The sequence below is a fragment of the Carettochelys insculpta genome, chromosome 3 (assembly GCF_033958435.1).
Source record: "Carettochelys insculpta isolate YL-2023 chromosome 3, ASM3395843v1, whole genome shotgun sequence".
Lineage (NCBI taxonomy): Eukaryota > Metazoa > Chordata > Testudines > Carettochelyidae > Carettochelys > Carettochelys insculpta.
This window is the reverse complement of record NC_134139.1, coordinates 74,945,604-75,499,901: the sequence shown is the minus strand read 5'-3', so window position 1 is coordinate 75,499,901 and position 554,298 is coordinate 74,945,604. Positions and strand designations below refer to the sequence as shown.

Here is a 554,298-nt window from a genome sequence, read left to right as displayed (position 1 = left end):
CCAAATAAATGTATTCTTTTAATGATAGCCATGGTGTGATTTTTTGGTATCCATGTGTGGTGTGGTACACAAATCATTGCGGGGACTTGCAGGGGTGGAGAGGGCCAATAGCACAGCTGCCTGCCACTCTGGCAAGGTTCGCAGAGGTTTCCTGGCAGAGGGACCCGGGAGGGGGTGGAGATGGCCAGTTGCACAGCTGCCTGTCTTTTTGTGCACAGCCCTATGGATGGGGGTTCTATGACCACCACCCCTAAGAGAAAAAGACGAGTGGTGGTGCTCAGGGTCTCCCTCCTAAGAGGTATGGAGTCATCCATCTGCCATCCAGACCTAGAATCCCAGCAAGTTTGCTGCTTGCTGGGAGCTAGAATCTGGGCTATTACAGAGTCTCTGCCAAAAATCGTCAAACCTGTAGACTATTACCCATCCTACTTCTCCATGTGGAAACCACAGATACAGCTAAGGGCAACTTTGAAGAGATTACGGTGGATTACATAACCCTAGGAAGGAAGCTCAAGGAGTACAGAGCACAAGTGGTGTTCTCATCTATCCTCCCTGTGGAAAGAAGGGGTCCGGATAGGGATCGTTGAATCACAGAGGTAAATGCTTGGTTGCATAGGCGATTAGTAACAGAGAGAAAGCCGTGCTAGTCTATATACTATCAAAACAAAAAAGCAGTAAAGTAGCACTTTAAAGACTAACAAAATTATTTAATAGGTGAGCTTTCGTGGGACAGACCCACCTCTTCAGACCATAGCCATGCCAGAACAGAGAGTAACCACGAAGAGAAGCTTCCAAATCACAGGTCCTGGTTCTCATGGCAGACTTTAATCACCCAGACGTTTGTTGGGAGACCCATACAGCAGCATGCAGACAATCCAGGAAGTTTTCGGAGAATGTTGAGAATAACTTCTTGGTACAAGTGCTGAAGGAACCGAGCAGGGGCCATGTGCAACTTGACTTGCTGCTCACAAACAGGGAAGACCTGGTAGGAGAAATAATAGTGGGTGGAAACTGGGGCTGCAGTGACCATAAGATCATAGATTTCAGGAGTTGGACAAAAGGAAGAAGGGTGAGCAGTAACATACAGACCCTTGATTTCAAAAGAGCAGACTTCGACTCCCTGAGAGAACTGATGAGCAGGATCCCTGGGGAAATGAAGATGAAGGAGAAAAGAGTTCAAGAGAACTGGCAGTATTTTAAAGGAGTCTTACTGAGTCTTACTGAAGGCACAGGATCAAACCATCCCGCTGCATAGTAAGAAATGCAAACATGGTAAGCAAGCAGCTTGGCTTAACAGTGAAATCCTTAATCAGCTTAAACTCAGAAAGGATGCGTACAAGAAATGGAAACATGGAGAGTTGACTGAGGAGTATGAACATGCAGCAGGAGAATGACGGGGAGTAATCAGGAAAGCGAAAGTACAATTGGAACTGCAGCTGGCAAGGGATGTGAAGAGTAACAAGAAGGGTTTCTACAGGCACTTTAACAATAAACGGGTTATCAGAGAAGGTGTGGGGCTGTTACTGGATAAGAGAGGTAACCTAGTGACTGATGAGGTAGAAAAAGCTGAAGTACTCAATGCTGTTTTTTGCCTCAGTCTTCACAGACAAAGTCAGCTCCCACATGACGGTCCTAGACAATGCAGTATGGGAAGGTGGAGGGCAGCCATCTGTGGAAAAGAAACAAGTTCTGTGCTATCTAGAAAAACTAGATGTACACAAATCCATGGGTCTGGATTTAATGCACCCGAGGGTACTGAGGGAATTGGCAGATGTCCTTGCTGAACCTTTGGCCATTATCTTTGAAGACTCTTGGTGATCAGGAGACATCCCCGATGACTGGAAAAAGGCAAATGTAGTGCCCATCTTTCAAAAAAAGAAAGAAGGACAATCCAGGGTACTATAGACCGGACAGCCTTACCTCAGTCTCTGGGAAAATAATGGAGGGGATCCTCAAGGAATCCATTTTGGAGCACTTGGAAGAGGGGAAAGTGATCAAAAGTAGCGAACATGGATTCACCAGGGGCAAGTCCTGCCTGACCAATCTGATTAGCTTCTATGACGAGGTAACAGGCTCTGTGGACATGGGGAAGTCAGTGGATGTGATATACCTTGACTTCACCAAAGCTTTAGATACAGTCTCCCACAACATTCTTGCCCATAAGTTAAGGATGTATGGATTGGATCCTTGGACTATAAGATGGATAGAAAGCTGGCTTGACGGTCAGGCCCAACGGGTAGTGGTCAATGGCTCAATATCTGGATGGTGATCGGCTTCAAGCGGAGTGCCACAAGGCTTGGCTCTGGGGCCAGTGTTGTTCAATATCTTTATTAATGACCTGGATGAGGGACTGGATGGCACCCTCAGCAAGTTTGTGGATGACACAAAACTAGGGGGCGAGGTAGATACGTCAGAGGGTAGAGAGAGAAACCAGAGTGACCTGGATAAATAGGAGGATTGGGCCAAAAAAAATCTGATGCAGTTCAACAAGGAGAAGTGTAGAGTCCTGCACCTGGGACAGAAGAATCCCAAGCATTGTTGTAGCCTGGGGACTGACTGGCTCAGCAGCAGTATGACAGAAAGGGACCTAGGGGTTATGGTGGATGAAAGGCTGTATATGAGTAAACTGTGTGCCCTTGTAGCCAAGAAGGCTAACGGCATACTAGGGTACATTAGGAGGAGCATTTTGAGAAGATCTAGAGAAGCAGTTGTTCCCCTCTATTCGTCACTGGTGAGGCCACATCTGGAATATTGTGTCCAGTTTTGGGCCCCCTCGGTATAAAAAGGATGTGGATGTGCTGGAACAGGTTCAGTGGAGGGCAACAAAAATGATTAAGAGTTTGGAGCACAAGACCTATGAGGATAGGCTGAGGGATTTGGGCTTGTTTAGTTTACAGAAGAGAAGACTTAGGGGGTGATTTAATAGCAGCCTTCAACTTCCTGAACGGGAGCTCTAAAGAGGAGGGTGAGAAACTGTTCTCAGTGGTGTCAGATGGCAGAACAAGAAGTAACGGTCTGAAGTTAAAGGGGGAGAGGTGTAGGTTAGATATTAGGAAAAACTGCTTCACCAAGAGGGTGGTGAAGCATTGGAATGCGTTGCCTAGAAAGGTGGTAGATTCTGCATCCCTCAAGGTTTTTATGTCCCGGCTTGACAAAGCCCTGGCTGGGATGACTTAGTGGGGGTTGATCCTGCTAGAAGCAGGGGGCTGGACTAGATGACTTCCTGAGGTCACTTCCAGCCCTATGATTCTGTGATCATCTCCCTCTGTAGTCAAAAGAAAAAGTGCATGACATTCCAGGAAGTTGCGGTTAAGGTCTGTGCAATGACTTGAAACATTCAGGGAGCCATGCTTGTGCTAATGTTGTGCTGGAGAAAATGGCATGATCGCCTGTTCATTTTCGCACGGTCAGTGGGTGCTCTAAATTCTGGGACAGTGCTTTGCATTCTGGGGTAGTGACATCAAACATCCACAAGCAACTGTGGCAATTTTTTCCTCCCACAACTCAGTAGGACAAACCCCCCAGAATGCAATAGGGTTACGGCACTGTGGGAAAGGTACCCAGAATGCATTGCTTATGCAGTTGAACTTGGACACGGCAATGGAGACATGGTAACTCGACACAGAGAAATGGTGGGTTGAATTTCAGGAATGTTTGAGGGGACAAATTTGAATTAAGAAGAACAAGGTTAAAAACTGAATTTATTAAAATTTGATTTTATTTCATAGTGTAGACATAGCCTGAGCTTAGAAATGTTAGATATACTATGGGATTCAAATGTTATTACTTAGATCCTGCTCTGACAGGAGCCCTTATCTGTAGCAGTTTCTGCTGGGTGGCTGATAAGGGAGAATCTGAAGATTGATTGGGAGGGAGGGAGCAAACGGGGGAGTGGATAACTAAAGCCAAAATTTAGAGCTTCCTGCCAACAGACTCCTTCCCCTCATTCTCTAGTCATCACTGGCTCAGGGCACCTTATGGTGCTGATCACCAGTGTCAACGAGGTATCAGTTTTCTAAAGCAGACCCTGCTTTAATGAGGGATTTTAAATCACTGCATAATGGAGTTTTATGTAAAATAGAACACATTTTAGATGATTCTGAGCCAAGGGGTAAACACAATTGCCTTGTTAGGATTGCAGCAGGATGTCACAAAGCACTCTGATAGCTGAGCTACAGATGACCTTTTCTATGGCATATAACAACGCATCAAGGAATCTTTGGTATTCTGAAACTTTGTGTTCTTTGTAGGTTTTTTCCTAAAATAACTGACACCCAGACAGTTTGCTGATTTCCTCGGGATCTGTATCATTACAACATACTTACCTGCATATATTTAATGCCCCGTGAGCCCCCCACCCCCAGTCTTTCCTCACACTGACAAATTCTGTCAGAAGACCCATCCAAAAAAGTCAGGTGCCTTCAAAAAAATTGGTGTGGGGTGTCAGCTGTATTTTAAACTTACAGGGGAAGTCAGGCTTCCCTTGTGACTGTAATGAAACACGGTGCTCATGAAACTGAGAGCCTGAAATACCTTCTTTATGCAGAGAACAGACAGAGCATGAACAGTGGCAACAGGAGCTAGCACACAATGTGCCTTCCACCTGTCAAAGCGAATGGGCAGCGCAGTCTCTCGGGCAGACCCTGAGCTGATGAAAGCTGTCCTAACTTTTTTGCCATCTCTCGTGACTTCAGGGGTAATTTACACCACGTGAGCAATTACACCACCATTCACAGCTTGGCTTCTCTGATGAGGCAGCCAGCAGGGTGCCAAAGGAGGGAACGGAAAAGAAAACCTGGCAAGTACTTTCTATGGCTGGTAAAATAATGGAGCCTGTGTTGAGAGGTAGGAGGGAATGTTCCTGTGAAGCGTACCAGAGGGGTAGCCAAGTTAGTCTGCGCCTTCAAAAACAACAAGAAGTCCTGCGGCACCTTATAGACTAACAGACATTTTGGAGCACAAGCTTTCGTGGGCAAAGACCTGCTTCATCAGATGCATGAGTGTGGGGTTTCAGAGGCTGACTTTTAAAGAGGGAGTCTCAGTCAAGGGAAGGACCAGAGCTGACAAGATCTACTGAGTCCGGGGGATGTGGCCCATTCTCAGTAGCTTATGTGGAGGTGTGAACATCAAAAGCAGTTTCTCCGCTCTTGATGCTCACACCTCCACATTAGCTACCAATAATGGGCCACATCTTCCCTGACTGAACTGACTTGATTTCTCCTCTCCTGATGTTCACAACTCCACATTAACAGCCGATAACGGGCCATATCCACCCTGACTGAATAGACCTTGTCAGCTCTGGCCCTCCCCTTGACTGAGACTCCCTCTTTAAATCCTCTGAACCCCCCACCCCCGCCATGCATCTAATGAAGCAGGCCTTTGCCCACAAAAGCTTATGCTCCAAAACATTGGTTAGTCTAAGAGGTGCCACAGGATTTCTTGTTGCTCCTGTGAGGAGGGGTAGCAGTTGTGGTAATGATAAAAAAACCTGGATTTAATAAAGACAAAATAATTTCAGAGATATAATATTTTTAGCCACATCATAAAATGTGCCCTTGCTTCAGCAGTGGATTCTACTACTATGCCTCCCTGTGCCCATATGACACAGGGGGCTGCACTAGCAGATTCTGCATCAGGTCAGTGTCTGGGTGGGTAAGAGAGAAAACCAGCAGGCCTAGTAAGTCTGGGTTTCAGTAGAGCAGTTGACAGAGTCTTGGGAAACCTTTCTTGAAATTAATTCAGCTTGGCTTGGGCTTGAGCATTTGCGGATGGATGGAAAGCTGGACTGAGTACTGTAAACAAAGCAAAACAAAATGAGAAACAGCACAGATCACACGGGGAGAGGCTGGGCAGGGGAGCAGGCAAAGAATCAGCACTAGGACAAGTTTTATTTCACATTTTTATTGCTGTCTAACGGAAGAGGGTAAGCAGCACGCTAGAGGCCCAGTCCTGCTGCCACCACTCTGGGAGTGAAATTGCCACTGACTTCAGTAGGAATTCCATGTGCATAACAGCAGCAGGACAAGGTTCTGACCTTGCAGATACCACTAAACAGGGCAGGTCTGCTAGCACCAGAGAGGAGAGGACACAAATAGTGTACAGGACAGGTCCACTGATAGGAGGGAGGGGGACAAAGGTGCCAACTGCTCCGAGCTCAGGGATTCTCAAGGGTCCAGAGCTCCTGGCCACCACTGCCACTACTGTGGCCGTAGCCAGTGCTCTGGGCCCTTTAAATCACTGACAGAGCATGGGTTAATGCACTTTGGGCAGCTCTGAGGGCTGGCTACCCACAGCCCTGCCCCTTCCATCCCAGGCCCTGCCCCTTGAGGGAGGATGGAGCCGCTCCCCACCCAAACTTGCCAAGGGACCCAGTTAGTTTGTCAGCCCCCCCATAAAGGGACAAAGAGGGGGTCAAAATATGACTACAAAATTATAACCATCCAGGAAAGTGCAAGCTTTGGGGCCGGGGGAAAGCAGTGCAACTTGCAAAGCAGCAGTGCTGAGAAAGACATGAGGGTGAGTAGACAGCAAATTGGACATGGGTTCTTAACACAATACTTTGGCAAAACAATGATTCCCCAGCATCCCCAGCCACATTAGAGATGGATGGCACTCTGGCAGTGCAAAGCAGACAGAGTCCGCTTTTAAATGTGCCTAGAATTACTTTCCCCATATAGAATCTCACTCCTGCAGAGGTAGCAGTTCCCATGATAAAGCTCTTCCATAACCCACTCAGGAGGGGGCATGGACAAGTAAAAGGAGACATGGCCTAGTCTTTGTTACACCTGGCCAGCCTGTGACTGCTGTTCAGGCTGTCAAGATAAGGTAGAACAAAACTTTAGGTCCCTTTGTCTTATGCCAGTTACTGTGCTAGCGTTCCCTGGCCACAGGTTCAGGGAACCACAGTTCACATACACACATAAAGCTGATAGGCATTCCTCCTTTGAAAGAGGCATGCAAATGAAAGACATCAAAAATGCAAATGAGGCACAGATTTACATATCTGTCATCTCATTTGCATATTCTTTCAAAAGAAGAACAGCAGTGTAGACATGGCTCTTTCAAAAGTAATCCCCATCTTTGAAAGAACGTTTCTTCCTATTTTTATGTAAATCTGCACCTCATTTACATGTTTGATTTCCCTCGTTTGCACGCTTCTTTCGAAAGAAGAATGCTAGTGTAGACATAGCCATAGTTTCTTTCAGCATAACAAAGGTTAGATCACACCTGGAATGCTACATTCAATAAAAGACAGATTTAGAGAACAGTAACAAAAATAATGAAGGGACTAGAAGATGAAGATTAACTGATCAAGAAAGGTGACACGAGTTAAATCTGTGCAGTTTAGCTAAAGGATGATGGCCAAAGGAGTTATAATTCTATAAGCAACAGCAAGGAGCAAGACAAGAGAGGAATTGCTGAAGATTAATATCTGGAAATACTTATTTCCCAAAAGAGGGCAAGGTTAGAGAGTGGGACAGTCTCCCAGGGAAGCCCCATCAGGTGAGTGATTGGAAACTAGACTGGGCAAGGTACTGAATGATCTTCTAGCAGGAGTAGCTCTTCATCAGCAAGGAAAGGAACATGAACAAGATAAATTCATAGTTCCTTCCCATCTCCGTGAATCTATTTAATGCATTCATTTTTCTCGGTGCTCGAACACAGATTCATTTTAACCAGGGATGACTATAGTGGCGTGAAAGATCTAAGTTCCCCTGGAGGGTCTCAAAAGCAGGTAAAGAGAGCAGCCATTGTACCTCCTCTGCTCTTTGAAGTGTAGCATGCCCTTCCCCTGTGCCAGGCCATTGCCACTGCCTGCCATGGAGTGAGTGCAAGGCCACGATTCCTCTCCTCAGCCATTTTTAAGATAATACCTAGCTCTGGGATAATTTGACATGCTCTGCACTCAGTGTTTTTGTAGTGAGCTCCTGCAGCTGGTTGGAAGCAGATGCAATGTGGGCTGGTGGCTTGAGCACATGACCAAGGCTCAGGAAAGCTTGCTGATCTGGGAGGAAACTTAGGCAAATTACTCTACCTCCTTGAGTCTCACTTTCCCTGCTTGCAAGATGAAGAACACTTTGAGAGCTCTAACTGAAGAGTATTCTGTAAGAGCTAGGTATTACTTTCCTCTTGGGCACCTGTGTAGGGCTGAGCAAATCTCAGCCAATACATTGATAGCAATTGGTCATTTACTGCAGGAGAAAAGCTGGAGAATATGTGGCAAAGAAACTAAGGAAACAGGAAGATAAACATCACTATGAATGGTGGGGGACGGGACTTCTCTATCCATGAAATCACTAATCCATCTACTATTACAACATAGCACTTGGGAAGCACTTTTCACATATCGATCACTAGGTGCATTACCAAGGTGGATGTGTTCTGATTTACACAGCGGGGAGTTGAGGCAGATAGGTTAAGGTTACACCCTGAGAAAACAATCTTGTTCCCAATGCTATGCTCTGACCACTAGCTCACATTCTCTCTTTACAATTGTGTTTCAGAGGAAACATGACTTCATTCCCCTCCCCACTGCTTTACCAGCCTCCACAAACTATGCATTCAAGGTCTCTGCATTTAAGCAAATTCCAGCAGTCAGCATATCTGGATTGCAATGGAGGAGCCTCATCCTATGAAAACCATCTTGGTGATCATGGTATCTCCCCTGCCAGCTAATTACATAATTATGTAGTTGTTTTTAATTATTTAAGGATCTTAATTCTTTGAAAAGGTTCTTTCAATTATTAATGGGCAGGCTCTGGCTGGAGTGACTGCATCCAGACAGCCTCACTAAGACAGTATGTGCACCAGTCATTCTGAAAAAAAGCCACAGAATTTTCAGGCCGTTGTTTAGTTAACCATTAACAATTCATAAAATTCCAGCTCCCTGCACAATAAGTAGCATCCTCTGAATGGTATTAGAAAACCCTATTTCTAGTCTGTTATGAAACAGAGGGTTTGATGTGCTGCCAGTTTTTATGTGGAACTTTGGAAACAAAACACTTCCTGCACTGTAAGCCTTAGACTTTGAGTGGATGTTACATAAAGCTTTCCTATTAACTCAAGTTAATCATCACACTCATTTTGTGTGTGTGTGTGTGTGACAGAGAGAGAGAGAAATGGTGGAAAAATTGAATCACTAAACGCAAAATAATAAATTAATTGTAAACTGTGTTGACCATTCAGCTCTTCCTGTTTATCCAGTGTTGATGTGTATTCAGAGTGTTCAATTCAGAAAGTGAAGGCAAACAAAGGAAAAAAATCTAGTATGCTAAATTGTATTAATAGAGGACTCTATATGGGAGAGATATACATGGCTGCAGAAGGCTATGTGTATAGAGATGGATAGTCTTTGTTTTTTTATTTTATTTTATTTTATTTTGGCCACTGACTAAGCTTTCATTAAAAGCACATAAATCCCTTTCAGGCCTCTCACACTGTCTCTTGTGCTGCAGTGATAAAAAGGAAGTAAACATATCATCAGATCTATGCCAAGTGAAACAAACATGGGATGGCAAAAGAGCATATTTGAAGAAGAGAGATACAAACCTTATATTCAAGATATCGGTTCCAAATGCATGTAGATCATTACGGTTTTGCAATGGGAGGGGATGCAGAACTCCAGTGGTTATTGGCATAATTCCTTGAAAGTGAAGGAGCTATAAAGTGATTTCAACACTAAGGAGTGATGCAGCACTGTGTAATATAAATAAACAATAATGCAAATCAAAGAAGGATCCATGGAAGCGGGGGTAGGGGGGTAATGAATTCACCTAGAAAAGACGAGTCCAGCATAGAAAGAGGTTTGGTGTTTGTTGGGGGAAAAGTGGAGGATTCCTCTGCAGCCATCTCCCATGTTCTGCAATTTATGAAAACCTCCTAAATAAAAGTATTAACAGACTACTGAAGGATTAGAGTAAAAAGGCATTCCAAGCTCTGGATCCAAATCTTGGCCGAGATGTTCAGATCTTCACTTTCAGTTCACATCCATCTTTAAACTGAGAAATGTGGCACTGACCCCGAAATACCATCATACAGAAAAAGGAATCAGGCAGGCAGGATTATTCAAACTGTCTGACAATTTACCATTGGACAGTGATCCTTTATTAGAGTGAGGAAAGGGGCAGGCTTTGAGTGATTCAGAACAACTCACTGATCACCTTCTAATCTGCATTTTAGGTTTGAGTTTTCATTATTACTAAAGTGATTCAAAGAGAATTAGCTATCTTAGTTACATATTAAACAATTAAGCCCTGTCTGACTTCTCTGCACTCAGAAGCCAGACATGTGTTCTGCTGCAGGCTATCATAAGGGACAGGAAAATGTGAGAAATTCTTACACCAAATTGTTTTATTTTCTCCTGTGTTTTTGACGTGTAATTAAGCTGCATAAAAAAATCAAAAGAAGATTGGGTAAGGGGAAAGGTTATTCAGTGCATAGAGGTATAGGCCTGATTCATAGCCCCTTGTAGTCAATGTGCAATCACTACAATGGCTTTGAAGCAGGCCCCTATGCATGGAAATCAAGACAGAATACATTACTACAACAGACATAGCATTGTAGATTAAAACCAAGGTATAGCAACATTTTTAAGACAGTATCTTTTTCTTGCTGCAGGCAGGTAATGAGTGGAATTAGCCTCCACACATGTATACTATCTGCATGCAGCAAGATGATTGTGAGCCAGTGCCTATTGAAATTAGATCAATACTATTTTTTCCTTCCTCTCACCAGCTCCTAAGTGATTCATGAATCTGAAAACTAGTTCATGAATCTGAGAGGAAGGAGGAGAGAGGAGGAGGCAGAATATCTGCAGTCAGCAAACCTTGACAGTTTCATGAATCCAGGCATTCGTGACAGAATGGTCTTCTGCCTGCTAGTTCAAACCGGCATTTAGTTGGCTTTTTAAAACTTTTCCTTTTTCAATTTCTCCTCCCCTCCCAAGAACTGGGCAGAGGGGAAAACCCTCCACTTTTTGTGTACACACACACACACACACAGAGCAGAAATCAGAGCTGTGTTGTACAACAACTATTTGAGTATACATGCTTGTGATGCATATCTTAGCCACACTTGGTAGCCACGTCTACACTAGCAAGTTCTTCTGAAATATTTTTCGAAGGGAGAGGCTCTTAAGAAATATCCAGCGGAGCCTCTACTCACGAAAAGCGTTTTTTCGCAATTAAATCGAAAGAACACGGCGCACCTTTCGAAAGTGCTCTTGCACTCCCATTTCAGAAAGAGCGCCTTCTTTCCAAAGAAAACATGTGTAGACACTCCACAGGCCCTTTGTTTTGAAACAGCAGTCCTCACGGGGCCTGATTTTTCAGTCCTTGGCCCATTCTTTCTGAAGGGCGGGGGCTGTGTGTACGCTCTCTTGCAAAAGAGCGGATCACTCTTTTGATCTGCTTTTTTGTGGATGTGCATTTTAAAAAGAAGTTCATTCTGAAAAGATCTTCCAGAAAGGCTTCTTTCCAAAGATCTCTGTAGTGTAGACATAGCTGGGGTGTGTGTGTGTGTGTGTGTGTGTATGTGTGTGTAGAACGAGGTCTTATGTATGAATTCTCTGAAAAGTGTGCATGCTTGTCACAAGGTGGAGAGCCATTCTGGGTGATGTGTGTCTACAAAAACCAGACAAGATTAGCACCACATTTTCTAGCACTCGTATATGTACTTGTGTGTGACGAGAATAGTTTAACCGGTTAGGGGCCCTTTAAATCTGTGCCGGAGCCAAGTCTCTTTCTCTGTGGAGTTTCATAAGGAAGCACATGATGAGAGCAGTTGGAAACCACATCTCTGCGAGTGCTGATTACAGCCAACTGAGGAAAATGAGATTTTTATCTTTCAGGAATTCACTTATGAAAAAAATAAAATACAGCACGTCTGGCTTTATTCAGCTAAACTCACTGCTCCACTGTGTTTTTCATGTAACAAAAAGCTGTGCAAGAATTACTTAAAACATTGTGTTTTTTGTAAAAGGCGGGGGGGAACCCAAAGTCACCCTGCTGGCAAATGAATGCAGCAGAGATGATGTCATTGGAACAGTTGGAGGAGAAAAGAGAAAAACAAGTCTGTGTGTGCTAATCCTGTTTGCTGCCCTAAAGGGAATGGAAGGCAGCCAAGACAAGGAGTTCTGGGAAACCATATAAGGGTGCCAAACAAGCTCTGCCGCCAACATTAGGAACTGACATCTTTGTTCTTTGCAACTTGGAAGGCTGCCAAAGGCCTCATTTCAGCTCTGCGGCATGATTACACTGGACATCTGCCAGCTGAGCTCTGTGAGCTCCTTTTCTTCTCTGGAAGCTTTTTGCCAAACATGCAGCAGTTGCCATGGCAGTGGAAAGTGAAGATTATACACACACACACGCACGCACACACACGCACAGCACCACCACCACCACCACAACAACAACAAAGCAGAGGCATGCCTTTTTCCAGCTGTGCCACATGTGCAGATATAAAAAGCAACCTAACCAATGAACCAAGGGTTTCACCAAGATGGAATGATAGCCCACGAAAGCAGAAAGGTGACATGAGGATAAAACAATAAGCACACACACACACACACACACACACGATGGCCTGGCTGTACAGAGCTGGGGCTATGGGATGTTTTTCCTCCTCTGTGGAGACCTGAAGTCATAGGACACCGAATGCAAAATACAAAAGGCTAGGATTGTCACTATTTTAAAAAAGGCTTTAAAACATGAAAGAGGTTTATTTATAAACTCTGTTTGGAGATGGAGAACTGAACACCTGAAATTCAAGTCAGCTTGCTAGGTGGAAGAGCTCTGTGACAGCAAAGATGCAGGCCAAATTACAATATTTCAGATTTTGCTCTATACAATTAACAAACAATTACCCAGGAACCCCCCGTTTAAAACAAGTGTTTGATTTAACTAGCCAAGCATTGCCAAAATCTGATGGGCAGATTTCTGCACTGCACACAATAGAAGAGGTGTGGTTCATCCCAGCTTGCTTTCTATTTCTACCCAGGGAGGCACACAGTAGTTTCAGTTTACAAAGAGGCTATATATGAAAAGTTCACTGCTCAGTGATTTAGATTTCACTCTACTATTTTTAATCAGCATCATTTTTCACCCTGGTAAAAAGTGGACAAGCTACTGGGAGGTAGCAAGTAGTTACCAAAGACAGCAGCAGATATAGCTGGCATGTTTCTGAAGTCAAAGTTAGAGAGAAGAAGGGACAAGGTTGTCAGCCCATGTCCCCCTTCTCCTTTCATCTGATGCCTCATCTCTCCCAGGAGCTCAGATATCCTCAGAGTATCCTCCCCTGAAATCCACTGTCCTGCCTGCCATGTGAGTTAGAATTATTTACAATACCTTAAGTGTAAGCAACTCATTACAGCATCTGTAACAAGCAAAGGTGCCCCAGAAACAAAGGAATTACCATAGGAACTCAAACCAGTGGATCTGGCTGGCCCAGTGTTCTGTCCGGGGACCAGTAGCATGTGATGTCATGGAACCCAGAAATAGGCAGATGTGGAACAACTGAAGACTGGCCTCATTCATACAAAAGCAGGGCACTGGAAATTTAAATAGTAGCAGAACTGTGAAGAGAACAAATCAGATTACTAATTTTTGAACCAGCAGAGGACTCATGCATAATGCAGTCAGACCAGACCTGGTTCTAAAGAGAGGTCAGAAAATGAATTATCTGGAAGATAAGTGGAAGGAGGAAGGCTGTTAAGGCACCCCACTAGGTCTCAGAAGCTCCAGGTGCTATCTATGACCATGCAGCGGATTTCAAGTGTGTCCATAAGTCATTTAACCTCTTTGTGCTTCAGTTTCCCTAGCTGCTCTTGCCCAGTGGGTTTATGTCTAAGTTGTTGCAGCCTTGTTGCTATTTTTATTCAAGCTAACTAGATCAAAACTAGTTCAGATGTGTTTACACATGCTGCAGTCCCACCTCTGACTGCAGAGTAGACAGAGAGCACAGGCCTGAAGGTAACTGCTAGACCCAAACCCATGAAATTCAGTGGAATGTACTTGCTTGAATTCAAGAGCAGAATGTAGACCAGTGACAGCTATCTGTAGATAACCGACTGATGGTAATCGAAGACAGCAGTGAGCCACCAAACATAGGGAATGGGCCACATGAGTGGCCTTCCTTTCCCTCAGTGAGCTGCAACAACCTGCCTTCTACTGGGTTTCCATCTGCAGGTCCACAGACCCGCTGGCTGCCCTTTGCCCAGTGTGCCTCTTGCACACCAGGGGACCAGAGTCCCATACTTCCTACTTCTCCCCCTCTTTCCCAGAACTTTCAGAGTGCTGCAAATCCCAGGCCGCAGGGTACCCAGGACAGATTTATGGAAAACTGTTGTGGTTCTATGAATTATAGCAGGGAAATAGCCTTGTTTTAGTTTTTTAAGATAAATTACTGAATCTTGTTATCTGTCTGGTGTATTTGCTAGGGACCAGCATCAACAGTGGTTTTCTCACAGCTGTTGTTACTATAACTGAGTCTTGCTTCTGCTGAAGGCAAAAGAAAAATGTGGGGCTATTCAGCTACAGCTCAGCAAAAGAGAACATCATTATCACCATTGCTTTTATATTACCTTACATGGAGATAAGAGGTAAACAAACTCAGAGGGGTTAAACAACTTGCCCAAGGTCATGCAGCAAGGCAGGTATATACCCCAATGCCTAACTCTCAGTCCCACACTGACAGCATTCCTCCTTGACTTCACTGGGACTCGGCTTGGCCTACAATGATATGACCATGTTGATTTTCACTGAAAATGGATCCAATACACATCTGATATTGCAGATGCCCTAAAACCTGACCCATGGAGAAGAAATCTGCATATGTTATCCTTCTGCTCATCCAAGGTAAAGGATCAAAATGAGACATTATATTCCTCCCTCCAGTCCCTGATGAGCATTGAGAGAATTGCACCAAAGGATAGGAGTATTAGACTAAGGTGATCTTCATTCCTGGAGATGAGAACTGCTGGTACCTGAAGTGACCTTATTTGTCACACTATAGACAGGTGCTTTAAAGTGACACATGCATTTCACAATCTCACACAAATGAAGTAAAAGTGACATTTGCAAACAAGTTGCCTAGCCTCTACAAGCTTTCATGTTGTGCCAAGGATCCTGGAGTGGATTATTTTCCTGCTCATTACCGAGCCCAATTTAATTCCTTTACGCACCTTCCTGGCAGAATTAATGACTTGCCAGCATCAAGTTGGCACTAAAAATCACTAAAAATCAATTTACGGGCAGATTCCTGTTTGTACTCTTAGACCTCCTGAGCCTCCAGAGCTTGAAATGGGAAACAGACCTCTTTGTTTTCTAGATAAACAAGTGAAACATAACCCTGTCCTCTAGCTTTAGAAATAAAGCTTTGAATCATGCACAGGGTGGGGCACCAAGAGCTCATCAGCTGTAAATCCTAGCTCTACTGCTCACTCGCTGTGCAGCCTTCAGAGAAAAATTCCTAGTTCTTTCCTTTCTCACTTGCATAAGCCACCCAAAGTGGCATAACTGCTGCAAGGATGGATCTACACTAGGCATTAAAGTCGATTGTAGATACACAATTCTAGCTACAGTGATTGCGTGGATAGAATCCATTTATGTACAATCTACTAACCTGGCCATCTGCACATGGGAAAAACTCTCCCATTGACCTTTCTTACACCTTGTGATATCAAGGAGTAGGGGGTCAACTGACATCCCCAGATATTTCGATTTTGTGCATCTCCACTAGGCATGCAAAATTGAACACCTGAAGATCGACCCTGACCAGGTCAATTTTCCAGGTAGTGAAGACATACCCCAAGCCTGTGAAGGGAAGAGCACGCCTGAGAGAGAGCGTACCAGGGTAATATTCATTTCCAGGGCAACATGAATAGGGTTGAGGGAAAGGAAGCACCTTGGCTGATGGGTCCATAAACTATCTGATCCACTAGAAGGCCCAGTGCAGAGGAGGCTGTAACAGGGACATTGCGGTGCCGTTGCAATACCCTAGCCCTGGTTGGTTGGTATTTCCTCTAGTGTCCCATGACAAGTCTCCTGCACACAACTTGGGGTAGGGGCACAGGCACAAAAATGTACCCTCTCTGCTGTCTGCCTCAGGCCAGACAGAGGGAGGACAACCCTTCCCTCCTGAATTTGCTGGGAGGGTTCATGTTTGTACAGCACATCGAACACACAAAATGTGAGATGAGACATGGCCCGCTATTGCCATTAAATGTAATTTTGTATCTTTGAATTTCACAGGATTCTTTTGAACGAAGACACATAGCTCCCTATGCTGTGCTTCTAAAAGCTCAGACGCCTTAGTAAATAATTTAGTAGTCGTATTTACTGTAAGCCACTTAGAAACAGGATTTAATACTGAAGATCTATTCTTACATCATGTTAACAGAGCCTACTGTAGTATAATGTTTCTTGACTTCAGACATGGTAACCTAATAAGCCCTATTACCACTCTAATACTATATAAAAATTATTCCTCGTTATAAATCATACCATACAGAAAAATAGCTATAAATAGAGTCCCGGTGTGGCATTGGCATGGCTCATATTTTCTTGGTTCACATTAAATGAACCACTAAAGTACAGGGTCCTTCTTCATAATATCCTCCAAAGCCTAGTATTTTATGTGTTATGAAGGGCTGACATAAGGAAGTTGGCTTACACCCGCCTGCCCTGCTACGTGTGTTACAGGGCAGAGTGGGCTTTTTCACCATCCTTTCCAAAATCTGGCTTTTGGAACATACAGTTTCAGCACAGACTTGCTGTTCTATCAATACTTGGCTAAGAATAAGGAAGGGATTTGAACAGCCTCTTCAGAAAATATTCAGGGTCTGCCGGCTTCTCTGCACGGAACATATTAAACTTTGGTGTAGACCCCAGCTATGCCAACAGGAGGGATTCTCCCAGGGCCACCAATAAGGGGGCAAAGGAGGCAAGTGCTTGTCAGCAGAAAGGGAAGACATGGCTCTTTGAGAGAGACTTTCACACTGGAAAACACTAAGCATTCCTTTTGAATCAGAAACCTTCATGACCTTACCTGTTTTTCTAAACACTTCCCAACCCATTTTCTTAGTGTTAAATATAGATTTCCTCTCACTTTCCTTCTGCTCCTGCCGCTTACCCTACAACGAAACAAGAGTCAAAATCATCCCGGATGCAACCTCACTGAAATCAAAATCCAGACTCTGTTGATTATCCTAGTAATTATCCCAGGAAGTAATTCAACTCATAGCATTAGATATTATGAACCTGATGCAAATCTCATTGCAATTAACATGGATCTTTCCATTGACCTCAGTAGGAGTTGGACTGGATCCCAGAGGAGCTGCCTAGGAGTGGTTGTACTAGCCATTGTGAGGTGTAGGTTCTGTTCTGACATTTGACACAGTTTGGGGGCCTGATTCTGTTTTGCTATTGGTTTGTTTCCAAAGTTATTCAATTAACTTCAGTAAAGTTATTCCAGATTTGCATTAGCATAATTACAGCTGGAAACAAGTGCTCAGGACTGCTTCTTTGTCTTGGGGAGGGGTGTTTTTTCACACGCCTAAGCCAGCAAGTGTCAGCGCACTGAAGTGGCAGTGTTGATTTAGTCCTTAGGGCCTCTGTGCCTCTAGATGGGACAGAGCACTACACCCAGGAGGCATGTGGGTTACGTGTACATAACCAGGGACTCTTGGGTTTATATGACTCCCTGGCAATGCCAGTTTCCTTCATCTGCTGCTGGGGATTTTCTGTTCACCCTCTCTTCATAAGGGACTAGCTTCTCCCATCTTCAGTTAACTGATTGTCCCCAGGTGTTCCGTTGGAATGGGCAACCATTAAGCCTCTAATGAGCCACTCTGGTAGCTTTTTTGGGAAGAAGAGGAGGGCTGTAGCCCTATCAAGAAAAGTAGATTCCACATACACATAGTCATTCCATAATACAGTAATTTCACAATACCAGCTTTATAACATCCACCAGGATTCACACTTTGTACGTAGGCTCCCCAGATAGTCACAGGGAGCCCACTGCAGTTGCTTACTCATGTCTCCAGCAGGTGTAGTGTAGGACTATACCTCCTGTCAGAACTGGCTGCCTTACTGTTTGAGCATGCTCAGTAATAACCAAGGAAGGCATTTTCTGAAACTGTGTCCGCTCTGATCTTTGCATGCCAAACTACATCACCCGGGTAGTGCAACAGCATCAGAATGGAACTAAGAACAAACCAGTCTCATCTTAGAGGCCAAGCTGAATAGCAAGCAAGAAGCATAAATGGTGAAACGTGAATATAATTTAAAGTCATGTCATTGTTCATTATCTACAGAGCCATGTAATGGAAACACAGCAGGAAATTCTAAACACAGCTCCTGTTATGAAGACGCATGGCCCTTTAAAGGTACTGGGAGGTTACCTCTGTGTGGCCTTTGACAGTGTCTAGCAAAACAACCTCTGCCATGACTAATCAATGAAAACTAGAGGTTGCGTGTTTCATAGCTGTGTGAGATAACACAGAACTGCAGGCAGCATCCCGGAAATGAAATAAAACTCCTGCTGTTCAGCCCTTGGCATCCTATCCCCTTAGTGCAATACTTAAGTAAATTAGTGTTGTGCAAACGGTGAAATACCCAGACTTAGCACTGAAGTGAGAAAGCTGCCAAGGCCCTACTGCATAGCTTTCAAATGGCTTCAGCTCTTTCTTGTCAGGCACCTTATAAATCTGCTGATGTTTAACAGACAGACCCCAATTAGCAAGCAGGTAAAAGAAATAAAAAATGAGTCAGACAGCTGGAGTCTCCTCCCTCAGCTGCAGCTGTGTGTATCAGGCAGTGCTCCTGCAAAATCTAAACCCGGCATGATGCCCTCCTTTCGCCTCTGCCAGAGAAAGGAAACAGTGAAAAGGAGCACGGCACTTGATAAATAACTCTTGCTAAATATGCTGTCACAGGTAGCAGTCTCTGTTCAGCCACTCCATCCTAAGAGCAAACCACTTTAACTTAACAGAGCTGTTGCTGACCTTCTGTTCTGGGAGGCTGGCAGGAGAAGGGGAAGATCAGCAGACTGGTGACAGCAGGCAAGATGAAAGTCTGGGGGAGGTGGAGTAAGCAGGGACAGATTGCCAGAGAAAGACTGCAGGGTTTAAGGGGATCACAGATACAGTTTTTTTCTCTTTCATTCAGCCCTATAGGGAATTAATACCTGATTGTAAATCCTTCAGAATTACCAAGACCCTGGTCTTTAACAGACTATAGCTGTCGGTCTAAAAAAAAAATGAAAAGACCTGTGGCACCTTTGTACGCTAACAGATTTATTGGAGCGTATGCATGCATCTGACGAAGTGGGTCTTTGACCACAAAAGCTAATGTTCCCATATATCTGTTGGTTTATAAGGTGCCACAGGACTCCTTGTTGTTTTTCAGATACAGACTAACACGGCTACCCCTCTAATACCATTGGTCTAGATCTGTTTGGCTGTAAAGCGGGTGTGTACAAATATACACACCCACAAACCAACTACCATGTGAATTATCAGGATGTTGTCACGTGGAGTTCCTGGCTATATACATATTTGCAGAGCAAGGCCCAAAAGGAAAGAAGGCCTCAGTCCTTAAGAGATTTTTTGACGTAATACTTCAGCTGACAAGGTCATCCACTTCGTGAGCCTGTCTGAAATGGCTCCTACAGATTGGTCACACAGGTAGCAATCAGCACATAAATGGGGCACAGCAATCTGATGTCTCTCGCTTTGCTCTTTGGAGAGTGGGACATGAGCTACACAATTCAGGTCACAATTCATAACTTCTTCCAGTTTGTCGGGCTTCTTCCAGTTTTGGGTTGGCTTATGACAGAAATAGGGGAGCAGCCTGAAAAACCCCTTGGGTGTTTGGAGTTTGGGGTGTTAGACTAAGTCCCTTCCTGTTATTTAAGAAGCATATATTAAAAGGAAATGAGGAGGCTGTTGGATGTATCTCAAGAAGTCCGTGATATGCAGTGATTATTACTGGGCAAAGGTTGTGTTTATAGAATCTACTATTTCAGTTAATGTAGTGACTCAGCAGCTGTTAGCCGCCCAATCTGTGCCCTTCCTGCTTGAGAAATCCATGCACAAACAGTATGACAGCCTCAAAAAAAATAAAGTAGGCCTGTTCCAAAGGTAGAGTTCTTAGTCAGCTTTGAAGTAAACTGGACATGATGAAATCCTAAAAATAGTTTTGTTCAGCAGAAGCGAAGTCTTGAGGGTATTTTATTTTCATTTTCCACTTTGTAGGCAGAAAGTCAGCTGGGATGAGAAAGACTAAAATAGTTTACAGAACTCATCTAGTCAAGGCTTTACACACAGCGCTCCAAATTAGTCAATTTAGACTGTTTATAACAATGCTGTTAAACTAGCAGCCTCAGAAGATCCGATGCATTTCTCCTCCACTTATTTCACCTGTGACCTAGCTCTCTATAGCAACAGAAAGATTGCCATCTTTCAGACATCAGCAACGTCAACACAAAGGAAGCCACCTCCCCTGGGCAGGCCTGCCTCTGGGCTTGGACTTCAGGAAGAACGGCGATTAGATCAATACCTCAGGAGGTAGAGGGCATGCTTCATGGGTGAGGAATGATAACTTTGTAGCAAAGTGCATGGGTGACTTTCCCATTAGCTAAATGACCCCATCGGCATTGCCAATGGAAGATCAAAAGTCACCATGTTCCTAGAGCTTGATTTTATGAACAAACAAAAGAGCAATAAAACCGCATAAAACCAGCCCAAGCGGCATCACTAAGCCTCACTGCTCACTCTCCTACCAGCTAATCCAAGCTCTCTTATCTTTTAGCAATCCCACGCAGGGCTGGGTTCCTCCTTTTTTTCACTCCCTCCAGCTGACAGGTGTTTGTGGGGTGAGGCTGGCTTCAGGCTCTGTATTCAGGGCTGAGTAGCAAGTAATCTCTGGTGCAGTGTGGGGTTTGACCATCTCCTTACAGTAACCATTAAAAAAACCCAAGTCCTTTTAGAGCAAGAGGCCTTAGTAATTTGGAGTCGTAATGAGAGTGCGTTGCTAGGGCTGTACAGTCTGCTTCCTGCTAGAAGAAAGAGCCCCAGCACCCTATTACAGTGTTTCTTAACCTTTGAGACCACAGACCACCAAACAATCATATTTTTATGCAGAATAGCTATGAAAATTTTCTTCACAACAATTGTTGTCAGACCTAAAAACAAAACCAGCAACATAGACAGCAAAACCAAAATGAAGTCATTCCATCAGGTACCGTAGCAATGAAGAAGTAACATTGTATCTGTTTTTTAATAATGGAGAAAATATACCATCAGTGTATTTTTCCAAACGCTCACAGCACACCTGCAAGTTGTTCATGGAACACCAGTAGCTACAGAACACAGTTTAAGAAACACTGCCCTGTGGCTCCCAAGCTGCTACCTGTTACAGAGAAGTGAGATGCTCAGGCACAGCTAGATTTGCTGGGTATTTTCAGAAGAGGAACCCTACTGAGGTTTTGTGACTCTGTTGCCATGGGGATATTCATTGCTTCCTAAGGAGTTGGGGGAGCCCAGATGTTCAGAAAACAATAGGAAAATAAATGCAGGGATTTGGTGCAATGCTGCAGCTCCCATCAAAAACAAGGCAGTATTGCAAATGGAAAAGATGTGGTTTTTCATGATCGTTCTGCCTCGGGGTTTCTGGGGACCTGTATCTCCTAGTCCCCCACTGTTGAATCTGACTTCACATCCCCATGGGCACATTTAGTGTGTGGCTAATACACTACTGCAGAGGGCAGGATTTCTGTTGGGGGCTTTAAAAATGAATTCAAGAAAACTGTAATATACTTGCAAAGCCTTTGCTATAATCTTTCTGAAGTTTAAAATTTTCCCTGCAGTGGAAGATTAATTAAAAGACTTATCTTTATTTTAAGCAGCCCTGTATCTCTTATCATGCTCCCACTTCTTGTCCTTCATGAATAACAAGCAGACTTGTAGCACCTTAAAGACTAACAAAATGTAATCGTTAAATTTAGTTTATTAGGCTTTAAGGTGCTGTAGGACTGCTTGTAGTTTGTGAAGCTACATCCTAACACATCTACGCCTCTGAGGCTAGGTCTACATTTGCCTGGAAGATTGACCCAGCATCATCATCAACCATGGACTCAACACCCATTGGTGTCTGATGCCTCTCTCACTATTTCCTTCCACCTTTCCCTGTCCAGTGCAGAGTGGCTTCGTTTCTGTACACTAGCTCTGCACCAATCTATTATATCATCTACTTTTCTCCGTGGGGTCTTCCTCTCCTGTTTGAACTGTCCATTATGTGCAATACCAGGGTCTTGATTTTTCATTCATCATTCATTCTGCAAATATGCCCGAATAGCTGCAACTTCCATTTTATAATTTTCTGCAGTAGGTTCTCTTTTGGCTGTATCTTCCTATATAATTCCTCATTGGTGACCTTCTGCATCCATCCTATTCTCAGGATCTTTCTACAAGAACTCCTCTCAAACGCCAATATTCTTCTTTTCAAAACTTGCATTATCACCCATGTCTCATATCCGTACAACACGCTGCTGAATACACACATTTTCAAGATACTCTGCTTCATTCCTAAGCTAATCACTTTGCTTTTCCAGATCTTATCCATCACCTTCAAACTCACTCTTGCTTTTGCTGTTCTAGTCACTATTTCCTTCTTACAGTCTAGATTGTTATGTTGCTTCCCGGATTTGTGAACTTCTCTACGTTCTCTAGTTCATTTCCATCTACACTGATTTTCCTGCCTATTTCCTCATCTCCAAATACCATTGTTTTTGTTTTGTCAATGTTCATAATCAGTCCATACCGCTTCCCTTCCTCATTTAGCACCTGCACCATTTTCACTAGCTTTTCTTCATCTTCCTCAATGATAACTTTATCATCCATGAACCTCAAGTTCTTAATTCTTTTCCTGTGCACAGATATCCCTTCCACCTCTTCCTTGATCTTGTCCATCACTCTCTCTAGATGCATGGTGAAGGTACTCGGCAATAAACCACCTTCCCAACTCCCTGCACATTCTTACCATTGCATCCCCATTGTCATTGCTATCCTTCAACAACCATATCAGTCTGCTATACACTCCATACAACTCCAACACCACCCAAGTCAGTTTCTGATGTATACTGTGAAATGCCTTCTGAAAATCAACGAAGCAACGTAGACGTTCTTGTTCTTTCGTCAAGCTTTCTCCACTATCAATCTTAGTGCCAATATCTGCTGTATGGTACTTGTATGTTTCCTGAACCCGCGCTTGCTTGTCCACTAGATGTTCTACTATCTGCAATCTTAGTCTGTCTGTCAGTATCATCATCAACACCTTGTCAAGATGACTCTTAAGGGCAAGCATTCTGTAGTTCTCGTGCTCCAATGTATTTCCTTTCTTGTATATTGTCACTAGCACAGATCTTGTCCATTCCTTAAGTGCCTTCCCTTCTTTCCATACTATATTGCATTGTCATTGTATTTGCTAAATCATACTTTTTTCCGCCATATTTAATCATCTCTCCTGTGATCTTATCATTTCTAGGGCTCCTGTTGTTCTTTAGTCATTTCACTGCTCCTTCTACTTTCTCCTTCAAAATGTTGGTCTCGATCTCGATGGGAGATATCTCTTTCAGTCCTTCGATCAGTCTCTCTGAGACACTTGAGTCCAACTGTACTTTGTATAGATCAGTGCAATATTTTGTCCATAGCTGCACAATCTTCTCCTTGTTCATGAGCACCTCTTTGTTCTAACCTTTGGTTTCCACCTGCTTCAGCTGCCACTTCCTGTTAATATTCCTAATCATTTTATACACCTCTCTGGTCTTACATTCATTGTAATACCACTCTGTGTCTTCACACTGCTCCTCAACCATTTCACCTTATCCATTCTGGCTGCTTTCCTTACCTCATTGCATTTCACCTTACATTACTGTTCCACCCTCTCAGAAACATCCCTTCTGATCTTCAACACTGTCTTCTCTTGTACCAACCTCAGTGTCTCCTGCATAATCCACTTCTTATTGATCTTTTCTTCTGGAACAGTCTGCTCAATTGTCTCTTCTATTGTCATGGCTATCCCTTCAACTCTCTTATCTAGGTCTTTGTCACCACATTCCTCATCTTTTCTATGAGCGCTGCTCCCTATGCATTCCCTCATTCTTCTTCACCTAGCCTCTGCATGCCTCTTCTCTTCTTAAACTGTGTCTTACACTGTCTCTTGAATTTTATCTTGATGTTTGCGATCACTAGACTGTGATCCAAGTCTATATATGCTCCTTGGAAAGTTTGGCACTGCTGTACTGATGTTACCCATCTTCTTATTATCAAGATCATATCTATCATGTTCTTGGACTTCCCATCATTTGGTCGCCTTGTCCACTTCCTACAGTCCTTTTGTTGGAATCTCATGTTGCACATCACCATCTCGTTTCCACACTCTGCAAAGAAGCCTGTAGGGGTTCTATGCCAATCCCAAGCCTGGAAAAAGGAGGAGGGCTGGTCAAATGAGTGATGATGTGCTGACTGTAAAACAACAATATGAATGAAATCTGATACCAGTACAACTAAATGATAAAAGATGCTGGCTCAGACGTTGCCCAGATAAACAAGCTCTGTGGCACCAATTGAGCAATCAGGGTTGGGTTGATAAGTTGGCTACCAAAAGAAAATTACAACTAACACATATGCTATCAATTGGAACATGGAACCTCCAAACACTGTGGGCAACTGGAAAATTAGAGCTGCTTCAGATGGGGATGGAGAGATACCAATGCGATATACTTGGACTGGCAGAGATGCATTGGATGGCATTGGGAGAGATGTGCGGTTGCAAAGTCATTTGGTCAGGGAATGAAATGAAGCATGAGGCAGAAGTCGGATTCCTTCTTAGCAAAACAGCTAGAAGAGCATTATTAGGGTACAAACTACCGAGTGCAAGAATGATGGTAGCGAGATTCAAAGCAAAACCATTCCACATCTTGGTCATTCAGGTGTATGCACCCACGTTGGATGTTATGGAGGAAGAAACTGAGCTACTCTGTTAAGACTTGACAAAGATGCTGGAGGAGATACCAAAGAGAGATGTGTTGATCTTCAGTGGAGATTGAAATGCAAAGGTTGGAACAGACAGCAAAGGTTGAGAGAGAGTCATGGGAAGGTTTGGATACAGAGAAAGAAACGAACAAGGTGAGAAACTACTAGAGTTTACTACAGAGCAAGATCGACCAACTCAGGGTCAATCTTTCAGGGTTCAATTTTGCGCATCTGGTATGAACGCTCAAAATTGAAACTCTCAGGGGTCACAGTCGTGAGACACGAGGAATAAGGGAGGTTAACAGGAGAAACTTTTCTGTTGGTCTGCAACACAGACAGCCAAGTTAGCTGAGGTCAGAGGGGTGATTTTAGTTATGCAATTAAATTAAATAGAATTAAAGCAACCACACATCTGCCCCCACACTGAGGTGGTTGGGAACAGCTGGAGCACTGCAGCACTTCCATCATGTCTCCATTATCCCAGAAGTGCCCCTGGATTCCCTGCCTGTCCCAGGGGTCCTGGTAGGGTTGGCATGGAGCCTATAACACCAGTGAGGGGGCAAATGGAGGTCAAGGCTCAGTTCCTAGCTTTGCTGCAAACCTCTTGTGTGATCTTGGGCGAGATGGTTAATGGCTGGGTGCATCAGTTCCCCATGTGTAAAATGGGATTAACACATATGGTCTTCTTCCCTTTAAGACTGTCACCTCTTTTGAGTACAGAATGTTTACTTCTACATGTTAGAAGCAACAGTGAGGAGCAACCTAGTCTAGTGAGTTGGCTGCCTGAGTGGCCCTCCTTCATCTGAGTGGGCCGCAAGCAGATGTGACTAGTGAAGGGATTCAAGGGGAGGGGCACTGACCAAGTTCCCCTGTCCCGGCCCCTCCTTGCCACTGCCCTGTCTGTGCTCCATTCCTCCCTGCCCATGCTCCACCCATACCCCTCCTACCTCTGCTTTGTCCTGCCCACCTCTTCCTGCAGAAGCGGCACACCACTCCTGAGGGAGGTGGGGGCAGTCTTCCCCCTCCTGTGGAACGGTGACATCTGAGAGCGATCTGAGAGCAGTGTGAGGTAGGAATATATGTTGTTTTTGGGTCACACTGCTCTGGGGGAGGGCTCCCAACCCAATGGAAGCAGCGTGGCACTGCTGGTGAATGCATGGAGGGGACCGACACTGGGGAGGGGGGGTGTCTGTGACCCCCTGTGCATTCCCATGCATTGCCTATGGCTATAAAAGAGTCGTAACCAAGATGGTTTCCTGCTAACTGTGCTTGCATACCTAGAATTTGTAGGGTGTGCAGATTGTACTGTAGCTGCACTTTGATTGGATGCAGAGGGAGCATGTGGCTATCACAACATTCCCTGCAACCAGCATAGCGGCTATAGGCACGGTGACTTAGGACTTCTGAACATTTTATTTTGACCCAAACACTCCTGGAATTTCTAAAATTTACTGGCATGTTTGACTTGATGCTCTTACAGCTAGTGTGGCTTGTTCTGGAGATCTGAATGAGCAGAGGAAGAAGTTTGAGAAATACATACGATCAGAAGTAAAATCTGTTTTTTTCTGCCTGAATCTGTCTAATTTGGGACAGAGACTGTCTCTAATACAGCGCCAACCTGGTGGGGTCTTGGTCAATGACTAGGGATCCTAAGTGTTATGATAATACACAAAAATAATAAAAATTAACTTCTTCAGTGTAATTTCTGCCTACAAGTTATACCTATAGACATAAATATAGCAACACATGGTGCCATATTATTACATCTCAAAGACCCTGCGTGAGAACCCTCCCTCCTACAGCTGTGATTCTCTTGAGAGCTCAGTTTATAATAATAATAATAATAATAATGAATAAATAATGACTTATATAATGATTTGATTCAAGATTGCTGAAGTACTTAACATACAGATTGAGAAATTACATACAATATAATATTCAATTTATCTGTCACTGGGAATGAGCTGGAAAGAGCCAACCCTTTAATGGTTACTCAGCAGCTCTACACAAGTTTAGAATATCTTACCACACAAAAGAGAGGGATTTTAACTCCGTGGAATCTATAATCATCTTCAGTGGAACATGTCCAGAACTGAATACTGAAGCTAGCTATCCTCCTGTGAAAAAATGCCACAAGATCGTCAATTACCACAGGTGGTCAGAATTTTGGTTTTAAGTGTCATTGGAAAGCTAATATCTCTAGCAACACAATCCTCCACTACCTATCTGAGAAAAGGGTACTGTCGTAGGTCAGAAGGGAAAGCGCTATCCCCTTTGAACAGTCTATATGGTGTATGGCAGAGTTCTACCACTGAGACATAAGCATGGAAGAGCAGGACTGTGTCATCAAAATGGCAGTAGTTGATAAAAGAAGTCCTGCCTGGAAATGAAAAGAAGATGCAGTATAGGAAGATGGAAGTGACATTCTAAATAAAGTTAGCAAGCAGGAAGCAGGTACGGTGAGATGCAAGAGGGCTGTGAAGGATTAGATTTATCATTAAATGTCAGTCAGTGTTTGCTTCACTTACACAACTGGTGAAAAAGCATTTCCATTGATAATAATAAAAAATTACTGATTATCAAGCAAGGAAACATTCTGCTTGGGAACTTCTTAGAGTCTGATTTAAGGACATCTACTTTGTATATTTTGACTCACCATGGTGACAATTTGTGTTTTAAGTGAAAGAGCTCTACATTTTTGAATCTCAGCATTTGCTGTCAACAGAATATTATTGTTTGAGCCCCTGTCCCCATCTAACTCCTTGTAATTTCACACAACTGTTAACATTTAAATGGATAAAAGCAGAAAAAGGTTTACAAATAAACACTGATATTATCAAAACTATGAAAAAATAGCAATTGAATTCTGCCAAGGCAAGATGTAAAGAATCTTGCAGATCCCTAGAACACTATAAGCTATAAGCAGGAGATTCACAACTAAATTCATAGGGATTAAAAATCTCTTTAATTCATTACTGAGATTATAGAGCTCACTTATAGCTCACACTGAATTCTGTGTGCATGGATATGTGATTAAGAGGGGTGGGGGACAGAATCTTCTCATAACCTTGCCACATACAATTTATTGTACACTTCCCCCAAATTAATCCTCCACCACAACTGACAAATTAGCACAGGTAGGATTCAAGGAAGGAAACTAAATAAGAAAACTTGAGGGAATAGGTCTGAGTTGGTTCTCATCAGAACCATCCCTCCTTAAAACCAGGGCCCAGGGTGTGTTCCACCATTCTCTGCCTGCAGAATTTGCTGCAATAGCCACCCTTTGGCCTTAGATTTCTGCTCTGAAATCTCAGCTTTCATCTCATAGCTTGTCATTCCAAAACCACTGCCAGGACCTGGTAGTGTCACTTAGCTCAAATATCAGAGGGGTAGCCATGTTAGTCTGTGTCTTCAAAAACAAGAAGTCCTGCGGCACCTTATAGACTAACACATTTTGGAGCATAAGCTTTCATGGGCAAAGAAAGCTGATGAAGCCGGATGAAGTCTATAAGGTGCCACAGGACTTCTTCTTGTTACCTCCAGTAGTCCCTTGGGTGTTGATAAGGGACATCACAACAAGCCACATTCTAGCGTTTGCCAAGGTGCTCCACATTCATATTTGGGGATTGTTCTTTAGCTTCCAAATTGGTCATATTGTCACCAGTCTTCACCACCCCTGCTTGCACATGATTTAGAGTACACCAGCATTTTCATTTGACATCAGTACTCAGAAGGAGGTTCTCCCAGGCTTTCATGCAGTGGGGAGATGGAATTAAGTTTCCAACACTTGTGGCTGTGAAAAAAAAAACCAAAACATCCAAGTATTAACGTTATGGGCTACGTCTACACGTGCAGCCAACATCGAAATAGCTTATTTCGATGTTGCGACATCGAAATAGTCTATTTCGATGAATAACGTCTACACGTCCTCCAGGGCCGGCAACGTCGATGTTCAACTTCGACGTTGCTCAGCCCAACATCGAAATAGGCGCAGCGAGGGAACGTCTACACGTCAAAGTAGCACACATAGAAATAGGGATGCCAGGCACAGCTGCAGACAGGGTCACAGGGCGGACTCAACAGCAAGCCGCTCCCTTAAAGGGCCCCTCCCAGACACAGTTGCACTAAACAACACAAGATACACAGAGCTGACAACTGGTTGCAGACCCTGTGCCTGCAGCATAGATCCCCAGCTGCCGCAGAAGCAGCCAGAAGCCCTGGGCTAAGGGCTGCTGCCCACAGTGACCATAGAGCCCCGCAGGGGCTGGAGAGAGAGCATCTCTCAACCCCCCAGCTGATGGCCGCCATGGAGGACCCAGCAATTTCGACGTTGCGGGACGCGGATCGTCTACACTGTCCCTACTTCGACGTTGAACGTCGAAGTAGGGCGCTATTCCTATCTCCTCATGAGGTTAGCGGCTTCGACGTCTCGCCGCCTAACGTCGAAGTTAACTTCGAAATAGCGCCCGACGCGTGTAGACGTGACGGGCGCTATGTCGAAGTTGGTGCCGCTACTTCGAAGTAGCGTGCACGTGTAGACGCAGCCATGGAGTGGTTTCTGCCTAAGGTCTTGTTCTGCACCAAAGGCATGCTCCAACATCTGGACACAGAGCAAACCCCTAGTATGGATAGACCAAACCACCAAAGCCACAATCTGCCCCCATGGAGATTACTGCAGTTTCAGGCATTTGTCAGCTTCATTAGTGCAAATAATGGATTTGCCTTTTCTGTATTAGGGATTTGCCCTAGTAAATCTTCCTTGACAGTTGACATAAAGGCAAACTCCCAATATCAACAAAGCCCCACTCTGCAAAAAATCTGAATCAGTCCCTCATGGCTGGTACGACCTGCCCCATTCATCTCAGTGGGATCTTAACTTTGGAGTGATGCACACTTCATCGACAACATCCTTGACTATTTCCGCACTGCTGACATTGGCATCTGCTAATGTGCTTATCCCACAAAACCCAAAGGGCTCCCCACACCTTCTGAGGTGCTAAAAGCCCTCACAATACCTTTCTCAACTGCCAAAAACCTGCAGCTACGTTTAATCACCCCATAATGTGCTCATGAGTTTTTCAGTGCACAATTCTACAACACACTGAGCAGCAACAATTTAAAGGCAGCATAACATAAGCTAATATCAAGTGTACAGGGGGCACTGGAGTGAGTGCATCACTCCTCTTCTGATTTCATTCAATGAAAGAAAATATCCTGTCGTCAGAAGCTATGAAGTGCCCTAGTTCAGCACAGCAGAATTTTATCGCTTCATAGGTATGTAAGGTCAGAAGAGACGACTGTGATCATCTGACCTCTGTATAACACAGGCCATAGAATCCCATCTAATAATTCCTGCATCAAGCTCATAACTTCTGTCTGAGCTCTGGCATATCTTTTAGACAGTCATCTAGTCTTGACTCACAGGCAGCAAGTGATGGAGAATCCATCATCTCCCAAGGTAAATTGTTCTACCACTTAATTACCTTTGCTTAAAATGTTGCCTCTTAGTTTTAGTATATGACTTTATCCAGCTTCAGCTTCCAACAACTAGATCTTAATATGCTGTTTTCTCTTAGGCCTGGTCTACACTATACAGTTTTATTGCCACAAGTCAGGTTTCATCGGCAAACCAGTGGAGGTGTACAGATCGCACCGCTCCTTCTGCCAACACAACTCTCCTGCTTTGCTGACAGTATAAAACCACGCCAGCAAGAGATGCAGACGTTTTAGCAGCAAAGTTATATTGACACAGTGTCATTGTAAACACTGTGCTTAGTTATGGTACTGTAAATGGCCTCCAGAAAGTGTCCTGACCACTCTCGTCAGCAGTTTAAACTTTGCTGCCTGGGACCCAGGCACCTAGGCATCCACCGCTTCCCCTTTAAAACCCTAGAATCTTCAAAATTCCACTTCCTATTTGTGCAGGATGGTGAGCGCGTGGAGCTCCTAATGCTGGGGGTACGTGACCCCCTGTGTACCTCCCTCATGCCACCTATGACCAGTAGGTCTCATTTTTATGTCCTTGCACTGCTGGGTAAGTTGCAAGTTAAACCAACAATCCAAAATAAGTATAATTTATAATAAGCAGGTCGGGCAACTTTGACTACGTCCACACGTGAAGCCTACATCGAAGTAGCTTATTTCGATGTAGCGACATCGAAATAGGCTATTTCGATGAATAACGTCTACACGTCCTCCAGGGCTGGCAACATCGACGTTCAACGTCGACATTGCACAGCACCACATCGAAATAGGCGCTGCAAGGGAACATCTACACGCCAAAGTAGCACACATCGAAATAAGAGTGCCAGGCACAGCTGCAGACAGGGTCACAGGGCGGACTCAACAACAAGCTGCTCCCTTAAAGGGCCCCTCCCAGACACACTTGCACTAAACAACACAAGATCCACAGAGCCGACAACTGGTTGCAGACCCTGTGCATGCAGCATGGATCCCCAGCTGCAGCAGCAGCAGCCAGAAGCCCTGGGCTAAGGGCTGCTGAACACGGTGACCATAGAGCCCCGCAGGGGCTGGAGAGAGAGCGTCTCTCAACCCCTCAGCTGATGGCCGCCATGGCGGACCCCGCTATTTCGATGTTGCGGGACGCGGATCGGCTACACGTGCCCTACTTCGATGTTCAACTTCGAAGTAGGGCGCTATTCCCATCCCCTCATGGGGTTAGCGGCTTCGACGTCTCGCCGCCTAACGTCGATGTTAACATCGAAATAGCGCCCAACACATGTAGCCGTGACGGGCGCTATTTCGAAGTTAGTGCCTCTACTTCAAAGTAGAGTGCCCGTGTAGACACGGCTTTTGACTCCTGGTCAGATTGGGCTGTCCTGATACACTGCAGGACCATCCTCTGTATGTTCATAACGGTGACAGCAGCAGCTGGTTAGTGCAGAGTAAAAAGGGGCTTTTGAGAAAAGCCACAAAATGCAGTCAAAAGCCACTGCATCATGGGACACTGATCCCACACCGGATGCACTGCGATCCATCTCACCTTCTCACAATTCCTAGCATCAGAAGGTAGCAAGTAGCACCGTTAGACAGACACCCACAGTGCACCGCTCTCATTGTTGGTACTAAAGCACTAAGCACGGACACCCTGGGCTGACAGAAGGAATGTAGCATGATGATATATGATGTAATTGTACTTATTTTGGATTCTTGGCTTAACTTGCATCAACAAAGCTTTGTAGTGTATACCTGTGTCATAATGTTGGGCCCCATCTGAAGGCCAGAGACCCTACCATTCAGTGAGATATTTGTCTGAGTACGAACTGCTGTGGGACCGCAGGAGTAGGTCCAGCGCCGCCATTGCCCCCACCCTTTCTGCCCTCCTGAGTGCTTACACATCTTAAACACGAGCCCTACCCAGACTTACTTAATTAACTTCATGCACTCTGAATCATCCCATTTAAGTCAATGTGATTATTCAAATATGCAATGTTAAGTGGGTATATAAGCCTTTGAAGGCCTTAAGACTTTAGGTATGCCTTCCCTACGCAGTTAGTCTGGGTGATGGGCATCTAGGTTTGAGCCCCCTCATTAGCCTAGCCCAGACGTGAGCATCCCCACTGCAAAACCCTATCAGACTTACTCACAGTTTCTGCTTTCACCCCTTGGAGTCTGGGGCACATCTCTATGTCACTAGCACCTATGTCAGCCACGACCATCAAGTCCTCCCCAACCCTGAGCATGAGCCTGTCTCTATGCTTGTACAATGTGTAACTTTCACACACAGCAAGCAATTCACCAGGTGGTTCTACCTGTCATCACAAAGCCAATTATCTCTGTTTACAATAGTTGAATCCCCCATTACTGTTACCTGGCTCTTCCTAGTCAATAGGGTTCCCTCCCCAGGAGGGGTCTCCTTAGTGTGAGAAGGTACTGTGATATCATCTGGAAGGAGGGCCCTAAGTATGGGATTGTTTCCCTGTGTTCCAGCTTGATGTTCTCCTGCCCAAAGAGTTTCAGCCTGCTTAGTAGTACAAAGACCGTCAGACTGGGGTGGGACCCTTTACTGTGTCCCTGAAAGTCTCTTCTGTGTACACCTGTGTCTCTTTTATGCACATCTCTGCCTTGTCTACATTTTAGTCCTTCCATTTCAGTCCTTCTGGCCGGAAGAGCCCATACTGTGCTTCAGAAGCCTTGAGCTGTATGTACCCAGGTGCCTTCGCATGATCGTAATGCTGGTAATTATATGTGCTGCATTCAAGGTGAGAAATTAGATAGTCTCCACTTTGCAGCTGGATTTCTGCCAGCATTATTTTGACTATGGCAGGAGTTTTTGTTTGGCTTCTTTGTGGGGAAGTGGGCTGATAGTTAGCTGAAGTTTAATTTGAGAGTATTTTTGTTAGGTATGTCTGCCTCTCAAACATTGTCCAAAATTGTCTACTGTTCCTGTTGTCTAGCTCCTCTCATTGGTAGGAACTGGCTATTTAAACCTGTGTTCTTCCTAAGTTAGCCCAGCCCTCTTACAAAGGGATTCTAAAGTGATTATGGATCAAGTAAATGCCTTTAGCCTAGCAGGCAGCTCCAAAACAGACCACACTGTAATCTCCAAGAAAGCAAGGAAACAAAGACAACCTAACCCCTCGAATCAGGTAGCCTCTCCTTGTTCCTGTGGAGAATTCCCTCACCAATCTCCTGTTTGCTGCTCCTGTTCGCTCAGATTAGTTTTAGGAAGACATCAAAAATTGTTCAGGACATCAAGTTGTTCAGGACAGTCAAAACCAAAACAGATTGTGAAGAACTACAAAAAGATCTCAGCAAACTGAGTGATTGGGCAGCAAAATGGCAAATGAAATTTAATGTGGGTAAGTGTAAGGTAATGCATGTTGGAAAAAATAACCCAAATTACACGTACTACATGATGGGGTCAAATTTAGCTACGACAGATCAGGAAAGGGATCTTGGAGTTATAGTGGATAGTTCTCTGAAGACATCCACGCAGTGTGCAGCGGCAGTTAGTAAAGCAAATAGGATGTTAGGAATTATTAAAAAAGGGATCGATAATAAGACAAAAGATATCATACTTCCCCTATATAAAACTATGGTACGCCCACATCTTGAGTACTGCGTGCAGATGTGGTCTCCTCACCTCAAAAAAGATATATTGGCATTAGAAAAGGTTCAGAAAAGGGCGACTAAGATGATTAGGGGCTTGGAACGGGTCCCATATGGGGAGAGGCTAGAGAGACTGGGACTTTTCAGTTTGGAAAAGAGACGATTGAGGGGCGATATGATAGAGGTATATAAAATCATGAATGGTGTGGAGAAAGTGAATATAGAAAAATTATTTACCTTTTCCCATAATACAAGAACTAGGGGACACCAAATGAAATTGATGGGTAGTAGGTTCAAAACTAAAAAAAGGAAATTTTTCTTCACACAGCGCACAGTCAACCTGTGGAACTCCTTGCCCGAGGAGGCTGTGAAGGCCAGGACTCTATTAGGGTTTAAAAAAGAACTTGATAAATTTTTGCAGGTTAGGTCCATAAATGGCTATTAGCCAGGGATAAAGTATGGTGCCCTAGCCTTCAGAACAAGGGCAGGAGATGGATGGCAGGAGATAAATCACTTGATCATTGTCTTCTGTTCTCCTTCTCTGGGGCACCTGGCATTGGCCACCGTCGGCAGATGGGATGCTGGGCTGTATGGACCTTTGGTCTGACCCAGTACGGCCATTCTTATGTTCTTATGAGCCAACACCAGAAGACCGGAGAAAAGCAAGCATAATACTGATCTTCAAAAACAAGAGGAGCAGCATTCCTGACAATTCTTGCCTTCCAAGTCTAACCCAACAGCTGCATATTAAATGAAGAAAACAACAATATATTGAAAACGTTCCATGATGAGGGTGAGCATTAAATAGAAAGGGCTTATAAAGAAGAGATGCTTTTGCCAGACAAATTTATTTTTTAACTCATAGAATTATCAATTATTCGGAAGAAAAGGAAGTGATAGCTGACTGTACTTGGATAGTAGTACAGCACAAGATACATACATTAATTCAAATTAAATAATGTAGGGATATCATCATCTAGGTTAAAAGGTAAACACTGATAAACAACCAAGTGTCAAGTTGCAGAGAGGTAGCCAAAGAACTGATGCTAGCTCATGTTTTATTTTCTATATTCATTAATGATCTAGAAAAGGAAACAGGCAGCATGATTATTAAATTATCTTCTCAAATGATACTTTTTAGGGAGGAAATACAAAAACTCAAGAACAGAAATGTGGTGAGAAAATGACAAACATGAGACAACTTGAAAATTGCAGATTAATATGCTTGCGGGGAAATGATCCCCAATGTAATTATAATATATCCTTCAAAGATATTCAATGGGAGGATGAAACCAAGAATGCAGCAGTGCCAAAAGGAGCTTTGCAAGGATAACAAACAAGAAATTAGATATGAGTTTGCAATTTATCACAACTAAAGACCCACAATTTTGGTCTGTGCATCATACCCCAAAACAGGGAGATGAGATGTTCTCTATGAGATCTAGGGTGATTAGACCAGGAACATTGTATTCGCTTCTAAATGCCTCATGATCAGCGCGACTGACAAACTGGAGGGAGTTCAGAGAATGATTGCAGGCTGGAAATATTGACTTACAAGGAAAGATAAAAGGAGCTGAACATATACAGATTGTCTCTAGGAGATGACTAAGGCTTGTTATACACCTTAAAAGCTTTAATTGTATAATCATGTCTGCTTTTTGAACTAACATAGTTACGCAGGAAAAAGATGAGCATAGATGCAGTGAAGGGGCTTGATACAACTTTATTTTTCACCTTCACTAAACCACAGTAACCATTGCCAGCATAAGCACTTTTATAAGGCTGTGGCTGCTTCTGTAAAACGCAAGAGCCGTTACCATCTTAATTATGCTAGCAAGTGGCAAAACTTTTAAGTGTAGACAAGGCCTAAATGGGAATGTAACAGTTTTAACAGGGGTATAATTAAGAACAACAGTGTGAAATTAGGAAAAAGAAAATGTAGATTAATAATGACACAACAAGTATCAGAGGGATTGCCATGTTAGTCTGTATCTGCAATAAAAATGAGAAGTCCTGTGGCACCTTGTAGACTAACGGATTTTTTGGAGTGTAAACTTTTCTGGGCAAAAGCCTGCATCTGATGAGGTGGGTCTTTGAGATTTCTGCTTTCTTGGAGATGGTTCTCTGTTGTGATCCGGAGTCTGTCCTGTCATTACAGACTAGCAGATTTTTGGAGTATAAGCTTTTCATGGGCAAAGACCCACCTCGTCAGATGCAGCTTTGCCCACAAAAGTTTATGCTCCAGAACATCTGTTAGTCTATAATGACAGGACAGACTCCTGATCAAAACAGAGAACAATCTCCAAGAAAGCACTAATCTCAAATTAAGTTTGGGAGATTTAAAACTAGAACAGACAAAACTTTAAGAATGTATCATAGAAAGCAACTCTGCAGTGAGGCTGGGAAGGGATCAAGATGCTTGGCTAGACCCATGACATCTTTCCTATCTATGGTATACTCTAGAACCACACAATGAGCCAAGATATTCTAGCCCACTCAAATGACTTAAAATTTAATGGAAATCTTTGGCTTATAAGTGAGAAAAATGCACTAGTTACTTTTTAAACATCACAGTTTAGTGTTCCTGAAACAGTTACAATGTGATAAGAGAGAGAGTCCTAGCAAATTCTATTTTCTACCATCCAGTCGAAGAGAATTCAGACATGAGCTGGACAAATTTTGTGAGACCGTCTCAAAAAGTAAAACTTAGTGACCCTGACTTCTCTCTGGCAGTTTTGCAGCAGCAGGCAAGATTGCCTTCCTGAACTGAGCAGAGAAATCAATGCTGTAGATATTTAAACAAGCCAACCAAATGAGCCGTATCATTTTAGCTGTATTCAAAACACAGGAGAGGAATCAATGTTTGTCAGCTGGAAGGCCACAAATCAGTAGGTAAAGAAGTGCAATTTTCAGGTGTTTAAAAGGGTATTACTAACAAAAAGAAAGACCAGCTCTAAAATTTGATTGAGTCCTTTAGAGATGAGATAAAGGTGTTTTCTTCCTCAGTTGTGGTTTCCAGCCTTTTCACTCAGTCTTTGTCCAGCTGGGTCTGGTGATTGAGGTCTGAAAGCGTGATTGTGTTTGTTCCAGCTGATATTGCAGTATGTTTGCTTTGAACAATACGGCTTTGTTCTTTTGTTGAATGCCACAGTGCAAGAACTGTTGCTTAGAAAATGGAACAAACATATTGTAGAGTTACAAAAAACCGATTCTGATTAGCTCAAGAGAACGGTGAGGTGTGCTTGAAGGTTCAGGGTTGAATGATGTATGAAGTCCGCCAAATGGGCTTAAGGAGGACACTGAGCCAGTAATTTAAGGACAGACATTCAGAGTATGTCACCTGCATGTCCCCTGCCTGAACACACACGCATATATTCAGTCTCCCATAACAGCTTCTTCTCAGATATGCATCTAGAATGGTTGACAGTATTCCTTGCCAGGCTTCAGAGGGGGTGCTAGTTACCACAGCTCATCTAAGGAAGTTCAGTGGTTTCTGACTGGTTATTTTGGGAGGCACTCCTGGTATCTAAAGTCCCACTGTTGCAAAGTGACTCTGCTAATCCTTATGAACTGAGGAACAAGAGCAGGCTTTTATTCCCTCCAGCCTACTGCTGGCCAGTCCTTGAGGAGGGAAAATTCTGCATAGAACTTAAACAGAGAGGGACATCTCTGGTGGAGCAGACTCGTGTACAAATGTGTGAACTTGCTGGTTGCTGAATAGAAAAAGTTGGATCTTCACAGTGCAACTCCGCAGTTTTCAGTCCCTTGATGCAATACAAAAAGCCAGGAAGAACTACTTCGCAGTGCACATGAGGGAAAATGAAGTAGTTGGGCAGGGGAGTTAAATTTATTGAGCTTGACTCAGTTCTCATTTACTCCTTGGCCTTTAATGCGTTTACATCAGTGTAATGATAGAAGCAGGCATGTAAAATAGGTTACCTCCCCCAGCATACAAGATCCTCACAAACAGGTTCTTCTCACTTACATGAGACTAAAAAAAGTGGGAACTGCATGATAAACAAAGCTAAAAAGAAAAAGAGGAGGAAGTTTCCTTAAACATTCTCTCCAGCTCATGTGGAGATTAAGGGATATGAAACAGCAGGAGAAGCCCAGGTGAAGAAGGTTACTTCACTGTTGCATAAGCTCTTATGGGAGACAGAGGAAGGGCTGGGAATTCTGTTTTATATGCTAGGATCAATTATACTGGAAAACAGAAAGACGGGTATGTAGAATTAAATATTTTGGGAGGAAAAGTACATCAAACATACACAAATGAGTGTGTGATCAAACAATGGGCTTCTGTAGACAGGTAGAGGGAAATGTTTTGCAATGTGCCTGATACAGTTTTGGTCCAGCATTCAGCTGAACAAAACTGGCCTGGCAATATCTATGTCTCTGAAGGCAGAACTAGAGTAGGAACAAACAAAGGGTGTTTTTAAACCACCTGGCTACATCTACACTACAGCAATCTGTCCACGGAACAACACAAAGTCTTGTGGCACCTTACAGACTAACAGACATTTTGGAGCATAAGCTTTCATGGGCAAAGACCCGCTTCATCAGATGCTGGTTTGTCAGCTCTGGATCTCCCTCTTACTGGGACCCCACTCTTTAAATACCCCTCTGAACCCCACCCCCTGACTCATGCATTTGATGAAGTGGGTCTTTGCCCATGAAAGCTTATGCTCCAAAATATCTGTTGGTCTATAAGGTGCCACAAGACTTCTTGGTGTTCTCTGTCCACAGAAGTTACTCTCAGATGAGTATCAGAGGGGTAGCTGAATTAGTCTGTATCTTCAAAAACAAAAAGAAGTCCTGTGGCACCTTATAGACTAACAGATATTTTGGAGCATAAGCTTTCGTGGGCAAAAACCCACTTCATCAGAAGAATCTATAAAGTCTACGAAGTGCCACAGGACTTCTTGTTATTTTTACTCTCAGAAGAGATCTGCTAGCAAAACTTCTGTGGAGAGATCAAATCCACACACAAAAGTGGTTCTAAGAGCAATCCACTCTGTCGACAGAGAGCAGCCAGACAGTCTGGCTGCTCTCTCAACAGAATGGCCAATAAGAAGCTGCCCAGTGAACCAGAAGCTGTATCTCTCAACAGCGGTCCCCCCGGAATGTCTACACAGCTTTTTTGTCAACAAAAACTGTTGACAAAAGCATTGTTCCTCAACCCGAAGAGGCAGACCGCTATCGGCAGAACGCATTTTGTGTGTAGACGCTCTGTGAATTTTGTCAACAAAACTCTCTAGTGTAGATGTAGCCGCTGTCTTTCTGAATTTTGTGCATACTGCCGTGGTAAATTATGAATTAAGTAAAAAACTGTTTCCCCCAGCTAATGTACATTGAGTATGCAGAATATGCTTAGACACTATCATGCACTAATATTTACTTGCATTATATGTTTAGTTCAGAGGAAGGTAGAAATATGCAGAAAATAAAAAAGGCAAAAGAGTGGATAGGGAGAAATAACTGATACGAAGCCTTACTCCCCTAAATCACCAGTTGAAGTCCAGCTCAAGCTGTTAGCAAGTTGCATCAGAAGTAAATTGTGAGTCAATGAGACAATCCATTCAACTTAAAGGCCAGAGAGAAGTCACAGAAGTGATCACCACTTGAGAACTACTTGTGTGACTTGTGTGAAATAAAAGGGTGTCCCCAGACCAGTTCTTGCTGGGAAGGCGTTTACACCACAAAACCCACCATCACAGCTAGCAGTCCTATGAAATGAAGGGTCAGTGAAGGCTCCAGCAATTGAGCAGATTTGGAGGCCAAGATTCATGGCCTCTCCAGCAGCTCCTTCACAGGCCAGGGTTGATGCAGTGGAGACCCATCAGCAAGTCTTCATGGATTAGCACAGGTAGCTGCTGCCTGTGCTTTATCTTTTCTGGATCTAGAGGCCTTCAGCTGCCACCATTATGGAAAAGACCCATGGCGTTCATTAGAAAACAATAATTTTTCCACCAGGGTTTTTTTTAACCATTGCATTAAAGGTAATTAGAAATTATATCCCTTCTATAGAATTTCTAGGATGGTCCAGAAATCCTGGTGAAAAGTTCTCATTTTCTATTACATTCTGTAGGCTTTTGCAGTAATTTTTGTAGAGACTTACTGGTTTCTTGCATATGAAATTCTCTGAGATACTTCCATAAGAGCAACATTGTGCCTGTGTCTACACGTGCCCCAAACTTCGAAATGGCCATGCAAATGGCCATTTCGAAGTTTACTAATGAAGCGCTGAAATGCATATTCAGCACTTCATTAGCATGCGGGCGGCAGCCGCGCTTCGAAATTGACGCTCCTTGCCGCCGCGCGGCACGTCCAGACGGGGCTCCTTTTCGAAAGGACCCCGCCTACTTCGAAGTCCCCTTATTCCCATGAGCTCATGGGAATAAGGGGACTTCGAAGTAGGCAGCATCCTTTTGAAAAGGAGCCCCGTCTGGACGCGCTGCACGGCGGCAAGGAGCGTCAATTTCGAAGCGCGGCTGCCGCCCGCATGCTAATGAAGCGCAGAATATGCATTTCAGCGCTTCATTAGTAAACTTCGAAATGGCCATTTGCATGGCCATTTCGAAGTTTGGGGCACGTGTAGACACAGCCTGTGAGTCCAAGAGAGACGGCTCTCATAGGCAGAGACCTGAACGCTTTTCCAAGAGAGTTGTTTCAAACCAAGAAAGAAAATTCTTTGGAAAATCGCTTTCTTTGTTAGGCAAGTGTTTACTGGGTTTATTCTGGAGCTCTTCTACCCAAAGCTGCAGATAATATATTGTCTGTCTCTTATTCAAAGAGACACTGTCTGGCTGCAGAGCCAAAACAGACACTGTAGCCCTAGCTCGAAATAAGTTACACAATTTGCATTATGCAATTTGCATAACTTATTCCGAGGCATCTTATTTCAAACCTGGCGCTGGCTACCCTGAAATAGAAACCGTAATGTAGCCTTAGCCTTATTGACACAAGGAGCTGGGTTATGTAGCAGTTTGGAGAGTGGTCTCTGAGCAATGTTGTGGGACACTTGGTATTCTGCTTTTCCATACATGAACAGTAAGCATGTAGACAGAAGGAACCTGTTAGGCAGACAATAACAATATAACCACCTCAGAGGTCCACGCCACAACTGGTGCGTATCTCCTATGTAACAAGCTGCACTGAACTGAGCAAAAAGGCAGCAGAGTTCTTCAGCATGTACAAGTGTAGGACAAAGACAATAAAGGTACAAGCTTCATGGCTGAAAATACCACTGTGTTTTTGATTTGCAGGTAGTGTGATGGGATCCCACACATGGAGGCCTGGTACGACCTGTACCTTTAGCTGGGAAGCAGAATCTGAGGAGAGTCAGAACGTCAGCTCTTAGAGAGTGAGAAGGAAGGAGTGAGAGAGATCTTAATTTCTCTCTCATAGAGATTTGTCACCTGCACTAAAATGCACTCTCCCTTCTTAGCGTATGGAAAAGAAAACAGGAAGAAGCACAGTCACATCACTTCCTATAATCAAAAAGAAAGAACTGGCGACACTCATCACAGATCAATCCTTCAGCCAGCCAAGGGATTTTGTATCTAAATTGTCTTGTCTGTCTATTTTGTTATCTCCATGGGCATAGAGCGTGCTTTTCTCCATTTCGTAGGACAACGGTCAGCCACAGTGTTGGTGCTTAACAAATAATAATAAAAATACTCACGTTGTCATTTTATATCCCAGCATATAAAATCGCGTAGAACAAGGTAGATTTTGGCAGCAGGGTGACTATGTCAGGCAGCCATGTGTTTGCACAGAGTGGGGTTTGTATTATTGAATGAACTGCCAAACTTAACAGTGGCATACATCAATACGAGGAGAAACTGGACACGTTTTAGCAAAAGACAGCATTACTGGGGTCGACCACATGGAAGGTAGGATGATGAGAAATAAGCTGAATTGTGCTCCTTAAGCTTATACCAATACAGCCTTTTGGATCATGTCACTTTATACTAGCTCATGATGTTCTTTTGTGCCCCTTACACTGCACTTTTACTGTCTACCAGAGCAACCTCAACTGCTGATAATTACCTCTGTTGTTCTAACATGGTTAGCTGTTATCTAGCTTGCGCTGAAGAAGATTGTGAGCCAGGCTTGGCCTTCAGATATGTAGGATTCAAGCAGAGCTGCAATACACACACACTCAGCCAAGGATAGGTTTTGGCCCCATGCCTAGAGTGTCAGAAAGTCTTTGTATTGTCTCTGAATGATAATGTGCTTACCCACCACAAAAATAGATTTTAGGGTAACAACGAAGACGTTGATTCACCAGAGATGAAATGTGTCTAATGGAACATCCTTAAAAGATCCTTCTTTTTTTGGACCCGAACTTTGGAACAAGTAGAGACTTATCCCAAAATAATCACTTCTAAGTTTACCCAAACCCTAGTGCATGTTGGGACTGGATGGTAGAAGCATTAGCTAGTGCTGCAAACTGTCCAGAGGGCATTGTTGTGTTTCATAAAGCTGGTAATCACTGATAATAATACTGAGTTTTAGTTGGTTCATTTCAAGCTCCCAGTGTTCTGGGACACAATATGACTATATTAACCTCCCAAACAATTTTGCTGTCTTGCAGGAGTTCGACCAGCTGACGAATTGCTGTTAGTGATAGCCATTGTATTTGTTAATGCAATTGCGGCAGGGCTTACACCCCCTAGTCAGGCCTCAGCAGCCTTGTCAAGAGTAGCCATTAGGCAGGCCCAGCAGCCTTGTCAACCTTAGTAGGTTGCGCTTCCCCTTCCTTGGAGTCACAGGGGTGGAGATAGGGAGCCCGGGCCCTCCTTCTCCACCAGGTCCCAGTCCAGGGCCTTGTTGGTATTGGATGTGCCCCCAGTTATCAGCTCAGCAGGAAATACCTCCACAACATGCCAGGCTTAGAACCAGCAAACTAGTGCCTTAGAACCAGCAAACTAGTGATTAGGTAAATGACTGAGTGACTGAATAGATCAGGGACCAGTAATTAGCCTCTTTTTTGATTGCGTACAAAGTCAGTGGAGATACAAGGGGACTCAACATGGCTTCTGCAACACTGCATATTTACTGTTTTGTGTTGGAGGACAAATTAAGTTGGGGATCTCAACTGATGTTCTAGCAGACAGGAATCCACATCACACAAACATATATACAGCTGTTTTGAGTGCTGCAGCAAGAGTCCAAGTCTAAAGACTCCCTGCTATTGGCTTTAGAAAGCAGTTTAGATGTGCTCTTAGGTACTTAGGAATTCATTGAAACTCTGTGGGACACAGGAGCTTTTCTTTCAAAGAGACTTAGGTGTAGTGTGGACATTGTCTTTGTCAGCCAAATTTATGATGCTCAGGGAGGAACATTCCATGCAAACACACACACTCAAACAACATCAGTTCCTGTGTGCACACTGCTATGTTGGTGGAAGAATTTCTCACACAAACATAGCAGGTACCACTTGTGGACGGGGGCTTCTATACCTCATAGAAAGCTCTCCCCCATCGGCATAAGAGAGAGTCTTCGCCAGATGTGCTGCAGAATACATGTAGACATAGCATAGGACTCTTAAGTGCCTGAAACTTTTAAAAACCTGGGGTTTAGAACACATCTATATGGCTATTTAATGCAACAAGTCAAAGCACACTGTGGAACTTCTAGCATGTGGGAGCAGGATCTACACGGCCACTTGCGTTTGTGGTACTGTGCGGCACTGTAAGTTTACACCCTAGTGTGATACACACAAACTCACTGTATAGAAAAGCCTAAGAGGCTCTTAAGTCACTTCGGTGCTTTTGCAAAAGGTACTCAAAACCTGTTTTGCAAAACTTAATACTCTACAAAGTGGGTTTATTTTTTCTCTTTCAAGTTGGTGACTATTTCAGCAGCTACACTGAATACCTCCTCACACTTTTCCCATACATAAGGCTTCAAAATTCTCCCTCTGAGAATGGTGTCATTTAAACATGAAAAGAAAGACTTTTCACAGATTCCATAAATACAAAACCTATGATATGCATTTCAAAAAATAAGACTTAAAAAAACCAACAACCTGGATTTCTTTGAATGGACAGCTTGTTTGGTAAAGCTGGAAAATAAAATATTAGTGCTTTATTCAGTCTTTGCCCTTCCAAAAGTTTTGAAATTATTCTTAGTCCAATATTTTCCTTGCCAGTTTCATGTGAGATGATTTGGACATATTTCCATTCAGGCTGGAAGAACACCACGTTTGTCAAAAGCTTTCAACTTGGTTCTGAATTTTGGCACATAACTAAAGCATTGAAAGAGCCTAAATGCTCTTTATGCCCCATCTATGAAACCAGGAAAGGAGCCCTAGAGGGGTATTTATCCACATGTAACCTTTGAGTGCAATCATCACTGACTGGTAATGCAGATTCAAAATGCTACCTAGAAGGAAGTGCCACCAGCATGAGGAGGCAGCATGTTCATAGCAGGTGTTGGTTGGTATTTCTGTATTAATTATTATAATAATCAACAACATTTTTGAAGTGATGGGATGACTTGTGCACAAAGGTGTCTCTTGGCTTCCAAAGTTACCCCTGCTAAAGCCAGGGCTGTGACTTCAATCCTTGAGGAGGCCATTTAGGGGTCTGGGGCAAATAGATTTAAAAAAATCTGTCAAGCATGGTGCTGGGTCCTGCTGCGGGGACTGGACTCAATGACCTCCCAAGGTCCCTTCCAGCTCTATGACATGTGTATATCTCCATATATCTATATTCAGCTACTGATGCTTCATCCAGTTCACTTCTTATTTATTTTACTTGAGCCCTATTATATAATTTAACATTTTGTCTGGTGGGCTGCGGGTGGAAGAAATTTCAGCTGACCAAGATTTGGGAAGTGGGGGTATTTTGGGGAGAATCTAGTTTTTTTAAGAAGGTCTGAATGTCCCTTGAGTTCTCATTAAAAACAAACTAAACTAAACCAGGGATGACATCTACTCTGAGGGCTCCACTCCCATGGTTCGGCTGTGAAATCACAAACAGACTTTAGTCTCTGTTTCATTTCATTCTCTGCTTCTCATGCGCTGACACTCTGCTTCAATGTTTGCCTTGGAAAGAGGGAACAACATTGGCATCCAAATCTTTTTTCCCTATTGAAATTAAAAGTAGCCATGGGAACATTAGTATTGACCTCAGGAGCTGCAGAGCCTTCTTTTTACAAAACCTAAATTCAAGTCCAGCTTGCCTGGTGCCTCTAACTAAAGTGCAAAAGATGACACAGCAAAGCCATTGCAAAGACAGGACTAGGATCAAGACATTCCTGATACCCAGTCCTATGCTCAGTGCATGAGCCCATACTTTATTTGGAATGTTTAAATCCCCTTAAAGATATCATTTGTTCTTTTCTTACTCTGTCTGGTATTGCATAAAATGTGATGGGTTTAGATTATGAGAGATTTGAGGTAGGAAACTCTCTCCTTACCCTCTACTTAATGTCTAAAAGACCCACAAAAAAGAAACCAGTGAATTAAGAGTTTATGTGTTTATGAATTAAGTGTTTATGAATAACTGGATTGATGTCCTGGCAACAGTGATGTAAGTTTCCCTGTGTCACCCTGCCAACATGCCTTGGGCCTGGCCTGGAGGGGATACCTGGGAGGCAGCTCTCATTCATTCAGATCCTTGGCAACTTTGCAGAAACTGACAGGTGAGGTGCCAATGGTGATTGCGGTTCCTGTGATGTGAATTGAAAAACTGATGTAGCTTGTTATGGACATAGCTAAATTGAGCCGGGGGAGATGGATGCAAATCATGATCTTCTGAAAACATTTGCAGGCTTCTGCTGCAAGCAGCTCTGTGCATATAGACAAGGGGTTGAGCTTTTCGTTACTGAAACCTTAGGTTCCTGTTTACCAAACATTCGTTCACTCTTCATACATAAGGGGAATGGGGTAATCAACCACAAAGTCAAGTGCCAAAGCTCTGCTTTACGTATATAAATCACACTCATGCAACTTTCTCTGCCAACTTCAAAGTCGAAGAACCAATCTGTCTACCACAAGTTCATTGTTTCTCCTGAGATTTCTGCCGCTTCTGGGTTCAAGACAGAAACAGTATAGGGGCAGCCATTTATTCAGGGGGAGGGGGACTGAGGAGGGTACAGTGGAGTCTCGTGAAAGTCTTTACAAATGCCATGAGAAGCAGTTAAGCTCACTCTGTTTTTTCCTTGTTATTTCACTGTTCCCATTGCCAGTCACAGATCACATGTAACATGCACACATACTCTCTTCCGTACTAGAGAAGAAACACAAAAGGCCTATTAAATCATTCACGTCTCTCTGGCAGTGCTGGAATTTTCCTCATTTTCTGACTTTATAACACTGCAGTGCTGTGTTCCACGCAATGGGGTTACACAGAACCACAGAAGGTTAGGGTTGGCAGAGACTTCATGAGGCTATCTAGTTCAACCTCCTGCTCAAAGAGGGACCAACCCCAGCTAAATCATTCCAGTCAGAACTTTGTCAAGCCAGGCCTTAAGGATGGAGATACCACCACCTCCCTAAGTAACCCATTCCAGTGCTTCACCATTCTCCCAGTGAAATAGTTTTTTTCTAATATCCAGCCTCGACCTCCCCCGCTGCAACTTGCAACAATTGCTTCTTGTTCTGTCATCTGCCACCAGTGAGAGCAGCCTGGCCCCTTCCTCTTTGGAGCCCACTTTCAGGAAGTTGAAGGCTGCTATCATATCACCCCTCACTCTTCTCTTCTGCAAACTAAATAAATCCAAATCCCTCAGCCTCTCCTCATAGGTCATGTTCTCCAGCCCCTTAATCATTTATGTTGCCCTCCGCTGAACCAGCTCCAATGTGTCCACATCCTTTCTATACTGTGGGGGGCAGAACTGTACACAATACTCCAGATGTGGTCTCATTAGTGCCGAGTAGAGGGGAATAATAACTTCTCTAGATCTGCTGGAAATGCTCCTTCTAATGCACCACAGTGTGCCATTAGCCTTCTTGGCCACAAAGATACACTGTTAACTCACACCCAGCCTCTCATCCATTGTAATACCCAGGTCCTTTCCTGCTGCACTGTTACTTAGCCAGTCAGTCCCCAGCCTCTAACAATGCTTGGGATTCTTCTGTTCCAAGTGCAGGACTCTGCACTTCTCCTTGTTGAACCTCATCAAATTTCTTGTGGCCCAATCCTCCAATTTCTCTAAGTCACTCTGGACCCTATCCCTACCCTCCAATGTATCCAAAGACCTCCTAGCTTAGTGTCATCTGCAAATTTGCTGAGAGTGCAATCCATCTCCTCATCCAGTTCATTAATAAAGATATTAAAGATATTGAACCCTGGAACCGATCCTTGGGGCACTCCACTTGAAACCAACCGCCAACCAGACATTGAGCCTTTGACCACCACTTGTTGGGCCCGACCATTAAGCCAGCTTTCTATCCATCTTACACTCCATGTATCCAATCCATACTTCCTTAACTTATGGGCAAGAAGGTTATGGGAGACTGTATCACAATCTTTGCTAAAGTCAAGGTATATCACATCCATTGATTTCCCCATGTCCACAGAGCCTCATCATAGAAGCTAATCAGGTTGGTCAGGCACAACTTGCTTTTGGTGGATCCATGTTGACTACTCTTGATCACTTCCCCCTCTTCCAAGTGCTCCAAAATGAATTCTTTGAGGATCCCCCCCACGATTTTTCCAGGGACCGATGTAAAGCTGACCAGTCCATAGTTCCCTGGATTGTCCTTCTTCCCTTTTTTAAAGATGGGCACTACATTTGCCTTTTTCCAGTCATCTAGGACCTCTCCCAATCTCCATGAGTTTTCAAAGATAATGGCTAAAGACTCTGCAATGACATCTGCTAATTCCCTCATTACCCTTGGACGCATTAAATCTGGACCCAAGGATTTGTGTACCAGTAGCTATTCTAAGTAGCTCTTAACCTGTTCTTTCCCCACCAAGGGCTGCCCACCTCCTTCCCCTACTGCTTTGCCTAGTGCCCTAGGTTGGGAACTGATCTTGTCCGTAAAGACTGACGTAAAAAAAGCATTGAGTATTTCAGCTTTTTCTGCGTCATCTGTCACTGGGTTACCTCCCTCATCCGGTAATGGCCCCACACCCTCTCTGATCACTGCCCTACTGTTAACATGCCTGTAGAAACCCTTCTTGTTACCCTTCACATTCCTTCCTAGCTGCAGTTCCAATTGTGCTTTTGCTTTCCTGGTTATTCTCCGGCATTCTTCAGCTATATATTTATACTCCACCTTAGTCATCTGTCCAAGTTTCCACTTCTTATATGCATGCATTTTGAGTTTGAGCTCACCAAGGATTTCCCTGTTAAGCCAAGCCGGTATCCTACTATGTTTGCTTTTCTTATTGCGCATCAGGATGGTTTGTTCCTGTGCCTTCGATAAGACCTCTTTAAAATATTGCTAGTTCTCCTGAACTCCTTTCCCCTTCATATCTGTTTCCCAAGGGATCCTGCCCATCGGTTCTCTCAGGGAGTCCAAGTCTGCTCTTCTCAAATCAAGAGTCTGTATTTTACTGCTCACCTTTCTTCCTTTTGTCAGGGTCCTGAAATCTACCATCTCATGATCGCTGCAGCCCAAGTTGCCACCTACTTTTATTTCTCCTACTAGTTTTTCCCTGTTTGTGAGCAGCAGGTCAAGCTGTGCCCAGTCCCTGGTCAGTTCCTTCAGCACTTGTACCAGGAAGTTCTCCCTAGCATTCTCCAGAAACTTCATGGATTGTCTGTGCACTGCTGTATTGGTCTCCCAACAAGTGTCCAGGTCTCCCATGAGAACCAGAGTCATTGCAAACTCACTCCATCCTCTCATCCACATCTTCAACAGAGATGTTGAACAAAATCAGCCCCAGGACCAACCCCTGATACCAGTACCCAGCTGGTATCAGGTGGAGTACCGTGATACTGGGGTACTCCACCTGATACCAGCTGCCAACTAGACATGCAGCTGTTGATCACTATGCATTGACCCCAAACATATAGCAACCATTATCTGTGGAGAGCCCCACCCACAAACTTTGTAATTTTTTACAGTCCCAGCCTGGATCTTTTTCTTCTGCAGCCAATTAATTCCCTACCCTCCTTCTCATATTTGAGCAACTTCTAATTAGACAATGTATGTCTAGTAATGAAGTGCCCAGAGGTGAGCACAATCATATAACTAGCTTCACCAAAGACAAGCAGAGAGGGACAGGTACAATCTAGACTAAGCACAAGGTGCGGTTTTGTATTGCTGATGTGAAGGAGACCAAGTGAAGTATCACTCAAGAGCTATGAATATGTTGTCACTGCATTTCAATCAAAGAAGTACAGGTAGTCTGCATTTTGCAGCAGATTACCACTAGAGAGAGAAATGTTTGTTCACCTTCCTAATAGTGCATAAACTCATGCTTTTCCCAGCCCTATTTTTAAATAGTTCCTTTTTAGACAATAGTAAATAGAAAGAGGGCCCAACTGTGATTTAATTTACCTCAGTGAGCATCTGGAGTAACTCCACTGAGGTCAATGAAGGAGCCCCATTGTAAGAGAGAGAAGAATCAGGCCAGCCAGCACACACCATTTGTGAAAAATGAGGCAATGTCTGTTATCAAAGTCTGAGAAATGAGGCTACCACCTTCCTGCCTTTCCCAAAGCCTCTCTCCCCTCCTCCCACACCCACAATTTTCATTTTCGCTTCTCCTGATCTCACAGCGCAAAGCATATGGGGGACTCCCACCCATTCTGCAGGCGGAGGGGATATTTTATGTGCTCAGCAGCTGCACAGCTAGTACGAGCCCATTCCACACCAGATATGATTCCCTGGGGCATATCCAAACGAAGGATATTTGTGAGATACACAATTCAGGGAGGCTATTTTCTCAAGCCTGCAGCTTGTAAAGAAGGGGAAGAGCCATTTTGTCTCCACTGGCTCCCATCCCTAACAGGGCATAATTTTCCTTTCACAAAACTGGACTTGTTTTACACACTCAAGAGTGTTGCAGCTCTTTCTGCCCACCTCACGTTCTCTTCTGGCAGAGATAGGAGGAAAGGCAATGGGGACCAGGACTACCTATTGCCAAGCGGAGAAGCTATCAAGAAAGAAACTGACCAGCAGCAGCTTCAGAGCACGAGGTAAAAATCTTCCCCTCTTTTTAAAAAAGTTGACAGTCAATATTTACAGAGGCACTAGTGCAGAAGTGGCAGTTGCAGGATACTCTTCCAGCTGCTCAGCAATCTAAAAAAGGGGCTGAAAGGGCATGGGGTGGGAACTGTCTGCTTTGACAGACAATTTACTGGGGGTATGTTTTCTTATGGGAAGATTGCCATGCCACGATTGATCTTCCGGAGTTTGATTTTGCCACGTGTGTGAAGACAAGGCAAAAGTCGATCTCTCTGAGCTCCACCTTAGACCCTGAAGAGCCCAGATCTACACAAAGGCAGAAAGTCAATTCTGATATGTCGTTTCTAGCTACATTTAGGGTGTAGCTAGAATTGTGTATCTGGGATCAGCTTTGATCCTTCATGTAGACCAGGCCTAAGGTAGTTCCTAGTAATTTTGTTTTGTAAAGGAGCCCTAGGGCTTATACATTTGTGGTATATTGCATTTATCTCTAAATTATTTCTCCTGGTTGCTTAGACCTGCACATTTCTCTTTCCATCCCCCTTGATGTTACACTATCTGCAGCCTAAAGGCTTATGTTAGCTCATCTTAACTAAAGGTGTGATTTCAGTGGTATAGAGGGACACAAGAGGGGCACCAGTCACATGACCACTCATGTGACTCCTCAGGCTTCCTGCCACCAGTGAGCAGGGGTGGACCCCACCCCGTCCCACACGCTCCCTCCCTGGAGCTGGGAGCACAGAGCTGGCTGGGGCACTCCACTTCCTGCTGCAAATGCTGAGAGGAGTCCCCACTCCTGCAACTTGTTTCAGACTCCTTGCTAACCTCCCCCATCCCCAGGGTCATGTCACTAGGGGAGGGGACTTCGGGGAAGGAATGGAACTGCCCCTGCACACACCAGCAGCAGTGGGAAGTGAAGCAACATGCCTGGGAACTGGCTGAGTGGAGCCAGCAGAGTGGAGCAGGCTGAGGGTGGGTCGTTTTGCTTCCCACTGCCACGGATGAGGTCAGGGGTGAGGGTAGGCCCTGCTGCCAGCACCAGGCCCCTGCTCATCCACCAGACTGCCCTCAGCCCCGTGGAGCCCCCAGAGTGTGAGGCCCACAACAGCCATGGAGGGGCACGTAATCCTTTGTGCCACCTCCCACCCTGTTCCACCCCTAGGTATGATTTTATAGAGGTTTAATAAAATCAGTGCAAAAGGCTGGCAGGAGACTTGTTTCAGCTCAAATGTGGCTTTTCTTGTTTAACCTAAGTCTGTTAGGAATCAACATAAGCTAAATCAAAATTGGAATGTCCATGGAGACATTTAACTACATGGATTTAAAAGCCAATGACAGTTAAACCAGTGAAAACTTTCCATGTACAAAAGGTTTAAGGGGCCAAATTTTCCCATCACTTACTGCCATATGACTCTATTAAAGGCAACTGGCTAAAGTCCGTTGCATTTTGGCAGCCCCATTGGATCTGGGGCAATAATGCTTGCAGTGGGCAGGGCGAGGGCCAAACTGGGTTCTGCACTTCTGGGGAGGTTTAGTCTTTGTAGCTGTAGGCTCTGCTGTCCTTTTATCTTGTTGGGTTATTTTGATGGAACAAGTCTCAGTAATCTCAGAGGCAGGTGTTAGAGTGTTGCATAATCATCAGTAAAACACCAGTGACTGGGGAAGGTGACCTTTGTCTCCCACTCTGCTGAGGCATGTTTGCAGCTCTGCCACGTAGGTGAGCCATGGGGTTGGAATGTGAGCACTTCAGAGCCAAAGCATTGTTTGTTTAAAGCATCTATGAGAAGCACACGGGCTGTATCCCTCCTACCTGGCCATGGAGGCAGGCAGAGGGTCATTTGCATCTACTACAATGGCACATGCACAATGACACAGTAAAGAGTGCTGTAAAGAGAGTTAGTAACATTCTCATGGCCACGGGTTGCATTCTGGATGCCAGGCACATGCCTCTGAAAAACTGGGAATACGTCTTGTCAGATTTAAACTTCCTCTGGTAAAAGTTTAGTTACAGATATCTACCCTGGAGCTAACCCTCAGGTATCTGGTACTTACCAGGACACTGATCTTTTTCATTTCCTCCTTGGAGAGGGTGTTTCACCTCTCACTAACTCTGCACGAAAGCCCAGCACCATTCACGTAAGTTCTCACACACACACACACTTTATACAACACAGAAATGAATTTGGATGCTGGATGTTTAGCGGGTGAGTGCTGAACATTTTCGGAAAAACAGGCCTCTTTTCAAGGTACGGAACACCCTAAAATTTCAGCAGTGTAAACCTCTAGACCAGGAGTCAGTAAGGGCAGAGTGCCAAAATTTGACCTTTGGACCTCTCTGTAAGGTCCAAGCACCGGTGATATTCTTTACAGTCACTAATAGTCCTACTTACAACACCTTCATTAATAAATAAATGAAGACGCAGAGCTTTACCGTTCAGGTGGCGGTTGGCAGCATTAACTGGTCTTTTCTTAATCCACAGGGGGCATGGCTTTGAGCAAGCTCCCAGCTGCATGGGGGGGCAGGACGGGGGCTGAACTCATGCCTTGCATGCCGATGGACATCAGCTCCCATGCCACACTGGGCACCCGTAATGGGGGTTGCTGACCCCTACTCTAAACACTTGAAAAAAACAGCCCCTAAGCATACAACCGCACACACATTCATAGCTACACGCACACATCCTGTTGCAGCAGGGTCAGGGCAGAGGCTTCTTCAGAGTGGGAGAAAGGCAGCCCAAAACGGAGGAATGACCTGCTAAATACAAGCAGAGGGCAGTAGGACATTACAAGCAACTACTGGGAGGGAGCTGGCTCAGGCAATTTGGGTTCATCTGACTCCACTGCTGGCTTGATGGAGACCTTTAAAAACCCTCCACATTTGGAAGGTGGGGGAGAGAGCAGGATGATGGGAGGAGGCATAAGGGAGACTGAGCAAGAGAACAGAAGATGAGAACAAGGCAGACCAGCTTCAGGTCAGGAACAGCAGAGGAGGGAGTCCCAGGAGCAGTGGCTGGGCTCCCTACCACCCAGACCCGTTGCAAGCCCCAGCCCCTGGGGGAAAGGTGCGAAAAACTGAAGAGTCTGAACAGAGCAGCGGCCTGTGTAAAAGGAGCCCTTGCCACACTGTATATCAAGATACATGCAAATGCCCTGAATGAGTTTATGGTGAGATGGTTTTCAAAAAGTAAATATTTCCCACCTCTACTCCTCCTTGTGCAAAATTGTCCACTGGTATGACCTCTCTGTTATGAGTCTTCTCATAACAGTACCACCCTGCGGGAATTAAAATACCGTGTGAAGCCCAGAACCGATGGTACTTCTGCCCCATAAATCGATCCCTTGAGGCAGGGACAAGGGTAAGATGTAAAATAAAGCTAGGTACTTACAAGGCAAACACTAGACTCTTGCACGCTGGACTAACATGCTATCCCAGATACAAACACACACAAGTGCTCCTGTTTTGGAGCAGGATTCATGAGCTGTAGGGATGTAATGTGTCTTCGCTGATCCCTAGGGAAGAGATGGAGCACTGTATAATCATAATTAAGAAATAGGAATTAAACCTGTTAATGGGAAGAGTATGCCTACACGGTAACTCCCCAGAGGAAAAAACAATAGACAACCCATCCCTTACCACCAGAGAAGAGCACAACTCCATTGCCATAATAACTATGCAGAGGGGATGACTCATTCCTCACCCCCCACAGAGTGGTGCGTGTTTGTGGGTGGGATCATTGTCTTGTGAGGGGAATGTGTGTACACATAAATATCAGCACAGCCTGAAAACTTGAAAAATTAAGCCACACCATGGGGTTAAAAACAGGGAGACAGCCGCGTTCCCTCTGTTTTTTCCCATCCATGTGAGGAATAAACTTTGTTATGAGCACCAAGGCATGTCCAGATGTGCACCACCCACAGCAACACATCCTGTGGGGCTCTGCTGATCAGCTGGGCAGCACCTGAATCTCTCCTGGGTGGCCACCCAAGTGCTCAGCTTACAGGGAACGCTGGGTGACAGCCTGACACAGCTCTAGCTTGCAAAATACCCAGAAAAGAACTTGGAGGTCCCACAAACCAGAGCACAATCTTAAAAGGATGGTTCAAGGATTACCCTAGGGAAGTAATGGGTTCTGGGCCCTGTTCTGCCACAGACTTACTTGTAGACAAGTCACGTCACCATTCTGTGCCTCAAATTTCCAGCTGTAAAAATGAGAGTAACAGCACCACTCTGCTTCAGCGGGTGTTGGCAGGATAAATAAATTAAAGATAGCAAGCGGTTTTGAGATTGACCAATGAAAACTGCTATATGACAGCCAGGTATTATTATTATTATATTATTATTACTATTATTTTCAGTTAGGCCCCAAATTTCAGACACCAGCATCATTATGAAATAGCCATGGACAAGCATTCTGGGTACTGATATACAAAGAAAAAAAAAGATATCCCATTTCCTTCAGGAACACCCTGGTTTGTGCAGCAAATACTTGATCTGGTAGCAGAACACATTCAAAGCCCGTTGAAGGTTCCCTTTTTACTAGCCTCCATTTCCTTGTAACTCTGGGGGTCTGACCAGACTGCTGGATCTGCTAATGATGAGCCTCACTAGAGTGAAACTCGGGGCTTTTTTTCTGACCAAACAGTGCTCTGTCACCTTTTCTCCCTAGACGGGGCGGGGCACTGTGCTGGAAAGCTACTCTGGGTGGCTTGCACATGGCCGCTGTGGGCGGGAGAGCGGAGGAGCCACCAGCCAATCCTGTGTGAGGTAGGTGGGCACAGTTTGGGGCTGTGGGGGGAGTTAAGTCTGGGGGTGGGGGAGGTGGTTTGAGGCTGCAGGGACAGGGCTGAACCTGGTGGTGGGTTGGGGCCACAGGGAGGTCGGGTGGGTTAAGACTGCAGTGGGTGGGGGGAAGGGGGTAAAGTGGCAGGTGACAGGCATGGGGTGTCTGAGGGGCTGCTGGCTGCGGTAAGAGCTGGGGAGCGACTCACCAGGGGCAGCAGGAAGGGTGCAGTGGCCCCTCAAGAAGGCTGGGGACAGCTGTCTGTGCCATGTGCCTGGGGAGCACCTGTGCCTGGAGGGAGATGGCTGTGCCCCCTTCACACCCCGCAGCACCCACACCCCACAGCCTCTGGCCACAGCTCCCTACCTGGTCCCAGTTCTGCCTCTTTCCAGTTCCCTGCCCAGTGCCCTCCACAGTTCTCACAGCCCACCCTGCCGCCTGTCCGGTGCCCTACGCCCGGTTCTCCCAGCCCACGGCTCATCCTGCCCCTGCCCCTGCCCCTGCCCCCGGCCTGGAGTCCTACGCCCGGTTCTCCCTGTCTACAGCCCACTCTGTCCCCCACACACCCTGTGCCCTACCCCCAGCCCCTCCACCCTCTTCCCTGCCCCAGCCCTCACCATTTGATGCTCACAGCCCACCCTGCTCCCGTCCTACCCACTTGCCCTCTGTCCTGTGCCCAGAGCCCACCCTGCCCTGCTTGCTCCATACCAACTCCCCACCCACCTCTCCCTTGCCTGGTGCCCCTGCCCTCTGGATGCCAGTCCTGGGGCTCACCTCCCCTTTCTGGGGAGCAGGTCCCTGGTTGGGCAGCCGCCCTTCTCCAGCACGGACGGCTGCTGCAGAGTCACTGTCTGGGCACCCCGCAGTGCTGGAGGGCAGCAGAGACCTGGTGCGGTGTTGCGGGAGGTGTGGGGCAGGGATGCTAATCTGGGACTGTGGGTTTGTGTCCTGCTGTTTTCAGGGGTGGGGACGTGTGTTTTGTCCCAGGGTATATTTGGGGCTGTGCTGTGTGAGGTTGAATTGGATGAGTGTGTGTTTTGTGTGAGGCTTGTGGGTATTTTGTGTATTGGGATTGTGCGTGCATGTTTTGTGTCAGCCATTGTGGCTATTTGGTGAGTTGGGCCAGGGATTGAAAAATCCAGTGCCATGATGAATGCTCTTTCGAAAGAAGGGCCTGCAGGTCATCTACATATGGTTTTTTTGAAGAATCTTTCAGAAAAAGGTGCTCTTCCTCATCTGGGAAAGGAAGAGGGACGCTGGAAAAAGGGACATGTTCTTTTGATGTCAGATTGAAAGAGTGCATTCTGTGTGTGCAAGCTCCGCAGGCTTTTCTGAAAAAACCCTGCCTTTTCTGGAAAAACTTGCTGGTGTAGACGCAGCCTATGAGAGGAGAGAGAAGGAGAATCTCCAATGTTCCCTCCCTCCACTACCTTAATTTAGTCATTAACTGGTCTCCCTTCCCTTCTTCTTAGCAGGTCAATATGTACCTTCCTCTATTTAAAGATACAATTGCATCCGTTAAGAGAAGCAGTTTTGTTACAGAGAAATCTCTTGATAGTCAAGAAGTAAAGTGGCCTGCTTGCAGCTGTGTTTATTTGCATAAAAATTCCCAGAACAAAATCCCACTCATTCTTAGTGTATCACAGTGCTCCAAAAACAAAATAAAGGGTTTGATCTCTTTGTATGCTGGCAAGTCCCTTCTGAGAGCACACTTTACTAACTCGGCCAAAAGCATTTCTTAAAGCGTTGGCTTTAAAGGAGACATTCATAATGCAAGACATACAAGAATGGGGTGACCAGCTGTTCTACTTTAATAGTGTTGTCCTAGTTTTCAGGAAGCCAATCTATTTTGTGCATCTTTAAACCAGAGTGGCCAAATGTCCTATTTTTGGTCTATTAATGTGCTGTGTGTTTTACCGTGGGAAATAAAGGTATGCGGCTATCCACAGTAGAAAGGCAGGAAATGCTCTTCATTGTGACACACCAGAGGGAGTCTAGTATACACATAAAAAGTAGATAGCGTGTTTCCAATTTACATCTCACAATTCATACCCTTTGTTATCTGCCAGTTTTACACCTTGGTGATAGAAATACCCCAGAACACAGTAACTTTTCTATTTTAACTGTTGCCATATTATTTGGCTTTGTTAATACACTGATGTAGTATCAGTTCGGCAGTTCCACGTCACTAGAACAAGTATACCCCTTTGTGGGCTTTGGACATCTGGTCACCTTGTACAAGAGTTGCCTGAGCATGTTCTCCACATTGGCTCCACTTCAGCAATGCACTTAGGTCTTTGCTTAGGCCCACCCCTATTTATCACTTAAAGTTGACTTCAGGGATACTTAAGCAAATGCTTACGCTTAAGTGTCTACATAAGTACGTTGCCAAAAGGAGGCCTCTCTACACATAGGTCTACTGCACAGATGTACCAGTAATTGAAACATTCAACCAATATCAAAACAAAAAGCAGTCAAGTAGCACTTTAAAGACTAGCAAAATGGTTTATTAGGTGAGCTTTCGTGGGACAGACCCACTTCTTCAGACCATAGCCAGACCAGAACAGACTCAATATTTAAGGCACAGAGAACCAAAAACAGTAAGCAAGGAGGACAAATCAGAAAAAGATAATCAAGGTGAGCAAATCAGAGAGTGGAGGGCTTGGGGGGAAGGTCAAGAATTAGATTGAGCCAAGTATGCAGGCAAGCCCCTATAAGCTGTGTCTACACGTGCACGCTACTTCGAAGTAGCGGCACTAACTTCGAAATAGCGCCCGTCGCGGCTACACGCGTCGGGCGCTATTTCGAAGTTAACTTCGACGTTAGGCGGTGAGACGTCGAAGTCGCTAACCTCATGAGGGGATCGGAATAGCGCCCTACTTCGACGTTCAACGTCGAAGTAGGGACCGTGTAGACGATCCGCGTCCCGCAACGTCGAAATTGCCGGGTCCTCCATGGCAGCCATCAGCTGGGGGGTTGAGAGATGCTCTCTCTCCAGCCCCTGCGGGGCTCTATGGTCACCGTGGGCAGCAGCCCTTAGCCCAGGGCTTCTGGCTGCTGCTGCGGCAGCTGGGGATCTATGCTGCAGGCACGGGGTCTGCAACCAGTTGTCGGCTCTGTGTATCTTGTGTTGTTTAGTGCAACTGTGTCTGGGAGGGGCCCTTTAAGGGAGCGGCTTGCTGTTGAGTCCGCCCTGTGACCTTGTCTGCAGCTGTGCCTGGCACCCTTATTTCGATGTGTGCTACTTTAGCATGTAGACGTTCCCTCGCAGCGCCTATTTCGATGTGGTGCCGCGCAACATTGAAGTTGAACATCGACGTTGCCAGCCCTGGAGGACGTGTAGACGTTATTCATCGAAATAGCCTATTTTGATGTTGCTACGTCGAAATAAGCTATTTCGATGTTGGCTTCACGTGTAGACGTAGCCATAGTGACTCAGAAAGTTCCCATCACGATTTAAACTATGTGTTATGTGTTAATGTGCCGAATTTGAATATAAAATTTTTGTCCTCCTTGCTTACTGTTTTTGGTTCTCTGTGCCTTAAATATTGAGTCTGTTCTGGTCTGGCTATGGTCTGAAGAAGTGGGTCTGTCCCACGAAAGCTCATGTAATAAACCATTTTGCTAGTCTTTAAAGTGCTACTTGACTGCTTTTTGTTTTGAGAGTGTATAGACTAGCACGGCTTCCTCTCTGTTACTATTCAACCAATATGAAGGTCATAAACGGCTTTGAACAAAAAGGGTTTGTCAGGAACCAAGGCCTAGTGCAGTCACTCTGGGCAACGTAACCACTACAGCTGGCCTGTACTAGGCTGCCTGGTTGGTTATACTGCCTGAGCACGGGGGAGACTCATTAAATTGGCTCTGATACCTCACAGCAATTCAGTGGCATCATCTGCTCTTGGCTGCATCAGTCCCTCTGCCTGCTTGCTCCCAGCCTTGCCTCATTCCCCAGTCCTGACTTCACCTCCAACCGTTGGCTTCTGACACCTGCTCACCTCACAGTGCACAAGGCTGGCCTTTCGCAGGTTTCTCTTGAAAAATGCTTGACAAGCAAAACCTATCACCATTTGTAAAACTCCTAACGTGAGTATTGGGAACAACAGCCTGCTCTTGTGATATGGTCCTCACAGTTAAAAACAAGAATACACATACAAGTTAGTTCCCATACCCTTCTTGCCTTTTCTGCAGCAGAGTTTAGTCTTTCATTATTATTATTGGTCTTTTCCTGCTTCTTAAAAATAATTTTAAATATTGTATCTGGAGTAGAAACTATTGAACCAGTTTACATTTATGTAAATATACTCAACCCTGGTACAAGGCCTGCAGGGTCAGCTCTGAAGATTGCAACACTAAGAACTAGAACGAAGCCATAATATCCTCCAAAGATCCTCTGAAGACAAGGGGAGCCCAGAGTTCAGAATTTTGGCCTTTCAGCCATTACACACCTAGGGCAACTTTGAACTAATGGACCTAGAGGTTGTAGGTATTATATAATCATTGCAAATTTCCCAAGATACCCATGCCCCTGTCATTGTAATCAATGATAATTACCCAATTGCCTTTGAAGATCTGGCCCTCAGGCTTCCCAGCTACTTGTATGTGAAGTCTTTTAATATTTCAGAATTCCAAATGCTATCCTGGCCGATTTTCTTGATCATATGTAAATTACACCAAAGAGATACACAAGACTGACATTTCACATCTGCTCCATTCACAAGCTATCTTGTGTTTCTTTTTGTTTAATTCTCCAGCTACCAAAGTGGAACTGGGTGGGGTTGGATTTTTATTTATTTGTTTGTTTTGTTTGGGTTGGTTTTTGGTTTTTTGTTTTGTTTTGTTTTTGTGGAGGGGAGAAGGTTGGGTGATTTGATTCAGGGGAGGAGTTTGCAACATAGTAAGGAGCTAGCCTCCTTCCCTCCTTCAAAGTTATAGCCACCTCTTGGATGTCAACTACTGGCTTTTGTATAAGACGGGTAATGCATTTTCAAAGTAGATGTGGCCCCCTCCCAACTTCTGTTTGGACAGTTTGGCTCTAGTTAAAGTGTAATTAAACACCTCAGAAAGGAGGCCTAGGAAATTCAATCCCTGTTTACACTTTGAAGGGAAAAAAATCATTCTGTTCTTATTTTCAGAAGTAGAATTCATTTGCCCTTCACTCTGCACTGAAAATAAATAATAGCAGATTTAAGCAGCCATTGTTGTAGCAGTGCACAGCAGAAAGTGGAAAGAAACATCTGGAGCAGGATGACCATTTGATACTACCTCCGTATGACACATTTTATTTAAAAAACCACCCCTCGTGTGAGTCACTAACATTCTGTGCATACCCCCCCACATGGGCAGGAAGTGTGGGCATGTGTTGTATATAAAACCCTCAGGCAACAAGAGGGTTTAATAATTTTAAATGGCACCCTCTCTAAACACACCACATCCCATTCTAATTGTGGTTTTTAGCACATCTGTAAGCTCTGAGTGATGCACCTACAAAATATTTTTTCTAGTTACTTGGGATTTCCTTGAATACTAAGAATACAAGGGTAAAAAGTACAGCGCATACACAGTTAAAGCAGTCGGGGAAGCTACAAACTATGAAAAGACATCAGGTCAATTAATCTAGTGTTCAACAAACTCTTGCGGGTTTGTGGGAAGAACAAGGTTATTGCAGACTTTTGATTTTAGAGATAGTTATTAATTGACAGGTATGCTCAGTATGTAGGGGGTGGATATCCTTGGCTCCTCTGTTGATATTAAAAAAGAGACAAACTGAAATTCAGACTTTGAAACAACAACAAAAAAAGCCATTTGTGAAACAAGCCAGATGTGGTCAGGAAAGAAGTTTACAAAAAAAAAACAACCTTAACCTTGTTTGGTTATAAATGGAGGAAGGAATGTTCTATTGTACTCAGTGCATCTGAAGTTTACATGAGGAGCAGAAGCGGGAGGGACTGTGACTTAGCCAACCAAAATAGCAAAGCTGTACAGCCCAGGAGAGACAAACAAGAGATAATTATGAGGTTAGTCCTGTTTTCATTTGCAACCACTGCAACTCCAGGAACGGCAGTGGGGTGAACAGCAGAATTTAGCTCTCTGGTTATCACATTGTAACGGCAATTCCCTCAAAATGTCCATTTTTAACTCCAGGATCACAAGTTACATTTTTAAGTACACTACACAGCATACAGCTGCTACCTCCTGTGACAAGTTTGTAATCACTTCACTCCCTTTTCATGTCATTGTTTCAATTTCCAAGCAATAGACAAGAAGGATTTGTATTGCTGGAGTAGGCAAGAAATGAGTAGACACAGATTCAGGAAATTCTTCCTTAGTCTATTTTTATTGACAGTTCAGTTCCTGTTATTACTGTGAACAAAGATAGATTAACAGCAAAAAGTGCAGCAAAGCATTCTTTTCTTTACTTCAGGACCCCACCAAAACACAGATCGGTCTTCAAGATCTCTAGCAAAACTGCTTCTCTCTCTGCTGCTTTTTCAAGGCTTAGCTGTGGACTGCTGTCTCTCAATGACTGTGCATACATTGCCCAGCATTGCTAACACTGATTTAGCTCCGCTAATGTCAACATATGAGCTGCTGTCCTTGACCTTTAAACACAGCATTGATAAGCACCATGCTGAGCAGGGCTGGATGAAACAATAGATTTACACTATACACTTAGGCCTTCCAGTGTATCTGACACAGGTAGGATATTTTTGACATTCTTTGGTATTGTATTAACCTCTAGCCTGGGTTCAAGATGTCCAGGATAGGGAAAGAGTGGCCAAATGCCTTTTAACAATAAATCATGTTATAGAAAACTGTCATGGAAAGAATTCAGATGGGAGCCAATGAAGTGGTGCAAACACTTTGTTTTAACTAGAGGAGTTATTAATTAGGGGAATTTGAGGTTTCTGGTGATGTCATCATGACAGACTAGAACAATTTCTAATTGAGAGGAAGTGGCAATATTCAGAGTATCAGAAACTTATTCTGATGGAACATGTTTGAGCTGAGAACATTGATACCCATTTTGGATATTCCTCCTCTGAGAAGCATCTGAGAGCTTTCTTATCTAGCAGTGAGATTGTGTGCATCATCTCCATCATTACCACTTGCACATTTTGTGATCCTGAGATTTACTGTCAGAATCATGGGGCTTTCTCTTTCCCACATGGAAAAGATGTTCTCATTAGACCCAAAGAAGAGAAGGAGCCAGATGACATCACCATGTCATAGCTTTGTCAATTCAGATGACCTAAGACACTGTTAGTAGATCAGTTCCACTTCCCTCCTTCTAGATTATCCCTCCTGTTTCTTTTCTCTTTTCTTCTTCTTTTCCCCTTCTGTCTGTAGAGTCCAATTTAGCCTGAGGTACTTTCCTGTGAGCAGAGCAAATGAGAAATGACTCTCAACAGCCTAATCTTGGTGAAACACAGTGTCTCTTGTAGGCTGGTAACAGGAAAATTGAGCAACTGAACCAAACATTCTCCAGAGACAGGAGTAAAACTGAGGTCCAGGAGCTCATAACTGGCACACATGCCCCACCTATAGTTTTCCAATTAAACAGCATCTCTGAGGGTCAGAAATGCCACCCACTTGCATCAATCATGGGACAACTCGATGGGGCCAGCAGCAACAGTCCCAGAAGCAAGGGAGGGACAACAGGTAGCTCAGTGCCTCAGGTGGACCCTTCCACCCAAGGAGTTGCAATGTGAACTGAATTCTAATCATGAGTATTTACTTTAGCATTGCTGTAGCACCCAGGAGCCCTAGCTCTGGACCCCAGTGCCCCACAAAACCAGAACTTAGACAGTCTTTTCTCCACAGAGCTTACGTTCAAAATATAAAACAAGAGGCAATAAATGTATGGACAGACAGTGGAATACAAAGGAACAATGAGACAATGGGCAGCACAATAGGAAGTACTCTCAGCACACAAGTGTCCTAGCCATTGTCAAGTACTTTGAAGGCATCCTGGCAAAGGAGTAGCATTTTTCATCCAAGGATTTCATAGTGCTTCACACTCAAGTGAACCACACAACCCCAATGCACAATAGGCACCTTACCCCTCTAGTTTACAGATGGGAAGGTGAAGCACAGAGAAGACAAGAGACTTGCCCAAGGACCTAGAATCAAGAGCAGAATCCAGATCTCTTGACTACTACTCAGCAGCTGTTCCCACCATCTCCATGAGTGCTCTCTCACATCCCCCCTCTTCTGCCCCAGGCATTTCCCTTCTCCCCCTACAGCCAAGGAAAAGCATTTAAGAAACATCGTTCTTTTCCAAAACAGAGCAGGGAATACTGTAAACTGAATGAAAAACTGGAGGAGATTTAACAAAGTGCAGGATTGATTGATGCAAATGGGCCAATCTTTTCTGTCCACCAAAAAAACCCCACTCCCTCCCACCTACCCTATATCCTGTCTTATTATTTAGTTGTTTTAAATTGAAATAATAAAGAAACACCCATAGGAGGAAGCCTTACCCCTTCATTTTTCAGTGCAGCACGCTGGAGTTTAACCTTTGGTCTTCCATTGCCCCTCCTTGCCATGGTGTAACCACATTCATTTTTGCTAATGTGCAAAGTGAAGGTCTTCTTCTGTTTCCATTGAAGTGAGCTGCTCCAGGGATGATGATGATTTACTTCTATGATAGTAGCACTTGGGAACCCCGGTCAAGGATCAAGGTATCCTTGTGCCAGACATTCTGTAAACAAATAATGTAAACATTTTGTCCCTGACCTCAAGGGGCCCAAAATTGGCCTTTTGTTTATCTGATGAAAACTTGTGAGAACATCCCAGCAAATAGGAAAGTTATCTGTAGCGTTGGGACACTGTCCTCTCACAGGCCTTCCCAAAACAGGCTAGTCTCCCACTTATGTTCAAGGTGTCCTCCCTAGGATGGGAGCAGTAAAAAGACTCTTCAAACAGGTATGGCAGGCAGGACCCACCAACTTCGGATTCAGCCTGCAATCTGTCTCTTTAAAATGGGACCGGACTGGGATTGAGTAAGTGAGAAGCCTTTACTTCTCTGTTCTCAGCCTCTGGAGGATTCAGCTGCAGTTCACATCCAACAGATATGTCCTTGTTTTGGGGGATGAGGGTTGGGGAAAGGTGAGTGTATTTGAGTGCTTTAAAGAAAGCATAGATTAGTCAGCGCTGCTGCTTGTTCTACGACATTTTATTAGCAGTAAGAATGAAGTCACGATAGGAATAATTGTGTTTCCACTGTTTTGTGGCACAGATCCAATTCATCCCATAGTATGATGGGATATAAGCTTCCATTAGCTGATGTGGGCCACTGTACTGCCACCATCACACATCCTATTATGCCTCACGCACCTAACACCAATGGGGCTGACAGCCACGGAGGGCCCCTGGGCAAGGTAGGAGGAGGGCCTGGCTTCGTGCCCCCCAGAAGAAACGGGGAAAAGGGCAGAAGGGTGGCACCTAGGGCAGTCAGCTATTAGTGCTGCCCAGATCACAGAGCTGGGCTGCACCTCTGCCTGATGTGTGGAGTGGCTCAGCAGCACCTCCGTAGCACTTCGGAGGGGCCAAGAGCTCATGCCACCACCACTGCCAAAGCAGCAGCAGCAGTCAGACTTACAGGCCCCTTTGAAACACCAGGCCCCAGGGCAATTGCTTGCTTTGCCCTCCCCCCTGCAGGACATCACATCTCATCAGCGGGCCTGCCTAAGAAATCCCACTGAAGTCAACAGAACTTTTTCAGATAATTAGCTACTACTTGTGCATAGACAGGATGCTAACTGCAGAGTCCTAAAGAAGAATAGCAAGGAAGTACACATTGAGAAGAGATGGAGATACATGAACATTGCTTTGAACAGCAGGGATGAGATTGTGGGGGGCGTGGGGAAAGAGTGAGGGCAGGTGCTGGTTGAGCTACAAAAGAAGTAAGGAGAGAACCAGAGGCAAAATATACTGGAGCATATGGGGGGGACACATGCCACTTCAGATTTGCTGCATGGCTTATACCGAGCGTGCTCACACAGACTCACGCTCAGTAACTGCTGAAATCTGCCTTCGCTCTTGCCTGCCAAGAGGCAAGCACACGTCATGTCTGGAAAGGAGAATCCTTGTTCTGGTCTTACTTACACCAGTGTAACTCCACTTATTCCAGTGCAGTTTCTCCCTCTTTACACTGGTGTGAGTATAGAATCAGGCTTACATGGTCACCAAACCCAAGTCCATGTAGGGTTTTTAAAATTATGGGCCCAATGGCCCAATTCTCCACTTTGTTAAACCAGTTCTACTCCAGTAGTACACCACCAACGTCAAAGGGAATTACTGGTGTAACAGAATGAAGAATTAAGCCCAGAAGTCAGATTTTAATTGAATTCTGAAATGGATAGGAAGCCAGGGAAGTACATAAGAGTTTGAAGATGGGCATGATGTGGTCAATACCTCTTTGAACATATGATGAACAGGCAGTTGCATTTTATACCTACGGAGAACTAGGGAAACTGAATTTGGAGAGACAACAGAGAGGCAGAAGCCAAGGCAAGAAGGGATGGAGACAGAGAAGAAGATTTTAGTGTAAGTGGAAAAAAGGCAGTGGCATTCCCAGAGCTAGTTGTACATAATTGTAAAATCATAGGTTTAGGAGGACAGCAAGGGTCCTTTCTCAGGATGTAGGTAGAGATAGATTCATAAACAAAGATGATGTGGGATGAGAAGGAACCCAAGGAAACAAACTACAATGATACAGTGACTATAGTAAATGACTAGGTTAAACAGTGTAGTATTGTAAGTATTATTGTGGGCATTATAATGGTACACTAGTTATATCCAGTGTGTATTGACAAAGATTTGCTGGTTCATCTGTGATGGCTTTGGAAAGGACAACAGCATGAAGCTGTCTTCTGCCAATTTTCATTTAAGAGGTACATTTTTAACAAGTAGACACTTCTTAAATCTGGGGTGTATTATTTTCAGGACATTACTTCTCTTTCAGCTGCTTGTCACTTCCTCTCGCTTGTCAGCTGCGGACGTTTTTCCAGCGAAGTGCTCCCTCTTATCAGATACTCAGCACTGTGCTACTGACATGTCTACGCAGCAACAAAAACAAATATTTTGCAGCTACAGAATGACTACATTCTGGCGAACCCACCAACCACCCCCACAGGCCACACATCTGATTGAACGGCAACAGCTTTAGAATTCAAGCAAATCTTACATAACAAATCCCTTTGTCACCATTTTCCATCAATGAAGTGTTAACATACTATATTCGGGGTATTGCACAGACCAGAAAGATAGTAAAAAGTACTGTAGGTATTATTTGCCTGAGGAAAGCTTGAAGTATAATCATTGTAGCAAAAACCTGTCAGGGTCAGATTCGAGAACATCAGAAGAGGTTGTGCAGTTATACGGATATCAAGAATAACTAGAGTTCTCATCATTCATGATAACAAAAAGGTTTAGGAAGGGACTTTACACCTCGTGTTTCCAGGCTTAAGCAAGCTCTTAGAGGCATAGGGGCTGGTTTTTATTCTTCCTCAGGGATAGTCCACCCCCTGCTCCACCCCATGATGACCTCATCCCATTTTGCACTTTCTTCCCAGGCTCCGCCCTTGTTACGCCTCTTACTGCCCCTGCTCCAACCCTCCCACAAGGCCTCATTTCCACTCTGCCTGAGGTCCCCACCCATCAGCTACTCACTGCTCTCTGCCTTCTCCCAACAGTCCCCCCAGCTGTCAAGCATCTGATTGTGAGCCCTGCATAACTGCAATGGGTGGTGGGTGCTGGTATTTTTCTCTAGGTGCTCCAGAGCCAGAGTACCCACTGAATTGGCACCTACGATTAGAAGTTACAATGAGACAAAGTGCAGGGCAGATCATCCCTGCCTGGTGCAAGATTCTTGTCCCTTTCTCTGAACCATCTGGCACTGGGCACTGTCACCCCAACCAAAGTCCAGGAGGCTGAATCCAAGGGCCACGCTTCTTCAGAAGGAAGTGTTGCACTTTCATTAGTACTGCACAATGCTTGTGACAAATCCGTGTTTTACCAAAGGATGTTGGCACTCATTTAGAGAAAATTCAGTCTCTGTGCTCAGCTCAAACTAAGACTTTGTTGAGGTTTTATAAAGCTTAGCTATTTTGAGTCCCCACCCTGTTTCTTCATGTCATTGCACTTCCTGATTTGGCTGGGTCCCAAAGTACTAAAATACCACCAGAACAGATGCTCGGGCTACATCTGCATTACAGCCATCTGTCAACAGAAGTTACTGCTGGAAGAGATCTTCCAGCAGTAACGTCTGTCGACAAATCACATCCACACACAAAAGCAGATAGAAAGAGCAATGCACTCTGTCAACAGCGGCCAGACTGCCCAGTGGCTCTCTCAACAGAACGGCTAATGGGAAGCTTAGTAAACAGGGCTGCCTGGTTAACTGCAAGCCCTGTCTGTCAACAGAGGGCTCCTCATAGCATCTACACAGCTTTTTTGTCAGCACGAACTGTTGACATCACAGAGAGGCAAAAAGCTGTCAGTGGAAGTGCCAAGCTTTGTTGACCAACTGTTGACAAAATGCATTTTGCGTGTAGACGCTCTGCAAGTTTTGTCAACAAAACTCTCTAGTGTAGATGTAACCTCAGAGCTTTTCCAACCAGGCCGAAGCCAGAAAGTACCAAAGACATTTGGATAAAACCTGTTTTGGTGAATTTACGGATCCAGTTTCTAAACTGAAGTAGTTCACTTTGGACGAGCATCCTGAAAAGAGATAAGTATAGGCCAAATCCCATTTCCAAATACTCCCAATCTTTGGGATGGGGTTTCCAAAATTAATATGGATCTACATTTAGTGGCTTGAGCCCATCTCTACTCCAGGTTTCGGACTTTCATCTGAATTGAACTACTGAGCTTTCTGAGGCTCACCCACCTCTTTTTAAAAAAAACAAACAAAAAAAAAAACTTTACTCTTAAAATGAATTTTTTTCTTTAGGTGCTCAGCGATAGCCCCCATTGAGTTCAGTGTATCTAGGAATAAAATTCTCAGACAAGCAAATGCTTATGAAAACATAACAGTAGAAACTGTGGTAATGGCTCTAACACTGTTTGGACCCTTTAGTTTTATAATAAAAACTCAAGTCTGACTGTGGTGTTTTTCCTCAGCTGTGAATCACAAGGCCCATTTTCAGTATCCCTTGTATTACTATCCAGGAAGACAGGGCAGTGTTTCAACTTCTGCTGGCTGGCAGGATGGAAGCAACATAGCAGCTGTAGTAAAGAAGAAAGGCAGCTTGATGAGTGCTGAGACAGCCTCCTACATGTTCTTTCCAGAGGCTTTGCCATTGCTGCAAATATCAAGAAGCTGCCCTATACCTGCAAATAATGATAGTGATTCAACCTCAGCCAGCTGACCCAGATGCATGCCACTCCATGCTCAAATAGCATAGCGACAAGGGTAGATACATAAAACAAAATAGACAGAATCTGATAAAAATGGTCCCTGAAAATTCTATAAATAGAAAAGACCCTGGACTTAAATATTTCTGTCTTCTCAGATGAAGCCAGTTTCATCACAAAGATGTCATAAAGCTTAAAAGAAATTGGCTCCTAGATAAAACAAACAACCAAAAACATGATCAGACTAAATCCTATTAAGAAAGAGATGCTTCCGGTCAGAAGGAGAAAGGCTTCGCAAACCTAGCAGGGATATTGTCAAAGTGTTGAAAAGTCAGTCCTGATCATTTCATCTCTATAAAAGTCTAGGTGATCTGGCAGAGTGGGAGGGAGGAAGGAAGGAAGACCTCTGTCCTGCAAATTTTACCCTATCCTCCAGGACCAGAATTTAGCCAAGGTGAACACTGATATCCAGAGTGTATTAGCATGGGACAGGTTTTGGATGTAACCCAGAGGCTCCACTTCAGGAGGGGATTGTATGAACTCATGCATCTTGAACTCAGATGATCCCTCTGTTGGCTCACTAAGCTGTTTCCATTGCCAGTTCAGTATTTTGGCTCAAATTATCAAGACAAAAATGGGCCAGGGACCCAATTACTGCAGGAGCCACATCTCTGTTCATGTCCCATTAGGACAAATGCTTTCTGTTGGCAAATGAGCCAAGAGAGCATCAGAGACAACATATTTTCAGTTATGAGGGTCCTGACTCTGGACCAAATTTACAGAGGAGACAAAATTTATCTGGAATTTGATAAACATATTGACAAACTTCTTTGTCAAATCATTTCCACCAGAGATGACTTAATGGTGATTTAAAAAAAAAGCCTAATATATAAAGTAACTTGCAAATAGGCACCTTTCTGCAGAAAAGGAAAAAAAAAACCTCCTTCATCTCTTCTAGGAACCTCAGATTTCATTCAGCTAGGAACACTTAAATATTGCAGTGATGGCTACTATAGAAAATGCTAAACAAGAGAGATTTCTTTACTAGATCTGTGAGAGATTGCATTATTTGCTGACATCAGGGCATAAAGAAAAGTCAGCGTCTCTGAATGACCTATTTACTTGTTCTCTTCCCAGTTGCACTTTTCTCATTTAGTAGATCAGTTTGCTTTTTCCAGGTGGATTCAAAGTCACCATTGTGATTTCAGTTTTTTCCTTGTTTCTTGGAAAGCAGCATGCGGTAGCATGTCAAGAAAAACAAACAGAAAAGTTTGCTTAGGATCTATTTAAAGCAAATCATCAGTGGTAGTTCCAATAACAAATCAGGGGCCAGCATTTCTACTCATGACAAGACTGGGGCTACTGTGCATAAAAAGGGGCAGCGCCATTGCAGAATTACAGTGAACATGTTGCCTAGTGTGGTTCCCTGTAAAGTCAGCTTTTACATTTGCTATTTTCACTCACAAATTAAAATAAAATTAGAAATCTTGGAATACACTACAAAACGAAAAGGGACAATGCTAACTTGAGTAAGCCCACAATTTGGGTTTTATCTAAAGAGCTAGCAAAACTGAACATGAACAAATTAAAATACTACACAAGCTTCTACCCATAGCCTTTAAAACAGTCCCCTGAAGTACTGGAAACCCCCTAAGCCACAACATTGCATTTAGCATATGAGAGCCAGGAAAGTAGTGCTTACTGTCAATGAAAAGTGAAACTGACATGAACAGAGCAGACTAGTTTTATTTGCTTAGTTCAATGAAGCTCATTGGGCAAATAAATAACAAAGGTTGCACAAGAGCAATGGGGTGACATGGATGAGGTTAGATTTTGGGATCACATACCTAAAAATAAAAAGCAGACTGCTTTTTTGTTTTGATAGTATATAGACTAGCATGACGGTCTCTCTGTTACCATACCTAAAAATAGGTTATTTGGATCCACCTTTCATCTAAAACACCAATGTTTGGGAATACTGGTTGAATAAGAAAAGATTTGGGGCTAGATACGCAGCTGCTATAAACTGATATATCTTGATGTAAGTCTGATTTACATCTGCTGAGTACCTGACTCTTTGGTTTTGACCCACCTTTTCTGGGGCTGTTGTAAAAATCCTGGTAATCTGGGATCCATATATAGCCAGGTCCTGGCCCACTCCCAACTCTGAAAAACAGAAGTAAGAGTTCAAAGTGGGAATGGGACAAACCTGGCACTAGCAAAAGCATATGGGCTGTAGGCTCAGCATCTCAGCAGCAGCTGCTTTCTACACAAACTGGAGCCTCTGTGCTGGAAGGAGGATAAGAATGAAGCTAATTTCATCAGTGTTTGTTAAGCACTTTGACATGTTCTGTAGAGAGGGCAAAGGGTATTACTCAACAACAATTCCAGCTGTGAGCAAAACAAAAGCTAGGCACAGCACAGCCACTAACGCTCTCTTTGGTTTATATAGGGCAGTCTGCTGAAATTGTACCCTGGGGCTATGGTTAGGACAGGAAATTTACTATTGCCTGCACTAACTGAAATGAAATGATATTGACCGTGCTTTAACAAGCAATATCATGGATAAGGCTATTCCAGTGTGATTCCCATTTTGACCCCACTAACAACCACACAGTTCCCTGTTTCTTTCAGAGGTGCTTTCTGTGGGGGGAGGGTGCGGGTAAAGGCGGGGGGAGTTGGCCGTCCCACTCATCCCAGCTCCCATGTTTATAAAGGAGAGACTGTGAATTTCTTAGCACTGAACCTAACCCAGAAGCTATCCAAGCCATTCAGGAACAGAGAGTTTCATAGCACTGGAATTTTTCCACTGCCAGCACTTATTCTCCTTAAGATAAATGGCTTTTACTTACAAGGCTAAAGGCTCTGTTATTTTCCAAACACTTCTCAGCTTTGAAGAGGCCATGGAAATTGGCAATGCACCTGGTCAGCTGATTCAACCTGCAAAGGCCTCACTTTCTTCTCTGCAGCAGCGAATGGCCGTTTGGTGTGCAGCAGACCTGAGGCAAATAAGCTAAAACTTAAATCATCAGAATTCATGTAATTGTTACACATCCAGCACCATGCATGGAATTTCAAAGGGGCACAGGATTGTCACTGTGCTTCTGCCAAGGGGGGAAAATATACAAGTAACTTATTCCAAAATCTCAAACCAGTGGAAGGTGCTCTAGAGGCACTGCCCACCTCTCCCAGACTAGCACCTTGTGGGAAATTTAGTGACCTAGCACTTCCCATCTGGAGGCTTGGCTTCAGAGCCTGGTGTAAATTGCTGCTCCTGTTCACGCACACTTCTAAACCACAACAAGTTTAGCCCCTCCTGGCAAGTCCCTGCTCAAGAGATGCTGGTGTCTAGAGAGCAGGGAATGGGATGCTTCATAGAAGCCAGTGGGCAATAGCCCACATTAAACTTACTTGACCCGAATGTTTGCTGTTTCTCCCTCACTTTCATGAGCCAGAACCTTAAGAATGAAACAGAGATTTCTTTCCTGAGAGGGAAACCAGCCCTGGATAGCAGCCTCACAGGGACCCAGTGAGTTGCTTCTGTAGAGACTTCTTGAGGTCGGGGACAGGAACCATATGCTGTGGAAGGGTATGGAAAGCCTAATGTGGAAATGTTTGTATTTGGGTCTCTGTGAAGTTCCATTTCACTTTTAACAGCTGTTTATTGCAGCACAGAACCCTGGAGCTATTAGCTCATTGCTTGACAGTGACCAGATTCCTAGTGGAATGACTGCAAGTCTGGCGCAATAGTTATGTGTTTGCCGGGGTCCCAACAATACCTTTCCTAATAAGTCTGGCCTGTAAATAATCATTTTTAACAGCTGCAAAACATACATCCTGAGCCAGAGGAGTCATGAAAATTTTATTTTAATCCGTTGTATGGTCCTTTCCCCTCCCACGTTGGATAAAAAAGTTGTGCGTAGAATTGCTTAACAATTCTGAACCATCAAATTCAGCAATTTGCTACATCTGTGTTACACTGCTGAAGACTATGACACTATACTAGAGTAGTAAGAAGCAAACCTGCCCTCTTGACTAGGCTGACCAGATGTTTCTATTTATGGGAACAGTCTCAATATTGGGGGCTGTATCTTATACAGGTGCCTGCTGCCCCCACTACCACATACCTCCCGCCCTAATTTTTCACACTTACTATCTGGTCACCCTACCTTTGGCTTATGTTGAGAAGCAGCAGGAGGACCTGCACTGCACCCAAGTACATTTGCTTCAGGATTGTTTCTCAATGGAGGAGAGCATTTCATAAGAACCTGTTTTTGCCACATAGGTCATTGTGCGTCCAGCTCCTCGAAAAGTACTTCTCCTTGTTTAGAGTTCTAGCATTACACAAAGGAAATATAACCTTGCAGCTGAACAGCAAACACATGTATGTTTTGTTCTGGGGCACATTTGAACCGTAGTTCTAAGGGAAGAACAGAGTGTACTGCCACAGAATGTTACCCAGCAACGCACCAGAGATTAGCCCTGACTTGCAAAGGTTAAAAAAAAAAATGTACACTCATTAGTTATGTTTTCTGAGGACCCAGAGAACCGTATCTTTGTTGGAAAGGGAACTGGATGTTGGAACAACATCAACACTATGAAACATAAGATACACTTCACTGGTTCGCACAATTTATGACCTTGGATAGCTGATAAGCCAGTATAATATGATTTTTGAGCCCTGTGTTTTGCAAGCTTCAGGTACCAGGTGTTATTGAAGGTCAGCATTAAAAAAAATGGATCTCCGACACACAAAGAATGCTTTTTTTTAATGCAACATGAGCTTGTAGATGATTAACTATTTCCTTCAGTTAGCCAGTTAAGTTAATAGTTATTCAAAGCACTTCGTTGTAATGGGAGTGGAGATGGGAAGATGTATTATATTAACCATTAATCATAGACTGGGTAATAAAATGGAATATGGCACCTCAGTCTGATTAATTATGCTTAAGAAGAAATGACATATGGCTATAGAGTTGGTGTATTTTTGTTCTGATGTTGGTGATAATTACAAGGAGCAGGTGAAGATCTCTTGTTTGTAATGCCGCATTCTGTACATTTGGCACAGTGCAATGTTCATTATAGTCAAAAAGATCAAACCGCAGCTCTCCTATTTCAGAAGGTGCCTTGCAAATTCTGAGTGTCCCCAAAATCCCCACATCCCAACTTGACTTTTTAGCGGCAGAGGGGAGAAGATGGAGTGATGGATAGAATCTGGTGATTTCACAGGAGTAATGAAAGAAAGGCAATAGCATTGGCTAGAGCCAGCATGAGCAGATGCGCGCAGTCTTTACCTGCTCAGTGCTTGCCAATGCATCTCACTCCTGACCAGTAACAGCCCAGCTCTTCCAGAGGACTGCAATCAGGGCAGACCATTGTGTGCTTTTGCAGTGTTCAGAGACATCTACTAAGGGACAGAGTTAGCACCAGTCTTCGGAAGCAAAGATGGGCCAAAGTGGCATCTAGAGACTTAATTTAGCCTAACATAGAAAAGGGAACAAAAATGAAAAATCTTGATCTAGATCTGAACTTTCTCCCACAAAAATCTGGGCATTCTGGCTTGGGATTTGAAGTTGGGCCCATGTGTAGCCCACATGAGCGATGAATGAACTGATTCAGGAACAATAAGAACTAACAGAATCCAAATTTAAACCAGATTCCTTTTAAAATTCAAGACTGTTTGGCCAGCTGTTCACACCTGGGTTCCGTGGGGCTTTCAACTTCCTGACTGTGGCCAGAAGTGGAAGTTGGCAATACTGTGAGAGATTCAGATACACAATGGTGTGTTTCTGAACACTGCAGTGTTTCGTGAATCCGAACAAGCCATCAACCTGTCTACTGATCACTTGTCTATAAGCTGAGTCACATCACTCTGGCCTTTCTGCATTCATTGTTTCTGATAATAGCGTCAGTATAGGACACGCATTAGAAAAAGAATGGCCACAAAATGAGAGATTGGTGGAGGGATGTTCTGTAGCCATATTCCTTGTTCTCCTTTTCTTCCTTTCTCTCTTTGGTCATTTTAAAAACAGATTGATTATGCAAAGTGCATTGGATGTATTGCATAAATGGTGCTATCAGTTCTACAGACTCAGCAACCTCTCCAAGCTAGACCATTAAAATGAAAGAAAGCTCATAAATGTCCCTCAAACAACCATACAAGAGACACTAAGGAAACAGAAAAAGTCACGATAACATAAGTACCCTCAACAGCAAAACACGGGCCTGATCCTGCTACAGTGGAAGTCAACAGCAAAGCTCTAATTCGCTGTAAGGGCAACAGCAATTGCATGACCTCAGCGTAGGCTTGAACCAAAAACTACTGAAGTCAAAGGGTGTCCTATTGATTTCGATGGACGATGGAATAATTCCTACTTGTGTAAGTTGTTAAGAAAAGGTTTGGTTTGTTAGCCTGGTTGTTTTTCCAGCCTCCCAGATTATAGCAGTCCTGGTAAGGCAGTTCAGTCTTCCCCAAGGAAAACTCTAGATTCTGTTGGAAAAACCAGCTATAGCCAGATCTTGCATCAGCTCCTGAAAGTCATGTGACCCACCATGTATTCAGACAGCCTCTTCAGCGCCCTGACAGAAAGCCGTGTGACAGGTGGGCAGTCTCCTCCCTTTGATCATCAGGAACGCTGGAAGACTCCCTTGCTCACACTGGTCCACCTGCAGCTGAATTACACCTTGGAAAAGGAGACAGAATAAGGAGAAAAGGACGCAAAACAAAGCAGCTGCTGGCTCTACTGCTGCCAAGCACACAGGCACAAAATGCAACTGCTGCCAGCTTGCAGGCACACAAGTAATCAGAGATTTTTCTGCTGTGACTGCTAAGCCCTCTGAACTGCATTCCATGCGCTCATTGTTTGTGGGTCTGTTAGGGAGGAAAGTACAAACCACGGTTCAGCAACTTTTTTTTTCTTCTTTTCACTGTTCTCCTTTCATCCTCTCTCCCTCTTCTGTCTGATTCCGTGCTCATTACTCCCGTTTCCTACAGGTTGAACTTCTCTTATCCAGCATCCTCAGGACCTGGCCAGTGTCAAACAAGAGAATTTGCTGGACCACAGGAGGTCAATATCGTCTACCAGCATTACCAACACTTCCATGGCTTATTGGGCACTTAGAAGACATTTAGGGGTAAATTACAGTTGAATCACAGCACTGGCCACTGAGAACCAGGACTAGTGGCTGTAACCAAATCTTATGGGACACTTGGCCACACGTCTGGCTGTCCAGATAACTAAAATCGCACCAGATTACAGATGTTGCCAGACAAGAGAGTGCCAGGTCAGAGAGGTTTAACCTGTACTGGCAATCATGCTGGGTAGCTAAGGGTGATATTTGATCCAAGGCCAAGCATGCACTTTGAGGAGATTTATAACTAGTTCAGGTACCAAAACAGCTCCATTAGTGGGTACTTTACAGGTTTGGTTATTACATTATTTGGGTTACATTATAGCTTCTAGCGTGAACTGGGACTCACTGTGCTCTTGCAAAGAGGCTGTACAGTGGCAGGAGTCAAGTCCCCCCACCCTTGTATCAGAGTAAGCCAGAATGCCTCAGTGGGCCTGGAGGAAGTGCAGGTAAGAATGAGGATTGTGCCATACTAGAACTCACCAGAAGCCAGATCAGCTATACAGGTTGGTGCACAGTGGAAACTTTATGGCCCTGCTTAGAGAATCTGGTGCTGTCAAGACACATGGCTTGTCAGGGGGGCTGGACAAATGGCAGGGGGCTGGACTCGATGGCCTCTCGAGGTCCCTTCCAGTCCTAGTATTCAATGATTCTATGTAGTTCTTGAACTCAAAGAGGGAGATGCCTTAGAGATTGGGACACCAGGGCCAAATGGTGGGAAGGCTTTCTTTGTTCCCACCTCACACACCTGCAGAGGGTCACCTATTCTCTTGTCTTTTTGTGACTAGTGTGAAGGACTGGTACCCACATAAGGGTTTCAATTCTGCATCTCTTCTACAATTAACTTGTTTTCATATAGTTGCACATTTGGGTCCAATCTTCCTATAGGGGAGAGGTTTGCCTGAACAAGAGCTGAAGGATCATGCCCTTTCTGTATTACTGTGCTATATTTTAAGTGGCCTGCATGCATCCAGGTATACTTTGTGTGTTTAATACTTCAAAGAATTCTGAAGATCCTGGAGAACTACATCTATACTGTAATACTAGCGCTTAGATACCATGATGATGGAGAACAGGAAATAAAGCCTGGATAGATAAGGCAGATGGAATCCTTAATGCTAGGACCTGATCCATGGATGGTACCAAATTCTAGCAGGACCATGTAAATTGGTTTTCTCCATATCTGGAATAAGCGTTTAATTAGAACCAAGAATGCAAGTTCTATGTAATGCGTAGTTAAAAGCAGACGCTTTGGGAATAAAGGACTTGATCCTGATCCAGCTGAAAGTTGTGTCAGAATTCCTACTGCCTTACTGAATTGTCAAAATCCGTCACTGTCTCAAACAGATTGGGAAACGATGACATAAGAGAATTAAGGTCCAAAACATATTTTATTTTCCAGGTTCCTTATTCCTATTTAACTGTGGATTGACTTGCTGTCTGCCATGCACTGGGGTGCCTTCTTCTCTCTTTTTAAATTGTTGACATCTATATAAAGATAACAATGCACACAGGAAGGATGATTAAGGGTATATCTACACAGCAGCCTTATTTCCAAATGAAATATTCCAGAATAGTGTATTTTGAAATAACACTGCTACACACAAAAATGCATTTTGAAATAGCACTTACCTATTTCAAAATACAGTATATACACACATAAAGCCTATTTCAAAATAGAACCACTGGATACACTATGGCTTATTTCAAAATAAGCTCTATTCTCTGTGGCTAAAGCTATACTACATTCCTCTTTCAGAGGAGAAATGCAAACGAGGGAGATCAAAAATGCAAAAGAACTGCTGATTTACAAATCTCACACCTCGTTTGCATAATCTCACATAATCGAGTTTCTGGAAGAGACTTTTCTGAAAGCAAAAACAGTTGTGTAGATGGGGTTCCTTCAGAAAAAATCCTGCTTTTGAAATAACCCTTCTTCCTATTTTGTTTCATTGGATTTTGGAACCATTTTTCCTCTAGCAGCCATTTTGCTTACACAGTAGAACCTTAGAATTAGGAACACCTCAGGATTTGAGGACTAGCAAAATAGTTTATTAGGTGAGCTTTTGTGGGACAGACCCACTTCTTCAGACCATAGCCAGACCAGAACAGACTCTGGTCTGGCTATGGTCTGAAGAAGTGGGTCTGTCCCACAAAAGCTCACCTAATAAACTATTTTGCTAGTCTTTAAAGTACTACTTGACTGCTTTTTGTTTTGATAGTGTATAGACTAGCACGGCTTCCTCTCTGTTACTACTCAGGTTTTGAGGTTACTCAAAACTCTGAAATGTCTGTAACTGAACAAAACATTGATGTTGTTCTTTCAAAATGGTATTGGATTGACTGAATAGACCTTTGAGGCATTACTATGAAAAAGAAAGATGCTGCTTTTAACCATCTTAATTTCAATGAAACAAACACACAATGGCTACATCTGTACTACAATGATCTTTCAAAAGAAGTTCTTCCAGAAGACCTTTCAAAAGAGGGCATCTATACCCCAAAAAAGTGGATCAAAAGAGTGATCTGCTCTTTCAAAAGAGAGCATCCACACAGCCCCCGCTCTTTTGAAAGAGTGGGACAGAAATTGAAAAATCAGGCACCGTGAGGGGGCCTGTGGAACATCCACACATGTTTTCTTTCAAAAGAAGCTTTCGAAAGAAGGCATTCCTAAAATGGGAGTGGAAGAGCGCTTTCAAAAAGCATGCCACGTTCTTTCCATTTAATTTTGAAAGAATGCTTTTTTTGTGTGTAGAAGCCTCCCTGGATATTTCAAAAGTGGCCTTTCCTTTGAAAGATATTTTGAAAGAAATTGCTAGTGTAGATGCGGCCAACCAGTTTCCTTACTTTGTCATAGCTTCTTTAAGCTTCCCCTTTATTTTTAGTAGTTTACATTTAGCACAATACTGTACCATACTTGCTTTTTAATTTTACTATTTTATTGTATCTCTGCTGCTGCCTGGTGGCACACTTCTGGTTCCAAATAAGGGTGTGGTTGACCAGTCAGTTTGTAATTCTGGTATTCATAACTCTGAGGTTCTACAGAAAGTAATACAGTACCATCTGTTAATATGCACAAACACTATCATGGAATCGTAAAGTTAAAGTCCCCCCAGCTGATTGGGATGACACAAGGTAGGTCCGTTTCATAGACAACAATACACAAGAAAGTGATATGGCCAGCATAATCTCCAATTGTCTTTGGCTGCCCTGACCCTATGGGCCACATACCCATTTTTCAGCTGAATTAACTGGAGATGGCCTTTCAATGTGAGATCAAGCAGGACTCCAACTCACAACTTTCAGATAACAGTCCTTTTTAAGCTGAGCTGATGTCCAATTACCCTGGATCAAGCAGTTGTGCATTTGCAGGTGTTTGCTCTGAGATGCTGTGCAGCCTCAGAAAAGGGGACAGTTTGCCAGCAGACTCTCACTGGTTGATCTGGAAGAAGATACAATCTCTCCACTCTTCAGTTTCCCTCAGCTTCGCTCCATTTTTGCTTTGTTATTGATAGCTACCAAACACAAACATTCTGAATGCAGGAGACAATCTATCCAGTGTTGGTTTTGCACAAATGGAAGCAATTCATAAAGCGCCCACTGGCACTTAACCAAGTCAATAATGGAGGTAGATTAAGCAATACACACACCTGCTGTCAGAAGTGTAAGATATTCTTTCTATAGTAATTAGACAGCAATTATGAACTTAACAGCAATTCCAGAAAGGATACATATTTCACAACATAATTGTATTCTCAGTCTGTCAAGAACAGCCACACCAAAACAAGATACAGCTCTGAAAGTGAATTGTCAACTCCCTGCAAGGCACGATTGCTCAAAATACCAAGCCTACCAATTGCTAGGGTGGGATCTTTCACTTTAAGTCAAAATTAAATGAGTACTTATTAGCAGAGTGTAGTTGAAGCTGGTACTTTAATGTGAGTAGTTACCTTGCAGCCATTTGGAATGAAAGCCAAGATGAGGTGAGGAGTTTAGGTATTGGATTACTGAAAGCACAGTTCTGCAAAACGAGGGGCAGTTCAGAGCCAAGTTTCAGTATATCTAAGCCAACAAAGCAAGGAGCTGGATGGTTTGGATTAAAAGGCTCTGATTTTGTCATCTCTATAGAGGTCAAAGCAGGGTGATTCAGATCCCAGGTCTGTTTTATCTGAAGGAAGGGAGGAAGGAAGGAAGGAATACAAAAGGGTCCAGTTTGGATCCACCTCTAAATTTAAGACAAACCAAATTCACACCTGACATGAGCAAGCGCAGCCCTTCCTGACATTAATGGAAGCTGTGGCTGCTTATACTAAGACTGACTTTGGTTCAAAGAATTTTAAAATTTCTCACCAAGTCTGAAAGAGCAAATAATCTACTCAAAATACACAATGTCCATCAGCACTGAAAACTAACTTGGTCTTTATTTCCACTAATTGTATGCAATAATGAAGACTAAGGAGAGTACGCATTGGTTTTAAAGTAATTCATGGCTACCATGTGATCTGACCTCCTGCATAAAACAGGCCCTGATATTTCACACTGACTGCTGCAGCAAGCCTGTAATTATGTTCCATTTCAACCTCTTTTCATGGCTCCTCTTGGCCTTCATTTCCTTTCAGAAGTGAAACCTTTTGTGGTTTACTTTGATAAAGGTAGGGTATGTAGTTCAGTGTTTTCATGCAGTAAGTTTGTTTTGTTATCTCTTGCCGCATCCCTATCAATGCTGGAAAGGTGGCATTGTGGTTTGATGGCTAAGATATTAGACCGCCTTTTGATAGAATGACATCATCTGTTTCTTTATAAAGATAATTAATGTTCATAATTGCCCTATAAGAACTGAAAAATCAAGTATCATCCTCATTTTCCTGCTAGGGAAAAGAAGACATGCAATGGTTTAGGGAGCTGTCCAAAGCTACAAAGTTAATGAAAACAAGTGTTTATAGCTCTGAAGTCAAAGATTTACACCTCTTAAGCAGTGCTTCATCAGAAGTTCTGCTCCAATGCCCAGTGAAAGATCGATTGGCAGAGTCCAGGCCCCAGATTTAGGGAAGACAAACCCTCCCTACTCATGTTCCTACTCTTCCACTGTTAGCTCAATCCTCCCCCATCTTTCTTTCTTTATCAGCATTGAATATAGGGGGGTACAGTCCAGTACGCTGTACAAGTGAGATATTTATAGCTCATTCAGCATACTGGAATGAGAAGCAGCAGAACATAGGGCAGCAGTTACTCCAATGAAACTGTAACACCCCCAGCCCATCTATACAGAGGCCCCAAATCTTCTGCTGGACAGCAGACATCCCTTCTGAAGCAAAGGGCCAGGGGACACGCTGAGGCTAGATCTACACTGCCACAGAACATCGACTTGCTCAGGGTTGATCTTCTGTGGTTTTGTTTCACACATGCATGAAACGGTGCTTTCCAGGGTCCAAGTGGCAAGGATTAAGGAAAGTCAACAGGAGAAATGCTCCCATCCACCTTCTTTTGTGTAGTATCAGAGAGGTAGCCGAGTTAGTTTGTATCTTCAAAAACAACAAGAAGTCCTGTGGCACCTTATAGACTAACAGATATCTTGGAGCACAAGCTTTCTTGGGCAAAAACCCGCTTTGTCAGATGCATCAGATGAAGAGGGTCTTTGTCCACGAAAGCTTATGCTCCAAAATATCTGTTAATCTGTAAATTGCCACAGGACTTCTTCTTTTGTGTAGACAGCTGCTGCTAAGTCAATTTGAGCTACTCAGTTGGCGTAGCTAAAACCGCATATCAGCAGTCAACAGTTATGTGTATTAGAGACCTAGCCTGAGTGTGCTACAGCTGCACCAGAGGGCTCCTTTTCCTACCACAGTTCCCAGGAAAGTTCTCTATGACTGAGACCTGAACTTGACCTCAGGACAAGCTCCTACAAATTGAGAGGACATGTGAAAATTGCCTAGTTCCTTTCCTCCAGTGTCAGTCCACCACACTCTATCTCATCAGTAGCACCCATTAGCCTTGGCCCAAATCAGTCACTTCCCTGTTCCAATCCTGCATTCTTATTCCCAGGCAGGCCTTTGGCCTGAGAAGCGGGACCACCTTTCAGAACTGGACACCCTAGACACACTTCCTCTCTCACATTCCCTTCTGTCCATTCTCTTTATTCACTGGGATGGAATGATAGTGAGAACGATTCTATGGCCTGAACACTTGACTGGTGGGGGACACTCGCGTTCCAGTTCCTGTGCCAATTAATATATAATTTTTGTACAAAGAGGAATTGCTCCAACAGGACAGCCTGAGTGAGACCTACCCCAGTGTATTCATAGCAAGGTACTCACTTGCAGTGATGGAAACCCAAGTTCAAGTCCCTGCTACAAATGAGACGTACCAGGGACTTTGATCAAATAGACCACATCCTGAGTGAGTGCTTTATCTATAGGGTATTGGGCAGGGGGCATCTGCTTGTGTGATTTTGTGAATGGCATTGCCAAATGTCCTTTGCTTTTCACAGAAAAGCCATTTAAATGCCCCCAAATTAGAATTAAATATTTCATTTGGTAATGAGCAAAATATTTTGTTTGACCTGAATTTTTTTCCAGTGTTTTTGTTTTGCTACAAACAAATTTGCATTTCAGGTCTTTTTTTAACCCCCTACACAAGCTTATCAGAGAAACAAATACTTATTCATACAGCTCTACCTATCACTGAGACATGCCACACAATAATCACTTGCTGCCCTTTACTATAGCTATATCATTTAAATAGACAGAAGACAGCATTCTTCTTGTCATATCTTGCTGCAATTTTTAAATGGCCAAAGATGGTTGCTGGAATTTGATCTTATATTTAGCTAAAATGGATGATAGGTTTTTGGATACACCTATCATGTTTGTAGAAGCCAATCATAATGCAGAATGGGCAGAGCAAACTGGCCCAAAGCAACAGGAATGAGATGTAGGCCAAAGTATTAATTCAGCTATACTGCCTAGGAAGAATTTGGCCCCCTATGGCTGTGTCAACATTTACTAAAAACTTCGAAATGACCATGCTAATGGCCAAATCAAAGAATGCTAATGAGGTGCCGAAATGCATATTCAGTGCCTCATTAGAATGCCACTGGCCATGGCACTTCAAAAGTGCCGCGGTTCGCTTGCCTGAAGCTCGTCTAGACAGGGGTCATTGGTAAAAGGTCCCTGCCAACATCGAAATCAGCTGATAAGAATAAGAGGATTTCACTATTGGTGGGGTACTTTCGAAAAAGACCCCCATGCAGACGAGCCGCAGGCGAGCGAACTGCGGCACTTTCAAAGTGCCGTGGCCAGCGGCATGCTAATGAGGTGCTGAATATTCATTGCAGCGCCTCATTAGCATTCTTCGATTTGGCTATTAGCATGGCCATTTCAAAGTGTTTAGTAAGTGTAGACATAGCCTGTGTGGGTAAGGCTTCCATCCGTAATAGTACTGACAATATTAGCTTGTTCGTCAGAAATACCAAATCTATTTCCAGCACCTGAACTGAAAATCTGCCGCCGTTTTCCTACGCAAACACTTGGAAGTGGAATGAGGGTGGGGCATGGTTCTTTCTTTCTTTTTCAAATAAAAGCACATCTGAACAAGTGTTCTGTTATTTTTAGGGAACTTGAGTGACTTCTGTTTAAAGAGGAGAGAGCTGTCCAGTTACACAAAAACAATCTGGTTTAGAACAAGCACTCACCATCTGAGAGGTTCATTTCCCCATGACAAATGTGTCTGAGTCAAGCAGTAGACATGACAACTTATTTCCAATGGAAGGTGAAAATGTGACTTCTTTAGATGCTTCCATGTGTCAAGGAAAGATTTATGCAGCCTCGACATCACACTTGCATTTGCCCCAAAAGGGCAATTTGTAGCTCACTGCATCACACGCTTTACTGTTTTAAAAAATTGTTAAAACATGCCATGGTGGACAGATAATTCTTCTCGTTCAAAGGATATGGTATGCACAGCAAAATCAGAAAAGGGCACCAGGGAGATGGGGACACAAGGGTCTCTCCCCAACCAAGACCCCGGATGGATCCAAACATTCCAGAACATGGGTGGGAACAGGGGTTCAGCGTGTGGACCTGAATCTCACTTAATACTTGCTCTGTACTTTCCACAGCCAAGGGCCATACCGTACACAGACCCAAACAGATCAAAAGTTGGGAAAGTTTCGCTTTAGTTATTCGTAACTGAAATCTGGATCTGAACTGTGCAGCTGGGGCCTAGTATAAACAGTAGAGAGAGAAGGTGGGTGAGGAAATACCTTTCATGGGATCAACACTGTCTGATAAGAGACAAACTTTCCTGGAGAAGGTCTCTGCGTAAGCGTGAAAGCTTGTCTCTCTCACCAGAAACTGGTCCAATAAAAGAAACTATCTTCTCCACCCTGTCCCTTTAATATCCTACAACCAGCATGGCTACAACAACCCTACGTAACGCACACATTAGCATTTCAGAAAGTCAAGCCAGTTGTGGGCGCTCCCTGGAGAACATGCTTCCCAAGATACCAGACAACCAGGCTGGCAGTTGTAAACGTGCTCTCCCATATGTCAGGCCAAATCACGGGAGACTGTACTATGTACTCTCACATGCCCTCCTGCCAGTACTAAGGAATGAGCCAGTGATTCCATTTACCTCGCCCCATGAAGAAAATAGAAGCAAGTGATTTGTTGCCACTATCTATTTAGAAGTCAGGTCTCATCCAGGGTGAATGGCGAAAATGCTCTGTTAATTATTATCATACAGCACTTTGCTATTTGCCTGTGGTAGTTTCCAAGGTTACCAGTAGCATAAATATAATAGCACCAAAAATGGCCAAAGACAGACAGAAGTGGATTACCTTCATTGCTGCCCTACAGGTGTAATAGGCTTTAACTAACTATCTAATCCCCACGAAGGTGACACAGCTCCTCTAGCAGAACAGGGCCCCTATATGCTTAATAAGACAGGCACTGCCTGCAAGAGCTTATAGATTCAGAAGGCAAGATAGGTGGGGGAGGAAGTATGATTATCCCCATTTTACAGATGGGAAACCGAGGCACAGAGCAGTTAAATTACTTGCCCAAGGTCAGACAAGAAGGCTGTTGCAAACCTGTGAACTGAACCCCACTCTCAAGTCCCAAATCAGGACCTTAACCAGAAGACCACCCAAAATCAAAGGAAGGTGAGGTCTCCACCCTGAAGAGCTTACCATCTAAAAAACAACACAAGTTTGACATCTAAAAATATGAAAGGAAAAACACCTAATTTCAAATTCCAGCCACATGATGACAGTTTCCTGCCATGGGTTTGGTCAACGTATCTGTGAAAAGAAGATAGTATGATACATCTGGGCTGCATCTACACTAGCAAGTTCTTTCGAAAGATTTTTCAATAGAAGGGGGCTCTTTTGAAAGATCCAGCAGAGCGTCTACATTGCATCTGACGAAGTGGATCTTTGCCCGCGAAAGTGTATACTCCAAAATATCTGTTAGTCTATAAGGTGCCACAGGACTTCTTGTTGTTTTTGAAGATACAAACTAACACGGCTACCTCTCTGATACTACACACAAAAAGCATTCTTTTGAAAGTAAATGAAAAGAATGTGGGGCTCTTTTCGAAATTGCTCTTCCTCTCCTGTTTCAGGAAGAGCGCCCACCTTTCAAAAGCTTCTTTTGAAAGAAAATGTGTATAGACGCTCTGCAGGCCCTTATTTTCGAAAGAGCTGTCCTCATGGGGCCTGATTTTTCAGTCCCTGGCCCTTTCTTTCAAAAGAGCGGGGGCTGTGTGGACACTCTTTCAAAAGAGCAGATCGCTCTTTTGAGTTGGTTTTTTTGTGTGTGGACACACTCTTTCAAAATAAGGTCTTTCAGAAGAGATCTTCTGGAAGAGCTTTTTTCCAAAGATCTCTGTAGTAAAGACATAGCTCTGATGTGGAGTTGCTCCTCATGACTAAGCATCACTGTTGTTTGCCCTACCACAGCTACCAGTCAGTTTTCTTCATTGACAACATAGACACCAGTGCCTATTGCTTTTCTGTAGAGACCAACCACTTTGGATCTGTCTTCTCTCTCTTAATAGAAGAGTAGAATCTGAATTCTGGGGTTGCAAGGGCCCTCAAGAGGTAACCTAGCCCATCTCCCACACTGTTTAAGTATACCTAGACCATCCCTGATGGATGTGTCTAACTCAGAGGTCTCCAACTCTCCACCCAAGGGCCACCCCAGCCAGAGCAGTTGTGCAATCTAGCCTGGGAATACGGGTGGGCTGGGGATGGCGGACTCTGACCACCCCCCTACGCATCCCTCAGAGCAGGTTCCTTGGGGGTCAGCACACCATGGGGAAGAGGGTGTGGGTCAGAGGCAGGAAGGGGTGGGCTTCAGGGACAGTAACAGACATATCCCTCCTAACTCCCCACCCCAGGTTGGCCTGCCAGTACATCTGAGCTGGCTTGCACAACTGCTCTGGCCTGGGATGGTCCATGGGCCCTGATCTTGAGACCCCTGCTCTAACTTGTTCTTCAAAACTACCTAGCACAAAAATTTTACAACTCCCTGAGGTAACCTGTTTACCAGGACTTAAATGTTCCTAGAGCTAGAAAGCTTTCTCCTATCTCACTTGAAACTCCTTTGCTGCAAACAAACTGATCGCTTCCTGTCCTACCTTTGGCAAACACAGAACAATTGATCATCGTGGTTTTATAATAACATTTTACATAGTTATCAAGTCCCCTGATTAGATGCAATGTCCAGTTTTCTAATCAAGCTAGTGTGCAAAAGCAAGAGGTACAGCCCTCACAGTGCAGGCAGCAGGATGTGCTAGCCACATGAACGTGATCCCACCTGAAGCCCTAGGCACATACTCTGGTGGCCATCCTCTCATTCACACCACCATTGCTACACTGCTATTATCAGTGTGGGAGAGCTCTCAGAGCTAGCACTGGTATGTCTACCCAAGCTGGCAGTTATGCCTCTGCCTCCACTGTGGACACACACTTGGGTCTTCGCTTCTCTAGAATAATGCCCAGTTCTGCAAGCTTTCCTGAGAGGTCCTGTTTTCTAAATGTCTTACCATTCTCATTCTCTGTGCTCTCTCCAGTTTGCTCGTCTTGTCCCTGAAGTGTGGCACCTGAAACTGGACATAGTACTTCAGCTGAGCCCTCACCAGTGCCAAACAGAGCAGAACAATTGACTCTGCTGTTTTACTTTCCTTCTGACAATCTTGTCAGCACTTCCCAGAACGACATTTGCCTTTTTTCACTTGCATTACACTGTTGTGATTCACAGTCATGATTCACAAGGACCCTCATGTTCTTCTGCCATAGCAAAAACAAGCATAAGAAGTAAAAGGTGGGAAAGATTGCAGCAATCTCACAGAGATTATTGAAAGGGTGATTTTTTAATATGCAGGAGAGGGAGGGTAAGGAAAACAGTACAAATATAATTGCTTTTTAAAAAGTTCAGTATTTTATTCCCTAATGTGTCCTGCCAGTCCCCACCAATCAGGTCCTCCCCTCCTTCCCAGCACCTCCCACCCACTGAAGATCAGTTGTTCAGGAGGTACTGGGGAGAAAGGGGAAAGAATGAGGGTGTAACAAGATAGAATAGAAAGAGGTGGAGCCGGGGGGAGTGAGAGCTTAGGGGAAAACGTGGAGCGGGACTGAGCACTCCCGCAACTCATAAAGAGGGTGCTTATGTGCTTACATCTAACCACTGCTGTAGAACGACCTACCAAATGAACATCACATGCTGGAGAATTGTTCATCTAGAACTCCCTCCAAGAGCTAGAAATACGACACATAGAACTGAGTATCAAGAAGCATACGAAATGGAATCAGTATTGTGCTTCTGCACAGACACCCACACAATGGTGTAATCCAGTCACCAAACATCTTAGGCCTGTACTATTTGTTTTAAATTATTTTATATGTCTGAAGCCATTTGAGTGAGGAGAATTCAGTACCCAGATGTAGCAGTGTGACTCCAGACACTACAGCAAGCCCACAGAAGTCCTTGCCAAATACCACATGCATAGTCAGCTTACTCTTCCTGGACACAAGAGTGTGGCCCTTGTGTCTTGATGAGTTGCCTGTATGTCCCTTGATCTAATTTTGAGTACCTCTGCTTGAGCAAGCTACACATTTACTCCCTCCCTAAGAATGACAAAAGGGAGTGAGTCTAGTGAATCTATCATGTTCACAATGTGCTGACTTGGTTATAGTGACCCTGGGCAGTTTACAGTAAATTCAATTCACTTCTCAAATCATCATCAACTACCAGGGACTCAGCACCCATTGATGTCTGAGGCCTCCCTCACTATTTCCTTCCATCTTCCCCTGTCCAGTGCAGAGTGGTTTTGTTTCTGTAGACTAGCTCCGCACCAATCTACTGTATCATCTACCCATTCCCTGTGTGGTCTGCCACTCCTACTAACGTCCATTATGCCGAATACCAGGGTCTTGATTTTTAGTTTGTTGTTCATTCTGCAGGTATGCCTGAATAGCTGTAACTTCCATGGTATGACCTTCTGCTATAGGTTCTCTTTCAGATGTATCCTCCTACATAATTCCTCATTGGTGACCTTCTGCATCCATCCTTTCTCTGGATATTTCTATAACAACTCCTCTCAAATGCCAATATCCTTCTCTTCGAATCTTTCATTACCATGTCTCACCTCTGTACAACATGCTGCTGAATACACGTTTTCAAGATGCTCAGCTTTGTTCCTAAGCTCATTGCTTTGCTCTTCCAGCACCTTCAAACTCGTTCTTGCTTTCGCTATTCTTGTCACTATTTCCATCTTACAATCTAGATCATGTTATGTTGCTTTCCAGATACATGAACTTCTCTATGCTCTCTAATTCGATCCCATCTACATTGATCTTACTTCCTATTTCCTTTTTTCCAACACCAAAAAACACCATTGTTTTTGTTTCATCTATGTTCATAATCAATCTGTACCTCTTCCCTTCCTCATTTAGCACCCCTACTATTCTCATTAGCTTCTCTCCATCTTCTTCAATGATAACGACATCATCCACGAACCTCAAGTTGTTGATTCTCATACCATGCACAGATATCCCTCCTACCTCTTCCTTGATCTTGTCCATCATTCTCTCTGCATAATGAAGATAGTCAGCGATATCAGATCTCCTTGTCTGGTACCTCCACTCGTTCTAAACCAACTTCCTAACTCTCCACATGTTCTCACTGCTGCTTCCATGAAATACTTAAAGGAGCAGTGACAAGATACAGAGAGGTATTATGGCAAGTGTAAGACTAGGAGATGTGTAAGACGATCAGGAATATTAATAGGAAGTGGCAGCCGAAGCAGATGGCAATCAAACAGGAGAAAGACGAGGTGCTCACAAATAAGAAGGTTGTGCAGAGATGGATGAGATATTGCACCTTTCTGTACAAAACACAGTTGGATCCGAGTGTCTCAGAGAAACTGATCAAAGAACTGAAAGAGATGTTTCAAAGGAGGAAATAGAAAGGGCAGTGAAATGACTATAGAACAACAAGACCCCTGGAAATGATAAGATCACATGAAAGATGATCAAGTACGGCAGATAAAGTATGATTCAGGAAATATACCAACTATGTAATATAGCATGGAAAGAAGGGAAAACACCTAAAGACTGGACAAGATTCGTGCTAGTGACAATACATGAAAAAGGAAGTGCATTGGAGTCCAAGAACTACAGAACGATTCCCTAACAAGTAATCTAGGTAAGGTACTGATGATGATACTGATGGAGAGACTGAGATCACAGATAGAAGAACATCCGGTGGACAAGCAAGTGGGATTCAGGGAAGATAGAGGTACCCTACAGCAGATACTGGCACTAAGATTGATAGTGGAGAACGCTCAATGAAAGAACAAGAACATCTACAAGTGCTTCATTGATTTCAGAAGGCATTTGACAGTATAGATCAGAAAGTGACTTGGGCAGTGTTGGAGTCATATGGAGTGCATAGCAGACTGATACAGTTGTTGAAGGATATCAACTTCTCAAATACTATTTCCTCAAGTGCAATGGACTGTCTGCAGGGAACTTCTGAGAGTTCTTCTTCCTTTGCTTTTCTGTACCAACCTCCTTTCATTGTGGGCCTGATGCAATACTGAGCACTGGCCATTTGCATCTTTATTTTTATTGCAGTAGCACCTAGAAGCTTCAGCCACATTGGAGATCTATCATCCTAGCTACCACTTCACAAACACATATTAAGATACTGTCCTTGTCCCCCAAAACATCCACACAGGGCCTGTCTTCACTCCTCCCTGGACCAACAGGGAGCTCTCTGTTCAGCAGCGGTTGATCTAGTATAGACACAATAATTGACTGATGAGTACTTTCCTGTTGACAGTGACACTCCACCAGAATGAGAATGAGAGAGTGCCAGCTGTCCACTCACCATGGTGAAGATACTGTGATAAGTAGGTCTAAGTACACTGACTTCAGCTATGTTACTCACTTAGCTGAAGTCACATAACTTAGGTCGACAGCCCACAATAGCGTACACTAGGTCCATGACACTGAAGTGAATTGAGAGAGGCCCTGAGACTCTGCCTGACAGTGCACTAATGATATGTGCATCTTATATGTGATAACTTGAAACGCTGGGGCTTACTTAGGCAAGTCTAACAATGGCTGTGGCAGAGCTTGTAGTTTTGAAGCAACACAAAAGACCTTACAAATGGGAAATTAAAGAAACGTGACCATAAAGCAAGGCCAGTGTTGTCACCACTGACCCTTATGAACCACTCTTTCACATACTTCAGATCCATTCTATTTTACCTACCTTTGGTGAAGCCCAGGGCTCTGCTACGACTAACTACCTTGCTAAGATTTGCAGCATTGCATTAGACTCATGCCCCTTACATTTGATTCTAATGTTACCTCTCATCATACTCATTTTTCTTTGGACATAGACCAGAATCTTGCCACAGATATGACAATGATCAACACGAAGCAAAGATCTTCTGGTTCTGAGTAAGATTAAGGTGTAGGAAGAATGGGGGAGTTGGGAAACTCCCTGTTCCCTGAAGATGACACAACTCGCTCTTCGTAAGGCTTGGGCAGTCCCTTGTGGGATGGAGTGGATTGCGTCAGCTGAAAAATCATATTTGACATGAATGGGATTCTTGAAAATTTGGAAACATAAACTAAAGGGGAATGTACAATAACTATGTGAGGGAAGGCAGAGAAGCCATGGGGTGTGGCCAGGGGGAGGATCTAGCATCATTTCAAACAGAGACACATCTATTTATTAATAAATCAGCACCAGCAAGAAAATCCACCCTATTTTCCATGTCTCAGGAGATTACACATGCATAGACATTGGAGTCCCATGTTTTCTTCAAATGGGAACAGGATAGTTAACCTGACAATATTGGTTAAAACCCAACCTCTTCAAAGAGATCAAAGACATAATTTACAGGCCTACATAGACAGTAGGCCTGATTCCGAGAAGAGAAGAAGGTGGGGTCTCTCTGAAAGACTGAAGCTCACTGGCACAAGGGGCTGGTGCTCAGGGCCTGTCTTCACTCCTCCCTGGATCAACGGGGAGCTCTCTGTTCAGCAGCGGTTGATCTAGTATAGACACAATAATTGACTGATGCATACTTTCCTGTTGGCAGTGACACTCCACCAGAATGAGAATGAGAGTGTGTCAGCTGTCCACTCACCATGGTGAAGATACTGTGATAAGTAGGTCTAAGTACACTGACTTCAGCTATGTTGCTCACTTAGCTGAAGTCACGTAACTTAGGTCGACAGCCCACAATAGCGTACACTAGGTCCATGACACTGAAGTGAATTGAGAGAGGCCCTGAGACTCTGCCTGACAGTGCACTAATGATATGTGCATCTTATATGTGATAACTTGAAACGCTGGGGCTTACTTAGGCAAGTCTTAGCAACCACAGGTATGGACGTGTTTTCTGCGCCATTCATGTTTGGTTTAGATTGATTTTTATTTAAGAACCTTGTGGATCTTAGACTGTCTCGCACAACGCACAACAATCTGTCCATGTTAGAAGTCAGCAACCCTTCAGCATCTTAGCAGACAGATGCTTGCTCCCGAGCCACACTCAGGCCTTCAGTGAAAGGCTCAGGCAGGGTCTCTGTCCTATAGGTGTGGTCGCTACTCTGACAGGATTCTTCCTTAATGTTCTTCCACATATAAAGAGTAACCAGCTAATCTAACAAGTCATTGAGACAAAACAAGGAAAGCAACTGGAAAAAGAACTAACATAAAATCTCCATAAGGGTATCACGTGTTTGCCTCAATTTATGTCAGCAGCCATCTAGACAGTGAACGTGTACTCCAAAACAGGAGGCCTCATAGCTCAGTAGCAGAAAGGCTCCTGTCATTTAAAGGGGCAGGAGACAGGAAACTGACGGATAACACTATTGTCAAGCGCACCTACACCCTTGTATCCTGAAGCATACAATTTGCAATGACGACAGTCAATACACAAACAAACTGGATGGGCAGAGTGACACCCTGTGATGGAAAGTCTTTCCATATCTCCTGACATATCAAATGCAGCTTCTCAGCCATTGAAAAGTGGCTCGCCAGCACTTTATAGCATAACATAATGGGGTCCCATCCTTGTTGGTCCCAGGGCATTACTGCAATGAAAATAATTATAAATACAGTAAATGAAACTGGTGCAGAATAGTTTAAAAGGTATAAAAGGAACAACCATCGTCCAGCGTCTCAAAAGGTGAAAAAGAGGTTTCTCCTCCAAGAATCTGATGTAATAGTTTCAAAAGAATGTCTACTAATACTATCAGTACTACTACTGCTAAGAGAAACTCTGAAACATAATCATCGTGCTGGCATTTGGTAAGAAGAACGATCTGCCTCCGCTGTATGAGGCCAAGTTCATATTACATACAAATGCCATATGTTCACTTTCTTCCTCTTCTCGCACTCTGAGTGCCTATTGAGTAAACAGCAAAACCCCCTCACTGTGTCTGTTTCAGCACATACTCATTCTAGAGAGTCTTTAAAACAATTGAAAAGAACTGATTTCTGAGATTTTCTTGTTCTAAGAAACTTTGACCATGATTGCATGTTTGCTTCTTAGAGTTGCTCTATCTGGAATGGGATGGCAGTTCCTCATTGACTTCATTCACGGCTAGGCTTTCTCAGCTTTCTGACTGGACTTCAGGACTAATTTTTACCAGTAATTGCATATAGAAATCAGGCACACGATTGTGTGCATATTTTTACATGCATGCCTGGGCTCCTGGAAATTTAAAAATCAGGCTGGCAATGTTCAGTGGAAAGTAATAACAGATCTAATGTTCAGAACTGACAACAAGCAAGTATTCAGAGACCACAGGTTTAGACACCACAGGGGCACCTAAGCCATTCCTTGTAGACTAAAGCCTGACTTAGCTTTAAACATGTCCTGTGGAGATGATTTCATAACCTTTTCTGATAGGGGATATTTCATATAACTTTTCTGTACAACTTTCCATATCATTTTTTCCATGACTCTTCCTGCAAGTCCCTTTCCCCAGTTCTTTAGTACTCGGGCCACCTTACATGCATGCTTGTTTCTGAGGTGATCAGTTAGTTTTGACAATATATTTTACACTACTATAGAAATTTTAGGTGCGTCTCTTAGTTCATTTTTCAGACATTAATGAACATTTTATCCCCATGTCACAGATATGAAAATAAAAAAACAAATTAAGGAACTTGCCCAAGGATCCTGCCGCAAATCTCTGGCAGAGCCAGGAATAGCCATTAGAAGCTTTTGAATCTCTTTAAGTTGCAAGTAAGAACTTTGATTTCTTTGCGTCTCTGTGCTCAAGTCACAATTATCCACATCAGAAAAAAGAAAGACTCTTTTTAAAACATCTGTACAACTTATTATATTCAGTTTTGATAGTATAATAATTTGTGATCAAGCTTCTGACCAGGGCAAGACAGTATAGCTCTAGGGTCCCTCCAATTCTCATGGTTTCGTTGAGGATTCTGGAGAATGTATTTACTCCACAGCTAACTGCTAGAACAGATTTATTCTGCAGTTTGGGCCTGGCCATGTGCTGAGTGACTAAATCAGCCTGGAGGGAGTCAGAAAGTATAAACATTTACTTCAGAAAAGAGATTCTTCAGAAAAGAGGCCAGAGACAGTTGACTCTGGGTACCTATTTGTACTTTGCTTGAAAAACTAAAATGCTCGGCTGCCAGAATCCATATCAGAGAGGCGCTCATGCTCAGAAGCACAGGCCTTTTCTACAATGGGCAGTGAATAAATCAGGGCTGGTCTAGGAATAAAGTTGCCAGTTGATTGAATGCTATTCAGAGTTCTGCAATCCAACAATCCTTGTGTTTAATCTAGAGTTAAGCCCCATGAAGACTATAGATCCCAGCATGCAATGCTTTGTCTTGACTTGTGTAGGTGAATTCATGAAAAAAAAAGTTCTTTTTGACTTTGCTATACCATCGAGGTGATTTGCCATCATTTTGCAATTCGTCTATGGCAGTGGTTCCCAAACTTTTCAGCATCATGCCCCCATTTGACTTCTGAGAAACCCTCACACCCCCACACCTCTTTTTTACCATCATACAATCCCCCTTCAACAAAAAATTCAATTAGCAATTTAAAATAAACACAAAAACTTGATATAAAATGTTAGTTAAACTTAAAAATATGCACAAATAGTTCCTTGGCCCCTAACGGATGCCTGGTGCAGCACCAGCTGTCCAGCTGCCTGAACCCAGTGCCAGCCTCCAGAGCTGCCTGTGCCAGCCACCGTCCATCCGAGCCCCACGCTGCCGGGCCCTGCCACCCGTCCATCAGCTGCCAGGGCCACCTGCCCGCCAGCCCACCCAAGCCCCTTCCCTCCCCCAAAGCCAGACACCACCACCCCTGCTCTTATCCCATCCCCCTCCCCTGAGCCAGCCACCCTCAGCCCCCTGTCTAACCCCATCCTCCTCCTCCTTTCCTTCCCCCCACAACCCCCACTCACTCACCTTTTCAGAAGGCAGCTAGCTCCATGTGGGTCTTCACCAGCTGCCTGCTTTTTATAACAGCTGCGCTGGGTCACCCACATAAAATGGCAGGGCTGAGAGCCGGAAGCAAAGGCCGGATCTTTCTTGGGGTGGGGAGAATGATGGGGAGGGATGGGTCGCCTCATTCCCACCCTGGAATTTCTTCATGCCCCCCAGAGGAGCACACCCCCCAGTTTGGGAAACCATGTTCTAAGCTATGGGCTCTGAAGAGTTCCCATGCGTTCCCCTTCCAGTTCAGACTAAGGGTATGCCTTCATTACACAGCTTCCTAGTGATAAGGCTGTGTCCACACAGCCCTGGTGCTAAAAGTCAGTGTGTGGGAATGTTGTTTATCAGCACTTTTGTTGACAAAATATTTCCACACCCCAACAAGGGGATTTCACTTTGTCAGTAGAAAAGCATTCCTGCTCATACAGCAGCATTCACACTTCCACCTACTGTGGCAAAATACTGCCCCAGAGGGGTGGGTAGAAGTTTAAGCACCGGTGAACAGCAAAAGTTTTGTCAATCAAGTGCAGGTGTGTAGATCTGGCCTAAGTTAAAATATCTCTGCTATCAAATACACAGTATTGCGCTCAGATACCAGTGTGATAGGTGCCCTTGGAAGACACAGGCAGATTTCCCTTACATGAGACAGACCTTCTACTCTTGCACAGAACGGAATACAGCTGGAAATCACATGCAGAAAGAGAAAAGGAGCTTAACTGTCACCATCTGAGGGCTTCACCCCACCATCATTTTCCTCCAGATTATTGTGTCCCCAAGTCTGTATCCCTTGAACTTATAGATACCAAGCATTATTCTGTCATTCTCCAGAGTGCAACATTCCCCTCCCACACAGCTCTCTCTGCTTCTAACTGACCCCCAATTCCCCTCAAACAACTGAAGAGAAGAAATTGAGAAAATCCACCATTTTTTCACGGAATAGACTTCTTACACTAACAAACACATATTCTGCATGTGAAATGCCACAACGAATAGTGAAATATTGCCCTGTGACCCAACGGGGCTTGCCAGATATCCAGAAGTTTGTGGGACAGCCCTAATTTTCCGGGTGGTGACTTACCTCCACTAGCCTCACCTGACTTGCAGAGCTTGAAGATGATTGAAGATGGACTTCACTTACAGCATCAGAACAGATCTGCCATAGTGTGATGTGTTGGAGCAACAAGTAAAGTATTGTGATAACATCCTGGCACTGCTGCATTTATTTTGTCCTGCAGAAAAAAATAAAGATAAGAGACCAAATTCCATTCATCACAATAAGTAACCAAAGACCGAGCCTAAAGAAGACTTACTAGTTGTATCTGGGATGCCCTTCCAGATGATGATCTGCCAAGGATGAAGTTAAACTAAACTACAACTTCCAAGTGAGTTGGTGTGATGAGAGAACCTCACTGTTCTAGGAACCACCTATTGCTCTACTTCTAGGAGAAGCAATTAGAGCAGGGGTAGTCCACTGTTTTATATAAGGTCCAAATTTCTTGATCAAGATATAATCAACATCCAAACTTCAGAGAAATGTTCCAGATTCAGCCCATGGTCCATCTAGTGCCTATCCCTGCATTAGAGTTTGTGCTTCTGAAACAATTTGCAAATACAAAGCACAGTGTAGGCGTCAAGTATTATTTTGTGGTATAGCACCAATCAGCTACTGTAGTCTATGTGAGGCCATTGTTGGTCTCAGGTACAACTGTACCTGTCCTGTCACAGCTATTGTGACCTTCTGCTGGATTATTTTTGCTGTCAGTTCGTAGAGTTGACCTATCAGTGGCTTCACAGTTTTAGAGAAAGGCCTTCACCTTTAGATCCTGATCTAGTCCACCAGATCCAATATGGTAAGCTCTGAGCCACAGTATAAGACTTACTTCTTATAACTGCCCTCTAGACTATTTTTCCACAATGGTCCATAAGTGGATGTAACAGTCTTTTTTAGCCTTAACTTCACTGATTTTGTATTTTGTAGTAGAATATGCCCAGGTGCAAAGGCAATTAGCACTTTGTTGCTATACTCTGATTCAATAAACAAACAACAATAGCATTCAGTGTTGCCCATTGTCTCAGTCAGCTGGACAAAATAAACAAAGCCTATTATCTCGCATAACCACTTAATAGAATGGACGGTATATGACCGCCAGTGACTCGAGGATTTAAAAATAGGCAGGAACATTTAGGATTATAGAATCTCAGAGGCAGCTAAAGGCCTTCTTGGAGTCAGTGCTTCTCCCCTCCCTGCAAGAGTGAATTTTTAATTTTTTACTTTCAGGCCAAGTTCCAAGCTTACCATATTAGGCTTCATGTTTTTTGGTCACTCTTGAGAAAAGAAGCAGTTTCCACACACATACATTCACCCATACCCAACCACTTATCTGCCAGCCAGCATTTCATATCACAGAACCCATGATTTATAGCCATCTGGCAGTTTTGCAAGCAATGCCAAGTTTTCCCCACACAGCTCTCTAGGAAGCTAATTTTATTTCACTGGTCTAGGACTTCTAAGTAAACAAATAATCCCAAATTCCAAGAGTCCAAATGTGTCCCTTTCTGAATAGTCTGATGCCTAACTATAGACCTTTGTACTCTCTTTTATAATTGTGGATGCTGCTGCCCACACACACATGTTCAAACCATGAGAAGCTGCACACATTTCTTCTTCTGAAAATGCACAGTTGTCCATGGATACAAGCTCTGGATCATGGACTGACAAAATTTTGCACCATGAATTCCAACGGATGACAATAGGAATTTTGCATGAAGCAAGATGACAGGATTTGGCCTGAATACTGGACTATTTTGTGCAATATTTTTTTCCCCACATATATGTGTAAAGAGAAACCGTGCACTTAGAGAATCTTCATAGGCTTCAAATGTTATTAGCAGCCATTTATATTAAATTTTTAGACAAACCCCTCAGTATAAATCAGCTACCACCGCTTTTATTTATTGTGTTAGAATCTCAGCTTATTTTATTGACATTGCATTATTTGCAAATTGCTTTGCCTCTTGTGTGTGTTGATGCCATCACTAATTTATCAAGAAAATCTCCCCTCTTTTAATATTTTATCTAGATTTTCTGAAAATACATAAATAAGCAATACACAGACATGACATAACTGAACGAAAGTTCCAAGTCCTTATTAGGTCCATGAGGCCACTGTGTTCATAGCCAGATGCGTTGCATTATAGGGATTAAGTCATTCCCTAGGAGGACTATTGGAAAGGCTATAATTACATTGTACAATCTGTTCCATAAGGACAGACACAGCCAAAACTGAAATGCAGATAAGAGTGACACTTTGATGTAAGAGTCAAAGCTGTCATATTGTGTGAACATGAACACTAACCCTGCAACTTCAGCTATCCTGATTTTCCTCCAGTGTTGTCTAGTTAAGTAATGACCTGTACCTTGTGCTGAGTTCATCCACTGGGAGGAATAATGCAGCCACATCCACAAGCTACATTCTAAAGGACACAGGGGAAAGGGTCTTGAGACCAAGTATTAGCAAATGATGGCACAAGAAACAGAATAAAGCAAAGAACGTGGGATTTGGGCCAACCAACCACTGCAATCTATGCTCCTGAATAATGAAAGAATGAACTTGTGAAGGATACCAAATACACACTTGAGTTGCCCTTGGGCACACAATGTTGGCAATGTCTAGTTCTTACTGATTCACCTCTATCCAAGGGGAGTCAAAGTCTGGAATTTTATCACTTAGCTTATGTATCAAGTGTTCATAAAAGATGACCTTCTGCCACACTCACTTCCCAGTTTCTAATACCATGCTGTTCCCCAGTTAGCACCAGACCAATGCTTTGGCACAGAAGAGGACAAAAAAAACCAGTGTTGGCTGAATATCGTTTTAATTGTATTGGATATCACAGAAAAGTCCCGAACAAAATATTAACTGCAGCATGTGAGCTAATCTGGGAAGTTTTAAACATGTGTACTGAGTTTTATCACACTCAGAAATGTGGCCTGTGTGTGGTCCAATTGAAATTAATCGCAAAACTCTCACTAACTCAACAGCAGCAGATCCATTAAACTCAACTGCAGTTGGCATTAGAACACAAAAATCACTGATTCGCCTTTCCTGTAAATCAGGAGTAACTCTGCTGGCCTGAATAAGTCACATCCTTATTATACAAGCAGTGGAAGTGAGAAGAGTTCTGTGTTCCATTTTTGTAAGCAAAGCACATTAGGAGTTATTGTGAACAGAAACCTCAGCTCCAACTTCACCCTACCCATGAATCCCCTGCATTATGGGGAAAATTCAGTTCCATATCTAGTCTGAATCCAGGTATCCTGGCGTGAGTCCAGCTACGTAACTTTACCCCATGTTCCTGAAAAAAAGGCTGAATCAATTCTCCATTACCCATCTTATTCACTGGATAATTTGTAACCTCAGATTTTGTTAATTTCTCCCAGTTTTCTTCCAGACGTTTCAATTACATTCAGAAGGGGCATAGTGTTCTTTTTTCTCAGCGGCTCACATCTACAATGCGACATGACAGGTTTGTACCTCCCTCATCTGGCACCCTCAGGATCTGAGTGGTCCCAGACAAGGGCATTTGATGGAAGAGGGAGGTCAGGACAGCTGCCTGGAGGGGGTCCCTACTCCTGCAGGGCTCTCTTGCAAGGCTGCCAGGCTCCCCCCTCCCCCGGCATTGTCCAGCAGGGATCCCCATGGCTGGGGCTGCCAGGAGGGCTCCACACTCCATCCGGCTCCCAGCTGCAGGCCTGCAAGGGTCTCGCTTACTCCCCAGCAGGGGACACCATGGCTGGGACTGCCAGTGGGGCTCCAAGCCCCAGCCAGCTCCCAGCTGGGGTCCTGCTGCTGGTCTCTGTTCCAGCAACATCCGTTGTCTTGCCAGATGTGAGAGTGCCGGGTAAGGGAGTATGAACCTGTGCAAGTATAACTGAAACTCTGCTAGTCATAGCAGATGTAGCATTTTATTTTTTTTCAGATTTTGGAATCAAGTAAGGGTGCATCTTTCTTATCCCACATGGTTTCTAGTATGTTATGGCTAAACTGCGAAGAAATGTCGGAAAACTGTGCACTGCAATTTGTGTATCTTTTTCCATTTTGCTGTTGAGACTTTTCCAAAATTTGGCTCATCTACATGGCACCAAATTTTGGAAAAATCTCTGCTCTCAGGCCATCCCTTCTTCTCAAAGAAATAGGTTTACAAGGATGATAACAGAACGCAACCACTGTTCCAAAAGCATTCTCACACATGGCAGATCTTTTCCGGGAAACGTCTGATATCCTGGAAAAGGGCTGTAGTCTAGCCATAGCCGTAGGTGTTGTCTGTTTTTACAGTGTTGTGTATATCATGAATTAAGGCTTCTGGATTACTGGAAATGGAAGATTGGGCCACATATAAATTAAAAAGAAATTTGCCATAAAGTCATACTGTGAACATATTTGGTGGTAAGACATTACTCCTAGAATTGAATGCATCGACAATACACATACAGTTCCTTGGATATTAACTATGCTAGTATTGGGAGGAGAAAGGTGTGGGGTAAGAGAACACCAGAGTTTGTGTGAACAGTACTGTTAAGTTTTTTTCATTATTTGAGCAACCTAATATCCAGTTAGAGAAAGAAAAATCAGAATGCTAAATTCAAAGGCCTCTGAATTTCAGGTGGGTTCAAATTCAGGTTCCTAGACCCTGACCTGCAATTAAAGGATTAAACCTACGAGAACTGCCATTCTCATGTCCCACCCAACATGGTGGAAACTGTTGGAGCACGTGCTCACACCAAAGTCCCACTGTTCAAGGCAGCAGGAATCTTGTAATATTTGGGGCCAAACTTTTACAAGCACAATTTACCTGTTTTTAGCACTGTTATCTGTAAACTCAAGCCCTATCCTCAAACCTGAGCATTAGCTGAGCTGGGATCCAGCTCTTGATCCAAGCAGAACCTTCTCAGACCACTTTCACATACAACTGTGAAATGAACATCTTTTGCATTCCCTGTTGACTTGGACAGTTTTCCTTTCTCTCTTTCTCAAATGACAAACTACCTCCTAGTTCTATCTCCAGACATTTATTTAATCACTGATATGAAGAGAGGAAACTATTTTCCACCTCCAGGGTCCAGGATTTCACCATTAAAAATGGAAAAATAAATAAATAAAACTACAACCAGCTGTAAAAATATTCACTAGAGAAGTTGCAGATGTTCCTAGAAAAGCTACTGAATATTTTGGCCCTTTGCTCTGTCACGGAAAGTAAAACATAATATTCAGTTATGGCTGCTTGTGATTTTATAAAATTTAAGGCAGTCAAGGCAAATAGGTACTGGATAGAGTCACAGAGAACATGGATTAAATAGGACAAATTGGTTAAGATTTTCAAAAGCACCCAAGAGATTTAGAAGCCCAAGCGTCTGACTGAAATCCTAGCCCCACTAAAGCCAGTTGCACAACTCCCAGTGACTTCAATTAAGCCAGATTTTCACCATTCATCTTTCAATACAACTTAAGCTCTCATGTGTCTGAGAAACTTTGAAAAATGGAACTTAGGGCTCTAAGTCATGTACGTGCTTTAAAAATTTTACCTATCGAAACTATAGGTCACAGCCACATTGAGCGATTGAACACTGGAATGAAAATTCACCCTCAAAGAGAGCAAGCTGACGTTGGGTTTCTGCCAGAAACTCCATTTAAGCCTGGCTAGTGGTGTCAGGGAGACAATGTTCTGAATCAAGGCAGTCCTAGTCAGACTCTTCTCCGAGTCCAAGGCAGATTGTGGTTAAGATGTGTTGCTTCTACTTCCCTCTGCAGTGGTCTTACCCAATTTCAGACACCTCCAGAAAACATCATGCCCCTCCACAGAATACTTTCCATTCCCTAAACTCCTTGATCTTCCTCTCTCCGACGCCCCAAAGGGTCAGTACATCTCTGACTTCCTCTTTCTTCCCAATACTGTATCCCTCTGATCATAAGGCTGAGGTCCCATGGATCCAAGGATGCTGCTTTACTTCACTCTAAAGACAAGAGCCATAACACCGAGCCAAGCCTAGAAATGGAAGAAAGTGATGCTGCATACAACTACCGTAATCAATCTACTAGTTATGGGGAAGAAGGGAATGCTGGTAATACAAAGTGAGTTTTCTCAGAAAGACAAAGAGAATGACTATTCACAGAACACCACCATCAAGAGGAATGTAACCAGATTGTCTAGTGGTTAGCACATAGACTGGGAATCAGGCACATGAGCTCTAGACCGAGATCTTTCATTGACGCACTTGTGTCATCTTTTTGCGCCTTAGTTTCCCCACTTAGCAAGCTGAAATAATATTTAAAATACTTTCAAAAAGTGGATGAGAGCTTTGGATGAAAAATACTATACGAAGTGTTATTACTGATACTAAAATGCACAGGAGTGGAGAGTGAACCCTCCAACCTTTTGTTTGTTCGGGGTTCAGAGAAACGTCAAATAGCTCAAAGTCTTATCTGAAACTGACCCAGAATATGTGAATCTGATGAATCTACAAAACTGAGCTAGAAATACCAGCTCTTTTCACAAGGTTTCTGGCATAGCCTTTCTCACAATACTTTAGGACTCCAGGTATCAATCCCAGACAGGAATCCACAAAAGATGTGCACAAGAATGGATTATTATTAAAGTAACCATGCTTTTTTTCCAACACCAAAGTAAAGTTGGTATACATTCAGCTTCAGGGCTGGGAAAAGTTTTGAGCCAGTTCTTTATAACCTGTCAGGTCACTGGAACAGGGGCCATCATTTACTCTATATCTGGGCAACACAGTGGGATCCTGACATGGTTGAAGCCTATAGATGCTACTACAATATGAATGGTCAACAACATTATCTCAAGAGGGTCTCTTATCTTAGTCCTACCATTGCTGCTCCCCAAGTTGACAGCTATGATGACAATTTTTAGCAACATAAATATCACAGCTGGAAAACATTTTAGGCCATTTAATGCATTCCCAAGAAGTGCAGCATTTCGCCACAAAGTATACGATACAATTTCTTCTTCAGGAGATGTTTAGTTTTTCAGTAGAAGCAGTTGGTCTAATCTCTAATCTAACCAGCCTCCCAGATCTGAAATTTTCCTCATTGTTCAGTTCTGTCCAGACAACTAAGCAGCACACCGTATACTATCTGCATATAAAATGTCTGTCCAAGAAAAAGACACTGCTACATTCAATAAAGTGCTTACATTTTCATATGCCACAACTATGCCTGGCAGATACTGGATGGGAATAATGTCTACAGAAGGAGAAGCATGTGCATATCTTGGAGACACAGAGGAGGCCCAAGTTTAAATCCAGCTCCAACTTTTCCAAAGTTCATTACTGCTTGGGTGTGAGCGTTTGATTTCAGCATATTTATAAAGAAAGGAATGAGGGGGCCTATTTATATCGGATTACACACACACACCATCATCTCAGCCTTCCTCAAACTTATCCGCTAATGTCCGATGAGCAAATACAAGCAAGATCACAGCTCCTCAGTACTTTAGTTTGACAACAATTCTGCATTAAAGAACATCAGAGCCTTCCCCAGCTGCATCAACATCATCTATAGAAAAGCATGACACTATACAAAGCTTTGGCTATGAAAGCCAAGAGCCTAAATCAGGCCAGGTTTGGAATGAAGCCATTTTTGAATTCTCATGTAAAATGATGCAGCCATATTGCTTACTTTCCACTGAGGTTTTCCACAAATTAACAGCTGTAGCAGACTCACAAGAAAACATGGGCTGCATCCAGGTCTTTATTCTTTAAAAATGTTGTTTCAGAACTTTATTCTGTTCCAAACAGAGCGCATGGGCGGGAGTGGGGGTGGAATAATAGCCTAAAACCAAAATCTGAGAAAGAGATTTGGCACAAATCAAATATATGGTGCAATGGAAAGACAAGTAACTAAAATAGCAGACGTGGTGTCCTGAATCCTCATTTCATTACCCCAGTATGATAGAGTAGAGAATCAGACCCATTTAAACTATTTTTGAGACAGGCCTTACAATCTGCGACCATCATAAGCACTTCGACAAGGTCAGACCCATTCTGTGTTCTTTCCAGTCAAAAACCACTGAGGACCAACCAATTTAAGTCAAAGATAACACATCCAGGGATTAGAGTGAGAATACAGTTTAGCAACAAGCACAGAGAAAATTGCATATTTTTGTTGGTTTGTTGAGATGCAGCTGGCAGGCTGATATCAGGCGGCTATTGCTGATTTCAAATCATTGTCTTGTGTTTTGGTTGGAACTTGAACATCAGCTGTTTTCACCAAGCACCAAGTTGTGTGACACAGAAGGATTTATTCTGAGTGACAATGCAAACCCACTTAAACCAGAAAGTGCTTTGATTTTCAACAAGTGCTGATGGATTTTAGAGTCGCTTCAGACAGCGCAAACAACCAAGCTTGCAATAAGGTTTCTTAGAATTAGCAGACATTGATTTAAACCTTCTAGAGCTGTGTGACTGACATTCTGATTAGGCTTGGCTGGATTAGATTTTTAGTGGCAAATGTTGGTTTTACCACACATCCACACACACACTGACAAAAAATTATGTGGATAATAATCTATATTTATAGATCAGGAAAGAAGTTTAAATATTGCTTCAGAAATTATTACAGTCTGATTTAAGGATAATTACTTTGTATGGTTTGATACGATGTTGATAATTTGTGTTTTAACAGTTATAAACCTTTAATTTTCTGAATCTCAACATCTATTGACATTAAATAATTATCCAAGCCACTTACTGACGTACCATAATTGTGCACAACTGTGAAAATTTAAATAGATACAAATCTTTAAAAATCCTCAAAACCAAACACTGATGTCCATCACAGTTATAAAAAATAAAAATTGAATTCTGCCAAGCCTAGCTATTATGGTAATATTTTGCATGTAGATAGGGAGGACCCAGATTTTACATAATTTCACTACCAATATAATCCATCTATATAGTGCATTATGGGTACTAATGTGTAATACAGGTTGCATCTCCTTAAACTACGACTCTCTGACTGTGTCCAGATTGCCAAGAACTGTGGCAAAAGATATGCAAATATGTTCCGCAATTTGTGTATCTCTTGCCAACAGTTCTTTCGGGAGACGCTTTTTGGACATTCGGGCCATCCACATGGGGCCAAATGTTGGGAAAAAATCCTTCTGTCGAGACATCCCTTCTTCCTCATGGAACGAGGTGTACAGGGATGTTGACGGAATGCTCCCAACCAACAGATTTCTTCCAACAGATATGCAGTCTGGACGTGCACTCTGTAGACAAAACTTCTGTTGTCCAACCTGCATCTAACAGTAACATTTGTGTAGTCTATATCTGGCTATGTTTGCTCAGGAAGCTGCTAAAATCCCACCTTACAATACAAGTGTCAAGAAGATGCCTTTGAAAATAGATCACTTCTCTGAAGGAAATGCCCAAAATATGAAATGGAAAACAGCACCACTAATAAGATTAAATAATATTTGCAACCCATCTATAGTGGACCTGAACTTTAGTCTTTGAGGCAATGTTGTCCAGTTAGTGGATAGGGCAGGGGTTGGCAACCTGCAGCTCCAGAACCTCATGTGGCTCTTTAAAAGGAGCCACTTGCGTCTCTGAGATCTGCCACTGCTGACTCCACTTGGGGCTCCGGAGGCTGATGCCACTTAAACAATGTCCACAGTTAAAATTGATTTTTTTTTTTGTTTCAGCAGTGGCAAGTGGAATCAGCATTGGCAGGGAGCCCCAGATGAGGAAGCCGGCAGGGGCAAAGGAGCCCCAGAAGAGGAAGCCGGCAGGGCTCCCCTGCCAGAGCCATGATGAGAAGCAGGAGGCAGGGCTGTGGGGGAGACAGCAGTGGAGGAGCAGAGCAGAAACGGAGCTCTCCCAGCAGGACACTACCCACCTGCCATCGTCAGGAGCTGCGGGCAGGTTCCCCCCAGCCGTGCTGGGGAGACAGGGGAAGAAAGCAGCTGGCTTACCGCAGGCCATGGCCAGCACCACTTCCTCTGCTCCCAACCAATGGGGTGGCCTCATTCTCCTCCGGCTGACACCCTGCTTCCACCTGCTCGGCTGGCCCTGTCCAGCTGCTGAAGCCTGCTCCGAGCACTGGGCTCAGTGGCAGCAGCCAGGAGAGGGCATGCAGCTCTGCTCCAGCCACAGCGTAGAGTCACAGCCAAAGGGGGAAGAGAGGTGGCCACTCTTCTGCCAGCTGTTTGCTCCCCTGCACCTTGCACTGCTGCCCAGCTCAGAAGCACCTACCTGCAGCACCCAGCACTACCACCTCCACTGCCCAGAACACACCATCTGCCTGTGCTGCGAGGGGTGTGGGTGGGCACTGGCTCCAGGGCGCCTCCTCATACCTCAGCAGCCGAAGGAGGTGGGCAGCATGCAGAGCATCTGAGGCAGATAAATCCTGGGGATGAGGGACAGCTTGGGTGGGCGGTTTGGGGTTGAAGGGGTTAAGCCTGGGGATGAGGGGGCAGGTTTGCAGGATGGGGGGTAAACCTTGAGGATAGGCGGGTGGATCTGGGTGTTGAGGCGGGTAAAGCCTGGAGGTGGGGGTAACAACTGTCTAACTGACACAAACATTGTGTGTGCTGCTCTTAAAATAGGGGTGACAAAAAGTACACTCTGACCATTAAGGACCATCTCATATTCACATGCATTGTATTCACATATTGATTTTGTAATCAAATTTGAAAAAATGGCTCTTTTCGCTATTTTGGTTGTAGACCCCTGGGCTAGGGCATCAGACAAGGAGACCTGGGTTCTGTTCCTAGGTCCAGCCCTCACCTTCTGAGTAGGCAAATCCATTCACCATTATGTCTGGCTGTTACCTGTTTTGATTGTGAGGTGTCTGGAATTCTTTGTCTATATTGTGCCTAATACAGGAGTCTGCAACCTTCGGCTCTGGAGCCACATGCAGCTCTTTAAGGACTTCTTTTTGGCTCCCAATGTTATAAGAAAAAAGGTAAAAGAAAAAAACCTCCTGCTTATTTTCAATGAACGGTGAATGTCTAAAAGCCCAACAATGAAAAACTCATATCTAAATAGCAAGCAATATGTGATCTTGAAATGTTGGATAATGCCCCCGTTAATGTGTGCAGTGAATTGTGGGATATGATATTGTGTCTATGTTTTGTTTGTGTTGCTAATAAAGTCTTTATTTTGAAAAGGAAAAGGAAGCTTGTGGCATTCCTGCTGAGAAGGACAACATGCATTTTAAGAAAGAAAACTCAATTAAACACAACGTAAAACAAGCACAAGTAAAGTAGGTTCAGGAGTGAAAGTCAGGAAGATAGTGGTACAAACACATGTAAAGCGAGAAGAAATAAATTATGCAAAAAGTTTGTGAACATCCTGCAATAAGCGTGTATCACATCACAAATCATTTTGTGTGCACTGTTCTTAAAATAGGGGTTACAAAAAGTATGGTTTGATGTTATTTATTAAGAACTATATTGTATTCATTTGTATTGCCGCTGTTGAATTATTGAGGGTTTTTTTTACCAAATTTGAAAAAAATGGCTCTTCTTGCTATTTTAGTTGCTGACTCTCGGTCTAATACAATAGGAACCTGATCTCACCTGGGATCCTCAGGTGCTACTGCAATAGTAGCAATAAAATGCAGCATGATGTAGCTCAAATGTTTTATCTGTTACATGTATGAAATCAGCTACATGAACAGCAAATAAACAGTGTCAGATTCCCAAGTAAGAACTGAAGACTATTTTTTTTCCGGATCACTCTGTCACCATTGCAGTTCGAGAACATTTTGTTTTATCTTGCAAGAGGAATTGTTATCTCTAGCATTTATAAATCATTTAACACCAAAGTATAAGGGCCTGTAAAAATAATGAAAAACATTTTACAGGCTCTTATAGGAAACCTAAACAAAGTGCTGCTAAGCATTCCCATTGCTGTATGGAGCTGCGTCTACACGTGCACGCTACTTCGAAGTAGCGGCACCAACTTCGAAATAGCGCCCGTCGCGTCTACACGCGTCGGGCGCTATTTCGAAGTTAACTTCGACATTAGGCGGCGAGACGTCGAAGTCGCTAACCTCATGAGGAGATAGGAATAGCGCCCTACTTCGACGTTCAACGTCGAAGTAGGGACCGTGTAGACGATCCGCGTCCCGCAACGTCGAAATTGCTGGGTCCTCCATGGCGGCCATCAGCTGGGGGGTTGAGAGATGCTCTCTCTCCAGCCCCTGCGGGGCTCTATGGTCACCGTGGGCAGCAGCCCTTAGCCCAGGGCTTCTGGCTGCTTCTGCGGCAGCTGGGGATCTATGCTGCAGGCACAGGGTCTGCAACCAGTTGTCAGCTCTGTGGATCTTGTGTTGTTTAGTGCAACTGTGTCTGGGAGGGGCCCTTTAAGGGAGCGGCTGGCTGTTGAGTCCGCCCTGTGACCCTGTCTGCAGCTGTGCCTGGCATCCCTATTTCGATGTGTGCTACTTTGACGTGTAGACGTTCCCTCGCTGCGCCTATTTCGATGTTGGGCTGAGCAACGTCGAAGTTGAACATCGACGTTGCCGGCCCTGGAGGACGTGTAGACGTTATTTATCGAAATAGACTATTTCGATGTTGGCTGCACGTGTAGACGTAGCCTGGAAGAGATAAGGCAAAGAATCTCTCAAGGTCTTCTCAGTTGTGAACTGAGAAAGTTAAAACAATTGTGAGTTTCTTTAACATAGGCTCCTTGTAATGTGCAGTAATCAGGGTCTTAGGAGCATGGTAATGATAAAATGATAATAACGATAGAGTCTTTTTCCTCTGTAAATATTAATACAATTTGCAAAAGAAGAAAAGCAGCATTACCCACACTTTACAGAGGCAGAGACAAACACACAGCAATTTTTTCAAAAGTGGCTAAGACTCAGATTTGTAAAGGAATTAGGCAGCTAACACCTTGGGATTTCAATGACAGTTGAGTATTTTAAGGTCCTCCCAAATCTGCCCTTAAATCACTTTAGAACCTAAATCCAATGGATGGTCAATGGAAATGAAATTTCTTCAGCAGTCATTTGGATCTAAGTTTTAAAAAGCTCTTAAGTGAACTTGTCAAAGGCCACAGACCACATTAGTGCCAGAGAAAGGGATTGTGTTCTGGCCCTCAGTTCAGCACACGATTCACTGCACCATGCTGGCTCCCTTAATGTTATTTTCACACCATCTACTAACAGAGTTCGTTACAAACAAGTTGGCCTAGACCAGGGGTCAGCAACATAGCAGGAAGAGCCATTTTTTTTGAATTTGGTAAAATCATGGTAATTCAAGAGCTGCAATAAATGTGACTACGAGACAGTCCTTAATAAATAATGTCAAACCGTACCTTTCATAAAACCTATTTGAAGAACAGTGCACACACAACGATTTGCAATGTGGTACATGTTTACTGGAGGATGGTCACAAACATTTTACATATTTTATTTTCTCACACTTTACATGTGTGTTAGTACTACAATGTTCCTGACTTTCATTCCAGAATCCACTTTAATTATGCCAAGTTTACTTCACGTTTAATTTCAATTTTCTTTCTTAAAATCTGTGTTGCCCTTCACAATAGGAATGCTGCAAGCTTCCTTTTCCCTTTCAAAATCAAGACTTTATTAGCAACACAATCAAAACACAGATACGGTATGATATCCCACAATGCACAGCACTCATTAAAAGGGAAGTTATCCAAGGTTTGAGATCATATATTGTTTGCTGTTTAGATATGAGTTGTTCGTTGTTGGGCTTTTAAACATTCACTTTTCCTCAAAAATAATCAGGAGGATTCTTTTTTACTTTGCAATTATAGCCTCAGGAGCCGCCGTACTGCGTGTGGCTCCACAGACGCAGGTTGCAGACCCTAGCCTAGACTAGAGCTAGGTCTACACTGTCTGTGGAAGATGGAACACATAGGTTTGATCTTCCGGGGCACCGTTTTGCAGTTAATGTCAACCCTGGAACTCCTTGCAAGCTGCAAGGATTAAGGAATGTCGGCAGGAGGAGCTCTCCCGTCAACATTCTGCAGTGGGGACAGGGACCAATGTTGACAGCTGCAAAATCGACTTTAGGTACGCAATTGGTGTACCTAAAATCGCACAGCAGCCGTTGACATTCCCAGTAAGTGGAGATGTAGGTATTTAGGTGCCTAAACCCCAGGCATAGGCAACTAAATCTGGAATTAGGGTTTACATCCCAGTTTTAAAGCTCCACAATGATTTATAAAACTCCAGCTGAACCCTAAACTCACATAGTGCTTAAATTTTCTGGGTAAAAACTCCACCCTTTCCAACCCTGGTAAATGGGAGTCTTAAAGAAGGCTCTGAATGAAGCAACAAGCCATTTGAGAGACCAAAACTGGAAGCCATGCTGTGCTGTCAGGAGATGCACAAAATAAGGTCCAGTGAAAGCTGTAGACAGACAACACACTGAGGATGATTGGCATGGCACCGCAACCTCGCTCTACACGCCCCGTTGCCCATCTCCTGCCTAAACCTCAGAGCTATCCACAAACCAAGGAAAACAGACATTCAGATGCTTAACTAGTGTGGAGGACCTTCTCCAATAAGTGTGTTCAGAGCTATCTACCAGGTCGTGTCCCATTCAACATCTGCTCGTTTTATAACTTTCATCCCAGAGGTTACAGCACTCACTTGGGATGCAGGAGAACAGCGTTCCCCGGAAGCTCAGCGCTTGGGCCGCTGCTCAGGAGAGAGTGAGGTGCCACCCAGCTGATCTGCAGAGCACCCACAGGCACCAACAGCCAGCAGCGTGTGTTTCTTTTGGTGGTGCACAGCCACACAGGCCGTGCTGCACATAAAATTGATTGTACCCTGCGATGGAAAAAAGCTAGAGGGAACACTGCAGGAAACCCAGGTTTAGTCACTGCCACTCTCTGAGGAGGAGAAAGAATTCAAACAGGGGGCTCTCATCTTGCTGGAGAGCACTCCAACCACATAGCTATGGGATAATGCGGCGGGGAGAAGGAGGATTCAGCTGGATCTCTCCTGATGGATCTGCTCCATTGTGTATACATCCTTTAAGAGTCCCTGAGCACAAGAAATTACCCTGAAGCCTGCGGCTTAGCACATCCACACAGTATTTAATTTTACTGGGGGAGCCCTAGTTCAGATGATTCCAGTGCTCAGTGGTTGCAGCACGCTCCCAAGATGTAGGGAAGTCATTATGTAGGGTGCTGTGGAACCTTACCCAGGCTTTGTGAATCACGGTGTTGTTCATGTGATTTTCTATGTACAAGTAATTCTGGAAAATACCATTTCTGATCATCCCTCCAAACCTGAGACTAAAAACAAAAGTAAGTTTACCAGTTCGGGGCTCTACACTCATTGTGTTATCCTCAATGCCTGAGAAAGGATGCACTGTGAGTGTTCTCCAATTGTGCTTCCAATAGCTGGTGTGATTATTTCTGGAACTGGTTTGTCATTAATTGACACTTATTTTGTCAACTGATCACAAATGAAACTCCAGCCCCCTCCTTGGAGGCCTTTCAGAATCATAGAGATTACTCACCAGAGGTTTTTAAGAACCTTCTAAAGGTAGCACATAGAGTTTGCCCATCAATCTGTGTCAGCTGTCCTCCTACAACAGCTTAAAATAAATAATTTTGAATGGGAGGTGAAAGGAAAGGAATGCTCAGAAAGGAGCAGTCATTTTCAAGACTTTATGAGTAGATCTGAAACTGTTCTCATGTGGAAAAATTCTCTCATTATCTTAGCTGCCATCAGCAGTCACATTTTCAAATCTAGATAAGTGAATATGAAGTGTTCTTGTATGTGGTTTAGACACAACACAATTCTGCAAAATCCTTAGGTAGGAGGTTTGACTAGATGGCCCTCACAGTCTCTTCCAACCCTCTGATTCTATGAGCAAACAGAATATTGCTTGCACAAAAAATAGTGATACAAAATGGGTAGCTGAAAATGGAAAGGTTCTCTTCTCACAGGTAGAAGTTTGAGAAACTGTCTATTTTGCATATACAGTTATCTGATTGAATATGAAAGTGGTAGCTCAGTTTAAGTGAGTATTTTTGAAAACGACGTACCATGAGTTCTCCCTAGAAAGGTTAATTGTCAGAAAAAAAAGGAAACACTATAAGAATTTGTATAATGCCATTCATAACCACCACATTGGCTACGTCTATACGTGCACGCTGCATCGAAATAGCTTATTTCGATGTAGCGACATCGAAATAGGCTATTTTGATGAATAACGTCTACACGTCCTCCAGGGCTGGCAACGTTGACGTTCAGCTTCAACGTTGGGCAGCACCACATCGAAATAGGCGCTGTGAGGGAACGTCTACACACCAAAGTAGCACACATCGAAATAAGGGTGCCAGGCACAGCTGCAGACAGGGTCACAGGGTGGACTCAACAGCAAGCCGCTCCCTTAAAGGGCCCCTACCAGACACACTTGCACTAAACAACACAAGATCCACAGAGCCGACAACTGGTTGCAGACCCTGTGCCTGCAGCATGGATCCCCAGCTGATGCAGCAGCAGCCAGAAGCCCTGGGCTAAGGGCTGCTGCACACGGTGACCATAGAGCCCCGCAGGGGCTGGAGAGAGAGCGTCTCTCAACCCCTCAGCTGATGGCCGCCATGGCGGACCCCACTATTTCGATGTTGCGGGACGCGGATCGGCTACACATGCCCTACTTCGATGTTCAACTTCGAAGTAGGGCGCTATTCCCATCCCCTCATGGGGTTAGCGACTTCGACGTCTCACCGCCTAACGTTGATTTCAACTTCGAAATAGCGCCCAACACATGTAGCCATGACGGGCGCTATTTCGAAGTTGGCGCCGCTACTTCAAAGTAGCGTGCACGTGTAGACGCGGCCATTGTGAAATTAAAAATAAAGGCTAGAGTATAGTGCCACCACATGAAATATTTAGAATATAAGGCTAACAAGGACAGAAATACAGTTTAGTACTTGCTGCCAGAGAAGACTGAGAGTTCTACCACCTACATTCAACAGAGCTACACTGATTTAAACCAGCTGAGGATATGGCCCTATTTGCAGTATATCTGACACTATTTGTAGTCTACATTTTAGAGCACAGGCATCTATTATACCCGGGCAATACAGACCAAACTTTTCAAAGTTCCTCAGTTTGGATATTGAACACTCACTACCCTTTCATGAGTCTCAAGCTGGTCATGCAAAAATGGAGGCACCCAAAATAATCATATGCTTTTTAAGATCTTGGCCGTAATACCTGAAGAGATAATGTGGCCAGAACTAAGGCCTACAAAGGAAGCTGGAGCATAGAAGAATTAATGTAAAACATTGTAGTGTAAACAATGGATTGAGCAATGTGTCAAAAGTTATGTTTATAAGCTATCCTCACAGGTGGGTTTTGTAACTATTTCAGCCCAGTGCTGTCAGAATGTTTTTCCCACTGACCTGACTGAGAGCAAAATCAAGCCCTTGGTTAGTCAATAATGCAGGATCTCTGGGAGTTGTACATACAGTCTTCCCCCGCCTTACGAGGGTAATTCGTTCCTGAAAAACCCCTCTTAAGACAAATTCTCATAAGTCGAAAATGTAATTACCATTAATTTCAATGGGAAAAAATGTTATGCGTTCCTGAGCCCCAGAATGTACACCCATTTATGCTAAAACAACACCAAATCCCATTAAATCCAGTGCAAAGGGGCAGGCAGGGCAGAGCAGGGCATGGGGAATCACTCCTGCTTGAGCGCAGCTTAGGTTAAGTGGGGAGGGGGCGCTACCAGGGGCTGGCCGCGTGGTCAGCTAGGCAGGCACAGGGGGCCCTCGGCTGGCGAGGGGCGATGCCTCTCTCATGCAGGGCTGCACAGCGGAGAGACCCCACTGGCAGGCGAGCCCGGCGCTAAATGGGAGGGAGAGCCACAGACGGCAAGCGGCACCCGAGGCACAGCTGCGCAGGGCGGGTGGCGGTGGCCCCCTAGCCGCCCGGGGGGTGAACAGCAGCAGCGGGGCTGGGATGGGCTGCGCGCCCAGCATCCATGTCTCACAGAGCGGCGTGATCTACTGCTGGGACTCGGACAAGTCCACCTCCCCATACCAGACTGCCGCCCTCTCGCAGGGAGCGGTCGCCCCCCTGCACGGCCTCTTCATCAAGACCAACACAGCTGACTCCATCTTCTCGGTGCTTGCCTACCAGAGCCTCCAGCCTCCACGTCGGCCCTCGTAAATGTGAAGAGATGCCTCGTAAGCTGAAGTAGGGGTGTTAAAGGAAACTCCTTGTAAAGTCGAATTCTCATAACTCGAACGGGCGTATCTTGGGGTATGGCTGGATATCGAGAGCTCATTCCTCCTTACACATAGGGCGATCATCCCCTTTCTGGTGGGAGAGCCCCATATTTTGGGCACCAGGAAGGCGTCCCAATTTATTTTCAAAATGGGGCTAACTGCCCTGTATTTGTTGGGGGAGCAGCTGCCACTCAGGTCCTGCCATGCACCAGCACAGCTGCCACAGGGGGAGAGCTGGGAACTGGACCCATGCGACTGCGCCTGGCTCCCTGCTGCTCACAGAAGCTGGACACGTGCAGCTGCAGCCAGGAGCCAGGAGCTGGAGTGGCTGCCACCCGGTTCCCAGCTCCCTGCACCTATGGAGAGGCAGGAGGAGCACTGGTGGCTGCCGCCTCCTTCCCAGCTCCCCAAGGCTCAGGGAAGCCAGGAGGAGATTTGGCGGCTGCTGCCCGCTTCCTTGCTCCCCACACCTCAATGGAGCTGGGAGGAGCTGCCCCTCCTCTCCCCTCCCCTCTTATCTCCCTGTCCCATATGCTCACCCTGCTTATAAATTACTAGATCTCACACATGAACCCACATCTTTGCCATTTACACTTATATTGCACCTTCTATGCAAATTTCCAGGACCCCTTCATTTGACGGTAAGGACTTCAAACAGATAGAAGGCAAAGAAAAGTAAATCTGAGAACACTTGCGACAAGCCACACTTGAGAAAAACTGGGAACAACACATATGAGAAGAAAGTTAGTTCCATAACCAGGGGACATTATGCAACAAAATCCAGACCGCTACTCTGAGACGGCCCTAACCTGTGTCCAGCCCTAGAATTTGTAAGGAGGAAATATTCCCACACTTAAGAATCCTAGTCTGAGAAGAGCGTAGCCAAATCAATGGTTTGAGCCCAATGAGCACAGGTAAGCAGCATCCAGGGCATGGCACGAGGAAGGATGAAGGACAGAGCATTATGAACATTGCGTTGCTTAGTTTTGGTACATGTCCATCTTGACCTTCAAATCTGTTATATATAGAAATTATTAACTCATTTTCTGTCAATATCAGGGAAAATATGAGCCTGAAGAAGGGGTCTGAAGAAGTGACAAATGGTTTGACAGATGGACCAGAACTGGAAGGCCCTTCTGTGCTTTAAAGAGTTGTGTGAAAACAGGCACAAAGAGAACTGTGGACAAACACCACATTTAGGCTGGCTGCATTGGAGTACGAGGGACAGTCTGAGGTGCCTGATCTGACATGGGAGGAAGCAGCAGAGTATCAGCAAGTTCCAGCCCAAAAAAAGCACTGGGTAAAATAGTATGTTATAGTCAAGGTGCATTAAGAAGAGTGAGAGTAGATATAAAATTACCTTTGAACTAATGGTCTCTTGGGCCTGATCTTGCTCTTACTGAAATGAACAGGTTTTTTGCTATGTTAGGGGAAGTAGTATCAGCCCCACAACTTCAGGCACTTGAAGATTAAAAAAAGAACACAGGGAAAAGAGCGTTTAGGTAAAGAGTTTTCAATCTGAATCACACAGCTGTAGCAATTAGAGATGGGAAAAACCTCTTAAATCCCAAATGGTCCATCCATCTGTAAGGGCAGGATTATTTCTTACAGCACATTGTCTTTGTGCTTTGTCCAACAGGTGGCAACTTTGAGGGAAGGCCACAACAGTAGCAACCAGTATTGCCGTTTAAACAGACATAGGCTGAGCCTACACTGTGAGATAAATTCAAATTTATTAATATTGATTTTGAAATTCTGGAACTTACAAGTTCGAATTTGATCATCCTCGCCTCCCCGTGTGCTCCTCATCAAGTCGACTTATTGCTGCCACACTCAATTGGCAAACATCGATTGTTGCAGTAACGCATTGTGGGAACCTATCCCACAGTTCCCTCATCCCTATAGCATTCTGGATACACTCGCTGGTCTTTGAGATCATCTTCCTACATTGCATTTTCCTCATTCCCCTCCTGTGGTAAGCAAACATCCATTTTTCCCATTGGAAGGGAGGAAAAGTAGGGCATCCACAGAGATGGCAAAAAAGTTTAAAGAAATCTCTTTCTCCTGTAGCTGCATTCTCAATTGGCCATCTACTGAGTGTCCTCCCTCCCGCCCCTCATGATTGTATCCAATCCCTGAAAATAATACAGGGACCCTGGAAAGCTTGAAGAAAGAGAAGATAGGAAAGTTTTTGAAAAAAGAGAGTTGCTGAGGGGAGAGTCTTTGGCTCTCCGAAGCACCATAAGGCTTCTGTGCACAGGCTGTGTTCTCAACTGTCTCCCCTCCCGTGATTGCATCTGATCCCTGATAATAGCACAGGGACCCTGACTGTATTTTCAAAGTTAGAAGAAAGAGGATAGAAAAGGCTAGGAAAAAAGATTTTTGAATTCCCTCTTCACTACACAGACATTGCAAGTACGGGTGATGGAAGTGAAATATCGTACACTTAACTTATAACACAAACAGGAATCTCAACTAGCCCTCCCCGCCTTGTTTCTGGGGGGCAAGCATGAAGACAGAAAGGAAATGTTAGCAAAAAGATTGTACAACAGAAACATCAAAGCAGTAGGTGTCTGCAATAGACAGCAATCACCAAGAATATTTTTGGTGGTGGTGGTGGTCAGGGCACCTGTGGTCTGCAGCTGCAGAGCTAGTTGGATGTTGAAGTAGCTGAAATAGTCCCTGGAAATATCTCAGCCACCCGGGGAGACTTCTCCCCAGCAGCTGCAAGCCCCCAAAATTCTTTCCACCCTTGCAGCCCTAAACACACGCAAACCAGGACAGGGTGCTGCCTGGCAGCATGGTCAGCACCAAACGGCAGGTACTTCCTTTTATTGGGTTGCGGGCTACCCACATGATGTGACTGAGTGCAGGAAAGATCCTGACTGCATGTCACCTGCGGGACTGGGAGGGTGGTTGGTGCACAAATGTAAACTGCTGAGAAGAAGTTTCTCAGTGTCTTATGCAAGGATGTCCCCCAGCACACCCTTGTTGCCACGTGGTGTGGTAGGGCAGCAGCTGGCACCAGACAGTCCAGAAAAAAATATCAGGTGTAGAGACAAAACCACAAACTCCCTGCAGGGACTATTTGTAATGGGTAGATGCGTCCACAGAGCTAATAGCACTGAAAGAAAGACATTTCTCAGGCTCTCATACAAAAATGAGCCCACAGCCACAGACTCGCTGCTCCCGCTTTGAAATTCATGGTGTTCCTGTTATCTAATTTAGGTGCACCTGGAGAGCAGCGGTCAGAGCAGAGCACTGTGGGACATTGTGGGCTACATATGGGACACCTCTGGAGGCTAATAAATTCAATTTTAAGACATGGTGCTTCCACACTGGCCTTTAATTGAACTTTTGAATTTGAATTTGACACTATACCTGTTGGATAACGACGATATTGTGATTTCAATATTAGCGCTCCCTAAATTGAGCTGATAGTATCTGAAGTGAAGACAGTCACTTGGTAATGTCAAGCTAACTCCTTAAATTCAAATTTGTCTTGTAGTGCTGATGCAGCCAAAGCTAGACAGAAAGGTGCTACTACTGGAAAGGTGTTGACAGGAAAGACAACTGGCGTTTGTTGGATAGCCAGGCTGAATTCAGCAGACCCTTGTGTCTTTAACATAGTACAACTCCATGACAATAGGGCCTCACAGAGAGACTGCCAGAGATGTTGGGGGGGCCCCCACCAAGTCCATTGCTTCTTGTTGCTGGTGCCGCTACCATGGGATTGCAAAAGACGTCTGACCCAGCTCTTTTCACGTAAAGAGGCTACTCTAGCAGGGTGAAGGAGGGCTGACAATGTGACTTCCCTTCAAAGTGGATCTTGTTCCTGAAGGGGAAGAAGTCCTAATGCATCCCCTCACAGAGGTGCTGCCCTGAGATGAATGGTAGTGTTCCCAGAGATGGCAGGAAATTTTTTTGCTTCTTACAGAAGTGCTGTTAACTTGTTGCTCATATTATTTCAGTTAGGGAAGGTATGAGAGATTGTCAGAGGAAGGGAAGACTCCAGGGCCTACTGGAAAGGTGCTGGCTGGAAAGAGAGAGGAGAGGCTACTGGAGGAATCAGGAAATGAGAGATGATGTGGAGCAGGGGCAAAAAAGTTAGGTTAAGCTCTGAATAAGCATTGACATTTCTCAAGCCTTTTCTGATCCAAATCTCCCAGGCTTTTGGAGGTTCACCCACCACTAACATGCCCCATGACTTCTCAGCCTATCTGTTTACACAATCTAGCTACAGCTTTCATACATAAAACTTGGAAATGAAAACATTAAAGAGCAGCTGGCACCGCATAGAAAACTAATAAAAAATCTGTTTCCTAACGGTCCTACTTCTATACCATAAATTTCTGTATTTCTCACTCCCCTTATTCTTATGACTAAGGACATTTGCATGAAAACAGTTTTCTTATTAAGAGTTCGTCTGCTTCTGCTGTTAAATTGCCACCTGGAGTCATAATCTCTTGCGTGTGACATCACTAGGGTGGGCTCTGGAAATGATTATGAAGTCACAGACAGAGGATTAGGACTTTAGATGGGGAAAAAGCAGCAAAAAGAATCATTCTTAGTGCACCATCCAAGTCCTTACCCAGTTTTTATAGAGGCAAGAGTCTCACTGACTTCAGTGGGATTTACCTGAATAAGGATTTTTGGATTTGGGCCCTAGAGAGGAATGGGGCATCTTCATGCTGATGCACTGGTTTAAAAAAAAAAAGTTCAGAAAAAATACCTAAAAGAGAATCATTTCTATATTGGGGAGGGGATAAATCTTTGCTACCAGTTATATTTATAACTGGATTGGTAATTCTGAAGACATTTGGGTTAAGTCCAATGGTGGTCTCAGAAAAAGACACAAATAATGATGAGCTTATAGCATTTCGTTAAATCTTTCTTATGACACAAAGTTATTTACAGAAGTTTGGCCAAAGCCAAAAAACAACCCCTCCCTCCGCCAAGCATATACAGCACATGGATAGTTTATGGATCAAATAATGCTTTCATATGTGTAACTCCTCTGATGTGGCAGCCAGTGCAATTCCACTGGCCCATAGACTGTATATTTATTGTAGCTGACCACATAACTTCAACGGAATTGCCTCAGTGTAACAGAATATAATCTGGCCCTACATATACCCAAGATCCTTCCAGCAGTCTGTGGTAAGTATTATTTTACATGCCTGCACAGCTTCCTCTGGCCGACCCACAGTCTACTCTGGATTGCTGCTGCTTTCTGAGGACACGGATCCAGTTCATGCCTGTGTTCCAGGATTTGGAGCCCTCTATTCGATCCAAGGCTGACTTTGGTCTCCTGAAATTTCATGGCTAGCAAGTATTTGTTCGGTACCAATGGCTCCTATTTAGCATTACCTTAAACAGCAGAGAGGCGGGAGAGAAAAAGGAGGAGGTTAATTTTATCCTTTCTGTAAATAGAAAGCAAAACTCTCTCAGTTTAACCAGTGCAGTTTCATGGACTAATTTAGGCTGGGTTGTGTACAGCAGCCACATCTCAAGGGGCCAGAGAGATACTGTGACTCAGGAGGATCGTGTATCCTGAGCTCCTGAGGCACAAATCCTCTCAATCCTCTTCTAGGACTTATGCAGATTACACAATGTCCTGCTGAGCCCTTTGCATTTTACCCACCCTCCATATACCTGCGCCAGAGCCAGGGCCAATCAGGTCTTCCTGCTCCAAAGCTGATGAAGTGGGTCTTACCCATGAAAGCTCATTACCTAATAAATAAAACTGTTAGTCTTTAAGATGCTACAGGATGGCTTGTTTTTTGTGAAGCTACAGACTACCACGGCTACCTCTCTCAGGTCTTTAAATGAGAAGACAATTTGGCACAGGATATTTATCCAGGATTTCTGTAAGATCTCAGAAATTTTTATAAATTGGGTTGATTTCTAATGATAACCAACTTCAGCATTTGAAGTTATTTGGGTCTGAAGAAGGCAACATGGCAAAGGTTAGTGTTTTATTTTCCTTTCGGCCACTTTTTCTTGTCTGAAATGGGAGAAAAGTTGAAAAGTTATGTCTGAAAGGAGAAAAAAGGGAAAAAAACATAGTCATCCTTCACTCTATCTCAGTGAGTGACCCAACCACCCCCAAAATAGTGGGAAACAATTGAATTGGAAGTTTGTTTTATTGTCAAAAACAATCAAATTAAAGATTTCATTTTATTTTGAATATTTCCCGCAAAAATATTTTAATTAAAGTATTCCCATCTAAATTTTTGGCAGGGAAAAAATGTTGTTTTTAACCCAGCTCCAACAGCAAGACTGTGGAGTTTCCTGAGATAAGTTCAAAAGACAATGTTGAGTCAGAGGGTGAAAGGGACCATGTTGCAGGTGCCAGTTACGTTTCCTGATGTTTTCCATGAACATAACTACAGACAGAGTACCACACAGTAGAGCTCATGTACTTCATGCAAGGTGATGCCATGCTATTGAAGGGTGGTGGGCTAGATTCTCCCAAACATTTATTCATGCACATTGGATATGGGAAGCTGCAGAGTGGTTGTTATTGCTACTGAATCCAAAGCCCCGGAGCTCCAAGGCAAGATAGAGTTAACTATGAACAGCTCTAGTTTACACCACTGACATAACATCCCCCACCTTGTGCTTGCCAGACTTAAGCTAAGTCTACACTACAATAGAAATTGGATTTAAGATACGCAACTCAAGCTACAAGAATCGTGCGACTGGAGTTGACATACCTTAAGTCAAACTTCTGACAGAAGGCCAATGGGAGAAGCTTCCCTAACCACTCACAGCTGCAAGGAGCACCAGACTTGAGAGGAGCCCCCTCAGCATTCAATTTAGTGCATCCCTACTAGACACACTAAATAGAACCCTGGAAGATCGACCTCCAGAGTATCAATTCTCCCATCAACATAGGCTTGCCCATAGATGAGCTCTGCTCCACCATACCATACCATCCCCTCCTCTAACCTATGGCCTTGCTCCTGGAACAGTCTCTTCTTCCACCAGTACTGAGAAGACTAGGGCAGAAATCAGCTAGTCAAGACGTAGATAATATCCCTGAACAGGGGGAATTGTTTGCTGGTCATAACTGGCTGCATTAAAGACACTGCCCAAACTGGCCTTAGGAGATGGGAGAAACAACCATTACTGTTTGACATACACTGCTAGTAATGCACGATACTTTTCCCCCTCTCCTTCACAAGGTAGTATAGCACAATGATGACTAATAACCTGCCTGCACCAATTAAATGTTCCATTTGTCTCCAGTTTTCTATAATGTAAAAAAATTTTCATATTTCAATTTCCTTCAGTTTAGTGCCTTGTTACGAGCCAAACAACTGTGACTGTTTTAGTTGGAATCTGCATGTAATCCCATCATGCTGTACTTCCTCTGTATGGAATGCATGTTATTTAACAGGGCAGCTTTGATTGCTTTGGAGAAATGCTCTTTATTTGGAAAGCAGGGAGAAAATATCAGTGTTAGCTGGCTGCTTTTGCCTATTTTTGCTGGCTGTTCTCTTTCCTTTTTGTATAAAATGTCAGATACCTTGAACTGAATAATCTTGCAGGAGGGACACAATGCTGGTATCATATGTAGCTTGCACAACTGAATTTGGTAACTCCATTCTGTCATGTAAAGCATTCAATAAAGCAAGATACCCACAATGTACAGATTATCAGAGAGGTAGCCGTATTAATCTGTATCTTCAAAAACAACCAGAAGTCCTGTGGCATCTTATAGACTAACAGATGTTTTGGAGCATAAGCTTTGGTGGGCAAAGTCCTGGTTCGTCAGATGCATGAGATGGTGGCCAAACTCTGTTCTAAGTTAGTGCACAACCAACAAAGCCAACAAGTATTTGGTCCAAAGAAATTAACAACAGGAAGAGGCTCATAAAGCTCCTTTTACTTATACACATCTCAGAGCTGGAAGGGACCTCAGGGCTACGTCTACACGTGCAGCCAACATCGAAATAGCTTATTTCGATGTTGCGACATCGAAATAGTCTATTTCGATGAATAACGTCTACACGTCCTCCAGGGCCGGCAACGTCGATGTTCAACTTCGACGTTGCTCAGCCCAACATTGAAATAGGCGCAGCGAGGGAACGTCTACACGTCAAAGTAGCACACATCGAAATAGGGATGCCAGGCACAGCTGCAGACAGGGTCACAGGGCGGACTCAACAGCCAGCCGTTCCCTTAAAGGGCCCCTCCCAGACACAGTTGCACTAAACAACACAAGATACACAGAGCTGACAACTGGTTGCAGACCCTGTGCCTGCAGCATAGATCCCCAGCTGCCGCAGAAGCAGCCAGAAGCCCTGGGCTAAGGGCTGCTGCTCACGGTGACCATAGAGCCCCGCAGGGGCTGGAGAGAGAGCATCTCTCAACCCCTCAGCTGATGGCCGCCATGGAGGACCCAGCAATTTCGACGTTGCAGGACGCGGATCGTCTACACGGTCCCTACTTCGACGTTGAACGTCGAAGTAGGGCGCTATTCCTATCTCCTCATGAGGTTAGCGACTTCGACGTCTTGCCGCCTAACGTCGAAGTTAACTTCGAAATAGCGCCCGACGCGTGTAGACGCGGCAGGCGCTATTTCGAAGTTGGTGCCGCTACTTCGAAGTAGCGTGCACGTGTAGACGCAGCTCAGGAGGTCAAGTCCAGTCTGCTGCCATTTTGGCAGGACTAAGCACTATCCCTTTGCTTTTTAAATCTATTTACCCCAGATCCCTAAATGACTCCTTCAGGAATTGAACTCACAACCTGGGGTTTGACAGGCTAATGAGCAAAACACCATGTTATCTTATCTAATGGCACTATTACCTAGCGCTGGCTGAGAAACAGTTGACCCAGCCCATGGCTATGTTTTGAGAAAGACTTTTTTTGATTCTCAAGCCAGGCCAAGCTGAAATTTTGAAAATATTCATAACCGAAGCAAACTACTGTCAGACAACGTGAAACATTTCATTTTGATAATTTCCCAGAGATTTGTTTTGATTTAGACTTTTTTCTTTAAAAAAAAATCTCAGTCTAATTAACTTTAATTCCTAAACAAAAAGTCATTTCAATTTGGAAAACTGGAATGTTTCATTTTGAAGATGTCAAATGGATCATTTCCACAATTTTGAAATTTTTAGAAAGAATTTTTTAGGTTGGAAATTCATCAAACTCAACTCTTTTTTGGGAATGGCTTCAGTTTTATTGAAATCATCATTTTTCAATGAAAAACAAATAATTGAAAAATTCCTAACCAGCTGTCTATTAAGATATTAAAGCACCTCAACCAGCTCATATTTATGACTATAGCTCTTCAACACATAGGCTGATGATGAATACACAAACAGGGGATACAACTGAAGGTGACTCTGAGGCATGACGGATTTTTTTTTCTTTTTGTGGAGAGCCTGTCACTTCCTCCTCTTTCTCCAGTGCTTACCCAAGGACAATTCACTCCAGAACATTTCCATTTCCTCAGAACAGGCTAGCATTCTCAGTAAGAATCACTATTGTTCATTTTAAGAGGGGGAGAGAGGGGAATGCTCCTTTCTCTTCCCTTCTAGCTCTTGTTTTGCCATTTCCTTACTTTCCATTCAAAGTACAGTAAATGTTCAAGGTCTTCCTCCCACCTGGCTCTCTAGGCAGTTTTAATTTAACCCAGATGTCCTTCACTTCCTAACCTCTGATTCTTTTCCTGAGTCTGCGCGATCAAACCCTGACATCCACCTTCCCTTCTGTTACTCTAGACATCCCAGGATCATTCTGTCCACTCATTTAGGACATTCTTCTTCCCACTCCACAAATCCAGTATTCTCCACCTCAACTCTGCATAAATGCTCACTTAGCATTAGTCTAATTATCCCTTCCAGAAGGTGCTTTTTACTCTTTGGCTGTGTCTACACAACGCTAAATGTCAAAAGGACGTCTTTCGCAAGCAAACGTCTAAAGACGGCCATTCGAAGTATAGTGACCACACATCCCAACGGGGAGCGAAGGTTCGACCCGCCCTTTCAAACTCCCCTCACTGCACTTTCAAAAGAGAGCATCCACACAACCCAGGGTGCTCTTTCCAAAGAACGGGGACAGGAAGCACCACAGGCAGGGTCACGTGGTGGACAAGCCTTTCCGGGGTCACCGCCTGCCGTCCCTTTAAAGGGCACCCCCTACTCCAAGCCTTGGCCTGCACACGCCGAGGGCTAGCAACCCGTCCCCAGGCATGCAGGGAGAGCAAGCTGAGGAGGCAGCCCAGGCTCCCATGGACCCCAAGCAGCTCCCTCCCCATATCAAGGCTGTGGCCGGCGCACTGGCTGTGCTCCTGGCCGCCATGCACCAGTGGCTCCAGGTGGCCACTGAGATAGCCACCTTCCTGGAGGCTGTTGTCAGGGCGTGACGTCCACACCTGGTGGGACTGGCTGGTGCTGGAGGACTGGGGTGATGACTGGTGGCTACAGAACTTCAGGATGACCAACGGGACATTCCTGGAGCTGTGCCACTGGCTTGGCCCAGTTCTCCAGCACCACGACACCTGCATGAGGCCGGTGCTTCTACAGAAAAGGGTGGCAATTGCCCTCTGGAAACTGGCCACCCCAGACAGTCACTGATCCGTCAGCCACCAGTTCGGGGTGTGCAAGGACCACCGTCGAGGCTGTCCTCAACGAGGTAAGCCATGGCCAGGTCACACCCACGCCGTATGCGGGGAGCAGGAGGCAGGGGGCGCCCCAGCAAGGGGCACAGTTGGGGATCTGTGGGACATCCCCCAATGGGGACAGGGGCAGGGACTGGTGGGACATCCCCCCCCAGGGACCAGGGTGGGGAGGGGTACGGGTGTGCACTTCACACCCTAGGCCACACTCACAAGCGTCCCCCCCAGCCCTGAAGGTCATCTGGGCCATCAACAAGGTCCTGAGGCAACTGGTCTACATCGGGGACCTGGATGACACCATGTGCAGCTTCCAGAAGCTGAGCTTCCCAAACTGCTTCAGCGCCCTGGACAGCACCCATATTGTCATCAGGGCCCCAGAGCACAGTCATGGGGCCTATGTGAATTGGAAGGGCTACCACTCGGTGGTCCTGCAGATGCTCATCGACATCAGCGGCAGGTGCCAGGAAATCTGTGTGGGCTGGTCCAGCCGCACCCATGATGCCAGGGTGTTCTGGAAATCAGGGCTGGGGTGCTGCATGGCCAAGGGGACCTTCATGACCAGGTGGGAGCTGCCCGTCAGGGACACCATGATGCCGGCCTGTACTGTGGCAGATGCAGCCTACCCTCTGCAGGCCTGGTTCATGAGGCCATACGCAGGGCAGTCCCAGGACCTTTTTAATGAGCAGCTGAACCCAGGCCCGCAATACCATGGAGCAGGCGTTCAGTGACCTCAAGGGGCGCTTTAGGTGCCTCCGCATGAGGCTGGAGGTGGGCCTGGCCAATGTCCCAGCAGTGGACGTGGCCTGCTGCACCTTGCACAACCTCATCAAGGCCAAGCATGAGCCATTTCTGCAGCGATGGGCCACCAAGGCAGGGCGTGGGTATGAGCAGCCCCTTGCCACCACCCCGTGCCGCCAGGCCCAGTAGGACGGGCTGAGGATCAGGGAAGCCCTGTGCCAGGCCTTTGACTGGGGGCCACAGTGACACCCCCACACACACACACCCTGCACACACCCCACCACCACACATGCACAGGGGACACAGGGTAGAACACAAAAACTCTTTACTTGATGAAATTGTGCGCCTCCCTGTTTTTGAGGCAGCTATTTATGGTGGGGGGATGGAACAGGTAACAGGGGCTGGGGGGTAGCTATTTACAGGGGTGAAGTAGCCCCAGATAGGCTTCCTAGGAGCCCTGGTGGGGGGCTCCGTTCAGGAGGGCAGCATTAGCCCTCCAGGCACTCGACGGGCAGGATCCCCGTCACCCGCACCTGCTCTTTCCCCATGTCCGGGGGGACCCATCAGGGCACAAGCAGGTAGGGATTCAGCTGGGGAAAAGGCCCCTGTGGGCTCCCCAGGGTCAGCACAGGGGGATGGGGGGCGGGGTGGGGGCTGCAGCCTTGCCCTGGCCAGCAAGATGCAGGCCAGCTGAATGAGGTCGGCCAGGGTCAGGTGGTTTGGGACCAGGGCAGCGAGGTCGGGCATGTGGGGGGGGTTCACTGTGGGAGTGGGTTGGAGGGCGGAATGGGGAGATGTTGGAGAGGGAAAGGTTCACTGGGGAACAAGGGAGGTCAAAGGAGGGAGGTGGGAGGGCAGCTGGGTAATGGAAGGATGGGGGATGGGGGCAGCTGTGGGAGTGGGTGGCAATGGGGCATAGCTGGAACCAGGCGGCCGACCACAGCCTGGGTCAGGGCGTCGAGGTTCACCACCACCCGGTCCCAGGCCTGCTGTGCCATGGCTAGCCACTCCCGCAGCACGCCGGTAAGGCCCACAGTGCTGCGGTGTGGGCAGCGTCCCTCGACTCCTCCGCCCCACCCTGGGGGCGCCAGCAGACAGCCTGGCAGCAGGCCCAAGCAGGGATGGCACAGCATGGTTTCCAGACCGCTCCCCCTCACCCTGGGTGGTGGGGCTGATCCAGCTGCAGGAGCTGTGGAGACAGAAGGGGAGAGGGGAAGGGGCCATTAGTCCCCGGTGCAGAACCCTGTGCCCCCCCCCCGGGGGCCCTGTGATGCCCATGTCCCAGGGTTCCCTGCATGGGTGCCAAAGGTGCAGGCTCCCCCCACCGCTTCCCCCCGCCAGTCCCTCCACAGCCGGCTGGCCCATGGGGCTGTCCCAGCTGCATGGTGCTGAGCGCCACACATCCGGCCCCCTGGGCCCAGGGAGCACAGCCTTCCGCAGTCCACAGGCCCCGGGATGGCGGCCATGTGAGAGGGCTGTGGCCACCCCAGGCAGGACCATACGCCCCCTCCCCAGTCCCCAGGGTGGCTGGTGTGCAGGCCACCTACCTGTGGGTCCCTCCAAGAAGTCAGGTGAGGCCCAGGCATTTGGGGCCTGGCTGCATGGCCTGGACGGGATGTCGATGATGAGGGCCCCCTTGCTTGAGCCCTCATCATCACTGATGGTCTCTAGCCTCTAACAGCAGATAGGAATAAGGGGATTTCGAAGTTGGTGGGGTCCTTTCAAAAAGGAGCCCTGTCTGGACAAGCCGCGCAGCAGCGAGCCGCATCAATTTCAAAGTGCTGCGGCTGCCGGCATTCTAATGAGGTGCTGAATATGTATTTCAGTACTTCATTAGTAAACTTCAAAATGGCCATTTGCATGGCCATTTCCAAGTTTTGGGCTAGTGTAGCCATGGCCCATGTGTCTCCCTCACACAGTTTCTGTCACACTCACGTCCCAACACATATTTGTGGTGGTGGTGTTAATTCTTGGTGCTTCCTGCAACGCACACATATTCTATGTAATTTTATTCCTTTAAAGTGGGTTGTTTTATTTTTGACTGGTGCATACATTTAATAATTTTTATTTCTCTTAGCTTTCATGCTTTTATTGCTCACTGGATGTAAAAGAATAGGGAACATGCCAGCAGCATGCCTGGCAGCAGTTCTCTGGGCACCAACAGTGCATATACAGCACTGTCCGAATGTCAGGTGGCCAACGTCAGAGGGTCCATTGACTGTGTTTCTGCCCTGGAGCTTGGAATTGCTGTCAGTCGGCCTGTTAAAACGTATTCAGATTTGTTAGTGCAGATCTTCCTCTTGAACCTACTGAAGTTTCCGCTACACAAAAAAAAAGCATTTGGGAAATGGTGAGGAAGACCTGGAGAAAGGGAGCTTCTGGGACTACATGCAGCACTAGGGAAGAAGCACAAATAAAAATAGTAGCATCACTATTACCCACTTTTCTCCCAGGCACCCTACTTTCAACAATCCGTTTCAATATGTGAGATTTTGCCCTCTCTTTTAGGTGAGCACAGCTCTGCAGCTCTGCATGCTGCTCCTAGTCTATTTAGGTTCTGATGTTACTACGACTGCCTGTTTCAAGTCAACTGAATAAAAGCCAGAGAAAAGCACTGAGGCAAACCTTTCTGTGTTACACGCATGTGACTCCACTGATGTCTGTGGGGGTTGCAGATAGATACCTGAGCACAATTTAGCCCACTTTATTTATTTTTGATGGGCTTTATGTTTGTGTCTTTGGTGAAAGGGTCGGAAGATATACAATCATCAAATCCTTCCACTAACTTCATTTTTCCAGTTCCTGTCACTAGAAGTCTGGAGGCTGATAGGTTTGTATACTGAGTGAGGAAGCCTCTCTCATATGGGTAAATACCAGATTATCTCAGGTGACTGAAGAGGCATTACTGGCTACTCTGATATGAAGTAAGGATGTGTGTCCAGCGCAGGCCGTGCAGAGTGCCATCACAGCTGACACATGTACCGAACAGAAAGGCCAAAGGCTGAATATGCTATGAGGCCGAACTACCCTCTCATTCCCTCAAACCGCTCTGGTGGGGCAATGCAAAGGAGCTTTCACTTATGCCATCAGTGCTCTTTCTTATCATTAGAAAAGGGCATTTCACTCACCTGTGCTGAACCCCAAAGGTACAAAATGCACTTTGGGGCAAAACAAATGAACAAACTAGCAGTCACCCAATGGCAGTATGGATTATGCAAGAGTCTATTATGCAATACCATATTTAGTCAACCAGTAATAGTTGGCACACCATCAGTGTCAGAACTGAAACCTCTCAAGATGGATCACTCTCTATATGCTTCAAATCTGATGTCAGACTCAGCTGATGCCCTCTGGTCTGTGATTGGCTATTAGTGCAAGGCCCGTGAATGCTGCTCCTAAGGGACGGGGGACTGTACTTGAGGGAAGGCAAGATAGTACCCCAATGTTATTTACTCCAGCTGGCTGGGCAGGAACATGGGACAGATTAGAACCAAAGAGGGGTCCCACGTAGCATGCCCAGGGCCCTAGATTCCTGAAGCCATGGTTGGCTTGAGATAGCAAGGCCAGTGATTGCCATAGAGCAGACACTAAGCATTAGGAAAGCCTGTGTGGTGTTGCCCCTGTGGGAGTAGAGAGGATTTCACCACCCAGCACACTACCACCATCTCTTGTTTTTTCTTACATTCCTTTAAAAGCTCAAATAGCAGAGTGGAAAAAACTTCCTCGCCCTCACACCTTGTCCCATACCTATGGCATAGCACAACCTGGTAACTTGGATAGAAAGCTGGCTTGACAGTCGGGCACAACGGGTAGTGGTCAATGGCTCAATATCTGGATGGTGGTTGGTTTCACTGGAGGCTCAGTTCTGGGGCTGGTGTTGGTCACCATTTTATTAATGACCTGGATGAGGGACTGGATTGTACCCTCAGCACATCTGCGGATGACACCAAGCAGTGGGAGAGGTAGATACATAGGAGGGTAGAGATAGGATCCAGAGTGACCTGGATAAATTGGAGGATTGGGTCAAAAGAAATCTGATGGAGCTCAGCAAGGAGAAGTGTAGAGTCCTGCACTTGGGACAGAAGAATCCCAAGCATTGTTACAGGCTGGGGACTGAATGGCTAAGCAGCAGCATAACAGAAAGCGACCTAAGGATTATAGTGGATGAAAGGCTGGATATGAGTAAACAGTGTGCCCTTGTACCCAAGAAGGCTAACAGCATATTGGGGTGCTTTAGGAGGAGCATTTTGAGATGATCTAGAGAGCTTGTTGTTACCCTCTATTCAGCACTGGTGAGGCCAAATCTGGAGTATTGTGTCCAGTTTTGGGCCCCCCAATATAGGAAGGATGTGGATGTGCTGGAGCAGGTTCAGCAGAGGGCAACAAAAATGATTAAGGGGCTGGAGCACATGACCTATGAGGACAGGCTGAGGGATTTGGGCTTGTTTAGTTTGCAGAAGAGAAGACAGGGGTGATTTCATAGCAGCCTTCAACTTCCTGAAGGGGAGCTCTAAAGAGGATGGAGAGAAATTGTTCTTGGTAGTGACGGATGGCAGAACAAGGAGCAATGCTCTGAAGTTACAGAAGGAGAGGAGGAGGTTGGATATTAGGAAAAACTACTTCACCAGGAGGGTGGTGAAGCACTGGAATGTGTTACCTAGAGAGGTGGAGGAATTTCTATCCCGAAAGGTTTTCAAGTCCTGGCTTGACAAGGTCCTGGCTGGGATGACTTAGTTGGGGTTGAGCCTGCTTGAAGCAGGGAGCTGGACTCAGTGACCTCCTGAGGGCCCTTCCAGCCCTCGGATTCTATGAATTTCAGACTGTACAATGCCACTTGCCATGCAGCTTTTAAAGCAGGTGTATTCAAATATTTCGCTCTTCAACCACAAGCCCTCGTCCTAGTATCAAAGTTCCTTTCTCTAGAGGCCACTTGTTCCCTTATGCTGGAGGTGATCATATTGGTGCATGATTGCTGATATCCCTGCAAGATAATAACCCTGGATAGTAGTTGCCATGTTATGTATTATTTATATTGCACAATTATGAGGCGGGACCTTCAGATCCGGGACCTATGTTGCGGTGTAATAAGCACACATACAGAAGAAATGAGAATTCACATCCTCAGGCATTTATTAACCTGCAAAAAAAAACACGTCTCATTTTTTCCAACAAGCTGACCCATTGAGATTCTGAATCTGTTTATGGTAGATTTATGATTCTACAACTGAAGTCTAAATCTGGTTTCACCACAAAGAGGTAAATAAAACAATGAATCAAGTAAGTCTGGATGAAGTTTGGCTAAGGATTAGAACTGAGACAACAAAACCTTTCAAGTCTTTGGAACCTTTGAAGGTATGCCCACTGGTAACTGAAGACAGGAAGGATTTATTTTCTGAGATAAATTAGAGATAACCTGAAAAGGGATCGTAAAAATGGAAACCACCATAGAAATATGCTTTGAATGTTTCCATTAACCAGGCAGCGAAAGATATTGGGGGAAAAAAATCATTTTCTTAAGTCCCAAAACATCTACTGGCCTGTTCCCAAGTTTGCTGGTGATGCTCCAAAATGCATCATTCTGGGATGTTTTGACATGACATTCACTGGAAAATTCCTTTGTAGTTGCACATTGATGTTCTGTAGAACCTCCATATGCAATATTGCTTGTGTTTATTCATGTTTGCGTATGGTACTGTTTTCAGAGCTTCCCAAGCCCCTCCTACCCCCTTCACTCAGCATATATTCCTATGGTTCTTTCAATACACTCATTTCCTTTGCAAATGTTCTTTAAAGTACAGGATTTACAGGGTCCACATGCATTTCACTTTCTTTCATGGGGGACAGAATGCATCCTTCCCTAGGTAATGCATCACAGTGGAATGCCAGCAAATCCATCCACGGATTTATTGTTAAGGTAAATCTTTCAAATGTTCAAGAAACAGAGCTTTGCTAGATAGCTAACCAGAAAGCCCTGCATTTGTTTCTCTCACTTACCCAGCTGTTTTGCTGCTTAGTCAGCTGTTACAACAACATGCAAAACCTTTTCTATGAGAATGTAGCAGAAAATAGCTGATCAGTAAGTCAAAATGTCAAAACTGTCTGGGTAGGTGGAGGCACTAACAGTAAAGCAGGAAACCTAGTCTGTAAGTTTAGAGCTTGTGGAAAGGAAACAGTTTCCATTCAACACAAAGATTGCAGAATAACATTGACATGAGGGCTCAGACGAAGCCAAAAGTCATTTTCTCTCCCCCAGTTTAATGATTTCTGCTTGCTGCAACCTAGCGCTCCAGGGAGGAAGTGTGGGTTTAGTCTACATTTAATGTTTTTCATTGTTCTTACTATTGGCACTGCAACCGGGGAGAGAGGAGGAGGGGCACATGAACATCTTGCACTCACACTTGTACATAAAATATCCCTCACTGAAATCGAAACCAGACAACTCTTAGCATTTAGCATATTTGTTTGAATTTTAAAGTCAGCACACTAGCTTGTTTAGAAAGGAACCGCAAGCAGTGTGCTCACCCTGACTTTTGTGCCAACCCTGACAGAACACACGAACGCAGATTTACCTTTTTCAAAAAGGTTTTAAAGTTTGCAGCAACATAAATATAAATCATACAAGGGCTACATTCTCCTCTCAGAGCCTCATAGCTGACTCGAGGTGCAGTATTTACCTCTCTACGGCTACGTCTACACGTGCAGCCAACATCGAAATAGCTTATTTCGATGTTGCGACATCAAAATAGGCTATTCGATGAATAACGTCTACACGTCCTCCAGGGCCGGCAACGTCGATGTTCAACTTCGACGTTGCTCAGCCCAACATTGAAATAGGCACAGCGAGGGAACGTCTACACGTCAAAGTAGCACACATCGAAATAGGGATGCCAGGCACAGCTGCAGACAGGGTCACAGGGCGGACTCAACAGCCAGCCGCTCCCTTAAAGGGCCCCTCCCAGACACAGTTGCACTAAACAACACAAGATACACAGAGCTGACAACTGGTTGCAGACCCTGTGCCTGCAGCATAGATCCCCAGCTGCCGCAGAAGCAGCCAGAAGCCCTGGGCTAAGGGCTGCTGCCCACAGTGACCATAGAGCCCCGCAGGGGCTGGAGAGAGAGCATCTCTCAACCCCCAGCTGATGGCCGCCATGGAGGACCCAGCAATTTCGACGTTGCGGGACGCGGATTGTCTACACTGTCCCTACTTAGACGTTGAACGTCGAAGTAGGGCGCTATTCCTATCTCCTCATGAGGTTAGCGGCTTCGACGTCTCGCCGCCTAACGTCGAAGTTAACTTCGAAATAGCGCCCGACGCGTGTAGACGTGACGGGCGCTATTTTGAAGTTGGTGCCGCTACTTCGAAGTAGCGTGCACGTGTAGACGCAGCCTACATACATGGGATAGTCTCACATATGAACAGAGCATCATGGATTAGATCTTCTATGCAGATCTGAGAACGCCACTCTCACGCTCTAATCCTCAGGCATCTTCACCAACACCCCTCATTCAGCTCAGGCAAGACAGCTTTCCATTTTAATCAGAGCTGTCATGTCCATAGGAAGAGGTGGGGCAGCTGCCCCAAGTCCTCTGCTTTTGGGGGGCCCTGCAGTGGTGGCCCCATCAGTCCTGTGAATGGAAGGGTGGGTGGCAGGAGTAGCAGCCACAGGTGATCATCTCCCATCAGCCTCCCCGCTCCCCAGCACTCACCACACAATGGTCTGCTGCACCTACCAGGCCCACTGAGCCCGTGTATCCACCGGCAGCTGGGAGGCCTCCAGCTGCTCACGGAGAAGTGGGGCTCAACAGGCCGGGAGGGTGTGGCGGAGCACTGCTTGGTGAGTGCAGGAGGGGAGAGGAGACAAAGGCTGGGGGGAGGTGACCTTCTGCAGCTGCCACTGCCTTCCACTGTCTACCCCCTGCCCCAGGTAATCCCCAGCCAGGCAACTCAGGGAGGCAGCCAGGAGTCAGGCCAGTAGAAGAATGGAAAAGGGGCAGGGCCTGCGGCATAGGAGGGGTAGTCCACACCTGGCCCCGCCCCCTCCTCAGGACAGCCTGATTTTCACAGTAAAACACAAACCAGCACTGTGAAAAAATGAGGAGTCACTTTGGTGTACAAATTTAGAAAGTGTAACATCCTCTGGGGTGCAGTTCAGTTCAGTTCTAAGAAGAGAAAACAACTCAACTAGAGCAGGTGTGTCTCTCGGCACTCTAAACAAGCACCACAATTTGCTCTTCACATCCTGCGGTATTTGGCAGCAGCTGCATTCACTTATCTTTGTTTCTGCCTAATACAAACAGTGGTTTAGGTTTAGCTATGTCCATATATGGGTCTTCGTGTGTCTTTGCGTCTAGCATTTGCCTCATTCTCATTGACCAAGCCACAGCAGATACTTCACCACCAGGTAACCTATACCAGCGCAGGCACTTAAATAAACATTTGAGAATTAAGCAATCTCTGGCTGACTTTGCAGCATCCAAATAGCTTAATCAAGGTATATACAAGCAGGGAATAGAAGCACGATCTGAGCATAAATCTAAGAAGCTGAAGTTCCCAAATTCTTGACCCAGAGCTGACACCAAGTTCTTCTGTCACCAGGGCAGCCGCTACAACTCTGTCCCAATTTCCCAGTCAGTAAGGGTATGGCCTACACGGACCAGGCCTACACGGACCAGGTGAACAGGTCAATTTCCCGGAGTTCACTTTCATGCATTTGGTAAAGACATGCAAAATCAGTCTCTCGGGGGTCCACAGCCAAACCACTGTCCTTCTGCTCTCACGTTGACCTGTCAACCTCCCTCAGTGAGGACAGACCTTACAGTCAACTGCACATACATCAATTCTAGCTACGCAATTGCTGTAGCTAGAATTGTGTATCTGCAGTCAACTGCAACCTCTAGTATAGATTCAAGTTAGGGATAAGAATTTTTCTGTGTCCCAGACAGGCGTTGTGAGAATAACTCAGTTAACATTTCTAAAGTGCTTTGAAGACTAGAATTGTTAAAGAACACACCATGGGGAGTGCCGAGCAGTCATAAACATGTCATGAATCCGATAGTTTTAAGATATTTTCTGAAGGATGGTGTCTATGAAGTTGACAGTGTTCCAGTTAATATACACAGAGCTCCCTCTGTCTCCACCGGAACAGTCCTGTGCAGCCAGGGGACTCCTGACTGAATGCACCTTTGAGAAGGTTAACATATTCTGTTCATTCTGGAAGACGAACAGCAATTATATGATAGTAGTGGGTGTACTGTATTTTATGCACAATAGATGGGGAGAGGAATGGTTGATCTCAGAGCCTTGGAATTTCCCATTACCCTCTCATTTTACTGTTCACAGATCAGGAGAGCATACACGCCATTTCATTCCATCTGTTCATCCCCTAGTTATTTACAGCTGCCCAACGTTGATGTATGCACTTACCTCACCCCAAGAATAGAAGACGGAATGGTCCATATACTGCTCTGACTGAGTGGGGTCCCCTCTTCACCTCCTCAGTCACAGGTGCAAGTAATCCACAAACACCCAATGTGAGCAAGAATGCTCTGTGCACTATCGGAGGGGATGTATTTGTTCTGCGTAACCCTGGAGAAAGAACCAAGTTCGACCAGGCGGGAAGCTAGCCATGAATGGGACTGAGTGGGAGAATAAGGGGGGCTTTTTCTGGACCCTTCAAGTAAGCTTTCAATATCCTTCTTCTTCATTCAACTAGTCCTTCCAGGATCTGGGCATGGATAACAGGTATCTTTATAGAAGACAGCAAGTTCCAGCCCTGGCATGTGGTGATCCCAAAGTTACACCAGAACTACAAGGTCTTAACATGCCTTAAAGGAGGAGGATGGCTGTGGTACTGATTTGGAAATCAGGAGATTTGTGTTCAGTTCGTAGGACGGCCAGAGATTTTGGGAAAGCCACTTAATCCCTTTTTATGTCAGATCCTCACTTGACCAATGAGGAACCTAAGCTCCTACCCAACCTTTGTCTTGACTATTTAAACTAAAATATTTGGATCAATGGGGCTATGATCTTGTTTGGGATCTCTAGGCATTATCACTATTATTTTTATTTGTATTGCAATGTATGTCAGTGGTAAGCAAAAAGTTTGATCTGATATGCGTTTTGGAAAACAGGTATTCCACAGAGCAATTATTTGGCCCAGGAGCTATTGCTAGTCCTGAAAGATACTCTGAACATTTCCAAGGGGGAGGGGGGAAACACATGTAACATGCTCCAGTGGATGGAAGTTGGACTTAGACAAATTCGGGTTAGAAATAAGGTCTAAATTTTTAACAATGAAGATAATAAACCACTGGAACAATTCACCGGGGTTGTGGTAGATTCTCCATCACTGACCATTTTTAATTCAAGATTGGGCTTTTTCCTGTAAGATATGCCCCATAGGGTTAGGGTTACATAAGATTTCTGTGTTACACAGGAGACCACAAGGGACATTGTGAGCTATGAAAGTTAGGGCTTATCTACACTGCTACTTTACTGCACTCTAACTTTCTTACTCAAGGAAAAAACACACACAACCACAGACACACACAGAGATACTGAGCACAAGTTACAGCACTGTGAAGGTCCAGTGTAAACAGGCTCTCCTCATGGAAGTGGTTTAGGTGGGAGAGTTCCCTCCACACCTGTCATGACCACACTGACACGTTGAAGTGCTGTAGCGGCTGTGCTTTAAAATTAGCAGCGTAGACAAACTTAAAATCAGAAGGTTAAGAACTTGTAAAGTCCGCCTGGGCGCTGTTTGCAAAAACTGTTAAGCAGCTTGTCTAAGGATTAATGGCTGGAAATCACTGAAACTCAGATTGTCCATGTATTCCAAAATTTCCAAATTTGTTTTTGTTCCAAACCAGAATGAAAGCAAAAAATTTCAAATGTTCCCACAAAACAAATTTGAAACTGTTTCATCTTAACTGAAATGTTATTTTGATTCAGTTGAATTATGCTCATAATATTTTATCAGACAAAATGAAATAAATTTCAAAACAAGAAGTCATTTAAAAGCAACAGTTGAAAATAGACTCATAGATTTAAGATTAGAAAGGACCATTGTGATCATCTAGTCTGCCTTCCTGCATATCGCAAGCGCAGAATGTCACCCACCTACTCCTCCTGTAAGAGACACAATCTCTGGCTGCATTACTGAAGTCCTCAAATTACGGTTTAAAAATTGAAAATTACAGAAAATTCATCATTTGCATTTGCTTAAGCCTGAAAGTGACCCATGCCCCACGTTGCAGAGGAAGACAAGCCTCCACCCAACTGCCACCTCCCAGGGTCTCAGCAACCTGACCCAGGAGAAAATTCCTCCTGACCCCAGCCACATACCCAGTGATCAATTAGACTACGAGCACAGGAGAAAGCCCCATCCCCAGCCACATACCCGGAAAACACAGGGCTCTCCTGATCTAGTGTCCCATAATTTTATTCTGATAAAGAACATTTTTATCATTCAACTTTTCAAAAAGGTATTGAAATTGGCATTGTCACACAGAAGATTTTGATTGTATGAAAGGGTATTTGAAAAATGCTCTGCTGCAGGATTCTCGACCAGCTCTATTAATGGCATTAAGTATCTCCTCAACTTCAACTAATTATTTTTCAGCAGCTTCTGAGTGGTATTTTCAGAAGCTGAATATGGTGAATATAGACCCTCCTAACAAAAATAACAAAGAAACCTTTGCATTCATAAAGTGACTCTCATTCAAGAGTCTCAAAGCACTTCAGAACCTATTAATTAAATCTCAATGATCATGTAAGGTTGAGATTATCCCCATTTTATGGATGGGGAAAAGCAAGAGCTAGAGAAGATGGAGACTCTCTCAAAAGACTTGATTCTAGTAGTTTTGAGTGGTTCTGTATTTGGCTTCTCAATCTAAGTTGCCGAGGGCCTGATTTACCATAATTTCTGGTGTTTGAAATATAAACTGCCAAAGAGAGTTAAGATTAAAACAGATTGCAAAGAGCGTCAAAAGGATCTCTCAAAGCTAGGTGACTGGGCAACAAAATGGCATATGAATTTTAACGTTGATAAATGCAAAGTAATGCATATTTGAAAAAAAATCCCAATTATACATACAAAATGATGCAGACTAATGTAGCTATTACCACTCAAGAGAGAGAGAGATCTTGGAGTCTTTATGGATAAATTTTTCAAAACATCCACTCAATGTGCAGCAGCAGGCAAAAACCAAACACAGTGCTAGGAATCATTAAAAAAGGGATAGTGACTAAAACAGGGAATATTTTACTGCCTCTGCATGAATCCATTTTATGCCCATATTTTGAATATTGCATACAGATGTGGTTGCCTCATCTCAAAAAAATATCTTGGCATTGGAAAAGGTTCAGGAAAGGGCAACAAAAATTATTAGGGGGTTTAGAACAAGTGCCGCATATGGGCTATGTCTACACTAGCCCAAAACTTCAAAATGGCCATGCAAATGGCCATTTCAAAGTTTACTAATGAAGCGCTGAAATACATATTCAGCACCTCATTAGCACGCAAAGTCTGTGGCACTTTGAAATTGATGCGGCTCGCCGCCACATGGCTTGTCCAAACAGGGCTCTTTTTCAAAAGGACCCTGGCAACTTTGAAATCCCCTTATTCCTATCTGCTGTTAGGAATAAGGGGATTTCGAAGTTGCCGGGGTCCTTTTGAAAAGGAGCCCCATCTGGACGAGCCACCCGGTGACAAACTGCATCAATTTCGAAGTGCCACGGCCGCTGGCATTCTAATGAGGTGCTGAATATGTATTTCAGTGCTTCATTAGTAAACTCTGAAATGGCCATTTGCATGGCCATTTTGAAGTTTTGGTCTAGTGTAGACACGGCCGAAGACAGATTAAAAAGACTGGGATTTTTCAGTTTAGAAGAGAGGAGACTAAAGAGGGATAAGACAGAGGTCTATAAAATCATGACTGGTGTGGGGAAAGTGAATAAGGAAAAGTTATTTACTTGTTCCTCCAGTTGTGCATGTGCCTTGTCGCAGCAGGGTAGCTTGTGTGCTATTATGATCCCAGGAGCTATACCAGCAGGAGCTTACTGCTCCTGGTAGGTTCAACCATCCTGGAAAGGTCAAGATGGGAGGAGCCAGACTATGCATCCAAACTGATCCTCCAGAATTGGAGGTTTGGCTCAGGGCTAACAACCCTGACCTAGAAAGAGCCCTTTGTTCCAGAAACAGCAACAAAGAATTCCTTTACAAATATGTGTGGTGGCCTTCCAGAGTCACTTACAGTGGCTATGTCTACACTAGCCAAAAACTTCGAAATGGCCATGCAAATGGCCATTTCGAAGTTTACTAATGAAGCGCTGAAATACATATTCAGTGCCTCATAAGCATGCGGGAGGCCGTGGCACTTCGAAATTGACGCGGCTCGCCACCGCGTGGCTCATCCAGACAGGGCTCCTTTTCGAAAGGACCCCCACCTACTTCAAAGTCCCCTTATTCCCATGAGCAGATAGGAATAAGGGGACTTTGAAGTAGGCGGGGTCCTTTCGAAAAGGAGCCCTGCCTGGACAAGCCGTGCGGCGGTGAGCCACAACAATTTCGAAGTGCCGCGGCCGCCCACATGCTAATGAGGTGCTGAATATGTATTTCAGCGCTTCATTAGTAAACTTTGAATGGCCATTTGCATGGCCATTTCAAAGTTTTTGGCTAGTGTAGACATGGCCAGTGACTTTTATGACTGCCAGTGATGAAGCTACTGACATGAAGATGGAAGTCCTGAGCGCTAAGACCAGAGTTAGGTTCTGGAATGTACGTACCATGTATGAACCAGGTAAGCTAGTGCAAATCACAACTGAAATGAGACACTACATGCTATGTATCCTTGGTATCAGTGAGACCAGATGGATTGGATCAGGAAGAATGAAGCCTAGTATTGGTAAAACAGTCTTTTTTTTCCGGAAGGGATGATGACCAACACTAGGAGGGACTAGCTATCATCCTGAAGAAAGGAAAAGAGAAATGCTTGCTGTAATGGGAACCCATCAATAGTAGACTGATGAGAGCCAGAATGAAAAGTAGACATGTAAACATTACATTAATCCAGTGCTGTGCCCCAACTAATGAAAGTGAAGATGAAAAAAAGATTCTACAAACAGCTTCAAGCTGAAATAAGAATGGCATTACATCTTGATCTCATAATAATCATGGTGGGACTTGAATGCTAGAGTCAGTAGTGATCATATGCACAATGACAGAACCATGGGAAAGCACAGGTGTGGTATGATGAACAAGAATGGAGAGAAGCTAGTGGAACTCTATACTTTACACAATCTTGTCATCAGAGGTATGCTCTCTCCTCGTCATGAAATTCACAAGCTAACACAGCACTCCCCAGATGGTAGGTATAGTAATCAGATAGACCACCTGATGATCAATGGAACATGGAGATGCTCCTTACTAAATGTCAAGGTCAAGAGAGGGGTTGATGTCAGCAGTGATCACCACCTTGTGACAAGCACTCATGAAACTTAAACTAAGAAGCACTAGTCACAAGACACCCACGCAGAAATGCTTTGATGCAGAGAAGCTACAAGACACCAAAGTTAAGAAGGCTTTTGTCCTTAAGGTGAAAAACAGGTTTTAAGACTTACAAGATCTTGAAGAAGAAACTTACAGCACAGAAAAAATTAACAAGAAATGGGAACAATTACAACAATATATGTAAAGAGCAGTGAGGACTGCCTAGGTTTCAAACAGAAACAGAAGAAAAAAGTATGGCTCATGCCAGACACATAAAAGGCAATCGATAACAGATGTACCTTAAAGAAGAAACTTACAGATGACAAACCAGGTAGGCTGAAAGAAAGGTACCAGCAGCAATCCAAAGAAGCAGACCAGCATGTAAAGAAATTGGTGAGAGCAGTTAAGAGAGCTCATATAGAAGAACTCACATCACAAGCTGAAGAAGCAGCTGCTCGAAGAGAACAAGGAAAGATTATTAAAATCACCAAGTTTGTTTGTGGTAAGAATCATGCCACTACAGGTGTCCCTGTCATGGACAAACAAGGAAATCTACTTACAACAGAGAGGGAACAAGAGGCTTGTTGGGCAGAATACTTTCAGGAATTGCTAAACAGGCCACCACCAGAAGAAGAATCTGATATTCTAGAAGCTTTCCCAAATAGAGGCATAGCTCAATGGTTTGAGCATTGGCTTGTTAAACCCAGGGTTGTGAGCTCAGCCCTTGAGGGGACCATTTAGGGATCTGGGGCAAATAGATTTTAAAAAAAAATCTACCAGAGATGGTGATAGGTCCTGCTGCAAGGGCAGGGGGCTGGACTCCATGAACTCTCAAGGTCCCTTCCAGCTCTATGAGATAGGTATATCTCCATATAACATGCAATACTGCTCCTCCAAAAATGGAAGAAATTAGCATGGTAAGAAGATCCTTAAAGAATGGTGAAGCTCCAGGACATGACAACTTCAATGCTGAATATTTCATGGCAGACCCAGAACTTGCAGCCACTCTTCTCCAACTGCTCTTTACAGCAATATGGGAAGGGAAGCAGGTGTCAGAGGAATGAATGAATGGAATTACTGTTAAGATGCTCAAGAAAGGAGCACTCAATGACTGTAACAACTGGCATGGCATTACTCTCCTTTCAGTGCCAGGCAAGATCCTTGCTGAGATCATTATTCAGTGGATCTCAAATGCTTCTGACAAACCAGTGAGGAAGAACCAACTGACTTTTGTAAAGGAAGTGGGTATATAGATCAAATTTTTGTACTGCAAACATCATTGAGCAATGCATTGAATGGCAGACGCTGTTGTTCACCAACTTTACTGATTTTGAAAAAGCCTTTGACAGCATTAATAGGGATAGTCTTTGGCGCATTTTGAGAGCGTATGGACTACCACAACAAGTAGTACAGCTCATCAAGAGTTTTTATAACAACTTCACATGTGGTGTGGGAAACAATGATCTGAGGTTCAAGTTAGGACTGGAGTAAAGCAGGGATGTGTCATGTCTCCAATGCTTTTTAACTTAGCCATAGACTGGGTTATGTGGCGTACAACAGAAGATTGGACAAGAGTCATCAGATGGTCTGTCTTCTCCACACTAGATGACTTTGATTTTGCTGATGACCTCACGTTACTCTCCCGTATTCATAGTCATATGCAAGAGAAGACAAATTGACTCTGCACCTTCAGAAAACAGGTCGGACTAAGCATTAGCAAGAAGAAAACAGAAGTTATGACCCTAAACATTGAGGCACCAGCATCAGTCAAGATCTATGGCCATGACCTACCTGCCACAGAGAGCTTCACACTTTTGGGTAGTATCATCAGACAAGATGGAGGCATCAGAAGCGATATTCAGAGCAGTGAAGCCAGAAATGTCTTCATGAGTCTGAATCCTGTATGGATGGCAGCACAGTACAGCACCCACACCAAACTGAAGTTGTATCAGACCTGTGTCTTACCAATATTATTATAATGGATCAGAATGCTGAAAGATGACAGAGTATGACCTCAGTAAATTGTCGACCCTTCACACCACAAGCCTTCGGAGGATCTTCCATATTTTTTGGCCAAGAATAATTTCAAATCAGGACCTGCTTGCATGGTGCAAACAAGATGACATGGCCACCATCATTATGAAAAGACATTGGAGATGGATTTGGCATGTTCTCAGGAAAGATGGAAGTTCCATCACAAAGCCTGCTGTGCACTGGACTCCTGAAGAGAAGTGGAAATGAGGATGATCCAAGACAACATGGCTCTGGACTGTTGAAGTAGAAATGAAGAGCATGAATCACACTTGGAGCACTATAAAGAGGCTGGCCAGGGACAGACAGAAGTGGAGAACCTTTGTTTGGTGCCCTACATGCCAGCAGGCATAAAGGACAATGATGATGATGATGTTCCCATAACCAAAGAACTAGGGGTCACCAAACGAAAGTAATAGGTAGTAAGTTTAAAACCAACTAACGGAAGTATTTCTTCATGCAGCACAAAGTCAACTGAAGGAAATCCTTGCCAGAGGATGTTGTAAAGATCAGGACTTTAACAGGGTTCAAAAAAGAACTAGATAAATTCATGAAGAATAGGGCCATCAATACTTATTAACCAGTATGGGTAAGAATAGTGTCCGTAGTCTCTGTCAGAGGCTGGGAATAGGTGATAGAGAGGGATCACTAAGGCTCCAGCTACACTACATTCCCCTTTTGGAGGAATAATGCAAATGAAGAAGATTGATTTACAAAACTCATGCCTCATTTGCATAATCTCACACAATCGCATTTCCAGAAGAGACTTTTCCAAAAACCAAAACTGCTGAAACAAAATAAGAAGAAGGGTTCTTTTGAAAACAGGGGATTTTCCCCCAAAAGAACCCACCTGCACATCTGTTTTTCCTTTTGGAAAGGCTATTCTGGAAACACAATCACACGAGATTATGCAAATGAGGCACAAGATTTGTAAATCAGTGCTTCATTTGCATTTTCGATCTCATACATTTGCATTCCTCCTCTGAAAGGGGAATGTAGTGTAGACGTACCCTAAGTGATTACCTGATCTGTTCATTCCCTCTGAGGCATCTGTCAGAAAACAGGATACTGGGCTAGATAGATCTTTAGTGCTTTGGTCTGACCCAGTATGGCTGTTCTTAGGGACATAGTCTGCATACCTCCAACAAGTGAGGCCTAATGTACCTCGGGCTACTGGAGAAAACCTGTGAAAGTACTGCCATTTTTTACTTCTCCAAATTCACAAAGTGAATTTAAGAGAAATGAAAGCCAGGGTTCCCGAGCCCCAGTCTTGTGCCCATCCTAGAGGAGGCAATGCCTTTTATGTTATAGTCGGTATTTGCCAATACTACATTTAATATTCTATGTTCTCCTGTGATAATAAACTTTCAGTCCTGCTAAGAGCAGGACTGAGTACTCTATACACAACAAAATTAACTGAGAAGTTGAACTCCATTTTCTTGATCCATTTTACAGTCTTGTCATTCCTGTAGGTCTATGTTCAAAAGGACAGAAGAATCTCTGGTTTTGAAAACTTTCTAAAAAATGATTTCTGGTGCCAAAGCTGGCAAACGCCTGTGCTCTTTTGGAAAAGGCAGGAAAACAGAGCTGTTTTTGGGAAAATAAAAGTTTCCTTCATTCCTTTCCCTGTCTCTTTCACAGTGGTGACTATTACTTTTAAACAGGCCTGGCATTTCACAAGAAGTGTGGTGGTGCGAAGCTTGTTTTTCCCTCTGAAATGTTTCAGACAGGCCTAGTTCTGATTCAAAACCAAGCCAAAACCAAAGAAAGTGCAGTCATTGAATTCAAATAAGGCCCATATCCATTTCATAGGCACTTAAGATTTGCTGCAGCATTTCAGATAACCTACTGATCCATCAAGTCTAACAGATAGAGGCCAGGTCTACAGTAGACCTTAAAGTCATAGATATGCAATTCAGCTATGGCAATTACATAGCTGGTATCAGCTTATCTACAATCAATTTACCTGGCCTTCCTCAATGAGGGAGGTCAATGGGCGAAGATCTCCCAATGACCTCCCTTACGTCTTGCAAGATTGAATGGTGGAGGGGTTGACTGTTGACCCCAATAATTCGATTTCGTGAATCCCCTCTAGGCGCACATAATCAAACTCTGGAAGATTGACCCTGGCCAGTAGATGTACCCTTATTCTCCAAGTTATGTCTACACTAGAGAGTTTTGTCAACAAAACTGGTGTTTTGTCAACAAAATCCCGGGAATGTCAAGACTCCCAAAGCATTCTATTGATGGTAAATCAACAGAACACAGCACTTTTGTGGACAGTCTTATGTGGCTTTCCATGAGGCAGAAAGCCTCTGTTGACATGAGGCTGGTCAGGACATTCGGCGGGTGGGGGGCGGGGCCTCTGTCAACAGACAGAGCTTCCAGGACATTGGGAAGCGCTGTCTGCTGTGCTTCTGATTGACCATTTTGTTGAGAGAGCAGCTGGGCAGTCCATCTGCTGTCGACAGAGCAGATCACTCTTGCAATCTGCTTGCCAGTTTGGCCACGATCTGACGACAGAAGTTTTGTCAGAAGATATCTTCTGCAACAACTTCTGTCAACAAATTGCTGTAGTCTCTGCAATCTAGACATAACCCAAGTGCCCCTTTTCATACCCATTGCTTTGGAAGAAGGTGAAAAGCCTCCATAATGCACCCAACCATTCCATATGGAAAAGAGCAATAGAATTTAACAAAGATAAACAAATAGGTTTGTATAGAATTTACTATTAAAATCTGAGAGAGAGATGCAGGGAATGATTCCCTCCCATAGAAATTGATATCAGGGAAACTACTATTATATTCTGTATGCAGTAGTAAATAAAGCTGTATGCAACACTGAACAAGTTGTGTGACCTTGTATACATGTTGACATCAACTCAACTCATTCTGACTAACTTTGTTCTTTATTTTAGTGGTGGGGAGGGTTTAGATTTAGAAATGCTTCAGGTGGTTGTATTCCATTAGTGAATGTCATGCTAAGATGATGAGACCATCATTGTCTGTTTAAAATCCTGTTCTGGTTAATTTACATATATATGAACTTTCGTCTCTTAATGTCAGGAGTCCAACTGGTATAATATCCATTGCTGGCAATGGACTTGATAATGCTGCCAGTATCAATCATTATTTTGCTTCACAGGAACAGAGTGAACTCTGCTGTCATGGATGAAAATAGGGTTGCTGTCACTACAAAAGTTTGATAAAATTAGTCTACGCCAAGAATATTTGGATGCCATGACCCTTTCAGTCCAGCTATGAAGAGAGTTTATTCTCTGTCACTTAACTCTCTCCTATCACAGCCACCTGGCTTAAATAGGAGACAACACTTCCACTCCTAACTCACTCTCAGATTTTTTTATCCAGTGCTGCACAACTTCTTTGGGGGTTGTTTTGGCTGGAGTTAGGAAGATCCAGCTTGTCTTTTTGTTTTCTGTGTCCCCACATTTTTCAACACTTCATCACTTCCCCAAAGCTCTTCATTTAATGGCAAACTTTAAATCAAACCATCAAAGCAGCAAAACGTTCTATACATTCAGTTTGATTCCCTGCAACATTTTGTGTCTCTGTAGGGAGTCTACTACATTTATTTATCTTGCATTTGATGAAGTGAGTCCTAGCCTACGAAAGCTCATCACCTACAGCCCCCAACTCAGACCACTGCAACGAATTATTAAAGACCTACAACCTATCCTTAATCAGGATGCTACATTTCAGAAGGCCCTGGGTGACATGCCTGTTCTTTCCTACAGACAACCTCCCAACCTCATGAGGATCCTCACTAACAGCCACAGTCTATACCCCAGGAATACCAGTCCTGGAACCTTTCCCTGCAACAAAGCTCGCTGCCAGCTTTGTCCCCATATCTTCACTGGACCTAACCAGGTTACTCACAGAATCATGGGCACTTTCTCATGCTCCTCTACTAACATCATATATGCCATCATGTGCCAACAATGCCCAGGTGCTTTGTAGGTTGGACAGACTTCTAACTCCCTTAGACAAAGGATTAATGGGCACAAAACAGACATCAAAACACTCCAGATCCACAAACCAGTTAGTCAACATTTTAATGGAATGGGGCATTCTGTCAATGACCTAAAAGTATGTGTGTTACTGAAAAGGAATTATTGCACCGTTTTGGAAAGAGAAACGGCCGAGCTGGCTTTTATATTCAAATTCAGCACATTGACACGTGGTTTAAATCGTGATGGGAACTTTCTGAGTCATTATAGGGGCTTGTCTGCATACTTGGCTCAATCTAATTCTTGACCTTCCCTGCCACCCCTCCACTCTCTGATTTGCTCACCTTGATTATCTTTTTCTGATTTGTCCTCCTTGCTTACTGTTTTTGGTTCTCTGTGCCTTAAATATTGAGTCTGTTCTGGTCTGGCTATGGTCTGAAGAAGTGGGTCTGTCCCACGAAAGCTCACCTAATAAACTATTTTGCTAGTTTTTAAAGTGCTACCTGACTGCTTTTTGTTTTGATAGTGTGTAGACTAGCACGGCTTCCTCTTTGTTACTATCCAAAATATCTGTTAGTCTATGAGGTGCCACAAGACTTCTTGTTGTTCTCGATACTACATTTATTGAACACCTTTCATCTCAGAGGACACCAGAGTACTCTACAAACTGCACAGTGATAACTCATCTGCCAATGAATGCACAAAACAGTGGCTGAAACACAACCAATATTTAAGAGCACGCACACAATATCATGGCAACCTGTTCACTTTATTTATGCAAGTAGCCCTACTGACTGCAGTGGGTTATTCAGGACAGGGGAATCTCTTACTCAAATGAAATTCTAGATGGTTTAGATAGCTGAATGTAATTACCCAATCTCTGTTATGCAGCCAGGAAACATGATGATATTACTATGCGTCTGTGGAAAGTACTGTAGGAGTTTTTAATCAGGACTTTGTTATATTGCTGAGGTCATCATACTTTTCCTGTAATACAGGTCACATCTTAATAGAAAAGGAAGGGATGGATTCCTGGACCAACTTACTTCCCAATCATGAATGCACAGAGCTACTCTTGCAGCAACTAATTTAAATGAAAAAGTGAAACTAGGAAAAAGTTAACTGATATGTGTACCAGTAAACATGAGGTTCACCAGTACACTTAGCAGCTAAGCTGTTAAATGTTTAACCAATCCTTGCTGGTCAACTCCAGCAACAGCCAGCCGCACCAGGCCAAAGCAGCCTGACTTATGTACAGCGGAGCCAGCAGGCCAAGCAGTGGGACCCCAGGAACTTGGCAGAGCTGGGTGGCAGGCCAGACAACAGTTAACTGATTAACTGCTTTAACATCCCTATTTTGAAGCCAGTTGTGCTTTTCACTGTTTCACAACATCCCCTTAGCAAAAAGTTCCACATACATATGACGACATATGGTGTGAAGTCTAACTCCTTTTGTTTGCTTTAAATCTGCTGCATGTTATCTAGTGTCTCCTTTGGCTCTTCATCTCCCCTCCCCTACATGGGTCCAGTTCTTCCTCCCCCTTCTTCTGCACATGCTTCCCTGCTGCCTGGTCTCCTCAATCCCTGCACGTGACTCCTTACCACTTATCTCCCTTCTCACTGGCACAAGTTGCTTAGACACCTGGTCCTTTTCCCTGCTCCTTGCTTTCCCAAAAGCTCCTATTCCAGGGGCACCTCTGGTTGTTCAAAGACGCTCCTGTGTCCACGCTCCACCTGCACAGCAGCAGCCAATTGTGATGGAGTGGGGGGAGTGCAAATGCGAGACTCAGGCTGGATGTAAGAGACAAGCAAAACAGCTCCGAGTGGCTAAGGATGACCCTGGGGCTACAACTGGCAGGTAACACCTCTGCCCTGAAGAAAGAGGAGGGAGGAGCCAAGCTGTTTTTTTTTAATCGGGGGCGGCAGTTAGAGGCTAGGGGAAGGGAGAGCTAGAAGGCAGCCAGCCTGAGGAGGGGGAAAGCTACACCCCAGAGGGGCACCCCTCGGGGTCTTCTCCCCAGGACGGGTTGGAAGGACTGTCTCTGACTGCTGTACTGACGCTTCTGTGAGAAACTGGGCATCTGTTGCCTAATAAACCTCCTGTTGTACCTGCTGAGTGAGAGTCACTCCTGCCAGCGGATGGGGTGCAGTGCAGGGGGACCCCTGAACCCCATCACACCAATACTAAAAAAAATAACAAGTGCTAACACCTTCTCTCAGTATCCAGATGCTTTTCCAGGCCTTTGAGTTCTTCATTGCAAAGGCGAGCCTGGAGCCCAGTCAGCAAGCGCCTGGTGAGCCAACAGTGATTTATGGACCAGCATCTGGGAGCCACTGATATGTTGGCATAGAGTGGGCAAAATATTTGAGCTTCGCCCTCCTCCATGTTTAAGAAAGTATTGTTTTTGGTATGTTTGTCTTATATAAAGGGAGAGGAGGAGTTTGGTGCCGTGCCTTGAATTCTCACATGTGAAAGGCAAAGAGTGTGAAAGCTAGCAGTTAACAGAGGAAGCTAGCAGATGAAGAACCAAATTTCAAGAGAGTTCAGCCCCTGATTTTCAAAGCCTTCACACCCACCCCGGGGGTCAGTTATTGGAAAGGGTGCAAATCCCATCGAGGGTTGTAGATAAGGGCCATATTTTCAGAAATGCTCAGCAAGCACTGGGAAACTTATGACTAGATTTTCCAAAGAGCCTTATGCAACAACTGCTAAGTTCTTGAAAATCTGAACACAGCTTCGAAAATCTGTTTGATATGTCTACTATACAGGTCAGAGGTACCTCTAGATACTTCAGTACCATCAATTTGATGATAGGCTATTTCAGTCTCACTAGTTTTTTAAAGCAAAAATCATGATAATCACAAACAAAACACTCCAAATGTTGAAAAGCAAAGAAAAAGAAAAGGCCAACTTAAGGAAAGAATAGTTCACCCACCTCCAGATGGGATAGCTATTAGAACTACATAGAAAAAAGACTGGCTGTTTAAATGGGCAAGTTAAACAAGAAATAATGAGCCCTCATTCGGTTTCTCACCCTTACTTTTCAAGTGAGGGTTTTCATGTGTGGGTGTATGGACCCCAGAAGAGGGCCAGGTAAGCCCCTAAGCACCTCATTATCTAATATGATAATTTTAACAGTCAACTATCTTCTAATGAAACTGCTTTTATGGGTCTCATTTCTTAATATGGCTAAACTACTCTTCTAATTATTTTCCTAAATATAATACATTTTTCACTCGATGAAAAGTACAAGTGTTCAATCACTCACTGTTTCACTGCATTGAAAGGAAATAAAAATCAGACTGAATTTCCTCATACAGCAATGTCTCCATTTTATCCATTTCACATTTTCCAGCTGCAAAATCTGTCTCTGGGAGGTTCCCCCTACCCATCCTGTTTTTAGTGAAAAAGCCTATTTAAATTACAATTATTAAAGAAGCTAATACATTCTTCAGAAGTCTGCATTATAATGTATTTGCCATATGCTGAAAGCACTAAAAGCAAATGAATAGTTCCATCAGAGAATAATTTGAGATTAAGGGAACAAAATAAGAATATAAGTAAAGTCCTCACCAGGCAGCAACACAAAATGTATCTCTGATGTCAATCCACACTGATTTCTCTAGTGTGATTAAAACTGTTACAACTGTAAGCTGCCACTTTAAATTGAAGAGGTTTTTCTGGTCCTAGTTGCGAGCTGCAGAGGAGGGGAGAGTGCTCTGTATGGGCTCATGCAGTCTGGACATAGCCTCAGTCAGCATACAGAGAGCTATCTAAAGCAAAGGGGGATGAACTGTGCATCACTGTTTTAGAGAGCAGCCAGCTTTGTCTCTCTCTGGGTCTTGTATGTTATTCTGAATTCTAAGAAATAAAGTAGTGTTGCTTCCAGAAAAGAGTATTTATGTTATTTATCTAGCTTCTCTGCTTGTATGCCATGAACATAACTTTACCTCTCCAAATGGTTGCCTGGATCTGCAGACTCCTAGAAATGCAAAAGGGGATCACACAGAAAACAAGTAACAATTATACTGATATTGCAGCAACGCCTAGAGACTTCAGTTCATTACCATGATCTCCGTGTTACAGACTCATAATGAAAAGACATTCTCTGCCCCAAAATCTTACAGTCTAAGTGTTACACTCTGAAGCCCTGATCTTGAAAATGTGGCATTTAAATTTACACACTCTTGAAGCTTCATTAATATCATGGTACTAGTCTCTCCCCTAAAGATTGGTATGTGCCTATCTCTATGCAGAATTGGCACCTACATCTATGGTGACCAGATAGCAAGTGTGAGAAGTTTGGCCAGGGTGGATGGGTAATACCAGATGTCTTGATATGAAGAGATTTATCTCATATAGGCAAACAAAAGATAAACCTTATAGTGCATAAGTTTTACCTATACATACATTATAGTAGCTATGAACTACACAGAGCACTGATAGGTTGGCTTACAAAGCTGCCTGATCACAGCGACTCAAGTTCAGCTCTTCTCCTCATTGCCCAATTCCCCAGGGTGGCTATCAAGAAACTGTGGTGTCTCCATTACACTTTACCCTGTGGGGAAGGAGACAGAAGATATATCTGAACTGAGAAGGGAATTCTGGCCTATTTACCTTGCTCAAGATTACCAGAGATGCAGTGTTGTGTCCAACAGGTAACAGCATGGACTCAACTAGAGATCTGAACTAAAATGTAAATCCCAACCACCCCCAAAATTTCTCAGAGTTTGGGTCCAGACTTGTGGCTTACCAACATCTCTAGTTAATCAATGGAATACCATCTCCACCTGATTTTCAGCTGGTATATCTTGGTGATGCTCTATTGCCTTCGATGAAGCCACACCAACTAACACCAGCCAAAAACACGACCTAGTTGGTGTATATTGGCCACATAATAATAGCTGGCATTCAGTATTTTGAAGTGGGCTTGATGATCCCAGGTTAACCACCCTGATTTTTGGCAAGTCCCCATAAACGACCAAGCACTGAGCTACCACATGACCCCTACAGATGATTTCTCCAGGTCAGAGGTGTGTTAATTTCAATGGACTATAACAGCCCCAAAAGAGTCAAGGGTGTTAACATGATTTTATCACTATCCAACATTAACCGCCATTAAACAAGGCTTGGTATATTGAGACACCAGCCTGTCTACTGCCCCAGAAAACACACCATAAAAAACACTTTTAGCTTATTATGGAAGATACAGAAAAGAAGGAAAAAGAGTTAAAGCATTTGAAAAGCAAAGTATTAAGCCCAGCTTTCATCTGAACAACATCCCTAGTTCCTTTTTCCTTTAACTGGCAAGAGCTCTACAGTTGCTTAGAGGGTAATAATTTCTTTCTGGGGAAAAAAGAAGTGAGTTGAGATGGACGGGAGCTGTTGTCATTGCTCTTGCCCATTTCCTAAAACAACAGAACAAGACACATCAAAAACCCTATCCATGGCCCTGCCCTACCCCTCTTCTTCCCCCTGAGGTCCTGCACCATCCCCAGCCAGAAGCAGCCCAGGACACACAGCCCTGCCCCTGGAGAGGGGAGAGCAGAGCTGTAACTAGCTAATTTTGCACCTGAGGCAAGAATATAAAATTGCGTCCCCTCATGTTTATAGATTCATAATAGTTATTGCATAGAAAAGGGGAAATATATTAATAAAATAATAACACGACATTTACTATAGTTAGTCAGAGCTATGGTGGTGGAAAGACACTCATCCCCAAACTGCGCCCCCTGGCTTAAACCCCACAATCAGGGGTTAGGGGAGTCACACTGTGGGACTGGGAGTCACACAGGGGCTGAAGGGGGCTAGGGGAGTCACTCTCGGGATAGGAGTCACACTCAGGCTAGAGGGGGTGCGGGGGGTCACTTGGGGGCTAGAAGTCACTCCAGGGCTGCAGGGGGCTAAGGGTGTCTCACTCAGGGCCTGGAGGAGACTAGAGGGGTCTAGAAGAGTCACATCCAGAGGCTAGGAGTCCCTCGGGGCAGAAGGGGGCTAGAGGAGACACACTCGGGGCTCGATGGGTCTAGACTGGGCTAAGCGAGTCACACTCGGGGCTGCAGGGAGCTAGGGGAGTCACACTCTAGCTAGGAGTCACTTGGGCTGAAGGGAGCTAGGGCTGTCTCACTCAGGAGCTAGGGGAGACTCACACAGGGCTGCAGGGGCCTAGGGGAGTCCCACTCATCGGCTGGAGGGGGCTAAAGGGGGTTGGGCAGTCACACTTGGGTGAGGAGTCACTTGGGCTGAAGGGGGCTAAGATGTCTCAACCAGGGACTAGGAGTCACTTACAGGCTGGAGGGGGCTAGGGGAGGCACAGGGACACCCGTGGCTGGAAGCCAGCTGCAACGCAGAGCCCCAGCCAGCAGTGCCGGCTGCGGGAACCCTGCTGGGGTCTGCGGGGACCCCATCTCCTGCACAGCCTGGGAGCCCAGGAGCTGATCAGCTCTGCCCTCCCTCCCAGCCTCAGACTCAGGTCCCCAGCTTACCTGAGCTGGGCACGGCTCCTCAGGTATGCAGTTCTCTGCCCTGCAGCTGAACTAGTTCTCAATGTAATTGATTGGCTTAACTGTCTGAAGAAGTGGGTCTGTCCCACGAAAGCTCATCATCAAATAAATCATTTTGCTAGTCTTTAAAGTGCTACATTTCTGCTGCTTTGTTTTGCCTGACAGCTGTTAATCCAATTAAGAGGTCGTCAACCACTTCAGGAGTGTGAAAGGCTTCTTAATAGCCACCTCTGGAGCTGCACAGCACAATTTGAAATGTAATACCCATGTTTGGGTCCGGGTTGGGAAATACTGGGCTATAGTGAAAAGTAAAGAAGCCAGGCCCATACATTGGCCAAATGTGTGATGGTCATGTGGGTCCCGGTCCCCTCCTGTTCTCACGTCCCCTATACATAAAAAGGAAGGGAGGGTAAAGAACAACAAAGGGCAAAAAAGAGCTTCCCTCTCTGATGGCGGCTTTCATTTGCAACTTCACTGCTGTAGAAACACAGCCCCTGCATGTGGTCTGATCAGACATTCACTGCAAGACTTTGTACCAGCACCAGGCTGTGTCAGGCATTGCTTTCAGCTGACTCTTTCTGGTTACAGAGGTGCAGCAGTGTTACAAAATGCACAGCCTTGGCCAGATATGCCAGACTCTCACCACACAGAAGGCAAAAGGAGGGGGGCAGAAGAGAGGTGAAATAGTGTTGGAAAGGAACACTTTTCCTTTTCTCATTTTTCAGTCAGCCTGTCTCATGCTCTAGAGGTGACCAATGCCTGCTGATGGAGGGGGAGAGAGTTTATGACCCCAGAACAACTTGAGTCAGGCCCCCCCACGTTTGCTCCCCTCTCCCGGAAAGTACCACCCACCCCCATGGCTTCTAGCTGTTCTTCCTGCTTCTGCCTCTCCCTGTCCTTCACAGTTTGCAGGCTCAGCTTCTCAACAGGGGGCCACTGCTTACCACACCACATCCTCAGTCACAGTCTGTTACAGTGATGAGCAACCTGCAATCCAAGGGCCATAGCTGGCCCATCACAGTTCTGCGCGTGGCCCATGAGACATTTTGTTTACTGTTGCACTTACACAGGGTTGCCAGATTCTACTGGTTTTCATCCACATATTTTTTTCCTATTGATATCACAAGAGTTGACATGCACTTACAGCAAGGATATGTGAAGTGAGGGGCAAGCCGGTGGTACACAACATTGTGAGATCTGGGCGGTCCTTCAGTCTGCATCCAATCAAACTAGAGGTTGAACCTCTCTAATGCAGCACCTTCAGGAACTGACTGGTGTTGGATGAGAGTATTTGCCAGACCCTCAGAGGTCAATATAGTCTAGCTGCATTAGTAGCATTCACTGCTTTCTGGGGTCTTAGGAGACATTTTGGTTAAATTACAGCTAAATAACAACACAGAACACTGAGAGCCAGGACTGGTGGCTGTTGACAAACTTTATTGGACCACGGGAAACTTGGCCACCCCCATGATAAGTGGTCATCCAGGTAACTAAAGGCATGTTTTAGGACGCTGCTGGCTAAGAGAGTTCCACATCAGAGAAGTTCAACCTGTATATTTCAATTGGCACACCCTGCAAAGTCTAGGTGTACAAGTGCATAAGCAAAGACCATTTACCCTATCCTGGGAGACCATCTTGGTTATAACAATCTTGCGGCTCACTGACATGAAGAAGGGCTGCTTATGTGGCCCGCTCACTAGCCTAGATTGCCCCTCACGGGGTCTATTAACTCCCTCTCCCCCCGTAGGTTCTCTTTTTGAGAAAAAGGGAGTGATGGGTGGTATAGCCCATCTCTTTATTTCATCCACCAGTTAGACCTAGTGTATGTCTTAAATATGTGGAAGATCGACCCAGGCAGGGTCAATCTTCCAGCATTTGATTTCATGCACCTAATAGGGACCTATGAAATCAAACTATCTAGGGTTGACAGTTGACCCCTGTACTCCTCAATATCACAAGGAGTAAGCGAGATTGATGAGAGAGTTTATCCCATCAACCTTCCTGTGTGAGGACAGCCAGGTAAATTGATTGTAGATAAGTCAATTCTAGCTACACAATTGCTGTATGTGGACTTGCATACCTACAGCCAACTTTACTGCCTACTCTAGTGTAGACCTGACCTTAGTGCCTAACACACCAATTTTCAGTTTCACCCGTCACTCCCTCTTTTTTTTTAAATTACCAGGCATGATTTTAACACACTCCTTGAATTTCATCATTAAGCCTCTTTGTTCAGATAATTCACTTCAATTCACCCTGTCTCCCTTTTTCCCACCTTTCCTACTATTATTTGCTGTCACAGGTTATTATGGCCTCTTATGAACTTACACCTACTTTTTTTTACAGTTGAGCTCACTTAAGTTAAATTTGTAAGCCTAATCATCACAAGAGAAATGAGGTAAGTTAGTAGGTGGCACAGAAGATGCATAAGCTTACAGCGCAGACAAAAGGATGTATTCTCCAGCACTATCAAGTCAGCATTTCACTAGCACTAAATTTAGTTCCCCTACATTTGTTGCCCGCCCCCCCATCTCTCACCCTCTTTTAATGTAATTATAACTTTTCATCCTGTAAATAGCTCTCCATTTCCCCCCTGCTCCACACATGCCAGTGCCTCTGTGACTGTAGACTTGTGCATAGGCAGCTCAGGACAGTGGATGGAAGCAGCTGTAAAATTCAGCAGCCCCTTGGGTGACTGACCACTCCAGTTTAGGGTCACCTCCATGCTCACCTCCATGGACAATGTACCCTAAACATTTTCTGCTTCACTTTAAACTTGGTCAGAAGCCCACCACAAGCACGCAAAAAAAAAAAAAAAAGCTCAAATTGGCCTGTTCACAGAAACCATCATGGTCACCTTTAGACCTGAAGGATGAGAAATAACAATGTCTGTCCCAGAAGCACTGCCATTAAAAGGCTCTGAGGCCATTCCCAGGGATTTCAGCTACATAACATTCTATACTAAACTTCTGTTACTCTTTTTCCTGATGTGGGCATCTAGTATAAATGATGGACTGTAGCTGGAAGAGAGCTCAAATAGCTCATTTGACCTGTTGGAAAAGGCAGTTCCTTTGAAACTGATCTGAGCTCCCTGGTGTGGAGTATGGGCGAATGGCAATACCATTAAGCAAAGGCCTGGGATGAAGAGAACAGGAATGCTGCAAGCACCTCCAAGGCACCCTGCAAAAGTAATTTCAAGATGGCTTTTCCATATGGCCCATCCTGAGCAGCTGTCCTCAGATCTACTGGCTGGGGCTCTCCCCAATCACAGGTTTGGCAGCCTTGCATAGGCAGACCCAGAAAATGATTGCAGTTTTGAAGCTGTGATGAGCCCCACTCCCACAGTTCTATGAAAATTGGCTTATGGATAAAAAGATGCATAACTTGGAGATGCTTTGGACAGAATACCTCACATAAACTACCAATTTTAACATTACAACTTGCTGGATATGTATATTCTAGTTTGATGCATGTATCATTCTGCTATGTGAGGTTAGAAATATGAAGTATATGTCTGATTATAGTTTTAAATGTGCTAATGAGGGGCATTACTTAACAACTTGTAACCAGCCCCATTTGTCCTGTAAGTTTAGCACACAGTTGATTCCAGAAAGACATGGTACTGAAAGCCATTTTGATCCACTGTTTTTCCGTGGGATGGGGTTTTAGAGAAAAAAAAAGTTTTCTGTCCTATGGAAAAGTCTATTTAAGCAATGGGAAACTAGCAGTTTTTTGTCTTCAGCCTGCTTTGGAATCTGCCTGGCACACCCTAAGAAGAAACAAAGGACTATGAAAGGCTGTTGACCCAAATCAGAGAAAAAGAACAGCTCTGGTTTGAAGACTTTACTTTATATGAGAAGAGCTCTTTAGGGTAAGAATTTGAATGCAATAAGTCTCTTAGGCTATGTCTGCACTGCAGCCTTATTTTAAAATAAGCTATTCTGGAACAGCTTATTTCAAAATAGCACTGCTACACACAAAAATGCATTTCGAAATAGCCCTCAGCTGTTTCAAATTAGAACATCTACACACAACAGAGCCTATTTCGAAACAGAGCCATTGGATGCACGATGGCTTATTTCAAAATAGGCTCTATTCCCGGTCTACACAGCAACTATTTCAAAATAGGTTCTAGTTGGAATGAGGTTTACTTATTTCAAAAAAAGCCAACTGCTATTTTGAAATTATTTCAGAATAGTGGTTGCACTGCATAACTGCTAGAAAAGTTATTTCTAAATAAGAGGCGTTATTTTGAAATAACTTTGTGTGTAGACCTTCCCAGAGGTCAATTAGGACTAGCTATGAGTTTTCTTTTCATTTAATTTAAGTAACTTACTTTGATCTATCTGTTTTCACTTTTAACCACTTAAATATTATGGCTTATGCTTAATAAAAACTCTTTGGTTTATGATCAAACCCAGTGCAGGTAATTATTAGCTGTGGGGGGGGACACCATGTGCATCTCCCTCCTTCATTGATAAAGATGAGCCCTCTTTGTGCAAAAGTTTTGCACAGAGAGAGACACATTTATCCGGGGGCTTGATCCCTTTTGGGAGTTGGTTTCCTGGATGCTATGCCCCTGAGCTGCATCCCCCCAGAAAGGAAGTAATCAATGTCCACATCGCCCTGCTAGGGGGCAGTAACCCAATTCTGTGCCTTGTCTGGGGCAGACCAGAGAATCTGACCCAGCAGGACAGGGTGGTGGGGAGCCCCAGCCAGCAAGAAGGCAGGTGTCAGTAGCATGAGTAACACACCAGGAAATATTCCCAGGGAGTCTTCTGTGACAGCACCCCATCACAGAAGCTATATCTCCCAAGGAGATTAATATTAATTTTTCACAATACCTCAACGGTTGTGAAACTGTTTGACAGCCAATATAATCTATGCATTTAGGTTGCTGTCTCAAAGGGTCTGTTATGACTTTTCTTTTAATGAAAGGCTGCAGGCAGCTTGTAAACAGCCCTAAAAGGAAGATGGGCATAAGCTATCAGTTAGGGGCCTGAACTTCCCCATGATTTGAAGAGTTGATCTGAGCTTAACATTAGTTGCAGCAGAACAACCTTTCATGTCAAAAAGGAAAAAAAGCATGTGAGGGGGAGAGAAGGACTTTGCAGGTGAACAAATTCAGATTATTTTAGATCAAGTGAGGGAAAAAGTTGTACACATTCTGGTAACCTAAAAAAATAGAACGAAATTCCACAAACAGTAAAACATGGGCCTGATCTGCAAACGTTAGGTATGTTCCACAGTTAAATTACACATACAACTGCATGCAAATGACAACTGCCAGTTCCATGTCAACTTACTTGAACTGCACGCACAATTGCATAAACTGCCTGCCCAAATATGACATAGAATGGCACAAGTCTTTGCACCCCAGACACTTTGAAGATCTGTGTCTCCGTGGACTGACGTGCATGAAGGAAAAACTGATGTGCTTTTTTTCTATTGCAGCAAGTGTGCCTCATAATGATGACAACAAGCACTAAGTTTGGGGTACCTGAACTTTGCAACCCCGAGGGCTATGTTAGCAACTTGAAATGAGAGACCCATATTTGCTGCCCACTACAGACACATCTTATTGTTAAAAAAATACCACATACAATCAACAAACACGTACTCTAATTGGCTTCTCCCTTTATCTTCCCTAAGCAAGAGCAGCACCAATTAAAACCTGTTATACATCTGCTTTATTCTTGCCTTGCAAGTCACGGAGAGAAGGCAACTGCAGAACAAATTGGTTTTCAAAGCTACTAATAAAAAACAACAAATCTACTTCAAAACAATTGAGCCGGTCCCTGAAACACTGCTAGCCAGCAACTGGGACCACATGCCTCCAGAGTAACTCCGTTGGTTTACCCTTTTGAAGTAATTGGAACTGGACCGTATTTATACTACATCCTACTTAATTTATCTGGCTTCTTCTACTAGTGACAAGCAACTCCCTCCCCTGCCTTTTTCCCCTCCTTCCTCTCCCACCCCCTCACCTGCTATATACAGTCGGGTCTCAGAATTCACAAGCTTTCCATGTTGAGACCCCCTCATGAATGTTGAATTTCGCAAATATGGCAGCTGCTCCCCCTGGAGCCTGGCTGCTGGTGCTCCTGCCCAGGGCCCCGAGGGAAGCGGCCACTGCATTGCTTCTGCCCAGACCCCGGGGGAAGGACAGCTGCCGGCACTCTTGCCCAGAGCCCCAGGGAAGCGGCCGCTCACAGCCGCTCGCGAATAATTGAATTCGCGAACCGTATGTTTGCGAATGTTGAGACCCTACTGTAAACCCTGGATTCCAATTGCCTACTCCTGTAATCTGAGGAAGTGGGTCTTACCCACGAAAGCTCATTACCTAACACATTTGTTAGTCGTCAAGGTGCTACAGGAGTGCTCGTTATCTGTGAAGCTACAGACTGACACAGCTACCCCTCTGAGACATATTTATGCTGTATCACAGAGAGCAAATTTGGCTCTGGGTGTGACCTGGGCACAAGAGTGCTCAAGCACTACTAGCCAGACCCTTCTCAGGTATTTCCAGGGTGCCTCTTGCAATGAGTGGCCTGCACATGCCTGTTGGTGCAGTCTCTGTTTTAGAGCATGATTCCTCTGTGACCTGCCTGGGTACTTTCCTCTAGCTCAGTGTGTAACAGCAGCTCTTTCTGGACAGCAAGGAGCTTCATGAGGGTCTCTCTTCCGCCAAGGGTCATCGCTAAACAAGCCATGGGTATTCTGGCTGCTAAACCCAAGTTTGTAGCATATCTGGTTCCCTGCTGACACAGCCCCTGTCACCGTAGTGCCAGAGCTTTTTTTCTAGCACCACATCAACAGGAGCACTGGAGGCCCAGCAATGCAGGATCAGATCCATTGTGCAGGCAGAGGACTAAAGGAACTAAAGTGTGCTTCTATGTGTCAGGTGACAGCCTGTCTTCCTGGCCGGCAACTAAATGTAAGTGTCATTAACATCTCCACAGCAGAGAAGAAATGTTCACTTTAGAGGCCCACTCATTTCCCTCCTGCTCCCTCATTCTGTGATGCTGAAGAGGGGGGTGGAAAAAACCTTTAAAGGGTTCTTTCTGGGGCTGAATCCATGTTCCTCCCTTATCTTCTTTAAGGCTCATGAGGTAAAGCACTTTAAAGAGCCTCTTTGAGGATGGTTTCACGTGCGCTTTGTCTGCATTCATGTCATCCTCACTCAGGATGACATGATGTTCTGAGGGGAAAAAAGGCACTGCTGTTAGGGTGAGATTTGCTGTTCGAATCCACGTTCCCTCTTTCACCTCCCTCCTTCTGGCACTGGGCCTCTCACACAGCCACAAACACATACACAAAATCCCATTCAGAATATCACAGATCCGAGATCTCATCCTGACTGTCAACTTTATAGTCAGAGCAGCTCTACTGGCTCCTGCTCTTGGCCAGGTTTCCTTTTCCCTGTGGCTTAGGAAGTGATTCAGTGCAGGATTTATTAGGCTTACGAAAAGGTGCAATTAAGTTTAATGGACAAAGGCAGGGATTCCCCCCCAGACCTGTTTTTCACTGCTGGCCTAAAGGACCAGGCAATGAGCTGGCAAAAGCTTGGGTTGTTGGCCAGAGCCTGACTTTCTAGCCAGGACTTTGCTCCAACTCCAGTTAACTTGATTTCCTCATGTTTTCAAAACATATTCTTTAAATTGACTGAACAGCCATAGAAATTCCTGCAGACTTGGCAATCAAACGCCCTGTCCTTAAGGACTGAATCCAATCCTAATATAACTCCACTACAGCCAGCAAAGCAACATCAGGGCAGGAAAGCAAACACATTCAAAAAAGGAAGGTGTTGGAAGGAGTGGGAGCAAAGAATAGTGCGGAAGAATGAACTATCCCTGCACAACACACTGGGAGGACAGGAGTAATTGGGAAGAAAAGATCCTAGTTATTTCCTTCCCCAACTGAGTGGCTACAGCTATGTACCAAGAGGAAATTTGACCCACTATATGACAAACTCAAGCCAAAACTCCATATCTGAACAACCTAAACTTAGGAAAAAATCATCTTGATACAAATGCTGCAGTTTTATTCATGTTTAGTTAATAATAATCTAAATTTCTGGGTACATTTTAGCTATGTAGCCAGCATGCCTTTTATTTTCTAGGTGCTATCCCTTTACATTTGAAAGGACTCTTCTGCTGCCTATACTTCAAGGCAGTCGTTTTGTGCCCAGTTCCACACAGACTGCAACTGAAGGCATACACAAACACACAAAGAGAGGGTGCTACACAGAGTAGGTACACGCGCCGCACTACCTTGGAACTTATACCACCACCCTTCCCTGACTTTGAGTGCCCAACTTAGAACACCTTAAAAAGAACTGATTTTCAACAAAAGCTGAGCATGTCGAAAGCAAGCTCCTTTAAGCTCTCTCAAGTTGGGTATATAAAAACTGAGGCACCCAAAATTACTGAACATTTTTTAAACCTTTTTTTTTTTTTGCAATTTAAGCATGCACTTTTCTTTTTCTTTTCTTTTCTTTTTTTTTTTAATCTATGTTCTAATGCATTAGTGAAAAAAAAGAGAGACAACGGAAAAAAAAAATTCAAACTCATACAAGAGAGGAAATGAAAAGGGAAACTTTTAGATTTCTCAGCTCTCCAGAAAGCCCCATGGCCTGTTTCAGAACTTTGTCATCAGAACTGTTAGGCTTGTGGTTAACAACAGTGCAATCCCATGAGGCTTTGCATCATCTAAATCATTATATCAATAAGGAAGTACAATCACTTAACCACTAAACCAGTTTCTTTTCTAAGCCTCATGTTGCCTTAGAAGGTTTTTAAACAAGACACTTTCCTGTTTTTGAAACCTGTGCATCCGTAGGGCTTGCAAGCTACTCAAATAACCTTATCACTTGAAGCAACACTAGCATGAATTTCAAAACTGCTTACTCTAGTCCTCCCCTCTGCTCTCCACACATATATCTATTTACTCACAGGGATCCTTATTTACAGTATCTTCTTGCCAACTGCTGACACAGAAGAAAAAAAATACCCGGTTACACATTAAGCTTTATTGCTGAAGCATTCACTCCCGACAGTGTCCAAACACTGACCTTAAGTTAGGGTAAACCACACAAGAGGAAAAATTTAAAAGCAGTCTGCTTCTGGAGGCAATACTGTTTCTCATTACTGATATTTTAACCCCCAAATCACTTTTATTTAGGCTCAGCCAGTGTTCATAGGAAGTACAGTTTCATTTTCAGAAAATAAAAAAAAGTACAAGAAGTTCCTTGTAAGGTCATTAGAAAAAATTGCCGGGAACTGAGGCTGTCTGGTAAACATATACAGAACATCTCAGGGGGTAGCCATGTTAGCCTGCAGTTTCACAAATAACAAGCAGTCCGGTAGCATGTTAAAGACTAACAAATTTATTAGGTCATTAGCTTTTGAGGGTAAGATCCATTTCTTCAGATTATTGGAGCAGATAATTAGAATCCAGGGTTTATATAGTGAAGGGGTGGGGTGAGGGAATGGGGTTACCTGTCACTACTAGGACAGTAGATGAAGCAAATTAAGTAGGCTATACAGAATGCAATTAAATTACCCATGGTAAGAATCCTGAGGTAAAAAGTGTATAATATGCAAGTCAGAACTCATTTTTCTACTAAAAAGGAACAAAGAAAAATAGTGATAAAAGAATGTATTGTCGAATGGATCTGGTAACTCCACAAATTAGCTTCAATATGTCTGTTTTGCACAGCAGCTTTGGAAAGATCTGCCAAACTTAACAGTTTCATTGATAGTCATCTCCTGGCTTAGCTTCTGAGTTGGCCAATAGCCTTTTCATATTGCAGAATAAATGCCTGCGAAATTAATCACAAACTCATTGGTTGGAACTTCCCGTGCTGCTCTCCTAAAATATATCTACCATCTATTCAGAAGTTCTGACAGTGAGTCAAGTCCTGTTGTCTGCCCGAGCTATGAGGACAAGTCATCACAAAAACAAATGGTGACCTTTACTCTTCCAGCTCCTGCTTCTGTAGTCTGTTAGTTAACCACTTACCTTTACATACATTTCACAAAAATCCAAATGACAATAATGAATCTAGCAGATGCTTAACTAAACTTCACACTTCAAAACCTCCTTTGTCACAATTAACACTTAGCTCATGAAGAGTTTGTGTGTGTTCTAAAAACAGAATTGCTTTTAGATGAATATATTTTGTTTCCTGCCTCCAGATGCTGCACCAACAACACATCAGTGCTAGTAAGAGAAATGTCCCTGGGCTCAGAGTCCTACCTGTTTTGTGAGAATTTGTATCGTCATCTGAAATCAGTGAATTTAACCTGTGTGAAAAGGGCTGACTTGAAAGCCCTAGCATCTACTGTCCAGTGCATTAGATCTTGCTTGGAGAGTCTATTGTGGGCTTTATTCCCAATTTTGGCACTGGTGTGATGTTGGGCAAGTCATTTTACAGAGCTCTGCCTCAGTTTCCCCATTTGTAAAACACTTCCCAACCTTCCGAAGGTCGAGCTCTATGAATGAAGATGCCTGAGTTTCATTAATTCTCCACAGCACAGAGCACTCCAGTATAAGATTCCACTGTTCTGCCTCTATTCTTCCTGGAGAGGCCTCATTTAGGTTTGAGTTAATTCAGTCTCCATGGACTCAGCTTGACAATCAGATAGCTAGCTGAGCTGGCACTGGGATGGTTTTCTTGGTTTGAGTTTGTTTGTTTTAGGGGTTTTTTTTTCCTGCCAGACATATTGAAGCTAATCTGTGAGTTTACCAGATCCGTTTTACAATACATTTTGTGAGGAGGGCATCTTTTTCATTAGGAACTGGTCTGAGACTTCTAATTCATTTCACATAGGCCACAGAATGGGCAAAGCCTCTAGCCATAGCTGACCTTGGCTGGATGTGAACTAACAGCCAGCTCGATGCCACTTTAGCTGTTACTGGGCTCCCTCTAGTCCCCTGGAGAAACAGACTGCTGAACCCAGCGATCTGTCTCTTTAAATAAAAGTACTGTTTCTCTATGAAATAGCTGATTTAAAAAAAATAGATTAGTTGCAATATTTCTGTTTTACATCTCTGTGGCTATATTCTTCCAAATTGGAGCTTGTTAACTATTTGATTGTACTAAAAACTTACTCTCAGATGAATAGTGTAATAAGCTGAGAAAGGAGCTACATAGGGTTTAAATATAGAGAGTTTATGGAAATTATTTCTTAAAGGCCTCAAAATGTACTTAATAGCAAAACACAATGGAATAAAATAAGCTTGATTAAAACCAGAGCTACAAAGCGACCCATGTTTTATTGCTACGGGTCTCCTTATTTCTTTTTAACAAGATAAAAATTAACTTGTTCCACCTCAGCCAGGAAGGGAGAGGAACTTTGAACTCTGCCATCTGGATAGTAGAACCTGTATTTTTGTAGCCTCAGGTTACAGGTTAATCCTGCCAGTTTTGATTATTTGTAAAGGTAGCCGGGTCCTCAGAGCCTTTTGTAGACTTGGTGGGAGGATTTCTGTAGAGCAAACTATAGGCAGGAAAATACTCAGGTCATCGCTGCAAGGACATTTGGGGGAATCAAAAAAAAAAAAACGGCAGTGCCAGCCAACCTAAAATAATCTTTTTTTATTAGAAGAGAAGATGTTGCAACATGTACTGGACAATTTGCCTCACACTGCAAGTCAGCACAGACGGGAAGGCTGAGAGTAAACTGCTAACGGTGGAAATCAAGCTGGAGCATGCTCCACAGATGAGCAGCAACACGTGACAACAACACAGTCCAGCTCCATCTGTTAATGTGTTCCTGCCCCCCCTCACCCTTGGGCAATTTTCCATCTAGTCTTGCAAGCAGCTGGATTAATTTACTCTAGCCCACAGTGCACTGCACAGGCATGGGCGAGATTATTACTCGTGGAAATCCCCTCAGTTTCGGTCCTTTGAACAAGGAATCAGGTAGCTTCTGACAATTAATAACCCTCTAGTTGAGGGAGCAGGGTGCAAACATGCTGAAAGATGTGGGTTTCAAACCAGCTGGCTTAGTTTCTAGTAAATTAGAGGGAATGGGGGGGCTGAGGTACACAGTAATATTATCCTATGCAGTGTGGTCTTTATTGACGTCAGCAGGTCCTCTCTCTCTCTCTCTCTCTCTCTCTCTCTCTCTCTCTCTCTCTCTCTCTCTCTCTCTCTGAGACAGAGGCATATGGAGGTTAGCTCTGTGACAGTAATATGTCTCATGAGCTTAGAAAGCCTCCACATTTCCAATAATAAAGCCAATGTGCAGACTCTGCCATGCTGTTAATTGGTGCTACCAAAAATATATGCAAGTCATTTAAGAGGAAGAAAAAAATCTGTTGGAAACAGAACAACATTTGGGACTAACTGTACACGTTGCTTTTTATTTTGCATGATTAACTGCTCTGACTAAGAGATCGTTTCTTCCTGTGGCTAAGAACACATCCTCATCTCAGATACAGCTTGAAATAGTGTACTTGACTGATGTCTCCCCATGACTATTGTGCCTGTAATTCAGCATAGATTTCATGGTGACTGTATTTTGCCAATGCCACAAAAACTGTTATTTTTCCTGAGGCCACCATATACCACACTTGTTTCTGTATATAATAATTGCCAGCTTCACACTGAAAATAAACCAAGGTGTGGTTCAACTGCAAAATTCACTAAAGTGTCTATAGCTGAATTTTCAAAGCTTACCCTCATTGTGTGTATTCAGAACATCACATGCTCATTCATCATACACTCAGGAAAGACAATTTAGCATTACTAACACAGCCCCAGAGCTGTGTATGGTACTTGGGAAATGGACAGGTCCCTGCCCCCAAGAAAGTACAATTCAAATAAAACATAGCACTGAAGTGACCATATTTTCAAAGTAAAACAACAGGGAACTTTTGTGATGATTTTTAGGATTGCAAAATTCTCAAAGCAAAGGCAAAAGTACATTTTTACTATAAAACATGTGTATTCGTGTTGCAAATGTCAGCTTCTGACTCAACAGTGACCCATGGGTATTTCTCAAAAAGAAGGATTTTTCCAGTAACTTAGTGTCCTCAACGAGATCTTCATGAAACACGGAACAAGTTTTATTAATACCCATGATGATCAAGCAAACAACTTTACTTGATGTCTACACTCATTTGTTTTTCTTCTGACTCCAAGTATTATTCAATACACAGGACATTCTTGCCACTTGACTATCCCAAGTAAACAGAGAAAATTCTACTCGGCATAACAGTTACTAAAAAACAAACACATTTTGACTGATGTAACAACACTTTGAGCTATTCTGAAAATTCCTCAGGTAGCAAGACAGCCTCTGAAAAACCAGGACTGCCCTAGTAAAACTGCAACTTATGGTGATTTTACATAAAGCAGCAAAGGCGGATTGCAAATATAGAGTAGATGACAGGATATGGAAAGACAGGGATAATGTGAAAATGACCATTCATATAATATATTTATAGTAAACTAAGCATCTTAGGTTATGTCTAGATTGCCAAGAATTGTCGTCAAAAGATGCAAATTGCGCAAAGCATTTGTATTTCCTGCTGACAGTTCTGTTGAGAGCGGCTTTCCTAAATCTGGCCCATCCATATGGGACCAAATGTCAGGAAAACCCTCTGTGCCGACACATCCCTTCTTCCTCATGGAACGAGGATGACCGTGAGGTTGGCAGAAGGCTCCCAGAGCAGCAAACCTCTGTCAGGAGACCTCTAGGCTCCCAACAGAAGCCTGCAATCTAAACATAGCCTTAGTAGCGCTTCTCCAGTTTGTCTGTTTGTTTGTTTGTTTGTTTGTTTTTAATTAAACTGACCAATTAAAATTTGCGGGAAATAGCTAAATTAAAGCTGGGGGGGTGTGAGGAAGGGTCTCGATCCAGGGCACTATCCAAAAATTTTAACATTAGAATGAAATCCAAAAGTCTAAAAAGAGTTGGAATGTTTGCAGACAAACAGCAGAGGTGCTAATGGAAGTCAAATTGAGGCTTCTTCAAAAGTTTTGCCCTTAAAGGTTGCACTCAGCCTAAATCGGTAACGTCTCTGGGAAACCAAGGCACAGAGCACAAGACTTGACCAATCACGTTGTACAGCCAGTGTTAGAAACGACATCTCCCATCTCAAATTTTGAGCTGTAGCCACTTGCCCATGCACCCCTCTTTCTTCCCCATGAAAAATCCCTGCTGCTTTAATCACTAGACCAGACCCTCCCCTTAGCCCAAGGAAATAACCCTGCAGATGTCAATGGAAAGGAACACTTGATGAACATGCACTCAGTGAAGCAATGCATGCAGTGTATTAAATTTAAAATTTATTAAAATTATTATTTCTCCCACTCTGCACCCCACCCCCATATGTAAGTTAATTTGGTTCTAAATGGCCAGACTTAAATTCTAAGCACTCCACCACTTGTAGCCAACAAGTTTTCTTTCAACACTTTATCAACATGCCTAACGGCAAACTGGATGGATCCAGCTTTTGGCCCCATCTACAGTGTTTAAACATTATAATTAAGCACACTTTTTAAAATGGCGCCTCGGCCAGACTGGGTTATGAAACAATTCGCGCAGCCAGTACAGAGGAGAACTGTGTTACACTCAGCATTCCCACTCTTCTCTTCCAGCAAGGTCCGGAGTCTTTTCATGCAGGTGCGGAAGCCTTTTTTAGGTGCACCCAGCATGTGCGAGTGTGCATCACCAGCAGAAACAAAACCCAGCTAACGAAAAGCTCCGCTAACCAGAGGGGTGGCCTTGGAATCCCTCTGAGCAGCCGCACATGCGCGCATCTTACGTAGCATGCTGGTTACAACCACCTTAACAAACCCGCTGTGGCAAACTGGGTCTGTGTTACAATTGGTTTTATCCCAGTCACACTGGCCAGTAAAACTGACCAAAATACAGTTTGACCACAATGAAGTTTCACTAGCACTTAAGCAGACCAGGCATAAGTGTAAGAAAATATTCCAGTTTCCTTGGTATTAGCTGAGATTTCGGATATCTGGTGAGTGTAGCCTGTAGATGCTGATCCACTGGAAATCAGATCAGAATTACGAAATCACTTCACACAAGTCCCTGAACAATCCTCAGTAGGTCATATATGAAGGCATGACTGATTTAGACTAGGCCAGTAAGTTCAGTGTTTAAAGTTCAGATAGATATGTGGGGGGTGGAATCCATGAATCCCTGCACTTGAGACAAGCAGACAATTTGCCATTTTATTCATAGATTATACACTGTAAAAACGTTTAGATTATGAAACTATCCATGCCTATTTAGCATTAGTGTTTTTAAGGAAGCTCGATACACCAGAACTACTACTGATGGGATAACTAGTTCAGATTTTTTAAAATTCAAATGTACAGTCGTTGGCTGACGGTGGCAATCCTCCCACATAACCTACCAAAGTCCCTCATAAGTAGGATCATTGTCTGATTTATTCCTCCATGTCAAACAGTTCTTGTGATCTGCACGTCTTTCTTAAGCCAGCCCTGACTGAATGTGGCTAGCAGCAGTTCAAAACCATGGTTCAAGAAGATATGCTACAGTGTTAAATTTGAGCTGTTAAATTTGAGCTATGCACAGGACACCCACATGAACAGACGATCTGGAAAAAAGTAGCAATATTGCTCTTAGCACTAAATCTGGGTTTGCAATTGGCACTTATGAAGGGATGCAGTGATTTCACACAAAGTGAAAGGCTTTGCAGGGTATCAAGAAATGGTTTTGCTCCAAAAATCTTCTTAATTTCACAAGGCTTGCAAAACCACATGAGTATGCAGATGAAACTTACAGCACAGCTCCTTAAAGCTTTTTTCTCCATACAAAATACTAGCTTCTTTGGTAGCCAAAATACAGGTCAAGGACATTTACACTGGCTGTGGGGTAAGCAGGACTTAACAGTAGTTGCATTCCATTGTACACTGGATGAATCTCATTAAAAATATTTGCATCTAATTAACAAGGTCCCAGGTGAGCCAGTCTCCATCAGAATGTATGTTGTGTACATCTTACTATGACAGGCCAGCAAAATTAGAGCCTCATAGGGTTGTTCATATAAACCTACAATCACTGCATTCTTCTTGTTGTTACAAGCACGTCAATCACAGTCAGCCCTTGCTCAGCTTTCAAAGAGATTTCCACGATGGTATTTCTGCAACCAAATAAGGGTCAGAGTTCCTGCTGTGGTCATTCAGAGCCCTTTAGGTGGCAAATTCAGCTGACAGTCACCTGACGGGTGCAGCTGTGCACAACCTCAGAACAAGTTCCCCTCATCTCTTTTTCAGGTTAGACATGAAGTTTGGACATCTGTTAGTTCCTGAATTACAGCACGTGTGCAATAACGGCCATACTCTGCTCGGGTGTTTATTATTTTCCACATTTTGCATCGACACCAAACATAACTGGACCACAACATCCTGTCACTGAATCTTTCAAATGCAGCTGCATATGCTGCTAAAACAAATCGTGATTTCACATGCAGTCAGCCTTGCCTTTAAAAGAAAAGACAAAATCTGAAGTTTGATTTTTCCATTCTGGCTATAGGGGTCATTTTCCCTAATTGAATAGTACAGGTTAAATATACTGCATGATATTTGTGAACAGGGCTATGCAAACAATAACAGCATCTAATATTGAGGAACATGCCAACTTGTACTAAAAAAATCAGCTACATCTAGGATCACTTCTTCAGTTACTGAAATGCAGCAGTCACTGTGGGGGTTGTTGAAACAGCAACTATTTAACTGTACTGGAGACCTGCACCATAGCTTATGGGACAGAGTGAAAGGAAACTTTGCCAAATGAATATTCAGGAGGAATTCAGAACCCAAATAGGAACACATTATCTACCCTAATATGTCCCATGCTCTTAGAAAAACTGCCCTTGGATCTATAATGGTCACATGATGCATATAATGCAAAAGAGAGCGCCTTCAATATAGCACAAGGGACCCAACAGCCATGCTGGGGCTTGCTTTTGATATTGGTTCAGCAGTAGAAATGCCGCCTACTGAATCCCCATTCCTGCTTCCTGCAGCATTTCCTTGGACGTGTTCCCCTGAACACATACATAAAGAGGAATTCCGTAGGTTTTTAATATGTGTGAAGTACAATCCCATTAGTTCCCCTGTTGTCCCTCCTCATTTGGCCCTTGTGCGGTTATTTTGCACTTTTCTATAAGAAAGCCACTGCATTGAATCATTGTGTGTAACAGCTGTCTGACAAAGCAGGAACCTACAGCATGCCAAACCTTGAGCAAGCAGCATGGGGTGATGACGTTTCTAGACTGCAATATTCCGCTCTGCAGACCGTCTAGGTTACACACCTATCAACAACCCTGGCTGCAGGAACAGAACCTTGTGTTCTGACCTCACTACTGTCTGCCTGAGAATGAGAGTTTTAATCCTCCCTCCCACATTCTGTCACAGGCAACAGTGAGCTGTACTACTTTGACCTTTCCAGAGAGTTTTGTCATTTGACTGGCTGGGCATTTCTCTTCTGATCTCTTTACAGCCTCACCAATGAGAAGGTGCTAACCAAAATAGAGTCTGCTCTAAAGGTCAGTCCAGCACAGTAAGCTACTGTCTTTCACAGAACTACTAGACGTGAAAACTCTGCTATTGCCTTCCTGTAACCCTGGTTGTAATTACCCCTTGAAAACAGAACAAGTGTAACTCTGCTAATGTAACAATTTCAAGATGGGAGTGCCCTGAACTCTAAGATGCCATTCCAACAGGCAGGAACTATCTGACACAGACTTCTCTCTAATGTAGTTTAGGAGGGATTCTGAACAGACACTAACTTTCAAGATCCATTGCCTTGCAAAGCTACTTATTCCTGCATTTGCTGGGCTGGATTCTGACACTCATTATAAACCTTTTGGGCCTATTTAAAAAGAGAACTTGCAGAAATTTTATGGCCTTACATCTTTCCAAGACAAAACAAATCCAAATGTAAAACACCCACACCCACACCCCATTTGACCCAACTGTTGCCCTAAAATTCCAATGAAATACTTGAAAAGTTTAGTACAGCAGATTAGCTACATGTTGTGGCAAATAGGGACCTGACACCCCAGGGGCATACAACAGGTCTGAACATCTTAAAAACAAGAAATTGCATCAAATGGTTGTATACAATCTTGTTGTGTAAAATATGTCCAGAAAGGTCTTTTCTGAACAATTACACTGTTCAGAACTTGATGGTCATGATGAGATATGTATACAGACTGTGGTTACCAGTATACATATTTGTGTACGTGATGAATCTTTCTAATCTGGAAATCTCTCATCCAGCAACAACCATCATCCAGCATGATTTTAGTTAGCCAGGTGACCACTTAACACAGGTGTGGTTAAGTTTCCCGTGGTCCCACAAAGTTTGTTTCCAGCCACCAGCCCTGGCTCTCAGTGTTCTGTGCTGTTATTCATCTGTACTTTACCCCTCAATGTCTTCTAAGTGCCCAAAGTGTTAGCAATGTGCTAGACAATATTGACTTCCTGTAGTCCAGCAAATTCTCCTGTCCGGCACTGATCAGGTCTTGAGGGTGCCAGACAAGAGAGGTTCAACCTGTAGCTATAAAACAGCTTATAAATTTGTGCTGCAGCATTCAGCTTCACCTCACAACAGAGAGGCGGTCAGCCAGGCAGACAGTGGCTGCCTCCTCTGCCAGATAAGATTAGCTCCAAGCATCTAGCATTGCACAACCCCAGAAAAGCCAAGTGATGGGCCATTGACATTAATGGGGAAACAACGTGAACCAGAAAAGGAAACCCCTTGGAAACCAAGGGCTGGTCTACTGTGAAAATTTAAAGCTCCGCAGCTACACCCCAGATGTGAAGTATGCTAAGCTAACACCCCCACCCCCTCCACTACTGTAGACAGCTCTTGTCTGACAGTGCCCTGCGTCTCACGGAGGTGGATTACCTACAGCAGTGGGACAAGCCCACCCATTACTGTAGTGAGTGTCTACACTGAAGCACTTCAGCAGCCCATCTTCCATACTGCAGCTGGGCCATGGCAATATTTTCAATGCAGCCACAGTGTAAGAAAGGAGAGGATTTTCCCCATCCTGAATCACTGGAGTTTGGGAGAGAGAAGAAAACCCTGCAAACCCTGTTATGCAGAAAGGGGCTTGAAGTGAACGCTACCTGGAAATGGAGGGCCGACAATATGAAACACTAGAGCCCGTGTTGGACAGAAGGCTTTCTGAGAAACTGAGCAAAGGTGATAGGTAATATGTTTTAGAATAGGCAACATAGCTAACAGAAGTGTAAAGCTGAAAGTTGCATCTATGATTATGTGCTGTGTAATTAGTAGGTGTTGGCATTGTCTCACCCAATCACCTTTAAATCTTTGATATTTTTATTAAACTTTTGGCTTATAGCAACCTCAAGCAGTTCTCTTCTGGGCATATTGGCTACGTCTACATTAGCCCCAAACTTTGAAATGGCCCATGGGAATAAGGGGACTTCGAAGTAGGCGGGGTCCTTTCGAAAAGGAGCCCCATCGGGACCAGCCACGCGGCGGCGAGGCGTGTCAATTTCGAAGTGCCGCGGCCGTCCTCATGCTAATGAAGCGCTGAATATGCATTTCAGCACTTCATTAGTAAACTTCGAAATGGCCATTTGTATGGCCATTTCGAAGTTTGGGGCTAGTGTAGACACGGCCATTGTGTGGCATGTGTGTACTCAAGTGTACAGGCAATGCGGGGCAGGTTTCATGCCTTCAGGGGTGACAAACCAGAGAAGAAAGTCCAAGTGGTTGAGTAGCTGAGTACTCTGAGGGCACTGGGTACTGAAATAAACTGTTGGGGTCTCCCTACAAGAAGGGACTAGGCCGTCGGGACCCAGCATGAGACCTTTATGCTTTCTGGTTTCCTACTGGTGTCAGAGTTCTGAGACAGAGAGGCACAGCATTAAGACCCCCAAATTATAAGGCAGATAGTGACAGAATCCCACATTTTCATGTGTGTCTAAAGCTTTGTTCACGCAGGGGGCCCAGTCTTAAAATCGTTAGAAGCCCAGAGCTAAAGCCCCACTTTTATTTTGTGTGTCTTCTCAGGGGATTTTTTGTATTCTTCGTCAGATTTCTCTCCATACAACTGTAGTAAGAAAACCACTGAGCAATTCCATCATCATAGCCGTGTCTACACGTGCACGCTACTTCGAAGTAGCGGCACTAACTTCGAAATAGCGCCCGTCACGGCTACACGTGTTGGGCGCTATTTCGAAGTTAACTTCGACGTTAGGCGGCGAGACGTCGAAGTCGCTATCCTCATCAGGAGATGGGGATAGCGCCCTACTTCGACGTTCAACGTCGAAGTAGGGACCATGTAGTTGTTGCGCGTCCTGCAACATCGAAATTGCGGGGTCCTCCATGGTGGCCATCAGCTGAGGGGTTGAGAGACGCTGTCTCTCTAGCCCCTGCGGGGCTCTATGGTCACCGTGTGCAGCAGCCCTTAGCCCAGGGCTTCTGGCTGCTGCTGCTGCAGCTGAGGATCCATGCTGCATGCACAGGGTCTGCAACCAGTTGTCAGCTCTGTGGATCTTGTGTTGTTTAGTGCAACTGTGTCTGGGAGGGGCCCTTTAAGGGAGAGGTTTGCTGTTGAGTCCACCCTGTGACCCTGTCTGCAGCTGTGCCTGGCACCCTTATTTCGATGTGTGCTACTTTGGCATGTAGACGTTCCCTCGCAGCGCCTATTTCGATGTGGTGCTGCGCAACGTTGAAGTTGAACATCGACGTTGCCAGCCCTGGAGGACGTGTAGACGTTATTCATCGAAATAAGCTACTTCGATGTAGGCTTCACGTGTAGACGTAGCCCATGACACCCCATGCAAATGTTTAGCAAATCAATGCTCCCTTCTGAAGGGTTACAGCACTTCTATATAAAGGAACCAAAGACCAACACCCAGTCTGCACTCTGCAACCACTTCCAGAAAAACCCTTTCCTCCTCCTCTTTCCTCTGCTCTCCACCAGTTCCTCTCTATTGTAGGCTCATCCATCAAGTGCCCTTGCAGAAACTGCTGGGGAGTTGAGGGGTGTTTATACGGGCACTCTTTCTCAGACAGATCTGTCTACAACATACTTCTGTAGTTCCCATCATCAAAGTGCCTGCCACAGTCGTAAAGGTTTAAAAAATTATCCTGCTACCTCGCTCCATTGCTATCCCCATTTCACAGCAGGGAACTGAGGCAGGCACATGGGTCTCTGGCATACCAGGAGATTGTAGTTTTGTTCCCAAATTCCAGTCTTGCCAACCAGATCATCTTCCTTCCCCAGTTCCCTGTTTGAGCTGGGCCCATCACGCTGTTTCAGACAGACCTCCAGTCCAGCTGGCAAGAGGCTCCCTGAAACAGGAAGTCCCAGGTACATGCTGTGTATGGGACACAGTCACACAGGACACCGACTGTGTGGAGAGAAGCGAAGGACAAGGACCACATTTCCTTCCCCTCTGCCTCAGAAACTGCTGCAGGAAAGGTCTTGGCCAGTTGCAGCAGCCAAGAAACAGCTGAAGTCAGAAGCACATCATCCTCTGAAAAAGACATGCAGAAAGAGGGACAGAGCTATTGTGTGGGAAGCAATTCAGACCATCTCTCCCTGCCCTTCCAATGGGATGCAGATCAGCCATGCACAGGGCAGCTTGCCTGGAAGGCTGTCTTGTTGCAGTTGCTGGGGTGGAAGGAAGAGCCAAGTGCAGGAAGGCAGTCCCTAAGTGCTGCTGGCTGGGGATGTGAGGGATGGAGCAGATTCTTCTGTCCTTACCACTGCCTACACTGCATCCCTGCCAGCCTTTTGGACTGATGGAGAAGGTGTGCCTAAACCAGCATTTTTACCGCAGTCTCCTACATCTAAGCCCTTCCTCCCCATTGATTTATACACAAGAGGGAACAGAGAGCACATAGTGTACCTCAGGATAACGTCACCTGCCAGAGAAACGCAGCCATACGTGAAACAAGACTAACGGCACCGGTAAACAGGGGTGTAACTCTAGCTCGGCTTCCTCACCTTCTGCACAAGAGAAGAGAGTGAGACCTGGCCAGAGTGCTGGCCAATCAGATTCACGGAGGAAAGCAGAAAGCTCTAGATGAGTGGTGGCTTGGAAGATTGACGAGTGGGCTCAATGTAAGAGGGATCCCAGGCCCAGTCACTAAAGGGCTGAGGTGATGACCTGCCCTGAGGGAGAGGCCTCTGGTTTGATCTCCAGCAGTGGCAGATTAAAGCACAGGTCTGCAGGACCTCTGTGGGGAGAGGAGGCCTTGCCCCCAGGGAGACTTGGGAAGTTCACAGGCAGCAAGGAGGTGGGTGGGTAGGTTCCTGCAGCCCAGCTGTCACTGCTACTGGCTTGGCCTCAGTGGCCCTCCTGCTCTTGCTGACAGGCTGCCCCCACTGCCAGCTGGGCTTTGTGCATGAGGGAGCAACCACTCCTCCTGTCTCCCCTGATCTGAGGCTTGGATTTGAGGGGAGGGGTAATGCCAGCCCTACAGACAGAGAGAGACATACACATTTCATAGAGCTGGGAGGGACCTTGGGAGGTCATCAAGTCCAGTTCACTGCCCTCTTGGGAGGACCAAGCACCACCCCCCTTTTTCTTAAATCTATTTGCCCCAGATCCCTAAATGGCCTCTGTAAGGATTAAACTCACAACTCTGGTCTTAGCAAGCCAATGCTCAAATCACTGATTTATTCCTCCCACCCAACCCTGCCGCTGCTGTTCTTCCTCTGCCCAAGGCTACTACACCCATGTTAAAAAGTGAGTAGGTCGTATCCTCCCACTTTTAAAAGGAAGGGGCCAGGCCCCTGCTGTCCCTCCTCATTTGGCCTCGTGGGGTTATTTTGCTGGTCTCTGTAAGAAGGCTACTGCACTGAACTGTTATGTGTAACTGCCATCTGATGGAGCAGGAAACTACAGTGTGCCCCCACCCTCCCCAGGTCTGGTGCTCCGGGGCCCCCAGGGTGTGGGGGTCCCCAAATGTTCTTTTTGCCCAGGGTCTAATAAATCTGAGTCCACCTTCATATGTTTTGTTCGTCCTGGGGAGCAAGCAGCCACAAAGCTGCATGTTTCTCTTCCACTGGGCGAATCAGTCTGACTGTTAATGCACGGCAGTCAGTTAGCAGTGAACAGCCATGCTAGGATAGCAAGTGTTTTTTAAAAACCAGCTTATTGAATTGAAACAGCCAGGGAAGCGTCAGTCAACCAGTCTGTAACGGATGAGTAAAACAGACATATAGTGAAAACAAACAAAGAACTGCAGCCAGCACCCCAGTGCTAACACTTTTACTCTTGCTGAAAGATCCAGGGCATCTTAGACTGGCCAAGGGTGCCATTTCAGGGTGGTGTTGCAGGGGCAACAGCCATGCATATTTTGACACTGCTTGCTCTTCTTTCCATTCGCCTGACTGCCAGGGACCGAGGAGAAAGTACACCAACTGTGAATTACTCCTCTGCCTCTTCCCCTCACCATCCAGGAGTGAGAGGCATGTACACAAGCCATGCACTTTCCCCATGCTCCCTGCCAGTCAAGGGAATGGAGGGAGAGCAAGCAGTCCCCAAGTTCACAGGACTGAGGCCTTCCCTCCGCCCTCCCCTACCACCCTCCCAGAATGGCACCTTTCCAAGTGGTCAGGCCTTTGACTTTACATAGGCCTAGTTTGAAGGTGAACACAAAAGCAAATGTGTATTGAGAAAAGTTCATTGGTATGTGGAAAAATCTCAAGTAGTTCTGGAGTTTTACATTTCTTATGTGAGACAGCAGCACCACTGCCACCTGAAACCTTCTGGGACACCACTTTGCCCTCCTGACTCAGAGGGAATTATGACATTCACTGAGTCACCAGCACCACTTCCTGCAACACCTAGGGGTTTTCCTTGAAGGGCTCCCATCCAACTACTGAGAAACCGATTACTCCTCAGGCTGAAACACAACATGGCTTACTTTCATTTTGTTCTCAGCAGCCCTGCTGTTCCTGTTCAAAGCATGATTAGTGATGCAACAGCCTTCGGTAGAGACAGAGCCCCAATGTGCAATGCAAAAGCAATTTAAAAGCAATCAGTCATCTGTTACTTTTCCCAGGCAGTAACCAGCAGCACGTAGCTGATTACTCTTTTCGCTTGGTAATTTGTGATAAGACTTCCTCTTTCAAAGCAACTTGAACTAGCCTATATCCTGAACACTGATCAACCACTTGGCTGTTTTCTTCAGCAACATGATAAGATGTGGGCTCACTTCTTCCTCCATCTGAAACGCATCCAGCAGTGTCTGCAGCATTCACCTTACCTCAGACTCAGGCTTCGTCAACACCACACAGCTTTTAGCAATATGGCCCTGTCCCCACAGCTGTGTTGCTAAAAACTGGGCAGCGTAAGTACTGTTTGCCAACACTTTTGCCGACAAAATATTTCTGCCCCATACAAGCATGGTGTGCATGTGGACAGGAAAGTGCTCCTGCCAAACAACATGCTATTTACACTGCCATATGCCATGGCAAAACTGGTCTTTTGGGTGGGAGGCTTTAAGCACCTGTGAATGACAAAAGTTGTGTCACTCAGTTGGCAGTGTAGACAAAGTGAACACAGGAACCTTATTAGGCTTTTCAGTGTGGACATTCTAGTGGTATCACTTACGGCATTAAGGACTGTTTCCCTACCTTTCTATGGGAGGGCAACTCAGGCAGAGGTAGTGACAGACCACCTAAATGAAAGATGAATAGAGAAAAACAAGAAGAAAGAAATGAGCTGTCCTTTCTATTTGATTTCTTTATTTTTAAATTATTTATTTATCAATATTTACCGTACTCTTAAGCCTTGTCTTGGATGGGAGAGAAAAGCTCAGCTGAATTTACATTACCTGGCTGTAAACTGTTTTCTGATATTCAGTCTATTAATAAGTAAAGGGCAAATTTTTCCACCTGGTATCATAGCACTTGTGCAATCTCCCAGAGCCAATACAAAAACATGTGAAGTCTTTAAAATAATTTGGACAAAACAATGCAGCCATATAAAGATGTGGTCTTTATTAAAAACAGCAGCTACTGAAATGGGTATGTCCTGTAAACCACTCTACATTATAGCTGTACGTTTCTGCTTAAGTGGGATAGCTATTCAACCAAGTCTAAAACAGGTGTGATGCTGGAGTGTTTAGTCTTTGCAAAACAAAAACCAACAACAACAAAGTAATAAGAATAAAGTTCTGATTGTTGGCTATTGTGCTAGGAACCTGAGGTGGATCCTCCCCACCAATTAAAGTAAGCCCTAAAACGCAGCAGAAGGTGAAAAAAGGAACATGTTTTTCCCTGGTAGAAAACAGCCTCCCCATGATTCACTGCAGTCAGTGAAAAAACAAATCTGAGAAAGGAATTTGAACAATGGAGCTGTGCACTCTCTTCAGTATAACCAAAAATCCACTGGTCACATGTGCCAATAGTTTGGCCAGTTCAGCTGTCATGCTTGGCAACCAGTCAGCTGAACTGTGCCCTGTCATGGCTATCTTTCAAGCCTCCCCCAGGAAGCTGAAAAATGTTATGCACAAGTGATTTCTCTCACTCATACACACCATTCTCCTGCCAGCCTGCTACTACTCCATCCAGTTCATTCTAATCCAGCTCAGAATGAGTGATCCCCTAAGGAAGCAGCAGTCATGGCACAGTGTCCTGCTGAATGACGAGGCAGGAAGGCCATTTGCACCTCTTCCTTCCTGGACTGAAGGGCCCTGTGGACCTACTTGACAGAGGTCCTGTAGGCTCAAAATTTGAGGAATGGGACAGCTAACTGTTCTCACTGACAAGAGCCAAAGGGGAAATTCTGAGCTACTGAGATACCCTTCCTCACCACACGGGACTGTTTAAGTGAAAAGAGATTGTGACCTCATAGACACCAGAGTAGGTCCTGTGCGAACATGCAGCTAAAAATTAAACATGTTTTTCTGGTATGAACCAGGTGATTGTCTCCAGGCTTAGCTTCAGGACTGTGTGGAATTAAAAACCCAAGGAAAGCTGAATGGCTGCAAGCCCAGGTTAATCAAACCCCTCTGGTTTGGTCTGCAGAATCCCACATGAATTGATATGAAGATGATTTCAGAAAAGTAGTGTGATGAGAGAGGACACACACAGAATTTTCACACAGAGACAAGGAAGGAGCAACGTCCATTGACCAAAGCTGGAACCTCTTGGTGCAAAAGATTAATAAAGAAACACCCCCATTGCTTAACACTGAGTACCCAGCAGTTCAGATTGACATCTAAGGTTTAAGCTTTTAGGTCTGCAAAATTGGGTTGGAAATAACTTTGGGTTGGATGTGTGTTTTTATGTACAAACAATGACTTTGATAGACTAAACGGGAGGCAGAAGGAGAGTCATGTCATGGACCCAAGTTGAGGTTTGGGGCTTAATCCATATTTAGGCTGAGCCAATAGAACTTTGAAATGCTGTTAAGTAGCAGTTGAAAAACCTAGTGAAGGAAGGAGCTTGATATGTCACAATGTTAAAAAAAACCCTGGTTGGAGAAGGGGGCATGATACTCTGAAGGAGAGGTGGCCAACCATTTAGGGACAAAGAACCACAGATAAGCTACGTCTACATGTGAAGCCTACATCGAAGTAGCTTATTTCGATGTGGAGACATCGAAATAGGCTATTTCGATGAATAACATCAACACGTCCTCCAGGGCTGGCAACGTCGATGTTCAACATCGACGTTGCGCAGCACCACATCGAAATAGGCGCAGCGAGGGAATGTCTACACGCCAAAGTAGCACACATCGAAATAAGGGTGCCAGGCACAGCTGCAGACAGGGTCATAGGGTGGACTAGCGCTTCCGGGGCAACAGCTAGCCGCTCCCTTAAAGGGCCCCTCCCAGACACACACAGCCTGCACAGCACGTGGTCTGCAGAGCCATAGGCACGCAGACTCGGGCGACGCAGTCATGGACCCCCAGCAGCAGCAGCAGCAGCAGCAGCAGCCAGAGGTCCACCCAGCCGCCCCTGCAGGAGCAGGGGTCGCCCTGCTCCATGCCATGCGGGAGGCAGCTGAGCACCTCCTTGCCACACAGGAGGAGCAGCCCGCAGGGGAGGAGGACTCAACCCCCAACCCTGCAGCACCCCGACCCCCCGCCGCCTCACACGCCACCAGCTGTGGAGCTACCCCACCAGCACCGACTGGTGGGAGCGGCTGGTGCTTGGGGAGTGGGACGACGACCGCTGGCTCAGGAACTTTAGGATGAGCCGGCAGACATTTATGGAGCTATGCCAGTGGCTCACCCCCGCACTCAGGCACCAGGCCACCGCCATGCGGCATGCCCTCCCTGTGGAGAAATGGGTCGGCATCGCTTTCTGGAAGCTGGCCCCTCCAGACAGCTACCGATCCGTGGGACAGCAGTTTGGCGTCGGCAAGGCCACCGTCGGGGCTGTCCTCATGGAGGTAAGAGGACCCACGGGGGTAAGGGGGAGGCAGCCCTGGCAGGACAGGGGAACCCTGGCAGGGAGGGCCACGCACACCCTGCTCACCCCTCATTGGTGCTCTCCCATGTGCTTCCCCCGCAGGTCGTGCGTGCCATCAACGCCCTGCTCCTCCACAGGCTCGTGAGGCTGGGGGACCCAGATGCCACCATCGCGGGCTTTGCCACCCTGGGCTTCCCCAATTGCTTCGGGGCTCTGGATGGGACTCACATCCCCATCCACGCCCCAGTGCACAGTGGAGGACGCTACCTAAACCGGAAGGGCTACCACTCAGTGGTCCTCCAGGCCTTGGTGGACAGCCGGGGCCGTTTCCGGGACATTTATGTGGGCTGGCCTGGCAGCACCCACGACCCCCGGGTTTTCCGGAACTCGGGCCTGTGCCGCCAGCTGGAGGCGGGGACCTACATCCCCCAGTGGGAGATCCCTCTGGGGGACACCACCATGCCCCTCTGCATCATCGCAGATGCGGCATACCCCCTCCGGCCCTGGCTCATGCACCCGTACACGGGCCATCTCTCTGCCAGCCAGGAGCGCTTTAACCAGCGCCTGAACCACACGCGCCAGGTGGTGGAGCGCTCATTTGGCCGCCTCAAAGGGCGCTGGAGATGTCTCCTCACCCGCCTGGATGCGGGCCCCCACCAACATCCCCCAGATTGTGGGTGCGTGCAGCACCCTACACAATCTGGTGGAGAGCAAGGGGGAGGCCTTCTTTCAGGGCTGGGCTGTGGAGGCCAGCAGGGCCAATGTGCAGCCACCCGCTGCACCCAGTCGCCAGGTGGACCCCAAAGGGACCCGGGTCCAGGAGGCCCTGCGGGCCCACTTCGATGAGGCCGCGGGGTGAACGCTGGAAGGCCCCCCCCATCCTCCACAACACTCCCTGCCCCTACGCCCACACCACGGAGCACCCAACAGCACACCCCCGCCACACTTTTCCTGGACAAATAAAAGCAGACACTTGTTTGTGAAATCAAACTTGTTTACTTTGAACTCTGTTCTAACTAATACTAACTATATACAGGAACTTCTAACTAACTTAAATATGAAAAGTGTATGTGTATATTGTAACCCTTCTGTTAACGCCAGATGCCTGCCAGAAGGGCCGGGTTCAACTCTTGTGGGGTTTTCCTATCAAGGATACAACCAACCGGCTCGAGCCCCCACCCAGCGGCCTGGGACAATTTCACCCCCGTGCTGAGTGCCTGTAAGGTAGTTCTCCCCCCACCTCGCAAGCACAGAGTCTGGGATAGAAATGGCTTGTTTAATGACCGTAACCTACCCCAAGGTTGCAGCGACAGATGCAGTATATCTTAGCACAGAAGAGACAAAACCCCTTTTACCCAGATACCATCCCCATATGCAGTAGAACCCAGTCTCTTGCTGGGGCTCTTGGCCCTTTTCCACACACAGTTACAGGGTGTACCCTCTGCGGTGCAGTCCCAAACCCAAAGCCCACAGATACATCACCAGGGCAGTACTAGCTATCCACTTGTCTGTAGCCTCCCCTTGCTGTCACCAGCCATCTGCCAGTCGCCGTCGTCCGCCGCCGCTCCTACCGGCCGCCCGCTGGTTGCTGTCGTCTACCGCCGCTGCTCCTACCAGCCACCCGCTGGTCCTGCTGCTGTCCACCGGTCCTAACCCCACTGCTTGGGACTGCCCTAAGGCAGAACCCAGTGATTTCAGCTCTGTGTGGCCTCAGCTGCCACTCTGTGATTTCAGCTCTTGGTATCTCTAGTGTGGGGTTTCACAAACACCCTAGTATCCAGCTCTATCTTTCAACAGGTGGGGAGGGTTAGTCAAACCAGGTTTATAGCTATATGGCCAAGGCAGAGGCAGGACCAAGGCACTCAGCAAGCTGGCTCAACCAATACCTCTCCCTTTCTCTCTCACAATGCTTTAAACCAGGGAGCCCTGTGTAATCAATGTCTTACACAGCTAAGGCGACTGCCCTGTCCCCCACAACAACCCAGAGCATTGGTGAGATGTCACAACTCCCGCATTAAGTGTCAGCTTAAATTGTGATTTTACAACTACATGTTTACAATAGACCAAATCTCATGGCTGACTTGCTACCCATTAGGCTTTGCCTGAAAAGGTATCACACATGCACACCTTTTGCATTCTCATGCAGATGACCTCTGGGAGACTCATTCCTCCCAGCCCTCAGCAGCACTGCATTCCTTCTGCCACCTTCCCTACATCTTAACAAAAAAAAACAGGGATAACAAGGAAGGGGAGAACTATTTACATGGGTGGGGGGAAGGATCAGACTGGGCAAACGGGGGGCACAAATATAAATAAATACAAACTATATACAACACAAAGAACAAAACAGTGGGGGAATATATACAAGGGGGGGCCACGTCCTGAGCCCCACGCCCCTACAGTCCAGCACTGGGGGTGGGCGGCTGGGAGCCCCGCCTCGGCCGCAGCCCTGTCCGGGGCTGGCTGGGGGCCAGGCGGACCAGCAGATACGGCCGGCGAGTGTCAGCTGGCCCCAGGTCTCCCTTGGCGGAACGGCCCTCGGTGGCAGGTGGCGGGGCGACGGTGGACGGCGTGGTGACGACAGGAGCAGCGGGTGGCGCAGCGGGTGGAGCAGTCAGGGCGGGCGCAGCGGCGGGCGGCGTGGCATGGGGGGCCAGGTAGTCCGCTATGCGGTTAAAGGTCTCCATGTAGGCCCCCCATGCCTCTTGACACCAGGCCAGTGCCCGCTCCTGGAGGTGGAGGCGGCGTTGCTCCACCCGCAGCCGCTGCTCAGCGACCTCCACCTGCCGGTGGTGGAGGGCCAGCAGCTGGGGGTCCGTCGCCATCAGGTGGTGGTGCTGGGTCCGCCGTCTTGCCCGCCGTGGGGCCGGTCGGTCCTCCGCCGAGGGGCTGGCCTGGAGCGATGGTCCCGGAGGGGATTCCGGGACCGCTGAAGCCTCACCGGTGCTCTCTGCTCCTTCCGATGGTGCAGCTGCGGAACACAGGAGGAGGGGAAGAAGAGTGGAGACAGGCGTTAGTGTGGGCCCTGAGCCGTGGCCCTTGTCCCCCCACCCCTGTGCTGCAGGTTCCCCATCCCCGTCCCCGGGAGATGCTGCTGTGATGGGGTTCAAGGGTCCCCCTGCACTGCACCCCATCCCCTGGCGGGAGTGACTCTCACTTCACTCAGCAGGGTCTGACAGGAGAGGTTTCTTAGGCAACAGATGCCCAGTTTCTCCCAGAAGTGACAGTACAGCAGTCAGAGATGGTCCTTCCAACCCATCCTGGGGAGAAGACCCCCAAGGGGTGCCCCTCTGGGGTGTAGCTTTCTTACTCCTCAGGCTGGCTGCCTTCTAGCTCTCCCTTCCCCTCGCCTCTAACTGCGGCCCCCGATTCAAACCCAGCTCGGCTCCTCCCTCCTCTTTGTTCAGGGCAGAGGTGTAACCTGCCAGTTGTAGCCCCAGGATCATCCTTAGCCACTGGGAGCTATTCAGCTTGTTGCTCATATCTAGCCTGAGACTCGCATTTGCACTCCCCGAACTCCATCACATGCTGCTGCTGCTGCGGGGTGTCCCACCCCCTCCTCCCGGGGGACCCTAGAGATTCCGCTACCCCCAGCCCCGGGGATGGGGCATGGCACTGTCGTGCTGGGGGGTGGGGGTCAGGGGCTGATGCATTCCTGTGAGGGACATGGCACTGCTGTCCTTGGGGCCATGGCCATCTGGGCATGTGGAGGGCCCTGGCCACATATCTGTTACCTCTGCCCCTCAACCCCGGGGGTGTACACCGGGGGGGGGGGTGCATACCAGTAGGTCCACTCCCACGGTCGGGGGACACCGGGGGGGTGGACGCCCGGCTGCTGCTCCTCAATGGCTCCCCTGGATGTGCCAGGCCGGTGTCGGTGGAGGAGGAGTCCCCCTCCTCCTCCTCCTCCTCCTCCTCCTCCTCCTCCTGCTCCGGTGCCCTGGGGGGTGGGCTCCAGGGGGGGCCCCCGGGGTGCGGGGCTTACCTCCAGGGCAGACTCCGGCTCTGGGGCCTGCTGGGGCTCCTCAGCCGAGGTATCAAGAGTGGCTGGAGGGGAGGAGGTGTGCCGGGGGCCCAGGATGTCCCTGAGCTCCCTGTAAAAGGGGCAAGTGACGGGGGCGGCCCCAGATCGGCTGGCCGCATCCCGGGCCCGGGCGTAACCCTGCCGCAGCTCCTTGACTTTACTCTGCACATGGTCCGGCGTGCGGGCAGGGTGACCCCGGGAGGCCAGGCCCTTGGCCAGCCGAGCGAACGCATCTGCGTTCCGCCTCTTGCTCCACATTACCTGGAGCACCTCCTCCTCGCTCCAGAGCCCCAGCAGGTCCCGAAGCTCGGCCTCCGTCCAGGAGGGGCCCCTCTGCCGCTTGCCGCCCTGGCTGCCATCCTGCGAGCCCTGGATGCCCTGGCTCCCCTTGGGGGGGGGTCCCCTGGGGGCGCTGGGGGTGCTGCCGGGCGGCCATCGCAGCTGGGGTGGTTGTCTGTGCTGGCTGAGGAACGTGCAGGCTGGCCGCGTGTCTGGGCTGCCACCTGCACGTTCTCTCAGCTTCCTGCACAGGAAGGGAGGGGGCGTGGACCTTTAAGGGGCTGCTCCACGCGGCCACCATTGAGCTCAGGGGCTGGAGACAGCGTCTCTCAACCCCTCAGCTGATGGCCGCCATGGAGGACCCCACAATTTCGATGTTGTGGGACGCGCAACGACTACACGGTCCCTACTTCGACGTTCAACGTCGAAGTAGGGCGCTATTCCCATCCCCTCATGGGGTTAGCGGCTTCGACGTCTCGCCGCCTAACGTCGATGTTAACATCGAAATAGCGCCCAACACGTGTAGCCGTGACGGGCGCTATTTTGAAGTTAGTGCCGCTACTTCGAAGTAGCGTGCACGTGTAGACACGGCTATAGAGTGCAGAGAGCCATACATTATATGTTTATTTTTATCTAACTATGATAGATAGATAGATAGATAATATGTGGCTCAATACCTTCCCGCTTCCCCAGAGCCAAGGACCTCCAGCCCCATCTCACTCTAACTCAATGCCCTCTCCCTCCCATAGAGCAAGGCAGCCCTAGCCCCCCACTCAAACTCAATATCAGGAACTCACCAGAGCCGCTGCCACCACTGCCACTATGCACTTCTCCCACCAAGCATTGAGGCTCATGAGCAGAGTGGTGGATGATACTCCTGATGCATAGCTGCAAGGAGGAGCCACATTTAGTGGCTCAAAGAGCCATGGGTTGGCCATCTCTGCTCTGGAGGGAAATTACGTTCTTCCCTATCTACCCAAGGATGACACAATATTGAGGGAATTCACAGAAGGAAAGCCTTAGAGTCCTCTTTCTGGAAGATGTGGTTAATCATTTGGGAGATGGTAGTACATGTCAGAGGAAACAGGCTCATCATACAGTCTTAAGCTAAAGCTTTCCTTCATTTCTGGTGCTTAAATTCTTTACAAGTTCTGGATTGTGTCTGCTCAGTATTGCAAGATCCACAGGGATCCAGAAGGTGTGTACTGTGGCATGGATCTTAGCAGGACACCAGATAACTATACAGCGGAAGCGTATACCCAACACTCAGGTTAAATAGCAGGGTCTTATGATCCCCATTGTTCTTTATAAAATGACACACAACAGCAATTTATAGCAAATCCCTCCTGATTAAAGAACTTTTAAACTCTGCAGTTAGTCAAGCTGATCAAATGAATCAAACATGTTAAGAACAGTTTTATCAAAACATTTACATTTCTGCTGAACAGAGATTCATGTGACTTTGAATTGCAAAGCAAACAGGTTTTCATGAGAAGATCAAAAAGAGGATTCTGAACATTAATCACGTGAAAAATTAACCCAGCATAACATGCAATTGTTTAAACAAAGGAATTCGTAAGTCTGTTCATTTGAAGTCACATCCCTGGTAGATCTCTTAGGCTGTCCGGAAATAAAGAAAACTTTTACACAGAAGCAGCTGCAGCATTTCCTGAGGTGCCTTTACAAAGGAGTATATTATGTCACATTATTGTCTTAGAAAAAGATTCCTATACAAAGTGCAACAAGAGGTCATAGCATGCCAATAACAGACATGCATAATGTCTTGCCTAATATATGATGTTTCACAAAATAACATAATCAGCTAAAACTGATCTTTTAGGTTGGAATGTGAGTAAAGAAGAATCACTTCTCATAGGACCACAAAATGCGAAATTTTTCATAGCTGTTCAGAAGGACTAGTGTAAATTAGAATGATTTAAGAACGATTAAACAAGAATAATTCCTTATATATAAAACCACATAGTTTTAGTCTCTCAGTTCCCTTTGTATGGCAATCAGTGTGTCAAAGTTCTACTCACATGTAACAACTTTGACCCACTTAATAGGAAAGATAGCATGCTTGTATTTAATTTTTTTACCTGGTGATGCTTTAGAGTTTTCAGCAATTGCCCTTATTGAAATTAAGAAACTTACTAACCTGACATCAGGTCCGAGAATTGGGTGTAGCACTCTTGCTTAAGTGTATTGCATTTGAGTTATATTCTATATATTCACCTGATCTGAATATTGCTACTGATGGAAACAGTCATCAGAGATTTGTCTAGAAAACAGGGAGCTGTTATAGCTCAATATGTTCTCCTATAGCCTAAACAGTAATCTACAAAGGGAATTTCAGCTCATCCTCAAACTCAGAGATGGTGTGGGGCCAGTAGTGGGTGGGAAACTAATACAAAGGAGAAAGGCATTCAGGAGAACTGGCAGTGTTTTAAGAAGTCCTATTGAAGACACAGGAACAAACCATCCCACTGTGCAGTAAGAAAAGCAAATAGGGTAGGCAACCAGCTTGGCTTACCGGGAAATTGTTGCTGAGCTTAAACTCAAAAGGGATGCATACGAGAAGCAGAAACTTGGACAGATGACTAAGGATGAGTAATAAATATATGGCTGGAGAATGCCAGGGAGTAATGAGGAAAGCGAAAGCACAACTGGAATTGCAGCTATCAAGGAATGTGAAGGGCAATACGAGCGGTTTCTACAGGCATGTTAACAATAAGAGGGTTATCGGGGCGGGGGGCGGGCATTACTGGATGGGGGAGGTAACCTGGTGTCAGATGATGTGGGAAAGGCTGAAGTACTCAGTGCTTTTTTTGGCTCAGTCTTCACGGAGAAGGACAGCTCCCCGACAATAGCAGTAGGCAACGCAGTATGGGAAGGAGGTGGGCAGCCCTCAGCGGGGAAAGAACAGGCTAAGAGCTATTTAGAAAAGCTAGACACACACACAAATCCATGGGTCTGGATTTAATGCATCCAAGGGTACTGAGGGAATTGGCAGATGTCATTGCAGAGCCTTTGGCCATTATCTTCGAAAACTCACGGAGATGGTGAGAGGTTCTGGATGATTGGAAAAAAAGGCGACTGTAGTGCTCATCTTTAAAAAAGGAAAGAAGGACAATCCAGGGAACTATAGACCAGTCAGCCTCAACTCAGTCCCTGGAAAAAATAATGGAGGGGATCCTCAAGGAATCCGTTTGGAAGTCCTTGGAAGAGGGGAAGTCAATGGATAGGATTTACCTTGACTTTAGCAAAGCTTTTGATACGGTCTCCCACAACATTCTTACCCATAAGTTAAGAAAGCATGGATTGGATACATGGACTATAAAATGGATAGAAAGCTGGCTAGACAGTCAGGCCTAACAGGTAGTGATCAATGGCTCAATGTCTGGTTGTTGGTCTGTTTCAAGTGGAGTGCCCCAAGGCTTGGTTCAAGGGCCAGTATTGTTCCACATCTTTATTAATGACCTGGATGAGGGGATGGATTGCACCCTCAGAAATTTGTGGATAACACCAAGCTAGGGGGAGAGGTAGATATGTCGGAGGGTAGAGATAGGGTCCAGAGTGACCTAGACAAATTGGAGGATGGGGCCAAAAGAAATTTGATGAAGTTCAACCAGGGCGAGAATTCCAACCATTGTTACAGGCTGGGGACCAACTGGCTAAGTAGCAGTGTAGCAGAAAAGGACATGGGGATTACAGTGAATGAGAGCTGGATATGAGTAAACAGTGTTCCCTTGTAGCCAAGAAGACTAACTGCATATTGGGGTGCATTGGGAGAAGCATTTCCAGCAGATCTAGAGAAGTTATTATTACCCTCTCTTCAGCACTGGTGAGGCTTCATCTGGAGTATTGCTTCCAGTTCGGCCCTCCCCTCCCCACCCAGTACAAAAAGGATGTGGACGCATTGGAGCGGGTTCAGCGAAGGGCAATGAAAATGATTAGGGGGCTGAAGAACATGACCTATGAGGAGAAGCTGAGGGATTTGGGGTTATTTACTTTGCAGAAGAGAAGAGTGAGGGGTGATTTGATAGCAGCCTTGAACTTCCTGAAGTGGGGCTTTAGAGAGGAGGAAGAGAGACTGTCCTCAATAGTGACAGATGGCAGAACAAGGAGAAATGATCTGAAGTTACAGTAGGAAGGATGTAGATTGGACATTAGGGAAAACTATTTCACCAGAAGGCTGGTGAAGCACTTGGAATGCTTTACCTAGAGAGGTGGTGGAATCCCTAGAGGTTTTTAAGTCCTGGTTTGACGAAGTCCTAGTTGGGATTATTTAGATGGGGTTGATCCTGATTTAGGCAGAGGTCTGGATTAGATGACCAAAATAATTAGGGGGCTGGAGCATATGACCTATGACAAAAGTTTGAGGGAATTGGGTCTGTTTAGTCTGCAGAAGAGAAGACTGAGGGCGGATTTGATAACAGCTTTCAACTTACTGAAGGGAGGTTGCAAAGAGGCTAGAGAGAGGCTGTTCACAGTGGTCACAGATGGCAGAACACAGGACAGTGGTCAAGTTGCGGTTGGGAAGGTCCAGGTTGAACATTAGGAAAAGCTTTTTCACTAGGAGGGTGGTGAAGCATTAGAATGGTCTACCCAGGGAAGTAGTGGAGTCTCCATCCCTGGCGGTGTTTAAGATCTTGGCTCGACAAAACCCTGGCTGGGCTGATCTGATGGGGTTTGGTCCTGCCTTGGGCAGGGGGCTGGACTTGATGGCTTCTTAGGTCTCTTCCAGCTCTATTGTACTATGATTCTATGATTAAGGTACCTTCTAGTCCCTGGATTCTACGATTCTATGATCCTGATTTAGAGAGAGACAATTCAGAGGAAAAAAAAAATAAAAACCTCTGAAACTATGCAATATAATGGAATAATCTAAAATCCCAATCATACTTTTTGAAAGTTGTGATCCTGAAAAATGAACAAAACATTCCCTATTATACATATGCAAAGGAATAATCCATGGTATGAAAAGAGATTTTACAAGTATACATAGATTATTTTAAACACTGTGGATGTGCAAGCAAAATTAAAAGATAATAGGCAATATGCATTCCTTTTCTTAATCTAAAAATGTACCACAATCAGTTATTCCAAATTAACATCAATAAGTTCTGCTAACAAAGTTAGAAGTGGCGTTCATCGTCCCAGCACATCCCCCATGCCATATGCTTTGATCTGCCAAGAATTGTTCTTTGCTTTTTGTGTGGTAGAGTAGAAAATATGAGAAGAAATTAGTTAAAATGGTTTCTGGCTGTTCTTTTCGCTGGCCATGAGCCTGATCTTGTTTGCCTTTTTTTCTTTTTCTGGGTGTGTGCGTGTGTGAGTTTTTAGTTTGTTTTAATTAAGTGGCTTAGAACAGTCCTGAAAGGCACAAGTCTTACTCTGAAGCACAGAATATATTGATAATGGGGTATGATTGAAAGACTTTCTGTTTTTGGTGGGTCTGTTGAAGTTGCAAGTAGCGAACTATGTGTTTTTTGGGGTGGAGGAGGAAAGGTGTAGATAAGAGACCAATTATAAAACCAACTAGCATTATGAAAACCAGTATGTTGGAGTACAATGCAATGATTTAGTTGTCGCTAAAGATACATACCGTATCATCTTGTCTGTAAACTGTGTTCATGCTTTGGTAACAACATGGCTGATGGGAACTGTTCCTTTCCTGAGAAGACTTTGTTGCCACCTGAAAGTTTTTATAATGGAAAGGACTACACAGCTAGGCAAATTTTCTTATAGAATGGTGTGAACTTTGAACTTAGACCTCTGGCCTTTTGGGAATGTTAGTTAGTAAATGGGTGGCAACATTGTACTGGTTCTGATGTTCCTTCAATTACATAATGTGATTTGGCTGTTCAATTTTTGTGTCAAAAAAGTGGGGAGGAGTCACCTGTTTTGTGGTATTTTTTAGATAATTGGGGTTATTTTTGAAAGGACATTTCAGTTATTTTTGGTCAGGGGAATCAGGTCAATCTCTTCCCAAAAGATAAATGAGTTGAATAATTAAGTGTGATTTTCTTTCTGCTGACCTTAAGTACTGCTAGAGGGCACGTGATTGGAAAAGACAGGCCTGGAGCTAGCAACAGGCTCTAAAGAGTTTCGCTCATTTGTGCAGCAAATAACTATTTATAGTGGCAGGCAGTATTGTATTTGTATTTGTATTACTCATTATAAAAAGTATTGATTAGGGTCTTCTTTATTTATATAAAAAGAGAGTGGAGAAGGAACATCCTGGTCAGATTACTTTTCAGTTTCACTCATCCTCAGTATGTGAAACTGTTTGGCACTGTCATTTCCCTGGGGTAACTTTGGACACTGAAAACACTCCACAACTGTTTAAATCTGAAGGAGTCAGCTGCCTTGATCTCATGGTTTGGACAGCTTTCCTGGCCTCACTGTAGTTCAGTGGCTCTTCCTGGGAGAAGAAACAAATGTGTCTGGAAAGTTAAGAAACCTCCCCATGTACTTAATCCTACTCAATAACATCCCTACCCTTACCACCAGCACTCAAGAGCAGCTACCCCCAATCTAAGCACCCACAACAACCCAGCACCCCAATAAAGCCAAGTCAGCACCTTTATCCAGCCCCACTGCAAACTGTCCCCAGTGAGATGCCATGATGATCCCACCCAAAACTGTGGGAATGGGACCACAAAGGACTGTGGGATTGGGATCACACCACAAAGTCATAACTGAATGGGGGCTCTGGGCTGAGAACGTCTGAGAATTCCCCCAGATCATGAAAGAATGAAAGCAGATGTTGTTGGAGAGACATAATCCAGCAGAACGGATGTTCAATGGAAAGGAAGCCCCTGGAAGTAAGTGAAGCTGAAAATGACTAGGTGCAAGGTCGACAATTTACAAAGATTAGATCTGAGTTTGTAATGTGATGTAGCAGTAAGGTAGTGCCAGTCTGATTTTGACCTGCCTACAGATCTGAGGCAACATGTGCCAAGGCACCTCTTCCCTTCACTAGTGCTGAGATGTCACCTCCTAAAAAACTGCCTCCAGTTAGCAGCATCCCAAGGCCAGACTGGCCAACTGGGAAGAATTCAGAAATTAGCAACAATTAAATGTCTACAGGAAAGATTAAATCACAAAATAGCACAGTTTGGATAACTAATCACAAAGAGGGAGATGACCATCATCAAGATTTGAAGGGTGTAAGGACTAAGGAGAGAAAAAAATTGTTTATTGTGATCCAAGACAGTACAACGAAGGGATTGTAACAGGATGAAACTGAGCAAAGGGAAATATAGAATGGCAAGGAGCACTATTAGACTCCAGACAAATATCCCAAAGGACATGGTAAAAGGCCCGTAATTTGGGTAACTTAAAACTAAAAGCATTCATAACTATACTGTAATGAATGATGCTGATGCAACCCTATAGGAATGGCAAAGAAGAGAAAAAGGCCAAAGCATCTTCTGAGCAGCAAACATCTCGATGTCAAAGTAACTGGAAATGAATTGTAACTGTAAAAATGGGCTACCTGAAGGTGAGCAGGTGAGCACTCAAAAGTTCTTCCTTTGATATCAGCCACTCCCATAGAGGCCAGTTACCTCAATGAGGCTGCCAGTGGGCCAGCAGATGCTCCATAGTAGATCCCAGTAGAATGGAATTATAGTTAACGTGTATTGAATGTTATGTGCCTAAAGCTCCACTTTGGCTTTTGTGACTCTGTCTTCTCTCTTGGGGTTTTTACATCAACATCACTGTCAGTGGAATTATATCTAACTGTATATTTTACAACTATGCTGCCTATTGTTTATCCTACATATGTTAACATGTATACAGGTGCAAACATCTTATATTACATGTGTACTGTCAACACGCACAAACACTCGTGTAAATTCATTCTGGACTTGCTCTGTTTTTTGATTTGGGTGAAAACAAAACAGATGTTTTCCTACATATTTTATCAGTGTTTTTCTCACAGAATTTTTTTTCTTCTGAGTTGAATTTATTTTAACAGTCGACTATTACAGTCAGGACCCAGGTTTCAAAGACAGCAAAGTGTGTCTTCAAAATAGTGATTCCAACCATGATAATAGCAAATGTCCATACATGCAAGGGAATACTTGCACAAGTGAACTAACTGTATGTACAAATGTAGGAGTCTGTGGCCATATGTATCTCCGTGGAGGTGTACTCGCTACCAGGATATGTAATTTTGTCCCTGATGTGTTTATTATATGTTGTGCTGGGAGCACTGCCTATAGTTAGTTAAGGTTGCCTATGACTTCTCTTTATAAAGCTTTGTTTCAGGTGCCTTATTACTTTACTGAACTTTAACTTCTTGGAATGACATTTTCCATTCTGGGGATCTGCATCAGGCTGACTGCTGTGGTAAGTTTCAACTAACACAGTTCCACCATTCCCCAGAAGAACACGTGTAAAGATAAAATGCATTGGTTTGCTATGTTTTTAGTTATTGTTATGTGTTAGCTGAGAAACCCTAGCACTTCCATGCTGTAGAGTAGGGTCTTGAAATTTGGCAGTGGAGTCCCCCAGGTAACAGGGGTGTACCTTTCTCATCCCCACACAAATCTGCACAATTTTGTCTGAGTGCAGATGAACCTCTCTAGCCCAGAACTTTCTTGTCCAGCAAAATCCGTAATCCAGCATGATTTTAGTTAGCCAGATGACCGGTTATCACAGGCATGGCCAAGTTTCCTGTGGTCCCATAAAGTTTGTTTACAGCCACTAGCCCTGGCTCTCTGTGTTCTGTGCTGTTATTAGCTATAATTTACCCCACATGTCTGCTAAGAGCCCAGGAGCCAGTGGAAATGTTGGTAATGCTGCTAGACAATATTGACCTCCCATGGTCTAGCAAATTTTCTCATTCAGCACCAGTGCCAGACCAAAGAGGTTCAACCTGTAATAAGCCGCTGAAAAGCTCAGTTCACAAATGCTCAACAAAGGCTTGTTAGCACCTGCCAGCTAAATTCTTTGGAGCATCTACTTGGACTGGTCATTCTCTAGCTCAGAGTTCCCCATTGCTGAGCAATGCTTATTTGAGGGCTACATGGGAACCCAGAGCAGACAGACTGTCTTTCCTGGGCTCTATATGCTCTCCCCATCTTCCAACTTCCACAGCAAATAAATCAGGCTCATATAGACAACAACTTCCTTTGGTACACAATTGATTGAACCCCAGAGCACAGCCTATCCTATGAATTGAATGAGGAGCAGAGTACTATGGAAATTGCATGTGATCATGTAATTAAAGACTGAGCCATAAGGCATGTACGTTTGGGAGCTGAATTATGGTTGCACAAGCAACCTTCATTCTGTCATTTCTTAAGTTTTGGGGGCCTGACTTTGCCACCCTATCATGGACTGGGGGACAAGGTTTGTGTAGAAAGTTCTAGGTTTTTAAAAAAAGCAAAATGAAAAAATCAAAATCCCATCGTCTGGCATCACAAGGCTCAACAGCAATGTTAGAACCTTTAGATCCACAGCACAGATGTCTGCCACTTGAAAACCTACTAGCACTAGTGGGCAATCATCTTCTCTCAGGGGGCTGAGACACATGCACACACTTTTGCAAATGCAATTCAGAGCTATTTGCTGGCTACAGAGGAATCGTGAGACTCAGAAATCTTGAGTTCTATTCCAGTTACTGATGGGGAATGTGATCTACTGCACACAGATCCTTCTGCCCCTTTCCCAACCCACCAAGCCTTATGCTTCCTCTAGCCTGTCCCTGTCTCACTCTTCCCACTTCTGCCTCATCATCCAATCTCAGACCTTTCCCACTGGCTGGCTGTCTTCCTCTAGCTTCCTGTCTCATCCACCTCTTCCCCCAGCAGCTCCAATGTCTAGTCCCTCCATCCCATATCACAGATCAGATGCTTGTCTACACAGCATTCTAGTCACTCCGAGTCCCCCTTCATGTTGCTGGGTGACAGCAGGGAGAGTGCTGAGAGCATAGGAGAGACCATCTCCAGTCTCTTAGTTCTGGTGTTTTTGTTACCACATGATTCCTGGTAACCTGGAGCAGAAATGCAGAAAAAGTCCTTCTCATCCCCTGGAGCCTTGGACTGTTGAGCATCCCCAGTGCATTTGAAATCTTCAGAGAATTTACCTGCTACATTGCAAGAAATCTCTACTGAGCACATACAAACTGAAGCTTTTTTCCAGAGGCTTATAATTCGGCTGAATCAGGGCATTTTTTCCTGGGGAACTTCAAAAAATCAGTTCCCTGACACAAGCTTCTGCACCAAAGTCTGGGAGAGCTCAAGCTTCTCAACCAGATAGTTTAAGGCTTTTTTTTTTAACATGGATATAGTCTATTTTTCCTCTAATCTCATTCATGTAAAACTTCATTTTTGCTGAAATGATCTGAAGACATTCAGCCAGCAGTAGCTACAGGACATGGAAAATTTCCACCTGAACAGGAAAGGTTAAAGGCATATAAGCAGCCAAAAATTCAGGCTTATGATGGGAATGTTGGGCAACCTTACTAATAGGTGTTGCTACCAATGCAACCTGTTATATTGAATTCAAGCAGAGCATCCTATAATCAAGGAAGGGAGAAGAATGGAACGTGTATGTTGGATTGCAGGTTCCCTGGCACAGGGTCTGCCTTTTCATTTCGTGCCTGTACAGTGCCAAACACATTTTCCCACCGTTTGAGGTGAGTAGGTTCTAACTATAAATCCTCTGGGACAAGGGTCACCGTTTTGTCCTGTGTTTGTACAACAACAAGCAGAAAGGAGTTCTGGTCCAGGACTGGGGGCTCCACAATAATAACAATGAAGGAAAAGGTGAGCTAGGGACTTTGCTACATAGATCTAATTTACCCAGTGGAAAGACTTAGCAGCTAGAGCCCTGGGAACCTTAGCACACCCTAATATAGATCAGTAATTGTGTTATTAAACAGAGAGACTATTCTTTCGGTAGCCCAGTAAGCTTTCATTGCTTTTTAATGCTACTACATACAGCATGACTAATAGTGACACACAGCACTCTTTTAGCCTGTCTGTCACTCTTTGCTGAACATTTACTCCTCCCACCAGTTCTCTCTTTGTTACACAATCACCATAAAAATAGACACTCCCCACAAACCACTCCTTCCCGCCCTGTATCTCTCCCACTCTCTCTTCTGCTCAGCTGCTCCTCGTCTTGCTGTGAGGAACTAACCCTCCAGCCCAAATGCCCCACTCTGTCATATGCGGCCTTGCACTACAAGGGCCTTGCAGGCAGGGAAACCTGACTGCACTGTCTAGCCTACGTCAGTCAGGGTGAGTTTCTGTCAGGAAATGAAGCATCTTTAACCATATGAGAAGCACATGTGATCCTCTGCCACTTCATTTTCAAAGCTGGGGCTGAACATCTATTTTTTAAGCCATGAGGAAGTGTGATGTGGCAATCCAGTGGGTTGACAACTTGGGCCACTTTTTCCTTCTGCCTAGTGCCTTTTCCACAGACACTTCTCTAATGCTGTGGTAAGCAGCCCTGCAGACCTGGCAGCCACTGAATGATCAATGTTAGCATGTTAGAGATCCCGGCAGTAACTGCCGAGCAAAGCCGCATCACCACTCTGGCGTTTGCAGCTCATGCACTGCAGACAACGTCGGCAGAGACTTATCAGGGCCTGGTCACGTCAAAGAGTTATGTTAGTCAAAAGCCTGCTTATATAACAATGGTCCTTGCAGACGGTGATGTTTAAATTATTTTTACTCCCTATTGAGAGAAGTCAGAAAGAACTAGGAGGGGAAAAGGTTTCTTTTTGGTTCACCAAGGGCATCTGGAAGCCTAAACCTATCCCCAGAAATCCATAGCTTTTAGGCCAAGTAGGTGGTAAATAACATGACTTTTATGGGCCTGAGTGGTGCAGCACAAGATGAGTTGGTAGATGAGTGGGGCAAAAACCATGCAGGGAACACATGCATAGACTTCCAGAGATAATTAACAGGTGAGTCACCTCTCTCTTATCTCCCCACCCCATCCTTCCAGCCCTCCCCATCTTTCTCCTTTATCTCCAATTGTAAAGTCCTTTTCACCCTTTGCTCTGTACATGTTGGTGGAGGAAGACTCAGCAGAGCCTTGTTATTTTACAGATAACAAGGTTACAAAGTATAAAACTGCAGAAAATACCTTAGCTAGCAAATATTCTCCACTCCCAAGCCCCACTCCCAGCACACACATCCCTGCAGAGTTCACACAGTTTAGTATGCAAGCTTCCTGCCGCTTGCCCAGTTGGCTTGCTATTCATAGCCAAACTACACTCCTCCATGTGCTCCCGCAGAAGAATAAGTATAAAAAAACATTAAAAAAACATTGAAAGTCTTGCTGCTGAGCCAGCAGGAAATTCAAACTGCTCTGAGCATGGGAACCAAGCAAGTCCTTGCTGTTAGCACTACAGGTATTGTTCAGAAGGAAATCACTGCAGCAGACAAGAGCTTCTACACAAATGCAGAAGGAGGGAGTGGATGTGGAGAAATATGAGGAAGTGTGAGACTAGATTAGTCAATGCATGTGAGAAAGAATACGAGAGCTGCTAATCCAAGATAAACCACTGCCTCCCTGAGTGACCTTGGCCAAATGGGTCAACCTCTTTGTGACTCTGTTAAACCAGATGAAGAATAGGGGGCAGAAAACAAGATCTGTGCTGCTGCAGTGTGTCTAAATACTGGTTAAATTGTTTATTTCCCTGAGTTGCCGCTACCTGAAAAGGTAATTTTAAAATGTGGATGCAAAAGGTGAGAATAGAGAAAATCTCGCATTGAACAAGCAGCTTTATTCTTGGTCAAGAAGAAAAGCTGTAAGATGCCTCACAAACCTCCACAGTCACCAGGAATGATCATCTGAGAGTTTCATAAGGCTCCAGAAAACAAGGGACCTGGAAGCTTTAGGGGGAAGTCTGTCTTCTGAGCTCTCTGAGCAGAGATGCTGCAAAGAAATTAATCTGGGGCAGGAGGTCATGCCACTTCCTCTTAGCAGACTTTCCAGCCAACTGATGGCTCAACCTCTTTGACAGCACAACCTCACAGGAGACTACTATAATGCTGTAGGGTTGAAATGTGACCATTTATCTCACAGTTAGACACTCGCAACAAGCCTAGCACAAAGTATGCAATGTAAGGTGTCAGTGAAAACATTGTAACCTATCAAATATGATTATCCTGGTTAAATCCATGCACCATCTCTCTACCAGAAGTTATGACACCAGCCATGGACTTGTATCTTATATATGTTGTATTTCTGGGTAGCACCCACCAGATAAGATTTACTTCAAGGCTACTCTTGCTTTGTGGTGAGGGCCCATCAGACATGCTTAGGTTTTGCAATGGGCCATCAAAAAACAAAAAAACCCATTGCAGCCAGATAGCTCTTCCTGCAGACTCTTCAGATTCCAAGGCAGCCAAGCCAAACTCGCAGCTAGGGGGCCACAAGTGGCCTGACCAATTCTTTCTCTTATTTCAGCCCACAACTAATTGTTGATAAAACATCTAAGTGCGGCCCGCCTGGTCACACAACCTTCTCTCCATGCACGAGTGGCAGGGGGTGGGATGAACAACAATCCCAGCTCCTTGGGCTGTCCATGTCCAGTGAATGCATACTAAAGCCCCAGGGATCCAAGGGAGAGCGAAATACAAGCCCCGAAGAGTTTGAAAGATGAGGGAGAACATGGTGCAGTGGAGAACTACAGTGTAAATCCCAGAGTGTCTGAGAAGGAAGTGCAGAGAAATTGGGGTGGGTGTGGGAGTGCAGTGCAAACTGGAGGGGGAGGGGTCTAAGAGGGGGAGGGGAGTGCAGTGTTTCTCTTTTGGTGGAGCTGAAAGGAAATCTCCTTTCCGGACTTTGGACAGTAGCACAGAGGCAGTGAGATCCTGACCTGATCTCTCTCCCCATTACCGCTTCCCCTACTGGGGGCCACCCTGTCCCACCCCCCCCCCCCTTTCCTCCCTCCCTGATTCCTCTACGCAGGAAAAAAATGTTGGATTGTGATATCTTCTGTGGCCCTCTGAAAGCGGGTGGGGAAAGGGGAATTTCTAACCTCCGTATGGGGAGAGCAGCTGCTCTTGGGGCAGGGGAGGGGTTTCACTGTGTTGTACCCGCCCTGCACAAAGGTGAGAGGGAAATACATAAAACCAGCCAAAGCCTCATTCAAACCTGGTCACAATGATCGACAATAGAAATGTTCCATTGCAACGGAACTTCAGCACACCCTTCAGTACAATGGAACATTGCAATTGCAACTTCAGTACGCCTTTAGCAACATAACATTGGGGCGTTTCACAGGGAGCTGGTGGTGATCAGTTTCTCTCAGCACTAATCTTCATTCTCTGAGTCTGTACAGCTCCATTCCCCTCAGGTACTGCTTCTTTATATTAACTCTTGCTGTTTTGTTCCTTACAGCCACAAATCTCAAAGCCCATTCATGCATTCATTCATTTATTCATGCTGGTAACTCATGACTTTCCTGTGTGGTGGGTTATCCTCATTTCTAGAGATGATGACACTGACAGCACAGGGCGTGCAGAGACCTGACGCCTGCCTTTGCATGCTCACTGCAAAACCATCTGTCCCTTCTTTTTTTGAGGTTTTGGCTTTTTCTGATTTGGCATTTCTCCCTGGTCTGCTCTTATCATCTGTGTTTTCTATCTCTTTCTTCCCTCACTGCTTGGTGTGTCTTTTCTCAAATTTTATGAACTATTAATAAAATTATAAAACAATAAAATTCATATTAAGTATTAATTTCTCAGTGAAAATTGCTGTATTATATTCAAACAAGAGCTGAAAAATATTATAAAATATACCTAAAACTTAATCTATAATAATAAATAATTACGACTTTCCAATAGAATCACATTTTCTTTGGTGCCCCTGAAAGCTATCCATTTTTGTTTGTACAGCCCTCAGTAGGCTTTGAGTTCAACATATTCTGTTTCCCCTGTGAGTCGTCAAGTCATAGACAGACATGTGATTCTAGACTCCATCTTGTTCCAGTAGCTTTCTGCAAACTGGGCTGCAAGCTTGGAAACATAAAAAAGACCCCTGGAATGTCTCCAATTTGCCTTTTTCCTACCCTGATTTTCTGGAACGTGGATTTAATACTAAAAGGAGCATGCTGAAATGAGGACCTTCCAATCTTTTGGAAGATAGCTGGGCAACTTTATAAATCAGCAATCTATTTCATTCCTGCTGCAAATGTGATATAAGGACTTTGCAATCATGAGTATGTGATCTATTAACCATTATTAACTCTCTTGTTCTTTCTTCTGTTATTAAACCTTTAGCTACTGTCGCTTGAAGGTAGAATGATTATTGGGTAAGATCTGAGTTATACATTGCCCTGGCTAAGTGGCTGATCTCCTGGGATTGGAAGGACCAGATATTTGGTGAAACTGGTGAAACTCATCATAAAGTCCAGGGTCTAGGTGGTGAGACCAGGGCTGGAATGCCTTAGGATACTGCAGCTTTGACGTTTTGTTAACAAATGTGGTGGGACAGGAATTTTCTTTTGTTACTGGTTTGCTATAATCGAATGATAGGATAACCTCCAGTTTGGGGTCAGTCTGCCCAATTTCTCAGCACTCTGTCAGCTTTGATATTCTTAGCTGTGACCCACTGAGGCACAGTGACAATTACATATAATGCCAAACTTCTTGGCCATGAAGAAGAGGGTAAAAGAACAAGAAGGGGTAGGAGATGTACAAAGTTACAGGACTAAACGCAGTCCTGTAGACAGCCACAAAATGAAAGCACTGGAGCCCAGATGTGGTTGGCCTCTAACCCCAGGCACACACTATTTAGTGGTGTGTTGTGTTACTGATGGGCCAAATATAAAAAGTTCAGACATGGATCCAGTTCTGAAAGGCCTCAAAGTACAGGAATGAGTTCCGACCTTAGGTTTTGGTTTTCCTCGCTGTGGTGGTGGGTGCCAGCTGCGCAGTTCACATGGGGGTCCAGAAAAAAAAAAACTTCCTCAACGGCTGTGGCTGAGGGGTATATGTTGGATCTGGGATTTGCTACAGGCCAATCCCTACTTCTGTACTGGAGGGAATGAGTTAAACTAAAACCCACACACAGGCCCCCTGATGGGTGGTAGGAAGCAATGGGGGCAATTGCCCTGGAGCCTGGTGATTCAAAAGAGCCTGGGGCTCCCAGCTTCTGCCACCCCTACCAAGGTGGCCAGCAGTGTTCTCTGTAAGCTGTGCACTGGGAGGCCACTGGGCAGAAATTCAAATGCCACCCCCATGCGCCTTGTCCAGGAGGCCCAGCAAGTATGTCACCCCCATCCACAACCAACATTTGTTCTTTGTTTAGCTGGTGGTGCTGGGTCAATAAGGGTCATCATGAGGTCCATGTTGGGTAGATGCTCTAAGCTGGGATCCTGAGCCAACCTAGCTGAACCTCCAGAACCAGCTGGAAAATGTGGGTATATTAATGAGCTCTGCTACTTGTAGCATCCACTCTGCAGCTACTCATCCCTGTGCTGTATGGAAGGGGTGATGTAGGCAGTGCTCCTGCCCTGGACCCCGGAGACAGTCTATGAGAAAGGGCAGAAGAGACAGTTCAGGGATGGGGGATATACTAACAGAAAATTAGTGAAGTTTACTGAGTCCTGTAGGCCCCTTAAAATCCCTGTCAGAGGGGTGAGGCAGCAACAGCTGAGGAATGCCCTGGTACACTGTCACAGACCCAGGGGGAGGAGAGGGCAGGTGTCTGGTGCACAGAGAACATAGGGTCCTCATGAGATAAGGCCATCCGTGAGGATCTGAGAGTGGAAAGGGACAAATCCCACCCTCTAGTACAACAATTTTGAGAAGCCTCTGCTGAGAGAACATCACAGTTACCCTCCTCACACTGCTTGTTTCTGCAGGTATTTCATGAGACCAGGGGGGTGGAACCAAGGACCTCCAGCACAAAATGCTTGACCTAAAGCTCTTGGGCTGGCATCACTCTAGATCCACCATGGGCAACCAGAGATAGTGAGTGTGCGCGAGTGGCCCTCCTTCACCCCAGTGGGCAGCAGCAGCCTACAGCCCACTGGGACTCCACCTGTGGCCCATGATCCCCCAGGGGCCCCACACACACGCCTCTCATGCATTAGGGCACCAGAGCCCTGCATTTCCTATGGCCTCCCCTGCCCTCCCAGCATTTAGGAGCATTCCGTCCCCTCTCTGCCCTCCCTCCCAGAGCTAGAATGCCGCAGGTAGCTGATTGATGGCTGTTCCAGCTCTGGGAGGGAGGGGAAAGAGACAGGATGGTGCACTAATTGGGCGACTTGCATGCTGTGAAAGTCCTGGGAGGGAAGGGGAGAAGCAGGAAAGCGGGGGGATGGTCCAGTGCCCCAGTGCCAGCAGGGACAACAGCCCCTAGGGCCCAGGAACAAAGTGGGAGCGGGGGCCCAGCTCTGTGCTCCTGGAAGGGGCAGCCCTGCCACTGTGCCTCAATGCTGACTGGGACAACCCCCGGTATGTGTGAGAATGATTCATTCTTCACGGACTGTTCGCTTACATGCCTGGGCTGAACATGCTAGCTGTGTTGGTAACATCCAGGAGGTAAACACTGAGACTTCGAACTGGACAGTGCCTGTCATTAACTGACCACAGGAGCTTCATGTCAACCAGTGTCTTAGTGCCAAGGGCCCCATAACCCATTATGGATCTCTGGAGCTACCCAGCCCCATGTGATGATTGAACCCACAGTATATTGTACCATGTCCATTAGTACAAGGGTGTGCAAAGTGAGGGGCAGGCCGCCTGAAGGGGCCAAGAAATTTAATAAGGGGGGTGCAGCATGATCAGCTGCTGGGTCTCAGAGTCATCCATCTCATTAACAATGTTGAACTATGTTAGTTTTTATTCACGTGTAATCACATTTATATACTGATTCATCGTTTTTACTTTCTCCAGAAACGCTTTCAAATCCAGCAGCCCTGGGACTAGGCAGTTGCCAGTTATTCAAATATTCTGGGCACTAGAGAGGTACACCTAGCAATGCATAACACTAAAGAAGAACAAGATTAGATATTAAGAAACAAAAATGTCTACAGAGTACTTTATATACCAACAACAGTAGAATTGTACACTGTAAACTTATACTGTATTTGCTGTATTTATTTGTGTTTACTTTCACTCTACTGTACTTATGGAAAATGTAATTAAAATTTAGTTATGGTTACAATGCTGTTTGGGAGTGCCAGATGATGGGATGCTGTACTCCGCAGTAATGCCTCTGGTTTTATTTTTAGAAGTAATATCACAGGATTATGACCAGACTGATAGAAATCTGCTCCAAACTTAAGCAGAATTATCGTGTTCTGATTCCTTGAAGACAAATGTTTGTCAGTTCCTGATAGTGTTTCTCGTCCCAAACAGTTTTCTTGTGAAATCCCTCAGGTATGCAGCAGTCTGGAATGCAAACCCTTCCCCTTCCCCATTTAGAGATTTATAGCTTTGCTCCTTTTTCATTATGAAAGTGCTGAAAGCCCTCATCTTCCTCTGAGCTGCAAAATTGCTTTTTGAAATTCAGGCCCCTAGAAGATGGAGATTGATACTTGTTGGCTTTGGGATCAAGCTTCCTGCTTCTTCCTCAGCAGTAGAGTGATATCCTGATATTATTGGGATCTTCCTGGTATTGTTTGTCTTATACCCCCGTGTGTTCCCTCACAAAAAAAAAAAAGAGCGAGAGAGAGAGTTCTGATTTTACACACTTGCTATCTGGTCACTCTATTCAATGGTCCTCCCCACTCTCTGCCTGCTCCTGATGAGAAAGGTTTGGGGGATGAGACATTCTACCAGGGAAACCTCACAGAATTTCCAAATCTGTAAGGCCCCCTCCTGGAGAGTTTCTCACAGGATGGAGCAAACTCGTCCTTGATCTTCTTTTTATTTCATTCTCACTTTCTTGTTTCTCCCTGCTGCTGCTGTCTGTAGGCCCACTGATGCAGGGGAGGACAAAAAGGACAGTTGCCCCGTGCCTGGCCTTTCAAAGGGGCCCAGAACACCAGCTGCCACCATTACCAAAGCAGCAGCAGTGATGGCTAGAACTCAGGGTCCCTTTGAATTGCTACAGCAACGCAGCTCTGGCTATGTATGGCCCGGAGGGACTGCAGGGCAGTGCTGCAGTCCCAGCAGCACTGAGATCTGAATGCTGTTGGCCCTGCCCTTTCTGTTATTGACCCCACCCCTTCCAGGGTGCAGAGCTGGGGCCCCTCCCACCTTGTTCCGGGGCCTGCGGAGGCTCTCGGCAGCACTGGCTGTTTGAATGATAGTGTTCACACGGCCGTAACCCTTTACACCCTTTGGTTTCTGAAAACCAAAATAAATTAATAAAACAATTAAATATACTAAAATGAGTAAGATTTTTAAACTTTGGAATCTTTACATCACCTATGATGCCATCAGTAAGACAAGCATACATTTTTTAAAATAGACTGTTTTTATCAACAGAGCATGCTATTATCACTCCTAGCACTCTCTGAGACACCACTGACTTCCCGAGGAAGCTACAGAACATCTGCAATCTTCCTGAAAACACCATCCGCACCAGCATGGATGTAGAAGCTCTTGCCATCAATATTCCACATGAGGATGACCTACAAGCTGGCAGAAACACCATCCATGATGATTCCATGGCATATCTGGCAGCTGAGTTAAGTAACTTTACCTTCACCCACAACTATTTCTGATTTGAGACAATTTATACCTTCAAATCAGTGGCACTGCTATGGGTACCAGCATAGCCCCACAATAGGCCAACAGTTTTATGGCTGATCTAGAACATGTCATCAGCTGTCACCTCTCCTCTGCTTAGGGTACATAGGTGACATCTTCATCATATGGATCCATGGTAAGGAGACCCTTGAAAAATTTCACATGGATTTCCACCATTTCTGTCCCAACCATCAGTCTCAGCCTGAACTATTCTATGAAAGAGATCCAGTTTCTGGACACTACAGCACAAATTAATGAAGGTAACATTAATATCACCCTACACCAGAAACCCACTGCCTGCTGTTCATACCTACATGCCTCCAGCTTCCATCCAAGACACATCATATGATCCATTGTCTATAGCCAAGCCATAAAATACAAATGTATCTGCTCTACCAACAGAGACAAAAACCTATGAGATTTTTAATCAAGCATTCAAAAAACTCAATTACCCACCTGGGGAAGTAAAGAAAATGATGGACAGAGCCAGATGAGTACCCAGGAGTCATCTACTTCACAATAGTCCCAAGGAGGACAATAACAGAACACCACCGGAACACCTACAGCCCCCATCTTAAAACCCTCCAGCACACCATTGACAATCTACAACCTATACTGGAATAATCCGTTACTTTCACAGGCCTTGGGTGACAGGCCTGTTCTCTCTTACAGACAGCCACCCAACCTCAGGAGAATACCAGCAGCCACACACCATACCACAGAAACACTAACCCAGGAACCTATCCCTGCAACAAACCACTTTGCCAACTCTATCCACATACCTATACAAGCAACACCACCACTGGACCTAACCACATCAGCCATACCACCAGGAGCTCGGCTAATGTGATATATACCATCATGTGCCAGCAATGCCTCTCTGCCATGTACATTGGACAAACTGGACAGTTTCTGCACCACAGGATGAATGGACACAAATCTGACATCAGGAATTGGAATACACATAAACTTCCCTGGACATTCAATAATGGATTTAGAAGATTACACAAGATTACAGGGGAGCCATCTGAATTGGAATTCATTTGCAAATATCATTTATATAAATTAGGTCTTAACAGAGATCTCAGCTGTCTTATATTACAAGGGCAATTTCCCCATCTTTGATATTCACAGGAATGGCACACATCCTACCTAACTTAATTTGCTTCATGTACTGGTCCTCCTAGTAACCCTCATTTTTTTCTCTCCCCACCACTGGCCTTATATAAACCCTGGATTCTAATTGTCTACTCCAATCATCTTAAGAAGTGGGCCTTACCCACAAAACCTCATCATCTAATAAATTTGTCAGTCTTAAAGGTGGTACAGGAGAGCTTGTTAACTTTAAAGCAGGTCACACACACACACACACACAGAGTAAAATGCCTTTAATCTAGCCTCTGATGATTAGGAAATCCTGATGGTCCTGCATCTGGCAAAAATAGTCCCATTTATAGAGATAATCTGGCAAAATTTGATGGTCTGGCATACGGTAGTCCCCTGAGATACGTGAGGGTTGGAGCCAAGCAGTGTGGGGGTTGGACCCAAGGTGTGTGGGGGTGGTGAAGCTGGAGGAGTGCAGAGGTGGTGAAGAAACGGGAGGAGCATTGGGGTGGTGAAGGTGCAGGAGTGTGGGGTGGTGAAGAAGCTGGGGCTGCACAGGAGTGGTGAGCCACAGCTGGGCATGGGGGTGGTGAGACACAACAGGGGGTTTGAACTAGGGCGTGGGGGTTATGATGACATACCATAGTCCGGAAGATTTGGTAATCTGGTGTCTGTCCAGTTCCAGACATACTGGATTAAAGGAATTTTACTGTATATTTATTGTATAGATATAGATATGAATGTGAGTTGCAAAAACATCTCCTGTGGTGTTTGTGGATTTTGTTAATGGAGGAAAGAGACGGACAAAGAACAAGACACCTTATCGAGCTCTTATTCACACACAACCTTTAATCATTAATGGGGGTGACCATCTGCCCTGTTTTTACCAGGACAGTCCCTTACTTAAACTGTCTCACAGGTGTCCCGCCTTTTGTAAGAGGAGAAGCACATTGTCCCATATTTTGCAGGGCTCCTGTTCCCTGGCATCCAGCGTCAGCCCCCACTGCCAGGGAGCTCCTCCGCTGTGAGGCTGCCCCATTCCCCGACACCCTATGGAGGCAGCTCCCACTGCTGGTGAACTCTGCCATAGGGCAGCTGCCTCCTCCCCTGGCACCACAGGGAGGTTGCAGAGGCCCCATCCTCCACTCCCCCTCATCATAAGGCTGTGGAGCCCCCATCCCTGGTGCCTCACTGTAGGGCAGCTGCCCCCCATCACTGAGGAGCCCTGTCATGGGACAGCAGCCCCCCACCTCCAGAGGCCAGTGTCCTGTATTTGCCTTAGGATAATGTGGTCACCCTATCAATAATGAATTAAACCATTTAAATATGCTAATGTTGGCACTTACACAGAGACCAACTGACACCGTAAGTACTGAGTCATAATCAGTCTTGAATATTTTAAAGTTTATATAACTTCAATATGGGCAACATCTTATTTGAATTTGATATTAGTGCATTTATGCAAAGAAACCCAAGTCAAAATTCTGTTGGCAGAATAGCAGAAAGGTTCTGGTCCAGGAACAGATGTCACTTTTAATGTGTTTGGCGTGGGGGAGACAGGTAGTCTATAAGCAGGCTGGGAAGTTTAGGACCTATGTTATTTCTGTACTTGGTTGCAGTGCTGTATTGTTTTACAGAATTCTCCCAGGAAGGCTAGAGCTATCCTTGAAAGAGGAGGCTCCAGGAATATTGCTTTAAACTGGCATAGCTCAGAGAAGCTATGCTATCTAAGCACTGAGTAGGTAAATGATGTTCTCGGGGTTACAATACTGATTGGGACTCAGGAGATGTAGCCTCTGTTACTGACTCTGCTACAGATGTTCTGTGTCCTTGGATAAGTCACTTAACTGCTCCATGAATCAGTTCTCATCTCTAAATATTTATACTATTTAGTGATCTAACATGGGTGTTGTGAAGATAAATCTGGTAAACTATACAGCACAGTCACTACAGTAATGAGTGTCACTCAAAATTATATGAATAAACAGCAATACTAATTAGATACTAGAAATTTGGATTCTTATCCTGTGCAGTTAACTATGCTCTCTCAATAGTCAAATTAGTTAACAGAGGCATTAAATAGTTGCTATTATTGACCCCTTAGCACCCTGCAGATAGATGAACTGAAGGACAGACAAGTAAAAGTCCCACAATTTTACAATCTGTCCCAAAAATTCTCTAAGACACTAGAGAGGGAAAATAGAGGGAAAATATTTGAAACAGATGTGCGGTTGTAAGAATAAGCAGTTTTAGAGAGCTACAGTAGTCCAGAAGAGTTGGATTTTCTAAAATCAAGGAGAAAAAAAGTCCCTTTTCACACTTTTTATATGCCCTTTGAAGAGTTTTGGGATTTCACATAGGCAGGGAAGGCAGTGTCCTCTGGCAAGGGAACATGCACAACCCATTTCAGCTGCAAAGAAGCTCATTTTAGTTGAGGATATTCATGTTCTGTTTTTTCCCCAAAACCAGACTTTAATGGAAAGCAAGTTACAACCTTGCTGGAGGAGTCACTGACGATGTTATTGCTGCACAATCATTGAGTAAACTTGGAAAGTGCTTTGGGATCTGACGGGATGAAAGGCGCTCCGTAAATGAAACCTGATATTTATGATTATTGCTCATGAGGAACAAAGAGGAACACTTGTTTGAAATATGAATGGCCTGGGCTGCCAAGAAATGTATCACAATGTTGGCTCCAAAGAGACAGCTCCAGTTCTCAGACATAGAGGACAACAATTTAAGAGGTGTGAAACGTGGAAGGGATTGCTGCAAAATGAAAGCAGCCACAAGCCAGGACTGCAGAACAATGGGCTCCCTGTGTCCCCTCTTACAAGGACGTTAATTTTCAGGCCATATGGCTGACCAAAAAAGAGCTGTCATTAACCAGAGAGAGACCAGTGCCTCTGGGTTATGGTCTCTTCAGAGGAAAAATCTACCACCTCAGCAAGACACTGTCGGCATCTGGCCTGCGTGGAATCCTGGTATTCATTTACACCAGTGAGAATCCAGAGCAACCTTCTACGAAAGTCAATGAAGTTACAGCAAGGTAGAATCAACGTGAAAAGAATCTGACTCAGAATCTGCTCCTGCTAACTGCCTAAAGGCAGAACTCAACAAGTGTAAACTGGCTGTATTGCCACCTTGAAGTTTTTGGAGAGATGCCAAATTACACCAGCTGGAAAACTTTCCCCATCCGGCCTTTCCAAAGTGAGAGCATCCAGGTAGAGAGGGCACAGACAGGCCTGGTAGTGAGGCAGCCTGCATTCTAATCTCCACTCTGGTACTGATGGGGTTGGATAAACTGCCTTACAGAGGTTTGAATTAGCTCAGTGTTTAGTTTATCAAAATGAAGGTCGTGGTGTATAAGTGCCTTGACTGCGAAAAAATACTCTTTAATCTAGGAGAGGAAGTCATTAGAAGAACTAACGTCTGGAAACAGAAACCAGACAAATTCAAATTAGAAATTAGGTACACTTTTTTAACAGTAACAGCAACGAAGGGTCCTGTGGCACCTTATAGACTAACAGAAAAGTTTTGAGCATGAGTTTTCATGAGCACAGACTCACTTCATCAGATGCTGGTCTTGGAAGTTTTTTAACAGTGAGGGTGATTAACCGCTGGGACAAACTACCGAGGGGAGTGGTGGAGTCTCGCCTCTTCATGTGCTCCAACTGAGAATATATGCCATTCTCAAAACATATACTTCTGCCAAACGTAAGTGACTGGGCTCAGTACTGGGTGATACGCGTAAACTGCTATAACTTGCAATCTATAGTTCAGACTAGAACAGGGGCAAGCAGACTTTTTATGTCAGTCCCACTTTTCATCCCTGCAATTAGCAGGCCTCCCCCGACCACCACTTGTCTCGTGTAATCCAAACCGACGGAAACTTCTCTTGTGTCATGTGAAAAAAACCCTTTCAACACATGCAAGAAAATAAGTATATAGAATGTAAAAATGTTATTAATGGGTATATCAATGTGAATACACACATATGAAAACAGTAACAGATTCCAACATTTGTAATGGGATGGATGAGCCTGAGACCCAGCAGCCAGTCGTGCTGTGCCGTCCCTTATGAAATTTCACACACACCCTGAGCCTGCCCCTCACTTTGCACAGCCCTGAACTAGATGATGCAATGATTCTGTCTGGCACAGAAATCTATGAATCACTAACACCCGTGTTCCCTGTAAGCTGAGCACTTAGATGGCTACCCAGGAGAGAATCAGGTGCCGCCCAGCCAATTAGCAGAGCACCCACAGCACTCACAGTGTTCCCATTGGTGGTATACATCTGCACATGCTCAGGTGCACATAACAAAATGTATTCTGCCCATGTATGGAGAAAATAAAGGGAAACCTGACTGGCATCTTGGGTAAATTACTCAACTTCTCTGTTCAGCCACCAGTTCAGTGCTTTGGAATCTGGGGATGAAAACTACTGTACTAGATCAAAGGATTTTTTTTTTTTTAAATACAAGTAAGTGCCACTATTATTTACCTCAGAATAAGTGCTAGCGAGAAGCAGTGTGGGTTAGAAAATTGGGACCTGCACTAGGCAACAGGAACTCAAGAGTTCTAATCCTAGCTCTGAGAACAACAAGAAGTCCCGTGTCACCTTATAGACTAACAGATATTTTGGCGCATAAGTGGGTCTTTGCCCACAAAAGCTTATGCTCCAAAATATCTGTTAGTCCATAAGGTGACACAGGACTTCTTGTTGTTCTCGAAGATACAGACTGCCATGGCTACCTCTCTAATCCCAGCTCTGACACGGAGTCACTGTGTGGCCTGGGGCAAGCCACTTAATCACTCTGTTCCTCAGTCTCCCCATGTGTAATATGAGTTTCATACTCAACTAGCCCCTGGGAGTATTGTGAGGGTTAGTTAAGATCTGCTACAGCACTAGGAAATGTGGAAGAGGCTAAGTCATATTTTCATTATACCTTCTGAATCCAGAGGTTTTTGTGGAGGTTCATTTGAATCAACCACCATCGGACTATGGTCTACTGGATTCAGAGAGCATACATGTCACTAAATAGCCAGATAACAGGCATAGCCAGTCATGCCAAGAAAGAATCCTCTGGTCTGGCTTGAAATGTGCAGTCCATACACTCGTGAGCCAATCCCCTACTCAGGGGCTGAAATGTAGCACCGTATTTCTGTGGGCTTTTCTGTCTGAGTGCCTTGCACCCTCTGGTACACATGCTGAAGGCTGTATACAAGAAATGATAAGAGCAAGTCCTTGGCCTTTTTTTCTTTAGCTATTTAGGCCAACTCTGGTTAATCGTGCTTTCTGATTCACACTCAGCCCATTTCCATGGCAACTGCTTCAATGTGGCGTTCATAGAATACTTCTGAGGCATGCAGCCCTTCTGAGAAACACACACACTGATGACTCCTGGGAGAGGTGTTATAAAGGGAGAACGATTGTCTGCTCAGAGGGAATATTCTTCTGGACTTTTAAGACTGGTGGGATAAGATATTTCTCTAACACTAGCTCTCAACTTTCCCTCTTAGAAAATTAACAAAGATTTATAACAAAAAATGAAAGGAGAGGGAAAAGGGAACCCACATCTCTAATTTCTCCCCTATGGCCTAATTTCATGATGGGAGAAATGCAGAAACATTTGCCTTGAAATAAAGCCACCAGAAATCCAAATTGTGTATATGACCCGTGTTCTGCCTGTGGAAGAGTGGAAGATCCTAAGATGGACTGAATTTCACCCAAACACAGTGACAGACAGACAACAACCAGAGAGTGCATGGTGCGCTCTTTCCATCCTAATATGGCTTCTGGTTAGAAATGGGCCCATGCTGCAAAATGCAGCCCAGCTCCAAATTTCTCAAAGTTTAGGGATGTTTTGATCCAGGGATGTGCATCAGGCCTTCACAGAAAGCGGGATCCGGTGTGATATTGGGATCCATTTGCCCCAAAATCTGGAGTGTGATCTGAGGTTCCCACCTCTTCTTCCCCGTTTTGCCTAGCATTGCTGTTTGCTAGCAATTCAGTGTAAGTCAGGGTAAGTGGACGCATCCGTAAAATATTGTGCAAGTGACTTCAAGCATTTATTTTAAGATTCTGTTCGGTTTTTTATTCCTCGTTTCCAGTATGGAACTGGCAGGGATCTGACCACCCACCCCACACTGCATGTACTAATAGGTATGCAATTCTGGTGGAGGTAAGTAACTGCTTTCTGGCTGTCTGCAGGGGTGATATGATGGAGAATGCTGTGGCAGAGACCTCTCAAGGAAGGGATCAGAAGACCCCACTAACTGGAAGGCCTGGGGTGAGTAGTCCTAGGGATGGCAGTTCTACAACCACCAGTCCCAAGAAAAGAAGACGTGGTGGTGGTCAGGGACTCCCTCCTAAGAGGGACAGAGTTACCGATCTGCCGTCCAGATCTGGAATCTCAGGAAGTTTGCTGCTTACTACAGCTAGAATCCAGGATGTGACAGAGAGATTTCTAAAAATCATCAGACCTGAGGGTTATTATGCCTTCCTGCTTCTCCACGTAGGAATTAATGACACAGCCAAGAACAACCTTGAGCGGATTATGTTACTCTGGGAACGAAGATGAAGGATTATGGAGTGCAAGTGGTGTTCTCGTCCATCCTCCCTGTTGAAGGAAGGGGTCCAGGTAGAGGTCATCGAATTGTGGAAGTAAATGCGTGGTTACGCAGGTGGTATTGGAGAGAGGGATTTGGTTTATTCGACCACTGGATTCTGTTTTGGGAACAAGGATTGCTAGGAAGCAATGGGATCCACCTAATGAACTGAGTAAAGAGCATGTTTGCAGGCAGGCTTGCAAACCTAGTGAGGAGGGCTTTAAACTAGGTTCATTGGGGATGGTGGCACAAGGCCTGAGGTAAGCGGAGAAGGAAGAAGGAACAACAAAGGAGGCCCCCTGATTTGAAAGCAGAAAGTGGGTCAATCAGCTAATTATCTAAGGTGTTTGTACACAAATGCAAGAAGCCTGGGAAACAAACAGGACGAATTAGAGGCCCTGGTACAGTCAAAAAAAGTATGAGGTGATTGGAGTAATTTGGGCTTATTTAATTTGCAGAAGAGTAGCGTGAGGGCCGATTTGATAGCAGCCTTCAACTTCCTGAAGGGGAGCTCTAAAGAGGATGGAGAGAGGCCATTCTCGGCTGTGACAGATGCAGAACAAGGAGCAATGGTCTGAAGTTACAGAGGGAGAGGTGTAGGCTGGACATTAGAAAAAGCTATTTCACCAGGGCTACGTCTACACGTGAAGCTTACATCGAAGTAGCTTATTTCGATGTTGCGACATCGAAATAGCCTATTTCGATGAATAGCGTCTACACGTCCTCCAGGGCCGGCAACATCGATGTTCAACTTCGACGTTGCTCAGCCCAACATCGAAATAGGCACAGCGAGGGAACGTCTACACGTCAAAGTAGCACACATCGAAATAGGGATGCCAGACACAGCTGCAGACAGGGTCAACGGGCGGACTAGCGCTTCCGGGGCAACAGCTAGCCGCTCCCTTAAAGGGCCCCTCCCACATACACTCAGCCTGCACAGCACGCGGTCTGAGGAGCCATAGGCACACAGACCCCGGGCGCCGCAGTCATGGACCCCCAGCAGCAGCAGCAGCAGAAGCAGCAGCAGCAGCAGCAGCAGCTAGAGGTCCACCCAGCCCTCCCGGCAGGAGCAGGGCTTGCCCTGGCCCATGCCATGTGGGAGGCAGCTGAGTACCTCCTTGCCCCAGGGGAGGAGATGCCCCCAGGGCAGCAGGGCTCAACCCCTACCCCTGCAGCACCCCGCTCCACCCCCCGCCTCACACGCCGGCGGCTGTGGAGCTACCCCACCAGCACCGACTGGTGGAAGCGGCTGGTGCTTGGGGAGTGGGATGACGACCACTGGCTCAGAAACTTCAGGATGAGCCGGCAGACATTCCTGGAGCTGTGCCAGTGGCTCACCCCCGCACTCAGGCACCGGGACACTGCCATGAGGCGTGCCCTCCCTGTGGAGAAACGGGTCGGCATCACTGTCTGGAAGCTGGCCACTCCGGACAGCTACCGATCCGTGGGACAGCAGTTTGGTGTTGGAAAGGCCACCGTCGGGGCTGTCTTCATGGAGGTAAGAGAACCCACAGGGGGAGGCCAGGGCAGGGCAGGGGGGCCAGAGCAGGGCAGGGGGGCCAGGGCAGAGCAGAGGGGCCAGGGCAGGGCAGGGCAGGGCAGGGGGGCCAGGGCAGGGCAGGGGGGCCAGGGCAGGGCAGGGCAGGGCCACGCACACCCTGCTCACCTCTCACTGGGGCTGCCCCATGTGCTTTCTCTGCAGGTCGTGCGTGCAATCAACGCCATGCTTCTGCACAGGCTCGTGAGGCTGGGGGACCCACATGCCACTGTCGCCGCCTTTGCCACCCTGGGCTTCCCCAACTGCTTCGGGGCTCTGGATGGGACTCACATCCCCATCCGCGCCCCGCATCACAGTGGAGGACGATACCTCAATCGGAAGGGCTACCATTCTGTCGTCCTGCAGGCCTTGGTGGACAGCCGGGGACGTTTCCAGGACATTTACGTGGGCTGGCCTGGCCGCACCCACGACGCCCGGGTTTTTCGGAACTCAGGCCTGTGCCGCCGGCTGGAGGCGGGGACCTACATCCCCCAGCGGGAGATCCCTCTGGGGGACACCACCATGCCCTTCTGCGTCATCGCAGATGCGGCATACCCCCTCCGGCCGTGGCTCATGCACGCCTACACGGGCCACCTCTCCGCTAGCCAGGAGCGCTTCAACGAGCGCCTGAACCGTGCGCGCCAGGTGGTGGAGCGCTCATTTGGCCGCCTCAAGGGACGCTGGAGATGTCTCCTGACCCGCCTGGATGCGGGCCCCAACAACATCCCCCAGATTGTGGGTGCCTGCTGCGCCCTGCACAACCTCGTGGAGAGCAAGGGGGAGACCCTTCTGCAGGGCTGGGCCGCGGAGGCCGGCAGGGCACACGTGCAGCCACCTGCTGCCCCCAGTTGGCAGGTGGACCCCGAGGGGACCCGGGTCTGGGAGGCCCTGCGGGCCTACTTCGACCAACAGGCTGCGGGGTGAACTCTGCCCAGGCCCCCTACTGCCCGCCCCTTCCTCCCCCACATTCCTGCCCCAACGCCCACACCATGGAGCACCCCACCGCCCCCCACCACTTGTCCTGGACAAATGACAGCACGAACTTGTGGGTGAACGTAAATTTTTTTTTTTCTGGCCGAACCTTTTTTTTGGGGTGTAAATAAATATGTGAAGCACAAACAGAAAACTAAGTACAAACGTTCAACCAAAGCAATATGTACACAAATAAAACAAACCAAAGAAACAACTGTGTGGCATACATAATAAAAAGAAAACCAGGGAGGAGAAAGGGGAGAACTATTTACATGGGGGGGACGGGGCAAACGGGGGCACCAAAAAAACAGGGTCCAACTATATACAACAAGGGGGGGGCCACGTCCCGGGCCCCTCGCCCCTATAGCCCGGCACTGGGCGTGCCCGGCTGGGAGCCCTGCCGCGCCTGCAGTCTGGTCCGCGGCTGGGTGGGAGCGGGCTGGACCGGAAGGTATCGGTGCCGGCGAGTCTCAGGTGGCTCCAGGGGTCCCTCGGCACTCTGGCCCTCGCGGGTGGGTGGTGGGGCGACGGCAGACGGGCCGGCGACGGCCGGAGCAGCTGGTGGTGGGGCTGCAGGAGCGGGCAGGGCGGGCGATGGCTCGGCCGGCGCGGCATGGGGGGCCAGGTAGTCCACCAGCCGGTTAAATGTCTGTATATAGGCCCCCCCATGCCTCCTGGCGCCAGGCCAGCGCCCGCTCCTGCAGCTGGAGGTGCCACTCCGATACCTCCAGCTGCCGGCAGAGGATGGCCAGCAGCTGGGGGTCCGTCGCCGTCGCCGGTAGTAGGCGCGGGGTCCGCCGTCTAGCCCTCCGCGGGGCCGGTCGTTCCTCGGCCGAGGGGCTGCCCTGGAGCGATGGTCCCGGAGGGCTGTCCGGGACAACGGAGGCCTCGCCGGCGCTCTCTTCCGGTCCTTCTGATGGTGCAGGTGCAGGTGCAGGACACAGGAGAGGAGGGGGGAAAGAAGAATGGAGACAGGCGTTAGTGTGGGCCCCGAGCCGTGGCCTCTGTCCTCCCCGCCCTGTGCTGCAGGTTCCCCATCCCCGTCCCCGGGAGATGCTGCTGTGATGGATGGGGTTCAGGGGCCCCCCTGCCCTGCACCCCGTCCCCTGGTGGGAGCGACTCTCACTTCACCCCGCAGGGTATGAGAGCAGGAGAGGTTTCTTAGGCCACAGATGGCCAGTTTCTGGCAGGAGTGACAGCACCAGCTGTTGGAAGAGACAGTCCTTCCAACCCGTCGTGGGGAGAAGACCCCAAGGGAGGCCCCTCTGGGATGCAGCTTTCCCCCTCCTCAGGCTGGCTGCCTACCAGCTCTCCCTTCCCGTAGCCTCTACCTGTGGCCCTTGCCCTCGCCCCCGAATTCCAAGCCAGCTCGGCTCCTCCCTCCTGTTGGTTCAGGGCAGAGGTGTCACCTGCCAGCTGTAGCGCCAGGATCCTCCTTTGGCCCTGGGAGCTCTTTGGCTCTTGTGGCTCATATGTAGCCTGAGTCTCCCTTTGGCACTCCCCCCACTCCATCGCATGCTGCTGCGGGGTGTCCCACCCCCTCCGCCCGGGGGCCCCTCGAGGTTCCGCTCCCCCCTGGCCCGGGGATGGGGCATGGCACTGTCATGCAGGGTGGAGGGGGGCAGGGGCTGATGGCTGCAGTGCTGTGAGGGCCATGGCCCTGGTGTCCTTGGGGCCATGGCCATGTGAGCATGTGGGGGGCCCTGGACACATCTCTGTTACCCCGCCCCTCCAGCCCAGGGGTGTCCACCAGAGGGGGGTACCTACCTGTCGGTCCGCTCCCACGGTCCGGAGATCCCCGGGGGTTGGAGGCCCTGCTGCTGCTCCGGGGTGGCAGGAGGAGGATCTGCAGGCTGGATTCGGCGGAGGAGGAGCCCCCCACCCTCCTCCTCCTCCTCCTCCTCCTGCCGCGATGTCCCGGGGATGGCCTCCGGGGGGGGCCCCCGGGGTGCGGGGCTTGCTTCCGGGGCAGACTCCGGCTGCAGGGCCTGCTGGGGCTCGTCAGCCGAGGTGTCAAGGGTGGCCGGAGGGGAGGAGGTGTGCCGGGAGCCCAGGATGTCCCTGAGCTCCCTGTAAAAGGGGCAAGTGACGGGGGCGGCCCCAGATCGGCTGGCCGCATCCCGGGCCCGGGCATAACCCTGCCGCAGCTCCTTCACCTAACTCCTCACATGATCCGGAGTGCGGGCAGGGTGACCCCGGGCAGCCAGGCCATCGGCCAGCCGAGCGAACGCATCCGCGTTCCGCCTCTTGCTCCCCATTACCTGGAGCACCTCCTCCTCGCTCCAGAGCCCCAGCAGGTCCCGCAGCTCGGCCTCCGTCCAGGAGGGGCCCCGCTGCCGCTTCCCAGACTGGGTGGCCCTCTGGCTGGGCTGGCTGCCCTGGCTCCCCTTGGGGGGTGTCCCCTGGGGGCGCTGGGGGGGCTGCTGGCTCGCCATCGCCGCTGGCTGGGTGGCTGATGGCTGTGCAGGCTGCCCGCGTGTGCAGGCTGCAGCCTGCATGTTGCCTCAGCTTCCTGCAGAGTCAGGGAGGGGGAGGGGACCTTTAAGGGGCCGCTCCACGCGGCCACCAGTGAGCTGAGGGGCTGGAGAAAGCGTCTCTCAACCCCCCAGCTGATGGCCGCCATGGAGGACCCAGCAATTTCGACGTTGCGGGACGCGGATCGTCTACACTGTCCCTACTTCGACGTTGAACGTCGAAGTAGGGCGCTATTCCTATCTCCTCATGGGGTTAGCGACTTCGACGTCTCGCCGCCTAACGTCGAAGTTAACTTCGAAATAGCGCCCAATGTGTGTAGCCGCGACGGGCGCTATTTCGAAGTTAGTGCCGCTACTTCGAAGTAGCGTGCACGTGTAGACACAGCTCAGGAGTGCTATTTCACTGGAATGCTTTACCCAGAGAGGTGGTGGAATCTTCATCCCTACAGGGTTTCAAGTCCTGGCTTGACAAAGTCCTAGCTGGGATGATTTAGTTAGAGTTGATCCTGGTTCAGGCAGGGGGCTGGACCAGATGACCTTCTAAGGTCACTTCCAGCCCTAGGATTCTATGACTTTATTTAGTAAAGTAGACGTTGAACCTCTCTAATCTGGACGTCTCTTATCTGGCAACATCCGTAATCTGGTATGATTTTAGTTAATCAGATGACCACTTATCATGGATGTGGCCAAATTTCCCACAGTCCCATCAAGTTTGTTTACATCCCCCGGTCCTGGCTCTCAGTGTTCTGTGCTGTTATTTAGCTGTAATTTACCCGTATATATCTTCTAAGAGCCCAGTAAGCAGTGCAAGTGTTGATAACACTGCTAGATAATATTGACCTTCCAGGGCCTGGCAAATTCTCTCGCCCGGCACCAGTCAGGTCCCTAGGGTGCTGGACAAGACTAGTACAGCCTGTAATATAAATAGCTTAAAGACAATTGCTGGAGGCAAGCTCCTCGTGTGGATGTGGATGAGGGATGTTCTTTGGAGAAGTCTGATTTCATGTGTTGGCTATCTTCTAAAAAGGGGTGAATATTCTCCCTCTGACATAATGACCCTTAACTGCGTGTGCTTATACTATTTTTAAAACCCCAACTCTGAGTGCCAACTGGCCAGTGGCCACAGACAAAGCCAGCTTCTGCCACTGCCATCTGCTCACCACTAACAATAAACACCTTCCTCCCTGTTACTGACCAAGAAACCACAGCAAACTAGATGCACCAAATCATCATCAAACGCATCAAATCCAAAATAAACCTCTGAAATGTGTTTAAATGTGATGCTGTTTGGAAGCTATGATTCCATTCCAGTGCTCTTAGCCATGGGGGGAGCATGCTCCTTCCCCATAATTTTCTTCCTTGAATGACCTTACAGAGGTAGGAGTCAGCTTTTCCCCAGGCACACAGGTAGAGGTGGCTAGCAACAAGGGGTCGGTAAATAAATAGCAGTGCAACTGCCCGCTTTCCTGTGGTTTTATGCACATATATCATACTCTATAAACTCTTCCCATGTGCCTCCAAGAATATAAAACGCTATCGCTTGTTTTAGTTCTCTTACTTTCCTGTGAACCATTTTGCTACTCCATAATACAGCTGTGCATGAGTATTACAGATACATACTCAGGTAACACCATGCTTCTGAAGGGTGAGCTGTGTGCACAGTGGGCTAAATTCTGCACCATCATTTCAGTGGAAATCAGCAGAGGCTGCTTCTGCACTCGCCCCCTCCTGTTGGAGGTGCCATGGTAATGAGGCAAGTTGAAGCAGGCTAATGAGGTGCTAACGTGCATATTCAGCACCTCATTAGCATAATAGCAGCCACGTGAATTTCGAAGTGCAGACTTTGAATTGCAGCCCGACACTATTGATGGGGGGCAGCTTTGAAATAAGCGCCCCACTTCGACATTCCCTTACTCCCATCTAGTTCTGGGGGAGTAAGGGAATGTCAAAGTGGGGTGCTTATTTCAAAGCTGCCCCCACCTACAGTGTCGATCTGCAATTCAAAGACTGCACTTTGAAAGTCGTGCCGTGGCCGTTATGCTAATGAGGCACTGAATATGCATGTTAGTGCCTAATTAGTCTTCTTCGAATTGCCTCATTACCATGCCCCTCCAAGGGGAGGGGGAGAGTGTAGAAGCAGCCAGAGTTACTCTGCATTTAAATTTATACCAGTGCAACAGCAGAATTTATGCTGCAGTCTCTGTGCAGGCCCGTCACTACAGCTTCTAACACTCCTGCGAAGGATGGACGTATTTGAGAGATGGTGAGCGCAGGCACAGAGAGAATAAAACAAATTGAAGTTAATAGGATCTTCCCACTGACCTTTTGAGATCGGGCCCTATGTAACACGCCCAAGGTTGTGCAGTGAGTCTGAGGCACATCCAGGAGCAAACCCTACCTCTCCTGAGTAGCAATCCAGAGTCTCTTCCACTGGACTCCCTTTGTACCCGCATAACTAGATCTTTAGAAGCTGAGATAACTGTGTCGTTCAATTGTTTGAAAACATGTTTTGCATCAGTTTCATTTTTGCATTCTCTTTTCTATGAAAGGGATCTAACCCGTCTCTTTCCGACACCCAAATAACACTGCATCCTTCACAACAGCTGCAGACTTTTCATAGGGGAGAGTCTTTTAAGTTGCATAGAGGCACAGTAATTGTACTGCAATATGATGCCTTCTCAAAGGAATACACATGATCTTCTCTAATCACAGTCTAGACAACACCAATTCTTTTCCTCTCAGGAAAGGCTCTGGAAAATCATTGGTTTACACACCCTGTAAGAACTACCACACTGCCTTATTATACCATTTTCTCTTAGCTTGTATCTACCGCTGGGAGTTGTCCTGCCTCTCACAGGAATAGATTAGACATTAGAAAGAAACTTCCCCAGTGGACAGTACAACGCTGGTGTTTTCTTATGTCAACTTCTGATGTAAGTGGCTCTGGTCACTGTCAAAGACAGGTTATTGGATTAGATGGAGCTCAGGTGTGATCCCCATGATAACGCCTGTCTCTGTGAGTAGCATGGGCCAGCTAATGGAGCTGGATGAATACTGTGGAAAAGCATTCCTGAGCATTTTTTTGAAGTAAACTGGCAAATGTCATTTAATAGGAGCTGAGCCTTTTCTCATTTTCATGAACATTTGTGTGAGTGTTTTGTTTTGCTTTACTTTCCAAGAGCGCTCCTGAGAAGGAAATTCTCAAGGATAGTGTTTTCACCTAGGACCAAGCGTTCACAATAGCCACCTCATCTCTCCTTCCACCTATATGTAAAGTTTTAGACCACCATTTAGGAATCTAAAACATTCCTGGGTTAGGTAGCTGACTAAAAGCATCCTGTGAGTAACTCGAGGACAGAGATAAAAGAAAGAGTTCCTCGAGAATACAGATGCTAACATTGAGTCTCATGGAATACTCTTCACACAATCATTAATAAACACATTTGTGAAATTTAGTCACTGCTTGCTGATAATTCACCACCAGAAAGATAGGAAAGATAGAACCACCACACAAGAATTTAGGACCTGTTTTGGAGAAGAATCCCACGAGAAATGCAGGAGAAAAATGTTGATAAACAGAATGTAATTCCTGCTAGTTGAAAACTGGCCATTACCCATTATGCTTACGTATGGTGCATTGTATTACACATGTTTGCAATTTCATCACAGGCAAAACAAGAGGCTGAGGAGCTAAGAGCAATGACTAACTTGTTAACGAATGCATTGCACAAGTTAGCTTCGGGGGAAATGCAGTACAAATAACATTCATGCTTAGCCCAAACATGTATGTGAGTCTTTGCCAAACACAGTAAACTTTCCATGTTCCAAATCCTGCCAGAGCCTCCAGTGAATTGTGGCCAACAATACCAGTTCCCAGATCAGGAGGAGGAGGAGGGGTATCTCCCTGATCTTTGGGACTTCCCTCCTTTCTCTACACAGGGCCATCAGAACTTTGTAAACCCCTTGCCACCAGGGAGTGTGCTCAAATCTTTTTGATTAAGCGGCTGGCATCTACAAGGCAGAAGAAAAAGGAGGGGGGTGAGGGAAAGATGTGGGAAAACAGAGAGGGGAGAGTGCAAAGAAGAGGAATGGGAGGAGTTTAAGAGAAAAGAAGGCTTAGACAGAAAATAAAGATAAGCTAGATGTCAGAGGATGCCACAGAGAAGGTGTGGCAGCTGGAGGCAAAGCTATCATCTCTTTGTTTTAATAACTGCAAGTGGTACCTAGCTGTGTGCCACTGTGGATGTTTAATGGTGGGACCCTGGCTGCAAGCCATCTGTTCCAGCCTGGGTTATTTTATTTTTTTTTTGGGGGGGGAGTTTTTTGCTAAGGTTCCTCTTTGGGTCAAGCCACCCTTTGACTCTGGGTAATTACAGAGATTTCTCTGAGCGTGCGACAGTGTGCTACAGTGAGTGGAGCTGCTCATGCTGTCTGCTGTGGTCAAACATTTCCTGTTGTTTTATTTATACTCCAGGAGGGTCTGTAAAAACATGCATTTGCATCTGTGCCACTTAGGAAAGCAAGCAGGGTTGTGGCGGGCACAGGCCTTGGCAATGCCTTTGTGCAGGGCTTAAACAGTGAGGAGAGATGAAGGGGCCAAGCAAGTAATGGAGGAAAAGGAAGATGGGGGCTAACAGCAGAGAGTCCCATAAGCAGGGCTTAGGGAGGCACCATTTCCTTCCCAACTTAAAAATTAACCAAGAGCTCTCCCACCCTCTTGGCTAGAGCAAGGACTGCTGCCATTCTGCTTCAGTCTCTAATTTCTGGTGGGAGGGAGAGATCATAGTAAAACAATAAGTTTAGCTCTGACTGAGCTAAAGGGGAATCTCAGGCTTTAAGGTGGCTGCAGGACAGCCCTGGTGTCGATCAGTGTATCTGAATAACCTAACAACGTCCCTGGAATGGTGAGTCCTCTGCCCAGACACAGCTGGACAACCACAATCTCCAACTTGCAAGGGCAGAGTAAATTTCACCAGGCATCATAATGCTGCGGCGGGGCTGTCAGGTTATAATCTCCTCCTCCTGGGACTCCCACAAGCTACAACATTCTTCCCAGGCAGAGTGGTACTCCATGAAATTACTTCCCACCTTTGGAAGAAATTTTGCAGATGCTTCCAATCTGGTCATTAAAACCGCATGATTTTAGCCCTCAGTGTAAGCAAAGGGGAAACTCATCCACACTGCTAGGAAAGAGTTCTTGGAAGGTAATTGCTGCTCATTACCATTTTCGGTACTTACAAACAGTGTTCCCCGTAAGCTGAGTGCTTGGGCAGCTGCCTGGGAGAGATTCAGATGCCGCCCTCGTGATTGGCAGAGCACCCGCAGCTGGCAGCATGTGTTTCTGCTGATGGTGCACATCCACATATGGCTGGTGCACATAACAAAATTTATTCTGCACATGGATGGAAAAAATTGGAGGGCACCTATCTTACAAAGGAGGTGTGTGCCACTTGAGAGTCTTAGCTGCCCACACTATAGCAGATGAACCATCTCCTGAAATCAGAGCTTGCTTTACACAGAGGGCCACATAATTTAACAGTGATGTGTTAACATAATTACAGTAAACCCTTGAGATACCTGCAACCAAGTTACACGTGTCTCAGGTTAACGCAGTTGCCGCCCCTGACAGAAGCAGGAAACCCCTCCTGTCAGGGCAGCAGCCTGACTCTTGCTGCCCCTGACAGGAGTAGGGAACCTGCTGCCAAGCCTGAGTCTTGGCCACCGCCCCTGACAGGAGCAGTGGCCTGGTCCCTGGCATGGCAGGGAGCTGGGAACCAGAGAGGCAACCTGGCTCCCAGTTCCACTCAACTTGCAGAGCCAGGAAACTGATCTGGCCAGTTTCCTACTCCAAGGAGTGGAGAGGAGCTGGGAGCCAGGTTGCCCCAGGTTCCCAGCTTCGTGCCACACCAGAGGTGGAGAAACCGCTCCTCAGGGGTTTAACTGTACTTGACATAAAGCTACAGTAAAGTTGCAGAGTGAGCTACCACAAAAGATTGTCTAGCCCTGTGAATGAGCTCTGGCCCCACTCTGCTGTCTCAGCTCGGCACACAGAAACTGGTTTAATGGCCACAAGTTACCCCTCTCCTCAGATTTGCTTTCATTCCCAACTTCCGTAACAAAACATAAACCTCAGCCAATGTTTTCCTGATCTTGGCTTGTTCCCAGAGAGCTTCCTTACAAGAGCTCTCTGTTCTAATGCCCTCTTCTCATCAAAACACTTTTATAACCAGTATTGGCACTAATCAGCCCCACCTGGTCTGCTTTACCACGAGTTGGTGAAATATTTCTTCATCTTTCCATAGCAGCCTAAATTCTGATATCCTGGCACATATTCCTTAGAGAAAGATGACATGTTGATTACACTACTGGATGGGGTTGCAGGAAATCTGGGGTGGGGGCTATTTTTGGTTCTGCCACAGATTTCCTGTGTGACCTTGAGCAAAGCACTTAATCTGGTTCCTCTTCGTAAAATAGGGGGCGAGGATATATCTTTTGTCTATCTTATCTAGCTAGATTGTGTACACTTTGGAGAAGGGACTATTTTTTTCTCCCATTTTCAGACCCAAAAAATTATTCCAAATGGAGGTGTGAATCCTTCTGGAAATCTAAGACTTAGTCTGCAGGTCACAGGGTGAAAACCACAGCTCTGGGTGCTTCTGAAATATAAACAGCAATAATAACAGCATGGGTTTTGTACATCAATTGAAAAGAAAATATAAGGCAGACTAAAACAGGCAAGTCAAAGCCAAATATTCACTCTGTGTTTAAAAAGCCACCCCACTAAAAGTGTGATGCAGGAAAGACAAAGCACATGGCTTCGATCTAAAGTGAAATTAAAATCCCTGTGGCTGAAAGAATTCAATGGACAGTAAACTCTTTCATATCCCACATTCTATTATCTGGAACTCTCAAATAACTGACATTTTAACCCTAAGTAAATTTTAGTTACATTTTCCATAAGTACAGGATAGTGAAAGTAAATACAAATAAATACAGCAAGTACCGTATAAGTTTACAGTGTACAGTACTACTGTGGCTGGTAAATAAAGTACTCTGCTTACATTGTTTGTTTCGTAATATCTAATCTTGTTTTTCTTTAGTGTTATGCATTGCTAGGTGTACTGCTGTATTACTCAGAATATTTGAATATCTGGCAACCTCCCAATCCCGGGGCTGCTGGATATGAAAGTACACTGTAGTTATTAGCGTTTTAGGAATCCCAAAACAGGACTGAAAAAAAAAGCATGTGCAAGTGTCCAAAGCACTGCCTGAATGAAAATGGAGCCATTAGTCTGGCAAGGCACCAAGCTGGTAAGTGCTGAAACCATCCTAGCTAAACTGCTGATCACAGGGAGTTGTTTGTAAGAGTGGTCTGTAATTGCCAACGCTCCAGGGAAATATGCCGAAGCAAGTGAATGCAGTCCCCCACCACACAGCTAAAGTGCCAAGCGCTCCCTAAATGTATCTGGAGACCTAATCATGTGCTATGCATCACCCTGACCCATGCTACAGCTGTGGTGTGGTGAGGCACCCCCTGCACACAAGGGCTAGAGAGGCTGAAGGGGCAGACAGGCCGATTAACTGCCCAGCCCGCACCTGAAGGAGACAGGGCACAGGCCACTAAATGGAAATTGGCTCAGCTAGGCAGGAACAAGAGAGGCCTAAATAGAGCCTAGGAGCTCTGTGAAGCAAGGGACTTCAAGGAAGTAGTCTACATAACAGTAACTCCCTGGGAGTTGAGGGCCAGAGGCTGACAAACTCAGGAGGGATCAGCCCGATAAGAAGGAAGCCCAGGGAAAGAGCAGCAAGGGGTGGGACTGTACAAATCTTGTTTGTTATCAGGTTCTTGGGCTGGAATCTAGTGTAGCAAGAGTGGGCCTGTGTCCCCCTATCAGCCACTGGGAAGTAGCACAAAGTGTTGGAGGTACCGGCTGGTCCACAGGGACATTGATTCCCATAAGGGGAGGACCTTACTAGCTGGACTGAAAGGTCAAGCCATGAATGAGAAGCTGTAGCTCCAGGAGTCAGAGGGGACACAGGTGAAAGAGATGATGGACAGAGATGTTGTCCGAGGAGGGTGCGGTGCATGGCGAGAGAAAATCCTTACAGCTACCAAGAGGAGGAGCAGGCACCTTGTGGCGCCTAGACATGGACAAGAACAGCATCAGTATGCCTTATACACACCAGTAAGAGACAAGTCCCTGCTGTGTTACACAGCCAAATGCCTCACTGATACACAACAGTGTTATAGCTCAGTCTCCTGAGCCGTGGTTATATTTGTGACTGAGGTGCTGCTGCTGTAGCTGCTCTATCCATTGCAAATAGTTTTCAAGGAGAAGCCCTCTGTTAAAACCATGCTGCAGATATCCTAAAGTCGGAATCCACCCATCGGAATCCACCAAAACTCAATAGTTCCCCATCTGCACGAGGACATGGCTTTGTCACAAGTGTGTGACCAGGACCGAATCGTATTTTAACCCTATTACCTCCGTCATGTCTGATTCTGGTCTCACTGACTCTGGAGGCGACTCGGAGCAGCTCCTTTGGCATCAGCCATCTCTCTCTGGTTTCACCCTGACGTAACCAAGATGACAGTGTAGCCTTTACCTCATCAGAACAGAGGTTAAGCTTGGTCAGACAGGGGGGACTGAATCAGGTTGTAGTACAGTTGGGTGATGATGTTAAAACGTTATGTTCCAGGTCAGTAACTGTTTGTACACCAGCCTGAAGAGGAGAATCTAGAAACCTTTTTGGAGAGAGAAAGAGCTAGTTTAAGTGACAGAATATAAGCTCACCCACAATGTCACAATTTGTAACCCAGTTTGTAATGCAACCAGCAGGGAGCGCTTGTAAGGTGACGGACGTCTGCATTGCACATGGCTAATGCTCTGTTGGTAGCTCGCCTGGACAGCTAAGAATGCTTCTCCCCTGCCAGAGGCCTAGGCTGGTTCATTGTTGTCGTCCTGCCGCTAGTACAGTACACCAGTGTTTTGCTGTGTGGGGAGGACACCCTGACTGCATACGTGTAACTGGTTTGGCCTGTTCTCCTCACCCCCCGAGCTGACGGTGTGGTAGAATGTCCCAGAGTACATTGCCCCACAGGCTGCCACGCTGTGTACATGTCCTATGGGCACTCTACCCGCGGCCAACGCCCCGGGAGTGGGCTGCCTGGACTTTCCCAGAACTAAGAGACACAAACATGGCTGGGGCAGCGTGTCAGGTGGGGATATGCCAACACAATTGTGATGGCAGAAAAACTGCTGAATGGACACAAACTGTGACCTTTTCCTGATATCCAGCTACTGTTCCCCTGTCTGGGCAGGAGACCATAGTTATGATTGCAGCATGAATGGTCCTTGAAGGATGCTTGCACATATTACCCAGAGACTCCGTCCCTGAAAGTGGTGCCTCTGGGAACACCATATTAGATCCTGCTTAGAAAAACCCAGTTCTGAACATGCAATCTCCCCACAGCACCGAAATGAACAGAACTGGGCCTTCCTCTGTAGCCCTCAGTGAGATTCACTGTGCTATGTATGTAGGCTCTGGCCTATTTATACCTGGCCCTGCAGATTTCCAAGACCAGCATCTGATGAAGTGAGTCTGTGCTCACGAAAGCTCATGCTCAAAACTTTTCTGTTAGTCTACAAGGTGCCACAGGACCCTTCGTTGCTGTTACAGATCCAGACTAACACGGCCGCCCCTCCAATACTAGTGCTATGTAGCAGCGCCTACACCACTTACACAGAGAAAGAAAGAGTTTCCTCCTCAGCCTTAGGTGAGAGCCAGCTGGCTTTTAGTTCAAACTGTAGAGGCTCCTGCCCTAAGTCCAGAGGTCTCAGGTTCAGCCGCACATCCGTGTTTGTACCCAGATTCCTGTGGGCCACTACCTTTTATCTCATGCATTCTTTCATTTTAACCAGCCTCTTTCATCCCTGCAGTTCAGCTTAAAATACCAGTCAGAGGACTCCTTTGGATTGTTCTATGGTGCAGGCAAGGAGCATCTGTCCAGGCAAGCTTCAGTCTCCACCGGGTCAGGTGCTGTGTATCTGTAACTAGCTGCCCATGAGTTCCCTGGGTGTTGGGGGCATTTGAAACTGCTTAGGGAAGGTCTGGGCACTTCAAAATACTGTGTCCCTAAGTGACACAAAGGACCAGAGGCACCAGCTGCCTTTGGACCCGCGGTTTTGTGGTTGGAAGGAGAAGAATGGTTAAAGCCCCTGTCCGCAGACTAGACCGGGTTTGTCATTCGCATCATGTGGCTGTTTAAATTGCCCTGTACTCACAGCCCAATATCTGGGGAAGGTGGGAGAGGAGGAGCAGCGGCAACAGCTGAGTGAATGTGACTTCCAACTGTCCTGGGAGAGTGACGTTATTGATGCTGCACTGGGCTGAAAGCTGTGATGCACTGTTGGCCAGCAGACAGCAATTTGCAGCATGCAGCCAAGCAGGGTTCTGTTACACACATTGTCTAAATGAAGCCCAGTTTCCTCTTACCAATCCCATTTTACTGTCTGAGAGGTACTTTGTATGTTTTTACTATTACAGAAGCAAGGTCTGGACACTAAAAAAATTCTGCTGTGATGAAATCTTGGGCTGCTCATTGGTGCAAGTGGTCTGCCACAGCGAGTTATTCATAGATACTCCAGGCACCCAGGAAGATTTCCCCCAGTGTTTCTAAGAGGGCTACAGCAACAGCAAAAACCATCCCCACAATCCTGATGGGAGAAATGAGAATCTGCTTCTGCAGAACCCTGACGGAAAGCAAAATTGCTTCTGTTTGCACAACAGCCCTTGCCAGCTTGCTTCTTATCTCCCGTCCTCTTACATTGGCTTCAATAACCTCCAGGAGTCACTCCATGTTTACACGGGTGTCCATGAGACCAGCATATGGCTCAGATGGTGCCCGTGACAAGAGAAGATATTTAGCTCTTGCTTCACTGAAAAATGACCACATGGCTCAAGGTGTATAAAGCCGGGGGAGGCTCCCCCAGTTATTTTTTCAAGTGAAGTCAGCGCTCGAGAAAGGGGCTGGCTTGATAGCAATGTTCCCTCTAATTTTGTCCATCCATGAGCAGAATAAATTTCATGCGTGCTGACGCATGCGTGGATGTGCAGCACCAGTAGAAGCACACCACCAGCTGTGGGCAGCTGTGGTTGTTCTGCTAATCAGCTGGGCAGCATTAGAACCTCTTGTGGGTTGCTGCCCAAGTGCCCAGCTTACAGGGAACACAGGTAGACAGCACAGGAGACTGAAACCCTCTGTTTATCCTGTGGCAAAGGATAAGCCACACAGCAGTGCAAACTTCCTCCCATCACCTTGCAAACAGGCCTCCACCGTTAGCTGGGAGGGTGAAAGGGAGAGCTGGCTTCCGTGGGATGCTTCATCCTTGGTCTCCTTGGACAGGATGCCAGATGGTGGTCCCTCTCCCCTGGGAATTAGATAGGTCACTAATGCTAACCCATTGCACACCAGTCAACACCATCATGGGCGCATACAGACTGGTGTCAGAGGCAAAATGCTGCACTATGACAGCTGTACTAAGACCACACCCTTCGTTAAGCAAACTGCTGTGCAGAGTGAACACGGAAAGTCTGCCCCAGGTACTGGGGACTCTTTCATTTTAAAACCAAACTTTGTTGGGCAACTGATTTGCTCACCCCATGGTAGCAATGTAGAGCAGGTTTCAGCACATGTCCATTACTGATTCTCCTCAGCCCTCCCAGCACAGCCCAGAAATGCAGCTAAGTTCTAGAAAGTTCACATGAGACCAAAGGTCCAGAATTTCATTCTATCCCTGGTCCTTAGCTGGCCAGTCCATTGATGCAGGAATCAGCAAATGCACTAGACGTCCTTGTGTAGAGTAAGGATGAGAGTGGGGCTCCCTCAGCCCTATAACATAGTTGTGTTTCCACAACATTGGTTGTGTTCACAATTACACACCTGAACATTGCTGTACCTTGATGTAGGACTGCCAGCTTTCCTGGCCAGACACCAAGCCATGAACGACGTCTGATCAGGAAAGTTGGCGGCCTTACTTTGCCACCTTATGTAAGTAAATTTTCTCAGCCTCCAGTCACTGTTACAACACAGCCAGCTGGAACAGGGTTGGACACGACTACTGCTGAAGAACTCTTTTTGGGAGAGGGGTTCTCAGTCCACCTGCCCCACAATTCAAGCGAAACAGCAATATTTGTCCTACTGTGAGAAAGAAAGTCGCTTTTCAGAGATCTTCTGCTGCCCAAATTTGTGACAAGAGAGCCGTATATCGGTAAAATCAAGTCAAGGGGGCCCCATTCCCCACTCTTTAGCAAAGGGTTGTGACGGGTCTACAGGGCCTTGTACATCTCCACTGTCCTGTCCCAGGCTAGCCCTTCACACCATTCCCGCCGCCCCTTTGATTAGAGACAGGGTGCTGGAGGTCTGACTGTACCACATTGTTTGAAGCTGTTTCCATCATATCCAAGGTCTAGTTTGGTTCCATGGCTCTCAGCCCTTCCCCCGCCACTGTACACATTGTTCCAATGCCAGGGATTAGAGATGGCTTGGCCTCGGTCTGAACTTTCTCAAAGATCCAGGCTGTTCCGAGGCAGGGGCTAGAGCTGGCAGGGCTTTAGCTCTCGTGGGGGTGGGTATGTTATAAATAACGTAGCTGAGCCCTGACAGAGGTCAGATGCCAACTCAAATGCAGTTCCAGGGGCAGCTGGGACCTAGCCTGTTGGACCCAGCCCATCTTCTCTCCCCAGCCCTCAGGGTTTCCCCAGCAAGTCCAGATCACTCATCCTTCCACGCCACTACTCAGGCTTTTGAAAACATCCTTCCATCCAGGGAGCCTTGGGAACTGCTGTTCAAACTTACTGAGCTCTGCGCCGGTGAACAGCTCACATCACCACCCCACCCACTTCATCCCATTCTCCGTGGCATAACACCTGGCCAAGCCCGGGGGCTGTTTGGCAAAGCTGTCACGCTTACAGAGTAAAGCTCTCTGAGTCACTCCCTCTCCCCCCACCTAACCCCAATTCAGTAAGAGGGGGTGTTCTGTGGGAGTGAACATCCAGCCCTTCGCCCTGCTGTAGGAATGCCAGGTTGCCTGGGGATGTTCTAGCACAGCCCGCATAGTGGCAGGGCGGGTGGGGTTCAGTGGTTCACAGCCAATTGACATCGGAGGAATCTGGTACATAAAGCACGGCACACTTTTGTTTCCCAGCTGGGAGGAACAGATTACTTACAAAGACACCACTCCTGGTCACAAGGTAAAATTAAATAAAACAGTCGATGCAGCTGCTCTGCTTGTAAAGCTGCAGCGGACGTCCATTTCCTCTCCAGAAGAGAAAAACATGGACCCAGAGAGCCAGATTGCAGCCTGTGGAACAGCCCCGGTGCATTGCTGCACGAAGCAGCTTTAACAAAGGAGTTGAGGGCCACAATGTGGGGGAATCTCTGGCTGGCAAAGCACATATGCATCTCTACAAAATGCTGTTGCTAGGCATCCAGTCTCCAAACATAACACCCTGTCAAAAAGGGGCTCTGGCAGCCAAGTCCGACTGGCCACCCACAGTGAGGTGGGTGGGCTCCGTGCCTGGTGGCTCCTATGAAGCAGGTGGCATTGGGGCTGGCCTTTGGGGCGAGCTGTGCAGGTCCCCGCCCAGGGAGACCAGCCAAAAAGAGGTGCTGCGAGCAAGATTTGGAATCCCCCCGACCTGCTGAGAGTACCTCTGGCTCAGCCCATTCCTGAGCATCACCCCAAATCAAAATGGCTCCTCTGACAGCACTCTCAAGCCCAGCATGGGACCGCATTCAAAAATCTCTGCCAACTCCAGGGATGTAGCAGGAGGGCATTAGGCACAGACTGAGCAACTAGCAGCACGTATCTGAACGAGAACAACCTGCCAGGCTGCAAAGACGCCACAGAGTGTGTCTGCCTGTTACTAATTATTTTTACTGGGGTTTTTTAAAACTCAAGATGAGTCAGAAAAAGAGAGCGAAGAAAGTCCTTTGTTGTTGTGGAAGCAGAAGGCTGGCTTCTGCGGGTGTGTGTGATACACTACTGTCACAGTACGACAATGGAAAAACTGACTGCTGAGCCAACCAAACCCCCATAAATCCCTAATGAGATCTCCTCTGGCCCACATTTCCGACAAGTCAGTGCCTGTATTACATACAAAACAGCACTCCATACCGAAGAATCTCTCCTCCAGGAAGTCTCAGCACAGCTGAGCTGAATATGCAGCCCTTATGAAGAGATCCTTTTAAGAGTCCATTGTGGCAACTTAAAGATGACAATCTGCCAGGAAGGCAATGAGATCCCATCCCCCACTCTTTTCCCCTCCATAAATACAAAGAGCAGATGGCTCAAATGAACAGATATCATTATTAATTACAATATTGTTACACAAACAGAGCACGCCTAGCGATGTGTCAGATCCACGTTCACATGGGACGAGAACAAAGTCTTTTTCTTTGCCAGGTAATTCTGCCTCCTCGTTTAATCTGATCGGAATAGATGGGTGCCAAGCAACTGACCCATATGTACATATATTTAAACAGAGCTAGTGAAGTTACTGTGAAAGAACCCTGTCTTAGCAAGTTTTCCTGGCCTCCTGCCAGCCTCTGTGTGTTGGGCAAGTGACCCTACCCAGTCCAGGGTTGCATCAGTCACCCCAGCTCCCAGGATGTCCGGGCATAGTAGCTGACAGCCAAGCAAGATGCAGCAAACTGGCTTTCTGAAACTGACATTCCAAAGAGTGTTACAACACCCCAGCTGATTTTCATTGGCTGTGTTTATTTCCTTCTCCATTCAGGAAGACCACACAGAGTTTGAAAAGACGTTTCTTCTGGCAGAACAAAGGGCTCTTCTCTGAGGCCTGATGTTCCTCTTCTCACATGAGTTTCATGCTAGAGTTAACTCCACTCAGGACCTTGGTGTTGCTCCTGACTCTTACCAGGCTCCATAGCAGTGGCATCAAGCCCGCAGCTGCCAGTATTTAGGAAAAACTATTTCTAGGGGCAGTTCTCCAAATAAGCTTCCTCCAGTGCAGCAGGACTGGGAGGCAGGGCGGGTTCAGCTACTGTGCCCAGTAGGAGGCAGCTGGTGACTCATTGCTCCTCTCCCAGTCCCTGTTCGGCAGCCAGCAGAGGGATCATCTGAAGCAGAGAGAATGGAGAGCCAACCTTTTGCCAGCTTTTTCCTCACTCAGCATTGTGGCCCCTAGTGCTGCTACACTCTGGATGCTAGCTGGGGCAGTCAGCAGCAGGGACCTGTATTTCAAACCCAGGCTGGTACTGCCTAGAACAAGGGCCATTGGCTGCAATGACAGACTGTGAGTCAAATTCTGCTCTTGGAAGCAACTCCATCAGCTTCCACAGCTACAGAACTGAAGGGGGAGAAGGAAGTGGTGCCTCCAGGCAAATGCATTCGGGGACTAGGGGAGGTGGCAGTGGCTTACAACAGGTAGGGAAACCCGACAAAAATATTGCATTGCTTCTGGCATTCAGCTGCTTCCACCCTGAATCACTGTTTGGAATGCACTGACAGGAGCATGCCCATTACTCCAACCCCTCAACAAATTCACTTCCCCTCTGGGCAGCTCATCTTCCTCTTTCTCCTTCGCTGTTTCACACTGCTGGTCACAACAGCACCCAATCATCAGAGCTGCTGCTGGACCTCATGGGGCTCTGAGCTGCGCCCCCACCCCAGCTCCACCTCTTGTTTAAGATATTTGAAGAGGAGACTGAGTGTAGAACTGCTGCAGTTTCAAAATCACTGCACTGTTAACCTGTCTGCAGCAAGGCACATCCAGGCTCTGACTGTGCTAGCAAAGCAAGGGAGGAATGGTCAAAATCAAACAGGGCTTCTCATCTGCAAGGGCCCCATATTTCCAACATGCCCTTGGGTCTATCTGTCCTAGGATGAGCACACACAGGTTTGTGAGCTGGCCAAACCCATGTAGTTTGCTCAAGCCAGAGAGTGATTATTTGGCTGCCACAAATCATATGACTTTGTTCTTAGAGTTACATTTTAACTGAGGACGTTTAACAAGTATGACTTATGGGCTTCTAAAATTGGCAGCAGAAAAATGAGCTGAGGAAGTCATGGAAAAAACCCACAAGCGAGGCCATTCCATGTTAGGCACAATTTCTGGGCTCTTTTTTCCAATCTTCTGGGTGTTTTTATTTTTTTTTTCGGAGGTGGAAAATATTTTCCAGCTCCACCAGCCTGGCCTCCCTGAGTCCGTATTTATGCCAAGTTTATAAAAAGCCTCTGCAGACAGGGTTGAATGAGAGGATTACATGGCTGTCCCTCTTCCAGCAGGTGCGCTAGTTCACACAGTCCCAAAAAGCGAGGTTGATTGCTTTCTTTAACCTCCCTGACTGTGTCACTGCAGCTCTCACTATGAAAACAAATAGTGTGTGTGTGTGTGTGTGTGTGTGTAGCCAGCAGTGCCCACACTTCTATCACAGGTACTAGGCTAGCCTCATCTGACCGCTGCACCCAGCTGGCCCACCTCATGGCCATGTAGACCCAATGCTTTAGAAGTTCTAATGGCACAGGCTTCCAGGATGGGGTCTTCTCATTGAACTTGGGTCGGCACAGTGCAGCTAAGTATCGCGCTTAAGTCCCACCTCCTATTTAGTTGGGCATTTTCTACTCTCAGTGGAGTTCAGCTCGGGCGCTCTGGGGGTGCTAGATTTTAATAATGCAAGGGTCCATTATAATCAATGAATGTGACTTCCTGCACAGCACAGCCCCTCCAAGTTCAACCAGGCACGTGGGCAGTGGAAGGATCACCTTGCATCTAAGCACTGGCTTGTCATCACCATAATGAGCCTGATACACTAAGATAGGCCTGAAATTTTTGACAGCTTTCGGAGGGCTGGGTGTGTATGAGTGGAGCGGGGTGGAGGGGGGAGAAGAAAACCTAAAGCCCCAAAACCAAATGGGAAGTGAAATGGCAGATCGTGCATTAGATTGCTGTACCCTGCTGGTTTTTTGCAGTTGAGTATCTTGGAATAACAGTGCTGAGAGTGACAGTGTTACATCAGGAATATCGGTCAAGACAATCTTTCCTGGCAATTCTTTGAGAAAAGCTTTTCTCACCGCTAATTGCTCCCAGGAGGCTGCTGCCTTTTCTCTGGTTTTAGAAGCAGAGTGATTAAGAAAGATAGTTTTTAAATCTCTGCACCCTGCTGCGGGACAAAGGACCGGGAGGGAGGGGGAGCCCAACAGCTGTAATGTTCTATGAAATGATTTTGTGCTGTCCTCTTGATGGGGTGGTGGGTGGACTCCTCAGTTTGGGTGAGATAAATGCAGAAAAAGCGAGAATTTTACAGGAAAAACGACTCCAGCTATGGGAGTGTCATATTGCCACCTAGTGGCAGTGGCTCCAGGAGAGCAGCTGAACCCTGCCTCTGCAAGCTCAAGCTCGGCGCTGGGAATGAGGATGGCGGGGCCAAAGCTGAGTGGCGCTGTGGCCGTGTGCCAGGTTGCCATGCCCAGAGTGATGCAGGCCCAGCTGAGCTGCTGCTGTTGCAGGGCAGCCTCGCTTTCCAACTACCCCTCCCCAACAGCATGTTTATCTAGAGACCCACAGCTCACCTACAACCCAGGGAAGGACCTGCCACTTGGAAGATGCTGCCGCCTTCGTTTAATAGTGCAGACCTGATGAGTTCTGTGTGAACATCCCCGGCTTCCCTGGCTGCCAAAACAGAGACAAACAAGAAGCTGGGTGTTGTTGGCCTGGCCACATTCCAGATCAGCAGCTCGGGGTGGGGAGAGCTTGAAAAGAGAAATGAAAAAAAAGTGAAGGGGGATGAAAACAGAAGCCCCTGGTGCCAACACCTTTGAATAAAGGTTTAGTGGGAAACCCGAAAGCCACCGTTAGTGATTCGAGACCCAGGGACGTAACAAACGCAGACCAATAAGGTCCAAGCAGGAGCAGCTGTCACTGATTTTATTAAAAATCTGCTGCCCAGGGTGGCCAACATTGATCTGCAAAAGGGTTCTCACCAGGCACTGTAATGAAAGATGTTATCGGGCCTGCTGAAAAGAATTCTGGGGGCAGTGCAGCAGAGGGGCCACTTCTGCAGAGATGCCCAGCCAATGAGATCTTGGAAGCAGTCAATACGCAGGAAGAAATTAACTGTACAGGAGCCAATTGTTTTTTTCTGCACACCATCTTATGATCTAGGATAAGGATAAGGTAATAAATTCCACTTACATAACACCTTGTGTCCAAGGATCTTAATGCATTTTAGCCTCCAGGGTGAATTATTATGCTCATTTATAGATGGAGAAACTAAGCCACACAGTGAGTTATCTAGGCCTATGCAATGAGTCATTTCATAGCACTGAAGGACAGAAGGGACCGTTAAATGATCTAGCCTGACCTCCTGCATATCACAAACAATTAACTTTCATTCAGTTATCCCTGTGCTGTCTGAGCCATTTGTTCTCAATCAGGGGTTTGTCAACTCAGCTAGACAATCATCAAGCAACACAAAAAAGCATTAGCAGAGTCTGTACAAACCAAAATATCATCCTTGTTTCCATTGCTTCCTATAGTGTACACTGATGTGAGAACAATGATTGTATTCCAACTGATTTATTTTACTGTGATACAGTGAAAATGAGAAAGTAAATGGTTTTCAGTAACAGAGGTTGAGCCCCAGTGGTCTAGCAGCCCAGAAGCTGTTCCTTGACACGCACACCTATCTTCTTTCAGTCTTAATTTGAAGGCATCAAGAGAATCCACCTCTTCCAACAGCCAATCACCTGGGAAGGTACTTACACACTGTAATCAAACCACCTTGATCTTTATAATAAACCAACCAGATGGAGCTCATTAAGTGTCTCACCAGGATACTTTGTCTCCTGCCTCTGAATCATTCATGTGGCTCTTCTCTGCACCATCTCAAAAGTGTAGCAAGAAGATCTGTGCTCTAGGCTACTATTGGCCCCACTGCTGCCATGTTCTCACTCCTCTTCCTCCCTGCTTCCCTATTTATGCAGCCATAGATCACATTAGCCACTGTTAGCGAGAGTTCATGTTGAGTTGCTTGTCCTTTGTGACCCCAACTCCCATTTGGAGTCCCTTCTTTCCTGGATACAGCCCCCATTCTGTAGGGCTGGCCGGCTTGCTTTGTTCCTAAATGTGCACCTCTGCATTTGGCTATTGGTAAAGTGCTTCTTTTTTTTAATGGGCCAGCTGAGTGGTCCAGATCACTCTGCATAACTGCCCAGTCCTCACCACAGTGCGTCAATTGGCCGATCTTTGTGCCAACCATCAATTTCAACAGCAGTGACTTTTAGGTTTATTTCCAGATCAGGGAGGCCCATGTTGAATAGTGTCAGACCTAGCACCACTCCCCATGGAATACTCCCAGCAGCACCCCCCATTTGATGTTCTCCTCTACTGACAACTACTTTTTGAGAGCTGTAAGGAAGCCAGTTCTCAGTCCATGTAACCTGAGCTTAGTTTGTATTGTATCATGTTAATTTTACAATCAGAATGGCTGAGCTGAGAATAGCAGCCAGGACTCAGAATTGGCTGCTCCAACCACTAAACCCTCAGGGGTTTAGGAGTTTTGGAATGCTGCATTATTTTTGCAGAAATGTTGCTTAGCAGGGAGGGCAGATCAATGGAATATAAGGATTGCTGTAAACCAGTGCAATGCTCTGTCTGTTGTTTTGGGAGTTGGGTGCCTAGTTCCTCCTAAACTCTATGCCAACTTTACTTGTCTATGCAATGGGTCTCCCAATTTACAGGGCTACTGTGGAGCCTAATATGCAATGCTTTATAGACACGTTGGTGTGTCTGTAGGAGGAAAGGTGTTATCAAATTGCAAAATACAGTTAGATGTTTTTGAAAGCCCGCTGGTTATAAAAATTATGTACACAGTGTTGCAATCATAAGGCTGCTTATAAACTTTTCTCCACTGTACTCCTGAAGTTTTAGACCAGGGTAATTGTGATTTTATTGCATCTCATAGTATTTGATGTTCAACAGAAAGGCCCAGCTCCTGAGGACAAGGGATTCCAGGTGAATCAGTTTTTTAAGCAAGATTCTGGGCTTCTTGCTTGTGTAGAAAATCCAGGAGCTATGTCTTGAGCGCCCCCTACACACTCCGCTAAGGAAAGGGAACCTGATGGTTATTGGACAAAAAGTCAAGATTTTTAAGCCAACCTCATGACTCATTAAGGCCCCTTTTTTTTATTTTAATTTTATTTTTTTTATATTTGGGGCAGCTCCACTCTGCCCTCTCTCTCTCACCCCCACCAATATCAACAACAGCCATCAGGATAAAACTGCAGCAGCTGCCAACAGGCAGGCCTTAGAGCAGGAGTGGGTAAACTATTGCCTGTGGCTAAATCCTGCTGTCAGGCATTTTAATTCAACCCTCGAGCTCTGGCTGGGGAGCAGGATCTGGGGGCTTGCTCTGCTCCATACATGCTAGGGCTCTGCTCAGTTCACAGAAGCAGCAGCATATTCCCCTTGCTGTCATCTACGCAGAGAGGCAGCCAGAGGGTTGCGTATACTACCCCTGCAGTTCCCATTGACTGGGAACCATGGCCAACAGGAGCGGCAGGGCAGCGCAGAGAGCTGCCTGCCTGTGGCTCTGTGTAGGAGCCAGCTGGAAGGGGGACACTTCACCTGCCATTGTTTTACGTGTGTGTCGCTTTAGTAATATGGGCAGGAAAAAGACTAGATGGATGGAAACCGGGGGAATCAGGCAGCTCTGCATGTGGGCCACAGCAAACAAAACATCTTATGGGCCATACGTAGAACCTTGACGGGCCGCGCGTGGCCTGCAGGCCAGAGGTTGCCCACCACTGCTCCAGGAGCTTCTAGAGGGGGTAAGCACAGACTGCACTTCTGAGGAGCCCCCATCAGTCTCTAGGTGCCTTCTTCTTCCAAAACCTTCACTCCTAGCTTAGAGCCCCTTCCTACACCCTGAACTCCTCATCCCCAGCCCCAACCCAGAGTCTGCACTGCCCCCAGACAGAGCCCTCACCTCCAACCTTGTGAGCATCCATGGGCCTCCTTACAATTTTCACACTTTGATGTGGTTCTTGGGTCCAAAGGTTTGCCAGTCCTGCTTTAGAGGGTTGATCCATATCTTACAGCAATGGAAGCCACCAAACAATGGCCCCATTCCCTGTATAATCACATCCCTTCCTGTGTTACTAGCCCATGCTCCTGTTCCTGATGCCACCAGCAGTGCATGACTGCAGCAGTTCCGAAGTGACTCAGGCTGAGGACTTGCAGCTGTAAACTCTTGGGGGCAGGAAGGTTATGCCAATTGGCTTTTTAAAGGGCCATGCTCAGCTGTGGTGAGAAGTTTTTAAATAGTTGAGAGTACTGGCTGCAAAACCAGTTGAAAGCAAATGGAATGTAAATCAGTTGCTGACCCCTACTGGTTATGTAATTTGACTGCATCACTTGTCTCCATCTGGGAGCGAAAACACTAGTTTTTGTATTGCCTAGCACATACCCAACACTGAGAGCAAACAGGAACAAAGGAGAGAGCTAGGAATGGGGGCTGAGGGAGAGAGAGCAGTGCTGCTTTTCTTTGCTGTATAGGAAGACTTCTTTCACCTTTGGCTGAGGCGTTGAGAATGCTGACGGCAATAGCTTACACGAACAAACAGTCTCAGCGAGGTAGCAGGGTTAGTCTGTTATGGATGCCTGGTCTCTAGAGAGCTTTAAGTGTTTGGTCTCTGTCAGTAGGATCAGAGCAGATCCAACTGCATCAAAGGGCTTGAGTGTAAACAATGGATCTTGTGATGTGTCTGGCTAGAAGCTGGAGGCACGTAGGTAAGTGTAGCAGTCAGTGGGTTTCCAGTAGAGAGTGATGTTAATGTGTCCATCAGTGATTTGTACTGTGGTATCCAGGAAATGTATTTCTCATGTGGAATAGTCAAGGCTGAGATTGATGGGGGGGTGCAGGTTGTTGAAGTCTCTGTGGAATTCTTCAAAGGTCTCTACTGTGGGTCCAAATGATAAAGATGTCATAGATGTAGCATAAGGAAGGGAGGGGCAATAGGGGATGGGAGCTGGGGAAACATTGTTCTAAGTCCACTATGGCAACAAACAATGAGAGCACCCCAGCAGGGCAGCGGGGGGCAAAGGTAAATTTGAGTCTCAAAGGAACCATGCTGAGGTGCGGCGAGGAGTTGAGTAGTCAGTTGGACATGTTAGAGGAGAGCTGCTTTCCTTACAGCCATGGCTGCTTATGATTCCCTTTTCTCCACTTCTAGCGCTAAACTGCCCACTGCTTTAGAATTAGTGGATATGTACAAAAATTCTGTAGATTTTAAAACAGCAAGAAGTCCTGTGGCACCTTATAGACTAACAGATGTTTTGGAGCACAAGCTTTCATGGGCAAAGACCCACTTCATCAGATGCACGCGTCATGAGTCATGCATCCGATGAAGCAGGTGTTTGTCCACAAAACCTTATGCTCCAAAGTATCTGTTAGTCTATAAGGTGTCACAGGACTTCTCGTTGCTTTTGAAGATACAGACTAACACGGCTACCTCTCTGTAGATTTAGCCACCTCAGGCGAAAAGCTCAGTCCTTCCAAGGAACACCATCAAATACAGCAAAAGCTGCAAACCACACAGTGCTGGAGCGCCTGCAAACAACTTGATTTTTACACAGGCAAATGCTGCCTTTACAACCCCCTTTTTTTCTTGCTGAGCTCGTTTCCTATTCACGAGTTTAGTGCTTCTGTGGAGAAACCACCTCCAAACCTGAAGCAGAGGTAACGTTCCTTCACTTTTCAGTCTTTCGTCATGGCCGAGACTGGGTGCCAGTATAGTGGGAGATTTTGGAAGTTCACAGCTACCAACTGAAAATTAGTCCAGTGCCACCCACTCATTTCATACCGGTCCCTGAACTAGACTGGCCTGAGGGCTAAGAACTTGTTGGCATTAGCAGTTCAGTTTGGATTTAACCAGCCACTGCGCCATCTAATGCCACACTTTCGCACATGCCCCGTACAGCACCTCTGCTCCTCCCCACTTTCATCTGCAAACATGGGGAAAGAGGAGCTGTTGTGCTCTAACCGCCTCTGATCTAAGCAACACTTTTGTTGTGCCAGGAAAACACATGAAAATGTAGATGAACCCAAGGACTGAAAAGCCAACACTACACCCCATCAAAATTAAACTCCGCACTGACTCCAGTAAGAGATGTGTGTGTCTCCTATGGTATTGCCCTCATCTACACAAGTCCATCCTGTTGGATAGACACATGCAACACTAGCACAAATTGGTGTCAGGGTGTACTATTGTGTTGTGCTGTAGCACACATGTGGGTTTTAAACACAGGATTTTTGCAATGTAAGTCATTGTATCACTCATACAAATGTACATTAGGCTCCCTCTCAGAGCTAGTCAAGCACGTGGGTGTTAGCTGGAGGCTGACAAAAATAAGCCAGCATTTCACACCCCGTGGTGGCAGCCTGTGTAGTGGGCACTGCACCCTCAGACTGGGAAAAGTTCTGTGAGCCCGGTGCTGCTTCCTGCTGCCATACTCCAGAGCCAAAAGCCATCTTCCCAGGCTCCAGCAATACCCTGCTGGCCCCAGCTTCTGTGGCCACCTGCAGCCTGAGCCTCATGTCCGTTTGACAGGCATGGGAAAAACAGAAGAGCCACAAGTCCAGGAAATATTAAGGCACAAAGTGAAGAGGTACAATCGATAATAGCAGCCGAAAAGAGGAAGGCGAGATGCCGTAAAAGAGAGAGCTATGAATGGGGCCACGGGGGAGCACCCATTTACCACACAATTGGAGGGTGGGGAGGGCAGAGATAGGAGCTCTCCCAAAAATCATGTTGAGAACTAGCGATATGGCTTAATGCCAAAGAGCTAACATGGATTCTCCTTTCGCCCCCAGCAGCAGAGACGTATGCACAGGCAGTCAGCAGATGGGGCCAGATTTCCTTATAGTCAGGGTTTTAAGGCAGGAGTGGAAAGACTGAAAGCATAGACTTACTGTTCATGAAAGATGCCAAATGGTCCAGCAAAACAATTGCCTGTAAAATCTGCAATTGGAGGAAACATAAATCAACCCCCGAGAGCAGGTGGGGAAGTGGAAAATTACAGGATTTATGTCATATATATAGGGTATAATCTTCACTAGTGCCTCCATCCCAGGAAGAGTCACTAGGACAAAGGTACTTAGAGTGTTACTTCCCCCTTGTCTGGCCCCTGTGACATGGAGGAGGGCCCCACTTAGTGCAACAGGTCAGGAATTGTCTTTCGCATGTAACTGAGGTGACAAACTAGTAGTTCTCTGGGGCTCCCTGCACCCTTCTTCTGACATGGCAAATTCTGCTGCTCAGAGAGGAATTATGACTGCGGTTCTTGCAGCAAGTCCATCTCTCTTGGGAGGACTAGGTTGATTTGGTGCCAACTGCTGGAAATTTTAGAAAAAGAGCAATATCTTCCTTAGCTCACAGCCTGGACCAAGACATGCACAGACTGGTAGGCCACTCCCTGTGGAACAGCTACAATATTCTGGCAGAGGAAGGCTCTCCAACTAACCCAAGTCTCCTGTAGAGAGCAACGTTCCACTCGAGGAACCTGTGCTGTCAGTCTGGAAGTCACAACCAAATCCATAAGCCATTTCAGACTGGGTGAAAAAAGACCACAGGTTAAGTTGGACAAGCCTAAGGAAGTGCAGAAAATTGGAAACTAACCCCCAAGATCCCACTGTGGTGAAACCTTTGAGGTGGAGGGGAACTTTCTCCAGCTCAATGATGCAGTAGCCAGAGCTGACTAGCATATACCCTCACCAACTGAATACATGTGGTCACCTCTCAATAGAGTTCCTTGAAATTTAGCTTTAATTGATGTTATACTCTCATTTAAGGCTAATGTACTGTATAGGGTCCTCTTGACACTAATCATATCAGAGCCCCTTCCCATATGCATCCCAGGCGTTGCAAAAGGAGTCTTCCAGGTGCCTAAGTATACACATTAAATTGGAGATGGCTGGTCTGTTAGACACAGGGACCAAGGATGCTCTATCACACATAGGGAAGTCATGTTCTTCCAGCTCTCACTGTGGAAAGCTAGTGTTTGCTCAGGTAATCCTAGATTTAGCCTTCTTACTGAAGAACCATAAGCTTGATAGTGGAGATGACAGAGGCCTTCTACATAGGCCTGCAGCCTTTTTCTTTCTGGGAGCCAGTGGAACTGGTCTTGTAGATGCTGTTATGTGATCGACAAACAGAAAATGGAAAGTAAGAGCTTCTTGGCTTGTAAGGTCCAGGCTCCATCTGCACTAAATAGTCTACTGGTCCATCTGCACTAAGGTAATCTATTACCCAGTAGCGCAGGGCCTGGTCAGTTAGATGGGGAAGCACGTAATTGACCGGGTCCTGTACTACTGGGCAGTAAACTACCTCAACCCTTGTGGAGCAAGGCAGGCAATAACCTGGAGATGGGTAATAAGTAGCCCACTGGCCAGATGCTTTAATTTACCTGTGTCTATAGGTACAGCCGCCCACAGCTTCCATTGGTCCCAGTTTGCTGTTCCTGGCTAAGGGGAGCTGCAGGAAGTGGTGGCCCCTATGGCACCCTTGAAAATGCAGGGTGGGGGTGACAGCCCCTAACAGCTCTGGACTGTTCTCTGGTCCTGCACAGTCCCTTTTTCACAAGCAATGAACGAAAACCAAAATCTGTTTAAACACAACTGTGTGAGCTCTTCCCCTGCACTGAATGTCAAACTGTTTATAGATGTATTGAGCTTTTGCTAACTGAGCTTATGGATATTATCTTACTTATTCATTTTGTTCGTTACTTACGCCAACAACTGAATTAGTCTGTTTGCCAATAACTGGCAGTGACTATTCTAGTCTTCCAAACCCTACAAGTGTGACTGAAGTGCTGTCCATCCTAGCATAATGGATTCCAACTTCTAAATACTCTCACGTCCTTGCAGCTTGTTCAGGACTCCATCTCAAACTGTGTCACTCCTGCAGCACCCACAGTTAGCCACATTTTCAACAAGAACAGTTATGCATCTGTACAGATATTGCATCTTACCAGCCAGGCGAACTCTTCAAAAATGCAAAAGAGGGGTGATAGTAAAGAGTGGTTTTTAGATTTGCTGTATTGCTTTTAACAGATTATAACATGGCTAGTTTGTTGGGGTTTTTTTTTTGTTTGTTTTTTGTTTTTAACTATATTTCTAATCAGTAAGACACCCAGGTTTTCCAGGTGTTTATTAAAAAGCATGACTGCCTTTTTAAGACCAGCCAGGACATTTAGAATAAGTTCTGTTCTTGGTAATCTGTAAGGGTTAAAGTTATAAGCAATGTTTGCACCACAGTCTGTAACCCCAATAAACTTTTTTTCAAAAACCAGGTAATAACCAAATGGGCACACAAGCACAGATATCTCTTTATTGCCTTAACATTTTCAAAAATGAGCAATTGGGTATTTAATATGTAGTAGCTTTCTGTGTTTATATGTACAACATTACAACTGCATATTAGTATTAAATGAAGACAGTGATACCTTTATCTCAGTGTATTTATAAAATGATTTTTTTCTTTATCAAAATACACTTTTCACTAGGATAATAAATAAAATCCTGCCAAACCCACCTACAAAGTTAATTTTAACTTTGGTAGATTTCAGTGTGGTTTATAGTTCTTTAACTACCATATTTGATCCTTTTATCTCATCACTGATGCTCATCTTCTGGGATAAGAAAATATTTTCCCCCATTGTGGTGCGATTTCTCATTCCACATCATCTTCAGCTAAGCACTGTGCATTTACAATTCTCTGTAAAAAAAAAAAAAAAAAAAGTGACTCAAATGAAAAAACTAATTAAAAATTGATCAGATATATATTGGACAGAGTTGATGCACTAATCACACATATGTACTGTCACTGTTCTTTAGTGAAAGAGTGACTGCTGTTCCTGGTCTCAAACTATTTTAGAAATTAGATTCAGCACTGAAATGCAGTCACATACAAGCTGGAAGACAACACACACACCACTGCATGACAGCAGAAGGAGAGCTAGTCAAAGATATTCAGCCAAACCCTCATTCTTCCAAGGAGCAGCATGTGATTAGCATCAATGTAGAGCAGACAAGGACTTTTATTCCTAACACAGTATTCAAGAAGAATGTTTTAAAACTAGAGCTACAAGTTTTAGATATTTAACAATCCAAGATATATGAACTGAACTTCTTGTAGCAACAATTTTCTAAATTTCAGAGGGGGACAATTTTTGTTGTCAGTTATGTAAACTGAAAAAATGAAAGCATTAAAAATTCATAGTCTAAACACCTTTTATGTTAAACCTGAGACCTGAAAACTAGAGGTTCATGTTGTATGTCAGCTCATTTAGACTGTATTTAGGAGCAATATGCAGTGTTAATGTGGAGTAGTTCCTTTATTAATCTGTCTTTTTCAGGGGCTTAAAACACATAGAATCAAAACTCCCTTTGCAATGAAATTTGAAGTGCTAGGTTTTACACTTTTAGGGAGCTTGACTAGTTCCGATAGTGATTAGGAATGATTAAGATGGTAATTAAGATGTATTCCTCTTTTCGGTGTTGAGAGTTGGAACATTTAACCCCATTACTCACAATTATTCAAAGTGCAATTTTTAATATATATACAAAATTCACAAGCTGAGTTTTGCAGAGCTTACTGTGAGCAATGTACACAAATCAGTACACTAACCTGACCTGCAAGTTATTTAAAAAGCTATGTTCTATTTCCAAGAGCTACACGAGCCTTTCATTACAATAAGAAAATAAATTCCATATTTCTAACATCACAGGACTTATTCCTGTCACTTGGCAAAACAGTGGTATTTTCAGCTCTGTTTTATTAATGATGTATGACTAACAAGCTTTCAAAAAAAAAAAAAAAAAAAAAAAAACCACCAATTTTTAGGAAAAAAAGATCTTCAAAAGACAACTGTCAACTTCAGTTCCAGTGTGATGCACCCAGAATGCCTAGCTCTGAGAAGACTTACACAGATGACTTAGAAACACTAGTAATGGCTTGTTATTTTGATTTGGTGTAAAAATTCTTTTTGTTCCTCATTTTTTATATCACCTAGAATATACAAATTAAAAGCACATCACAAGGCAAGCCCCACCACCTACCTATCCTTTGTTCCCCACATGTGGTGAAAGGGATTTGCTTAAAGGCATCAGAACCGGAGTGGATACTACGGATTCAGAGCTGCTGATGCACAGAAATGGTGATTCAATAAGTAACTATTGAGTTAAACTTGCTTTTCAATTTACAATTAATTTTAATCTATGAACACAGTGCTTCTTATAGTCCTTTTGAAAACTTCAGTGGAAAAAACAAATATCACATACACGTTGAATTGTGGCTTCCCAGTAGTACCAGGAAAATAGCTGCCCTCCAAGAAGACCAACTTCTAGATAACTTTGGTGAAGATTAGTTCCATTATTTCCAATCCCCAATACGGGGGAAGGGCAGAGGAAAGTATTACATACCTGACTAATCGTTGGGAGCTTAGTCAGAAGCATCTGAAACACTGGTGGTGGAAGAGTCTGCTGTAAGACTTGTAATAACTGCTGTGGCTGGCCACACACAGCAATGGCATTTGTCAAGTGGTCAACACCCTTCTCATAGTCACCTATGAGACATAAGGTTTCACTTCAAAAATTTCGCCTTTGGCGCATTATATTGCATTGTTTGACTTTCAATTACATTAGCTACTTCACAATATCTACAAAGTAGATGGTAAGCATTACCCTCTCACCATCACATCAAATCTTTCCAACTAAAAACTGTCTTTATCCAGCCAGATAAAGTAACCTTAAACTTTCATTTCTGAGGATTAACTTCTTTAGAATTTGAACCCCCCCTAATTTTTGCTAACCTAAAATATCAGCCAAAAGGCATTTTGACCTACATCTGGTTAATACAATTGTTGCACAATTAAAAAATATGGCATGTCAACGTTCTCCAAAACATTGTTAATGCTTCTATGTCAGGACAACACTTGTCCCTGCTATACTGGAAAGCAATTCCTTTCGTAGCTTCCCATCTTAAGAGATTTTTTTCAGCAGTCACCTTGTGCTAGTAATTCCTCGCCAAGCTGTATCTCTTCAAGGAAGAACTTTTGCACAGCTTCAGCATCTTTTAAATCAGGTAACTGTAATACAAAAAAGAAAGGTCTCAAAGGAATCCATTAATACATAAAACACAAAGGAGCCATAAGTTAAAACAGAAGTAAATATCTATACATTTGTAGAGGAACACTGCAAAGACTTTTAAAAAGCAGTTGCTCAGAACTGCTTGCTAAGTTAAAGATTTAGATCATGGCTTCCCAAACTGAGGGGCATGAAGAAATTCCAGGGGGACACAAGGCAACCCAGCCCTCCCGCCCCGGTCATTCGTCCTACCCCAAGAAAAAGCCAGCCTTCACTTCTGGCCTTCAGCCCCTGCCATTTTACATGGGCAACCCAGGGCAGCCACTATAAAAAGCAGGCAGCCAGTGAAGTTCCACATGGAGCTAGCTGCTTCCTGCATAAGTGAGTGAGTGTGGTTTGGGGGAGGAGGAGGAGGAGGATGGGGTTAGATGGAGGGCTGGGGGGGTAGTGATGGGTAAGAATGGGGGGCCTGGTGATGCCTGGCTTTGGGGGAGGAGAGGGGCTTGGACAGGCAGCTCACAGCTTGCGCAGCTGTCCCCAACAGTATGGGGCTCAGGCAGCTTGGGCGGGCATCTGGCCCTGGCAGCACAGGGGTGGGGGGGCTGCCCTGCGGCTTGCGCGGGTGGCTGTGGCGGCTGGACCCTGCAGCACAGGGCTTGGGCAGCTGGCCCCAGCAGTGCATCTTGGGTGGCTGGCCTGAGGCTTTTGGGGCTTGGGCAGCTGGCTCCCACAGTGCAGGGCTCTGGCAGAGCAGGGTTTGGTCAGCTCAGATGCAAAGCTCTGGTGGCGCAGGGCCAGGCAGGCAGCTGGCGCAGGCAGTTCTGGAGGCTGGCACGGGGCTCAGGCAGCTGGGCTGCACTAGGCACCTGAAAGGGGCCAAGAAAAGCTATTTGTGCGTATTTTTAATTTTAATTAATGTTTTTATTTTAAGTTTGTGTTTATTTTAAATTACAAATTGAATTGTTTGTCAAGGGGGGTTGGACAATGGTAAAGAAGAGGTGGGGAGCATGAGGTTTCTCAAAAATCTAGAGGAGGAGGTGTGATGCCAAAAACTTTGGGAGCCCCCTGATTTAGATAAATGTTTCTAAATCTCAGACATGAACGATATCCTCCTCAGGACATCACTACATTTACCCCACTTGAGGTGTGTTCTTTAAACTCATACAGTCAAGTTGATTGAAAGGAAATAATTGATTATTTAAAAGTTTTAATTTCAAAACGCTTTATGACAAATACATTATTAATTCTTAGTGAATGTTTCTCATTTTGGATCAGATACACTGTTTTCCACATCACTCAGCAGGGGCTCACTAACAGTAAGTAAACATGTTAGCAAATCTAAAGCTGCAGCTAGAGACTTCACACTCCAGGTATTCCAAAGTCAACGTACAGGACGCATTTGACTGATCTGGTAACCTTTACACCAGGGATAGTCAATTATCTTTATCAAGGTCTAAATTTCTTGGTCAAGGTACAGTCAAAGTCCAGACTCCAGAGAAAATAAAATAAGTAAATAAAAAGATTGCAGGGGCCATTCAAAAGCATCTGGTGGTCTGGTCATGCCTCATCTCAGCTCCCCCTGAAATCAAATAGCTGGAAGACCACTACTGCTCCCAATATTAGCCAGTTAAGCAAGAGAGAACACAATGGTTATTTATGGACACTGAAAAATAAAAGAGTGCATATTGCAATAGGGTTGTTAAAACTGGAAGCAAACAGCACCGTTTGAACAGATCATGCTTACAATTCAATCTGAGATGAATGAGATTTTTCAGATTAGAGCTACAGAAATGAAGAGTGTTACCTTAGATAGTCCTGCTCTCTCTTTGGCAAGCTTCTGTTTCCTCCTTCCTGTAGATAAACATCACGGGTTTAATTTTTAATGCAAGGTAGTTTTCGTTTTAAAAACACTGAATGGGCCAAAGTTTATTTCAAAATAAGGAACTGATAATTACACGCACTAAATACTCATGGATGAAGGCTGAAGGATGCAACCCAGGCCCACAGCAGAATATCAATAAACGTACTACACAGACAGCAACTGAAAAATCCTTTAGTAAACAAGTTGCTGCATTCTTAAGCTGAATTATAGTCTGCACAGTTCTCCCTCCTTGGAAACAGACATGTTGGCTGTGTCTACACTAGCCCCAAACTTCGAAATGGCCATTTCGAAGTTTACTAATGAAGCGCTGAAATACATATTCAGCACCTCATTAGCACGTGGGCGGCCGCGGCACTTCGAAATTGATGCGGCTCACCGCCATGCGGCTCATCCAGACGGGGCTCCTTTTTGAAAGGACCCTGCCTACTGTGAAGTCCCCTTATTCCCATCAGCTCATAGGAATTTCGAAGTGCCGCAGCCACCCGCATGCTAATGAGGCGCTGAATATGTATTTACATGGCCATTTCGAAGTTTGGGGCTAGTGTAGACATAGCAGTTATGTTTTAATGGCCATCCATGCCCTACCACCACCAGAGGCATTAAGGAAGGCATTGGGTCCATAGTCTCAGAAAAAGGATTGGTTCTTCTCCCACTGAGTACACTGTTACAACAGAAAGCATAGAGCTGGTAACTCCTACTCCATGCATGCCTGGCTAAAGAAGAGAGCAAAGAATGAGCAACACAGAATTACTGTGTTAGGGGCTTTATATACATCCTCGTCTTCCGAAAGAGCACAAAAGTTTGGTCTGCAAATCAAGCCAGCTGAAGCTTGAGTCAAGTTCCCTCAGTGAACAGCCATTTGGATATGCACTTGGGCATAGTTCGTGTGCTGAAGAGGGCCCACTGGAGAAAACACAGCTAGCAAACAGCCCCCTATAAGGCCATGCCTACATGACAGCAATCTTTCAAAAGATGATCTTCCAAAGAACTGCTTTCGAGAGAGTGCGTCCACACGCACAAAACCAAATCGAAAGATAGATCTGCTCTTTCAAAAGACAGCATCCGCACAGCCCCTGTCTCTTTTGATAGAACAGGCCAGGGTACAAAAAATCTGGCGCCATGAGGACTACTTTTTTGAAAAAAAAAAAAAAAAAACAGCTGTGGAGCATTTACACACGCTTTTTTTCCAAAAGAAGCTTTCAAAAGGAAGCCCTCTTCCTGATCTGGGAGCGGAAGAGGGCTTCTGGAAGAAAAGTCACATTCTTTCGATTTGGGATTGAAAGAGTGTATTTTGTGTGTGGACGCTCTGTGTGTTCTTTCGAAAAAGGGCTGGATTTTCCAAAAACAACTTGGTAGCGTTGACACAGCCTAACAGATAAGAGTTAAGGGTAGGCAAGCTAGTGAAACAGGCTCAAGTGAGTATGACAAGAAAACCCCAAATGTTAAACCAAACAGAGTCTAAGCAACTAAAAAGAACAGATGTTTACAAGATCAGTTAGCATAAGAATAAAGGAGAAGATTTAGGACTTGTCAGCACTAGTAAATTGTACCACTATGCCAGTATGGCAAAGACAGGAAAAAACAGCACAAGTCAGTGCAGTTATGGGCATAAATATGCTTTCTACTAAAATAGCTATTCCTGAATTGGAAAAGGTATAATTATAACTGTGTTCCCACCCTTTACTGAAAGAGTAACACTGAAAAATTTTACAAGTGGAAATCAGGCCTTAAGTGGATTAGATAGTACTATCATTTCATAGTAATTCGCGGTTGACAAAAAGTTGCCGATACGGCACATTATAATACATGTAAACAATTCTTCTAATGTTCAAAAGTATGTTTGGAATGGTAGATGGCCCACACTATGAAAACATCTGCAACTCCCTGCACTAGTTGACAGTTTAATGTAAGAACTGGAAATGTACATTGTTTATGAAAGATTTATAAATTTCAACTTCTATCAAAACGACACCCCGCAATATTATCCTGATTCCTAAATTTCCATAACACTTTTTAGACCACTATACACTACTGCAAATGGAGAAATAAAAGTAGAAAATATCTGCAATATTAAACTGCAGTGCATTATAAAAAACTGTCTAAGTCTACTACTCAAGACAATTTCTGCTTGAGAAACTGTTCTCCCAGTTAATCCCCAGTTTTCCATGATTTGCACATGCAAGTTTAGCATTAGCCTCAGACTCGTGATTTACAAGAAAAGCAATGTTAAAAGGCAAACTTAAGATCATCAAGAAAAACATTTAATAGGTCTCTACCCTCAAAGAGAATATACGCAGCAGCTTAAGTGCATTCAGCAGGAGCACAGCAATTACAAAAGAGTTATTTCTAGGGTTAATCACTTCGGCTACGGCTACACTAGCGAGTTTTGTGGACAAAGCTGGTGGAACATCCACACACACAAAATGCATTTTGTTGACAGCCTGTTGACAAAAGTTGGCACTTCCGCTGACAACCTTCTGCCTCTCCCAGATGAGGAAGAGCGCCTTTTGTCGAAAGGTTCTGTTGACAAAGCTGCGTGGACGCTCTGGGGGGCCTTCTCTAGACAGACAGGGCATCCAGAACAATGGCAGCCCTGTCTGCTGTGCTTCCAGGTGCCTGTTTTGTCAAGAGAGCAGCATGCAAACTTGAACAGGAATGAAAGTTTCTAGCCATTCTAAAAAACAAAATATTATTTCCTATAGGAAGTTAAGTTCTAAAGGAGAGTTTGGGGTTAACAAAGAAACCCAAATGCTCATTTTGACCTTCTACTTTTATACAGAGACAACGTGCATGAGGCAATACCTATTACTGGATCAACTCCTGCTAGTAAGTGACAAGCTTTACACAGAGCCTGGTTAATCTTCAGGTGTGGAAGCTGTACTCAGTCACAGCTAAATTCAAGGTGGAACTTTACCATAAGTAGCTAACATATTTCAAGGGCTCATTCAAGACCACTTACCTGTGATACTGAGTACCTTTAACAGACTTGAAGGCTTCTCTCTTGCCAATAGAACTTGATCTAATAAGACCTTACTCCATCTACCTTGTCTTCACTATGTACATTCATACAGAACTGTTTTGTAATCAGCAGCTGTGAAGCAAGGACCTCTGGATGCCAGCTGTCGAAGGGCACTGTGGTACACAGATCTAAGCTCACAAAAAAAAGAACCACCCAACCCTTTCGTAAAGCCTCTAATGAAAGCCTGCATCCCACTAGCCATCATACTGTATGGAAAATGTACATATGCTGAAAATTATGATCTTGTAATTAAGGCAGATTAAAAGGCAGCTCACCCCAAGATAAATTTCTACAGACTGGAGGCAGGAAACACTGGTTTTCTCGACTACTGTGTATCTTACAATAGAAGTCTGTTGTCAGACTGAGTCAAAAGTTGAAGAGCTTAGACTGCACAATGAAATTGACAAGAGGAAGTAGTAGAGGGATGAAGGGCTATTTTCAGATGAGTAACCAAGGTCTGTTCTATTTAGGCAGTGCAGACACACACTGGCATTCATTCAGTCTGTGAAGGTAAGTTGTCACCCTGGTTGAAAACTCTAGGAAAAGGAGTCAAGGTAAGCTATCCTGTAAGAAACAGAAGGTCCTATGAATTAAAATTTAGTCTGTAGAAAGAATGTTACAATTTTGTTTTATATGTAACTATTTGTTTCCAATAGTCTTCCTTACTATAATTTAAATATTTTCTTTGATAATAAATTTACACTGGTGCTCACTATCAACGTATTTATGTGCTATACGGTAAATGTAGCAATGACTTTGGTAAACCATGTGTATTATTATTACTCCTCTTCCTTTGGGAGTAGGGAATTAAGAGTTCTATGAATGGTCAGGGAAACAGGGTCTCCACATTTCAGAGATGCCTGGAGGTCAGAGTTGTCCTTACCAGTTCTGGTATCCTGTGCAGCCCAGCACCAGAATCTCCCCCGGGAGAGGGGCCGGAAGAAGCTGTGGGGGTCGTGGTGCTGCCAGCTCTCCTAGACTGCATTTGCTACAAAGGTTTCTGGTCTGGGAAAGCTGACAAGCCTGAAGCTGGGCAGAGTGAAGCTCATCCACAGCTTCAGGGCAGCAGGTGTGAGTGGCAGCATGAGTATGGGCTGGCCAGAGGGAAAAGGTGCTTTTAAAAGGGGAAGCTATCCCCTCGCTCCAGGTGGTGAATGCATGGCTTCCCTCTGCTACTCTGGAGTCCATCCTGCGCTTGCACTGCCCGCTGCCACCTGGTGAGTGGGAGCTGGGTGTAGAAGAGCCTGTGAGCAGCCCACAGCTGGTACTGAGCAGGAGGGTAGTTGGGGAAGGCTGTCCAGGGATGGACCTGAGGGCTGCCTACACCTGCTTTACATCTCACTCAAGCATACACAGCACTAGAGTCACATCCCAAGTTTAGTGGTACCGTGGCATATGCCAAAGGACATCTTGGTGTACTGCCCCCCTCGCCACTCAGTACTGGACTATTCATGGTCATGTGTATCCCCAATGATGGGCAATCCACTTACATGTGATGCTTCCAAACAGATCTATTTCATCTACATCTATGGAAATGTAAAAATAGTTTGAGTGCCGTGAAGAAAACAAAGAAATCTACATCTGTCTTTCATAGTAAAGATATCGCCAGTCTAGAGTATTTGTATGAGGTGAACTGAAAAATACAGTCTCTTATTTCTAGAAAGTCAATATAGGTACCTTAGACTTTGTATTCCGCACCTCAACTGAAATCAATATTTGAAAATATAGAAAAATATCCAAAATTGTTAAAAACTCTGAATTGGTATCTATTGTTGAATGGTGTGATTAAAACCATGATTAATCACAATTTAATTTTGATTAATTTTGTAGTCAATTATGTGACTTTACTGTGATTAATTTACAACCCTAGTTATATTTATCATCTTTAGACTGTACTAATTTTTAAGATTTAATGCTTATACTGCACTTACAAGTAGTAGTCATGAAATTTTATTGTATTTCTCTAGTATTACGGAGCTCCAAATGGTGGGGACACCAATACAGACTAGGTGCTGCATTTTGATCACTGTTTTGTCAAACTCTTCTCAAAGCAGATTTAGTCAACCACTGTAGATATCTCTGAAGTGTCTGTACCAATACACACTGTTGCTAGCACTCGCGGAGCTGCCTTGGTTACTACTAGAGAAAAGTGGACACCACAATGGAGAATTTCTCCCTCAGTAACAATAAGGCTGTACAATCAAGAGGAGCCCTGAACACCCCAATATATGCGAAGAACCAGAAAGTTTCTGCACTCTGATGCACTTTACATGACATTGAAATTGAAGGTGAAGATAGAGGAAATGCAATAGAATATCAGTCTTTTTATAACAGCATTAATAATTTACACTTATGTAGACAATTTCATTAGAGAATCTCAAAGAACGCAAAGGCAGCTGATCTAATAAAACTAAATCTCTATTACGAGCTTAAATTTGTCAGGTGGGTCCATTAGAGACACTCGTCAAACCACTATCAGCTTCATTACTCCAGCATCCAGCTGGCATTTTTAGTAGTTCTGCAAGGACACTTTAATAGCCAACCTCATTTCTGCCAACTCTTCTTTTAAAAATAGCTGACAAGGTCATGATTAGTATGAAACTGGCTTTATTCCAAAGTCAACTTTTCCCACAGAAGTCAGAAAACAGGTTTGTTTGTTTGTTTCTTAAACAAATCCAAATTTATGTGCCACATTTTGAAAAAGTAGGCAGACAGTATTTTTGTAGTCCCACAAATAAAGAGTGGGTGCTGAGAATGCAGCAAGAGCACAGCAAATAAATGGACATATGACTGTGTTACATAAAAGCATAAAGTAAAGGGAAGAAATATTGGACCTGCAGTGAAAGCCCAACACAAAGTTAAGACTAAAAGAAAAGGATGTTAAGGTGGCAGCAAAAAACTCTACATTTCATTATCAGGTAAAATGTTCAGGTTTCAAGACTGCTGGCTTTGGACTTTTTAGTCAATGGTGCCTTGGATCTAACATGGGATCTACACTATAACTTTACACTGGTATAGCTACCACTGCACTACCCCAGCGTAAGCAGCTAAGGTGAATTAACAATGCAGATGGCAGCCTGCTGGCCCAGTGGGATCCCCGTTAACAAAGGGCTCCCCCAACACCCCCCACCCCGGTGACAGCACTCAGGGGAGGTGCAGGCTGTGCCAGCTCTGTTCCCTTTTGACAAGGGGATCTCCTCCCCACTCTCCTGTGCGGCAGCAGCTGCCTCTGGCTGAGCTGGTGGACCTTTGCAGCCTTTTAACAGGGGATCCCTGTTAACAAGGGGCTCCCCTGACACCCCCCTCGTGATGGTACCCCAGGCCAGTTGCAATCCCCCTTCACAAGGGGCTCACCTCCCTCCCCTCCCCATCCCCCACAGTGGTCATGGCAGCGGCTGCAGCTGAGCTGGCTCACAGCCAGCCAGCCAGCCGCCTTTTAACACAGGGCCCCTGTAAACAAGGGGATCCCCACCCCACCGCTCCCCCAGCAGCAGCATCCCAGTGCACAGCTGGCTGAGCAAAGTGCTCTGCCAGCTCTCTTCCCTGTTCAGAGGGGGATCCCCTGCTCTCCCAGTGGCTGCTGGCACTGAGCTGTTGGCCCTGCCCCCTCCACTTGCATGAGTTTTGAGTTACACCTAGTTTTCCAGGAAAGTAACTCACGCAAACCAAGGGTCCACCATATTCACTCCCCCCGCTGAATTGCACTTCCCCCAGGTCAGCACAGGTGCAGGTAAAATCAATCAGGAGCTGGCCAGACAGCACGTGCAGCACCTACTGACCAGCCAGTAGAGGCAGCAGCAGGAGGGGAAGCCAGGAGCACCACCATAGAGGTAAGGCAGGGTAGTGCGTTTTGTCTTCCCCTCCAAGATTTTCAGTGGGACCTGGTGCCCCAGCAGTTCTGGGAGGCCACTGTGGGGAGGTAGCTCAATCCCTGCCACAGGTCAGCCTTCCGTGTAGCCACTCCCCTGCATGGTGGGGCAGCCACTTCCAGAGCTAGGGAGCCCCTGCAGCTGGGGAACTCTCCCGTGGGGTGGCAGCACAGCTGCGGGCACCCCAAAGCATGGGGGAGTCACATGGGGCTGCTGCCCTGAAGGAGAGCTATCACCAGTGCCCCAAGGCATGGGGCAGCCACCTTTTGCAGCCAGGGAGGCCTCCCCACCGGGCAGGGCAGCAGTCCCATTGCTGATGCTCTGAGCTGTGGGGCAGCTGGGGAGGTACCCTGTGGGATGGCAGCCCCCTTGCCAGCATTTGGAGGCGTGGGACAGCCGGGGGAGTTCCCCTGCAAGGTGGCAACCCCATTTCAGAGCCCGGAGCCATGGGGCAGCCACGGAGGTCCCTGGTGAGACAGCAGTCCCATTCCTGGCACCGAGAGGGCAGCCACCACTGGACCCAGGGAGCATCCCTGCAGTATTCCCACAGCCTAGTGGCATGGGGCAACTGGCAAACACCCCACCCTTCATCCACAGGTCAACTGCCCCTGCAACCAAGGAACTCCCCCATGGGGTGGCAGACCTGTTCTGGTGCCCCATGGCATGGGGCAGCCCAGGAACTACACTGGCTTGGCAGCCACAGCCAGGGAGCCACCATGATCCCTCCCACAGGCTGTCTAGTATTTGGCATAGGGAAATATGGTGATGCTGTTTATAAGTAACTTCTGGAACGCATTTACAGAAAACTACAATCTTTACTTTAAAAAACATAAAAATTACATTAGAGCACTTGAACTTCTGTTGAAGAGGTGAAATAACAAAGAGCTACAAGAAATTAGCTCCACATTTTGGATAACTTCAGTTTTTTCTCGCATTCAGTCTTATTCTGGAAGCTATGACCATAAAGCGACCAGAGGGGTTTGAGAATGCGGTAGAATTAGAGCAAAGTGATCAGCTCAGAGTGCTTGGGTCCTGCTATTCTCCTCATCTGACTCTTAGTAATTTTGAAAATCAAAATATATGGTTTTATTCTCTTACCTCACAAAACAGCAACCATATAAATAATGCAACATAGAATGTCATTGATGCCCCCATATTTGCAGCCATATTTGAACAAAAAGTAGTACTCTCGCAAAGGCAAGAGTTCAATTCAAGGATTTAAATATTACAACACATGAAAACCATAGAAATAGTCAGATAAATACAGATATTCTGGTAGCTGAGAAGAATAAGCAGAGTCAACTGAACTTCGGATAAAGAAATTCCCCATCTCTTTCATACAAATCACTGTGCACCTCAGGTGATCATAAGAGTGACCATGAGCAAAAGCAACCGCCCTAGGCCAGGGGATGGCAACCTGCGGCTTCTTGAGGAGTCATTTTCAGGCCCAGACGCTGACTCTTCTGCGGTTCTGGACACTGGTGGAATGGGTGTGTGTGTGTGTGCACACACAAAAGTCTGGTAGAGGAGGTGCAGTGCAATCAGCCTCCTGCATCTAGTCCCCACTGTACAGCACTGAACCCTCGTCCTCCCCGTAGAACTGCTGGGGCACCAGGTCCCCCTGAAAATCTTAGCGGGGGGGGGGGGACGGGGACGGACAAAACACACTACCCTGCCTTACCTCTATGGTGGTGCCCCTGGCTTCCCCTCCTGCTGCTGCATGTGCTGTCTGGCCAGCACCTGATTGATTTTACCTGCACCTGCATGGGTGACACTGTAGCTCTGGGGCCAGAGAACTCTCCTTGGGAGTCAGCACAGGGCTAGTCTGGGGAAGGGGGAGTAAAGGCAGGGCTACAGCTGCTGTGGTGCATAGCACAGCTAACAGGATGGACTCTGCCTGTCCCAGTGAGGGAATGGCTGGTTACCCTTGTTTAGAGCAAGGCTGTGTGATGGTCATTACAGTGCTAGTGACCAAGGGTGCCCTGCTGAGAGGGCAGGGGCATGTGGAGCAGAGGTTCTGAGCCACAGTGAACAGCAGCAGAAAAGTTTAGGGGAAGTTTGTTGCTCAGGCAGGTGAGGCCTGTGCCCGTTAGCAAGCCCTGCCACAAATTAAGCATTCCTTATTAGCAATTTTCCCTCTAATCTTTTCCATTAGTAAGCAGATGTTTTCCATCCACTTGCAGAATAAACCTTTTTTGTGCACTGAAACATATTCATATATGTGCCACCAACAGAAACTCAAATCGAGCTGCGGGAGCTCTGATAATCAGCTGGACAGCATTTGAATTTCTCTTGAGCAGCTGCACAAGCACAGTTAACAGACATGTGCAAAGTTGGGTGTGCACTGTCTCAGGGGGCATGACATTTCATAATGGGGACACAGTGCAATCCACCCTGTGGCCTCAAGGGCTCCCCTCCTCACCCCCACCATTGCCAAGATAGCGTGGCACATAAATTACAGGAGACCACTACTCACTTCCAGGGCATTGGATAGGCTGGGGGAGCTCTGCTAATTGCAGGGACAAAAAGTGGGGCCCAACATAACATGTTTGCTCACCCCCTTCTATACTCTATGCTCCCTGCGTATCCCCAGTCAATTTCTAGTACTCTATGCCACTAGACAGGACTGATCTTGGCACTTGCTAGGAGTCAGAAAAGTGTTAATTATTTACACGATCACATTACAAATCACTGTGCGCTGTGTTCTTAAAACAAGGGTGACAAAAAACAGTCTGAAATTTTTTTTATTAAGGACTGTCTTGTATTCCCATGCATTGCAGCTTCTGAAGTGTTGCTTTTGTAACCGAATTTAAAAAAAATGGCCCTTCTCAGCATGCTGGTTGCACACCCCGGCCTAGGTCTATTCTTTTTGGTTGCCTCCCCATACTGAGACAACCTCGCATCTGTTTTGCACTTAAAGATTTCCCACCTCCTACACGTTAGGGGCTGCTTCGCCTACTTTGCTATGCACATCCAGTAACCAAGGAAACAGGGTTCTATGAAGGGCTGTCTCAAGGAAAGTGGAGTCAATGGAGAAAAGACGATTACTTTAGGACAAGACGTCGCTCCTCGTCCACTCCCAGCAATTTAGGGCAAACAGGACGCTCAGTTAAGCCGGGCAGCTCGACCAACCCACAAGTACTAGGGGAAGAGCGGAGAACACCCACCGTGAAGGGTACAGAGGCCGGGAAGCAGACCCGCTGCAATGCAACAGAGCCCGGCAGCCCCGCAGTGCGGGGTGGGCGCCAAGGTGCGACTCCACGGAGGGAGGAGCCAAGAGCAGAAACCACGTGTATGTGGCCGTGACCCCCGCGCGGGGGAACTCCGGCCCGCGCGTGCTGAGAAGCGGAGGGAGGAACCGCCGGCTCAAAGCCGGGGGAGGGGGAAATGAGGCGCACGAGGCCTCGCGGCGACGGAAGGTGGGGGGACACTTACGCTCCCGCAGCCGGTTCTTGAAGTTGGGGTCGCTCCGCCGCTTGCGGTCGAAGTAGATGCAGTAGCCGATGAAGAGGGCCCCGCAGAGACCCGCGGCGATGGCGCTGGTTTTACCCACCATCATCCTGGCAGGGCCCCGATGCACCAACCCCCGAAGCCGAGCTCTGCGCTGCCTTGCGCGGCACAGCGCTCGCTCCCGGCCAGGCAGCCACCACCTTGGAGCGGGCGAAGAGGAAAAAGGCCCGTTTCCGAGCATCACGTCATCAATCCCCGCCAGGAATAGCTGTCTGCATCCTGCCTGAACGACGCTTCCCCACAGCGCATGCGTGGCAAGCCCGCTGCGGTTTTCAACCGCCGCGTTTGACCGCTGCCTGTGACCGAGGCGGCCCCCGCGACCTTCTCAGTGCGCATGCGCGAATAATGGCGGCAGTCCTTGCGCCGGTTCTTTTTGAGGCGCGCACGTGCGAGAACCTGGGCTGGATCAGGGCTGAAGGAAGCTGCGGCAGCCGAGAGCGAAAGGGGTGGGCACGCGGCTCAGCCTTCCCCGCGCGCAGCCCCGCTTCCGGCCCGCACATGCGCAGGCGACAGCCCCAGCTAGCGATCGCCAGGGCAGGTCTCGCTCCGAGCTGCTTGCGGCGGAGTGGGAGCCCTGCCTATGACCTGCGCCGCGGGGGCTGAGGCGCTGCCCTGACCTGAGAGGGCTAAGCAGCGCTCCTGCGCCACCGCCACATGCCGCCGAGGTCAGCTGCAGCTCTCTGGAAAGCAGCAGAGAGGTACCGGTCAGTCTGTATCCTAACAAAACAAACCAGCCGTCCTGTAGCACTTCAGAGACTAGCAAAGCGGTGTATTAGGTAACGAGCTTTCTTGGGCAGACCGTCTTCGCCAGCTCCGGAGCTGAGCCTATTCCGGTACAGGGCTGTTGGTTTTATAACACATCCCTAAAAGGCAAAAACAGGCAAATCAGATACCGAGGACTGAGGGGGGCCATGAAGAGGGGAGCTAAGTAATACCAAGTATTTTAGCTCCCTCCTCCTCCCTCCCTTCACTGCCCCCCACTTTCAGTTCTATGTATCTGATTTTTTTTATTATTTCAGTATGTTTGGCTCTTTGTATTATAAAACCCTCATTCTCTAAAGGGTCACGCATGCCAGCCCGTGCCTCTCCAAGTCGTCTTCCCACTGCAGCCAGGATACGAGGTGATACTGACAAGACAGAAACCAAGAAAGTGATGAGCTAACAGTAACACATTGGGTTGTGTAGTAACAAAGAGGAAGCCCTGCTAGTCTATACACTATCAAAACAAAAAGCAGTCAAGTAGCACTTTAAAGACTAGCAAAATGGTTTATTAGGTCCCACGAAAGCTCACCTAATAAACCATTTTGCTAGTCTTTAAAGTGCTACTTGACTGCTTTTTGTTTTGACATTGGGTTGTGGTTTCAGCTCACCACAAACCTGGTATAGGGTAAAATTCCTAGACAAGCCCTAATATTCAGCTAAGAACCACTGCTCTAAAGTTGGATCTGGAAACTAGGCATACACCAGTAGCATGAGTGTCTCCCCACCCACCTGGAAGGCCATCCTGGCCTGAACAAAGACAGAGATAAAAACAAGAAGTCCTGTGGCAGGTTATAGACTAACAGATATTTTGGAGGATAAGCTTTCATGGGCAAAGACCCACTTTGTCAGATGGCCAATAAGGTGCCACAGGACTTCTTGTTGTTTTTGAAAATACAGACTAACTTGGCTACCTGTCTGATGAAGACAGAGTCACCCTGGCAACCACATTCTAGGAATGTTGAATAGTAACAGAGAGGTAGCTGTGTTTAGTCTGTACTCCAATCAAACAAAGCAGCAGAAATGTAGCACTTTAACAAAATGATTTATTCGGTGATGAGCTTTCATGGAACAGGCACACTTCTTCAGATCAATTGATAGATCAATCAATCAGATAAATCAGATCAATAAATCATTTTGTTAGACTTCAAAGTGCTACATTTCTGCTGCTTTGTTACATTACAGGAATAGAGTCTTCGGATGTCTCAGAGGGGTGAGGAGCAAATGCTTGATTGTTTACATACCTTCCTTATCTTCTGCTTTGATTCTTTAGATATAACACGAATGGTAGTATCTGTGTGAGGACAACATTGTGATGTGGACATACACATCACCACTTTACACATTATTGTCGATTAATGTTTGCTTTGTTCAAAGAACTTTCTGTAAGCTATGGGTGGAGATCATTATTATAACCTTCTTAGATTATCAGCTAATTGTGCTAATTTCCCTTGCTGTTAGCTTCCATCCAGGGATTCTGGGGGTCACTTCCCCACCTGTTGCTTCAATGCACCCATCAACATTGTGTAATCAATTGCAACCTGTGTGGCCAGTGTTCACTAGCCTACAAGTGAAGTGACACTCCACCAGTGCTGTGTATGTAATAAACCCTCCTGCTTCCTTCATACAGTGTCCAGATTTTGTTCCAACACAGGCATTATTAGCAGTCTAGCAATGTGGAGTTCTAAGGTTGCCTTGGGGAGAGGTCAACATGCTCACTTAGCAGCTATTTACAAGCTGGTTCTTTGTTTAGGCCATTTCCTCTGTCCTCAGCATGTACACCCCACTGCAACAGTCATGTAACAGTTTAGAAAGCAAATATGAAAGGCCATTGCTAATACGCTCCTGCAGATCCCAAAATGTTTGATAGGGATGGAATTACTCTTTGATCCATAGTCTAACTAGGATAGAGCTACAGTACCAGGTTTCCCCCCACTCACAGGACAATGGAGATTAAGGTTTCTCACCATTGTGTATAATTTTTCAGAGAGAGGGAGCTCTGGGCTCAGCCTAGAGGCGTATCTATAACAGATAGAAGATTTATGCCATAAAGTAATACAGCTGTATTGATAACAGCTGTGCCATTATAATATTGCTTGTATAGCTATATTATGCATAAGGGAGAAAGCTCTCCTTTGATATTATAAAACCAGCTCACTAAAGTGTCAGTAGCTATATTGTGGGAAGAGTGTCTCTTGCCAACACAGCGCTGTGCACACCACCAATTGGATCAACAAAATTTATGTCACTCAAGGGGTATTTTGTCAAATCCCTAACCAACATAAATTGTGCTGGCTTAAGTGGTGGTGTGGACATGGACGTAGCCATATATTAAGGCAAGGCCAAAATGATATATTTGTGCTCAGCAAAAGTATCACTCCACTGCTGTCTGTTCATCACATGTACATGTTTTCTCTCAACATCCCTCTTTAGTCTGACATATCACTACAGAACACACACTTGCTGCAAGTTAAAAGGAATATTGTCAACTTTCCCTTTCACACTTGCATTAAAAAGTAGTTCAGATACTCCCAAGTTATGAAATGGCCAGTCAACTATACATGTCATTGGGAACCAGATATGTGCACACAGCAGCAGCATGAGACAGAGTAAATAGAGTACAGGACTGTGTTAAATGAAAACTACTACAAAAGGTGCAGGGAAAGGGGAGACAGAACTTTTCTTTGGCATGTAAAGGTTCAAAGCTGTTTTAAGTCAATGTTCAGTTGTAAACTTTTGGAAGACCCTCCTTAATGTTTTGTTCAGCTGTATGGATAACTTCCATTCCTGTGGTGTTCTCAACTCAGATTCTACTGTGTTAAGAAAAGTGGTTTGGAAGGTAGAAGTGATGAGTCTTAATGGGACTTTGTGTTAATTGAGCAAAAAGACATTTCCTTCTGGCCAGAAAAAAGTTTGACTGAATGTCAGAACAAGAACTTGCTTGGTAGTAACAGAGAGTAAGCCGTGCTAGTCTATACACTTTCAAAACAAAAAGCAGTCAAGTAGCACTTTAAAGACTAGCAGAATAGTTTATAAACTATTTTGCTAGTCTTTAAAGTGCTACTTGACTGCTTTTTGTTTTGCTTGGTAGATGTACTGTACAAGATCTCTCTCTTTATCCAACATAAAACTAAATGAGTGAGAGTCTTATTTTACAAGTGTAGATCTGGAAGATAAGCAAAACATTCCTTTTTTCCTGCTTATAATTAATGTTGTTTGTATTAAGATAACTGTTGTAGGAGTAATTTCACAGAGGCATCTCCAAGGAAGAAGAAAGCTGCCAGAATAAAGCATGCCTGGAATCTGCTTCAGGCAAGGGGTATGGACACAAGCATCCTTCCAGCGAGTTACACTGCCATCAGGTAGCTACAGGCTAAAACACAGAGAAGAGCCACAGACAAACGAAGAGAGTTGTCACCACTGTCTGGGCACAACATTATATGCAAGAAATTTGACAAACCACCTTTTCACTGGAGTTTATTAAAAAACAAACACTTTCACAAATTCCAAAATTAGCAACATGGCAAGATTATTTGTGTTTTCCACCTTTTTTTTTAGTCACGCTTTTGGGTCTCTTTGTTTTCTTTTTTGATGGGCTTGCTTTTTCACCAGCAAATGAATTCTTGGTATATCTTGGTGCATTTTTTAACGAAGAACCAAATCTATGCTTTGGAGCAGAGTCCTTCATGTTGTCTGCGCTCTTCTGTTTTTTTTCCTGCTCCACACAGCGTTTCACTCTAAGCGTTCTTCCCTTCAGTTCAGAGTTGTTTAATTTCAAAGCAAGATGTACAGCATCTGTATTCTATGAAACCAAACATTAATTGTGAAGGTTAACAATTGGATAGACACTACAGGTTGGACCTGCCTGGTCCAGCCCCCTTGAGAACTGACCAGTCCCAGGCCAGCTTGTTTGCTGTACCAGAGGAGGTCAATGCTGGCCTCTGTGCTGCCAGCTTCTGCTCCTCCCACCCCCATCCACCCTTGCCACTAGACTCTAACCCCAGCTGTCAGTCCCAGGGCTACACTCCCAACCACTGGGCCCAGCTCTCTGGTTCAGCAATGTCGGTGGTCCTGCTGTGCCTTTTTCCCCTGTGCATGCTTCTATACTGGAGCATGCATGACATCCCCAACAATGCAGATCACAGATGTTGCTGGACCAGAGTCCCAGAGTAGGGGGTTAAACCTGTGTGTAGAAAAACAGAAATCTTTTGTATACATTCTATCTATGCAAAAAATCAAAAAATACAAACCTGTCTAGATAATATAACACATGTACTGTGTGAAGGAACATGAACAGACCTGTGTGCAACACAGTTACTCTGAGAAATATTAGCTTAGAAAGCCTGATTCAGCAAATATTCACACTTCTATTCCATGGTCTATATGCCACTTAGTATTAAACAGAACCTCCCTCTGAAACCAACAGGAGTTCCACTTAAAAATCTGACAGCATGCCATGGCCCCAAGCAAGGGCAATCAAAGGCCCAGTCCTGAAATCAAAACAGTAAGTAACAATATTATTTGTCAGTTCAAAACAATCAGGCTTATACCTAATACAGGGTTTCTACAGCTTGGAGTCAGCACATCTGTAAGGAACTCCTCTTGATTCAATGGCACTGGTTCTGTAGAAGTGTGTTTCTTATATCTATATCTGTATCAAAGCTCAATATTTTAAGGGCATTGTCCAAAAAGGGGGCTGGGAAGCAGGAACATTTCCTATGGTTACTAAACTGAAACGTCTTTCTTTTTCTTGTGTCAAGTGATCTCCTCCTTTGAACATCCAGATCACTCATTAAAACTCACTTTCCAATGTGTAGTCAAGTCCACAACCCCTCTTTTGCACAACACTCAGCACCTTGTGTTTTATCTTTTTAATTTACACTAGCTAGCCCAGAGAAGCTTCATGTCTTCCTACCAGTCTGTGGGGTGTAGTGTATGCTATCATTGGTATGTGTATTTCAAATACACAGCAAGTTCAGTCAGACCTTCACTGAGGATTTGGAGAATTCCTTGTCTCCCAAAATGTTATCTTTCCATACCTCAAACAGAACATAGCCAAATCCTTTGCCAATGCCAGTGTTTTTATCTCTCACAATTCGCACTGCTACCACATTTCCACATTCAGAAAAATGTTCTCGCACAGTATCATCTTCAATGTCTGCAAGCAAGAAGAGTCACTGTGAGGTTACATCAATGAAACAGATGCAGCTTTAGGAGTACTACCAAAAATTCTGCTCTGGTTTTTAGATATGTTAGTTATGCAAATAAGTTTGATCTAACAGCAAATTATCTACACATTAATACAGGAACATGGATGTTTACTTTGAAAAGTGCAGATTAAGCTTTAAGAAACAACAGAACACATCAACAGGCAGAAACAGAGGCTAGGTTAAAATGTCAGTTTTTCAAACAATTTTCATCTATGGTTTGAATGAAGATAAAATTACTATATTTTTTTTAAACCTGATACAGCTACTTTGTCTTCTATAGCTCCGACTTGTGCCTAAATGATAATAGGCCTGATGTGTTACTTCTTACAAGCATAATACACCTGAGTGAAGATGCTTCAGGTGAACTGATGCCAGTACTGCTGAAACAATGCCAGTTAGGTGTGTGACTTTTGAATTGATATAGTTTGCTATACGATCACTAGGGTGAATGCAGTTCTACTGGTACAGGTTATACCTCTTCATGACAATACACTATATTGCTCTAAGCCTCTTTATACTGTTATAACTGTATCTATATAGTAGTGGTAATTGTGCAACTTTAACTATAAAGGTAAATTTAAGTTTGCAGACAAGGTTTCAAACCCAACATCAGTACATGCTGGAAATAATTGAACTTGTTCTTCTGCAGAAGAAATGAAACAATATATTTTTGTAAATCCTTCTAAAGAAACTTTAAAGACAGTTACCAGAAGATAATTGTTGCAATCTAGATTTTAAAGTTGGTCCAACTTTTAATCTAATTAACTTGATTGTATCTCTCTAAGAAGAACACTCAATAACCAGAACTGAAAATGCTGACATTTTCGCAGCACTTAATGAGAGCACATATATGTTGATTCTAACTACCCAATTGCCATACCTAGAATTAGCTATTTGTGATCAACTCACTTTGCCTAATGTAGACGAGCAGTGTCTTGGGACAGTGGGACAGGACAAGAGCTACTGACTGAAACATATAAAAAGATGGGTGCAAAGCTATAGGGGGGTTCTTCTTGCCATCACCACTCTGCAGAAGCTAGTCTCAGCTGGATGGGGAGGCAGAAGGCCAAGGGGCCCTCCCTATCTCCCCAAGATGGATGGTACTGACAGCTCCTGAGTATCATGCTGACAAGAGAGCAAGCTGATAGGAGGGGTTGTACGATCAGCTTGCCTACCTGCAGGCAGACACACTGGACTCACTATACCCTGGCTTCCTCAGCCGTCTCTATTCAACTCGTCACCTGCATCTGTTCACCTGTGTAAGTGTATGAATTCAGGGGGTATAAGTGTGTGTGGGTATGTTCTTGAAAGCTAGTTCCCTTTTTTCCTTTAGTTGAACAGCAGCATCTAATAAAACACCTGAGCGTAACCCTGGGGTGGGCTTAAGTTTGAAGTAAGGTAACAGGAAGTCCCAAATAAAGCATCTGTGTGAAATGCTAGCACTAGTATAGTGCTTTGAGAACATGTCAATGGAGAATAATGCGTCAGCTTTGAAAATTTCTGCAACAGAAACATTAACATGGAAACAAAGGCGGACTGCAATCTTGTGGAACAGACAATAACCTTAGGAGGGTACAGGGTATCAGAAGTTTCATGGCCAGAAAAAATATGACCAGAACCCCTTTTGAAAAAAAAATCTCTGGGTGGATATAGGTGTTCCTTTATCTCAGTCTGCAATAGAAACAAATAATGAAGGAGAGACCCCAAAGGGTTTAGTAGTGTTGAACTCTACTACCAATAGCTAAGCTGGGAAGGACAACATCCTTCCTAGACCAATGAAGCTGTATATGAAAAAACTGTCAGATGAACAACCTGATATGAAAATCCAAGATGAACTTACTAAGCATGAGGGGGAATGTGGCTACAGGAATAACTTGTCTTTAAAAAACAAGAGGGGGTGGAGGGTTGGCCATCAAAGTCTCTGAAACCCACCATTTCTCCAAGCAAAGATGATAGCCACCAAAAAAAACATCTTCATGGCTAAGTGTAAGACTGAACATGTAGCCTAAAGTTCTAAAGGAGGTTTAATCAGAGAAAGAAAGACTAAGTTCAAATTTTAGGCCGGAGTGGGCTCATGGATATGGGGAAACAGGTTAGATAACATGGGATGAACTTAGAATTTGCAAGAGGGACAAGCACTAGAGAATGGAATGCCACAAAATCCAATAAGCAAACTTAATGGAACACAGAAAAAGGCTTGTAGTCTTCACATCAAACAGGCATTTGCTTTATCATCTCCAACACAGGAGAGTTGGTAGAAACAGGTATAACATCTCTTCCATTTCTGCAGATAAGTTTTTCTAGTTGATTCTTTTCTACTGTTCAACAGAACTTATTAAACTTCTCTGGAATAGGACAGTTCTATCTTCACAAGCCAATCAAGTAACAAGCCTTGAGTCACACTGCATTACAGTTGCAGTGACAAATGTTTCCTGAACCCTGAAGGAAAAGGTTGGATGTTAAAGGAAGACTGACAGAAGGATGAGAGGACACACACAAATTAAGTATACTAACTATACCTGTCCCTGCCAATTTGATGTAATTAAGATGACCTTGGCTCGATCCTGCTTGATTTTGTTAACATATCAGAGTTTTAAGAGGATATACATACATTAGATTCTTTGACCAGGACATGAAAGAGGCATCTCTAAAGAAATGTATCTGATGAAGTGAGTCTTTGCCCATGAAAGCTTATGCTCCAAAATATCTGTTAGACTCAAAGGTGCCTCAGAACTTCTTGTTGTTTTTGAAGATACAGACTAACTCGGCTACCCCTCCAATACATATCTAAAGAAATGGCAACCTTGGTCTCCTCTTGAGCAAACCTTTGCACACTTCCTGGTGGTGGTAGTGGCAAAAAGATCAATTTCTATAAAAACCTCACAAGAAATATCTGCTCTAGTATAAAGTTACTGTATTCTCACTTGTGATCCTCAGAGCAGCTGTTGTGACCTTACGCCATGGTGTTTTGGAGACCAGGTTGGAAAACAGCTCGAGATTGTTGTGGGCTATTCAGCTCTCACACAACTATAATTTCTGCACAAAGGAAAGAGGCTTCTTTTGCCTCTGATAATTTCTGGAGTATGTACTGGCTCTGTCATCTGTCATTATTAGTACAGTTTTCCCACGATCAAAGGACAAACTGGTGGCAGACATACCTGATGGCCATGAGCTCCAGAAAATGTATATAGAAAGAAGATTGCTGAGCAATTCCCCTATCCTCAATAGTATGCTTCTCAAGACAATCCCTGAAGATGTAAAAGGCATGTACCCAAAATTGTGGTGATGGTGGGAGGTGGAAGGGCAAAGAGGTGCCTTGAGCAGATTTTACCTGGATTCTCCCACTGATCAAAAGAGACAAGCATGTAGGGAACAGCGTGTTCAAATTGTGTCTTTTATGACACTTATACCATTGTGAGCCAAACCTGAAAGCAGTGCAAATGTAACTGGGCATATAATGGGACAGACACATATGCTGCCATGCAACTGATGAGTTGCAGACAAAACCTGGCAGTTACCAGAGCACTCACTTGTACTTGCATGATCCTGATATATGAACTCTGGATTCTTATTTTCTACTTGAATCTGATGAAGCGCGTCTTATTCACAAAATCACTTTACCTAATAAATACATTTGTTAGTCTTTAAGGTGTTACAGAACTGCTTGCTTTTCATAATTGCTTTTCTTTGAGAGGAGTTGCTCCTGTGCAGTCTATTTTAGGTGTGAGCGTGCCAAGTGCACAGTTATCAAAGATTTCTGCCTTAATGGTATCTCTAGGGCTGGCTGTGGGATGCTCTGGAATGGTGCTCCCATGTGGCAGTATATTAGGTGCCATCCACCCTGACAGCAGGAAATTGAATGGTCATGAGCAGCACACCTTGAGAAACAGTTACGAAAATGCACATAACCATTTTTTCTTCTTCAAGTGCATGCTCATGTCAATTTCATTTGCGGTCACTCAAAAGCAATATCCAGAGGTGGGCTCAGAGTTCACAGCTTAACAGCATGCATTACTGCCCTGCCAAAGCCGGCACAGTCCCGGGCCGGCTGGGTCAGTGCACAGTGGGACATAAAGGTTTGGAGGGATGATTGATGGCTGCTGTACAGATATCATGAATAGGCAAATGAACCAGAAAGGCTGCTGAGGAGGCCTGTGCCCTAGTAGTGTACATGGCAATGATTGCCAGAGGTAGCCCTTTTGCTTGGTCACAGCAGAAGAGGATTCAGGCAGTGATAAAAAAAAATTCTTTATAGAATTTTATAGGGCAGGTGTTTATCCTGCTGGCAATGAATAACTGTGTTGACTTATGGAATGATTTGCTTCTGTCATTGCAGAAGACTATAGCCCTCCAGGATCCTGCAGAACCAGGAGGATCTGTGCAGACACTTGATAAGTTTCAGCAGTGGAAACCCACAGTACACGGTGCAGTGTGCTGGTACCAGCTGATTGCTGACTCTGGTATCCATCTTCATAAATGAAGAAGCAGAAGCTGCAGTCAGTATCATCTTCCTTGGTGCAGAGCAGTGGGCCAACAAGAAGAGAATGCTTGGGTGGGTCGGCAATGATCGTTGGCAGGAGAGATCTGGGTATCTCCCACCCAACCTCTCTGGGGAGCGTGTGGTGGACAGACATGCTGGCCTCAGGACCTTGGGCTCCAACGATGCACCCAGAAAGCAGGGTCCCTACACAGGTGTTTGCCGTTCTCCGCCCGCCTACCCAGTGCTGCGGCAGAGGAGTAGGGTCTGAGTATGAATTCTAGTCCTGTTCCTCCCACTCCGCGGCTAGAGTGAAGTTAGCTCTTGACCCTCCTTCCCAGCTGTAGCGCAAAGAGGACTGGTAGAGCAAGGCGAGCACTCTACTCCACTCCTGGCTGGAATACAGAGCAGGCTGGTAGAGCAGAACAAGTGCTGGGGCACAAGGAGAGCTATAAGTGTCTGCAGAGCTGGGCCTGGATGTAAAGTGGATGGGTGATGGCCCACTCGGGCATATGCATTGGCACAGAGTTTCTAGAGTCCTTAGCACTTGGATCATGCTTAAATGGTACCCAGGTATTCTTCAGTAACCCTTGAGGTTTAGCTAGTTAGATGTATGGAGACTCTGGGTTCAGAGGTCCCTTGAAGCCTCAGTGGTATTCCTTTGTGGGGTCAGGGGCCTCCAGTATAGCAAGTCCCTTAAGGCCATCTTCCAAGAAGATTTCAGGCTCCTGTTGGCAGATAATTTGGCTCTACCACAAGCAGATCTCTCTTGTGAAAAATCAGGAAGGTGATTCAGGTACAGGGGTTGTTGAGATGCTATAGTCACTTGAAGCCCAGTGTAGATGATGTCTATCTGGCCTGAATCTGCTGCAGCTCAGAGGAGCATTCCATCACAAGTAGTCAAACTCCTCTATGTTTTTCCTGCAATTCTAGAATCTTGAGCCAGTCTTGCACTTAGGTGGCACATGAGTATCCCCAAGTAGATGATACAGTTGAAATGGTTGTCACTAACTAGCAAGTGAGGCAATTTTTGAACCTTGGGGATTTAGGCATACCCCAAGGAAAAAGGGAAGGAACGTCCCCCAAGGAAAGATGGACAGGGGAAGAAACCCAAAGAAACCCAAAAGCCTCTTGGACTAACCTAGCTCCCTAACCGCCTCAATTAAAAAAAAATGTTAAAAATAATTAGTATTAAACTAAAGATAACCACACTATAAAGTACAAACCCGGTAGCTAACTAGATGAACAGGAATCACTAGATACTATGTCTGAGGCTGTTGTTGTTGAGAAGGCATTAAGGTGGTTTGTCCATTGCAGTCCTATGTATTTTCAATACAGAGCACTTGAATAGCTAGGGTGCCTGTGTGCGCCAGACTAACAGAGCTACCAAAACTCCCTGATCAAAAATACAAAGAGTGCACGTACACCTGAAGTAGAATACTCATGGGGATGTTACTTGAAAAAGGTGAAAAACAATATATAACTGCTGATAGTTCTTCCATTTCACAGTTAAGTTTTAGAATAAGTTCTCAAATTTTGAAGGTTTTTAAAAATACACGTAGGCATCTTAAAATGTTAACAAGTAAAAAAAATACTACAATTAACAAAAGCTTATTAACATAAGCTTCAATTATTTTACATTTATTGAAGAAATAAAGTTGTAGAATATTGACTGAATGTGAACAGCCATTTCAACTTACCGTATGAGAGATTTCCCACAAATATAGACCTCTTATTGTCGTGCTAAACAAAAACAAAAACAAGAACACCCCAGTAAGCTACTAGATTCTAGGCAAATACAGAAAAGTTCTTCTGAAATCATGTACATTACTTACAGAAGTGGCTTTTGAGGCAAGATCAACTCTGATGTGGAATCCACTGGCAATTTGAGTTCCATTTCTATTGTAGCACAAAAGAAAATGGAAAGTCATTAAAACACAAAACAGAATTGACTAAAATATTTGATGTACAACATATCACTAGTTTCAAACAAAACATTCTCAACAAAGGTAGTTTAAAAAAAGTTAAGACAAGTGATTTTATTTTGACTCAAACACAACAAACTAGGCAATTTGTGCTTGTTGTCTGACATCTTGTAAATCTAATCTCTAAAAATATGCCATTAATGAGGAACAAAAATGAAACATACCTTTTAAGGGCCCTAGTGGCAGCACCTTTGTCCTTAAAAACCACATAAGCATTAATATATTTCACATTAGGATGGATCTTACGCCTGCAGAGGAAAACAAGGTTTACCCTATTGAAGCAATTTTCATGTTTTGTTTCCAGCCACCCACCCCCAGCATGGCAGTGTGCATGTATCTGACAAGCCTTGCTGGAATTTAAGATTCTGACTTCAGCTCTCTCAAACATACATTTAGCCTGGGGGTTGTGCCCCAAATAGCAAGATCTACCATAGTAGCCCAAGGGCCTCTAACCCCTCTTCAACAGTCAACTTTCAAAGCCAGTTTCTGCAACTTAGTGGGCATCCATAACCCCTAAAGAACCACCACCACCCCAATCCCCCAAGAATTAAGACCTCACATGAATTTGTCTTTAGTAAAGAGAAACACTTTTTGGACAAGTGACTATCTACACCAGTAGAACTGACCTATAGGAAGAATTTAAGAAGTCTGTATCATGGAAATCAGGAAATCCTATTTTGTACTGTGTGTATCCTTTATTACTCCAATCTGTAACCCAATAACCTCTCCTTTTTAGCTGATGACTGCAGAGGGTTTAACTGGCCATTCTACCTTGAATGGTCCTTCACAATCCATGTTAATGACTTACAGTTTTAAAAAAAATCTAACAAGCAGTCTTGGAGCACCTTAAAGACTAACAAATTTATTAAGCAATGAGCTCTTCTTAGTAGTACCTTTAAGGTGCTCCAGGACTGCTTATTATTTGTAAAGCCATGGACTAACACAGCTACCCCTCAGACTAAAAGAATCTGTTCCACCTTGCACTCTGCTATGACACTGGGATTTCCTTTCCCAGACCTGAAGAGGTCTCAAAGCTTGTCTCTCTCACCATCAGGAAATGTTCCAATAAAAGATATTACCTCATTACCTTCTCCACTTTTTATATATTTTATATATATATATACACACACACACAGAGTTAACTATTTTATATAGCTTTATCTTTTAAAGAAATTAAAAAAACCAATTATGACTATACACATGAGAGAGAGGCATAGACAGACATTATTAAAGTTAAAAAATGTTTCTCTCTTCAGTAATAAAATCTGAAACTCAAAGGACAACCTACCTTATGGCTGCTAACTTTTTGGATAAAGTATCCTCTGCTGGAACCTTCAAAACAAGAAAAACATAAGCTGAAAGGCCTTCCTGTACTTATCAATGTATTTCAAACTGCTTGAAAACTAAGGAGGAAGAAGTTTTAACAGGTATTTCCACCCAAAATCATATTTGCTCTATCAGGGAAAAGTATTCAAAAGGCAACTAGGGGAAAAATCCATAGAAGACCTTAAAATGGTAAAAAATTAAATTCAGTTGGTTTACTTTATGTTTCTTGCATTTTAGCATTATGATTTTAATTTTTTACACATCATTGATTTACAATGAAACAGTTATCGCTATAAAATGTCCTAAAAATCTCTTTGTTCTGGTACTTCAAAGATCACATTTAAACAAAGCGAGCATGTTTGAGACTTTTTTCTACCAATGAGAATGCAGTGACAACGTAATCAAGTGTACTTCCTATAACAATAGCACAGTAAACCCTTGAGAAGCGCAATTGCAATCTGCGCTTAACTTGCATTAACGCGAGTTAAGTGCAAATCAAAACTGACCCCCTCCAGCCTCTGGCTTCCCCTGCTGGGAGAGCCTGTAGGGCACGCTGAGTGCACAGGCAGAGGCTTGTGGTGTGGTTTCTACCAGCAGGGAGAAATCACATTGCAAGCAGCTGTGTGCCTCCCAGCTGGGAGAAGCTAGGGGCTGCGTAGCTGCCCCCACTCTGTCCCTGGTGGGGAAGCCAGCACCTAGAGCCAGTGACTGCACTGCTTTTCCCAGCCAGGGGAAATGGGGAGCTGGAATGGTGGCACAGCAGGTTTCCCCCAGCTGGGGCTAGGGAGCAGCAGAGCTCTGCAGAGGCTCCAGCTGCCCACTCCCTCAGCCAGGGGAATTCCAGGGACCTCCCCAATCCCTCCCTACCCCCCCACAATTTACACAGAATTTGATTTATGCGGAGGTTGCCCAGGACACAACCTCCACAAAAACGGAAGGATTACTGTATGTGTTGACAGCAAGATCTACCACAGAAACCAGGCACTGCTCTCAAAAGGCTGACAAAGTATTTCTAAAATAAATATGGCCAGCAAATGAATAAATCATGGGTGTCCAACCTTTTGGCTTGCCTGGGCCGCACTGAGTGAAGAGGAATTGTCTTGGGCCGCATATAAAATATATAATATAGTTAATGTATATAAATCACATAATAATGTTAAAAGTTTACGATCTTGTGGGGCTGCATTACTAGCTGTCCAGGGCTGCATGCGGCCCGCAGGCTGGACACGCCTGGAATAAATTATACAAGACTTATTAATACTATCCTTTAAGATTACACAACTGAGTTCATCATATAACATAAGACAAAAGAACATACCACAGAACGGAACCGTATTGATTCTATTGGTCCATATTCTTTAAAAAATGACTTCAGCATCTAAATAAAAATTACATGCATTTTTGGTCATTTTTTTCCAATTCAGTTACATTAACTATTACTACTGAATAAGAAAGCATTTTTATTTCACTCATCTATTGCAGGAGGAATTAGATGATCACTACGATGTCCTGTCCAGCCCTTCCATTTCTGGCTGCTTCTACACTCGCCCCCTCCCGCTGGAGGGGGCATGGTAATGAGGTTATTCAAAGCAGACTAATGAGTCGCTAATGTGCATATTCAGAGCCTCATTAGCTTAATGGAAGCCACACGACTTTTGAAGTGCATACTTTGAATTGCAGACTGACACTGTAGATGGGGGCAGCTTCAAAATAAGTGCCCCACTTTGACATTCCCTTACTCTGATCTAGTTTTGTGGGAGTAAGGGAATGCTGAAGTGGGGCGCTTATTTCAAAGCTGCCCCCATCTACAGTGTCAGTCTGCAATTCAAAGTCTGCACTTCGAAATTCGCTGCCATTAAGCCAATGAGGTGCTGAATATGCATGTTAGCGCCTCATTAGCCTGCTCCAAATTGCCTCATTCTTCTTCACGTGGTCCCCGTGGGTGCTCCACAATAGGTGTCGGGCTCGCCCGGCGCCGCAGATTGGAAATCTTCTAGCAGTTTCTCCTGGATCGCGCATGCGCCGGCGCGCGCCGCCCCCCCTGCACGCCCCCGGCCGCGTGCACGATCCGGTCCCCGCCAGTTCCTTCTCAACCGCCATCAGCTGCAGACGGAATCCACTCAGGCTAAGGCCAGAGTCAGATTACTTAGTGGTTTTTCTTTTCCACGTGTGATTTGTTTTTCGGTTATTAAACAAAAAAAAAAAACGAAAGAAGAGAGAAAGCAAAGACAAAGAGAATACCAGCAAAAAAAACCTCCTTCTCCGTTCCTCCAACCAATGTCACCATGACTTGGGCCACCTTCACCATTTTCTGGGATTGGATCCCCTGGAGTACTATCACAAGCCAGTTTCACCTCTATCGGTGTCGTTGCAGAGGTCTCGCTCTCCCAGACATCGGGGGTACACACCCCGTGGGTGGTCCAGGTCTCCATCTCTGGACCCTTGCCCATGCTGCCATGGTTGTCCTTATTATGCTGGACACAGACAAACCACAGGCCTGCACCCAGAGGCAGCCCCCCCCCGGCCACTCAATACCCCCGTGGGCGCTCCCAATCGGGGACGGAAACACAGTTGTCTCAAGGGGAGTTAATTTTAGAACCCTGAGACTTTCCTTCACAATCCTCCAGCGAGCAAGCGTGTCATCGCCTGCGGGAACCCGAGGCGTCGAGGGAGGTTTACCTTAGGGGTTCCTCCTCCTCCTCCCCAGACGAGGCCATGGCCCCCGGGGATGTCTCTCCCCGGGATGACCTTAAACAGTTTCAGGAGCTGTTTTAAAGGGTGGCTTTCACGCATGACATTCAAACGGCAGAGGTGCGGGAGAAACATCACAAACTCCTGAAAAATTTGAGACCCCCGGCTTCATCCAAAATTGCCATTCCGCTGGACGAAGCCATTCTGGAGTCAGCCATTACTATATGGCAGACTCCGGCCTCTGTTCCGCCTACGAATGAGAGTGGATAAAAAAAAAAATACTTCGTCCCAGCAAAGGGCATGGAGTTCCTCTTCAGTCACCCACAACCAAATTCTTTGGTGGTCGGGTCGTCCCAGCAGAGGTCAAAGGCTTCTCAGTACAAATCGGACAAAGATGCTAAGAAGCTAGAGCTGTTTGGCAGGAAGGTATATTCCTCTCCTATCCGGCGACTGAGAATGGCAAATTATGGGCACACCTAGCAAACCATAATTTTGGTAATTACTCCGGGCTTACTCGCCTCATGGATTCACTTCCGGAAGACAAAAAGCCAGTGTTAAAGGCGATTGTTCAAGAGGGCTACGCAGCATCGCGGACGGGAGCCCAGATTGCCCTGGATGTGGCAGACACGGCGGCACGTTCAACGACTACAGCAGTGGTCATGCGTAGAGAATCCTGGCCCCAGACATCGGGTACCTCAAGGGACCTACAGGCGAAGATCGTGGACCTTCCTTTTGATACACAAAAGCTGTTTACAGACTCAACCGACTCGGTCCCTCACTCCAGTAAGGACTCGAGAGCTACACTTAGAACCTCGGACATTTATACTCCCCCATACAGGAAGGGGGGGGGGAAAATTTTTATCCTCAGCAAAGACGCTACGCTTACAACCACAGCGTGCTCAATATCAATGGGGCTACGGCCAAGGGCACTATCAATAGCGGCAACAGTACAGAACTCCTAGGCGACGTTCTCAACAAAGCCGTACGCCCTCAGGTCAGGCCTCAAAGGCAACAAGTTTGATGGGTATGTCGGGGGCTGCACTATCAATACCCTCGCTCAATGCCACTCTCATCTCATGTTCCATCATTGCCTCACACCGTTCCACTCCCAATGGCAAAAGATCACCACAGACATACGGGTGCTGGAGATCATAGCCACGGGTTACGCGATCCCCTCCCAGTCGCTTCCACCAACGAAGCCTCCCACCAGGCCTCACCTCAGGGACGCTGCCACAAGGTGAGGCTCAAGCAGAAGGTGACTCATCTTATGTTCATAAGGGCGGTAAAAAGAGTGCCGGAATAATTCCAGGGGAAGGTTTTTATTCATGCTACTTCCTACCAGAGAAGAAAACAGGACACTGGAGGCCCATCTTAGATCTTCGGGGCCTCAACCGTTACTTGCGCAAGCAACGGTTTCAGATGATCACAGTTGCTTTGATACTCACGGCACCGGACAATGGAGACTGGGTTGCAGCACTCGACTTACGAGATGCTTACTTTCATATAACAATCCACCCGGCACACAGACGCTTCCTCCGCTTCACGGTCGGCCAGAAGCGCTTCCAGCACAGGGTTCTTCCGTTTGGCCTCTCCTCGGCCCCCAGAGTCTTCACCAAAACCTTGGCAGTGGTGTCAGCCTACCTGCACAGACAGGGGGAGTTTATCTTCCCAGATCTGGGCGACTGCCTGCTGAAAGGGGACCTCAAAGGCAGAGGTCTCATGCATGATACGCATCACAGCGGACACGTTTCTTCGCTGGGTCTAGTCATCAACCTCACAAAGTCAAAGTCCGAACCCACACAACATATGGAGTTTATAGGGGCACGCAGAAACTCTATCACAGCAAGGGTGTACCTACCCGACGCCTGCTTCCGCGCAATCAGTTCGCTGGTGAAAGTCATTACATACAGCCCCACGGTGCCAGTCTTCACATGCCTACAGCTGCTGGGCCATATGGCGGCAGCGATGTTTGTGGTACAGAATGCCAGTTTGCACATGTCAAGCCTGTAGCATTGGCTGGTGAGCGTTCACAAACCGGCATCCCACACTGTCCACAGGGTGGTGTCACCCACAACAGAGGTGCGCAGATCCCTGGCGTGGTAGGAAAACCCCGAGAATCTGCTAGTGGAGGTGCCTTTTCACCAACCACAAATTTCTATTTTTCTTACCACCGACGCCTCCCACATGGGATGGGGAGCGCACATCGGCGACAAGGTAACACAAGGGCTATGGTCCCCTGCGGAACAGGCACTGCACATATCCATACTGGAGCTCAGAGCAGTGTTCAACGCCTGCAAACATTTTCGAGATTACCTACCTGGCAAAGTAGTCGGGATTCAATACCGACAATACCTCCATTATGTTCTACATCAATCGATAAGGAGGAGCACGATCCCGTGCCCTATGTGCGGAAGCACTCCGATTGTGGAATCGGTGCATCACCAACAACATAACGTTGAAAGCCTCGCACTTGCCGGGCGCTCACAACGTGAATGCAGATCAGCTGAGCAGGCGCTGCGCAATCACGCACGAATGGCAGACCTGCTCCAATCTGCCACAGCACGCTTTTCGTACATGGGGGTTTCCCCAGATCGATTTGTTTGCCACCCAGAAAAAAAAAAAAAAAAAAAAGAGTGTCCCCAGTACTGCTCCAGGCCAGGAGTGGGGCGGGGGTCCCTGGGAGATGCATTCATGTTTTCATGGAAGGGCTCCCTACCTTACGCGTTTCCCCCGCAGCGCTTATCCGCAAGGTCTTGCACATAGCCAGAAAGGAGAGAGCTCGCATGATACTCACAGTCCCGCTTGGGATAGGCAGCAATGTTTTCCCTTGCTTCTGCGCATGTCGGACCGCCCACCGCTCCCTCTACCGGTGGCGCCGGACTTACTCACCCGGGCTCAAGGGTCCACAGTGCACCCGCACCCTCAGGGTCTGCACCTACAAGCATGGCTAATCCATGGCTCAGCTCCTTAAAGAGCACATATACGGAGGGAGCACAAGTAGTCCTGGAATGTAGCCGAAGGACCTCCACCAGGAGGACTTGCAACCAGAAATGGACTCGATTCACAGCCTGGTGTTCCGCCAAGCAGTTAGCTCCCCTTGACGTCACTAAACCTGTAATACTAGAATACTTATTGGACCTCAAGAGAGGCGGGTTTTTCTCTATCCTCGCTAAAGGTCCACCTCGCCGCTATATCAACCTTTCGGCATACAGAGGAAGGGCCCATGGTATTTGCCCATCCTATCGTTACCAGGTCCTTGAAGGGGCTGGTAAACCTGCACCCCCCCTCGGAAACCACTTCCACCATCGTGGAATTTGGACTTGGCGCTCAGCACGCTATCGGGTCCACCTTTTGCACCATTAGCCACAGTTCCCATACGTCTCCTTACGATAAAAACAACCTTCCTCCTTGCAACTATGTCAGCCCGCAAGGTGCATGAGCTTGCGGCAGTGATGGCAATGCCGCACTGCACAGTATTCTCAAAGGAGGCAGTAACCTTAAGGCTGCACCCAGCCTTTGTTCCAAAAGTCTCTTCGGAGTCCAATCTTAACAACCCAATAGTTTTACCCTCGTTTTACCCGAAGCCTCACAGCTCCGGCAAGGAGGCACGCCTGCATCTCCTAGATGTGAGGAGGGCGTTGGCCTTCTACACAGACAGAACTAAGTCCTTCCGGAAAACAGACAGGCTTCTAGTCTCTCTCGCTCCCGGGTCAAAGGGAGAAGGTCTCTCTTCACGAAGAATCTCGAAGCACATTGCGTCCTGTATAAAAATGTGCTTTGAGCTTCGAAAGGCTCCTTTGCTGGCCCCGCCCAGGGCTCACTCCACCAGGGCGGTGGCGGCGTCAACAGCCTTCTTCAAGGGCATCGCGTTAACAGACATCTGTACAGCGGCGAGCTGGTCATCATATGACACCTTCGCCAAGCATTATGCCCTGCCTCGGGTATTCCAAGAGGATACCCATCTGTCGACAGCAGTCCTCTCGGGGACAAGCTGCACATAAACCGATTACCCACCTCCTTACTTGGGTTTCTGCTGGGTAGTCACCTATTGTGGAGCACCCACGGGGACCACTCGATGAAGAAAGAGAAGTTACTCACCTGTAGTAACGATGGTTCTTCGAGATGTGTCCCCGTGAGTGCTCCACCACCCGCCCATCCTCCCCGCTTCGGATCTCTGTCTAGTGTTTTTCAGGAGCATCCGAGGTGGTTGGTCAAGGAACTGGCGGGGACCGGATTGTGCACACGGCTGGGGGCACGCAGGGGGGGCAGTGCGCACCGGCGCATGCGTGATCCAGGAGAAACTGCTAGAAGATTTCCGATCTGCAGCGCCGGGCGAGCCCGATACCTATTGTGGAGCACCCATGGGGACACATCTCGAAGAACTATCGTTACTACAGGTGAGTAACTTCTCTTTACCATGCCCCCCTCCGACGGGAGGGGATGAGTGTAGAAGCAGACTCTATGAATTACTATTACTATACAATAAATAAAAAAAGGTCAAAATAGCTTGTACAGCTTTTGCTGTTTCAAAAGAAAGAACAATACTGAATGCGAAAACTGAATTCAGCATTCTGGCTGATTAAATACAAAGAACATCTGTAACACCGTAACCATATTTATTTTCTGTAACTATCGAAATTATTCCTTGGGTTCCAAATTCTCTGCAGACTCCAGCAGATGAAATAAAATGAAGGTGGTTTTGATTTAGCCTCGCTCACCTGCCATCCCCCACGCTCCTGATATTTATTGGAAATTTGCACATTACATACCATAACAGGAATTTCTAAACTCAAATGCAAAAATTCCCATATGTAATAGAGCGATTTATTTTATCCTGGTTTCTCCTATGTCTTTGCTACTGGTAATAAAGAAGCAAAACATGTATCAATTTAGAGTACACAGTGTTAGAAGTAACAGAAAATTACATGTTTAGGAAAAAACTAGAAAGCAAGTGAATATACACTATAACTGTCAACAGGAAAATGCAGCTAATTCTTTAAGTCTTTTCAGTAAGAGTCCAGCAGATGATGATTTGGTTCATAAGAGACACTTGTGCAGTCATGAGCAAGCCAAAGCTTACCTAACTAGTAGCTCCAGTTTTTAAATGTAACCACTTGTGTCTGGAATTGGCTTTGGCCCTATGGCTATATCTACACTAGCATTCCTCGTTCAAAAGAGGCATGCAAATGAGGCACAGATTTACTTATCTGGCACCTCATTTGCCTACTCTTCTTTCGGAACAGCTTCAAAAATAGGGAGAAGGGTTCTTTTGAAGATGGGGATTACTTTCAAAAGAGCCATGTATACACTGCTTTTCTTCTTTCGAAAGAAGCTCTTTCGAAATAATATGGTAATGAAGTGCCAGATATAGATATATAGGTCTGTGCCTCATTTGAATTTTTTATTTCCTTCATTTGCTTGCCTGTTTCAAAAGAGGAATGCTACTGTAGACATTGCCTATGTGATAGATTTAATATGAATAGAAAAGTTAAGTTTTCCATCTTGCCAAAGTTAGTTTGGGACTATTCCCTTATTAGACTTGAACAATAAAGGATGAAATTTTACCCTTCTGTCCAGGCTCAGCAATCAGTAACTACTGTAAAAGTATCACCAGGACCCTCATTTATCAAAAAAACAGTTACCTGTTCTGTAACTGGTGTTCTTTGAGATGTGTTGCTCATGTCCATTCCAATTTGGGTGTGTGCCAGGCACATGCCCAGTTGCCGGAAGCTTTTTGCCCTAGCCTGTAGCCCTAGGGTCAGTGCGGCGCCACCTGGAGTGGTGCCCGTACGGCCGCCCATATATGCGCTGTCCGCCCTGCCCCCCCGCTCAGTTCCTTCTTGCCGGCCACTCCGACAGAGGGGAAGGCAGGAGGGTTTTGGATTGGACATGAGCAACACATCTCCAAGAACACCAGTTACAGAACAGGTAACTGTCTTTTCTTCTTCGAGTGATTGCTCATGTGCATTCCGAAATGGGTGAATGCAAGACAATGTCTAGGAGGTGGGGTCGGAGCCCCAAAAGGAGTGCAGGTCAGTCCTGCCCACCACAGCGTCTTCCCGTGCGTGCTGCGGAACTGCATAATGTGCTGCGAACGTGTGTATGGAGGACCAAGTGGCTGCCCTGCAGATGTCCTCGATAGGGACCCTGGCTACAAACGCCGCAGAGGATGTCTGTGCCCTAGTGGAGTGGGCCCTGATCGGGGGAGGGGGAACCCCCGCCAGCTTGTAGCACTCTCTGATATAGGCCACTATCCAGGAGGAGATCCACTGAGAGGAGACTGGGTGCCCCTTCATCCTGTCTGCCACTGCAACAAACAACTGCTGCAACTTCCAGAAGGGTTTGGTCCTGTCCATATAGAAGGCCAGCGCCCTCTGGACATCCAAAGCGTGGAAGCTCTGCTCCCTAGGGGAGGCATGGGGCTTTGGATAGAACACCAGTAAGGTGATGTCTTGGTTAATGTGGAAGGGGGAGACCACCTTAGGCAGAAATGCTGGGTGGGGTCTCAGCCTGACCTTATCTTTGAGGAACACCATATAAAGTGGGTCCACGTCAGGGCCCTGAGCTCCAACACCCTTCTGGCTGTGGCAATGGCCACCAGGAACATTGCCTTGTAGGTAAGGAACAACAAAGAACAGGAGGCAAGGGGTTCAAATGGACGAGCCATAAGCTTAGACAAAACCAAGTTAAGGTCCCATGTTGGCAGGGGGGCCCGAACCTGTGGTTTGACCCTTTCCATTCCCTTCATGAACCTTTTCATCACTGGGTCTGAGAAGACCAACGACATCCCGGCCCCTGGGTGAAATGCCGAAACGGCTGCCCAGTGCACTTTCAGGGAGAATAGCAACAGCCCTGTCTGGCTTAGGGCCAGCAAGTAGTCTAGGATACAAGGTATTGGGGCCTCTGCCGGGGACAGCCCCTTTTGAGTGGCCCATATGGCAAACCTTTTCCATTTGGCTACAGATGTTGCCCTGGTGGAGGGTTTCCTGCTGTTCAACAATACTTTCCTGATAGGTTCAGAGCAGGCCAGCTCGACCGGTCTCAGCCATGGAGCCTCCATGCTGTGAGATGCAGCACCAGGAGATTGGGGTGCCGCAGTCTCCCCTCCTCCTGTGTCTGTCAGCAGGTCCGGCGCAGTGGAAGCACCTCCGGGCGTGAGTGGACATCTCCAAGAGGATCGAGTACCAATGTTGTCGAGCCCAGGCTGGGGCCACCAGGATAACTGATGATGATACCAAATTTTCAACAGTGTTCGGTGGATGAGCAGTATCGGTGGGACGGTGTACAGCAAGCGACCCAACCAACGAATGCTGAAGGCATCTGCCCCAGAGCCCGGACTTCGGTTCTGGTAAGAGCAGAACATCCTGCACTTTGCATTGAGATGAGTGGCAAAGAGGTCTACCTGGGGACGTCCCCACCTCTGGAAAATTGAATTCAGTACTTCGGTGTGTAATGACTACTCATGGTCCATGAAGGACCTGCTGAGATGGTCTGCTAGAGAGTTGTGAGCCCCAGGCAGGTAGAACGCCCTCAGGAGAATCTGGTGCTGGATGCAGAAGGCCCCGAGTGCGAGGGCCTCAAGACACGGGGCAACGAGCGTGTGCCCCCTTGTTTGTTTATATAGTACATTGCCGCAGTATTGTCTGTTCTGACTGCGACACACTGCCCCTTCAGTTCACTCTGAAACACTTCACATGCCAGCTGAACCGCTCTGAGCTCCCGCACGTTTATGTGAAGCTGAGCGTCGGTCTTGCTCCACAGGGCTTCAGTCTGTCGGTCCCCCAAGTGTGCTCCCCAGCTCAGGTCCAAAGCATCTGTGACCATGGAGAGGGAGGGTTGCAAGTGATTGAAGGACACTCCCATGCAGACCAACCCAGACTCTAGCCACCAGCATAATGCCATTAACACTCCTGGGGGGACTGTCACTAACTTGTCTATATTGTCCCTGATAGATCTGTATACTGAGGCGAGCCACAGCTGGAAGGGGTGCATTCATAACCTGGCCTTCTGGAATGTGCATGCCGCCATGTGGCCCAACAGTCTGAGGCATCCTCTGGCCATTGTGGTTGGGAACCTGATTAGTTCTTGGATGCAAGATGCCATGGCTTGGACCCTGCTCTGGGGCAGGAAGGCCCTGGCTTGCTCTGCAGCTAGTTGGGCGCCCACAAACTCCACGACCTGAGTTGGGGCTAGCATGGACTTTGCCTCGTTCACTAGGAGGCCTAATGTGTCGAATGTTTCTCGTATCAGCTGGACATCTCTCACCACCTGGCTCTGTGACCGACCTCGGATCAGCCAGTAGTCTAGGTAAGGGAACAGGTGCACTCCGTGCCTGCGTAGGAAGGCTGTCACTACTGACACACACTTGGTAAAGACTCTTGGGCCCAAGGAGAGGCCAAACGGAAGGACTGAACTGGGAATGGTCCTTCCCTAGTACAAACCAGAGGAACTTCCTGTGAGGTGAATAGATTGCTATGTGAAAATATGGGTCCTGTAAGTTGAGAGCAGCCAACCAGTCCCCTCGTTCCAGCATTGGGATAATTATGCCCAGGGATATCATACAAAACTTTATCTTTTTCACAAATTTGTTCACATTTCGCAGATCCAAGATTGGCCGTAGCCCCCCTTTCACTTTCGAGATTAGGAAATAATGGGAATAAAATCCCTGTCCCCGGAATTCCTGGGGAACTTCCTCTATAGTCCCCTTTTTTAGGCGGGCCCCTACTTCCTGGCTGAGAACTGTCTGGTGAGAGGGGTCCCTGAAGAGGGAGAGGGAAGGGGGTAAGAAGAAAATTGGATAGCACATCCTTTTTCCACCGTGCAGAGGACCCACTGGTCCAACGTTATGCTGCACCATGCATGGCAGAACAGGGATAGGCGGGATGAAAATAAATGCTGAGCTGGAACTGTGGGGGTGCTGGTGTGTCACTCCCGACTGCCCTATCAAAACTGGTGTTTAGACCCCGATGCAGGTTTTTGGTGGCTCTGGTCCTGTATATGGCGGCCCTGACGTCTCCTTTTGTGGTGGCCCCTTCTCCTGTTCCCATCCCATTGTTGTTGTGGGAATGGTCTGAACTGGGGCCTTGGGGTAAAGTGTCTCCTCTGGGTCGCCAGTGCATAGAGACCCAGTGAGCGCAGGGCACTCCGTGAGTCCTTCATACTATGAAGCCTCTTGTCAGTTTTTTCCAAAAATAGGGAGGGGCCCTCAAAGGGGAAGCCCTGTATGGACGGCTGCACTACCTGTGAGAGTCCCGAGACCTGAAGCCGTGCCCCCCTTCTCATGGCTACAGCCAAGGCCATGAGCCTGGTGGCTGCATCGGCTGCATCTAGGGCAGCCTGTAGTGCTGCTCTACATATGAGTCTCTGCTCCTTCACCAGGGCCATAAATTCTGGCTTGGTCTCTGGCAGGAGCAGCTCAGTGAAGCGGTCCATGGAGCTGGCCATACTGTACGCATATATACTAACCATGGCTTGCTGGTTAGCAATTCTCAACAGGAGGCCATCTGTAGAATAAACTTTCCTACCATAGAGGTCTAATTGTTTGGCCTCTTTGTTTCTAGGGGAGGGCCCCTGTTGTTCACAGCATCCACAACTAGGGAGTCCGGGGGAGGATGGGTGAACAGATGTTCATTTCCCTAGGCTGGGACAAAATATCAGCGCTCATTTTTCCTAGCCGGGGCAAGTCTGAGGCCAGGATCTGTCACACTGTCGTTGCTGTGTTGGCAATTGTCTTTATAATGGGCAGTGCCACCCTGGTCGGTTCAGACGTCGAGAGAATGTTTGTAACGGTCTTTTTCATCCCTGGCCTCTTCTGCCTGCACCCCTAGACTCTGGACCACCCTCCTCAACAACTACTGGTACGCTCCCCCATCCTCCAGTACCAGGGATGGAGAGGATCCAGCCACCACCTCATCTGGGGAGGACGAGGACGAAGACATCACGCCCTCCAAGCCCACTGGTGCAGGGGGTTCTGGCACTTCCATTTGAGTGCCCGGCACCGTGCTCAGAGCCTGGGGTAAAGGGCCCCCTAGTAGTCTCTGGTTCGGTGCGAAGAAGACAGGGCCACTCTGCACCTGGGATGGCACCATTTCTGTCAATGCTGGTGCCCCCTGCACCACAGTCCCCAGTGCCTTCCAGGGTGGTGCCCACGCTTGGGTCGTCGCTGACTGCACTGGTGCCAGTGCTGACAACTCCGCCTGCTCTGTCAGTGGGGCCCCCAAAGCAGCAGTCGGTGCCAACCTCGGTACCCGAGGAGTACCTGGCACCCTAGTCGAGAGTCCCACAGATCACCCTGTGCCTCATGGATCACCCACGGAGTCCAGAAGGGCCATTGTGGGGCACCTTGGGGGGAGCCTTTGCCACTCCCCCTCTAAGGGGCGTTGGGAGCAGTGTCGGTGCCCTCTGCATCGAGATGACCTCGTACTCCCGCTCCGAGCCGAGATGGAGTAAAACGAGTCTGACTCCGACGGACTCTGACACCGACAACCATGGCGGTGCCGAGGGTCCCGTAGAGCCCACCGGTTCTTGTGCGCTTTGCACCATCTGCGCGGCACCGAGGGAGGCGACCGCTTGTGGGGGTCTCACTGGCGTCAGGAATCATGCTGGGGTCCCTAGAGCCCGTTCAGGTGCCTGAAACTGGGGCAATGAAGGCTCCCGGTACGGCATCTGCCACAGCATCGTAATTTGCAGGAGGCCTTGTGCAGCGCTAAAGGCCTCCAGCATCGAGGGCAGTCTGGGAGAGTGCAGGCTCCCACCTTGCACTGGAGTCGACACCTGCACTTCATGACTCCGGTCACGGTGCAATCTGGCGGACTCCCCCGAAGCTTGTTTTCACCTCCTTCTCTCTTGCAATCAAGCCCGGTCACATCTTCTCTTCTCGTGAGGCACCGGAGACTGGCTCTTATGTCGCCAAGTCCTGCTCTCAGCACCAGGAACTTTCCGATGACACCAATGGTGCCAGAGCGCTCGGCACTGACGATGCAGCACTCTGAGTTCCCACCGGGGAAATGTCCGGGTGCAAGGCTGATTCCATTAGTAGAACCTTCAGCTGTTGAGCTCTATCTTTTAAAGTCCTAGGCTTGAAGACCTTGCAAATAGAGCAGCGCTCCCGAAGATGTGCCTCACCGAAGCAACTCAGGCAAGCTCTAAGCAGGTTGCTTTCAGGCATTCACTTGCCTCATTTTGAACAGGTTTTAAACCCTGGGAAGCTAGGCATCCCCTGGCACTGACGGGGGGTTAGAAACCCACCTCAGCTCACTAGGTGCTAAAAAGAGCTATTTACCTATGAAAGATAACTATCTAAACTATTTACAGCTAATTAAAACAATAAAGGCTACCAGCGAACACTCAACAATGAGGGAGCTCCAGCAACCCAACAGTGTGGCAAGAATGAACTGAGCTGGGGGTGGGGGTGCATATATGGGTGGCCATATGGGTACCACTCCAGGGGGCACTGCGCTGACGCTAGGGCTACCAGCTAGGGCAAAAAGCTTCCGGCAACTGGGCATGCGCCCAGAGCACACCCAAACTGGAATGCACATGAGCAATCGCTCAAAGAAGAATATACTGTTAATTTCAAGTTTTTTCTTAAAATGTCTAAATTGATTTAAACATCTAGTTTCAGATAAAGCATCTGCTAAATGATATGCTCTGATTTTAATGTCACCTTACAAAACCAAAGGTCTTTCTGATCCTCATCAATATTTATAATTTTTTCAGGAAGAGAGAAATTTGTTAACTATACAGGGAAATCGGGTAACTATGTGCAAACCAGTTTGCCCTGTAAGCTGTAAGAGATTCAGGTGCCCACAGCTGATTAGCAGAGCATCCACAGCCACCCAGAGCCAGCAGCATGTGTTTCTACTGGTGGTGCACATCCACACATCCCTTGGTGCAAATGACAAAATTTATTCTGCTGATGGATGGAAAGAATAGAGGGAACACTGACACAAAGTGGTGCCAAATGCACAAAATACGTACAAATATTTTCTCTCTTGCATCTTTCAGTCATAAATATCAATTTTCAGAAACTGTCATTTTTCAAGTTGAGAGTGTACTTTTAAATCAAGACTTGTTATGTCTCCCTTTAGCCCACAGAAAATTATTCACTCACCTGAACAGTACAGCTGACAGGTAAATTCCCAACAAACACAGTTCTCTGATTCTTTAGCATCTCCTCAGCATCACTAATTTGGCTTTTCTTCTTGCACTGTTTCACATCAATTTCATTAGCTGAACTAGCAAGTCTTTTGGCTTCAGCTTGAGATGTTCTGTTTTTTAGCTTCTGTTTGACCTTGATCTCTTTTTTTTCCTCTTCTTCATCTGCCTGTTCCAATGTACTCTCTCTTTGGCACAAATGAAAAACAAAACTGGATGACTGGTATGAATAGCTTTGATATTTTTTCAGTCACAGAAGGGAAGTTCTTCAATGTAAGCTCTCTTTCTATATATATAACAATATTTTTTCCTGACAGGTGATCGAAGGATATCACATAAATGCATCTGTCTGCCGCCTTGGGGGTGGAGGTGGGAAGAGGGCCAGGGAAGGGGTGGGGGAAGACCCCAGGAAGGCTGTGGCTGGCCATGCGGCTCCCCAAGCCCCCATGAAAAGAGGGGGATTGGCAAGCATAGTGAGCTGAGGCCACAACCCCCTAGTTATTCTTAAATTATAAAAACAATTGCACAACTGCAATAACAAGACAACTTCCATTTTTAATTGAAGGAAAGAAATGTCATATACATTAAGCAAAAAATACCTAGCCATAATATTGAAAGTGATTATTTACTGGTATGTTGGCTGGTCATTGTTGCTATTTGATATGTATGACAGAATAGATTGCAAAAGTAAATCAATTTGATACAAATTAAAATAAAAAATATATTTTTTTTCTACCTGCTGTCTTACTAACATTATAGGCATACACAAACATGCAATCTTTGGGAGAAGTTCTCTATGAACATGCTACTGGATTTCAGTCCATCCAAGGTATATGCCAAAAAGGTTACATGAACGATAACTGACACACTACAGTACAAATCAAGGATGACCTGATCGGTACCACACTGTACTGGAAACCCACTGTTCGCTGTACTTACGTACACCCTTCTAGCTTCCATCCTGAACACATAACTCGATCCATTGTTTACAGTCAAGCCTTTAGGTACAATTGCATTTGGTCTGATCCAACTGACAGAAACCAAAAACTACAAGATCTCTACCAAATATTCATAAACCTGAATTACCCACCAGGAGAAAAAAAAAAAACAAATCGACAGGGCCAGACGAATACCCAGAGACCAACTACTCCAAGATCAGCCCAAAAAAGCCAAGAACAGAACACCACTGGTCATCACCTACAGCCCACAACTCAAATCACTGCAACGAATTATTAAAGACCTACAACCTATCCTTAATCAGGATGCCACACTCCAGAAAGCCCTGGGTGACATGCCTGTTCTCTCCTACAGACAACCTCCCAATCTTATGAGGATCCTCACCGACAGCCACAGCCTATGCCGCAGGAATACCAGTCCTGGAACCTTTCCTTGCAACAAAGCCCGCTGCCAGCTTTGTCCACATATCTTCTCTGGAAATACCATCACTGGACCTAACTTTGTTTTGGACCTAACCAGGTTATTCACAGAATCACGGGCACATTCTCATGTTCCTCAACTAACATCATATATGCCATCATGTGCCAACAATGCCCACATGCTTTGTACATTGGACAGACTTCAAACTCCCTTAGATGAACAGTTAATGGGCACAAAACAGACATAAAAACACTCCAGATCCACAAACCGGTTAGTCAACATTTTAATGGAGGGGGCCATTCTGCTAATGACTTAAGACTGTGCATGTTACTGAAGAAAAATTTTCACACCACTCTTGAAAGGGAGACCGCCGAACTGTTTTTTATATTCAAATTCAGCACATTAACATGGTCTGAACTGGGATTGGAATTTTCTGAGTCACTAGAGGGGCTCATTTGCATACTTGGCTTAATCTAATTCTTGACCTCCCCCCCCTTCTACCCCTCTAGTCTCTGATTTGCTCACCTTGATCATTTTTTTCTGATTTGTCCACCTTGCTTACTGTTTTTGGTTCTCTGTGCCTTAAATATTGAGTCTGTTCTGGTCTGGCTATGGTCTGAAGAAGTGGGTCTGTCCCATGAAAGCTCACCTAATAAATTATTTTGTTAGCCTTTTAAGTGCTACTTGACTGCTTTTTGTTTTGACATCTATTCAGTTTTAAAAGCAGCCTTTCATGTTACAGATTACGCAAGTGGACACAGCAAATATAAAACTGCAGACTTGGATATGGAGTCTGTCAGTTAAAAATGCAACAGATGTTAACATTATGTATGCTCTCTGATAGCTATTTCCAAACACTGGAAGCGAGCACATTTCATTGTCAGTGGCCTAAGAATGACTTTTTCAATCACTGGTACCTTGCTCACACATTCATTTCGGGGATAGACAATATTACAGAAGGTAGCTCTCAGAGCAAACCTGCCTTTGGTGTCAGACTGCCAAGAGAAGAAAGTCAGAGATAGCTTACTCATCTAACAGCGTATCTCCTCTTTGGATTTAGGCTTCTTTCTTGCTTAAAGCAGACTGTAACCTCAGGGAACACAACTCTGCAAGAGTAACTGTTGCTACAGGAGCAGTCAGTTACTTTTGCCAAGATCTGTATTTCTTGGTCAAGGAACAGACAAGGTTCAGACTCCAGAGAAAATAAAATAAATAATAAGTAAACAACATACTTTGAGATCCATTCAAAAGTGTCTGAAGTCAAAATTTGACCTGCAGCCTGTCTGTCTGTTGCCTAGCCCTGCCTTAATCCATGTCTCTCAGGGTAGGGTATTAATGTTCCTGACAACCTGTGTCCTTATATCCCAAAGAATGAGAGATTTTATTCCCTACTGGGACAGTCTGTATGAAATTACCTACCGTATCCTTAAAGTGAACATAGTAAAATAGAATAATAAGTGTTTTATTTTCTGACTTAGCTATAACAGCAAGATTTTGACCTACGTGAGGCTAGGTTGAATTGTATTTAAAAATATCTAGCAGTCCCATGGCACTTTAGGCTATGTCTACACTAGGAAACTATTCTGAAATAACTAAAATAGAGTTAACAACTCCCAAAATAACTAAATTAAAAGAGCATGTCCATACTATGGGGAAGCACCGAAACAAGGCAGAACTATTCTGAAATAGTGCATCCACACAAAGCGGAGCCTGCCTCGGAATTAAAGCACTACGAAGGCAGATATTTCCTGTGGCTGGTGTGTCAGGCAAGTTGTGAAGCATGCTTCCAGGAGCTCTTGTCTACGGCCGCACCTCATAAGACACTCCACCACTGCCCACCCCTTCCCCCGGACATAAACGTAGTGGGCATGCGCTTCCTTGTGCTCTGGTTGCCCTGGCAGACACCACAGCATGCACAACATGGAGCCAGAGCTGCTGCAAAGCAGTGCCAGGCTCAAGGGCCACATCTCCTCTTTGTTGCTCCAGCAGGACAAACTCCATCATGGCCTGCATGCCCTGCTCTCCCAGGTCCTGGAGCCCCTGCACACTGTGGAAAGCCACCTCTGGCAGTGTGAAATAAGCTTGGACTGGTGGGACCACACTGTTCTGCAGCGATGGGAGGATCATTGAGGTGGCAGAACTTATGGACGTGGAAGACCACCTTCCTAGAGCTCTGTGAGTAGCTCCCCATGAAGAAATGTGTGGTCACACAGTGGAAACTCACCATGCCAGATAGCTACTGCTCAGTGTGGAACCCGTTGGTGTGAGGAAATCCACAGTCAGGGTCGTGCTCCTGCAGATAGCCAAGGCCATCAACTACATGCTAATATAGAGGGTTGTCACTCCAGGAAACATGGATGCATTTGCCACCATAGGCTTCCCCAACTACAAAGGGACCACAGACATCCCCTTCCCTGGTCCCAGCTGCCAACTGCACTGGCTGCCAGTTGTCCCGGCCCCGATTCTCCAGCTCTGAGCCACTGGCTGCCCTGACTGCTAGCTGCCCTGGCTTACAGTTGCCCAGCCCTACCTGCCCTGGCCACCAGCTTCCCTGGCCCCAGGATGCCAGATCCCCTGGACCAGATGCTTCCCTATCTGCAGGCTTCCTGGGCTGGCCACTGCTCCCAGGCCACCCTACCACCAGCTTGGCTTGTCTTCCCTCCCAGCCACTGGGGCTCTCTGGTCCCACAACATCCCTGGTTCTGCCAGACCATAGATGTTGTCAGACAAGAGCATACCAGATTTCAGAGGACACAACCTTAAATCCATTACTGAATGACCAGGAAGATTAAAACAATCACTTACAGGTTAGTGTGTGTAACCATTCATGAAATCAGATTTATGTCCATTTATCCTTTGGCACAAAAACTGTCCAGTTTGCCCAGTATACCTGGCAGAGGGCATTGCTGGCACTTGATGGCATTTATCACACTAGTGGATGTGCAGATGTATGAGCCCTTTATGTGTTGGCTGATGTGGTTAAGTCGTAGGATGGGGTTTGTTGCAGAGACAGGTTCCAGTGGCGTGGTGTGCATCTGCTGGGATTTTTTTTGAAGTTGGGGGGCTGTCTGTAGGTGAAGACTGGTCTGTCCCCCAAAGTCTCAGAGTGAAAGATTGTTTTCCAGGATAGATTGTAGCTGGTTAATGATTCGCTGAAGGGGTTTAAGCTGGGGACTATAGGTCAGGGTTAGCAAACGTTTTATGTCGGGCCCCACTTTTCATCCCTGCAATTAGCAGGGCCCCTCAACCTGTCTAACTTTATTAATCAGTATATCAATGTGAACACACACACACATAAAAACAGTAACGTATGTCAACATTTTTAATTAGATGGATGAGCCTGAGACCCAGGAGCCGATCATGCTGCATCCCACTTAGGAAATGTCATGCCCCCCTAAGGGGGTCCCACCCCCCCAACTTTGTGCACCCCTGCTGAAGATGATGACCAGTGATGTTCTATCTGAAAGTAGGTGACTTTGGGGTACTCCTCTGGTGTGTCAGACTGTATTGTTACTTCCCCCAGGTGAGTAATTAACTTTTAAAAATGCTTGCTAAAGGATCTTGTAGGTATTTACCTTTATCAGTGGGAGTGGAACAGATTCAGTTTTATCTTAGGGCTTAGCTGTAGACCACAGATCCTACGATGTGTCCTGGATGGAAGCTGAAAACTTGTAGGTAAGAGTAGTGGTCAGTTGGTTTCTGGTATAGGGTGGTGTTTACATGACCATCATTGATTTTTACTGTAGTGTCCTGAAATGGATCCCTTGTGTAGACTGTTCCAGGCTGAGGTTGACAATGGGATGGAAATTGTTGAAATCCCTGAGTAATTCTTTAAGGGTCTCCTTACCATGCGTCCATATGATGATGATGTCACCAATGTAGCAACTGGCTTACGCATTATAAGGGCAATTTCCCCACCTATGATATTCAGAGGAATGAGAAACATCTTTCTGAATCTGCCTCATTAACTGGTCTTTCTAGTGACCTAGTAACTTCCTTCCCCACACTCCTGCTATGTAAACCCTGGATTCTGTATTTCCACACCAGATCCCACCCGATGAAGTGGGTTTTACCCATGAAAGCTCAAAATCTAATAAATTAGTCTCTAAAGTACCACAGGACTGCTTGTTATTTGCGAAGTTAAAGACTAACACAGCTACACCCCTGTATTTAAAAACATGTTTACCTACCTGTTTGCCAGTTTTTTCTCTGCAACAGACTGTCTCATTTTTTTTAATTTCTTAATTTTTATAGGAGCTTCTCGTTTGGCAGATGAGCTCTGATCTTCTGCTGTTGTTTCCACATCTGTATGCTTTCGTTTCTTCTTCTCCTTAAAAAATTGTGTGATGTACAGAAGTTTATTTCTTTTATATATGACTTACTACAAAACAGAAAAGCTATCATATAACCATTTTATATGAGGCCTGAAAAGCCATTACAATGTTTCCTACCATGAGATCATAAAAGAGAAACAATCCATTTTCAACACTAAGGCTGTGGCCACACTAGCCCCCTCCTGTCATAAGGAGCATGTTAATGAGGGATTTCAGAAGATGCTAATGAGGTGTTGACATGAATATGCAGCACCTCATTAGCATAATGGTGGCCATGAGCAATTCTAAAGTGCTGCTTTTGGAACGCACACCGCCCATAAAGGTGGGCCATTTGAAAGGACTCCCTGATTTCGAAAGCTGCCTCATTATCATCTTCCAAAATCCCTCATTAACATGCCCCTTCTGAAAGGAGGGAGCTAGTGTGGCCACAGCTTAACAGAACATTTGATATGACATCCACCTACATTTCACAATGAAATATTTATGTACACCATACATAGCATCTTCATTTTATTTTACTTTGCCTCTCAGAGGACATCCAAAACCTCAATGGATTTTAAATTTAAATAAAAAATGTCTACAGTCCTGCAAGCATAAAGAAAACAGAACAGGAACACACTCTAGAGTAAAAAGGTCTCTTTAGTACAAACTTTTTTTTTTTTTTTTAAAACCAGAAGGAAAACTGTCATTGGTCAGTTTAACACGCATAAGCACACAAAAGTAGAACTGGCAACCCTTTTACAACTTGTAATGCCAAAAAAGTATTATTGTTTCTATGACAATTCAATCTAAATGTAGTAAAAGTGCCAATATTACTGCGAAGGTCACTATTACATTATCTTACAACTGGATTTCAGAATCCATAAAATTAATTCGTCTTGGCTTTGGGGTAGTTATTAGAAGAAGCACACTTTGCCATTCTATCTTTTTGCACTGTATATGTAAGCAAGACTACTGCCTCTGATTAATTATATGCTGCCAATTACTTTCAAAGGAAAATTAATGTAAAATATAAAAATTTAAAACTTGACAAAAATTATTTCTATCCATTTTGTCAGCTTCCATTTATAATACAGGTTGAGCCTCTCTAATCCCAAACTCTCTTGGTTAGGTAACATTCATAATCTGACATGATTTTAGTTAGTCAAATGACAACTAATCATGTGTCCCCTAAACTTTGTTTACAGCCACCAGTCCTGGCTCTCAGTGTTTGTGCTGTTATTTAGCTCCAATTTACCCCTAAATGTCTTCTAAGAGCCCACTAAGCAGTGGAAGTGTTGTTAATGTATTAGACAATATTGATCTCCCATGATCCATTAAATTCCCTTGTTCAGCACTGGTCTGGTCCCAAGGGTACCAGAAGAGAGAAGTTCAACCTGCATTGTCTTAAACTAAGACATTTAGACATTGCTTTCAACTTCTATTTATTGCATAACTCCCACTTGCAAATTCAACTGAAATAGAAGATATACAGCTAACAAGCAAAATGGATCATTATTGTGTATTGACAGTACCTCTCATACAGCTTCTAAGCCTGAATAATTTAACAGGGAAAGTTTTTAAATGGATAACAGTCGGGACGTACCATATACCCACCAAAAGCTCAGAATACTTAATTTAAAAAAAAAAAGTCAAAGGTTTTTTTTAAAAATCCTCAACTGATGATCATTTGATAACAAACCAAAAGCCAGTTTTACTTTGCACAAGTCATCTGTATGTAGGCCATCTTATAAAGCTGTCAAGGGCAGAAATTACTGCTTTAGCAAGGTTTTCTATGATTCTTCCATTTTATGTCCTGCTTTTTGTGGAATTAAAATAAAAATTGATCTTTTATACGAGCTCTGTAATAGCTTGTAAGATAATTTTTGAGGAAACTGTAAGATGCCACAACCACCTCTCCACCTGCCAATCATGGTAATATTAGGGACAATTAAATGAGCAAATATGATAGCATGTGGAATAACCACAACTGGCATACTGTCTATTGGTTACACTATCATAGGCCACGCTGCTAACAACTTTTAAGTATGAAAGCCCAACATCTTGTTTTTTTATTAATCTAATAATCAAATATGATTAAAACTGCACAATGAAGCCAAGGGCAATTGGACTTTAATGAACTAATAAAGGCCCCATAAAGAGTGCATCATCACTATTATATTTTTAAAATCTTTGTTCCCTCTCCCTCTTTCCATTGATGTGTAGTGTTTTGTTTGTTTTTATTTTGGAACTCAAGACGAATAAGACGTTATTAGCCATCATACTTCCCATATAAGAACAGAATTTATATATGGAAAGCTGTCACTACTGACTTCCACTGTCAGACAAATTAGTTGTCTGATATATGGATTTTATTCATATTCACAGTCCTTCTGAGAAGTGAAGCCCTTGAAGACTGGGAATAAGATTCCAGCATTCCAAGAAGTTTTAGATAGAACCCACCTGGTGTAAAGGAAAAACCAAAACCATTTCTTGTGACAAGGGTTGTTCATTTACAATAAATATCTGTGTGTGTGTATAATATATATAAAGTTACTTACTCTTGGCACAGCAACAAACACTGGCTGTGTTTCAGACTGAGAGGTATTAAAAAGATGTGCCAGGGGCTGTTCTCTGCATGTTGTGGACTTATTTTGAAACAAACTGTTGACAACTTGTCCAATAACATAGTCTTCAGATGATGCACCAGCTTCATTTCTCTCATGCTCCTTGCTGTTAAAAAAGGAGAGGAAATTGTTCATCTGGCATCATTCAATATTATTAAAGGTCTCATTACCAGTTCTAGTCTAACCTCAAGTTTCAGGAAGCACAAGAGATTTAGAGGACCAACTCCAATATTTTCAGCAAAATACACACTTACAATTCTAGCCATTTCCAAAAACAATGTAAAGACAAAACTTTTCAGTATGTTGCATGAGGAAATAACCACTATGGCCAATAACTTTAACCAGAGAATCATGACTAAAACTACTCAAACAATGTAAAGGAAACTATTTTGTAAATTTAAGCAGTCACTTCAAACTGTACTGTGTGTTAAAAGCTGCAAAAATATAAAAGAGAAACAATTTAGTGCTGGATTTCTTAAGTCAAACAATATCATTGTAGAGGACAATAACTGAAAAAAATAAAGAGCTAAGCGACTGTATTTTGAATGACATGACGGGAGGAAAATGGCCATAACTGTTAATAAATATGTGGCTGTATAAACAATACATGTAAGAAATCTAAGCGTCAACAATACTTCACACTTCTATACAACAATCCAGTTACAAGTTATTTGCAAACATTAAAAAGAAGGCGGCTGCTAAAAAGGCACTACAGAAACACTCAAGGATAAGGACATTGAAGAGAAGCTAAATTAATTGTTTGCACATGTGTTCACCGTAGAGCATCTGAGGAGATGCCCATACCTAAGCTATTTTTTTAGAGGATAAAACTTGAGGAACTGTTGCAGATTGATGGGGCAGAAGAAGTGATTTTGAAACAAATTCATAAATTAATCAGGATTCGGTTGCCAGGACCAGCCCATATTCACGCAAGAATTCTCCAAGGAACTCAAATATGAAAGTTTAGAACTAATAACTGTGGTGGTAACAGAGAGGTATGCAATCTATCACTTAAATCAGCCTTTATATCAGATGACTAGAGGATAGCTAATGTAAAACCAACTTTTAAAAAAAGCCACCAATGGTAATCCTGGCAGTTACCGACTGGTAAGCATAACTTCAAAACTAGACAAATTGTCTGAAACTCTTATAAAAACAAAATGATCACACATACAGAAAACACAGTATGTTGCGGACGAGATGACACAGCCTTTATAAAGGGAAATCATGCCTCACCAAACCATTAGAATTATTTGAGAGAATCAATATACATATCGACAAGTGTAATCCGGTGAATATAGGTTACTTTCAGAAAGATATGACAAGATCCCTCACCAAAGCCTCTTAGGCAAAGCAAGCAGTCGTGATAACAAGAAAGGTCCTCTCATGGATCAGTAACAGGTTAAGAAGATGGGGTGGGAGGATTAGACATAAATGGTCAGTTTTCATAGTGAAGAAAGGTAAGAAGCAGGGTCTCCCAAGGGCCTGTGTGCTATTCAACACTTAATAAATTATCTGGAAAATGGGGTGAAAAGTGACATGGCTGTTTGCAGACAATACAAAATTATCCAAAGTAGTCATGTCCAAAGTTGACTGCAAAGTTACAAGGGGGATCTCACTTAACTAGGTGACTGGGCAACAAAATGGCATTTGAAATTCAACACTGACAAATCTAAGTAATACTAATGGGAAAACAATCTTTACTACATGTACACAGTGATGGGATCTACGTTAGCTGTTACCACTCACGACAAAGATTCTGGAGTCACGGTAAGACAGAAAATACATAATCCTACTACAGAAACCTCACTCACTAAGTACCATTTGTAGTTCTGATTACTCCATCCCAAAACACATAGAAGAACTGAAAAAGTACCAAGCAGACCAACTTAAATGAGTAGGGATACGCAACAACTTCTGTATACGAAGAGATTAAAGTGACTCAGACTGTTTATTTTAGGAATAAGATGAATAAGGGGAGAATTTGACAGAGGTCTACATTATCAAAAATGGTGCATACACAGAAACTAACTATGGAAGTAACAAAGAGATAGACCTGTAGTCTATAACACTATCAAAACAAAAAACAGTCCAGTAGCACATTAAAGACTAACAAAATAACGTATTAGGTGCTGAGCTTTCATGGGATAGACCCACTGAAAGACCCACTGGTTCTGAAGAAGTGGATCTATCCCCCGAAAGCTCACCACCTAGTAAATTATTCTGTTAGTCTTTAAAGTGCTAATGGACTGCTTTTTTGTTTTAACTAGGGAAGTGTTTTCTTACCCCTTCACAGAATACAATAACCAGAAATAATCTAAAGGAAGATAACAAATGTAAAACATATGGAATTCTTCACATAGTGAATAGATAATCGGTAGAACTGGTTGCGAGTGGATGTTGCCAAGACTAAAAACATAACTGAATTCTGCCAAGAATTAGTAAGTTCATGGCAGATGGCTTTATCAATGGCTGCTAGCCAAGATGGTCAGGGATGAAATCCTATGCTCTGGGTGTCCCAAATCCTCTGACTGTCAGAAGCTCAACTGGACAACAGTGGATGGACCATCAATGATAGTCCTGTTCTATTCACTCCCTCTGAAACATTTGGTATCCCCCACCCATCAGAAGCCAGGATACTAGACTAGGGCCGTGTCTACACTAGCCCCAAACTTCGAAGTGGTCATGTAAATGACCATTTCGAAGTTTACTAATGAAGCGCTGAAATACATATTCAGCGCCTCATTAGCATGCGGGCGGCCGCAGCACTTCGAAATTGACGCGGCTCACTGCTGCGCGGCTCGTCCCGACAGGACTCCTTTTCGAAAGGACCCCGCCTACTTCGAAGTCCCCTTATTCCCATCTGCTCACAGGAATAAGGGGACTGCGAAGTAGGCGGGGTCCTTTCGAAAAGGATCCCCGTTGGGACAAGCCGTGCGGCGGCAAGTCGCATCAATTTCAAAGTGCCGCGGCTGCCTGCATGCTAATGAGGCGCTGAATATGTATTTCAGCACTTCATTAGTAAACTTCGAAATGGCCATTTACATTTAGATGGCCATTTCGAAGTTTGGGGCTAGTGTATACATGGCCTAGATGGACTACTAGTGTATCTCACTACGATCACTCTTATGGTGTAGTTATAAATGTCCTCTACTATAACAGAATGGACGTTTTTGTTTCACTAGTGAAAGAGAATAACCTTCAAGCTCCACAGTAGGGTCACGACATTTGCAAGGGTTTGGTGCTGAGAACCCCTACAAATACTGAATACCTGCTGGGGCTCAGAAAGAAACTCCCTGGGCCCACTGTAGGTCCCCACTCAGAGGTCACCGGCTCCCAGAGCTGCCCAGCATCACTCTCTCCCTGCAGGCATCAGGGTCCAGAGAGCGGAACTCAGTGGGCTCCTGGTCTCTTGTACCGCAACCAGCTCTGGACAGCACCAGGGGGAGGCAGATCGTGGCGGTTGGGCTGTGGGAAGCTGGTCAGTGGCCAAGCCATACCAGCCCCCCTCCATCAATTCACAGCCGTAGTCTGTGATGGACCAGCTCAATGTGCTTTGGCAGTGAATTATGACAGAGAGCAGTTTATGATCAGCTTGTATGTTGAAGTCTAACGGTGGCAGGTCCTGATGTTACACTGGGCGCCCCACTCTATATAGGCTGGGCCAGGATCGGCAGCTGCCGCTGCTGCAAGTAAGATGATTGCCACTGTGGCGTGGGGCATGTTGGTGCCGCTGGAGCGGATCCTCACCTACTCCCCTTCACGCCCGACTTCTAGAGCAGGTACTGCAGCCCCATGCCCTGAGCTCACCCCCTCCACTCTGCTCTGACTGCAGTTGGGGTGGGGCAGGATCCCCGGCCCAGTGTGCGTATGGGTGGGGGAATCCTCTGCTTCTGCCCCCCACTTCCCACCACATCAGTGACCTCACATGGGTCCCTGCAGTGGTAACCACAGCCGGCAGACTGGGAGAAGAGCTGTTTGGAAGCTGACCCTGCCAGCCCACAAGGGAAAGTGAAACTGACTCGCCCAGTTGCTCGCCAACAATTGAATTCCCGCTTGTTAAATTCGCGACTGTTGTGCCCTTCCTGTACTAAGAAGTTCACCCACCCGAGTTTTTTTCGCAGCACAGAGCTCCCTAACTCCTGCGAACGTAGCTGCCTGATGATAGCTCTTACTATGGAAGCCCTTCGGGGCTACAGAGCCGCAGAAAAGGCGCCTAACCAACCCCCTCCTGGCCTCTCTCGCATAGGGCCCAGGGCCACCTGGACAGAGCCCCTCAACCCAAGCACTTCGGAGTCGGCTGTTCCCCCTTGCAACGTATGCAGACCGCACGAGTTACTCTTCGCTGGGTACAGACGCCCTCTGCCACACGCTGCAGCGCGCCCAGCCACCGGGGCTTCTCCCGCACGCAGCACTCGGCAGCGGCTAACTTTCCAGTACCCGGCAGATGAACGTTTTCAGTCGCGCACAACTAGGGCAGGCTGTGGCGCTGGTTGAGTGACAGCGCCCGGAGCCCCGGGCCTGGGACCGGCTGGGCACGTAGGGCCCGATCGGATCCCGTACGAAGGAAACGCGCACGGCGCGGCACGCGCTGCCCTGCCCGGGGCTGGAGGCGACGGTGGGAAAGGGGCGCGCTCCCGCTCCCGCTCTCACCCTGCCCCGCGCCGCGCCGGCCTCGGAGCCTTCGCTGCTTTAGAAGCTCGCATCTGGCAAACAGAGAGCAGCTCCACCGAGCCGCGCGGGCCTCGTTTGGAGAAGCGCCGCAACACCTCCCCCCCGGTGCGCGCCTCGAGGTTACGTCATTTCCCGTGTACCCGGGCAGCCCGGCCTTCCGGAAAATCGAAAGGGAGGCCGTGAGCTAGCGCTTGACGCTTCCCATAGGCCTCGCCTGGGGGCGGAGCCACGGGAACATGGATAGAGCTCCCACGAGACACCTGGCGATGCGGGGCCCTTCTGTTGCTGGGTACCGCGCTGCCGGGGGCCGCGCGGAGCCGTCCGTCCGTGAGTCTTCAGGCGCTGCTGGATCCCGCCAAAAGCCCCTGGCTCTGGGGAGCGACCTATGCATCCGAGCCTGACCAGAGCAGGGTCCCCGCGCTTGGGCGCACAGCAAGCCTTGCTCCAAGCTGTGCCTGTGCAGCGCCGAGCGCCACAGGAGCAGATGAGACTGTGCTGGGCAGGGACTCCTTCAGATTCATGCAGCCCTATGCAGCGCTGTTAAACTGGAGCCCTGATAAGGAACAGCAGGTGGAGTGATCACAATTTTTTAGAGATACAATTTCCTGCTGCCCTCAGGCCCATGTAGCAGTAGGCATCCTTCAGTCTGCATAGACTATAGATCGCGCCCTTTAAACTTTCAATTGAGGACTTCATTTACAGCGTCTATTGTGACTATGAAGACCCACACAAGAGTGACAGTCCTTGCTGCATCTCTTGCAGATGTAGTGGGTGTCTGGCAAGTCCTTATTGTGCTTTCTGTGCGCTCGCTTCTCCTCTGCTAGCTGTGCAAGAGCTTATAACTGGTAACTGTTGCCTCCCATGTTGATGCAACGCTGTTCAGCGATGCCGGAGTACCTCTCCGGGCGCGAGCCTGGGCGTTTATTATGGAGACTCCGGGCTGCCTAGACACCAGTGTCCCCCTCGGCTTTACTGATATAGTCCAAAGGAGAGGATAACCTCCACGTCTGGTACCAGCTCAGCTGCAGGAGTTGCCGGGACAGTGCCAGAAGTTGACACCGAACCGCCTTCGGACTCCACTCCGGATTTTCTGTCAGGGTTCACTCCCTGAGCCTCCTTCCCAGGATAACCCACAAGGCAGTGGACTTAAACCATATCCCCGCAGTCAGGCCTCAGTGGCCTAGTCAGTTTATGCAGGCCCAGCAGCCTAGTCAGTGTTCCTCCTTCCTCAGGGTCACCAGGACCGGGATAGGGGAATCTCCCCAGGCACCAGCTCAGCTGGGATCCTACACAACATGCTGAGCTCCTGGATTACCTCCTGCTTCCCTGCCCTGGGCTGCTTTCTACCCTGTCTCAGATGAGGCATGCTGCTCCAGCTCTGGTTGCTCCTCCTCCTTTCTCAGTGACCCAGAGGGGATAGTGAAGATGAGTATCCCATTGCTGGACTCCTCACCATCGCTTCCCACCTGGACCTCCTGCTCCTGCGGCTGGGGGATGCTCATGCCTGATAGTTCCAGCAGGTCTGTTGTCTTTGTCTGCAGCCCAGCAGTGTCCAGGAGGGCAAGTGGGGGAGAGGCACCTGCTTTGTCCTGAGGAGGCAGATGGTGCGGCCACAGACTGGCGAGCCACATCCCGTGCCCAGCAGAAAGCCTGCCTTAGCTCCGTTGCCTTGGAGCGGATCTGGTCAGGCATGAGGCTGGGGGTGCTGCTGGGACATCAGGGTGGTGGAGAAGTGGGTGAACACTACAACATCCCAGCAACAGCCAGTTGCATGCAAGACTTCCTCATCCCCCCCACAGTCTGAGGAGGTGCTTATGTTCGGCCTCTGTCCAGGAAGGCGTCCTGCCTAGGGTCCTGTGAGCTCTTGGAGTGCTCCATGGGAGCCTCTTGGGGACATGGGGCTCCTGGTTGCTGGCTATGCTGGCGGTGGGGTAGCTGCTACCAGTCTGGCTTCACTGCAAGTGTGTGCTGGAGGAGTGCTCATGCTCCTCCCACTGCTAGCATGCTCAAGTTCTTGCTATGGGGTTTCTGGGTTCCTGCATCTTTAAATGCATCTGGACGCAGAAGCCATAAAACCCTGCTTCTGCTAGCAGGGGTGTCTCTCAGCTCCAGTTGGCTGGCACCATGGAGGACCCCTCTTTTGAAAGAAGTACTTCCTAGTGTAGCTGCAGCCAAAGAGATTTTCTGGAATAGCTTTTTTCAAAATAGCACATCTACACACACACACAGACTGCATCTACACCAGCAAGTTTTTTCAGAAAAGCCAGCCATTCACAGTCTTTGTTTAAGCCAGAGCTGAGGGCGTTGAATTTGCAGATGAATTGTAGCTCAGAAATTTCTCTTTGGAGTCTGGTCCTGAAATGTCTTTGCTGTAGGATAGCTACTTTTAAGTCTGCTACTGTGTGGCCTGGGAGATTGAAGTGCTCTCCTACGGGTTTTTGTATATTGCCATTTCTGATATCTGATTTGTGTGCGTTTATTCTTTTACGTAGAGACTGTCCAGTTTGTCTGATGTATATAGCAGAGGGGCATTGCTGGCACATGATGGCAAAAATTATATTGGTAGATGTGCAGCTGAATGAACCCACGATGGTGTGGCTGATCTGGTTAGGTCCTGTAATGGTGTTGCTGGTGTATATATGTGGGCAGAGCTGGCAACGAGGTTTGTTGCATGGATGGGTCCCTGAGTTAGAGTGACTGTGGTCCGGTGTATAGTTGCTGGTTAGGATTTGCTTCAGGTTGGCAGGTTGTCTGTGGGCAAGGACTGGTCTGCCTCCCAAGGCCTGTGAAAGTGGGGGATCATTGTCCAGGATGGGTTGTAAATCCCTGATGATGCACTGTAGAGGTTTTAGCTGAGGACTGTAGGTGACGGCTAGTGGTGTTCTGTTGGTTTCTCTCTTGGGCTTGTCCTGTAGTAAGAGGCTTCGTGGCACACGTCTGGCTCTGTTGATGTGTTTTTTCACTTCCTCAGGTGGGTATTGCAGTTTCAAGAATGCTTGGCAGAGATCCTGTAGGTGTTTGTTGAAGGGGTTGGAGCAAATGCGGTTATATCTTAGTGCTTGGCTGTAGACAAAGGATTGTGTGGTGTGTCTGGGATGGAAGCTGGAGGCATGAAGGTAGGCATAGCGGTCAGTAGGTTTACGGTACAGGGTGGTATTGATGTGGCCATCATGTATTAGCACCGTGGTGTCCAGAAAGTGGATCTCCTGTGTGGACTGTTCCAGGCTGAGGTTGATGTTGGGGTGAAAGTTGTTGAAGTCCCGGTGGAATTCCTCCAGAGTCTCCTTCCCATGGGTCCAGATGATGAAGATGTCATCAATGTAGCATAAGTAGAGACGGGGTGTTAGTGGACGAGAGCTAAGGAAGAGCTGTTCCAGGTCTGCCATGAAAATATTGGCATATTGAGGGGCCATGCAGGTACCCATAGCTGTGCCGCTGATTTGAATGCGTATATCGTCACCAAATCTGAAATAGTTGTGTGTGAGGATAAAATTGCAGAGCTCAGCCATCAGATGTGCTGTAGCATCATCAGGGATACTGTTCCGGACAGCATTTATTCCATCTTTGTATGGGATGTTGGTACAGAGAGCCTCTACATCCATGGTGGCTAGGATAGTGTTTTCTGGTAGGTCATCAATATCTTGCAGTTTTCTCAGGAAGTCAGTGGTGTCTCGGAGATAGCTGGGAGTGCTGGTGGCATAGGGTCTGAGGAGAGAGTCCACATAACCAGACAGTCCTTCAGTGAGAGTGCCAATGCCCGAGATGATGGGGCATCCAGGATTTCCAGGTTTGTGGATCTTGGGTAGTAGGTAGAATAGTCCCGGACGGGGCTCTAGAGGTGTGTTGGTATAAATCTGTTCTTGTGCTTGTGTAGGGAGTGTCCTGAGCAGATGGTGTAGTTTCTTAGTGTATTCCTCGGTGGGATCTGAGGAAAGTAGCCTGTAAAAGTTGGTATTGGAGAGTTGTCTGGAAGCCTCTTTCTGGTAGTCAGACCTGTTCATGATGACAGTAGCTCCTCCTTTATCTGCCTCTTTGATTATAATGTCAGGGTTGTTTCTGAGGCTGTGGATGGCATTGCAATCCGCACGACTGAGGTTGTGAGGCAAGTGATGCTCTCTCTCCACAATTTCTGCCTGTGCGCATTGGCGAAAGCATTCTATATATAGGTCCAGACTGTTATTTCTACCCTTAGGAGGAGTCCACGTGGAGTTATTCCTCTTGTGCTGCTGGGAGGGTGTCTGTGTAACGGTGTGCTGGTCAGCGTTGTGTTGAAAGTATTCTTTGAGTCTGAGATGGTGAAAGTAGGCTTCCAGATCACCGCAGAACTGTATTATGTTTGTGCGGATAGTGGGGCAAAAAGAGAGTCCCCGAGAAAGAGCATACTCTTCTGCTGAGCTGAGTGTGTAGCTGGACAGATTGACGATATTGCTGGGTGAGTTAGTGGTACCACTGCTGTGGCTCTGTGTGGCAGGCAGGAGTTTAGACAGCTTGCAGTCCTTTTTCCTCTGTAGAGTAGTGAAGTGTCTAATGTAAATCTCCTGTCTTATTTTAGTAAATTTCAGCGGTGTGGAAGTTTGTGTTGAAGGTTGGTTTTTTATGAAAGACTCGAGATTTGAGAGCTCTTTTTTGATGTTCTCCTGTTTGTTGTACAGGATGCTGATTAGGTAGTTCCTCGGTTTCTTCGAGAGCGTATGGCATAATCTCTCACTGTAGTCTGTGCAGTATGTAGATTGCAAAGGATTTTTCACCTTTAGTCCATTTGGTATGATGTCCATTCGTTTGCATTTGGAGAGAAAAATGATGTCTGTCTGAGTTTGTGCAAGCTTCCTTGTGAGGTTGATAGATTTCCATTCCATATGGCTAAATGCAGCGCCTTGCGTGGTGTCAAGTATCAGAGGGGTAGCCATGTTAGTCTGGATCTGTAACAGCAACGAAGGGTCCTGTGGCACCTTATAGACTAACAGAAAAGTTTTGAGCATGAGCTTTCGTGAGCACAGACTCACTTCATCAGATGCTGGTCTTGGAAATCGGCAGGGCCAGGTATAAATAAGCCAGAGCAAGGGTGGGGATAACAAGGTTAGCTCAGTCAGCAAGGGTGAGGCTTACTACCAGCAGATGATCTGGAGGTGTGAACACCAAGGGAGGGGAAGCTGCTTCTGTATTTAGCCAGCTATTCGCAGTCTCTGTTTAAGCCAGAGCTGAGGGCGTTGAATTTGCAGATGAATTGTAGCTCAGAAATTTCTCTTTGGAGTCGGTCCTGAAATGTCTTTGCTGTAGGATAGCTACTTTTAAGTCTGCTACTGTGTGGCCTGGGAGATTGAAGTGCTCTCCTACAGGTTTTTGTGTATTGCCATTTATTGCTATTTCTGTTAGTCTATAAGGTGCCACAGGACCCTTCATTGCTGTTACAGATCCAGACTAACATGGCTACCCCTCCAATATTTTGGAATAGTGGTTTTGCTGTGTAGACGCTTGCAGTTATTTCAGAATATTGGCCATTATTTTGAAATAATTTTGCTGTGTAGACACACCCTTAGTCTGCTTTGGAATCTATCATCCCCTGAATATCGAAACACTGTGTGGGAGGGAAAAATCATTTTGACATTTCCAGTTTTTTCTCTGACAATTTGGTATCTTCTACACAAATTCACATTGTTCTGGTCAGTCCAAACCTGTGTTTTTTGGCAAAGGAATGTTTCAGATAAAAAACTATGTCCAGCTCAAATCCTAACAAGTAGAAGTCTACATAAAATTGGTAACTCTTTATCCACATTTTTGTTCTGGAATTACAAATGTGAGAAATATAGCACCACTACTCCCAGTTCTGTGTCTCAGCCACAGATGCCAAGACACTGTAGGCATTATTCCCCTTATGCCCTGTAATGGGTATAGGGAGGGTGTAATGGCACAGCAGTGGCCCAAGGAACACTGCAGGCAAAAGGATTCTGATCTTCTGTGCTTGGAGTGCATGAGAACTACACCAAAAGACAGTCGAATGTAGCGCTTTAAGAATTTTTATTACACGTGATATGAAGTAAGTAAAAAGCACAAATGACTCAAAGGCCGTGTCTGCACTAGCCCCAAACTTTGAAATGCCCATGGAAATGGCCATTTTGAAGTTTACTAATGAAGCACTGAAATACATATTCAGCGCTTCATTAGCACGCGGGCAGCCGCGGCACTTCAAAATTGACGCGCCTCACTGCCATGCAGCTCGTCCCGACAGGGCTCCTTTTCAAAAGGACCCCGCCTACTTCGAAGTCCCCTTATTCCCATCTGCTCATGGGAATAAGGGGACTTCGAAGTAGGTGGGGTCCTTTCGAAAAGGAGCCCCGTCGGGACGAGCCGTGTCAATTTCGAAGAGTCATTCGAAGTCATTTCCCATGAGCTGATGGGAATAAGGGGACCTCGAAGTAGGCGGGGTCCTTTCAAAAAGGAGCCCCGTCGGGACGAGCCACGCGGCAGCGAGGCGCGTCAATTTTGAAGTGCCACGGCCACCCGCATGCTAATGAGACGCTGAATATGCATTTCAGCACTTCATTAGTAAACTTCGAAATGGCCATTTGCGTGGCCATTTCGAAGTTTGGGGCTAGTGTAGACATAGCCATGGAAATAAATACAGTACCAAACGGGGTAATACCTGAATTAGATGGCATGGCTGCCTGCATTATTATTCTTGTTGACAAGAATATCATTTATGGAAAAGCAGGTGATTTTCAGTGTTGATCTTGTCACAAATTATATGTAGTAAGCATGAGGAACGTCGATTAGTGTGGCGAACTGTGTAAAGTTAGCGTAACTATAATGGCTTCTGTAAGGCTAAGTGCCCATGTGATTAGCTCTGCTCACTTGCTGGCAGATATGTTGACAATGGTATGACCTCACACAGGAATGTGCAGAACGGACTGTAAGGAGCTGGAAAGAACTGGATCTAACTGAACTGGGAGTACTGTCTTGTCAAAACTAAGATGTTGAAGAATTACCGCTTGACAGTTGGAACATACCTGTTTGTTCATCCGTTACTATAGTCTGTATCCAATCAAAATCAAATGTATCCTAGTAACTGTGTTTGACCAATCAACTATATGCAAGTTAAGACTATAAATGATCCATTACTTTGTTGTACGGGGTCCCTCTCTCTGGAGAGGTACCTTATGCACATAATAAACACCTTGTAATTCTACCCCGGAGAAGCCTGTGTGTCTCTCAGTTAGCCAAACGCTGTTGGTTCTCTGACATTAGCATGAGAAAAATTAACAGTAAATTGGCTGAAGAGAGGCCCTGAGCCAGTGGCCCAGTGGCTTATGGACTTCAAGAACAAAATTGTGTGTGCTGAGAAAAGAGAATTACAAAAAGAAGGCAAGTTCCCAGATAAAAAGTCAACAAAGAAGAAACAACCACAAAGAACACATTGCTGATTGTTCATTGCTCGAGGCTGAGGCAAGCAGAATTGTGGTGATGTAAGCAGGATGTTCCAAAATTGGTCATGGACAAGCATCGCACGGTACTGGGGGATATGACCAATGAACAAAGCGGCAACCCACTTGGATTGAGGGGTACAACCAATTAACTGAACATCACTGCTGCCTACCAAGGAAATACATATTTCCTCAATTTCCCACACAAGTTAGAGTCCATCGATTTGGCACATTGTGGTGACATGCACGTTGGACTCTCGCCTCAATCAACTAACCAACAGCCTCAGAGGGTGAATGAGTGAGTGTGTTTTTGAGTGTGTATGAACTTAATTCGGTTAAGAATAAGGCTGTTAAACTGGGATAAAAATTAGACCATTATCATTCAAGCTACACCTTACTTTTGACTTGCTTTCTAATCTAGTGGAGTTCATGTTCAGATTCGACACATTAACACATGGTACAAACAGAGACGTCAACCACCTAACGCCATTACAAGGACTGCTTCCTTCCTTTGATGCTTGTAATTATCAGACAGGACAATTAACATCCCCCCACCCCACTCCTTCAATTCTATTTGATTTGTTAGTTTTTATTGCAATTTTTTTTTGCCCTCTGTACTTAAAATTGTAAGTCTGTATTGGAAATGAAATTGATCTGAAGAAGTGGGTCTGTCCCATGAAAGCTCATCACCGAATAAATCATTTTGTTCATCTTTAAAGTGCTACATTTCTGCTGCTTTGTTTTGTTGGAGTACAGACTAACATGGCTACTTCTCTGTTGCTTTCTAAGTTAACTGTTTAATTTAAACATAGTTTTAAAACTATCTAAAATGCACTTAATAAAATAACGTTTTACTGTGAAATTCATCATTCTCCGAGTTTTTATGGAACTGATGCCAGTCTTATCAACTGTGTAGCAGCACCATATCATGACACACTCCACTTTCAAAGAGCAAAAAATTCTTATCAGTGCAAAGCCTTCCAAAAACTAGAGAAATAAGATTTCTGAGGGAAGATGGATTCAGTAAGAGGACAGCAGGAAATAATTAGACAAAAAAAAGAACAAAAGACACAAGAAGGATAGACTCCTGTCCTGCTTAATGAGACAGACTACCACTAAAGTAAGTATTCATTTCGTTGGAGTAAAAGCTACCTTGCCAAAAAGCAGATGCAGAAGAGGAACTTTGCCTTCAGATCCACAGGAGTAATTCCAAATGAAATCAATGCAAGTTTCATCTGCTGATGGGGAAACACTATGACTCCTCAGTTATGTCACGTTAATCAATGGAATATTTCATGGTCGTAAAGTTAAGCATGTGCCTATGTGCTTGGAGGATTTGGGCCTAAAATGGCGGAAAGCTCATAATTACAATAGATAAATGTTGTTAAACTGCATGTTAATTATATGTTGGCTGTGTCTACAGTAGCTCCCTACTTCGAAGGAGCAATGTAAGTAGGGTGTTGGGAGATTTTTAATGAAGTGCTGCGGTGCATATGCAGCATTTCATTAAGCTAATTCTCCTCCACGGCCAGTGTTATACTTCGAAGTGCCGGCTTGCGTGTAGCTGCGGCTAACCTGCCGGTACTTTGAAGTGCTTGGGCAACTTTGAAGTCCCTGTACTCCTCAAAATACGCAAACCAGCACTTCGAAGTTGCTGCAGGGGAGAATTAGCTTAATAAATAATCTCCTGACACCCTACTTACCATGCTCCCTTCGAAGTAGGGAGCTAGTGTAGACACAGCTGTTATCTAATTAAGTCTCACTGGTAATACAGCAGCTTGTACATGCAATATCATTTTAATAAGATCAATGAAGTCTGTATGTATAGGCCCACATTCAGACATGGCGTAAGAAGAAGCATTTCCAGTTATTTCACTGGAATTCTACCTTCATTTCAGCTGAACTGGGCCAACAGATTATTAGAGGTCAGCAACTTCCTCAAGCATCTTTTCTTTCGCATTTTCAAACTAGCTGAATTAAAGTGGATTAAATGCAGTCTTAACTGAGGCTCTCTCAGCATAATTAGTGTCAATTTGCCAAATTCATCAAGAGCACAGCTCTGTGGAGGATGAATTTGGCTAAACTGAGTAGAGAATTTGGCCCAGTGTATTTTTCTCCAAATTATTCCTTCTGTATTTATTTCTTACAATACAACCAATACAATTAACTGATTTTACAGTCTGGTGTCATTTAATTGAGCACACTAAAATTGAAATGTTAGAAACAAAATCAGGGATTCACAAACTATGGCATTTTATTTCTGAGGCCTTTGCTTACATTTGTACAATATATTACATAATTCTCCATTGTCTGCAGAACCTAATATATATTTTTATAGCTTTTTTCTATAAGCTTTTCCTTCAATGTTTGTCAACAAATTTTTACAGTCTTGTACAAATCTGAATACTTTGAAACCATTTTCAATAAAATCAGTTACCGTAAGCACACACTATGAAGACTGAAAACGCTTTTCTTAGAAAAGTCGAATGTAAAGGATTCTGACACTCTAGCATCTACAAACAAAACCTTCTGAAATTACATGTTGTATTGCAAAAAACAAAAAAAACATGCCAGACCCCTGCCCCCCAGCCAAAAGAAGTACACAGAACTACAATTAAAACAGTAAAACCATCTGTACAATAAAGTACTGTGTATTAACAGTGCCAGGTATTAAATATCTTCGATGAACACTTCCTCAATATACAAACGTCTTAGAAAGATGTATAATTAAACAGGAGAGAGCTTGGGATTCATACAACATAAAATGAATACATGTGAAAACAGTTTTGAATTGGTATTGGATTTTGTACAGGGCATTTTTAAAAAAAATTAATGTCTAACACTCAGCTACTTATTTATATTAAAAACAACTATCCTTTTGTGGCAGTGTTCATATCAGCAACCACAAAGTATATTAACACAGCTTTTTCCTTGAAGTCCTCTCGGTTGCAGCTCATAATAAAATAAGCATTACAAATGAAATATTTGTTGCTTTACGGGAAAAGAAACATTTACAAGAAAAACACAAAAATATAACTGTTATAATCCATTATGAATAAATATACACTTTAAACTGGCTAAATACAATCCTTATACATTGTTTAAGATTTAATACAGTTTGCGAGCCATTTTCTTCCTTTTGTCATAATGTATTTTATCAAAATTAAAAAAAATACTGATTCATAGAAAAATGGCAAAGTACAGTAGTTCCATTCCAATTAATGGGTTATTTAAACCCATAATAAGCTATTTAGCCTAATTCAAACCTGTAAACATTAGTCAGTCTTTTTAAAAGAGAATCTTCATATTTGGTTATCAGGACTGATGTCAAACATTCTACTAACCGCTATATTCTGAATTTAATACATGTGCTTGACTTACACAATTAAAGCCACTATGAGGTGACTTAGAAGTTAAAAAACAATTAGCTTGTACAAATGAAAATAGGTTCAATATTTGTCATAAATAAATGGAAAAATATCAAATGTTCCAGCTTTAACAAAATACCAGGGAATACATGTACAGTAAGCCTTAACACATGAATTAGGCTCATCCAGCAACTGTATGCTTACTGTATTGTCTCTACAGGCAGTGAGCAGCCTCTCCATTTGCCACAGTGGAAGGCCTTCGAGTCACTAGACATACAATTCCCAGACAAGTTGGAAACAATTATTGCTCGAGGAAAAGCAGTTTTTTGTACTTTTTCTTCATAAAAGTGCACTTAAGTGCAAAGTTAGCTTGTCAAGAAACAATCTTTAAATACAAAATAGTGCTTGTCTGAATTTTGTGCCACTGTGCAGTATAAAAAAAGTGGCCCTCAGCAGCCATTAAGTGCAAAGTGCTTTGGCAAGTCCTGCTGTCACCTGCACTCAACTGACATCCCATTTTGTGATGAATTTGACATTGATGGTTCTGCTAAAGTTAACATAACTGCAGCTGTAATGGAACTGGAAGAAGGTGAGGAAGAAGATGATGATGTAGCAGCGGCACCTATAACATAAAGAAGAACAAAAAGGTTTAAATAAATGTACTAAAAGGAAGTAAAAATACTTTGCATGTATACCAACATCTTTCGACCAACCACTTCAAAGCAGATCATAATCATTAAACAGACACCATCAACTTAAAATCTAGCTAGTTAAAACAACAGAAACACAAGGAGTTTCACCTGCTCCCAAGTGGCCCTGCCAATTTTTCTGATTTTACAGTCAGGTTATAACAAGAGGAGAGCAGATAAGAGGCAATTTTATTTTGCTGCTCTTGTCACATTCCATTGGAGGAGGATTAACAAAAAGGTTCTAACTCTGTTATACAAGAAGGACTAGTAAGGTTTGTGCTGCAACACTCATGCAGTGTAAACGTGTGGTATTGAAATTTGCTCCGCTGCAGACCCACTAAGCAAATCACATGAAAATAAACTTATAGCTAATGATGGATGGCTTTGGCTTTTCTGTAAACACCATGGCATACTGAACATACTGACTCCAACAACTACTACATATTAATAATTATGTACAATTTCCTGATGCTGTGTGACAGATTAAAGAAACAAGGAAACTGACTTGTAGTCCATTATACTACATTATTATGAATTAGTATTACTATAAGATGGGTAAACAAATGGTTGAAAAAACATTCAGGCTGAAGCTACATGACCCCTCCTTTTTGGAAGGGGCATGTAAACGCAGCCAATCAAAAATGCAAGTGAGACATGGATTTAAATACTTCATACCTCATTTGCATACTCCCAAGGGATGTTGCTTCCAAAAGGGGCTGCTTGCTTTCAATACACAAACAGCCATGTAGATGAGGTTCCTTCGAAAGGAAACCCTACTATTGAAAGCACTCTTCACAACTTTTTTTCACATTCAAAAGCAGGGTTTCCTTTCGAAGGAATCCCATCTGCATGGCTGTTTGTATTCCGAAAGCAGCCCTTTTGGAAGTGACATCCCGCGGGAGTATGCACATGTTGCTTTGTTGGAATTGGGCCAAAGATTGAAATTTGTTTTTCAAAACCATATTTGATTTTTTTAAACCTGTCAAGTAGTCTTTTTAAAAAAACAAGGCTGTATTAGTATTGAAACAAAAAGAATCTGTGTACTGGATTACAGTATCATGGTTTCTTTACTGGCATCTAATAAATTGACAAATGTACTTATGCGGTATGCTAGAAAGAACAATTTGTCATAACAAATTACTCAAATACTCTATTTTAAATGGCAACATAAATGCTCCATGTTTTACAAAGATCAATCCAAGGAAAACATCCTTTTGGACTTTTAATTTAACTTGTTGGAAATTAACAGATATATGGATTACAAGTTTCTGACAGAAATCTAAGGGCCAAATTCCTCAGATACAATGGGTTACCCCTCTGCATAGCTCTAGCAGAGGACATAATTTAGCCATAAGTACTTACTTTCACGTTCTTTTTTCTTCAAGCGCTTTCTTCTTCGGTCAATGGAAGCTACCTCAGATTTTAAGGACAGGTAGTGTTTCCTGATTTCTTGCAGTTTTTCTTGTAGGATTGTTATGCGCTCTGCACTTGTCAGATTTTCCAGATCAGCTGTGAGGTAAACAACAGCTTAGTTAATAATTAAAGGCTCCTGATTTCCCAGTTCTATTTCTTAGGAACATATGGGAGAGGAATGATTGGAGAAGACTCAGAAAGAAGCAAGTGCAATTTTAAGCTGCCTTCTTCTCTATACCCCTTAAACCCAGCTGTGCTTTCAGCAGTACCTTGTAGTTCACTTCTACTTCTATGACTTCTATTTCTATCACTTCTACTTCTCACTTTAAAATAAAATAAATACTGAATACAACCCACCCCCTAAACAAGAAGTCCTGAGTTTTACCATGCAGAGCTAAAAATGGCTATTAGACCATAAACAATTGCTGAAAGGGCAGCTGGACTTATAGGGAGACAGGATGATGGAGAAAAGGTCTTAAATGTTTGTTACATTAAAAAAGAGGTGCTGAAGCCTTTCCCCTAGTACATGTTGAACCTCTCTAGTCTGGCACCCTTGGGACCTGACCAGAGCCAAATGAGACCATAGAAGGTCAATATTGTCTAGCAGCATTACCATCATGTCCACCGCTTACTGGGCTCTTAGAAGATGCTTAGGGGGTAAATTACAGCTAAATAACACCACAGAACACTGACAGCCAGGACTGCTGACTGTAAGCAAACTTTATGGGACCATGGGAAACTTGGCCACACCCATGATAAGTGCTTGTCCAGCTAACTAAAAACCTGCTGGATTACAGATGTTGCCGGATGAGAGTGCCAGATTAGAGAGGTTCACCCTTTATTTTCTGTAGCTCTCCTCATTTCCCCAGTGGAAGGACAGAGTTGCGTTAACTGTTCCCTTCTCAAATTTTTGACCAAAAGAGTTAAACAGAAGTTGCTCTCTGGTAGCAGTAAGGCACTGCAGAGTCTGCATTAATCAGCTATTGATGCGTTTTTCAGGTGGATGAAGGCACATTGGCTCCAACTTCATGCCTCAACACACACCTAAATCACCCAAGCTGACTAATACACAAAATGGAGAAATTTATTGTTATAACAGGATAAAAATCTGTTCTGGTTCTAGTTTTGCTAAGGTAAAAACTGACTACCAAATCTGAGAAACTTCTGAGTGACTATCACAATGGAAAAAAAAGATACACAAGTCAACTTAAACACAAGAAACATGAAATTCACATCAATACTGAACAGCCAGCACAAATAGCTAAGAATGACTTTAAACCATATATGGGGGGCAAAAAAAAAAAAAAGTCCTATATAGGAAGTGCTCCAGGTGGGCTTTCTACATACTGCCCAGAGTCAGTTTCACTGAAAGAAAATGAAATGTTAATCTTAGAGGCCATGTCTACATTCTCCCCCATTTCTGGAAGGGGCATGGTAATGAGCGGAGCAAAAGATGCAAATGAGGCGTGGTTTAAAATATCTCGCACCTCATTAGCATATTCCCACAAGATCTCGCTTCCAGAAGATCCCCTTCTGGCAGCAAAAGCTGCCGTGTAGGTGGGGCTCCTTCCGAAGGCAAGTGCAGACGTGGCCAGAGAAAGACAAATTCAGTAATGATAGGAGTAAAAGTAATTCTGAAAGAAAATAATTTAGTTTTTTTAAAACTATTTCTTATAGCAGTAACAAACTAGATCTAGTTTTAAAAAAACTACTTACACATTTGAAAACTCCATTTATAAACTTTGGGCAAACGATTATTTTGTTCCTTGAGATCAGATTCCTTTTCTCCATTTTTTCCACATTTTCCTGGAGATTGTGTTCTTGCAGGTGATTTGGTATGGTGAGACTTCACTCCAGTGGAAACTGATTTTATTGACTGAGACTTGTTTATACTTTCACCAGCAGAAAGTTCTTCGCTATCACTGCTGTTTGCTGCAAAATTACAAAAATACACAGCATAGGTTTATTAACTACCACTAGCTCCTCAAGTGCTGGTTCCAAGTATCAGCAAAGAGGTTATTTCTTTTTCAGTAAATAAAAGGTAAAATGCATCCCTGGCGAAGAGAGCCAGCAAACAGGGTTATGCATCACTGAAGATCAATGGTAATGCTCAGGGATCTCTGTACTCCATTCACACTAGGGAAGAGAAATCATGCAGTGGTTCCACACAGGGTAGGTAGTGTGCAAGATGAATGACACAAGGGCAAAGCCACAGAATCTTCTGTCAGTGGCACTGAAATCTGCACTGGAGGAACAGAGTGGGCAACAGTATATGAATTATAACCCCATATCTTCTTTAGACAGATGGTACTTGCTTATGTTTATACAGAATTACTGAATTGTAAGTAGGCCCAAAAATCTATTTCTTAAAATCAGGCTTGAAAATAGTCAAGTGAAGCTTAGTGAAATAGGAATAAAGTGAACCAAAGCACTTGAGAGACAAGTTGAAGGTAAGTTAGGACACAACCCCAGGTCATACTGTAAATATGTTGGGTCCTGAATGGCTTCCACAAATGTTTTAGACAAAGTGATAATGTTTTGGAAAAATGCTATTTTTATTAATAATTATTGCTATGGCATTTACATAGATGTGAATTACAATGACACAATGGGCTTGTCTACACTACCTCCCCACTTTGAAGGGAGCATGGTAAGTAGGGTGTCGGGAGATTATTAATGAAGTGCTGTGGTGCATATGCAGCACTTCATTAAGCAAATTCCCCCCGTGCAGCAACTCCAAAGTATTAAACTTCGAAGTACCGGCTCACGTGTGGCTATGGCTCACCCGCTGGTACGTCAAAATTTTGAGGAGTAAAGGGACTTTGAAATACCCCAGGCACTTCGAAGTACTGGTGGGTGAGCCGCGGCTAGACGCGAGCCAGCACTTCGCAGTTTAAAACTTTGGAGTTGCTGCGGGGGGTGGGGAATATGCTTAATGAAGTGCTGCTCATGCAGCGCAGCACTTCATTAATAAACTCCCGACACCCGACTTCCCATCCTTCCTTTGAAATAGAGAGGTAGTGTAGACAAGCTCAATGTTAAATAACCAACAAAACGTAGAAAATATTTAATTATTGTAATTCAGCAAGTTTAACATTAAGGGACATTATTTTAAGGGAACATGAAAAAGGGTGCCTGCTAATTTTAGATTAGGCCCACTCATTCAATACCACAGGACCATTAGAAAAAGGATTATTCCCATTCTCATAATTTAGGTCAGGGACACGCAATCTGTGGTTCTCGAGCTGCATGAGGCTCTTTGAACAATGAAATGAGGCTCCTGCTCAGAGCTGCATGCCTGGACTGCTCACTGCTGCTCTGTGCATGCGCCCCAGCTCCTAGAGGGAGAAGTGCATGGCAGCAGTGGTGGCGGCAGCTCCAATGAGTCACAGGCATTGGGTTAGAGTCGGGGGACTGACACTGGGAGATTGGTGGCGGGTTGGTTTAGACCAGGGGACCTGGGGACGCCTGGTTCAGGGGGAGAGAAGGAAGACTGGGTTACAGCAGGAGGCATGGGGTGCCTGGCTCTGGAGGAAGAAGGGGGATTGGGTTAAAGTAGGGTGTAGGGAGTGGGCACTGAGCCACGTATTATATACTTATTTTTATCTATCCACATATATATTATTCATTTTAGAGAGAGAGAGAGAGAGAGAGAGAAAAATGGATAGACAGATGAATGGATAGATAATATGTGGTTCTTCACCTCTATCCACAGCTATTTTGGCTTAGTCTCTAACTGGTTGGCCACCCCTGATTTCAGTACTGATCACCCTTCATAATGCATCAGTTAATCTTTGAATGTGAATACATCATGTCTATTTATTTAATATAAATTAGTTAAGCAATTTTTTTAATTTTATTATTTAGTGGGTAATTCACAGTTCTCCACTAAATTATCTGTAAATTCCCTGCAGGCCTGAACTGGCAAGTGTTTAGTTTGGTTTTATTTGTTATTTATAATATTTTTTTTAATTTATAAATTACTAAAGTGTAACATATAAAGTTAAACATGACCAGCCCTGAAAGCATGTAGGTACATAGGTAAATGTGTATGTAAGAAAATATAAAATATAAAAAGTCAAACTTCTGCTGCAGAAAGTCCTGCACAAAAACTGACTGATATCACACACTAAACATTTTAGAGTACATTCAGTATAGATGTAACCTCCATTAGGAGATACTGCTGATCAACTGTTTAGTTTCATACTGCAGTCAGGAAAATTATCTATATTATACATTAATATTCACTTATGAGGACATTCCAAGTTACATTTCGTTTTTTATTTGGTTTACTTTTAAAGTCAGATTCACTTGTGAAGTGTTCCAATATGTAGCAAATAGATCAAGTGTATGAATACACGTGCCATGTAATTACAGTGCTGTTCCTGTACAAATAATATCACCACTTCTAAATTATGTGAAACTGTGTGAAAACTGATCTTCCACAACATGTAATTGCCCTTTGCACAGAGTTCTAATACTTAGAATGTATGTATTTCCACACTCCAAGTATTTCTACTTCGTTCTTTGACAAAAACAGGCCCTGTAAAATGCCACATTACAAGTCCCACTAAACTCAATGGGAGCTGAAGGCTTTGAGCACCTTAAAGCATCAGCTCCAGAAACAGCATAGCAAGACATTTTAAGTACTCCTGCATTCAGCTAAAACAGCTTAATGATTTTAACATTTATGATGAATTCTCTGCTTAGCACATTTTCTAATATGTTGTCTTTATATAAACAGTTCCTTCACTTGCTATGCTAATACAAGTTGTTCTAAGTCAAGGTTTCATTTTGTACTAAGTTGCTTACTTACTGGCTTTGCTCTTCTTTTTGTTGTTCACCACTGATGTTTTGTGGCTTCTTTTCTGCTTTTTTGCGGAACCGCCTCCTCCCTGAGCATCTTTAAGTCTTTTTTGACCTGTACAGACTCCAATTTTAACAAATCATTAAATACTTGGTGAAAACATTATATGACTTTGTATTTCAGGTGTTTAAATTCTATGTTATATCTATGTTAAAGCTGCAAGCAGATCCTCTGAGACTTAAGTTTACAATCATGTGACTTTTCAGCTGACATTAGCTTGGTTTAATTTTCTAAGTGCACATGCTGGTATCTGGTACTGGGGCTGGGTGGGAAACGGACCAAGTTTGCTAGTGAAAGAGAAAATCTGTTAGATGTTTGCAAGTAACTGATAGGAAAATATGTATTGAATCATATTACCTGACACATATGAACATTTTGGTCCAGCAAAGAACAGGTGGAAAATTTATCAAGATTAATCATCAAAAGTGAAAGACTGAGAAAAGAACTTGACTTATCTTTGATAACACTACCCATTTAAAAAGCCTTCAGCAGCCTCACAAATTGTGTAAACTAACAATACCAACTCTGTGTGTGTGTGTGTGTGTGTGTGTGTGTGTGTGTGTGTGTGTTGTTTTCTTTAAGATGAGACAAAGTATGTATGAATTCTAATTTAGGAATATGTCTGGCTGGTGGATCAGAAGCATCCAGTAATACCACAATCAAGTAAGAGCCCATCACCCTGTTAATAAAGTTAATTAATATGATTTAGTTAATAAAATGATTTATTCGGTGATGAGCTTTTGTGGGACAGACCCACTTCATCAGATCAATTTCATTTCCAATACAGACTGACATTTATAAGTACAGAGCACCAAAAAAATTGCAATAAAAATTGAAGGAAGGCGGTGAGGGTGAGGGGGATGTTAATTGTCCTGTCTGAGATAATTAGGAGCATCAAAGGAAGTGTGACCTCAGGCATTACAAGGACTGCTTCCCTTCCTTTGATGCTCCTAATTATCTCAGACAGGACAACTAACATCCCTCCACCCCTCACCCCCTTTCTCCAATCCTATTTGATTTTTACTGTATTTATTTATTTATTTAATTTTGGTCCTCTGTACTTATAAATGTCAGTCTGTGTTGGAAATTAAATTGATCCGATGAAGTGGGTCTGTCCCACGAAAGCTCATCACTGAACAACTCATTCTGTTAGTCTTTAAAGTGCTACATGCCTGCTGCTTTGTTTTGTTGGAGTACAAACTAGTACGGCTACCTCTCTGTTATTAATTTTTATGTGTATCATATAATTTATTCTTTCATAGTACAAAAATCATTCAGAATTACATAGGAATAGCATGTTACAGCTCAGTTTCAAGAAAAAAAATGAAGTCACAATGTGTTAAGCTGGCTTGAATAGTTTTCTGGGGAAATGAAAGTTTTTTTCAGTCTAGAAAGTAACTCTGAAGTACACAGCCTTTCATTTTGCCTTTTCCCCACATCTGCTTTTCAAAATTGAAAAGTAAAAGGCCTATTGGTATTTATGACCACAACGAATACACCTAGAAGAGGAAGGAGAAACTAAAATAAATTCTAAGGACATCTGGTTAAAAACAACACCTACAAAATTAAACATCAAATGGGAACTGTACAAGACTCAAAATGCCTGCTTTACAGATATGGTCTTCTGTAGCAAAATCATTTACAAATTAAGGAATTATTGGCTCATATTCAATCCTGTTTCTAATCATGGGCACCTTGTATTTGACAAATGGAAAAGCATGACCACAAAAATCAGAGAGGTGCTTACAACATAATATATAAAAAGTGTTAATGTGTGTGACTGATATTACAACACAAAACAAAACTTACAGAAAGGAGTCATCCTTGATTTCACCCTGTGCACATCTTCTTATACATAATACCTGCAAGCTGAGCAGCAAGCTTTCAAACTACCCATTATTAAATGTGAGAGGGCCGCATATATTTTCTTCCTGAGGCTCCAAATTAATATCTTCCTGTTTTATATAAATCTTAATTATTCTTTTGCAAGATGCATAACACGAGCAGAACTAAAAAAAGAACACAGTGCTCTGAGAGCAGACAACTGAAAACTTTAAGCACTCTGCTCTTGAAGGCAGTTGGAAATGGTTAAGATGAAAAAATTATTAAATTTCAATTTCAAGGTCCTATTTATAGCTCTGCAACAGCAACAAAGGGTCCTGTGGCACCTTATAGACTAACAGAAAAGTTTTGAGCATGAGCTTTCATGAGCACAGACTCACTTCATCAGATGCTTCATCATCACATCTGATGAAGTGAGTCTGTGCTCACAAAAGCTCATGCTCAAAACTTTTCTGTTAGTCTATAAGGTGCCACAGGACCCTTCGTTGCTGTTACAGATCCAGACTAACACAGCAACCCCTCTGATACTTGACATTTATAGCTCTGTAATTGTTTTCTTCAGCTTACTAATTTTATGCATATTAAAGTAATTGTGTTATGTATGGAAGAAAATATGGCATACTTGAAGTCTTAAATAAATCTGTTTTGTACAAAGCAATAAAAACAAAACTTCAAAATGCCAGTTTTGTGAATGTTCTTCAAAACCAATGTGTTTTTAGATTACATATCAAAAGGCAGTCATGTAAACAAAGAAAATTTGGTAGACTACAATAAAAATGACTAGACCAAAATACAGTTCATAAATTTCACTAAGGCCGTTTCTACACAGGCCACTTTCTTAGAAAGTGGCATGGTAATAAGTGGCCCAAAATATGCTAATGAGGAGCGGATGCAAATTTCCCACCCCTTATTAGCATAAGGTCAAGTGATTTAGAGTCCAGAAGACCGTTCTTCCGGACTCCAAAATGACATGTAGAAGCGCAGCCCCCAGGAGGTCTTCCGAAAATTTTTGGGAGGAAGGGGCCTCCAGAAGGACTTCCTTCCAGAAGACTCCCTGGGGGCTGCGCTTCTACCTGGCTTTTTGGAGTCCGGAAGAACGGTCTTCCGGACTCCAAATCACGTGACCGTAAGCTAACGAGGCAAGGGGAATTTGCATCTGTGCCTCATTGACATATTTCGGGCCGCTTATTACCATGCCACTTTCAAAGAAAGTGGCCTGTGTAGAAACAGCCTAAATGGCTTTAAAATCTAGCCTTGCAAATACAGTACCTATGCAGTAGACTATGTAAGATAAATTTAAGACTACAGGAAATGACTTCAATAGATTTGTCAGTATTTGAAAATAGCAGTCCATCATGAAAAAGCTCATTACTACTACAGCAGTCATGTTAAATTTGTGGCCAGCGGCTGCATGTGGCCTGACTGGGTTTTTTTTTTTTTTTTTGCAGCCTACAACTAGATGTTAATAAAACATCTAAGTGTAGCCTGCCCATCTACACACTCTTCTCTGGAATGCATGAGTGGCAGGGGGCAGGACAAACACCAGTCACGGCTGCTTGGGTTGTCCGTGTCCAATGTATGCATATTAAAACCCCAGGGAGCCAGGTTTTTATACATATGTGTCAGACATGGACAGCCCAAGGAGCTGGGATTCATGTTTGGCCCACTCACTGCCGCTCATGTGTACCAGAGAAGGGTATGTGACTGCTGTAAGGAGTGGGACGGGGAAACACGTTGGCTGAGGCATGAGGTGGCGGGGGAGGAAAGGATGGAGGAGTACAAGGCAGAATTACATGGGAAGGGGATATGGGGGTGTCAGTGGAAGTCTCATGGGGCCTGGGAGGGTGATGTAATGAGGGCTGCACTGCAGTGGGGAGAATACAAGCCCCCAAAAATATGATAGGCGAGGGAGAACATGGTGCAGTGGGGAATTACAGTGTAAATCTCAGAATGTCTGAGAAGGAAGTGCAGAGAAATGAGGGGGAAGGGGAGTGCAATGTCTCTCCTTCAGCGGAACTGAAAGGAAATCTCCTTTCTAGACTTTGGACAACAGCCACAGAAGCAGTGAGATCTTGGCCTGCTCTGTCTCCCCATCACCCCTTCCCCTACTGGGGGCCACCCTATCCCACCCATCCCACCTTTCCTCTCTCCCTGCTTCCTCTATGCAGCAAAAAAAAAATGTTGGATTGTGGTATCTTCTATGGCCCCCTAAAAAGGGGTGTGGGAAAGGGGAATCACTAACCTCCGTATGGGGAGAGCGGCTGCTCTTGGGGCAGGGGAGGGGTTTCACTGTGTTGTACCCACCCTGCACAAAGGTGAGAGGGAAATACATAAAACCAGCCAAAGTCTCATTCAAACCTGGTCACAATGATTGACAAAGCAAACCCTGTACAATGGAAATGTTCTGACTTAAGTACGCCCTTAGCAACATAACATTGGAGCGTTTCACAGGAAGCTAGCGGTGATCAGTTTCTCTCAGCACTAATTTTCATTCTCTGAGTCTGTACAACTCCATTCCCCTCAGGTACTGCTTCTTTATATTAACTCTTGCTGTTTTGTTCCTTCTGGCCACAAATCTCAAAGCCCATTCATGCATTCATTCATTTATTCATGCTGGTAACTCATGACTTTCCTGTGCGGTGGGTTTTCCTCATTTCTAGAGATGACGACACTAACAGCACAGAGCGTGCAGTGCTAGCCATAGAACGCAGGCATCCTGACACCTGCCTTTGCATGCTCGCTGCAAAACCATCTGTCCCTTCTTTCTTTGAGATGTTTTGGCTTTTCTGATTTGGCTTTTCTCCCTGGCCTGCTTTTTATCATCAGTGTGTTCTGTCTCTTTCTTCCCTCACTGCTAGATGTGTCTTCCTCAAATTTTATGAACTGTTAATACCATTATAAAACAAATTAATATTAAGTATTAAATTCTCAATTAAAATTATTGTATTATATTCAAAATATTATAAAATATACCTAAATATTATTATAATAATAATAATAATAATAATAAATAATAATGACTTTCTGATAGAAGTACATTTTCTTTGGCAATTCTGCAAACTATGAGTTTTCATTTGCGCAGCCCTCAGCAGGCTTTGAGTTTGACATGCCTGACCTACAGGATAAAAAATACAACATAAAGCATCTCAGTCTTCAGGGACAATTAATAATAATTGTGAATTCTGATAGATGCACCTTGAAAATGTATTCTAATAAGAAAATTGCTGTCAAGGTAGATTTGTTATAAACATGAACAAGATGCTTCGGTTTGTCATCTAAAAAAGCAACAAATTCCTTTACAAAACTCATGCAGTTTTGTAAAATCAGTTTTAAATTGCTGCCCAAGAACAATGCTGGAAGGTTGGCTGTGCCAAACCATAAACACACACTAAATAAAAACGTTAATGAGAAGCTATATGTTGCATATGCAAACGCAGTACAATAAAAGATATCCTGACAATTTATGATATACAATGTTTACAATGCAGTCTGGGCTTCTGGTGCAATCTCCCGAATACATCTTATTTGTGATTATAAACATACTAGATTGGTGACTAAAAGGACAAAACACTTTCTGGAGGTGTGTCAAATCTTTGTCTAAATTGATTATAGGCCCTTCCATTGCACTGTTTTCATAGGTAAAGACACAGGAGGCTACCGCTTCCTCTAACAGCGTTAAACCAATCTCCAACCAACAGTTAAACACAAATACATTAGCAATGTAAGAAATAAGAGGATGAATACATGGTTGGACAACTCAGGTTTTCTTTTTACCTTTTTCAGTATGTTCTGCTTCTGGATGATTACTACTGCTAGAGCTGACACTGGCATCAAAGCCTGTTGGAGAAATATTTCCTTCGGACTGAAGGTCCTGCAGCTCCCCTACGACACTATCCACTTCAATTGTGCTATCAGTTTCACTTTTGATGCTTCGTATCTCTTCTTGATTTGGTGCCAATGTTTCTGGGACTGTTACACTGGACTGATGTCTATTAGATTCTGTTACAGTAACAGATGAAGGCGATTCAGGGGTTGTAGGAGGTGTATTTAGCACTGAATTACTCCCACTGCTTGGAAACTCAACTTTCTTGTCACTCGCTTCATTTGGTTTCTCTTCAATAGGTTTAACATCAACGTTGGTTAGTAATGGCTTTTCAAGTTCAGAACTGGGCAAAGAAACCACTTCTGCAAGTGTCTGTAGCTGCTCCTCTAGTACAGCATCTTCAGGAGAAGCATGAGGAGGTGAGGCTGCAGCCTCCGTGTCAGAGTCTGAGAAAAGTTCTTTCAATGTTTTCTTGGGCCACTGTCCTTGAATACTGGACCATACATCTTTTCTATCTTTAGCTCTAGTATTTTGAGGTCTTTCATCTGAGTTATTTAGAAGCTTTATTCTTTTTTCTGCCCCCTCAGAAAACCCTGAATAGAAACCACTTGTCCGTAAAGACTTCCTTTTTTCCTCTAACCCATTGTATTTTTTAGTTGGCATTATTTTTATTTTAGATTTGTTCTCCTCATCTTCATCTGAGGAGCTGTTACTACTACGTTCTAAGTTATGGGAGTCTTTGCTCTTGGACTTTTCATCCTTTTTATTAGGTGACCCAGTCTTTATACATTCCTCTGTGATGCAGTACCTTCGCTTACCGTGTTTTAGCTGCAGCTTTGTCATCTTATCTACTACCTCCTTTTTTACCTCCTTTCTCTTCTTTGTAGCTTCATCCTCTCCTTCAGAGTCTGAATCATCAGATAAGTCTTCCAGCTCTTTCCTCAATCTCTCTGGTGATTTGGATACTGGTTTAGGTGGTGATACATCTGCAAGGACTTTACCCTCTTCTTGGGAAGATGAGCTGCTCTGCTCTTCTTTTGAACAGGTTTCATTTTTGTCCTGGCTCATAATCTCTCCTTGGGATTCTTCCTTGCCACCATGTGAATTTTGGGCACTTTGGTCATCTTCCTGCTCACTATCATCGGCAGAACTTTCTGAAGCTATTAAAAAAACATCTGTTACAGGTGATACTGTTAAAAAAAATCTAATATAGCAATGTATTATAAACAGATACTAACACATACTAAAGCATGTACTATTACAATCCTTTGTTGTCATATACTCACTAGGGTAATAACAGATTATTTTCAAATGCTTATACTATTACCAAATGTAATAGCTAGATGAGCAGCAGTGCTTCTCACTTTGCCGGTACAATGTAATCAAGCCTCTCCAGGGAATTCCATGTAGGAATTTCCATACTTTCAGGAAGAACCAGAGGAAGCAGGAAGTGACAGATTCAATTCTCAATAAAATTTAGTTTTATTAATCCACACCTGACTCTCCTGTATAATACCAATGAACACAGCATCTCAAAAGAATGTTTAATAATGGACTTTAAATGCACTACATCATTAATATTAATTAATAACAACAATTTAGAAATGCTATTTGCCTGATACCCAAAGCTGAAAAAAATAATGGGTAGAAGGAAAGACTAGGACACTATTCTAATTACACAGGACATATAAATTCCAGGTAGGTTGAGCATTTCTAAATGTCAGTGATTTCTATCTATTAATTGGATGTCACTACTATCTTAAGCTCACTTTAAAAACTTTAATATGCCTGAAATCTGGGTTTGGAGTCTCATTCCATGCCCATGCCTCACAAAATAAAGCTCACTTTTTATTAACATCATTGACTTGTACCTAGCAACACCTAAATTAAACTTTGTACCAAATGTTGCATTCAAAAACAGGAGGCAAATTCATAAGCCCCATTGAAGACAATGACAAAATTTCCATGGACTTCAATGGGACTAATTTTTCATCCCAGTTGCCAGTTTTCACAACAACATTCTTTTTTGGCTGAAACGTCCCTATCATGGCCCCATTAAAAAAATTTGAATTGATTCAGCCAGCTACAACTTCTAACACAAGAAAGAGGTGAGGGTGTTTTTGTGTGCTGGCAGACTTCACTGTTTGCGTACTATGGTGCAACTTTACAAAATTTTAAATTGGGCCCAATATTGCACTGAAATGAGGGCTTGTCGCTTTTACTCATGTGAACCTATGCTGGAAGCTCACGCTGTGTGTTTTGGATGCGGGATGGGGTGAAGATAACTCAGGGTACAAACTTGACGCTTTTATTTATTTTTTTAAAATTAACTCAGGCTAAAAATAGCCATGTAGATGTTCCCACTTGGGCTGGTGCCTGAGCTCTGAAACCTGGGGAGGAAGGGCAAAGGGGGTCATCTCGGAGCCCAGGCTACAGCCTGAGCCCAAACATCTACACTTCTATTTTTTTAGTCCAATGGCACAACCCCAGATCATTTGACTGGGCTCAGACTTCCTGCTATGGGTCTTTTATTGATGTGCAGACATATCCTAACACACCAGTTGACCTTGAGGTGGATATGCATGTTCCAGTGTGCCTTTTAGCATCTTTGGGCCCTTTATAAATGGGCTGTAGTCATCAGACACATGGTTAAGTGCAAGCATGTGACCTACAGGAAGCCTGATATGAAGCTTCCAGTCCCCTAGGCAGGAACAGCAGAATAGAGAAACCCAGCCTCAAGGAAGTCCTAGACTGTGTATCTCCACAGCTGAGAAAGAGCTGTCTCGGAAGAAAGCTATATTCCTCCACCTCTCACTGCAGAAAGGTGTCAGTAATCAAGTGGTCTGTATTGTTTGGAAAAGTTTCATATCATCTGTTTATCAGAGAAACTGCTCTGAGGAAAGGGATGGGGGGATGAACATGAGGGACTTGGGCTCTATCTGGACTGCCTGGCTGGTGGATCTGACCACAAATGAACTACAAATAAAGGCAGATTTTTCTTTTTTATGATGGTGGTGTGAAAGGTTTGGGGATTTTATTTGTCTTTCCAATTTTTTTTTCTCTGTTTGTAAGACTTTCTTTGCCCCCTACTCCCACCCCCAACAGCTTCAATTACACAGATAGCACTTTTAGTACTTGTGATGTTGTCATTCTGCCAGTTCTCTATACAGTCTTTCAATGTGGACAAGACCTAAATTTCTAATATAAAGCACCAGTGGGGGAAAAAAGTCCCACACTTCTTTCAGTCTTTTTTGTGCATCATAAAGAAGAGCAATAATCCAATTTTCCTTTTTTGTAACCTTTAAATTAAAACTGAGATTAATCCTGTCATCTGAAGAGTTAACCACCCAGGTTCATAAACTCTTCAGGAACATGAAAGTTATGACAGCTTAAAATGAATGGCTCCAGAACGCTATAAAACCCACAAATATCCTAAAAAACACAAGGTATTCATTACCAAGGAAAACTGAATGAAACAGACAGACATTTCTAAGCAATGTTTTTGAAACTGAGGCTGGATCTTCAGCTGATGTAAATCAGTATAGCTCTACTATAGCTGCACTGGAGCTATGCATATTTACAACCAGATGAGGATGTGACAGATTATTTTTAAAGATTTATAAAAAGTTAAAGATTTCAGATGGAAAGTATCTATTTTCAGAAAGAACTTGTATATATGTAAAAATGGCTTTTGTGATTAAAAGTGAATTATAACTACTTGCAGAGTCACTAATGATGTTTCCATAATGTCTCCGAAATATTTTTAATACTGGAAGAATTAGTTTCCTGTACAGTTTTATAATTTTTCATTTTGTTATTTTTAAAAAGAACAACCAGAAATACTTTGTCAAACACAAAGGCTACATCTACACTAGCAAGTTCTTTTGGAAGACGGGGGCTCTTTTGAAAGATCCCATAGAGTGTCTACGCACAAAAAGCGTTCTTTTGAAAGTAAATTGAAGGAATGTGGTGCTCCTTTCGAAATCACTCTTCGTTTCCCGTTTCAGGAAGAGTGCCTGCTTTCAAAAGCTTTTTTTTTTTTTTTTTAAAACAAAAGATGGGTAGACGCTTTGCAGGGCCCTTCTTTCAAAAGAACAGTCTTCATTTTCGATCCCTGGCCTGTTCTTTTGAAAGAGTGAGGTTGTGTGGATGCTCTCTTCTGAAAGAACAGATCACTCTTTTGATCCACTTTTTTTGTGTGTGGACGCACTCTTTCAAAAGAAGCTCTTTCTGAAAAGCTTCTTCTGAAAGATCTCTGTAGGGTAAATGGAGCCAAAGAAGAAAACACATCAGAAAAAAAAATACTGAAGTTTTATTTTATAGATGAACTGGTTATTTTTTAAGATTACACAAATCATCTGAATAGCATATCATTTCTGAAAGTTTGTGCATTTTAGGACTTCTGACAAAATATATATGTGCAAAATACATAAAAACAATTTCTAAATAAAAAGACATGGAGAGAGAGAGAGAGAGAGAGACTGACTCTGATTTTATAAGGATTATCTTCTAATGTTCTGACGGAAATTTCTTCTTTCGCAAGTTTCTATTTATAGTTTGTTTCAATTGCTCTGTCCTGTCACTTTTAACAATGGCAAAATGACTACATACTGAATTAGAAAGTTCATGTACAATACCTTGTTGACCATTAAGAAAAGAGGAAGTAATGTCTATGGATGTAACTGGAACTTGTTCAGAGTTTTTGGCTTCAGCACTGTCAAGTTTGGACCCAGTCTCTGGTGATGTGCTGGTGTGAAAAGGTGGCTTTGACAATCGCCTTAATTTACAGTTTTTAGGAGAATACTTCTCATCCTTTTCTTTGTCAGTTTTATTCTAGGTTAAGGGAAAAAAACATTTAAAAAAAGTCTTCTAATGCTAACATATAATTTAAGGTGAATTACAATTAGCAATGAAGACAGTTATTCTGAGCACAAAACCTAAGAATATAAGTTTTTTCTTTGTTCCTTTACAAGGATATGCATGCACTGTACTTTGGCTTATGCAAAAGTATTGACACCAATAACCTGAATTACTTTAACACTTATAAACTGCTGAGGAATATTACCATTTAAGAGTTAAATTGTTCTTCCATTATGCTAGACTCTGCAGTAAGGAATATTGTGGTGAGACAGTGTGGCTGTTGTGACAGCTTGGATTGAATGCATACTCTTGTGCTATGCTAATGGGAAAGGAAGAAAGGCTATAACAAGCCTGGCCCTATCAGAACCACTGGATTTTAGCACTCCCCATGTTCAGAATTCAGGAAAGGCTATGCAGCCTGCGGATGTGGGGGGAAAGGTTATTCACACCCTTCTGCCCTGCATAAGGAATTAATCAAGATCTGGTCCAAAACACCTGCTCTTTAAAAACATCTACCACATTGGCAGGAAGTTACAAGTAATATGCAAGCCACATTTATGTAGGTTTGACACAGGTTTGTGCTTCAAAGGCAACATGGGAGCTAGCAAGCAGCATACAAAAAAGTATATTTAGCAGGAAAATGATCTAGTGCAAAAGAACTACCTTTATTTTCCTCCGATGCTTTATTTTTGGCACATTTTTATCAGCTGGTCTCACTATCTTGTCTGCTTTTATCCATTCATCATACCTACGTGTGAAAGAAAGTATTTTAGAAACAATATATACAAGATTCAAAATTTCACAGGACACAATCAACACAGAAAAAAAAAGTTATAATATATGTAACAGAAACCATATGCAGACAAACTCTCTACTTCAGAGTGAAAATTAATTAATATACTTCTATCTTAAATTAATGCAAGTCTCACATTTTAATTTTCTAAGCATACAGGGCAAAATTATCTTCTCATCCTGGGATGGTAGTATTCAAAGTTAATATTCCATTCTCCTTTTGTGCACAGAATTTATATCAAGCAGTAATGGGAAATCTGTGCCCATAGGGAAAGAACATATTTGAGTCACACATGCTATACAGATATGTAATATACTGTACTGGCAAAATTTACATCATTTTACTAATTAAAAATAAAATCTCACATTAATGTAAAACCTGATTGCTTGATAAATAAATAAAAGTTCCTTGCAGCTGCTTCTGTGAAGAGAACAGTATCCTCTATAAAACTCCTCTTGAGATTTAGAAGGGTTTTTGCATTTGGAACTGTTTATTTGAGATCAGAAGGTACTAGAAATTAGATGCTCTATAAATAGTATTAACATAGATACATCAACAAGCTCATCTGTCCCACCTCCTGAAGCTGTACATGTGAAGTACAAAGTCCAAGACTGCCGAACACACATATTCTCATTAAGAATATTCACAATGAAAATGTGCTGAGATTAGAAAACTAACACTCAAAATTAGATTATTAGAAATACCTTAATCTGCCTCCACTGTGAATTCAAACATTAATTGAATAAGAAGTTTGTTCATTAAAAACAAGAAAGAAACGAAGCAGGTCAGTCCAATGAAAGCTCATCACCAAATAAATCATTTTGTTAGTCTTTGAAGTGCTACATTTCTGCTGCTTTGTTTTGTTTAAGTAAAAAATGTGTGTGCATAAACGGAGCTCATTTAGGAATCTGATCTCCAGCTCATCGTCAACAAGTTTGCTGATGCCACTTGCCTCTTTGGTTTGACCATCAGCCTAGGAAAGACCAAGGTACTATTTCAACCTGCTCCAGGATCTGCTGTTCTCCCCGCTTCAATCTTTATTGAAAGAACAGAGTTAAAAACAGTAGAGGAGTTCAAGTACCTTGGCAGTGTGATAGCCAATGATGGCTCCCTTGACAAAGAAATCAATGCCAGAATCTGCCAGGCCAGCTGGGCACTAGGACATCTGAGAGCGCGAGTGTTGAATCAGCACAATATCCGACAGTCCACTAAACTGAAAGTGTAAAAGGCTGTAGTCCTGACCAGTCTCCTGTATGGCTGTGAAACCTGGACCTTGTACAGAAAACATATAAAACTGCTGGACCGCTTCCACACATGCAGCCTGAGGTCAATACTGCACATCGATGGCAGGACAGAGTTACAAACCTGGAAGTCCTGGACAGAGCAGGAACCATGAGCATCGAAGCCATGATTCTGAAAGCCCAGGTTCACTGGACAGGGTAGGTCATACGAATGGATCCCTAAGCAACTCCTCTACGGTGAACTCTCCCAGGGAAAAAGGAATCACGGTAGGCCTCACAAGAGGTATAAAGACTACGTAAAGGCCAACATTGATCATGCTGGTTTAAAACCAGATCAGCTAGAGAAGCATGCAAAAGACTGAACAGGCTGGCGTGCTCTCGTACAACACGCGTATGACAACTTTGAAGAGCAGCAATGAGTACACCTCATTGATGCTCATGAGAGGAAGAAAGCAACAGCAGCACTTGCACCAACAGAGCCAGGACAATTCCCTTGCCCCCATTGTAAACGCCCATGCTGTTCAAAGCTTGGACTTCTCAGCCACAAGAAAGTCCACAACCCATGAGTCTGTGCAAGCTCAAGACATCATCATCGGACACAACGGACTACCTACTATTATTTAGTTCTCATGAAAATATGCAGGGCCCGCAAAACAATGCAGCGCAAGAGCTCATGTGAGGCTCTCTCACAAAGACCTGACACCGCACCACTATTTTGACCTGTTATTCCCCTGCTATTACACTCCTAGGCCATTTCTTCATGTGCCTAACACTGATCAGTATCACAAAAGTTACCAGTGTAGGGACTGAAGAGACCACTAAGCTCATTTTCATTTACGACCTAAATCAAAGTTTGAACAGAGAAATCCAGAAGCTAAATTTAGCGCTTTACCCATTTATATCCCCCATTCTCATAAGCTAGTGAAAACAGCGAAGGTACTGAATGAGGAAGGGAAGTGTTACAGACTGATTATGAGCACCAATAAAACAAAAACTATGGTATCTGGAGATAGGGAAATAGGAAGAAAGATCAGTGTAAATGGGATTAAACAAGAGAACATAGAGAAGTTCACATATCAGGGGAGCAACGTAACGTATGATCTAGACTGTAAGAAGGAAATAGCGAAAGAAAGGGAGAGTTTGAAGGCGATGGATAAGATCTGGAAAAGCAAAGCAATTAGCTTAGGAACAAAGCTGAGTGTCTCAAAATGTGTGTATTCAGTAGCACGTTGTATGGATGTGAAATATGGGTGTCAATGAAAGTTTTGAAGAGAAGAATATTGGCGTTTGAGAGGAGTTGTTATAGAAAGATCCTGAGAATAGGATGGATGCAGGAGGTCACCAACGAGGAACTATATGGGAAGATACAGCCAAAATAGAACCTATTGCAAAAGGTTATACAATGCAAGTTACAGCTATTTGGACATATTTGCAGAATGAAAAATGAACAAAAAAAACCAAGAACCTGGTGTTCAGCATAATGGACAGTTCAAATAGGAGAGGCAGACCCCACAGAGAATGGGTAGATGATATAGTAGATTGGTGCGGAGCTAGTTTACAGAAACTAAACCACTCTGCACTGGACAGGGAAAGATGGAAGGAAATAGTGAGAGAGGCATCAGACACTAATGGGCACTGAGCCCATGGTTGTTTATGATGATGGTGATACTCATAAGACAAAGGCTGCGTCTACACGTGCACGCTACTTCGAAGTAGCGGCAGTAACTTCGAAATAGCGCCCGTCACGTCTACACGTGTTGGGCGCTATTTCGAAGTTGAAATCGACGTTAGGCGGCGAGACGTCGAAGTCGCTAACCCCATGAGCGGATGGGAATAGCGCCCTACTTCGACGTTCAACATCGAAGTAGGGACGTGTAGACGATCCGCGTCCCGCAACATCGAAATAGCGGGGTCCTCCATGGCGGCCATCAGCTGGGGGGTTGAGAGATACTCTCTCTCCAGCCCTTGCGGGGCTCTGTGGTCACCGTGGGCAGCAGCCCTTAGCCCAGGGCTTCTGGCTGCTGCTGCTGCAGCTGGGGGTCCGTGCTGCATATACAGGGTCTGCAACTAGTTGTTGGCTCTGTGTATCTTGCACTGTTTAATGAAAGTGTGTCTGGGAGGGGCCCTTTAAGGGAGCGGCTTGCTGTTGAGTCCGCCCCGTGACCCTGTCTGCAGCTGTGCCTGGCTCCCTTATTTCGATGTGTGCTACTTTGCCGTGTAGACGTTCCCTCGTTGTGCCTATTTCGATGTTGGGCTGAGCAACGTCGAAGTTGAACATCGACGTTGCCAGCCCTGGAGGACGTGTAGACGTTATTCATCGAAATAGCCTATTTCGATGTCGCAACATCGAAATAAGCTATTTCGAAGTTGGGTGCACGTGTAGACGTAGCCAAAGAATGACATCCAGAAGCATTAATAATGATATGAGAGGAGGGAAGAGAGACTTGTTTTCAAATTGGAACAAAACATGTTCAATACTGTTTTTCTCTAGTGTAACATACTAGACCTCTCTAAGTTAAAATGCTCCTTCCTAGAAAACTATAGTGTAGTAAGAGTGACCACACCATCAAGGCCCTGGTTTTGATTCAATTAATTGTAATGGCTAGTTTAGACATATGTAAAGAGGGCCAAATAATGCCACAAACTTGGGCGACAGGTAAGCCTCCCAAGAGTTGTAAGTGCTGGGCTGCGGCCACATTAGCCCCTCCTTTCAAAGGGGCTATGGAAATGTGGCACTTCAGAATACGCTAATGAGGTGCTGCTGTGAATATGCAGCGCCTCATTAGCATAATGGTGGCTGCACGCACTTTGAAACTACCGGTTTCAAAACGCATGCTGCCCATGTAGCCAGGGGCCTTTTGCAATGGCCCCCGATTTCAAAATCCCCTCCTTCCCAAAACCAGATGGGAAGAAGGGGCTTTCGAAATCAGGGGGGGTCGTTTCGAAAGGCTCCCAGCTACATGGGCAGCATACGTTTCAAAACCAGCAGTTTCGAAGCATGCGCAGCTGCCATTATGCTAATGAGGTACTGCATAGTCACAGCAGCACCTCATTAGCATATTCCCAAGTGCCACATTTCCATAGCCCCTACGAAAGGATAGGCTACTGTCACCACAGCCCTACAGTTTAAAGTAAGATTTCCTTCAATCAAGCCCATGTTTATATGATGGAAACAAGACATACATGATTCTGAATGGACCCTGCACTCAAGACCTATGGGATTTTTTATTTTTAGATCTAAATTTACGAATGAAAGCAGTGCTATGATTAAATACGTTCAGAAATAAAACTGAGTACTCTACAAATTTCAATTTTGATTATAATACTTTACCACTAGCTGCCTCATTCACTGTTTCTACATGCTGCCAGCAACAGAATTAATTTTCCATATAAAGAAAAAGAGAAGTTACTCACCGTAGTAACGATGGTTCTTCGAGATGTGTCCCCATGGGTGCTCCACAATAGGTGTCGGGCTCGCCCCGGCGCCGCAGATCGGATCTTTCCAGCAGTTTCTGTCGGACCGCGCATGCACCGGCGCACGCCGCTCCCTTGCGCGCTCCTGGCCACGTGCGCGATCTGGTCCCCGCCAGTTCCTTGACCAACCGCCTCGGATGCTCCTGAAAAATACTAAACAGAGATCCGAAGCAGGGAGGATGGGCGGGTGGTGGAGCACCCACGGGGACACATCTCGAAGAACCATAGTTACTATGGTGAGTAACTTCTCTTTCTTCCTCGAGTGTCCCCGTGGGTGCTCCACGATAGGTGACTACCCAGCAGTAACCCAAGAAAGGAGGCGGGTAATCGGGTTATGTGCAGCTTGCCCCCGAAAGGACCGCTGTCGAGAGACGGGTATCCTCTTGGAATACCCTGTGTAGGGCATAATGCTTGGCGAAGGTGTCATAGGATGACCACGTCGCCACTCTGCAGATGTCTTTTAGCTCAATGCCCTTGAAAAAGGCTGTTGATGCCGCCACCGCCCTGGTGGAGTGAGCCCTAGGCGGGGCCAGTAAAGGAGTCTTTCTAAGTTCGTAGCACATTTTTATACAGGATACGATGTGCTTCGAGACTCTCTGCGAAGAGAGACCTTCTCCTTTTGATCTGGGAGTGAGAGAGACTAGGAGTCTATCCGTTTTTCGGAAGGACTTAGTCCTGTCTACATAAAAAGCAAGCGCCCTCCTCACGTCCAGGAGGTGTAGGCGCGCCTCTTTGTTGGAGTTATGAGGCTTTGGATAAAACGAGGGTAAGACTATAGGTTCGTTAACATGAAACTCTGAAGAAACTTTCGGAACAAAGGCTGGATGCAGCCGTAACGTTACCGCCTCCTTCGAAAATATTGTGCAGTGTGGCGTTGCCATAACTGCCGCGAGCTCGCTCATCCTGTGAGCTGACGTGATTGCAAGAAGGAATGTCGTCTTTATCGTAAGGAGATGGACGGAAACTGTGGCTAAGGGTTCAAACGGTGGTCCCGTTAGCACGTTAAGCACCAGGTCCAAGCTCCACGAAGGTGGAAACGGTTTCCGAGGGGGTACAGGTTTACCAGCCCCTTCAGGAACCTGGTAACCATGGGATGTGCGAACACCATGGGCCCTTCCTCTTCGTGTCGGAAAGCCGATATAGCGGCAAGGTGGACCATCAACGAGGATAGGGAGAGTCCGCCTCTCTTGAGGTCCAGTAAGTATTCTAATATTACAGGTATAGGCACAGCAAGGGGAGCTAATTGCTTGGTAGAACACCATGCAGTGAATCGAGTCCATTTCTGCTTGTAGGTCTTCCTGGTGGAAGTCCTCCTGCCACTTTCTAGGACTTGTTGCACTCCCTCCGTACACATGCTCTCTAGGGAGCTGAGCCATGGATTAACCATGCTTGCAGTCGCAGGCCTCGGGGGTGTGGGTGCACTATAGACCCCTGGGCTTGCGTGAGCAGGTCCGGCGCCACCGGAAGGGGCATCGGTGGACGGTCCGACATGCGCAGGAGTAAGGGGAACCATTGCTGTCGATCCCAAGTTGGGACTACTAGGATCATGCGGGCCCTTTCTCTCCTGGCTTTCTGCAAGACCTTGGGGATGAGCACTGTGGGAGGAAATGCGTAGAGCAGGGGGCCCTTCCACGAGATCGCGAACGCGTCCTCCAGGGACCCCCGTCCCAGTCCTGCCCTGGAGCAGAATCATGGGCACTTATTGTTGTGTTGAGTGGCAAACAGGTCTATCTGGGGAAACCCCCATGCCTGAAAAATTGGCCGTAGCAGATCGGAACGGATCTGCCACTCGTGTGTGAGTGCGAAGTGCCTGCTCAACTGGTCTGCCTGCACGTTGTGAGCGCCTGGTAAATATGAGGCTTTCAAAGTTATATTGTTGGCGATGCACCAGTTCCACAACTGGACTGCTTCCGCACATAAGGCACGGGACCGAGCTCCTCCTTGTCGATTTATATAAAACATGGTGGAGGTATTGTCTGTATTGATCCCGACTACTTTGCCTTGTATATGGTCTCAAAAGTGTTTGCAGGCGCTGAACACTGCTCTGAGCTCCAGTATATTTATGTGCAGCAACCGTTCCGTAGGGGACCACAGTCCCCGTGTCACCTTTTCGCCCATGTGTGCTCCCCACCCTGTGTGGGAGGCGTCGGTGGTGAGAAAGATAGATATTTGTGGTTGATGAAAGAGTACCCCTGTTAGCATGTTCTTGGGGTTCACCCACCATTGCAGGGATCTGCGCACCTCTGTCGTGGGCGACACCACCCTGCGGACAGTGTGTGCTGCCGGTTTGTAGACGCTCGCCAGCCAGTGCTGCATGCTGCGCATATGCAATCTGGCGTTCTGTACTACGAACGTTGCTGCTGCCATATGGCCTAGCAGCTATAAGCACGTTAGAACCGGCACCGTGAGGCTGAAGGTGATGACTTGTACGAGGAAACCAATGGCGCAAAAGTGGGCATCTGGTAGATAAACCCTTGCTGTGATGGAGTTTATGCATGCCCCTATGAACTGTATGTCCTGTGTGGGGTGGATCTTTGACTTCGCCAGGTTGATGACCAGGCCCAGCGAAGAAAACGTGCCTGCTGTAATGCGTATCATGCGTAGTACCTCTTCCTTTGAGGCCCCTTTCAGTAGGCAGTCATCCAGATATGGGAATATAAACACCCCGTGTCTGTGCAGATAGGCTGACACCACTGCCAGGGTCTTGGTAAATACTCTGGGGGCCGAGGAGAGGCCGAACGGCAGAACCTTGTATTGGAAATGTTCTTTGCCGACCATAAACCGGAGAAAACGTCTGTGAGCCGGGTGGATTGTTATATGGAAATACGCGTCTTGTAAGTCGAGGGCTGCGAACCAATCTCCATCGTCCAGTGCCGTAAGTATAGAGGCGACTGTGATCATCCGAAAGCATTGTTTGCGCAAGTACCGATTGAGGCCTCAAAGATCTAGGATGGGCCTCCAGCCTCCTGTCTTTTTCTCTGTGAGGAAGTATCTTGAGCAGAACCCTTTCCCTTGGAGTTGCTCCGGCACTCTTTCCACTGCCCCTATAAGCATAAAATGGTTCACCTCCTGCTTGAGTCTCGCTTCGTGGGAGGCGTCCTTTAGATGGGGCCTGGGTGGAGGTCGTGGCGGTGGGAGCAACTGGAAGGGGATCGCGTAACCCGTGGCTATGATCTCCAGTACCCATTTGTCTGTGGTGATCTTTTGCCACTGGGCGTAGAATGGTCGGAGGCGATGATGGAACATTAGCTTTGGATGACATTGCGTGATCGTAGTGATAGTACAGCCCTCGATCTGTCCATCAAACTTGTTGCCTTTGGCCCTGCCCCGAGGAGGCACGGCTCTGTTGGGAACATCGCCTGGGAGTTCTGTACTGTTGGTGCTGTTGATGCCGCCCTTGCTCGTAGCCCCTTTGGTAGTGAGCACGCTGGGGTTGATACGGGTATCGTCTTTGCTGAGGGTAATACTTTTTCTTCCTGTATGGAGAGGTATAAATCCCCAAGGTTCTGAGAGTAACCCCTGAGTCCTTACTGGAATGAAGGACCGAATCAGTTGATTCAGCAAACAACTTCTGTGTGTCAAAGGGGAGATCAACGATCTTCGCCTGCAGATCCCTCGGGATACCCGATGTCTGGAGCCAGGACTCCCTGCGCATGACCACTGCCATAGCTGTTGAGCATGCCGCCGTATCTGCTACGTCCAGGGCGATCTGAACTCCTGTCCTCGAGGCTGCGTAGCCTTCCTGCACGATGGCCTTCAGCACCGGCTTCTTATCCTCTGGAAGCGACTCCATGAGGGAAGTCAGCCTGGAGTAATTGTCAAAATTATGGTTCGCTAAATGTGCTGCATAATTTGCTATTCTCAACAGTAGAGTAGAGGAGGAGTAGACCTTTCTGCCGAATAACTCTAGCTTCTTGGCATCTTTGTCCATTCCCCCTGTCTTGTACTGAGAAGTTTTCGACCTCTGTTGAGACGATTCCACCACCAGAGAATTTGGTTGTGGGTGACTGAACAGGAACTCCATGCCCTTCGCCGGGACGAAGTATTTCTTATCCGCTCTCTTGTTTATAGGTGGAGCGGACGCAGGGGTCTGCCATATCGTGGTAGCGGACTCCATAATTGCTTTGTCGAGCGGAATAGCTATTTTGGAAGAGGCCGGAGGTCTCAGGTTTTTGAGGAGCTTATGGTGCTTCTCCTGCACCTCTGCTGTTTGGATGCCTTGCATAAAGGCCACCCTTTTAAACAGCTCTTGGAACTGTTTGAGATCGTCCAGGGGGTGGACGTCCCCTGGTGCCGTAGCCTCGTCGGGGGAGGATAGAGAGGAACCATTAGGGTAAGCCTCTCTGGATCCTTCCTGTTGATGGTGATACATCTTCTCGCTGGAGGCTTGCGAGGGGAAATCTCGGGGTTCCAGAATCAACTCCCCCTGAGATACTTACATTTCCGTCCCCGTCCGCGATTGCCCTCAGGGATAGTGAACCGTCTGAGGGGACCTGTCCCTGGGGGTATGCCTATGGTGTCTATGCCCCGCATGATAGGGGCGACCATGGCAACACGGGCACGGTTCCTGGGATGGAGACCTGGACCACTCTCGAGGCGCATACCCCCGGCGTATGGGGGAGCGAGATCGCCTGGGTGATTGAGACAATGGTGAGACTGATTTGTGATAGTACTCCAGGGGGTCAAATCCCAGAAAAGGCAAGGGTGGCCTGAGCCATGGTGAAGCTGGCTGGAGGAACGGGGAGGGAGGCTCAGGGTAGACTGGGGGAGACCCCTGCCTCCTTGTTGGAGTTCGCAGCATATGGGGAGGGCTTAGAGAGAGCAGCCCTGCAGCCCTGTCTGGAGAGGGGCTGCGGTGCCGGGTTTTCTTTGCTGCCTTTCCCCTCCCCTGTGGGGCTGACTCCGTCCCTTTCCGCGCCGGGGATCTCGGCCCCGCTGTCGGCGCCGCGCTTGGCACGCTTCACTGCGGTGCCGCATGGGTGGTCTCCCCCAGAGCCTGCAGGCCGTGTGCCTGCGAGCTCCACACCGTCAGCACCCCGGGGGTCTGTGCCACTAGCTGCGGTGCCGCCGGTTCCGGCGCTTGCCTGGCTGCCGCTCTGCCCACAGTGTGGGCCGGCTGTTTGATTATCAGAGGCTCAGCCTCTGCCACATGTGTCTCCGCACCGCCGCCGCTCGTCTGTGATTGCGGCTGGGGGCTATGTACTGCACCCGTCCCGCTCGCTGTGGCCGCCGGCAGGGATCGGGCTGGCGAGATTTTCATCCATTTCTGCACTGATGGGGTGAGGGAAGCCGCCTTCCTTTTATGGGCCCCTGCGGGTCCTTCTTGTTGGGGCCGCTCCGGCACGTCTGGCTGGAGGGCCTTGTCAAAGAGCAGCATTTTTAGCCGCATTTCTCTGTCCTTCTTTTATCTAGCCGTTTGCTTTGCGCAGAACGAGCATTTTTGGGTGACGTGAGATTCCCCCAGGCACCTAATACACTGACTGTGCCCATCGGAGGCTGGCATAGCTTCGCGGCATGACTCACACTTCTTGAATCCTGAAGAGGACATTGCGGTGAGTCTTTGAGTTGTTAATAGGGTACTTAGCACCTTCTCTGTGCGTGTTCCCCTCTCGGACCCAGCCTACCGCGGCAGGAGGCCTAATGGCCTTACGTCCCCGGGCCTCCGCTGCTCCTCTTGTTACTGAAGCTTTTATATACTTTTTTTTTTTTTGCAATAAGAAAAATAACAAGCTAATTTAAAGACTGAAAGACTGAAAAGAAACTCTAAAAACACTTAAAACATTAAATACGCTGACTCTGGCCGCAGCCTGAAAGGATTCTGTCTGCAGCTGATGGCGGTTAAGAAGGAACTGGTGGGGACCGGATCGCGCACGTGGCCGGGAGCGCGCAAGGGAGCGGCGCGCGCCGGCGCATGCGCAGTCCGGCAGAAACTGCTGGAAAGATCCGATCTGCGGCGCCGGGGCGAGCCCGACACCTATCGTGGAGCACCCACGGGGACACTCGAGGAAGAACAAAGTTTACAACTGCACATGTCTCCAGTAACTTAAAACACTGAATGTTAGGTTACCCTTGGACTGATATTCAAAAGTTAGCATGTCATCACTGGCAGATGCATGACACTGGAATGGTGCTAGACTATTCTGTGTTGTTTACCTTCCATATTCTAGTATTCAAGAGCCACAAAGCATGTGACTATGAGATGGCCCTCAATAAATAACATCAAGCCATACTTTTTGTAATCCCTATTTTAAGAACAGTGCACACGATTTATAATGCCATACATGTTTACTGCAGGATGTTCACAAACTTTTTACATATTCTATTTCCTAACACTTTACATGTGTGTTTGTACCCTTGTCTTTCTGACTTTCACTCCTGAACCTCCTCCCTCTCTGGAGGCTGCTATGGGGAGTTATCCAATGTTTTGAGATCTCATATCGTCTGCTATTTAGATATGAGTTGTTCATTTTGGGGCTTTTAGACTTTCACTGTTTATCAAAAATAATCAGGAGAGTTAAGTTGACTTTGCAATTATAATGTTTGGAGCCACAAAGGCCTTAAAGAGCCACATGTGACTCCTGAGCCACAGGTTGCAGACCCCTGCACTATCCCAATAAAGAACAAATTCAGTTTTCATACTGTTGCTTTTTATTTTTCAAAATGTGTAGAAAAAAAAATTAGAAGTGGTTCTCCACATTTAACAGCTCATTTAATGTCTTTTCTATTTACAGTAAATGCTAGAATTACATGGCAGATGTGTTCTTGTAACCCCCATGTAACTCAAATTTTCACAAGAGTCAAGGGGAGACGGGAACCAGGCTGCCACCTAGTTCCTGGCTCCCCTGGGCTTGCAGGAGTTGGGAAACTGACCAGCTCACCAGGGCAGGTCAGTTTCCTGGCTCCCAGACTTATGGGACTGGGGAAACTGACCAGGGGAGCAGTCTTGGTCAGTTTCCTGGCTCCAGCCAGTGGAAGGGAGCTGGGAACTAAGGGCAGCCTGGTTCCCGGCTTCCCTCCACTATTTGGAGCCAGGAAACTGACTAAGGTTGCTGCCCTGGTCAGCTTCCTGGCTCTGCAGGTGGAGGGCAGCTGGGAGCCAGGCAGCCGCCTGGTTCCCAGCTCCCCGCCATTCCAGGAACTGGGAAACCACTTCTGTCAGGGGGCACAGCTACGAGTCAGGCTGCCGTCCCTGACAGGAGTGGGGAAACCACTCCTGTCAGGGAAGGCAGCCTGACTCGTGGCTGCCACCTGACTCGCGACAGCCTGACTCGCAACAGTCACATTAACCCAAGACACGCACAACGTGGTTGCACGTATCTCGAGGGTTTACTGTACCTTGAATTCTGCACAGTCTCAAAAATCAGCTACTTTTTAAGAATGTACTGACAAAGCATGCCGACATCTTGTATACTGATATATCCAAGCCATGAAAAACATACCTAATACTGGCTATTAGTTGTTATTATTTATAATAATTACTGGTATTATGACAATGCTAGCCCATACAGTTCAGTGTACACGCCAAGCTGAAATACATGGTATTCCTATTTACAGCCCTTCTTGAACCACAATGCTCCTCCTGTCTTATCTCCTGCTAGTCAGCCAGACGTATTTGGGACTGCTCTTGGCACCACAGTAAAGGACTCTGTGTATGCGTGCACCAGCCTTCCAGTATGGTGATGAGGTAGCAAAATGCCAGAGAGGCCTCTACACAGACTCCTCTGCAGGAATGGTGAGTCCCCTCCACAGTGCTCCATGGTGCAGCGTGTTGGAAAGGTGGCACTTCTAGGGCACCCTACTCCCAGCCATATGCCTCTGCTGCTAAGGATTCTGGTTGCCAGCCCTGTGATCCTCCTACATTGGATCCCAGCTGCTGGGCCTGCTGCCATCTGAGGGGTGGAGGTCTGCTGACATCCCCAGGTCCCACTTATCTGCTGGCCCTGCTACCAGGTCCTACATGCAGGTTCAAGCTCCGGTGTTGCGCCCTATTATCTCAGCTGCTGGATCCAGCCCTATGGGGTGGTGAGGGGCATGAACAGACTTAAGGGTGGGATGGGGCACATCTCAGTACCTTTAACTCTAAAAATTGTTCCAGTGCCACCAAAAATATGTTCGTATCAGTTTAGTCAATGCCAAGGACTGTCACGTATGCAGAGTTTTATTTATAGAGCAGTTCTCATCTTGAGCATGCTTTAAACTAGGTTTCCAAATGACCTGGAGTATTAAGTGAACCCTCCTACATTAGTTAAGCAGGCTCTGATGGTCTCAAGTGATTATCTCAGGCAGACTCCACTCTCAATATTCATAACTTTTCTAAGTTACATGAAGCATTAAGGGTCACCTCAAATCTCTTTTGCTTCAACATCCAACTGTGTCACAATATTTTAAAACAATCAATTAAACTAGTAACTAATACTTCTCCCAACCAAATTTCCCAAAGAAAATGGAACAAGGGTTATAGTATAATTTCAGAAAACCATAATATCAAAGAACAATGCATTTTGGAGTTTCAGAGCATCTGGCAACCAGCCTGTGAGAGCTTAAATGCCCTGTAAAGTTTAAGTCAGAATTATTTTGATTATGTCCCTGCACATACTGCAGGGATGATTTATATTTTGAAATTCTGTGTAATTCACCTTTCAGTATATTTTATTTATTTGCATAGTGCTGCCAGCTGCAGATGGCAAATACCACAATTGGTGGGACTTGTACTGAAAGTTTCATGAAGTTTTAGATCTATACAAACTGCAAAAAATTCAACAAGTGACCCTTTGAAACACAAAGGGGATCCCCAACACTTCTAGGCATCTGGCACTATAAGAATTTTATAAAACTACATATCACTGATTCCAGAATGCAAAAAATCCCACAAAAATGTCTTTTCCAACTGTGAATTGTTTCCTTTTTCTCAGCACAACGTGGTAGCAGGTTTGCAATTTTATGCTTGAGAGGAAGTCATTCTCATTGATTCCACTAGGTTAGTATCATCTTCCCTTCCTTCTTCTTTGCTGTGGCTGTTGCTTCTCAAGATACCTTCCCCCAGGTTTCAGGAGAATAGCTACACGTACTAAACTCCACCCCAAATAGAGGTCACCAGAATTTAGCTTCAAGCATTAAAAACTTGTAAGGCTCTGAGTTGGGAATAGCTTTAGCAGCCTGGTTCAACACCAATGTCATCAGCATGAGTATAAAATAAACCCAAGTTGCCTAGTCAGGAGCAAAGAAGATATTAGGACTGTTCTCTATCCTGAGCTTTCTGGTTAATCCTAAAAATATGAGGTATATACAACAATTTTCTTTCAAGTAAGAGAGAATGTGGTTGTAATATATTCGCATCACTACCGCTTTCTTCCACTAAAGACAGTCAAATTCCTGTTCTAACAGATGCATTTTAAATTCCCTAATCTCAGTACACCCTTACTTCATCCGTACAAATAGTAAAGATTATCCATATTCCCACAAAATCAAGTGAGGCTAGAAAATAATGAATAATAGTTTCAAGGTTTCCCTAATGAATACAAAAAAGTTGACAATGTCCTATTATGATTGGCACCATGAGCTGGTTCTGCAAAAAAAAGTACAGTGAAGCATACCCAGTACTTTTTTTGTGCCAGTACTGGCCAGTGCTGAGTAGTGGCAACTTGGCAGCCCCAAACCACAGAATTGGCTGGGGGTGCAGGCAGGAGGGGAGGAAGCTCATAAAAAAGCACTGAACATAACTATTTTAAATATTTGAACAGATAATATTATTTTCATTCCTGATACACTGATATAAGGGTATGGACTGGGGGAAGGATAATATCATTTTAGAAGGAGAACTTCTAAGTAAATCTCAGCAGTGTTGAAGACTGGATTAGACGTTTTGGTGGTTAGAACAGAGGAAGAAAAGTATTTAAAACTTAAAAGTAAAAACGAACAGAGATAAGATAACTGTGAACCGAAACCAGCTGACACACTGATTAAATGAAGGTTTTTAATCTAAATATTGAGTAGAAACCAAGACTTAACTGAAAACTATGCACACACACAAAAACGCCCCCAATTCCACACATGCAGTGAACCTTCCTGGGGCAATAGAACAAGAAGAAACACCAAGGAAAACAACTATTTTTGAAGTCTGGAATTGACTCACAGCCCGTCTTCAAGTTCAATATGTGACAGACTACATATCTTGACACTATTAAAATGCCAAGATGCTACCTTAAAATGGAGGTATTGCACACTTGTGACAAATGCTGTTCGTAGGCATGAAATGTAGTAAACTCACCTGCCCTGCAAACTAGCTAATCCAACATTTCCTCCTATTTTATTTAAATTAAACTAACTAACCTGTGTGACACAGTATAAATTCCAGTAGCTAAATTGTAATTGTATGGGGTCAGGAAAATTTCTCCAGGCTTTCACTTTTTTGGTGAAACATATTTCTCAGGCCTCTAAAAAGGACTATCCTCTATCAGCCACCATTCTAAGAAGGAACATATATGCAGGTCAGCTTGCAGAAGAGACCAAACTGCACTGAGTGAAGACTTCAAAATGCCAAAAATGACCATTGGCCCCCACCTTTCCCAACGTACAATAATTTCCTGAAGGTGCCCTTATTATCTAATACATCCGAGTTTTACAAAGGATCTTTTAGAGATCAACCTATGTGTTTGTTTAAAATTCATAAATGTACAATCTTGACTTCTCATTCAACAATGAAGTTGCTGAGGTCTGCAACAGGAAGGCTGGATTTCAACTTCTGATTTTTTTTCCAGATTTTAGATGTAGTGCTGCTTGAGTAAAGCTTTCCAACTCTTTCACCAGGTAGCATGTTTGATACCATTACTTTACAGAGACAGAATTTATTCATAAAGCTCTTCCTAAGTTTCTCCTCTGAGTTAAAAAACAATGAAGACCTCTCAAAAGGACTTTTAAAATGCAAATCCTTTCTGATGTACATGCTGTAACGGTCAAAGGTCCAGGGCACAAATTTCAGCAATCTGGCTTCCTAAGGCAGGTCCTCTGTGGTAATGAGTGAAGTACTGGCAGGACTTGAAATGATATTTAAACCCTAATCCCTGCAGACTGTGTTTCCCCCAGTATACTGACATTTAAGGAATGTATCTTACAGCCTTTTGACAAGCCTACTTGATGTTTCCCGAAGACTCTTTTTTATGGAACAGAAAATTAGGTCATTCCATTATGGTGTACAATCTACAAATACTGCAAAAAACTGAAGTCTGAGGCCTCAATAATGAAGGGTAATTCCCCAGATCAGCAATGTCTTGGGTGATGCATTCAGTGGAATCAGGTGCAAACTGGTGGAAACACCATGAGGAGAAAAGTGACCTGCTTTTACAGTTGTGGCTCTGGCCAGCTGATTCGGTCAGCATTGTATAAGCTCCAAAGAAATCTCTCTTCTGTCCTCTTGGCCAAGGTGCTAAAGTAGTGCAAGTCCAGATGACAGGTGAAAATGCTAAGAAGTTCATAAGGGTTGTCAGGATGAAACTGAGATCTGCCTCAGATCCCATGATTTGAAGGACCTGCTAACTGCATACTGAGTAAAACAAAGCTTAAAAAGACAGTAGCCTGAGAACACTTAGCAGAAAACAATATGCTGAAATGGCAAACAAGCAGAAGACTTGATAACTGGCTTAGAAGAGTTCAGGAAGCTTTAAGGTGGGCTTTTTTAAAAAACTTTTTCAAAGTATTACATATCTTAGAAACTGTAGTTTGAATACTATGGAATTTATGTCAAAAATGTTACGCCTCAATAGCTTTTCAATAATTTTATATTAAGAACAAACTATATGTATGGTACTGATAAACTAAGAATGGCATAACAAGCTACCAGGGTGAGAAAAGTCCTTTTGTTCAGAAACTTGGAGCAACTGGAAAACAAGGAAGTGTAATTACATACATTCCTGGGTGCACAGAGTATCTGGTAGGTCTAACCTGAGGTTGAAAGTGAAATATGGTTTCTCAGGTGTGGAAGTCCAGCAAAAAATACATCTTTTCCCAAATGAAAAACAGGCCTCTAATCTGTTTTTACTGGTAAATGCCACCAAACTGCTTTTGCACCCTGTGGTGAACTCTGAGAAGTGTATATGCAGATTTAGCTAAGTGTATGATTACTCAAATATGGAACCCAGTGAAACTGGCTGAACAGTGCAAGAAGAAATTTATTAAAGAACTGGGCTAGCTGCCATTTCCTTTGTTGTTTTCTGCTGTTTAGAAGAAAATTGAGACAGGAGTGAGGTTTTCCTTGCACAAGCCACTGTAAGAAGATTTTTCCTAAGCTGTAAGTCACTAAGTACTGCATTTATATATTAAAAATCTAAGTAATTAATACAGTACAATGACTCTCACAGAATACCAGTACTGAAAATTAAGAGTACGGAATTCAATATGCACTGTTTTTTTTTAAATACTTAAGTGTAATTTAGAAGTATTTTACAGAAGTAATCACTAGCTAAAACTTAAGTTACCTCACATTCCATCCACAGTAGTGAACCAAGTAAAGGACTTCTCCACCTTCGACATCAGAATCTTTAATACTAGCTTCATACATTTTTTGATTTTTCCCTCGTCCATACCGCACTTGGACTTTCATGCCTGGTGGATAGCATTCAAACTCTTCTTCCTCATTGTTTTCATTGTCTTCCTCCTCCTCCTCCTCCTCCTCCTCCTCTTCTTCCTCCTCCTCCTCTGCTTCGTCTTCTTCTTCTTCATCCTCCTCCTTATTCGTGTCATCTCTTGAAAGGTTTAAAAAATTGTAGAGTTAATAAAAGATACTTCATAAGCTTTTCAGTTCCAAACCACATATACTGATATATATTTGTGGATGCATTAGAGGCCGGACACAGCAGGTTCCATGTATGTGAAATTGCCTAAGTGTTATATTAGTATTATCAGCTTTAAAAAAAAAAGCGCAAAGCACACACTAGATATAGTGACACTCAGATGCTTTTACAGCAAAGAAAGATTAAAAAATGACGGTTTACAGAAAAAAATCCATTAACATCTGTGAGAAGTGAAATTGTACTGTATAGTACAGAAATTGTTCTTAACTTTAATTATTGAATTTTCAAAGTGTTCATGTAGATCCTTAGCTAAAATAACTATGTTGCCACCTCAAAACCCATTCCTCTCAATATAGACAATTTTCTTCAAGATAAAAGTTTTACAAGAGGCTAACTTTCTAAAACCAGCTGCCATATCTGTGCGGTTATATCCATTGCCTCACAATGACAATATAAATGGATCAATTCTATTTTAAAAGCACTACCATTAAAGCAGGTTTTGTGCAAGAGACCTTAAATATGAGGGTTTACTAGACCTAATTTGTCTTGTTATTCTGGGTAAAAGTCTTCAAAAATATAACAGCCAAATACACACATGCTGACATCCAAAAATTTCACATGAAGTGATTTCAGGTGTGACTTTAGGAACAGAGAGCCAGATTTTCAGAGGTATTGAGCACAGATAAATCACATTGATTTAAACAAAGTGACAACTGTGGGCTATACATCACTTCTGAAAAGATGTCACTAAGTTTCTAAAAATGGTAGTTCAAAAATTAGAGGATTTTTGAAATTGTGGGCCTTACCCTCTAAACATTCTCTAAGGCACATTCTTACTGGACTTTGAGACTGTCCTAATTCATCCGTATACAACCTATAACAGAGCCATGCCACCCATGGAGTTCTTAAAAATCACAGGTTTCTAATCAGTTAAAACCTAAAAACCAGAACAAATATTCTATAGCTATCAGCCTTCAAGTCAATTTCTGCTTTTAACATATAATACAAATGAGAAAGTATATAAAAATATCCATATTAGTCTATTATTCCATACAACTGTACTTGAAAAATATTTTTAACACTTCCACTTTCTCTCTTAAAAGGGATTCAAACAGCATTTTGTTTTCTACCAAAAGCATTTGGCTGGTACAAAATAACAATTTTTAATTAGCTGCCACGTGATTCCCAAATAACTAGCCAAATTCACACCTAACATAACTACACCAATGTCAATGGACTTGCACCAGGAATAGATATGGCTTATTGCAGGAATAAATGCATCTGCAATCAGAAAAAAAAATTACAATTCCCAGAGTATTGATATACTATATCAGTTAACCCCAAATATAGCTATTAAATTCAACAGACACCAAGAATACAGAAGAATCTACTAAACAGATGCATCTATCCTTAAAAAAAAAACAGTTTTGCATTAACGAGTAGTGTGTTAATTATATAACATACCTCAAGTAGTCCATTTTGCTAATGTAATTAAAAACTACCAGAATTATTAAACTGAAATACAAATAAACAGCTACTTTACAAATGCCTTTCCTCTCCTCTCTCTCCAATGGAGTCAAATATTTTCTTCAAAAATGAACAGGAACATTCTCACTAAATTCACTGGGATTTTGCCAAAAGACTGGAGAACCCCTTGAAAATCTTAATCTAGACCTGCCTGGTATTTAGCTTTAATTATTTTAAATACTCTTAGAGTGTTTTAGTGCTGCTGCAATTTACAACTCCTAGGAAACTGGAGCTCATAGCTACTGTAATTTTAAGGACTTAAGAAAGTTACGGAAACAAAAGTATCAGACAGGGTTGAGGCTGGAGCCCAGCTGCTGCAGAAGCAAGACGTGCCTGAAAGTTCTCAATGCCATGGAGATTTTTCTGGTAATTTTAATGAACTAAGCTTTCTTGGAGAAAATTTTTTCAAGACCTGATGGCAGAATCCTTAATGATTTTTGAAAGAGGAAATCCAATGCATGCTTGAAAAGGAGAAACAAGGACTCTTCCAAAGTCTGTCCAATTATGATGCAGCAGAGTGTGAAGCAACCCAAAGCCTGGATTCATTTGGAGTCTCCTCTTATCACCTACAGGATATGGTAGCTTTCTTGGTGCATCACTGGATTTTTCACATGCAAAAATAAACTCTACAACAGTTTCCCAGGACTTCTCTGGAGTGGATATTTGAAACTCTCATTGTAAAGCTGAGTGACTCGAATAGTCAAGTAGGTAATGTGGAGAGCGGATTATAACAGGTAAGAGGGAAATGCCAGGAAGCATAAATAAATGTCAGCAGAGATGGTTGCAGTTAAAAGAATGTGGTGAAGTGGCCTGCTTAGATCACAGATTGGAGAATCTAGAATACCAAACAAAAGCTAAGAATATTCATGTTTTGGGAATAGCAGAACTGCCAGATTATATCCCTGAATGAATTCCGTGAAAGGAAAAACGTGCTCCAAAAGTTGCATAGAAACACAGGAATCTGTTTTATGAAGGCCACAAACACCTGTTTCAAGACCTCAAACCCAGTCATGACGATGAAGAGAAAGGAACTGAACGCTGTGAAGTGGAAGTTGTCAGAAAAAATTGTGGCCGTGGCAGTCCAGTGAGCATTGTAGGAATGTCATTTGGCTATATATACATGCATGAGCATCAGATTTCTTGCACTGCTGTTCATTCAAATTCTAATAATAAAAGGAAACAAACCAGAATCTTGGCAGCAATCAAAATCTTAAAAATAAAAACAAACGGAAACAAAATCAACCAGCAGGCCTGAGAGTACTGAAGCAATACGAAAGGCACCACAGAAGAGATGCATTCATGTTGTAAAGGCAAGCAATGGAGCACTACCATAAATGGGGCATTACATAACTCTGTTCCAACAATACCAACCCCAAGGAACTGGTGAGAAGGACTAGTTTGTAAGCAGCTCCTTACTTAAATTACAGAAACCAGGTAAAGAAACCCAAAAACCCCACAGAGTGGAAGCTTCAAACCCTCTTAGAGGCAGAAAATGAAAAGCAGAAGGAAGTATTTAAAATTCAAAAATATCTGGTAATAATAAAGCAAATATATTGTGTAAATACACATATATGAATATCACAAAATTCAATATAGCAGGGAAGGGTGTTTAAAAGGTTTTAAATATTTTAAGACTAATTAAAATTATAGGTACAATAATATACTCAACAGCAGTACTTCTCATTCAATACAGAGGCGCACAGGCCAAAAGCAAACATATACACTTTGCAGGAATATTAACAAATAAATATTAGTATGTGTTATGTACTGTTATATAAGAAAGTGCTATACCCTGTAATCTTTAGGGCCACTGTCGGACAGAAAGAGAGTTAGCAGTCCTTACTGTACACATTCTTTCCAGCACCTTCAGACAATAAATCTTCATTTGATTAGGGTTACTACACTCCAGCATGGGGTCTGAACCAAAAGTCATCAAACATACAACAGTATCAAAAGCATATATAAATAAAAATAATAAAAAACCCACAAAACTAATGAAATCAAGTGTTACTATATGGATCTACAGATTTCTGGGCTGCTGAGTCTTCTCTGTCAACTTAAATCTAGTCTCTCTTGGTCAAAGTCAGAATGACTCTTGGGAGATGGGAAATATTTGTCTTGAAAGAGTGGGCTTTTTCGTTAAAGCTTGGAACTATGACACAAGAGCTACGTCTACACGTGAAGCCTACATCGAAGTAGCTTATTTTGATGTAGCGGCATCGAAATAGGCTATTTCGATGAATAACATCTACACGTCCTCCAGGGCTGGCAACATCGACCAACATCGACGTTGCGCAGCACCACATCGAAATAGGCGCTGTGAAGGAACGTCTACGCGCCAAAGTAGCACACATCGAAATAAGGGTGCCAGGCACAGCTGCAGACAGGGTCACAGGACGGACTCAACAGCAAGCCGCTCCCTTAAAGGGCCCCTCCCAGACACACTTGCACTAAACAACACAAGATCCACAGAGCCGACAACTGGTTGCAGACCCTGTGCATGCAGCATGGATCCCCAGCTGCAGCAGCAGCAGCCAGAAGCCCTGGGCTAAGGGCTGCTGCACACGGTGACCATAGAGCCCCGCAGGGGCTGGAGAGAGAGAGAGCGTCTCTCAACCCCTCAGCTGATGGCCACCATGGCGGACCCCGCTATTTCGATGTTGCGGGACGCGGATCGTCTACACGTGCCCTACTTCGACGTTCAACTTCAAAGTAGGGCGCTATTCCCACCCCCTCATGGGGTTAGCGGCTTCGACGTCTCGCCGCCTAACGTTGATGTTAACATCGAAATAGCGCCCAACACGTGTAGCCGTGATGGGTGCTATTTCGAAGTTAGTGCCGCTACTTTGAAGTAGCTTGCACGTGTAGACACGGCTAAGGAGATGCAGGTTCAATTTCCAGCTCTGTAAAAGATTCCCTGTGTGATACTGGGCACAAAATTTAATCATTTAATGTTTTCTGTGCCTCAGTTTCCATCTGCAAAATGAAGAGAACAAAACTTCCTGTCTCATTTCTCTACAGAGGGCAAACTCTTGGAGGCATGAAACACAAAAGCAGTCCCGTAGCACTTTAAAGACTAACAACATGATTTATATGGTAATGAGCTTTTATGGGACCAACCCACTTCTCTCATGTGTTTCCACACTGCCTAACACAATGACTTTTTAGAATCTTGGTTGGAGCCTCCAGGTGCTACCATAATAATAAAAATTCTGCCAAAAAACAAACAACCCCCCCGCAACACCTTTCTGAGGTCTCCAACTGTAATTCCATCCATATGCTAAAGCAGCAGGGAACTGGGAGTAGGTACACCTGAGAAAGGCTGCCTAACTAAAGTTTTGGCTTATTACTACTGCACATAATTTTAGCTGCTGTTCTAAAATCTTACTATTTAGTTTTTTGTCTTTAAATTTGACCTGTTTCATAGAATTTCTTTGGTACTGAGCATAACTTTTGACCCTTTGTTTTGTTTGACCCATGAAAATAACATGGATTACTAAGTTAATACAGAGCTCATTCTGTGGGACTCAAATGGAATCATGTTTACTGTAGGTTTAATTACATTAGTAATAATAAGGAAAGACTGTCAGGTGATTGTCATGTAAGAAAAAGAAAATGTCAAAACAAGGGAGAAAGAAAAGACAAAGAGGATCACATTACCGCTGGCACACAGTACAATTTGGAACAAATTCTGAAGGCAGGAGGGAGCCTTAGGATGTTCCTCCACATCTCCCAGAATTTGGAATGAAAATCTGCCAGAGAATTCAAATTCTTTGTTGACATTTCTTTGGCTTTTTTCACTACACTAGCTATTTCGAACTTTTATGTGTCTCATGATGCTAGGGCTTTTGAAAATGGATCTCATTTCAGCCTCAAAATCCTTAAATAATCCCCTCTCCAATGCTTTTATTTATTTCAGAGAATGTATCCAGAGCAGCAACTCTCCATTCCTTACTCTTCACACAGAAGAGCTCCTCTTCACCCCTCATAAACCTTCTCCCTGCCAAAGGTCTAAATCCACTATCTCATTTGCAGCTATCTGTTCATGAATTCACTAGTAGGAATGCACTACTACCATCACCAAAAAGAAGATTATTCTCCTGTAACTAAAAGTTCTTTCAGTTGTGTCACCCCCATTTGTATTCCAAATGTGGGATGAACATGCACAGGAGGCAAATGTTTCTCTTAGCAGTGTGCATTGACCTGCTTGTGCTTTCCCTCATGCTTGTATCTGAGACTGTAACAGGCCATGCAGGCCAAGGTCCAGGGACCCTCTTGCTGTTGAGTAGTCCAGCCTGCAGCAGAGGGAATGGAGAGCAGGTATTGGAATGCAATTAAGGACCCCACAACTTGAAGAAAGATAATGGAGCAAGTAATTAAGGAATTCATCTGTAAGCATCTGAAAGAAAATAAGGTGATAAGTAACAGTCAGCATGGATTTGTAAAGAACAAATCATGCCAGACCAATCTAATAGCTTTCTTTGATAGGATAACAAGTTTTGTGGATAAGGAAGAAGTGGCGGACGTAGGTATACCTGGACTTCAGTAAGGCATTTGATATGGTTTTGCATGATCTTCTTATCAATATACTGGGCAAATACAGCTTAGATGGGGCTGTGATAAAGTGGGTGCATAACTGTCTGGATACCTGTTTTCAGAGAGTAGTTATTGTTTACAATCGTGCTGGAAGGGGCCAGATCAGAGCAATATGTATTATGATAGCTCAGTCCTGGCAAAACATGTGTAGCACTTGTGGAGGGCAACCTGCAATTTCCATGAGTGTCAAAGAGATCCCAGCACAGGGGTGAACCATTTGCAGGAGAAGTATTGGATTATGGCATTGTGAAATTCCCTCTCACAGTTGAGGTAGAGAACCCTGCTGAGGGCATGAGCTAGGAAATTTTGGGTGCCCAGGAGGTACATGGTTTGGAGTGTCACATAGTATCTGAGGCACCATTTTCAAAGGTGAATGGGCTTAGAACAGAGGTAGAGAGAACTGGCACCGCCTTGCTTGCTTTTATGTGCACCACCACTACAATGTTGTTGGAAATAGTTGAATGCGGCACGACCGAATGAAAAGAAGAAACATCTGGCATGCAAGATGGACTGCCCTCAGTTCTAGCACATGCATATGCATTTCAGCCTCTTGTGGCATCCAGACACCCTACGCTGTGTGGTGATATAGGTGGGCTCCTCAACCTGCAATCTTCACAAGGTTCATCTACCAGGTGAAGAATGCCAAAAACATCTTGGGAACAACAACTCTGGCCTCTAAATGATCTGTATGAAGTCTGTACATGGAAAGAAGCCATTGTTCCATAATTGCAGAGGTACCAGCTGTCATTACGTCCAATGAGGTAGAGAAACTGATGAACCATGTGATGTAGTTCTGCAATTACTGTGATCAGCATTCTGAAGCGATACACCAGAAGAAAGACCTTTGCTACAAAGCAATTGTGCCACACCCCAATAAAGTAGACAGACTGCGTAGGTACAAGCACCAACTTTTCCGCATTGGTGCATATATCTCGCAAGACCAGGAGGATCAAGGATGAGGATGTTAGAGATGAATTCTTGTTGGGATAGCATGACAAAGAGCCAGTCATCCAAGTATGGCTACACAGAATAGCTAAGGCATTTGTATTGCCATGAAAGCGAAGACCTTAATGAAAACTCACAAAACCATCATTACGCTCAAAGAAAATACCATGGTGGTGTCCTTTTGGGTGCTGAGAAATTTTCAGGGGGCTGGTTGAATTTCAATGTGAAAGAAGACATCTTATATTGAGAGCAGCAAACTGAGCCACATGAGACAGGGATGAAGTCACAGATGTCAGTCACCCTGTGGAACTGAGATTTTCTGGTAACATTGTTTAACAACCAAAAGGTCGAGAATGGGCTGAGCTCTGCATCCTTCTTCGGGATGAGGAAGTGAAGAGAGTAGAAGTCTCTACCAGTGTAGGAAGGCAATGCGTACCCTTTGCTGCCCTTTATAAAAAGAGCATCTGTTTCTTGTTGGAGACTGCACTGATGGGACAGATCTTTTGGAGGTGTCCAGAAGGAACAGAACTAATGCAGGGGAAAAAATACTCTCCACAGTAAGAGAACAACAAGAAGTCTTGTGGCACCTTATAGACGAACAGATATTTTGGAGCATAAGCTTTTGTGGGCAAAGACCCGCTTCATCTGGTGAAGTCTGTCTTTGCCCATAAAAGCTTATGCTCCAAAATACCTGTTCGTTTATAAGGTGCCACAAGACTTCTTGTTTTTCTTGAAGCTACAGACTAACACGGCTACCTCTCCGATACTTGTCTCCAGAGTATGGTGATGGATGAGCTCAGGTACGTAATGGTCTGTGGTGCTCTTATCTAATTGTGGGTGAATGCAGAAAGATAGCCACCAAAGATAACATGGGGCGCCAGAGGTGGCAGAAGGGAAGGTTCTTACTCAAAGCATCAAAACTAGGACTTTGGGTGTGGATGAGTTGAATAGGTGACCATAGCGAAGACTGTGGGTTGTTGTTGCTGGGATCAGTGACACATGCATGGGGCTTTCTGTTGCAGCTGGTAGCAGGCCAGATAAGGAATATACTGATGGGGAAGGAACTATTGTTGTGGATGCATGCATCATGAAGCCTGGGTATAGGTCACTAAGAATTGTAACACAGCCTTCAGTCTTCCAAAAGTGAAGAGACTTTTCCATCTTCACATAAAAAATTGTCTTCATCAAAGGGGAGGTTCTTGATAATAGTTTGGACCTCCTGAGAAAAGCCAGATGTCTGGCACCACAAGTCCCAGTGCATGTGAACTCCAGTCACAACGGAGCAAAAGGACATGTTGGCTATGTTAACCACCATTTGGGAGGCCCATTTTGGTGACCAGGAGCTCATCCACAGCATGTGCAACTACAGTTATTGGTCTGATGGCAGCCTGTCTTGGAACTCTGCTAGCCATGCACAATTACTGAAATTGTATTTGGCTAGCAGAGTTTGGTTGTTTGCAATCCTAAATGGCAGTGCTGCTGAGGAATAAACCTTTCTCCCCAGTAAGTTCAATTCCTGTACCACCCAGGACGGAGGGATCAACTTTTGCGTGTGCTGGTATGCCCATTCCTCTGCTGCATGTACATCAATTAAGTTGGAAGGTGGGGGGACAAAGCAAGTCCACCCCTTAGCTAGAATACAATATCTCTGCTCTTCCCACTTCAGTTTGGAGACATAGGAGGCAGGGAGGTGCCACACTGCCCATACAGATTGGAGTATGGTGTCATTGATAGGGAGAGCTATCACAGAAGGTCCCTGAGGCCCAGAGGTCCTGGAGCTGAGGTTGCTGCTGCTGAACCTCCTCCAGCAGTAGGCTCACGTTCACTACCATAAGTCTTGATACCGCCTTTGATCCTCTTGAAGAAGGGAGGAATGAGCACCTCATCTGGTGAGGGGGAAGAGACCACAGGGATCAGTAGGAATGGTTCTCAACCTCCTTTTACCTTGGAGCCTGATGGTGCTGGTGATGGAGAGCATGGACAGAGTGTTAGGAGGTGGGTTGGGAGGGTGGATAGCCCTGGCGCTAGGGGTCTGAGGGTGTCCAGTGCAGCCAAGATGATGGGTCCAGGTGGGGGATGCAATGGATTCCATGCTTACCAGCACCAGATTTTCATTGCTGAGTCATATGCCAGAGGATAAAGAAGCTAACAATGTGTGTCTAAGCTGCATCAAGACACTGAGGAGAAAGATGGTTACAGCTCAGAGAAATCTCTGGACTCTGGAGATGGCTCTCGTAGCAGTGTAACCAGCAGAATGGTTGGGCCACAGTGCAGAGCTAGGAGGAGCCCGTAGAACCCTCTTCAACCTGGGAAGCTTGCATCCTGATGCAGCAGTGTCAGTGTGCGACATCTCATCCAACGTGTCCCAGCTCAGGGAGGAAACACCGCACTTAAAATTAGCCCATGATTGGGACCTGTTTTTATGCCAATCAGAGTGTTACTTACTCTCATGCCAGGGATTCTCTTTGACCATCGGTACTTCTGGATCCAGGTTATATGAACTGCTGGGAGAAGATTAACTGTTGCTAATGGATGTTGGTCTGATGGTCCGAGTTTTTACCTCATGAGACCTGATTATTAAAGTTAGTGTGAGTAAAGTATAAGCCTAAAATTGTATCCTCGCACTTTTAAGGAAAATATTCAACCTATATGCAACAGACCACATGTGAATTCAAATATAAATAACCAACCCGGGCACATGATGGGATCAGATATGCCTCAAAAATAGTTTTGTTGGCTTATTCATTCACAAGCATGAGAAAGAATGTGAGTACATCAAAGAGTTCTGCAAATAAAGCTAGTTAATGAGACTATAAATAGGTTATCTCCGTCTCACCTGCTCAGGATTAAGCGACGTCTATGCTCCAGTGCAGCAAACATTGAGATAGTGAACTTGAGATGATCACACTAGCATTCATGTTGACGTAGCTAAGACACAAGCAGTTTTTATCTTGATGTAGCTACTAATCATAATGGTTTACCTTCAAGTAGCTAAAACGAGGTAAAGACAACTAGGAGCCTTGCGTCGTTGAGTTAGCTAACACTAGAATTTTACAGTAAGTTAGCTATCAATGCAAAAATATCCCTCTTCTGAAGAGAATTCCTAGCTAAAGTTCAACTCACTTAATCCCATTGCTCCCAAGCCATCTCCTTTTTTCAAACGGCTGGAAGAAACAGGTTGTTTGTGTAGTATGCTGTGTAGCTCAACAAACTAAGGCTGTGTTGAACCAAGAGGGGAAGAATTTTCAGAGACCAGGGCTTGCTTCACCGAAAACACCCTGCCAATAGCCTCATTCACTTTATTAAGAAAAGCAAACTCAGATTATATTAACTACTGACAAACCACATAAAATGAGATTTGGCCTTTCCCTGGGACACTAAATCAGTTAGGGGTTTGTAAAGCAAACACGTATTTTGAATTACATAATAACACAAGTAGTTAATAGTTAATTTGACCCTACCATTTTGTATGTAGGGTTGGGATTACATTATCCAGTGTACATTACTTTGGTTTTAACAGCAATGAATTTCAGTGGCCACATTCTTTACATAATCACCTAGTTTTGTGATCAGTAGGCATACATGTCAGCAATGTATTTCCTTGTCAGAAGTTAAAGTTTTGCTGAACTTGATATTGTTGAAGGCACATGGTACCATCAGCATCTTTAAAGCTGCTTTAATGATATTTTACCTCAATGAATTACTAAATATGGATTTATGAACCTATCTTCAGGAGCAGATTTTAAAAAATATTGTCTGATATATGTAAATGCACCTGAGCAACTGTTGTAACTTTTTGTTAACCCAGGAGACACCTCCTGTTCTCACTTAGTTTAGGAAAAGTGGCCTAGACGGCCAGTTTGTCAAGCACAGAGATTGCTTTTTAATTGTTTTTTTTGCAGTAGCTAGATCAAGGGAACTTAGTCTAGGCCTGGGCTGCAAAGTGCTCGGTGAGGCAGGTGAGCTAATCCAGTGCAAGCATTGAGCTCTCAGCCACTGGCCCTTCCTCAGCTTGGATGGGCTCCCCTAGGGAATTTCACAGAAAGTCCCGTGGTGCTGAGGCTGACTTGTGCAAAAAACCCCGCAGGTGGCCAGAGCTGGGCATCTGCTGGAGGGGCAGAGGAGCACTCTGAGGTCCACAGGGGGCTGCAGCAGAGGGTTTTGCAGAGTTGGGGCATGTGTGTGACCACACCAAGGTGCAGCCAGGCCCTGACCCCTCGGTAGCAGGGGCAGGGAAGGCCTAAGCAAGCATACATGATCCCAAACTTACGCTGTCTGGAGTACATGGGGGCGTCTGGTGAGCTGCCCCCACCGCTGACTCAGTGCTGTCAGAGACAGCCAGACAAGGGCTGCCGAGAGCCTGGTGCCAGCAGAATCCACAAGGCAACCAGCCTGGAAGGACTCGAAGCAGCTCTGTGAGGTTGTCTCCATGCTGGAAGCTGGTCCAGGCTTGCCTTGGGCGTGAGAGAGGTGAGTCTCAGGCAGGTCTGGGTGTGTGCAAAGGTTTTGCTTCAGGTGGTAGGACTGAGGGAGAGGCCTTAGAGGGACACTCTACCTGAGGAGGGCCGGGAGCTCCCCAGGAGCTCACCTCCGGAGCAGCCTCTCACCATGGAATCCATGGGACGTAGCCTTGCTCCTCCTGCGACAGCGGTGGTGGTGCTGTGCCTGGCTCCAGCTGTACCAAGCCCCACTCTTGCCCACTTCTACTTTCCTGGTACGTGCCTTGAGGCCAGGAGCAAGAGAGAGGCTGCCGGTCCTATTCAGCAGCAGCAGCTATCTCTCATACACAGGCTGTATGCCGTGACAGTCTGCTCCTCAAAGGCACTACTGACTAGGGGTCAGATTAGTCTACCACATAGCATAAGCTTTCAAGGGCCCCACAGAAAACCTTCAAGACACACCTCTTACAAAAAAAAAAAAAAAAAAAAAAAAAGACGATCTGTGAGGTAATAATTTTTACTGTACCAACTTTTGTTGGTAAGAGAGAGACATTTTTGAACTTACACACAGCTCTTCTTCAGTTCCTTCACCCACTCTCTCTCTCTCTCTCTCTCTCTCTCTCTCTCTCAAGTATCTAATAGCCTGGGACCAACACCGCTTCAACAACAGCAAATAAAAACCATGTGACTTTTCAAAGTACCCACAGAATAAACTGAAAAGGACAGGATTAAAACACTACTACTGTGTCCACATGGGTACGAATCTTTGAAATAGCCATGCTAATGGCTATTTCGAAGATTACTAATGAGGCACTGAATTGAATATTCAGCGCCTCCTTAGAATTAGGATGCTTCCGTCTGTGGCGCTTCAAAAGCGCCGCTTTCGAACACCAGTGGCCGGATGCGGCTACACGAGTGTCCTTTTCGAAAGGACCCCACACATTTCGAAATTCCCTTATTCCTTTCAGCTGAATAGGAAAAGGACCCCTGTGTAGCTGCGCCAAGCTGCAGGCGTTCGAAAGCGGTGCTTTCGAAGCGCCGTAGCCAGGAGCCTCCTAATGCTAATGAGGTACTGAATATTCAATTCAGTGCCCCATTAGCATGGCTATTTTGAAGATTCATGCCCATGTAGACACAGCCTACATCTGTTAACTTCTTACTTCCTATAACTGAAACAGAACTGCTGAATTAATTTCTTACATATTCCTCTCATTATTTTTATTTCATCTTTTCTATATATAAAAAGGTATACAAATGCAGGTTTTTGAGCATCCAAAGACACGCACTCACAATCTTGCTGTCTGGTATTTCATTGCCCATGTTTTCATAGGGTTAAGTTTTCAATGTCATCCTCATTATTAAAAGAAAAGAATCACCTTTAATCACTTTTCGAGTCTCTTACTACAGTAAACTCTTTTTTTTAATCTGGTGTTTGACTGACTGACACACTCATATAACCAGCATAACTCTCAATTAAAACTCTGGGCAGCAGAGACCGGGCGGAAATACAGAAAAGCAGCATCATCGCTGGGGTTTGTGAATTATGGAGCAATGCCCCTCAGGGCCATCCCACTCTGTATCTACCCTGCATCCCTCTGTGCTGCCTGTGTGTGCAGCTAGGTGGCTCCTCTGCTATCCTGCCCAGTTCCCGCCAGCCAGAGTGGCTCCCCGCGTGCTAAGCCCCCTCGTTGCCATCTTCTAGCAGCTCCACGCTATCCCCACTGAGGTAGGGGCAACAGTTGACCAGGAGCCAGAGATAGAGCATGGGAGGGGGAGTGAAGAGGGACTGAAGCTTGCTATTAGGGGGCCACTGACCCCCAACTGTGCCTTTCCATTAATCAGAATATTTGCATATCTGGTAACATCCCAGTCCCAGGGCTGCCGGATATGAAAGAGTATACTGTATTTATAAGTTCTCTCTTCACTCAGAGGAGAAAACGACATGGCTATATGAGTTTGATCTCTGTGCATCATAAAAGTAATCTGTTTAACTAATTAGCTCTTCGCTTATTCACTTTAAATCTGCAAAACAGCAGTTTTCCATATTGGCACAAACTGATAGTCTCAATTCCCAGGAAAAGTTGTGGTCAAATGCTAAAAAGAGGAAGCATCAGGATCAGAGGAGTTTTAGAAAAGAAAGTATTTTGATCAGAAATGCTTAACCATATGTTCTGACAACAACCAAAATTTAATTAAGGACCTAGCAGATGTAGGTCAAGCAAGATTCTTTTTCCCTCAGAGTAAGAGTGTGGGGCCAGGCCTACACAAGGGAGAACACATCTATTTAAGATATGCAACTCCAGCTAGGAGAACTGCGTACCTGAATTCAGTGCATCTTAAATCAATTTTTGCTGCTGTTCCCACAATGGGAGGTCAATGGGAGAAACACTCATCAACTTCTCTTACTCTCATGGTTGATGGCAGCACCCCAATCGTTCGATATAGCACATCCCCACTAGGTATGCTAAATCGAACCACAGAAGACTGACTGCCAGTGCATCGATTTTCCAGTAAGTACTGACATGCCCTAGGAAGTTTCAATCCAGTGACATTTAGAATTTAATTTTCAGTTATCAGCAAGCAGACAACAATGGTTGTGGGTTAGTCTAGTACTCCTACACTTAGTGCCATACACTAATAACAACAGTGCAAAGGCAGAACCAGCCCCTGGGACCTCAAGCTAACCAGAGCTGCAGGGACTGTGTAGTCAAGCCAGGAAGAGAAGGAAGCAGGAATAGAGCATCTTGCATCTCTCAGACCTTGCATGTCCCAGAATGAGGTTTTGGAATAAATTAATCAACGTAACAGTAACAAGTCACTGGGACCAGATGGCAGTCACATTAGAGTTCTGAAGGAACTCAAATGTGACATTGCAGAATTATTAACGGTGGTTTGTAACAGATCCTTCAAAACATCTTCTGTACTTAATGAATGGAAGATAGCTAATGGGATGCCAGTTTTTAAAAAGGGCTCTAGAAGTGATCCTGGCTATTACAGATCAGTAAGTCTCATATCGGTTCCAGGCAAACTGCTTGAAACTATATAGAATCACAGAATACTACAACTGGAAGGGACCTCAAGAGATCATTAAGTCCAGTCCCCTGCCCTCATGGCAGAACCAAGCACCATCCCAGACAGATGTCTATTTAACCTGCTCTTAAATATTTCTTGGTTGGGATTCTGTAGGACCACCAGTACACGTACAGAGACACCTTGTTCCTTTTTGTAAAATCTTTGATATTTCACATATTTCTTATCTTATTCTTCTCTTTCCTCAAACTTTGGCCCACTTAACACAAGGAAAAGTGGCTGGAGGGCCAGTTGAGAAGACACAGACTTCTGCATGATCCCAGGGCACAGAAATTGTGTGTAAATTTGGTGAGCCCCATCCCCCTGTTGGGCACCTCTGTGTAATGAACTGGGAAGCCAAAAACCCTAACTCACAAAATCTCCTTCTTCCAAACATTTACTATCCTACTCTTTCTTCATGCTTTTCATTGTTCCTGTATTATTTTCGGGATCATGTTTCTCTAATCAAGGTGGGTCGGGGGGGAATGGCTGAAGGGCCAGTTGAGAAGACAGACACCAGTTGCTTTTTGTAGAATCTTTGATAATTCAGTTATAAAAAGCAATTCATTTATAGAAGCAAGAGATTTCAGTTAATTTGGCGATCTTTATTGGTGCCCTACTGCTGGAAAAATCATAGAATTGTAGAACACTAGAACTGGAAGGGACCTCGAGAGGCCATCGAGTCCAGCTCCCTGCGCCAATGGCAGGACCAAGCAGTATCTAAACCATCCCTGATAGACATCTATCTAACCTGTTCTTAAATATCTCCAGTGATGGAGATTCCACAACCTCCCTTGGCAATTTATTCCACTGTTTGACTGCCCTGACAGTTAGGAACTTTTTCCTAATGTCCAACCTAAACCTCCCTTGCTGCAGTTTAAGCCCGTTGCCTCTTGTTCTATCCTCAGAGACCAAGAAGAACAAGTTCCCTCCTTCATCCTTATGACTCCCTTTTAGATACCTGAAAACTGCTATCATGTCTCCCCTCAATCTTCTCTTTTCCAAACTAAACAAGACCAATTCTTTCAACCTTTTTTCATAGGTCACATTCTCTAGACCTTTAATCATTCTTGTCGCTCTTCTCTGGACCCTCTCTAGTTTCTCCACATCTTTTTTGAACTGCCGTGCCCAGAACTGGACACAATACACCAGCTGAGGCCTAACCAGCACAGAGTAGAGCGGAAGAATGACTTCTCCTGTCTTGTTCACAACACACCTGTTAATGCATCCTAGAATCATGTTTGCTTTTTTGCAACAGCATCACACTGTTGACTCATATTTAGCTTGTGGTCCACTATAATCCCTAGATCCCTTTCTGCTGTAGTCATTCCTAGACAGTCTCTCCCCATTCTGTATGTGTGAAACTGATTGTTCCTTCCCAAGTGGAGCACTTTGCATTTGTCCTTATTAAACTTCATCCTATTTACCTCAGACCATTTCTCCAATTTATCCAGATCATTTTGAATTATGACCCTATCCTCCAAAGCAGTTGCAACCCCTCCCAACTTAATAAGCATACTTTCTATGCCAATATCTAAATCATTGATGAAGACATTGAACAGAACCAGACCTAACATAGACCCCTGTGGAACCCCACTTGTTATACTTTTCCAGCAGGATTGAGAACCATTAAGAACTACTCTCTCGGTATGGTTATCCAGCCAGTTATGCACCCACCTTATAGTAGCCTCATCTAAATTGTATTTGCCTAGTTTTTTGATAAGAATATCATGAGAGACCATATCAAATGCTTTACTAAAGTCTAGGTATACCACATCTACCGCTTCTTCCCTATCCACAACGCTCGTTATCCTATCAAAGAAAGCTATCAGATTAGTTTGACAAGATTTATTCTTTACAAACCCATGATGGCTGCTTCCTATTACCTTACCATCTTCCAAGTGCTTGCAGATGATTTCTTTAATTACCTGCTCCATTATCTTTCCTGGCACTGAAGTTAAGCTGACTGGCCTGTACTTGCCTGGGTTATTCTTATTCCCCTTTTTATAGATGGGCACTATATTTGCCCTTTTCCAGTCTTCCGGAATATCTCCTGTCTCCCAAGATTTTCTAAAGATGATAGCTAATGGCTCAGACACCTCCTCTATCAGCTCCTTGAGTATTCTAGGGTGCATTTCATCAGGCCCTGGTGACTGCAGACATCTAATTTTCCTAAGTGATTTTTAACTTGTTCTTTTTTTATTTCAACTTCTAACCCTAACCCCTTCCCACCAGCATTCACTATGTTGGGCATTCCTTCATCAGACTTCTCAGTGAAGACCGAAACAAAGAAGTCATTAAGCATCTCTGCCATTTCCAAGTTCCCTGTTACTGTTTCTCCCTCCTCACTGAGCAATGGCCCTACCCTGTCCCTGGTCTTCCTCTTGTTTCTAATACATTTATAAAAAGCATTCTTGTTTCCCTTTATGCCTATAGCTAGTTTGAGCTCATTTTGTGCCTTAGCCTTTCTAATCTTGCTCCTGCGTTCTTGTGTTGTTTGCCTATATTCATCCTTTGTAATTTTTCCTTGTTTCCATTTTTTATACAGTTCCTTTTTTATTTTGAGATCATGCAAGATTCTCCTGGTTAAGCCAAGGCGGTCTTTTTCCATATTTTCTATCTTTCCTACACGGCGGGATAGCTTGCTTCTGGGCCCTTAATAATGTCCCTTTGCTAACTCTCCTCAGCTGTTTTTCCCCTCAGTTTTGCTTCCCATGGGACCTTGCTTACCAGCTCTCTGAGCTTACCAAAATCTGCCTTCCTGAAATCCATTATCTCTACTTTGCTGTTTTCGGTTCTACCCTTCTTTAGGATTGTGAACTCTATGATTTCATGATCACTTTCACCCAAGCTGCCTTACACCTTCAAGTTCTCTACCAATTCCTCCCTATTTGTTAAAATCAAATCTAAAACAGCTTTCCCCCGGTAGCTTTTTCAACCTTTTGGAATAAAAAATTGTCTCCAATACAATCCAAGAACTTACTGGATAGTCTGTGCCCTGCTGTATTAGTTTTCCAACATACATCTGGATAGTTGAAGTCCCCCATCACCACCAAATCTGAGGCCCTGCTTGACTTTGTTAGTTGTTTAAAAAAAGCCTCATCCACCTCTTCCATCTGGCTAGGCGGCCTGTATTAGACGCCTAGCAGGACATCACCCTTGTTTTTTACCCCTCTTAGTCTAACCCAGAGACTCTCAACACGTCCATCTCCTACGTCCATCTCCACCTCAGTCCAAGTGTGTACATTTTTAATATATAAGGCAACACCTCCCCACTTTCTTCCTTGTCTATCCTTCTAAGCAGGCTGTACCCTTCAATACCAACGTTCCAATCGTGTATTATCCCACCAAGTTTCTGTGACGCCAACAATGTCATAGTTATATTTATTTATTAGCACTTCCAGTTCTTCCTAATTATTACCCATACTTCTTGCATTTGTATATAGGCATCTAAGATATTGATTTGATCTTGCCTCCCTGTTTTGCCCTGACCCTCTTTTTACTCTGACATTGTTGCCCATGCTGCCTCCCATTTCTGACCCATCACCCAGGTTTCCATGCTCTCCACCTACCTGTGGGCTTTGCTCCCCTGCCCCCGTCGAACCTAGTTTAAGCCCTCCTCACTAGGTTAGCCAGTCTGTGTCCAAATATGGTCTTTCCCCTCCTTGAAAGGTGAATAGCATCTCTGCCCAGCAGTCCTTCCTGGAATAGCATCCCGTGGTCGAGGAAGCCAAAGCCTTCCTGGCGACACCATCTTCAAAGCCAGGCATTCACCTCTAGGATGCACCTGTCTCTGCCTGGGCCCCTACCACTGCCAGGCAGGATTGAGGAGAATACTACCTGCGCCCCAAACTCCTTCACCCGTGCCCCCAGAGCCCTGAAGTCACCCTTGACCTGCTCATTATCATACCTCACAGTATCATTAGTGCCCACATGGATGAGAAGCATGGGATAGTAGTCAGAGGGCCTGATAATTCTCGACAACGCCTCCGTAACATCTCGGATACGGGCCCCAGGCAGGCAGCATACTTCCCAAGACAAAATGGCCATTTGCTTTCCACAAGAGGGGAATTAGGGCAATGCAATGCAGGAAGATGGCATCACATACCCACAACCACTTGCAGGGCATTTTTTTCTCAGGCTGCAACAGCAAAAATACCCAGAATACTATGGGGATGAGCAAACTGTGGGACAGGTTCCCACAATGCACTGCTGCAACAGTTGATGTCTGTTGATTGACTGTGGCAGCAATAAGTCAACTTTGTCCGGAATATGTGGGGAGGTGAGAATACTCAAATTCAAATTTATAAAACCCAGTGTTACAAAATCTATTTTAAAAAATTCAAATTTATCTCATTGTGGAGAAGTAGCTTTGGGGTCACTGTGGTTAGTTCTCTGAAAACATCAGTCAAAAAAGCAAATAGGATGTTAGGAATTATTAAAAAAGGATAGAAAATAAGACAAAGAATATTTTACTGTCCCTTTATAATGCTATGGTACACCCACACCTTGCATACTGCGTACAGATGTGGTCTCCTCACCTCAAAAAAGATATTTTGGAATTAGAAAAGGTTCAGAAAAGGGCAACTAAAATGATTAGGGTTTTGGAATGGGTCCCATATGAGGAGAGGTTAAAGAGACTGGGACTTTTCAGTTTAGAAAAGAGGAGACTGATTGGGGACATGATAGAGGTATATAAGATCATGAGGGTTGTGGAGAGGATGAATAAAGAAAAGTTATTTACTTGTTCCCATAATATAAGAACTAGAGGACACCAAATGAAATTAATGCGTAGCAGGCTTAAAACCAATAAAAGAACGTTCTTTTTCACAAAGCACACAGTCAAACTATGGAACTCCTTGCCAGACGAGGCTGTGAAGGCTAGGACGGTAAGAGAGTTCAAAGAAGAGCTAGATAAATTCATGGAGGTTAAGTCCATAAAAGGCTATTAGCCAGGAAGTAGGAATGGCATCCCTGGCCTCTGTTTGTCAGAGGCTGGAGATGGATGGCAGGAGGCAAGTTGCTTGATCATTGTCTTCGATCCACCCCCTCTGGGGCACCTGGCACTGGCCACTGTCAGCAGATGGGATGCTGGGCTAGATGGATCTTTGGTCTGACCCAATAACGACCATTCTTATGTTATGTTCTTATCCACCCCACGTGCAGCAGCAGTCAAAAAAGCAAACGGAATGTTATGAATCATTAAAATAGGGATATAGAATAAGACAGAAAGGAAGTTTTTCTTCACACAGCACAGTCAGCCTCAAACACCTTGCAGAGCATGTTGTGAAGATGAGAACTTTATCAGGGTTCAAAAAAGAACTAGATAAATTCATGGAGGTGAGGTATATCATTATCAGCTACAATGGGTAGGAACGATGTCCCTTGCCTCTGTTTGTCAGAGGCTCAATGATTTCCTCATCTGTTCAACCCCTCTGGGATATCTGGAATTGGACACTGTCAGAAGACACGGTATTGGGCTAGATGGACCTTTAGTCTGACCCAGTACGGACATTCTTACATTCTTAGTTATGATCCTCCAGCACTAAAACAAGAACTATTGTGAAGGGCTCCAAACAGAATCTTATCTGTCCACCTCCAGCTCAGTGGAACATTAATGTAAAATGAACCCTGGAACCATGGAACACAAAATAACCCTCAGGCAACACACAGGAAGGCAGAACTTCCATACTGGCTCAGTCTAGCAGCACTTCTCATACAATACTGTCTCTAGACTTGTCTACACTACAGCTTAAGTCAATGTATGTCATGTTGGCCATGGGTACGAGGAAAAACCACTCTCCTGAGCAACATAAATTACATTGACTTAAAGTAGTGTTCTCCCAACAACATAGCTTCTGCCTCTCGTTGTGGTAGAGTAACAATGGGAGAGTGCTCCCCTATTAGCACGGTGCATTTTCACCAGATGAGCTGCAGCAGCATATCTGCACCAGTGCAGCTGTAACACAGCAGCAGCGTACACTAGCCCTAAGAAAGCAGCCAGCACCAGATGCTTCAGAGGACGGTTATGGAACAAATTAGCCAAACAAAGTTTCTTCCTAACTCTGATTAGCGTTTGGCTTATGCCTAAAACTGTGATTTTTGTAAGGGAGGTCCTGGAAATCACATAATCTGTAACTTCACCCTGAAGACCTCCCACAGCTCTCAGAAACCTTGGGCAGCAAGGACCCAATGCTCTGAGACACAAACAGAGGGGAACCCTGCTCTTGAGAGCTCCCATAGGTAATGGGGACTCCTGGAGAGCTCTGCCAGCACCCCCCACTCCCCAATGGCTGCCCAGCATATCTCATTTGTCATGGATATTTTAACTGAAGTCAGGTAGAGGTCAAAAGTGTCCATCAGTTTTTCTTTATTGCCAGTGATCTATCTGTGACTCTTACTCAAAAAAAAAAAAAAATCCATAATAAAATATTAGCCTTACTGATGCCCTAAAGCAGGGGTTCACAAATTTCATTGCACCACAGTACATTTCCGACTACAAAAACTACTGCACGGTGCCTGTGGTGTGCCAAGGAGCGAGCCTGCTCCAGCCAGGCTGGAATACCCCCGCCTGCAGTGTGCTTGGGGTAGGCAGCACTCTAGCATGGCTGGAGCAGCTCCAGTTCCCAGTGCCCCAGGCATGCTGCAGGAGGGGGTGCTCCAGCCAGGCTGCAGTAGCCCTGGTCCCTGTACCACTAGGTGGGGAAGCTCCAGCCCGGCTGCGGCAGGGGGCCACTCCTCCCCAGCAGCCGCCCCCACCCCACCCCCAAAACCATTCCAGAGTACTCTCTACATGTGGCAGCCCTCAGGTCTGGAGCAACCTCTCCTGCCCCCTACTGATAAACCATTAACATCCCCATTGGTGACCCCATTAAAACAGTGTTGTGGCCCACTGTGAGGTGCTGATGCACAAGTTTGAGAACTGCTGACCTACAGCACAAGGGCTTATATCTGTTTCAAAAAAATCTAAATTTGGCTTATTAAATCCTAAAATAAGAACTTGATAGTCTTGTTACCCATATAAATATAAATGTCCAATCTTTTTTAAGAATCCTGTTCTCAATCTTGGGGGCAAGTTCCATGTGGTAACTGTTCTATGAGTGGATAAAGTACTTTCTGGTTTTTCCTATTAGTTTTCCACAGTTCCATTATCTAGTTGTGAGAAATCCCCTCACAAGAGAGAATGTTGGGCCAGACTGTTTCAACAGTACTTTATAGACACGACATGTCTTCACATGAGGTATCCTTTAAGGTTTTGTTTTTATTGAATGATTCAGTTTCTAGAAAGATAAGAAATACCACATTGAAGAAAAATAGTCCCATCTGGCCTTCAATAATCGTAGCATGAATAATTCAACAGACAACAGAGAAATGAACCCAATTATACAATACTATATTGAGGTGGCAGGAGGGAAGTTGCCAGGCTGACTACCTGTTGCAGTTTTATTCTTGGACACATTAAGTATGAGGGAATTCTAACATAACTAGAAAGAGGAGTTTCCAAAGCCTTACAGTGCAAGACTGTTGCTCCACAAAGAGGAAAAGGTTTATTTGTATGAAGTTTTCAAATTCTACACCTGTATGTATTCACTAAGATACCGATTTTTCATTATCTTCTACGGCAGCGAGTCTCAAACTGTGGGTTGGGATCCCAAAGTGCGTCACGACTCCATTTTAATAGGTTCACCAGGGTTTGCGTTAAGATTTGATGAGGCTCCAGGCTGACGCTGAAGCCAAGCCCCGCTCCCCAGAGCTGAAGACTAAGCCCAACGGCTTCAGCTGTGCTTGGGGCTAAGTCTTTGAACTTTAGATTTGGCATGCTACCCAGGGAACTGGGGTTTGGGCAGCCGTAAGCTTCCATCCCCCATCCTGTCATCATGTATTAATCTTTGTTGTCAGAAAGGATCCCACTGCAATGAAATCTGGGAACCCCTACTCTGTGGCCCAGAGATTATCCACCTCTCAAACAACACACATAGGACTCTACGCATACATCAACCATTGCCCACTGCCAAGATGGAGAAGTCAGTTCTCTTTCCTGCTTTGTCTCCCTGTCTCAAGATCTGTATAGACTACTCAACATAGCCAAAAATACAAGAGACACAAGAAGAGCCAGAGCATCAGCACTAGAGAGGAATTAATATGCTACATTCCTTTTGTGTACAAAAAAAAATACAACAAAAGTTAATGTTTGAGATTTTTACACCATCTGATTCTGTACTAATTTTTGCACAGAGCCCCAATGTCTTGCTGAGTTGAGTTTAGAAGGGGTTACAGGAAGAAGGTGAGCAGCAAAACCCCTTCTGAAAGGTTTCGGTGATGAGACATTGGAAGCCAGGAGTAGTACAGGACACCTAGAAAGACATCCAAAAATCTGCAAGCTGGGACTGAAATCCTGACTTCCCTACAATGAAGCAGTCTGGTGGAAACTATACAAAGAGAAACTCAGAGAGCTTCCTGTTGCCTACACAGGCCTTCTCCATATGCAGAGGAACTAATCAGGGCTATTTTATAATTTTATTATTTTGTTTGTGCTATTATAGTTGGTTAACCCCAGTATTAGAAATATGTCCCATTTTTAAAGCACCTTGACAGATTATAATTTAAAGGTACTGATCCAAATTTAGTTCTCAAATAAGTGACTATGTTTTTGACCGCACTTTTTCTATTGTCTGGGTAGATTTCCAATTAAAAATGTAGCATCTTATATTTTAACTATGCTATTTATTTTTTTTCTGTATACAGGTCGCACCTCTCTAATCTGGAACTCTCATCCAGCAACATCTGTAATCTGACATGATTTTAGTCAAATGGATGACCACTTATCATGGGTGTGGCCAGGTTTCCCACGGTCCCATAACATTTGTTTATAACCATTAGTCTTGGCTCTTAGTGTTCAGTGCTGTAATTTAGATGTAGTTTACCCCTAAATGTCTTCTAAGAGCCCAGTAAGCAGTGGAAGGTGTTGGTAATGCTGCTAGACAACACTGGACTTCCTCTGTTCTCTCATCCAGCATTGCTCAGGTCCCGAAGGTGCTGGATTAGAGAGGTTCAACCTGTAGTAAATTCTTTACTATCTCCTGTCTATTGGTGAAATGTGTCAATGATGTAATACTTAGATAATGGTTCACCAATTTCCTATGTGCAAAAACCAGTGCAATGACCACATGTAAAGCCCAAACTCAGGAAACTCTTCCATGGTACAGTGAATGTGGTCTCCATAAAACAGTTCTAGAGCCACTGCTCTTCCCAGGACTCCAGGCAGGGCCTGCTGGGTAGATCCTCAGGGCCCTGCTAGGGATTTTGAGGGTGTGCTTGAGGACAACATACTTGCCTTGTCCCTGTCTTTTCAGGAGTGCTTATTCCCATTCCACTGGACCCAGCAGGCTATTGTCTTGGACCGCTGGGTCCTGGACACAGTGGCAAGGGGTTACGTTATCCCCTTCCCTGTCCTTCTTCAGGGACCCCTCTCATGAATGCCTCTTATGGGAGGAGGTGAGCCAGCTCCTCGCTCTAGGCACAGTGGAGCAGGTCCCCGTGAGGGTTGTTGGTATGGGGTGTTACTCCTGTTACTTCCTTGTCCCCAAGGCAAAGGGAGGTTACGTTCCATCCTCGAGCTCCAAAATCTAAATGTTTTCATAGCCAAAAGGAAATTCAAAATAGTGACACTGGCATCCATCATTCGCTCTCTGGCTCCAGGAGACTGGTATGTTGCCATCCATTTAAAACATGTTTACTTTCACGTCTCTACTGCACACTGACACCAACAGTTTTTTCGGTTCATGGAGGGCAGGAACCACTATCTATTTATGGCCCTCCCATTTGGCCTATCGACAGCCCCTCAGGTGTTTACAAAATGCATGGCAGTCATAGCCACTGCCCTCCAGAAAATGGGCGGGGGGGAGGGGGGGGTACAAGTGTTCCCCTACCTGGACAATTGGCTGTTACAGGGATGGTCTGCCACCGAGGTACAGGCTCATATCACTTTGGCCAGGCACCTTTTCTAAAGACTGGGTCTTCTTCTGAATGAGCCCAAGTCAACCCTAGTTCACACTCAGGTAAGAGTTTGTAGGGGTTCCCCAGGACTCTGTGATAGCCAGGGCTTCCCTCCTCAGGTCCCACTTTCTGGTGATCAGGTCCCCAGGGATGCAGGCATTTCCTATGACTATGGCAAAGACTTGCATGAGCCTCCTGGGTCTGATGGTGGCTTGCACCTATGTGATTCAGCATGCAAGACTCCATATGCACCCACTGCAAATGTGGCTGACACAGGCACACATACCGTCAGTTCACGCTTGGGGCAGGAGTTGTGACAGTTCTCCAGGATGTGCTCCTTTCCCTCGATTGGTGGGCCCTGGAGCAGGAGGTGTGGGCAGGAGTCCCATTCTCCAGGCCACTACCGACCCTCCGCTTGGTGACCGACGCATCGGATACAGGATGGGGCGCCCACCTCAGGGACTTGTGGACAGAAGGTATGTGGTCACCAGTTGATCTCTCCCTGCACATCAACGCCAGGGAGCTGAGGGTGGTCTGCCTCACTTGCATTGCTTTCCTTCCCCATCCGCAAGCCAGGTCAGTTCTGATTTCATCCAACAATATGTCCGCAGTTGCTTATATCAACAGGCAGGATGGTGCTCATTCTCACCAACTGTGGTAGGAAGTTGTCCACCTGTGAGACTTTGAATCGGGGCAGAAATCCACCCAATAGCTTCCTAACTTCCGGGCTCCCAGAATGTGTTGGCCAGTCACCTGAGCAGGTCTTTCTTGGCCCATGTATAGCCCTTCAGGGGGTATGTGGCCTTGCAGGCTTTCCCCAAGTGGGTTTCCCCATCTGGACCTGTTTGCCATGCATCAGAACAGGAAGCATGCAAGGTTCTGCTCTCACATGGGCCTGGGCAGGGATTCCCCAGAGGGTGCGCTACTCATTCCCTGGCCAGACGACCTGCTGTACACATTTCCCCGCTTCCCGTTGGTGCACCAGGTACTTCTCACGGTGCGGGAATTCAGAGCATCATTAATTTTCATCGCCTCTGCATGGCCCAGACAACACTGGTGGTCCACTCTCCTGAGCCCATCCTGTGACAGCCCAATGACACTACCGCTAGTCCCTAACCTGACTTCTCAGGCCTCTGGCAGCTCCACCATCCATACCTGCAATCCCTGCATCTCACTATGTGGATGCTCTGTGGTTGACAGCCGCGGAACTCCAGTGCTCAGCCTGGGTTCAGGAGGTGCTGCTGGGGACCAGAAATTCCTCTACCAGGGCCACCTATTTGGCCATGTGGAAGCACTTCCACACCTGGACTACCAAACAGGGGGTGTCTCCTGTGGCTGCCCCAGTCCCCTTAGTCTTGCATTACTTTTTGGACATTAGAGTTCAAGGATTGTCTCCTTCCTTTATGAAGGTCCACCTGGTGGCTATTTCTGCTTTCTTCCTGGGGCCAGGGGGCAAAAGTCTTTTTGCAGATCCTTTGGTCAACAGGTTCTTAAAGGGTCTGGACAAGCTTTACCTGCATACACATCAGCCTCTCCTATAGTGGGATCTTAATCTGGTCCTCTCTAAGCTCATGAGTTCACCCTTTGAACCCCTGGTGATGTTGGTGGCCACTACCTTGGCCAGGCAAGTCTCTGAACTTCGGACCCTCACTGTGGATCCCCAGTATTCCATTTTTTTTTTTTTTTTTTTTTTTTAAGACAAAGTCAGACTGCACCCCCACCCTGCTTTCTTGCCTAAAGTGGTTTTGAGTTTTCATATGCCCCAAGACATTTTTTTGCCGGTCTTTTACAAAAAGCCTCACGTGTCAGGCAAGGAACAGGCTCTCCATACCATGGACGTAAGGATGGCTTTGGTTTTTTATTTAGAGAGAACTAAGCCCTTTCGTAAATCCCCTCAGTTCTTTGTAGCCATTGCAGAGCAGTTGAAGGGCCAGCCAGTATCAGCACACAGGACTTCTTCCTGGGTTTCATCCTGTATCAATGAATGCTACAGCCTGGTAGGCTGCTCACAGCCCACTCTACGAGGGCACAGGCTATTTCTGTGGCCTTTGTGGCCCAGCTCTCTATTTTAGACATCTGTAGGAATGCCACCTGGTCCTCCATCCATACATTTACCAACTGTTTTGCACTAACCCATCAAGCAAGGCAGGATGCTCCTTTGGGTAGGGCAGTCCTCTGCTCAATCGAAGGGTAGAACTTTGATCCAACCTCTTGGGAGGTCTGCTTTGAAGTCACCTATATGGAATGGACATGAGCAAACACTCCAAGAAGAAAGAATGGTTACTTACCATTATAACTGTTGTTCTTCTAGATGAGTTGCTCATGTCCATGCCCAATCCCACCCATCTCCCCTTCAATGGAGTAGTCTGGTAAGAAGGAACTGTTGGGGCATGGAGCCGGCAGAAGTGTATATGGGCTGATATACTGCTGCTGTTCTAGGGGACACAATGCCAGCTCAACAGGTACTGCTAGCAGAAAAACTTCCAACAACACATGCATGCTGCGTGCATACACCTACATGGAATGGACATCAGCAACACATCTTGAAGAACAACAGCTACAATGGTAAGTAACCATTCTTTACTCAACCAAAGACTGCTACTGAAAAATACCAGATACTCCCTTTCCACAGCACTTCCATATTCAACAGCAAGAGACGGAAACCAGAAATGCAGCCCAAATTGGTAGCTGAGCTGAACAAACATTAGGTCACTAGATAACTACCTTATTTTTTAAATTAAACATACCTAAGTTATTTACATCTTGTATGTTTTCCATTACTCATTGGTTTTAAATATTGAGGCTCTGAACCTGGAAAGACTCATACAAATGCCTTGCATTAGCAATGTGAATAGCTCCACTAACTTCAATAAGATTATTCATGGTGTACGAAGTTAAGCACATTTGTCTTTACAGGATCAAGATCTCAATACCATTTGACTTTAAGTTCAACTTACAAGAAAACATACTTTTAATAAAAAATGCAGCAGCATGATATGTTTCCCAACCTTTTTTTTTTTTTTTTTTTTTTTTTTAAAAATAGAAAATAAAATACTCCTTAAAAATAAAACACCCCCAGGACTTACAATTTTCAGATACAAAAATTTTTGTACCATTGCAACATATTTGTTTAAACAACTTAATTATAATTGGTTGGTTGGAAAAACGGACTATACGCAATAAACTTGCATCACACTTTCAAAACAAAAAGCAGTCAAGTAGCACTAGTTTTTAAAGTGCTACTTGACTGCTTTTTGTTTTGATAGTGTATAGACTAGCACGGCTTCCTCTCTGTTGCTTGCATCATACTTACAACTGTGCGAAAAGGATACATTAAAAAATTAGATGAACATAAAATAAGTACAATCTTTTATTCACAAAAAAGGTTGAGAAACACTGAGTTAATGTATCCTCTGAAAGAGCTCTGAGTACCCCCAAAAGGTACACACACCCTGGTTGAGAATCACTGATGATATGCAAAAATACCCAAACAAATATGAGACTTACCCTAATCTTTCTTTTTCTTCAGCCTCCATGTGTGTGCTTAGAATGTCCATTTCTTTAACCTTCTCTTCCTCCTTATCTCCCAGGCTCACTTCATCTTCTGTTTTCTTTGAACTGAATTCCTTTTCCTGCTCGGACTGAGTATGCATAGATTCTTGCATGCTTTTTTTGTTTCCCTAAGAAAATAAAAAAATGCAGTTTATCTACAATATAAATCAAAAAGACAATCATTTGAAAAAGGCAGTCAAAACACACAACCAACTAGCAGATATAATTCAAAAGTTTTAGGACTGTTACCATTCTCAGTACAACGTTTGAGTTTTTTTAGAGGTTGTTTCTGTTGAGATGGAAAGAAATATATTGGAAACTAGAATTTCTTAAGTGTTTTTAAATATTGTTTTTGAAAGAAATTTGTGTGCAGATTTTATGGCAGTTTCACTCTAAACGTTTCGTCTATTTAAAACATTAATGGTAAATTCTATGGCCTTGATTCAAGCAATCCCTCTGCAAAATTTAGTTCTCATTTAATCACAAAGATTTGTTTCTGCGTGGTTCAAAATCCTTTGACTGAGCCAAATTCATAAGAATCAAAAAGCAAAGGCAATTAGAAACTAAATTAAAAGCAAACAAATTATTCAATTTTCATTCTTCAAGCTGAACAGCAGTAAGAAAATTCACAGCATTCATAGTGAATAATAAAAGTATTTTAAATTTATTCATCTTCAATAATCTGACGTCCTAGTGATCTCATTAAATGCAATTTTAAAAAAGACAATATCACTTTGATGGTCTCCTTTCAACCTAAATGCTATCAGTCTTAAAAGCAGATGTCAAGTAGTGCTTCTGCCACCCTTTTCAGACGTCACTGGGTAAATCCATACGTACTGGAAGATTGACCCTGTTAGGGTCGATCCTCTGGGGTTTGGTTTAGCGCACCTAGTGGGGATGCACTAAATCAAACCACTAGGACTCAGCAGTCAACCCTGGTACTCCTCAGTCTCAGGAGGAGTAAGGGAGGTTCACGGGAGACCTCCCTCTGTGCGGACAACCTAATACTTCAGTCTTAGATCTGTCAATTCCAGCTACACAATTGACATGAGGTGAGGTAGGTTGGGAGTAGCTGAAAACCCGGATTTGCAAATGACTTCACACAGACAAATCTTTATGTCTACATAGAATCAAAACATTACTTAATGACACTTTGCAAGGTTTTAAGGTCTGCTTCCTAGATCCCTCTGAAGTGCCAAGGCATTGCCCTGGAGTGGACACCTGAACTTCAGTGGAAACTTCATTGACTTTGGGGTGTGGATGGAAATGGAGGATGTCCCTGCATGTGCAATGCACTTTAAGATTGAGATCTAAATCTAAAGCCAGATTCAAAACAGAAACCATACTATTCTGGGCAGCTAAGAGGATACAGCTCTTTTCAGGCCAAAGTAGGCCACATATTTCAATCTGAAGGTGACTATAAAGTCTCCCCAACAGCTGTTCTGTAGATTATCGTGGATGTTTTGTCTCCAAGACTCTGCAGCAGCCAGCATACATCCAGATATGAATCTGGTCCACACCATGTTGTACTTCTACTCTTACGCATCGCCAGTCAGTCACCAAACCCTATTTTCAGAGCTGTGATATGATCAATATTAATGCTAAGGAAAGAACTATGCATTATCAAGAAAACATACTCAATTGTTCAGGTGTTCATTTTGTTTGTTTCTTAATTCCATCAGGGTTATTTCAGCCCTACTTAATACATTCCCTCTTACTACCCCACAAAACACTACCTCCATTTAGCAACTGGTCTTAACAGAAATATAGAGTGTTTTACCAGAAAGGTAGGTTTATCATTTTCTGAACATTCATCATCATTCTCGGCTGGTTTTGTTTCTTCCTGTTGTATGACCTCTTCTTCCTCCTCCTTATGCTCTTCCTTAACAGCTTTTATCTCCTTTACATCCTGTTCAGGTTCTTCGTGCATTTTCAATTCTTTTTCTTTTTCACAGTCTTTGCAAAGCTTATTTGTTACTTTTTCTGGCAGTGCCATTTGAAATTCGATATTAGCCGACGTACAGTACTCTTCAAAACCATACAGGTATCTGAAGGAAGAAAAATTACATTCCATGACAAGGGAGATCTTTACACTTTTGCTCCATAAAATACATGTATTTCATGGAATACAATAAATAGGTTTTCAATAGTTTTTGTTTTTGTTTTGTTTTTTGTTTTTTTTTAAGAAGAGCCAAAAATCTTCAAAATATACACATTTTTTAAGATATTGTGGTAAACTAACCCTCATTAAAACACCACAGAGTTAAGTTCCTCCTCTGGCTCTGGAGAAGTCTTCATATATATTATTTTTTATTATTTGTACCATCCGAGCACCTAGAAACCCCAGTCCCAGGCCACTGTGCCAGATACTGTACAAACAGAACAAAAACACAGTCTCTGACACAAAGAGCTTATAAATCTAACAGACAGCAGATGGATAAAGACAGACTAAAGAGGGAGTATAAGGAAACAGTGAGACAACACCGGTCAGCATGGTAGGAAAGCAGTCTCTGTATACCAGTAGCCTAGCTACTGTAAAGTTTATTTATAGGCTTAATGGCAGAGGACAATTTGAAAGAGGAAGAATAATGAAATAGTTTTGGAGACTCTTACAGAAACTTCCTCAACGTGTGAGGGGAAGAATGGGGGAGTGGACAAGAGTGTTGGCTTAAAAATTTAACAAGTAGGTAAACAAGGCTGATATCACGGGACAATAAGAGGTGGGAGTTGACCCTTCGATGCTGAATAAGAGATGACAGATAGGGTGAGGACAGGTCATAAAGAGCTGCAAAAAACAAGTAGCTGATATTTGACACAACAAAGAACAACTCCATGCAACAGAAGAAATACAATCCTAATGCTATACATGGGGCAAACAACAATTTAGTCGCAATTTAGAACAGGATACTGGACAAGGTGTCCTATCAAGGTCCTTGCCAGTCCTACATTTTCAAGTCTTAAAATCCCAAAATAACAATATGTAATTTACAATGACTATTCTTCATAAAAGGGGTGTTTCAAGTAGAATCAATACATAATGCACTACAATGGTGCCTCTGTTTTACATGTGCTGTATCACTTACTTTTTGTAAGCACATTTAACGTTATATCCTGCAGCTGAGTTCAACACAGGTATTCCAAGATCTTGATATACCTGCTTCCACACTGCTCCACTTTCAATCTGTTACACACAGTAAAATACAAATATGCAAATTAATCCACTACAAAACACTAACTTATGTCTATTATATTTGGAGCAATAGATGAATGATAACAACTCAAAAAAAATTCTCTGGATCCACAGAAGGATCTATACAACAACAAAAAAGTCACTCTTCTGCTCCAAAGAATAAATTACAAACAGTTCAAAAGTTCTACCATTTTGCATTTCAGTAAGCCATAGTCGCAAACTGAAGGGCTCAGAAAAGTGGATTAAAATAAAACTTTGATAGTAACTTATCACAACTGGAGTTATTAATTTAAAATAAAAAGGGCAGTTGAAACTGTTTGTGACTATTTGTAAGTCATGAATGGTTTAAAACCAAAGTACCCCATAAGCTACCTCTAAGAGCTCTTAATGTTGAATAGTGACAGGGAGGTAGCCATGTTAGTCTGTATTCTAACAAAACAAACCAGCAGTCATGTAGCACTTTAAAGACTATCAAAATAATTTATACGGTGATGATCTGAGGAAGTGAGTCTGTTCCACAAAAGCTCAATAGAATTTCCAGTACAGTAGAGAGGTCAAAAAAAAAAAAAAACCTGACAAATCAGATACAAGGAACTGAAGTGGGAGAGTGAGGGGGAGAGATACAAGTGTCTTGCCTGAGATCATTACAAATACTAAAGTAGCGCATGAGATAATTGCTATTTCTATTCAGACCAAGTGTTAATTTATCAAATTCGAGCATGACCTCCAGTTCACACATCTCCCTCTTTAATCTGCTGTTAAAGTCTCTTTGTTGTAGGATTCATATTCTCGGGTCTTTAACAGAATGGCCCACTCCATGGAAATGCTCACTGACAGGTTTATTAAGATTGTTAATGTCTGCTCTGTGCCCATTCTTTCTCTGGTGAAGTGTTTGTCAATGTACAATGTGCATTGCTGGCACATGATGGCATATATAATGTTCGTTGAGGTATAGGAGAATGAGCCCCTGATCTTGAAATTAACATGGTTAGGTCCAGTGATGGTATCTAGAAAATTATCGTGTGGGTCTGAATTGTTTGGTTAGTCTTTAAAGTGCTACATGACTGCTGGTATCTTTTGTTAGCTCTTAAACGTGATTAAGTTTTGTAACCTGTGTTGCATACTAAGTTCCAACAGTCTTCAAAAGGTATTGTAACACATCTTGTTCTCTAGGCAAGTAATCCAATTGCTGCTTCAAGATCAGTTCAGCTAATTTCACCCAACACACTCTTCTAGAAAAGAAGCTAACTCAGATTGTTGCATTTTAGGTCTTACTGTATAGTGATTTGCTCAGCATTGGAAAAAAGGCTCTCTTTGATAGCTATTCACTGAATCATCAGAGAAAAAAGTAAGTTTTTTCTGACCCCATTGCACAGCAAACATTAGATCTACTGTATATATCACAATGAAATTAGATTATATAATTTGTTTCTCTGAATGTTTCCTCTTTTAATAATGCTGCTGCGTGCTTTATGTTGCAGGATTAATTGTTCAGATTCCTGGATTTCTATAAGATTTTCTTCTTCAGATTTTATGCATCTAAAACACTTTCCATCTTAACTTTAATACTTACATTATCAAATCCTCCAAGTTTGTGTACAAGTCTGAATAATTTAAAGAGATTCAAATTTCTGTATCCAAGTACAGGCCGTTTATTAATAGGAGTCCCTGTAGAAGAATATAATTATTCAAATATTTTGAAGTGTGTCTTTTTAGCTGAAAAAAAGACCTGCAATTTATACCTAAATTATTTCATGCTGCTAAACATATTACAGGTTGAACCTCTCATCTAGTACCTCGGGACCTAACCAGGGCTGGATGAGAGACTTTGCTGACCCATGGAAGATCAATATGGTCTAGCACGTTACCAACACTTTCAGTAGTTAATGGGCTCTTAGAAGACATTTAGGGGTAAGTTACAAATAAATTACAGCACAGAACACTGACAGCCAGAACTGGTGACTATAAACAAACTTTACGGCACCATGGGAAACAAGGCCACACCATAATAAGTGGTCATCCGGCTAACTCAAATTATGCCAGATTATGGATGTTGCCAGATGAGAAAGTTCCAAATTAGAGAGGTTCAACCTGTACTACAAACTCTGACTTTGATCATATCATGTCCATGGTACAACCTTTATTTATTTTTCTATTTATAGAATAAGATAATAAATACCATCATTCAACCATACAGTTTTATTTTAAAGCTCACTTTTATCTCAATCCACTAAAGATACCACTATTTGGTTTGTGAATATGTGCGTCAGAAAGAGAGAGGGGCAGGCCTCTGAATGCATGTCTTACTACACAGTTAAGAGGGAAACTATTTGCTTTCTAAAAGTACATTTATCTTTCTATCTGTTGAGGATCTAAGGTATTAATGGCACAGTTTTAAAAACATTTCAGTTTCCCTTATCAATCAGATAAACATTTAGATGGTATTACAAAGTACATGCTAAAAACCAGACTGAACTGAATGATCCAAATAATATTTGTAATTTTAAAATCCATTTACTGAGGTATATGAAATTATTAAATGAAAGTACATATTAAGAGAAGAAAGGCATTAAATACACAGCTGTGTAGAACACAGGAACATAGTGTTTGATATACAGGGGCAACTGGGGGTATATACACATTTTTCAAAGCAAGGAAGTCTGAATTTAAGCAACCATGAATGTTCAGAAAACAAAGAGTATCAAGTGACAGACTACAATCATCCTAGCTACACAGAGGCAAAAAGAGGAGCATATGGCCACACTGGTTCCCAAAAGTGAATTTCACAGCAACAGTGGGTCACAACCTCAACGTTTCAATGTACAGTAGCGCCTCAATTTACACAAGGGTTTCGTTTCCATGCACCCTCGTGTAACTCAAATTTCGTGTAAGTCGGGGTGGCTTTTCTCCCCAGCAGAATGCATGTGCTGCAGCCAGGGAAGCAGCAGGGGTACTTAGAGCCCCTTTTGCAAGGTAAATCCTGGGCGGGGGGGCAGTTGGGGAGGGTTAAGCCTGGCGGTGGGTTGAAGCCATGGGAGGGGGGCAGAGAGGCTAAACCTGGCATGGGTTAGGGCTGTGGAGGGGGCAGGGGGTGCAGCTGAGCCGGGGGTCACATGTGGAGCAGGGGGGTGGTTGAACAGGGGTGAGGAAGGAAGGTTTGCACCACAGCCATGCGCAGGAGTGGTGAGCTGATGTAACACCAGTAACTACTTCTGTCAGACTTTTCTATCAGCAGCATATTTTAACATACAAGCTCAGTACAGCCAGGGTGGCACATTCCAATGTTTGGTAGTTTCAGACGTTACACCGGAGCAGTGTTCAGGTGGCGAGCTGGGCTGCAGGGGGTTTGAACTGGGGGTGGGGTTTGAGCTAGAGCTGTGCACGGACAGGTGGCAGGTTGAACCAGAGCTGTGCTTGGGGTGGTTAGATGGGCCACTGAGAAATTTGAACCAAGGCTGGGGGCATTGAGCTGGAGCCACGTGTGAGAGGTGGTGAGTCGGCGCCAGAGCTGGGCACAGCGGGCGAGCTGGAGCCGTGCGTGTGGGGTGATTGGGGCTGGGGGTTTGAGCCAGGGCCAGGGGGAGCAGGATTTTGAATTGCACTTAACTTGCATTAATACGAGTTAAGCACAACTTGAAATTGCGCATTTTGGAGGGTTTGCTGTACTGCTCTAAGTCATTACGTAATTGAGAATAAAAACACTCACCTCTGTCTTCCATAAATTTGTATAATTGTTGTAGAAAATTTTCCCTTTCCTCTGGAAAAGGCTCTATTTCTTCCTAACACATGTAATACAAAAAAAGAAAATGCATCACTTGTCTTGTTAAGCACTTCTCACTAACAAACTTTAATCAGGAAAAATATTGCAGCAAATTAAGTTTACTTTAAAAAGTTTGAGTTACTATAGAATTTAATGACACTTATGGCATGCTATACAAAAGGTACAGCGTCTCTGAACGTTATGCCATTTGGAAGTAGGAAAGGCTATTTCCAGTTACTAAAAATTGTAAAACATGTGGTTTGGTCTTTATGGGGGTTTTCAGTAGATCATCAAATTGTCATACGAACTCATACCCAAGACAAACTCTCAATTGTGTTAACTGAGGCAGGAAATAGAGTCCATTAAACCCCAGTATTAGTCATTAAAAGATTACACATGATTTTCAGTTTCATCTGTTCTGTAGTTAGATGTTGTTATTCCTTATGCCTGACTAGAATAAGTTACTTTCAAAGATGAAGTGGACAATAAAATTGTGCGTGCACATTTCTCTTCAGTGGTTCCACAAGCCACATTAGTACCACACTCAAGCTGATCACATTGCATGCATACTGCCAGTGGACCACAGTACATGACACATACTGAGTTACTTAGACATAAACAAATTAAGATTAGCCTCAGAGAGGCAGCCACCTTCGTCTGTACACACTCTCTCTCTCTCTCTCTCACACACACACACACACACAGGGGTAGTCTTGTAACACCTTAAAGACTAACAATTTTATTTATTAGGTAATGAGCTTTTGCAGGTAAGATTTGCTTCATCAGACTGACAATGATCTGATGAAGTGTGTCTTTCCAGTGAAAAGGGCATTACCTAATACATAAAACTGTTAGACTTTAAGGTGCTACAGGACTTGGTGCGTGTGCGTGCATGCATGCACATGTGAGTGAGAGAGAAAGATCCAGAACAGATACATCAAAAATATTTAGAATGTTAAACTTATGACACCGATAATCCTCAATATTAGATTTAGTAGTGCATTAATGACCAGCAGAGATCAATGACAAGACACCGTAAATCAGTCCAGTAGCTCCTCCAAAGCTGGTTAGGGAGTCCTCAGAAATACCATGTGCCTCAAATGATATTAATATTTCCCACATGGTTATCAACTTACTTCTAGTGTAATCAAAACTTTTAGGAATTTTAATTATTAAGTTTAAGCTATTTCAGAGAGGTATACACACTACGAGCTAGTTTCAGTTCTTTATAATCCTTTGTAATTCTGACCAATTGGAGACCTTTTATGAGTCTAACTGGCATATAAATTCTGTAAATAAAGAAAAAATACTTTGTCAACCTTTATCTTTCCTATCCTTCATCTTACTCTAGGCATTATGACTTCACCAATCCAGAAGCAAGGAGGCAAACGTATTGTTCATGAAGACTTGTGTAGAGGCACCAGACCTCACATGAGAAACTTACAAAATTAAATACACTACTAAGAATTTACTATATATTTGAAAGAGTTTGTGTATCTGTGTGGGTGTCCATTCATCCATGAGTCCATTTGTTCAAGAATTTCTCCTACACAGTAAGAGCTAGGACACCCAAGTTTGGTATGCAGCTCTCTCCTATCATAACTTAAAATAAGATCAAGGTTTGGTTGTGCCAGGACAATGGGATGTTCATGGAATGCGATTGTTGATCCTCAGATGGAAAGGGAGTGATAGCAGGAACAGTTATGCTCACAAATGATGCAAGGGGGTGAGGGCAGCCACAGCCCGAGCCCCAGGCTGGTCCCAGGGAGCAGCTTGTGGGCAGCCCTACCTCCTGCCCTGAGCCCCCTACCCTTCCCAACCTCACTTGCTCTGCCTCCTTTTCCCCATTCCCTCTCCTGAGACCCCAGTCACCCCCAACCCTGATTTCTGCACAACCCCAATCCCCCTTCCTCAAGCCCCTCCCTATCCCCCAACCTCCTACCCTGAGCCTCCCACATCCCCAAGCCCCTGCCCTGACTCCTGTACTACCCATAACCCCAACTACTGCCCTGAAGGACCCAAGCAATGCCACTAAGTCTTCCAGTATGACCCAAATAAAGACGACAACTTCTCGCTTAATAGCATCAATGAAAGCAGGTGGAATGAAAAAAGGACTGAGGAAGGCTACAATTAACCTGAGTACCAGTAAGAAGTTTTTAACTTGTTGTACTTTTTCTCTCCCTGATGATATAACAAGTACATTAATTGGATAAAGTGGAAGTTAAGAGGAAAACATGCTTCTGATACCTTGGCATAATCTCAATTCAACATTAATTAATAAAAACTTGCATAAGATAGATTCATATAACAACTTTATACGTTGTGTGGGTGAAGGGTCAGCCCAAGTTGCTGACAGCAACCTGCTTGAGACTCTTTAATATGAAGTGAGGGAAAAGAAATTCCCGAATCAAACTACTACTGATCCTTCTTGGAAATAAGGTAAAGTAAGGAAGGTTGTGCTGTGGCTGACTGAAATAAATAACTTCTCTCGCATGTGCAAAGAAGAAACAAAATAAGAGCCAGAGATATTTTACAAAATGAGAATTAGTACTGTATTTTATATGGACCAATAGTCTCTTATATTGTGAATATTCAAGAGTTTTCATTTCCTGAAGCACTCTGGGTCACAAAAGAAGGAAAAAGTTAGATTTGGCAAGTAACTCACAACCTAGAAAATGCTTGTCGCAAGAGGGTGACCATATGGAGCCATAAGAGGTGACCAAGAGGAATAAGCACCCTGTGCAGTAACTGGAGTTCAAGATGGTTGTCCCCGTGGGTGCTCCACCTTAGGTGTGTCAGCACAGCTGCACCCATGGGACAAAGATTTTTGTAGCAGTGCCCCTCAGTTGGCTGCCTGCACACGCAGAGCACAGGTTCAAGAAGCCTGTGACAGCTACTGTGCATGCACTGGCAGCCTGTCACCTCTGTTCTCTGATCCAGACACCTCAGCAGAAATCCAAAGCAAAGAGGAGATGGATGGGTGGTGGAGCACCCATGGGGACAATCATCTCCAAAGAACCCCAATTACTGCACTGGGTGAGTAACCTCTCCTTCTCCTTCGATGGTCCCCATGGGTGCTCCACCTTAGGTGACTACACAGCAGTTTCAAGGTTCAGACGTGGGACCTTCAGATGCTGCGTGTTGGCTGATAATAGTATGGAGTGGCCAAACTTGGTTTGGGAGTCAGAATAGAATTTTATGGCATAGTGATGTGTAAAAGTATGTGCAGAGGCCCATGCTGTAATTCTGTATATGTCTTCTGTGGATACGCGTGGGAGAAATGTTGTAGATGTGGCCATTGCTCACTTGGAACGTGCCCCAAGATTTGCAAGAGGCTGTTTATTAGCATTAGTGTAGTCAAGTCTTATGCAACTGGAAATCCGCTTAGAGAGTCTCTGCTCGGAAATTGTCATGCTACAGGACCTGTCAGCTGAGAGGAACAGTCAAGTCATCTTACAGAAATCTTGTGTTCTTTGCAGGTAAAAGGCCAGTGCTCGCTGGAGGTCCAGGGTATGTACAAACCTATGCTCATCACTGGCACGTGGTTTGCGGAAGAATGCTGGTAGGTAGACTGGCTCATTACAATGGAACTGAGTGAGCACTTTTGGGAGGAATTTAGGGTGTGTACGTAGTACCACTTTGTGTTTGTAAAAGGTTGTGCAGGAAGGCTCTGACATGAGAGCACTGATCTCTCCTACCCTGCTGTTACTGCCATAAAGAAAACTACCTTCATGGAGAGATGTAGCAGAGAGCAGATGGCTAATAGTTCACTGGGTTTCCCCACGAGAGATATAAGAACTAAATTAAAGTTCCATGCTGGTGTTGGGTCCTTAATTGGAGGAAACAGGTTTTGAAGGCCACTTAGGAATCGTTTGACCAAAGTGTGAGTAAAGACTGAACAGCCCTGAATCGGCAGGAGGAATGCTGATATGGCAGCTAGGTGGACTCTGATGATGCTTATTGATAGGTTCATTTGTTGCAGGTGGGTCAGGTAAGTGAGTATTTGTGGAACTCCTGATTGCATGGGGGTCACATGATTGTGATTGGTACCATGATACAAAACACTACCACTTTTGAGAATAAGTCTTTCTTGTTGGTCTTCTGCTGTTTTCCTTGGTCATGCGAACCTGCGGTAGGCATAGAAGCTACAGGTCCATCAGCCAACCAGGTACCATGTGCGCAGGTGGTGATGGTCATGGCTGGGAGGATGCGTGGAGGAGCAGCAGGCCGGAGAACCAGGTTTGTCTGGGCCATCTGGATGCTAGGATGATGACCCAAGCTCCATCCTGCCTTATCTTGGCTATCACTATCTGAATGAGGGGTGTCGGTGGGAAAGCATATGTTAAAGGTGCACTCCACATGATGTTGAACACATCCCCTACAGAGTTGTGGCCTAATCCAACTTTGTAGCAACTGGGGGCAGAGAGTGTTGGTGGCTGTGGCAAACAGGCCTATCGTGTGGAAGACCCACTTGTGCAAAACGTGGCGGATGGAGGACTGGTTGATTTCCCAGTCTTGGTCTGTTGAGAAAATGTGACTGAGGTTGTCTACCAGCATGCCATTCTTGCCCAGAATGTAAGCCACGACAATGTGGATCTTACAGGGGATACACCACTCCCAGGGTAGTACTGCTTTCTGGCAGAGTTGTTTCAAGAGTACCCCACCCTGCTTTTTTATGTAACGCATGGCTGCCATACTGTCTGTTAGTATACGTACTGTAGTGTTGGAGATCTGGGTGGAGAAGTGCATGCATGCATACCAAACTGCTCTCAACTCTAGGTATGGATGTGTTGCAGCTGCTCATTTGGGAACCATGTACCCTGGACTACTTGGTCGCTAATATGAGCACCCCATCCCAATAGGGGTGTCCAACGTGATCAAGTGTGTGGGAGGGGGGTCTCTGGAAAGGCACTTCTACGCACACGTTGCCAGGGTGCATCGACTAGGTGAGGGAGCTCCTGACCTTGGCCAGGACGCTCAGTGTCTTGTTCAGCATGTGTAAGTGGGACCTGAATACCACTCTGAACCATGTCTGCATGGGTCTCATTTGTAAATGTGCAGGTGGCACCATGGATATTGCTGCTGCCATGTGACCTTGGAGGCATAGGCATCGCCTGGCAGATACAGTCTGTGAAAGTTGCAGACTGGTGACAAGGTTTTGTATTGTCTTCAGCTTGTGTGGTGGAAGCAAGGCTGTAGCAGTCTGGCAGTCTAGGAGTGCCTGTATGAATTCGAGTCTTAGCGTCAGTGTAAGGGTGCACTTTTGAAGGTTTGTGCACAGGCCGAGGTTGGAAAAAGAGAGTCCTGGTGAACAATATTGCTTGCTCATTCTGTGCCCCGGACTGACCCTTTATAAGGCAATCATCTAGATAGGGAAAGATGATTACTCTGTTTGTTCTCAGGAATAAGGTGACCACTGCCAGGAGCTTTGAAAAGGCCCTTGGTGCTCTACATAGGCCGACGGGAAGCACCCTGTATTGATAATTCTGATTTGCTATGGTGAATCTGAGGAACCTTCTGTGTGCTGAGTGAATGGATATATGGAAGTCGGCTCTTGCAGGTCAAGGATGAAAAACTAGTCTCCTTTTTCAGAGCAGGGATAATAGTGGCTAGCAGTACCATCTTGAATTTTTGACAGACAATGTGCCAGTTCAGGTACCTGAGGTCTAATATGGGTCTCCTGCCCCCTGATTTCTTTTCTGGGAGGAAGTATCTTGAATAGAGTCCTATTCCCCTGTTCTCGGTGGGTACCTCTTCTACGGCCCCCGACTGAAGTAGTTGTTGTACCTCTTGCACAAGCACCCACTCATGACAGGAGTCCCTGAAAAAGGGACAGGGAATGGGAATGGGGCATAGAGGTAAATGGGATCACATATCCTGTTTGCACAATCTCCAGGACTCATTGGTCATTTGTGATGGTTCACTATACAAGGTAGAATGCTGCTAGCCTAGAGCCTAGATTTCGCTCAACCTGGGGCCTGTGATTTAAGGGGGCCATCTAACTCTCAACCACCTGGGCTGAAGATTGCTTCCCCCTAGGCTGCTTCTGGCATCGCCTATTATTAAAGGCTGGTGGCTTGTCTGTTTTGAAGACGCTTTGAGGTGGTCAAATGGAAGCCAGGAGTATGCAAAGTTACCCTGATTCTTTTATGGAGTGTAAAGTCTCATTAGTACTCTCAGCAAAAAGGCAAGACATCTCAAAGGGAAGGTCTTCTCCTGTGGCCTGAACCGCACTGGGGAACCCGGACAGCTGTAGTCAGGACATTCACCTCATAACTACTGCAGAGGATACGGACCTGGCCGCAGCATTTGCTGAGTCTAATGCAGATTGCGGGGCTGTTTTCGCAATTAGAGAGCCTTCGCTCGAGTGTCTTGTATTGTTCTACTTTGTTGTCAAGAATTGCATCAGAGAAGGCATAGAGCTGGTCGAAAACATGAGCATATATGGTTAGCAGAACAATATAATTGGAAATTTGAAACTGTAGGCTGGCTGAGGAGTATGCTTTCTTCCCCACTGGCTGTGTCTACACTAGCCCCAAACTTCGAAATGGCCATGAAAATGGCCATTTTGAAGTTTACTAATGAAGCGCTGAAATGCATATTCAGCGCTTCATTAGCATGCGGGCAGCCGCGGCGCTTCGAAATTGACGCGCCTCGCCACCACGCGGCTCATCCTGACAGGGCTCCTTTTCCAAAGGACCCCACCTACTTCAAAGTCCCCTTAGTCCCATCAGCTCATGGGGATAAGGGAACTTCGAAGTAGGCGGGGTCATTTCGAAAAGGAGCCCTGTCAGGACGAGCCGCGCAGCGGCGAGGCGCGTCAATTTCAAAGCGCCGCAGCTGCCCATATGCTAATGAAGCGCTTCATTAGTAAACTTCGAAATGGCCATTTGCGTGGCCATTTCAAAGTTTGGGACTAGTGTAGACGTAGCCATTACGTCCAGCCTTTTCCAGGCTTCCACCCCAGGGCTGATCCTGCAATTGTGTTGCTTTCCCCTCTGGTTTACTTCATCCACTATCAATGAGCTGCAATGTGGGTGAGAGAAGGAATTCTGCACCCGAGGCTGCAACGTAGTATTTATACTCTAGCCTCTTTGAGGTGGGTATAATCAAGGCTGGGGTATTCCAGAGGAATTTAGCTGGATCTAGCAGAGTCCACTAATTGGTATTGCCAGTCTTTTATGTGCAGATGCCTGGAGAATGTTTGTTAATTTGTGTTTGAAGCCCTTTGATGTTTAAAGGGTTATTTCGAGTCTGTCTGTAACTCTTCTAAAGAGGTCCCGAAAGTACTTGGAATCATCAGCTGAAGAGGCAGGTTGCACCACTAGAGCAGTAGAAGACAGAGAATATAGGTGTGAAGGAAGGAAAGAGGATGAGCAGTCCTTCCCGCTTGAATGTGAGGCACATTCTACAATATCAGATAGCCTGGAATTGGTAGACGAATGCTTGCTGGTATGGGGTCTGCCCCCTGGCCCCAGAAATGGTTTTGGCATGGACTAAGGCAAAGGCTGCTGTTTGAATGCTGCCCAATACGGTCCCAATACAGCCAGCTGAGTGGTACTGGGGCGGTGCCCAGTGGTGTTGCCAGTGTTGTGGCTGTGGTGGCTGAGCATGCCTCCTTGTACTTTTCTGTGGAGGCAATGTTGTCTCTTGAATATGAGGAACTAGAAAATCTAGTTGCTGGGGTCCCAGGATAGGAAAGCCTCGAGCTATGTAGACAGCTCTCACTCAGTAAAGGAGTGCCTGGAGTGGAGATAATAAATGGCTCCTCTGATGAAGTGTAAGGCAGAAATGGTGGGAGGCAGAGGGGGTGGAGGATGAGCATGGGGACTGGAGGTCCCCTACAACATCGATACAGAGAGGAGAGAAGTGGCAGTAGTGGCTAACAGAGTTTTGACATGCTTCTCTGGCACCGGCTTCTCAATGCTTCTCCCTGCACGAGCTGGAGAAGCGAAAGCAGATGCCAGTGTACTCTGGGCAATTACCAGCTTGGTCTGCTACGCTGAGGTCGAGGGCTTATCAAAGAGTCTCACCAGTTTTGATAAGGAGGGTTGGGACTTCTTCTTTCTCCACTTGGGCAAAGACAGTTGGGCTGCCCCCTTAACTGCAGGGAGGGCAGCAATGCAGTGTTTTGAGGCAGTCCCTTGCATTCTCAGGGACACAGAGCCTGACAAGGCATGCGACCTCTTCTTGCCTCTGAGGGATCTCTCCCCTTTGTAAGTCTTCTCTGTAGCAGAGCCCTGTCAGTGCTCTCGACCCCTGTGGGCTATGCCTGACAGGGGAGCCCGTTTGTTGTGCAGGAGCCAAAGCCTGCTCAATGAGCCAGATGCAGAGCTGCTGCTCTCTGCCCCTGTGGGACTGTTCTGAAAGGCTCCTGCAGGGAGGACAGCCTTCAGTTTTGTGCTCGTGTCCCAAACACCAGACACAGCAAGAGTGGCCATCTGACAGAGAGACTGAGATGCTATAGGCAGAGCATGAGTGAGTGGCTGGCTGTGCATTAAAGCCGAGCCAGCAAGTGGCTGGAGCCACCTGAGGAGAAACCGCATCAACGGCTCTCCTTGTTTTCACTTTCCTCCTCCCTTTTTTTTTTTTTTTTTTTTTTTTTTTTTTTTAAAAAAACCCTTTCAAAGTCTGCTTGATGTTTACAGCATCTTTTAAAAGACTCTTCTTCTTATCTCTGTTTGATTGTTTGCCTGTTTGTTTTTCGGGTCTCAGGAAGCATGAGGGAAGTGCACCTGGAGCCATTGGCAAGAAGAGAAGAACTGAGGTGAGAGTGCTTGTGCATATTCAACAGCTGTTATGGGCATTTCGAGCCTATGCTCGGTGTGCACAGGCAGCCACCTGAGGGACACTGCTACAAAAATCATCAGCCTGTGGGTACTATGGTGCTGACACACCTGAGGTGGAGCACCCATTGGGACCCTCGAAGAAGAACCAGATGTTCTCAGAAAAGCCAACTAGGGTTTCAAGAAGCTGCAACTGCCCAATTTCCTTCAAGTGGTGTTGCAGATGCTGAGGGGGCTGCTGTGGGTATTGTTACCATCCCTTGAAAACCCTATAGGTATCTGACACTGCAATTTAACATCGGAGGCTGACCCATGGCAGCTGACTCCGGCTTGTGGGGATTGAGCTAATGGGCTGTTTAACTGCAGAGTAGATGCTCCTGTTTGGCTTCAGCCTGAGCTCTGGGACACTCCCACCTCACGGGATGTTAGAATCCATACTCCAAATTAAGCCCAAATATCTACACAATTAAAAAGCCACTTAGTTCTAGCCCCATAAGTTCCAGTCAGCTGGCCCAGGCCAGCTAGGGGTGTCTAATAGCAAACATACCTTAAGATACTATTCCTAAAGCACAAAGAAGATACAATTTTGACATCTAGTGTAACAAGTAAGTAGGTATATTTTGGTATAGTTAAATTCCCTACTAGATTCTAGAATAACCTATTAATGGGACAGAATTAAGATATGATATACCAAGATCGATAGACGATCATTTGTATATTCTCTGTGAATCTGTGTAGACCTTGTGGACTGAAGAAAAGCACTGTAACAAGGTGAATTAGTGATCCTTGCTGACCCGCAAATCTACTGAAGAACCAAACTCATTGTGAATCTTAAGACAGGGCATCATGGGACATTGTTAGAGGCAGACCAATAACTTTCAATATTCTGCTATGTCAGCCTGTTACTATGTTAAACAATCTCAGTGGTGTTCACTCGGGGAATACCAGGGTACCTGTCAGCATTATGAAGATTAAAGGAGTCAGCAAAGTAGCTTGTTTCTAATTTGAGGCAGCAAGCAGCTCAGTGATAACTCTCACATTATATGTATTTTGTCATAACTCAAAGTGTACCCTGGCCCAGATCTCTGCATTTGCTTAAAGCTAGCTCTAGTCCTCCTAGTCCAGAGGTCTGCAACCTGTGGCTCCGGAGCCACACATGGCTCTTTCAGGACTGCTTTGTGGCTCCAGGCACTATAATTGCAAAGTAAAAAAAGTGTCTTCTGATTATTTTTGATAAACATTGAATGTCTAAAGGCCCAACAATGAACAATTTATATTTAAATAGCAAATAATATCTGATCTCAAAATGTTGAGTAACTCTCCCTTTAATATTTGCAGTGCATTATGGGATATAATACTGTATCTGTGTTTTAATAGTTTTGCTACTAAGGCTGTGTCTACACTACATGATAAAGTCTAAGTTAAGGCAGTTATCTTGCTTTTACAGCATTGCTGTCTTCACTGCAAATACCATCAGCTTGATTTTAGGGAGCACTAAGATCAGTATCATAGCATAGACAAAAACAGTTGGGGGTAGTGTCAAGTTCGAAATTAAAAGTTCAAATGAACGCTAGAATGGAAGCCCCATGTCTCTGAATCAAATTTCTTAGCCTCCAGAGGTGTCCCGTTTGTATCCTACAATGCCCCACAGTCCTCCGCTCTAGCTGCTTCCATTTCCTTTGCTCTCCACTTGTGCAGGAATTAGGCAACAGGAAATTCACAAATTTGAATTTGGCACCAGGAAGCCCATGGTTGCAAGGTCTTGCTTGTATGATAGGCTGAAAAGCTTCTTTCTTTGTCAGCATTGTGAATGCATCTACCTAGTAAAAATAGCCCCAACCCAGAGTTCATTGTTCTGTCTCTACCTCTGCAAGCTGAGCACTTGGATTTTTTTTTCCCCTGAGATGATGCCACCCCTGCCCCTCTGCATTACAAGGCAGCTAGGCTGTTGGGGGCGGGGGTCATGCTTGTCTAGTTGGAGAAGCTTCTTTTCTACGGTTTACATTTGTGCAGGGACCCCATCTCCTCATCTCATAAGCACCACACAGTCAGGGTCTTTCCTGCAGCCACATACCTGGCTAGCCCCTGACCCAACAGAAGGACATCCCTACTGTTCAGTGAGGACCATGAGGCCAGGCAGCACCATGTCCTGGCTTGTGCATGGTGAGGACCGCAAGGGCGGGAGAGATTTTCGGGGGCTTGCTGCCACCATAGGGACCATCTCAACTGGCCCTCGAGCCATGGACCCCATATCCCACTGCCCAAAAAGGTTTTCAGGGGCTTGCTGCCGCTGGGAGGAAGACTCCCCCAGTGTCTAATATTTTCAGTGGCTTGCAGCCACCGGGGGGGGGACCATCTCAACTAGACTTCCAGTTACAGACCCCACACCACCCCCACCCAAAAAGATTTTTGTGGGCTTGCTGCTGGCAGCGGGAAGTCTCCCCTGGCATCTAAAATTTTCAGGGGCTTGCTGCCATGGAAGGGACCATGTAAACTAGCTCTGCGGCCACGGACCCCACACCACTCTATGGCAATCAGAGGAGCCAGCTCTCACAGTCAATTGGGGCACCCCCACCCCCTCCCCCCGCCTGAGCAGCACAGTCACAGTCTCAGAGAATGTACAACGGAAAAAGGGGAATCAGACCACCTTCTCTCACGATCTCACAGCCATCTGAGAAGAAGAGTTCTTTCTTTCCTCCAACTTTCATCTTTTCTTTTGTGCGTTTTTGTTTCCAGACTGGGAGTGGGGGGCAGTTAGACTGAGGCATAGGACTGTACTCTATGCTTCCAAAACAAAGCAAAGAAGACAGAGGGAGAAGAAGAGTGGGTGGGCTGGCATCTTGCCTGAAAATTCTTCCACTTCTTTTAGTCAGGGCAGGCAGAGACATAATGTTTAGCAAACCAGTTGAGGAAAGGGAAGAGATACAACTATTTACACATTTTTATAATTATCTGAAAGATACAGAAACAAGACAAATTCACCTCTCATATTTCACCGCCACAAGCCAGTGACACCCAAGCCTGGTGCAGTTAACAACAGAAAGACCATCAGGAGATGGAGAAGTGATGCAAGCTACCTTCAACTTCCTCTTCTCAAGGAGCCCTAGAGCAATAAGCCCTAGACAAACAGCACTGGGGACATGCCAGGCCATTTGGAAACTTGACATTCAGTCTATCTCCCAGGGATTCTCTGCCAGTGGGACTCCTAAGCAGGTGTGTATATAATTTAGAGCTGTTTCTCCCAAAGAAACAGTATAGAAAAGTGATGAAGCCTGAACTTCCTTACTGTTTAAACCTCCAACGGCACAGGGTGGAGGGCAATCATTAATATAAAGAAAAAAATCTGTGTTTTAAGAATTTCCAACTAACTTGAATAATACATTTTCAATGCGCTATTAGGTACGATAAATGTCTATTTTAAACCACAGGAACAAGAAGTTCTGTCTCTACAATTCGCTTGCATGCACATTATTGTCAAGAGCAACTAGTAGGGGTGTGTTCTCATTTTTCCAGTAACTGTAGGATGCACTTGAGAGCATGTCTTTTACTTCCATCTCACCCTTGTCTAACTCTGTCCTATCCCAGCAACGCAGTTCTTGGCTCTCACATACTGCTGTTTGTGGTGCAGGTCTGGGCCAGATCTGATCTTAGGCTTGATCTTGGAGTTAGTCTTTTAGCTACCTTTAGCTCCCAGTGATTCAGTCCTAAAACAGCATGTGTGAAAATGTAGCTTCCTGAGTCCATTCACAGTTTTTCATTTGGTTTCCACAGGAAGGTTCTACAAATAAGTATTTGATCTAAGACAGACGCATGTTAAAACTAGAAGGAGCATGAAAATCTTTGTGAGTTTTAAACTGTGTCAATATACAGCTGCTGAGAAAAGAATTTAAAATGTTATACTTGCCTCCTCTTCACTGCTATTATCCTCCTTTTCTTTCTCATCTTCTTCCTCTTCTTCACCTTCACTGCTGGAGCTTTCCTCTTTCAACTCAGTCTTCCAGTTACTGGGAACAGTTCTGTTTTTACGGAATTCAAGGGCTTGGTCAAAGGCTGCAAGAAGACCAGCATTTATTAGCAGTAGAATAAGGCTCAATTTGCTTAAAATAACCCCCAAAACATAAAGCAGGTTGGGAAAGCAAAGAGAAGGGTGAAGATCCATCACTCCATTCCCAAATCATAAGACTGTTATCAGTATTGCTGAATAGCAAACAATAACAAGCAATCTGCAAACTTATGCAGCAGTGCACAGCCATGCAAATCCAGTGGTCTCTGTATCAGGCAATGCAAGTTATTTCTAATTATTATTACTATGGTCCTACCAACTTTGTGGTCCATTTTGGTCCATTTCATGGTCATAGGAATTTTAAATTTGCAAATTTAATTATTTCAGCTATTTAAATCTGAAATGTCATGGAGCTGAAATTGCAGGGGTTCTGACCCAAAAAGGAGTTGTGTGAGGATCGCAAGGTTATTGGGCAAGTGGCACAGCTGGGCAGCTGGAGAATAGTGGATGCTGCTTTGGAGTCTAGCTCTGAAGGCAGAGCTACCACGTACTAACACAGAAGGATGGAAAAGACAGTAAACATATGAACTGAGAACCAGGTGGCCACCCTGAAGATATCATGGATAGGAACATGCACTAAGAATGCCGTGGAGGATGCCTGTGCCCTGATCGGGGAGGGGGAACCCCCGCCAGCTCGTAGCATTCTTTAATACAGGTCACTATCCAGGAAGAAATCTGCTGGGAGGAGACCGGAAGGCCTTTCATTCTGTCTGCTACCACCACGAACAGCTGCTGTGGCTTCCTAAGTGTTTGGTTCTATCCATATAGAAGGCTAGAGCCCTTTGAACATTTAAGGCATGTGAACTCTATTCCCTGGGAGAGATATGAGATTTTGGGTTAAAAAACAGCAAAGAAATAACTTGGTTGACATGAAAAGAGAAGACCACCTTCGGTAAGAAGGCCAGGTGGGGTCTCAGTCTAACCTTGCCCTTGAGGAACACTGTATAGAGTGGATCCACTGCTAGTGCCCTCAACTCAGATATCCTCCTGGCCAAGGTGATGGCCAATTAGAACACAGTTTTGCAACATGGAAACAGCAGAGAAAAAGAAGCAAGGGGTTTGAAGGGAGCCCCCATGAGTTTTGACAATACCAGATTAAGATCCCATGCGGGTAGAAGGGACCACACCTCCAGGACTGTCCATAACCTTTTAACCACCGGGTCTGAGAAAATTGAGGCTATCCCAGGACTGGGGTGAAAGACTGATATGGCTGCCAAATGCACCTTGATGGAGGAGGAGGACAGCCCCTCCTGACTTAAATGCCACAAATGGTCCAAAACCATAGGGTATTGAGGTCTATAACGAGGGACAACCCTTTCTGAGATACCCAAATGGAAAACCTTTTCCACTTGACCACACAGACTGCCCTCGTATAAGGTTTCCTGCTGTTTTGCAACACCTCCCTCACCGGGTCTGAGCATGAGAGCTCTACGGCCTTCAACCATGGAGCTTCCAAGCCATGAGGTGCAGGGATTGAAGTCTGGCATGCTGCAGTCACCCCTCCTCCTGAGTCAACAGATCCAACTGAAATAGGAGTGTCACTGGGTGGCAGCCTGACATTTGCAGGAAGACCGAGTACCAAGTGCTGCCGAGCCCAGGCTGGAACCACCAGGATGGCCAATGCCCAATTTGACTAAATTTTGAGAAGGACCTTGTGGATGAGCAGAATTGGAGGAAAAGCATATAGCAAGGGGCCTGACCAGGGAATGCTGAATGCATCTGCCCAGGATCCCGGACTCCAGTTCCAGTAAGAACAAAACATCCAGCATTTCACATTGAAGTGTGAGGCAAATAGGTCCAGTTGGGGATGCCCCCCCATTTTTGGAAAATTAAGTGCAGCACATTTGGGTGTAACAATCACTCGTGGTCCACGAAGGACCTGCTGAGACAGTCTGCTAATGAGTTGTGGACTCCTGGAAGGTAATGGGCCTGAAGAAGGATTTGATGCTGAATGCAAAAAACTCACAGAGCCTGAGGGCCTCATGACATAGGGGAGAGGAACAGGTCTGAGAAAACTGTTCGTTTATTCAGTACATTGCAGTTGCGTTGTCTGTGCTCACGGACACTCAATGCCCCAATAAATTATGCCAAAAGACCTCGCACGCCAGTGTCATGGCTCTGAACTTCCTGAGATTGATACAGAGCTGGAGGTCTGCCTTGTCTCACAAAAACTGAGTACGGCATTCCCCCAAATGTGCCCCCCCATCCAGGCCCACAGTGTCTGTTACCAGGGGCAGAGAAGGTTGGGAGGATGAAGGGAACTCTCGCATGGACTATTTGTGCATGTAGCCATCAGTCCAGAGTTGACAAAATTTGCAATGGTACCATCACCAATAAATCTATGCTGGCCCTGATAGGACAGTACACCGAGGCAAGCCACAGCTGGAGAGGGCGCATCCAGAGACTGGAATGCTAGATTATGAACATGCACACTGCCATGTGACCCAGCAACTTCATGCAGCACCTGGCTGTCATGGTAGGGAACTGAGGATAATATATGCCCTAGCCTGAAACCTGCTGTCTGGCAGGAAGGCCCTGTTGCATGCCACATGCAAGAGGGCCCCTACAACTCCATCATCTGAGTGGGAACCAAAACTGACTTTGCCTCATTGATCAGGAGGCTGAGATTGAGAAACATTTGGCAGATCAGCTGCACATTGTGCACTTGGTTCTACATGTGCCCCTTGATCAACCAATTATCAAGGTACAGAAACAGTTGTACCCCACGCCTGTTGTTCAGATCTCCTAAATCCAAAATAGGCCTCAGTCCCCCACTTTGATTTTGGAATTAGGAAATACCAGGAATAAACCCCCTGCCCCTGAAACTGATGCAGGACCTCCTCTATAGCCCTCTGCTGAAGGAGGGATTGTATCTGCTGCCTGAGCAGAATCTCATGAGAGGAGTCTCTGAAGAGGGACGGGAGGTGGGAGAGAGGATATGAAGAAAACTGGATGGCATATTCCCTTTCTAACATGCGTAGGATCAACTGGTCCGAAGTTATGTTGCACCAAGCAGGGTAGAAAGGGGATAAGTGGAAGGAAAACACGGGGCATCCTGGAATTGTGTCGGCCACATCCACCGTGTCCAGTGCTGCCTCCAGTGCTGCCCCAGATATAAGGTTTGTTTTCCTCCACCACCACCATAAATTCCAGCTTGGTCTCAAGAGGACACAACTCGGAAAATTTGAACAGTGAGCTAACAGTATTATATGCATATCTGCTAACCACAGCAATCGAAACCTGTAAACCTCCTGTTGAATAAACCTTTCTGCCATAAAGGTCCAGGCATTTGGCTTCTCTGTGTTTAGGGAAAGGTCCCCGAAAGCCCCATCTCTTCCTGTGGTTCGCCACGTCAACCACTAGGGAGGCAGGGGAAGATGTGTAAAACGATGTTCATTCCCCTGGGAAGGGACAAAACAATGTCGTTTGTTCTTCCGTGCTGTGGCCAAGGCCAAGGCCGGAGTCTGCTGAACAGTTTTTGTGTTTTTGGCAATAGTTTTAATCAGGGTTAGGGCCACCTGGTAGCGCCTGATGAGAATAAGATGTCCGTGACAGAGTCAGTCTCTTCCTAACCTCCTCTGCCCACACCCCAGGCCTTGGGCAATCCGGAGTAACAACTTTTGAAAAGCCCTGCCATCTTCCAGGACCAGGGATGCCAAAGAGTCTGCTACTTTCTCGTCTGGGGAAGAGGAGGAGGAAATGCCCACTACTTCAATTTGTAGTGGCCAGACTGGCAAGCCCATGTCCCCCACCTGAGGTCCTGGTGCCATCTGCAGTACCTGAGGCACAGTGCACTCAGCACCAGGGCAGAAGGCACTGTAATAGAGCCCTGATAGAATGGCCCCGGCTCAGCACCTGGCTCAATGGTGCTGGCAACAACAGTGACAGGGGGCCCAAAATCAAGGTAGGGGATGCCCAGACTGTCTAAAACAGTGCCTGTGCCTGCACCAGCGCCGATGGTGTTGGAGCCAATGAAGCTGAAGGTGCTAACAAGGAAGCCTCCAACTGGCAAAGTGGGTCCTGCGCTTGGTCTGGTGCAGGGGTGCCCAACAACACCGACGGCAGCACCTGGGCTCCTGGGAATGCTGACACAGAAGGCACCCTAGATGGGAGTCTTGCAGCCTGCCCCTGTGCCTTGTCAAAAGCCCATGGGGTCCAAAAAAGCCACTGTGTCATTCCCAGCAGTTGATGGCCACCTGTTAACGTCCGAGCATCGACTCCAGTGCCTACGGCGACTGTGATGAGATGTGGACCACGTGCTCCCACTTGATGCCAAACTCCAGCATGAGTCCAATTCCGATGCCAACGCACCTAATGTGGAAGACATTGGCGGTGCTGCCGCCGAGTAAGGCATTAGAAGAGAAGCTACTGCTGGCGCCCTGGGTGGTTGAAACTGGTCTGGCACCACAAAGGACATCGCTGATGCTGACAGAGAAGACGTCTGCGAGACTGCTTGACTCAGCACCAGTACTGTGGATGACATCTCACGTGCGGGTATAGGCTGCTCCCCACTCAATGCATGACTCTCCTCTGGCAGCGAAGGTCCTGGCACTGTAATCTGTAATAAGCCCTGTGCTACTCTAAATGCCTCCAGCATCGAGGGCAGTCTGGGTGAACGCGGGCTCCTGCCTCATGTGGGAGTCGATGCACATGCCCCATGATCTAGCCCATGGCACAGTGGAGTGGACATCTTGGCGCTTTGCGCTTTTTCTTTTGAGGCGCCAGAGACTGGCTCCTAGGATGCCTGGGAGCACTAGGGCCCAGCCCCTGCTCACAAGGGTGCCGAGAGTCCTTTGTGCCAAATCAAATGATGGTGCTGGTGTAGTCTGCACTGATGATGCACTACTGAAAAATCGCCAAGGGGAACATGTCCGGCTGCAAAGCCACTTCCATGAGCAGGAACTTAAGCCGCTGTGCTCTGTCTTTCAGAGTCCTGGGTTTGAATTTTTTGCAAATGGAGCAGTGATCTCCAAGACACCCCTCACCCAGACAAGTCGCATGTGGGTTACCTTTGGGTATCCACTTGCCACATGTCAAACAGTTTTAACACCTGGAGAGTCAGGCATCCCCCAGTGCCCAGGCACCAAGAAGGACAGTAACTCCCGCCCGCAGCTCTCTCAACAAATAGTCACTAACTACTAATCACTATGAACTATTCACAACTAATTAAGAACTATTAACACTATAAACAAACACTATAAAGTATATAGCAGACTTAAAAGTAGCTATCCTACAGCAAAGAAATTTCAGGACCAGACTCCAAAGAGAAATTTGAGCTACAATTCATCTGCAAATTCGATGCCCTCAGCTCTGGCTTAAACAAAGACTGCGAATGGCTGGCTAAATACAAAAGCAGCTTCCCCTCCCTTGGTGTTCACATCTCCAGATCAACTGCTGGTAGTAAGCCTCACCCTTGCTGACTGAGCTAACCTTGTTATCCCCACCCTTGCTCTGGCTTATTTATACCTGGCCCTGCAGATTTCCAAGACCAGCATCTGATGAAGTGAGTCTGTGCTCACGAAAGCTCATGCTCAAAACTTTTCTGTTAGTCTATAAGGTGTCACAGGACCCTTCATTGCTACTATAAACAAAGGCTACCAGCTAACAATTAAGCAGAGAAAAGGGAGCTCCAGCAACCAACAGAACAGTGAGAAGGAACTGAGTGTGGGAGAGGCTGGGTGGTGTATGTATTGGTCGCCATACTGATGCCATTCAGGGTCAGGACACCCAATTTTGGGTCAGGAAACCCAATTTAAGAAATGTTGGTCTCCCCCCTATCAAATCTTCATAGTAAAAGCACACAAGAGGCTAGATTTCAAGAGAAGACACCACATTTCACGGTCTGTGAAGAGTTTCTGAATGGCTGTGAATTTGATGGGGCCCTAAGTGTTATTATTTATGCTGAACTGATGCCTAATGGCACCAACCCACTGCGCTAGGCCACATACAAACACATAATTAAAGAATTTATGGTCCAAATGCATAAGATGGAATAGGCATATAAACAAAAAGGATAAAAATGGGAGAGAAAAAGGTGTGAGGTAACAATAATGTAAGCATTTATTTTGTACAGATTAGTTGAGCACACTATGTAGTATGCTCCAACATGCACAAAGTGTGAAGGAAACCCTTTAAGGGCTATGATGTATGCACCATAATGCAGGTAATTTTTTGAGACCCAGCACAGGGGACTAGATTTCAGGCAAAAATATAGGCAGTTGGTTCCCACTACACATTATTACTCTCTCTGTTTGCTGTTCTAGCATTTATAATTAATCTATTACAGTTTCTAATGCTTTCAACTATTGTGCTTGATGACTTACAGAAATTTTTCACAGGGAAGCCATATATCTGTATTTTTAGAGGATACAAAAAGCATGGTTTCCTACGTATTTGGTGCAGTATGTATCACTGGCTAATTGTAATTAAACAAACAAACAAACATTGCTCTTTTTGTATTCAAAGGGTATTCTTACCTTGTTTTAACAAAGCATCAGGCTTCGGAGAAGTTTCACTTATTTCTTGAACATCTTTTCTTGGAACAGAAGCACTAGAGAATTGTAAGTGTAGACAAGGCAAAAATTATTTAAATTATACTTTTAAAAAGGCAAAATACTACTGTATGGCAGCATTTCTCAAACTGGGGTCCCTGAAGTGAAAGGAGATTGGAAGGGGGGTGGGGTGTAAACTCAATGGTTAATCATAAGCCACATTTTTTGACATTACCTCTTTTTTGGTCCTCCAATCTCTGTTCAAGTGGATTTTTGAAATACGAACAAATGCCCACAATTTTTCAAGCATTTTGCTGAAATCACATTCTGGACTAGTGGTGTGCAAATATGGGGCACGGAAAAATGTTCAGGGGAAGAAGGAGGTAGCACAAGTAGCAATACCAGGTGGTTCATGCCAGGGCTCCAAGATGGGAGAGGGAGAGAGCATCACCTCCACCCCCCCATCACTCAACTCAGCAGGCAGTGCTAGTCCATTGCAGGCCCTATAAAGATAAACTTTCTGAAGGTGAAGTCCTGCTAGCTGGGGCTGAGGCTCAAGTCCCACCATGTGGGAAGAGGTCACATAAAAATCAAAGAATCCATGACATCTATGACTGTACCTTAATAATATTTAGTTGTTTGGAGCTCAGAGAAATTGCTCAGTCTGCTTATGCCTAATTCCAGCAGTGGCCTTGGCCATGCAGTAATGAACTCGGAGCTCTGGACAGATTCCGTTAAAGGTAAAGAGGGTTGGAAAAGTTTGTACACCACACTTCTAGAATCAGGAAGGAAACAAAAACTAAACTAGAACAAAACTATTCTACATTGCAACTTCCTTTCTGCAAAATGTAAAGGAATTCTGCCACACAGAATCAAGAAATATAAATTAGCTCAGAGGGGTCCCATTGTGTTTAAATAAAAAATTGAATGTGCCATATAAAAATCTTTCCATTGTTGTTGGCAGAGCCCCTCTTTTCCTCACAAGCATTTAAGAGGACATATATCCTTTATGAGCCAGGACTCTCATTTTCTAATTTTTATTTATTCTCTTCTGCTAATCAGTATTAGAGCACTTAATCATGTAAGACAGTGATTCTGCCCTAGACTCCCAATAGTGCTAGCAAACAAATAATACTGACTTAATGAAGAAAAAGCCTATTGAGAAACTCTTGTTTCCTTTCCCTCCCAACATCCCTGGACTTATAGAATCTCCTCTGACATATGGCTCTCCCTCCTAAAGAAAGCAGGAAGAACTTCAAGTGGTCCCACAAACTTCCACCGGAATGCAGTCCTTGTCAGCTATACAACATAGCTAGCTGTAGCTATAGAACTCGGGACGATAATTATAAGGGTGGGTTTATATTTCCTGAAGTTAGTAAGTACTGAGTAAAAGGATAACTACCATCAACTTTCATAACTTTCTACACCTCAAATAAGGCTTCTGTAGTAACTAACTGGCTAAAAGAACTTTCTTTGCTACTTCCTTATACACTTCAGATGGTACATGATGCATTTAATTGGTGGCTTCTATGTTTCTACTCACAATTTACCATCCTTGAAAGAACGAATTAGAACATTGTCCTTTTTCACTGCAATATCATCACTACAATCTGGACAAACCACCTACAAAAAAGGTAAGAAAGGTAAACGTTTTAAAAAATGCCACATTTATAACTCTTTTAGAAAGTATTTAGAGATTAATTAAGCAAGGTTCTGCACACACACACCCTTAACTCCGGTTGCTTTCAGTGGGAGCTGACAGTGCTGAGCAACTGTCAGGATTTCACCTTTAGGGGCCAATCTTGCAAATATTCAAGAGAGAAAATCTGCTCCTCTGTACAAATGCTATCAGGATGGGGCATGTAGTGAGGAATCACTGTTGTCCAAGCTGAATTTAAAAAAAATATATCTCAAAATATCTGCCAAGCAAAGTCACTGGCACACAAAACCAACTTTTAAAAATAAACCCACCAACAGCATAAATATAATAGGAATTACTCAACCCCCTCCCCCCCAGTCCTATGGCATCACAACGAGCCTTACTCCACTTTCACATGCAACGGATAGGCCTTGCTGAATACCAGTAACGCTGGCAACACTGACTATTATGGACTGGAAGGGAAAGGGGTTTCAAACATTTGTGGACCTAAAGGAAACTGCCCTGCCAGCCACCCTCGCCTCTTAATACGAATGGAGCTTCAGCATAGACAACTCCAAGGACTGCATTTGTGACAGGGCATCACAGTCAACAGGACAATTTCTTAGGTTGGCAGATCTCAGGCCATGTAGGATATTATAGGTCAAATCAACACCTACAATCAATTTGGAAACCAATAGACACTGGGTGCACGTTGTACAGCATAGGTTTCATGTGCTCACAAAGAGAAATACTATTCGATAAGCAGGACATCAAATTCTGCTCCAGTTTCAGTCTCTGAATAGATTATGATGTAGCCCCATGTAGAGCAGATGACAATAATCTTATCTCAAGGTGAAAACAGCACCAATGACTGTTGCTAGGCCCAAGAAACAGACAAAATCTCCTAACAGTCTGCAAATTGGAAAAAAAGCCATGCTGGCTATAGCTGTTACCTGACCTTGTAATAGCAGCCAGGAGTCTAACCAAACCCTAAAAATGCACTTTCAAAGGCAAGTGCAAGCTCAAAAGCAAAGCACCACCACACCCACATTATTTCCTCAGGCAACTTACCTCAAGAAACACCACTATGATCTTATCTAGATCAAATTTCAGCCAACTAGCACTCTTCTATGCGCTAATCTCCTCCAGACAATAAGTAATGCAAACCAACAACTCCAGCAGGGTCACTGGTTATGCAGTTAAAAGCTGCAGGTAACCAGAAGACTGAAAATACTGCAACCCATTCCACCTCACTAACATTTCCAAAGGTCTCATGTATACATTAAACAAGATGCAACTCAACAAAACACCCTCTTTAAGATCACTCAGCTAGTTCAGATCAAAACTATATAACATTGGCCTCTAGTATAACCCTTAACAAAATTAAATTAAAGACAACATGATCCAGTGGACTTAAAACACAGGACTGAGAGCCAGAGTCCTCACTTTTAATCTTGGCTCTCTTACTCACTGTGTAGGTTCAAACAAGTTCCTGACCCTCTCCCTACATCAAAAGGAATGTTTTGAGAATTAAGGTTTGTGCAGTCTCTTGATTATGCATCACATTACAGAAGCATCAAAGATCATCTTTGTTTTCAGTGCTCCAGAGAATATACACTATGATATCAAACACAGTATAACAGAGTAAAAAACACATGTGCATTGTTCAGCATGTTAAGTATACATCTCTATTATTCACACTAATATCTAGTCATTATTAACTATAATGTATAATAAAATTAGGCCAAAGCTCTTCTACAATAAAATAATGTTACCTGGAAGATTAAATTTATGTAGGCAACACAAGACTGAACAAATGGAGAAAATAAATCCTTAAAGGAAGAATTTTATCTTTTGGGTGCTAACTTTACAGTATATACAATGTGCTGTGTATTGTTATGGAGCTGCATAAGTGACAGCAAATTTAACTTTCCTGCTAATGCAATGAAGAGTTTTCTTTTTCCTCTTGTCTCTACGCTGTCAGCACCCTTTCTGAGGCAGAGTGCCGAAATTTGACCTTTTGACCTCTATGTACTGTCTAAGCGCTGGTAATACTTTTTAAGGTCACTAATGGTCCTTACAGTGGTTTCATTAATAAACAAATAAAGATGCAGAGCTATACCATTTAGGTGGCAGTTGGCAGCATTAACTGGTCTTTTCTTAATCCACAGGTGGCATGGCTTTGAGCAAGCTCCCAGCTGCATAGAGGAGGAGGGGAAGGGCTGAGCTGAGCTATCAGCTTGCATGCCACTCTTGGCACCCATGCTGGGGGCTGCTGACCCCTGCTCTACACCACAAACTTCATGGTACTTGGGAATTCCAGTTTCTACTGCCACAAAAGGAACTAACTTGATTTAAACTATATTTTAAAAATTCCCTCTGGTTAATTTGACACAGGGTAAAATAAAACTACCCTATAAAATTGTGAGAATAAGTAAGCCACAGCAAAATAGCAACAAAAAGGCAGCAGTGAGTTTGTTGAGCACCAACGCTATGTTCTGTACTGACAAAAGATTAGATAGGAAATAATGTATAAAAACAGAAGATTTGAAAGAGTGAACATGAGAACAAGCCTCACATCTTGGTTTTTTTCAAGAGAGTAATAAACATTGTAAAATTTTACTAAAATAGATTTGTTGTTTGCATTAGCACCTGACATTACGAAGCACAAACTTTAAAATCTAATTTGTTTTTCACTATGCTCTTCGTTTACTTCAGCGTTCACCAGTATGGACTATGAAACAAAACTTCAGCTTATTTTTATATTACAACATTTATGTTCTCTTCACTAATGAGAGTTGTATAACTACAAAAGGGATCATACTCAGTCATAAAAGGTTTGCTGAAAAGAGTATGATCTACCGACAGAAAATGATCTCATTTGTTCAAGGTGGGTTGGTGCTTGAAGTAGTTACACCCACAAATCAAGCAGAATACTACTTCTGACTAACATTACTTTTTGGAGAAAAAGACACACACACACCCCTTTTTATTTTCTGTAGGAGAGCTAAAGTAAGTTTAATATTTCATTGGTGTGATATTCTACCTCTGGCACTTGGAAAATTCTCGAGAAAAAAGTGTTTTGCTAGTAAATGTAAGCTCCATATTTGAGAATGGGGTAGAGCTTCTGTACTATGGCTAGACTACATATGAACCTTTGGTATGTATTACTCTGAAAGGTTGCTTGCATAGAGTGGATGTCAGTGGAACAGCATTTTGTGTAAAATTATTTGTGCTGGCTAGAACGGCACTAAAAACTTCGCAAATAATCTGCCCCACGTAAGATTTTTGCATGTAAGTTTTTATTTTTCCCAACTGAAGCAGAGGGTTTGTTTTTTTTTTGTTTGTTTTTTTTTTTTTAGACTTTCTGCACAGTTCCACACTGGGTAAGCAAAAAAGATCTTAGTGTCATGTCTAATGCTATTGGCTACTCAGGCAACAACCTGAGAGATTCAAAATTTTTCCAGGGTTTGGTCACAGTGGTAGCGACGTTTTAGTTTTGAACTGTGCTGCACTGTTGAACATATTTTGAAGTATGCTGTAGTTTTAAATGATGATTGCCCCTCCAGTCTCTATGTATGAGAGAGAAAGCTATATGGTGATTAAAGAATACTGCTCAACTTCCAGATCTGTAATCTTCATGATAAATATCCCAGAGAATAAATATTTTATCTAATATTTTTCAAGAAAAACAAATTATTTTAATCTCCAGGAAAAAGCCAAAAGAAACATCTCCCGCCTTTATCAAGTCTTTGTAAAGATTTATCGTCATCAATCCAGATCCACTTGAAGAACACAGCTCCCAGCTATCTTTAGGAAGACTACCATTGATTTTCAGATAAACGCAATGTCTACTGGAAGTTGCCAAAAGTATAGGCAAGAGAACATGTTAATCAGTTATGAGAGTGTCCCAGAACCCTGTTCACCTAAATGGAAACAAAGACGGATTGAACTAATAGAATGGACTGTCTCAAGAAGCACTGACCAGTTAGGTTGACGGGATAACCTACGACACTTCACTACAGCCTTCAACTAAGTCAAATGTTTTATTTCCTTGCTTATAAATTTTAATGTTCATAATATGCTACCATCCCCTGAAATGAACATCTCACTGCTAGATATTCTGCCTTTTTTTGGCTAGCTTTTGCCAGCTTTGACCTCTCTCCCTTCCAAGCCTCCCCACCCCCACCTCAACAGGCACTGCTGCACTCCCAGAGAAAGCCACTGGAGCACACAGGAGGAGGGAGTAGCAAGTGCGGGAGTTAGAGCAGAGGATGGCAGCTACTGCACTCGCCAGAGACAGTTATATGGGCTGATGGTGCAGCACAGCAACTTTTCAAAAAGGAGTGCACAGGTGTCTTTGCTGGAAAAAAAAAAAAAAAACAGGAGCCTTCAGCAAGACTGAACTCCATGGCCAAAGAGAAATGAGCAGAATACCTCACAATGAAAAATTCACAGCCACATATGACAAATCATTTACTAAAGTACACCAGCCAAAATCACAAGTAGCTGTAGGTGTTTCCAGTTAAAAAAAACAGTTAAAAATATTTAGTCAAAAAACGTTAGCTAGTTAAGTAGACATTTTCTTGAAAAATAATGATACAGGTTGAACCTCTCTACTTAGGCATCCTCAGGACCTGACTGATGCCAAATGAAAGAATTTGCCGAACCACAGGAGGTTAATATTGTCTAACAACATTACCAACACTTCCACTGCTTACTGGGCTCTTAGAACACATGTGGGGGGAAGCAGCGGCTGCCGGTGCTTCTGCACGGAGCCCTGCAGGAAGTGACAGCTGCTGGTGCTCCTGCCCAGGGCCCTGGGGAAAGCGGTGGCTGCCAGTGCTCCTGCCCAGGGCCCCAAGGGAAGAGGCTGCCCCAGCGGCTCACAAATAATTGAATTCGCAAACCATAGGTTCGCAAATATTGAAACTCTACTGTAAGTATCTGACTAACCATTTCAATAAGGGAATTAAGATTTTATTTGAGTATTATTTTCTTCACTTGCATTTCTTCTTAAATCATTCCCTTTATTTAATGTTGGCATTGATTTAAAAATCACAGTACTATTGAAAAGTTAACATTAGTTATTTAGCAACAAGCCTTAATTAACACAAGTTATTGAAATGAAATTAAGAAAAAGAAAGGTTACTCACCGTAGTAACGGTGGTTCTTCGAGATGTGTCCCCGTGGGTGCTCCACATTACGTGCTGGGCTCGCCCGGCGCCGCAGATCGGATGTTCCAAGCAGTTTCTGCCGGACCGCGCATGGGCCGGTGCGCGCCGCTCCCTTGTGCGCTCCTGGCCACGTGCGCGATCCGGTCCCCGCCAGTTCCTTGACCAACCGCCTCGGATGCTCCTGCAAAACACTAAACAGAGATCCGAAGCGGGGAGGATGGGCGGGTAGTGGAGCGCCCATGGGGACACATCTCGAAGAACCACCGTTACTACGGTGAGTAACCTTTCTTTCTTCTTCGAGTGTCCCCGTGGGTGCTCCACATTAGATGGCTACCCAGCAGTAACCCAAGATAGGAGGTGGGTAATCGGATTATGTGCAGCTTGTCCCCAAGAGGACCGCTGTTGAGAGACGGGTATCCTCTTGGAATACCCTGTGAAGGGCGTAATGTTTGGCAAAGATGTCATAGGATGACCAGGTCGCCGCTCTGCAAATGTCTTTTAGCGCAACGCCCTGGAAAAAGGCTGTTGATACCGCCACCGCCCTAGTGGAATGAGCCCTGGGCGTGGCCAGTAAAGGAGTCTTTTTGAGTTCGTAGCACAGTTTTATGCAGGATACGATGTGCTTCGAGACTCTCTGCGAAGAGAGACCTTCTCCTTTTGATCTGGGAGTGAGAGAGACTAGGAGTCTATCCGTTTTTCGGAAAGACTTAGTCCTGTCTACATAAAAAGCAAGCCAGCGCCCTCCTCACGTCCAGGAGGTGTAGGCGCGCCTCTTTGTTAGAGTTATGAGGCTTTGGATAAAATGAGGGTAAAACAATAGGTTCATTAATATGAAACTCACAAGAAACTTTCGGAACAAAGGCTGGATGCAGCCGTATGGTTATCGCCTCCTTGGAAAAAAACAGTGCAGGGTGGCGTTGCCATAACTGCCGCAAGCTCGCTCACCCTGCGAGCTGACGTGATTGCGAGAAGAAAGGTCGTCTTTATCGTAAGGAGGCAGAGGGAAACCGTGGCCAAAGGCTCGAACGGTGGTCTCGTTAGCGCATTAAGCACCAGGTCCAAGTTCCATGAAGGTGGAAGCGGTTTCCGAGAGGGGTATAGGTTTACCAACCCTTTGAGGAACCTGGTAACCATGGGATGGGCGAACACCGTGTGCCCTTCCTCTTCGTGTCTGAACGCCGAAATGGCGGCAAGGTGGACCTTTAACGAGGATAGCGAGAGTCCTCCTCTCTTGAGGTCCAGTAAGTACTCTAATATTACAGATATAGGTACCGAAAGGGGGGCTAGCTGTTTGGTAGAACACCATGCCGTGAAGCGAGTCCATTTCTGCTTGTAGGTCTTCCTGGTGGAAGTCCTCCTGCTACTTTCTAGGACTTGTTGCACTTCCTCCGTACATGTGTTCTCTAGGGAGCTGAGCCATGGATTAATCACGCTTGTAGTCACAGGCCTCGGGGGTGCGGATGCACTATGGACCCCTGGGTTTGCGTGAGCAGATCCGGCGCCACCAGGAGGGGCATCGGTGGACGGTCCGACATGCGCAGGAGTAGGGGGAACCATTGCTGTTGATCCCACGTTGGGACTATCAGGATCATTCGGGCTCCTTCCCTCCTGGCCTTCTGCAAGACTTTGTGGATCAGCACTGTGGGAGGAAAAGCGTAAAGTAGGAGATCCAGGATTTCCCTCCAGGAGATCGTGAATGCGTCCCCCAGGGACCCCCGTCCCAGTCCTGCCCTGGAGCAGAATCGTGGGCACTTCTTGTTGTGTTGAGTGGCAAACAGGTCTATCTGGGGAAAACCCCATGCGTGAAAAATCGGTCGTAGCAGATCGGGACGGATCTGCCACTCATGCGTGAGTGCGAAACGCCTGCTCAGCTGGTCTGCCTTCACATTGTGAGCGCCTGGTAAGTACGAGGCTTTCAAGGTTATATTGTTGGCGATGCACCAGTTCCACAACCGGACTGCTTCCGCACATAAGGCACGGGACCGAGCTCCTCCTTGCCGATTTATATAAAACATGGTGGAGGTATTGTCTGTACTCATCCCGACGACTTTGCCTTGTATATGGTCTCGAAAGCGTCTGCAGGCATTGAACACTGCTCTGAGCTCCAGTATATTTATGTGCAGTGACTACTCCGTGGAGGACCACAGCCCTTGCGTCACCTCTTCGCCCATGTGTGCTCCCCACCCTATGAGGGAGGCATCTGTAGTAAGAAAAACCGATAGTTGTGGTTGGTGGAAGGGTACCCCTGTTAGCAAGTTCTTGGGGTTTACCCACCATTGCAGGGATTTGCGCACCTCTGTCGTGGGCGACACCACCCTGTGAACGGTGTGTGCTGCCGGTTTGTATACGCTCGCCAGCCAGTGCTGCATGCTGCGCATGTGTAACCTGGCATTCTGTACCACGAACGTCACTGCTGCCATGTGGCCCAGCAGCTGTAAGCACGTCAGAACCGGCACCGTAGGGCTGAAGGTGATGACTTGCACGAGGGAGCCGATGGCCCGAAAGCATGTCTCTGGTAGATACACTCTCGCTGTAATAGAATTTATGCGTGCCCCTATGAACTCTATGTCCTGTGTGGGGTCTATCTTTGATTTTGCCAGATTGATAACCAGGCCGAGCGAAGACAACGTGCTTGCTGTGACGCTTATCATGCGTACTACCTCCTCCTTCGAGGCCCCTTTGAGTAGGCAGTCATCCAGATACGGGAATATAAACACCCCCTGTCTGTGCAGGTAGGCTGACACCACTGCCAAGGTCTTGGTGAAGACTCTGGGGGCCGAGGAGAGGCCAAACGGTAGGACCTTCTATTGAAAATGTTCTTTGCCTACCATGAACCAGAGGAATCGTCGGTGAGCCGGATGGATAAGTTATGTGAAAATACGCGTCTTGTAAGTCGAGGGCTGCGAACCAATCTCCATTGTCTAGTGCCCTAAGGATGGAGGCGATTGTGATCATCCGAAAGTGTTGCTTGCGCAGGTACCGGTTGAGGCCTCGAAGATCTAAGATGGGCCTCCAGCCTCCTGTCTTTTTCTCCGTGAGGAAGTACCTCGAGTAGAACCCTTTTCCTTGCAGTTGCTCCGGCACTCTTTCCACTGCCCCTATGAGCATGAGATGGTCTATCTCCTGCTTGAGCCTCGCTACGTGGGAGGCCTCCTGGAGGTGGGGCCTGGGTGGAGGTCGTGGCGGTGGGAGCGACTGGAAGGGGATGGCGTACCCCGTGGCTATGATCTCCAGCACGCATTTGTCTGTGATGATCCTTTGCCACTGGTCGTAGAATGGTCGGAGGCGATGGTGGAATAGCCACTTCGGATGACCTTGTGCGATGGTAGTGGTGATGGCGCAGCCCTGGATCTGTGTGTCAAACTTGTGGCCTTTGGCCCTGCCCCGAGGACGCACGGCTCTGTTGGGAACGTCACCTGGGAGTTCTGTACTGCTGGTGCTGTTGATGTCGCCCTTGCTCGTAACCCCTGTGGTACTGGGGACGCTGTTGCTGATACTGGTACTGTCTTTGTTGAGGGTAGTACTTTTTCCTTCTGTATGGAGGGGTGTAAATCCCCAGGGTCCTAAGTGTGGCTCTTGAATCTTTACTGGAATGAAGGACCGAGTCAGTTGATTCAGCAAACAGCTTCTGCGAGTCGAAGGGAAGATCGACGATCTTTGCCTGCAGATCCCTCGGTATACCCGAAGTCTGGAGCCAGGACTCCCTTCTCATCACCACTGCCGTAGCTGTGGAGCGTGCTGCTGTGTCCGCAACATCCAGGGCGATCTGAACTCCCGTCCTCGAGGCTGCGTAGCCTTCTTGCACGATGGCCTTGAGCACCGGTTTCTTGTCCTCTGGAAGCGAGTCCATGAGGGAGGTTAACCTAGTGTCGTTGCCGAAATTGTGGTTCACTAGATGCACTGCGTAATTTGCCATTCGCAACAGTAGTGTGGAGGAGGAGTAGACCTTTCTGCCGAACAGCTCTAGCTTCTTGGCATCTTTGTCTGTTCCCCCTGTCTTGAACTGAGATGTCTTTGATCTTTGTTGCGACGACTCCACCACCAAGAAATTTGGTTGTGGGTGGCTGAACAGGAACTCCATGCCCTTCGCCGGCACAAAGTATTTCTTGTCCGCTCTCTTGTGGACAGGCGGAATAGTCGCAGGGTCTGCCATATCATAGTGGCGGACTCCAAGATTGCTTCGTCAAGCGGTATTGCTATTTTGGAGGAGGCCGGAGGTCTCAGATTTTTGAGGAGCTTATGGTGTTTCTCTTGCACCTCTGCCGTCCGGATGCCTTGCGTGAAGGCCACCCTTTTAAACAGCTCTTGAAACTGTTTGAGATCGTCCGGAGGATGGACACCCCCCGGGGCCGTAGCCTCGTCCGGGGAGGAGAGCAAGGAACCACTAGGATACGCCTCTCTGGACCCTTCCAGTTCCTGTTGGCGATGGTACATCCGCTCGCTGGAAGCTTGCAAGGGAAAATCTCGGGGTTCCATAACCAGTTCCCCCTGAGATACTTGAGTCTCTGTCCCCGTTCGCGATTGCCCTCGGGGATACGGGACCGTCTGTGGGGATCTTTCCCTGGTAGACTGCCGGTGGTGTCTATGCCCCGCGTAATAGGGACGACCATGGCAGCATGGGCACTGTTCTTGGGAAGGTGACCTGGACCACTCCCTTGGTGCATACCCTCTGCGTCTGGGGGAGCGAGATCGTTGAGGGACCTGGGACACTGGAGAGAGCGATTTGTGATAGTACTCCAGCGGCTCAAACCCCAAGAAGGGTGGAGGTGGTCCCAGCCAGGTCGAGGCTGGTTGTAAAAATGGAGACGGGGGCTCCGGGTAGGCTAGGGTGGACCCCTGCCTTCTAGTTGGAGTCTGCAGCATGAGCGGAGCGCTGAGAGAAAGCAACTCTGCAGCCCTGTCTGGAGAGGGGCTGCAGTGCCTTGTTTTCTGTGCAGCCTTCCCCCTCCCTTGAGGGGGTGGCTCCGCCCCCTGACATGCAGGGGATCTCAGCCCCGTCCACGCCCCTCTCAGCACGCTCATAGGCGGTGCCGCGCGGGCGGTGTCCTCCGTTACCTGCAGGCTGCGTGCCTGCGCGCTCTGCACCGCCGGTTCCCCAGGGGTCGGTGCCGCTGCTTGCGGTGCCGCCGGTACCGGCACTTGTTTAGCCGCCGCCCTGCCTGCGGTGCGGGGCGGCTGTTTGATTATCGGAGGCTGAGCCGCCTCCACGTGGCTCTCCGTGCCGCCGCCGATCAGCTGTTGCTGCGGCTGGGGGCTGTGCGCTCCTCCTGTCCCGCTCGCTGTTGCTGCCGGCAGGGATCGGGCTGGGGAGACTTTCCTCCGTTTTTGCGCTGATGGGGTGAGGGAGGCGGCTTTCCTTTAATGGGCCCCGGAGGGTCCCTCCTGCTGCGGCCGCTCCGGCACGTCTGGCTGGAGGGCTTTGTCGAATAGCAGCATTTTAAGCCGCATCTCCCTGTCCTTCCTTGCTCTGGCTGTTAATTTTGCACAGAAGGAGCATTTCTGCGTGACATGGGACTCCCCAAGGCACCTTATACAGTGACTGTGCCCATCAGACGCTGGCATTGCCTCTCGGCAAGACTCACATTTCTTGAATCCTGAAGAGGACATTGTTGGTGAGTCTTTTAGTTGTTAATGGGGTACTTAGCACCTTCTCTGTGCTGTTTTCCCCCTCTCCGATAGCCTGCCGTGGCAGGAGGGCTAATAGCCCTAGGCTCCTGGCCTCCGGTGCTCCGCCTGTTACTAGGACCGGACTGAATTCCGTCCCGCTTGTTGTTTCTTGGTTTTTTTTTGAAAATAACAACTGGCTAACTTAACAATAGACTAAGAACTTGAAAACTTTAAAGAAAACAGCTAAAACCATTGAATACGCTAACTTGGCCGTATCCTAGTCGGATTCCGTCTGCAGCCGACAGCGGTTAAGAGGAACTGGCGGGGACCGGATCGCGCATGTAGCCAGGAGCACGCAAGGGAGCGGTGCGCACTGGCGCATGCGCGGTCCGGCAGAAACTGCTTGGAAGATCCGATCTGCGGCGCCGGGCAAGCCCGACACCTAATGTGGAGCACCCACGGGGACACGAAGAAGAATCAGTAATTATGATTGCTTAGAAGATTATAACCACATTAGAATTTGCTTTTATTAGCAGACTTCTTTATGTGTGTATATATACATTTCCCCTGTATGGTTATAATATAGTAAGTCCCCAATTTACACTGTTAATTCATTCCAAAGGTCACTGTGTAATCTGAAAACCGCATAAATCAGGGCAGGCTTGGGGGGTGGGTTGGGGCCCTGGGAGGTGTGGGGGTGGGTGTTATGCCTGGAGAGGGTTATGGCTGGAGGGGGTAGGGGGTGGGACAATGAAGTTGAGCTGAGACATGGACCCAGGCAGCAGGTGGTTGGGGCAGGGGTTAAGCCTGACCAGGGGGTTGGAGCTGGGGCCACAGGGATGGTGGGTCTTGGGGTTGGAGCTGGAGCCCCGGGAGCAGGTTGAAGCCAGAACCCTGCGTGTTGGGGGAAGTGTGTGTTGTGGGGTTGAACAGGGTGAGCCAGAGTTAGCTGTGGGGGTGGAGACTCATGCACCTGCAGTGGCTGAAAGCCAGAGCCCATGCATGTCGGGGGAAGGGGTCTCAGCAGGATTGAAGGGGGGTGAACCAGGGCAAGGGTGGGTTGAGCTGGCAGGGAGATTAGAGCCCTGCACACACCAGTGGCAGGTGACAGCCAGAGCCCCACGTGGGTGGGAGCGAGCTTGGGCCGTGGAGGGGGGCAGGGTTTGCATGGGGTGCACCGGGGCAGTGTGGTGGAGTACGGGTGGGAGGGCGGGGGGGTGTTGGAGCCCTGAGCAGCATGCCAGGGGCTGGGGTCTCATGTGTGGGTGAAGCTGGAGCCCTATGCGCGGGGTGATAAGCTGGGGCCACGGGGAGGTTGAGCTGGATGGGGAGGGGTTGAATGAGGGTGCACTGGGGGTTGAATGGGGGGGGAAGTTTGGAGCCCTGCATGTGCTGACCCAGCTGCACGGGGGCGGGGGGTGAGCTGGGGCCACACGGGGGTTGGGACCTGGGCATGCAAGGTGACAGAATTGGGGCACGGGGCTTGGAGCCAGGTATAAGGGGGTTGGAGGGGAGCCCAGGCATGCAGCTGGAGCTCTCTGCGGAGGGAGGTGAGCCTGGGGTGCACAAGGGGGGGTGACCTGGGGCCACAGGGGAGGGGAACTGGAAGAGGGGTTTGAGCCAGCAGGGGGCTTAATAGGGGGGTGGGGTGAGCGGGCACAGCTGTCAAGTGGCGCCACTCTGAGAAGCAGGGACAGGCAGCTAGGTGGGGTAAAAGCCTTCCCCCTATCTTCCCAGAGAGGTGCCTAGTGCCGCTCCGGGAAGGGGCTCTCAGCCTGCCTAGCTGCCCTCAGCTGCAGGAAACTAGTCAGGCTGAGAGCCCAGGAGCTTCACGTTGTGCAAAACTTGCGTTAAAACGAATTTTGCGCAATGTGAAGATGCGTAAAGCAAGGGATTATTGCATGAATTGGGGGTCAGCTGCACAAGAGTAGGGTTACGCACTCTGGATTCACGTATTCTGAGACCCTTCTGTATCTGTGTATCTGCGGATCTGTGTAACTCAGACCCATGTAAGTTGGGGACTTACTGTACTAATGAATTTTAAGAAACATATTGCTGTGTACTTTGGTTGCATGGGAGTATTACATGACAAAGTAAAAAGGATAATTGCTATTCATTTGTTGCTTATAAAAAATTAAAAGCCTTTACAAAATCTATATGAAACACTTACCAAGGCTGGAAACCACAGAATTTTCTTTTTATCCACATTAACATAGTCTACACACACAACTTTTCCTAATAATTCATCAATTTGTTTCCTATCATCTTCATCTTCATCACTGGACGAGGATGAAGATTCTTCTTCTGGGCTATAATGGAAAACAAGAGAGGCTTAGACTTTACTTCATGATAGTGTATAGATTTACAACCTGCAAATTAGAGGGGACACAAAACTAACAAACAAACAATCTAAAATTTAACTGAAGCAAGGATATTAAGAGATTTTTTTAATTTACTATAATACATATACAGAAACATAATGGCTCCAAATACTTTAATTACAAACATTTTTCAGTGTGTACTATCAATCACCACAGCATAAAAACACCCAATTATACTATTTATTAAATCTTTAAAAAGGCCTTTTTTCCCCCTCCGAAATAAGGTGGGTGAGGTAGTATCTTTTATTAGAACATCTGTTAAGAGACAAACTTTCAAGCTTACACAAAGCTCTTCTTCAGGTCTGGGCAACCTACTCAGTAACACATATATGCAAACTCAACACATTAACACGTGGTTTAAACCGGGATGGCAATTTTCTAGCTCATTATAGGGGCTCTTTTACATACTTTGTTTTATCTAATTCTTAACTCCCCCACACTCCTCTGTTCTCTGATTTGCTCACCTTGATAATTTTTTTCTGATTTGTCAACCTTGATTACTATTTTTGGTTCTCTGTGCCTTAAATATTGAGTCTGTTCTGGTGTGGCTATGGTCTGAAGAAGTTGGTCTATCCCACAAAAGCTCACTTAATAAATGATTTTGTTAGTCTTTAAAATGTTACTGGACTGCTTTTTTGTTTTGCTAGTAGATAGACTAGCACGGCTATCCCTCTGTTACTAACGAAATGCATGGTGGAACTTGCTTTTTAACATAAGTAGTTAAAACACATGGAAAAGCCACAAAACTTTCTTTTTAAAATAGCTATCCCATAAATTAATAAACTTTTTAAAAAAAATCTTTAAAGAAACCTTTCAGGCTGCTTCGTAAGACTTTGGATTCTCTTGTGGAAATGGGAGTTTGCACCCATTTTGCACAGCCACTTTGCCTGATCAACCAGTATGAAGAGGGAAAGGAGAGAGAGAGAGAGAGAGAGAGACTGTGTGGGTAAGGGGGGAATGTGTACAGAAATTACAGCTGAGATTTTCCTCATAGTGTGTGCACAATCTACCTTTACTTCAGTCAAGTCAGTGGTGACAGAAAAAAAAAATATTGCAGAGGGAGATGTCTCTGCAGACAGAGAAACACAAGGGGAAAGTAAGTTTTAGTGACAGAGAGAGTGAGAAGAGTATATTAAACTGATTCTGCCACAAGTCAATTTGAAGCAAAAGGTGAGGCGATCCATCACAAAACAAATGTACTCAGGGAGCAGAGCAATGGTTTGGGCTCATGTTAAAATATGCTGCCTCTGAAGTAAAATTTTATTCACAAAACCTACAAGCATCATTGATGATGCTGATGGAAACAAGGAAGTAAACTGAAAACAAGTGTTAATTTCAAGGCTGCGTCTACACTGTGAGATAAATTCAAATTTATTAATATCAATTTGCAATTATTTATAAGTTTAAATTTTACCACCTTTACTTCCCACATGCTCCTTACCTAGTTGACTCATTGCTGCAACACTCAAATTGGCTAACACCAACTGCTGCAGCAGTGCATTGTGGGAACCCATCCCACAGTTCCCTCATCCCCATAACATTCTGGGGATTCTCCATGGTCTTAAATCATCTTCCCACATTGCATTTTCCTCATTCCCCTCCTGATCCCTGAAAATATGCCAATTCCTGAAAATAATGAAGGGCCCCTCAAAGTTAGCAGAAAGAGCATAGAAAAGGCTAAGAAAAAATTTTTTACTTTATTGAAACTAATACAGGGACACTGAAAAGCATGAAGAAAGAGAAGATAGGAAAGTTTTTCAGAAAAGAGAGTTTCTGATGGGAAGAATCTTTGGCCTTCCAGTGCACTATAAGGCTTCTGTACAACTATGTTCTCAACTAGCCATTCATTGCTGTCTGACCTCCCATCACGTGATCCCTGAAAATAAAGCAGGGGCCTGGACTGTGTTCTAAAGTTAGAAGGAAGAGGATAGAAAAGTCTAGGGAAAAAAGATTTTTTGGTTTACCCCCACATTATATTGTCAACACAGGTGCAGTGACTGTATTCTCAACTGGCCATCCACTGAGTGTCCTACCTCCCATCATCGCATGGGATAGCTGAAAATAACACAGGGGCCCGGACTGTATTTTAAAGTTAAAAGAAATAGAATATAAAAGTATAGGAAAATAGAACTTTTTGGAAATGGCCAGCAAGCTCCCGAAAATATTTTTGGTGGGGTGTGTACAGGGGCGGGGGGGTACTGTGGTCTGCAGCTGCTGAAGTATCCCCCCCTCAAATATCTTAGCCGCCAGGAGAGAGTTCCCCGTGGTAGCAGCAAGCCCCCGAATAGGTTAGCCACTGAGGGAGACTTCCCCATGGTGGTTGCAAGACCCCAAACATCCTTCCCACTCTTGGAGCCCTAAACATATGCAATCTCTGACATGGTGCTGCCTGGCAGCATGGTCAGCACCAAAAGGCAGGCACATCCTTTTATTGGCCTGGAAGCTACCCATGTGATGTGGCAGAGCAGGGAAAGATGCAGACAGTGTGACGCCCGTGGGGGAGAAAAGGGGGTTCACACACAAATGTAAACCACTGTCAAGTTTCTCAGCATCTTATGCAAGCATGACACCTAGCACAGCCCAGTGTGCCACGTAAAGTGGCGGGGCAGTGGCTGGCGCTAGGCAGCACAGAAAAAAAACAAGTGTGCAGACAGAGCCACAAACTCCGTCCAGGAGCTATCTGTAATGCGTAGATGTAATCACAGCACTAACAACAAAGAAAGAAAGGCATTTCTCAGGCTCTCATATAAACATGAGCCCACAGTCAAAGGCTCACTGCTTCTGCTTGGAAATTCACAGTCTTCTTGTTACTGGAGAGCAGTGGCCAGAGCAGTGAGGGGCATTGTGGGTTACATACAGGACCCCTCTGAAGGCTAATAAATTCAATTTTAAGACATTGTGCTTCCACACTGGTCTTGAATCAAACTTCGGAATTTGAGCTTGACACTATACCCTTCAGATAAGTGTGATTTTGTAATCTTGATATTAGTGCACCCTAGGCACATGGGGCTACTTGTGGACCACATGCACCCTAGGCACATGGGGCTACTTGTGGACCCAGGGCACATGGGGCTACTTGTGGACCACATACACTGGGGTTCAGAAGGGCTGAGGGGGGCAGAGTGGGGCTGAGGCTCAGAAGTTAGTAGGGGTGACAGCAGTAGTAGGGGTGACAGCAGTAAGTCAAGGGCTGAATGGAAGTCAAGGAGCAGGTGGGTGCATGAATACATGGGGACAGGCAGGAAGGAGAACTGAAGTGGGGATGCAGAGACACACAGGGATATGGGAAGCAGGGTGCATGAGACGGAATGGAGGACACATGAGGACAGGGAAGAGGGCTGGCTGAATAGTAGTGCAGGAACACTTGGAGGAGGAGGAGGAGGAGGAGGAGAGCCAGGCTACATGGGCAAATGGTGTGGCTTCAATGACATCTGGAGAATGGGGACAAGTGATTGAATGGTACAAGGTAGGAAACAGACAGCATCTGCATGGGGATGGCTCCTCACTACTGTAACGCTCCCTTCTCCCTCAAAAATACCCCCAGTTGTTCCATACTTCTCCCACCCACACCCAACCACCCTCCAGGTTCACTCGCATGCTCCTTCCTAGTAATTACTTCCCTCTCCGTCTGTTCCTTTCTTAGCCCCTCTCTGACTCCCCCAAGCCTGTGCACTGCTTCTGAGGGGAGCAGAAAATGTATTTCTGTGTTGTGATTTAAATGAATTCTCAAAGTTCTGAATTAACATGACTACTAATGAATGTATTTCTCAGTAAACATTCCTGAATCAATCTGATTGCCTGCATTACTATAGACACACTTGCTGATAGGTATTTTAAAATAAATTACCAAAATAATTGAAACTGACATAATTATATTGTGTTATTTTGATAAATAAAATATGAAGAATTTTAAAATACTGTGTGCATCATTTTAAACATTTTGGCACAGAACTCCTTCAGGATTAAAAGATGACAAATTAATTACACAGAGCAAAATGCTGAACATAACCATAGAAATACTATCCAAGAGGTCCAATCACAATGTTAAAAGGACAATAACCTTAGTTCATTATACCCATGTTAGCTTTGATAATTGTGTTAATAACTTGTGCTCAGCTCTGGAAAGCAGAATTATTCAGAGAATTTAATATAGATTTCTTGTAGATCACGACTATGAAGGTGGTCGGTACAATGGAAATTTGGCCACCATATGTGCAGCAGTTTATTCCTCAGTGTCATATTTATTACAAATGTTGAACCCTTTTGAAGATGGTGAACAATCTTCATCTACAAAACTAGAATTATGGAAAGAATTCCCAAAAGCCTGCTCTAGGACCCTAGAGACTAAACAGATCTCATGTCAGAGAGAGAAAGACTTTGTTCATGCACACTTGTAACTATTTAAAAAAATTCAGATTCCAATACAACTGCGCCAGCTTTATTCAGAACCTATGCTAGTATTCTGCAAGATAAAAACCTACTGCATGATTTTTGCTTTGAAAGCTCTTTATTTTTTGCCTTTTTCAAAAATCCTGTTCACAATGAATACTGATATTGTGCTTGCTTCGCTTGTTGTAATTTCTACAGTATATCAATGCAGGGAGACTTATTTCCTGACTTTCCTTTCACTTGTAGCATAATGTTACTTTTCATAAAACCTGCTAAGTATCTTAATAATTTATAGAAGGCTGCAATATACAACAAGTGCTGGAATTAATGACTTAATATGAGAAGATAAATTAATGCAGAATTCAAACAAATGATTGAAAAGATATTTAAACTTACATATGATTAGATCTCCTTCCTCTATTTGTTTTCTTTCCTATGACAGGAGTCCCAAAATGTTCAGGATTCGTGAGTGGGAGCTGATCTAATGTCTGTTGGCAAGATTGTTAACTTCATTAAAATACAAACCAAGCATTTCTCAACAATTATACCACGTCTAAGTTTGTACATACTTCAATAAAAGTATTTTTCTAACTGGAAATTCTCCCTATTGACAGTGCACTTAGAGCAGAGATGGCACTGCTTTAAAAACAATGGCCTTGTCTTTTACAAATTAACATATGAAAACAACTAACTTGTGCCACACAAATACACCTTGAAGGCCCTGCTCTCAAACAGCTTATCGACAAAGGGGAATTAAAACTCAGGCAGAGGAGCTGAAGTAGCACCACAAGATACCCCCTGAGCTATGTTAGATGATAAGCATTCTCCTTCTAAAGCACCCTTAAACCCTCACCCCAATTATACATCTAAGGAAAATGGACAAAGGACCAAGACAGTTACCCGTTTTGTAACTGGTGTTCTTAGAGATCTCTTGCTCACATCCATTCGAAATTGGGGGTACACAGGCACGCACCCAGTTGCTGGCAGCTCTTTGCCCTAGCCAGTAGCCATAGGGTTGGTGTGGTGCCCCCAGAGTGGCACCGATATGGCAACCAATATATGCACCGCCCACCTCCGCTCAGTTCCTTCTTACCAGCTACTCCAAGGGTGGGGAAGGTGGGAGGGTTTTGGAATGGACATGAGCAACACATCTCGAAAAACACCAGTTACAGACTGGGTAACTGTCACTTCTTCAAGTGATTGCTCACGTCCATTCCAAGTTGGGCAAATACAAGCCAATGCCTAGGGGGTGGGGTCAGAGCCATCATCAGACTGCAGAAAAGCCCTGCCCACTGCAGCGCCTTCCAATGCATGCTGTGTCAAAGCGTAATGTGCTGCAAATGCATGAACCGAGGACCAGGTGGCCACCCCACAGATGTCCTGGATAGGCACATGCACCAAATACGCCACAGATAATGCCTGCACTCGCATGGAGTGTGCACTAACCAAAGGGGGAGGAACCCCTGTGAGCTTGTAACACTCTGATGCACATCACTATCCAGGAAGAAATCCGCTGGGAGGAGAGTGGAAGGCCCTTCATCCTATCAGCAACTGCCACAAAGAGTTGCTGCACTCTTCTAAAGGGCCTAGTACTATCCATATAGAAGACCAGCGCCCTTCTAACTTCCAAGGTATGTAACCATTGCTCCCTCGCGGAGGCATGGGGCTTTGGGTAAAACACCAGTAGTGAAATGTCTTGGTTAACATGAAACTTGGAGACCACCTTAGGTAAACACACAGGGTGAAATCTCAGCCTAACCCTATCCTTGTGAAACCCTGTGTACAAGGGGTCCACTGAAAGACCCCTCTACTCACATACCCTCCTGGCTGAGGTGACTGCCACCAGAAATGCTGTTTTGTAACTCAAACAGCAGGGAGCAAGCAGCCAGGGGCTCAAAGGGGGCCCCCATAAGCTCAGCTAACACCAAATTGAGACCCCATGGGGACAGTGGTGCCCGAACCTCGGATCCACTTCCTTCTGAAAACTTTCGACTACGGGGTCTGAGAACACAGAAGACGTTCCATGACCCAGGTGAAAGGCTGACATAGCAGCTAAAAGAACAACAAGAAGTCTTGTAGCACTTTATAGACTAATAGATATTTTGGAGCATAAGCTTTCATGGGCAAAGACCTGCTTCATCAGATGTTTCAGAGGGGTATTTAAAGAGTGGGATCCCAGTAAGAGGGAGGGCCAGAGCTGACAAGGTCTGTTCAGCAAGGTGGAAATGGCCCAGTATCAACATTACTTATCACAAGAGGAAAAAACAAGTTAGATCCGACAGGGAGATGTGAGCCTTTGTCAGAGTCAGAAACCACGACCCCACCTCATGCATCTGATGAAGCGGGTCTTTGCCCACAAAAGCTTATGCTCCATAATATCTGTTAGTCTATAAGGTGCCACAAGACTTCTTGTTGTTCTCAAAGCTACAGACTAACACAGCTACTTCTCTGATACATAGCAGCTAAGTGTACCCTAGCTGAGGAGAGGGACAAGGCCTCCTGTACCAGACCCCATAGATAATCTAAAATCAACAGGATGCAGGCTTGTGTGGGAGATAGCCCTCTGTGAGACACCCACACTGAAAACCTTTTTCACTTAGCCAAATAGTCACCCTCGTGGAGGGTTTTCTACGATTTAACAATACTTCCTTTATGGGATCTGAACAGGCCAGCTCTTGGTCCCTCAGTCACGGAGCATCCAAGCTGTGAGGTGTAGCGACTGGAGACTGGGACAGTGCGGTCTCCCCTCTTGCTGAGTCAGCAAGTCCAGCTGGATTGGTAGTGTCATTGGTTTGCAGATCAACAGGTGTAGCAGGGTCAAATACCAGTGCTGCCGGGCCCATTCTGCTCCTACCAAGATGACCAATGCCCCTTCCGAGCGAATCTTGAAGAGGACCCTGTGAACTAGCGGAATTGGAGGGATTGCATTCATCAGCCTCCTCGACCAGGGGACACTGAAGGTGTCTGCCCAGGACCCCAGGCTCTGATTGCGGTAGGAACAAAACATCCCACATTGCACACTGAGGTGGGAGGCGAACAGGTTCGCCTGAGAATACCCCCATCTCCGCAAAATAGAATAAACCACCTCCCGGTGGAGAGACCACTCGTGATCTGTAAAGGACCTGTTGAGTTGGTCCGCCAGTGAACTGCGCGCACCTGGCAGGTAGAGGGCCTCCAGCATGATGTTGGGCTGAATGCATAAGTCTCAGAGCATTGTGGCCCTGTGGCACCAGGAAGAGGAACGTACACCCTCCTGTTTGTCGATATAGTACATTGCTGTCATTTTGTCTGTACTAACGGACATGCAATGTTCTGTCAGATTGGCCTGGAAAGCCACTCTTGCTAGTCTGATGGCACTGAGCTCCCTCACATTTATGTGGAGTCGAAGGTCCGACACACTTCAAAGAGCCTGGGTTTGTAGCTGACCCAGGTGTGCTCCCCACCCCTGGTCTGAAGTGTCCATTATTAGGGAAATGGAGGGCTGCTGGGGCAAAGGGGACTCCTGTGAGGACAAACCCCTTGTCCAACCACCAGTGCAGGGTTGACAAAGTCCATGTTGGCACTGTAACCAGCAAGTCTAAACTGTCTCTTACAGGGTAATACACCAATGACAACCACAGCTGCAGGGGGCGCATCCTTAACATGGCATGTTGTATCACGCAGATGCACACTGCTGTGTGATCCAGCAAATGCAGGCAGCACCTGGCCATTGTAGTGGGAACTGCCAGGCCCCCATGGACCTGAACCTGTCGTCCCGCAGGAACACCCTGGCACATCTGACGTCCAGTCATGCCCCTATAAACTCTGTTGACTGAGACAGGGCCAACACCAGCTGCCTCATTGATCAAGAAACTGAGGCTTATGAAGGTTTGATGGATCAACTGTACATGCTGAATCACCTGCTCCCTGGAACAACCCTTGACTAGCCAGTTGTCCAGGTACGGGAACAGCTGCACCCCTTGCCTGTGTAGGTGTGCGGCTACTACCGCCATGCATTTGGTGAAGTCCCTTGGGGCTGCAGACAGACTGGAAGGCAGAACTGTGAACTGATAATGGTTCCCATCTGCCATGAACCCGAGAAACCTCCTGTGAGGAGGGTAGATTGAGATATGGAAATATGCGTCCTGTAGGTCAAGAGCCACGAACCAATCCCCCCAGCTCCAGCATCAGGAGTATGAGACCCAGGGATATCATACGAAATTTTACCTTTTTCATGAACTCGTTGAGACCCCTTAGGTACAGGATGGGTCTCAAGACCCCCTTTGGTTTCGGAATTACAAAATACCGGGAATAAAACCCCTGTTCCCTGAACCTGGGAGGAACTTCTTCTATGGCCCCAGAGCCCAGCAGGGATTGCAATTCCTGCCATAAACAGATCTCATGAGAGGGGTCCCTGAAGAGGGACAGGGAAGGGGGGTGGGAAGGGGGGGTACAAACAGAACTGAATAGTGTAACCCCTCTCTACCGTACGCCGGACCCACTTGTCTGTGGTGATGCTGCACCACATTTGGTAAAAGGGGGATAGGCAAAAACACAAGAAGTGGGGATGCTGGAGTGGGTGAGATTGGCCAGACGCTCCCAATCATGCTATCAAAACTGAGGCTTGGGTCCCTGTGGGCCATTTTTGGTGGCCTTGAGGTTGTGGGCCTGAATGGCACCTGCCCGTCCTGTTCCACCTTCTACTGCCATCCCTTCGTGGCTGCAGAAACGTCTTTGCAGAGGACGGTGGTTAAAATGCCTGCATGGTTGGCAGGTGTATGCAGGCCCAAGGAGCAGAGGGTATGGCCATCAAAGAGAAGGTCCTGGATCGTCTGCTGAACCTCATGAGGCAGGCTGGAAACCTGCAACCAAGCCCCTCTGCGCACTGCCACTCCAGAGGCGGAAACCCTTGTGGCAGGGTCTGCAGCATCCAATGTTGCCTGCAGGGCTGCCCTTGACATCAGTTTGTTCCACGGCTGTGAAGTCCTGCTTGGCTTCAGGTGGCATCATCCCAGAGAACCTAAACAGGTTGGTGACTGTATTGTAAGATACCTGCCAGCCAGAGCCTGCTGGTTAGCAATTCTTAATTGCAATCTTCCCATTGAATAGACCTTCCTCCCATAGAGGTCCAAGTGTTTAGCTTCTCTATTTTTGAAGGAGGGACACTGGAACCCTTGGCGCTCACTATGGTTAGGAGTGTCCACTACTAGGGAGTCAGGTGCAGGGGTGAACACATGTTCACTGCCCTGGGATGGGACAAAGTACCATCCCTCATTCCTACGGGCCACAGGAAGGGCAGAAGCAGGTGTCTGCCAGACCATTTTAGCTGTAGCGGCAACTGTTTTGATCATGGGCAGAGCCACCCAAGTGTGGCCTGTGGAGGACAAAATGTCCAGGACAGGGTCCATCTCATCCTGGACCACCTCCGCTTGCACCCTCAAGTTTTGGGCCACTCTCCTAAGGAGCTGTTGAAAAGCTCTGCCATCCTCCAATAGAAGTCAGGGCGATGAGCCCACCACCACCTCATCTGGGGAGGAAGAAGATGATAGCCCTTGTGTCTCCATTTGGAGGGGAAGGGCAGTAGTGACCTGTTCCGGCACTTGGCCCCCATGGAAACTACGGGCAAAGACAGAGCTGGCAGAAGCACCAGCTGCCCATAAAACCCCATCACAGGTGGCACAAATGGCGCTGCTACTGCTCCCTGCACTTGAGTCAGTGCTGGTGCCTGGGCCAGTACCTGCCCCATCATCACCGTAGGTACAATTACGGATGGTGCCAGCAGTGAAGGGGTCCAGTTTCGCTACAACAGCGCCGAGGTCAATGCCGATGAAGTAGGTGCAGGCGGCTCCACGATGACCGCCACTTCCTGTCTTTGTTCTGGCGGTGGGGCACCCAGTGATGCCGACAGTGCCGAGCGCAGGACTGGTGGGGGCCCCGGCTCCATTAAAGGCACTCTAATGGCCTTGCCCTGCATCGCGCACAGGATCCAGAAGGGCCACTGCTGAGTCGCCTGCGAAGCCAGTGGCCAACCCATATCATCCAAGCAACAACTACGGTGCCTGCAACGGCTATGGTGTGACCCTCACGAGCTTCTGCTTTGTCCAGAGCTTGAGTAAAAGGAGTCCAACTCCAACACCAATTCAGGGGCAGATGACCACAGCAGGGCCATCAGAGTTGGTGCTGGTGCCTAAGTATAAGGCAACTGAAACTGGCCCACAGTCTGCTGGGTTGGAACTGGAGTGCTCGACACCGAATACACTGTCAGTGCCAGCATCGACGGGAGCGCAGGGGTCGGCGCCGGTATCACGTCCATGAGCTCCGATTGCTCCATTTCAGTGCTACAGTGCCTGTGCTCCATAGATGGAGAAGAACTCGGCACAGTCATCTGCAGAAGTCCTTATGTCACTCATAACGCGTCTGGCGTTGATGGCACAGAGGAGACTCCACTCTCCACTCCTGCTGGAGACTCTTGAGGCTTAAGAGCCACCTCCATTAAGAGAACTTTAAGCCGTTGGGCCCTATCTTTCAAAGTTCTGGGCTTTAAGGGCCTTACGATCACGCAAGTGTCCCTCCCCCAAGTAAATGAAACAGGCTGAATGGGGGTCACTTTTGGGCATAAATTTGTCACATTTTGAAGAAGTCTTAAAACCTGGGGAACCAGAAATTCCCCAGCACCAAGGCACTGAGGTGGACAGAAGTCCCACCTCCGCTATTAGTTGAACAGTAAGACTAACTATCAAGTATTAAAACTATTTAAACTTCTTCAAGAACTATTTACACTACAATAGACTACTAGCTAAAGAATTGAGCAGAGAAAGCAAGAGCTCCAACGACCAGCGACAAGAAGGAACTGAGTGGGGAGCAGGGGAGGGTGCTGCATATATTTGTCACCATATTGGCGCTACTCCAGGGGTGCCACATCAACCCTATGGACACTGGCTAGGGCAAAAAAGGTTCCAGCGACTGGGTGTGTGCCTGCGCACACCCAACTTGGAATAGACATCAGCAATCACTCGAAGAATAACTGAAATTAGCAAAGCAGCCTTGCAGAGACCAGCAAAGCCAAATGAAGTTAATGTTTCTTATTAATGCCAAAATCTTGCATAAGTGTGTTCTTGTGAAGGTGAAGAACAGAGTCTGGCAAGATCAACATGCTCCTCAAAGATTCTAACAGATTTATTTAGGAAGAAAGGCTGAAAAGAGCATGAAATCTTAATTTACATGAGAATGGAAAAGAAGGATATCACAGGTGTCCAACACTTTATATAGGAGGCCTTTGAAATGGAGACATCGTTCTCTGTTATCATTCACAGTTGTATGTATCCAGCTGCAGAAGCAACTGGTGAATGGGAATATGTGGGACCATGGGCCCCATGACCCTTCTCCAGCCCAGGGAAGGACCAGGATAACTCTCCCTCATCCCAGGCTCCACCTCTCCCCACCCCTGCTCTGCCCAATCCCCTTTTCACCTCTGCCCTTATCCTTTCCTCCTTCACCAAGAATGCAGCTGACGGACAAGCAGGGCTGGGAATTCGGCTCCCCGGCATTCAACAGCAGTAGGGGTTCAACCACCATACACTCAACATCGGTGGCAGAGGAAGCAGAGCAATGCAGCCCCAACTTGCTACACTCCCCCTGCTACATCATTCACTTCCGGCTGCATGGAGTTGAGTAACCCTCTTGTGACCGAACGTTCCTTGGGATGCCCCTTATTGAGGCCATTATTACACCTTTACTTGCTTGGTTCTCTTCTACCCCGTTGGATTTAACTCCATAGCAAATAAACCATCATCTACAGTTCACACACTCACAAAGGCATGCATCATATTCATAAAACAGTGTTACTATATAAAAAACAGAACATCCCAGAGAGGGAATGTATCTGTATTAGTATCTACCAACTCATGTTGTATTAATGTGTTATAGTATATATATAGTATAGTATACATAGTACTTTAATACAATGTCAGTTGGGAGATACCAATATAGATACACTTCCTCTCAGGAGCATTCACTCTTTTGAAAAAGAATGTTTCCTGCCTGTTAGTTACACAATAAAAGAACATTACCAAACTACACTTCAAGAGGTGTGAAAGCTTTTGTTGTCTTACCATTCTTAGTACTACGCATATTGAAAATCTAATGTATTCTTCATAATTTTAATTTTTTAAAAAGTTCTGTGGGTAAAACTGAACTCATTGTATGAATCCCACCTCTTTTAAACCAAAAAGCAGGCATACAATTTACCAGTGAATGTGACAGAGGTTGCATAATTACCCTACACAGAATGGTGGGCATGGACAGAATTAAAATCCTAGCTCAGAACATGAGAACAGCACTGTGGCAAAATTCTAAGGCTTTTGTTACTTTGGTACAACTCATATTTCTTATGGGTCTGAATAATTCTCACCCCTGAGCAATGTAAATTATACCAGCCTAAGCACTGATGTAGACAGTGGTACATAATTGTGAAAGCCTTTCCCATCAACATAACTACCAACCCTTGAGGAGGCAGGAGCTACTATGCTGGGGGGAAGAGCTCTCTCTCACTGGCTTACAGATCTTCACCAGAAACACTACAAACGATGTACAGTAGAACCTCAGAATTACAACTGACAAGCCAGACACATCCCTCCTTTAACAATGCAATCAGACAGCAGAGACAAAACAAGACAGTAAGTACAGTATTCTGTTAAACATAAACTGCTAAATAAAAAGGAAAAGTTAAAAAAAGATATGACAAGGAAAGGAAACCACTCTTGTGCTTATTTCATTTCTTTTTAGATGGCTAAATAAAGCATTTTTATCCTGTATTATAAAGATTCAAAACTGTACTAAGTCAATGTTCAGTCATAAACTTTTGAAAGAACAACTATAAAATTTTGTTCAGAGTTACAAACATTTTCCCCAATCCTAAGGGGCTCGTAATTCTGAGGATCTACCGTAGTTTAGCCATAGCCCAAACGCTAAAGAAAATGAAGCTATGATTTTAACTTTCAAGTAAGTACCCATCATGAACCAATTAGTGGAAATGTAGAGTAAACATGCCAATGACAGCAAGGGAATTGGAAATCAGTGATTTTGGGTACACCAAGTCCTCAAATACCTAAAAAGAAGAGGGACAGGCAAAATAAAATATGGGAGAAGTTACCTTAAAATTAGGTTTCTGAAAATCAGATACAATAATCTGGGTTGATGGACTCTCTGGTTCAGACAGCAGGAAAGTAGATTAATCTATATAATAATCTTGGCCAAAAGTGTTCTAATATGGATTCCTAAAGTTAGGCTCCAAAAACCGTATCTATATATATAACCATATGTATAAGCAGACCAATGTCCAGAAGCACTGAGACCAACAAATCACAAAAAGATCAAACACCAGGAGCAGATGCTCATCATCTTTGAAAATTAGGCCACTAATAGTTAAATTCCTATTTATAGCTCCTATTTATGTATTTAGGAGCTTAATGTTAGGCACACACTTTGAATTTTTAGTGAGAGCATCTAGGCACCTTAACAAAGGCAAAATAAAGAAAGCCTAATTCACAGCAACTGAGAAACATGCTCAACTGAATATAGCCCAAAAGGCTAGAACACAGGAGAACATTTTCTCAAACAGCTCTTTGATAAGTTAGAATGTTCATATATATTGGTCCGTCAAGCAGATGTCTATCTGCTTGTGTATCTGTACAGACAGTCTTATGTAATAAGCAGAACTAAAAGTCTAATTTAACACTGCAGTTGTTTAGAAAATTGTTGCAAGCATTTGTATAATTTAGAAGTAATTAGTCTGTGGGCCAGAAAAACAAACAAATGTGTCTTACGTCTGGAGGGGCAAAGATTCCTTCACAGTAACAAGTGACAAGAGGCTACTATCAACCTAAAACAATACGCAGGTGTATCTGAGATTTTAAATGTATTAGCTATTACAACACTTACAAATTAAACATAGTAATTTGCATCAGCTCCCATTAAAATATAATTATGTGAGTAGACAGAAATCATAAATTGTATCATGCACTGCACTACCCTTTTTTCAATCAATGGTTACAGATAAAGCTAAGAAAAGTACTTATAGTAAAAATAATTAAACTTATTAAACAATATCAATATTGAGCACCATTACACCAAGAATAAATACGAAGTGTCAATTTTGATGGGTAACTTTTAGTTTGGAGAGTTCACTCTCAAATCTCATTTCTGGGTGTAAAGGAATGAGTTAGACTTTGTGGATTATATGTTGCATAGTTACCACTTCAGTGCATCAATAGATTTAACCTTTGAAAGTCAGAGGCACTAATTAAATTGATGAAACTGGGATGAAAGGCACTGTTTTGATTTTTTTTTTTTTAAATAAAAACAGCTGTGAAACTAAGATGTGTTCATTTGGATGACAACCACTTACCTCACTTTCAGCAAAATGCCTCTCTCCTTTGAGGCAAAGAGAAGAGCGTCTAAGAGTCTTCTCATCCCCATCATCAAATACTGTCACGGGGGTGGGGGGGGGGGGGAAGGCAAATTATTAGTTAATATACTGAAAAAGGCATATTTGGCTTCTATTTTCCTACTATACAAATATCCTCTGCACAGTTCACTGATATTTTTTTCCCATATGAAATCCAGTATTCTCTGTGATGGGGCACTGAGAACCACCCTTTTTGAACATGACACCCAACCACCCCAGTTTCATCACTAAGAGAGAGCATCAACATAAATGGTGAACTGTACTTTTCTATAACACGAGGAATATTTCAGGGAATTAGAGAATTGAGATCAACGATTACTCCAATGAGCTTGTGCAATTGGAATGTAACCCCAAAACCTGCAGCATATTTGTGCTTTCTTCCTTGAGTAAATAAAGTTAAAGCGCTAAGTTTCCTAACAGCTTGAGAGTCAGTAAGCACAGCAGAAATGTCTTATATAATTCGGGCCTTTTATCAGGGTCTGCCCTCTCCAAAGCGCAAGCTGATAACAGGAGAAAATTCCACATGGTATAACTAAAACTTGGTAAATCCCTGCATTACATACCATGGACAGTTAGACTCTGTATACTGTATATACTGTGTTTATTTTGACTAATCTGTTTATCTCCTCCACAACCCCTTGCTGAGAGCATCCTAATAACAGAGAACAACTTCCTTTCTTTTTGATAAATAATATAACAACATGAACTCCCCACAAGAGGAATGTCTTATCTGGCCAAAAAATGTGTGCGACCTGTAGAAAGCATATGCTATCTTTGTTACAGTTGCATATTCTTTTCTTTCATCTCAATTGAAAACCTTCAAAATACACCAGCAAGGTATCCTTTCCTGTTTTCTATCAGACAGAAGTACAGTAGTATATTACATTTAAAGGAACTATCCTGAAATGGAAAATTTCAAAGGAAACCAAAAGATCAAGGTTTCAGGAAAAGTCACTGAAATGCAAATAATCTATTCCAAGATCTTAGAGAAAGGATAAACTTGCCCATCAGCAGGCTTTTTCTTGAAGATGTAGAACTCTATGCAAAAGCTCTGGACACCAAGTAAGCCAGGTGCCTGTACATACACAAATGATGTTACAAAGATCAGAAGTTTCAAGGGCATGACTTAGTCCCTGTCCATACGCCAATAATACTGCTTTAACCATATATTGGTATTATTAAAATGTAAAATGGTAATGACCCCACATCTCAACAGTGTGGATGCTTATCAGCATTGAAGATGCCTTATGCCACCATAGCAAAGGGAATAAACTATACTGATAAACTACATTTCTTACAGTGGTAATATAACTGGACCCAAAGCTAGGAATGCTACTTATTATTTTGGTAACAAAGGATCATAACCACAACCAAAATAGTTATACTGATTCAAAGCCTAAATGTAGGTGAAGAAAACCGGCATACCTTTAAATTGTCCTCATACTGCTTAGTTATTGCAGAACACACAGTTTTCAAGTGGCTTCCAAACTGATGATTTTATGAAGAGTAAGCCACAAATTAAACTAATTTTTAATGTTTAACAATGTGCTGTATAACTGGTTCCATGCTTACTGTTTGCTAAGTGAACCTTTCAGCAGAGCAATTTGTGAGCAAGGTCACTCTTTGAATTAGTGATGGGCGCTCATGTAAATTTAGAGAAACTTGCTGAATAAGGAAACTAAGCATTATGGAGTCTTATTTGAGAAACAAACAGCCAGCTCTTAAGCAGTAAGATACACAGATATTGGTATCTCCAAAATTACTTTCAGTATTACCTCCATTCACATCTGATAAAGTATATTCCTAATCATCTGTTGCTAAGAAAGTCAGTTTACTCCAGAACTACATTAGACATGGCAGCTGTGATACTTTCACTGATTTTACAAGATGGACATGATCCTATCTCATAAGCATAGTATCTACAATCATATCTTTAGGTCAGCTCTTTCCTCTCTTCTTTACTTCCACCATCCCTTTTTTCCCCAGGTTAAATCTTTGACAGATGCACATATAACTCTGCATATCAAACAGCAACTCCTTGTGCCAATTTCCTTCACCATTTACCTTGTATCTATTTCTACAACACTTACACTGGTGAACTGGTTTCAAACATTTGTCACACCACGTTTAGAATTCTATCTAAATTTCAGAATATAATGAAGTGTGCATCTTTATTACATGTGCATATACTACTTTTCCACCACCTTCCATGCTCACTAGCTCCCACATCCACTGAAATATTGATTGCAGAAATCAGTGCCACACCTTTCTCCATTCTTCTTCCCCTTCCCACCTTTCCATTCTATTTTGGCCTCTATTTCGTCCCCTACCTTACTTTCTTATTCTATCAGATAATTTCTCAGTAGCAATATCTATGTGGAACAACCTACTCATCTTACAAGCTCTCAATTTCTTTTAAAATAGAACTACCATTCCACTCGGAAATCACGTAGCACAAACTTCCTGAGTTAGTCCTCATCTGCCAGCTCTCCAGCATCAGTTTACAACTAGCAACTCTTAATAATAAATGGGCACATTAGCTAGTATTTTTCTTTACCCATAACGGCAGCTGATGATGTGCATGACTGTCTTATATGCCCCAATGTGTAACAGATCTGTTTATCAGTTAGGAAATGTTAGAGGTCATGGATCCCAAAATAAGCTTATTTTAGATCAGTCCAAAACATGACCCATGCACAAGATTCCCACACCTATACTAGACAGTGTGATGGGAGAGTAACTGACAAGGAAAGCACGAAAACCCCCCTGCACATCAGAGGAAGTCAGTCTCCCCACAATTTCTTTGTATTATGAAGCTCAGGGAAGAGAGAACAAGATTCTCAACACACACACACTCTCTCTCTCTCAACTAATGGAATTGTCCCCCATATTCAGGGTTGTGTTAAAGAGAATATTAGTTCCTGAGACCCAAAACACTGGTTTCCTGTTTATTCTTCTACCTTTCATAGACTGGTTCATATGCCATGGAAACAGCACTGAAAAGCCTGGTCCATCTGAACTGGGTATATGGAAAGCAAGCTTTGCTAGGGTACTTGGAATAAGCCTTCAGAAAAATGTTTTAGGACTTGATTAGATAATGGAAATAACTAAAGGAAGAGTCAGCATTGTTAATTGTTTGTTTACAGGCATTATGATAACTTTTATCTTTATTTGTTCTAAACTACAGGAAAATAAGTCCTGTAAACTGTTACTGAAGTTGTGATAACACTTAAATCACCATGGCCATGTTTCCACTTAGAGAAAACTTCGAATAAGGGGATTTTGAAGTTAGCAGAGTCCTTTTGAAAAGGACTCCTGCCTGGACGACCCACACGGGAGCAAAAAGCGGCAATTTCAAAGTGCCATGGCTGGTGGCATGCTAATGAGGCACTATATATGCACTTCAGCACCTCATTAGTATTCTTCGATTTGGCCATTAGCATGGCCATTTTGAAGCTCTCTCTAAGTGTAGACATAGCCCATGACTTATTTCTAACTACTGTCAAAAGTAGGTGCAATACAATATATTAGATATTTTAGACTGTACACCAACATTACTCATACAAGGACCTAAGTACCACATCTAAAATGAAAATATCTAGCACAATTTATCAGTGTAACTATATTGGATTCTTATTCTGATTAAGCCAACCTATACATGTACCACAGCTTGAAAACTGCTTTTCTAGACTAATAAAGCATGCATATCTTGTTAGGGATCTCATTTTTTAGAGCAAATCTCTTTAAATACAAGATAACTCAAATTTGACTATCTTTGACTGCTCATCTAGTGTTTACCTATTTGCTATTTAGAAGTATTCTAGTGGGTAGTACTCTATATGCTGCTAATCCTGCAAAGATTTACACATACGCTTAATTTTACACAGTTCCATCAACTTCAAATGGACTACCTGCAGTACATAAAGTATGAGTTTCACTCTGTCCATATACTAGTATCAGATCATCTCAACAAAAGTAAATAGCACAGGGAATACTGGGAAAAAACTTCCTTTACAGATACAAAGACTCACTTTTATTAAGTACTACTCAGTGAGAATATTCTCTAAATATATTTGTAGTCAAAGCAATTTCTAAATTTAAAACAAATGAAATATTGCTAATATTTGGAAAATATTTTCTGGGACATTCTTTCCTCTTGGAGGAGATAATTGTGCACTTCTCTTACCTACAGTATACCAACTTGCATCTGTTAATTTGTTGATGACAGCTTCTTGGTAAGTTCCATCTGGATTCTTTACTTCTACAACAGATCCTACCTAAAAAAAAGTAAAAACTACTTAACTTCTGAGAATTTTCAAAAAAGATAATTTATCTGAATTAGCACTGTAAAAAGCATTTTAAACCAGAAAATCTTAATTAGGTTATGATATAATTACTTTATCCAGAACAGGAGCAACCTCGTGTTCCTTAGGTGCACTGAATTTCTACAGTTCTACACAGTTAAATATGATTTACCCTAGCTCAAATTATATCTGTAAAATCTGTTACTTTATTATTCAAAATCAATCCAGATTACTTGGTATATTTCATTCTTTGCTACAACAGGTGGGGTATAAGAACCGATTTGAGTCATGTCACTCTCTTGTACTACAGGTTGCCCGTTCAAATCATCTGCTCAGGTTTTTTCCAAAACAACAGTAACTAAAACCAGAACCAAATCAAATTTCTTAGGCTATCAGGTATGCACTGTATGCTCATAACCCCTTTGCCTCCAGAGGAAGGAGGCATTATGAAGATTAAAAGACTGACACCTCTACAAACCTATCCTCTCCACTATTACTTACAGAAGACAAATCACATCAGCCATTTTCACTTTGCAGCTGTCTTCAACACTGTCCTACTATTCATGCCTTTTATCCACTTTAATTTTTCCCTTTTCTAGCCTATCTACTTCTGTATTTTGTTGAACAATGAGAGGGATGTGTAGGCTCCATGTGTTAGGAGAAAAAAAAGTTTTCCTTTCACCATACAAACTACGCTGATTTGGAAAATCTAAGGCAGTAGGATCTTCTCTCTCACACACACAGCAAGAGACCAAGAGAGAGAGCTGTCACTAAAGGCTTTCAGAGGAAGATTATCTAAATATCTGAATTAGCCTGTGAAACCTAAAAGTCCCTATAAACTACCTTACGCTGAAATATTAAAGCTGAAAATATGTGACTGATGTGTATTTTATATTTTGCTAAATTCTTGCACTTAATATTTGGCAAGTGGTCATAGTTGTACCTCTTACAAAAGTCCCACCTCTATAACAACATTCACCTCCACAGAAGTCTTTACTTCTAGTAACAACTGAGTAAAATGACTCAATAAAACAGTCATCAACATCCATTTCTTTAAATTGCTTGTCTGTGGCACTTGACATATCTTGTAGCACTGCTCATTTTTTAAAATTTCAAAAACAGCAAGAGTCCTGTGGCACCTTATAGACTAACGAATTTTGGAGCATAAGCTTTTGTGGGCAAAGACTCGCTTCAACAGATGCACGAGTGGGGGTTCCAGAGGAGGGTGCAAATTTATAGGCTCATGTAAAGGAGAGCATCCTAGTCAAGAGAAGGGCCAGCGTTGACAAGGTAAATTCAGACAAGGAGGATGTGATCCATTATCAGCAACTAATGTGGAGGTGTGAACATCAAAAGAAGAGAAACTGCTTTTGTAATTGGCCAAGCACTCCCAGTTTCTGTTCATTGATGGTTGATGATGTCAATTAAAATTGCACATTAAATTAAAAATTAAAATTTCAGTTGATCAATACATCATATTCATCTAGGATTACTGGATTACTGGCCTGGGTAGGTCCCCTTGCAAGGCTGATGATCATGATATGATCTTTGGTAAACTGTTTGCATGTATAATTTCTGAATTTTCTTTAGCCAGGAAGCTAGCTAGTTTGATGACATCCAGCCATTGAACAGTATTCTGAAACATCTGCAATGTTTAAAAACATTCAAACCTTTTGACACATCAATTCTCAATTCTGGCTCAGTGTATATGTGCACAAAGCTTCAAACAACAGTTACAACATAAACATGTTAATCTTAGTTCTTGGCATACTGGCAGGACCTAACCATATTAAAAACTGTGAGTGAACATTATTTACTTTCAGAATCTAGAGAGCACTTAGGGCTAAACTAAACAAAGTTGAAATGGATACTAAAATCTGAAGGACTGGTTTAAACTAGTGGAAATGCCTGTGGATACTAAAAGCAGTTTCATATTGACTTACTGAGTTAACACACTCTTGATCTGGTAAATCAACATAAACAACGGTTAATTTTTTTCCAAAAGTGTCCACATGGGCATTTGCACTAATTTAACTAAAACAGTCTTAACAGCTAAACCAGTGCAGCTTTGTTTGGATAAAGTTTTTGCAAAGCATGAAGTGGGGAGCTAACAGGTGAGGCTCTAAGATTTTTCCAGGGAAACCAGGACATCTCTTATGTTCATCAGGAACCCACATAAAAAAGGAAAACAAGTGAGTGATTTGAGAATTACTCCACTCATGTTAGGAAGGCACCAAAATCTATGCAAGCTGGTCAAAAAAAGATCTGTAACTAAGAACTTAAATTGAGGAACCAGGTTTGTTTTCTCCCCTTGTCGTAGGGTGGAAATCTTAAATGAATCAGCTATAAACTACTTTATTTCAGAGTGGTGGCCTGTTTCTGGTTAGCCTTATCCTTGTGGTTAGCAGGGAATCTGCAAAAGAAATTACCCTTACACTTTGTCATTCTAACCAGAAAGTGCTGGCCTTTGCTTTTTGCAACAGGCAATGCAACCGATTTAGGCCATGGCTGGACAGTATGTCCAGACCAGCCACAGATTTCCATATCATACCCTACATATTTAAAAACTCTAAATTCTAATCCCTGTAGAAAGATTTCTAGCTGGCTAACAGGTATTCCCCAAAAGCAAAATAGTTATACCAATTTAAGGCTATACTAGCAACAAATTTTGATAACAAATTACTTGGAATTATACTGAAATACAAAAAAGTGTACCTTTAATGGGCCCTTTATGTGGTCATCCTGCACTTCCACTGTCGAAGAATCATGTCTAAATGTTACCTAGAAAACACAATTCAACAATCACTTGATCCATTTGAGCAGCATAACTACATGAAAGCACAAGCTTCCTTTTTCTCTAATTCTCATCTTGCTTTCAACTAGTTTCCTGTAGCTGTTCTATTTGCTGAAGCTCTGTCATGCAGGTTTTTTGTTTTACAGGATAACTTTTAACTTATACACAGTTTGTTTGTTTTTTCCAAATTACCTTACTTCAGGGGAAAAAATGTAAAAAACACCACCCTTTTGCATAAAGATCTGAACTGATGCAATTGAAAATGGTTGATCAGACAAATAAGTAGATAAAGCCATCCTTTATCTCAAAACAGTCCTCAAAAACAATGGTTCTAATTAAAATTTATAACAAAAACAAAAAAAACAAAAAACAACACAACTTCAAATTGTAACCTTGGCCTCAGTTTGTGGCTTTACAATCTCTTCTGTTTTTGGTTTTTCCCTTTCCCCACTGTTCAGTGAAAGACACCTAAAACGAGATGCTGTCAAATGCACAAAATGAACAAGCTAAACAGAATTCTCTACCCTCTCAACGGGTGACCTTATGTGTTACTTGTAACAGTAGGTTACATTGTCATTCCTTTAAAAATACATACCACACAGATGTCTTGGAGGATTATTTGGGTGTACAGCAACAATGATCCATTCTATGCACGCATTCATTAATTGGTCAGAGAAAAGGTCTTTGGTAAGCCAGAATTAATTTTTGGGGTGCGTATCAGAATCAGAAGCACTGCAGTTTTCTTAATCGCAAACATTTAGACTTTATGAAGCACAGAAATGCACAGTCCAGGGGAATCAAACAACTTTGCATTCTGACTCTTCTCTTCTCACTAAGTGCCACTGGAGGGCAGGTTTACACTAAGCATTCCTATATTCACATCACACATACTACTACAATAATCTTTGTACAAGATATGCCTTGAGGTATCATTTAAAACAGGGATGGGGAACCTTTTTTGGGTTGGGGACTACTGACCCACAGGGCCACACAAATGAGAAAATGAGAAGCAAAAGAAAAAAAACCACCACCACCACTTCTGTTATTCTTAAGCTCTGGGGTGGGGCCAAAATTCAGGGTTCAACGTGGAAGGGGGCTTGGGGTATGCAATCTAGGCAGGAGGGAGGTGAGGGGTCTAAGTGGAAGTGGGGTGCAGAAGCAGGCTGGAAACGGGTCTGAGTGATGGGAGGGTGTCTACTGGTACAGCTCCCCCACCGCTCCCAGGCATCCCTCTCTCCCCACTGCTCCTCTGGTTGGCCAGAATTGTGGCTAGTTAGAATGGTAGAGGAAAATCCTCTCCAGGCAGTGCTGTACTGCTGTTCCCACAGCCAGGGGTGGGAGAAGAACAGAATGCAGATCCTAGAGCTGCTTTCTGTCCCCATCAGACAGAGCCCCTGGGCTGGATCCAGCCTTGGCTTGCCTGAATCCAGAGAGTGAGGCTCATTGAGACACACCCCCAATCCTGCTGTGGGCCAGATACTGAAGAGGGGAGCCCTGAGTCTTGGGGGTGTGGATCCAGACAAGCTGCCCGCTGAATCCAGTCAGTGGGCTCCCTATTCCTGATTTAAAGCTAGTAACTCAGTGATAATTAGTATTTCTTGCATAATGTGTGTCTACACTGTAGGTATTTAGAGGTATGAACACGTGCTAGAATAATGACTGAAGTTTGTACTAAACAAGACATGCCAGGAGGAGCTGGTAAACGGTCTGCACTAGACAAGGAAACGGAGTATCCCCACCAGTGAGTTACTTCCAAAGTACTCTGAAAGACCACAAGAATGTACTTTCTCACCGCCTCAGCAAATCCATCAAGCTAACAATGGATTGAAGCACACACCATACTAAACAAATGGGGCAAAAGACTGAATGGTGTCTGCACCTAGAAAGGGAGAGAGAAGTTTGGTCTAGGTTTTGCTTTACAAAGATGATGCTGGAAAGATTTACTAGTTTATAAAAACAGTAGGTGTACCTCAGCTGATAAGCAACTGAATCATCAGACTATACATAGTAGCTGGGTCTACACTAAAAAGTTTGTCAACAGAAAAAGCCGTTTGTTGATAAAACTATGGAACATCCACACTACAAATATGTTGACAGAGTCTCAAGAGAATGCAACACAGAAGTTTTCCTGGCAGAGTTCTGTCTTGATTGTACAAGGCACAGTAAAAATGTAATGCAGATGCTCTTCTGTCAACAGAGGAGTCCTCCATGGATCCAGGAGACACTCCATACGCTACCAGCAGAGCTCTATGCTCTGCTCCTCCAGCTAGCCTTTAAGGTACAGGAGCCCTGGAAATCCCATGTCAGGGAGTAAGAAGCACAGGAACAGCCCAGCCAGCATGTGTCTTCAGCCTGCTCATACTACTCCCTGCGCCACTCCACAGCAATGGTAGCTGTCCAGCCCACCAGGGAGCAGGGAGAGATAGCCCAGGACACACCCCCAGCCAGGAGGAGGTGTGCCCTGCCCTGGACGAGCCCCGAGGTTAGAGACCTAATCAGCATCTGGGCTGAGGAGATGGTCCTGCGGGACCCAGATGCCAAAAGGAGGAATGCCACCCCATTCCAAGCTCTGACCATACCGTACATAGTTCGGCACCACTGCACTTTGTAAACAATTCTTTTTCTGGCTTTTTTGCACACACATTCATCAGTTAAAAATCAAGGATTATTTGTTCACAACCCATATCTCTAGTTATTGGAGAGGAGCTGTGGAGGGATGGGTGGGCAAAGGGAGGGGCCAAGGTGGGGACAGGTTGGGGCAGTGGGCCTGAAACCCCCACAGGGGCTGTCCCAGAGGGGGAAAGGGTTATTGGGGTCTCTGGGAGAATCTCTCCCGCAGAGCCACTTGGATGCACAACCCATCTCGGTGGGCCTAGTGAATGGAGGCTGTGCCAAGGTCCTTATAGGCGCAGCCAGCAGGCCGGCCTCCTGGTGGGAGCAAGGCCTCCCTCTTCACCTCCAGAAGATTGTGGAGGGCACACCAGGCCCTCACAACTCAGTGTACATTGCCTTCCCCCACCTCCAGGCGTGTGAGCAAACAATGGAACCGGGCCTTCAGATGGCCGAAGGCACGCTCCATGAGCAAACAGGCTCAATTGAGGCATGCATTAAAAGAGTTCACGGGTGGAGTCCAGGTGTCCAGTATAGGGCCGCATGAGCCAGGGCATTAGAGGGTAGGCAGCGTGCTCCACCATGCAGAGAGGCATGTCCACGTCCCCGAGGGCCAGCTCCCGGCAGCAAACAAAGGCATCCTCTGCCATTCTCCAGAAGAGTCTGGAGTTCCGGAACACCCTTGCATCATGTGCCTGGCCAGCCCCTCCGACACACACATTGATGAAGTGCCAGCAGTGGTCCACCAGGGCCTACAGCACGATTTAGTGGTAACCCTTACTATTGATAAAACATGCCGCACTGTGGTCTGGGGCACAGATGGGAATATGAGTCCTGTCCATGGTCCCGAAGCAGTTAGAGAACTCCAGGGCCTTGAATCCAGCCACTGCAGTGTCTACATCGTCCAGGCAGATGAGCCTCCACAGCAGCAGAGAACTGATGGCCCTCATGACCTTCGAGGGAAGACGGGGAGGCACATGGGTGAGGGTCTGGAGTAGTTGGGCCCTTGGCCCCGCGGTGGTCCCCATCCCCTTCAGCCCATCCCGGCCCTTCAGGCTCCCTCCTGGGATGTCGCCCCCATGCAGCAGGGCTGTGAGCTGCGGGGCAGCATGGTCCCCTTAGGACAGGGCTTCCCTCCTTCCCATTGCCCCCATCACTCCTACACGCCGGGACCCCTCACCCCCCTGGGAGGGCCTGCAAGCCCAGAAGCACCATACTTGCATGCGGATGGCACTGACAGTGGACATCCCCAAGCCAAACTGGTTCCCAGCGAATCTGTAGCTGTCAGGGGTAGCCAGCTTCCAGAGGGCAATGGCTACCCTCCTCTTCTCCCGGGGGATGGTGAGCTGGAGGTGGGTGTCCTCCCTGTGGAGGGAAGCGGCAAGCGAGGCACACAGCTCCAGAAAGGTGTCTTTCTGCATGCAGAAATTCTGGAGCCAGTGCTGGTCATCCCACTTGCCCATCAACAGCTGGTCCCACCAGTCTGAGCTGGTGGTGTAGCACTAGACATGCCTGATGACTCGAGGGCATGGTTGCCGTTGCAGCAAGGCAGCAGTGACAATGACTTCCTCCTCATGGGAGGGGTCAAGCTCATCCCTCCTCCTCTGGAGGAGAAGGATGGCAGGGATGACATGCTGCAGAAGCTGCAGCAGCCCTGGTGTGGCCAGCGCAAGTCCGGAAGCTGCTCTGGCATCATAGCTAAATGGAAAGTCTTAAGTCTTTCTCAGTAAGCCCGGGAGCCCTGCAGTGGCTTTGCTATCCCTCCAAGAAGTATGCAAGCATTGGCACGAGCAGGGAATGTGGCCCAGGGGAGGTCCTTCAAGGGTTCAGTCCCCATGCAACCCCGACTTCTGGGTCATCAGAACCCGCTCTGTTGACAAAGCGGTCAGGGTGTGCAGATGCTCTCTGCAACAGTGAGAATCAACAAGTGGAGCCTGTATTAGGTGTGGACATGTTCTGTAGACAGAGGTTCTGTTGGGAAATATCTGTCCACAGTATCTTCTGTTGACAGAACTCTGTAGTGTAGACACAGCTTGTGATAATAGAGTAATATTGTAGACATAATATTAGACAATATTCTTCTGACAACCTATGGAATGCTGATGATTAATACTGTGAATTGTATGTATTAACACAGTATAAAAAATTATGCACAGTATTCCCAGGCAAAAGAGAAGGCAGCTATTTGCCTGTGTCTTATATAAATTAACAGGGTGGCATCAAACAACGGGATCTCCATTTATCTTCAGGAGATGGGATGCCCACAGAAAGTTAAAAAATAGCAGATTATCATGCCTCTTGAAAAAATGTAACTGAACTTTGGAAGACAAGACCAAAGCAATCTTTGGCTTCCATCGTTAGACAGATACACGGGAGTAGAACTCTTACAACCTGAGAAAGGTGAGTCTTTCAACCAAAGGTGAGATGAAGTCTCTGGAACTGAATACAGATGAAAAACCTGTTCAGGCAAACATATTTTCAAATAGAATGACAAGGCAAGACAGCTCCCTGTGCTTTTGTGGAACTTTCTGACTGAAATTCAGCCAGGACTTGGAAAGAAGACAGGTGAGAGAAGCCAACTTGAACAAAGCCCTTACCTTAGTAGATTAACCTTTAAACTTTTAGGTGCATGTTTTCACTTTTTCTGAGGACAGGGTAAGGACATAACCCTTTCTAACTTTATTCATTTTACTTGGCATCACTTCACATATGACCTGTTAAAGAGAAGTTACTCACCTGTAGTAACAATGGTTCTTCGAGATGTGTCCCCGTGGGTGCTCCACAATAGGTGTTGGGCTCGCCCGGCGCCGCAGATCGGAATTCTTCTAGCAGTTTCTATTGGATCGCGCATGCGCCGACACGCGCCACTCCCTTGAATGCCCCCAGCCATGTGCGCGATACGGTCCCCGCCAGCTCCTTGACCAACCGACTCGTATGCTCCTGAAAAACACCAGACAGAGATTCCGAAGCGGGTAGGATGGGCGGGTGGTGGAGCACCCACGGGGACACATCTCGAAGAACCATCGTTACTACAGGTGAGTAACTTCTCTTTCTTCTTCGAGTGGTCCCCGTGGGTGCTCCACAATAGGTGACTACTCAGCAGTAACCCAAGTAAGGAGGTGGGTAATCAATTCATGTGCAGCTTGCCCCCGAGAGGACTGCTGTTGACAGATGGGTATCCTCCTCGAATACCCAATGTAGCGCATAATGCTTGGCGAAGGTGTCATAGGATGACCAGGTCGCCGCTCTACAGATGTCTTTTAACGCGATGCCCTTGAAGAAGGCTGTTGACGCCGCCACCGCCCTGGTGGAGTGAGCCTAGGCGGGGCCAGCAAAGGGGTCTTTCGAAGCTTGTAGCACATTTTTATACAGGACACGATGCGCTTTGAAATTCTCTGTGAAGAGAGACCTTCCCCTTTTGACCTGGGAGCGAGAGACACTAGAAGCCTGTCCGTTTTCCGGAAGGACTTAGTTCTGTCTATGTAGAAGGCCAACGCCCTTCTCACGTCTAGGAGATGCAGGCGCGCTGAGGCTTCGGGTAAAACGATAGTAAAACTATTGGTTCATTAAGATGGAACTCAGAAGAAACTTTTGGAATGAAGGCTCGGTGTAACCGTATGGTTACCGCCTCCTTTGAGAATACTGTGCAGGGCGGTGTTGCCATCACTGCTGCGAGCTCGCTCACCCTGCGGGCTGACGTAATCGCAAGAAGGAAGGTTGTTTTCATCGTAAGGAGTTGGAGGGGTACCGTGGCTAATGGTTCGAAGGGTGGTCCCAATAGCGTGCTGAGCACCAAGTCCAAACTCCACGACAGCGGAAGCAGTTTTCGAAGTGGGTAAAGGTTTACCAGCCCCTTCAAGAACCTTGTGACGATAGGATGGGCGAATACAGTGGGCCCTTCCTCTGTATGCCGAAAAGATGATATAGCAGCGAGATGGACCTTTAGCGAGGATAGAGAAAGCCCATCTTGTTTGAGGTCCAATAGGTATTCTAGTATTACGGTTATAGGAACGTCAAGGGGAGCTAACTGCTTGGCAGAACACCAGGCTGTGAATCGAGTCCATTTCTGTTTATAAGTCCTCCTGGTGGAGGTCCTTCGGCTACACTTCAGCACTTGCTGTACTCTCTCCGTACACGTGCTCTCTAAGGCGCTGAGCCATGGATTAACCATGCTTGTAGGCGTAGTACCTGAGGGTGTGGGTGCACTATGGACCCCTAAGCCTGCGTGAGTAAGTCCAGCGCCACCGGTAGGGGAAGTGGTGGACGATCCGACATGCACAGAAGCAAGGGAAACCATTGTTGCCGGTCCCAAGTTGGGACTATGAGTATCATGCGAGCTCTCTCCCTTCTGGCTTTCTGCAGAACCTTGTGGATAAGCATTGGGGGAAACGCGTAGAGTAGAGGGCCCTTCCATAAAATCATTAATGCGACCCCCAGGGACTCCCGCCCTATTCCTGCTCTGGAGCAGTACTGGGGGCACTTCTTGTTGTACTGGGTGGCAAACAAATCGACTTGGGGAAACCCTCATGTACGAAATACGCGCCATAGCAGGTCGGAGTGGATCTGCCATTCGTGCGTGAGTGCGAAACGCCTGCTCAGCTAATCTGCCTTCACGTTGTGAGCACCCGGCAAGTACGAGGCTTTCAACGTTATATTGTTGGCAATGCACCAGTTCCACAATCGGACTGCTTCCGCACATAACGCACAGGATCGTGCCCCTCCTTGTCGACTGATGTTGAACATAGTGGAGGTATTGTCGGTATTGATCCTGACTACTTTGCCATGCAGGTAATCTCGAAAATGTCTGCATGCACTGAACACTGCTCTGAGCTCCAGTATGTTTATGTGCAGTGTCTGTTCCACAGGGGACCATAGCCCTTGCGTCACCTTGCTGCCAATGTGTGCTCCCCATCCTATGTGGGATGCATCGGTAGTGAGAAAGATAGAAATTTGTGGTTGGTGAAAAGGCACCCCCACTAGCAGATTCTTGGGATTTTCCCACCACGCTAGGGATCTGCGCACCTCTGTCGTGGGCGACACTACCTTGTGGACAGTTTGGGATGCCGGTTTGTAAACACTCGCCAGCCAATGCTGCAGGCTTCGCATGTGTAACCTGGCATTCTGTACCACAAACGTCGCTGCCGCCGTGTGCCCCAACAGCTGCAGGCACGTTAGGACCGGCACCGTGGGGCTGTACGTCATGACTTGCACCAGTGAGTTGATGGCGTGGAAGCGGGTGTCGGGCAGGTATACTCTTGGTATGATAGAGTTTATGCATGCCCCTATGAACTCTATATCTTGTGTGGGTTCGGTCTTTGACTTTGCGAGGTTGATAACTAGGCCCAGCGAAGTAAACGTGTCCACGGTGACGCGTATCATGCGTAAGACCTCTGCCTTTGAGGCCCCTTTCAGCAGGCAGTCGTCCAGATATGGGAAAATAAACACCCCCTGTCTGTGCAGTTAGGCTGATACCACTGCCAGGGTTTTGGTAAAGACTCTGGGAGCCGAGGATAGGCCGAACGGAAGAAATCTGTACTGGAAATGCTCCCTGCCAACCGTGAAGCGGAGGAAGCGTCTGTGTGCTGGGTGGATTGTTGTATGAAAGTAAGCATCTTGTAAGTCAAGTGCTGCAAACCAGTCTCCATCGTCCAGTGCCATAAGTATGGAGGCAACTGTGATCATCCGAAAGCGTTGCTTGCGCAAGTAACGGCTGAGGCCCCGTAGATCCAAGGTCGGCCTCCAGCCTCCTGTTTTCTTCTGTTAGGAAGTAGTGTGAATAAAAACCTTTCCCCTGGAATTGCTCCGGCACTCTTTCCACCATCCCTATGAACATAAGGTGATCCACCTCCTGCTTGAGCCTCGCCTCATGGGCAAGGTCCCTGAGATGAGGCCTGGCGGGAGGCTTCGTCAGTGGAAATGACTGGAAAGGGATCGTGTAACCCATGGCTATAATCTCTAGCGCCCATTTGTCTGTGGTGATCTTTTGCCCTTGGGAGTGGAACGGTTTGAGGCGATGATGGAACATGAGATGAGAGTGGCATTGAGCGATGGTGTAGATAGTGCAGCCCCCGACATACCCGTCAAACTTGTTGTCTCTGGGCCTGCCCCGAGGGTGTACAGCTTTGTTGAGAACGTCGCCTGGGAGTCCTGTACTGCTGCTGCTGTTGATGGTGCCCTTGGTTGTAGCCTCACTGATATTGAGCACGCTGTGGTTGGTAAGCATAGCGTCTTTGCTGAGGATAAAACTTCTTCTTGTATGGGGGAGTATAAATACCCAAGGTTCTAAGTGTGGCCTGAGTCTTTGCTGGAGTGGACAACTGAGTCGGTTGAGTCCACAAACAGCTTTTGTTTATCAAAGGAAAGATCCACGATCTTCGCCTGCAGGTCCCTGGGGAAACCAGACGTCTGGAGCCAGGATTCCCTACGCATGACCACTGCTGCAGCTGTTGAACATGCCGCTGTATCCGCCACGTCCAGGGCAATCTGGACTCCCGTCCACGACGCTGCATAGCCCTCTTGAACAATCGCCTTTAACACCGGCTTCTTGTCTTCCGGGAGCGAATCCATGAGGGGAGTAAGTCTGGAGTTGTCAAAGTTGTGGTTTGATAGATGTGCCGCGTAATTTGCCATTCTCAATAATAGGGTAGAGGAGGAATATACCTTCCTGCCAAACAGCTCTAGCTTCTTAGCATCTTTATCCGACCCCCCCGATTTGTACTGAGACGCCTTCAACCTCTGCTGGGACGATTCGACCACCAAAGAATTGGGCTGCGGGTGACTAAAGAGGAACTCCATACCCTTGGCTGGGATGAACTACTTCTTATCCACTCTGTTGTTCGTAGGCGGAATAGAAGCCGGGTCTGCCATATGTTAGTGGCTGACTCCATAATGGCTTCGTCCAGCGGGATAGCAATTATAGATGAAGCTGGGGGTCTCAAATTTTTCAGGAGTTTATGATGCTTCTCCTGCACCTCTGCTATTTGAATGTCCTGCATGAAAGCTACTCTTTTGAACAGCTCCTGGAATTGTTTAAGGTCATCCAGGGGGGAGACATCCCTGGGGGCCATGGCCTCATCTGGGGAGGATGAGGAGGAACCGCTGGGGTAAACCTCCCTCAAATCCTCTGGCTCCCGAGGTCAATGATATACTTGCTCCCTGGAGGACTGTGAAGGAAAGTCTCAGGATTCTGGACCTAACTCCCCCTGAGACAACTGTGTTCCCGTCCCAGAGCGAGAGTGTACACGGGGGTATTGATGAGAAGCAGGGGAGGACCTGCCCCTGGATCTAGACCTGCGGTGTCTGTGTTCAGCATGATGAGGATGACCATAGCAGCATGGGCAAGGGCCCAGTGATGGAGACCTGGACCATGATCGGGGAGCGTACCCATGATGCCTGGGAGAGTGGGACCTCCGCGACGACACAGATAGTGGTGAAGCTGGTTTGTGATAGTACTCAAGGGGATCCATGCCCAGAAATGGTGAAGGTGGCCCAAGCCATGGCGAAATTGGTTGGAGGAATGGAGAGGGAGGTCCTAGATAAGCCGGTGGAGTTACAGCCCGTCGGTGCGGTGTGTGTATCTCGGGGGGGGGGGGGGGGGGGTGTCTAGGTGATAAGGGCAGTGCAGCCCTGCCTGGAGACGGACTGAGGTGCCGAGTTTTTGCTTTTGCCTTGCCCCTCCCCTGCAGGGTGGGCGCCACCCCTTCCTGTGCCAGGGATCTCGGCCCCATTGTCGGCGCCGTGCTCGGCACAGTCAGCTGCGGTGCCGCGCGGGTAGCTTCCTCCAGCACCAGTAGGCTCTGTGCCGGGTGTCCCTGTGCCGTCGGCGCTGCCAATTCCGGCGCTTGCCTCGCTGGCGCTCACGGCGCCTTGCGTGCCATCTATTGTGTAATCGGAGGCTCAGCCTCTGCCACGTGCGCTGCTGCGCTGCCGCTTTCATGAGCTCGCGGCTGGGGGCTCTGCGTTCCGCTCGTCCTGCCCCCTGGGCCCACTGGCAAGGATCGAGCCGGGGAGAGTTTCCTCCTCTTCTGCACCGAGGGGGTCAAAGAGGCTCCCTTCCTTTTATGCAACCCAGAGGTCCCTTCTGCGTGAGGCTTCTCCGGCGGTTCCGGCTGGAGAGCCTTATCAAACAAGATCATTTTGAGCCTCATCTCTCTGTCTTTCCTGGCCCTGGCTGTAAGCTTAGCGCAGTGGGAACACTTCTGGGTAGCGTGTGACTCTCCCAGGCAGCAAATGCATTCACTATGCCCATCGGAGGCCGGCACAGCTTTGCGGCATGACTCACACGTCTTAAACCCCGAGGAGGCCACTGCAGTGAGTCTTTACTGTTAATAGGGTACTTAGCCACTAATCAGCGCTTTCTAACCCAAAACAACAATCACCGGCCTGCGGGGCAGCAGACGGCTTAACTAGCCTTCTTGTCCACCCCTCTCTCCTTCGCTCCTCTTCTTTCTTTCTCTCTCTCTTTTTTTTTTCTTTTTTATAGTGACAAAACAAACAAACTACACGGAAAAACAACTCTCTTATCTGTCTCTGGCTTTAGCCTGAGCGGATTCCGTCTGCAGCCGATGGCGGTTGAGAAGGAACTGGCGGGGACCGGATCGCGCACATGGCCGGGGGCGCGCAAGGGAGCGGCGCGCGTCGGCACATGCGCGATCCAATAGAAACTGCTAGAAGAATTCCGATCTGCGGCGCCGGGCGAGCCCGACACCTATTGTGGAGCACCCACAGGGACCACTCAAAGAAGAATATACTTTATTTTTACTGAACACCAATGCAGGCACTGTCCTAGTACAATTACCCAAACACAAACAGAAATGAGCAGTTAAGTCCATTACAGATCAAGACAAGTCCAGAAATTGCCATTCTTCTAGCTGTATTTTAACAAGTTTATAGTAGGTCTTCAAAAGGTATACCACATATATTCCCCCCTTCACAACATTCAACTAGGCTGTATCTCCTTTGGATTCATTGTTTCAGCTATCAACTGGACAGCTTAGGGATCAGGAAGAAATTCCTGTCCATCTATGAAGCAGATGCTCCATCTGAAGATGCAGGAGGGACCCCATTCTCTGAAGCAGCAGTCACTGCTAGAGGCAAAGTCACACGTCCCCAAAAAATCACTGCCTTAAACCTACTCGTAAAATACTAACGATGGAAAATTAACTTTGTAAAATGGACCATCTCTCACTATAGTCTATATGAACAGTTAGTACATGACAAGATGTAATGTAAATGCAGGTGATTGAAAGTATAAGTGGATAATATATAACATGTAACCTTTAATGAGCATCAGTAGGGTCTGCACAGACATCTAGAGCCTGGCAAGCTAGTATGAAGCAGAATTACTTCCCAACTTGCCACACACTGCTTAGACAAGTCCTAAGACTATAACTGTACAACCAGCTTCTGGTTTTTGGGTCTCAGTGTGGCAGGCAGGCACAAAGGAGCATCACAGTAAGTGACTGAAGACACTGCCTGAAGATGAGATTAGGCATGGTGGCTCTGAAGGAAGAGCTGGGTGGCACACGTAAGAGCCCTATGCCAGTCAGCATGGAAGGGAGTTTACTAATGGATGTGATTAAACTCCTTCAGTGTATTATGAGTAAAAGTATGTCTGCATGCTATGGCATTCATAATAGCCAGGAATATTTTGGAAAATTTAACAGGAAACTACATACCTTGACTTTGACTAGTCTTTTTGCTGTCTTGATCTTCGCCTCACAGAAGGCTCCTCTGTATTTAGCACTCACATCAGTGCCCACTGTCAAATACGGAGGCTCATCAATGGCCTGGTAGAGAAAGGAACACAAGTGGCCTTTATTACTCCAAACACTTTCACATATATAAGTGCTCAAACACAAGATGATCTCCCTTACAGCTATAACACAGACATAATGGCTGTAATTTGGGAAGGGTAGGGACCCACTCCAGCTGTGGCAAGCTTGGTTTTGCAGGGATAGTGCTCTCAGTAAGTCAACTCTTAGTCTGTTTTAACTCTGTCAAATTTACCTAGAGTCTCTGATGAGTGCTTATACAATTCATAAAAATGTAAATTAGGGAATACCCCCAAATGTTTCTCCAAAATACTGATACTTTTAAAAGATTTCAGGAATGTTGACATCTTCTTAATGCCTTCAAACTTGCCTAATTTAAAAAGGTAAACATTGAACTAATAAGATTAATTTATGGAAATGTGATAGGTCTCATCAGAGCCAATATGATTACCCACTGAACCTCTCCAATGTGAACGCATACAGGCAGACACACGCAACTGACATGAGCTATTGCTACATAAGTTAGATGGTCATTCTACATATTCCAGTGGAATGTCTCGGGAACATATAACTAGCATACCTAGTCTCCCTCTGTGGGGCGAAAACAACAAGAAGCCCTGTGGCATCTTATAGACTAACAGATATTTTGGAGCGTAAGCTTTCATTGGCAAAAGACCCACTTCACCAAAATATATGTTAGTTTGTAAGGTGCCACAGGACTTCTTGTTGTTTTTGCAGATACAAATTAACCCCTCTGATATTTGTGGAGCAAGACATACAAAGATCTTTTTCCTCCAAATCCCCAGAACAGGGGGGCAGAAAGGGTGATGCCCTGAGCCTTAGGTTGGATCTGGACTGGGGGCTGTAGGCTCTCCACCCCTGCTGTAGCACTTAAGCCACAAAATACATAACACATGCTACACATTCAATGAATGTTATAATTTGTATAATTTCACAGCCCAGCACCTGAATCCCTGCTTTAAGAGATACGGTCAATTCAACCTTACATACAGAACCCTGAAAGGCACTTTACAATGTGTCACTTGATCTCTGATACAATATTCAATGCCTATAATGCTCATTAAATCAATACTCAGTCCTTAAACCATACGCTATTTAAAACAGACATTTTATCTCACTGATTCATCTCAAAACTTCCTCTCAACATGGTACATAACTTCAAGCTTATATCCTGAATACTTTCAAAAACTTCTCCATATTCCAAGTCCTTCCCTTATATAAAACTTGATTTTGTATCAAAAGTACCTGCTTATGCAATTAAAAAATTAACCCGGCTCTTCCGTTAAGAGTAGGAAGCTTCATTTTAACCAGTCACAAAAGTTTTCTGGCATCACAATTTTAGAACATAAGAATGGCCATACTGGGTCAGACCAAAGGTCCAGCTAGCTCAGTATCCTGGCTGCCGACAGTAGCCAATGCCAGGTGCCCCAGAGGAGGTGAACCGAAGATAGTGACCAAGCGATTTGTCTCCCGCCATCCATCTCCCGCCTTGGACAAAAGGCTAGGCACCATACCTTACCCCGTGCTAATAGCCATCTATGCACCTAACCTCCAAACATTTATCGAGCTCTTTTTTAAACTCTGTTAAACAGAGTCCTGGCCTTCACAGCATCCTCTGGCACGGAGTTCCACAGGTTGACTGTGTGCTGTGTGAAGAAAAACTTTCTTTTATTAGTTTTGAACCTGCTACCCATTAATTTCGTTTGGTAAAATCTTGAAAGCTTCCTTTGTGTAGAGCATAGAGCATCTGTTAGTGAGGGATTCAGACCTATAGTCATAAACTATTTAGTCAAACACTGATACTGAAGATGTCAGCATATGTACAGCACTTTACCCATAGAAACTGCTGTAAGTATTAAATACTGTGTACACACCACTGACCAGAAAACATCTAACTTGTTTACAGGAACCAGCAGATGTGTAATTAGTGCAAACTGATTTTGGTAATCACCATTTGCTTTCACTGTGTAAAATAATCCTTTGGAAGGAACATTATTGAGGCAGGCTAATATCACCAAATTAACATTAACTAAACCCTAAGCTCCCATGAAGCTCTTGAGACAATGAGGAAGAGAGGAGTGCCACTTCCACATCATGCCAACGCACTTATTCCTTCACCTCAAAGTTCCCTGTATTATGCACAAATTTCATGAAAAAGGGAGGATCTAGTGGGCATCTGCTTTCCTCTCCTGAACTCTCAAGTTCAAAGGCAAAAGCTTGCCCAAATTACTACAGGCTATATAAAGTAACTTCCCCTGTTCTTCCCATGGCATTTAGAATCCTTCCCATCTCTACAGCAGTGTTCTTAGGAGTAGCTGTGGCAGCACAGTGACAGGTGTTGCAAGAGCCGAGCTTTCCTCAGGGTAGCGAAAAATGCCAGGAGCCACTGTGTGAAAACTGAATCACTCAGAATCCCACTTTTGCTAGAAGAATTAAGGGGTAATTCATCTTTTTACCAGTTTACGTACACACGTAGGAAAGACTTTTATGAGAGATACACTATGATTGCTTCAAAATAATAATTATAACTGTTCTTGACCACTGAAGTGATCAGATAGTAACATGGAGTTATTTTTCTCACCATGGATTTGACAATCCAACTTTTCCAAAATAACAGCAGAACACACTGATATGACTGCATGACAGAATAGAACCCTACTGAAATAAGAGATAAATGGTTCTAAAGTTTGTTTGTTAAAAATAAAGGTACTTGAGGAATACGGGCATTATAAAAAGATAATAAATCAAATTGAATAAAATCAATTCCATGAAACAATGTATTAAATATCTATGCAATTGCCACCATCCTTGGGAAACTGTTACAACAAATGACCTCTTAAAAGTTTAGTCACTTCAAGAAAAGCAGTCTGACAGGAGGTGCCTGAAACTGGAAGCTGTCTGCCAGAAGTTTCTAACGCTCAGAACAAAACCAGAATATGGCTACTGCTGCAGCAGCAGAGGAAACATCCACATTTTCTATGTGGAATCAATGAGAAATCCAGGGACTGCACTAGATTAAATACGGATGGTTGTTAAACTGAATCTATCCTCTTAAAGAGATTGATAGGCAAAGCTGCAGACACGGCTTTTCATGACTGATGGTCGGTTGAGTGAAAGTTACCCAGCAAAAGCCCAAGGCCTGCTGAAGCTGTGTTAATATGCTGTTGGAGCTGTGCTTGTGGATACAGTAAGACCAATAATACTGAATTATTTTACTAATAAAGGACTGTAGAATGTGTATCTCTTCAGATATCATCTGTCTGTGCTAAAATATATATTGTGCTGTAGGTTCTTATACTGACAGACATATGTATATTTTAAATTTATAACAATGGTGGTATATGTAGTTTTCTTCCTGTGGCTCATTAGAGTCACACTTCCATAGCTGGGCTAACTTAAAATCAACATGTCAGCCAAACAAACTAACAGAGGATGTGAGATACACAAAGACTAACTAAAAAGAGGCATGCCATATTGTCTAGGAAAGCAATTTGCTGTATGGGCCCAAACAGGACAGAGTGAATGTTTACTGTAGGACTACCTTTGTCAGCAAATTAAAAACTTTGTATCATCGTATCTTGTACACATAATCATAGCGGGATTGACATGTATCAGACAGCACAACCTAACTGAGGCAACAGAAACAAACCTGGATTAATGCTGCAATTATGGTAGTCCTGGGGCTTCAATATACTGTTTCTTTTTGCAAAAAAAATACCAGCATCAAAACAAATGATCAGTTTTTAAAATAAAATGAGCAACTAATGATAAACAAGAAAACAGTTGTGTAATTAGTGTTACCCACTAGACTCTCTAGAACATTGCAGCTTTAAATAGTCTTTAATTCTTCACTAATTGAAAGAGGAAGAATACTGTCATTGCTGTCTTAGTTCACAAGTTCTTCGATTCACATTAACTATTATGAAGTCTACTGAAAGAAGAGTGTCTCTCTACGTATTACTGTTGTTGAAGCTGATTTACCACTTAAATGAAAACTGTCTCCAGATGACCTGTCAGTAATTTCCACCCATATAGTGGATGAATTGTCTTTGACAGCCAGCAATACTTTTGCAATGATTCAGCTTCATCCATCAAACTTATAATGCTTTGTAAGATTGACAGTTAGATGCCCACTAACCCAACACTACAGTTCTGATCTTTCAGATAAGATGAAGGACATAAAGATTTGAGAACACTTCAGAACAAACAGGAACACCTAGAAATAGTATTTGAAGAACAAAAGTATGTGATACTTTGTTCTTACATAGCTGCTTTTGGGACTGTAAAGGAGGTCAGCTCTCTTTACCTATGTGGGATGAGAACACCACTACACCTTCTCACACAATTGTGCTTTATTATTGAATCCAAATGATTCTGAACTCTTTAAATGTAACATATAGTGGTGTGGTGGTGGGAGGCAGGGGTTGGAATTTATTGTATTTATCATATAAAGGAGGTCTGAAAGTCTTAGGTTTTTTTATCATTAGAAATTCAAGTCATATCTGCTTGCAAGAATACGATGAGTACATAACTTAGTGAAATGATTTCATAACAGCCAAAGAATGAAAGTTGAGCTGTTGAAAAGGTCAAGATTTTGGTCAGAATCTTCAAGAACCCTTTAGGGTTTAAGACCTTTTTAAGATCAATAACTTTTTCTGAGTGTGAAGGATTCAAATACCATCTCTCCTTCATCATCTCTCCTACAGCTCACAAATATACCTGGATGCACAAACAAGTCCTTGAAATTTAAATAAATAATACTAGAAGAAGACCGTTACCACGCAGGACACATCTGATTTTCTTCTAAAGTCAAAGTCAAGCGAAAAAGACTGCATTTTTCAATTTTTTTTTTTAAAACTAAAATCTTCACAGGTCACCTTTAAGACAGGGACCTCTTAAGCCTTCTTACCCTCCACAATTTAAGTTGCATGCACCCATGCTGCAGCTGAGTTGGGATACACTGCATATACCTATTCTTCAAACTTTAGCATGCCATAGGTTCCCCAAACGACGAGTATTTTTAAAAAAAATTGAATAATGGAAAGCAGAGGTCCAAAATCAAGATGATACAGCAAGATTTGCTTAGAGAAGCAAATGGCAGGGATTTCACAGCTGACACCACCTGGAGCAGTTGCTCAAATCCCACCTAAATCAAATCATTCAATCTTCCAAATAATTTTTGTTTAAATTTATGGGGAATCCATCATCTTATATCCGATTATGATCTCTAGCCCCTACTGTTAAAATACATTTATTTTCTTATGCAACAGACTACCGTAGCATTTAATTTAGTTTTATTGAGACTTGTTAAAATGTAAACATAGTCTATTCCTTCTCAACCAATAGCTTCCTCAGAGAGAGCTAATTATTAAGCTGTTTTGACTTTGCTACAGTAGTTATGCCAGTGAATCTGACTAGCTTGATAAGACCTGGATTACTAGACAGAGTGATAATAAAGGCTACTTCCCTGAAAAACTGGTGTTTAAGAGTCTTTTGAATAATACATGTAAACCAAACATCCATTTAATCCACTAATTTCTATCCTAACCTCACCCATCTAGCTCAATACTTGCAGAGTACCATCTCATTTCTACCACACAACCCATAAACATGTACAAGCGCTTGCACTACAGCAAGTTACATTTGGCTTCATATTTGAATCTTTAAAGGAAAATCTACATCGCAGAACTGTATCGGTGCAATTGCACCAATGCAGCTGTGTTGCTGTAATGCATGTGGTGATGGTGCACTGTACTCTCCCTATAGGCATAAATCAGGGTTGATAAAACTTGATTTAATAAAAAATTAAATGAGAATTTTTATGTTTGAATCATTAATTAAATACTACTACCCCCTCTGAGACCTAATTCACTTTGCAATGCATCATTCGTCAAGACTCTCTCTCTCTCTGCCTTTTAGTGTGTGATTTGACAAATTCCAAAGCTATCTGCAGTGTTGGGTGTTGCTAGGAAAAAAAAAGTTTAGCTTAGTTAATCCTTATGACTTGTTTAAATTAGATAGCTAAATTCAGAATCTATCACTCAAGTATACAACACAGAAAGCTGGAGTAAGAGAAATCCAGAGTTGTCAGTTGCCATTGTTATCTTTACTCTATACATTCATAGAATCATAGAATCCTTGGGCTGGAAGGGAGATCAGGAGGTCATCGAGTCCAGTTCCCTGCTTCAAACAGGATCAACCCAACTAAGTCATCCCAGCCAGTACTTTGTCAAGCTGGGACTTAAATACCTCGAGGGATGGAGATTCCATCACCTCTCTAGGCAAACGCACATCTCTAGGCAACGCAGTCCAATGCTTCATCACCCTCCTGGTGAAGTAGTTTTTCCTAATATCTAATCTACTCCTTTCCTTTTGTAACTTCAGACCATTGCTCCTTGTTCTGCCATCTGACACCTCTGAGAACAGTGTCTCTCCATCCTCTTTAGAGCTCCCCTTCAGGAAGTTGCAGGCTGCTATTAAATCACCCCCTAAGTCTTCTCTTCTGCAAACTAAACAAGCCCAAATCCCTCAGGCTCTCCTCATATGTCATGTGCTCCAGCCCCTTAATCATTTTTGTTGCCCTCCGCTGAACCTGCTCCAGCACATCCACATCCTTTCTATACTGGGGGGCCCAAAACTGGACACAATACTCCAGATGTAGCCTCACCGGTGCAAAATAGAGAGGAACATCATCTTCTCTAGATCTGCTCAAAATGCTCCTCCTAATGCACCCCAGTATGCCATTAGCCTTCTTAGCTAAAAGGGCACACTGCTCACTCATATCCAGCCTTTCATCCACCAGAATCCCTAGGCCCCTTTCTGCCGCTTAGCCAGTTGGTCCCGTGCCTACAACAATGCTTGGGATTCTTTCATCCCAAGTGCAGGACTCTACATTTCTCCTCGTTGAACCTCATCAGATTTCTTTTGGCCCAATCCTCCAATTTATCCAGGTCACTCTGTTTGCTAACAGGAGAGAGTTTTGGGAGGAGCTCTCCTGGTGAAGGAGGGGGCAGTCTACAGCACCTTGGGGTGAAGTGGCTGTCTGGAGTGTGTGGCTGTTTGTTTGGGGTTACAGGGCTTGAGACTGTCTGTTTGTTTGGTGTTTTGAGTGCTGAGCTATGTGTGTTTGTTTGTTTGTTTGAAAGGCCATGTGCTCAGGCTAGCAGTTGGAAGCTGTGAGCCTTAAGTAGGATTTGAAATAAAAACTTTCTGCTCGTTGGGTCGAGCCATAGCCAAAGGGAGGGACTATCAGGAACGCCAGGGCTTTATAAACCCTGCTAGTAGGCGACCAGGGCATTTGCTAACAGGAGGTCATGCGGGTGGTGGAGCGGCACTGTATGTGAAAGATAACGTAGACTCAAATGAAGTAAATCTTAGATGAATCAAAATGTTCTACAGAATCACTATGGATAGTAATTCCATCCTCTAAGAAGAATATAACAGTAGGGATATATCATCATCAGCCACCTGACCAGGACAGTGATAGGGACATTCAAATGTTGAGGGAGATTAGAGAGGCTATCAAAATAAAAATCTCAATAATAATAGGGGATTTCAATTATCCCCATACTGACTGGGTGCATGTCACCTTAGGACAAGATGCAGAGATAAAATTTCTCAATGCCTTAAATGACTGCTTCTTGGAGCAGCTAGTACAGGAACCCACCAGGGAAGAGGCAATTCTCAATTTAGTAATGAGTAGAGCACAGGATCTGGTCCAGGAGATAACTATTACACGACCACTTGGGAATAGTGATCATAATAAACAAACCTAATAAATAACATAATAAATAAACATAATAATAAACAAACATAATAAATAAACCCTAACCTCATTTAACATTCCTGTGGTTGGGAAGAACACCTCAGCAGTCCAACAATCTGGCATTTAATTTCGAAAAGGGGAATTACAAAAAAATGAGGAAGTTAGTTAAAGAAAAATTAAAGAGGTACAGTGACTACAATAAAATCCCTACAAGTTTCATGGAAAGTTTTCAAAACACCACAATAGAGGCTCAACTTAAACGTATACCCCACATTAAAAACATAATAAGAGACCTTAAAATGAGTCACCATGACTTAACAGCCATGTAAAAGAAGAAATGACAGATTAAAACAGGCATCTTTTAATAAGTGGAAGTCCAGCCCTAGTGAGGTAAATAGGAAGGAACATAAACACTGCCAAATTAAGTTTAAAAATGTAATAAGAAAAGCCAAAAAAATATTTAAGAAACAGCTAGCCAAAAACTCGGAAAGTTATAGCAAAATGTTTTTTAAGTACATTAGAAACAGGAAGCCTGCTAAACAACCAGTGGGACCCCTAGACGATCAAGATACAAAAGGAGCAATCAAGGATGATAATGCCATTCCGGAGAGAGACTAAATGATTTCTTTGCTTCAGTCTTCATGGCTGAGGATATTAGGCAGATTCCCAAACCTGCACCGTCCTTTGTGGGTGATGAATCTGAGGAACTGTCACAGATTCAAGTGTCATTAGAGGAGGTTCTGGAACAAATGGAAAAACTTAACAGTAACAAATCACGAAGTCTGGATGGCATTCACCCAAGGGTTCTGAAAGGACTCAAATGTGGAATTGCAGAATTAACAACTGTGATTTGTAACCTATCCTTTAAACCAGCTTCTGTACCTGAGGACTTGAAGACAGCTAACATAACACCAATATTTAAAAAGGGTTCTAGAGGTGACCCTGGCAATTACAGACCAGTAAGTCTAATGTCAGTACCGGGCAAATTAGCTGAAACAATAGCAAAGAATTAAATTGTCAGACATGTAAAAGAACAATTTGTTGGCCAAAAGTCAACGTGGTTTCTGTAGAAGAAAATCATGTTTTACTAATCTATTAGAATTCTTTGAAGGAGTTAACAAACATGCAGATAAGGGGGATCCAGTAGATATAGTATACTTAGATTTCCAGAAAGCCTTTGACAAAGTCCCTCACCAAAAGCTCTTGTGTAAATTAGGTTGTCATGGGATAAGAGGGAAGATCCTTTCATGGACTGAGAACTGGTTAAAAGACAGGAAACAAAGGGTAAGAATACATGGTAAATGTTCCGAATGGAGAAGGGTAACGAGTGGTGTTCCCCAACGGTCAGTCCTAGGACCAATCGTATTCAACTTATTCATAAATGATCTAGAGAAAGGGGTAAGGAGTGAGGTGGAAAAGTTTGCAGATGATACTGAACTGTTCAAAATAGTCAAGATGAAAGCAAACTCTGAAGAACTTCAAAAAGATCTCACCAAACTGAGTGATTGGGCAACAAAATGGCAAATGAAATTTAATGTGGATAAGTGAAAAGTAATGCTTATTCTTCAAAATATCTGTTAAACTCAATGACTTCCTGAGGTCCCTTCCAGTTCTGTGAGATGTAAGTTTGTTGATTTTAAATCAGTTAGATTCTCTCAAATTCAGGAATAGCAGACTGATACAGCTGTTGAAAGATATCAGTGACAATGCAGAGGCAACAGCGAGAACATGCAGAGACCTGGGAAGCTGGATTAGAAAGAGTAGAGGTAGGAGATCTGACATTGCTGAGTATTTTCATAACGAATCTGAGTGATGGGCAAGATCAAGGAAGAGGTAGAAGGGATATCAGTGCACAGGATAAGAATTAACTTGAAGTTTGCAGATGATATGGTTATCATTGAGGAAGATGAGGAGACGCCAGCAAAAACGGTGAAGGTGCTAAACAAGGAAGGGAAGCAGTACGGACTGATTACAAACATCGACAAAACAAAAACTATGGTATTTGGAGATAAGGAAACAGGAAGAAAGATCTGTGTAGATTGGATCAAACTAGAGAACACAGAAGTTCACGTATCTGGGGATCAACATAGCATATGATCTAAACTGTAAGAAGGAAAAAGTGACTAAAATAGTGAAACAAGAGTGAATCTGGGCATCTTGAAATTGTGTGTATTCAGCAGCCTGTTGTGTAAATGTGAGACATGGGTGATAACAAAAGATTCAAAGAGAAGAATATGGCCATTAGAGAGGAGTTGTTACAGAAAGATCCTGAGAGTAGAATGGATGCAGAAGGTCACCAATGAAGAATTATATACAAATGAGGAATGAAAAAAAAAAAATCAAGATCCTGGTACCTGGCAATAATGGACGGTTCAAATAAGAGAAACAGACCCCACAGAGAACGAGTAGATGATATCGTAGATTGGTAAGGAGTCAGACTACAGAGACTAAGCCACTCCACACTGGACAGGGAAACACGGAAGGAAATAGTGAGAGAGGCATCAGACATCAACAGGCGCTGAGCCCCTAGTTTTTGATGATGAAGACGACATTCAAGACCTGAAGTACTGTGATTACCTACAAATTCAAACTGTATTTAAATTTTCTCATTTTACTGCTTTGAAGATTTTAGTATTTGATTTGTTGCTTTAGTTAGTATAAAACAAAACTGACAGTTTAAAAGTAACTGAGCAGGAACCAGGAAGCAAAACACTTGGATTCTAGGCCTAGCTTTGCCACGTACTTCCTGTAATCAGCAGCAGGCAAAAAGGATCCCATGACTGCCACAGCTCCAGGCCCCTCAAAGCATCTGGTTGTTGGGGCCATGTGCCCCTACGTGTCATACACCCCTTGTCAGCAGGGTGGGGAAAAGTTACTTTGCATGCAGCCCCCCTCCTGCACCCCAGTACCCTATCCTAAGCTTCCTTCTGCACCCTGCCTCTGTCCCAGACTGTGCACCCCACTCCACAGAAAATTGCAGCCCTTGACCACTTACCAAAATCTTGGAGTGGTCCCCGCAATCAAAAATCGTTGCCCATCCCTGCTGTAAAGCCATAAATCTCTACTCTATATTAGTTTTCCATTCTGTAAAATGTGGGATAATACATACCTATCTCCAGAGTTACCAAGACTTCATCAATGTTTATGAAATATTTTGAAATCTTTGGATTGAAGATTTTAGTTTCATAAATTAGTAGTATGTATCATTATAGAAAGCAAACATTTTATTGAATCAGAACACTTAAAGAGCGGCTGATGGTTCTATTTAGAAATAATCCTGCTTCTGCATAATCCCATCTGCATGTCTCTTCTCTTGTTCCTTAGTCTTAAACACTCTACATGTAAGCAGGATATTCTGAATTACTGCTCTTGCTGTTTCTATTACCATCTCCAATTCACAATCCTGTTTGAATTCTCAATCATTGCCATAGCAACCAACTGACACTTTTTGTAAGGTTTCTGAAAGCAAATTTGACTGACTTTGCATTCTTATATACTATTTCAAATACTGAAATTAAAATAAGCTTGTTAATTGTGGTTAAACATTTTTTTGGGTATTACCAAGAGATGGATACTAACAGAGTTAATAAGGATTAACTTTCAGAAGAATAAGGTAAATAATCTCAATCTTTTCTAGGCTTTTTTTTTTGGAGGGGGGGCAGGGAAACAAGTTTATCGGGCTTTTTTTCTAGCACAGTAATTTGAATGACTTATTTTACATTTAATGAGGTCTAAAACAGACAACTGAAAATCTGAAATCACAAATTGTTTAAACTTCCAAAGGAGTTTTTTAAAAAAAAATCAGAAAGATCTCGTACCTTGGAACAAATACAGGCTATATTTATTGCTTTCCAAGATGCAGCCTGCACTGTGACTCTGAAGAGGACCTAGTACATCACTGAAATTATCTAGCCCTCTTTTACACTACAAACTTAGTAAGAGGTGTGAATTTTCCAAGCCCATGAGCAGTGCAGTTATATCAATCTAATTCCTAGCGTAGACAACACTGTGGAAATGGAAGGATGTGGGGAGCAGAGAATCTGCTACCCAGAAAACAGGAAGTTTAATGAAAGCCTTTGGGCCCAGGAGTCCTGCCCCATTGTGTCTACAGCCTATGTCTAGCCTGGGAAGGGGTATAAAAGAAGAGGCACGAGCTAGATATCTTGGTTTCTGAAGTGACAGAGAACCAGCCTGCCAGCCACCTGGAAGCAGGCACCAGTTTCGCAACCAAAGGAGACTGTGGAGAAATCTCTAGCATGTAAGATTATTGACTAGAAAACCCCAGATTCGTGCTGCTCAACTGGTTTACCACTGTGGATCACACGTGCAGCTACATGTTATGTGAGCCAGGTTCACACTATGCATATACTATCAAAATGGCACTGAAAATGCCACAAGGGCAATGTTCCCCATAATCTTTTCCATCCATATGCGGAATAAAATTGTGTACTGAAGCATGTGTGAATGTGCACCACTAGTGGAAAGAAAATAAAAAGCTAGCTGTGTCTCCTCTGCTTATCAGCTGGGCAGCACTTGCAGTTCTCCTGAGTGGCCATCCACGCCCAGCAGCTTACAGGGAACAATACACATGGGCTTCAGATGCATGTCAACTGGGTCACAAGCATACCATGAGATGAGAATCACTGCCCCGGGGACACTGTGGGGCTCAGGAAGGCACCATCCAGACCTGTGTGATGGGACCTGGTGGAGAGGAAAGACCCAGGACCTCCCTCCCCTTCCAGCCTCAAAGGCTAAGGCCACTCAGCCACAGGGGGCTGATAGCACTATTCCTTGTAAGCAGAGCACTTGAGTAGCCACCCACAAGAGATTTAGTTGACACCCAACTGATTTGCAGAGCACTCACAGCTGGCACTATGTATTCTACTGTGGTGCACACCTACACATACCTCCATATGCATAACAAAATGTATTCTGCTCCTAGATGGAAAAAAATTAGAGAGCTCGTGTAACACGTCCTGTGACGCCCAGCCCCTTGGTCTAGGGCGGGCGGCAACAAAAAAGGGGGTTAGGGCACTAGCCCATACTCAGTTCAGGCAGTCAGCGGCTCACCGCTACCACCATACAGGCCCCCAGCCCTCCGTCTAGGGCGGGGCAGCAGTTCAGAAGAGTTGTATAGTTCTGGGCCCAGCTCTCAGTCCAGGGCGGGGCAGCAGTTCACAAGAGTTGTATAGTTCTGGGCCCAGCCCTCAGTCCAGGGCGGGGCAGCAGTCCTACATAATAACACAGTTCTGGGCCCAGCCCTCAGTCCAGGGCGGGGCAGCAGTTCACAAGAGTTAAGCACCGGCCCAGCCCTCAGTTTGGGGGCGGGGCAGCAACACAAGGGTTAAGCACCAGCCCAGCCCTCAGTTTGGGGCGGGGCGGCAACACAAGGGTTAAGCACCGGCCCAGCCCTCAGTTTGGGGCGGGGCAGCAACACAAGGGTTAAACACCGGCCCAGCCCTCAGTTTGGGGCGGGGCAGCAACACAAGGTTTACAGGCAGGCTCAGCAGGGGCTGGCCCTGTCAAGGAGGGGGGTAGGGGGTCGCAGGCCCTCCCACTCCACTGCGACCCGGCCCGGGGCCCTGGGGGTCGCTCACATGCAACCCCGGCAGTGGGGATCCAGACCGCAACACACTGCCATTGGTTCGTGAGCGACGTTCCCCGGGCCACTTCCTACCTCACCCTCTGTTGGCGGCAGATCCCAGTCCATCTGGTCGAGGGGTCCTCCTAGGTTGGTCTCCTCTGGGTCATCCACCTTTGGGGGCTCCGGCCAATCGTCCATAACCACGTCGTTAGGGTAGTCAGGCGGTGGCAATACAGGAGACGCAGGACGGTCCTGGGTCTGAGTGTTGTAAGGGTCCGCCGGGACTCTGGGGCAGCCCGCTCCCGGGGCCTCTTCCAAGGCGGGGGATCTCCGCCGGCGGGAAGGTCCTGGTAGGTCTGGGAAGTCCAGGTAGTCTCCTTGGGGCATACGGACCCGGGATTGCGTGGCGTCTCTGGGGGCCTGCTCCTCCAGCCTGGCCGGGCGGCCGCAGGCCCTCTCCCTTTGGCCCCGAGGAGCTCGTGCAGGCACGTCCTCCCTGCCCGGAGGCCCAGCCCCGAATGGTTCCTGGGTCCTGCCTTTGGCTCTTCTAGCCCTTGGCCCCGCCCTCTGAGGGGCGGGCCTCTGGTCTCCTGACTCCGGCCCCGCCCACCAGGGCCTCTGCATGGCTTCCCCTGCCTCCGAGTCTGCAGGAGGCCATACTGACTCACTACAGCCCGACAATCTCAGCACAAGGTTGTCCAGGCACCCAAGCCCTTGTTACAGGGGGGCTTCTTTTGTCACCGTAACTACCATCACTCAGGCAAGTGTAGTGTCTGCGCTAAGCACTGCTGCTACACTGTGTAAGTGTAGACTACCCTAAAAGGTGATGATGAATAAGCAGCTCAACACTAGCTTCCTGCCCTACGACATGGCTAAAAGGGGCCAACGTGTAACAAGATTATCTATTTCTACAGAGGAGATAGCTTGGTTTGTTTTTATTTTAAAAACCCTTAGGTAACACCTCTTAGTACCTGAGTACTGTACCCAGTCTTGATGTCACTTTAAAATAAATGTCTAAACCACAAAAGGGTCATAGAAAAGCTAGAAGAATGAGTTTAGAAAGTACATTACAATGAGAAAATGCAGATGCTCAATTTATTTAGTTCACTGAAGGCAAGGGTAAAAGGTGTTCAATCATGCTCTACTTCTAGGGGATTTCCACGCCCCTGGCCAATTTAGAATTTGCACAGAATTAACGTTTGGCACAGAATATCATTTTCCTCATGCAAAATTGGCGCTGCACAGCTGCTAGCTGCCAGTAGGGGCTGCTGGATCCAGAAGAATCTGACTTTCCAGCTTGCAAATGCAGGACACAGCTGGGGAGAAGGGAAGGGAGAGAGGGAGGGTGCCAAACAGCCACAGTTTCCAGCACTTCCTGAAGGAAGGTGGAAGGAAGAAAACTCTGTGAAAGCCCAGGACTCAGCATCAAGCTGTTTCTTTCTAGATTCCTGGGCTCTGGAGCGTAGTGGATGTGAGTGTCTAAACTGGGAGGAGGAGGAGGAGGAGTCCTTCCAGCTGTGCTGCACAGGGGCAGGGTCATGGCTGTCTGAGACTTGAAGGGGAAAGTTTTCCCCAGAGATGTACCAGCCAGCTCATGAATCACCCAGTCTGAGGGCTTGTCTATACTACACAGAAGATTGACCTGGTTGGGTTGATCTGCCAGAAGTCAATTTCAAGACATGAGAAACTGAACTATCTGGGGTCAGCAGTTGATCCCTGTACTCCTCAATATCACAAGGAGTAAGGGAGGTGGATGGGAGAGTTTCTCCTGGCATTCTCCCCTGTGAAGATGGCCAGGTAAGTCAACTGCAGATAAGTTTAATTCCACCTATGCAACTGCTGTAGCTAGAATTGCATACGTACAATCAACTTACCTGCCTAGCATACACCTGCCCTACTAACAGATAAAAACAACAAGAAGTCCTGTGGCACCTTATAGACCAGCAGGCACTGGGTTGCTATAGGGTATTTTTAATTCTCTATTTCTGAGGTCATCTTTTTTGTTGTCGGTATTGCAACAGACATACATATTGGCTGTGTCTACACGAGCACAAATCCCCGATAATAAGGGGATTTCGAAGGGTGCGGGGTCCTTTTGAAAAGGACCCCCACGCCGAGCCGCGCACTTTCAAAAGCAGAGCTTTTGATACTCCATGGCCGGAAGCATCCTAATGCTAATGAGGTGCTGAATATTCAATTCAGCGCCTCATTAGTAAACTCTGAAATATGGCTATTTTGAAGATTTGTGCCCGTGTAGACACAGCCATTGACAGGTACTCTGACATCAATTACCAATGTAGTTAAACTGGTGTTAAAATTGTATTATTTTGACAAAATATACAGAATTTTGTAGGGTTTTTTGTTTGTTTTTTGATATAGAATACCCTAGGAATAATGCTTTAATTACTTACGGGAGAAATACTACTGGAAGACTATTTAGGACAAATAGGACTATTTAGGGCAAATCTTATCCCTCCATGTATTAGGCATATGTTCAATGCAAGTAGCAGACAGATAGCCAGTGCCCACGTGGCTACATCTCAATTTAGAATTAAGACCTTCTCATAATGCTGATTTTGAAAAGACAGTACAAATGCTTTTCTCAGCAGCAATCTGTTCAGTCCGTTAGTTTTAAGAAGCTGTACTCTAGCAACCACCCTTCACCTCTCAGCTATACAGGTCAAGTCAGATTAGCTTTTCCTTATGTTCGTAGGTAAATATAATCCCTGCAATAACATGCCTACCATACAGCAGGAGTCTGCAACTGAAATCATGGGAAGAGCTATATTCAAATTCAGTTACAAAAAAAAAAAAAAAAATCAATCCTTCAAGAGCCGCAATATGTGTGAATAGGAAACCGTCCTTAATAAATAACATCAAACTGTACTTTTCTCACCCCATTTTAAGAATGGAGCACACAAATATTTGTACAAGTTAGAAAGTTAAGTTACCCCCACCCCGAGGCTTTGCCTGTCTCAGCCTCCAAACCCAATTCCCGCCCCCAGGCTTAACCCCTCAGAGCCACAACCTCTCTGCATTCCAAGGATTAACTTGCCTCAGGGCACGCAGCTCCTCTACAGCTGCTCTTTGCCACCTTTTCAGCGCAGCTGCACGACTCTGGCAGGGGCAGGCTTGGCCACCCTTCCGCCTCAGCTCTCCTGCTGGCTTAGACCTCCACCCATGTGGGGGCAGCTCCCTGCCCTGTCAGCTTTCACTTCTGGGGCTCCCTGCCCTGCCGTGGCAGACGGCTCGGCAGCTCCAGAGCCTGTCGCCACTTAAGCAAAAAATGCAAGAGGAGTCAGTGACAGCAGCTCTCAGAGCCACTAGTGACTCATCGAAGAGCCGCAGGTTGCCAACTCCTGATCTAGGGCACCTCTCGTTATAGGAGGACTGGAATACTAATTTATTTTCCTTGGTGTCTTGAAAAATCTGGTAGCATAACCTGCTAAATTTCTCTGTGGTTGTTGCTCTTTCAGCTTTTGTGTGGTGTGATATAGTAGTATAAATAACACTTCAGTTCCTAATGATGATAGGTTTCTAGGCTTGATTTTCATTGTGTAAAAAAAAGGTATTTATACAATTGTTTTTATTGTGAGAAATTACTCTTCTCAACATATGAGAGCAATATTTGCAACTTAAACTTTTTGCTATTTTATTGTGTGAGAATATGAACCTGTCTGGTCTATGTCGTCATCATCATGGAAAATTCTAAATAGCGAAATGTAAATTAACTGTTTAGACCATAATGTCAGTAAAACTTTTGGGGAAGCTAAAGATACAATATGATGTGTCAAGACCATTATTACTGTAAAAACACCAAAAGCCTCAAAAGGTAGAAGGCACCACTACTTTGTACAGAAGTCATGCGAACATGGAATTATTCTAAAATTATTCTAAAAATGAAATACAGAAAAGTTTTATTAACAATAGTGTTGTGATACACTGAGCAGTCAAGAATCCTAAGGTAGTTATCTATAGTTTCCATTTCTGATTCAAAATAGGTGTAACCCAGTTTAGCTCCAGGTCAGTATATTCTCAACTGTACAAACACCAGAGTTTAAAATCTCAACATTGTAAATACTATTTGTTTATTATTATATTAGGAACTGAAGTGGTTTTAAATTGATTTTAAATAAATTAAGATGATGACAAAAAGAAATTATCCTTTTGGATTACATCATTTGGAAACCCCACTCTTTCCAGATACAAGATTAATTACATATTAAGGGACAACTTCATTCTCTTTCAACTGTACAACTCCTACAGTAACAACCAACATTACTTCAACAAGTATGCATTTTTCCAATTACATTGTGACTGTGACATTACTTTTTATAACCAGTTTCACTAATCACTCCTTTTTCACTGTCCCCAGGCTACCCCCACCAACACTTTTCAATATTTATTGCCATAAACTGTGTAGGAACAAGTGGGACAAGCACACTAACCACACACTTTTAAATTTAAAAAAAAAAACACACACAACATTTCTAATTACTCTCCTAAACTGGACATCCCTGACATAAGACTACATCTACATTACAGGGATGATGGACCTTGCTGCAACTGATCTTCTGGAGTTTGGTTTAGCACATCTAGTAAAGAGTAAAATTGCAAGGCACATAGAAGAGCACGAATTGTTGGGCAAAAGTCAGCACGGTTTCTGCAGAAGGAAGTCGTGTCTAACTAATCTATTAGAATTCTTTGAAGGGGTTAATAAACATGCGGACAAGGGGCACCCAGTGGACATAATATACCTAGATTTCCAGAAAGCCTTTGACACGGTCCCACACCAAAGGCTTTTATGTAAATTAGGCGGTCATGGGATAGGAGGAAAGATCCTTTCATGGATCGGGAATTGGTTAAAAGACAGAAAACAAAGGGTGGGAATAAATGGTAAATTTTCACAATGGAGGAGGGTAACTAGTGGTGTTCCCCAGGGGTCAGTCCTGGCACCGATCCTGTTCAACTTGTTCATCAATGATCTAGAAAATGAGGTAAGCAGTGAGGTGGCAAAGTTTGCAGATGACACCAAGTTGTTCAGGACAGTCAAAAGCAAAAGGGATTGTGAAGAACTACAAAAAGATCTCAGCAAACTGAGTGATTGGGCAGCAAAATGGCAAATGAAATTTAATGTGGGTAAGTGTAAGGTAATGCATGTTGGAAAAAATAACCCAAATTACATGTACTACATGATGGGGTCAAATTTAGCTACGACAGATCAGGAAAGGGATCTTGGAGTTATAGTGGATAGTTCTCTGAAGACATCCACGCAGTGTGCAGCGGCAGTTAGTAAGGCAAATAGGATGTTAGGAATTATTAAAAAAGGGATCGATAATAAGACAAAAGATATCATACTTCCCCTATATAAAACTATGGTACGCCCACATCTCGAGTACTGCGTGCAGATGTGGTCTCCTCACCTCAAAAAAGATATATTGGCATTAGAAAAGGTTCAGAAAAGGGCGACTAAGATGATTAGGGGCTTGGAAAGGGTCCCATATGGGGAGAGGCTAGAGAGACTGGGACTTTTCAGTTTGGAAAAAAGGCGATTGAGGGGCGATATGATAGAGGTATATAAAATCATGAATGGTGTGGAGAAAGTGAATATAGAAAAATTATTTACCTTTTCCCATAATACAAGAACTAGGGGACACCAAATGAAATTGATGGGTAGTAGGTTCAAAACTAATAAAAGGAAATTTTTCTTCACACAGCGCACAGTCAACCTGTGGAACTCCTTGCCCGAGGAGGCTGTGAAGGCCAGGACTCTACTAGGGTTTAAAAAAGAGCTTGATAAATGTTTGCAGGTTAGGTCCATAAATGGCTATTAGCCAGGGATAAAGTATGGTGCCCTAGCCTTCAGAACAAGGGCAGGAGATGGATGGCAGGAGATAAATCACTTGATCATTGTCTTCTGTTCTCCTTCTCTGGGGCACCTGGCATTGGCCACCGTCGGCAGATGGGATGCTGGGCTCGATGGACCTTTGGTCTGACCCAGTATGGCCATTCTTATGTTCTTATGTTCTTATGATGCACTAAACTGAATTTACAGGGCATCCCATCAGGAGTAAGGAAAGTTGACGGGAGAGCGTGTTCCCATCAACCTCCCTTAGCAGAGATGGCACAGGAGCCTGAATTAAGATATGTCGGCTTTAGCTAAGTAATTAACCTAGCTCAAAATTGTGTGACCTTACACTGTAGCACAAACTTGCCCTCAGCTAACAAGTCAACAGTAATGCTTTGTAAATGTATGAGTTGAGCTCTAGCTACCAGGCTTAAGTTTGACACCTTGGCCAAGTTTTTGGAAGCGTCGTTGAGCTGAGCTTCACATGCTCTGGTCCCTCTAGGTCAGTGATGGGCAATCTTTTTGGGATCAGGGCCAGAGATCCACAAAAAAATAAAATACGAAAAAAAAACCAGTTGGGGAATCACACAGAAGTGAGAAGAAAAAAAACTCCCACTGACTTGGTCTTTGACTGAGATACCCCTTGTGCTCCAGCCCCACAGCAGAAGGGAACAGGGAAGATTGCTGTTCAGAGATTCCCCCAAGCCAGATTAACTCCTTTGAGGGCCTGCGGCCAGTAGACTTTGCAGGCTCCTCTGGGCTCTGGACTGAAGCCATAAATGGGGAGGTTCAGTGTGTATGAGGCGGCTGCCAAGGGGCAGGATAGCGTGCAGGATCTAGGCAGGAGGTAGGCTTCACAAGCAGGCAGAGGGTGTGGGGTCTGGCTGGGGGAAGATAGGTTTCACGAGTGGGCTGGGACAGTGGTATGCCAGGAGGAAGGGAAAATAAAGGGGATGGAAGCAGGATGCTTTCCTATGCAGCTTCCCTGGGGCAAATTTAACTCTGTGTCCCTCACTGCTCCCTGTTGGTTGTGATTCTGGACAATCGGAGTGGGGGAAAAGCCTACAGGAAAGCAGTTCCCTGTGCTGCAGTTCCCCCAGCCAGGGGGAGCAGAGGGGAGAATGGCAGTACACAAAGCTGCATCCTCCCCAGTCCAAGCACAGCCTGTGGGCCAGATACAGCCCTTGGGCTCCCTGCTGGGGGGTGGCAGGGCAGATCAAGGCAAGCCTGGCAAGCAGAAGGAAGCAGCTCTGCATGCTGCCATACCCCAACACCCCCGGCTGTGGGAACAGCAGTGTAGAGAACTCACACAAGGAAGCTCTGTCCCTGCACTTGCTTGCACACTGGAAATTGAGGCCAACAGGAGCAGAGAGGGGCAATGCATGCAAGCGCAGACCATCCTGGAGCCACCTATGGCCCCCTAGGAGCTGCATCAGATAAGATACCCCAATCCTGTGCCCCCTTCTGCACACCTCCACTCTCAGCCCTCTCTTGCACCCTACCTCCTGCCTAGACTCCCTAAACCCCAGCCTGCCCCTGCACCCTACTTCACACCCAGATCACCTATACCCTCCACACTCCCACAACCTCATCTCATTTCCTAGTGACCCCACACACAGAACCCCTCACTTTGGCCCCTTTCCAGAGCCTAGGGAGATGCCACAAAATGTACTAACTTCAGGCCTCCAGAAGAGTTAATCCAACCCTGCAGGTAAGCCATAAGCCTCTGGCCCCTAACCCCACAGGGTGCTAGAGCTCAAGGAGAGCGAAGTGAGCGTCTCTCATTTTTCTGCTTCTCAGTGACTCCCATCTGTGACGAATCTTTTTCTCCTCCTCATATGGGGCCCAGGTCAGTGAAGTTTTTTTCTCCTCCCTCATTTGTTTCCTTTTTTGCTTCTCATTTGCATGGTCCTCAACTGATACCTTCTGTCAGTTAATGGCCTGTGACCCCTGGCCCAAAAAAGGCTCCCCGCCCCTATATTTTACTGATATTTTTTAAAAAAATATTTAAAAATTCCAATTTATTTTAAATAATTGATTTTATCTCCCTGTTTTACAGGGCATTAGTCTAACTCAGAAGATTTCTTGGTCAAGATATAGTCAAACTCCAAACCACAGAAAACATGATGTTTAAAATGATTATGATAATAATAAAACTACTTCAGGGTCCATTCAAAAGCATCTAGCAACTCGGATTTGGCCCACGGTTCATGTACTGCCTACTCTGATCTAACCTCTTCATGGCTACAGGAGAAATTCTAAGGAAGCAGCAGTTAAAACTGTTGTACTTTGTACCAAAACTGGTTATGCTCATACATCACTCTTCTTATCTGGAATGGTTCTTAAGTCTTTGCTTCTTCTTCCCCACATGGCCACCCACTAAACACTTTACCAGTTCTTATGGAACAGCTATGGAATATATCCAGCCCACAGAGCAATGGCCCATCATCACTAACTGAGAGACTTAGTCTAACTGCTACTGTCACACAAAAAAAAGAGTTAAAACCCACTTCACGTTAAATATCCAATTTTAATAGCTTTCCTTCATTTAAATTGCTCAGTTTCCAAGCCGAGGAAAAAGGAGACAGATAAATCCAAATACACGGAAACAAGTTATAGAATGAAGGGAGAAGGTTTAGTCTACCTATTTAAATTATTATTATGACTACTCCTATGTCAGGAATAATTGGCGTTGGACACCTAGGCTACGTCTACACGTGCCCCAAACTTTGAAATGGCCATGCAAATCAGCCAAATCAGCTCATGGGAATAAGGGGACTTTGAAGAAGGTGGCGTCCTTTTGAAAAGGAGCCCCGTCTGGACGCGCCGCGCGGCGGCAAGGCACATCAATTTCGAAGCGCCGCTGCCGCCCGCATGCTAATGAAGCGCTGAATATGCATTTCAGCGCTTCATTAGTAAACTTCGAAATGGCCATTTGCATGGCTATTTCAAAGTTTGGGGCACGTGTAGACACGGCCCTATAGAGTCACTTTTGGAGACAGACTAATTTTGGAGCCACAGATGGGTTTGACCTTTAGCACAGATATTAAAGAGTCTCCTTGCAACATCTTCCCTACCAAGCGTGGTGCCATAAGCCACCAACTTTTGCAGAATTTAAATCTCTAATGAAAGCTTTACCTTTACATTTGGTAGGGATATCTTCTCAACTCCAAACCAATACATGGCGCTTCCTGATCTTATAGGCAGAGCTTCTGTTCTCTCCTATACATCAGAAGCAAACTGAAATTAAGAGGATTCTTATCTGTTCAACAGCTGCCATTCATAACCCTGTGGGCACCAATAAAACAAATAATCAGCTTACTTTACCCTGCAGGGTTGAAGATATGACTAGATAGATGAGATTCTCAAAATACGAGGAAAAGGGATAGAGTAATGGAGATGTCATCTACACACATCTCACAGCAGCCAGCCAGGTTTGGGAATGGAAAAGAAACAAAAAAGTCCTTCCAGTTAGATATGCATGCACAATGCCACATTTGAAAGATCTACTTAGCAACGGCTGATAAATAGGGGTAGAACACCTAAATGAGGTCCAAACACAACAGCCTGTTACAAATCTCAGCATCATAACAGATAATATGAAAGATGAGAGAGGGAGGTAATGTTGGCTTCAGTCCAAGTTAGCATATCTTTGGTAAAGTCTTAAAGCCCTGATTTAGCACAAAGTGATATTGGTGGACTCCCTGGCATTGTCTAATGCTCTTGGCCAGAGAGACGGGTGTTTCTATTTTATTGTTCACTTTTCTTGCAAAAGGGCAGTTCCTCATACAAAAAGTCGCATTTCTTGTCATAAATAAAAGCAAAATCTGAAAAGTTTCACGGAGCTAAGAAAGCAAAGCTCTCTGTGAAATGACGAAAGAAATCTGGGACAGCATACTCTGTCAAGCACATTCAAAGCAAGTGAAAAGAGCTCAGGTCTCAGTATGTTAAATATTGGACACTTCCTTTTATGACTAGAAGATTTACCCAGCACTGCTCAGGTCAGCAATGTTCCCATTTGAATTGAAGGGGAAGCTTCCCACCACCCCCTGGCCTCCCTAAAAGGTGCCTGGGAGGTGGGATGCTCAGGTGGGGCTAAGGATGAGGGGTTCGGTATGCAGATTGCCCTGAGGAGAACACTACCACAGCCCACTCTCACTGCAATAGCTTGGGACACAGGTAAGAATGGCCTCTCCATAGCCACTACAGCCCCAGTGGGCACTGTCAGGGAAAGGGTGCGAGTCTCTCAGCTGGCCCAGATCCGGATTTGTCAAGCCCCTGCACTCCTCAGTCAGAGTGAGGAATGCAGCAAACATTGCACTTTCTCTTCACTCCTTGACAAAGCGGAACAGTCAGCAATGTTTACATATGAAATGGGAAGGCCTTTCATCTCCACTGCCCGCAGACTCCCTAAAGGGCACCTGAGGGTGGGAGATTTGGGGCTGGGATAGTAGTCCCAGACTGGCAGATGCAGCCCCAGCCAGCCCTTTTTACCTGCTTGGTGAGTCTCTCTCTCTTCTGCATGATTTTATGAGAATTCCACTCCAGGTAAATCCCATCTTCCTGGCACAACTAAAACATTACCTTGCTTTAAATTAGCATAAGAGGAAACTGCATACTGAATTTGGTGGTCCTAGCTCTTACCATTGCGGAGTTTTGGAACAAACAGCCAGACACACACACAGAAAAACTCTCTCAAATATACAGTAGGTTAGATTAAATAACATTCACGGTCTAATTTTCACATTTCTCTTCCATTTTAGCACGCTAAAGCTGTGTCTACACATGCATGCTACTTTGAAGTAGCGGCACTAACTTCGAAATAGCGCCCGTCGCGGCTACACGCGTTGGGTGCTATTTCGAAGTTAACTTCGACATTAGGCGGCGAGATGTCGAAGTCGCTAACCTCATGAGGGGATCGGAATAGCGCCCTACTTCGACGTTCAACGTCGAAGTAGGGACCGTGTAGACGATCCGCGTCCCGCAAAGTCAAAATTGCCGGGTCCTCCATGGCGGCCATCAGCTGGGGGGTTGAGAGATGCTCTCTCTCCAGCCCCTGTGGGGCTCTATGGTCACCATGGACAGCAGCCCTTAGCCCAGGGCTTCTGGCTGCTGCTGCGGATCCATGCTGCAGGCACAGGGTCTGCAACCAGTTGTCGGCTCTGTGTATCTTGTGTTGTTTAGTGCAACTGTGTCTGGGAGGGGCCCTTTAAGGGAGCGGCTTGCTGTTGAGTCCACCCTGTGACCCTGTCTGTAGCTGTGCCTGGCACCCTTATTTCGATGTGTGCTACTTTGGCGTGTAGACGTACCCTCGCAGCGCCTATTTCGATGTGGTGCCGCGCAACGTCGAAGTTGCACATCGACGTTGCCAGCCCTGGAGGACATGTAGACGTTATTCATCGAAATAGCCTATTTCGATGTTGCTACATCGAAATAAGCTATTTCGATGTTGGCTTCACGTGTAGACGTAGCCTAAGTTTCATAGCCCTTGTTCATGCAGGTATGGTACAGCCTTCACACATTATTAGGCAGTTCCCTGGGCCAACAACCCTGCAAGTTCAACCTGTTCGAGACAGAGATTTCTCTAATGCATAGACAATTTTGGTACTGAGAAAAGGTGAAAGATTCTTCCCAGGGCCCTTCATATGTTTTTCAAGCCTCTAGCCAATTTTGTTAAATCCTTTTGCCGCTCATTTCTTCAATTTGATTTGTAATCTTTGATCAGGAACTGTTCAAATTATTTAGTGCTATACACAAGGGTCTCAACATTCGTGAGGATTCTTTGTTCAGAACCCTCGCAAATGCTGATTTTCACAAAAGTGGGGAGAGGGTGGGCTCACAGCCTTGGGGAAGCGGAAGCGGAGGTCACCGGCGCTACCAGCCCAGGGAATCCATGGCAGCCACCGGCGCACTCCCAGCCTCAGAGCCCCAGGGGAACCCACAGCAGCCGCTGGCGCCCCCTGGCCCCACGGAAGCAAGGCAGCTTGCAAATAATTGAATTCATAAATGTGGCACTCGCAAATATCAGGACCCTACTGTACACTAGGGCGGAAATACACTGGGGGGGGGGGGGAAATAACAGGCATCTGCCCATATTATGCACATTTAGAGTCAGCACTTTCTGTCTTTGTGTATTTCAGTGGTTGTGAAAAACTAAGAGATAAAACTAAAGCAATCTGGAGCACATGCAGCAAAGTAAATTGTTTCTAATATAGCCAGAGCTCCAGAATGAATTGTATCATTTCTGTCTACCATACATAGACCTAATACTACTCTTTATCCTGGACTGGCAACAACTCCTGGTATTACAGAAATTACTCTGCTCCGAAGATACTACCAATCAGCAAGCCAGTTCTGTTTAGACAAAATCTACAAGAAATCATGATGAAATACGCCAATTTGAAAAAGCTGAGTTATTTCAGGATTTGAAACACGACTTCCAGAAGTGGGTGACTATGTAATTGCAATGGACCTCTGCTTTACCCAGGTTTAATAGAAACCTCTGCCAATACAACATCTCCTGAGGAAAATATGCATGGATCAACTAGATCTAAATCAATTTTGACAATGCCATTTTTAGATAGCTGTAGTCTCAGTCATGTGGGTTTAAAAAAAAAAAAACAAAAAAAAACACTATAGCACTCCTCTGTATAACAAGTAGTAAATTTCCCCCCAACCCCACCTCAATAGAGACAAAGAAGCTTTCACCTGCCAGACAAACCACTACCTCTTCCCCCATCTTTTGGGTACTTGGAATATGACTACTGGATCAGGCCCAGCAAGTGAGATATGAAGGGAAATGCTAGTTTAAAAATCCCTTTGGGGTTCAGTAAACAAATGTATCAACTCCATCAGAAGGTAGGTAGCTTTGCACATGCATACTGGCAGAAATCTAAGTATTAACATGACTTTACAATTGGAAACATACACATCTATGGGGTCAGGAAGGCATGGAACAGTGGTTTCATGAATACCAGCCATATCTATATATTAGACTTTTAGGCACCTAAAGTGGAAGTCAGGCACCTAAGTCACCCTCAGTAGCCATTTAATTGCATCTTGGGGCTTATGAAGACAGGCTTCAAAAAGTGATCTGAACACATCCAATAAACAGTCTCAGAAGGGTATCCATGTTAGTTTGCAGCTTCTCAAACAACAAGCAATAGTGTAGCACCTTAAGAATGAGCAAATTTATTAGGTCTTACCTACAAAAGCTTATAAATTTATTAGTCTTTAAGGTGCTATAGGATTGCTTGTTATTTGACAACCAATAAAGTGATATTTCATGTTAGCTTTAGATTCGGACAACTGAGTTGTGAACTATTCCTGTTCAACTAAAGGGAGTTCTGCTGTTTTAAAAATGTTTGCAGGATTCAACGTTAATCATTTCACTGATTATTTTAGCCAAATCACCACTCTAATTAAACTTATGCCATTAGTGGATGTAGCGGCATATAGTGCAAAGGGGAGCACACATGTTGAACTAATATAATTTGATTCTATCCATGATGGGTGGAATGAGGAATTCAGGCTTACTCAAATTTTAAATCATCTCTCACCTAAAGAGGGGAGAAGATAAAGGATGCATTTATTCTACAGCATGGTTTCCCAAACTGGGCCGCGTGCCCCTCTGGGGGGGCATGAAGAAATTCCAGGAGGGGCACGAGGTGATCCAGCCTCCCCCATCGTTCTCCTGACCCTAAGAAAGAGCCAGCCTTGTCTTCTGGCTCTCAGCTCTGCCATTTTACTTGGGTGACCGGATGCAGCCACTATAACAAGCAGGCAGCCGGCAAAGACCCACATGCAAATATGAGTAAGTGTGGGTTGGGAGGGAGGGGGAAGGAGTTATACATGGGGCTGGGGGTGCCTGGCTTTGTGGAAGGGGAGGGGCTCAGGTGGGCAGCTCGTGGGGTTTGCCGGGCTCAGGTGGCCGGCCAGCTTGCAGGATTCACGGGGCTTAAGTGGCTGGCCCCGGCATCACAAGGCTCAGGCAGCTCGGGCTGGCGGGCGGGCGGCTGGCTCAGGCAGCACAGGGCTCAGGCGGCTTGGGCTGGCAGGTGGGTGGCTGGCTCGCTCGGGCAGCATAGGGCTTAGGTGAGCAGCTGGCCCGGGCAGCATGAGACTTGGGTGGGTGGGCAGCTTGGGGGGCTGGCCTGTAGCTGGGGCAGGCAGCTGGTGGGTGAGCAAGTGGTTGGCCCTGGCGGTGTGGGGCTTGGGCAGGTGGCTGTGGCGGTGCAGGTCTCAGGCAGGAGGGGCAGCTGGCACGGGTGGCTCTGGCAGCTGGCACAGGCCTCATGCAGCTGGCAAGCTGGGGCTACACCAGGCACCCACAAGGGGCCAAAGAAAACTATTTATGCTTATTTTCAATTTTAAATAACATTTTTATATCAAGTTTTTGTGTTTATTGTAAATTACAATTGAATTTTTTTGTTAAAGGGGGGTTGGACGATAGTAAAGAAGAGGCGGAAGGGCATGAAGGTTTCTCAAAAATCAAAAGGAGGGCATGATGCCGGAAAGTCTGGGAACCTCTGCTCTACAGAGCTGCCTGAGCCTTGTGATGCCGGGGCCAGCCACTTAAGCCCCGTGAATCCTGCAAGCTGGCCGGCCACCTGAGCCCGGCAAACCCCACGAGCTGCCCACCTGAGCCCCTCCCCTTCCACAAAGCCTTAGGGCTACCTCGATACCAAAAGCACATCAGATACCTTTTTGAGCACAGAGAGCACTGTCCACTGATCTGACCTCTAGCTCTCACATCTCCTACAATGCAGTTATTCCTTGTCACTACAAATCTGCATCAAGCTGAAAATGTACACTTTGGAGGCAAATAAATTAATTTAAATTCCAAGAGTGAAAAATATCTCACTGACTGAATGTAGGTGTGAAGAGAGAGGCATCAGGGGGCAGCCATTTATAATTCCAGAAGCTCGGCTATGCAGTTAAATCTATACTTGCTACAGCAGAAATCAGGATCTCAATTTTATTCAATGGTGAGCAGGAACCTATGAACATGCTTGTTATTTCAGACCATCCTGACTCTGAGGAGCTAGTAAATGAAGTCATGGGAAGCAACTTTTTTCAGATTTTTATACAATTCAGTTACTCAGAATCCCTCAGTTTCTTTGACTCTGACTGCTGTACCAGTGTATATTATTGTCAGCTACTGGGGCATGTGTCCTACGGCAGCCATTTCCAGAGAGCGGCTACAATACTGCAAATTCTCCCACTCAGACACAAGTACACACGCAAGTAAGGCATTTAAAAATTTACTGAGAAGGTTCAAGTTTCCCATCACCACTTTCGAGGTATGTGAAGCTATTCTGCAGCACTGAATTTATTTCAACTCCTCAGGATCTGTATTATCCCGAAATTATTTTAGTGAGAAACTCTGCTCAAAGACTAACTCTTGACTATAGGGTTTAATGATTGCAGCAAGGAAAAATACCAGCTTCCAATGAACAGACAATCTGCCTGCTTAAAAATAAAACCTGAGGGAGGTTACAACAGTATAGTCTTGCACTGATTTATGGAAAGAAAGAATTCAGGGATACAGTCACCACTAAAAACAAAGGTGTAGAGGGGAAATCAAACAAGACCTGGGATTACTGTAACTGAAAGAGCAGAGTCTCTTAAGTTTTACTTGGCACAACTGACAGTCAGTTCTGCTGTCCCTGCCCCATAGCAGAAATTCTTTTTTTTTTTTGTCATCAAAAATTCAAGAGACATTCCTAGAAGACTTCAACTAGTCAAAAGAAAAATGCAACAGTCCCATGATTTGTGAGTTAATAAAAAAAATTACCCTTATCACAGCAACACAGGCACCTTGCAAATGTTGCTATTGTAGTAGCTAAACCCACAAAATTATGGATTATTATTATTTAATAATTGTGCATCAAAGCCTTTAAAAATAAGGACAAAGGGTAGAGAAAACACCCTCAGAGTTCGAGAAATGCTCCAGTCTAAGGCAACAGCTTTTCTTTCACAAGAGTGTGCTGTTGGTGCAGCTGATGTGTCTTTTTTCGTTCCTTGTTTGTGAATGAATTAAAATATAGATATCAAATACTAAGATACTACATTATGTTGCCAGACACAGTAGGTAGAAAATTAAGGAACCAATCTGATCTAATGATTATGTTTAATTTTTGTTACATATATAAAAGAGAAGTAGACCATAAGTGATACAGCTTTAGGGAAAATATTATACAGGCTACATCTACATTATGAAATAAATTTGAATTTAAAGCAGTTAACTCGATATCACAATGTCACTGTCTTCACTGTAAATACCATTAGCTTGATGGGGAGCACTAATATCAATACCATCACATCATCGGACCAGCTGGGTTCCAATTTAGAAGTCCAAATGAAGGCCAGTGTGGAAGCGCTGTGTCTTAAAATCAAATTTATTAGCCTCCAGGTGAGGGCTACAAGGACAGGGAAGATTTTCAGGTGCTGGCTGTCACCGGGGTGAAGTCTCCCCCAGCAGCTAAGATTTCTGGGGCTTGCTGCCACCCAGGGGGACTGCTTTAACAGGCAAAATAATAATAATAATTTCAGGGGATTTCTGCTGCTGGGAGAAAGTCTACCCTAGTGGCTAAGACTTGCTGGGGCTTGCTGCCACCTGAAGGACCATTTCAACTGGCTTTGAAGCCACAGACCTCACATGCCCCCACCAAAAAAAATATTTTAGGGGGTTTACAGCCACTGTAGAGACCATTTCAATTGGCTCTGCAGCCATGGTCCCGAGACCCATCCACCCAAAAAGATTTTTGGGGATCATGTCAACTGACCCATCATCTTCCAATCCACCCAACCCCCTTTCCATGGGATGAGAGGGTCTGGCACCCTGACAGTCAATCGGTGCTGGCCCCTCCACCTGAGCACCACTGCTTGTTGAAATTTAGAGAGCCCCATCCCGTCTTGGACAACTCTGTGCAGTGTAATGGGAAACCCCAGATCTTTTCCCTAAACTTTTCTATCCTCTCTCTTCAACCTTTGGCCCCCTCACTGCAGAAGGGCCCACGAAAAGCGACTTGCAGAGGTCAGTTTCTGACTAAAGGAAACACACTGGTATTTGGTGTATGTCTGTACCGTCATCTACTGCCTAACTTACCTATCAGGATAAGATATTCTGCACCAAGAGACTGAAAAATTCCAGTCCCAGTTGCAAGAACTCAAAGATGATGTCTTGTTCCTCAACTCTCATTTTGAATCTCTGGAAGAAATATGAGCACCTTCTGACCACATCATCATCATCTCTGGGAACCACCACCAAGATGAACCACCAAAAGAAACATAATAAAATATCCTGCCTCCTTCAGCACTTTCCTTCCTGAAAACTCAGGACATCTAGAAAGGAGAAGACTGATGTCCTGGGCCAGCCACTCAGGAGTCCTCCTGGTGATATGGAGTATCCATCTCAGACACTTTCAATAATCTCTATTTTCTAGCAATGTATGTTGTCTGCTAGTACACTGGGAAAAGACCATAACTGTGTCTGGACTTTGCACCACCTGCATTTGTAGTCTAAATTCTTGCTGTGAACAGCAACTAAGTTGAAAACTGTTTGGTGAGCAAAAATCTAGCAATAGGTAACAGACTTTATTTCGCGTGATGGCCCAAACCAGTCACTTGACTGCTTCCTGTAGCTGCGTATCTGATAAGGAAATGTACATGCTTCTGTATGTGCTTCAAAGACCCTCACAGCACAAGGCTAACATATAGCCTTCTTTTGTAATAGACTACCTAAGACTAGGAAATGCTGTGTTTTCATGCATTCTTTCAAGTTCTAGGTGTATCCAGATATAAAGTGAGACCATGTGTGCAAGCCGCTTGAACTGCATTCAGCCTATACAGCTTGTCTAAAATGTAGGACCTAATGATAGATGGATAGGACTGTTCAGTCAAATCCTGGGAGTAATATAATTCTTTGGGAATTAAGTTATAAAGGTTGACCACTAGAAATCCACTGCAAGAAGATCTTGGTGAATCAACATGTAAGTAATTAATCAAACTGTCTTACATTTTAGCTATGGCTGGTTTTTCCCGTGTTGTGATAGCAACACTCAAGCTGATAATCAGTTGTCACAAATGAGACCCTATTCTGCAGGATACCATCTAAAATCTAAACAAAACCACATTCCTAGGATAGAAGTTGATTATAAAGTGTTATTTTCTATTATGATTGTGGCATTTGATTTTGAAAACCTAAACGAGTATTGTACCAACCAATTTTCTAGTATGCTAGCAAAAACATAGCATAATATTATTTTGCCTTCTTATGCCTTATGTTAGTAGATGTTGTAGCTGATGAACCAAAATTTACTTAAATTTTATGGAGTCATTTTGTTTAGTTAAGTATCAAAATTCAACAAACCCTAAGAAAGGTAGTACAAATAATCAGTTAAACAGTTTGCAAAACTAAGGTTTGTTTATACCCTATCTTTCTTACAATACCAGAGAAAACTCATTACTAATGTTTGGGATTTTAGAAATTACATTTTATGGTCAATAAAACTTGTACTTGTGCAAAGCTAAGAAGGTAATTAAGTTTATACTTTAGAACATAAAGTAGTCTCACCTAAAACATAACTTCTCACTTGCCCTACAGAACTCTCTGACTGGTCAGGTAAGTAAACAATAAGGGGTTTTGCCCCAGGGAGCGGCGCTCTGCCAGGGCCAGAACCCCAGCAGCCCAGAGGCTGAGAACCTGCAGTTCTGGCCCCAACCAGAAGAACCTGGGGTGGAGTCAGCAGGAGCTGATGCCAGTTACTTGAGTTCCAGTTTAATGAATATCGTATGAGTTTACTGTACAATGAACACATATGGACTGGATAAAAAAAAACAAACTGTCCCAAATTAGGTATCAAACATTTGATTTTTACACTAGAAAACAGAAGCAATATTTGATAAGGCATTCACCAAGAACAACCAAGTGAATATTTGAAATTGTGTTACCTTGTGTATTTTAGGACAAAACTAGTTCTTCTGCACAGATTTATGCTATAGTTCATTTTACAACAACCTCATTTTTAAAAATCAATTTTATGTATTTTCACTAAACTGAAATCCTGGATATATAAAATCTGTAAAAAATTGCTTCCTCGGTTGGAAGCAGACAATTTCATAAGCCTTATTTGATAAATAATTACACAGATGCCACCAGTATAGAGCACAGTTATATAGTAATTCAGTGATATTTAGGGTTGTATTCTTAAGGACCTCTTATTTGCTTCACAACCACTGACAGTAATTTATATTTTGGCCAAAAGAGGATCTAACTCACTATTCTAAGTACATCTGTAGTATACTGACCTGCTATAAATAATGGGTTTACATGAAATCAGTAGGTGTATGCATACGTATCTACTCTATGCAATCACAATTTAAGTCTCTTGTTTTGTCAAGTCTGAGATTTGTGCACAGGCTAAAATATCTGAACCCATGAATGTACAGTTAAGCTCTTGCTAAAAGCTCTAATATGCAAAGTAAGGAGAAACTGATAAAACAAGATTGGGCTCAAAAAGTTAGTATTCCATATGAAAGTACGGTTCACGAGCACTCACTTGGGCAGTGGCTGGCCCCAACAGTTGCACTGTTAACTATGAATTGATCTGCCACTATGTCTAGCTTTCTGCAGAAGCATTCTACTACACCTCATTGTGACTACTCCCAACTGCTTTTCCAAAATCTCCAGCCAAACACTTTTGCCAAGCAGAAAGTATCTGTCGAACATTTATTGAGAATGAAAGCCAGCATAAAGGACAGGAGCACATAGGTGGTCAGTCTGGTATGAGAAAACTTCTCATCAAGAAATGTTACTGTCTTTGCAAGGTAGAGTGGGGGCAACGGTTTGCAACATTTGTTTGTACTGGAAGCCCTGTAGTCCCCATCAGAACCCCCCCAACCCACCACCACCACCACTCCCACACACACTTACTAATATGTGAGGAGCAGGTTAGTCATGTTTCTAAATGCTTTAGATCAGTGTGAATGCAAAAAGTAAGATTTCTTATTAGGATGGTACTAAATTACCCTATGTTCCCAAAGACCTTTGGAAATTTCTCAAAAGTCCATGCTTCTGGAACTGTGCCAGGCACTCAGACAGAGGTACTCAGAGGGCAACACAATTGCAGGGGCTTAGTACAACTCAAGCCAACCCACAGAAACAGCAGGCCAGCATTCAAAGGGCTAAACAGAAACTCACAAGAGAAGCACTTTTTACACGGACACAGGCAACAGGACAGCAGCGCAACATGCTTCACCGCGATCCTGAAAATGAGTAGTTCAATGTCCATGCTTATTCTGACTTTTGCTTTCGTCTAAAAATTGCTAGATTGCCAATTCTGATGGATGAAACTTGACAAGAACCACTATCGTGTTTCCACAAAGAATTTTTGGTTAACAAGGAACTGAGGACCGTACAGACTGAACGCTCTGCAGCCCTTTAAGTCACCACAAGTTTATATTCTAGATTTTCATTATTAAAATACTTGTCTCTCTTATGCATGGCATTAAAATACTTGTTCAGTCAACTGTGTAAGAAAAATCCCAAACTCTGGGTAATTTCAAACTGCAGCTGAATACGAAAACTCAGGCATCTCTGAAAGACACGTGATACTAAAGGGCCTTGTCTACAGTTTTATCTATAAAAAGTTATACCACTTTAATTAAAGTGCTTTAATTAAACCACTGTTGCATGTCAACATTATTCTCCTTGTGCTGGCAAAGTGCATCCATGCTAGCTAGCACCTCTTGCACTGACACGGAAAGCAACGTACCATGGTTATGTATCCTATTGTGCAACTGGCTACAAGGTGCTTTGGGAAGGGTTTGAAATGCCTGATGGGGCAAGTACAACATCAGAGTGATGCAGGATTCCCACCTCCATCTTTCCAGGGACATCCTACTAGATTGCCAGTTGCTTTTCAACTGAACTTTGGAAAGGGAAAGAGGGAATAGTGCATGACAGGGAGTGGGGGGAGGGAGAGGGAGAGTGTTTCTTACATGTAAGAGAGACAGGATGTGTTGGGGAAGTGTGTGTCTGAGGAGGGAAAGAGTATCAGCATGGTGTCTCTAAGCTCAGAAAGCATTAGTTACAACATAAGCATGCACCACTGACCTAGGATTCTTTCTCCACAGGTTGAGAGGAATGTTAAAGCTTCTAGGAACTTTGAAAGTGGTGAAGAGGCGTATGCTTATGAGGCAGCTGAATTCAAAACTGTGAGCAGAACAGTGAACACAGGCATTGTGGGGTACTGGGGAAAGCCAGGTATGGCAATATAAAGAATGGCAGCACCTACATTGAGGCTTTGTCACTTTAACACTGACTCAAAAAGCTGTACACCTCTCATCGCAGATGGTTTTATACTGTCAGCAAAAAGTTGACTTTTGCTGACCAAACTGTATAGCGTAGACAAGGTCTCAGTACTTTAGTAAAGATTCTTAGCAACCAGTTAGTGGGATGTCCAACAGACTCTCCTACATCTTAAAAAGCCACACAGCTTCGTGAAGCGTGAACCTTTGAAATACTGTCTCAATCTACTGTAAAACAACATTAGCTGTATGTATGTTGTGGTGCCTATAAACACATTTCATAAGAATTCACATTTTCTTTTCACTGGCTTTACAATATAGCACAAAAAAATTCACAGAATTTTCAAATACACAAAGGTAGCACATGCAGCATTTTCACAAACTCACACCACATACAAGTAGGGCACTATATATAACAATCATATTGTCAGGTTATAAAGATTGTTCAGTTAAAATTGTTTCACTAAGCAGTAGCATTATATTCAGAGTTGCAGCTTTTATCATTACATTATGCACCTGACTAAGTAGGTCTTTTGCCCACGAAAGCTTATGCTCTCAATCAATCTGTTAATCTATAAAGTGCCACAGGACTTCTCATTGATTTTGTGGATACAGACTAACCTGCCTACCCCTCTGATACTGATTATTACATTAGGTAGTATTTTCTGTACAGTAGTGACCTTATATGTAAAAAATACTGATCCAAATATACCTGATGCCAAGTGTGAGAACAGAACAAAACTAATGTCCTTTCTTCTCATTTACTGGTGATTACAATAGACAGTATCCTATAATAACCCGAACAAACTTTGAGAAATTAAAGTAATATTTACTGAATTAAACTGAACCTTACTGAATTAACATATTTGAGATACATTGCATTAAAAACGCAATGGTGTACATGTTATTATAGTATTGCATGTGCCTTCTTTAGCAGGGAGGACGACAGTAATATACTCCCAATCCTTATCAGCCCTTTGAAGCCAATCCCCGGAAAAGCTACAACAACACTAGTTCAAACTGGATTCTCCAGAGAGGAACAGATACAGATTGGGTATTTGGGTAAATAGCCAGGTTTTTAACTGACTCAGGGCACTCTCCCTGGTCCACACAAGGCTCCAAACCACAAGGTAGGACTAGAAGAACTGGGCCAACTGTGGTTTTATAATACTGGGGGTTTGTTCTGAGCTGAAGTGGTGACAAACTGATAACCATAAGAGATCCCCTGGGGCGGGAGTGGAGACCTGCTTCTGCCAGAATCCAGGGTAGGATGGAAGTACGCTTATTGGTAAATGTGTACTTGCTTATTAGAAGACTCACCCAGTGTTACTCAGGTACTTGACTCAAAAAAAAAAATTTTTTTTTCCTTCATTTGAAACACTGCTCTGGGGTGGGGCTGGGGATAAGGGGTTCAGTACACAGGCTGCCGTGAGGAGATGGGACCATCACAGAGGTCTCTCACGGCAGCAGCTTGGGGTCAGGTGAGAAGCACCTCTCCATGGCTGCTGCAGCTCCAGTGGGCACAGGCAACGTCCCCCTGCTGGGGCAGGTTCATCTGTCCCTGCACTCCCCAACCAGAGTGAGAATGTAACAAATTGTGCACTTTCCTCTTGCTCCTTGAGGAAGGGGAAATGGGTCACCCTCAAATGCATTTTCAATCCAGTGAGAAATTTTATGCTATGTGCTCTCACTGAAAAAAGGCAAAGGAAAACACTTTCATAAACACTTTTAATTTTTAAATATCAGTGTTTAAGTTTCAATGAAACATCTGCATCCATAACCCTTACTTTTAAAAAACATGTTCTTTTTTGTGTCTTTTTTTCTAGGGTTAATTCCCTGTACAAAATGGGGGAGTTACTTCATCCCACTCCACCCCATTAACCCTAAAAGGCACCTCGGAGATGGGAGGCTTGGGGCTGGGTCAGTCCCAGATAGGGGGGCAGAGAGTACACACCCCCAGCCAGACTCTTTCACCAACTGGTGCTTCTGTCTCTGTTCTGTATGGTTTTATGAGAAGCAATCGCATTCCAGGCACACCCCATTTTCCAAGAACAACCAAACCTACACCTTGTTTTAAGTTACAAGAGGAAGGTGTATACTGAATTTGGTGGTCCTAGCTCTTAACTTTTAGGAGGAGTTCTTGAACAGACAGACAAACTCTCTCAGATATACAGTAGATATATTTTCTCCATAGTGTTTTTTCACCTTCAGAATAAAAGACATTTGCATACAGGGATAGATACTACCATTGGCCCCGTCTACACTACAGTGATCTTTCAAAAGAAGTTCTTCCAGAAGATCTCTTCTGCAAAAACTTATTTCTAAAGAGCGCATCCACAGAAAAAGGGGATCGAGTGATCGATCTGCTCTTCTGATAGAGAGCATCCACACAGCTCCCCACCCCCCGGCTCTTTAGAAAGAATGGGCCAGGGATTGAAGAATCCAGCACCATGAGGACTGCTCTTTTGAAAAAAGGACCTGCAGAGCATCCACACATGCTGTTTTCCAAAAGATGCTTTCGAAAGGAGGCGCTCTTCCTGATTCGGGAGAAGAAGAGGGCTTCTGGAAGCAGAACCACATTCTTTCGATTTCAGATCGAAAGAGTGCATTTTGTGTGTGGATGCTTCACATGTTCTTTCAAAAAAGGGCCTGATTTTTTCGAAAGAACTTGCTAGTGTAGATGTTGCGACTGTTTGGCAGCTACAACGGCAACATCTACACCCATTAACCACCTCTACAGAGAAAGCAAGCAGGTGTGGTTGGACAGCCAGTCTCTACTGGGAATAGGTCAGTGGAGGCAGGGATTAGTTTAGCCTGGATATGCTCCAGTCAGAAAGGAGAAAGATGCTGGTAGCTGACAAAGAAAGGCAATTGCTGGGGAGCTGACATCTGAGAGTGGGTGCCCTTGCTGGATCACTGAAGGAAAATATAGAAGCATTTACTCCAAACTGTGAAAATAACAAACAGTCTTCAATCAGAGCAGGCTACCCCCGCCCCCCCCCCCCACCACACACACACACACACACACACACACACACACCCTTCCAAGCTAGCCGAGGTTATCCTAGAACTCCTGTACTATGCTTTCTACTAAATGATTAAATATTAAAGGCATGAATTTTCATATTCCACACCTTTTGTATAACATAAGGCTGGCATTTCAACCTGGAAAGACGTCAAATTCTACCCAAGTCTAAGTTATTAAGACAAGTCCTGTACAGCAGCGTTTACTTTTCTTCCTATGTAATTATGTAAGAATGAGGAAACTGAAAAGTGACCAAAAGATGGTTAGTAAGAGGCAAAAGGGGACCATTTATTTTAAAAGGAGTGGTTTCTTGCTAAACAAAGTTTAGAGAAAAATACACCACAAATCTTACCTGTTTTCCTACTCCTTTCCCCAAGTAGTTCCCAGCACTTCTGCCACTGTCCACAGAGCTGACTAGAAAATGAAAGACTACTAAATTCCTTAACTAGTTTCCAGCCTGTAGCACAGGAATGAGAGCAGTTGGCTTTCCAATTATTTGTGCTGTAGGATAGAAATTAGTTACTGTGAGTTTATAAGTCATATTCCACTGCAGTCCATCGCTTGCACACAATCCAATGGACTAGACTAGCAGACTGGCTTTTAGGCAGCATAGTTATAACACAAGCATGCACCAGTGACCCAGGTGAGCTAGGTAGATCACTGAGAAATTATTACTACTGAAACCAATATATAAATTTATAATGAAGATTTAAAAAAAAAAATTCTTCCCATCATCTGTATAATGCTTTGTCAGTTCTGAATAAGCACCCACAGCACCCGAGGCTATGGAATACAAATATACACACTGTAATTTAGGTTTGGCATATTAAAGCTTCAGTTTTAAAGGTCAAGATACTAAAATTTAAATAAGCATTTTTCAACATTTTATTTTGTTACATCTATATTAAATCTAACCAGATACAGCAGAACTCCCTTTATTCAATCTAACTGGGACCAGAGCCAGATCGGATAATCAGAAAATTCAGATAATCTGGAAAACGGGACAGTGTAAGGCTGCACCACTGTCTAGTGGCCTCAAGAGAGGCTGTCCGCTTCTGGACTTGTGCAGCTGACTTGTTAACATGGAGAGTCGTATAAATGGGGTTCTACTGCATTTGGTTCAAAATGCATCTCTATGATTTCTACAATATTCACTACTTCTGTTATCACACAGCTAGTCACCCTCAAGTGCATTTTCAACCCAGTGAGAAATTTTATGCTAAGACAAATTTTATACTGACAAAGATAAAGGAAAACACTTTCATAAACACTTCTAAGTAATAAACATCTAGCTAAGTGTTTAAAATTTCAATGAAACATCTGCATCCGTAACCTTTACTTTTAAAAACATGTTCTTTTGGGCTTTTAGGTCTTTTTTTCCTACGGTTAATTCCCTGACTTAGAAAGTTTGCAGACTGCTTTTCAACAAGCACGTTATATAAAATTAGCTATTGAAACATAATTATTTTGTAAATATGCACCTGCTGGCAAACCAAGGTTCTTTAGCCATCTGAAAAAGTCTTATTTTGCTAAGAATCATGTGCAAGGCATGCAAAGTGAGAAAATCCCAGCTTGAACACAGAAACTGCTATAGCAATTTACACACCACTCCAGCCTCTCTCTAGTATAGGCCAATATGTGATTACAAGGAGGAAAAGCTTTGTTTACTACTTGTGGAACCTCCAGTATGGGTTCTATTGCAACATTTATGAACAAATCTGTAGTGTTTTTTCCATCTTCATAGATTATATATATAGCACAGTTGATAGGCTGAGGTGTTACTCAGTAGTATACAAAGGGATGCATTTTTCTTCACTACATATGTGCTAATGTGGGGAAAATATTGCTGCCACTCACTATAGGAGATGGTAAACATTAGGACATAACTTCTCAAGCCAGAGAGCAAGGAGGCATACAACCTTTCTGGGGGGCCACTGCAAACCAGGATCAGATAGCCAGCTGATTGGAGCCTGGAGGATAGGCTGCAGCTGGTGCTCTGTAGACTCCAGGGCTATGTCTACACAGTGGGTGCTATTTCAGGATACAAATGTTAGACGTAGCCTAGGACTGCTTCACAGAACCCCACTCTGACAGAACAGTTATAACTGGCCTGCAGTGCAGTCAGCTCTAGATAGAAAGGAGTCCACTTGCTGAACTCCAAGTGCCTGTAGTACTGAGTACTGACCCTGGGGGATGGGAACACCTGGAGGGGCAGTTATGTGAAGTGGCAAAATCCTTCTTGGCAGAATCCCCTCCAACCTCAATGCTCTCTGTAGGAAGAGGCCATGTATTTGTGAGTGAGAGGAAGAGAAGCTACCAAGTGAGCATGCTCAGGTCATTCAAACCTAGGGAAGTACAATTGGAGCAGAGGGGTGACTGCTATCAGCTGATCTGGACGGCAGCATGGTGGTGGAAGGGCATTGCTGGAGGGGTTCGGTTTGGGAGACATTGTTGCATGGAAAAGGAAATAAATCACAACAATTCTTCTGAAATAGATTTTTTGGAGATAAAAATGTAAGTATCAGTTTAAGACCTTCCAGTGACCTAAGTGTCCCCTGGACTCTAGCTGAAAGTTGTCCCTCCTCCTGAAATCTGAAATGGTGCTGGTGCCCTCATGGGCATGGGGAAACCTCCATGTTAAAAATGCTAAGGTGGAGAGTGATTCAAAAAAAAAAAGAAGAGAAACCCTGTGTTGGGAGACAGTATTACCATTGTTCCACCCACAGTTCCAAGTCATAAATAAGCATATGAAGTGATCTTTCATTTGTATCACTCTACTACTACTACTTAGTTCTTACATAGCATTCTTCATCCATGGAGATTTACATAGGAAAGTAAATATCTTATTTTCTTCACATAGATGGGAACATTATGGCATAGTAAAGCCAGTGACAGAGATTACAATATAGAACGCAGATCACCTGACTCCTAAATGTAAAGGGCTATTCACAGAATATACTATTACCTTCTCCTGAAAGATCACTAAAGCAACAATCAAGACAATCCTGCAAGGAGCACAATATGGGCAGCCCCTCCGTAAAACTACATCTTTAGAGTTTAATGTTCTCAATGCAAAAAATATCCATCAATACACTCTTCTAGTTGTTAATAAATAAAATCAGTCATGTTTTCAAGCAGTATCCTGTTATATTTCATCAGCTATTCACTTACTCTTCGATGTAGGTGAATAGAAAAAATAATTCCTGTTCACTCCCTTATGTTACTTTGATTATACAAATGTGTTACAATGCAATATCCTCATGGTTATGCACCCTATCTTACAAGACTGAAAACTGATATACATTTATTTAGCTATATTGCTCTTTGGAAACTTAAAATCCAGTATATTTGTTTTGTGCTGTAACTAAAAAAGGAGCTTCACTGTAATTAACAACTTCCAGTTTAAATCCCAAAAAATGTTAAAGGGAAACTTCAGGCATTTGGATTGCTCATCCTGACCAAACAGAAGTTTAGCTCTCATCAGGAAGAAATCACTGAACGTTTTAAAACTGACTAAATTCAGCATGCGAGTACAGGACTTACACAGCCGTACATCAAAATAAAAAAATTAAACTTCTTGTAACAAGAGCAGTGTGAATCTTATTCACCACTAAAGAAACTTTTAGCTTTTGTTAAAATACTGTCTAAAATATGGATCTATAAACAGGCTTTTGAGTTTGATATTTAATCTTTAAGTCTCCTGTTACATATTCAATTGAGTTAAAAAGAGGAGTTTTCATGCTGTGATTGCAGACTGCCTCACCTCCACAACTGTTTATGTAGGCACTTACAACAGATCCTTTAACCACACAGTATGAAAAGTATCTCCATGGTTATTACATATTTGTTTACATAGAAATATAATATTAGAATAGTACTTCATATATATGTTTAACTACTTTCAGATCATTTTGGGGAAAAAATGTTCCCCATTACATCTCCTTTTATGCTAGATTGGTGGTTCTCAAACAGGGTTCTAGAAGCAAATTTCAGGGAGTCTGCCATGCATGTCCAGCGTTAGATTGGGGCTGGAGAGGAGGCCAGGGGGGTGGGGAACTGCAGAAAGCTAAAACCCTGTTGTGCAGGACTGTAGCTCAGGGACCCAAGACTAGTAACTGGGACAGAATCCAAATATTTAGCAACTTAGCTTTGTGGAGCCACCTGTGGCTTGGGGCACCAGGCAGTGGCCCTGACTGCTATTCCCTAATGCCAGTCACAGTGTTTTTACAGTGCGTGGGTGGGGGATTCAGATACAAAAAGCTTGAGAACCCCTGCTCTGGATTTCATCTCTTGCTCCTGCCTGTTCCCTCCTGCCATCCCCTCAACGTGGACACAAGTACAAACACCACCACATTTTTAGCCAACTTCACAAACCAGCAGGCCATGGACAATAATTTGGGAACTTCCATACAACACTGCTGTAAAATTTAGCTATACTTTCCTCTTAATGAAACACAAATGTTGGTATTCAGGTCTCACTTATTATTCACATTAAAGATCTAGGAAATAATAGTTCAAACTTTACATTTTATGGTTCTTTCATTAGTAACCAAAACGGAAGAGAAATATACTGATTTATTATACTTATAAATGTACTTATTTATTATATACAGATCAGTTTACTGTGCTTAGTACTGTCTTCTGAATCTAGTTAAATAAAACTGTATCCTTTGCCATTTCTGGTGTTTCCTGAATACAATGTCTTATACACATTTGTTATAACATACACATGAACACTTATGTACAAAACTCCAAAGAGGTATGATTCTAGCTGGAAGTTACTGTATTTAACAATGAATAATAAAGCTGACAGACTATGCATGTATTCCAACTATTCTTTTTCTGTAATTATACCACAAATATAGTTGATAAGTTTTATGAAACTAAGAACCCTGGTTTAATGCAGCATAATCCTGACTAAGATCTATGTTTTTTACTGCAATATAAATGCCAAAAAGTAAAATAGGGAAAATACTAAAAATTACACTTACTAAATCTGCAAATGAAAGGCAAGATTCTTCACAAAAACATTTAAATTGAGTGGAACAATCACTTCAATCAGGCATGGATAATACTCCAAGTACCAGTGGTCTACAAATGTCTGTGCTTCACAATGGTTGTACATGGCTATTGCACACAGCACCAAAAAGGAAACTAAAAAGCTATTTGAAAATCATTCTGCATCCTACAGCACTACCTTCACTGCAGAGCATCATCTGTACAGACACCCCCTCACCATCTCAAGATTACTAATGCTACAGAACTCCGGTTAAGACACAGAAAGTAAATCCATCATTTAACCTCTATAAACGCAAACACAACTGGCTGGTATGTCCTCTGCAATGTTACTTTCCGAAGCGGCGTGATTGTCTCCTATTCATTCATCAGGCTTGGCCCGGCAGCCATGTCCTATATTCCCTACGAAGGGTTGTTTCGGAGGAGTAAACGACTCCTTCGCAGTGAACTTACATTGTCCCTTAGCAAAACGTGGCGGAGCCAAACCTGCACAGCAAAGCAAAAGCATCTAAAGCACCACCACAGCAGTGGGGCGAAGCAGCCTGCAGACTGGATCCGCACCAGCGCCAAGTCTCGCTCCGGGAAGCGGGTCCGGGACAGATCGAAATCCATTCCCTCCTGCAACCCTCTCCCCATCCCTTCCCACACACGGAGACGAGGGTTTTACCTTCATGATGAGCTCAGGCTGCGGAAAACAGCCCCAATCGGGGCTGAGCGGTCGAGGCTGGACCTGGAATTAAAACAAAGCACTCAGCCACCGCACCGGCCGCTTGCACCGGAGCGCGGGGGGGGGGGGGTACGGGCAGGGGAGCCGCCGAGGTCCCGATCCGCCCTCTTTCTCCCCAGGTCTCACACCCCAGCTGCTATACCTCCCCATTACTCCCCATTCAGCCCTCCCCCACTTGCTCGGCCACTGCTTTCCCTCCAGCCCCCACACACCGCGGCTCGGCTTCCCGTTCACTCGCTGCCACTGACGCCATTTCTGTCAGAGGAGGAGAAACTTGCCACAACAACAACCCACCCCCAGCCTCTCCGGCTGCTCCAGGAGAGTCCCCGCTCCGCGCCCAGCTCCGGGGGGCCGAGCGCTGAATCCCTCCCCAGAGACCTGCGGGCTTGGGGGGCCGGCGGTGTCGGAACCCTGGTACCCCAACCCCCACGCACTTTGCTGCGGCTGGAGAGGGAAAGAGGACGCTGCTCCTCCATTGTATGAGGAAGAGGAGGGGTTGGGTGGCAGCTCTCCCCGGTGAAGGGGCTGCGGATGAGGCTGAGGCGGCACCTCCCCCCCATCCCCCCGAAAAGAAAGCGCTGACTCCGCGACAGGAGTTTCAACAGCAACAGCCGCAACTGCCCAACGCAGCGGGCCGGACCAGGTCAGCAGAGGCAGCAACGAGGCGCACCCCCCCCTCCCTCCCGCCGTCCGGCTCCTCGCGGCCCCTCGGCGACGCCAGCCCCTCTCCCCCCGCACACACCTCATGCTGGGGGGGGCGGTCAGAGAGTCCCACAGCAATCTCGCCAGGACAAAAACAACCTCGCTCCCGCCTAGAAACGGCCACAAGCACCCGACCCCGCGCCAGAGCGGAGCCGCCCCGCTCCCTCAGCCGGTAGCAGCGGGGCCCGGGCGTCTCTTTCTCCTGCTGCCGCTGTTACCTTTGTTCCGCGGCGTCCGCGCGCCCGCCCGCGGCTCCCCCTGGCCCAGGGGGCAGATAGGGACGAAGCCTCCTCCCAACTCCGGACCTGCTGGCTTGGTGCTAGCCCCGGATCAGTCCCCCAGCAAGGGATCTGGCTACGGCTGCAGCTCTGAGCTGCGTATGATGGGGCCGATCCCCGCTGCCCGGACCCGGCGCGAGCTGTGGCTGCTCCGCTCGGAGCCTCTCGCTCCCCTCCCCCACCTCACAAAGTGACTGACAGATAGAGACCCCGCCCCTACCCGCCCTGCGCTTTCTCTACTGGCCAGGAGCCGGTAAGGCCCGCCCATCTCCCTGCACCATTGGCCGCCATATGGGAAAAACTAACGTCATTTTTCCAGCAATTCTATGGAAACAGGGACTCGGCGCCGCAGAGACTCATAGGTAACGCGGTTCTTTCCATCAACGCTCGCCGCCAATGAAGCAGCTGCGTTTTACAGGCGAACTACATATCCCATGATGCACCCCGGGTGAGGGCCAGTCAGGGGGTGGGGCGAATCCTAGTGCTCATTAAAACAAACGGAGGGCTTGGCTCCTGCGCAGTGAAGCCCTGGTGGCGCATTTTTTTCTCCCACCCCTTAAGACTGGAGGGCGGTGGCAGCGGCTGAAGTGGAAGTGGGCGGAGTTTTGTACGCGCTGATGCCGAAGTAGGGTGGGGAGAGCTGCCCGGACCAGCGCGGCGCTTTTCCACCGGCCTCGCGTGAGGCGGCAGGAGCGGCTGGTGTCCCCGGTCGGCGGTACGTGACGGGAGGTTTGGGAGCTGTCGGTCTCCCTCGTCGTCCTTGCCGGCATAGCCCGGCCCTTTTGTGCTGCCCGGCCCGCTGGCCTGGCCCCGCTGAGCCTGGCTCGGCGCCGCGCCCCCCTGGGGCAGCGCTGCGACACGACACGAGCGCCCGGCTGCGCGATGGCTGGTGGCGCGCTGGCAGGGGAGGGCGCATCCCGCCTCCCGGTTCGCTTCGTTCCCCTGGGGCCTTTCTGACCACGGGCTGAGCCGCTGAGCGTGGCGCCTCCCCAGGAGGCAGTGCTGAGCCGGTCTCAGGCTTCCCAGGGTCTGCAGGGGCCGCTGCTCGGCTTCTCTGTGGGCTCTGCGGCAATGGCGTTGTAATTTTAGCAGCGACCGCGTGTGCGCGTACCGGGTGGAAGTGCTGGAGCTGCTGTGCCCACGTTTGGAAGAGGTAGGTAAGAAGTAGTCATCGCGATGTGCCAGGGTGAACCGTGTGTAGCTGAATTTTGCTGCTCAGTCTGGGCGTTGGTGGTTAAGATATTTTGCTTTCTCTGTGACGATATTTAAAGTGCAGTTCAGCTCTAAAAATATCTAGTTGTGGTATAGGAGGGGTCCGTGTTGTTTCTCGGCCTTCAGTTTTATTTAGTTCACTAGCTAATGTCTGGCATTCCTGTCTTGTGAATTTAATGTAGGACTTTAAAAGCAGACATGGCTTTCTGTGTTGTCCCTGGTAATAGACTTCTGTAGGCCGTTTTTTTGTTCTTAGTTGCACCTGACAATAGTACAATGTCTTTATAAACCCAGCCCTTCAGCCAAGCTATCACCTGGAAATGGGCGATTTCCAGTTGCGCTTAACTCGTGTTAACACTAGTGAAGTGCAACTCAAAATCCTGCCCCCCTCCCCTGCTGGGCCGTGGCACAACCCTCCCAGTCCCCCCACACCCACTCATACATAGTTCCAGCTCACTCCCCACTCCTGCATCTGGCTTGGGCTCACTACCCTCACGTGCGGCTATGGCTAATCCCCCTGTGCTGGGCTTTGTTTCAAAACACAAACACACAGACCTGGGGCCTGGCTCACCACCCAAGCACAGGTCTGGCTCACCCCCTTACCCCCCAACCCTGTTCAACTGCCCACCTCATGTGCAGCTCCAGCTCAACTCCCCACCCCACCCTGCTGAAGCCCTAACTCACCCCACGCTTAACCTCCCTGTCCCCGCAACCTGCCGTCAGGCTTAACCCTCCCCACCTGCCCCCCGACCCCAGGACTTACTTTGCACAAGGAGCTCCAGGTGCTCCTGCTGCTCCCCAGCTGCAGAATGTGTGTTCTGCTGAGGAAAAAGCCACCATGGACTTATGTGAAATTTGGGGTACTCAAGGGTTTGTGGGAACTGAATCCTCGTGTAAATTGAGGGACTACTGTAGTAGTATTAACTTTTATTTTAATTTGTGCTCTTGTTTTATTAACATTATTTCAGTCTGTCTAACTACAGTCTCAGCCTGTTCTACTCAGCTGTTTTGGGAACCTTGTCACTCTTAACTCACTTCTGTGGACATTAAATATGTAGCCAACCCGTGGAGTGGAACGCAACATCTAATTCTAGCAACATCATACAGCAGTCTGGGAGGCAAAGCGAAGAATAGTATTTCAGACTGAAACCAAATATTGTAAACTGATGGAAAGATCAAAATGGGATGTGACCAAAACAGGGTTGAGAACACCTCTGCTCTTGCAAAGAGGGCTAGGGAGACTTTCTATAACAGTAGCTTTCCTACATTCGGTCTGAAATAGAACTGCTTTTGGCACAATGTCCAATGCTCTCCCTGTTCGCATGTGGGAAAACAGGGAAGCAGACTGTGGCAAATGCAGCTTGGAGGTGCACAAGTGGGGCACCCCTCCAGGTGCACACCCCACCACATTGTGGGACAAGAGTATGTTGGCAGAAGTTGAAGCAGCTCCTCCAGCTTGGGGGCTGCAGTGGGGTGCTTGAGTGGATCATGCGCTGCATCTCCAGTGAGTAATGGGGGAGGACCAAGCTGGGAAGACAGTGAGACGGTGGCTGTGGGGTGGGCTGTGGTAATCTGGTGAATTACTCTTGGACAATACTGCTCTATTGGCACTCATTTTAAATGCTGCTGTGCATCTAGTTAACCGCTGAATTGCTAATGCCACTCTTTTTGGAGGCCTGCTATTCTGTCATTGTATGACATGTATTTTAAAGTGTGTCTAAACTGGTATGTTCAAGAAATTAAACCCAGCTTGTTGATTCCAATTCCAGAGAGGGCTACTGTGATTTTGTAGTGTGATCTCGCGTGTGACACAAGCAAGAACTTCTGCGATGTAATTCATAGTGAATCCATCATGCTCCATGATAAATGATCCCAATGGCAAACTATAGTTTACTTCCAGTCTGAACTTGTTTTGATTCATTTTCCTGACATTTAAATAATACAGTAAACCCTTCTATCATCTGGAACTCTCAAATAACCTGCATTTTAACAATAAGTAAATTTTAGTTACGTTTTCTATAAGTGTAGTATAGATTAAGTAAAGAGCAATAAATACATAGTGAACAGTGTGCAATACTACTGTTGGTAAAGTACTCTGCATGCATTTGTTTGTTTACTTAATATCTAATTTTGTGTTATGCTTTGCTTGGTATACCTATCTCTTATCCAGAATATTTTGAATACCTGGCAACCTCCTCATGCTGGGGCTGCCAAATGTGAAAGAGTTTGCTGTATACCTTTTGCAGCTAGGTTGAAGGGACCATTATTAAATATTTGTTCCATATGTAGATCCTGTAGATGTAACCCTCTAAGCTAAAAACATTGACCTCTTTGAGCCTATCAATAGGAGGTATGTTTTCTAGTCCTTTATTCTCATGGCTCTTCTTTGAACCTTCTGAAACTTTCCAATGTTTTTCTTGAAGTGGGACATCAAAACTGGCCTTTTGTATTCCAGCAGCAGTTGCACCTGTGCCAAATACAGGGGTAAAATGATCTTTGTTCCTACTCAAAATTCCTCTGTTTGTGCAAACAGAATCACATTACAGTACAAGTTTTACTAGCTGGAATCCCTGGTAATCAAGGGTCGCCAGATAATCAAATACTTTGGTTATTTGAGCTGGGGGCTGCCAGTCATCTGGCACTAACTCCAGCATATGCCAGTTAACTGACCGTGGCTGTGTCTACACTAGCCAAAAACTTCAAAATGGCCATGCAAATGGCCATTTCGAAGTTTACTAATAAGAACATAAGAATGGCCATACTGGGTCAGACCAAAGGTCCATCCAGCCCAGCATCCCATCTGCCGACGGTGGCCAATGCCAGGTGCCCCAGAGAAGGAGAACAGAAGACAATGATCAAGTGATTTATCTCCTGCCATCCATCTCCTGCCCTTGTTCTGAAGGCTAGGGCACCATACTTTTATCCCTGGCTAATAGCCATTTATGGACCTAACCTGCAAAAATTTATCAAGCTCTTTTTTAAACCCTAATAGAGTCCTGGCCTTCACAGCCTCCTCGGGCAAGGAGTTCCACACGTTGACTGTGCGCTGTGTGAAGAAAAATTTCCTTTTATTAGTTTTGAACCTACTACCCATCAATTTCATTTGGTGTCCCCTAGTTCTTGTATTATGGGAAAAGGTAAATAATTTTTCTATATTCACTTTCTCCACACCATTCATGATTTTATATACCTCTATCATATCGCCCCTCAATCGCCTCTTTTCCAAACTGAAAAGTCCCAGTCTCTCTAGCCTCTCCCCATATGGGACCCGTTCCAAGCCCCTAATCATCTTAGTCGCCCTTTTCTGAACCTTTTCTAATGCCAATATATCTTTTTTGAGGTGAGGAGACCACATCTGCACGCAGTACTCAAGATGTGGGCGTACCATAGTTTTATATAGGGGAAGTATGATATCTTTTGTCTTATTATCGATCCCTTTTTTAATAATTCCTAACATCCTATTTGCCTTACCAACTGCCGCTGCACACTGCGTGGATGTCTTCAGAGAACTATCCACTGTAACTCCAAGATCCCTTTCCTGATCTGTCGTAGCTAAATTTGACCCCATCATGTAGTATGTGTAATTTGGGTTATTTTTTCCAACATGCATTACCTTACACTTACCACATTAAATTTCATTTGCCATTTTGCTGCCCAATCACTCAGTTTGCTGAGATCTTTTTGTAGTTCTTCACAATCCCTTTTGCTTTTGACTGTCCTGAACAACTTGGTGTCATCTGCAAACTTTGCCACCTCACTGCTTACCTCATTTTCTAGATCATTGATGAACAAGTTGAACAGGATCGGTCCCAGGACTGACCCCTGGGGAACACCACTAGTTACCCTCCTCCATTGTGAAAATTTACCATTTATTCCCACCCTTTGTTTTCTGTCTTTTAACCAATTCCCGATCCATGAAAGGATCTTTCCTCCTATCCCATGACCACCTAATTTACATAAAAGCCTTTGGTGTGGGACCGTGTCAAAGGCTTTCTGGAAATCGAGGTATATTATGTCCACTGGGTGCCGCTTGTCCGCATGTTTATTAACCCCTTCAAAGAATTCTAATAGATTAGTTAGACACGACTTCCTTCTGCAGAAACCATGCTGACTTTTGCCCAACAATTTGTGCTCTTCTACGTGCCTTGCAATTTTATTCTTTACTAGTGTTTCTACTAATTTGCCTGGTACTGATGTTAAACTTATCGGTCTATAATTGCCAGGGTCTCCTCTAGAGCCTTTTTTAAATATTGGCGTTATATTGGCCGTCTTCCAGTCATTTGGTACCAAAGTGGATTTAAAGGATAGGTTACAAACCACTGTTAATAACGCCGCAATTTCACATTTGAGTTCTTTCAGAACCCTTGGGTGAATGCCGTCTGGTCCTGGAGACTTGTTACTATTCAGCTTATCAATTAACTCCAAAACCTCCTCTAATGTCACTTCAATCTGAGTGAGTTCCTCAGATTTGTCACCTAAAAAGGCTGGCTCAGATTTAGGAACCTCTGTAACATCCTCAGCCGTGAAGACTGAAGCAAAGAAATCATTTAATCGCTCCGCAATGGCACTGTCTTCCTTGATCACTCCTTTTATATCTTTATCGTCCAAGGGCCCCACTGCTTTTTTAGCGGGCTTCCTGCTTCTAATGTATTTAAAAAACATTTTACTATCGTTTTTTGAATTTTTGGCTAGCTGTTCCTCAAAATCTTTTTTGGCTTTTCTTATTACATTATGACACTTAATTTGGGAGTGTTTTATGTTCCTTTCTATTTTCCTCACTAGGATTTGACTTCCACTTTTTAAAAGCTGCCCTTTTCTCTCTCACTGCCTTTTTAACATGGCTGTTTAGCCATGGTGGTTCTTTGTTAGGTCTCTTACTGTGTTTTTTTTTATTTGGGGTGTACATTTAAGTTGGGCCTCTAGCATGGTGTCTTGAAACAGTTTCCATGCAGCTTCCAGGGATTTTAGTTTAATTACTCTACCTTTTAGTTTCTGTTTAACTAGCTTCCTCATTTTAGTGTAATTCCCCTTTTTGAAATTAAATGCCAGAGTGTTTGACCGCTGCGTTGTTCTTCCCAACACAGGAATATTAAAAGTTTATTATATTGTGGTCACTATTTCCAAGCGGTCCAGTAACAGTTACCTCTTGGACCAGATCCTGCGTTCCAGTCAAGACTAGATCGAGAATTGACTCTCCCCTTGTGGGTTCCTCTACTAGCTGCTCCAAGAAGCAGTCATATAGTACCACTCCGCCACCCGCACGACCTGTTCTGTCTTTCCGATATAATTTATATCCTGGTATGGTAGTGTCCCCCTGATTGTCCTCATTCCACCATGTTTCTGAGATGCCTATTATGTCAACTTCCTCCTTTGATATGAGGTACTCCAGTTCACCCATCTTATTAGACAGACTCCTAGCATTTGTGTAAAAGCACGTTAAAAAACTACCACTATTTATATGTCCGCCTTTCACAGACGCGTTGGATTTTTTTATATGTGATTGTTTCACATCTGATCTTGCCCATAATTATTTCCCACGTTCCCTATCTGACTAACTTCTAGGGAATCCCTATCTATGGAGCCTCGTGTAAGAGAAGTCTCCGTCCGATCCAGGTGCTCCCCCGCACCAATCGGCTTTCCCCCACCTCTTAGTTTAAAAACTGAAATACATATTCAGCGCCTCATTAGCACGCAGGCAGCCGCGGCACTTGGAAATTGATGTGGCTCGTCCAGACAGGGCTCCTTTTCGAAAGGACCCCGGCTACTTCAAAGTCCCCTTATTCCTATCTGCTCATAGGAATAAGGGGACTTTGAAGTAGCCGGGGTCCTTTTGAAAAGGAGTCCTGTCTGGACAAGCCATGCGGCAGTGAGCTGCATCAATTTCGAAATGCTGCGGCTGCCCACGTGCTAAGGAGGCGCTGAATATGTATTTCAGCACTTCATTAGTAAACTTCGAAATGGGTCATTTGCATGGCAATTTCGAAGTTTTTGGCTAGTGTAGATGTAGCCCATGACAGTTATCCAAGTGCCAGATAACATGGCTTTCACAGTAGTTGGTTTAGATACAGCAAACAGGAAAACCAAAAAAAAAAAAAAAAAACCCTCTCAAATCTGGAGACTCTCATGGAAAACCAACCTTCCACACAAACCTCCATATGGCTGAACTTCATTAAAACAAGACAGGAGACTTACAATGGACATTTCTCTTCTCTACAGAGGAAAAAGGACTAAACTATTTGCGACATGCGGCCACAATAATTGTGCCCTTAACTCACCCAACAATATTGTCAATCTATCCAACTACACACTCAGGGCAGACTCTTCTGCCGGGCTATCTTGGGAACTATTTTTGCCCCACCAGCCCCACAAACTTAATGCAGTTCTGCGGGGATCTGAAAGCCTACTTTTGCCGTCTCCAGCTACTCTGAATACTTCCAACACGACACTGAACAGTGCACTGACCCGCAGGTCCCCTGCCACCTACAAGAAAAAGAATTCTTCATGGACTCCACCTGTTGGTCAAAATGACAATCTGGACCTTTGCATAGAGTGCTTCTGCCAACATGCACAGGCAGAAATTGTGGAAAAGCGGCATTGCTTACCTCATAACCTCAGCTGTGCAGAACAGACACCATCAACTGCCTCAGACACCTCTGACATTATCATCCAAGAGGCTAACAAAGGACAGACTACCAAAAGAAGGCTGCCAGGCAACTCTCTAATACCACATTCTACAAGCTACTGTACTATGATCGCAGAGAGGAGTATACAGAGGAACTAAACCATCTGCTCAAGACCCTCCCTATAAAAACATAGGAACAAATGTACACACACACCCTTAGAACCCCAACAAGGTTTATTCTGTCTGTTACCCAAGATCCATAAACCTGGGAGTCCTGGATGCCCCATCATCTCAGGCACTCTTGTTACAGGGTTGTCTGGATATGTGGAGACTCTACTGAGACCCTACACCACCAGCACTCCCAGCTTTCTTCAAGATACCACCAACTTCACAAGTCATTGGTGACCTTCCTGAAAACCCTGTCATGACCACCATGGATGTAGAGGCCCTTCACACCAACATCCCACATGAAGATGATGTTCAAGCTGTTGGGAACATTATCTCTGAGGCTGAGGCACAAATGGTGGCAGAGCTTTGTGACTTTGTCCTCACCCACAACTATTTCAGATTTGAGGACAATTTATACCTTCAAATCAGTGGCACTGTTTTGGGCACAGCATGGCTTCACAGTATCTTTTATGGCTGACCTGGAACAATGTTTCTTCAGTTCTCATCTCCTAGCACCCCTCCTCTATTTGTGCTACATTGATGACATCTTCTGGACCCATGGGAAGAAGGCTTTTGAAGAGTTCCACCATGATTTCAAGAGATTCCACCCCACCATCAACCTCAGCCTGGCCCAGTCCACACAAGCAATCCACTTCCTGGACACTACTGTGCAAACAAGCGATGGTCCCATAAGTACCACCCGATACTGGAAACTCATGGACTGCTTGCTTTTGTAAATGGCCTTCAGCTTCCATGCAGGGCACACCACACAATCCGTTGTATACAACCATGCACTAAGGTACGACCACATTTGCTCCAATCCCTCAGAGACAAACACCTACAAGACCTTTACCAGGCTTTCCTGAAACTACACTGTTCCCCTCAGGAAGTGAAGAAACAGATTAACAGAGCCAGATGTATACCCAGAAGCCATCTGCTATAAGACAGGCCCAGCAAGGAAAACAAGAGAAGGCCACAGGCCATCCCATACTGCCCCAAGCTAAAACCTCTCCAGCGCATCATCAGTGTCCGTCCTGGACAACAGTCCTTCACTCTCGCCTGCCTCTCAAGGTTTGTCAGTCCTTACCTACAGACAGTCCACCAACCTTAAACAAATTCTCTCCAGCAACTATAGACCACACCACAGTAACTGTAAACCTGGAACCAAACCTTGGTGCCAACTCTGCTCACATATCTACACCAGCGACGACATCACAGGACCTAACCATAACAGCCACGCCATCAGGGGCTCATTCACCTGCACATCTACTGATATAATATATGCCATCATGTGCCAGTAATGCCCCACTGCAATATACATTGGCCAAAGTGGACAGTTTCTACACAGAAGAATAAATGGACACAGATCAGACTTCAGGAACGGTAACATACATAAACCTGTGGGAGAACACTTGAGTCTCCTTGGACACTCAGCATATTTAAAAGTAGCCATCGTGCAACAAAAAAAAAACTTCAGAAACAGACTCCAAAGAGAAACTGCAGAGCTGCAATTCATCTACAAATTTGTTACCTTTGACTAAGGATTGAACAGAGTCTGGAAGTGGCTGGCCAATTACAAAAGCAGTTTCTCCTCTCTTGATGTTCACACTTACGCATTAGCTGCTGATAATGGGCCACGTCCTCCATGACTGAACTGACCTTGTCAACTCTGACCCTCCTCTTGACTGCGACTCCCTGGTTTTCTTGAGCCTATATATTTAGACACTTCTCTGGACCCACTTATGCATCTGAAGAAGTGGGTCTCTGCCCACAAAAGCTTATGCTCCAAAATATGTTAGCCTATAAGGTGCCACAGGACTTCTTGTTGCACTTGAAGATACAGACTAACTTGGCTACCCCTCTGACAGTAAGCATCACGCTAGGTGCTCATGTTCCATGGGTGATTCAATCTATCCCTCTGCATTTTTTTTCCACTCATTGCTTCCTGGGAAACTGCTCCCCATCATTATATTGTGGCCTACATTCCTTGATATATGTATATGTTTACATTTAGGTGTATTAAAATGTATATTTACTTGTGCTCAGTTTATCAGCTGATATACATTTTAATACACCTAAATGTAAACATATAGGGTTGGGTTGACACACAGGGCCAGAGTCGTCAAGGTCAGTTCAGTCATGAAGGATGTGGCCCATTATCAGCAGCTAGTGTGGAAGTGTGAACATAGAGAGGAGAAACTGCTTTTGTAATTGGCCAGCCACTAGATATATAAATTGTGTTTATATTCGTTACTTACCGCTTTCCCAACTTTGGTGTTATCAACAAGCATTCAGTGACTTTTGATTTTTTTTTTTCTTTTTCTCCTTCCAGATCATTGATAAAAATGTTAAGTATATGGCCAAAAACCAAGCCCTGCTGGACACAACTAAGCATACAGCTGATTGACTACTCCCTATTTACAGTTACGATGAGGAAACTTGTTTGGGTTGGGGCCACTGACCCACAGAAAAGTCAGTCAGGGTTATATTCAAGTAAGAAGCTTGCCTCAGTGCGCACACCCCTCCACACACACACGTAATCCTCCCTGATGTGGCCCCAGCCTGAAACACCTCACTCCCCTCATGCTGTAGCGCTATGGACAGGATGATGGAGAAAAGGGGTGGCGGGTGGGACTGAGGTTCAGGGGATCTCCCAGTCCAGATTAATGCTTCTGAGGGCATGGATGAGACGAAAAATGGGGGGCGTCAGTGTTTAGTGTCCAGAAACAGGTTGATGGGGTGCAGGTGTTGGGGCCTGGCTGGAGCAGGCTGGGGGCAAGTGTCTGGGGTCTGTGAGGGAGGTAAGGTGCATAAGTGGACTGGGGGTAGCAGTGCAGAGGTAGTTCAGGGATGGGCTGGAAGTGAGTGGTCTGGATAGGAGACAGGGTGGTGGCAGGGCCTGTGGGCCAGCCCCAGCCCCAGCTTTCCTGATGCAGCCGGTGAAGCTCAGGGTGCCCCATCCCACTTGGGTATGGATCAGTAGATGTATCAACACACATCTGACCAGCCTTCCTCCTTCATCCAGGCTTGGAACTGGCATGGAGCTCATAGAGATGCATTGGATGGGATCAGGAGAGATATGTGATTGCAAAGTCGTTTGGTCAGGAAACGAAACAAAGCATGAAGCAGGAGTTGGATTCCTTCTTAGCAAAACAGCTAGAAGAGCATTATTAGGGTACAAACCGGTGAGTGCAAGAATGATGGTAGCGAGATTTGAAGCAAAACCGTTCAACATCTCAGTCATTCAGATTTATGCACCCATGTCAGACAGTACAGAGGAAGAAATTGGGCTAATCTGTAAAGACTTGACAAAGACAGTGGAGGAAATGCTGAAGATGATGATGTGTTGATCATCAGAGGAGATTGGAACAGATATTGAAGGTCGGGAGGGAGTCATGGGAAGGTTTGGATATGGAGAAAGAAACGAACGAGGTGAGAAACTACTAGCATTTGTTACGGAGCATGAGATGGTGATCTGCGACATGAGATTCCAACAAAAGGACTGTAGGAAGTGGATGTGGCAATTGAATGATGGGATGTCCAAGAACATGATTGATATGATTTTTGTTAAGAAGGTGGGTAACATCAGTACAGCATTGCCGAACTTTTCCAAGGAGCGGACATAAACTCAGACCACAGTCTAGTGATCGCAAACATCGAGATAAAACTCAAAAGAAAACCTAAGCCGCGTCTTAGGTTAAGAAGAGACGTGACAAGGCTATGTGAGGAAGAAACGGAATGCATATAGAGCAGCGCTCGAAGAGAAGATTAAGTATATTGCCACAGAAAAAGGCCTAAATAAGAGAGTTGCAGGGATAGCCATTGCTATAGAAGACACAATTGAGCAGACTAGTCCAGAAGAAGAAAAGATCAATAAGAAGTGGATCACCCAGGAGACACAGAAGTTGGCTCAAGAAAAGAGAGCGTTGAAGATCAGAAGAGATGTTTCTGAGATGGCAGAACAGCCATATAGGGTGAAAAGCAATGAGGTAAGGAAAGGAGCCAGAAAGGATAAGGAGAAATGGTTACAGGAGCAATGTGAAGATATAGAGAAGTATTACGGTGAATGTAAGACCAGGGAGGTGTATGCGACAATTCAAAATATTAATAAGAGATGGTGATCAAAGATGAGAATGAAGAAGTGCTCGTGAACAAGGAGAAGATTGTGCAGTGATGGGCGAGATATTGCACCGATCTGTATAAAGCACAGTTGGACTTGAGTCTCTGAGAGACTGATTGAAGAACCGAAAGAGATCTCCCCTGAGCAGTGAGATCGAGACCGATATTTCAAAGGAGGAAGTAGAAAAAGCAGTGAAACTACTAAAGAACAACGAGCCCTGGAAATAAGATCACGGGAGAGATGATCAAATGAGGCAGAGAAAGCATGATTCAGGAAATACATGGACTATATAATATAGCATGGGAAGAAGGGAAGGCGCCTAAGGAATGGACAAGGTCTGCGCTAGTGACAATACCCAAGAAAGGGAATACATTGGAGTGCAAGAACTACAGAACAATTGCCCTAACAAGTCATCTAGGCAAGGGTGCTGATGATGATACTGAGAGACTAGGATCGCAGAAAGAGCATATAGCAGATGAACAAACGTGGTTTAGAAAAGATAGAAGTACCACATAGCAAACTTTGGCACTAAGACTGATAGCGAAGAAATTGTGATGAAAGAACAAGAACGTATACACTTGCTTTGTCGGGTTTTTTTTTTTTTTCCCCCCCAAAAGGCATTTGACGGTGTAGATCAGAAAGTGACTTGGGCAGTGTTCAGTGGCATATGGAGCGGATAGCAGACTGATACGGTTGTTGAAGGATATCTGTGACAATGGGGAGGCAGCAGTGAGAACGTGCAGGGAGTTGGGAAATTGGTTTAAAACAAGTAGAGGTACGAGACAAGGATATCCAATTTTGCCAAGTATCTTCATTGCACATCTGGAGAGAGTGATGGACAAGACGAAGGAAGAGGTAGAAGGGGTATCTGTGCAAGGGAAAAGAATTAACAACTTGAGGTTTGCAGATGATATTGAGGAAGATGAGGAGAAGCTAGTGGAAATGGTAAAAGCGTTAAACGAAGGGAAGCAGAACAGACCGATTATGAACATTGATAAAACACAAACAATGGTATTTGGAGATAAGGAAATAGGAAGGAAATCAGTGTCAGTGGTATTAAACTAGAAAATGCAAAGAAGCTCACATATCTGGGGGGGCAACGTAACATGCTCTAGACATTAAGAAGGAAACGGCGACTAGAATAGCGAAAGCAAGAACGAGTTTGAAGACGATGGATAAGATCTGGAAAAGCAAAGCAATTAGCTTAAGAATGAAGCTGAGTGTCTTGAAAATGTGTGTATTCAGCAGCATGTTGTACAGATGTGGGATATGGGTGATAACGAGAGATTTGAAAAGAAAAATATTAGGGTTCAAAAGGATTTGTTATAGAAAGATCTTGAGAATAGGATGGACGCAGAAGGTCACCAATGAGGGATTTATATAGAAAGATAACAGCCAAAAGAGAACTTGCTGCAGAAGGTTATAAAATGGAAGCCAGAACTATTTGGGCATATTTGCAAATTGAACAGCAAATGAAAAATCAAGACCCTGGTATTCGACATAATGGACTGAATAGGAGAGGCAGACCCCACAGAAAATGGATAGATTGATGCGGAGCTAGTCTACAGAAATGAATCCACTCTGCACTGGACAAGGAAAGATGGAAGGCAATAGTGAGCGAGGCATCAGACACCAACGGGCGCTGAGCCCAAGGTTATTGATGATGGTGTTAATGTTTTACCTTGGTTAATAACGAAGGATAATGTAACAGTCCAGTGAGTTCCTCAGCTTGAATCCCAGAGGTTTAAAAGAGCTAGTTATCTTAAAGTTATCAATCTTTAGTAGACCTCCTCCAAAGAGACAATATAATATGAAGTTGGTCATCACATGATGAAAGTGCATCCTCTTTTTCCCCGAATACAGAACAGAAATATTTATCACCTTTTTTCTTTCCTGCATCCTTGATTCTTCCGGTAATGGTGCATTGCAGTGAGATTCTTTTTATTCCTAATGTATTTACAAAACTCCATATTGTCCTTAACTTTGCTGTCCATTGATATTTTTTTCACTGTATCATTTGACTTCTTTTATCAGCTTGCTACACTTTCTGACTTCTGCTTTATATTCATTACTGTCAACTTCCCTTTTCTTCCACTTGCTAAATTTTATTTATAGCTTCTTTCACTTCCCTTAAAAGAAGTTATTTTTAAACTAAAACTGTTGCTGCCTTTAAGCCTTTTTGAGCATGTGCTAAAGTGTTCTTAAATGATTTCCAGCGATCATTCATTTTTCCAATTAAATTCTTCCTCTAAGATAATTTGGTTCAGATTGTTTTCAGCTTTGTGAAACTGACCCTATTAAAGCACCAAATCTGTGTGTGTGTCTGTCTCTGTCTCTCTCTCACTCACTCACTGAGATGCTTATTTGGATTTTAGATATAATCATGCTCACTTGTACCAAAGCTACCATTAATTTAGTTCTGTAACCAGTTTCCCTTTCTCTGTTCAGACAGGACCTAATTAAAGAATTTCCTTGTGCTGACTTCTGCACATTTGGAATTAGGAAATCATCTCTGTGTAGACATTCCAATCATGGTTTAATATGGAAACTGAGACTTCTAGCATATGTCAGCCAAATTGAAGTCCCGTGTGAGCATGTACTTTTTTTCATGCCATATATAAATAAATAATTTTTCATTCCTTATTATATATAGGTTTATAAAGAGCTGGTCATCCTATTCCCTAATGTGATTTGGTGGTCTGCGCAAGACATCAGCTATTACCCAATCTTGTGCTTTCTGTTAGGGCTTTGATCCACAAGCATTAAAGATCATTGTCTGAATTATATGTGAATCAGAAACAGGTTTGCCGTCTTTTTCATAGTGCCACCCCTTCTCTCCTTTTTTCCTTTCCATCCTTCTTAAACATATTGTAACAGTTTGCATGACTGGAGTGTTAAAATGATCCCATCAGACTTCAGTAATACTGATTAGATTGAATTTGTGCTCATAAATGAACAATTCCAGATCCAAATGAGAAGACTGTTAATTCCAGTAGGGTTAGTTTTAGTCCTAAGTAATGTGGTTTTTTTTATTAGCATAAGTGAAATATTTAACTTGAGAAAATGTGAAGCTCACTAAAACTAAGCCCTGAAGAATGGCACTAGAGTGCAGTCAAAAGGGTAAGTCACTGCCTGCACTGTGTCATTTTTATCAGAATACATGACAATATGTGATCTATTGATACTATTTGCTCACTTGACCAGCTTGTTGATCCTAGTCTGAACACCCACAGAAGCATCTGGAAACAAGAGGTAATGGCATGTTTCCGTCAACCACAAGTGACTTAGAGCTGGAGTAGCCAAATGGGAAGGTGGCAAGGTGGAAATGACTTTTCCTCAGGGCGCATGCAGTACAAGCAGCTGCTGGTTCTCAGGCTCATCCATCTCATTAAAAATGTTGAAATATGTTACTGTTTTTATGTGTGTAGTCACATTTATATATTGACTAAAAGCTTTTTACATTCTACATATTTTCTTACATATGCCAAAAAGGTTTTTATTCAAACATAACTGAAATTGAAATTTGTTTGATTTGAATTACATTAGACAGGTGGGGTGAGTGTGTGTGCGCATGCACTGCTAATTGCAGGAATGAAAAGCAGGGCACTATGTAAATAGTTTGCTCACCCCTGACTTACAGCAGTATGGGAAACTGTCTGAGCTAATGACCTTTTGTTGTGAAAGGAATCAGGATTAGGCATGTATGCGTCAGTTTAAACTCGTGTGAGTAGGAATTTGAGTATCTTCTCACAATTTGAGATGTTTGTAAGGCATCAAACTTGATTTGGTCTTAATCTGTGTTGAAGAGAGGGTAAACCTATGTGTTCATTTTTGAAGAACTCCATATTGAAAAATCATTTTATTTCTAGAATTCTCGTTTTTGCAATAACTACCAAATATGCATACTATAAGCATGTTTACGTAACTAACTGCATATCGTGTAGCTCTGGGAAGCATTTGGGGAAAATGTCAAACTCCAAATTCTTATTCCATGAAATGAAGACTTGAGAATCTTAGCTTTTGGCTCTATGCTTCTTACAGAAAAAGCATGTGTTCAATAGCCATTTTAATAGAGCTTTTTGAGAATATGATATAGCATCTTAAATGCAATTCATAGGATTGTTTCTTGCCTTTCTGAGATCTCCCTTTTTTCTTTCTCTATTTCTTTACCCAAGTATATCCTTATTTTGCAGCAGATTTTTATGTCCTTATTTTGCAAGTAGCTCCAGTGAATTTGGGTTTTATTAGTGGCGGTGCAAGGTACTCTGTTTAGTGCAAGGAATAGTGTTGCAGTCTGGATTGCCCATCAATTAACACTTTAAGTTAATTTGTGTTTGTTGTAGTAAGTCTTTCTTGGGGAGGGGAAGATAACTGTTACAAGTGTCATCTAGAAAGTCAGTCTGGAAATAGTAAACTCACATTTTAGCAAAATTTTGATCAGACTTTCCTTAATATGCCTATTTTTAAAATGAGTGCATTACATTTATAAATGTATCAGAGAGCCTTTTGGCTGGCAGACGAAGACATTCTTCAGTTTGTTGCCGGAGCAAAACGCTCATTGTAAGAAGCTTTTAAACAGAGAAGGGGTGCTGCTGAAGTAAAATGTAACTTCATGCTACCACTGCAGCTCCAGTCTTTAAATGTCATTAAAATCATTGAGTTTTGAGTTGCTGCATCTGCAGTGCAGCAAAAAAGGTTAGAGGTGAGAGGAAGGAAAATGGATTACAGAAGGAAGTCTGAAAAAAGTCACAGAAATGGAGAGCCAGAGAAGAGACATCAACTGAGAAATAAACATTAGAAAACAAATAAGCCATGCAAGCGAATGAATCCAGATGGACAGAGAACTTGAAACACAAATGGAATACCATAGTAGAAAAATAAAGATAAAGGGAACCAGACACTTCAACTCATCTAAAAGAATAGGACATAGCAGGACATAATGGTATGAATTTTAAAACAAATCTGAAAGAAAGTCAAATCTTGAACATTTTGATATTAAAATATACTTCAAATTCAGGTTTTTATTTTAATCATAAACATGCACTAAATATGTACCGTGTGTTTTGGTCCTGGACATAAACTCATGTTTAAAATTTGAATTATTCTGACTTTAAATTTAGGAATGAGCTACATAAAGGTTCTTGACTAAAGTGTGGGATTCTATTCGCTAACTTTTTTAAATACCCATGTTCCACAATGTCTAAAATGTCTGAAGACCTAGACAGCAAAGCCAGACTCTAAAATTTATGATGACTTTCAATTTAAATGGTTCTTTCTTTGCTTTCTTAAAAATCAAAACAAAATTACCCTGTTATTAAAATGTGCTTGTTAAAGTATATAAAGAAACAGCAAGACTTTATTTACTGTAGAACCCTGAGATATGTGCACTCAAGTTGCAACTCTGAATGGCAGGGAGCTGGTGCCTGGCTCCAAGCTACCCTTCACTCCGGGAAACTGGGAGACTGACCAGTGCAGCAGCACCTGGCTCTCAGCTCCACCCTGCTCACAGGAGACAGGAAACTGTCCAGCACAGCTGTGCTGGTCAGTTTCCTGGCTCCCCTGAGTAACACAAAATTTTACTGTACGCCGGGTTGTGCAGGAACGCAACCTTTGCTTAAGTCGGGGTTTATTGTAATGCAAAGCCAGTGATAGTTGGGAAAGATGGCTTTCAGGTAACACTTTCAAGTGGGCTGTTGTCTTCAGTTCCTTGAGTCTGCTTGTCTCTTCCTCTCTATCTTAGAATTAGGGTCTTGTTTCCATTATATATTTTTAAATTCTCTAACTTTGATTTGTGATAAAAGTATATTTTCTTTGACAGAGTGAAACCCTGCTTCTTGAGATGGAGGGAAGAGAAGAAACCTGTGAAAGAATTCTTTTAGAGCCATACAGATACTTACTTCAGCTGCCAGGTAAGTATCATTTTACCATTCTGTTCTGTGTAGCTAACTTTTTTTCCAGTGATTTGTCAAATTCAAAAGAGTAAGTAGAGGACAGTTCTGTCCAGTTTTGATTTGCATAGAATTTGCTTCTGAGCAATAGCATTCTTTTATTCAAAAAGAATAATATTAAAAAAAAAAAACAAAAACCATTAAGACTGGACTAGAAGAAGGCTATGTCCATGTGGTCTGTCCATTTCAGAGAAACTGTTCTTCCCTTCCCCTTACACTGCCTTCCAAGGCATCAATATATTGTCTAATGTAGTGGTTCTCAATCCAGGTTCTACATATGTCAAGAATATGTAGAGGTTCTCCAAGGAGGTACAGCAAACGTTCTTGATATTTGCCAAGTTATAGAACAGATTGCATAAAAACACTAGTAAATTCAGTGCGGACCAAAATTTCAAACTGTTGATACAGTAAACTCTTGAAACGTAATTTCGATTTGCACTTGACTTACATTAATGCAAGTTAAGCACAAATTGAAACTGCCTCCAGCCGCCGGCTCCCCTAGCCGGGGAGCTGGCGGACAGGCAGCTGCTTGCAGCGTGGTTTCTCCCAGCTACCCCTCCCACTTCCCCCAGCCAATGTGCTTTCCCCCCCACCCCCAATTTATGCAAAATTCAATTTACATGGAGGTTGCCCAGGGTTGCTTTCCAGACCAGCAAAGAACCACTCCCTGGGCAACCTCCATGTAAATCAAGGGATTACTGTACCGCTTGGCCAGCAGCAGCAGGGCTGCCATTGACCGTGTTTAAGGAGGGTGAATGCCTTTTATCTAGAATACTTTGACAGTACTGACTGCTGCATCCTTGAAGGAGGTAGGTCAAAGAGTTAGAATGATTAGGGCTATGGGTCTCAAAGTGTGGCGTGCAGCCCCTCTGCAAGTCTGGAAGCCAGAGTACCAGCATGCTACTGCAGCGGGGCGGTACTCCAAAACTTGCGGACCGGATCCTTCAGTGTGCTACCGTTCCCCCTCCCTGTGGTGAAAAAACTGCTCACCAAGAATTTTTCCCCACTGCTTCCATGGGCCAGATTCCAGGGCAGTGAGTGAGAGAGGGGGTTACCGTATGACTAGCTGACTTTGTAGCTGGATGCTGCCTTACAGTCTTAATGCTGGTTTTGCTCCCTTTTGTTATGCTATGAGCTGTTGTGTTTTCTGTGCGACAGTGTGCCACTAGTGTGGCAGGGCAAAGGAGAGTTGGGGTAGAAAGGAGGCAGGAGCACTTGGGATGGGGCAAGAGCCTGGGGGATGAGTGAGGCAGTAGCCCAACATATGGTGTCCCCTTGGCAGCAGCTGGAGATCTTCTGTTAATCAGGCCTTTTTAGACCCCCTCCTCACTGAGTCTCCCAATGCCCATTTCTTTTCCCTGTGCCCTGCCCTCCACCACAGAGCCCTGACCACTTACACACGGAACTCTTGAAGAATCCCATTGCTCCTGCACCTGGAACCCTCAATGAGCCTCTGCATCCAGATTCTTCATTAAGCTGCTTGCACCTAGATTGCCCCACACAGAATGCCCTCATCCCTTACCTGAGTCCCTCTACACTAATCCCTTCCACACACACATCCTGCTGGGCTGAGCCTGCCTGCCTATACCTGGTGTAGAAGGGCTGTGTCTGATTGTTTCTGTAGCATGCCTCACCCTTGTGGTAGAGTGGAGGAGAAGGAAGGTAAATTATCTATAACCTCAGTGCAGCCAGTGGTCTATGCTCCCCCTCCCATGTTGGAGCCTCTGCATTGATTTATTCACAGATAAAACGTACCCATTTTTGCATAATTATTTTTGTCACAGAATTCCTTCAGGAACAGTCATTCATAGGAAAGTGAATCATGAAGTCCACAAGCTTCTCCAGGGAGTGGTTCTTTGCTGGTCTAGAAAGCACTTGAGGCTGGTACTGGTCTCTAATACCTTCCTGGTGGTCATTTGCCTTACCTTTTGAGGAAGTCTAACTTGCTGGCAGCACAAGGGAACCTAGAAACCTTTGCTAGGCTTCATGTTTCAAAAAAGCTTGTTTACAGTTGAAGTCTCCATGAGGAATACTTTTGTTGTAGTCCATAGGTGAGAATCTGTGGCCTGAGGGCCAGACATAGCCTGCAACTTGCCTGGTTCTGTGCCCTGCCCCCCCCCCCCCCCCCCCCCCCCCCCCCCCCAAGGATCTGGGATTCCCCTCCCAGAATTGGGAAGCCCCATGCTGGCACTAAAGCCTCCTTCAGCAAGGCAGGAGGAAGCCCCAAGGCTTGTGGGCCCCAGTCAGGCAAGCTAGGACCTTATCCAGCCCATGGGCTATGCCTGGTTTGGGGAGGAAGCAGAGCGGTATGTTGCCCCTCTACCTTTCCCCTTCCCACCCAGCTGGGGGAACACCAGCACAAGAAAGCACAGATTGGAGGATTTTCCCTACCAGGCTGATTGGCTGGAATCAGGGCCAATAGGAGCAGTGGGGGGCAGTGCTTGGGAGCAGTGGAAGTCATGGAGTCACATGTACCCCTAGGAAACTGCATAGGTAAGCACCCCACTCTCCATCTGCACCCTTCTCCTGCACAGACCTGCTTCCCAGCATCCCTCTTCCACACCTGATCCTTTGGATTTTTTTTTTATCCCACCCCAGAGCTTAGAGGAGCCCACAAAAATCTACCCAGGCCAGGGGTTGGCATCTTGTGGCTCTGTCAGGAGTCACTTGCAGTTCTGGATGCTGCTACCACTGACTGCTCTTGCGGTTCCCTGCCCTGCCACCACTGAAATAATGGAGCTAATTTTAATTGGTTTAATGGTTGGCAGGGGAGTGGGAGGGATCTGGCTATTAAACCAATTAAATTTAATTCCATTATTTCAGCCCGGCAGGGTAGGAAACTGCCTGCTCTGCAGGTGGGGGAATTGAGCAGGAGAGCTGGGGGGAGGGGTGGCTGAGTCTGCCCGAATGGAGCCACACAACCACTCTGAGAAGGCTGGCAGGGGAAGAAGGTGGCCATGGAGCAGCAGCGTGCATAGCTGGAGGAGTTTGTCGGCTGAAGCAAGTTAATCCTGGGGACGGAGGGTGGACTTGAGGACTGAGGCAGGTAAAGCAGAGAGATGAGGGTAGGTTTGGGGCTGAGAGGCTAAGCCTGGGGTTGGGAGTGCAGATTTGGAGTGAGGCCGGAGTTGAGCCTGGAAAGGGGTAACTTAACTTTCTAACTAGTACAAATCATTGCTCTTAAGATAGGGGTGACAAAGCCCAGTTTGATGTTGTTTACTAAGGACTGTCTCCTATTCACATGCATTGTGGCTCTTGAAGTACTGCTTTTGTACCTGAATTTGAAAAAATGGCTCTTCTCACTATTTTGGTTGCAGACGCCTGCCCTACGCTCTGGGGCTGTTGTGTGAAGAGAGTATATCTTTTTCTGCTTCTTAGTTGGGAGCCATTTCAGTGAGGATTTTGGTGGGGGTTGACTTTTTTTTTTTTTTTTTGCTTCTCACTTCTGTGTGACCCCTGACCCGCAAGAGGTTCCTTGCCCCTATTGTGGTCCATGGAGGGTCCAGTGCTATATATAAGCATCATAAGGAATTTGCTGAGTTTTGGAGTGAATTGTTAGACCAACAGCTATTTGTAAGATTACATTGTATGCCATGCATTTGTCGTGTGTTTTTGGAAGTTTACTTTTCATGTAAACACTACCATGTGAGGCTTTTTATTGAAATGTGATAGCCTTATGCTCTGAAGCCCCTTTTACCACTGATTCACCAGTTGAAGTATGAGTAACAGGTTTGTTTGTTTGTTTGTTTTTTCCATGGTTGGCATCAGCTATGGATCCCTGAAACTCCCACTTGCCAGCACTGCCTCTCCCACCCCCCCTGCGCACAAATTTCCTCCAGGCAATTCATAAGTTTGCAATAGTAGAATCATTTCATTTGATTTTACCTCTTGATGCACCATATTACATACATTCCTGGTGTAGTGCTCTATGGGATAAATATTTGTATGAACATCTTGAGTCAATGCGCCCACTTTATAACTTGACTTTCCGTGCAGGGTTCTTGTCAAGTGTGACTTTCTCACCTGTTTCAGATGTTGAAATGGTGTGTTTAATGGTTGCCTTTGGACTTGCAGTTTACTGTAGAAGCACACATTCTTGAAATGCATGCCATGACCGCTAGTATTAGACAGATCTCACCCACAGCTAGAACTTTTCCTGACATCTTCAATTTTTCCCCTGATCCACAATGTATTTCTTCTCTAACCTTCCATGTTCAGTTTGTGGGTGCACTTGTTAAAGGATGTGATGGCCACTAAGCATTTTTTCTAACCATGTCCTTTGCAATCTTATTCTCTAAAGATATGGCGCTTACTCAGTGTTCTCCCAGTGATGATTAAAAATGATCAAGATTAAACATATGGATTTTGAAACTTTCTTGGGATTGTAATCATGTAATGTATGTTTTACATAACTATGTGCTGATTGTGGATAGATTCTGCTTTTTCTGAAATCTTAATCAGTACCTCATTACAGCTCCTGGTTGAATATATAGTAAGCTGATGAAATTCTACCTAATTCACAGGTTAAAGAAATCCTGTAAAGACCATAATCGATTTGTAATCATCCTTTTATGGAAAGAACAGTACAGACTTGGGATAATTTACTTGAAAAGTTGAGCCACTGCTCCTAGTAGATAATACAGAATGTCACTCAGTCAAAGCTTGTGATGTTTTGATGTTTGGGATCTTATAGGCATATCAACCTAGCCAGCTGTTTTGAAACCATAAATTTTGATACACAACTCACCAAAAGACCCCAAAATTGCAATATATCAATACCAATAACTAAGAAATTTGCCGTCCCTCCCACACAAAAGGCAAACCTAAGCAGAAAACTGATGGTTTTTGGAAGAAGTATTCACTACATTTGTGAAACATAAAGAAAAGTACTGTACATTACTCTACTCTACATATAATCCCTGGTTTACTTAAAGGAAATAGTTCTTTAATGAAATATGATGTTGACCCAGACACAAACTCTTATGACTAGCTTATAAAAAGAGAAACCCTTTTAACTGTAGCCATTGTTTATCAAAATGACGATTATAAATAAGAAAGAAGGCCTTAGGTCAGGGTTCAGCAACCTGTGGCTCCGGAACTGCATGCGGCTCTAAAGGAGCTACTTGTGGCTCCCTGAGCTGCTGCTGTTACCTTGGTTTAAGTGGCAGTAACTCCAGAGCTGCTGAGCAGTCAGAGGCAGCAGGGCAGGGAGCCCAGAACTGGAAGTTGGCTGGGCAGGGAGCTGTCCTGTGAGTGAAGAAGTCAGCTGGCAGGAGAGCTGGGGGGGGAGGGGCAGCCGAAGCTGCCCCTGCCAGAGCTGTGCAGCCTCGCAGCCCACTGAAAAAGAGGCGGCGGTGGTGCGGAGCAGCGGGAGGAGGCTGCGGGAATGGTGGAACTATGCAGTGAGGTTAGTTAATCCTGCGGGGGAGGGTTGGAGCTTAGAGGGGCTAAGCCTGGCCCGGGGCAGGGGGCGGTTGGTTTGTGGGGTGGTGTGTAAAGCCTGGGGATTGGGGGTAGATTTGGGGGCTGAGGAAGGTAAAGCCTGGAAATGGGAGTAACTTAACTTTCTAACTGGTACAAATAATTGTCTGTGTGCCTGCACTGTTGTTAAAATGGGGGTGATAAAAAAAAAAAAAGTACGGTTTGATGTTATTTATTGAGCACTTTCTCCTAGTCACATGCATTGCAGCTTTTGAAGGATTAATTTTGTAACTGAAGTTGGAAAAAATGACTCTTCTTGCGATACTGATTGCAGACTCTTCCCTTAAGAGAGAAGCTTCATTTGTGGAGTTTTGTTAAGGAAGTTAATCAACAGGTCAGACATCAATGTAAGAAAAGCAGAAATGTGTAGGTAAACATAGAATCATAGAACACTAGGACTGGAAGGGGCCTCGAGAGGCCATCAAGTCCAGTCCCCTGCCCCGACGTCAGGACCGACCACTATCTACACCATCCTTGATAGACATCTGTCTAATCTGTTCTTAAATATCTCCGGCGAGGGAGATTCCACAACCTCCCTTGGCAGCTTACTCCAGTACTTGACCACCCTGACAGTTAGGAACTTTTTCCTAATGTCCAACCTAAACTTCCCTTGCTGCAGCTTAAGTCCATTGCCTCTTGTTCTCTCCTCAGAGGCCAAGAAGAACAAGTTTTCTCCCTCCTCTTTATGACACCCTTTAAGATATCTGAAAATCGCTATCATGTCCCCCCTCGATCTTCTTTTTTCCAAGCTAAACAAGCCCAATTCTTTCAGCCTTTCTTCATAAGTCATGTTCTCCAGAGGTGAAAGATTTTTTTTTTTTTAACTGATATGATCGAGTAAAAAAAGACTGTAGAAGAATATCAGCCATAACATGATCAGTGTCACTAAGTTTAAAGAAAATAGTAGCAGGACCTATCAATATAGGCTTAGTGATTTCCAAAGGCCAACTTAACTTGTGCTTGTATATAATACCAAGTTTATGACAGCAGTTTAGAGATAAAAGATATGTCGATTGCTGGCTGGAAAAGAATCCTAGACGACAAAGCCAGGGCCATGGGTTGCTGTCTCAGTTAGCAGAAAAATCTGGTTTAAATAGTTGTTTGGGGGGCTTTAGTCTAAAAGACCATTGAAAAATTCTAGGTGGGGATTATTACTCGTTTGTCCAGTTCAAAGTTATGTGAAAGTTGCTGAACTTCTGCAGCTATCCACACATTAGCAGTATATGCCATGATGCTCTAGAGAGCTTTCTGAAGGGAGAGGAAGATAGAGTACGAGGAAACAATCATGAAATGCCAAGCACATGGTGAAATGGAGATTTAAATCTACTCTGAAAGATGATGTGGGAAACACTCAGAAAATAGGGCAAAATGGACATCCAGTTGTTTAGACTAGTACCTGGAAAACTTAATCTTTTGAATAAGATTTTATTCCCTTCTGTGCCCCAACTCATTGATGCAGTCGTGATGATGGGGAGGGAAAAGGAAATGTCTCCAAGGTACTGGATGTTTAAGGTCAGCTTTTTATTTAAGGTATCTGGATTTCTCATATTTGAAAGATTGGTGTCTGGAAAGGTTGTCTTCCTATCCAGAGCTGTTACTTGAGTGTTAGTAATACCAAATAAAATTAGTTGTCTGTGAGTGGTCTGGTTAAAATGAAGTGTTGCCATCAGGGTTTGTACAGCTGTGGTCTGCCTTGCTTTATAATAAGCTCTTTCTACTCTGAAGAGTAGACTGCAATATGCCTTCAGTTATATAAACAGTCTGGTGTCTGTCTTTTCCCAGAGGGACTGACAGAGCAGGATAATACACAATGGATTTTTTTAAAGACCGAAAAAAATATCGTGAATAATTTGAAATGTACAATTACTCCCTTTTCCTTTTGCGCTCTTTCAGATAAATTCCAACTGCCCTATAAAACAACTATTTCAGACCTGTTGCTTTTGTATCTGTATGTTTCCTTTTTAGTGGTGTTTTTTTTGTATTTGATTACTTACCTCCTGGATGAACATGGAATGACATGCTGTTGTGCATACACTTAGTTATGTTAATATGGCTTTTCAGATGCTTTTTATTCCATGTCATTATCCTATAGCAGTTAGCACTTTTTGAAAGAAGGTGAGTGCAGCAAGTAAGTGCGCATAACTAAACTATGCCAATACTTCTGACTTTACTGGCTCTAGAACATCAAGGTAAGAGATGCACTAGTATTTCCTCAAAAAGTGGGTCACAGGAAATCTCTGCAAGAAAAGGGAGAGAAACATGTTTTTTCTAGAGGTGGTGGTTTCTTCCTGAATATAGTGTTTGTTAACCTTACTTTTTGGGTAGCCTAGTCTTAAGAACTCATGTAGGACAAGTGACTTAAAATACAGTAGGTCTTTAATTATAATTTAGTGGTCCACCTAAATTTCATACTAATGCAGAGCTGTTTGATAACAATGCAAACAAAATCAGTTATTGACCAATGTGTTCTGTACGCTTGCTTTTTTTAACTAGAACAGCAAAAGTAGCTGCCTTAACCGGTTAAAATAGCTGTTCTTTTCATAGGCATGTAACTCACTAGTTAGCAAAGTAAACAGTGTTGCTGTGGATTTGGTAGGGTAGGTGTCTTTCAATGTTCCGGTAGTTATTCGTGTTCAGTATTGCCTTTTGAATGGCACGCCCCATAGAATTATTTAAATAACACTTAGTGCAGGGTTGTCTGCTGCTTAAGTGTACATAGCTGTAGGCTGCACTCAGTATCTTGAAACTCAAGACGTGGTGGTTTTGTTTTTTTTTAACTCAGCTGTTGCTTTTTGTTTGTTCTGCACCAAGAAAATTTCCTAGAAAATAAAAGCATCTTGCTCATTTATCAGGAACTGTGAAAACAAACAGCACATAGCTGAAATGGGCTTGTGTGATAAAGTGGGTGTATGGGGATTTGATTCCCTAGCTAAGTTGAGTTTCCCTAGACAGGCTATCAGTGCATAGTGGTAATGAGATGTTTCAGAGTGATTATTTCACATGTAAGTAATGGAAGTCCCTGACTTTTACCACCAGATGACACTTTTTTTGTTCCATGGGAAACGGGACAAATGAGGGAGGAGGGGCCTAGCTGGGTGTGAATTGGAACTGGGCAGTTGGAAAGCAGTCTTCTGTCTGGAGAGAAGCAAAGGAGGGCCCCAGCCCCAGCTTGGGGACCCCCCTCCCCTTGGTGCCTCCTCTCTGCAAAATGGATTGTATTGATTGTTTCTTGTTTCTGTGCTAAGTCTGTTGTATGCTGTGTCCCTGTTGACTAATAATCCTGTTCTACCTGCTGCATAAGTCACGTGACTGCAGATGAAGTGCAGGGCCTGGTGACCCCCACACTCCGTAAGACCTTGTGTGTCCCATTTGCTGTCTGTTACACACCTGTTAAGTTTTTGTATAATGGGAGGCCTTTTCATGTGACTCAGGACCAACTGGAAAATTTGTATTTGCACTTGTGTGTAGCTAATACCTCTCATAAGCTGCATTTGCTAGTATGAGGTGACTCATTTTTTAGGTTGTACTTTGTCTAATGCATTAACATGATTTTAATATTTGATACACAACTTACCAAAGACACAAATTCCAGTATATCCATACTATGTTAAGAGTAATTGTAAGACCTCTGCAGAATGTTTATTAGCAACAGTATAGCAAGGGCCTACTCAACAACAAGCCGCAGGTGTGAACAGTTCACTGAGCCAACGTTGGCACGAGATCCATACATACTGTTCGGTGCAAAACAAAAGGGTAACCTTCTTCAGTCTTGAAGGAAAAAAGAATAGATGCCTGACTTTTAAATCCCGTGTTCATGGACTCCAGCAGATCGCCAATCATTACATCTCAAACTATCTTGGACCACTTCCCACACAATCAGCACTGGCTACTACTGGTATATGTTATCCTCAAATTCCTTGTCGCTGCCAGCATCAGAAGAACAATCAGCAGCATACCAGCAAATTTCAAAAGCTTGGACTCCTTCACTAAGTTGGTTATTGAAGCCTTAAAAAGGAATATTTCACATGGTTACAGGAATTGCTTAATGGTCTTCTGGACTTCAGAGAGCAAAATCCTCCTATGAGTGCTACTGGTGATCTGGAGTTATCCACTGCTTTCCTGGAATTAATAGTCTATAATGCGGTGCCCAACTTTATTAAACAAAAAGGCCGCCTAAGCATATCCTTGTATGGACCAAACAGATTCTGCATCTTTTAAATCAGTAGAGATGACTTCAATTCTTATTTTATATTTTAGGTTTGTCTTGTTTTGTATGTATTTAAATAGATAATACTGCATACAGTAAACCCTCAATATGTGCAATCATGTTGCAGGTGTCTCGGGTTAACGGGACTGCTGCCCCAATAGGAGCAGAAAACTGCTTCTGTCAGCAGCAGCAGCTGCAAGTTAGGCTGCTGTCCCTGACTGTAATGTGGAAACTGCTCCTACTGGGGCAGCAGCCGCTCCTGTCAGGAGTGATTTCCCGGTCTCCAGAGTGGCGGGAAGCTGAGAAACAGGTGGCAACCTGGCAACCACCTCCCTTCCACTTGCAGAGAGGGGGAACTGAGCAGGGCAGCAGCCCTAGTTAGTTTCCTGGCTCCAGGGAGCAGAGGGGAGCTGGGAACCAGGCTGCCCCTGGTTCTCAGCTCCCTGCCACTGGCTGGAGCCAGGAAACTGAACAAGGCTGATTTCCTGTTCAGTTTCCGCTTCCTGCAAGTGGAGGGGAGCCAAGAGCCAGGCTGCTGCCTAATTCCCAGCTCCCAGCCACTTGCAGGACTCGAGGAACTGACCAGCTGCCCCCTGGTTCCTGGCTCTCAGCCACTCTGGGAGCCAGCAAACAGACCAGTGCTGCTGGGCTAGTCAGTTTCCTGGGTCCTAGAAGCCAAGAGGAGCCTGGAACCAGGCATCTCCCCTCAACTTGCACGAAAATTCAAGTTACGCGGGAGTTGCAGAAACACAACCCCTGCGTAGCTCGAGGATTTACTGTATAGGTTGTTTCTATTTACATGATGATTAAATATGACATGTTAAACTTCCTTCTTAATATAGTGCATTCAAATAGTCTGTAGGTCTTCTGAAATGTTCAAATGGGCTGGGTACCACAGTCTGTACAATGACAAGAATGGGAGTTGACAGAGGCCACAGACGTTATAAAATCAAACTGTTAAGTACAGACCCTTCTCTAACGCTTAAGAGAAGTGGTGCCATCACAGGTGCCACATATTCCATGTCCCTGTTAGCACCGTTACCAGTCACCTTCCAAAAAAAAGTCAGTTTTCAGTGATTTCTGAAAAAATGAGATGAAAAAGAAAAACCTCTCGTAGAATATGATGCACACAGTGGTGCCCTCTTAAGTTTCTGCCAGTCCTTCACATGGACTGAGATTTAATGCTGTCCTGTGTGCTAGCAGATCAGTAAAAAAACAGATGGCGTTGATGGTATCCTCTGACTTCCTTCAAGTTTTGGGCTGATGGCACCATTACTGTAGTAATCGACAAATTCCCAACAGCTTGTAGACAAGTATAAAATTGTAAGACTGGACTTTGAGAGGTCAGCTACTAGTCATCGGCATTCATGGCAGGATTAACTGTTACTTAACCAGGGGCGTGCAAAGTGGAGGGCATGCCCCAGGAGACTGCAGCTGCCATGCAAAGCCAACCCTTCTGCCTCTTAAATCATGCATCTTCCTCCTCTCCTGATATAATAAGGATCCGTAAAGTAAGAAGGTTGGGGCAGGGGGGAGTTTGGGGTGGAAATAAGCAAATGTGTTTGACGAAGGAGGTAAAGGTTAGAGGACCTGAGGTGTAACTATCAACCCTCTGATCTATCAGAGAAGATGACATCTGTCTTGACAGAAAGCAGCATTTAGTCTTACAGGCGCAGGAGGCCGAGCAACCTCAGTTTGTACTGCCCTCCAATGGAAGAAAACTGGAAGCATGTAACCTCCAGGAAGAGAGAACCAATTAAGATATCTGCAGTTCCTGTGGAGGTAAGCAACTGCTTTCAGGCTCTTGGCACAGTGATATGATGGAGAATGCAGTGGCCAAGATCTGTCAGGGAAGGGATCAGAAGAAGACCCTACTGACTGGAAGGCATGGGTTATGTAGTCCTAGGGCTGGCAGTTCTATGACCACCATCCCCAAGAGAAGATGGGTTGTGGTGGTTGGGAGCTCCCCCCTAAAAGAGATAGTCATCCATCTGCTGTCCAGACCTGGAATCTTGAGAAGTTTGCTGCTTACCAAGAGCTAGAGTACAGGATGTGACAGACTTCCAGAAGTCCTCAAACCTGTGGATTATTACCCCTTCCTGCTTTGTCATGTAGGAACTAATGACACAGCAAAGAATGACCCTGAGCAGATCATGGCAGATTATGTAACTCTGGGAAGGAAGTTGAAGGACTATGGAGTGCAAGTGGTGTTCTCGTCCATCCTCCCTGTTGAAGGAGAAGGGTCCAGGTAGAGATTGTCGAATCGTGGAAGTAAATGCGTGGTTGCACAGATAGTGTCAGAGAGGGGGATTGGGTTTCTTTGACCATGGGATTCTGTTTTAAGAAGGATTGCTTGGAAGCAATGGGATCCACCTAATGAAGAGAGGAAAGTGTGTCTTTGCTGGCAGGTTTGCAAACTTAGTGAGGAGGGCTTTAAACTAGGTTCATTGGGATATGGCGACACAAGCACTGAGGTAAGTGAGGAAGGAAGAGCAAAAGAGGACTCTTCATTCAAAAGGAGAAAGTAGGCCAATCAGCTAACTATCTAAGGTTTGTACACAAATGCAAGAATCCTGGGAAACAGGAAGAATTAGAGGCCCTGACACAGTCCAAGTATGAGGTGATGGGAATAACGGAGACTTCGTGGGGTGACTCACATTACGAGCACTGTCATGGAAGGGTATAAACTGTTCAGGAAGGACAGGCAGGGGAGAAGAGGAGGAGGAGCAGCAGCAATGTATGTGAGGGAGCAGTATGATCGCTGAGAGCTCCAGTATAGGGAGAAAGAAAAGCCCATTGAGAGTCTTTGGATTAAGCTTAGAGGGGGAAGCAGCAGAGGTGATGTTGTGTTTGGTGTTTGTTTGCTATAGGCCGCCAGATCAGGTAGATGAGAGAGAGAGAGAGAGAGAGGTGAGGATTTCTTCAATTAAGAGACGCTTTTAAATCACGGACTCTGGGTCTCATGGGAGATTTTAATCGCCCAGACATTTGTTGGGAGACTAATACAGCAGCACACAGACAATCCTGGAAGCTTTTGGAGAATGTTGGGGGTAACTTCCTGGTACAAGTGCTGAAGGAACTGACCGGGGGCATGTGCAGCTTCACCTGTTGCTCCCAAACAGGGAAGAACGAGTGGGCGAAATAGAAGTGGGTGGCAACCTGGACTACAGTGATCATGAGATGGTAGATTTCAGGATCCTAACAAAAGGAAGAGAGAACTGATGGTCAGGATCTCCTAGGAACCTAATATGAAGGGAAAGGACTTCAGGCTAACTGGCAGTATTTTACAGAAGCCTTATTGAAGTCACAGGAACAAACCATCCCAATGCACAGTAAGAAAGCAAATATGGTAAACAACCAGCTTTGCTTACAAGGGAAATCCTTGATGACCTTAAACTCAAAAATGATGTATATAAGAAGTGAAAACTTGGACAGATGACTGAGTACACCCCACTCCCTCCAGCCATTTATTTATAGTCAGGAAAGCAAACACACAGTTGGAATTGCAGCTAGCAAGGAATGTGAAGGGCAGCAAGGAGGATTTCTACAGGCATGTTAAAATTAAGAGGGTTATCAGGGAGCAAGTGGGGCCATTACTGGATGAGGGAGCTAACCTGGTGACAGAGGTTGAAGTACTTAGTGCTTTTTTTGCCTCAGTCTGCATGGACAAAGTCAGCTTCTAGACTGTGTGGCAGTAGGCAGTGCAGTATGGGAAGAAGCTGGGCAGCCCTTGGTGGGGAAAGAACAGGTTAACGGCTGTTTAGGAAAGCTAGACATACACAGATCCCTGGGTCTGGATTTAATGCATCAAGGGTACTGAGGGAATTGGCAGATGTTATTGCAGAGCCTTTGGCTATTATCTTTGAAAACTTGTAGAGATCAAGAGAAGTCCAAGAAAAAGACAAATGTGATACCCATCTTTAAAAAAGGAAAGAACGACAATTCATAGAACTATAGACGGGTCAGGCTTACCTCAGCCCCTGGAAAAATCATGGAGGGTATCCTCAAGGAATCTATTCTGAAGCACGTGGAAGAGGGGAAAGTGATCAAGAGTGGACAACATGGATTCACCAAGGGCAAGTCACGTCTGACCAATCTGGTTAGCTTCTAAGATGAAGTAACTGGCTCTGTGGACATGGGGAAATCAATGGATGTGATATACCTTGACTATAGCAAAGCTGCTCATACAGTCTCCCACAACATTCTTGCTCATAAGGTAAGTATGGACTGGATAAATGAACTGTAAGATGGGTAGAATAGAATGTTGGCTGGATGGTTGGGCCCAATGGGTAGTGATCAATGGCTCAGTATCTGGTTGGTAGTCAGTCTCAAGTGGGGTGCCCCAAGGATTGGTTCTAGGGCTGGTATTCCACATCTTTATTAATGATCTGGATGAGGGGATGGATTGCACCCTCAGCAAATTTGTGGATGACACTAAGCTAGGGAGAGAGGTAGCTATTTTGGAAGGTAGGTATAGGGTCTAGAATGACCTAGACTAATTAGAGGATTGGGTCAAAAGAAATCTGTTGAGGTTCCATAAAGAGAGGTGCAGAATTCTGCAGTTCAGACGGAAGAATTCCAAGTATTGTTACAGGCTGGGGACCGACTGGCTAAGTATCAGTGCCACAGAAAAGGATCTGGGAATTATGGTGGATGAGAGGCTGGATATGAGTCAGCAGTGTGCCCTTGTAGCCAGGAAAGCTAATGGCATATTGGGGTACATTAGGAGAAATAGATCCGGATAAATTAGTATTCTCCTCTTTTCAGCACTGGTAAGACTTCATCTGTAATATTGTGTCCGTTTCTCGGACCCTTAATATAGAAAGGATGTGGATGGATTGGAGCGGGTCTAGTGGAGGGCATTGAAAATGATTAGGGGCCTGGAACTCGTGACCTACAAGGAGAGGCTAAGGGACTTGGGTTTATTTACTTTGTGGAAGAGAGTATTGAGGGGCGATTTGATAGCAGCCTTCAACTTCCTAAAAGAGGGGGGAATCTAAAGAGGATGGAAAGAGGCTATTCTCAGTAGTGATGGGTGGCAGAACAAGGACCAGCGATCTGAAGTTACAGGGGGAGAGGTGTAGGTTGGATATTAGGAAAAATCTATTTCACCCAGGAGAGTGATGAAGCACTGGAACGCGTTACCAAGATAGGTAGTAGAACCTCTGTCCCTAGCGGTTTTTAAGTCCCGGTTTGACAAAGTCCTGGTTTGGATGATTTAGATGGGGTTGATACTACTTCAGTCAGGGGACTGGACTAGATGACTTTCTACGGTCCCTTACAGCCCTTTGATTGTAAGGAGAGAGAAAACAAACATCCCCTGAATTGACTGCTGGAAAAGGAGAGTGGCGCTGTTTCTCTCTCTTTCCAGCTGCTGCTGTGTTTGTAGATCCAGGTCTAGTGGGCTGTTTTCCCTCAACCCCCCCACCCCCCTCTCTGTGATGCCTATCTAAGCAGCTGCTTTCTTCTCTGGAGCCTTGGCAAAGGAGCAAGTTTGTGATCTGTCTCCGGCACGCTGCCTGTTCCGTGCCTGCAATTTGGGGAGGGAATGGGGACAGAGATTGAGAGCATCCAGCCATCCCCAAAGCTTCCCAGCAGCCAGAATGGCACCAAATGAACAGCTTGCACCAGCTGAGTGCCCAGGCTTCTTAAATGCCTTCCCAGCACAGCCTCTTTGCTTTTCCGCAGGCATGTGGCCCAGCTTCCTTTTTTTCCATCATTAAGGATTCTGCTTCTCCCCTTCCCGCCCCCCCCCCCCCCCCAACCTCAATTATTTTTGCAGACCGGGAGCCAGTTCTAAGCATTGCAGACAGCTGAGCAAGTCCCGTGGTACCTGCTGACTTGCAATGTTCTCTAGGCTGTTTACAAATCTGAAATGAGACATTGCAACTGGTGAATCTGGGAGCCAAGATCTTCATTTGGAGCCCCAGTCTCAGGGGTGTTGGAACAACTTTTATAATGGGGCTGTTCAGAGCTTTTGAACCCAATTGGAAATCTGGTGTATAACGGAAATCACTGCAAGCCCCAGGAGGTGCAGAGCATCCCACACCTATCCCTGTCCTGGGTTTTTACTCTTTATCTTGGCACCAGGCAAACTGCCCTGAGACATAGGTCTCCTGTGGGGGAAAAAAAGGTTATACATCCAGTATTGATCAAAACTTAGAACTTCAGTATGTCCAAAGTGCTGTGCTCAACACTGATTAACTTTGTACATTCTCCTTTTTAATTAGGGCCCTGATTAACATGCCTTAACTTCAGCCTGGCATTGCCAGTTCTACTGACTTCATTGCATGTCTCATATGTCGTGTTTTCCTCAAAAGCCGAGCTCCTGGAGTCAGGGAGTTCATGAGATTCTCAACTTTTTTTCAAGAACATTTTCAGACCTCACAGTTGCCAAGAAAAACCTTGCGGTGTGAATTGAGTGCACACGAAAGGCTGGAAGGACAGAGAACTATTAGAACATAATGGCCATACTGGGTCAGACCAAAGGTCCATCCAGCCCAGTATCCCGTCTGCCAACAGTGGCCAATGCCAGGTGCCCCAGAGAAGGAGAACAGAAGACAATGATCAAGTGATTTATCTCCTGCCCTTGTACTGAAGGCTAGGGCACTATACTTTACCCCTGGCTAATAGCCATTTATGGACCTAACCTGCAAAAATTTATCGAGCTCTTTCTTTAAACCCTAATAGAGTCCTGGCCTTCACAGCCTCCTCCGGCAAGGAGTTCCACAGGTTGACTGTGCGCTGTGTGAAGAAAAATTTCCTTTTATTAGTTTTGAACCTACTACCCATCAATTTCATTTGGTGTCCCCTAGTTCTTGTATTATGGGAAAAGGTAAATAATTTTTCTATATTCACTTTCTCCACACCATTCATGATTTTATATACCTCTATCATATCGCCCCTCAATCGCCTCTTTTCCAGACTGAAAAGTCCCAGTGTCTCTAGCCTCTCCCCATATGGGACCCGTTCCAAACCCCTAATCATCTTAGTTGCCCTTTTCTGAACCTTTTCTAATGCCAATATATCTTTTTTTGAGGTGAGGAGACCACATCTGCACACAGTACTCAAGATGTGGGCGTACCATAGTTTTTATAGAGGGGAAGTATGATATCTTTTGTCTATTATCTATCCCTTTTTTAATAATTCCTAACATTCTATTTGCTTTACTAACTGCCGCTGCACACTGCGTGGATGTCTTTAGAGAACTATCCACTATAACTCCAAGATCCCTTTTCTGATCTGTCGTAGCTAAATTTGACCCCATCATGTTGTACGTATAATTTGGGTTGTTTTCCAATGTGCATTACCTTACACTTACCCACATTTATTCATTAGTTTGAGGGGTAGCCATGTTAGTCTGTGCCTACAAGAACAAGGAGTCCCATGGCACCTTAATGCAGGGATGTACAAATTGGTGGTCATGCCTGCTTTGGGACGTGTTGCATCACTTCCAAGAGACCAGCTGGAAGCTGGGGCCACGGTGTGATTAGCTCCCCCAGCAGCTTCTGCTGCCACTGTTGCCAAGGGAGAACGTTGGCGCTCACTCCTGGAGCGGCTGTGGGAAGGTTGCTTGCTAATTGGAAGGATGAAAAGAAGGGCCTGCCTTTTTTTTTTTTTTTTTTTTTCCTTCTCGCCCCTGGTCTAGACCATGCCTGACCAGTGTTTGTCTAACTTGCTCTTAAAAAATATCCGGTGATAGCTTCCACAACTTTCCTAGGCAATCTTATTCCAGTGGCTAACCACCTTGCCAGGTTAGATATTAGGAAAAAACTTCCTAAACCAATCTTGCTGCAATTTAAGCCCAATGTTGCTTTTCCTATCCTCCGAGGTTAAGGAGAACAATTTTTCTTCTTTCTTTTAACAACACGTGTGTACTTGAGAGTTGGTATCATGGCCCTTCTTAGTTGTCTTTACTCCAGACCAAATAAAACAGGTTTTTTCAATCTTTTCAGGTCATGCCTTCTAGACCTTTAATCGTTTTTGTTGCTCTTCTCTGACTGTCTCATATTTTTTCATATCTTTGCTGAAATGTGGCTCCCACACTATTCCAGCTAAGACCTAGTCAGCATGGAGTAAAACAGAAGAATTATTTTTCATGTCTTGCTTACAATACATCTGATGATATATTCCAGAATATTTGGGGGGTTTTCACATATTACACTCATACTCACTTAGCTTCTGATCCACTATGACCCTTCAAATCGCTTTCTGCAGTACTCTTTCCAGTCATTTCCCATTTTGAAGATATGCATCTGATTTCTCCTTCCTAAATGGAGTACAATTGCATTAGCCCTGACTTAATTTCAACCTCTATACTTCAGTTTGATATTGTCTGCAAACGTTGAGTCTACATCCGGTCTTCATCCAAGTCACTGATGAAGCTATTGAAAAGAAACAGGCCCAGAAATGGCCCCTGAAGGATTCCACTCAATGTAGTGTTCTGGCTTGACTCAACCACTAATAACCACTCTGGGAATGTTTTTCCAGCCAGCTGTGCACTAACCGAGATGCAACCAACCTGCAGCTCTTTAATTACATTTGGCTCTTCGAGCCATTAAATGCAGCTCCTCTTTGGAGCCGTGTGTGGCGAATGCTGTCTGCCACTCTGTGCACTCGTCCCAGCGCTTGATGGGAGAAGTGCATGGCAGCAGCAGTGGCGGTGGCTCTGAGTCACTAGCATTGAATGTGGGGGGGCTCAGGGTGCCTGGCTCTGAGGGATGGGAGGGCATTGAGTTAGAGCAGTGGGCTGGGCTGGGGTTGCCTGGCTCTGAGGGAGGGGGAAGGCATTCATTTGTGAGAAGGCATTGAGTAGGGGGGAGGGAGGGCATTGAGCCGTGTACTCTATTTTCTCTCTCTAGATACATATATAATACATGGCTCTTGGTCCCTAACTGGTTGTAACCTTTATATTAGTTGTATTTCCCTAGCTCTTAAGATCATGTGAGACCCTTTCAAAAGCCTTACTAATAGCAAGATGTGCTACATCTACTGCTTCCACCTATCCACAAGGCTTGTTGTTCTGTCAAAGCTATGTTGTTGGTTTTTTACTTTTTCTAGATGAAACCATGTGTGTTTGTAAACTGCTTAATAATTTTCTCCATTATCTTTCTGGGTACTGAAGTTAAGCTGACTAATTGATAATTCCCTAGGTTGCCATTATTTCCCTTTTTTATAGCTAGGCAGTGCATTTGTTGTTTTCTAGTCCTTTGGAATCTCTTTTGTCTTCCATGACTTTTCAAAGATAATCACTGATGGCTCACATCTCCTCAGTCAACTCCCTTATGTATTTTGGGATATATTTAATCAGGCCTGATTTCACCTGGTCTAAATTTCAGCTTGTTCTTTGTGTATTTTAGGGTCTGTTTTCTACTTCGTATTCACTGGTGTTCCTTGTTAGATGTTCAGTCACTTCTAATCTTTTGGTGAAAGTTGAGACAGTCATTTAGCACTACTGCTATTTCAACCCCCTGCCATTCCTGTTGAGTAAAAGTCCTGTACTGTCCTTAGTCTTCCTGTTCCTTCTAATGTATTTGTAGAATGCTTTCATGCTACCCTTTGTCTCTAGCTAGTTTGATCTCGTTTTGTGCCTCCACCTGCCTAATTTTGTCCCCACGCTTGTTGTTGTGTGTGTATTCATCCTTTATATTTTTGACCTAGTTTCCATTCTTTATAGGACTTTTTAGATCACCCATTATCTCCTGGTGTAATCTCTTATCATGCTTCCTCTCTTTCCTACACTGTGGGATAGTTTGCTTTTGTTATTTTAATGTTTGTGAGAAACTCCCAACTCTCTCAAACTGTTTTGCCCTGTAGACTTGCTTTCTATATGATCTCACGCACCATATCCCTAAGTCTGCCTTTTTGAAATTTTATCTCTATTGGCCTTTTTTTTTTCCTTCCTACCATTTCTTAGAATCATGAACTTTGCCACTTCATGATCACTTTCAACCCAGCTGCCTTCCACTGTCAAATTTTCAACCAGTTCCTCCCTGTTTTGTCAAAAAACAGTCTAGAACAACTTTATAAAATAAAAAATTGCTTTACCTACATTCCAAGAACTTGTATAGTCTGTTCCCTGCTGTTTTATTTTCCCTAACCGATGTCTGAGTAGTTTAAAGTCCTCTATAAACATCAAGGTCATGGGCAAACATAGAAAGCTCCCTAAAGACTGATAGCTACCTATCTAAGTATGTTGTATGGAGGAGAGAGAAATTTACTGGGGTGGGCAGTCCTGGGTAGCCAGACTTCTCTTCAGAGAACCATCATTCCCACCCACCCCCACTGCCCTTTCCCCTAGAAGGGATATGTTTTTTGGAGTTGGGAAAAGCTGTTATGCTAGTTGTTTGCACTGGTTACACATTGAGGCCAGCTTCCACCAGTAACTTAAAACAGCTGCAATTTGTCATCTGCCTGTGACCCTGTCTGGCATAATGGGCTACTGCTACTACCTCTTCAGTGCAACCAGATGTTCTCCTTCGAGTGTTCCCTGCAGGTGCTCCACATAGGTGTCGGCATGTGCCTGCACTGCGGATTGGAAGGAACGATTTACAGGGCAGTGTCTCCCCCCACCCCCGTGTCCCGCGTGTGCACAGGAGCAGCCAGTGAGGTCACCATGCTGAGGAGAGAGCGCGTGGCACAACACTCCTCTTTTCTGACTGAAAAGTCAGATCTTTGTTCAGTCTCCCTCCTTTCTCTTATTTCTGATATTTTATTCAATTTCTGTTCACTTTTTACCTCAAAAAACAATTTTTTTTTTTCTTTTAGTCCGGCAGCAGCTCTCTTCCCCTCTCAGAAACTGCTTTTCTGTTAGAGAGAGCTACCCTTTTTTCTCCACGCCAAATTCTGCAAGGGACTGTGATGCCTGTGGAGGTACTATGCCCTTGTCTAATGGGTACACCTCATGCCTAGAATGCTTGGGTGAATCCCATAGCATTTCTGTGTGTCCCCATTTGCCAGGGTATGCCAGCAAGGGCACAGAAAACAAGAAGCGCGTGTGAAAGTGCTACTTTGGCAAAAGTCCCTCTCTTCTAGGGGCACATCATATGACACATGGGTGCAGCAAAAGCCCTCAGGGTAGGTACGTCACCACACAGGCTCACTCACTGGGACAGCATCACCGACTCGCGCTCTATCCAAGCTGCCATCAGCCTCGTGTTCTCGGGTGCCACACATCAGATGCAGTTGAGAAACCAGTTTCTCCTCAGCAAGGGGAGGTGAGGGAGAGTCCAGGTGACCCAAGCCAACAGGCACCTGTGAGGCATCTGCTACCAAAAAGCAATACATGCCTCCGCTGACGGTGCCCCCTGCCTTGGCTATCACTATATGCATCAGGTGGTCAGACATAAGAAGAGACAAGGAAAGACACGACACATTCGTAGGTCACTTCAGCTGCACTCAACACCATTTGTGTCCCCATAGAGTTTTGTGGGACGCAGGCATGCTAGCACCTCGTATAACAGTGGTCACTCACCCTAACCTTCATCGCAGTCTGAAGGCAGTAGCAAGTATAGGGCCAGTCACTCGTGAGCCCACTCACCTCCATTATGACATTTGTAGAGGAGCTATTCCTATTGGCCTTCCCCATTCTGGGACACCAGCGATGGCCATACCCCACTTAACAGTTTCCACTGCAGTGGGGTTCATGGGATGTCTGGCACACACATCAGCCTCGATCATCCCACATGCACCGCTCTAGGCATGCTACCTCTCAGCACGAGCGTATGGCTGGGCACCCTCCTACCATGTCAGTACAGTCCTCACCAGCTAATCTGTTGTCTAGTGTCTCGCAGTTTCTAATGCCACGGAAGATTTACCTCATTCAGACTCTGACGTTTTTTTCAAGGGTGATAGGTCTGTATGAGATGAGGCAGTTTTTCAGATTTTTCCCCTCTCCTCCAGCTGATTGTCTAAAACGCTTTCAGGACCCCTTTAAAAGGGTCACCCAATTCCAGGACATCACTCTTCAGGAGGTGCAAGATAATATAGGCTGCTTACAATCCTGCAGCCATCTGCATCCTCCAGAATAGCCCTACCTATTAAAAAAGCAATCCTTGAACCCTCCGACGTTCTCTGGGAAAACCTAGCTGCTGTCCCACTCACCAATCGCAGGGCAGATAGAAAGTATTTTGTCCCATCTAAGGGCATGGATTTTCTTTTTGCATCCACAACCTAGTCCTTGGTGGTGGATTCGGTAAACCACAAATCCAAAAACCCTCAATTTAAATCCACTCCCTTTTGATAGGGAACACAAGCACTTGGATTCCTTCAGGCGTAAAGTATACTCAGCCACCCTGCATTATAGAATAGTGAACTGTACGACTCTTTAGCCAGCTATGACCATACAAATTACAATAAATTACAAGACCTGCTACAGGACTTGTCAGACATTAAGCACCCTCTGTCTGTCTATAGTCAAGGAGGCCTCTCAATTGCTAAAACTGCCCTTCAGGCACCAGTAGATGTGTCTGACACAGCTACTAGAACCACTTCCCCTGCAATAGTTATGTTCAAGGCGTCATGGCTCTTGTCCTCAGGTATTACATGTGAAATCCTGTCAGAGGTGGAAGACGTCCCCTTTTGATAGAAAGCAGCTATTGTCCAGCACTACTGATGAGATGCTACGTTCTATGAAAGACTCCAGAGCAACACTGCACGCTGGGAACGTACTTTCCTCCTAGCAAGAGGCGCAAGTACACACCTTACTCTTATTACAGGCAACACCATAGGCAATACGATAAGCCTAAAAATAGATGGAACCGGAGGAGGATAAATCAGGGCTAGTCATTGGCAACCCATCCTACCTCCCAAAAGCATCACATTTGATAGCTTGGTTGAGGGCTTGAGTGACCACCCTTTAAATCTAGTGCACTCGGGGCCCACTTTTCACCATTGCCTGAGGCCCTTCTATCATCAGTGGACCCAGATTACATCTGACAAATGAGTCTTAGATATCATCAGAGAAGACTACACAATTCCTCTTACAAACATCTCCCTACCCTGTCCCTCTTCAGGAACCCATGTCACGAGCCCCTTCTTCGGACAGAAGTGCAGAAACTTCTTACGTTAGGGTAATAGAACCCTTCCCTGGTAAACACAAGGGCAAGGGTTTTTATTCCTGCTGTTTCCTAACAGCCAAGAAATCAGGGGGATGGGGGGAGGCCTATCTTAGACCTCAGATAACTGAACAGATTCATTCTCAATGCAAAGTTCAAGATGGTAACTTTGCAGACTATTATTTCAGCACTAGACAAGGAGGACTAGTTCTCAGACCTCAACCTCAACCTCCAGGGAGCTTATTTTCATGTGACCATTCGTCTGTCCCACAGGAGGTTCCTCGGTTTTATGGTGGGTCAGGACCACTTTCAATACAAAGTCCTCACTTTCGGGCTTTTTATGGCCCCGCGAGTTTTCTCCAAAATACTCTACATGATCACAGCATACCTCAGAAGGCAGAATGTTGTTTTCTTCATTTAGACTGTCTAGTCAAGGGTTCTACTTACTACCAAACTGTCCTTATGATAACTACGAGCAGGGAATGTTTTTCCTAGCTTGGCCTCCTGCTCTATAAAGTGTTCCAATCCGCGGTGCAGGGGCACTGTGATGCCTACATGGAGCACCCTCAGAACTATCGTTATTGCACAAAAGCGAGTAACTTCTTATGACTCATTAGGTCAGTGATTTTGGACAAAACGTTCCTTTTCCATCAACAGTCAAGTGGACAAAAAGTGAAGGCTGTGCAATGGCCTCCCAAGGTGTGTGTCTGTTTATTCTATGACCATCTACTGCATATCAGTCAAAAGTTTGCACATAGATCTTGTTTGATATCCAGCTAAATGTGTTGCAGCTGGCACCCTGAAATCCATTTACTGCTTTGATTTAAATTTCTCTCAAACATCGTTCCTCCAGTCAGCCAGTGAGAGGAATTCTACATAAGTAGAAGAAACCTAATGAAAGCTCTCAATCCATGACATCCTTACTTATTTTTAACTTTACATTCATTTTCAGCCCTTCTGACCTTTCTGACCATCTAGAGAAGCTTTTCTGTTATCCAGTTTCAACCCAGAAGACACCTGGCAAATGCAGTGGGCCAGCTGTGATAAAGATTATTCACCACAGAGGCAATCCTACAGTCAAATCTCCTAGTTGTTTGCTCTGCTAAAGATTGTGAATAGTTGTCAGCTGTATTAGGATGTTACATGAAAGTTGTGCGCACCTGATGCACTAATGAAGAATCAGGAATTTGCCACAATGTGAATATGGTGACTTCAAATGTCAAACCCTGAAAGTCTCTTCTGCCTTCTCGTTTACAGGAGCTATAGGTCTGAAATCTGTTTGAGTGCTACAGATGCTTTCTATTAACTCTGTCCCTATTTCAGTACGAAAGGTGATTTAGTTCTGTGAACTGCTGAGGGGAACTCATCTGTGTGCTGTTGCCCAGGTTCTGAAGTTTGAAAACCATGGTAGCTTTCAGCTGCTGCTGTTTATGAAGTGTCCTTTTCCAGACCTCTGCACAGGATCGAGAGGACTCTTCCCTTTGCTTTCCCAGTACTCCTCAACATGGATATGGAGGACTGAAATTAGTACTTTATATGCTGTATTCAAAGGGCTCCAGAGATAATTTGGGGGAAAGGAAACCACACTGAAACGTGGATTACCTCCAGTAAGACCCTCCTTCACAGGATAGGGCCAGAAACCAAGAGACAGTGGGTTTGGTCATAAAGGTTGTGGCCCCTCTTCTTAATTTAAAAACCCTGAACCACCTAGCTATGGGAGAGGAGGCCGCACACCTCACTGGTGTCCCCCAGCAGAGAACAGGCAATGTGGGAACTGGAAAGGACCACCCGCACCAGAGGAGTTGGAGCAGATGACAAGGGATAATGGGGATTCCTAGTCTCCTGAAGAGTACAGGAAAGTGGGGAGCAGCTAGGCTGAGAAAAGGGAAGCAGGGTTACATTGTTCCCTAAACAAATCTGGACCATGAGAGTCTGCTTTGGAAGAGGCATACCAGCAGGGATTCTCAGCCCAGCTTCCTCCACAAAATCTGCAAACTGGAGCAGATAGGCTGGGAATGCAGTAGAGAGTGCTGTCTTGGAAAACAAGGGAGATTGCCAGCACCAGTCTGAGAAGCCTGGCCTGAGAGGTGCATGCATAACAACAGGCTTGGTCTGCCCCCTCCCCATATGCAAACTCAAAGTACTCTACCTATGTTCTGGGTAGATTCTTCACACAGCAAGACTGGAAGCACTTTTTAACTTAAACAGTCAAAAGTTAAAACACTTGTAGGGGAGCAGGATTTTGAGAGAGTACTGTATTTTAGTGTTTTCTGTAATTCAGATGGCAGTTGCTGTTCATTCCAAAAAAATTGTAGGTGTATGAATGTTAAATTTAACTTAATGCAAGTTAATTTTCCTTTTTTATGATAACATAGGCTGGTTACCCTGACTCCTTTTAAAAGTGAAATTTAGACTCTCTCTAAATCTGTTTCCTCTTTCTGAGAAAGAAGTTGTTTGCTCTGCTTTGGCTAAACTTGGAAAAGATTTTCCCCTTCCATTCAAAACGTGTATTAACGATCAGTTTGAAATTTAGTGCCATCAGACTAGCACCTCGATAACAGATATTTTTTCTGGTGCCAGCAAACCTTATTGAATTAATTAGTAGATTTCCAATGTGGATGTAGAAACAGAAATAAACTCCTGTCTGGAGTAGACTGCTGTGATGGCAGTTAAACAAATCAAAGTAAGTATTGTGGGAGGGCCAGCTGTAAATGAAGGGGATGATCAGTAAATAAAACATGAGATCAGTGCACTAGGAAAAAAGGTGATACGTGATCTGAGTCTGAAACCTTGTCTTTATAATTCTTGTCATATGTCTGGAAAAGTCCTTAATTTGACAAACTTTGGTTTATAAAATTTCAGTTGCAGACAGATTTGAGCTACAGACTTAATCCATCATCATCTACTCCAAACCATTTTACCAATTACAGAATCATAGGGCTGGAAGGGACCTCAGGAGGTCATCTAGTCCAGCCCCCTGGTTCAAGCAGGATCAACCGCCCCCCCCTAAGTCATCCCAGCCAGGACCTTGTCCAGCTGGGATTTAAAAACCTCAATGGAAGGAGAATCCACCACCTCTCTAGGCAACGCATTCCAGTGCTTCACCACCCTCCTGGTGAAGTAGTTTTTCCTAATATGTGACCTAGACCTCTCCCTCATCAACTTCAAGCCATTACTCCTTGTTCTAACATCTGACACCACTGAGAACAGTTTCTCACCTTCCTCTTTAAAGCTTCCCTTCAGGAAGTTGAAGGCTGCTATTAAATCACCCCAAAGTCTTCTCTTCTGTAAACTAAACAAGCCCAAATCCCTCAGCCTGTCCTCATAGGTCTTGTGTTCTAGCCCCTTAATCATTTTTTTGCCCTCTGCTGAACCTCCTCATGCAAATCCACATAATTTTTATACAGGGGGGGCCCAAAACTGGACACAATATTCAAGATGTGGCTTCAACAGTGCCAAATAGAGGGGAATAACTACTTCTAGATCTGCTTGAAATGCTCCTCCTAATGCACCCTAGTATGCCGTTAGCCTTCTTGGCTACAAGGGCACACTGTTTACTCAAATCCAGCCTTTCATCCACCATAACCCTTAGGTCCCTTTCCATCATACTGCTGCTGAGCCAGTCGGTCCCTAGCCTGTAACAATGCTTGGGATTCTTCCACCCCAGGTGCAGGACTCTACACTTCTCCTTGTTGAACCGCATCAGATTTCTTTTGGTCCAGTCCTCCAATTTATCCAGGTCCCTCTGGATTCTCTCTCTACCCTCCAGTGTATCTACCTCTCCCCCTAGTTTTGTGTCATCTGCAAACTTGCTGACGGTGCAAGTCATCCAGGTCATTAATAAAGATGTTGAACAACACCGGCCCCAGAACCGAGCCTTGTGGCACTCCACTTAAAACCGGTCACTGTCTAGATATTGAGCCATTGACCACTACCCGTTGGGCCCAACCCTCAAGCCAGCTTTCTGTCCATCTTATAGTCCAAAGATCCAATCCATATTTCCTTAACTTATGGACAAGAATGCTGTGGGAGACTGTATCAGTAGCTTTGCTGAAGTCAAGGTATATTGCATCTACTGACTTCCCCATGTCCACAGAGCTTGTCACCTCATCATAGAACCTAATCAGAAATAATACAAGTTACTGTAAATGCGGCGTTTCTACACGGCATCATGAAAGGTGTAATGTGAGGCCATTGATATGACTGCAAGTTGCTGTTTGTTGTATATATTGTAGAAGTAGTCCACCTCTTCCCACTTCTCACAGAACTTACACTGTCATCTGCCCTCTTAAAACAGAACTCATTGGGGACATTCTTGCTGATCAACTTTGTTCTTATTGAACCAATTGTTTTTTATAGTGATGATAATTGTTAGATGTGGAAGCACTTGACGGTGTCCGTGAGATTTGATGGAATTTCCTTCCTCAGTATTTAGACTTTTTTTTTTGTGTTACAGGTAAACAAGTGAGAACCAAATTGTCACAGGCCTTTAATCACTGGCTGAATGTTCCAGAAGATAAAATACAGGTACCAGTAACCTTTTTTTTTCTTAAAGGTTTTTTTTATTTTAAATCTGAGGTGACTGATTCCCTTAGTTTTGCATGCTAACTAATCCAAAACTCTTTAATGTGGCTTAGCTTGTTGGAAAGCAGTTTGCTATACCTTGCAGTCTTGTGAGTTCAATGTTCAGGAAAAGGAAAACATCTGCTTATTAACTTTACTCAGTATGTTAGTTGTTTTTGTGTAATGTGGGTCTCCCAGAGACGTATATTTAACATTTAATCTTTGAACTGGGTGACCAACTGTCCCATGTTTGGCGGGACAGTCCCGTATTTGGAAAGCCAAAAAGGCATCCCTACTTACTTTTTTAAAAGGTGTGAATTGTCGCGTATTTAGGCCCTTGATGACAGGCATCACCCGGGGCTTGGTGCAGCCATGAAGAGCCGTCCCCCACCCCATAGGTCCCTGCCCTGTATTTGGGACAGGGAGATAGGGCAACCATATCTTTAAAGGTTGTAATGAAAGTGATAACTTTCTCCTGTTCTGGATCCCTGAATGCGGAGCCTTCAGTGATGTGTGTGAAAGTAGCCAGTAATTTTGCTTAAAGTTGGATTTGTACAGTGTGTTGGAAAAGAACCATTTTCAAAATCACAACTCAATGGATGTATGAAACGTTGATAACTAATGTGTTTTATCTTTGCCAGTTTTAAGCATGTTTGGTCATGTTGCCCTCAATGCAGAGATGACTGGTGACCAACAAATCTTAGTCAGAAGCACTGTCTAGGGAATCTTTCGCTAAGGTGTTCAGCTCCTGGCAGATTTCATTTTACTGTCAGGAACCCCTTGGTGTCTGGCTGTGTGCATAGGTATGGGTGCAAGGGGTGCTGTAACACCCCCATGTTTTGGCATCCCAGCCTTGGGCCCTTCTCCCCAGCTTCCTAGCCAGCTTGGAGTCCTGCTTGGCTGCCAGGATCCCAAATCCAGGGTCTTGCCCAGTCACTGGGCCTGGGATCCTGGTCACTGGCACCACTTGCAGGGTCCCAGCTTCTAGCACCAGCTCTAAGGAATCAAGAAGGGTGTGGGTAGAGATAAGGAATGCAGCTCAGCACTCCCACTCTGAAATTGTTTGCACACCATGTGCCCCAGCCATGTGTCTCTGTCAAGTCAAATGCTCTCTTCAGAAATCTCATCTGTAGTTCCTTTTTTTTCTAAATTGTCTACACCTAAGGTACTAAAGATCAGTCTCTCACACAATATTACATGAAGAGATAAATCCTCCAATGCTTCATTTCTGACAGTCTTATCCATCCAGTTCATATATTGATTTCATTAGTGACCACACACAAACTTCATTGCTGACATTCCTGTACAGTATGTGGATAAAGGAGTCTGTTTCTGATTTGTTCTGAAGATGGCACCTTAGGGACAGAATAAAACTTCTTTTCAATAGCCCGGACTATCTTCAGATTTGTGTCTCTGAAGTGTAATTTTATTCAGTGGTTTCCCCCACCCACCCCCCGTATTCTTGTGATATTTTTAAAAGCACGGTGGTCTGGTTTGCTGAAACAATATTTTGGTTTCCATTCAAAGTTTAGCAAAGGCTATATTAGCCCTATGAACATGCTTAGATTTTAAAGGTTTAACTTCTGAATGATTCTTATAGGTCCCTCACACACTGCAGTGATTACAGTGAAATATGAAAGCAATGCAGAAATAGGCCACATTCCTTCTAAGACAACCTCTTTTCCACATGGCTTCCTCTTCCCATTTCCCAATGCTACTTGTGCCTAAATAAACTCAAAATGTTTGTTGATCTGGTGTGAACAGACAAAATATCTAGTTCCCTGTCAGCTACTCCTTTTCCACCTTTCATGAGCATCCACCTATGGGTTATCCATGTCTTAAAGTACAAGTTAAAATGTGTGTAATATTCTTTGATTGTGGATACATATATACAGGTTTTTAAATTGTGACAACATCCTGAAATGTTACTACAAAACCTACAAGATAGCCTATCCTTAGTTTTGAGATTGCTTAGTAGAATGTGGTTCACTTCAAATCAGAGCGATCTAGTAAAAAAAAAAAAAAAACCTTAATGAACAACAATGTATGAGTGAAATAATGCCACCAAAAAAATCCACTGCTGGCTGACTTGTCTCAAACTTACCAGAGAGTCTATAGTTGGATAATTAGGTATATAAAATATTAGGGAGTTTTTTGTTGAAGGGATGAGTTTGAAAATCGTGCATAGAATGCAAAGCTAGCTCCAGCATTAATTATGGAGTAGCTGCCACCTCTCTCTAATTTATTGTGACTCTCTCTGCAGGAGATCTTGTGATATGGGGCAATCCCCAGCATTAGCACTTACTATTAAGCAATTCTTTCTGTGGCTCCAGCAGCTGATCCTGTGGGGCTAACTTCTCAGATTACTACACATACAAGCTGCGTCTACACGTGCACGCTACTTCGAAGTAGCGGCACCAACTTCGACATTAGGCGGCGAGACGTCGAAGTCGCTAACCTCATGAGGAGATAGGAATAGCGCCCTACTTCGACGTTCAACGTCGAAGTAGGGACCGTGTAGACGATCCGCGTCCCACAACGTCGAAATTGCTGGGTCCTCCATGGCGGCCATCAGCTGGGGGGTTGAGAGATGCTCTCTCTCCAGCCCCTACGGGGCTCTATGGTCACCGTGGGCAGCAGCCCTTAGCCCAGGGCTTCTGGCTGCTTCTGCGGCAGCTGGGGATCTATGCTGCAGGCACGGGGTCTGCAACCAGTTGTCAGCTCTGTGTATCTTGTGTTGTTTAGTGCAACTGTGTCTGGGAGGGGCCCTTTAAGGGAGCGGCTGGCTTTTGAGTCCGCCCTGTGACCCTGTCTGCAGCTGTGCCTGGCATCCCTATTTCGATGTGTGCTACTTTGACGTGTAGACGTTCCCTCGTTGCGCCTATTTCGATGTTGGGCTGAGCAACGTCGAAGTTGAACATCGACGTTGCCGGCCCTGGAGGACGTGTAGACGTTATTCATCGAAATAAACTATTTCGATGTTGGCTGCACGTGTAGACATAGCCACAATGTCCTACTGTTTACTATTAAGTTAGCTATCACTTCTAAGTTCCTGACAATCAAATTACATCTTTTCTGACACCTCTTGTGTTGGCTGCTGGCAACACACTGGTTGTCTCACCGAGCTGAATTGGTGGATGTTTGATTTCTTTACCAGGCAGCTAATTGTCAGAACCACTCCTGAGCAAAAGCAGCACTCTCAAACACCTGTTGCCTTTCTTAATGTTAGAACAGAAAGTATCACCCTTGGTTATGAAAGCTGCACTTGCATGTTGTAGTCTCAACATATCACCCACCACCTTTGCATTATTGCCTGTAAACACTGCTGCATTAGCTCCACCAGTTAACATGGATAAACATTTCTATTAGTCTCTTCTAGACTAGTACCATTTCTCTCCTCAAGGCTTCCCCAGCTTGTAGTTAAATTATTTCAGAATGTGTAAAATTGTGTTCATTTTCTCTCTGGTACAAATAAACACTGTCTCACCATCATTTCCATTCTACTGTTTCCTTTTTCATGTCAGGATCCCGCTGAAAGTGTTTTTGTTTTTTTTTAAACACCCTTCCGTGGTGTTCAGTCAGAGTCTAGAAGAGACCCTGATGTGATATAAACTGAGTGCATGTATGCTGTAAGCCTCCAGTACCATCCAGCCACCCACACACAAAACCCAACAGTTGAAATTAGGCCAACATGTTGCAAGCCATTGGAGACAATTACTCTATGCACCTGAAGAGAATAGAGGAGACAAAGGTGTACCAATGTCTAAGGCCCGTGCAATGGCAAGAAATTATGTGAAAGCTAACCAGATGATAATCACAAATTACACGTTCCACAAGCTGCAGTGGCCAAAGATCACTGCCAGTCTGAGCTAGAGGATAGTTCCTTCCCATCCCTTCGTACGGCAATTGGATTCTGAGAATGTGAGCAAGAACCTGAATGTTTTCAGAACCAAAAAAGCAGTTAAGTAGCACTTCAAAGACTAACAAAATGATTTATTAGGTGAGCACCTACTAAATGATTGTTAGTCTTTAAAGTGCTACCTGGCTGCTTTTTTGTTTTGATAGTATATAGACTAGCACGGCTCCCTCTCAGTTATTTTCAGAACCATCTCAGAGCACTGGCTCACCATGCCATATGTGCTGTGTCCAGCTCTAGCCCTGTGATGCTTCCAAGGAAGGAGACCCAAAAATCCATGGTTGTGGGGAAAATAGCTCTTCCTAACACCTACAAGCAACCAGCTAAAGCCCTGAAACATGAGCTTTCCAAACATAAGACATAAGCTGGAAGGAAACCTTTAGGATGGCTGAGCCCTTGCTCTACCCACCAGAATATCCCTGTCATACAGTCTCACTCATACATTTTGTCAAACTTTCTTAAAACTAGTTTGCCCCCAGAGTCCTATTTGGGCATTCGAGAAATTTAACTCTTCTGATAGTAAAAACCCTTAATTTCGAATCTAAATTTATTAATGGTGAGTTTAAACCCATTTGTTCTTGTGGAACTATGGCTTTTTAGATATAACTAGCTCTTTGCCTTCCCTGGTGTCTACCTCCTAAAGTATTTATGGAGATCAATGGATATCCTCTCTTGACATTGATTTTTTGCTAGGCTAAACAAGCCACACTTTTATTCTCCTGTCATAAAATAGTTGCTTAAGCTAATCTCCCAGGACATGCTCACATGCAATGTACTCTGTCCAACTCATACAATCTCAGTGCTAGCATATGTCTTCCCTACAATTACTACCATTTAAACTAGCTTTCCTATATCTGTCAGTCAATGACTATTATCTGTTTCCAAAAATAACACCTTGGAACCGCACTTTTCTATTGCTTGGTATGATGGGAAGTACCAACCACATACTAACCAGTGGGGTGGGGCCCAGGCTTGCTGGATGGAATAGGCCCTTCTACCATGGCTCTGCTGGGCATGCTTCAACTGCTGCCCCAGTATAAATGCTAGGGAGGCCAGTCGGTTGAGTCTACCCAGAAAAGGGGGAAGGAGCTCTTGCTAGAACCTGGGAGCAGCAGCTGCCCAAAGAGTGGCAGCAGGAGCAGCAGCAGCAGCTTGAGGAGGAGCAGCCAGAGCTGGGACAGCGTGTCCCTTCTGGAAAGGGGTTGGAAGGATCCCAGGGCAGGGAACTGGGAGGTAACTTGGGAGCTCGGCATGTTGCAGTGGGGATCCCCTCTGTGCTGGTGGTTGGGGAGACACACCTACCTCTGACAGGGTCCTGGCGTGGAGCTCGGTGGAGAGGGAGGGCCCGAGCTCCCCTCACCCTCTCCTGTGACTCCGAGGAACGGGGAACACTGACTAGGCCACCGAGGCCTGGGGGCAATGACAAGGCCACAGGGCCTCTCTGAAGGGATACAGACTAGGCCACGTGGGCCTGAGGGAAGTGAGAAAGTCCTCAAAAGAGACACGAAGGGTAGGATTGTGGTACTGAAACTCGTTGTAAGGTTGGGAGGTCTCTTCAATATGGAGAAAGATTTGCATGTTTTATACTGGAAAATATGGGTAACCTTGAAGACTATAGTGACTGAAATGGGATGAAATTCAATAGAACAAAATCATAGGTCATGAATTTAAAGTCTAATTTCTGATGCATCCTGAATGTAGAACACTTGACATGTATAGGTCGATCTGAGGATAACCGAGTTCTGAGTGTGGTATGGCTACAATATAAAGGCAAATGTAATGCTAGGTGGTATCAAGGAAGTAGAGAAGTTGGCAGTAGAGAAAAGTGTTAATGCCATTGTAGAAGGCATTGGTAAGATTTCATTTGAAATACTGAGTATGATTCTAGTCACCCATGTTCAAGAGACTAACTTTCCTGCAGGAGGCCAATAACAGAGGAAGGAGGTGGACCAACCCAAAATATGCAAAATACTCAATGATGCTTTAAAAACAAAATATTCCACATTTGGAACTTACTTTACCATGTAAGACTGACTGACTTTTCCCTTCTTATTAGGTAATTATTGAAGTGACAGAGATGTTGCACAATGCCAGCTTACTCATAGATGATATTGAAGATAACTCAAAACTACGGCGTGGATTTCCAGTGACTCATAGCATCTATGGAATTCCATCTGTGATAAATTCTGCTAATTATGTTTATTTCCTTGGGCTACAAAAGGTTTTAACGCTTGATCACCCAGATGCTGTGAGAGTGTTCACTCGTCAACTACTGGAGCTCCATCGGGGCCAAGGCTTAGATATTTATTGGAGAGATACATACACATGTCCTACAGAAGCAGAGTATAAAGCTATGGTACTGCAAAAGACAGGTGGTCTCTTTGGATTAGCTGTGGGCCTCATGCAGTTGTTCTCTGATTACAAAAGAGACTTAAAACCACTCCTAAATACACTTGGGCTCCTCTTCCAAATACGAGATGACTATGCTAATTTACACTCCAAAGAATATAGTGAGAACAAGAGTTTTTGTGAAGATTTAACTGAGGGCAAGTTCTCATTCCCAACTATCCATGCTATTTGGTCTCACCCTGAAAGCACTCAAGTGCAGAATATTTTGCGTCAAAGGACAGAAAATGTAGACATTAAAAAATACTGTGTACAGTACCTTGAAAATGTAGGCTCCTTTGAGTACACTCGACAAACACTGAAAGAGCTTGAATGTGAAGCATATAAACAGATTGAGTCTCTTGGGGGAAACCCTGAACTTGTAGCACTAGTTGAGCACTTAAGCAAAATGTTCAAAGAAAATGAAAATTAACTAATTGATTTCACGTGTGGTTTGGGGAAGAAAACTTTAAAACCTGCATGTATTGACTTGAGTGTCTTATGAAATTGGTGTCAAAAGTATAGAAATGATGCTTATTTACAATTAGTGTCTAATATAGTATTTTCTATAATGCAGTAGTAATTAAATAGTAGTTGAAGGGTATTTATATTCACCACATGATCTCTCGCTTACTTGCAACTGCTTACAAAATACTGTGCAGAAAAATAAACTTGCACAGATCTATTAACTAAGATTAACAATTTTCTCTGTTCCTCTGAATCTTTCAGTTGTAATCACATCTGCATAATCAGTGGTATGTATTTTAGCTATAGAGTCTGTGTTCTAAGAATGTTGCATATTTTAATCTGATTAAGACGCATTTGACTACATTTCTGTATTAAATTGATTTTGCTCTATTTAGGAACTTTAGCATTTTTTTTAATACATGGAGATTTAGTCCTTTTAAGTTTTTAAAAAAAAAAGTGTTGAAATGAAAGGAGAGAAAAGGCTCCAGAATGGTCCATGACTTTCTGTACAACAAACCAATCAAGATCTGTCACTGCAGAACCAGATATGGGGAATGGTGTTGTAGAAATCAGTGTTGCCAAATGGATTTAAAATTGAGAGTTATCTCAGTAAGAATCATTCATACCATTATCTTGGCCAATAAGGGCACAGATATATCATCCTTACGAGTGAACATAGGCTCTGGTCTGATACACCACTGTAGTCCCAGTTCTTTGTTAGTCTCATATAGGCACCTTAGTTTAAAAAAAAAAAGAAAAAAAAAAATTCCACCACAAGATGAGAAAAAGTACTCCACCATATTGGAGCATAAAAACAAGAAGTCGTCCTGTGGCACCTTATAGACTAACAGATATTTTGGAGCCTAAGCTTTCATGGGCAAAGACCCGCTTCATCAGATGCATGAGTGAGCATGTTGGAGTAGACTATTTTATATCAAATCAGATTGCTTTGTCTTAGATATGTCAAATCTGCACCAATAGACAAAGGCTCGTATTGGATATTAAATTCATAGTTCATCATAATCAACAGTCATGGGCTCAGCGCCCATTGGTGTCTGATGCCTCGCTTACTATTTCCTTCCATCTTTCCCTGTCCAGTGTGGAGTGGTTTAGTTTCTGTAGACTAGTTCCACGCCAATCTACTGTATCATCTACCCATTCTCTGGGATCTGCCTCTCCTATTTGAACCGTGCATTGTGCCAAATACCAGGGTCTTGATTTTTTTGTTTTGTTGTTCATGCTGCAGATATACCCAAATAGCTGTAACTTCTGTTGTATAACCTAAATTCATGGTTGACTTTTTAAAAAAAAAAAAAAAAAAAAAAAAAAAAAAATCCTGCAAATAGTAATATAGCAAATTGCCATTTAGTGTCCTCAGTTACCTTCTTGCCTGAGAGACATTGCCAAAAATTCTTATGATTTTAAATGTAATTGAGAAAATAGGTATGCACATGTTCCCATAAGTTTAATTTAAATTTCAGGGTGGCTCTAGGACAGGAGCAGGCAAAATATGGCCTGTAGAGTGGATCTCACCTACTAAGTGTTTTAATCTGGGCTACGGCTGCAGAGCACAAAGAACTTCACCTGCTGTCACTGTCCCCAGCAAAATCTCTCATCTACTATTGACTGCAGACCAGCTAATAGGAGCTGAGAGATTTTGCCAGGGCCAAGGCTGTGCAGGACAATTTCTCAGCTCTCATTGGCAGCTTTCCAGCCAATTTGAGCTGAGAATTTTTTTTGCTGGGGCAGGGGCAGTGTGCCAACATCCTCCCACCCCACTCCACCCAACACTGATGGCCACCTGGAACAGCCAGGGGTCTGAGCTGTTGGCAGGCAGGAAAGCTACTTGAGAGTTCTGCTGACCAGGAACTGCTTAAATAAGCATGTCCTGGTCTGAGTTTGCCTCTGGCACTGCACCCCAACTCAATCTCAGAACCTGCACCTCTTCCTGCGTCCTTCCCCTAGGCCAAAATCTTCTACGTACGTAGCCCCCTCCCAGGCCCTTCACTCTAATACCCTGTCCCAGGTCACAACGCCCTCCATCCAAACTCCTTCTCAAACCACACACCCCCGCACCCCAGTCACTGCCCTCAAGCTCCCTTCTCCATCTGATCTCCATAGAAAAGTGGGGCCCTTGACCGCCTATCAAAATCTTGCCTTGGTCTACCACATCAAAAAATTTTGCCTGCCCCTGCTCAAGGGCCATGTCTGTGCAAGGCGGGGCATCACTTGTGCATATGCAGACTTGGGTCCTTGTGCTGTCAGCATGCATACTCACCAGGGGGCATGTTCATAAAACGTGCAAAGGATATCCCTGTTTTCACAATGGAGAACTTTTGCCGCTGAGCACATAAGCAGCTGCTTTTCTGTAGTTACATGAGCATTGGTTAATGCCTGGAGATGCTTCACTGACATCACTGTGGCCTGGTCAGGGAAGGTGCGTGCAGTTTTCCACCATCTAATTGTATTATCTTTTGGGAGGTTTAGGCAGTGAGTGATTGGGCTACAAAAAATCGTGAAGGGTGACTAGGAGCAAGGATCAACTTCCCAGTTTGCAATTTCCTCCACCCCATATAAGCTGTATCTATACCTTTTGTGCCTCTTTTCAAAATACCACAAACTCATATGGTCCTCTTTGTTGTATGCATTGTGTGACAGAAGCGTGGAGTGTACATGCTTCTACTCTATTTTTATAAGCATTGCAAGCATCAGGTGCCACTATCCTGGAATGTTTGCAGAGCCACATGAAGAAACAAATTTGTGGGGAGCATGAGAATTTCTTGGAGGACAGATTGCAGTAGGACTTATTGAGAGCCAGTTCAAAGTTCTTAAGTATCGGAGGGGTAGCCGTGTTTGTCTGTAACAGCAATGAAAGGTCCTGTGGCACCTTATAGACTAACAGAAAAGTTTTGAGCATGAGCTTTCTTGAGCACAGACTCACTTCATCAGATGCATCTGATGAAGTGAGTCTGTGCTCACGAAAGCTCGCGCTCAAAACTTTTCTGTTAGTCTATAAGGTGCCACAGGACCCTTCGTTGCTGTTCAAAGTTCTTAGTAGTATTCATGGATTAGTCACAGGTAGTGGAGCGCTGCTTCTGGGCCCAAGAAACAAACTGTAACTGGTGGGATCATAAGATTTAGGCTGTGCAGTGGCTGCAGCTCTTTCAGATGTTTACAGCTACATTCCTGGATCTATACGCTGAGCTGGTTCTAGCTCTGAGACATCAAAACCAGAGCTTCGCTGACAGTGGAGAAGTGAGTGGCAATTGCTTTGTGAAATATGTGATGCCTAATTGACTGGCTGGCTGGTAGCAATTTATAGTGAGGAAATCCACCATACCAACCATTAATTGTTTTCTTTTATGTAGGACTGTATCTGGAGGTAGTGTGCAGGACAGGCCTGGATGCATGGATTGATTTTGAGCAGTGGGATTCCCAAACGGTGGTGAAGCAATAAGACAGCATACATATCCCTTTTTTGACACCAGAGCACTTTTGCCACTGAGCACATAAGCAGCTGCTTTTGCATAGTTATGTGAGCATTGGCTGATCGCTGGAGATGCTTCTCTGACATCAGTGTGGCCTTGTCAGAGGAGGTGCATGACACTCTTATTTAAGAACACGGCTACTCAGAAAACTACAGAAAGAGACAGCAGATTATCACTGGGAACATTCAGTTACCAATACTGATCCTGGATGACCCAGCCTATTTCTGGCTCTTGTAGCCATACACCAGCCTCCTCAAAAGCACCAAAGAATGATCCAACTTTTGGCTCAGCAGGTGCAGTATGGCAGATGAATGTGCGTTTTAGCCATTTGAAGAGTTGCTGATGTTGCTTACATGCAAGGTAGAACCTTGGTGAGGGAAAACCATCCCAGTAGTTGTGGCAATCTGTTCTATTCTGTGTGCTATATGTGAGGTGACAGGGAGAGTTTCTGTGGGGGTGGACAGCAAAGCTGAAGCCAGATTCAGGGGCTCTTAGACAAGCTTTCACACATAGCTATATAACTCACAGGCCCTTTAACAATAAGCCAGATTGTTATAATGTTCTCTACCTAGCCACTTTATTTTGGTGTCCTGATAGGAATCACATAGTGGTTGCTGTATGTCAGTGCACCGGTTTCATTTGGTTTGTAAATGATTCTATGAGTTGAGTGATAGCTGTTACTGCACAACAGAATTGCTGATCACTCAACTAGGTTGTGAATTAGTAAAGATGAATTATATGCAAAATGGTAAAATTTTATTAGGTTAACATCAGTGACAGAAATGGCCAATTTAAAAATAAATACATTAAAAAGTTAACAATAAATTAAGAGAACAGAACTTATGAAAGCGAAAAAGACATCCATGTCTGTTTTATCTGCATATACACACGGGGTGTATGGAAGCTGCAGTTCATCTGAATCTGTGATTGTGTTTAATGGCTGCTGGGGAGGATTAGTGTTGGTGATGCAGTGACGCCTGATGCAATGCGAAATGTTGGTGGGTGGACTAGGGTGGTCCTGATTTGAGCTCTCAATGAGCTGAAGAGGGACACAATCCTAGGATTGTTGGACCCACAAAGCCACCAGAATTCACAGCATCTGTTTGCTGCCTGAGAAGGCCCATAATGTCTTGGTGTATTTCCATCTCTTCCTGTGAGAACTCCTGCACCTTTCTCCTGTTTACTCTTTCCTTCAGGCTGTTTGCAGCATTCATCATCTAGGCCCTGTGCCCATGTCCCAGTGCAGCACAGGCATACAGATCTCATTGTTATTCTGAGTCCTCTTCTTTCTCCTTACAGACTCAGGCCTTGCACAGCTGAAGGAGAAACCTTGGCGGCTGTAAGGACAGAGCTGAAGATGAAACATGGAAGTACCATTGTCAGTATATTCATTACAGAAACAAACTTAAAAGCTTTAAGGGAGCAAGTTCAGCATTTTAAAACTACATTCTCACTTCCATTTGCAATTGCCTGTATATGGTGCTAATCACAGCGAGTATGGCCCACCAGGAGTAGGGGAAATGAAAAAATTGTGGGGTTGCATGATTCTAATATTAGATGGCACTAACTACTACAGGTTGGACCTCGCTTGCTGTGGTACCCTGAGGACCTGAGACTTCCCGTGTGTGGGAGTTTGCCGGACCAGGGGAGGTCAGGCCACGCTCAGCCACCCGCTCCAGCCAGCAGGGCTCTTTGCCCTCAGCAGCTCCCCGGCTGAGGGTGGTCACAGCTCCATGCCCCTGGCCCCAAGGGCTAGCTGCCCAAGTCTGGTGGTGTGTTTGCTCCCAGGTAGTGATTCTGGGTGACAGCCTAGCTGAGACCCGTGACACCAAGCAACCTTATGTGGCAGTGGCTCCAGCTCCCTGGTCCAGCAACAGCTGTGGTCTTACTGGACCACTAACATTGCTGGATTAGAGAGCCTCAGATGAGAGGTTCAAACTATAGTACCACTTTCCATGGGCAAGGGTGATTTTAGGGTGGTAAGCTAGGCAGAGCACGCACAGCACAGCTGATGGTGGTGTCCTGAAGCCATCTGAGTTTGTATGCTGCTAGCCTGCGTACTGAAATTGTGCTGAAGTTGTTGCTGAATGTCTTAGGAAAGCATCCTGCAATGGAGGAAAAAATGAGACCGCCTTCCTAACTAATCCTTTTGTCTGAAGATTGCGGAGTAACTCTGTGAAGATTTCATGGAATTCTCCTAGGAAGATTCAAGGGACATCCCCGTGTACGTAAACAAACTGTTCTGCATAGCCCCCTGCTTTACTTAGAGGGCAATGAACAGCACATAGCAATTCTACCTTGTTTTTATCACACTCTTCTGGCATGAGTACAGTAATGTGAAAAAAATCAAAAGATGTGTCATGCTGCTTTGGGAGTGGCATTCCTGCAATTGAAAATTTTATCTACACGAGTATCAAATGTAATAGCTATATGTGAAGCTCACTAGAGGGTACATCTCTTAATTTGAGCCTTCATTGCTCTGCCTTCTCAAAATTGTAGGCAAATAGATTTCCAAGGGGCTAGCCCTGCATTTTTTAAAAACCTGTTTGAAACCAAAAGCACATTAGTGTTGTCTGGAAGAATGGAAGTGTCTGCTGGATGAAGATTTAAATGGAACTCCTATAACTAGGCTTTACTGTTTCAGGATTTACTGCTTCAGGAAAGGGATGTTGATTTGTTCTTTCTTTTTCCTGTACTGAAATCCCCAGAGGTGAAGAAAGCCTTCTTGTTGAGAGATTGGTTTGTTATCTCTTCATTAGGTGTAGCTCTCTGCTTTCAAGTAATAACATTTCACCTAGCGTAGTGTTTCGGTGATAGCCTAGCTCCTTCCTCTGAAAAAGCCAAAATGAAACAAACCACGGCACTTAAACTGTTTGTTTGAAAGGGAAGAACAACATTACAGAACTCTCACAACTCCAACATTAGGAAAGACTATATGGTGGGTAATTTATGCACCTCTCTCTTTGTTATAAAATTTATGTTGGAAGATAATAGGTATTAAACTTAGTCACTGACAATTTATGAATTGGGTAATTCTGATTCCATGTAGCTGTCATACAACTAGCTTTTCCTGGTCATGATTCAAACTAGGGCAAACATTAGTGGACAGCAAATATAGTTACATCAGTGCATTGTGTTCCTCAAACAGTCTGTTCCATGCTGACTGGGTGCATGGATAATTGTATATGAAATGAACATCTTCCCTTAGAACCAATTAATGGAAGTCAGATTGAAACTTGTTTCGCTCAGTTTTGTGCTTGATCAAGAAAATAATGGGTGGGAGCGGAAGAGAATCTGACCAAGGAATTTGTAATCTAGCCATAGTCAACAGTTCCTTATTACAGAGGGAGCAGCAGAAGCAAATACTGTCTGGTAAAAATGTAGGTATTACATGAGAATTGAATGAAAATTTCATTTTTTAGGGTTAATTTATTCTACATAGAGTTTATTTAATAGAAATCCTAATATTCACAACTTCCAGTTAAGGGCAGTATGTTAAAGGGAACCATTCCCATCTCATAAACATCAGTGGTACCTAGTCTGGATATTGGCAAGGACATGTTGCTTATTAGCAAACTTTTGGGGGGGGAAGAAAGTGGCCATCTGCTGGTAAGTTTGGAGGCTGCAGCCAGGGAGGGATGTTCTGGGACATACCTTCTCTAACTGCTGCCAGGCAAGCATGCCTGCAGTCAGTGCACGGTCTGCCTCAGGCGTTCCATTTGGGGCAGCCATCTGTAAATCTGCCTCCTCCACCCAGGAGCTAAGAGGCAGAGGGTTATAGGAGGGAGTGGGGCTGGAAGCAGTAGCAGAGAAAAGGATTGTAGTCTGGATGCTGGAACTGTATGGTACCTCTCCCTGGTTACATCTACACTTAGAGAAAACTTCAAAATGGCCATGCTAATGGCCAAATCGAAGAAAACTAATGAGGCATTGAAATCCATTTTCCGTGCCTCATTTGCATGCCACTGGCCACGACACTTCGAAATTGCCACTTTTTGCTCCCATGCGGCTCATCCAGATGGGGGTCCTTTTCAGAAGGACCCCGCTAACTATGAAATTCCCTTATTCCTGTCTGCTGATTTCGAAGTTGGTTGTCCTTTTGAAAAGGACCTCATCCGGATGAGGCACACGGGAGCGAAAAGTGGCAATTTTGAAGTGCTGTGGCTGGCAGCATGCTAATGAGGTGCTGAATATGCATTTCAGTGCCTCATTAGTATTCTTTGATTTGGCCATTAGCATGGCCATTTCGAAGTTTTCTCTAAGTGTAGACGCAGCCCCTGTGGTCTCCTGGTTGAGCACTGCTGGGAAACTTTGATTCAGGAAAGGAAGTGTTGAGATATGCTGAGCCCTGACCTGCAGGAGTGTACAGAAAGAGATATGGGCATGTAGCTCTGTGGGCCCCAGTGCTCCCATTTTCAGTGTTTCTGCCCTTGGCTGAAGCATTCCAAACCTCCCTTTTGCTGGTGGCTAGTAGCATCTTTTTCATGGGAGCAAGGAGGCAGAATCTATTATATAAGAATCCTTACTGGATTTTTTTTTCAAAGTACCTCTGGGCAGCACTTGCATGTGTTAACACTAAAACCCTGAAACTTGAGGCTCAGGCTTTTATGAAACAGGTGGTTTCTCACCTAACTATGACAGAGATGCTGTAAAGTAGAAAACTAAGATTTCATTAATCAATGTTGATGCTTTGTGGTTTCCTTCTCCAGCTACTATCAAAACTCAAGTAGCATAGCAGGAAACCAGGGGCTGAATTTATTGATCTCTATTTCAACCCTTGTTTTCTGGCTCTCATAAAATTGGCCTATTATGGGTATGTCTTCAATCCAGAGTTAGCCTGGTCTCATGCTCAAATGTTGCTCCAGGTTACCCTTTTATGCATACATTAAAAAACTCTCTTGAGGAACACTGTGTTTTAATTCCACCTAGTTGAAACAGTAGCGGATGTATTGATAGCAGAAATTCTCGAACTTCATTGCACCGTGGTGCCCCTCTCCCTGATGACAAAGTTACTGTAT

General features: G+C 44.8%; 5 protein-coding genes, 2 long non-coding RNA genes and 1 other non-coding gene across 12 annotated transcripts; 3 read left to right on the top strand and 5 right to left on the bottom strand.

Moving 5' to 3' along the window:
- The first annotated feature begins 26,038 nt into the window (after positions 1-26,038).
- LOC142010336 (uncharacterized) lies at positions 26,039-41,744 on the top strand. Its single transcript, XR_012644769.1, has 4 exons — positions 26,039-26,099; positions 33,145-33,252; positions 34,676-34,895; positions 41,368-41,744. It is a non-coding gene; the product is annotated as an uncharacterized LOC142010336 (long non-coding RNA).
- Positions 41,745-70,438: 28,694 nt separating this feature from the next.
- On the bottom strand, positions 70,439-72,590 carry LOC142010335 (uncharacterized). Its single transcript, XR_012644768.1, has 3 exons — positions 72,511-72,590; positions 71,194-71,340; positions 70,439-70,507 (listed from the first exon to the last, which is right to left on the bottom strand). It is a non-coding gene; the product is annotated as an uncharacterized LOC142010335 (long non-coding RNA).
- A 46,399-nt stretch (positions 72,591-118,989) lies between these two features.
- LOC142010678 (uncharacterized) lies at positions 118,990-239,852 on the top strand. Its single transcript, XM_074989103.1, has 6 exons — positions 118,990-119,712; positions 179,633-180,048; positions 210,839-210,917; positions 212,627-212,734; positions 212,939-213,407; positions 239,764-239,852. The coding sequence occupies exons 1-6, from the start codon at positions 119,704-119,706 to the stop codon at positions 239,850-239,852; spliced, it is 1,170 nt and encodes a 389-aa protein (XP_074845204.1). The 5' UTR covers positions 118,990-119,703.
- Positions 239,853-242,619: 2,767 nt separating this feature from the next.
- On the bottom strand, positions 242,620-257,916 carry TOMM20 (translocase of outer mitochondrial membrane 20). Its single transcript, XM_074990146.1, has 5 exons — positions 257,595-257,916; positions 247,194-247,240; positions 245,310-245,391; positions 244,727-244,869; positions 242,620-243,020 (listed from the first exon to the last, which is right to left on the bottom strand). The coding sequence occupies exons 1-5, from the start codon at positions 257,848-257,850 to the stop codon at positions 242,976-242,978; spliced, it is 573 nt and encodes a 190-aa protein (XP_074846247.1). The 5' UTR covers positions 257,851-257,916; the 3' UTR covers positions 242,620-242,975.
- On the bottom strand, positions 255,013-255,151 carry LOC142011738 (small nucleolar RNA SNORA14). The gene has a single exon (XR_012645202.1). It is a non-coding gene; the product is annotated as a small nucleolar RNA SNORA14 (small nucleolar RNA).
- A 3,584-nt stretch (positions 257,917-261,500) lies between the features above and the next one.
- Positions 261,501-299,389, bottom strand: RBM34 (RNA binding motif protein 34). Of its 2 annotated transcripts, XM_074990144.1 has the most exons (11): positions 299,244-299,388; positions 294,525-294,696; positions 291,841-291,980; positions 286,230-286,461; positions 272,745-272,804; positions 271,389-271,432; positions 270,265-270,348; positions 269,951-270,014; positions 269,816-269,858; positions 263,468-263,586; positions 261,504-262,230 (listed from the first exon to the last, which is right to left on the bottom strand). In XM_074990144.1, the coding sequence occupies exons 1-11, from the start codon at positions 299,294-299,296 to the stop codon at positions 261,958-261,960; spliced, it is 1,284 nt and encodes a 427-aa protein (XP_074846245.1). In that variant the 5' UTR covers positions 299,297-299,388; the 3' UTR covers positions 261,504-261,957. The 2 variants fall into 2 exon arrangements, with proteins under 2 accessions (XP_074846246.1, XP_074846245.1); XM_074990145.1 differs by lacking the exon at positions 272,745-272,804 and having other exon boundaries at positions 261,501-262,230; positions 299,244-299,389.
- Positions 299,390-308,850: 9,461 nt separating this feature from the next.
- On the bottom strand, positions 308,851-493,802 carry ARID4B (AT-rich interaction domain 4B). 3 transcript variants are annotated; one of them, XM_074990133.1, is made up of 24 exons: positions 493,588-493,802; positions 492,608-492,670; positions 449,274-449,384; positions 436,908-436,973; positions 434,075-434,165; positions 429,829-429,908; positions 419,841-419,932; positions 414,845-414,983; positions 401,795-401,874; positions 400,237-400,310; positions 393,598-393,747; positions 380,858-380,926; positions 378,725-378,819; positions 377,045-377,142; positions 375,742-376,009; positions 373,917-374,089; positions 345,523-345,789; positions 328,208-328,292; positions 327,322-327,517; positions 322,636-323,844; positions 316,969-317,073; positions 313,869-314,084; positions 312,102-312,248; positions 308,851-310,672 (listed from the first exon to the last, which is right to left on the bottom strand). In XM_074990133.1, the coding sequence occupies exons 2-24, from the start codon at positions 492,611-492,613 to the stop codon at positions 310,542-310,544; spliced, it is 3,948 nt and encodes a 1,315-aa protein (XP_074846234.1). In that variant the 5' UTR covers positions 492,614-492,670; positions 493,588-493,802; the 3' UTR covers positions 308,851-310,541. The 3 variants fall into 3 exon arrangements, with proteins under 3 accessions (XP_074846234.1, XP_074846233.1, XP_074846235.1); XM_074990132.1 differs by having other exon boundaries at positions 308,852-310,672; positions 316,969-317,082; XM_074990134.1 differs by lacking the exon at positions 345,523-345,789 and having other exon boundaries at positions 308,852-310,672; positions 316,969-317,082.
- Positions 493,803-494,203: 401 nt separating this feature from the next.
- On the top strand, positions 494,204-546,182 carry GGPS1 (geranylgeranyl diphosphate synthase 1). Of its 2 annotated transcripts, none has more exons than XM_074990130.1 (4): positions 494,204-494,362; positions 511,588-511,678; positions 538,917-538,987; positions 544,996-546,182. In XM_074990130.1, the coding sequence occupies exons 2-4, from the start codon at positions 511,609-511,611 to the stop codon at positions 545,755-545,757; spliced, it is 903 nt and encodes a 300-aa protein (XP_074846231.1). In that variant the 5' UTR covers positions 494,204-494,362; positions 511,588-511,608; the 3' UTR covers positions 545,758-546,182. The 2 variants fall into 2 exon arrangements, with proteins under 2 accessions (XP_074846231.1, XP_074846232.1); XM_074990131.1 differs by having other exon boundaries at positions 494,209-494,800.
- Positions 546,183-554,298: the final 8,116 nt, after the last annotated feature.

Coding starts and splice junctions, on each gene's coding strand:
- LOC142010678 (XM_074989103.1), top strand. Junction 210,918..212,626: donor CACTAACTGGAAGGCCTGGG/GTGAGTAGTCCT, acceptor CTCCCTGTGGAG/AAACGGGTCGGCATCACTGT. Junction 213,408..239,763: donor CTTCAACGAGCGCCTGAACC/GTGCGCGCCAGG, acceptor GCCATACTCCAG/AGCCAAAAGCCATCTTCCCA.
- TOMM20 (XM_074990146.1), bottom strand. CDS start 257,850: ATGCTCGGAAACGGGCCTTTTTCCTCTTCGCCCGCTCCAAGGTGGTGG. Junction 247,241..257,594: donor CAAGAACCGGCTGCGGGAGC/GTAAGTGTCCCC, acceptor GTTTATCTACAG/GAAGGAGGAAACAGAAGCTT. Junction 245,392..247,193: donor AGAGAGCAGGACTATCTAAG/GTAACACTCTTC, acceptor TTTGTATTACAG/TTACCTGATTTAAAAGATGC.
- RBM34 (XM_074990144.1), bottom strand. CDS start 299,296: ATGCGAGCTTCTAAAGCAGCGAAGGCTCCGAGGCCGGCGCGGCGCGGG. Junction 272,805..286,229: donor CTGTCAGCTGTACTGTTCAG/GTGAGTGAATAA, acceptor ATTTTTATTTAG/ATGCTGAAGTCATTTTTTAA. Junction 269,859..269,950: donor TTGCCTCAAAAGCCACTTCT/GTAAGTAATGTA, acceptor GTTTTTGTTTAG/CACGACAATAAGAGGTCTAT.
- ARID4B (XM_074990132.1), bottom strand. Junction 429,909..434,074: donor TGCAAGTTGGTATACTGTAG/GTAAGAGAAGTG, acceptor CCCCCGTGACAG/TATTTGATGATGGGGATGAG. Junction 376,010..377,044: donor GTTAAATGTGCTTACAAAAA/GTAAGTGATACA, acceptor TTCTTCCTTCAG/ATACCTGTATGGTTTTGAAG.
- GGPS1 (XM_074990130.1), top strand. CDS start 511,609: ATGGAGGGAAGAGAAGAAACCTGTGAAAGAATTCTTTTAGAGCCATAC. Junction 511,679..538,916: donor ATACTTACTTCAGCTGCCAG/GTAAGTATCATT, acceptor TTTGTGTTACAG/GTAAACAAGTGAGAACCAAA. Junction 538,988..544,995: donor TTCCAGAAGATAAAATACAG/GTACCAGTAACC, acceptor CCTTCTTATTAG/GTAATTATTGAAGTGACAGA.